The following is a 576,716-nucleotide window of genomic DNA, read 5'->3' as shown; positions in this document are numbered from 1 at the left end:
GAAATATTGAAAGGGGTCCTCTAAACAAAGAGAGAACCTAGAAATAGTAGACCAGAAAGGAACAGAGACAATATACAGTAACAGTCACCTTACAGGCAATACAATAGCACTAAATTCGTATCTTTCAATAGTAACCCTGAATGTATATGGGCTAAATGTCCTAATCAAAAGATATAGGGTATCTGAATGGACAAAAAAAAAACCCAAAACCCATCAATATGCTGTCTTCAAGAAACTCATTTTAGACCCAAAGACACCTCCAGACTTGAAGTGAGAGGGTGGAAAACAATTTACCATGTTAACGGACATCAAAAGAAAGCTGGGGTGGCAATCCTTATATCAGATAAATTAGATTTTAAGCCAAAGACTATCATAAGAGATGAGAAAGGGCACTATGTCATACTTAAAAGGTTTGCCCACAAGAAGCTCTAACAATTGTAAATATCTATACCCCCAACATTGGAGCAGCCAACTATATAAACCAATTAATAACAAAATCAAAGAAACACATCGACAATAATACAATAATAATAGGAGACTTCAACACCTCCCTTCACTGAAATGGACAGATCATCCAAGCAAAAGATCAAAAAGGAAATAAAGGCCTTAAATGACACACTGGACCAGATGGACATCACAGATATATTCAGAACATTCCATCCCAAAGCAACAGAATGGACGTTCTTCTCTAGTACACATGGAACATTCTCCAGAATAGATCATATCCTGGCTCACAAATCAGATCTCAACCAGTACCAAAGGAGTGGGATCATTCTCTGCATATTTTCAGACCACAATGACCTGAAGCTAGAACTCAATCACAAGAGAAAACTTGGAAAGAACTCAAATACATAGAGGCTAAAGAACATCCTACTAAAGAATGAATGGGTTAACCAGGAAATTAAAGAAGAATTGAAAAAATTCATGGAAACAAATGAAAATGAAAACACAACGGTTCCAAATGTGTGGAACACAGCAAAGGTGGTCCTGAGAGGAAAATATATAGAGAGATACAAGCCTTTCTCAAGAAACTAGAAAGGTCTCAAGTACAAAACCTAACCCTACACCTAAAGGAGCTGGAGAAAGAACAGCAAATAAAGCCTAAACCCAAAAAGAAAAGAGAAATAATAAAGATCAGAGCAGAAATCAATGAAATAGAAACCAAAAGAACAGTAGAACAAACCAACAAAACTAGGAGCTGGTTCTTTGAAACAATTAATAAGATTGATAAACCCCTGGCCAGACTTATCAAAAAGAAAAGAGAAAGGACCCAAATAAATAAAACCATGGATGAAAGAGGAAAGATCACAACAAAAACCAAAGAAATACAAACAATTATAAGAACATATTATGAGCAACTATATGCCAGCAAATTAGACAATCTGTTAGAAATGGATGCATTCCTAGTGATGTATCAACTATCAAAACTGAACCAGGAAGAAATAGAAAACCTGAAGAGATCTATGACCAATAAGGAAAGTGAGGAAATAATCAAAAAATCTCCCAACAAACAAGGGCCCAGGGCCAGACGGCTTCCAGGGGAATTCTACCAAACATTTAAAGAAGAATTAATACCTATTCTCCAGAAACTGTTCCAAAAATAGAAATTGAAGGAAAACTTCCAAACTCATTTTATGAGGCCAGCATTACCTTGATCCCAAAACTAGACAAAGACCCCATCAAAAAAGAGAATTACAGACTAATATCCCTGATGAACACAGATGCAAAAATTCTCATCAAAATACTAGCCAACAGGATTCAACAGTACATTAAAAGGATTACTCACCACGACCAAGTGGGATTTAGTCCTGGGATGCAAGGTTGGTTCAACAGCTGCAAATCAATCAATGTGATACAATGTGATATAATACATTAATAAAAGAAAGAACAAGATGATACTCTCAGTAGATGCAGAAAAAGCATTTGACAAAATACAGCATTCTTTCTTGATCAAAATTCTTCAAGGTGTAGGGATAGAGGGTACATAACTCAATATCATCAAAGCCATCCATGAAAAACCCACAGCAAATATCACTCTTACTGAGGAAAAACTGAGAGTTTTCCTGCTAAGATCAGGAACATGGCAGGCATGTCCACTATCACCACTATTATTCAACATAGTACTAGAAGTCCTAGCCTCAGCAATCAGACAACAAAAAGAAATAAAAAGCATCCAAATCAGCAAAGAAGAAATCAAACTATCACTCTTTGCAGATGATATGATACTTTATGTGGAAAACCCAAAAGACTCCACTCCAAAACTGCTAGAACTCATACAAGAATTCAGTAATGTCAGGATATAAAATCAATGCACAGAAATCAGTTGCATTTCTATACACCAACAGCCAGACAGAAGAACAAAAAATTAAGGAGTCAGTCCCATTTACAATACCTGGGAATAAATCTAACCTAAGAGGCAAAGAATCTGTACTCAGAAAACTATACAGTACTCATGAAAGAAATTGAGGAAGACACAAAGAAATGGAAAAACGTTCCATGCTCATGGATTAGAAGAACAAATATTGTGAAAACATCTATGCTACCTTAAGCAATCTACACGTTTAATGCAATTCCTATCAAAATACCATCAATTTTTTTAAAGAAATGGAACAAATGATCCAAAAATGTATATGGAACCAAAAAAGACCCTGAATAGCCATAGGAATGTTGAAAAAGAAAGCTAAAGTTGGTGGCATCACAATTCCAGACTTCAAGCTCTGTTACAAAGCTGTAATCAAGACAGTATGTACTGGCACAAAAACAGACTCATAGATCAATGAAACAGAATAGAGAGCTCAGAAATAGACCCTCAACTCTATGGTTAAGTAATCTTTACCAAAGCCGGAAAGAATGTCTATGGAAAAAAGACAATCTCTTCTACAAATGGTGGGAAAATTGGACAGCCACATGCAGAAGAATGAAACTGGACCATTTCCTTATACCACATACAAAAATAGACTCAAAATGGATGAAAGACCTCAATGTGAGACAGGAATCCATCAAAATCCTTGAGGAGAACACAGGCAGCAACCTCTTTGACCTCAGCTGCAACAAAGGCAAGGAAATCAAGGGCAAAAATGAACTATTGGGACATCAGGAAGATAAAAGCTTTTGCACAGCAAAGGAAACAGTCAATAAAACCAAAAGGAAACTGACAGAATGGGAGAAGATATTTGCAAATGACATATCAGATAAAAGCTAGTATCCAAAATCTATAAAGGACTTACCAAACTCAACACCCAAAGAATAAATAATCCAGTCAAGAAATGGGCAGAGGACATGAACAGACATTTCTGCAAAGAAGACATCCAGATGGCCAACAGACACATGAAAAAGTGCTCCACATCACGCAGCATCAGGGAAATACAAATCAAAACCACAATGAAATACCAGCTCACACCAGTCACTATGGCTAAAATTAACAAGTCAGGAAACAACAGATACTGGCAAGGATGCAGGGAAAGGGGAACTGTTGGTGGGAATTCCCATTGTTGGTGGGAATGCAAGCTGGTGCAACCACTCTGGAAAACAACATGGATTTTCCTCAAAAAGTTGAAAATAGAGCTACCCTACGACCCAGAAATCACACTACTGGGTATTTACCCTAAAGATACAAACGTAGTGATCCGAATGAACACGTGCACCTGAATGTTTACAGCAGCAATGTCCACAATAGCCAAACTATGGAAAGAACCTAGATGTCCATCAACAGATGAATGGATAAAGAAGAAGTGGTGTGTATATATACAGTGGAATATTATGCAGCCATCAAAAGAAATGAAATCTTGCCATTTGCAACAACATGGATAGAACTAGAGGGCATTATGCTGAGCAAAATAAGTCAATCAGAGAAAGGCAATTATATGATTTCCCTGATATGAGGAATTTGAGAGGTAGGGTGGAGGATTGGGGGCATAGGGAAGGAAAAAATGAAACAGGATGGGGTGGGGATGGAGGCAAACCATAAGAGACTCTTAATTTCATAAAACAAACTGAGCGTTGCTGGGGTAAAGAGGGGTAGGGAGAAGTTGGTTGGGTTATGGACATTGGGGAGGGTATGTGATTGGTGAGTGCTGTGAAATGTATAAGCCTGATGATTCACAGATGTGTACCCCTGGGGCAAATAATACACTATACGTTAATCTTTTTAAAAAGATACTGATAAATTTGATAAATTAAATTTTAAGTTTCTATCAAAAGACACCAAAAGTGGAGAAAATTTTACAAAATGAATAATAAAACAAGAATTTAAAAAATTTATGAAGAATTCTTACAAAACTTTAAGAAAAAATATAAACACCCCCAAAATGGGCAAAAGTTTGATAAACATGTCACAGAGAAGAAAGAAATAAAACAAACAGCATCATCAACAACAAAAAAACCCATAGAGGAAAATAGCAACTTTATTAGCAGCATTGTGAGCTCTTCCTTTTTTTATGTACTATGTCTGCAGGAGTAATGCTTAGAGCATTAGATGGAGAGGTGTGCCAAATTATGGGTAATGCAAAATAAACAAATGTTAAAATCAATATTCAGCTAAAACTAAAACCCAAACCTGAGTTCATAGTCATAAATGAACTTTTCAGATGTCAGAATCTTGGAATTTTACCTGAAAGTAATTTTTACTATAATTTAATCATTAAAACCAGTAGTAAATTCTTAAAAATTTGACACAGTAAAAGAAGAACATTTTATCTGTACTGTCAACTGATAGATTCTCCTGTGCTCACCAACTCAGGTGTGATACGAAATAGATGCATCTTTGCAACTGAGGTTGGCAGAAGAACATAATATTTTAGGAGTTTCTCATTTTTCCTTAACACTGTCTTCCTTTATTCTGTATTTTTTTTTTATTTCCAGCATAACAGTATTCATTATTTTTGCACCACACCCCGTGCTCCATGCAATCCGTGTCCTCTATAATACCCACCACCTGGTACCCCAACCTCCCACCCCCCGTCATTTTTTTTAAGATTTTATTTATTTATTTGACAGACAGAGATCACAAGTAGGCATAGAGACAGGCAGAGAGAGAGAGGGAAGCAGGCTCCCCCTGAGCAGAGAGCCCGATGCGGGGCTCGATCCCAGGACCCTGAGATCATGACCTGAGCCGAAGGCAGAGGCTTAACCCACTGAGCCACCCAGGCACCCTATTCTGTATATTTTTTGTTATGCCTAGATCAAAAGTGATTTACCACAGGTGTTGTACCTGATTTAGGTTGTTTTCCCACCTTGTGAAATTATAACAAAGTGAACAACATTTTATTTTTTATACATTCCTCAAGTTGTGAAGAATTTTCAAAGTGAACTTTTTCCTGAAAGGCTCAGGCTTAATGGACCTAAGTTACAAAAAAAAAAATAAAAAAGCAAAAACAAACAAAAGCAAATAAAACAACAAAAACCACACAAACTATAAAATAAAAATAATCTGTTGGGTACCTGTGCAGCTCACTCAGTTAAGCATTCAATTCTTGGTTTCTGCTGCTCAGGTCATGATCTCAGGGTGAGAAGAAGCTCTGTTATCAGTTCCACGACTGGTGTGGAGGGCATGCTTGGAATTCTCTCTCTCTCCCTCTGTCCCTCCTTCCCCTCTTAAAAAATAAATAGACATTTTTTTTTACGTATATATAATAATAATTTGAAAAAACTTTTAAATTAATATTTGACTACTGATACAACTCCAAAGACTAATTCTAATCTTCATAATATGTTTTCCATTTTTATTGTTTTTTGAAGATTTTATCTATTTATTTGAGAGAGAGAGAGCAGGGGGCGTTGCAGAGGGAAGAGTGGAAGAAGCAGGCTCTCTGCTCAGCAGGGAGCCTGAAGGAAGGCAGATGTTTAACTGACTGAGCCACCAGGCACCTATTATTTTTTCTTATGTTATTTAAATTTTATAAATATTTACTGACTCTAAGAGGATATAATATTCTTCTTAATGTTATCTAGTTAATATATGCTACCTAAATATTAATCTTTACTTTAAATCTACTTCCTTATAAATGTATTATTTAAAATCTTCTGATTATTTTTGTATGTAAAGTTAGCAATTGGCAAAATCATCATTAAGTATTGCCCTAATTCACTCTTGCAATAACATTTACATTTATATTTCAATGGGTTGGTGGACTGTCAACATCTTAAATCTATAGATGTATTTCTCATTCCAAACCACAGGTAGAAGGTATATCTACTTTAAAGAGAATATTCAGATAGAAGCAATAAATCTAAATTATATGCTTTGTTTCTGTTGTTGGCATTGCTATGCAGATTCAATCTGATAGGAACCTATAGGACCACATTGCTGATTCTGCAAGCATATAGGATGACAATTGAAGTAGGCATTTTTCTTCTAAACCAAAGACAAAAATTTTGGCCAAATATTTAGGCTAACACCCAACCATGGGTGCATCTCTAAAAGGAATTATGAAAAACATCTATTTCCTAGACAGTAACTTATCCCAAATCCACATACATTTATACACAAATTCTTTATCTTTAGCCTTTAAGTTTGCCCAGATACAAAAAACCAAAGATGGGACATAAAGATGCTCAGTGGATCATGCTGTCATTTGTCATGTTCTCACTGATAACAATGACTTACTCTCATCTATACCCCACTACCCCTTATACAACAGAAGCCCCTAGGCAACCACACACAGCCATATCCTGTTCCCAAAATACACCCCCCACGTGGTCATAACAATGCCTCAGAATGGACTTGAACTTTCCTTAAACAATAAAAAATTCTTAAAGAAAGAAACAAATTAAAAACCCCAAAATGTCAATTTCACTTAAAAAGGTGGGAGGAGGTGGGCCTGGTTGGCTTCATCAATGGAGCATGTGACTCTTGATCTACTGATCATGAGTTTGAGCCCCACTGTAGGTGTAAAGATTGCTTAAAAATAAAGGTTCTAAGGGCACCTGGGTGACTCAGTGAGTTAAGCCTCTGCCTTCAGCACAGGTCATGATCTCAGGGTCTTGACATCAAGCCCCGCATTGAGTTCTCTGCTCAGCAGGGAGCCTGCTTTCCCCACTCTCCCTCTGCCTGCCTCTGTCTACTTGTGTTCTGTCATACAAATAAATAAAATCTTTAAAAATAAATAAATAAATAACGGCTTTAAAAAAACAAAAACAAAAACAGGGACACCTGGGTGGCTCAGTCAGTTAAGCATAGCCCTTCAGCTCAGGTCATGATCTTGGGAGTTCTGGGCAGGAGCCTGGTGCCAGGCTCTCTGCTCAGCAGGGAGTCCGCTTCTCCCTCTCCCTCTCTCTCACTCTCAGTCTCTCTCAAATAAATAAATAAAATCTTTAAGAAAAAAAGAAACAGACTTGGAAAAAGTGGATTTCATTGTGAATTATGAATAAAAGAACAAAAATAAGGTTATTTAAGACATAAAAGACAGTGATATGAATAGGAATCATCTAGCTAGAAACAAAATGGTAAAAATAGAAAGGAGAGGACTGAACAATGTTCACAATGGTTTAGCTCAGTTGATGGACTGTTCTAAAGCAAACAAAATTGTACTTGTCATAACGGAAACCTGATTGACTCAGAATAGATCATGCATATAACAACAACAACAAAAACCTAATGCATAATTGGCCTTGACCCTCCAGACCTCACTCTTTCAAATTGCCCAATACTAACAAAGTACCAAGAATAGGGCTCTTAAACATTTTGGTTTCAGGGGGCTTCAGAATCTAAAAGTTATTGGGTGATACATAGCGATACTTAACCATATGCAAAATTGAAGCAAAATTTTTAAATATGTATTTATTCTCAAGTAATATAAAAATTCCACTACATGTTAATACAAATGGCATGTTTTTATGAAAATAACTATTTTCCAAAATAAAAAATTTAGTGAGATGTGTTTTGCATTTTTTTTTACATTTTTTAAGGATTTATTTATTTCTTTGACAGACAAATCACAAGTAGGCAGAGAGGCAGGCAGAGAGATGGGGTGGGGGAAGCAGGCTCCCTTCTGAGCAGAAAGCCTGATGCAGGGCTCGATCCCAGGACCCTGAGATCATGACCTGAGCTGAAGGCAGAGGCTTAATCCACTGAGCAACCCAGGCACCCCAAGAAGTGTATTGTATTTTGCAAGTATCTTTAATAGACCTTAATAATAGGCTTAATAGAACACAGTTGGATTCTCATAACTGCTTCTGAATTCAATCTGTTAGCAATTTGTTGTTTGGAAGTATATGAAGAAAATATAAACCCACACAGATGGGGGGAAAGATGGGATATTTAACAGTCTTCAGTTAACTGTGGCTTTTCTTCTTTGATAACATATCAAAATTTGACAAATGACAGTTTCTTTAAAGTTGGAGGACTGACACCACATGACTTTAAGACTCACTATAAAACTACCATGGTTTGGGACGCCTGGGTGGCTCAGTTGGTTAAGCAGCTGCCTTCGGCTCAGGTCATGATCCCAGCGTCCTGGGATCGAGTCCCACATCGGGCTCCTTGCTCGGCAGGGAGCCTGCTTCTCCCTCTGCCTCTGCCTGCCACTCTGTCTGCCTGTGCTTGCGCTCTGTATCTCTCTCTCTCTCTATAACAAATAAATAAAAATCTTTAAAAAAAATAAAAAAATAAAAAAAAATAAAAAAAAAAACTACCATGGTCAAGAAAGTTTGGTATCCGCAAAAAAAAAAAAAAAAAAAAAAAAAAAGCAAATAGAACAATAAAATAGAATAGAGAGCCCAGAAATAGACTCACATAACATAGTAAAATGATCTCTGACAAAGAAGCAAAGGCAATAAAAAGGAGCAAAAGTAGTCTTCCAACAAATAGTCTGGAACAACTGAACTTTCGCATGCAAAAAGAATAATCTGAACTCAGACCTCAAACCCTTCACAGAAACCAACTCAGAATGGATAGCAGACCTAAATATAAAACTATAAACTATAAAACTCCCAGAACATAACATAGGAGAAAACCTATATGACCTTGGATCTAGTGATAAGTTTTTAGATACAACACCAAGACATGATCCATGAAAGAAAGAATTGATAACAGGACTTCATTAAAGTTAAAAACTTGAGCTCTGCAAAAGAGAATTTCAAGAGAAAAAGAAGTCAGACTGGGAGAAAATGTTTACAAAAGACACGTGTTAAAGGACTGTGAGGCAAAATATACAGAGAATTCTTAAAACTCAGTAAGAAAACAAACAACCCAATTAAATAATGGGCCAAAGCCCCGAACAGACACCTCACCAGGAAAGATATACAGATGGCAAAATAGGATACAAAAAGATGCTTTACAGTGTGTGCCATGAAGGAACTGCAAATTAAAATGAGACACCACTGCACACCTATTAGAATCTGAAACACTGACAAAATCCAAACACTGACAAAACCAAATGCTGCCAAGTATGTGGAGCTACTCTCATTCACTGATGGTGGGAATGGACAGCCATTGTGGAAGACGGTTTGGCAGTTTCTAAAAAACTGAACATACCTTTACCATATAGTCTGGCAATCATGATCCTTGGTATTTACCCAAAGGTGTTAAAAACTTATGTCCTCACAAAAATCTGTTCATAGGTGTTTATAGCAGCTTTACGTATAATCGGTAAAACCTAGAAACAAGGAGGAAGTCAAATTTTTAAAAAATTCATTTGGTAGTTTGAAAATAATTTAAGCAACTTGCTCTTTTAAAATAAGTACTGAGTATTCTTCATGGATGGAATGCTTTAGTAGAACAAGTTCAGAAAATTTACCTTGGGATCCAGGAGGAATCTGTAAGGATTCCTAAGTTGCTCTAAGTGCTTACATTGAGATAGTACTTTAATTTTTCTCCATTAATTTAGTACATCCAGAAAACGGAATATTATTTGGCACTAAAATGAATGATTAAGCCATGAAAAGACATGGAGGAAACTTAAATGTGTATCACCATGTAAAAGAAGCCAAACTGAAAAGACTACATGCTCTACGATTCCAACTATATGGAGTTCTACAAGAGGCAAAACTATGGAGACAAGAAACAGATCAGGGCTTGGGGGCAGGGGAAGGATGACTGGGCAGAGCACAGAGAATTTTAGGGCAGTGAAAATAGTCTGTACAGTACTGAAAGGTGGATGCCTGTCATTAGACATTTGTCCAAACTCCGTAGAAGGATACACAAAAACCTCATGAAAGTGTGTTAGGGAACAGGGCAAATAGAGACATGAGGGAACACTAGACTTCAAAATGCATACTTTAGTAGATTTTTAAAATTTTGTGTTACAAAAATTAATTCATTTAATTTCCCTGAAACCAATTTTACTACTTCATAGCTAATTAGTGGATAAAACTCACACAATGTGTCCATCCATATATATGTTTGCATTGAGAGATAAACAAATACTTCCTTTTCATGGACTTCCCTAGAATGTTTTTATTGATAGCCTTGTCTTTATTGCTTAAACTCATTTGGATTCTCTTCCAATACATGTCCATACATAAAGATGAAAAGTGTAAAACTATTTTATTAGAAATATTGATTTTAAATTTAAAACTGTTGAGAATAAATTGCTTGTTTAAGAAAAGCCAGAGGGGAAACAGTGAACTAGGGTGTTCCGTGTAAATAAGCCCTGTTAGGGCATGCCATTCTCCTTACAATTTCTGTGAGAAGGTATTGTGCAATCAAGTATAATTCATGTCTCTGAACCTCAGCTGCTGAAAATGAAGAAATCTGTGGCACAATATTGTCATAGCTGATGTCTATCAACGACTTAAATTCATGGCACATACATGATGCCTGCATGTTCATTGTTCTTCCCTCTCATCCACTAAACCTACCGGCAAATAAGCATTTTGCCCGACTCCGATCACAAAACGCTTCCAGAAAACAACTGCGACGTATTCTAGGCAAAACAAAGGGAACTTTGAGTCAGGTGCAATCAGCAACGATCCAGCCTGTCAATATTCTTTAGCAAACACTGTTCAAGCCCCAAAAAGCTGGTCAATCCATGGGCAGCAATGATTCTCCCACCCAGGATTCTTAGCACACCCTTCAGTAGACCCTTTCTTCGAAAGACTTCCCAGGACTCCATGCAGTGTGGGGAGGAGAACGCCGAAGGACAGACTCCTTTAAAAGAAAAAAAGAAGTTGAGGTGCCTGAGCGGCTCAGTCAGATAAGCGACGAAATCTTGCATCCAATTCTTGATTTCGGTCATGGCCTAGGGGTCCTGAGATGGAACCTTGAGTCCAGCACTGGGCTCCACGCTCAGCGGGGAGTCTACTAATCTCCCTCTCTCTCTGTCTCTCTTCCTAAAACAAATAAATAAATCTTTTTTTAAAATGAAAAATAAGCCATGCTGTGCAGGATTTTAAGTATTTAAGTGTGGTAATTCTCATGCTAGTGAATGCCATTAATCTGGAAGATTTCCGCAACTATAAATAAGTCAGTTTCCTTAGTAGGTATGAAACAAATGCAAATATTATTAATAACAAGGAACCATTATCTCAAAACATTTTTTTCATTTTAAACATGCAAACAACTTCTGTGTACCACATTATCTTTTTTTTTAAATAAAGAGTAAAACAGAAATAATTTTGCTTTTTATCTATGGAAGTTCATGGAATTACCATAAAGTCCCACGGAGCAAGGATTGAGGGGCGTAAGGCTGTTTGTTTCTATATACCAGATGACCACTAATGACCGTGCTTTTATAGTTTTTCTGTCAACTTTTCATATTTTCTCCTTTCCTTGATACTTGCTATCATTTCAACTTACTAACAATATGTGCTTCTTCATTTCTTTTCTTTCCTCTTTTTTTTTTCTTTTTTGAGAGGGAGAGACAGACTGGTGGTGTGGGTGGGTGGGTGGGTGGTGGTGTAGGAAAGGATGGAAGAAGAGGGAGACAGAATCTTAAAGAGACTCCACACCCAGCATGGAGCCCCACACAAAGCTCCATCTCACAATCCTGAGTCAAGACCAGAGCCAGACAAAATCAAGAGTCAGATGCTTAACTGAATGAGCCAACCAGGCGCCCCGTGCTGCTTATTTTCAAACACTGAATAAGGACTAAATGGTAGCCCTCAACCTCTTACAGTACCAAATGCTCATGCTTTGGGTAGGTCCTTGGTGTGCAGAAGTCTTTTATCAATTAATGCCAGGTTTAAGAAAAAATATGTTGTAGTTAAAATCTGGCTTCTGGAAGAGAGGCAGATTCAGTCAATATAATTCCAATTCTTTCCAGTAACTCTTTTAAGTTCTAATCTGCCTCTTGTCACAAACACTAACTACAGTTAAATCAAAACCCTATGGTACCAACTTCTCAAGGTTGTCACTGATTTCAAAATGGTGAACTCAGTCAGTTTCCCTAAGGGCATCCCTCAGAACAAGGATCTGCACAGTTGATGTAGTAAGTGGTATTACCCTTAGAACAAGATATGGGGAACCCCTACCCTACCTGACCCCACCACCCTCAGTGCTCTGGGTTTCCTCACTGCCAGGGCGGTAGGCTTCGGATGAAAGCACTGTGGTGTTCATAATCATGCAAGCAAAACTTCTTTTGGGTTTGGAAGAGGCCCAGGAGCATAGAGCCAGGAACATGCTCTCCCTTCACCATCCCAAAACACCAAGGAATCCAAAGATTTCTAAATGAAAACTTGGTCTTCCAGGTCATTTTGCTGATGTATCAGTCAAGGTAAGAGCATGGGACACATCTGGAGAATTTGAACAATTTGTTAAAAGCTTAATGTAAAGCTTTCAAATATATAGAGAGATATATGTTCTATCGGTGCTCATTCGTATGCACATTCCAGCAGAGCAAATGACTTCTAAGTAATACAAATTCTGTGAAAACAACGAAACTGTTCATCTTGCTTACTGCTATATTTCCAAAACCAAACACATAGCCAATGAAATGTTAAATGAAAAAGATGTCTCATGGTTTAAAAAGGTGCAACCTTTTGGGAAGTCTGGGTGGCTCAGTTAGTTAAGTGGCTGCCTTCTTGCTCAGGTCATGATACCAGGGTCCTTGAATGGAGCCCCACATTTGGCCGAGAGCCTGCTTCTCCCCCCACTCTGCCTCTGCCACTCCCCCTATGCCTGTGTGCTCTTGCTCTCCTTCAAATAAATAAATAAATTTTTTTAAAAAATAAAATAAAAATAAAAATGTTGGGCCTTTTGCAGTTGCCTTTGGAGTATTAGCAAATTAGCACTTAAAAGGCTTTGAGAGGGACGCCTGGGTGGCTCAGTGGGTTAAAGCCTCTGCTTTCGGCTCAAGTCATGATCCTAGGGTCCTGGGATCGAGTCCCGCATCGGGCTCTCTGCTCAGCAGGGAGCCTGCTTCTTCCTCTCTCTCTGCCTGCCTCTCTGCCTACTTGTGATCTCTGTCTGTCAAATAAATAAATAAAATACTTAAAAAATAAATAAATTAAATAAACTTAAAAAAATAAAAGGCTTTGAGAATCCAACTATTTTAACCAAGTCCCTCCCTCTCTTATACTCTAGAGACTTTCTCATATCTACTTTATGGTGGAAAACTTTTAGGAATTGCTCAAATCAATGGCACATATCAATCAGCTCACTTTGGCAGCATCTCGATACCATGGAACGGACATAATATACCTTCAAGTATAGTCCTAGATACAACCCAAACATTAGAAAAAAACTAAGAAATACATTGGATGCTCCTGAAGGAAAAAAATATAAGATTTTCTTTTTGTGGAAAAAATCCAGAGTTCAATAATAGCAAAACATTAATCTTTTCCTGGAATTTTTCTACCTAAGAATTAAAGAGGGATGGAGAGAAAAGAAAGAGTTACAAACCTATCATATTAAATTTAGGTGAAGAATAAATGTCCCATGAACTTTTAATACTCACTCAACACCTCATTTATCAATTTAAAAAGTATTTACTCTTGTTGTCACTAATCTTGATTCAAATGCTAGCCAACTTAGGATTTTTAGTTTCAGCTTGGATGTGCATTGTAATTAATACTGATGCTAATTATGATTAACACTTGGTATCAGTGTAGGGTAGAGTAGGAAATTTATACTATAGATTTTTAATTTAAACTGAAACTATAGAGGGGCGCCTGACTGGCTCAGTCATTAGAGCGTGCAGCTCTTGATCTTGGGGTTGTGAATTCGTTACCTGCAGAGATAACTTAAAAAAGAAAAATCTTTTTAAAAATAAATAAATAAATAAACTGAAAGTATAGGAAAAAGTGGGAATGTATATTATAACTCTTTCAGAAACAAGCAACAGGGGCACCTGGGTGGCTCAGTGGGTTAAGCCTCTGCCTTCTGCTCAGGTCATGATCTCAGGGCCCTGGGATTGAGTCCTGCATCGGGCTCTCTGTTCGGCAGGGAGCCTGCTTCCTCCTCTCTCTCTCTCTCTCTCTCTGCTTGCCTCTCTGCCTACTTGTGATCTCTCTCTGTCAAATAAATAATATCTTAAAAAAAAAAGAAAGAAAAGAAAAGAAACAAGTGACAGAAACCCTCTTCAACCACAAAAAGGATTTGTTGGCTCAGGTAACTGGAAAAGACATGGATGCCTTTGATGCCAGGAATAAATGAGTTGAAGAACTCAACTGTCTCCTCTCGCCTCTGTTCTCCTACTTCTTTCCCCTTTTCCCTCTCCCCTTTCTTCATTCCTCTTCCTCTCACCCTCCCTTTATGTCCTTCCATACCCCACCCAACCCACAGGGTCTTGTCTCAGCTTCCCTCCATATTGCCCTTCTCTCCAGTCACAGAATTTCTGCCCTACATCAGGAATCCTGGTAGATGAAAGTTCCACGTTAAATCACCAGGTGACAGAACACCTCCATCTTTAGTATCTAAAAACTCAAGGGAAGAAGTCTAATTGGCCTAACTTGAGTCACGTGTTCTGATTAGATCAGGATTGTTAAGACCTGAGAAGACATGCTGCTGCTTGGGAGCACCCCCTGTTCCCACAATCACATCATCGGGTGGGGCAAATCAAAACAAAGAAGGTACTCTTACTGCAGGAGGAATCAAGGGATACTTGATGTACAGGACTTCAGACGTCCCAAGTGTAAACTGCTAAATTGGGGGGAAGTAACTTGACCACATATATCAAGACTCTGTAACTTCATGACTCCTATCCATGCTATGGAAAGAACCCAAGCCCAGAGGTCATATGTGTCAAGAAGTATACTAGAACATCATCTACATACCAAATATTACACTCAGTCTTCTATGTGCCCAATAAAAGGAAGACAAATAGGTAAATTATAACTTCCCATTAGAGTCTGATGTTGCCGTACTTAAGAGCACTGCCTGCTGGCTGGAGCCTGCCTGCTACCAGGACTCCTGACCTCCGTGAAAAAGCAAAATACAAATCTATATATACAATTCTAAAAAAAAAAAAAAACGTAGGTAGAAAAGATAGAAGAACAAAACAACTCCAGAATGTTAATAGACTTTGTATAGTGAGGCAATGAGTAGTCTTTTATCCTTTAGGTATATTATTATGTCATATTTTAAGTGTTTCATTATTACCATGGTTCCTATTACAAACACATAAAATTCTAATGATGAAAAATCGTTAACTTCAAGGTTTAATAAATGACAAAACTCAAGCATTTAAATATAAGATGGGTATTTTTGAACTTCTCATTTTCCCAAATTTACAAAATCAGTCCTTTATTTTAAAATATTACGGCATACTGTAGAGATCCGACGTCTTTTACCTGCTCCAGGTAAGTGAACAAACTGAAAAGGAGCATACCGAATGAGGTACACGCTAGGAAATCGTAAGAGGAAGGAATATTTGCTTCCCTAATTTTCTAAAATCTGTACCAATCAGAGACAAAACATCATTACACAGCATGCAGAACAGGTCAGCTATTTCTTTAAGGATGAATTTAACTTGTACAGAATGAAAGAGAAGCAAGGTCTAGCAGCTATCTCCCCAGCCCTACCCCACGGTTCAGGCCTTCCTATCCCTTGACCCTGAGCCATGTATACTGACTTCACCTACCCCACTCCCGAACCACCTCTATCTCTCTTCTTGCCCAACCTCAACATAATCCATTTGCACTGTGATTCACCTCACTCTTCAAGTTTCTACTCAGGAGGTAGAGAAAGGTCATTAAGAATTATCTCCTAGCCAAGAGGTCAATAGGCCCAGACTTCCCTGTCTGAGAAGTGCAACAGGGAAGTGACAGCTTCAGAGAGAGAGGCCCAGGTGACATCTGCCCCATCTACTTACGCTGAAAGACAACAGGCTAATTCCTTGCCATGGTCCCTGTGAGTGCAGCCTCACAGTCAGCAAAATGAAAAACTGCTTTGAAACGAAGTCTGACAGAGGTGCAAATATAGTGGCTAATATTTGTGATAAGTTCTTTGCTTTTATGATACCCTTATTTCTTGTAAGGTCTTCATCTGGTGAAAAGGCACATCATGCACACTCCTTCTACCTGACGCCGAGCACAAGTTACATTGCCAGCTTGCCATGTGACAGCAGATAAGTCACTTCGTCTCTTTGTTCCTATAATATGGGATGTTTGGACTAAACTGTTCCTCAAACTTATTCTGGCTATAACAGGTCAGTACTCTATGGAAGCCTTTTTACAAAGCCTTAGCTACTGGGCTTCAAAACATAGGGCACAATAAATCCACGATTTTCTGTTATTGCTTGCTAACCCTCTTTCCCTTGAGTACTTCTCACAGGATGAATTTAAAACTCTTCCATTTACCAATGTGCTTTTCACATGTACTAAGCCTTTAAGCCCAACTATAAGATCAAAATGTTAGTATTAAAAGAAAAAAAATCATTCATTTAACATTTTCACGGACAATTTTTAGCTATTAAAATATAGCTATGTGATTAAAATTTAAATTACCACTGTAATGTAGAATCGGAAGAGTTTTGAGAGGGAGATTGAATGAAAGGAACAGAATGCACGAGGAAGGACACTAAAGAAGGAATAAGCGAAGGAAGGAAAGAAGGAAACTGTTTACCTTTAGATATTGTGGGAACAGACATTCTAAATCCAAATTACTAAAGTGCAGTTTAAACTCTATCATTTGTATTTGAAAAATAACAGCTGGTAAGTCAACTCTTGCCATTTTTAGATCTATACATAATGTCTACTAAATCCCCCAGACCACAAATTAAGATCAGGTTCTCTTGAGTACACATGTTCAGCTCTGGCACCAAACTCTCAGCAGAAGTCCCAAGCAGCTGCCTTAGCCTCCCACCATGTCCTTGACTCCTCCACCTTGGCTACCTACACCACTGGCTGGTCTGCGTTTATCAAAGAGTCTGAGACTCCAATGACCAGTTCTGCTCTGTAGATCATGGTTGATACTGCACTCAGGGATAGGCCACTTCCTCCCGACCCTGCAGCAGATAATAGTTTGCTTTCACACGAGATTAACCAGCTTTAGAGCGCCCTCACTCAGGACTTCTTCTTATGTGTTAACACTAAACGTTCTCATCATTAAATATTTAGAAGCTGACTTCAGAGACAGTGGCCACAGAAGTGTATGATGACGCAGAACTGTAATCCATAAGAATTAGGAGATTTAAAAGGTTTATGGGGGGGGGGGGTGCCTGGATGGCTCAGTCTGTTAAGTGTCTGCTTTTGGCTGGGGTCATGATCCTAGGGCCCTGGAATGGAGCCCTGCACCAAGCCCCACCTGGAGCCCTGCATCCAACTCCCTGCTCAGTGGGGAACCTGCTTCTCCCTCTCCCTTGTCTGCTCCCCCTGCTTGTGCTTTCTCTCTCTCTCTGTCAAATAAATAAATAAATTCTTTAAAAAAATAAAATAAAATAAAATAAAAATAAAAGGTTTAGGGGCGCCTGGGTGGCTCAGTGGTTTGGGCTGCTGCCTTCGGCTCGGGTCATGATCTCAGGGTCCTGGGATCGAGCCCCGCATCTGGCTCTCTGCTCCGCAGGAAGCCTGCTTCCCTCTTTCTCTCTCTCTCTCTCTGCCTGCCTCTCTGCCTACTTGTGATCTCTGTCTGTCAAATAAATAAATAAAATCTTTAAAAATAAATAAATAAATAAATAAATAATAAAAGGTTTAGCGTGTGCCCAAAGGACCCCCCACCAAGGGCAATAGTCCACAGATATAAATAAACGGAATGCGTCCAGTTGTATCTGGGTTAACTACATACAGATGTGTATGTGGAATGTGTCGAAATGTCTTATTACTTTCATAACACAGATGCCTTCCACCCTGAGAAGGCTGGCAGCAGTGGCTGGAGTAGAACTCCTAGCTCCTTGTGGTGCCCCACGCCTCTCTACCTCCGTGCAAACTCTTGCAGACTCCTGGGTCTGCTGAGTGGGTCTCGCTATAGACCTTGCTAGACCTCTGTACTCTCATACCTGAAGCTTAGGAAATGGTTTTATGGCTTCCATCAATGAGTACCTTAGCTTGGGCATTTGAGGTATAACTGAAGATCTGAGTCTCTACACATCTCTTACGACAGGAAAGGGTGAGTTAATTAAAAGCTTAACTAATTCTTCTCACCTGACTTCCACACTGCCTTTTCTTGTGGCCTGGCTCCTAGCCAAGTCCTGCAGGGCAATGCACGGCCAAAGCCAGCTCCCCAGCTGCTGGGAACTGTGGGGCCTGGATTGTTACACAGCGGCCAGATTATTATATATTCAAAGCAAATAAGACTTTTAAATAGATAGCTGAGGCTTATTGACATGTTATCATTCTCTCAGCTTTTTACCACTACGAGCGTCTCCACCTGCAAAATGATCACTGTTCCCATCCACAATCATTAAAGCATGGGGTGGCTTTTTCACTCCCAAATACATTTTCCCAAAGCATTAAATTGATGCATTTTGCAAATAATAAATGTGAAATACCCTTAAAGCGTTAATGCAGAAAATACCATCATATAGTTCCACAAAAGGGGTAAGAGAGAAATTTTGCCCAGTTCGCAACCTACTAAACTTCTCAAAAATGTGTTGATTCTAAAAATAAAAGCATACCATCCTTGTAAAATAAGGAAAGGAAAAATTTTCCTCTTCTAGCTCTAATATCCTATTTTCTAGAAACCAAAAGAGTATCTACTCTCAATAAAAAGATAATGGATAGAGTACTGTTTTCATTGAGCTAAGAAATGTTTACAGTAAACATGCATAAACCTAAAATTCTCAAACAAATGAATCAAAATTACCTTGACTGGAAAGCAAATGCACAGAGTTCAAAGGCAAAATGGGATCTTTTCTTGAACGTCCATGACAGTTATCTTATTTCTCCACTGGACTTTAAGAAATAATCGTGGTTTTCCAAAGCCAAAAATGGCTCCAAAGAAAAGAAATTCTTCATTCTGTCTGTGTCAGTTCAGGGCATGCCTTGCAGGGGGAAGGGAGGAGTGTGTTGGTATAAACCATTGTCTCAGGAAATATAAATTGTCACTCCACCTTCTCTACCGTCACCCTCTGTCCTTAACTGGGTGTCCCAACTCTCAACGTTTACTCATCACATTTTTCCGGGGTCTTTCTCCCCCAAAGTCTGTCAGTTTTGCAGGGATAAATCAAGTCTTTTATTCTCAGCATCTTTCAAAATACCTGAAACTCAAGAATAGTTTGTTAAACTAATGATTTAAGTGTTGCATTTACATATTAGTATAGTGATTTCAGGACACCTGATGTAAAAAAAAAAAAAAGAAAAGAAAAAGAAAAGAACTCACGGTATCACGGGGAAACAAGGTCTCATACCTCATTCAAACCATGAACACAAGAGCGGAATTCCCTAATACTGCCGTTACCCCCAGAATACACCACCCCTCAGAGTCCTATACAAAGCCCACACTAAGTATAAAGGAAACTAGAGTATTTTGAACACTCTTCATTTTCTAAATGCTGAATCCCAGCCTATCTGGAACATTCGAAACTGGGTTCTCATTCCCAGTGACCGACCCCTAGTTCCTAGCCATCCAGCTTGTTTCTGATACCTGGTTCTGTGAGATGTCCGTGCGCCTATATGACCAATCCTATTTGGCTGTGCAGCCACTACTTACCACTCAGCATGTGCCCCTAGTGCCGAGGCTGTATCTATTCCTCATTTCCCTAGGCACACTCTCACCATTCAGGACAAAAGAGAATGGGAAGTATTATATCTTCAATTTCCTCAAGAAAGATAAACTTACACCTAAAATACGAGTTAAAAGAAAAATCCGCACGTCATTAATTAAAAAAACAAAACCTGATAATTGAAACTAGAAATGATATTCTCAGCACATCACATTCTCTCTTCTGAGTCTCTTCAGGATCATCCTTGACACATACATGGGAACCTTCAAATAATCCATACATTAATATTATTAACAAGTAATTCTCCAGTGTGATAATGACTATTGTCTTCTGAACTTTGTAGATAAAGTAACTAAGAAAGACAAGATTAATTTCCTCCGTTTTCAAAACAACAACAACAAAACAAAACAAGCAAACCCAGATAATATAACTTCAACATATCAAACCCTTTTGTTATCATGGGTCCTATTTATCACTTTCTAAAATGGATTGGATTTGAAGTTACACACCATAAAAGGAAAGAAAAGAACTAGTGTGTTCTGAGCACCTAAAATGTGCTAAACACTGTGTCAGTAACTCAGATAATAATGAAAACAATGACGAAAACAGTATTGATCTCATTTTAGGAATGAGAACAGTAAGACACAGTGAGGTTACTTTTCTAAGATCACATAGCTAGGCAGTATTACAATCTAAATTTGTTTAGAATTTGCACCCAGATCAGAGCCAAGGCATGCCATTTTTTTCTATAGTATGCTGATATAAGTATAATAACACCAGAAAGCACAAAATCAAATAAACAAGCAAACAGATAAATAAATAACCAAAAAATACAAGTTATAAGAGCCTAGAGAACAAGAAGATAAATACTCTGTATACAGAAAAGAACTGATTGTATTTTGGTTTTAGTCTTTATTTAAATTCCAGTTAGTTAACATACAGTGTAGTACTAGTTTCAGGTGTAAAATTCAGTGATTCAGCACTTCCATGCATTACCCGGTGCTCAGGACAAGTGCCCTCCTGAATCCCCATCACCTATTTAACCCATCCTCCCTCCCACCTCCCCTCTGGTAACCATCAGTTTGTTCTCTGTAGTTCAGAGTCTGTGTCTTGGTTTGCCACTTTTTTTTCTCCCCATAATTGTGTGTTTTGTTTCTTGAATTCCACAAATGAATGCAATCCTATGGTATTTTTTAACCCACATCTTAAACTTGCACTATCAGCCAGGGCAAAGAAGGAAGTCCCAGGGGCAGGGCCCTCATTTATCTTCTAATAAAAAGACGACTGGCTTATGAAGAAGGAGAAACAGTTTACAAGTTCTGAAAGAGGATTCTTATGGAGGTCACAAACGGAGCTGCACACAGGAGGATCCATTTTCTCCAGATCAGTTATTCAGAGATGGCAGAGAGGGCATCCACATAACTGCTTCTTACACGAACCCATTCCTATAACCAGGTGCAAGTAAACCCAGATAGCATGCTGCCAGCGTCACTGGAAAAAAATAATAACGCGGGGCGCCTGGGTGGCTCAGTCAGTTAAGCATCTGCCTTGGGCTCAGGTCCTGATCCCAGGGTCCTGAGATCAAGCCCTGCATTGGGTTCCCCAGCAGGAAATCTGCTTCTCCCTCTGCTGACTCCCCCACCCTGCCAACTGCTTGGGACATGCACATGCGAGCACACTCTCTCTTCCAAACAAATGGATAAATCTTAAAAAAAAAAAAAAGACAACCCCATGCAAAATTTTATCTTTCTCAAATCGTTAGATCTGACTCTTCCTATCTCATCTTATGTTCATTAGCAAAATGTCTTTCTTTTTTTTTTTAAGATTTTATTTATTTATTTGACAGAGAAAGATCACAAGCAGGCAGAGAGGCAGGCAGAGAGAGAAGGAAAAGCAGGCTCCCTCCTGAGCAGAAAGCCCAATGTGGGGCTCGATCCCAGGACCCTGAGACCATCACCTGAGCTGAGGACAGAGGTTTAACCCACTGAGCCACCCAGGCGCCCCAGCAAAATGTCTTTCTGATAATAAGAAAGGGCTACAGCTTCTGCCAGAACAGCCGGTCATTCTTTAAGTCGTTTAGCCTGTCAGTCCATCAGTCAGTCAGTCAACAAATATTGATTAAGTGTCCACCACTGGCCAAATACTGTGTTAGGTACATGTGAGATCAACAGATGTGGCCCATTTCAGTGAAATTTATACTCTAGTGGAGGACACAAATCACCTAGTCACACAAATATTTATATTCAAACCCCAGTAAGTCTTAGGAAGGCATCCCGTAGTGCTGGGAGCTAGTATCAGAGGGACATGATCTAGGCTCCAGTAGAGGTGGGGAACCGGTTAAGAAATGCATCCCTTAAATTCCTCTAAAAGAAACGATTCAAGGTGCCTGCGTGGCTCAGCGTCTGCCTTCAGCTCAGGTCATGATCCCACGGTCTTGGGATGGAGCCCCACACTGGGCTCCCTGCTCAGTGCGGAATCTGCTTCTCCCTCTCCCTTTGTCACTGCCCCTGCTTGTGCACTCTCTCTCTGTGCCAAATAAATAAATAAAGTCTTTAAACATTTTTTTAAAACATTAAACAAATGACTCCTAGATAGCGTTCCCTTCAAGTCAAGCATTGTGTTTAAATAAATTTCTTGATTAAAAAAAGAAGAAATGCATCCCTGAAAAGGTGGCACATGAACTGAGGTCTGGCTTGCTCCTGGTAAGCATGGAATTAGCCATCTCCATTCGTGGATTGGGCTCAGCACCACATTGGAAATCATGAAGTATACAAAGAAACCTAACATATACACCTTTGAAGTTTCAGTTCAATTAGGCAAAAATCACATGTACACATGAGAAATGAATGGTACAAAAACACATGAGAGAAGCATCAAGTAAGCGGCACAGATAAATGGTGATGGGAAAAATGTTAAGGACTGGCATACCCCAGAAAGAGTTCTCAGTTAAGGTAGGACACAGCGTGGGCCCTACAACAATAGTTTTCTAATATTTTGGATTAAAACACACAATAAGAAATACATTTTGCACCAGGGCCCAATAAAGGCATACAGACATAAAACAAAAACTAGTTTCATGAAACAAAACTTGCTCTCACAACATGTGGTCCAAATCAAATGTTTCTATTGTATTTTGTTTTTAGAATTTCTTCTTTATGTTACTCAGTCCCCTAAACTGAGCCCCTTGCCCAATTAATGCGTTACAACCTAACGTTTGAAATTTCTGTAACAGTAGGGAGTTCTGCACACAGTAAAGGTCTTTCACACAGATAACAGGAAACCAAGAAGCGATTCTCATCTCCTATAAAAGTGGCCCAAGCAGACATGACCTTTAATTCCTTCCTAGCACTTCTCCTGTTCTCCTCATTTCCAGTCACGTAGCTACCTCAGCAATGAGGAATCCATACCACATAATTACAATATAGCCTTGTCTGAGAGGTTATCCTCACCTCTATGCTCTACCACTACTGGCAGGACCAATATGACTCTTGGTCCACACGTATGACCCTCCCTTACATGAGTAAGTGAAAATGGCTATCAGAGATATGACTGCATCAAAATTCCGGGCAGGCCCACATTTCAGCAGCTGAGGCCACACACAAGCAGGGGAAATTTACCCATGAATCCAGTACCTTTCTTCAGAGGCATCAGTTTAAGGCCCAATTCAGTTTTCCGAGATCAGTTCTTTTATAACTGTTCAGACCTCCAGTTACTAGAGATAGAAACAGACGTATCATCCAGAGGAACCTGCCAATTTTCCATGAATTCTATTGCGATCCCTCATCAGTACCCACCAGCGGTGATAAACTTTCATCTAGGAAAGACACTGAATTCTTTAGCCACACCTACCTGAAATATTTAACTTTTATTAAGAACAGACTTAACAAAAAGACTCAAAAATCTGACCTATAGATCTGACCTCAGAGTGTGAGAAGAAGAGCGTTCATCATCACCAGCTTTATAAATATTCACAGCCATTCCCCAGTTGTTGTTGTTGTTGTTGTTGTTGTTGTTGTTGTTGTTGTTTTCAGGAAGAACTGTTTGTTTAAAAAATAAAATGTATTAAAAATTAAAACCAAAATTGATAAATAAGTATTTCTCATTTTGCCCCTCTCGTTTACATGCCTCTTTTAAAGAAAATCGGAAAGAATGGTCCTCTTCCTCCGCCGGGGAGCACAGCTGATGTTACCCATCCAGGAAATACTAGAGAAATTTCTCTGCTGCTGTCGCTGTCACTGCCTTTCATAAGCACCTGCTAACCCATCCCCTTAGCAGCTCACCTATCCTGGTACCTCCGGTACTGCCTCCTCACCTAATCTGGCTCACTCTGGGGTTTTTCATTTGTTTGATGCTTGTGTGTTGTAATGGGAAGAGTACTGATGCTAAAAAAAAAAAAGGCATGTGGGCCTCTAAAGCTACTCCAGAAAGGTGGTGTGTGATCACCTCTACCTACTCTTCACCACACCCATTCCAAACGCCAGCAGCCCTGCTAGAAATTGTCATACAGGGTGCCTGGGTGGCTCAGTGGGTTAAAGCCTCTGCCTTCTGCTCAGGTCTGATCCCAGGGTCCTGGGATTGAGCCCTGAATCGGGCTCTCTGCTCCGCAGGGAGCCTGCTTCCTCCTCCCTCTCTGCCTGCCTCTCTGCCTACTTGTGATCTCTGTCTGTCAAATAAATAAATAAAATATTTAAAAAAAAAAAAACAAAAAAGAAAGAAAGAAATTGTCATACAAGTGGGGGTAAGAGGGGCCCTCTGGCAACCAGATCAAGGAAGTTGTCTATGGGGTTTTCAGAACTAAAGGACCTGTTAAGAGATTCGACTCAGACCTGATTCTTCTTCCTCTCATGTCAAAGGGAGAGGTTGGGTAGCATTTACACTTGCACACTTCCGTAGGAGGAACTGAGAGCAAGCTGCTCAGTCTATTTAAATCGTCGGGAGGGAACCGAAGCTCGTTCACTTGGGGATTACTGCGTCTGCTCTCACCCGCCCAGTGGTGGTAGCTCAGGGCTGGGAAGGGCACGTTTGTCCAAGGGCACGGAGAGTTGTTTTTCTCGGGTCCTCCGTGGGGTAATGTAACATTTACTTGAGGAAAGGTTGGGTCCTGAGAGGTGGCCTGGGAGTCCAATGAAGGCCCGTGATGCACTCAGCGTGGGACTCAAGGCGCAGATGGGGCAGGCTTGGGTCGCTTCCCAGGTTTCGGGCCCAGGTTCCGGGGCCGAGGCGCCAAAGATCCGCCTGCTGGGCTTCCTGGACCCAAGTGGGCCGTGAAGGCACCTCCGGCGCCTCTTCGCCCTGGTGTGAGGGAAGAGGCGACCAAGGCCCGAAGGCAGCGGGGCCGGTGTGAGGACGGAGCGGGGCCGCGCTTAGCCCCTGCGCGGGTGATGCCCGGGAGGCCGGGACCTGGGCGCAGGCTGGAGGCGCGGGCGCGGCTGCGGGGGCGGGGGAGGGGGCAGCAAGAGGGGACCCGGGCCGCGAGGCTGGGGACCGAGGCGACCCGCAAGTCCCCGCGGCCTGGGACGGGCCCCGGGGAAGGCCTGGTCCCCGACTGACCTCCACCTCGCGGCCGATCAGGGATCGAGCCTGTAGCTTTCCAGGCTCGGGACGGTCCCCGCGCGGTTTCCGGGGACCGCAGCCGGGCTGCGCCTCCCCAATGCAATTTTGACCGGTGTGTCCCCGGTCGGCCGCCTAAGGCCACGGCAGGAGGGAGCAGAGGCCGAGAGAGAAAAAGGGAATGGGGTGGGGGAGGGGATCCGGAGCGAGGGAGCGGTGTCATTTCCACCAACTGGGCTCCTTCCTGACCCAGCCGCTCATCTGTCACCGCTGTCTCATTCCTGTTATTTACATCTGTCTTTAGCATTCTAATTACTCGCTTTATTACTTTAGCCTGGAGGAATCCTGTAAAAAACAACGGAGATGAGGATCCTACCACACAATAAAACTACCCAAAATCCCCACTGCACATTATACAGAGCACTCGAGAATATTTGTGCTGTTATATGACCTCAATATGTCCTTAGATTGATCTTATTATATCTTTCTTTCTCCCTTCTCTTTCTATATGTGAGCAATAAACTCTCTTAAGGTGTGGGCGGTGAGAAGAAGCTGTTCAACAAATGAGGAAAATGAGATAATTCTCGAAGAAGGAGGCAACGGAAGGGGGGGAGGGGCATAAAGACGATTTTGGACCAACCCCACCCCCAGCCAGTTCCTAAACTCTTGGTTTTATTTTTCTTCCCTCTGATGAAGTAGAGCCATCTTCGCACACCAGTCCAGGGCTGAACGAATCTTGGAAATTTAGAGGAGAGAATAAAATGCCTAATGTCTTTCATTATCTTGCATTAATCTGAGTCCCCAGAAGGTCTCAGGAGGGAAGTGAATTTAGAGGAGAGAGAGAGAGGTGGGGTTCAAAAATCATGATAGGTTTGACTGTTTTTCTTTTAATGTAAGATTTAGAAGGGGGGAAAGGCAGGTGTAGGAAATCGGACTAAACCCCTCAGAGCAGGATTCACAGATCCACTCAGGACTTGAATCAAAGGAAGGCTGATAGAACCTACCAGAAAATCCGGGACAAAATGCAGCTCTCTAAACTGTTATTTATTCCTGCTAGTGGAATTATTGTTGCACTCAGTTGCAATTTTCTGGCTGTGCTAATGGTTTTCTTTATTGTGTTACACTAACATAATCTCCTCCAGAAAGAAAATGACAAAATATATGGATTTTTAGATAAATAACTGAGGTAATTTATTGGCCTTTATGCTCTTCTGATGGGGTGGTTGATAGATAATGTAATAATATGTACATAATTAAGCGGGTTTACTGTACCTCAGTCAAAATAGGTTCAAGGGCAGTATCTCTGTCTTTCAGTCTATGGTTTTCTCAATGGATATTTACTTCCTCCACTCAGTGGAATAAAGGGCAGACCTCAGGAAGTAAACAATGAGGCACTAAATAAGGGATGGAGGTATGAAGAAAAAAGAAAAAAGAAAAGTAAAGTAAACTGGCAAATTCTCTCATCAAGGACCTTATATTAGGGCCCATTTTTCTATGCTCCTTCTCACAAGGCTCAGTGAGCCACAGTAAATATGAATTGATGAGAAAAAAGGAAACATTGAAGATAAACATAGGCCTTCCCAAAGGAAGGGATGACTTACACCTAGGTCAGGGAGTGGGCCTTCAAAAACACCTCTGCAGGTCCATGAGACCTGCTGTCCGAGAAACATGAAGGCTTCTGGGAGATCATTCATACGGAACTTGGTCACCACATGGCCCCTTGCCCTGGCTTCTGGAGGTTGCCCATTCAAGGCATGGTATGCTTGCTCTTCCAAACTCATCTAAATTACATCAATAACAGAGCGCACTCTTTAATGAGCTCTCAACTTTAAAGACTTGAAGGATATTAACAAGCCGCTTGACAAATGGTGCTTAGAAGCACATTAAAGATGCTGCTAATGGAGCGCATAATGACGGCTAATTTTCGATCAGATATAAATTAGAGCCCCAACAGTTATTTGCCTTAAGGACTTTATGTAAATGATTCTGTTCTGTATAAACTGAAAAGCGAAGAGAGCCTTGCCATTTTGGCAATCCTTGTGGATATGATTAATAGATCTGCAACAGAACTGGGCAGAGACAACTGATGGCATTTCCATCTAAAAGTCAGTGTGTTTAGGTAGTAAATATGATACCTTCTAGAGTCCTGTGTGCTTCTTCAACCAGAGAGTAAAAATGTCCTTGGCATTCCGTCCACATGGTTAAAGAGGTTCTTAAAAGGGTGTCCAGACTCAACTCCCTCAGATCTGTATGTACCCCACACCCACCAAGACACCCAGAACAGACACAACTCTTTGCTTCAGTAAGACCCAGGACTGTTTGTATGCACCCAAACCACACACCTCCATACCTCCACAAAGACACAGACCACTTTCCAGGACCTAAGCTCTACTGATCACAGTTTTAGAAGCTTCTCATTGTGAAACCACTTGAGATCTCCTTTTTAGCTTTGCACACAATTCAGCTTCTGTAAGAAAGTGCTGGGGAGGAGGAGGGACTGGGGGAGGGAAAGTGAGGAGGAAGAGGAGGGGAAGGAGAAAGATATTGATGGTAGTGGTGTGATGGGAAGAAAAAAGAGTGGAAAAGCATTTGAGAGCAGAAGGAGTTCAGAGAGGAAAGGTTGGAGGAACTCTAATACCTACTCAATTTGAAGTGGAGGAGATATTTGAGGCTTTGCTTTTTTCTCCGTTCCCTTCTGTTACTCCCACATTATAAGTGCTAAGTCAAGTTATCAGAGTGTATGAAAGGGTTTGGGGATTGGTTCTTAAAACTGATTCCTTCTGACCTCTTCCTGCCGTGACAGTTAAATGGGAAACCTGGAAGAGGAGTTACTCTAATATGGTGTTACCTGTATCCACTTTCTGCTTTATCACGTCTACTTGGCATCCATCGGGGCATATGCCATCCGAAACTCTGCAGTTGCGTAGAGCTGCACCTGGCTGCAGTTTCAGGGTTAGCATCCTTTCCTAAACAAGTAGAAAGAGTTTGTGTAAGAGTGAGTTTGCAAAACCTGAAAAAGAAACAACTCTAGCTTGCCAATGGCTTATTATAAGTTACAAACAAAAGCTTAGGCTTTCTGCTGCAAGAAAGTCAAGCATTACTGCAGCTCAGGACAGTTTGCTCTGCCCTCCCCATCCAAAATAAATATGAATTTGGGGGATCATTTTTATAAGCTGCTCTTGGGCAGCGTTAGAGTTGATACAGAAATCCTGCCTCAATAAGAGAGCAGTTGCTACTAGTGAGAGTAGCTTCTAAGAATTCTTCATCCAAGCCATTTGAAAGATGAGTGTCATGAGAAGAGGGCAGGGAGAGGGGAGAAATGGAAAGGTGAGGGACTGAGCATTAAAGAGATTTCTCCTAGACTGATTAAATGGTTTTATCTGGGAGTAACTGATGCCCAATGGCCAGGAGTTAAATGGTGGAGAATAAGGATGCTTCTTACTATCATTACTGAGTTATAAAGTAGTTTCAAATTGGGGTACAATAAATACGATTATTCCTATTGTCCATTAAATCTGTCCACTCCTTTCTCCAACCCTCTTTCCCAATCACACATACTTCTGGTGCTAAAGGGACATTCAGGAAACATCTAGACATTTCTTCTACCCACTAGTGTAGGATTCTGAAACAGTGCGAGTAAGTACAAAGAGCAGCCTCACCTCTCATTTTGTCTGACAGCAAAATCCTGCTTCTCTCTGTTTTCCACTGGCTGATTAATGCTCCGCGATGATGCCAAAACTGGATGATAAAAACTATTTTTAAAAAAAAAAATAAAAGAGAGTTATGTAAATAACAAAATTAGTGACAAAACCAAACAATTTTGATTTCACCCAGTTTTAGAAGGAAAAGTAGCTGAGTTTTTCAGAATGGGAAGTGGGGTTTGCCACATTTCAACTCAGAGAGCTAGATTTGCTTATTCTTCCACTTTTCCCTCCTGCCCAGCGTATATAGTTCGAGTCACCTTCAGGAAAATTTTGCAATTTTATTTACAGTGAACAAACGCGTGTTACCAAGACTAATTACCAATTACCGGAGTAATTAAGAACACCTGATGAAACGGGACTGCTCTGGTCCCCGTCACTGTGGCCTTACTATTTTATCATAACTTCCGTTTCTCTTTTGTGTGTCTACCCTGTGTCTCCTCTAGGGAGAGGCAGATGTGGTTATTCTTTGCATTTCTCCGTCTCCCTGGGGAAGGATAGAGATTACTCTCCTGTTAACCACCAGTCTCCCTTCACACTCCTTCTTTTTTCTTGCTCACCTCTCAAGCTCTGAGTGAATCCCGGTGGGTGTTGGGGCGGGGGGGGGGGGGCGGGGGATAAGTCTTGCTGAAAAGGAAGGCAGCATGAGGAAAAAAAAATCAATGAAATGATTTAGGAAATAGAAGAATGGGCCCCTCTGACAATACTGTAATTAAAAGCTCTCAGGGCTGCAAAGTGAAAAGTTGATGAAAAAAAGTGCAAGTTGCCAACCGATTCTTTCTTAACAAATTTAGGACCCTTTCATGAAGCTAGAGACACCATCTAAGGATGTGGACGCCACAGCCCTCAAAAATGACTTTTCTCTCGGAAGGAATCAGAACTTCTAGTTCCGCAGCCAGGGACTGCGTTCTCTTCCCCACTCATCCTCCACGCCAAAGACTGAAAAAGACTCCGGAGGCAGAGGAGAAAGCAGTGGGTTTCATTCTGGTTTCAGGCAAAGAGGTGGTCACACCGGGTACTGAGATGGAAAGTTAGCCAGATCCTGTGTTGTCAGCTAGATCCTCCAAATTGGTACCAAAATGGGACTTCAAAACGGTGAACCTAGATGCCCTCTCTGGAAGCCACCACAGAGTCCAGGAGAGTCCAGAGCCTGAAGCACTGAAACCTGATTCCAGATGGAGCACTCCGTCTAATTCTGGCCCCTCGCCCCTACTGAGCCCAGCTGCAGGCAGGCGGGTCCCGTGTCCTTCCTGGCAATCAGGGACAGCTTCAGGTTTGGAGCCAGAAGTGCTACAGCCAGAAGACACCGGATTTGGGCTTTGTGTGTAGGCAGGACTAGCAGGAAGGACACCTGTGGCAAACAAAACGTCAAAGCCAGTTAGGTGCACTTAAAAAAACAAAAAACAAAAAACAAAAAAACGCAGGAAGGTCAGTCTAAAGCACATTCCAGTCTAATCACTTGTCTGTGAGAGACGTAAGAGGGAGAGATTTTGAGTGAGTTTGTAAAGTTTTATCAAGGCATGCTGGCCCTCAGGGAACATCCCTGTGTCTATCCCTGTGTTGTGATGTGGTGAACACCCATCTACCTGTGTGTGTTACCTGGATGACAAGTTTCCATGAAAAACACAAAGTTGAAGTAAAGGATGTCTACCACTCTTGGGGTCTGTAGCTTTAGGCCAAGCCTGAAGAGGCTAGGAAGGATGGATGGATGGATGGATGGATGGATGCATGTGGGGGTATGAATTCTGAATGCTATAAAGTGATTTGGCTCTGGCCAGGTCTTGGCTGACCTTTAAAGTGGACCTTGCCTTTGCTGAGCCACAGGGCCCTCTGTGCCTGGGAGGATCCTCTACATCAAAGGGAGAGACACTTCACTCCCACCTACCCCACCCCCAGTGCAATGAATAGAAGTCCATGGGTTTAAAACAAGGAAATTGACAGACCAAGATTGGAGCAGGGGTAGCTAGTCTGGGCAAGGGTTGGGGGATTCCCCAGGAAATCTTACCCTTTCATATCTGGACCCTGGAATGCTGCTGAAATCGGAGCACGAGGTGACTGTTTTTTCCAAAGGAATTACCTCAAGCTCCCTACTATATACACACCTCCATCACCTCATACACCGGGCCAATGATTCCCCAAATCAAGACCTACTCTTTCTCAAAGTCAGGGAGTCTACACCCCCATTTAACCAAATTGCACATAGATAGACTGCCATTTAGCAAAACCCTGGTGTCCCTTTGGGGAAGTAGGACTATCTGGCCCTGTGTGTATTAACCATATATCTTCCGGTGAGCCCACCAACTCAGAGCCTCCCAGGCCTTTCAGCCTGAGCCACTCCTGCAGAGGGTATGGGTTTAAGCCTCTCAATCACTTTCAAGCCCATCAGGAACTTGTTTTTTGTTTTTTGTTTTTAAATCAAACTGCATTGATTTAACAGGATGACGTTGGCATCTTAAAGAATTCCAGAAGCCAGTTGGTTTCTTTCAAAAATATTTGATACATACTTCTAATTTTCTTGTGGCCTCAGATTGTTCAGGGAAACCCAGAAGCTACAAGGGAACCCCCTATCCCTCATCAAAGAAAAACAAACATTCACCAATATACACAAATAAGACTTTGAATATGCTCCCAGGATCCAGAAAATGAGAAGGTTAGGGGACAGAGGAAGGAGGAAGCATTGTATTTATGAAAAATTGAAACAAAAATTTAGGAACCACGACCCGGACACATCGGAGTGCGAGAGGGGCTCAGGTTTCCGTTAGCTACAGCAAGTCCGGGGGAAGGGGGGAGGGTGCTCGCTTTCCGCCGAGTGACAGCTGGAGTAATGGCTGCAGACCGGTGCGGAGGTGGGGGCGGGTGAGGCTGGGCGTGGGGGGGGGCAGTAATTACTAGCCAGGCTCACCCGCCTCCCTACTTTAGAGCAAACGCGTTCTTCTTGCGCGTCCAGCTGCGCGCTCGGCTTGCTGCTCCGCCTCGGGGCATCCTGAAGCCTGAATAGGGGGTGGGGTGAGTGCTAGAGGACTTTAAATCGAGGTTCCTAAAAGGCTTCTAAACTAGTATGTCCCAAAGGTCCCATCCTCGCAGGTCTGTGGAGTAATGGAAGGCTGAACCGGGGACGGCTCCACGCCCAGCAGCCCCCAGCCGGGCGGCCCGCATTAGGGACCTGGCCAAAAGTGAGGGTGGCGGGAAGTAGTGATGCAGAGCGGGAAGCAGGCCAGGAAACGGCGATCTATCAGACCTGGCTGCGGAGGACTCAAACACACCGGTCGAAGGGAAAGCTAGGCCAGGTCCCAGTCTATGCCGACCACCTCCCCTCCCGGTCCACAAAAGCGCAAACCTACAGAAGGTGCACTAGCTCCTTTGGGCCCCAGAACCCTGAAGTTAAGCGTACACCAAGGCATCCGCGCTGGGAAAGGCGGAGAGAACGGTAGAAGAGTAGGAGCTAAGTTCTCCACCTCCTCCCGCCGCCTCCCTCCCGCAGGCTGGAAGCCTCACGTAGTCTGGGATTTTTTTCAGAATAATTGATGGGTCCAGTTCTCCAGAGCTTTCCCGGTGAGAGCGCGGCGGACCGCGCTAGAATTTAAATAGACGTGATTAGTAAAATGCAAGGGGGCGAGGCAGCCGGGCCTCTCTTTCTCGAGGGTTCCTGGCTGCGCGCCTGGCCAGCCGCCGTCTCCCCCAGGCTCTGGGGGCCACTGGGGGCCAGAGCAACGTGTCCAGCGTGGGTGGACGGCTCTGCCCCCCACCCCCGACTCCTATGGACTCTAACTCTCACCCACTCGCGACCAGCTTCTCACCAAGGTGCACCCCGAACTGGAGGAGAGGGGAGTTGGGGCTGGCATGCAACCCAAGGCCAGCAGGTGCAAAGTGGTGGTAAGCCAGAGCTGTGGGTGCGAGGATCTTGATTCCTCCACACGGCCAGAGCCGGCCAGGCGCACTCAAAGCCTTAGCCTTGAAAAGCTGGTAAAGCCTCTCGGTAATCGCTCTCCCCACCCCCGCTTCTCTCACACACAGTTCCCTTTCTGTACCTCCGCTTTCACCCGTGGTCCTCTCTCCAGGTTGCGGAGCCTATGCAGCCAAGGCCTCGGAACTCAAAGCAGCCTCCACTTACCCAGTTCTCTAAGAAGGTCCCCTCCACAAATAAGTGACCTAGGCTGGGAAAAGCCTTCGCCTTCGCTGACTCTCATGTCCCTATCCCATCGATTTGTTCCTGAAAAGGGGGCTGTGCATTCTTATAACATCTACGGCCAATTAATATTGCATTAACTCTATTAAAAAAAAAAAAAACAAAAGCACCAGAATACTGCACCCTATCAAAGCCATCTATTATTCACGGAAATGTAATTGGAGACCTAAGATATGTGTGTTATGGGCCAATGGAGGAAAACAGAGTCGTGACAATATTTCAGAAAGGAAGGGGATCCGAGGGTATCTAATATTTAATTTCAAATCTGTGGTTTTCTAATTCGAGATTAAAAGCAGTCACGTCTTTGAAGCCAGACAGTTGGTATAAATGTACAGTTAAAATATTCTATTCCACGGTCCCTAGACAGAGCTCTCTGCTCGTCCCAGGCTTCATTAAATTTTTATTATCATCCCAGACTAGAGCAGGGAATGAGCAGAAAGACTGTCCATCTAATTGCAATTGATAAAAAAAAAAGCTCTTAGATTTCCCCCCTCATTTTAATATATTAACAGCAGTTTTCTTCATGTGTCCAGTCTTTCCCAACCCTGTGATACACACAATCACTTTATCACACAGATACATTTTCCACTTCCAACAGGGACCAGGCTTGGCTGTCTTCTCTGCCCTTCGAGAAGGCCTTGGGGGGTTAGTGGGAGTGGAGGGAGAGAGTAGTGGAGGCTGGCTTTGGAAAGTGATGCTATATGAAAAAAGAAAAAAAAGGTGACATCAGTTCTTGAAGCATCTGGTGGAAAGATCAACGAGAGACAACATTTGCACTAAGCTGGTTCTTCCTGTGGCAAGATGAAAGCATATTGTTACCCAAACAAAACAAACAGATTATTAAACTGGGCTGCACTTTTCGACAGCCTTTCTACTCTGTGAGATGAAAGCAAAGAGCAATATTTTCATTTTATTTCTTTATTTCTCACTGCTACCCCCCCACCTCTCTCACCCTCCTCCCCCTCTCTCTATCTCTCTCACTCTCTCACACACACAACTCAAAACATTTGTTCTTCTTGAGCCTTCTATATGTATTGCTAATCTGACTGTCATACCAGATGACTATAGATTGTGTGTGGGGTGCGTGTGTGTGTGTGTGTGTGTGTGTGTTCAGTGAGTCTATCTCAACAAGCGTGCTTTAAATTTTTTTTGAAACTGGGGTAAATAAAGCTTTTCATCTCCAGGCCTTGAAAGTACAGAATAAAACCCACAGTTTGCTTTCTGAGCAGCTTCCTATTATCACATTGCCACTTAATTTTATTTCTATTCTCTCCAAGTTAAATAGAAAGACTAGCTCACAAGGGAGCTGCCATGTGCCTACAGACTGGGGATGTCAAGCAGAGAGACTCACTGTGCAAAGTTAATTTCAATTCCCGAGGAGGATTTCACATTCCGGCTGGCTCTGACCCACAGTAATTAGCTGAGATAACTAATGATTACTTACTTATTCCTTGTAATTATCTGGATTTAATAATTTGCTGTGTAATTTATTAATTCACTCATAATAGCCTTTCAGTACTGTGAAAGGCTCCTTTAAAGGGGCAAAGCAGGAAAAATTTAGTGATTTTTTTTTTCTTACTGCCATAAATCTGTCTTCTGACAAATGTAGACTTCAGGAACATTTCTATCATCATAACTATCTGGGAACCTTTGTCTTCTTTTTTGTCCTATCAGAACACCTATCTAACTTTTTTTTCCTTAGCCTTGTGTTGCAGCCCCTCCCTCCAAGACCAAATGAACAGTGAAGTACAGTTTTGAGTTTTAACGTGCACCTTTTACCTGGAGTATAAATTGTTTTCACCAAATAATTTAAAATGTTTATTTCTAAACTTGCAGTCATGGCTTGCTTGGAAAATTTTGAGCTTCATCTTCTGAACAGTATGCCTTTTAAAATCAAGTGAATTTTTTAATGCTCTTTCTACCATGTCTTCAAGAGTGTCCCCAATAGATAGACCAAAATGAATTCATTTAAAATTTGAAATAAATCATTTTACACCCCAAATTCCAAGTCCCTTGGCAAAGAGAGGCCTTAGAATCTGTCCTTGACAGCAAAAAGACTTAGTTATGTTTGTTATTTATTTTAAAGTATGTTTTATAGAAAATTGAAGAACATTATGTTGAACATAAATCCTAATTATTTCACTTGCTTTTTCTTATTTCCATTATTTTTCCCCAAGCTATGTGTCAATAAGACGTAATCTGATGAAGAATTGACCAATTGATTTAATGTCAAATATCCAAAGAATCCTGCACTCTTTCTGGATAATATCAGAATACAATTGATGTAGAGAGTACTCAGATATCAACCAGGCCTTACATGATCTTTGTTTTTGGACATTTATTCCATTCTTGTTTAGACTTAAATGATCACAATGCACAAAAAGGTTGCATCAATTGCCTTTGGAGAAGTTTTAAGAAATAAATTGTATAGTTCTGAAATGTCAAATTGTGGATGACCATGTGTGCTGCTAAGTCAATTCATAAAATATCTCTTTCTAATTAAGTAGTAATTATTGTGTACCTTGAAGAGAAAAATTAGGAAATGAGTCGTTAATGCCAATGGATCTGATTGATATGACAAGTCTCTTCAGTCACAACTTGCTATCTATCCGTTTCAGTATTTTGAAAGTCAGTACTAAATAAATATTTCTCAATAATTTATACCAGATTCATTTTGTTCTTACCTTTAACTTCTTTAAGATCAATCCTCTTCTCTCCAAATTCCTTTGGTTTGTTTTGATATGTCTCTGTGACTCTCATTAATAAAAACTTTCAAAATATTTCTTTTTTAAAATTCTGATTTTCCCATAAAACAAACATATTTAAGTAGGCTTAAATAATGGATATAATTTCCATCTTGTAGGCAAGAGAGCTTCTTTTTTTTTTTTTTTACCTTTGTAACAACGTAGAGAAGATGTACTTAAAACTGATAGAGTTTTGGGGCGCCTGGGAGGCCCAGTGGGTTAAAGCCTCTGCCTTCTGCTCAAGTCATGATCCCAGGGTCCCGGGATCGAGCCCCTCATTGGGTTCTCTGCTGGGCAGGAAGCCTGCTTCCTCCTTTCTCTCTGCCTGCCTCTCTGCCTACTTGTGATCTCTGTCAAATAAATAAATAAAATCTTTTAAAAAAAAACACTGATACAGTTTTAAAAGTGCAGGAACATGGGAGACAAAAAATACTTGGTAAGTGAGAGGGAAAATATAGGTCTTCACTCTCAACTGTTGAAGTGAATGGATAGTTGTTGTTATTATGTCATTTTTTTCATATAAATCTTGGACAAACATACATACACAAAAGTTACCATTGCTTCAAATACACTAAAAGTACACCTATTTTATTTCTGTTCAATATATTTCTTAATTTTGACTTCCTTTACAGGATTTCTTTCTTCACTTAAATATGTCATATTTGTAGGAAAAAAAAACACTAGCACACCTGTCTTTCTTCTATGACTCCCCTTTCTATTAAGGCACATATCCTAGACTTAGATAACAGCTACATAGGAAAAGTGTTATTTATTGAGGATAAGTTGAACCCTAGACCAGAAGACCTGGCTTGCTACACACTCAAGCCACTTAATTCATTTACTCTGGAGAAAGTAAGCAAGCAGAAAGTTCTCCAGCTGGCTGGCACAGCTTGGTCAAATGTGTGCTGGAATAGGATAAAGTAATGTGGTTACTATCCGTGGTGCTGAAAGCAGGACCTAGTGTAGTGAGATAAAGGCTGGCTATTTGAAAAGACTCTTCAAGAAAACTGAACCTAAGAATAGATAATAATGTAGAAGAAGGGACTTCCAACCTCCAAAATATAAGAATAAAATTAAACTACCAATATCACTATATCTGGATTCACAATTCTTTCTTTTAAATCCCTACAACTTTCAATATTTCCTTAAGCATCTATACAATATATCTCATCATTTCTACATGGACACATAGATTCTGTCTCTTCTGGTGTCTTCTTTAATTAAGTTGTAGAAAAAGAAGTCCCTCCACTTATTATCCATTAACTCTCACAGTTATTTTTGTTACATCTGAAAATCACAATGTTCTCTAACAACATTTAATCCTAACTTGAGCCACTATAACAATTTTCATTGACTTATGGGACATTTCCTAATCTTATCTTCAAAATAAGAAAGATCACCAAACAGTTCCATATTAGGTCACAGCTCAGAGTAGCAGAATTTCCCCTGGAGGATCCCCTGGTTCCTTCCTCTTGTTGGATCTATAGATTAGTAAGATGTTCTTCTTGTTAACAATGTAAATATCTAAACCAGAGCTTTCCTGGAAAAAAAAGAAAGAAAACTTTGAAAACTTAATATGTTTCTTAAAATGGGTGAGAAGATACCTTTAAACCAGGATCAAAATTAAAATGGGTGAGAAGGTATCTTTAAACCAGGATTAAAATTTTTAAACTCTGTATATCATAGGACGAAATTTCTTTGTGCCAGACCACCATTAGATTCCACCAACTTTGGTGTCTGATTGAGTGATAGGAAGGGAGCAAAAAGTCTCCTCCTTCTAACCACCCAGAATTTCTTCCTTAACCCACACTGCCTACTGCAAATACAAGTTTGTGTAAAGGTTATGGAAATGGAGGGAGAGAATGAGAGAGAGACAGAGATGTACTTTATTTCATAACCCAGTAACAGAGGTGCTTCCTGCTCTGGTTGGGCCACTGCTCTCCAGGGCTGGTGAAAGAACTGAGAATTATGGTGGCCCAGCCCCTAGGTCTAAACTAGAGTGTCCTACTCCCAGAAATAGGCCTCTTGCCACACCCAGTCTCCCAGTGTTACTGAAGACTAAACTGAATTTCTTTCCTCCTTTTCTCAACTAATGCCTCTGCTCACAAAGAATCTCTTTGCAGAATTATTGCAGATCTGGAATAGAGATTCCAAGAAATGTATTTAGAGCCAAATATCACAATCTCATCTTGGACAGAAAAGAAAAGCACCCCATGAGATGAGCTCTAGCTATTAGAAGACTATTATAAACCCTGTTCTTTTACACCGTCCTGGAGAAACACCCCCTACAAAATTCCAAATCACACTATGATAACAACTCTATAATAAGCCATCAAAATGTTTCTGCTTTTAAAAAATCCCTCATCAAAATAATTCCATGTAAATGACTGAAAACAGCATCACATTTTAAAAGCCATTTAATTTTAATAGTATGTTTTAATGAAAAAAGCAGCATACTTTGCCAATAAAACATTAAAATCATCTTTTCAGTGAAAGACAATCAAACAACACCAAAAATAACTTAATACATTGCCATTGTAAATAAACCATCTATTAACAAAAAACAAGAAACCAGCTCATATACAGAACTCAAGACTTCAAAGAGCCTCAAATGGAACAGCAATACAGCAAAATTTGTAAGAATATATCTATATGTGCATCATTTGAATGGAATATTTACAATAGATAAGGTACCAGTCACCATGTACCTAATTTCTTTTTGTTCCAAAAGAATTCTACCAAACAATGTGAATTTACAAGCAGTGCACTGTCTTTCTTATAGTTCAGATTAGTTTCTCTACAAACAAACCTCCAAAAGGAAAAACTGAAGAATTCTTGTAAATGTTAAAATGTAGTCAATAAAGCAGTTCAAAACAAGATGATTGAAATACCTTGGTGAAATCTTAGCATCTGGAAGGGCAAACACCAAGTGGCAAATGCACCTAAAGCTAGAAAATGATGCATCATAGTCATGCTTCCAACTGCTTCACTTCTTCTCTTCCATTAGAGGTGTGTGTGTGTGTGTGTGTGTGTGTGTGTGTGTGTGTGTAAGGGTGAGTGAGAGAGCATGTGTAGTGGGGACAATGTGGGAATCCCCATTAAATATGTAACAAAGTAAACAATACTTTAGACAGTGAATCAGGTCTACACAATTAAGACATCCATTACTGAGTGTCGACTCACAAATCAGAACACTACCAGTAAAAACAAAGAAAAAACAATCATCATTCAAAGTGAGAATATACAAATGGGCCAAAGGAACACAGTATAAGAGGAAAGCCATAAAAATTCAGTGAACTCATAAAACATAAAATTGTTTAACTCCACTAGCCATACATTTCCCCCGTTTGTTAGACTAAAGAAGTTTAATTAATTAGAATGTGCACAAATTAAGTTGCTAGAGAGATAAATTAATAATTTACAGAGGGTTGTTGGCAATAATCTAATAATAGCTTTCAAGATCAGTGAACACAGCAGGCGCGACTCCTTTCTTAAGCATTAACACTTCAGAGAAGGAAGAAGGGGGGTAAGAACCACAATAAAAATATATATATAATATACAGTGTAAATGCAGAAAATCTGCCATCTTTTTTTAATTCAAAATACTTTAGAGATGTCTCTATCACATTAAGCATCAACTCTACTTTAAAGTTTCAGTCCTGAATCGATTTCTATTTCTGAAAAATAGCTGCAAAGTGTACTTTTAAACTTGAACAAGGGTGATGTCTTTAGAAATAAAAACAAATCTTACTTGATCATTTTGGGGGCCTTTTAAAAGGCTGTCTCGTCTGCCTTTCTGCAAACAGCCAGCTCCAGACTTCTTGGGAAGAAGCCGAGGTGCCTTTTCCGGACGGGGTGGGGTTAAAAGGGACAACTTTGCTACAACTTGACAAATCCCTTCTTTTGTTTTTCTCTCCTTTGAGAAATGGTTTCACATTCTCACCGGGCTTGGGCTCATTTGCTCGCTCAGTTCGCTCGCTCTCCAATCCTCGCTTTCTCCTTATTCAATTCACATTTACTGGAATTGTTTCTGGTAGCCAAAGGTGGAAAGAAAAGAGGCAGGAAAGAGAGAGGGAGGGAAAACAGGGGATGCGGAGGGGCTGTCCCTGGAGAGGCCGAGGGTCTCCTAAATGCCCGCAGAATATTTCATTCTTTTCTGTTTCTGCCTCTGGTTGCAGAACCAGACGCGCACCACATTTTTCTTAAGGTCCAGCTTCTCCGCGATGGCAGCAATCTTCTCCGAGGAGGGCCTCGGCTGGATGGCGAAGTAGGCTTCCAGCGAACGCTTCTCTGGCGCGGCGATAGAGGTGCGCTTGCGCTTCTTCTCCGCGCCGTTGAAGAGCTCGGGCTTGGTGAGCTTTTCGCGGTGGGACTTCTCGGCTTCCTCGAGCCACGCTTGCAGGATAGGTTTGAGCGCGATCATGTTGTTGTGCGACAACGTCAGGGACTCGAACCTGCAGATGGTGCTCTGGCTAAGGGAGCCCACGCCAGGGATCTTGAGGTTGGCCAGCGCGGAGCCCACATCGGCCTGGGTCACCCCCAGCTTGATGCGTCGCTGCTTGAAGCGCTCCGCGAATGCCTCCAGGTCCCGGGGGTCGGCGTCCACGTCGCTCATGCAGCCCATATGTGAGGGCAGCCCATGCGCGTGGGCCATACTGAGCGCTGCTTGGTGCATGGGGTTCATGGTAGCCATGTGCGGCGCGTGAGTTGGCGTGGACACTACGGCGCCGTCGGGGCCAGCCATGGCACCCAGGGCCAGCCCGGGACTCAGGTGCTCCAGCAGCTCGCCCTCAAGCGCCTGATGCGGCTGATGGTGGTGGTGGTGGTGGTGGTGGTGATGATGGTGCGTGCCCGCCAGCGCGGATGGGTGCGAGATGGGCACCGACGAAGAAGAGGCAGCCGACGTGCACGGGATGGTGTTCATGGTGTGGTAGGTGGCGTCCGGCTTGAAGGGGCTGTGGTGGGGCGGGTGGTGGTGGTGGCTCTTGCTCTGGGAGACGATGTCCACGGCCGCCAGAGCCTCGGCTCGGGCCAGCAGACTCTCATCCAGCCCGCCGAATATATTGCTCTGCAATTGCAAGTAAAAGGCACACATTACGCTCAGCAGGGAATTGTGCGCACTCTCTCCGGAAGCCCCGGCACAGCGCTCGACAATACCGCCGCGCCTACAACATTCCCAAAACGTTGAAATAATAATAATAACAATAACAATAACAATAATAATAATCCTGAAAGTAGCAGGTGAGGCGGAGAGGAGGGAAGTCACTGAGAAAAACCAAGCGTGCACGAGAAGGAAAGTGAGCCTGCAAACAACACAACACAACATGCGCACAGGCAACATCCCAGGTCATAAAAATTAATATGAAAGAAAAGACCCGCTGAATACATAAGAGAGAGAGGGGGGAAATTGGTTGGAGGTGTGGGGTGATTTGCTGTGCAGACATGAAAAAAACATCAAGCAGATAAAGGGGGCTGTCAAAATGTGCCTTTAAGCGGTGATTATGCAGAAATACGCACCGGTGGGGTTGGAAGACACGCTCTCCGCATCGCCTCGGAGCCCCCGCCGTTGCTGCCGCTGCTGCCACTGCTACTGGAGCTGCTGCTACGGCCTCCGCCGCCCCCGCCACTGCCACCACCGCCGCCAGCATTGCTCGAGCTGCTAGGGGAGCTAGCTGAGGGCGCCGCGGGCGCGGAGGAGCCGGGCGAGGCGCTGTGCAGTGCCGAGTACTTGGGTTCCACGTGCAGGCTGCCGCTGTGCGGCATGCTGAACGCCTGCTTGCTGTTCAGGGACATCATCATCATCTTCCCGGTCCGCCCGGGCGCTCTTCCGTAGCGCACTCACAGGTCCCGTCTGCCAGGACCCTCTTAAGAAGTGCTGGGTGAGCGCAGGAGCAGGGAAGGGCAGTGCAAAGTTGCGCTCTCCCGCCACCACTCCCAGCTCTGTGCTCCTTGCCGGGACTATGCGCTCCTCCTCTGGCTCCGCCGTCAGATTAAGGGTTTGCTGGGCTGCTGGCTAGGCGCTGGCTGCAGACCTGGGCGCCCGCAACTGCCCCTGCGCCTCGCGGCCGCTGAGTTATACTCCCCTCTCCCAGCGCCTGCCCCTACCCCCGCCCTCTCTCCCTCCCTCCCGCGCGCCTCCGCCCTCCTTGCCAGTAAGTGCCGGTTTCTCCTGCTTGGATTCTCGCGTCGCCCCTTCTCTCTCTTTGCTCGCTCCTGAGTCGGGTCCGTTCAGCTCCAGATACCCGCCTCCCTCTCCCCGCTGCGCCCTCCACCTCCCTTCCGGCCCCCTCCCGCGTGTTGAGGCCTCCGCCCCTTCCCGGCGCCCCGCAGCTCTCACTTTCTTTAGTGACCCCGATCAACCCCACCCCACTGTCTAGGTCTGCGCTCCAGTCGCCGGGCAGTCCCTAAAAGCCGGCCTCCAGCCCCTCCTGTTTCTTCCGCCTAGTCTCCGCCACGCCGGGAAAGAAACTCTTAAATAAAAAGTTGAGGGCAAACCAGCGTTGGGTGGGTTGTTTTTTCCCCAGACTAGTAGGAACGTCTTACCTGGCTGCTTCCCCCCTCCTGCTTACCGCTAAGTTCCAGGCCTCCACCCCCACTTGGCCCGCCCCTCTCCGCAGCGCAGGTGACCCTGATCTCCGACTCCCCGCGGAAGGAGAGTACGCGGAAACCGCCACGGACCCAGCTACTTCGCGCTGCTCTGCGCTTCCGCCAGGTGCAAACCTCAGTTGGCGCTCAGCGCGGCGCCCCCTCGGCCCGGCGGGTGCCTGGTGCCGAAGAGACATGGGGTCGAACGACAGGGCTGCAGGGCTTTCTCTCACTCGGTTTCTCTCAGCTCTCAGCGGATTGGACGGCCACGGAGCCAGCTCGGGTCGCCTATGCGCATGCGACTCCCCCCCTCTCCAGCCCTGTCTACTCCCCCCCACCTTACCCCCCCCGCCAGCCGACACGCACTCCTCTCCACCCTCTTTTCTCTTCCTCCGGATATTCCTCCTCCTCTTCCCAGTATCCAAGTTCAGCGTGAGTTGGGTCTTGGGCGGCTCCATTGGCAAATCCTGCCACTCATTTTATTATTCTTCATTAGCCACAATCAAAAGAGGAAGGGGCAACTGATGGAGGGAGAGGCAGGGCCAGAGATCACAGAGCGCATGTGCTGCTGAACACCCCCCCCCCAACATACACATACGCACACACACGCCCTCGGGGGTTGGCACAAACCCCACTTATCTTCATTTCCACAGCCGCTCAGTGCAGAGAGCCTATTTTTAGCCAACACTTTGCTCGCACTTTTGTCCCAGTGTGGACCACTCTTCTTAGACGTGGACACACTCTTAGTTCCGATTGTAAAAGCAGGAGACAACCTTTCCTACACACGCGCGCGCACACACACACACACACACACCCTCCTCTCCTTCCCGCTCCAACCTTCTATTTCCCTTGATGTTAGGGGCTGCTGTCACCTCCCCAGAGCGCGGAAGGAGCAGAGTATAGGCGAGGGTGAGAAGGCCCTGAGACCCGGACACTGGAGTCTGCGGGTGGCCTGACCCAGACTGGGGTGACTGGGAGCAGGTGCAGGCACACGGTGCCTGGGGAAAGCGAGCAGGTGCGAGAGCAGGCGGCAGGCCTGAGAGGCGCTGGCGCGCGCTGGGACAAAACAGAGTGGAAAGGAGCGTGGCGAAGAGGGGCCCTCGAGTGGTCTGGGCCCGGAAGCCCCGAGGTTGCAGAGAGCAGGGGGCCGCGGTTCACCCATGACCTCAACCGACTGGCATGGCTGGTTCAAGTTGGGAGCACAGTGCTCCCGAGTCGCCAAAGAACACTGGGAAGGCCGCGCACGGCGAGCTCTGTCCACGGTCCTTAACCCCTCTGCGCTTTCCTGCGCTATCCCCAGACTTGCCTTTTTCCTGCTCTATGTGGAGGAAAATAAATAGTAGCAGAAGGAGATTCCTACCAGCACTGCTCCCAAGCATGAGACCGGAGAAGTCTAGACATGAGACTGGGCAGGGGGTGTTGACATGAATGAATGTGGCTTGCGCTGGACGGTTCAAGTAAATGGTTAGGTGTTTAATTTCTACCTCGACAACAGCCACGGTAATTTTCAAAGAAATAAAAAAAATGACATTGTACAGCTCTCACTGTCTCAAGCTTCGAGAAATGAAATAAATCAAAGTTAAAAGCTTGAGTATCATTTAATTATAGTGCGAATAGCGCTTTGAAAGAAGTAGAACAACATCTCTAAACAAATTATGACTGGGCCAGGAAGGAATTATTAGATTGAAATTTCATTTAGGCTCGGGAGACACCGCGCTTCACTGTGTAATCTGCTATGCCTCATCTGATTTGTATGCTTAATTCAGCTTGACGAATTTATTAGTTTTCATAATAGTGAAAAAATTGAGCAGCGCGATGGGCTAATGCATTGTGTGTACTATAAATTGTATGTCATCGTGGAAAGGCTGAAGTCTATAGAAATCTTTTATTAATGTCGGTATAGGAGGAAGGATTTTTGTGCAAGCCTTGGAGAGGTTCACGCCAAACCCCACTGTTGCTGTGTCTCCCTGGTCCATTAACACATCGTCATACTAATTAGACTACTTCATCAATGATATAATTTCAAACTTCAAATTATGTTCTAATTAACAAGGGTTGTCCAATTTGCTTAATCTTCAAAAGGCTTTGGATGGTCTAATTAGTGTAAACTGTTGAGCATCTCTAAAGCCTAATAAAAATATTAAATAAAGTTAAATATTTGGGGTGTGTTTTCTGTCAGTACTGTGTAAGGGCCATAGGGCTAAATTGAGTGTGGAGGAAGAAAATACCAGGAAGACAAATGCTCACATCTACCTCGTCCCCCCCAGATTATAACACTAACTGAATCACAGGAGAAACTTGAGCATTGTACCTCCTAAACAGTGTGTTTATGTGTTTAAATAAAAGCATAAGAGTATCAAGGAGAAAAACCACATGGGGAAAAATTCTTCTCTTTCATTAGGTGCCTAATTAGATGTAAAGTGAAAAGCAACCCTGAGGAGTTTCCCAAGCATTATTGTGGCAACAGTCTGCTGAACTTGGATTGCAAAATCAAATATTTGGGGATGTTTTGAACCTCTCCCTGTCCCCTCCCCCTTCATTGAGCTTAATTACTTGCAATAGTTGTTTTAATGTATGTTGTCACCTGGGAGTATTGAGAAATGCATATCGTTAATATGAATTAATCTTGATTTTAATGGCAACTGACAACTGATCTCCAAAATGCTAAACACTTGTCACCACTTCATATGGTAAATAAGGTAGTATAGTAAATTCATGAAATAAAGAGGACACTGTTGAAATGACTGGACAAACTTTGTTCGATATGGAATTGATCAACTAAAACTATTTTAAGCAAGACAACTCCCAAGAGAATATAGTCCTGATGGTTCAAATCCATGTATCATTAAATTAATTTACTATAACTTTTTTTAATCTCTCAAAGATTTTTCAGTGACATTTAAACCCAGACAGGAAAAAGGGGAAGCTCTGTATTCTAATTGCCAAGTTGAGACAAATTAATATGTAGCTGGACAATTTGAGTGTATTTATCTGTATTCCATTACCCCTAGAAAACACATATTTAAAAAAAAAAAAAAGAAAGGACGTTGCAGCAGAGTTAGATCTCTCCTTTTCCCACTTATAGTGAAAAATAAACAGCAGTGATTGTGTTGTCATGGAGAGAAAATGCCATTCTTCCTTAATCACCAGGATTTGCAATTTTGCGAGGTCTCCTTCCAGGAGTGTCCAGAATACTAACTTCACTGTGATATCAATAAAACCCATTTTGGTTTTGCCCACAGGCATTGGTGCAAAGTGCTCCAGAGAGTGTGGAAGCCGCTTTCCGAGGAAGACTCCAGCTGTCCAGGTAGGAGAGGCCATCTAAAGAATGGAAAGTTGGGGACAGACTCAAGGGGTGTGAGTGAGCGGCCCAATATTCAAAATCTTCATATGACCTCAAAATTCCTCTTATACCCAAGTAGCTATCTGCACTGGCGCCCCTGCATCCCTACAGACCTACTAAATAAACTGAAAACAGAGAAGTGATTTTTTTTAAAGCCGAGAAATGGAAAATGAATCAAATGTGTGACTACATGAGGAAAGCCTTTCTTCTCACCAAGCCTCTTTGTTTGACAATAGCTTCTGTCCCATACACTGCCAGATGCAGACAGATGTGACCAGCTTCCCTCTGGGCAGGCCAGGAGTCGCGGGAGGTTCCACCCAAGCTCTCTGGCAGCGGCATTGGGGTCCCTGCAGTAGGCGCCCTCCCACGACCCCAAAATCCGCCGGCAGCCATCCCAAGGGGAGAAATCACTGTCCTACCCTGTATCTGGGTCCTAATGTACTATTAAAATTTTAAGCCGTGCATTCATATTTTACCGGACCTAATGTGTTTTTATTAAATTTTAATCTAATAAGGGCAGTGTGATTTCTTTGTATTTCACACAGAATTGAGTTGGACTACAGGGAAGATTTCTTAAAGGACAGATCTGACTCGATTCATGCACCATTTCGATCTCAGGTAGACAAGGTTTGGGGGAGGAAAGAGGAAAGGATAAGTGTACCCCCATGGTATCTCCTCAAGGAAGTCACTCTGCTCCGGATTCTGAATAAAATCAGACTCTCTGAGCTTTCTCTGGACTCTGTAGCTTGGGGCAGAAAGGTAAGGGGTGATTAAACTCCTCCGTGGACTCGCTCTTCCAGAAGATGAAAGAAAAAAAGGAAAAAAAAAAAAAAAAGGAGAGAAATACCACTGAAATTGAGACTCCTGGGAGCGCCCAGCGAACTGGCCACGGAACGGAATGCCCGGGAAGGAGGGCTCTCCTGGGTTGGATTCGGCCTGAGACAGGGGTTACGTTGGAGGAGTGATGGGGGCGCTTTGTTCAAACGTCTTTCATCCGATCGTGTCCACCATACTCTTCTGTTTTTCTCCAACTTTCTGGCTCCGCTGGCTCCCCGTGAGCCCCAAGTACCCCTCACTTAGACATTTGAAGTAGTCTCTCTTTTGTCCAAAGATGCCGGGAGCCCCTTCTGTCCGATGACACAGCCTCTTCTCGTTGCTTTCCTGGCTAAACACCTTCTCTCAACCTCCCGTTGCCAGTATTCTGCACGTGTCTCCGGAAACCTCTGTTTCCGGCACTCCCCAGGCCGTTCTAGATTGAAATTCGGACTCGCAAACCTCCCAGCTGGGCAAAGGGAAGGGGGGGTGGGCAAAAGCAAGTGGCTAACTACGCTTTGGAGAGCGCACTTTGGAGGGTAAGGAGAGATTCGCGACTGGGCCGGGGCCTGCAGTAACCCAAGGAGCCACGTGGAGCTTTCTCTAGGGGACGAGGGGATGAGAGGAGTGACAGCAGTAAGGAAAGTAACCGTTCCCTCTTCCCCGAGTGGGGAAAAGAAACGGAGCTCAATTTCTTTTTTTTAAAAAAAAAAAAAAAAAGCAGATTGGGAGGAGCGGGGCGCGGGACACAGCCAGCCCCAGGCCCGCAGGGTGCCTGCGTGGCTCTTAGATGCCTTCACGACTCCGCCTGGTAAGTATGCTGAGGTTGAGTGTGGCGAGGAACGCGCACGCGGAGACAGCTGATTGGACCCTCTAGAGTCGACCAAGCTTTGGAGCAAACACAACAGGCGCCAAGAAATTAAAATCTACCAGGGGGAAGGGTTCAGTCCTCGGTATCCAGCTCCGCGCTCCCTAGAGCGCGGGGGCGCGAATTTGCACGCTCACTCACCGACCCACGCACGCAGACACGTGTGTGCTAACATTCACGCACACTCGCTCAGACGCACAGATGCTTCTCTCCTCCCCCTCTGGCGGGCCACGTTCCGGGGGAGTGGGGCAGGGGAGAGACCTCCGCGTTGCGTCCACCAGCCACCACCGGTGTGTTTACTTGCCCCGGCGAAACTGTTGTTTTTCTTCGCGGTGAATTTGTTGGGTCCGTGTGTTTACCTCGTCCCAAAGTTAAGTCCAGTCACGAAACCAAACTTAAAGCATTGGAACAATCAATGAAGACTTTTGCAATCCATGGCGCCTTGTGCTTCCTGGAACTAAAATAAATGCAAGAAATCGAAACTTAATTACTTGAAAGAAATCCAGAAATCCCTCTGCATAATTTATCCAGTCATTTTTAGTAGCGTTCGTGTTCGGTGCAGTGTATGTTAACTCTATGCTTTTGGCTACGATCTAGCTCCCTTCATCGATTCCGTGGGGGTCGCGCGCCCCATTTCAGCAGGGAATTTTGTACTGCACTAGGTCCCCCTTTGCTCCCACTGATCAGAGCTGATCTAGTGACATTTCTTTTCAGAAGTCACCAGCTACAACGGTACAAGAATCCCTGGTGCTAAGGGTTGTGTGTCGCTTAAAAAAAAAAAAAAAAAAAAAAAAAGCCCTCACCCGTTCTCTCTTCTTTTTGTTCACTAGGGCTATTATTTGAGTCTCTGTGAGTTGCTTAATACTAGCTCTGAAATCAGGCCCTTTGATAAATACAAACCAGGACCATATCTCTGAGGGAATAGTGCACCATCAAGAAGTGCTATTCTACTGGTGATGGAAAAATTGATTAAAAAGTCAACTTGTTCCCCTTCTCTCCAGAGAAGTTCGTTCTTTCTTTCTTTCTTTCTTTCTTTCTTTCTTTCTTCTTTCCCTTCAGTGGCATTATCTTCCTAAGGCACAATACTAGAATATTCGTTCTGAGTAAGCTACTCTTAAAGGTATTTAGCTGGACCACAATCCCTGGACACTAGGTTCTTCCTTGAATACCTATTCCTTTCAGACTCATTCATTGTCTCCTGTCCTTTGGTCTCTATTTGATAGAGAATCTTCATATCTAGGAATTGCCAAAAGACCTTCATCTGGAGACACTAAATAAAATAGAGGCTTGAAGAGGTGAAGATCAAATGACTTTTGTACATATTGTGACTCTGACATTGGGTACCATTGGGAATCTGGAAATCTGGTGTTGACTAATGTTATGGCCAACGGATTTGCAGGATAAAATAGTCCCTGAACTTATTAGCATGGTGTGGGTGGCTCAAGAAAGACGAGCTTTATCATAGACACCTTATAGGAATCTGAAGTAATGTTATGAAAGAATGAAAAATACATTGGGGAACAGCTTGGAAACTGAAGTACATTTTGATTTAACTCACATTAACAGAAATGTAATGTAAAAGTGAAAGGATCTAACAAAACCATTAATAATTAAAAAATAATTACAGATAGTCTATCCTTACTATTCATAACCACTCAACACTTTAGACAAAGAAAACGGAATACTCTTAATGGGAATGAGATGTGAGCAGACTACTAATGAGAAGTTAAGCAAGGACTGCGCATTTGTCAAAGGAGACGAGTTTCCTTGTTTCCCCCCACCTGCATATTTTAATTCTCTGAGTAAGCTTGGACCTTCCTCTTCCATCAACATATACACTGCATGTCAGAGTTTATGCAACAAAAATCTCTTGAGCAATAACAATACAGACTTTATCAAATTCTGAAGATCAGGGGCACCAGATGGCTTGTCTATTAACCATCTCCATTGACAAATATTTATAGGTAATAGGAGATACATGCCTCTGTAATAGATTTTGGTTAGACACTCCCATCCCACCAGTATTTCACGAAACAATGACCCTCTAAAGACAGCAGTTTGTTCCTTGCTCCTTGTGGTCATTAAAAAAAAAAAAAAATCATCCTTTAATGATTCAGTGTTAAGCTTTTTCTCGTACTCTTTCTTCACCAAAGGAGTTGCATTCTGGATTAAAAAAAAAAAAAAAAGATTGTGAGTGTATTTTTCTGTTACCTAAATTGTATTTATTTTCTTTCCAGTATGTATTTTTCTATGTCCGAAATCTTTAGAGCGCTATTCTACACATAATCATGCAGTGAACCTTTAGTCATGCACTAGGTGCATGATTAAAAAGGGTGTTGGGAAGGAAGATACTGTGACTCCATTCTGATCTTCACTGCATATTCTTCTTTATTTTGTTTGAGAGACACATGGGACTGCCCCTAGAGTGTTCTGTTGACGTTTGGAGGCACTGGGAGGAAATCAAAGCAGACTGGCGGAAAGCAAACTTCGCTGCCTCTTTTCAGAGATAAAGGGAAATCTTACAAAAGGAGAGATTTGCAGACTTACAACTGGAATTCAATGAAGTCATGGCTGAGGCATCTGCTGGGAAGCCACCAGGAAGTGGAGACCTACAGCCCATGTCAAATCTTCTGCATCTAAAGAATTTGAAACCTCCTTCCTTCCTTCCCCATTCCCCAAAGAATTAGAAACAAAACAACATGCCTTTTGTAAGAAACAGAAAAACCTAAGGAAAAATGCTAATAGATTGAGTGCAAGGAAGATAATTACTTCTTAGCTATATAAATTTGAGTTGAGCATAGAAAACCTGTTAGATTCCTTGTAGGCATCCACTCTCAATTTTTTAATACAGCTGAAGGACATTACAAAAACAATGGCAACAAACTCACCTTTAAACATTTATCCTTTCGTGAATTTACATATGGCCTGTGATCTGTCTGTAAACCTCATATATATGAAAGTGTGCAAATCAATGGTAGAATTATACAGTATTTGTACCCACGTATGTTTCGTCACCTCCCTCTTCTTTTCTCTCCTTTTATATGTGTATACAGATAATCAAGATATAACTCAACCAACATGTGTTCTGGAATATATTATACCTTTGTGCCTTGACTAGTTTCTCCTAATGTGCATGTAAGGCATTAAAGAGCTCTATCGTCATGACAAGAATGCTGTATTTGAGAGTACTAAGCTCTCTTCAAAACACAAATGCTTTTTACTTGATGTGCTATGTGCTCATTACACCCCTTCTTTGCCTTCCAAAGGTAAAACCAAAATAGGCATTATCAACATAGTGCTTCTCTGGTATATTCTTATCCTCATATTTCATTGGTTTCTCCTGGCCTCCAGTCACTGGTCTGGACCACATGATCAGCCATTTCTATAGTAATCCTGTTAGTTACCTTGATCTCTTTGTTCCTTTATCTTTCCATTATCAAACTACCTATTTGTCCATGATTGTGTACAGACTACTGGTAAATACACACTATTACATAAATACATATTATTTATTTCTGTAATAACTTGGCACTCACTATCATCTCCAAACTTCTTCTGGTGTTCCTTCCTCTGCTACGGTCTGTAAAGCTGAAAACTATATTTCCCAGACTCCCTTACAGCTCTGGGACGGTCTGTGATTGAAAGGTAGAAGAACAGATCATTTCTTCTCTATTGGTGTGAATCTAAGAGGAGTGGTACTTTATAGCCAACAGTTGTGTGCTGCAAAAAAAAAAAAAAAAATGGTATATTCCTGAGGTCTGTGCTTCACCAATGCTCTTCTTATTCCCCTCCTTCTGATTGTGGTAGATCTCACAGCTTTCCTGGCAAGCTAGCGCTGCACTATGGTTCTGGGAGTTATTCCCAGAAGTTCAGCCCAGAGTTGCCTTTCCAAAGATTTAGAAGCATCTACCTGTATTAAATCTCTCTCTGCTTAAAATAGGTGAAGTACTTTCTGCTGCAACTCGAAACTAAACCCTGACTGATAGGCCAGCCTTAGCATTATTTTCTCTATCACTCGGTATTCTTTTTGCTCACCTTTAATTGACTCTCCATCTCATTCTCTACAGAATTTATTGTCAACATTTCTACTTCTGTCACAACTTTGAACATACAACTTTGCCCCACAGTTTACTAAGAAAATACTTTGCTACCATCCATTCCCTCAAGTTTTCAACTGCCATCCAATCATTTGTTCCTATGTTTTCACCCAACATCTCCTCCTGTGATTCTGCCATAAGTGTTAGCATCCTTCCTCAAGTGAACCCTCCATGTGTTCAGGATTTTTCATCCTCTCCCCTCCTTCAGAACCGTGCACTATCAATTTAATCTTTTTATTTAATCTTCAATTCTACTTCTCCAGTCTATCTTTTCTACACCACAATTATATTCAAGTAGCTTTGGCCATAAAATGTAAATAAGACAAAAACTGCCTTTGAATCTCTTTTCTCCTGTATCTCTCAAAAGTCTTGTCACCAAACTTTGGAAATGATAGTTGCACTCACTGTCTCCTTCTCACCATCCAATCACTTCATCACTTCTGGAAAGTATAGTGTCCTTCAATCTCTACTAATGGTTCTGTCCCTTCTGGCACTGATGGTCATGTAGTTTATGCATCCTGTGGTACTTCTCCTAAAAGCATAGGCTTCAGACTTTGAGTTTTGTGCTAGCTCTATCAGTTATTGATTTCACTTTTCATTTTGCTTCTCTGAAAAATGTGTATAATAATAGTATATTCTTCTCCCAGATTATTTAGTGAATTAAATGGCATATTGTATGTGAAAGGTTTAGCATATTTCCTTGTATGCAATAATCACCTAATAATACAATAATATCAATAATAATCTCTGCAAAATGTGAGGACTGGCAATTCTCTCTTTCTTGAAAAGGACTGGCTTGGATCTAAGGATATGATTTGAAAAGGCAGAATGTGTCAACCTTAGCAGAATCATCGTTTAAAAGACTCTGTCCTTTCTTGGTATTCTTTGCCTACCCTTTCCTGTCCATAAAACAAGCTTCCCAATGGCTCATCTTTATATATATATATATAGAGAGAGAGTGGGCTTATATATCATTTGTTCATTATCTCAAAGACAAATTCAGAGAAGTAAGGGCTTAATTATTATATAATATTATTAATTATTATATTTATATATTTATTATATATAATTATTATATAATATTATATACATATAATATTATTATTGTTATTGGCTAAATTCCTTATCTTGTACAGGGAAACCCAAATTTTTGCGACCAGGCTTTCCTTACTAGTTTAACAGCATTTCTAACTTATTTCTTCAAAAAAATTAATGAGTTCTGAAAGAAAAACATACTCAATATCGACACCTGGGTATGTCCAATATTGTTTCTTTCCTCAAGTCAAGAGAATTCTGCATATCTACCTTCTGAGACACTGTTTCTCTTTCCTTCCCCTGGTTATTCTCCCATTTCCTGAAAGGTAGTGATTATTTAAGGATCTATTAACTCTAGTTTTGCTTCTCCCGGTTAATTCCATCATTTTCACAACTTCTACTCTTACCCCAAACTATATTACTCTGATCTCTTCTGAAGTCAGCTTCATATTCCAACAATTTATTAAATTTCTCCATCTGGATACCTGCTCTATCTGCCAACCCACCTCCTGCAGACTCATACTACTTTATCAATATTTCACTTAGGTATTTATTACTTTCCATTTCTATACTTTTTTTTTCTTGTCTGATCTCTTATGTGAGACTGTGAGATTTCTGAAGGCAAGGTCTATGTTTAACCTCTCCAGTAGCCTCAAAATGCTTATCATTTCATCTTTTCTAGAGCAGGTGTTTGATACGTATTCACTGACTGACTGAATGGATGATCATTATGATAGCAAGTAACATGAATGTTGTGCATTACAATTTCTAATTACTAATTAGAAATTACTACTAATTAGAAATTACTGATTAGTAATTACATTACTAATGCTTGTTGTTTTCTAAATCTTTTCAGTATCCGACCGAAAGTTAAGGTAGATGGTAGACTGAGAGAAAACATTTGCATTGGCTAAAAGCTACAAAGGAAAAAGATAGATTATACCAGTCACCCCTGCAAACTAATATGAAAAGAAATCTAAGAGAAAAGTGGACAAAGGATATCAATAGGCAATATATAAGTTGGCAAAATCTAGTGCTAACAAGGATTGGAGAGATGCCAAATCTCACGAAGTAACAGGACAAATGTTAAATAAAACAGTGAAGTAATACTTTATGACTATCATTGTCATAAAATTGGAAAGTTAGACAATGCCAAAAGTTATTAAGGATATCATCATGTCGGTAGAAGTGTGATTATTGGATGGCTACTGAGAAAAAAAAAACTGGCACACCTTAGGAAAAAAGACCATGCAAAAACCCTCTGGTCTACCAATTACAGCACTGGGTTATACTTCAAAATAATTTTCTATAGATCCAAAAGGGAATATGTTTGAAGATGTTCTTGTTGGTGTTGTTTATAATGGCAGAGAAGTAGAGGCAGCAGATAGAAGCAGTGACTCTTATGACAATATAGAAAGGCCTTAAGAAGTTGAGTGAAAATGGAACTGATCCTTTGATATAATATACACCTAAAAAGCTGAGTATTAAACACACACACACACACACACACACACACACACACACACCCTGTGTATTTTTCAAGGAGATATCTATATCCAAGGACCTATCCAACTCACCAGACTAAATGCCATTGAATGACGGGAATGTAACTGGGATATAAATTCATTCATTAAGACATATCAAGGACATTAAAAGAATTCATTTCCTTCTATGAAACTTACTTCTAAGAATATCTCTTAAGAAAACAATAAAAAAATGCACAAAAAATTAAAGGCAGTCTTGTTTATAAGAGTAAATGTCTAACATTGGAGAAATCATTTAATACACTGAAGTACAACTATATTATTAAATAGTGTTCAACCACTACAATATTTTCAGAGAATATTTAATGGCATGTGAAAGTACATTATTTGAAAAAAAAAAAAAAACCTGATACAAAACAATGATTCTTTGTGTTCAGAAGAAGTATATAGATACACAAAAACAGTGAAAAAGTGTTTCATTTTAAGTGTTACATTGTGAGAGATTTAAATTTTCCAAATTGTCTACAATAAGCTTTTATTCCTCTTATTACCAGAATTATATGTGTGTGTATAGATTTAGATATAGTTATAGATATAACTTTCCCAGGTTGCATACTTTTTCATATAAGATTCATTGCATCTCTTATTTAAAGTGCTGTAACTAAGTGATCCATCAGCTGAACCATCAACTGAACTCATTCAATATCACCAGCTGCAGTGAATATTTATAGATCAGAAATGGTATTTAATTGACTTGAGAAGGATATATTCAGCCATCTGAGTTTTATAGTACATCTCTGAAATGTGGAAAAGCTCACAGGCTTATAAGAGAAGCCAGCCTTGCTTATCAAACATTTAGTTGGGGATCCCACACAATGATCCTCTAAATATGGCCTAAATCATTTCAACTGCAATGCATAAGGCTTTCTTTGCCTATAGCTGAACCAAGATGCTTCCTAGGCAGCTAAGAGACTGGACAAGAAGAGGTTTATTATAAGACTCCTTATTTTCATCCTTCCCAATTCTTTATTAGGGAAAAGAATGCACATTATTTTAGTTTAAAGGGAAAAGACCACTTAATTAAGAAATAAAATCGTGTATCTAATCTCAGAGGCAGGATCCATTACATTCTCTATCTTGGATTTCCTAGATCATACATACTTAGAGACCTTTCGTAAGTAAGTTGTTATTGTTGTTTTTAATTGAAAAACAATAACATACGACGGTGATTGCATTTTCGCTCAAGGTGATGTGGTAACTTCTTTCTTTAACCACTCTATTAGCTGCAAACACATGGCAAAGTTAGAAAATGTAAAAAAAAAAAAAAAAAGAAAGAAAAAGAAAAGAAAAACCCATAAGGGCATGATGAGGAAGGACCAGCCATGGGAAGGGAACAAAACAATTACTCACAGTTGTCCAGGAAGGTAGTTTCTGGCTCTTTGATAAGAACATTGGATTCAACTGCACACATATCACATCACATCACATTTCATGATAAGGTTTCAAGTACAAACTGGTGTTACTATGTATTCTTATATTCTCCCAACTTATATTTTCCCAACAACCAATGAATGTCTTGACAGTGAGCCACACACATAAGATTGTTTGGTTGCATGCTTTTAATATATGGCAGGAATAATGTGATCCGTATTTTTCTCTTTACACTCTTAATATTCTTTACTTAGTAACTCACTACAAGTTGCTAATTGACATTCAAATATTTCTTCAATTGAAACTCATAATGGAAAAACCCAAAAGACTAGAAAATTCTTTTTCTTGATGCTACTTAGAATGAATGGTTACAGGAAATCTATAGTGAGAAGAAAATGTAGAGCTAAATAGTTCTCTCATAAAATTAATCTGCGGGGCGCCTGGGTGGCTCAGTGGGTTAAGCCGCTGCCTTCGGCTCAGGTCATGATCTCAGGGTCCTGGGATCGAGGCCCGCATCGGGCTCTCTGCTCAGCAGGGAGCCTGCTTCCCTCTCTCTCTCTCTGCCTGCCTCTCCATCTACTTGTGATTTCTCTCTGTCAAATAAATAAATAAAATCTTTAAAAAAAAAAAATAATAAAATAAAATAAAATTAATCTGCAACTGAATTTGCTAAATTAACACAAATGATTTTTTCAAATTATCAACTTAATTGTCTAAATTACTTATTCCACATAGTTTCTCCATCAATATTTTATATTGATTCTAGAAAGACAACGATTTAATATGAAACCAATATGCTAAGTCCAGATAAAATCTAAAGTGATATTTCAGCCATAGTTCAAGTTTGTAATTTTATTACTGTATTGTTTACATGTGGGTAAACTGAATTTCTTCCTCCATCCCAACTGCTTATTAGACAAGTGTTTATTGAGTGCCTACTCTACAAAGCAGTATGCTAGTATAGCTTGAGAGAGAATGAGACTATGCCTATGACAGTGTGAAATAGGTAGCTGTGCTGGGGATAGGAGAGGTAGGCTACTACAGATCACTCATGGTTACTTAGGGATCCCACAAGAAGGGAAGACTATTACTTCACCCATTGGCTGGATACTTACTAAACATGGATTTTTAGACCAAGCCCCATTTGAAAGGTATGGTGAGGGAATTTTTTGAAAAACTTTCTGAGGGTAGTCCTTTTAACATAAGGACTGGGTGGCTGGATGGCTCAGTCAGTTAAGTGTCTCCCTTCAGCTCATGTCATGATCCTGGAGACCTGGAATCAAGTCCCACATTAGGCTCCTTGCTCAGTGGGGAGTATGCCTCTTGTTCTCCTTCTCCCCTCCCCCCTGCTCATTCTCTCTCACTCTCTCTCTCTCAAATAAATAAATAAAATCTTAAAAAAAAAAAAACCATAAAGACCAGTGACTGCTCCTTATCTGGTGATTTCAGAAGGTGGGAAGCTTACTGGAGGAGGCCCCAGGAGTACAATGTATAAGAATATTAATAATATTTCTGAATCTAGTATCTTCTGATTCTATGAAATACTCTGTTGAGCAGTTTTTTGCTACCACTGCAGGAACTGAAACAAAGATAATTATAAAAAATGAAAATTTTCAAGATATTGGAGGATTATGGCAATAATGAACTTTGGGAGAATTGAGAGGATAATAAGAAACTTAACAAGGATGTTATAATCCCGTCGATGGGAAGATGAATGGAATCTATAACAAGGGTAAAGATATTCTACGGATCAGAGTATAAGGCAAATGGAAAATTCATCAGATGAATAGAGGTGTTTTTCCTAGAAAATGATGACCCACACAGTTGCCTGAGTGATCCAGATCGTAGCTGATGGACTGAACACATTGCTAAGGCTTTTTGCCTTGCTCTCTGTCCCCATCTAAAGCTTCTGAAGGAAGATGGAATAACTAACTAGGACTACTACATGTGACATTTCACTCAGATCATGTTAACTATCAGGCAGGGAACAATAGCCAACCTTCCTTCACTATACATGAACAATCAGACAGTGCTTGCATGTCATGATCCATGGAGGGAATTGCCAGCTCAGTGAGGGCCCCGTCATCATGGAACTCGTCTTTATATTCTGGGAAACATCACACAGATAGAGAGGACTGCATTGTCTTTCTGTCTGGACCTGTTGCAACATCAGTTATACACAAATCATTTGCACTTTAGAACAGGAATATTAAACTTTTGTTAATACTTTAAATGGAAGGTGGAGTGGGAGTGGGAGTTTGGGGGACAGAGGTGGGAAAGGATGGTCAGGGGGACAGATACTAAGTATTCTATAGATTCATAGTCTTCTACGTTTTGTCCACCAAGAAGATCTGGGCAGCTTTTTTTTTTGCTGCGCAACACTTATGCTATTCTTGCCACTGTTAGTCCTCCTTCATTATAGTTTAGACAAAAGTTCTGTTCCTCTGTTTTAAGACTTACTTATGATCTTAGCTTGGAAATGTTCAAATGGGTACAGCCATCACCAATGATGGGGTTGAGAGGGCAGAGGGGAAGTTAAAAATGAAGCATCAGTCTTGTAAAATAAAATAAAAAGTACTGCTTGGATGAGCCATGCCTGAGAATGGAGAATTTTTAAACAATGTATGACATTTGTGAAAACATTACCAATCATATCAAAAACAGGACAAATGACTAAAAATAAGAGAAAAAAATAGATGATGGAATGGATCCCATAGATGATACAGATATTTGAATTATTAAACAGGGACTTTTATTTATTTATTTATTTATTTAAAGTAATGATAAAAAAATAAAGTAATGATGATCATTTTTAATTAATTAATTATTTGTTTGTTTGTTTTGACACAGATCACAAGTAGGCAGAGAGAGAGAGAAGAGGAGGCAGGCTCCCCACTGAGCGGAGAGTATGATGTGGGGCTCGATTCTAGGACCCTGGATTATGACCTGAGCCAAAGGCAGAGGCTTTAACCCACTGAGCCACCCAGACACCCCAGACAGAAACTTTTAAATAACTGTAAATAATATGCTTTAGGAAAGTAGACAACATTGAGAAACCACCTTACACCAGTTAGAATGGCCCAAATTAACAAAACAGTAAAAAACAATTGTTGGAGAGGATGTGGAGAAAGGGGAACCCTTTCACACTGTTGGTGGGAATGAAAGTTGATGCAGACACTTTGGAAACAGTGTGGAGATTCCTTAAGAAATTTAAAATAGAGCTACCGTATAACCCTGCAATTGCATGACTGGGTATTTACCCCAAAGATACTGATGTAGTGACAAGAAGGCCATATGTACCCCAATGTTCATAGCAGTAATGGCCACAATCGCCAAACTGTGGAAAGAGCAAGGGTGACCGTCAAACAGAAAAATGGATAAAGAAGATATGGTCCATATATACAATGGAATATTATGCCTCCATCAGAAAGGATGAATACCCAACTTTTGTATCAACATGTATGGGACTGGAGGAGATTATGCTAAGTGAAATAAGTCAAGCAGAGAGTCAATTATTATATGGTTTCACTTACTTGTGGAGGATAAGGAATAACATGGAGGACATTAGGAGAAAGAAAGGAAAAGTGAATTGGGGGAAATCAGAGTGGGAGATGAATCATGAGAGACTGTGGACTCTGAGAAACAAACTGAGGGTTTTGGAGGGAGGGGTGTGGGGGGATAAGTGACTGTGGTGGTGGGTATTAAAGAGTGTATGTATTACATGGGTGTGGTGCATAAACAATGAATCTTGGAACACTGAAAAAATTAAATTAAAAAAAAAGAAAGATAACAGTTGTAATCCATTTAAAAAATCAAATGGTGGGGCATCTATGTGGCTCAGTCACTTAAGCCCCTGCTTTCGGCTCAGGTCATGATCCCAGGGTCCTGGGAACAAGGCCCTGGATTCCCAGCTCAGCAGGGAGTCTGCTTCTCCCTGTCCCTCTACCTTGCCCCCCCAACATGCTTGCACACGTGTGTGCTCCCTCTCTCTCTCAAATAAATAAATCTTGAAAACAATAAAATGTAAATCTAGACGTGTATAAAATAATAACATATTAAAAGCTCAGCAAATGTGTTTAATATCAAGTTAGATATAGCAGAAGAGAGGATTATTGGCTTGGACTATGGATCAGGACTGAATCACGGGAAGGAAAAAGGATGAAGTATGCAGAAAAGAACTATAGCTTCAAAAAACTTTGCAAACTTCCAGCAGGATAAATACAAAGAAAATAATACTTAAGCATTTCATAATAAAACTCCTGAAAGCACGGAGAAAAAGAAAGTCTTAACATAGCCAGAGAAAAAACATACATGAACTTCAAAGGAATGACAATAAACTTACAGCAACGTTATATGTTAATAAAAATATTTTTTTAAAAAAGCACACTTTTCAAGAAAAATGTGAAAATGAGCTCTTCAAAGCATGGAAAGACAGTAGTTGCTAATCTGTAACCCAATTTAACTGAGAAAATATACTTGAAAATGAAGGTAAAATGAAGACTCCAGAAAACACTGAATGTTTTTTTACCAACAGACTTATACTCAAAGAAATTCATTAGGAAAAAGGAATATACTCCAAGAAAGCAGCATTAAACTGCATGAAGAAATGAAGAGCTTTGTAAAGGATTAATACAGGGTAAACAAGAATGTGTACAGAATTATAATATATGCCAACAACAGCACAGAAGAGTTGGAAGGGGTTAAATAGAGTTAAAATGTTCTAAAATCCTTGCATTATCATTATCAAGGAGGTGATAAAACACTAATGTATAGTAAACACTTCTAAGGATGCATGTTATAATCTTTAGGTACTATGAAAGGAATAATAAATGCTAATACAAAGGGGAAATATAATTTTTAAATATCTGATTAAACCAAAAGAAGTATGAAAGTAAGTAATAGGAGCCAAAAACCAGAGCTGGTAAGCAGGAAACAAATAGTGATATGGTTAATTTAAACTCAGTTTATTAGTAAGTACATTAAATATGAATGAACTAGATATTGCAATTAAACAAGCACCCTGTAAACAAGGGGTTAGCAAACTTTTATGTAATTGGCCAGCTAGTGTTTTAAGCTTTGAGAGCACATGTGTCTTAGCTCAATACTCTTTGTTTTTTGTTTATAAACCTTTAACATGTAAAAACTATTCCTAGCTCTACTAGTAACCCTTACTGTGTGTTAAAAAAAAAAACAAACAGACAGACAAACAACTCTACAGTTCAGTTGTTTCTTGCTCAAATTACAGGGCAAATATTTTTATTAACTAGGTTGTAATATTTAGATATTTATCAAAGATCAGTACATAATGGTCATTTGCAAAAACTTTAATGTTTTGTATTTTCAAAAGTTTTATAGAAGAAAAGTGGCTATCATTGAGTTCTATAGTTTATAAATAATTATAGATGTAAATACCAGTTTTACTCTTTCAATTTTTTTCAGAAAAAAAATGGCTGGAAGGAAACTTTTATTTTTATTTTTTTTATTGTGTTATGTTAGTAACCATACAGTATATCACTGGTGTTTAATGTAGTGTAAATAACCATTCATTATGCATGGCATAATGCAGTGAATTTTTATTTGAGGTTCAAATGCTGGATTAAGCATTTTATGTACTACAGTATCATTTGGATACTGAAATATATTGTCTGAGATTGATAATTTAGGTTAAAAAATGTGCCCTTGTAAAAGTATCACCATGCAGCATGGGATAGAGACTATTTTCAGGGCAGGTGTCCCGATATACGAAAATATATATTCAACCATATCATTATGTTCTTACTTATTTCTCCCTAAAGTTATTTTAGTTCTTAAATAGGTACTCCTGCTATATTTGAAAATATTATTTTGAATGGAAATAATTCTGAAAAGTACTATAACATTAGAACAGCAATATAAAGATAAGCATTTTCTCTAAAATCTCAGTTCATTTTGTAAAACCCTAAAAGTTGTAAGGAAATCACTTGGATATGTGAAGCCATGAATGAGTGAAGCTCTAGGGCAGTGAACACACACACACATACACACACACACGCAAGTGTCCAATTCCGGTTGGCACTTGATGTTTAAGTGCAAGTCTAAAATTTCCTTCCCTTTACAGATGAGATGTTTAAAGTCCCTGGTGGTAAACTCATTTCAATTTTGCTTGTTTACATTGTTCATTCCCCTGGCAACCTCAGTCTGTTGCCAAATAACTGTCCCTACCATTTGGCCCAGTTGTTTTCTGGCAGCAGAAAAAGAGAGGAAAATCATTGGAGATGTTCTTTCTGAGACCAAACATGTGAGGTTGCTGCAGTTGGCAGCTTTCGATTATTCTCCACTGACAAGAGTCCACAAAGAGATTTCAGGGGCAGCTCGTCTTGTTCACTGAAGATTTCCCTAGGAAGGCATTTTCAGTAGGAAGATGGCCTGAACACCTCTTACAAAGGACTGTGTGCCTCTTCTGTCTTTTCTCCTTCCTTCTCCTGATTACTCGATTCCCTCTTTTTCCCTCCAGGGCCTTTCTGCTCCCGTTCTCCTCAAAACCAGCTCTCAGGAAAGGCTCGGATACCTTCTTCACATCACCGCTCTATCAGGCAAGCATCAAGCATCACCTTTTCTGGAGAAACATGCATTCTAACAGAGTTCCTCAAAATGACTCTCTAGTTCTAGAGTGTCCAACGTTAACAAGGAAGACCATGGTGGAGAAGGGGAAGTGACAAATTGCTGCTTATTCTACTTAATTTTTAGGGTGGACATGATAAAAAAAGAGGCTGAACTATTTAGGTTCACTTGGTAAAACAGGCAGAGAATCAACCTCTTGCCAAGTGAACTCAAACATGTGAACAGACAACATGGAAAACTGAAGACTATGTTGAGGTAGTGTGTTCAATAATTCAACATGCCTATATGTATCCCTGTGGGTATAAGACTGGTGAGTGATAACATATAAACATAAATATATAAATACATATATGAATATAAACATAAACATAACACATATAACATATAAACAAACATATATAACATATAAAGGAAATATATATTTAAATTTTACCTATTTGGGCCTTATTGCTCCCTTCAATTACTTTTTACCATTTTTATGGATCAAATAACAGAGCTGAAGAAAAACATGGCTTTAAAATGGTGAAAAAATATGAGGGATATAGCTAGAATTCTTCCTCAAGGAAAGCGGTCCTGCTACTTGTGCAATTCGAGATGGCAGCAATTAGTTTCTTAGCAGGACCTAATCACTTGCACAAAGAGAAAACATATCACTTCAGATACAGAATCAGCATTTGATTTGATCAGCAGATTCCTAATTTGAAGAAAGAAAAATAGCTTCAGGGCCTGGGTGGGCCAGAGTAGTGAACCATGCATGTAAAATGCTGAGCCTTTGATTAGGAATATAAATAATTATTAGCTTATACCACATGGTGTTTCTCCTTTTTTCTCTCTCATGTTCTATATCTGCAGGGTATTTTATAAAATTTAACTGTGTGGAGGAGGGCAAACTAAAGGGCCGTTGGACCTCACTTACCTCATACTAATACAGAATTCCAAGTGCCTTGCTTAAATGCAGATTCCTGTTGTCAGAGTCATAGGAAAAATCATGGTGTTAGTTATGGATAGAATGCAGTAACATTTTGGAGATTCTGAGATACCTTGTTTCTCGTTCCTTTCTTCTTTCTTTCTTTCTTTCTTTCTTTTTTTTTTCTGTTTTAAAAGGCTTTTTTATTTTTAATTATTTTTATTAACATATAATGTATTATTTGCCCCAGGGGTACAGGTCTGTGAATCGCCAGGTTTATACACTTCACAGCACTCACCATAGCACATACCCTCCCCAGTGTCCATCACCCAGCCACCCTCTCCATTCCCTCTCCCGACAGCAGTCCTCAGTTTGTTTTGTGAGATTAAGAGTCTCTTATGATTTGTCTCCCTCCCGATCCCATCTTGTTTCATTTTTTCCTTCCCTACCCCCCAAACCTCCCACTCTGCCTCTGAAATTTGATTCCTTTTTTCCTAAAATAAAAACTAATTATATATTCAAAGAGTAAATACGGATATATTCAGTTTTAGATAATAGTGGTTTAATGCCAAAATTACCACTGGAATTATGCAGCCTTTTTTTTTTTCCCCTGAACTTCTTACATACAGAATTAATCTTGATCAAGTAATTTTTATTCTCCAGTGATATAAAGCCATACTATTACCTTAGTTTCTTAGTAAAAGAAAAATAGAGTGTATTTTTGCTAAACATTTTTCTGAGAATCGTAACACTGAAATTTGATAGAGTCACTTTTTTGGACTTTAAATTTGAGGAAACTTTGCCTGAATATACAGCTATACAGAATAACATGGCAAGTGTGGGTAGTTGTTCAAAAAATTCCACATCTGCTCTCAGTCTGTTTCCTCTCTTGGGAGAGGTAGTGGAAATATCTCAGATCCACGCTACTCTGCATGAGTCAATTGAAGGGACCAACCCCCTACACAGAAATGATACCATTTTACATAGGGCCTGGCCTCCTTTCCGTGTCTAATAATGCAAATGTTAGACCAGACCCCTCAGCTCACCTCCTTAACATCTAAAAAAATTATGTTTGCTCAGTCCTTGACTAAGACAGCAAATGAATATATTGACCACAACCTTATGATGAGCAGTTTATTTTCAGCTAATTTTTTTTAAAGGTTTTGTTTATTTATTTGACAGAGATACAAGTAGGTAGAGAGGCAGGGGGTGGGGGTGGGGGAAGCAGGCTCCCTGCTGAGCAGAGAGCCCAATGCAGGGCTCCATCCCAGGACCCTGAGATCATGACCTGGGCTGAAGGCAGAGGCTTAACCCACTGATCCACCCAGGTGCCTCTCAGCTAATTTAAATAAGGAATAATGTTCAGTGTCAGTTTGTAGTTTACCTTCAATGAAGTCGCTATCCTGAGGTTATGAACCAGTGCCTGTCAGGTTCCCCGTCATGGCTCATTGTCCTACTTCTGTGTCTCTGATCCCCCATTTTGCTCCTTATTTTATTTTGACCCACCTTCATCTGGCCTCTTTCAAACACTAATACTTATTCAGTAATGGTAGAAAACTTGAGTCACTTTGTCTACAACCATTCAAAGTTCTTTCCTTAGATTATTGGCTTTCTGTTTCTTAGCAGAGCTCATTAATTTTTGCCTTATCTGCTTCTAATCTTGTCCCTGATTTCCACTGTTCAAGTGCAGACAACGCAAGAGACGCAAGAGGAAGTCTTTCCTGGGTCATACTCATTCTACATGATCTTTTCCTCCCCTTGTGTATCTCCTAAAACATGGAGGGGGTTTAATAGTTCACCATGGCTACAGGTAAGACGAAAAAGAAATCTTTCAACCTAGAGTTGTGTGGAAGGCTTTTCCCATTATTCAAAATTTTAGTTCCCTCTTGTTCATATTAAAGGTTCTTGTTGTCTAGGAAGCATTTTCCATGGTGGAGAGAATTTGGTGGATATATGTACAGAAAGGATAATTAGTAACACAATCCAAGTCTTTTATGAAAAACATGAATTTTGTTTGAAGTCTTTTATTTCAGAAGTAGAATGCATCTTTAGAAAGTTTAACTTTAGATGTACAATAAAGAGGTTTTGGAAGTGTAGATGTGTTTTAAAATATCAAGAACAGATTTATATTTTAAAACATTCTCAGTGTGGCCTGCACTGGAGGGAAGATGCAAAATGGAGGTTTAAAGTATGATATGTTCTTCCTGCCAGTCATACAACTCTACAAACTTTTATACATAAGACAAAAAAAAAAAAAGAAAGAAATTCAGTCATTCACTTGATAGAAATTTATCAAATGCTTCCTATGTGTGAGATATCATTTTTAGATGTTATGGAATCAACAATAAGGTGGATAAACTCTGTAACTCCCAATCTAGTGGGATGGCCTTGTAATTAACAAACTGCCTAGTAGTTGTATAAAATAAGATCTTTAAACATAGTGAAGAAATATAAAAGAGGGCAAGGAAATAGAGAATATCAGGCTGTGCTATTTTAGATCAGATTGGCTTAGGAAGACTTCTTTAGAAGAAGAGGATTCTAGAAGGATGGAAGAGTTGCACAGTCTTGAGGCAAAACAGAGCCTGATCCTTGAAGGAGAGCAAGGAGGCCAGTCTGACCAGAGTATGACGAAGGGGCTGGGAGGTGGAAAACCTCACAGAATGCTTGTCTTGATGGGGCCAATATACTTTAAGTCTTGCACGTGGCTTTGTGGGTCAAGAAATATGGTTTTCATCAGCTTAACCCAAGGAAATCATCAGATTTAGGGTCCCTGAGTCTAATGAAGCAGAAAAGAGGCGATTCATTTTTTTAAAACATTTTATTTATTTATTTGACAGAGAAAGATACAGCGAGAGAGGGAACACAAGCAGGGGGAGTGGGAGAGGGAGAAGCAGGCTTCCCTCAGTAGGGATCCATCCCAATGTGGGGCTCAAGCCCAGGACTCTGGGATCATGACCTGACCCACCCAGGTGCCCTGGAGCAATTCATTTGTTTAAGAAATATGTAACTATCCATTGGGACACAAAGTTCACTCAGACAGCCTACTCTGCTTCTGTAGGATTATTCACATAGGAAACAAGATTATAATCAAAGGACTATTTAGTGAGTGTGAAATCAGAGCCAGGGATGTTCTTAATGGTTAGTGTTATTGAGTTGTGATAAGTTAATGTATCCATTTCAAATAGAATTAATTTAATTCAGCAATTGTCTGTTGAGCATTCTCCCAAGCTCTGCCAGGAGGTCCCAGCAGCTGTGATGCCCAGTTTGTGCAGTCTTGCACCTAGACAACCCTGAGACATAATGACAGGGGCTTGCTTTCTGAGCTTCCTGCTGCCACACCCTGATGGTTCTTTCGTTGGGACCAGTTGGGGTCCCATCTGTGAAGCTAAAACTTTGTAGATGCTACTGCATTCCAGCTCTGCCTTTATGGGACCTGCAGAGCATCCACATTGAACTTTTATCCCCAAATCTCTTTAGTCACACTTGACAGTCACTTAGGTAACTACTATAGTTGGTACTTCTATTCATTACGCTGACGCTTAGTAGATTCACCCCTTTAAAAAGGAATGATCACTCTTTTAAGAAGTTAACTTTTTCATGGATGTAACACATGTACATAGTATGCAAGTCAACAATACAAAAGGATGTGAGGCACAAATCTCAGCTTCCCTTCAACCTCTGTCATCTGTTAATTTTTTTTTTTTTTTTTATCTCTCTCCAACTTTTTTTTTCCCCACGGCTGAAACCCAAGGAGGGTGCTTGGAAATCACGTTCTGGGTTATGTTCTTCTCATTTACGTCCTCCCAGCACCCCTTACTTTTCCTCTCAGTAGCACATTATTTTGCTTACTTGTTTGTATATGTTATAAATGATCAGCTTCTTGAGGGATGGGATATTCTCTGTCTTGTTTTATTGCCGGCATCTAGCACAGTCTATGTACCTTAGCACATGGTATAATAGATATTTGTTGAATGAATAAGTATAATTATAAATAAATATAGTAAACTTACTATACAGTAACTGACAGTTTTGCTGTTAGTTTACTAACAGTTAATGATTTACTGATTCACTTACATTGGTCCTCAACCGATGACTGATGGGAAGTAGTGTGTAAATATCCAGTTCTTTTGCCCCTAGGGTGGGATAACTCAGAGGCATGTGTCCTACATTTGCTCCAAGGATTTTAAAGCAAGATTAAGACTCAGTCATCTATAATGGCAAATTTTGGAAAATGTACTAGTTGACACCAGTACCCTGAAATTAACCGTGTTGTCTCTAAGTGGCCCCACTTAGAATATATGTTCATCCTGAACCAATCACTGTTCCTGGTCTGACTGACTAGACTTGGGTCACATGTCCACTCTTGGCATCAGGGGTGGAATAAACTTTACCAGAATCACAAAGATTAAAAATGAAAAAGAAAAGAAAATCAGAGACCATTTCCAGCAAGTATTGTGATTAGATGTGGAACAGCCAAAGAACAACTATGTTCCATTATAGACACAGGTCTAAGAGTCACTGAAAAAGAAGAGATTTTTTTTTTCATTAAGATTTATAGCTGGTCTGAATTATTTATCAGGTCTTCTAAAGAAAATAATATTTCTCTATTTAAACTTTTCCAGAGAGCCTAAAATGAAAGATTCCTCTCTTAAGTAAAATGGATATTTTTCTTTGGTTGGAGCATGATAACAGCCAGCCCCACTGAGGCCATAGGCCAAGCATTTGGCTCTTACAAACATATTGAAATATTATTCACCTCCGCAAATATAGCTGAATTGATAAGATTTTTCAAAACTGTATTTGGAGAAGTTTTCAAAAAAATAAATATTTTGAAAAAGTTTGTGTCAGCAATTCAACATGCTTGAAGTTTCTCACATTAAAAGATCTAAAACCAAGCTTTTCCTTAAAATGCTCTTTTTTTGTCATCAATAAATTCCTCAAACCTAAAGAATTAGCCTTCTCACCGAACATTTCTATTCTTTTTAGTATGTCTGATACATGCACATAGAATGAAAGTCAAGTACTATCACAGGAACACCGTATTTCTTATTAATTCAGTATGTTCAAATATAAGAATAATAATATCTCCCATCTTCAATTTACAGTTTAATTAGTTACAGAATCACTGACTCTGTGGAATGGACGGATAGCTCAATCTTACCTCAAGACTGGTTATTTAGTTAGTTCTCTCTCTCTCTCCCTTTTTAAAGTAATCTCTACACCTAATTTCGAGCACAAACCCAAGATCAAGAGTCTCACACTCTACTGTGGTTAGTCATCTCTTAAATCAAGACACATAATGGAGGCCTATTCTCTGAGCATACACTCTTGAGTGTCTTCCTCTTAGGTACAGCAAACAGAAGTGCATCTACACTATCCCCAAGAAGTTCAGAGAGAGGAATATTGACCAATTTTTCCTAATAATAGCTTGCAATAAAACATAAAACGCTGGTGAGAAAGTATTAATTAGAAAATTGGAGAATTAGTTGAGTGGCATTTCCCTATTGTCTTTGGAGAGCACCTTCAGGTTGGAACAAAGAAAATGATTGTATCATCCTAAAGACTAAATCTCTCCCTGGGCCTATAGGGATCAAAAGAACGATTGAAAAGAGATGACCAGAAAGAAAGATTAAAGTATTCCTCCAGACCTGATGTGACATAAGAAATAGAACTGCAAAACCCCCAAAAGTCAGGGAGAGCTGGTAGGGAAACATCAGAAAAATATTTTAGAGCATAGAGGACAGCAGTGACAAAGAGGGAAAATCTCTACAAAAGCCAATACATGCAAAATAGAAACACATATTTTACATACAATTTTGCTTTCTCCTTAGACACCTATATACAAAAATCCTGTCCTTCCCTTCCTGCGCTGTCTTGGACATTTATGTTCCCAGGATGGTTGACCAGAGCACAATTAAGTCCTGCTTGACTTGAGTTCTATCAATGTAAAGGAGAGTGTACTTCTAACAGAAAGAAGAGACTTTGTGGGGATAGTAATTGCCAGAATGAAATTCTGGCTTGACATCTGTTCCAGATTCACCAGCAGCTGTTACTTACCTACTTAGAGGCAGCTGGTGACATGGCAAAACACAAGATGTGTGAGAGAAGAGCTAGGAGAACTGAATCTCTCTATGCTACCTCCACCCCTCCCCCACCCCGCTCTCCCTTCCTCCGCCTCCCTGCCCCCCTCCCCCGCCCCACCTGCTGAGTTCCACTGGGGTCACACAATCATTCCCTCTACACCAGTGTCCTCAATTTTGCCTGTACATTAGAACCACCCAGCAGCTTAAAAAATCCTGACATTCAATCTATGCCCTAGATCTCTAAGAATCCCTAAGAGTAAGATCTAGGCATTAACAGTTTGTAAAGCTCCTAAGGTGAGTACAATGTGCAGTGAAGACTGAGAACCATTGCCCAGAACCTTAGGAATTTTGCTTCATTGCTGGTGGGAATTAGAGATGATGGCAAGCAAAGATATAAAGAATAGAAGCATCTGGGGAAAGACATGTTGGGGACAAGGGAAAAAAGAAGTGTTACATTTCTCAAAGACTGATCATCTTATGGAGGACATATTTTTGGAAGAATACTGGTGTTAAGTCATAATAAAGGGAGCCTGGGTGTCTCAGTTGTTAAACGGGTGCCTTTGGCTCAGGTCGTGATCCCAGGCTACTGGGATGGAGGCACACATAGGGCTCCCTGCTTGGCGGGAAGCCAGCTTCTCCCTCTCCTGCTCCCCCTGCTTGTGTTTCCTCTCTCTCTGTGTCTCTCTCTGTCAAATAAATAAATAAAATCTTTTAAAAAAAATAATAAAAGTAAAGCTAGGACATATTAAAATCATGTTTACAGTTTTATTCTTTTAAAACAATTCAGAATAAATCCAATCATCTACTCACAGCACTTTGAGCATAAGATATATTCCACCCACATCCACATACCCACCGCATTTCAGTTAATACTAATATTAATTAATATTAACAGTTCACAGTTATAAAGAACTTTTCATATTCATTATGTTGTTTGGTCCCTACCAAGTCCCTGTAAAGTAGGCATTACTTTACAGATCATAACTATCCCAGTGATTTATGATTATGATTTAGAGAAGTTAATACTTAACCAAAATTGTACCAGTAAATGCCGGAATCATAACTTAAATCAGGCCTTCTGACTCTAAAGGGGTGTTCTTTTCACCATATTTGTATGGACTCTCTACTTTTGCTAACGCAACCAAGATGTCACTCAGTGTTTTCATTTCTTTTTTAAATATTTTATCGCTTCTCAGCCTTTTGGCTAAGATCAAAGGTAAATATTTATTTACTTATTTATTTGAGAGACAGTGAGAGAGAGAGAGAGAGCATTTTGCAGAAAGAGCAGAGGGAGAGGGAGGGAATCTCAAGCAGACCCCCCACTGAGCATGGACCCCCCCCCCAACTTAGGACTCCATCCCACGACTTTGAGATCATGACCTGATCCAAAACCAAGAGTCAGACACTCAACCAACTGAGCCACCCAGGAGCCCCTTGTTTTCTTTCAGCTTTTTATAGCAGCTTTATTGAGATATCATTCATATATATGAAAGTCTCCTTTTTAATGTGTACAGTTCAGTGGTTTTAGTATATTCTCAGAGTTGTGCAGCTATAGCATCAATCTAATTTTAGAACACTGTTATCATTCCGTAAAGAAACCCCATATCCACTAACAGTCACTCTCGGTTACTGCTTCCTTCTAGTTTTGGGGAAAATGTAGTATATTTATACAATGGAAAATCACTCAGCAATAAATGTAGATAAAGTGTCAACACATACTACAAAACAAATGAACCTTGAAAACATTGTAGGAAGTGAAAGAAGTCAGTTACAAAAGATCACATATTGTATGATTTTTTTTTGAAGATTTTATTTATTTATTTGTCAGAGAGAGAGAGAGAGAGAGAGAGAGATAACACAGGCAGAGTGGCAGGCAGAGTCAAAGAGAGAAGCAGGCTCTCCGCTGAGAAAGGAGCCCGATCTGGGGACCTGGGATCATGACCTGAGCCGAAGGCAGCCGCTTAACCAACTGAGCCATCCAGGCATCTGGAAAAGATCACATATTGTATGATTTCATTTACATGGACTGCCCAGAATAGGCAAATCTATTAGCTTTTCAAAAACATTATAATAAAATACACATAACATAAAATTTACAATCTTAACCATTTTTAATATGGTTAGTAATAATAAAGAGCACGTTATTAAGTACATTCACATTGTTGTTTAACCATTACCACTATCCATCTCCAGAACTTTTTCAACAACCCAAACTAAAACTCCATTCCCATTACACCATAACTTCCCATTTTCCCTTCCCTGCAACCCCTGGTAACCACCCTTCTACTTTCTGTCTCTATGAATTTGTCTACTCTAGGTACCTCATATAAGTGGAATCATCCAATATTTGTCCTTTTGTGTTTGGCTTACTTCACTTAGCATAATGTCTCCAAGGATCGTTCATGTTGTAGCATATGTCAGGATTTCCCTCCTTTTAAAGGCTGATTAATATTCCATTATACATATAGATCACCTTTTGTTTATCCATTCATTCGTCCATGGACACTTGGTTGCTTTCACCTTTTGGCTATTGTGAATACTGTTGCTGTGAACAAGAGTATGCAAATATCTCAAGTATCTCTGGTCCCAACTTCAATCATTTTGGGTATATATCCTGAAGTGGAATTGGAGTTGCTGGGTCATAGGATAATTCTATTTTTTAGTTTTTTTGAGGAACCACAGTACTATTATCATCAGCTTTTGTAAGCAGTCATAGGAGCTTACAGTAACTGAATGATTTCATCTTCTCTATTTTTTATATGGAGGCAGGACAAACCTGCTGGACAGTAGTTAAATTCCAGACTTTCAAACAAAGATGTTAGAAACAAGCAACTTAGCAACATATTTCCCACCAAGAGCACTGCTTTTCATAAACTATCAAATTAGTGAAATGCCTTATTTTAAAAACTTCAGTGACTAAAACTAATATCATTCTGTTTATTGTCTGTTAACTTCAGGAAATTTTTTAAAGGATTTCTTTACTTTTAATAATCTTGTGAATCAAACTTTTCTCCATGCTTGAGCAAGAGCCTGCCCAGAAATGTTCAGAGGAAAAGCTCATTTGTGAATGGGCAGCTTCTGCATGTGGTCCAAACAGTATATTATACACTGAATTTTAGTCATAGAGGATTCAATTTGCATCCCCTAATGGTTTAGTTATATAGTCGTGCCTCAAGGCATAAGAATAGACTGGATTTTGTATCACTTTATTTTTCTGACTCATGAGAATGAAGGCAAATTGAAGCAGTTTCTGACTTGGAAAGAAGGAAAGAAGTACTACCCATTTTCCCTTACCCTCCAGTGCTTTCCTTTTCTCCCTCCTAAATGTCACACTGTCTGAAAAAAAAAAAAAAAAAAAAAGGATATTCACAGTCTTAAATTCCTCAGTTTATTACTAGCATTTTCTTTGGAGAAGCAATGGGTAGGAAACCACCATATGATCCAATCAGTGTCAATGCCCTGTGGGAAGGTCGTGGGCAACGTAAATAATCTCGGGTTGGGAGATATACTTCAAGACTGGCCCTTAAAATGGGCATCATTTTAATAAGCCAATGAATGTTTCCTACCAAAAGTCATCTCCTTCTCAATGAAACTCATAATAAGCCACTTCAGAATGCATTCATCTCTCAAACTCCAAACCAACAAAAACTAAGAATCTTAAGTAATTTTTGTCTAAGTTTGCCTCAATTACCTACTCTGTGGAGCACTCATTTTTTTCACTAAAAAGAAATCAATCTTGTCCTCCCTTCCAGTTATGCACAGGGATTCATGTGTTATTGAGAACAATGTGTAGAAAACACCAGGGAAAACACGTGCTATATTGTCCTTTTAGGTGGAGAAAACCAATTTGTCCCTACTGATAGAAGGCCATCAAGAATGTCTTAGTTAGCTCATCACTAAGGACCTGTTGCCTAAACAAACTGTGTCAAAGTGCCTGACATCTCTTGGTGCTATTACAGCCTCAAAAGCCATCATCAGAATGACTCACCCATGAACTCTTAGAGCTCTGTTGGTTATGGGTAAGAGCCCTGACTTCTCTCTTGAATGTACTTACAGCCTCTTTACCTTTGCCTGCCCAAGAACCCACCAGGGATAATCCCATCATATTCCCCTTCCCTGCTTACTTCAGCAACCTCAAGAGGACCACCACTCTTTAGATCGTGTCTCTTCCCTCCAGTATTCCTCCCCTAGGGCTATCCTAGGGATCCCGTAACAATCTGATTCAATCTTTCTTTCCTCTGCAACCACAGTCTTGTCTGGTGTTCTCTCTAGAACTCACATCTATATTCAACAAAATCTCCTATATCCTCACATCCTGCTAAACTCTGACTTGCCCGTCCCCTGAGGATATACTTCCCCTATGGTCCATCAGGTAGTGACTCTTTTTGTCTCCCACAACTGTGCTCAGAATTGATAACTGTCCTCTGTGTCCTTCATTGTCACTTCCGGACCATGCGTTCTCATCTTCCCTAAACCTATCAAATCTTTTGAAGCTCATGCCTTTTGTCAATTCTACCAAATATCCCTCCAGGTTGCAGCCAGCTACAGCCCTCCAGGTCATTCTCCATTGGTCCTTAAAGATGACAGCTCTTGGCTCACTGTCAATCTCTCCAGTCATCTCATTATCACTGGGACAGTCCTTCCATTCATGCGCGTTCTCAAACCCCTGACTTCTCTCACTACCTACTCCCAAGGTCATCTAGACCTCATCATCACTTGTCCTATACCTCATTTTCAAGAACTTTTCTTTCTAAACCCACTTCACTCCCTCTAATGTCTTGACACAAATGATTCTTCAACCCCACCAGAACCCTAAAATCCATGGTTTTGGCCACATTTCACTTAACCTTACTCCCCTTGTGTTTTTACTTCTCTCCTAAAACAGCTTAGACTCAATTCTCCTTCATTAAAATTATGTGTGGTAATACTGTCCAAATTAAAAACACAGACGCCTCTTTTGATTCAGCTCCATTCAAATCTCTAATAGTTATAAGCTCATTCTATTTTTAAAAAAATATTTTACTTATTGGGCACCTTGGTAGCTCAGTGGGTTAAGCCTCTACCTTCGCTCAGGTCATGGTCTCAGGGTTCTGGGATCAAGCCCCGTGTTGGGCTCTCTGCTCAGCAGGGAGCCTGCTTCCCCCTCTCTGCCTGCTTGTGATCTCTCTCTGCCAAATAAATAAATAAAATCTTTTGGATTTTTATATTATTTATTTGGCAGAGAGAGATCACAAGCAGGCAGAGAGGCAGCGGGGGGGTGGTGTGAGGGGGAACAGGCTCTCCACTGAGCAGAGAACCCGACGCTGCACTCTTTATCTCTGAGATCATGACATGAGCCGAAGGCAGAGGCTTAACCCACTGAGCCACCCAGGCACCCCCCTCCTTTTTTTTTTTTTTTAAGATTTTATTATTTGACAGAGAGAGAGAGACAGCGACGGAGGGAACACAAGCAGGGGAAGTAGGAGAGGGAGAAGCGGGCTTCCCATGGAGTGGGAAGTCCTATGTGATCCTTGATCATAGGACCCTGGGACCATGACCTGAGCCGAAGGCAGTTGCTTAACAACTGAGCCACCCAGGTGCCCCATAAGCTTATTCTTTTCTCCTCTTTATAACAAAATTCTTAGACAAAGTTGTCTATTCTCACTGTCTACTTCCTCTTTCCCTATTCTATCCTGAGTCCACTTTATTTTTTATTTATTTTGTGGGGAGAGGGCAGAGGGAAAAGGAGACAGAGGAGCTCAAACTGACGCTCCACTGAACTTGGAGCCTAATTTCAAGACCCTGAGATCATGACCTGTGCCAAAATCAAGAGTCAGATGGACGCTTAACTGACTGAGCCGCCTAGGTGCCCTGAGCCCACTTTCATCAGACTTTTTGTCTACACCGTTTTGTTAAGCTTCTCTTGTCAAGATCACTAACGAGCTCTGTCCTCTTCTTACTTGTCTTACCTGTCAGACACAGAAAATCACTCTCTCCTTTTTGAAACAATTTCCTCACTTGGTCTATGAGACTTCACCCTTTCTAGGTTCTCTTTCTAGAGGTGTCTGCATGGCTCAGCCATTAAGTGTCTGCCTTTGGCTTGGTCCTGGGATCGAGCCCTGCATTGGGCTCCCTGCCCAGCAGGAAGCCTGCTTCCCCCTCTCTCTCCCCTAGCTTGTGTTCCCTCTCTCAGTCAAATAAATAAATAAAATCTTAAAAAAAAAATTCTCTTTCCAGCTTTCAGGCTCCTTGGCTGATTCTTACTCCTCTTAGAGATCTCTTCAAATCTCTTCTCTAGTATATTCACTTACTGGAAATTTTGTCTAACCCCATAGCCTTATCTATTTATTTAAATTTTTTTTTTTTTTACTTAGAAAACTCTGTTTATTAACCTCCAATTCTAATAAAACTAAGAGATCAGCACAAGTGTTTAAGAAGACTTTGAGCTTTTCCCCAACACTCTGCTCCCTGAAGTCAGCTCATTTTTGTTTCTGGAGCCTCTGGATGTTCTCTGAGTCACTAAGAGGACTTCCTGTGCCCATTTCCTTTGCAGCCTCTCAGCATTTGTGATCATGATGGGATGCAGAGGGGAAAAGCCAGAAATACCCGAAAGCTACTCTACAGGCTTAGAGAAGTGGGCTCCAAAGTTGATTCAATGCTGGATCTGGTCCAGGTTGCTCTGTATTTTTTTCTCCGTGACTGCAAGCCAGTGCATCACAGGAACCCAACTGCTCCACGGAACAGCCATCCCTGGAACACTTACTGCAAGCAGCCACATTGTGGTGGAGAAGCTGGTTGACACAGCCACTCGGGGCAAGGCGGACTGTTAACTGGCCTCCATGGTAAACCTTGCAGAGGACAGCAGTGAGCGGGACCCTGGTGCAGCTGGCCTGTGGTGCCAGCACTGATCCCCCAGCTCTACAGTTTCCAGCAGGATGGAGGAAAGATGTGGAGAGGCCCAGCTCCATAGCTTTAAATACTCCCTATGGAGCCTCCCAAATATGTATCTTTAGCGCCTTTCTCTCCTCTAGATTCCAGGTCCATATAACCGACTGCATACTGAAACTCCTCATCGATGTCTAGCAGAATTTCATATTGAACATGAAAAAAAGGTCTTGATTTCAGCTATCCACTCATCTCATCCCCCCAAATCTGTTCCTTCTTACAAAGTGACATCATCTGACTTCTAGCCATTCAGCCCATTATGCTGGAGTCATCCTTTTTTTTTTTTTTTTTTTTTTTAGTCATCTTAAATACTGACTTTCTATCACATTCCACATCTACTATCTCCAATTCTGTTGACTCCACCTTCTCAGTATTTCCAAAACCTTACCACTTTTTACTATCTCCACGAATACCATCAACTTCTGCTTGATGACGGCCTGTGGTTTCCTACTGACTTCCTAACTGGCCTCTCTGTTGCTACCCTTGACGTTCCACATCCTTTGTCCCTTAATTTTATGCTTGCTTGTATTCCTTACTTTAATGAGACATTTCCCAGAAATATTACCAGCTATGACAGGAATCATCAGTGCTTGCATTTCAAAGAATTATTTAACCAAAACCCAGCAAACACATATTGAGCACCTACTGTGTGCCAGACATTGTTCTGGGTGCTGGGGATATAACATTGAGCAAAACAAACAAAATATATACTCTACCCTCATGTGTCTTCTCAAAGAGTAGACTAAATAAACAAGGCAAATAAGCACATTTATAGAATGTGAGGTCATGTTAAATGCTAAAAGGAAAAAATAAATTCAGGAAGGAAGAAACAAAATATTGGGGTTGACCAAATCAAAACTTTAAGTAGGGTGGCTGTGGAATGCCTGAAAAAGAAGGGGATTTTTGCAGGATGGGAGGGAGCCAGCAAAGTGAGAAATCATATGCAAAGGCCAAGAGAGCATAGACTGTGTGTTCTGAGACTGGTGAGGAGGTGGTGTGGCTGTTGCAGAAAGAACAGGGGAGGGAGGAGGAGGTGATAGAGAGGACAAGGAGCCAGAGGAGTGGGGCCTCACAGGTAACAGTGAACAAATTGTTGTTTACTGTAAGTGGTGGGAAGCCATTGGAAGGTTTGGAGCAGATAAATGACATGATTTGACTTAAGTTTTTCAAGGTAATTCTGGCCACTCTGCTAAGAATACACAGCAGAGGTAAGAGTGGAGGAGAGCAGAGGTTTTCATAATCCCAGTAAGAGATGAGTGGTTTGAACTAGAGAGATGATAAAGCAGATGGTTGCCTTATCCTAGATATATTTCCAAAGTAGAGCTGCTGAGTGTTGCAAATGAACTTGGGTGAGGAGCTAGGAAAATAAAGCAATCAACGATGACATCAAAGTGAGACACCAGGGGAAGGAGATGGCCAGAAATAAGGTGGTGAAGATTGTAGGAGAAGGTGACTTTGAGGAGAATAGCAGGAATTCAGTTTTGAATACATTTAGATGAAGATGCCTATTACGCATGGATCCAATTAAAATATCAAGTAACAACTACATGGGTGATTCTGGATGAAAGAGTTTGGAACATTAAGTCCAGATTACTATAAAAAATTTGTAAATCATTACTTGTAATAGAAATAAAAGGGTGGAGTAGTCTCTATTTGTCTTGATTATCTACAGATTTGGAGCAGGACTAAATTATTCCAGGGAGTTAGAAGCTCACATAATCACTGGAAGAGAGAAGTGTGAAGTCAGGAAGATTTTTCAGGAGATCCAGAAATACAGTACTCATGGAGAAGCACCTCCATTTTCTTGATGAAGACTCAAGAAAAATGCTGAGAATGGGAGGGGGAATAAAGGTTGAGAAAAAGTTTGGGGGAGCACGAAAAGTTGGATTGGTCACTAAAATATTTCCTCTGAACCTGCTCAGGATTTGTCAAACAAATGCATGGGGTTTCAGTTTAGTTTTCCTTTCCTGCTGCAGCTCTATAGATATTTAAGTAGTTCTGTTTAAAAGATCTCTCAGAAGCACAGTTGCATCCTAGTTGTCAATAGGAGGTCAAGCAGAAATTCAACTCTGAGTTTGTAAAAAAAATGCAGATTTTCAGCCCATCCCAGTGATCCTGACTCATTAGGTCTAGGATGAGGTCCAGGAGTTTTTTTTGTTTTGTTTTGTTTTGTTTTAAGATTTTATTTATTTATTTGACAGAGATCACCAGTAGGCAGAGAGGCAGGCAGAGGGGGAGGGGGAAGTAGGCTCCCCGCTGAGCAGAGAGCCCCTATGTGGGGCTCGATCCCAGGACCCTGAGATCATGACCTGAGCCAAAGGCAGAAGCTTAACCCACCGAGCCACCCAGGCGACCCAGGTCCAGGAATTTTTAACAAATATCATAAGTGAATTTGCACACTGATAAACATGCCTGAGTTGCTTGCACACAGCACTGCAACTGTTGATAGAAACAGCTACTGAGAGTTAAGAGTGCCCTCGATTGGTGCTAGAAGCTACCGCACTTGCTCCGGTATCAGAGAGAAAAAGTTGTATTGTAACAAAATATCAAAGATCTCCGTTATTTTAGAATATCCTTTATTTATTCTAGAATGTAGCTCAAGGCCCACTGGCTAGATTTCTGATCTTGTGTTGTAATTCTTAGTGAAGAGCAGAAAGAGCAATTCTCTCCAGAACATTTCCTGGGGTTTAGTTCAACAACTCTGGTCTTTGAATCTTATACAATTTTTTAAGCAGTTACCTGGCCGTCGAATACCTGGGCAAGATGATGTATGCAAGAGAAACTTAGAAAATATTAGTTTTTCCTACAGCTAGTCTTAACTTTTGGCTCTATTTGGCAAAGTATGAGATGAAGGCAGAGAGAATCATACAGCATTTTAAATGTGCAAATAAATACCAGGCAGATCAGCTCCATGGGGTAGCTGTAGATTTTTCTCTTAAAAAGGCTGATTTCATTATAAAGAAGGTTGTTTGTTTTTATGTTTTTCTTTTTCTTCTCTAAGTTTAATTAGCCAACATATAGTACATCATTAGTTTCTGATATAATGTTCCAAGTTTTTCATTTTTGCCTTAGATGATTTTTTAATCCAGGTGTAACTGTGTTAACATTAAAGAAGAGTCACTATGGCAGCGCGTACTTAGTATATTTTCCTAAAAATTTAAAAACTTCTTTTTATTACTAGCAACCATTTAAAAACTCTTAACTAGTCAGCTCAATCAATTAAATTAATCCCATGAAATAAAATGTGCAATAGAGATGATATCTGAAATCATTTTTATTCATGGTTAGAGACTACGAAGGTTCTTTTGACAAGCCCTTCAAAATCTTGTGGGTGATGTTGAGAACTTCAACGTACAAGTGCTGACTCAATGGGGAGGGGGTGCTCCTCATTGGATAGGAGTTAGTTCTACACAGAGAACATGAGAATAGCAAACCCCCAAGCTGTACAAAGGCTGCTGGAGTTTTCACATGCTCATTACCGGAATTTTCTAATGCTGAGCAACTAAGGAATATGAATATGCAAAGTTCATAGACTCTGATCAGCATCTGCCTCTTTCAGCCTCTTCTTCTGAAAAGGAAGTCACTGTGCCTCCGGCTTTCCAAGCTCTCTGTGCTGAATCCCAAAGCAAGCAGGAGAAGAGAGGAGACGGGGTGGATTTGTTTGTTTGTTTGCTTTTATAGTAAAAACTGAATTTGCCTTTTACAGAGCATGTGTTTTCAGATGAATATCAGAATATAGCCAGTGAGGTCTCATGCATTTACCTACCTGCTTATGGAGATGAGTGCACATGGCTGTCCCAAAGGGAAAAAAAAAAGAAAGAAATCTCAATGGCTTCACATCTTGAATTAACCTGAATAATCTGCAGATTCTCTCAGTTCTCTGTTTCTGATTATTTTCATCCCAAAAAAGGGTTTTTTAGACAAGCAGATATACTGTGTACTTAATATATTTCTGTAATTATATTTTTGCTCATAAAAAAACTTTCTGAGAATTAGTGATTGTTTGTCCATCCTAAGAAACGTTAGGTTTGTATAAGAATGATTAACCCATAAAGAAAGATGTCTTAAATCTATCAGCATACTTTACCTTTTCCCTAGCTTTACCTAGAGCCACTGCCCTCTGCGACCTCATTCCGTTCCCCGCTCCCCGCCAACGAGCAACCAAACTATCTTGGGACAACAGTACCACCTACTGGTCATGGTAGTAAATTGTCTAGTAAGATTGCTCTAGTCTATGCACAAACCACATTCTCCCATCATTTTCTGCACTTGAGACTTGTAAATTGTGTTGGAAATTTCTCTTCAGTCTCACAGTACATACACCCATGCTATCTCAGTCACCAAAAGTAGCCCCAACACCACACTCATCATTTTAAATCACATCCCCAACCCGCTCTATCCATCCCTTCATATGATCCAATGTCCTTCTTTCTCACAACACAAGCTCTTCCACTGTACCCTCTGGGACTCAAGGGCATCAGCAAAATTCCCTATATCTTCAAGGTCTTCTCTGCATTACTCCCACCTCTTTATTCTAAGTGAAACATGTTCATTTATGACTATTCACTGCCAATTCTTCCTTCTCCCTAAACATTTTTGCTTCCTCTGAAGCTCAGCTAGAAGCCCGGAAGTCATCTACTTCTCCATGGGTCAGTCTATAGACATCACAGTCACTTCTCATCATTCCTGAAGATTCTCACGCCTAACCCACTATCACTTTCTCCCAGAGCACTTTTCTCACCATTTCTTGGTGATTTCAAAATCATTGAGAAGATGCTTGCAATAGCCTCCTCGCTCAGGCTCTTGATGTCCTCTCCTCCAATGGTCTTATTCTGTACATCAATTCAGCCACTTGCTCTTACGGTCACGCTGCAGATCTTATCAATACTGGTAACTGTGTTCCCTCCAGGGTATCAATTTCAGGTACCATACACTCCTTCCACAACATCTCATCTCTCCATCTCACTGTAACTATTTGTCGAGCCCCAGGAGGAACACCTACCTGTTGACCTTAGCATTTTCCCTTACCTCCTCATGTGTTAATTTACCTCTTTAATCAATTAAGACTTAGTGGCTCAACATGGTAATCATTACCTTACACATGTCCCAATTCCCCTGCTCTTCTCTCCCATTATCAAATGTACTTGTTCTTACTCCTGTACAAATACCCACTCCACTCCCTTCTGCCCCTGAACTGTAGAAGGCGACTGAAAGAAAACACACTTATGCAAACAGATCTTACTTCAACTACTGACTGTTAATGTCAAGTGGACTCTTAATATGTTGCCAGGATAGTCTACCACCTTTGAATCATCCTTTTCTCCTCTTGTTCTTCTAGACAACTATTTTGCACCTTTTTCCTCTCCTTAAATTTGCAACACTCCATCCTTTATTCTCACTCTTACTTTTAATGATCTTACTCTTCTTTTTACTAGAAAACAGGGGCAATTAGAAGAAGCTTCCACATGCTCCTAGTATTAAATCTACAAACTTTCCTCCCTCTATGCCCCTCTTCTTGCCTTCTCTTCTATTACATTGAATACACTGTCCCTGCTCCCACCTGAGGACAACCCCTCCATGCACAAAATGGATCTCCTCTTCCAACCAACAGCATCCTTCCTGGAGTTGCTTGTCTTCTCTGTATCAAGGATATTTTCCTCTTTAGTTGGATCATTTTCATCTTTAAAAATAAAACCCAACCTTGACCACACATGCCCCTCCAAAAACTATCCCATTTCTCTGCTTCCCTTTTCAGCAAAAACCTTCAAAGTGGTGAGCGACATTTGCTATCTGCATTTCTTCTCCTAATGTTTCCTGAACCACCTCTAATTAGGCCACTCAATGATCAGCAATAATGTCCACTTTGCCAAGCTAATGGTTATCTCTCAGTTCTCATTGTCCTCTATTATCAGCAACATTTGGATCAATTGATTTCTCCACCTTTCTTAAAATGCTTTCTTTGTCTGGCTCTTTTTTGTCTTCCTGTTTCTCAGATCATTCTCCCTATCACATCCTTCCCATATTCCAGACCTCTAAACTCAACAATGCCAAAGGATTCCATCCTCAGATCTCCTTATCACTCAATCTTCACATGATCTCACTCACTCCTCTAACATTAAATGGTGACTATCTATAGATTATTCCAAATTTCTATTGATAGTTCAGACCTCTCCTTTGAACTCTGTATTCATATGATCAACCCCTATTTGATAGTATTATATGGAATTCTAACAAGCATCTCAAACGTAGCATATCCTAAACTCAACCCACGGTCACACCTCTCAAGCATGTTCCTTTCCCTGCTTTTGTTTATTGCTGCAATGGCAACCTCATTCTCCTCGTTTCTTGAGCCCAACATCTTGAGCCATTCTTGACTCTTCTGTTACTTTTGTTACGACACTAAAAAATACAAAAAGTAGATTGAATTTTGATTTTACTTTTTTCTTTCATGCTTTATATCCGTCAACAAATCCTATTTGTTCTACCTTCAAATAATCTACAAATCACTTCTCAGCATCCCCACACTTTTCACTCTTACCCATCTACAATTAGTACCGGAGGAGCCTTCTGTTTAACTTCTGCCTTTTCTACCGTATTTTCAAAACAACAGTGGGAGTCATTTTTCTGAAATTCATGCAAGATTATATCATTATTCTGCTCCAAACTCCCTTCTCATCTCCCTTAGAAGAAATTTTAAAGGTCTTAGTATATCTGTGTCCTACATCACCTGACCCACTGCCATGTCTTATTACTTCCCTACTCATGTCTTCCTTCTCTCATCTGGTCTTCTTTCTCCTATAACTCACTGCCCATTCTCTGGCCTCAGAACCTTTGCACTTCCTCTTACTCTGCCTAGAATGTCATCCCTTTACAAAAAGTCCTTCCCTGACCACCCTACATATGATCATCTTCCTCCCTCCACGCTCATCCCTGAGGTCCCTTATCTTGCTTTATTTTTCTCCATGTTTCTCATCTCCGCTGGCAGTCCTTGTTTGTTTCATGTTTCTTCCTGCTAGAATAGAAATTCCATGAGAGTAGGGACTTTGTTTTATTTACTGGTTTTTACTGAGTGTTTTCGACCTTGCTCAGTGCATGACAGGAACTAAATAACATTGCCATACAAATCTTTTTTTATTTTCTCTAACTCTTGCTTCTTCATCTCTCATCTTCTACGTCTTCTGTCTTTCATTGCTTTTCTTAACATGTATTTTCCTAACGTCTCCCAAAGTAACGTAATCTAGGACAAAGCAACGACAAACAGCAACAATAACAATGCCTTTAGGACCCAGGTAAATTAATGTGTAAAGCAGCGGGGTGTAGAGATACAGGTCAGGTGGAGTGCATCCGCCCCACCCCAAACTATTCAAATTCAAATTTAAAGAAGTAAAACAATTCCTCTCTAAGACAACTTTGGGCAGCAGGCCTGCATTTGCCACCCTCGTCCTGGCAGGGCCCTATAGCTCTTGAAGCCAAGAAAATGCTGTAAATTTTGAGATTAAATTTGACAAAATACAAACACATAGTAGTCACTTTCAGAATTTCATGTGTCTCTCCAACACTTCATTTACCTTAAATGAAACCCACTTTTCCTCACGTTCTAGCATTTGAAGTGTTGTCTTTAAGTTTTCACTATTGGCATTTTGACCTGTTTTATAAAAATTTGATGTCTACTCCTATGAGAATGTTGGTATTTAGTATATAGTATTTTATAGACACTTTATGTGGCCTCCAACCCCCAAACACAACCAATATGGTGACTCTTCTTACAGGAAGCAGATGGGATTGATGAACTGTGATCAGTGTCTATTTTTCCTAAGCAAGGTAGACCAAAATCAGTGTGCCACTTTCTAGAAGATAGACCAAAGAAAGAAAACACATCATGTTTGAAAATCCTCAGCTTGCAGATATTTTATTTTAAAATCTTGCTTGCTTGTATAAAAGAACAGGAAAACAATGGCCCCTCAGGGTCCCCAGACAAGATAAGAGCTGTGTTGGATGTTCACGTATGGCTGTAATCTATGCCCTACTCAACTAGAATGAATCATAACCCAACCCCTGGTGCTACCTTTCCATGCTCCTCTCCGAGTCATCACCCAGAGACGCAAACAAGTAATGAGTCACCCTCTGCTGTTCCCTTCAAAGACTGAGTCTTGTCTGGACCCTGCACAGGGGAGGAATCGAACAGCAGGCCGGGGTGGATCAGTGTGTGTATCATCTGTTTATTCCTCAGCACTGCCTCTGACAAGCCAGGAGCAGGGAATAAAGGGCAGGGCTTTTGTTGTCCTGTAACTCTGTTTCACTGAAAGTTTTAAAAATCATGCATATTCTGCCCTGCCCTCTTCATTCTTGGGAGTACTTGAATGATCCCCCAAAATGCCTGTATGTGTTTCAGGCCCTGATTGTTAACAGTTTAGAAAACGAGTTCTCAGCAGCTGGCTAATGGATTAAACTTTGGAACCCCATCCAAGTATAAATTGGGAATATTGCTTCCTCTCGGACAGGACCAAATTTGAGAGAGGAATGCCTCGGTCAGACTGGGTGGCTGCAGATGAAGGTGTAGGAAGCCCAGCCCTGATCTAGATATTATGAGTGTAGGCAGACCTGTAGGAAAGCAAGACTTCTGAAACACATGGGTTATTCTCTTTAAGAGCGTGATTTGATGTCGCAGGCAAAAACATTTTGCAGAATGAATCAGGCAACACTCAAGAGTGGGTGATGAAGAGAGCTAGACAAGCATGTCCATCCAAAATGGACCCTGAAAGAAGTAGAATTCAGATGTTCCATCCCGAATAAGGAAACTGTCCAAGCTTTGAACTGCATTGGCAGTAAAAGGTCACATTGGCTCTGGCTCCTGAGCTTAGCCGTAAGATTTCCGCTGTGGAGCTGAGTCCTAATGTGCAAACAGAAAAGTCAAACTCTGAGGCTAACAGGAAACAGTATATTCTCAGAGGTCAAATTTGCTGAAACTTTTGAATAAGGAACGAAAGGGCAAGCAGACCAAAGACCCTGGCAAAATCAGGATCCTGTCCCCTGAAGCCAATGACTGAGTGGGAAAATAATTTCATATCCTCATGCCTAGATTTTAAGTGCAGAAAGCAATATAGTGTGGCAAAAATATGGAACATAAATTTAATAAAATGAGTTTTATGAGTTGGGGCATGGCAGAGCTTCCCTAATTAAACTTTATCCTCACGTTAGGGCAATTTTCTTTCTTTTTGAGGCCAGCCTACCCTTTATTTCTTAACTTCCTGTCATTCTTTTATTGGTAAAGCAATTGTTTTTACTAAAACCAGTGGACAGAGCTCATAAAGTGACATTGTTTTGCCCATACTCTGCATTGTTGAAAGATATAAGGAATAAGTATACACTTTTGGAGGGGAAATAAACCACCCAAGTATTACTCCTCTTGGGAGATTGTGCCCATGATTATAATTTTAAACTAGGTTTTCTGGATGAAGATTAGAAAAATATCCCTTTTCATATAGGAAAACAACGTTTGCTTTTGGACATATTATATGAAATAGATTTCAGATTAAAATATTAACTCATAGGATTGAAGGAAGAAGTCCCCCAGAGGTTTTTAAATATATTCTCTTTGGTCAGAAAATCATATGTAAACCTATCGTGACTGCCAGAAGCCTTGCATGAAAGCAACTCCAAGTGACTTGTTAGCCCCCACAGCCAAAATTGCTACCTGGGATTATATCCACAGGGAACATAAACTTGTGACAGAAGTATGTAGAAACTTTTACCAAGAAAAAAAATTGTTTGAAGTTTCATGATTAACTATCTTTATCAGTTCTTGAAAAGCTAACCAGTTGTATACCGAGCACCATCCATTGGGAAAGTACCAATACAAAATTGACTTTGATAATTTAAGGCAAAATCCACCTAAAAAGATCTTAGTGACAAAGTTTTACAAATCACTTGCTTTATTATATCGGATTAACTTTAGACTAGACGGAGAGACAATTAGGAGAATGTTTAGACTAATGAACTCTAGTCCATTTAAAAAGAGTCATATTGTCATTTGTAGAAGGGGATGAAACACACAAGACCATTAGATATAGTTCTGTTGTTGCTTTTAGATAAAAGACCCTAAACTGAGTGTAGTGATAAAACATACTACATTCTTTGAAGTCAGTATTTCCCAAGATATCAATGTAGTCTACCTGCTGGGATTCTATAAAGAAATGCTGAGTGGGGTTGGCAATAGCTTCAGACTGTTTTCTTTGAAAAAATAAAAATGATTCTGATTTATGGACCACCAGATGCCATGTTGGATGCAACTGTTACAAGGAGACCACAAGAACTTCAAAGTGGCTTGTCTAAGATGGTTTCATGAGGCAGTCTCTGTAAGATTAATTTGTTTTTGTTATTGTTTTTCATGAAAAAAAAAAAAAAACCTTCCAGGGATTTTGGCAACATGAAGTGAGTGGGGTGGTGTTGAAACTATAGGGCTAAATAGAGAAGAATCTGGAGAAGGGGGCTCTGTTCATCAACAATACAGTTTTTCTTTCAGAAACAAAAGTTTTTGAATATAAATATAGGTGGATACCTTGCTGTGGGCTATGTTCCACAGAACCTAAATAAAATGATGCAAGTGTTGGTTCAATCGTGTCTCTTAATGTCACAATATAGGCTTTTTCTTAATTTCCAAAAGCAGAGTAGGAAAATTTAAAAAGCAAACCGGTGTTCAGGCATATTTTACTTACTATTTTAATAAACCTTTGTTTATGCCTAGAGGTGCCATTAAATTACCAGGCAGACGTGAATATACAGCTCCCTGGAGACCAGCGTCGCTGAGTGAATATTGCTGGGTGTTTCACTCGAGGCTCATTCACGGCTCTGTTTACACACAGCTGCTGGACACAAGATTGGAAACATGGTTTGTGCTTTATCTATATCCCTATTGTTTTTCTATCAGCCTTGGAGATGAATAGTGATTTATGATGGGGATCAAATGACCACGATAGCAGGTTTGAAAAAATATTTAAGACATCTCTAGTCATTTTTCCTGTGATTACAGTGGAAGATAATTTAATTTCTTTTTCATTTGAAGAACTGACTGAAAATACAGTGGTTGGTGTGGAACAGTACGATGCCTCACTGGTTCCCAGCCTACAGGGCCAAACTTGGCCTGAGAGTCAAAGGGTAGGACACTGGGTGTACTTGGAGGAAAACTGAGAAGTCGACTTTCACTTGTACAAATATTCGCCACTTATGTAGTTCGGAAAATCAATCAGAACATTGCCATGAAATCCGAGCCTAAATGTGTTTGGTACATTACCTCTAATTATAATATTTAGATTATAAATAATTCATCATGTATCAGTGCAATGGGTTAATGGCATTACATTTCTTTTGATGGGTAATCTTGATTTTTTCCCCTAGAACCTAAAAAATAAGACTGCTGGGCACCTAACTGGCTCAGTTGGTGGAGTGAATGACTCCTGATCTTGGGATTGTGAGTTTGAGCCCCACATTGGGTGTGGAGATTACCTAAAAATAAAATCTTAAGAAAAAAACAAAAAAGAATGCTACCAAGAAACTGAGACTCATGGCTCTCTCTTTTTTTTTTTTAAGTTTACAATGCAATCTGAGTATAGAAAATCTATTCAATGTTTTAAAATGCATTTTTATATTGCTTTCAGGTGCTAGCAGCAACTATTATAGTAGCAGGATAAAAATCAGAAAGTCATGCTGGCAAAATGGAGTTGTTTTCTTCTGCTAAATGGAAGTCAGAGAGCATTCTTAACTGTAAGAACTGGTGGGACTAAGCATATGACTTCCCACTATGGCTCTCAGGACTGTCGGCTATCATTCTGTTTGACTGCCCAGCAAAGCTCTCTCGAAAGGCTGTTTTCCTTATTTCGAAAATGTCAATGATCCACAAGCCAGGCCCAAAACTTGAATAATTAGTCAATTTTTCTAGCATCACAAATAATGTAATGAGCCTATAGTAACTACCCCCAGCTATGTATAATTGTATGTATATTGTATGGGGATAAATACTAGTAATAAATATTGGACAAAACGCAAAGAGGAGGGGCGCCTGGGTGGCTCAGTGGGTTAAGCCACTGCCTTCGGGTTGGGTCATGATCGCAGGGTCCTGGGATCGACCCTGCATTGGGCTCTCTGCTCAGCCAGGAGACTGCTTCCTCCTCTCTCTGCCTGCCTCTCTGCCTGCTTCTGATCTCTCTCTGTCAAATAAATAAATGAAATCTTTAAAAAAAAAAAAACGCAAAGAAGAAATGTAAACTGTTAACATCTTTTGAGAATGCAATTCTGGACATATCTATTAAAGTTGCAAGTAAACACACTTTTTCCCTGAGCGATTCCATAAAAATAAAACTATCAGCACATGAGGGTATGTGTACAAGGATGTTTACCGGAGCTTTGTTCATAGTGGCAAAAATCAAAATACAAAGGAGTGCTCATCTCTAAGGGTCCAGATAAGCAAACTGTGGTTCATCCACATTACGAAGGAGAATGGGTTAGATCTGTATTAGTTGATTTGGAGGGATTTTTTACACTATGTGTTCAAGTGAGAAAAGTTTTTAAACTTTTTTTTTTTTTATATAGTAGTGGTGAGGGGCGATGGAGAAGAGAAAGAAGGGAAGGAGATAAATTGAACAAAACGTTTTAAAACTAACCTCAGTAAAATATGTATAGAATATGATCCCAGTCACTCAGAAATTTGCATTTAGGTCTGCGTGTATGAGTCTGATGTAAGAGTTACCAAAGTGTTAATAGTGGTTATCTTGTCTTGGGTGAATTTTAGTTTCTTAACGTTTTTGTTGCTGTCATTCTGGTAGACTAGAATTTAACATATTTTATTTGTATAGTAAGTTGAAAAGAAGCTTAAAGAATTATCAGTAAAATAGCAATTTCAATGTTATAAATAACATTTAAAGAAAAAGCTTTAAAAATACAGAGTATATAAACAGGTTTTCAAAAGGTTAAAAATAATATGTTTTCAAATATGAGGCTTCGTATATACTCCAGACAACAGGTAAATTTTTTTTTGTAATTTGGCAGGTTTTTAAAAATTTGCATAAAGGATTTATATTATGCTGATATGTTATAGCCAAAGTTCATAAAGTAGACCATTTGCAAACTCTGCTTCTGTTTACAAGCCCTTAATACCAACTAAACGATCTGTCAAATTGGATACTCAGATTGGAAATGTTGGGTTTGATACAGAGAGCCAGAATGTATAGCGGAGTCTGTTCCTTCTAGGGAGGAGTTAGGTCCCAATTTTCTCCAAGGACTTGAAGCACACAAGCCCAAGGCTTCCAACAAGCCAAAAAAAGCCATCTAGAGATATGTATGTGTCACAAGACCATGGATTTTTCTTGGCTTTGAATATAGTGAAATGAAGATCTTGGTTGCCACCTATAGAAATAACAGTCACATCTCCTTAGGGGGAAAAAGGTCTTTCTCCTCCTCCTCTACCTTCTAATTTCTTGCCTGGAATCTACAACACAATTAATTGATTATATACAACACAACAGATTAACAAGAGAAATCTTACGTGACACAGAGAAGTTCATAAGGAAGTAAGACCTGAAGAAGTGAAAAAACCTGTGTTTTCTGTGAGGCTCGATGAAGGAAGGGAGAGTTGTGGGAAAAGGTCCTCTGGGTGTCCCTTGGTCTTCACAGGTGAGGATGTTCTTTCCGAGGAAGGCACACCTCATATGGGGATTTTATGACCTACTTCAGGAGAAGGTGAGAAAGTCCTGCCAGCCCTCGGCCATTTCTTAAATCCTTCAGCTTGAAGTATTCAGCATGCCAAGCTGTCTTATGTTGGGGTATGAAGTGTGGGGTTCTGACCGCTGTCACCACCAGTGCTGATCATCAAGGATGGACCAGGCACTGAGATTAGCGGTTTCTATGCCTCATCTAAATGAATGCTTCAACAACAGATAAGCCATGTTATTTTCACATGACTTGTTCTCACTTCAGTGAGATCTCAAACAGCATCTCCTCCAAGATGCATTCTCTTGTCACTCTGCCTAAGGTAGAACATCTAAGTAGGGTTGTGGTTGTACTAGTTGAGAGCCTCTGAATCTTCTAGAACTTCTTAGGCACTCAGTCAGTATGTGTTGAATGAATGAACGATTTTTATTTTCCCAGTCCTGTGAGGTCATAAGCCTCAACCTCTCTGGTTCCTTTATTCTTTCACTTATTCATTCAACAAACATTTATTAAGCACTGACTATATTCCAGGCCTGTTCTAGGACTTTGGAATGTCCACTGAACAAAGAAACAAAGTTTCTGCTTCATTGGAGCTTACTTTTTAGTCATTAAAATATTAATTTTTTTCCACATAGTTTCACTGATTGCCATAACAGTAGTGACAAATATAGACACTGTCCCAGTTGCCTTCTGTGGCATTTTAAAAATGTAGATATGCTCTTTTCAGAATTATAGAAATTAGCAAAACCTTTACATTTCATTTTTTGTAAATATGTAATTCTATACTTGAGTACTTGGGTGGTATTAGGTGGCTGAGGACGTAAAAATGGACTTATTATAAGCTAATAATAGAAATGTCTATTTAATAAAGCCATTGTCCTAATATCCAAGGTCATGATAAAGAGGTCAAGGAAGAATTAATTTTGAATCCATTTTTTCTATTCCTTGGTTGTATCATTAGATTTTAACACCTGAAAAAATGGTTTTACCAAGCTTAAAATATTACATCCCACCTATTCTCTTCTTAGGAAAAAAAGAATGTTCTGTAATTGCCATGCAAAAGCTCTTTTCAGGAACCAAATAACCTGATTTATTTATTTGGTGTGAACCCAACATTAACCCTCAGTAAATGTGCTTGGAGTCAGAAACCACCCTAAGTTTTCTTGTCAGTAAAACAGGGGTAATAATATCTGTCCTGTATATGCTATAGGATGGGGAGAAGCAAATGAATTCATTGGATTTTCATGATTGTAATGTACTAAATACAATTTTATATAAAATATAATTTTTTGGTAAAACTTTAAGAACACAAAAATGGAGCCTTTAATAACATCTATACATATGTAAACAGGTTTGAATTGAGAAAAATTAAATTTAGTGATACTTTTCAACTATGCTCCACCTTAATGAAATGAATGCCAGACTCTAAGAATAACCAATGTCAAGTCTGCATTGGTCATTGAAGATAGTGTAAGAATAAGAATGAATAAGGACAAGGACAAGAATAAACCAAGAATTCACTTCACTGCCAGATCAAATTTATAGCTCTTGTAGAATGCCAAAAGGCAAGCTCAAACTGCTAGGAAATGGTATCTTTTGATGTTTTTCCTTGATTATTGAAATGGGTGGATTAATATAAACACAGAAAGTGAGATGTTCTTCCGTGTAGGTAAGAGAAGATTTAGATTCAAAGCACAGGATTAAAACTGATGCTTGGCATTTATGGGATAATCCCCTACAGAGGATAGTGTCGGCAGGGAGCACTGGTTCCTTAGCTGGGCTTTTCTCCATTTTATATATGGGGGCTCTCTTATAACCCCCAGCTGTCTTAGACAATGTCCAGCACACCTGACCCCCCAGGGGCATTGAGACCTTTTATCTTTTCTATCAATTGTTGCCCAATTCTCCTTAGTTCCTTTGCATAGGGTTTTCCACACATCACGCCGTTGGTGTTTGCTGGGGTTTTAGTCTTTAAAATATAATGAGAAACACAAGAGGTACACATCATCTGCTGTCCTGGGAGTGTGAGTGGTGCCTTCTAGAGAAAGAGACGCTTAAATTGGTGTCCTGAAGAGTGAGTAGAAATTGTGCCAGAGAGAAAAACCACTAAGGCAAGAGAAGACAAACTGAATCAATGAAACAGGAAAGGTTCTAGATAACAGAAGGCCTGGTACTTTATGCCAGGAGGTTGGATTGAGTCTGATAGGCCAAGAGCACCTTGATGGGTTTTAAGTAGAGTAGTCAATAACTAAGATTTGGGTTCCACATAAATAAGGTAACTCAGCTACAGATTTGACATGAGAAGGAGTAAAAGGGATGACAAACAGTTAGATGCAGAAGCCTGGCTGGGAGGCCATGTAATAGTTCCATGTTTCACTAGTGACCAGAGTAGCTGTACACAAACAGCAACATTAATTTCAGCAACATGCATCATGGAAGGCTTTAATTCTGAGAACATCCCTTTATAGCAAATATGACAGGAAGTGAGAGAATGTTACCAGTTCCCTTTTTGACTCTGCCCAGATCCCACAAAATGACATGATGGTGCCCGGGGCAGAGATGCAGGCAAGTGCTGCTTTGGCCTTAGTACGTGGACTTGGTAACAACCTGCGTCTGTGTCTAATCTCTCCCACCCCACCAAGATAAAGGGACAGACATGAAAACTATGTAGAGATGGAATCCAAGGGACTCAAGGATAGGCTGCAGGGGTGAGCAAGAGAAGACCTTGAATAGCTCCCCAGTTTGCCGTTTGGGGTGACTGGGAAAGCAGGGTTGTTGAGAATGCTTAGGCTGGCATTTCTCAAAATAGAAGTTTCATTAGAAATGAAAACAAATAAAAGCACAGCAACACATAATTTTATACAATGGGAGCTCCTAATTGAACATTAATTAAGATCCAGATATTAATTGAATAGTTGGTTGGTTATCACAGTTCGGGAAATGTCCTTGGATATTTCGTCCTCCTATCAGCTTCAGTTCTCTTATTCACTCAAAGAGAGAGTCAGGTTCATGTGTAAGTTTCCTGCAGACTGGTAGGAATATACATAATGAGTCAGCCAGTAAGATTCCCAGATTAGAGAATGATGACTTTATAGGAGATGCCAACTTCTTCTCCAGAGGTTTCAGAACCTGCAGTGGCTTAGTTCATTGAAAATGGCTGTTAAAGTAAGGATATCTATGAACTATTTTTTTCAAAGTCTAGGTATCTACATACTTCATGTGTTGTATATGTGTATGTGTGTGTGTGTGTGTGTGTGTGTGTGTGTGTGTGTGTGTGTGTATCCTAAAAATATAAATGTCTATTCAATTTTTCAATCTTTAGGTGTTAGGCCAAGGCTTTTTCTTTCACTTTTGCATCACCTTTCTTGAATAACCACAACCATATGCATCATATACAATCTTCATTTTCCATTTGAAGTTATAATAAGAATTGTGAGGTAACGGTGCCTTGGTAGCTCAGTTCAGGTCATGATTTCAGCGTTGTGAGATAGGATCCCCTTACTCCCACTGTGGAAGTGTGTGCTAAGAGAGAAGTCTGCTTGAGATTCTCTCCCTCTGCCTCTCCCCTCACACTATCTCCTTTCTCTCAAACAAATAAAAAATACTTTTTTTTGTTGTTTTTTTAAAGAGAGAGAAAGAGGATGTATGTACACTTGAGCAGGGGGAAGGGGCAGAGGGAGAGGGAGAGAGAGAATCCTAAGCAGACTCCATGCCCAGCACGGAGCCGACCTGAGATCATGACCTGAGCTAAAATCAAAAGTTGGACCCTTAACCAACTGAGTCACCCAGATGCCCCAATAAATAAATCTTAAAAAAAAAAAAATTATAAGGTAATGTCAATGTAGAATCTTAGCTTATTTGTGGATTTCCCCCAGAATTTTCTGGTGTCTCACCCACATATATATGATAGCAATGTTAAACAGTGTTCTAGAGCATTCTAGTTAGTCTTTGTAGAAACAATAAACCATTGGGGGAGGAGCAAGATGACAGAGGAGTAGGAGACTTATATGTTTTTGGATCACGGGAATTCAGCTAGATAGTTATCAAACCATTCTGAACACCTACAAACTCAACAGGAGATCTAAGAAAAGAAAAGCAGCAACTCTATGAATGGAAAAGTAACCACTTTCTGGAAGGTAGGACGTGCAGAGAAGTGAATCCAAGGTGGTATTTGGGAAGATAGACTATGGGGGAAGGGACTCTCTGTCAGCTGGCTCCTGGCAAGTGATAGAGTAGCAGAGCACAAAACCAGACCTTGTAGAAGTCTGCTCCACTGAAGGATGTTGCTCCAGTGGCTAAGTGTGGGGTGGAACCCTCCCGGGGACAGTGTGGTCTCAAGACCCTCAGGGTCACAGAAAAAATAGAGGTGCCTCAGTGTGGCAGAGCTTCCAGGTATCAGAGTGGGAAGCCGGCAAAAACAGAGCCAAGAAGTGGACTCTCAGCTCGGAGTTGCCATAAACCATGATTTGCAGCACAGGTGGACCACTACTTTTGGAGCAGGGACCCCATGAGCCGCATATCCAGGAGACTCCCCTTCCTTCCCTGGGAAGAGTGGCATGGAAGCATACTACAGGAATCTTCTAGGTTTGGAGACTCTGAATGGGGCTGTATGCCAGAGATAGAAACACTCAGTCACAGGCTGGGTGAGCTCAGAGTGCAGCCAGAGACCACAGAGATGGGAGGGATTGACTGGTTTTCTCTGAGGGTGCACTGAGGAGTGGGGCCCTGAGCTCTCAGCTCCTTCGTGGCCAGAGATTGGGAGGCGACCATTTTCATTCTCCTCCTTCAAAGCTGTGCAGAAAGCTTTCAGGGAACAAAAACTCCTGAGAGCAAAAGCGACAAGATTACTTAGCATGGCCCCTGACAAGGGTGGTGCAATTCTGCCTCGGGCAAAGATGTTTGAGAATCACTGCAACAGGCCCCTCCACCATAAGATCCGCAAGAACATCCAGCCAAGGCCAAGTTTTCTGATCCATGAGAACTGCAAAACTCCAGCACTAAGGGAATACAGGACATAGAACTCGTGGCTTTTTTCCCCATGATTCTCTAGTACCTCAAAGTTAATTATTTTTTTATTTTCTGTATTTTTTCTTTTTCTATTTAAAAATTTTTCTTCTTTCCTTTTTCAACCAACAACTTATCAATTCGTCATATTCTATCCCTTCATTGTGTGTGTGTGTGTGTATACATATATGTGCATATATATATATTTTTTTCTATCTTTCTTTAAAATTTTGGGATATAGTTTCTTCTAATAGACCAAAAACACCCTAAATCTAGTGTATGGCTTTGTTCTAGTCTCCCATCTGATCTCATTCTCTCTTTTTTTTTTTTAAGTTTTTTTTTCTCTATTTTTTCAACCAACCTCTTATCTTATCAATGCCTTTTTAAAAATTCTTTTTAATTTTCATTTTATAGTCATAGTCATTGTATTTACCCATATTTTTATGTATAAATGGGTTTCTCTTTCTTTAAAATTGCAAGAGGTAGTTTCTTCTAATAGACCAAAATACACTCAAAATCTAGCATGTGACTCTGTTCTATTCACCATCATGATCATTTTCTTTTTTTTTCCCCCTTTCTTTTCCTTCCAGTTTCAGGTCTCTTCTGATTTGTTTAGTGTATAATTTTCTGGGGTTGTGTTACCCTTTTAGCATTTTGTTCTCTCACTCATCTATTCTTTGGACAAATGACAAAATGGAAAAGCTCACCTCAAAAAGAAGACCAAGAGGCAGTACCAACTGCCAGGGTCCTACGGACATTAGTAAGATGTCAGAACTAGAGCTCAGAATGATGAGTATAAGGATACCGGTTGGGCTTGAAAAAAGTATAGAAGATACTAGAGAATCCCTTTCTGGAGAAATAAAAGGACTAACATCTAACCAAGCTGAAATAAAAAAGGTTCTTAATGAGGTGCAGTAAAAAAATGGAGGCTCTTACTGCTAAGATAAATGAGGCAGAAGAAAGAATTAGTGATACAGAAAACCAAATGATAGAGATTAAAGAAGCTGAGAAAAGAGAGAGACAACTACTGGATCATGAGGGGAGAATTTGAGAGATAAGTGACAATCATAAAATGAAACAATTTTAGAATAGTTGGGATCCCAGAAGAAGTAGAAAGAGAGGGGGGGCAGAAGGTATATTGGAGAAGATTATAGCAGAGAACTTCCCTAATCTGGGGAAGGAAACAGTCACCAAATCCAGGAGGCACAGAGAATCCTGTTCAAAAATCAATAAAAATAGGTCAATAGCCTGTCATCTAATAGTAAAACTTACAAGTCTCAGAGACAAAGAGAAAATTCTGAAAGCAGCTCAGGACAAGAAGTTTGTAACCTACAATGATAGAAACATTAGATTGGCAGCAGACCTATCCACAGAGACCTCGCAAGTCAAAAAGGACTGACTTGAGCACTAAATGAGAAAAATATGCAGCCAAGAAACTATATCCTTCTAGGCTAACATTGAAAATAGGAGAGATAAAAAGCTTCCAGGACAAACAAAAGCTAAAAAAATTTGCAAACACCAAACCCACCCTACAGGAAATATTGAAAGGGGTCCTTTAAGCAAAGAGAGAGCTTAAAGGTAACATAGATCTGAAAGGAACAGAGACAATATACAGTAATAATCACCTTGCAGGCAATACAATGGCACTAAATTCTAATCTTTCAAAGTTACCCTAGATGTAAATGGGCTAAATGCCAAAATCAAAAGTCATGAGATATCAGATTGGAGAAAAAAACAAGACCCAGATATTCTGTCTGCAAGAGATTCATTTTAGACTCAATGAAACCTCCAGATTTAAAGTGAGGGGGGTGGAAAATAATTTACCATGCTAATAGACATCAAAAGAAAGGTCGGGTGGAAATCCTTATGTCAGAAAAATCAGATTTTAAACCAAAGATTATAATAAGAGATGAGGAAGGACACTATATCATACTCAAAGGGTCTATCCAACAAGAAGATCTAACAATTTTAAATACATATGCCCCTAAAATGAGAGAAGTCAATTATATAAACCAATTAATAACAAAATCAAAGAAACAAAGAAACACATCAACAATAATACAGTAATAGTAGGGGACTTTAATATGCCCTTCACTGAAATGGACAGATGATCTGAGCAGAAGATCATCAAGGAAATAAAGGTTTTAAATGACACACTGGGTAAGATGGACTTCACAGATATATTCAGAACATTCTTTCCCAAACAACAGAATACACTCTTTTCTAGTGCACATGGAACATTCTCCAGAATAGATCATATCTTGAGCCTCAACCAGTATCTCGAGTCTCAACCAGTATCAAAAGATTGGGATCATTCCCTGCATATTTTCAGACCACAATGCTTTGAAACTAGAACTCAATCACAAGAGGAAAGTTGGAAGTTAACGATCATCCTATTAAAGAATGAATGGGTCAACCAGAAAATTAAAGAATTTTTAAAAATCATGTAAACAAATGAAAATGAGAACACAACTGTTCAAAATCTTTGGGATGCAGCAGAGACAGTCCTTAGAGGGCAGTCATTGGGCATCTGCCTTCAGCTCAGGTCATGATCTCAGGGTCCTGGGATAGAGCCCTGCATTGAGCTCCTTGCTTGGTGGGAAGCCTGCTTTCCCTCTCTTACTCCCTCTGGCCATGTTCCTTCTCTCTCTTTCCATGTCAAAAAAAAATAAAATATTTTTTAAAAAGAGAGAGAAAGGGCCCAAATTAATAAAATCATGAATGAAAGAGGAGAGTTACACAACCAATACCAAAGAAATACAAACAATTGTAAGAACATATTATGAGCAACTATACACCAGCAAATTTGACACTCTGGAAGAAATGGATGCATTCCTAGAGATGTATCAACTATCAAAACTGAACCAGAAAGAAATAGAAAACCTGAACAGATCTATGACCAATAAGGAAATTGAGGAAGTAATTAAAAACCTCCCAACAAACAAGAGCCCAGGGCCAGAGAGCTTCCCAGGGGAATTCTACTAAACATCTAAGGAAGAATTAATACCTATTCTTCTGAAACTGTTCCAAAAAATAGAAATGGAAGGAAAACTTCCAAACTCGTTTTATGAGGCCAGCATTACCTTGATCCCAAAACCAGACAAAGGTCCCATCAAAAAGGAGAATTACAGACCATATCCCTGATGAACATGGATACAAAATTCCCACCAAAATAATAGCCAATAGGATGCAACAGTACATTAAAAGGATTATTCACCACAACTGTATGTGGGATTTATTCCTGGGCTGCAAGTTTGGTTCAACATCCACAAATCAATCAATGTGATACAATACATTAATAAAAGAAAGAACAAAAACCATATGATACTCTCAATAGATGCAGAAAAAGCATTTGACCAAGTACAGCATTCTTTCTTGACAAAACTCTTCACAATGTAGGGATAGAGGGTACATACCTCAATATCATCAAAGCCATCTATGAAAATCCACACCAAAGAACATTACCAATGGTGAATATTATTTCCCCTAAGGTTAGGAGCAGAGCAGGGATGTCTACTCTCACCCTGCTATTCAACATAGTACTAGAAGTCTTAGCTTCAACAATCAGACAACAAAAAGAAATAAAATGCATCTGAATCAGCAAAGAAGAAGTCACACTCTCACTCTTTGCAAATGATATGATACTTTATGTATAAAACCCAAAAGACTCCACCCCAAAACTTCTAGATCTCATACAGGAATTCAGTAAAGTGTAAGGATATAAAATCAATGCACTGAAATCAGTTGCATTTCTATACAACAACAAGACAGAGGAAAGAGAAGTTAAGGAGTTGGTCCATTTACAAGTACATCCAAAACACTGAGATACCTAGAAATAAATCTAACCAAAGAGGCAAAGAATCTGTACTCAGAAATTATAGAATACTCATGAAAGAAATTGAGGAAGACACAAAGAAATGGAAAAACATTCCATGCTCATGGATTGAAAGAACAAATAATGTGAAAATGTCTATGCTACCTAAAGCAATCTACATATTTAATGCAGTCCCTATCAAAATACATCAAGGTTTTTCAAGGAAATGGAACAAATAATCCTAAAATTTACATGGAACCAGAAAAGACCCCTAATAGCCAGAGGAATGTTGAAAAAGAAAACCAAAGTTGATGGCATCACAATCCCAGACTTCAAGCTCTATTAAAAAACTGCCATCAATAAGACAGTATGGTACTGGTACAAAAATAGACACATGGATCAATGGAACAGAATAGAGTCCAGAAATGGAGCCTCAACTCTACAGTCAACTAATCTTTGACAAAGCAAGAAAGAATGTTCTGTGGAAAAAAGGCAGTCTTTTAAAAAATGGTGTTGGGGAAATTGGACAGCCACATGCAGAAGAATGAAATTGGACCATTTCCTTCTACCACATACAAAAATAGACTCAAAATGGATGAAAGACCTCAATGTGAGTCAGGAATCCATCAAAATCCTTGAGGAGAATGCAGGCAGCAACCTCTTCAACCTCAGTCATGGCAACTTCTTCCTAGAAATATCACCAAAGGCAAGGGAAGCAAGGGCAAAAGTGAACTATTGGGAATTTATCAAGATAAAAAGCTTTTGTACAGCAAAGGAAACAGTCAATAAAACCAAAAGACAACTGCAAGAATGGGAGAAGATATTTGCAAATGACATATCAGATAAAGGGCTAGTATCCAAAATCTATAAAGAACTCACCAAACTCAGCACCCAAAGAACAAATAATCCAATCAAGAAATGGGCAGAAGACATGAACAGACATTTCTGCAAAGAAGACATCCAGATAGCCAACAGACACATGAAAAAGTGCTTCACATCACTTGGGGATCAGGCAAATACAAATCAAAAGCAGTGAGATACCACCTCACACCAGTCACATTTGGTTAAAATTAACAAATCAGGAAACGATAGATGTTGACAAGGATGTGGAGAAAGGGGAATCCTCCTACCCTGTAGCTGGGAATGTAAACTGGTGCAGCTTCTCTGGAAAACAGCATGGAGATTCCTCAAAAAGTTGAAAATAGAGCTACCCTATGACCCAGCAATTGTACTACTGGGTATTTATCCTAAAGATACAAATGTAGTGATCCAAAGGGGCATGCACATCCCAATGTTTCTAGCAGCAATGTCTGCAACAGCCAAACGATGGAAAGAATCTAGATGTCCATCAACAGATGAATGGATAAAGAAGATGTGGTGTGTGTGTGTGTGTGTGTGTGTATGTATATATATACATATATATATATATATATATATGAATACTATGCAGCCATCAAAAACGAAACATTGCCATTTGCAATGATGTTTTATGGAACTAGAGGGTATTATGCTGAGCAAAATAAGTCAATCAGAGAAAGACAAATATCATACGATTTCACTGATATGAGGAATTTGAGAAACAAGGCAGAGGATCATAGGGGAAGGGAGGGAAAAAAATGAAACAAGACGAAACCAGAGAGGGAGACAAACCATGAGACTCTTAATCTCAGGAAACAAACTCAGGGTTGCTGAAGTGGAAGTGGGTGGTGAGAGGGATTGGGGGGCCGGGTGATGGACATTGGGGAGGGTTTGTGTTAAGGTGCGTGCTGTGAATTGTGTAAGACTGATGAATCACAGACCTGAACCCCCAAAACAAATAATACATTATATGCTAATAAAAAAAGACTAAACCTTTCTTTTGTATTCATATTTCATTAGTCAAGTAAGATTTAATTAAATAATACAACCCAAACAAAAAGTACAAAAGGTGAAAACTGGCTTGGGAACAAATGAAACCTACTCTTGGTAAGAGAGTTTCTGCTATATTCCTGAGCAACTTCACATTAGCATATGAGAATAGCTCCCAAGCAGCTCTTTAGTAGAGTGTAGGAATTAGAAATGTCTGGGTGGAATCTGTTCTCTGCAGTTTACTAGCTGTGTAAGTTCTTTATTGAGTTGGCTGTCTATTCTTTCTGAGTCCTGGTTTCTTAGAAGTTAGCATGACAATCACAATTCCCAAGATTCAGTGTTATGTGAATTGCATGGATGAACTCATCTAAGAGTTCCTGGGACAGTGTGCATACTAGATAAATACCCATTTCATGTCCTTTTTGTGAAAAGGAAAATTTTCTATCATCATCACCTCTTCTACCTCTTTTTTCGATATTATGTGTAGTTATCAAAAGTTCCACTGAAGAATTTACATGGTTGAATCAAACTGATTTAATGTAGGAAATCAAAGATTCTTAGGATACTCTTAATGAGTTATCCTAAGCCCTTGAAAGTGCTACAGAATAAAAATTAGGTAAGTATTTCAAAAACAAGTAGCAGGATGAACATTTCATGGGCTCATACACCACTTTGCTCCATGTCTCCTCTCCCAACCTTTCTATAGTAATAACAACTGGTAATGGAGAATTGAAGGAAAAAAAAAAAAAAAAACCAGAAGGTAGAGGCGGTCCTCCACACAACAGGTTCATTTCAGAACACCTCTCTTCCATCCCCCGCCCCCCTTCTTCTGTCCTCAAGAATGTGCTATTTTGTTGGGGTGATAGAATTATGTTTTCCAACCCTTTGCCAGTTTGAATATTCATGTACAGCCATAACAGGCCTATTCTTGTTCCATCGTGAGTTCTATTCTGGTCTTCTAGAAACCCTCTGTGTTGGGCCTTTTGTGTGCTTTCATTTAAACGTTGGGTCTGATGATGATGGGGGAGGGTAATATGGGCTCTTTCCCCTTACAGAGATGTTATAAGGATAAATGAAATGATACTCCTATGGCACTTTAGGATGTTCTTATAAAAGGCACCTTTGTAAATATGAAGTATTCTAAAAGGCCAGTGACTGCAACTTCTATTTAAAATAAAAATTGCTGACAACGATTTCAACCCTGGAAAGGAAACACATCAGCTTGAAATTGAAGTGCACTTTGCCAGGTAGCAGAAGGCTGTTCTCATATTGGGTCCTTATTGCAAATAAGGCTAAATGTTAGCATGGATCACTGTGTACAGTTTATCCTGCTCTGCTATTTTGAAGCTTCCAAAGGGAATGACCTTGTCCTGTTTTCTTTGTGATCCAGGAACACCTGGAAGTGTGGCTTGGTCTTTGAACCTGTCTATCTCAAGAAATCTCAGATCAGGGACATCTCGAGGATGTTGAATTGCAGCAGGATCTAAGCCTGCTCTCGTGATTCACTGCAGTCCCTTGGAGCACACTAAAGCCATCCATCGAAGTTACTCTGAAACCAGGTCAGAATGATTCTGAAAAACCTTCAACCTGGAGACGAGAGCAAAACTGTCATCTTTCAGGTGGCCATGATCTGGAACATGTTTACTGCTGTGTGTATGCAAACGCTGTAAGTTACCCACTCGCAATATACTGGATGGTGTTCCAACGTTGTCACATGGTACTGGTGAGTTTTATACTCTATCAAGCAAGAGATGGCCTAGAGATCACTCTCTAAATTAGCTTCCTGAGAGCAGAAGGCAATGATCTAGCAATGGTGAAACCTGTGTGAATTGACAACCAAACCAACAAATGCAAAGGGGAGAAATAGGAAGCAAGTGGGTCTTGGGGTGTGCAGCCCTGGTAGCTATCCCAGGCTACTATGTCATGGGACCTGCCCCTGGTATAGCATAGAATAAAGTTTCACAGATTCAGCAGTGCAAGCATAGGAATTTCAGTAAGAGTTAGAGAACAAGGACATCAACCACTGGAAAAAAAAAAAAAAAAAAAAACTTGTCAAAGAACCACAGCCATGGCAGCTGCCTATGCACCTGCAAATATTCTTTACTTTCCAATGTGAAGGTCTCCTTCAGCTATGTATGCCTTCCTGATCTCGATGTGTAACTCACAGAAGAAATATACAAGTTAAAAATAACTCGTGACTTCACCACTGGCTGCTGATACACAGAAATATACACCAATAATATCTCAAAATAACGTGCTTGTTCTTAGAATTTTGAACTTCAAATGTGGAAATTCTGATATTCTTTTTGGATCAGTTCTTTAAGTAACTTTAGGGAAGGCATTAACATTTTGGTGATTCTGTATTTTTAAAATGAGACAAACTAAATGGATGAAGGGGAGTGGGAGGTAAATGCTTCCAGTTATGGAATGGATAAGTCATGGCAATAAGAGTTATAGCATAAGGAATATAGTCAGTGATACTGTAATAGTGATGCATGAGGACAGATGATAGCTACATTTATGGTGAACATAACACATACACTTGAAGAATCATTATGTTTTACACCTGAAACCAATGTAAAATTGTACATTAACTATATAAAAATAAAAAAAAATTTTAGAAAGAGGAAAATTGTAGGGTATTTCCTCTGAGCAAAGATTCTAGAAAGGTATTACATGTCTCGTCATCATTTTAGGTTTTTCTTTAAAAGCCTGAGACTGTCATCCTATCCTGTCCCTAAATCCATTTCACAAATATTAATATTTAGGAACACTATTGACTTTCCCTCTCTTTAAGAACAGGAAGAAGAGTGAAACAGAAAGGGGAAAGAATTGAATTTATTGACCATTAACTCTACAGTGTGGTGTTTTCTCTATATTTAACACTCATGACCATCTTATGATGTAGGAATTATGAACATAGCATGTGCCACTAGAAAGTGGAGAGATCACTTGTCTCTAAATGAGGTAGTATGAGATTTTTACACAATTCTTAAAAGTAAGAAAGGGGGGTTTTTGTGATTTGTGGGAACTTAAGTCTGTCGGACCTTAACTCTGCTCCGTGACATTCATCAATGAAGACACAGACCTGTAACTGTGGTTAGGTAATTGACTCAAATGGTGGGTGTGGAGTTTGAAGCCTCCAGGTTTTCAGCTCTCTTGCATTCTTAAGTGTTTTAAAGTAAGGCATTTCAAATGGGTTTTAGAAGTGTATTCATCTGTAATCACCACTTAGCCTTCAAAATAAATCTTTAGGTAGATGACTAAAATGATCATGAGAAAGTGATAAAGCATGAAAATGGGGTCATTTAAAACATGTTTATTCTTTCCTTCTTTATTGTTTGTAGAGTGTTTGTTTTTAAGAAATTCAACAAGTAGGAACAATACTATCATGTGTGATAGTCCCCAGCTGTTTGCAATGTGGTACCACAAGAGGAAGCATATGATTTCAGGGGAAAAAAAGTGGGGAATGGGAGGTAGGGGTGGGCAGGGCAAACAGACTGTTTGCAAAGCACTTTTTAAAGAAAATTTTTGCTTTGTTCTAGAAAGCAGCATAAAAACAGATTTATCTTGTTTTGTCGATGGTCATTTCTTAAAGCCTCAAGGTTTATACTTTGCTTTCTTCGATTAGGTGGTTAGTGGGTGTATAGGCATGCTTCCTACAACATATGCCTCAAATGTAGACTCAAGTTGTGAAGAGATCAAAGTGTTTGTCAGATATTCCCAGATCTTTACAAAGTTAACCCAGTGAAGACAGACCCATAACCAGAGGAAATGATGATCTTACTCTTTGAGAAAATCCCAGTCTTTTTACAAGTCTCAGAGCAGAGAACCAGAAATAGCTTTTTGAAAAGATATTTTAGTTTAAAACACAACGGATGACAAATCCAGGCCGGGAGCCCTCTGAGGACTTGGTTACCAAACACTGATACGTCGCAGCAACATTTATTTTGTAAGTCATGTTAATGATCTCCTCAGAGCTCTGTATTTATTGTTTAACACTGCTATCATTTATTGATGACTAATGGCCAATAAACAGAGCCTCTTGCCTTTACTCTGGCTTCTAGTCCGTATTTATGGATTAGGCACATTTGTCTCCTTTTGAAAGCCTTTGAGACAATGCAGCTGGTCCCCGGCTGACAAGGACATGCAAAAAAGCATCTGCCACTCAAGTAAAGACAAAGAATTAAACTTGTTGGGAAGATATGCTATAGCAATCACAAAGAAGCACTGATATAACTACTGTTATGACGAGTAGTATCTAGTAGTATGGCTCACATTTTATTCTAGCTTCTATCTCTAATAGTCTCCACATTCTCCAAAACTGAGAGTTCCATGAGAGACTATAGAATACAGTGGTTGAGATCCCTTTAAGGAAAATAAATGCTCAGGCACTTCAGTATGTGGAAATAAAGGAATGACAGAAAAACTTAATTACTGAAGCAAGTGGTTAAAAGAAGATAACACACAATTCATAGAAAAATATATTAAAAAGACACAATAACTAAAATACTCAAAATTTTTTTTAATTCTATTCCACATAAGGAAAGAGGAAAATGTTTAGTAGAGTTTTCCTTCTCTAATGTTAATTTAAAGATACAGTAGTTCCCCTTTTCCTTTGGTTTTGCACTCTGCAGTTTGAGTTACTGAGGTCAGCTCCAGTCTGGAAACAGATCATCCTCCTGACAGCCTCAGAAGGTCAATGATAGCTTGACCCTCAGTCTCACAATGCCTGTGACACCTGCCTCACCTCCTCTTGTCACACAGACACTCTTCATCTCACATCATCACGAGAAGAAGCATTAGTACAGTACAATAAGGTATTTAAGAGAGAGACGACATTCACATAACTTTATTACAGTATAGTGTTATGATTGTTCTTTTTTATCATTAGTTATTGTTGTTAATCTCTTACTCTGCCTAATTCATAAATTAAACGTTATCATGGGAATGTATGTGTAGGAAAAGACAGTACATTTGGGTTCGGTACTATATTCCTGCAGTTTCAGACATCCATTAGGGGTTTTGGAAAGGATCCTCTGCAGATAAGGGAGGGATACCGTATACTTGGGTTATCGATGTCCTGCTACATTATTTCCACTTTGCAGCTAGCACCTGCGTACTTAGGAATTCACTTTATCTTTCAAGTGAACTCCTAAAGGCTTATCTGCCAATTGTTTAAGATGACTCTAAATCTCTAAAGGTTTTATACTTTCCCAAAATTGAGTTCTGTATCTAATAATCTTTGCCACTGAAACAGCTCTTCTGAAGAGGATGTCCCAGTGTTGTGTACATGGAAGAGAGAATGCTGTGAAGAGGAACTGTGACTGCCTGCCCAGCTCTGTCACTCTGTAGTAAGTGGTTTTTAGGAGGAGCACAATTGGTTCTTGTTGATATAATGGACGTATTGGACGAGAGTTATTTTAAAGTTCACTTTTGGTTTTAAATTTCTAAAATTCCTAATACACAAATTCAAGTAGAATCAATTCCCTAGCAATCTTTTTTGATTAAGCCATTGTGGCAGAAACATGTGAATAACTTTCGCCCAGAAATGAATGACTCAAGCAGGAAAGTCAAACTGTTTGTCATATCTGAATTACTTCTATCTCGATACACAGTCACACCGCTTTTTCCCTATGCTCAATTTTCTTAATTCTCTTTAACTTTACTTATTTCATTCAGCCATATATCTGTCTTCTGGATCTTTTTTCTGTGTTTCTGCTCTTGATCTTTGGTTGGTTTTATTTCCTCTGCATTTTTCCTACTTTCCAGAAAGGAAAAAAAATTATGTCAGAACAACCTCTGGCTATCCAAGGACATAAGTTTCTAGATGAAGGTACTAATTTCCATCCATATACTTTTTGGGTTCAGGTCTTTATATTGTATTTTCAGGAAAGTGCTCCTTCTTTGGGATTGATGCAGGCAAATTTGTCAGTGGGATTTAATAATAAATTTCTGCTTATACCCTAGCAAAGTTTGTAAGCTGCACCCAGGAGTAGACATATCTAGGGTTTTATTTTAGGGTAGGAAGACCTTAAAACTCAAAGGTGAAACTTAGGAATCTTAACTTTTTCTTATTTAAGGCTTATAGTATAGGGATGAGGTGGCAAACTTCTTGTAAGAGGCAAACCTCTGAATGGATCAGATAATAAATCATTCTGGCTTCTGTGGGTGATAAAATCACCTTGCAACTATTCAGCTTAATGGGGAGTCTGCTTCTCCCTCTGTCTCTTCCTCTCCCCCCCGCTGGTGCTCTCTTTCTCTCGCAAATGAACAAATAAAATCTTAAAAAAAGGAAGACATCAATAAAAGCAAATGATCAAGTTCAACATTTTACTTGACATTGATAATCTCACAATAAATGATGTAGAAAACCAAAACAAAACCCACAACATAATCTATCACCAAAGATTCAGTTTCTACTATGTGAAAGTACAAAACATTTTATGAGTTGAAAGCAATAATTAGGCATTATTCAGCATTAGCAATTCACTTCTTGATCACCCTTCGGATCGAGAGATTACTGCTTACTTTCCTAGTTTTCAAAAATGCATAAAACATTAATTAAGATTAGTCTTGGCTATAAATAAAAGAAAACTCAAAATAATAGTGATGAATATTTTTTTATATGAGAAGTTTTTTTCTCTCTCATATACATCCAATCTGAGAGTAGGCAGTCTAGAACAGGTAGGGCAGCTCCACACGATGCCTTTTGTGCTTTGCCAGTTTTGGTGGAAAGACAGATGCTGGGATTTAAGCCTTTCCATCCGCATTCCAGCTAGCAAGAAGAGAATGGTACAAAGAGGTGCACACCCCTTTTCTCTGAGGTTCTTCCTAGAAATCAGGTCCTTCCGATTACATTGCATTGGTAGAAACTGGTCCTATGTCAATTTACCAGCTACTAAGGAAACTGGAATCTTTCTTTGGCAGCATGTGCCCTGCTACAATCAGGAGTTCTATCACTAAGAAAAAAAGGAGAAAATGGACAAGGGGAGACTGCCAGCAATCTCTACCACCCATTCCGATTATACAGCCCTTGAATCAGCCAACCCCGTTTGTTCTTTGAAACATGCAGCCTTCAGGAGCATCAAGAACCTAGTAGATTGTACATAAGTCTGCAAATTACAGAGACATAAGTTTTCTAAGTTTCTTTCAGATCTTTATTTGTTCTTAAACTGGACTTACTACTCTAGTTGACGCCCAATCTTACAGGACATCAGAGATATAGCTATACATAACTTTCTAATAGGAGAAAAAAAATGCCCTCTGGAGAATTTCAGTGTGTTTGGCAGTTCTTTCAGGGATATGAAGTGGACAGCTACTCTATGAATGGTCTTGGACCTGCCCTAGAGGGATGCAGGCAGCTATCTTTTCCCCAGCAACCAACATTTTAAGAACAATTACTCAGGTAATTATCATATATTAATTTTTTCAGATAATTGTAAGGTAAATCATACATTTATTTTAAGCAACAAAACCTATAGTATTCATGCTATTTTCTACACACACATGCTTTTGAATTTTTCCTTCTTATCTCAGTCATTCTTCATTAATGGGGCCAAGTTATGTCTTTTGTTTTTAGCTTAGCTAGTTTTTCCAAGTGCTTCTGTGATATTGTTATGCACAGTGTTGGCTTTATTTCTTTTACTCTTTCTATCCTTCATCATTTATTAATGACATAGATTGTGTGATGAAGAGTTGTCAACATTATCATTTTTCTATATTTACAGGTATAATAACTGCATTGAAGTGGATTTGTCATCTAATAGCCTTAAATGATCCCTGTGTTTCGGGCTGCATTTCCCTCCATTATTTACTGTGCTTCCCAATAGCTTATCATCCACTGCTGTCTACTCTCCTCTTTGTCCTTAATTTCCTGAGACAGATTTCCACTTAAGAGACCGAGAAACTATTAGATGGAGACTTCCCACAAACCACGGGAGCATAAGGTCTTCTGCAAAGACACACATTCACACACTATGGGTTAAGGAAAGAAAGTAGCATTATATCTTACACGGACAAACCCAGTTGCTATCAGTGTGAAGAGGGCATAATGGCATTTGAATTGAGGGAATATACATGCATAACTCTCATTAACACAAATACAATAGAAGCTAAGTGCCTAAATTTCTGTGCAGAAAAAGGAGAAGTGGTTATTCTCTTAGTCTAATGTAAAACATGACCTCCTATATTCGAGTTGGAATTTTCATAACTGTTTAATATTAGTCTGTGCATTGTTCTTTATCAAAGAATAAAATAGTACTCTATCTCTGTAAAACATTTAAACAACACTCAGAGAAGCTGATTGCCAGATATTTATTTTGGAAAGTAGATAGCTAGCTACAATCTGTTTTCAAATTAAGCATGTGTTGATAGTATTCTGCTGTAATTGGCGAGGCCACTATGTATCTTTATCTTTGCTGTATTTAGAATACAGGAAAATAACTCAACATTTTCTTTCATGATAACATTTTGGGGCTAAAAATACTCACTAGCATCAAAGTATTCTCAATCAAAACTATTGCTCTTAAATATACATGTGTCTGAAGGTTACATGACATGTCAAGAATTATGTCCTCATGGATCTTTTCATTTAAACTGTAATTATGTCAAATAATTAAAAAAGCATACATGAGACTTATTCAATTTCTCAAAAGAAAAATATAAAATCATATCATCATGCCATGGTCATTTTCACAAATCATCCACCAGTGATAAGTGAATTACATGGGTTGACTACTGAACCATACACTTCCATCTAAGTTATGTTTCTGTATATCACTGGGGGGCTTTTTATTTAACTTGCCTGAATGGAGTTCTGCATTTCCAATTCCCTTATAAGTCCATGCTGAGTCTTGAGTTCTCTCTCTTTCTTTTTTTAAAAAGATTTTATTTTTAAGTAATCTCTACACCCAACGTGAGGCTTGAACTCACAACCCTGATATCAAGAGTTGAATGCTCCACCGACTGATCCAGCCAAGTGTCCCAAGACATGAGAAGTTCTTGATGGAGAGTGTGGGAGTTGTTTGGGTTAAGAGCATCATTAAGACAGTAAAGTGTTGGTAAGGTTTGGGTGAAGTATGACAATATAGGTAGCCAACTTGGAGCATTGGGAAGGAACTAGTTTGATCATGAACCTAAGAACTAATAGAGGCCAAATTTTAACCTTTTCATTTGTTTGTTGTTATTGTTGTTGTTGTTCTTAGGTTTAAAGACTCATTTCCCTAGTATATACTTTGTTACTCAAGCTTATATGTATCATGGGAGACATTTATGCCATGTCTACATTACATGCTCATCAGCATAGGACCTGAAACACCTGGTTTGCTCTGCCAACATAGTAAACACTCAGAATATATGCTACCAACAAGTGAATTGACAAGGTGATATGGAGCTGAAACAAATAAATTAATCTAGGAAAATTTTAACTTCTGATACATGGCATAATAATAACATAAAGGTAAATCCTGCTTTTTTTCTCTCTCTACATTCTATCCTCTGATTCTGCATCAATTATTCCAGTCAATAAACATATCAAATGTTTATTATATCTCATGGTGCCATGTTAGTTGGTGTGGATGACAGTAAAACAAACAAACAAACAAAACACAATCCTTATTCTGTTTTTTTTTTTAAGATTTTATTTATTTATCGGCGGGGGGGCAAGCACAGGCAGACAGAATGGCAGGCAGAGGCAGAGGGAGAAGCAGGCTCCCTGCTGAGCAAGGAGCCAAAATGTGGGACTTGATCCCAGGACGCTGGGATCATGACCTGAGCCGAAGGCAGCTGCTTAACCAACCGAGCCACCCAGGCGTCCCCACAATCCTTACTCTTAAGAAGCTTCCAATATAGTAGAGGGAAGTAGGTACAAAAATAACTTTAATGTAACTGCAACAAGGGAGGAAATGCACAACAGGGAAACATTATTTCTGGCTCAAGAGAGCAGGGAAGCTTTCAGAGAAGTTGCACAATTTGATGTGGGTCAAGATATAAGGGAGAAAGTATGATAATATTTTTTGACATTGGTTATGTTTCTGACATATTTACTTATCATCGTAACAACCCATAAAAGTATATATGACAATTACCCCCCATTTTCAGATGTGGAAACTAAGGTTAAGTAATGTCAAGGGACTTTCCCAGAGTCACGTGGGAATAGCAGCAAGAAATAGAGTCAGGATTTTAACCTGGACAGTTGGATGCTTGAAGATACATTCTTAGTCACGAAGGTCTACTGCCTGAGGTTCTGAGGTCAAGCTTACTCAAGTTTGAATCCTGAATATGCCACTGGTTGGTCATGGGAAAATTTAGCTTATCTTTCTTCATTTTCACATTTGTAATATGAGGAAAATAATTCTTGTAATAGTTTAAATGGCAAACTACCAGTGGGAAGTTACCAGGAAAAGACAACCTGGCTGGCCACTAAGAAGTTACTTACTGTGGTGGTTTCATTACCATTCAGGGCTGTTTCCCAGTTTTGTAGGCTCAGAAGTTTGACCCTGTCAGCATCACACAGCTTACCGATTTCTGGGAGGCTTTCATGAACACAAAACCTATTGTGTCCCAGGCACCTTGTAGGAAGATATGAAATTTACCTGAGCAGAGAAGTGGTATTATTAGAGTTAAAGAGATGGAGAGATCAGTTACGTAGAGCCAATTGCAATGGTCCAGGTAAAAGGAAATGAATAATTGAACAAGGGTAGTAATAAAACAAACGGGTTATACACAAATAAGTACAATTTTGAAGAAGGAAAAACTAAAATGGTGAACGATTGATTATAGACTAGGAAAGAAAGAAATCAAGGGGAATGCTGTGGTTGGAATGTAGATACTGGAAAATGAGGACTCAGGGCTCAATCTCAGGACCCCTGGGGTTCAGTCCCCAAATACTGGGAATATGACCTAAGCCAAAGGCAGATGCTTAACCAACTGAGCCTCCAAGACACCCTGAGAGCTGTATTCTTTTTTTTTTCTTTTCAGCATAACAGAATTCATTGTTTTTGCACCACACCCAGTGCTCTATGCAATGCGTACCCTCCGTAATATGCACCACCTGGCTCCTCCAACCGCCCACCCCCCCGCCCCTTCAAAACCCTCAGGTTGTTTTTCAGAGTCCATAGGCTCTCATGGTTCATCTCCCCCTCCAATTTCCCTCAACTCCCTTCTCCTCTCCATCTCTCCCTGTCCTCCGTGTTATTTGTTATGCTCCAAAATAAGTGAAACCATATGATAATTGACTCTCTCTGCTTGACTTATTTCACTCAGCATAATCTCTTCCAGTCCCATCCATGTTGATACAAAAGTTGGGTATTCATCCTTTCTGATGGAGGCATAATACTCCATAGTGTATATGGACCACATCTTCCTTATCCATTCGTCCATTGAAGGGCATCTTGGTTCTTTCCACAGTTTGGTGACCGTGGCCATTGCTGCTATAAACATTGGGGTATGGACGGCCCTTCTTTTCACTACATCTGTATCTTTGGGGTAAATACTCAGTAGTGCAATTGCAGGGTCATACGGAAGCTCTGTTTTTAATTTCTTAAGGAATCTCCACACTGTTCTCCAAAGTGGCTGCACCAACTTGCATTCCCACCAACAGTGGAAAAGGGTTCTCCTTTCTCCACATCCTCTCCAACACATGTTGTTTCTTGTCTTTGAGAGCTGTATTCTTAAGAGAAGTAGGTGGTTCATGTTTTAAGCCTCTGTTTTGGGGTGGTTTGTTACACAGTGATAATCGGAATATACAGCTAGGCAATTCAGTATTTCTTCTTTTGGATCTGTCTCTATGTAGTTACATATCTCTTAAAGAAATCCTAAACTATCATATAGAAAATATCTTTTGACAGGACAAATGGTCATTTGCCAGGTTAATATGGTCTGGCGATACAGAGGCTTTGCCTGTGCTCTAAATTCCTCCAAACCTCAGCTACATGAGGGCCAAAATATTTTATCCTTCTTCCCATCTTTATAGAAGGGTCAATATTTGCCTTCTCAAGTACTTAAGTTAGCCATTGTATGAATTATCTATAGTTGCTGTAACAAATTATCACAAATTTAGTAGACCAAAATCCCATAAATTTCTTATCCTACAGTTTTAGAGGTCAGAAATCGGAAACGGGTCTTATTGGGCTGAAACTAACGTGTTAGCAGGGCTGCCTACTTCTGGAGACTGATGGGGGGTGGGTGGGGTATTGCCCTGCCCTCTCCAGCTGCTGGAGACTGCCTACATTTCTTGGCTCACGGACCCCTTCTCGTCATCTCATCACTTTCAATCTTCTACTTCCATTTCACATTCTCTGACTCCTGCAGCCCTCTTACATCTTTTAAAGTCCCTTGTGATTACATTGGGCCTACTGGATAATCCAGCATATTCTTCCTTTCTTGAGGTCCTTAACCTACATACAACTACAGAGTCCCTTTCTGCCATGCAAAGTAACATAGTCACAGGTTCCAGGGATTGAGAAGTAGACATCTTTGACAGAGGTCATTATTCTGCCTACCATAATCCCTATTTCTCCTTTACTGATAAGGTTTCTCTTTCTAATGGATCATTTTATCAACATATGGAAATGCTCTAATATCACTCATCTTCAAAAGAAGAAACTTCTCTTTGATTAACATCTCTCCACAGTTCCCAGATAATTCCTGTGTTCAACAGCATAATAAAACTTTCTGACTGAGTGGTCTATGCTTACTGTAGCCTTTTTGCAACTTTTTCCCATTTGGCTTGGGTATTAGTTCCCTATTACTATGTAATAAGCTACTCCCCAAATTTCTAATCTTAAAACAACAAACATGATTTGTCTCACAGCTTTTAGGTGTCATCAATCTGGGCATCGCTTAGCTGGGTGCCACAGTCAAGGTGGAGGCCAGGCCTGCAGCCTTGACACTCTACTGAAGGATCCACTTCTAAGCCTTAGGTTCTGGCTGGATATAGAAGGGAGAAATTACCTCCTTGCCACTGGGCCTCTTGACAGTAGCTTACCTCATGGCAGTTGGGCTCTCTCAGCCAAAACACAAGCTGAAGAGAAGATCCCAGACAGAAGCCATAGTTTTTTTTTTGAAATCTACTCTTGGAAGTGCTATGTAATCACTTCAGTCACATTCTCTAAGTCCACTATTATAGGCTGAATTTTTTCCTCCCCAAATTCATATCTTGAATTCCCAACCTCCAGTTCCTGGAAATGTAACCTTTTGGAGACAAGGTCTTTAAAGGGGAACTAAGATAAAGTAAGACCATTAGGGTGGGGCTCCCATCCTACAAGACTATTGCCCTTATGAGAAGAAGGAGACACCAGGGATGTGTGGGCACACAGAGAAAAGACAGTGGGAAGAGGCAGCAAGAGGGCAGCCTTCTGCAAGCCGAAGAGAGTGAAACTAGCTAGCTGTGCCAGCACCTTGATCTTGAATTTCCAGTTCTTCCAGAACAGTGAGAAAATAAATTTTTTTTAAGTCACTCACTCTGACCTACAGAATATGTAGATCATGGTACGTTAGACTAAGGAATGTAGATTTTGTTCCACAGTATATATAGGGCCATTGAAGATGTTTGAGTAGAGCAGGGCTGTATGTCTGAAACGAGGGTGAGATCTCTGGAGGGTGGTAGTTTACCTGTCTTCTTTTATTGCGATTCTTTTCTGTACACACTGACTCTCATGGGATTGGTAAGCCAATCCCATGGCTTTAAAGACCACTCATGCCAATGACTCCTAAATTTTTAACTCTAGGCCTGTCCCGACTCTGAACTGTTTAGCCAACTGGCTAATTGTCAGGTGAATTTCTTTCTTTCTTTCTTTTTTTTTTTTTAAAGATTTTAATTTGTTTATTTGACAGACAGAAATCACAAGTGGGCAGAGAGGCAGGCAGAGAGAGAGAGAGGAGAAAGCAAGCTCCCTGCTGAGCAGAGACCCCGATGCGGGGCTCGATCCTAGGACCCTGGGATCATGGCCTGAGCCGAAGGCAGAGGTTTTAACCCACTGAGCCACCCAGGTGCCCCGTGAATTTCTTTAACAGGTATCTCAAGGCTGTCTCAAAATAAATCTTGATTTTCCTTACTAAATTTGCTCTTTTCTATCTTTTTCACTTTTGTGAATGATACCAACATTTACCAAGCCAGTGGATTTAGCTAAACCTAGGAGTCATCCTGAATCATCTAAACCTAATCCAGCAGCAAATGCTGTCTCTGCCTCTGTAACAAAACAGAAATGATCTATCTGCCTTTCTTTCCCCACTACCACTCTCTCTCCTGTGTAGGCCAACAAGAGCTCTCCCTTCAACTACTCCCAAAGCCTCCTAACTAGTTTTCCTTCTTCTTTAAAGCTCCTGCATCCCACAACAGCCAATATGTTCTTTCCTTGCTTAAAATTTTCCTGTAGCTTCCCACCACAGTTATATAAAATCTGTACTTCATAACCTGGGGTCTACAAACACATACGTGATCGGCCTCTTCCCACTCTGTCCCCTTCCCCTGCAACACACTACACTCTGGTCATATTGGCCTTCTTTCTATACCTTTAACATGCCACATCGGCAGAATAAGTGCCCCCAAAGATGGCTACATTCTGATCCCCAGAACCTGTGAATATGTTACTTTACATGGCAAGAGAGACTTTGCAGTGTGATTAAAGTAAGGATCTCAAGATGGAGACATTGTAAGCTTAGAGAACCCGTCATAATTAGAAGGGTCTTTATAAGTGAAAGAAGGAGCGGAGAGTCTGTATCAGAATGACTCGTCCTGAGAAAGACTGGGTGGGCAGTTGCTGACTTTGATGCTGAAGGAACCCAAAAGTCAAGGAATGCAAGTAGCCCCTAGAAGCAGGAAAAGGAAATAGATTCTCCTCTAGAAAGCCAGAAAAGAGAGCAGACCTGTTGATATGCTGATTTTAGCTCAGCGAGATCCATTTTTGACTTCTGAGCCTGAGAACTGTGAGATAGCCCATTTGTGTAGTTTCAAACCACGAAGTTGAGTTAGCTTGTTACAGCTGCAATAAGAAACTAATACATATGCCAAGATCATCCTATCTTAGGGCATTAATATAGGTTGTTCACCAATTGCTCCCTGTACCTTAAAGTGCTCACTTTCCAAATATTAGCATTGTGGACATTTTCCGCATCATTTGGCTCTCTGCTTAAATTGCACACCTTCAGAAAGGTTTTCTCTGATCACCCAGAGCAGCCTCTTTGTTACTCTATCATGTGATTTGTTTTCTTTTCATATTGACATTTATCACTACTTATTCATTTTCTTTTTTATGCAATTATTGGAATACCAAAGCAAATCTGAAACCTTATCTCTCACTTTTCCTTGTAACCCCAGTATCCAGAATAATGCCTCACACAAAGGAGCTCAATAAATATTTGTTGAGTGAGTAACTAAGCATCTGTTCCATCCAAGGCAATGTATATACACTATCCCACTGAATCTTTTCAACAGCCTGATGAGCTCGAATTCCTATCAACATTTTATTAAATATAAAGTCCACGAGAGTAATCAAAAGATGTACCGCTGTTTGAAGTGAGTTGGGGGAAATCGGAGGGGGAGACAAACCACAAGAGACTGTGGACTCTGAGAAACAAACTGGGAGTTTTGGAGGGGAAGAGGATGGGGGGTTGAGTGAGCCTGGTGGTGGGTATCATGGAGGGCATGTATTGCATGGAGCACTGGGTGTGGTGCATAAACAGTGAATTCTGGAATATTGAAAAGAAATTAAAAAAAGATGTACCTCTGTTCTTGGCACATAGTAAACATCCATTAATATTATAAGTAAGCAAACCATCTTCTGAGACTGAGTAATCAATGTGAGTAATAAAGGTCAAAGTTAAATATTTGCTACATTAATAAGTTTGATTTCCATAAGCTATTGTTGAAGAATCCAGGAGCTATAGCAATTCTGTTTTCATGAGCTCAAACCTTCATTTTAGCTACCTTCTAGAAATCTCTCCTTATATGCCTCAGTGGTCTTGCACACAAGATACAAACTAGATTTAAAATCTCCTCCCCAAATCTGCTTTGTAAAGATTCCCTGACTGAGTGACTGGAACTGGCATCTATTTGACAGGCAGTCTGGGAGTTGTTTTAGCTTGTTTCCCCATTCCCCTAGAGATGACTATCATTTGTTTTTGATTCTTTCTGCTTAACAGGTTTTATACTAATTGCCTTTCCCAGTTCCATTCAATTAGACACTTCTTCCTGAACTACTTGTGCAGAGTTTTCTTCTTAAGGGAACTTTCCAGCAAACTGGACAGGTCACCACTAGCTAGTCTAAAATCCTTTAGTGGCTTCCTAGAATATTTAATAAAATCTGAATCTTTGACCAGGACATAAGAGGTCACATGTGATTTGTACCCTGCCCAGTTCTCTCTGTCCTTTCCACATCACTCTCCTTCACTGATTCATCTAGCTACTCTGGTCTTTGAATTCCATGGTGTCAAGTTCTTCCTTGCTGAGCAATAGCTTTCTTCCACCTGCCTGCTCATCCTTTTGATCTCAGGAGACCTTCCCCACTCTAGATTATTCACAACATACTGTTCCTTTCCGATGGCAATTTGTAGTTACATGTTTGTTTACATCTGTCTCCTCTACTAGAGTATAAACTCCTGAGGGCAGGTTTTGTCTTTCTTTGTTCATAACTGAATGCACAACATTTACACATGCTGGCACATAGTGGAGACCATTAAATAACTGTTCAATATACAAATATAATGTTTATTGAACAAGGAGCATTTCTCATTTGTCTTTTACAGATGTGTGTTTTCACATGTACATTTTCACTGGGATGATGTCAGGTGAAGTGGCAGTGGTAATTAAGAGAAAAGACTAAGGTGAAGAGAGAGAAGAAAGGAAAAAATGGAACCTGTGATTAGTTTTCTAGAGTTGCCAGAACAAAGTACCACAAACTGGGTGGCTTGAAACAACAGAAATATATTCTCCCAGAGTTCAGGGCAGAATTCAGGAATCAAGATGTCAGCAGGGTTGGTTCTTTCTGGGGGCTCTGATGGAAAAATCTGTTCTTTCTCCCAAATTCTGGTGGTTGTTTCCAAGGCGTAATCCTTGGCATTCCTCGGCTTATGGACACATCACTCCAGTCTTCTGCTTCCGTCTTCATATAACTTTCTCCTCCTCGTGTCTGTGTATTACCACATGTCCTCCTTATAAGGACACCAGTCACTGGATTTGGGACCCATCTTAACCCAGGATTACCTCAACTAATAACATCTCCAAGACTCAATTTCCAAATAAGATTACATTTGGAGGTTCCAGGTGCACATAAATATTTGGGGGACATATTCAATGGAGTACAGTCACCTAATTTGGAAAGAGGATATTTGCAGGTGTTAACTAAGTTAAGGATCTTAAAATGAGATCATTCTGGATTATCTGGGTGGGTCCTAAATTTGATGGCAAATACCTTTATAAGAGACACAGAGAAGAGGAAACATAGAAGAGAGGAGGCAATGTGAAGACAGATGCAGACACTGGAGTGATGTGGCCACTATCCAGACACACAGTGGAGAAGATGTTGTGAAGATGAGGGGCAGAGATTGGGATAATGTGGCCATAAGGCAAGGAAGCCAAGTTATGCCAACAATCACCAGAAGCTGGAAGAGGCAAGGAAGAATTCTCTCTTAAGAGCCTGCAGAGGAAATATGGCCTTGCCAACACTTAGACTTTGGACATTCAGTTTCCAGAGCTATGAGAAAACATATTTGTTATTTTAAGGCAACCAATTTTAGATATTTGTTAGGGTAGCCATGGGAAACTCATATAGGTCTTACAGTAACAGAACAGAAATTGCAGCACACCATATTTTCCTTTAAGCACCATTAAAAACAAACAAACAAAAATCTTTCCCATGAGTTAGATTTTGCGATAAACAGATCAAAGAGCTCTTAGTAAATAGGAATTTGCAAGTAGCCATAAAATTAAACCAGTGCAATTCTCTGTAAGCATAACATTTAATGATTTTTTTAAAAACACAAGAACATACCTTCAATGACTGAAAATAACTGTGTTCTAAACTATCTTTCATCTCCACTTATCTGGTGACTGCCTGATAATTAACATCAGATTTCATCACTGCTCATGTGCTTTCTTTTCTGTTTTCAGGTTAAGTTGTTTAATGTCATCTGTGTCTTCCTCTTAAGTTCTTTTTATCTTGTTTCACTTTTTGCTATTCTGCCTGATGTATAATTTGATGACACTCCATACTGTGTAACCTACAACTGGTAGCATAACTGCACAAACTGGCTTAAGCTTTGGGAAAACAAGTCATGTCATCAAGTTAAAGCTAAATAAGTAGAGGACATTTCCAAATGAGTCTCTTTCAGTCTTCGAATAAATCAGATTTAAAGGCTGGAATCACTGAACCATCCCAGAAGGCTTACAAACCTGAGGTTCCACAGTTAGATGCCACACTACTTCAAAATGTCGGATAATATTTTATTTGTTCATTTATTTCGGTGCATATTGGGGAGAAGCTGAAGTCCATCCATGAAATGATCAATGTCACTGAGGTGCCAGAAAACACCTCAAGGGAGAAACTTGGAGGGCCAAAGGAAGGCGGGAGCTCCCCTCTATTCGGTTCCTCATCTTTTTTTTTTTTTTTTTTTTTGGCTTTGAGGTCCCTGGCCCCCTTCCCACAGTTGTCCGGCTGCTTGGATGGGGGAAGGCTTGAGGGTCAATCAAGAGAGTGCACTCGGGCACCCTCCAGACTCCTTTGCTCCCACATCACCCTGCCCATCCTTAGCTTCGCTGTGGAAGGAGTTTGAGCTTTCACGATTGCCCCCAAAGGAAGACCTGGTCCCCAGCTCCCGGGAGGGGACTGAACGCTTGCAGACCCCCCCAATCCCCAGGGCCTGCGTGGGCTCGGGGACTCGGAGCCGAGCGTCCAACACGCAACGGACCTGGCTGGTCCCGCCCGTCCTCCCGGGATGGAGAGGATGCTGGAAGGCAGGGGTCTTGTGGACTTGGGCGTTGGCTCAACGCGCAATTTTCAACCCACCCTCGGGGCTAAAACTCTCCGAGAGAAGCAACCGTTTTCCCGCGCGGACCTCGGAGCGACTCCAACTCCCCGGGCTCCCGCGGAGAACCTGGAGACCGAGAGTGGCCTCTCCTTCCCCCGGCGCACACGTCAACGCCGGCGTCGGGGAAGCGTCGTAATGCCCCGAAGAAGCACGCCACAGAAAAATCCCCCTGCACCCTGCCGCCGCTGCTGTCAGCCGAGAAATCCCGGCGCAGAGTGGATGCTAGCCTTTCCCGCAAGTTCAGGGTGAAGCAAAAGAAAGTTTCTCCATAGATGTGCTTCAGGGACGCGGCCATCTGTGCCTAAAGGTTTAGTCGGAGCGGGACCCTTGATAAGCCTGGGTGGCTGTGAAGCCTAATGTCGCTCCGAGAAGCAGTCATTCCTAAAGTTCCCAGGTCCTGGCGGTGGCGAGTCTGTCAGTCCTAGCCTGCGTTGGTCAACCTGGCCCAAGTGTCCGCTTTAGAGCTTTTGTGCTTGGGAGCCGAGGCCAGAGCTGCCGTGTGTGGTGCGCGTCTATTGTGAGGCGCGTGGTAGTGATGGCGGCGCTCTGTGAGACTTTCCTGTCACTGGATACTACTACTCCCAGCCCTCCTCAAAGCCGCCGGAGCAACCCCCTGGTCTTTAGTTTACAAGTGGCAATTTGACTTGCTCTGCTGCATGTCTGGAGGGACCGCGGAAAGTGTGGAGACGCCCCGGGGATTAAGCGATCTCAGCGTAAAAAGAAAAAAAGCCAAACAAATAAACAAAACCCACCCACCCTAACAAACATGAGGCTGCTGGAGAGAATGAGGAAAGAATGGTTCATGATGGGAATAGTGTTGGCGATCGCCGGAGCTAAACTGGAGCCATCCATAGGGGTGAATGGGGGTAAGTGCTGCACCTCCGAACGCTCCATCGGGATTCCCACTTCAAAACTAATTTTCGAGTCTCGGAAAGGAGGGGAAACCGTAGTCGGGAAGTGGCTGCTTCTCTCAAGAGCACCGACCAGCTCTGGGTGTCCTTTGACCCTTTTACTGATGTTTTAATTTACCCACCCCAGAGACTGTAATTAGGAATGGGGCAAAAGAATTTGAACGCAGGTTGCCTTTTCTACGAGCAATCAGTGAGTATCCTTAGTGTTAAGGAGTGAGCTTACTGAGAATGAAACTTACTCCTCCTGCCTTCCAAGTAGCATCCTGTCCGGAGGGACGCTAGGTTGCCAGGAGTTCTTATCTATCTTGGAGTGGCCACCATTACCTTGTCTTTTTCCGGATCCCACCCTTTCCCCGCCCCCACGTTTAAAAAAAGGGGTGGGGGAAGGAAAAGAGAAAGGGATACCCCTTCATCCTCCAACTCAGATTTTGTGGCCCACATGTTGCAGAGTGATGATTTGCTGCAATTGCCGCCGCTTCAGAAACTCCCGAGCCTACTGACACGTTGCACTTTTTCATTACAGGACAGTACTTCCGTGTGCTGCCCGGACTCCGTTGTTAGTACTCAACAGATACAGCCTGTGTTAGGCCATGTGTAGTGTGTATTTTGGCAGGGAAATGTAGGCAGGCTAAAATCATACCCAGATTTCTGAATAGTGGGAGCCTTGTAATGTGGGGGGTGGGCATTGGTGGAAACGGCTGGAAATATCATTAGTCTTTGATTCTCCTCCCTCTTTCCACCCTTAGACAATCATGCCCTACTTTTCATAAATACTAATTGAATTTCCTCAGTTCATTTTCTTTTTGACCTTGTCAGTTTCCACCTTTATTGACAGTTTTAATTGGTCAGTCGTACAACATACTTCCTAATCTTTTAGGAAGTGTTCAGGAAGCTGTTTGAAGTTACATGTACCTCTTTGTTGAAACATGTTGGAAGTGAATGAAATGATCTCTCTTTAGAACAGTGGTTTCTTCTACCCTCTACCCTCAATTCCTCCATTTAGAAATAGCTTCAGGGAATATTTTTAAAAAGAATTACTTGAACAAAGATTATGAGGATTAAAACTTTTTATTTATGTTTTTTCTTCCTGTGTTCAACTTAGTACAAGATGTGTAGAATATGTAACTGAGAATGAGGATGATATTCATCATGGTTTCTCCTTCTGAAAATATTTGACCTGACTTCTCTGTGAATGCTGGTATTTCAAGTTCTGCCAAATGAGTACCCTCTGTCCCTGGAGCTAGCTGGATAGGCAGAATTAAAGTTATAGTGTCTTTGTAGTGATCAGGAATGTATACTTACTAGCTTCAGTAGCACACTTTTTAGCTTATGGTCTTAGGTCTCTTATTTGCTCATAAGGTGTAAATACAGGTGATGTATTATTTATGTTTAAATCTGCAGGGGCTAGCTTTGGCAAAATACTTTTTATCTTAACATTCGCAAGATGCTGTGGGAAAAAGGGTTCTTGAAGGCTGAATCATTTTCCTAGGGCTTCTTCAAAATGAAATGTGTAAGATGGATTCTGTAATCTTATTTGTACCTTCTGACTCTGCTTCTTTAAGTTTTGCTACATTATCCTATCTTAGAAATATTGCTTCTGATTTTTACTCGTACTTATGCCATTAATCCAGGATAATTCACTTCTTTGTTTAATTATAAGAGTAGAATGTTAAGAGCTGAAAGGGACGTTTAAGTATTTTAAGCCAACAAGCTGCTTTTACAGTTGAAAATACTGAGACCTGAAGTCAGGTGACTCATCCTTGGTTAGTTGACTAGATCAAGGAAGAGGCACTGGACATCAGGGCTCTCCCTTTTTTTCATACTAGTTGCAAAACCCATACAAATATTCTTGGCAAAAAATAATTTGCAATGAATATTCAAAAGAAGGGCTCTATGCAATAAAGACATTGTCAGTGCCTCAATTTTAGCCCAAAAGAGCAGAACATAATCAGCTAATATTAAATAACAATGTGCTCATGTGATTTGATAACTATCCATGTGTAAAAGTTACTTTTTCCAAAAAATTAGAACAAATAATTGCTTGGAATTTCTTATATAGGCTGTCGGGCTAAATTCTTGATAATTCTGTTGAGCTTTTAATTGACCTTCCTACCTGTGAAAACTCTTAAGTAAAAATAAACCTCCAAATAGTACCAAATAACACTTTCATTTCACAAGTTAAAACAACAAAAATCTAGGAATAATGAGAGGAATGGTTGCTGAAAATGTGTTACATCTTGCTCTTTAGAATGGTCAAAAGCACCTTTTTTTTTTTTTAAGATTTTATTTATTTGAGAGAGCGAGAGAGCAAGAGAGAGCGTGAGCTAGGGGAGAGGCAGGTAGAGAGAGAAAGTCAGACTCCCTGATGAGTAGGGAGTCTGATGAGCAGGGAGCCCCATTTGATTCGGGACTTGATCCCAGGACATGACCTGAGCTGAAGGCAGACGCTTAACTGACTGAGCTACCCAGGTATCCCCAAAGCACCTCTATGTACTTGTAATTTTTATTTTTTTATTCCAATTTTTTTCCTTGTAATTTTTAGTCATGGGTTCCATTTATGAGCTCTGTACTTGGCAACTGCGATTTTTAGTGCATTTACGTTGACTCAACAATTTTCAATAGAACAGTTTCCTAGACTCTTTTAAATAGGAAAAGTTTTGGTAGTCTTAAATTTGTTAATATGTTCACTTCATCTTTACCTGGATCAATACCTCAATGACTACACTCTTCATGCTAAAGTGATTTAATTGCAAGACTGCTGCACTTAGAAGTATCATACCTATGATCTGACCTCCCTTTAAAAACAGTCTGTCAGCCAGTAGGTAAGTTATATATCACAGGAAATTTATAGGTAACGGAAACCTGAAAGTTAGAGAAGTTGAATGACTTTCCAAATGGGAAAAAGCATAACATGTACTAGCCTAGATAATTTAATTCTTAGTTCACTGTCCTTTTTACTCAGGTACCTTTCATTTTTAAATATGTAGAAAACATTGAAAATAGAGAGCCAGGGTAAATGTAAATGTGTAGATTCTAAAGTGTTGATAATCTGTACCAGTTCCAGTGCAACCCAGGGAAGCCCTGAGCTATGCACGCCTTAGAGTTTACCAAAGTCTTAACACTGTGCTAATCATTATCTGGAAGAGAAAGGTTTCCTTCTTTGGAAGTACCGAATAAGTTTCTTATTTCTACCTGCATCTTAATTTAGATTACTGACATTAATAAGACATAAATCCTAAAAGCAAACTGCTTTGTTTTTCCTTTAAAAAACATAAACAGACACATACTGAAGCTTAAGTGTGTTAGCATTAGTATCTTAGATTAGGTTTAGAAGTGAAATTTATTTGCTGATGAGTAGGATTTATGAAATGGTAATAGTTTTTTGCATTCTTAAGTATTCCAAATCATTTTCTTTTATCCATTAAAAAGCATGGATTTTGGGAACCCAAGAATTACCTTATTTTTTTTCTGGCTGATTTTTTTTCTGATTTTGCTACCCTATTCCATTTTCACAGAGAAACTTTTTTTTTCTTTTGTTTAAAGGAAAAGCTAAAACTTTTATTTCTACTATGAACTTTATAGCCATCTTAAGATTCAGATCTTATTCAGATCTATTTTGGTGACATGGAGGATATAATCATTATCTTAGACGTAGGCCAAATCTCATTTTTATATTTCATCTTAACTCTTATCTCTGGGCAAATATTTACCAAGTGTTTATTTTTGCCCTGTGTGACTTCTAGGTCCCCATTCCCAACTTGAGCAATCTATTAGCATTTTAGTTGATCACATCTCAAAGGGGCTTTAGGTTTCTCGAAATCAGAATTAATTCCTTCTTCCCCCCCATCTTTTTTTATAAGAGAGAGAGAAAGGTGGGGGAGAGGCAGGGGAAAAGGGAGAGAGAGAGATCTTAAGCTGGTTCCATGCCCAGCACAGAGCACCATGCAGGGCTGGATCTCATGACCCTGAGATCATGCCCTCAGCCGAAATCAAGAGTTGAACGCTTAATCGATAGAGCCTCCCAAGCTTTTGAAAGGTACATTGTAGGAAGCCACTGAATATCCTCACCATGTTCTTCCATGGATTAAAGTTGTTTAGATGTGCATCTGATATGAAAGACAGTATACCCCGTCTCTAGAATTTAAAACATTAAAAGCCAGGAATCATTCCACTGAATTATGCTAATCAGTTCATAGTTTTGTGCATTTATGCGTGTGTAGCAAAGAGAGTTAGCTTCTTTTTTTTTTTTTTTAAGATTTTATTTTATTTACTTGTCAGAGAGAGAGAGAGCGAGCACAAGCAGGAGGAGCAGCAAGCAGAGGGAGAAGCAGACTCCCTGCTGAGCAAGGAGCCAGATGGGAACTCAATCCCACAACCCCAGGATCATGACCTGAGCGGAAGGCAACCGCTTAACCAACTGAGCCATCCAGGTGTCCCACAAGTTAGCTTCTTTAAAAAATGTAGTTGTTGGCCAACTAAGGTAGATGCTTTAGCTGCTCCAAAGAAACATGCAGTCTAAGTAAACCATGTCCTTGCTGTGGAGGTACATCTTTGGACACGTCCCCTGCTCTCCCTTGCGACCACATTGCTAATTTTAACTCATCCTATATAGAAATTCTGGGACGTCACTGTGGGCAGAGGTATAGTAGACAAGAATTAGGTCTCATAAAAAGCAAGGGATTGGAGGAAAAGGAAAATGAGTACAAACAAAGTATTTAAAATTCGTGGAAGGCATTTACTTCCAAAACAAGTCAGATTCCTTGACTTAAAAATCTCTTCCTGAGTCAGCTTCCTCAGTTGTAGAGAAAATATTTCTTTTTTTTTTTATTAAAGATTTTTTTTTTTTAATTTATTTATTTGACAGAGAGAGATCACAAGTAGACAGAGAGGCAGGCGGGGGGAGAGAGAGAGAGAGAGGGAAGCAGGTTCCCTGCTGAGCCGAGAGCCTGATATGCGGGGCTCGATCCCAGGACCCTGAGATCATGACCTGAGCCAAAGGTAGCGGCTTAACCCACTGAGCCACCTAGGCTCACCGAGAAAATATTTCTAAATGTGAGTTGCAGAGACAGATTCACTCACAAGTATAAAAAAACGCACATCTTTTCAAGTTTTGGAACACTTTTTCTGCCTTGAAACATGATGTCTTTTGCACTTGCCTTCTTCCTTTTGCTCCCTTTTCTCAGATTTCAGCAAAAGAATTTGTTTAAATGCCAACTATATACAAGAATTTATTGCTATGTTTGAGAAGATTGTTTCTTTTTGTTCATTGGTATAGTACAAATGACTAAAATATCAGAGTTGTTTAGTAAGTATTTGCTGACTAAATGCTGATTTTTCCTGAGCTTGGTCTTATTTATTGAGCAATACCTGTGGGTATGATGGTGGGCTGCAGGGAACAGAGGAGCTATGATTGTGGTCTTTTGGCATAAGGGGGGGGTTCTTAGTTTCCTAGTGCTGCCGTGCCAGATTCACACAAACTGGGTGGCATAGAACAGCAGAGATTTATTTTCCAGAAATGATTCAGGAGACTGGAATTCTGAAGTCAAGGGCCATGCTCCTACTGAAGACTAGGGATGAATCCTTTCTGGCTTCTGGCTTGTGGTGGTTGCCTGCTGTCCTTGGTGTTTCTCGGCTTATGACAATATAGCTCCAGGCTTTGCCTCTTTCTTCCCCTGGCCATCTTCCCTCTGTGTGTGACTCTGTCCAAATTTACCTCTACTTGTAAGAATACAAGTCATTGGATAAGGGTCCACCATAATCCAACAAGACCTCATTTTGACTTGGTTACATCTGCAAAGAACCAGTTTTCAAATAAGGTCACGTTCATAGGTTCTGGGTGGACGTGAGTTTTGCAGGACACCATTCAACTCAGCATGAGAGGGTTGAATAGAATGCCAGATATGAGGTGATCACATTTTAAAATGGTGACATATACCAGTGTTTCTCAATCTCAGCACTATTGACATTTTGGACATGATAATTCTTTGTTGTTGGGAGGGCTGGCCTGTGCTTTCTAGGTTGTTTAGCAGAACTCCTGATTTCAGTCTTCTAGATGCCAGTAACACACCCCACTTGCTGAGTTACAACAACCAAAAAGAGTTTCCAAACACTGCCAAATGTCTGTGGGAGGCAAAATAGCAGCTTCTGGAGGACCACTAGTACATAAGTACAAAATGGCGTTTTCTCAGATGACTTCTTTTAAAAGAATGTTGTTCTTTGCTTAACACATTGGGTCTTTAAGACAATTGTATATAGATTATAAAAAGAAGTATCAGGGTTTCTGCTGTTGTCCTCATAGCATTAACACATTTGGGGAGATGACCAACCTGATTCCAGAGAGGATTTTCCAGAGGGCAAAGATCAGGATTGTCTGGTTCACTACAGGGTAGCCAGGGCCTGCACAGTATAATAGCAACTGGAAACCTAACCTATTGTTAGTACTCTATTACTCTGTATCCCTTATCTTCCTCGCATAGCAAGTGCTCCTTCACAAAGTAAGTGCTGAATAAATATTTGTAGAAATGGAGACACCCTTGGGTGGAACTGAATGTGTGCGTGAATACCAGTTTTTATTTCTGGTAGCCTAGAAAGAGCAAAGTAATATTTGGTAAAGAGAAGGGAACTTCTTCCACAGATTCTCTCGCTTTCTCCTTTTTTCTTTTTTTTTTTTTTGGTTTGGGGAATTTTGATTGTTACATAAACTCTGATGCTGTGGCAGATGCATTTAGGTCCTAATACTAAAGGATGTTGCCTATCTGCTGTCACCCAGGAGAGTGTTCTTCTGTGCTGAACTGGATAGCCATGGTCCTTCCTTCTGGAAAATCCCCTTCGGAGTTAGACTGCATCACAGCAAATGCTTAACCCTGTCAGAACAGTAGTGTATTAGGGCAACACTAAGACTTGAAGTACTAATTGCCTTCCCCCAATGGATTCTTCTTTCATACCAAGTTATCTGCTGGAAATTCTTATCTAACAGTAACTCATTTCTCTCTCTTTAGGACCACTGAAACCAGAAATAACTGTCTCCTACATTGCTGTTGCAACAATATTCTTTAACAGCGGACTGTCATTAAAAACAGAGGTACTGTCACCTATCGGGCATGTGATAAGCAGGGAGAAAAGTTTAATTTCTGCTTATTATTGTGAAATTTCAGAATCCTTTTGTAAAGGTGTATGTAACTATGGCTTAAAGGCTTCACTGTAACAAAAAATAACTTGAACTTCAGCAAAGGACTGTGTTTTGAACTTGTATATTATAGAAATTTTGTAGTTGAACAACATGGACCCTGAGGGTGTGGTTATAATGGGTATGTTTTTAATACAGCAACTGAACTGAATGAAGCATCTACTTTAGGTCTTCCTCAGATTATGGGTGGTGACTATGGTGGTGAATGCTATGGCACATTTCAGTTGTTTTTTAGTTGGGTTTCCATAACTTTTGTGGGTGAACTTTTGTTGTCAGGACTCATGCTGCTCAAGTGATGCATGTTATGCTGTGCCTTTTAGCTAATTTATATGTTTTAAAGTATATCCTTTGATGGCTTATCTATTAAATCTTAATAAGTGTTTTAAGAGAGAAATTGGGATTTTTCATACTATGTCACAGTTCATCATGGAGACATGTAGGTAATAATTATTTATCGATCCAGGTGTCGCTGAACATGGGATTTTCCTAGAATTAAAGAAATCAGACATTTTTAATATCCAAGAGAAGAATTCATAGAATTTATGATTCTCCAACTTATAATAGAAAGGAAAAAATGCCCATTTATTTTTGAAGAATATTCTTAGGGTTTTAAAGTTCTTATTCTAAGATGCTTATTCTTATGTAGATAAGGAAATCTTAACTATGCAAGAATTTTTTTTGTGAAATAGCTTTAAAAGTTGAAATTTTGTTTCAGCATCATGTTGTGCTTTACTTATTTTCTTTTAAGTTTGATTTGAATGAGGACCAAATTTAGTTACCTCCTTCTTTGACCATTCTGTTGTTATCTGGTTGGTATAAATCTTTCTATTGGAGCTATTTTTATATAGATGGGGTCCCTGGGTGCTAACTGATAAATTTGTCTCAAAAATTCTGAATATCCTTACTACCTGTTCTTCTGGAAATAACTGACATGGAACGTAATTTCCTAAATGTGTTAAATCTAGTTTTTGCAAAGTGTATTGACACGAAAGGACTTTGATCAGTTCTTAGAGGACACAGATTTTTTTCTGTCAACATCTTCGTTCTATTGGTTCTCAAATATGGGACCTAGTGGTACAGAAAAGTATTTGCTACTCCCATGGTGCTGGTCTGTTCTTCCTTGGAGGTCTTCCTGCTGGTCGTGGCTAATGTCCTTTGTGGAGCAGGTGCCTTATCCAAGTCCTCTTCTTGGGACATTGGTCTAACTGTGTCCCCTGGTGGTTGCTTAACGGCTACAGCTGTTACTCATGCCATGAGAAATCTGGCAAGAGACTTGATTCTCTCACTCCTAGCTTCTTCCTTAATGTGATTCTGTAAAGCAGCCAACTTTGGGATGCAGGAGTTTAAGAAGGAAGAATGTCGCAGCTTATCAGCATTTCTCTAAGGACCAAATTCTTCTCTAAACACCTAGGAAACCGTCAGAGTCATCCAGCTAATTTGGATCTAATGATGAAATGCCTTAATCGTGTGCTTTATCACGGTATCTAAGTAGCCATCAAAGCCATTTCTTCCATCAATGGCCCTTTTCAAACTATACTACATTAAGTCATTTTCAGGATCCATTTAACTTAAGATGTTCTAGATTGCATCAATGTATAATGTTAAACCATCTTTAAGCCCTGCTAATTTTCTGGGCAACTGAACAGTTTTAAGCTAGGAGGTAGCAATCCTGTTATTTGTTTTCTAGTTAATAATCTTATATTAATTTCAGCTGGACTACTATTTTGAGCCCTATTAGAATAGTGTATTTTCACACACAGGAGATAGTAAATTATTACTGACTTGAGTTTCTTTGAGAGCATTTAAATTGGTCCCATTCAAGTTTGATTTGTACTGAACATTTCATATAGTATTACCCATACATTGACATAATGGTGTATATTCTAAAATTATTTTGCTAATTTATTAAAATATAAGGAACTCTGTGTTTAATACTTAATACTAAAAAGATTTAATGCTCTCTTTAATTTTATGACTATTGATTTCTATATTTTAAAATATCTGTTGAAATGTTTTCTGAAAATTCGTTGTATTAAAGTCAGATAAGTCACATTTGAAATATATTTTATGTTTAACTAATTAGGAACTACAGTGTCAAAGGATTGGTCACTCAGCATACCATGGCAGGAACAATCTCATATAAACCTATGAAATCTCATAATACCTATGAAATGCCTGTGGCTACAAGGCACTGTGTTTGGTACTGGGTTGGAAACAAAGATGAGCAAAATGCTCAGGGCCTGGAAAGGGTCCTGAGTAGGGCAGAATATACAAGTCTTTCCTTATTTTCCTAAAAAAAATTATTTTGGAAGTCCTATTACCTCAGAAGCAAATATAGCAAATTTTAAACTTTAGGTTCTTCTGCTTATTTCCAGCCCAGAGCTATGAGACTGATTCTCAGGAAGTGAATCAAATAAAGGTCAAAGAAGGGTTAGAAGGGAAATTGGTATGTAATGGAAGTATTTCTACATCTCAGTCAGAAGCCCTGATTTTAAGCAATTCTTTATACTGTCAATGATCACTCTGGTAATCAGTGTTGGGAGTATCTCCTTAAGTTTATTTTAATGCAATTTGACCTGTATTACATGTGAATAAATAAAATGTCATGCAGAATCAACTTTTCGTTCGTGGTGGCATTTATCTGAGTGTGTGGCTCTAAATTCTGCATGGGTATGTATGGAATAATACTGTTTTGAATGTTATAGTGGCCACTTGCTTTTTCTTTTTCATTGTTATTTCCATTGTTACCTCTGTATACAAATACTTTCCACTGGTAACTTACCTTTGTGGTTGTGTGAAGAAGATATGGCTGGGCTTTGGGATAGCCTGTTATTTCCCTGTTGTCAAGAGGCCCCTTATGACCAATATGGTTGGCCTTTGTGATTCATTTTGCTGGATTCTTTATTGTTCCTTTGTTTTGATGCAGTGGCAATTGCTTAATTGTCATTTATTGGATCAGCGAGTATTTTTAAACTACGTTTTGTTTTTTATAACTTTATCTGATTATAAAAGTGGTATTTCCCCATTGTAGAAAGATTAGAAAGAATGAAAACAACTAGTAGTAACACCTCTGTGATTTTTAGTCCCTTTTTTCCTAAACATGTTTTACATATAGAATATTTAAAAAAGAAATATTTTAAAAAATTATGTATATATGCAAGTATACACATATATGCAAGTATACACTTGCATATATATCACGTATGTCCACACATACGTGATAATCTTTTTTCCCTTGTAACATTGTGTAATTATGATTTTCCATGTAATTTAATATATTTAATTTTTCTTCATGTATATAAAATTTACATTTTGTTTGCTTTTATGAACATAAATCAAAAGATACAAAGGTATATATGATGAAAAGTTTTTTTTTCTCCTCTCTGTCAGATATCTGGAGATAACCAGAAAGATAGTTTGTATCTTTCCAGAGATACTCTGTGTAAAACATATGTGCCCCCCTTTCAAGCTGTGTTGTTTGTACTGCTTGCCACCCTGTCTTGTTTTACTCAAAAAACCTGTCTTGGAGATTGTTTCATATCAACACATAAAGAACTCCTTGTTTCTTTTTGTATGCTGGAAAACATTCCATTTTATGAATGTGTCATGATATATTAGTCCTCATTGACAGACATTTAGATAATTTTCAAGGTCTCGCTATCACAAAAATGCTGCAAAGGATAACCTAAAAATTGTCCTTTTCTCCACATTTGGGAGAAAATGTGAAGGATTAATTCCTAGAAGGAGAACTGCTAAGTCAAATGTTATGTGCAGTGTAAGTTATGACAGATATTTGAAGTACCTAGAGGAGTGTTGGGTTCTTGGTACGTGTTTGTTGACTGAAGGAATGAATTGCCAGATTGCTGTCCCCAGGTTGTGCCAATTTATACTCCTACTGGTTAAGTAGGGAAGGGACCTTGTGTTACCACATGCTTGTCAACACAGTTTTAAGGTGGTTTTCACTAACTTGTAACAGTCTTGTTATACCTTAAGTTATTTAATTATTCATTCAGTTTTGGACTTTTAACTTGTTTCCTAATTTTTGCTGTTGTGATCAGTTTTGTACAAAATACTTATGACCACATTTTTTATCCTTAGAATAAGTACCCAGACATAGCACTTTGGGGTCCAAGACTGTGAGTCGTATTATAGTCCTTGATACATATTCCAAAGTTACTTTTCAGAAAAGTTATGCTGTTTTATATTCCTAGCTCAAGTATATGCAAATTCCTTAGTAACTACATTCTGGCTAATCATTTGTTATAGTTAAAAAATTAAAATATTAATATTTACTTGGTATTTATCAAATACATCTGAGTATATTTGAATGGGATTTGGTTTTGAAACTGCTGAGCATTCTTGAAACTGCTGGTGCTCATCTTTTCTCTGGGTGAAACTTTAAGAATTCTAATACAGTGTAAGGATGGCTCCTTTAGTCTTAGATCTGATCCGTGCACCTGGTGTGGCTTCTGGTCTACCCAGTGCTTTGCATTGGTCTGAAGTTAGACCCAGGTTGCTAGAAATTCCTTAGGTGTCATTAGAGATGTTTTGTGACCACACTGGCCCTGCTGTATGTCTTCATACAGGGAGATATGTAGTGGGAGCCGATGAGACCGATCCCTGAATGTGGTGATCAGAGTCAGCATTAACCTAGTATCTGTTAAACTGATGGGCTTCTGCTAACGTCTCTGAGGCTCAGGATTTCTTGAATTTCTTACTTGAACTAGGGGAGACATTCCAGTGCTTTGCTTATAACCGGTGAATCTCTGGCATCTTTGTGCTTTAATGACTTCTTGCATATTTTATAGGACTTTTTTTTAGAAAAATAGTACTTATTTTTATAGTATTTTTCTACTTCTTTCTGAATTTGTTTTATTTCAACTGAATAATGCTGTAACTCAAAGAAATTTAAATACAAGTGCTTGTTAATATGTACATATTTGAACCCCCAAATTTAACTCATTATCCTTTTCTAGTTGTGAGACATAGAGCACGTGCCTGTTTTGTTATGTTTATTGTGAATTTCTTCCATCTGGGACAGTAGAGTGGCATGATGGAAAAAGCAGACCCGAGTCTGCTAGCATACCAGAAATGAGTTTGATTCTGAGCTGCTCTGTATGGTGTCTCTCCACCTCAATTTCCTCCTCAGTCAAATCGGTTAATAGTATCTAGTGAGGCTGTCATGGTGATTACATGAGATAACATACATGAAGTGACACACTCAGAGCATGGCACATAGCCACTGTTCAGTAAGCATTAGCAAGGAAATCCAGGAAGTTGGTTTTGGGGGGAAAAGCCGTTTTGAATTATAGAATATTGTTGGGGAAAACATTATTAAAAATTACGATTTGTGTGTGGATTTGGTAATATCTTGCCAAGGTGAGGCCTTCTTAGAGATTAATCACATTTAATTAAAATGTGATAGGTCCTTAAGTAGTTATATACATGTTTGTTCATAGTGTCAACTCAGGTCTATATTAATGTAAAGGTACTTGGCTCAGTCTTGATCCAGAATTTTACAAATCTGAATTGTTGGGGTATATTATATATTCAGAAAAAATTAGAATCGTTCAGAAATTTTGTAGAAAAATACCTATTCCCCCCCCTTATAGTCTGTTATGCATATACTTAGGGGTAAAGATTTTAGCTCTGAAATAACTCCAAATTAAAAACTAATTTATTTGATGTTATTGTAGTATCCGTCTCTCCTCAGAAAAATAGTTTTCTTACCTTTGCTGTTTTGTGTCTTTTGTTTTTGCAGGAGCTGACCAGTGCTTTGGTGCATATAAAACTGCACCTTTTCATTCAGATCTTTACACTTGCATTCTTTCCAGCAACAATATGGCTTTTTCTCCAGCTTTTATCAATCACACCCATCAATGAATGGCTTTTAAAAGGGTACGTTTAAATATTTTGAAGGATCCACTTTTAATGAGGCATCTGTGGTGACTTTATTGTTTCGCGGCAACTATATACAAAAGGGCCTCTGTGTGGTCTTTTATGAGGAAATAAAACACTTGAAAAACTATTATCCTTTAAATGATAGTGTTTCTCAAGGAGATGCATCAAAGAATTTTATAGCAATATATATTTTTTTCTTATTTCAAAGGATTTTATTAGTAAATTTTTTTAAATTGTAATTTTGGTATTGTTAACATGCAGTGTGATATTAGTTTCAAGCGTACAATATAGTGATTGACAATTCTATATATTACTCAGTACTCATCAACGTAAGCGTGCTCTTAATGATAACACAATCTTAAAATACACCCTCATGTTTAATCCTAAGATTCTGGGATGGACGCTGTTCTGGGAATTTTAAAAAGCAGTGTTAGGAGAGAGATGGGAGAGAATAGAAAGATGTAGATATGCTGTCAGTTGGGTGCTTTAGTTTGTACATTCTGTATCTTACCGAATGTATACAGATAATAGGTGAATCTAATGCATGTCTTTTAAATGTATAGGAAAGAAAAATTATGTATAGGGAATAAACACTTTTTTACTTGTTCTGTGTTTGATATGATAGTTGAATTAACAATAGATTTTTATTAGACTCTTTTCTTCCATTAAAAATGCCATTTTATTAAAAAGATTTAATGAATTTAAAAAATTATTTGAAGTGATTTAAAACTAACCACATATTAGAAGCATGGTATAACAGTCTAATAGTTAAAGCGCTGAACTTAGAGCCCTGAGATCGCTTTCTGACCCTATCCCTGACTTGCTGTGTGATTTTGAAGAAGTCATGTAATAGATTTAAACCTCAATTTCCCTGCCTATAAATAATGAGGATAGTCACATTTTTACTGCCTACTTTGGTAATAGTGTGGAGGATCTCAATTGAGATCATTTATTCATCTGTTTAAGTCACTTGTTTTTTGCCACTGTGCACCAGGAATTATTATGGGTGTTGGGGAAACAATAGTGAAGAAAAATGGCAAAATGCCAGGTAGTTTTGCAGGTTGAGAAGACTTGGGTGTTATTGGCAATAACCAAGTAAGTGGATAATTAAGATAGAGATAAGTGATGGGAAGTATAACTGTGATAAGGTTGAAAGTGGTTGGGTGGGTGGGCCAGTGATTGATTTAGATGACAGAGTTCTAGGGATAGAATGTTCTAGGCAAAGGAAGAGAGAGACTGCACAAAGGCCGTAGGGCAGGAACAAGCCTGGTGTTTTCTAGGGTCAGGAAAGTGATGATGATGGCCAGAGCCTGGCGAAACAGAGGAAGAGTAATATGACTTGGAGTTGGAAAGATAGGCAGGGGTCAGGCCACACAGAATCTTGTAGGTCCATGATAAAAGCATTCAGATTTTATTTGCGTGTGACAGAAGGCTACTGGAGGGATTTAAATGAGGCACTGTCGTGGTCTGATTTATATGTTCAAATTATTGTCCTGGCTCCTGCATGGAGAATAGATAGTAGAGGGGCTGAGAGAAGGCTAGGAGAGCAGCTTGGAAGGCTCCTGTGGTAGGGTCACTGGGTAGTAGACAGAAATGGGTATTGGAGGATGTACTGTAAATGAGCGTTCTCAGGACCTGGAGAGGGATAGGATGTAGAGAGAGGAGGACAGGGAGGAATCAAGGAAGATTTCTGGGTTATAGGTCTGAGCCACTGGGTAATGGGGACATCCTTTTCTTAGCTGAAGAGAAACAGAGCAGGACAAGAAGGGAAAATTAAGATCACTGGTTTGGTCAGATTGAGTTTGAAAGAATGAGCTTAAAACTTTCACTAAAAAGCATAAAATTCCAAAGGACTATGATGACATCATTTTAGAGCAGCAATGTATGATGGATTTTGAGAACCAATCATTACTGAGTGTTTCCCATGTAAAAGGCACTCAAAGAATAGGAAGATATTAACTCATTTTTCTTGTATTCAGGGAATGTCCAGGGTAGATGGATGTGTGGGAGATATAAATATAAAATAGTAACCAACTACCGTGCTGTGCCAGTGGGATAGCATGTGATTTGTTAGAAAAGTAGTATAATGATTTAAAGGATAAGAGGTTCAGCAAAAAGTTGTGTATTCCTAAAATAGATAGTTAAAAAATAAGGCATTAGGGGGAGGCAAGGATAAGAAATTTCCTCACAGCCACATTGCAGAAGGCCTGAAATACTGGACTGAGAAGATAGGGCTTGCATCTGTAGATGATGGGGAGTTCTTAAATACATTCAACAAGAGAACAATATGCTAAAAAGTGGTCATTAAGAAAGATTTCTGATACCATTGTACTGGGTATGTTATTAGTAGAGTAGGGTTTACAATCTCAGGAAGCTAAGATACAATTCTCACCCCAGGATATGAAGCTTAAAGAAGTACACACTTGGCCTAATTAACTTAGGGAAAGCTCTTTCTAGCCCACTTTTTCTCTGTTCCCCTCCCCAGTTTGAGAGCACGCAATATGTTAACTTCAGGGAGTTACAGACTCCTACCCGTTTAACTCATTGAAATAAATAAAGATTCTGAACATATCCTTCTTACTTTGCTACGTGAAGGGAGAGAGTGAAGGTAGAGAGACCATTCATTTACACAAGTCCAGACGTGGCAAAAAGCATCTGAGGGGGAATGCTGGCAGCAGTCATGGAGAAGAATGCAAAGTTTATTGTGGTAATAAATTGATTTATGAGGAGCAAGTGGAGCCACATATAACTCCAAAGTTTCAAATTGGATATTAGGAAAAAAAAAAAAAAACAACACCAGAGGTATCCCGTTGATAGAAATAAGTAAATTCAGAGGTGAAATGGATTTTTTAGAAAATATTAGACATGTTTAGTTTGAGGGGGCAATCACGGGCAGCTACAAATTTGGGAATGTTGGTTGGGGCTAAAAATGTAATGGCAACAGTATTCATTTTGCTGTTACTTATTTACATTTGTGTATTGAATATCATTGGAGGTAGGAATATCCCTTGTGTAGTATCCTAACTATAGAACACATATGTAACATGTATTCGATAAATAGTTAAGGGTTTATTTTATTTATTTATTTATAAGACAGGAAAGGCAGAGAGGCTAGAATAGTTGGGCTAGATAAGTCTTTGTCCCGGATTCCAGAATAAAAATTTAATACTTGGTAGGTAGCTTTGTGAATTTGGACAAGTTATTTAACTTCTCTTTTAACTTCAGTTTTCAGGAAAATGAGAATAAAAATAGAATGTATCTTAAACACTTGTGAGGAAGAAGTGAGTAAAGTATCTAGAATAGTATTTACTATAAATGGTAAATGCTTAGTAAGTATCATTGATGATTATAGTGATGATCATGAGAAAGGCTCAGAGATTGGGAACTGATAATAAGACAGACAGTTTAAGCATCACTTGGGAAGACAGACTCTAAAACAAGACTTAGATTGGACTGGAAATTCTTTAAAGGTGTTTTCTCATGTTTTTAGTCAAAATGAATTAAAGCTTTTCTTTTTCTTTTTTCAAATTCATTGCATAAATTTTAAACGATACATTCTTACACAAGCAAGTAGAGGTCATCTGTAATCCTAAAGTCAGGCACTCTGTGTCCTCTGTTCCCTATATGATCTTTCTACTTTTACTCAGGCCAGCTACTCGCTATGTCTAGAATGTATATTCAGTCTATGTGGAAAGTGTGTCCATGCTTTGGGTGATAAGTAATGTTTTGTAACTTTAGTATTTAGATTTACTACTTATAGTTTCATTTGCTTGTTATGCAATGTGTTTTCTATCCTAAACTAAGAGAATTATGATCTGGGGAGTATACGCATAATTTAATAAAACCAAATTTAGAGTAGGTACTAGAATTTACCACAATTTAAATCCAAAAAGTATATGATCATGTCATGCTTGTTCTTCAATGATGTTACAGCAACATGAACTTTTTTTTATGAGCTGAAAGTTTGAGAATTGCTATTTATGATAGAAAAAAGCCTTATAACTGCATTTTCTTTTATTTTCCAGTTTGCAGACAGTAGGTTGCATGCCTCCCCCTGTGTCTTCTGCAGTGATTTTAACCAAAGCAGTTGGTGGAAATGAGGTGAGTTATAGGGCTAACTTTATTTAAACATAAGTAGGTGCCTTACTTTTATTTTATATTTTATTTTATTTTTAAATTTTATTTAATTTATGATGAAGAAGTCATGTCACAGAAAATGCATAACTGTAGCAGCTTATGAAAGAAGTGTAGGTATATTCATTAATTCAGATGATGCTTAAATTAATGCTGAAGAGTGGAAGTTAGTATTTCAAAGAGAGGGAGGAAGAGAGGTAAATCAAATAGAGATGGTGATTTTTCTACCTCAGTGGGAAATTGGGAGACAGAAGACAAGGAATCCAAGGAAAGGTTCTTTTCATCCAAGGGTGATGAGCTGAGAATACCTCCATGGCCATTCCTTAGTTATCAAAAAAATTACAGCAAACTAAATTTTGGAGAAAGTGTCAAAATACATTTAATGACAAGTAAGGATTATATAAGAAGGAAAAATGAGGCAAGGTTTCTTTCTTTCTTTCTGTCTTTCTTTCTTTCTTTCTTTTTAATTTATTTATCTATTTATGTTAGGGGGAGAGAGTACGTGGGAGGTCAGGGTGGGGGCAGGCAGACGGAGAGAGAATTCAAGCGGAGTCCTCCATGCTGAGCCGGAGCCTGATGTGGGGCTCCATCTCATGACCCTGAAATCATGACCTGAACAAAACCAAGAGTTGGTGGCTGTACCACTGAGGCGCCCTGAGACAACGTTTCTGAGATATTCAGCAGCTTGGGGGACTGTGGCAGAATGCTTGCATATTGGGACAACAGTTGTCCATTTCAGGACTGGCTGAAAGGCATGGCAACTTCATACTGAGGGACTCTGCTTCGTGATAACTTATTCCACTTACAGTTTCTCATTCAGAAAAGAATACTATTCAAGAAGAGAGGATATAAGGGGTTCCTACTTCAAAAAAAAAAAAAGGATGTTTTTACTTCTATTCATTCTAGGATTTTCCTTTCTTAGCATTTGTTTTTACTTTCATCCTCTTTATTTATTCTGAAAATATTTATCAAGTACCTCCTATATTCTTTTTAGAAATAGGTTTATTGAAGTATTGTGGACATACAATAAACCGCATAAACGATTTAATGTTTTGACATGTATACCTGTGATGCAGTGATCACAGTCAAGATAACATATTCATCACCCTCAAGACCTCTCGTGTTCCTTGGTAATCCCTCCTTCCTGCCTTTCTGAGTGTCCCTCTTCCTCAGGCAACCACTGATCTGCTTTCTGTCATTGTAGATTAGTTTGTATTTTCTAGTTTTATATACTGGAATTAACAGTGTGTGTGTGTGTGTGTGTACGCTTTTCTGGCTTTTTATATTCACCATGATTATTTTGAGATTCATCTATGTTTCAGTCCTTTTTATTACCGAGTATTTTTTTTTTTTATGGGTATACCATAATTTGTTTATCCTTTCACCTGTTGATGGACATTTGGGCATTTTGCACTTTGGGGCTGTGAACATTTGTCTGTGAAACTTTTAAGTGAATGTGTATTTTCATTTCTCCTGAGAATACTTAGGAGTGGAATGTTTACATCATCTGGAGGTGTATGGTTTAATATCTTTCAAACAAGGGAAGAATCACCAATACATAGTTCTAAGTCATATCTCAGTAGCTTCTGAAGTAGACCATTTCTATCAATAAACACTCTTCTTTGACCACAGGTGTATATTTAACTTTTTAAAAAATTGCCATGCCACTTTCCCACATGGTTGTACCATTTTATGTTTCAAACAGTGCTCCATATATTGTCAGTCTTTTTAATGTAGCCATTCTAATGTATATCTAGAGGTATCTCATTGTGGTTTTAATTTATGTTTCCCAGCTACTAATAATGGTGAGCATTATTATCTTTTCATGTCTTCTATACATGTCTTCTTTGGTAAAATATCAAATCCTTTGGCCCCCTTTTTTTAAACTAAGTGGTTTGTTTTCTTATTGATTAACTTTTTGAGTTATATTCTGATACAAGTCCTTCCTAGATATATGCTTTATAAATATTTTTTACCAGTCTGTAGCTTGTCTTCATTTTCTTACTTGTATCTTTTGAAGAGTGGGATGCTTCTAATGAAGGCAGTAAATGTGGTTGGATTCTGGATGTATTTTGAAGGCAGAGGATATGCTGATGAATTGAATGTGGGATATGAGAGAAAGAGAGAGGTCATGAATGACTCTAGGCCTTTTGACTGAGTAGGTGAAGAATGAGATTGCAGAGGGTTTTTATCATGAATGGATGTACTTTGTAAAATGCTTTTTCTGCATCTTTCTTGTAAAATGCTTTTTTGGCAAATATTGAGCCACCCTTCTGTCACAGGAATAAATCCCACTTGATCATGGTGTATGATTTAAAAAAAAAAAATATTGTTGGATTCAGTTTGCCAATATGTTGTTGAGGATTTTTGCGTCTATATTCATGAGGGATATTGGCTTGTATTTCTCCTTTTTTTATAGTGCCTTTTTGTGGTTTGGGTATAGGGTAATGCTGACTTCATAGAATGAATTTAAAAGTTTTCCTTCCTCTTGTATTTTTTGGAATAGTTTGGGAGGAATGGGTACTAACTCTTCTTTAAATATTTGGTAGAATTTGCCTGTGAAACTGCCTGGTCCTAGAATTTGTTTTTTGAGAGTTTTTTGATTACTGATTCAATTTCATTGCTGGTAATTGGTCTGTTCAAATTTACTGTTTCTCTATGCTTCAGTATTGGTAGGTTTTATGTTTGTAAGAATTTATCCATTTCTTCTAAGTTGTCCAATTTGTTGACATATAGGTTTTCTTAATATATTCTGTTACAAATATGGGTATTTCTGTGGTGTTGGTTGTTATTTCTCTTCTTCCATTAGTAATTTTGTTTATTTGAATATTTTTTTTTAATGAGTCTTGCTACAGGTTTATCAATTTAGTTACTCTTTTCAAAGAACCAGTTCTTGGTTTCATTGTTTTTTTTTTTTTTTTTAAATCAAAGGGTGTTTAAAGCAAAAATTGGATGAGATAACTTGCAGAGTGAGCATAGTTAGAAAAGAGATGAAGTTCAAGGACTGAGCTCTGGGACCCTTCAACATTAAGAGGTCAGAATGAGTAGTAGCCAGCAAAGGCACCAGAGAAGATTAGACAGAAGGAAAAACAAGAGTGTGGTATCCTGGAACCAGGTGAAGAAAAGTGTTGGAAGGAGGAGAGTCTGATCAGCCATGTCAAATCTGCTGATATAACTTGTGTAAGATGAATTCTGAGAATTGAACATTGAGTAAATGTGGAAGTTATTGGTAACTTCGACCAGAGTGGTTTTGTGGAGTGTAAGGGCAAAAGCTTGTTTGGAATGGGCTCAAGGAAGAATAAGAAGAGAGGAGTTAGAGACAGAAATTATACACAACTGTTTTGAGGTCCTTTGTTACAAAAGGCAAGAGAGAAATGAGGCTATATTTTAGGAGGGATATGAGGTCAAGAATTCTTAAATTGCAGAAGTGACAATGTATTTTGGTTTTGTTTTTTTAAGATTTATTTATTTTAGAGAGAGAGAGAGCATGAGCTGGAGGGGCAGAGGGAGAGGGAGAGAGAATCTCAAGCTGACTCCCCACTGAGTGCTTAGTGGGACTCAGTCTCCTGACCCTGAGATCACAACCCAATCTGAAACCTAGAGTAGGAAGCTTAACTGACGTGTGCCATTCAGGTGCCCCAGAAATGATAGTATGTTTCTATTATGATGGGGATTATATAGTTGAGAGGAAGTTGTTAATTAAGAGAGTGCTGAAGTAATTTATTTGGTCAAGTGGAAGAGAAGGGTTTGGGGTTCCATGAGCTTCAGTAGGAGCTTGGGTGGTTTATTGAGGATAAAGAGAGAAAATAGAATGTGTGGATAGAGATCCATGAAGATGGGCACCCCAAAGGGTGCCCTTTGGAGTTTCTAATGACTTTTTATTTCTTAGCTCTCTTCTCATTTTCTTTGTTGTCTTCTGATTTTCACTTTCTTCTCAGCAGCTTAGAGGGATGATGGAGTAGATGGTATTAATGTTTGAGATGAGAGGATAAAATGTACGATTGCCATCTAGGAGAGTGAATTAACTGGAGAGTATGGGAGCTTTGCTGGAAGCACGAAGGATCCAGCGGAGACTCGTGGTCCTGCATTGCAAATGAAGCCAGGCATCATGGTTGTGTGTTTTCTCTTCAGTTTCTTGGTGTAGAAATGGAATTGGCAGAGAGTTGAATTTAACTGGTGTTTCATTATGATGGGTAGTTCTTTTCAGTTGCCACATAATTAGTGAGCTAGAGGAGTTAACAGGAGTCTTAGACTAGTCCTTGCCATGATTATCTTTCTTCCCCCTTGAAAGAATTTGAGAGAAGGGTCTGTTTTGGTGTATCTGAGACCAGTGGTAATTGACTTAAAGGTGTCATTTATCTCTTTCTCTCTGATGTGATTCCCTTAAGAGCTTTACAACTAAACAACCTTTTTGTTCTCAGATGACTTTTTGGCAGAAGTTCAAAGTTCACTCATTTTCTTGACATTAACATATAGCATTGGAAATTATATTTACATGTTTATTCCCCAGTAGATATTTAAATAATTTACATTAATGTTACATGTTAATAATGTTGAATTTATGAATATTTCATTTGTTTTCTGATATCATTGGTCTAGTTTGTTAAATGATTATATTGTGCAACTTAATCATTATCAAGCATTTTTGTAGTCTTGGGGATTAAGTTACAGTTTTTCATAGATATTGAAAATTGAGCTTGCAAAGTCCAGTTGGGTCATATCTTCTGATATAAAATGAATAAACTTTTTAAATATTTACATCAGATTGTGGAAGAGAGTGTCTGCAAGTAAGGATATTAGATGATTTTAAGTTGAATTTTTTTTGAAGTAATGTTATAAGGTAACTGAACATAAGCTTTTGCTAAAGTAAATGTAAAGGGAGATTAATCTTTTGTACAATGTATTGGAAATAATCTAATCGAAGGCTGCTTTGTACATAGCTGCATGTAAATGAAAAAAGGTCCACAAGCAGAGTCCTCTGACAGGTACCATTAGGAAAAGGTTTTGATTCTACTTCTCTGTGATTCTCTGCTCTGCCTTGCACATAGCTGACTTACACCCTCATGGATTTCAACATGCTAGGAAAATGGCTGGGCACCCTTACGTGTCACACTGTCCTTTGAAACTGACTGTTCTCCGCAGTGGTTGTAACATGTAAAAAAACTCTTGTCCTTCTAGATTTTGTGTCATTAAACTTGTTCCGTTTAGCTTGTGCTCTCAAATATTTCTATATACATATTTAGTATAAATACACATGTTTAGGATATGTTCTCCTGAATTAAAGGAAATGTGAGATTATGTAGCATATTTATATTAATGATTTGGGGAATGTATGCAGATCTAAGAGTGTTATTTGAAATGATTTCTTTTTACTTTGCAAAGTTGTTCTATAACATAGAAGAAGGTTTTTTTGTTGTTGTTGTTACTTACACACCTTTTATTTGAAATGCTTTTTCCATAAAACTGTTGGTTACCGAAAGGTTTTGTCATGAATTCAAAGTTACTGCATTCCTAAGCTCACAGCTTGCACTTTGGCAAGAAATAGCCTTATTACTTGTTAAAGTAAAAAAAAAAAAATTTGTTTTTATAAGTTAGATTGCTTTTGTGGCATTGAGCCAACCAGAGTTTATAATTATATTTAGCATGAAAGGAAGTAAATGTATGTGCATAGCAGTGCATATATGCTAGAATGCTAGCATATCCTTTAGGTATTAAAATGAGACTGTTTAAGGGCATAGTTGACTGACAGTCTTATTTTGTGGCTTTTAAATTTTAAACTACTTTCATTTAAATATTAGAAACACAGCTTGGTTCTTTTTTTGTGATCATTATTTATTCATTCCAGCGTTTTAAATGCAACTTTTCAAAACTGGAAGATTATAGGGTGTGCTGTTGACATGGTTCGACTGGTGGTTATGTGGTAGTGTGTGTGTTTGTGTATGCATGTGTGCATGTGGGCACGCCTGTGTGTGTGTGTGCACATGTGATTTTAGTTCCTTTTTTAAATAATAGAAAAAGTAGTAAGACTTGGTAAACCCTAATACATTGCCAAATATAGGGAAGTGATAGGTCAACATGTTTTCTATTTTATTCTAACATGGGAGACATGAGATAAACACTTATGCTTTGTTTAACTCTGTATACATTTGTTTGGTTTAAATTTATGTTCCAAAAGTAAAGTTCTGTAGTAAAAGATGCGATTTACCTCCCTCCCCCATCAAAAGCTTCACAAATGTTAAAAACCTTATGGGACTTGTTAAAGGAACCATTGTATTTTTAAATTCAAGGAATTTCTGCCTTGTAGTAAATACCAGAGGGATTGTGAAAGAAGTTTTCCTTTAAGAAATCGGTACCTTATTTTTCCAAGTTTCGAGAGACTTATGTGGTTTCCATGCTTTTGTTACAGAGGTATTTCATTTCTCTCTCACTTACACTGCTGTTTCATGAAAAAAGCTAGAAATGCAGGGTTTGGGAAAAATTGACACTATATCCCTTTGCTTCAGTGTTTCTTCTTTTGCAAGCTGAGAAAGGGAAGGATGCAGCTAATAGCCAGTGCCTAAAAATAATGAAGTAAATACCGAGGTCTTGGTTCCTGAGTAAAGTTACAAAGCTGTATGACTTTGTAAAATTTTGTAAGTCTGAGAGAAATATAATTAATGATTTCTGCCTTCAAATATCTGAAAGAAAAAATAAAAAGAAAAACATTAAGAATCATAATAAATAAAAGTCAGGGCAGGGTAGGAAGGAGTTTCCAGTCAGGTCTCATAGTGTTTTATGCTAAACTCTATTTCATCTGTTTTTAAGGCCAAACCTGGTAGTTTGATCTATGAAAATAAGGCACCTCCACCACTAAAAGCATTGTCCTGATTACATGCATGTAATTTATGTTGGTTTGTTTATTTTTTGTTTCTCAAGGTGAATCCCATAGGTCACCCGTACCAGCATTATGGTTGGGTGATCAGGGTCGGGGGTCCAGGGGACCTTAGATCTATTGAATTAGAATGTGTGGTAGATCATCCTCAGGATTCTCCTTTTAAAAATTATGAATTATGTCTACAAAAGGTGTGTAAAACATGTATACAGCTTAAAGCATAATAAACTCTCTTGTGTTCGTTCACCATCTAGTTTTAGAAATAGAATGTAATACTCAACCAGAAGTTAAGCTCCCACCTTATGTAGACACTGTCTTCTACCACAGGGAATAAAAAAGAGAATGAGACCTGCGTTCAAAAGCTACATTGAGTGTGATATTACACTATTCAGAACCTCTGTTTTATTGTGGCTTCATATTGGCCCATTTTTATCAAATTATTGTTTTCCTTTTTTAGTATGGAAAAAACCCTAAAATGCACCCCAAGTGAGTTGAGCCCCACTTCCCCATGTCAGACAGCTAGAACTTCAGCTTAGGAATCTGGACTGTGGGGCGCTCAGTTGGTTAAGCGACTGACTTTGGCTCAGGTCATGATCCTGGGGTCCTGGGATCTAGCTGCATATTGGGCTTTCCCTGCTCTGCAGGGAGCCTGCTTCTCCCTCTCTGCCTGCCACTCTCCGTGCTTGTGTTCTCTCTCTCCCTCTGTCAAAAAAGAAATAAAATCTTAAAAAAAAAAAAAAAAAAAAAGGAATCTGGACCATGTTTGCTTCTCGTAGGCAAAAGGCTGTTCCCTTGCCAAGTCTCGGGTTCAGAGGGCGTGCTCCTTTCAATGTAAACATATTTAGTTGGCATTTTTGTTATATTTTAATTAGCAGAAGAACCCTTTGCTAGTCAGGTAGAATTCCAAATACATTTCAAAGAAAAGTTCTGCTTTCAGGTATAGCAGAAAGGTAATTAAGTTAAGAAGTGTGTGTGTGTGCGCGTGTGTGTGCGTGTGCGTGCGTGTGTGTGTGTGTGTGTGTGTGTGTTTAATTTCATCAATGGGACTATTGCCCAAATCTCTTCAAAGAAAATTTAAGAATGTCTCCTGAGCAAAGAAAATTCTTACATGTGGTGAACTCTTTAAGTCATAGACGAAGGTCATGACAGTCTGAGTGTATTTAAAAAAGGTTTTCTATCTGCTTGGAAAGCAAATGAAGCACTCATTACTAACTTTAAAATTATAGCTATGAGAAGATCTTTGCTAGAGGTGAAAGATCAAGATCATCACAGTCCAAATGGAGACAGAAAGTTCAGTTTCTGGCTTATCAGGCAGGCATGAAACATTTCAGGGTTATTTTGCATTATCAGTGGGGAGTTGATCTTGCTAATCCAATGCATGAAGATAAGATTCATTGAAACATTTATAAAGGCATTTTGAGTAGATCTGATCAGCAGAGAGCAGACTTGAAGTGAGAAGGAAATCTGACCTGTCAGTCACTGTCTCAGCTTCCCAAATCACTTGGCTTTTCTGTGCCTTGCCTTTCTCTTCTGTTAAATGGGGTCCATTACTACTTTTGCTTACAGTGGAAGTTTAATGGCCTCATGGAGAAATCTCGTATCTGAAAAAGGCTGTCTGTGTTGAGCCCTCTTGCTAGCTGGCATATGGGCACATATTTCCCTCTTGGGCTCTCTGGGAAATGGTGTCTTGTCTTCCTCTCTGCCAGCTGGAAGAACAGAATAGCAGTGGCTACAATAGCAGCAGAGAAATTGCATGTCCCTACCCTTCTTCTGTATCTACCTTTTAACATGATTCTCATCTTCTGGATGGGCTTAGCGTTCTTCAGAAGCCCTACAAAGAGTTGCCTGTATTTGTATTAAGCTGCAGTAAAACTTGTTTGAAACATACCTAGATTTCTCAAGAATTCTGTGTGTAACTTAGAATACTCTCATTTAACCCCCTAATTCCTCTCCAGTTATCTTCCATTCATACCCCCCTAACCAAAAGGACCCCCTTCATGATTGGCAGTGGTCTGTGTTCACCAAATTTAGTGGCTCATTCTCAGTTTTCATCCTCCTTGACTTAGCTGTAGACTTTGACACCACGCCCGATTGCCTCTTGTATCTTTTTGCTTCCCTGACACTCTTCTCTCCTAATTCTCTTCCTCCTGTCTCTCTTCATTCCTTTTTTTCCTGTCTGTCTCCTTTTCCATCCCAATGGAAATGTCTTCCAGGGACCTGGTCTTCAGACTCCTTGTTTGGCATTGCCAGATTCCCGTTTCTGGGCCCTTCTCTCTGTAGCTGAAGTCTTTTGATCCCTACCTTTCAGTCTATCTCTGCCTCAGCCATAAGGACCAGTCCTGATTGTGGGTGAGAAGTATTTAAACAACGCCAGCCTAATGAACACGCTGTGGCTAACATCACCACCTGTGCTGCTAGGCCATCTGACCTTTAGCAAAGGACATATTTGCTGAGCAATCAAAGCAGATGTTTGATTCCTGGTTTTACCATTACTTACCTAGTGGTCTGATTGGTCACCAGGTAAGCCCTGGACCTCTCTGAGCCTTTGATTTCCTCACCTGAGTAACAGTAGTATTTGCATCCCTAGTTCATTGGATTGCTTTCAAGGATCTTATGAAATTGAATGCAGAAGTACCTATAAATGCTCAGGAACATATCAAGCAAGCATCAGCATCATCTTTGTAGAGATCTGCATTGATGAAATCACCTTGTTATCATTGCTTTTTCAAGAATTTGATCTTCTGAATTTACTCATTCACTCACTTCATTCATTTGAAACTATGTGTTGAGTGCTTGCTATAGCTTGCTATATATAGTACATTCACAGAATTGTCAGTTTATCAAGTGATATAAAGCATAAATAGTAAATTGCAATATAAGATAGCTAGTGTTTAAATAAATTTAATAAGCTGGATAATCCCAGTTTACTTGTTTGTATTAGTTTATAGTATAGATCTTCAATATTTTTGTATAAATATTTCTTACCGTAACCTGAAATGTTAGTCAGATATTCAAGCTTACCTTCTGGGAATGAAAGGTCATGGGGAAACATTAGTAGTAGAAAAGTTGCTTTGGGAATTTAGAATCAGATAAAGGGCATTGAACAGATTTGTAGGATGTTTCCTCTAAACTGTAAAGCTTGGAAGACCACCTGGTTCCATTCTAGCCAAGAAACCAACCAACCACAAGAACAATCAGGTTACCATGTCCCCCTTTGAACATTCCTTCATAAACACTGAAAATTTGTTATCTAATTCTTTTTCAATATCAGAATGTCTGCATATATTAGGACCCACATAAAACATTTCCAGTAATTTGGCTTATTTCAATTAATTACATTTTATATGTCAAACTTCCTTTTTAGGGAGGTACTCTGGGTTCATTAGTGATCTTGAGGAGACACTAGTTTAAACAACACACTTACAGTGTTTTTCTTCGCTAACCTAATTTGATTAATATCATATTTCTGTATTTATTATAGAGAATTTGATTATTTTTACCTTTATTTTCAAATTCTGGGCGTGTACCTTTTTTAGGTTCTGTGGCTTAACTGTACATTGACTGTATACCATTTCCTCATGTATTTGTATATCTTTATAAAGTTGTTACTATACTCTCAGTAATTTGTTGAACCAAAGAGTTACAGAAATACGAATAAATTGGATGTGAGAAGACTTAGTTTCTTCCCTAACTAGCTCTGTGGTCTTGGGTATTTTCTTTTTTAGCTTTTTAATTGTGTGTAGATAGGGCTGCTTTATTTATTTATTTATTTATTTATCTTTCTCCAAGTTTTAATTTAAATTCCAGTTAGTTAGCATGCAGTATAATATTAGTTTCAGGAGCAGGGTTGGTTTATTTTGTTTTTAAATTTTTATTTATTTATTTTTTAAGGATTTTATTTTATTTTATTTTAAAGATTTTATTTATTTATTTGTCAGAGAGAGAGAGCGAGAGTGAGCACAGGCAGACAGAGTGGCAGGCAGAGTCAGAGGGAGAAGCAGGCTCCCTGCGGAGCAAGGAGCCCGATGTGGGACTCGATCCCAGGATGCTGGGATCATGACCTGAGCTGGAGGCAGCCGCTCAACCAAATGAGCCACCCAGGCATCCCAGAATTTTATTTTTAAGTAATCTCTATACCCAACATGCGGCTGGAACCTACAACAGTGAGGTCAAGAGTCACACACTCCACTGACCGACTGAGCCAGCCAGGTGCCCCAACAGGGTTGTTTTAGATGAAAATACTTTGGGGGAAAAAAACCGACCTGTATATTTGATTTACTTACCTATTTTTAAATTGAAGTACAGTTGGCATACAATGTTACATTAGTTTCAGGTACACAGCATAGTGATTTGACAAATCTATATGTTATGCTTATGCTCACCACAAGTGTAGTTACCATCTGTCATCACACAACACTATTACGAGACATTGCTTGTATTCCTGTTCCGTGCCTTTTCATCCCAGTTGCTTATTCATTCCTTGACTAGAATCCAAGCCTATACCTCCCACTCCCCTTCACCCATTTTGCCCATCCTGTCACCCTCCCTTCTGGCAGCCATCAGTTTGCTGTCTGTGTTTATGTTAAGAGGATATGGGAAGCTGTTTGCTTCTTGGTGAAATATGATCAACTTTATTGCATTAATTGTAGATCTTTATGTTTTCTCAACTTCCCCTATGAGATTATATGCTTCATAAAAAAGGATTATATTGTGTACATGTATCTTTCATTTGGAGGTTTTCAGCATCGATCAGACTAAAGGAATCAAGCTTAATTTTTACTGCATTGCTACAAACTTTGAAAATGATCCCTTTAAACTTACATTATGAAGACATCAGATTGTGTCTCCCAGGTACCTAATGAAACATCCTGCTTAGTGCAATAAGATTTTTCAAGCAGGTTATTCATGACCAAGAACACTTGGATCCAAACTAATGGTCTGAATATATTGAGTGGGACTGAGCTGCATTCTAATCAAATGAAGAGATACTGGATTTGCAGAGCCCTCTAAATGAGTGATTTTCATTTTTTTTTTTCACAGCCCACAGATAGAAATTGAAGAGTTCCCTAAGTATAGTAACTCTGTTGTGTAATTCACTCTCTCTCATCCTCTTCCTTTGCCCCTCCCCTCCACCTTTCTCCATTCCTTCCCTTCCTTTTCCTTTTCTCTCTTCCATTCTAGAAAGAAAATGCCAAGCAGTATTCACTAAATTGATTTTGTGAACTACAGTTTGAAAAATGTTTTCCTAAACTGTAGTGGAAACCTACCATCCATATTTCCTCTTGAGTTAGCTCTTCTGATCCTCTAGACAAACTTATTGGCCTTTGATCTGTTTGCAGGGGGGTTCCTGGCCATCTGTCATTTGTAGATGTCTCCTTTGCTGTTGGCCCTCAGACCACTTTGGGAACTTTGTGTTCCTGATCAGTTCTCCTGCTGTTTGTGGTCAGCTCATTCAAGCAGTCTGCTCCTGCTGTACAGATCTCTTCATCCTCCATGTCTGCCATATGAAGTTCTGCTTATCTGTCAAGGTCTAAGTTAAATACCACTTCTTTTCTAGAAGCCTTTACAGATGCTCAGTCAGAACTGTTATTTCCTGCCTTCCGTTATACTTCTTTTGTGCCTCCGTCATGACACGTACTGTTTATTAGATGTTTTTGCTTGTATTTGGCTAATACATTTTTGAAATTTCTTTTCAGGAACTCCTTTTCTCTGATCTTTTTAATACTGTACAAGGGTATCCATAATAAAAATGACAAAGGGGGATTTGGGGCCTTTCATCCTAGTCATATAATGGTCCCAACAGAGTTGTTCAGAACAACGATGAAGTTACTTACCTGACAGTAATTTCCATAAGTTTGTGTTCTCAATCTCTCCTTCAAGGATATTTTTATGTACTTACTGTGCTAGAATAAAGTGGGATAGACTGGAACAATATTCTGTCTAGATTAGACATATTTTCTCATTCATGCAAATACATTTTATTTATTTGTATATTTACCTATTTAACAATACATGTAATATTTATTGGCCATTATTTCTGTGTCAAAGTCTAAGTTCTTTTTGGGGGGTGGGTGGGGACTATTTATTTTTTAAATATTTATTTATTTAGTTCAGTTAGCCACTGTATAATAGTCCATGATGTAGTGTTTGGTGATTCATTAGTTAAGTATAACACCCACTGCTTATCACAGCATAGGCCCTCCTCAATACCCATCACCCTGTTACCCCCTACCCCCACCCTACTCACCAGTGAAACCCCCAGATTGTTTCTCAGTGTCCTCAGTCTCTCATGATTCATCTCCCTCTCTGATTTCTCCCCCTTTGGATTTCACCCCCTTCCCTTATGGTTGTCCACGCTATTGTTTATGTTCCGTGTAAGAGTGAAACCAAATGATAATTGTCTTTCTCTGTTTGACTTACTTCACTTAATATATCCTCTCCAGTTCCATCCATGTCAATGCGAATGGTGGGTAGTCAGCATTTCTGATGGCTGAATAATACTCCATTGTATATTTGTACCATACCTACCTTATCCATTTGTCTATTAAAGGGCGTCTCTTCTCCTTCCACAGTTTGGCTATTGTGAACATTGCCGCTAGAAACATTGGGGTGTACGTGCCCCTTTTTTTCACTATGTCTGTATCTTTGGGTAGTGCAATTGCTGGGTCATGGGGTAGCTCTATTCTTAACATCTTGAGGATCCTCCATGCTGTTTTCCAGAGTGGCTGTAGTTAAGAGACTTACTGTGGAAAGTTTTCAATTGATGCTCTGTAGTGTTGCTTATTTAATGATGCTCAGACATTGACTCTAAGACAGTGTTATTACAAAGTTCCAGTCTAATTACAATTACATTAAGTTCACACTGTTTTGAAAATGGTACATGTTCTCAAATAGTATCATGATAGTTTAATTCTGGAATACAGTCTGAGAAATTAACTATAGGAAGTAAAGCATATTTATATATTTATACATACTCATATTTTTAAAATGCATATTGAGTTAGCCTGTGAAAAACACTTTTGAATTTTTGTGGCTCTCCTTATCAGGGACAAGAGGGAATAATATGCCTTAATTCTCATTTGAGTTTACATTAAGTCCTTATCAAAATAAGCCACTGTAAATACTCATTACACTTGTGCTTTGCCTTTGTGGGCATGCATTTATTCTTTTTGTTCTTCCAAGGTGTGATACTTCCTGTTCCTGAGTAGTTTTACTTACCAGCTATTCTGCTATATGTTTGCACACTTGCCTTCAAAAAGGTGGGGTGCAGGGGTGACTGGTTGGCTCAGTCGGTTAAGCGTCTGCCTTTGGCTCAGGTCACAATCCTGGAATCCTGGAATTGAGTCTTGCATTGGGCTCTCTGCTCAGCGGGGAGCCGCCTTCTCTCTCTGCCTCTGCCTCTCTCTGTTTCTGTCTCTCATGAATAAATAAGTAAAAAAAAAAAAAAAAGTAAATAAATCTTTTAAAAAAGGTGGGGTACATAGTCACATTTTCATATGAAAAATGAGAGCTGGCATTAAAATTAAACAAGGATCTACTGTGTTCAAGTAGTCTATAAAGAGATGTGAATTCTGTTGGGATATCATCATCTTTTTGTAGATAAGCAAAGATAGAATTTTTGTGGGAGGAATTATGTACTCTTTAAAAAATTTTCATTTTCAAATTGTGTTTGAAATACTTCTGAGGGTTAAAAAGGAGCCTACTTTAAGAAACAGTTGGCCTATGGTTGATGAAGTTTTAGGACTTAAGGCCCAATTCATTATAAGTTGACTATCAGTTGAGAAAGAGGAAAGAAGTTAACTGAGTTAGAAGCTTGTTTGCTAAATAAAGGAGACCTTCACTGGTTGGAAGGAGCCTAGCTGCAGATTTTTACAATGTTCTTTAGGAATGTGAAAGAATGCTAGCATTTTTCTGCACTTCCCTAATTTCTGACCTGGAGGGATAAAAAAAGGGCACAGCAGGATGGTGGAATGATTCAGAACTATAGCAATGCACAATCTGGAATACACTGTTATTGTGGGCAATCCCTGTGCACTAAGTGGATTTAGCTAGCTGCTAACCCGCACAGTAAGAGACAACTGCAACGATAGTAAGCGCCTGTCATCAAAATAGTAAGAGCCAGGGCTCTTATAGGGCACGATATGTGTCAGTCCTTGTTCTCAGGGCTTTGTATGTATCAATTCCTTTAATCCTTTTAACAACCTTTCGAGTAAGGTACTATTATCCCTATTTTGTAGGTGAAAAAACAGACACAAAAAGAAGCAGATCTGGGAATGATTGTAAACTGGGCACTCTGCTGCCAGTGCCTTTGTTCCTATCCTTCCCTTTTTGGCCGGTCCTGCAGTTAACACTGGAGCTAGGACAGGTGCACTGAAAGCTCTCCATCTATAGACGGCTCAGTGCCTCAGCTACGTAGGTCAGAAAAATAAGGGCTGACCAATGAGTAGACCAAAAAAACAGTAGTTGGATAAAAAAATGATCCCTCTGAATTTGAGTAGGCATTGATTTTTCTACCTGACTGCAAGTCTCCCTTTGAGAAGCTTTACCGTCTCTCTGCCGGCGCCCTGTGGTATTCACCCCACATGTAGCTCAGCCAACGCCTCTGCATCTCATGGAAGCTTCTTCCATTTGACAGAAAGGAATGCGTATTTCTTATTTATAGCTGTATAGGTTCTAGTTCAGTGTGGCCTATGTCAAGGGCCCAGTAAATATGGTGTGGGTGGGTCTGTGGCACAGGTCGGGCCAAAGTTGTATGCATTGCGGTGGTCATGGAGTTAAAGAAAAGATCACCACTGCCCTAGTCACAGGAAGAGGCTTCAAATTCATCTCAGCAATTTCCATTCCCTGCCAGATGAGAAGGTGTAACCATATCTGAGATTTCCTTCCATACCTCAAACACAAGAGGGCTTTTGAATTTGTTTTGGTACCATAGGCCCAAACTCCAATCCCACCTAGCACAAAGCCACAGATATTCCCTTTCTAGCTGCCATCTGAAACTGTAAGACACAGTAGTTTTTTTTTTTTCTTTAAATGTTATTTAAAGAAAATTAATTTAATTTTTTAAAAATGTTATTTAAAGAAAGACAAAAAAAATTAACTTCAATGTTAGAAACTCTATTAATATATACCCACTTTCCTCCCTAAATCCATGCTATTGATTAGGTTATAGAAAATATTTTCTGGCAATAGGTACATGTTGTTTAGTGTTAATTGGTTAAATGGTTAAATTAACACATGTGAACATACTTTGCAAATTACAAAACATTATAGTTATTTTGCTAATATGTTACTGCCAATAGATGATTGGCTTTTAAAAATTTTGTTTAGGAAGTCTATTTGATAAATTAATTGAGTTAATTACTGGGTTGTCTTATTGAATGTTATGTTACTACTTTGGGGGTTAGGAGTTAAATGTTGTATTTTCCACCTTGCTTTAAAAACTATAGTTTTATCATAATCCCTGAAAAAACATTTAGTATTTTCTTTCCTTTCTTGCTTAAAGTGCTTCACTTATTATTTATTTATTTATTTTTGCCTCAAAAGGCAAAGAGAGGAGAGAGAATACTATGATAGTCTACGGTTTATTTGTTTTTTTTTTTTAAAACTTCATTTTGATTTTTGTATTTTTAAAATCTGTGTCTTTATCTTTTCAACATTTCCCTTTTTCATTCCTGTCCTGTTCCTCTTTATCTTTCATCATTGTCTCTCCCTCTTTTCTTCTGATGAATTTTAATTCCTCTACTAACTGGTCTTAACCAAACTGGACTGTTAGTAGGTCACTGTGTGGTCCTCTGGCACCTTTTTTATTGTCACAGTTCTCAGCATCTCGTCATTGTGTGGTCTCTTCCTTGGGGTATAACTCTATTTCAGCCTAGAATGGAACATCTCAGGTTTCCAAATCCTGAACCTGCCCTTATAATGACAAAGACATGTACTTCCATAGCACTGTCTCTTCTTGTAGAAGCTGTCGGGATTGATCCATCTGCTCTAGCCGTGGACAGGAGGTTACCTTTCACACTGGCGTGGTGTATAGCAGGTGTTTGCAGGGTCCCTGGGACTTCATGAGGCCTTCTACCCTCAGCACCAAGGTGTTAGCAAGCTTCCTTTAGAACGTGTGACTAGGGGCACCTGGGTGGCTCAGTGGGTTAAGCCTCTGCCTTCGGCTCAGATCATGATCTCAGGGACCTGGGATTGAGCCCCTCATTGAGCTCTCTGCTCAGCAGGGAGCCTGCTTCCCTTCCTCTCTCTCTGCCTGCCTCTCTGCCTACTTGTGATCTCTGTCTTTCAAATAAATAAATAAAATCTTAAAAAAAAAATAAAAAAGAATATAAGCATAGGGGCACCTGGGTGGTTCAGTGGGTTAAGCCTCTGCTTTAGGCTCAGATCATGATCTCAGGGTCCTGGGATTGAGCCCCTCATTGAGCTCTCTGCTCAGCAGGGAGCCTGTTCCCCACCCCACTGACCCCTGCCTGCTTCTCTGCCTACTTGTGATTTCTCTGTCAAATAAACAAAATAAAATAAAAAATCTTAAATAAAATTAAAAAAAAAAAAGAATGTGTGACTAATGTGTGACTGCTTTGCTGTGACCACAAGATCCATCCTAAAGCCTGCTGCTGTCTTGTACCCTCAGGCCTTCTTCTAGGCAGCTACCTACTCTTATTTTTTTTTTAATTAATTAACATATAATGTATTATTTGTTTCAGGGGTGCAGGTCCGTAATTCATCAGTCTTACACAATTCACTGCTCTCACCATAGCACAAAAGTGCTGCTTCCTAAGCCTTCTCAAAATGAATCACTGCAGCTTTATTTGGATATTGCAGAAGTCAAGGAGATAGATGGCCAACTGAGAGGAACTTGAGCTCTAACTATAACTCTACAATCTCTAGTCAGAGTCAAATCATTTGATCTCTTTAAATTCCTTTTTGTATGATTTTGTAGAAATAATTCTACATTTGGTCTGGGTGTTAAGGTCTAATAGGGAATTGGTTTGGTTATCCTGATTTTCACTCTTTTACCTCCTTTCCAGCACCCTCCCTTGCCCACTCCAGTAGTGGCAAAGGATGGGGGTGGGATGATGGAAAATCATTGACTTAAGTCTATACCTAAGTTATATTCTGTTTCTGCATTGACTCAGTCTAAGCCAACACCGAATATTAACTCATTGGGAGAATCACCTAATTCATTTATTTAGTAAGTGCTTAGTTCATACTTAAGGAAATAAAGGAAATTCACTGTGTTGCAAGGAAAGGAATTGATGCCCAATGTCTGTCTCTTCAATTGGATATTATTTTCTCAAATTGGCCCAATTTTATTTTATTTACTCATTTTAAAATGAGTAAAGACCCACACCCAACGTGGGTCTTAAACTCACAACCCCAAATCAAGAGTTGTATGCTCTACCAACTGAGCCAGCCAGGCACCCCAAATTGACCCAATTTTAAATTTTAAATTTCATCGTGGTGATTTTTAACAACTCCCATTACTTTATATAAATTACACTAATTAGATACAAATAATAGTAATGGATTTTTTTCTCTTTAAAGAAAACCCATTTATTTACATACAATAGTAGTTGCATTTAACTGAATATTCTAGTTGATATATGTATCAAACACTTCTGCTCATTTTCTAGTGCCTATTCTCCCTTCATCTTTAGAATAGAACCGCATCTTTCAGGTGGGCACATTGCCATCCAGCTGAGACTATTTACTAGAATTTCTGGTATTCTGATAGTCATGTAACTAAATTTCTGGTGTTCTGATGGTCATAAACTTCCATTGAAATGTAAATGGAAGTATTGCATATCACATTCAAGATATATCCTTAAAAGTGGGTGGTGCAGCCTTCATTTCCTTCTTCTCTCCACTTACTGGAATGTTGATTTGATGGCTACAGGCTGAAGAGAGGTCTTAGATTGAGAGACGGCCTGCTAATGACAGTGGAGCAGCCAGAATAGGATGCTGGGTCCTTTTGACTGTGGGGCTGCTGTACCTGGATTGCCTACCCCCAGACCTCTTTTACCTGAAAGAGAAGAGCATACCTCTCTTGTGTAAGCACTATTATTTGGAGTGGCTTTTTGTACGCAACTAAACTTGATTACAATTAATGTAATATATCTGAGTATAATTTTCAAATAATAGGATATGATAAAGTATGCTTAATACTGGAACTGTACTGATTATAATTCAAAATAATAAAATATTTCGAAGCCACTTGAAGAGCAGTAGTTGTTCCTAGGTCCATTATAACCTAATTGTGTGCAGTATTATAAAAAATATCTCACTGGTTGTCTTGAATTTTCTCTCTCTTGATTCTTTTGGAAATGCAGATTAATATTGAGTAATAGTTTTGTTATTTAGCAGCAGTATTTCCTAGTGCTAAGTACAAAACTCTGGATGTTTAGGAGAATTGTTGGAAATATTCTTTCTGGAATCCTTTTATAGCTAATGTGTTCCAAGACTGACTTTGTGCTTTTTTGGTGGTGGTGTTTCTTGAGTGATAATGATAGGAATATGTGTATTAAAGTGTGACTGGTAATCTCATAAAATTTATGCATCTTTGGTCAAAGACAGATATGTAAAATAAAAGAGCTCTGATTTTTCATTATCTTTGACTTTTTATATTATTTGTATCTGATGTAATTTAAAAAAATCATGGTGAATATACCTAACACAAAATTTACTATTTTAACTGTTTTTAAGGATACAGTTTATTGGCATTAAATACACTTAACTTACATTGTTGTATAATCATCTCCACCATCCATCTCCAGAACTTTGTCATCTTCCCAAAATAAAAATACATACTCATTAAATAATAACTCTCCATTCCTCTCTTCCCAGCCGTGGCTACCAACTTTCTCATTTTCTGTGTCCATGAATGTGACTACTCGAGAAACCTCACCTAAGTGGAATCATATATTATTTGTCTTTTTGTGACGTGCTTAGTCCACACTAATATAATAAGTCCTTTGTTTTACTTGGGGAATTATTTAATCACAAAATAATTATTATTGCTTAAGATTGTCTTTTTTACATTTATCTTCTGAAAGCTTTCATCTGTAGTGGTAATTCTATGGATGTTAACAGAGTGGATGGTGTTATGATAAAATAGGATATTGGAATCGTTAATTTATGAAATACAGCCCGAGGTAAAAGTCACTGTATAGTTTGGTGTTTTTAATATTATAAAGGCAGTTGAAACTTAAAACAAGGACTTTATATTAACAGATACTACATAAGAGATAAATGTATTAGGTATTTTAGCTAATCTGGTGAATTTCTGGTCATTCTGTATAAGAACATAGATGTCATATTGTAGTGTACATTTGATATCATGCATTATCTGAATATATTAGAAATAAATAAAATGTGATTTTAGGATAAAATATTAAAGTTCACAGATGAAGCACTTTCCTCACTTGGCTTATATTCTATTTGTGTAACAAATGGTAAATTAATTTTTCTTTCTCAGAATGTATAGATTTTTAGGATTGAACAAAAATCCCTGAAAAGGAATTAAGATATTGATGATTATTTGTTGCCTTGGGGAAAATATTGATGATCTTCCATTGCTTCAAAAAAAAAAAAACCACATTTGTCCTTGATTTAACTGTGGTTTTTTTTTGTTTGTTTGTTTCAATTTGTATCACTTCTTGCTCCTTCTTGGTTTCCTCAGAGACACTTTACAGAGGTACACTTCAACAAAACCCTTCTGGTAGATTGGTGGCTAAGATTCTTTAAAAAAAATACCAATTAAAAGAAGAAATGTGATAGGGAGTTGGCCTAATAGGAGGTATGCAACTGTATTTGCAAATCTTAGACATTATCCCACAATTTCGGTGTAACCCTTCAGCTGACAATTAAAATCTTTGTTTTATCAGTCATCACCCAACCCTAACAGATGGGTGAAGAATTAATCTGATTTGTATTTTTCCCTACAACTTTCTCCTACACGTTGTAAGATTCTATGATTTACTTTCAGTGAGTTCTTGAAGATAGTTGATGGGCTTATAGATATAATATTTATACCCTATTAAAATTATGCCAGAGTAAAACCACAGAACAGAAGAGCTTCTAAGACCCCTGTAGAAATTTGAAGACAATTTTGATACTCCCGTCCACTTGGAAAAAAAATCTGCTAATACCATAATGTTTTTTCCCTTGCCAGGACCCTCCTTGCCTGGTGTCATTTCTTGAGCTCTCCTGGGAGGAGATTAGTCTAAAACAACAAAGTAGCCAGATGTCTGGTTCTGAGAGAGTCCCAGAGGCCAGGCTACGGTAGGCAACAGAAACCGCGTGGGGCTGAAGATCAAAGATACCTGAGAATTACTTATGGGCACATAGTATGTGTCATTCCCATTATTAGCAGTCTGAGAAAATTTGTTTCCCTAATTAACCCTTTTGTTGGAGTAACCTTAAATTTTAGTGAGTATATTTCTTTTTTGATATGTTTTCTTTTGTGTGGTTTTGAGCAGTGTACATACCAAAAAAGAGAAATGAAAAGGAACCCATGTGCTTGATTGAAATCTCTAAGCACTGTTCTTCTTATCCACAATAAATGTGTTATCCAGTATATAACCATTTATCATGAAATAAGTGGGCATAAGGGTTCTAAGTCAAAATTACAAATTAATAGTCAGGAACTACATGGTTTAATGGATGAAGAGCTGTTCTTAAAGCCCCAATCCTTACTTTAAAAGTACAATTATTTCAACTTTTAACTGCTTTAGAGTGGAGATTTTTAGATCACAGCTTCCTGGTCTTAAAATGAATTCAGAATAAATCCCAGTGGTGGGAAATCTGTACCTTATTAATAGTTGACCTCTTTCTTTTTGCATTGGTATTATAATGAAATGCTAATTGAAAATTCTTGCTATCCTTTACCTGTTTGCTTTATAGATACAGTTTTACATTGCAGAGACATAGATGGATTTGGAAAATGTGAATACATTTGCTGTTTTGAGTTTGTTTTAATCCTAAAGCTTCTAAAGGCTTTTAGCTGAATTTATTCCAAGGCATAGGTAAAAATCTAATTATAACTTTTGATATGTTAGCCTCTAGATGAGAGTATCAAAAGAGAGAACAAAAGATTTTGGTTGGCATTGCCACTTATTTTTGTTTCTGTTCAGCATCATCGTGTAACAACAAAATTGTGTAAAAGCCTTATTCCTGCTTTCCATGAGATATAATCATAAACCATTGTTATCAAGAGCCAGCTTTAGCGCTTTTAAGTGCTACAACACATTCTTTAACATCTAGTAATATAAACTTGGCATAAAAGCTGTAAAAATGTCTTTAAACCTAATTGGAGATATGTGTTAGCAATATAGTGCAGAGATTTCATATTCTTTGTGTGGTGGTCAAGGCTTCTTTTAACTCCTTGAGGAAAATGAAGCTCCTAGGAGCAGTTTGTAAGGATTAATTGATTTATCTCTTTGCTTCTAGATTTAAGTATTGAAGCAAGAATAAAATTGTCTTTTTGTACAAAGAATAGAGAGGCAACTGTTTTTTTTTTTTTTTTTTTAAGAGCTGAATTTGTGTGATGATCGGTGTTTTTGTTCTTTACACCTGTCTTTCTCTTACAGGCTACCCCATTGTCAACCATACCAGATACCATCACACAAGAGTCTGGTTATGTGTTTTCCTATTTTGAATGCAAGTTGAGTCAGTTACGACCACTGTGCCATAAACATTTCTAAGCTCCAGTTAATGGCTTACTTTAAACAAGTAGTATTCAGAGTTACAAAACACTTCCCAGCATCACAATGTTCTTGTCAGTTCCTTGGAGTTGGTTATGTAGCAGGATTTGATCCAAAGGAATGAGAGTCCTAGTTCTAGGACTAAAGTCCAGTGGCAGAAGGAGCTTTCCATTCTGTTGTGGTTCGGGGGCTGTTTTATTTCCTCTTTTCAAGGAACTCCTCTCTTCCTCTGCTTTCCCCCTCACCCCCAAGACACACATGCTTGTGTATATACCCACATTTAAAATAGGGATTTGCTAAGGAGAAGACCAAAAGGAACATCCCCTTTCCCTATCTTTCCGAAGTTGTCATTGTTGCTGGTGGCTCACCTGTTCATGTAGTTGTCTTAAGCTGCTTCATTGACTCTTGGTGCTCTCCTCCCCCTCCACCTTCCTCCCTCCTCCCATTTACCTTACGGACCATTACTGTGAGTATCATCTCTTGCAGCATCTCCCATCACACTGTGTACAGTACTTTCAAATAATAAGCATTATCAAATATAGGAGGTGAAGAGTGTTAGTTTTCTAGTTCTGCTTTTTATTTATTCCCACTATCTTCCTTATTCATAGATTTCTTTGTATAGTATGTATTCCTCTACCCAGTCATATTTTGTTTCTCTATTCTTCATCTTTTATTTCTTAATTCTGTTTCAGCAGTCTCTTTAAGCTTTCCTGAATGGGTTCTGATTCGAAATAAGAGCTAAGTTGTAAGAACAGGCAATTAAGCTCTCTTTTCAAAATTCTTTTAATAACTTAATGTGTAATGATTTAGTACTTGAGTGGGTATTGAGGTAATAATCTATAAACTTTTTGTGATAGAATTATGTGCTAAATAAAAATGCTTGCGATATAAATCAAGTTGGCTTTGTTAGAATGTGATGATTCAATATGCATTTTAATTTCTCTTAATTTTAAAAGCTTTGAGGTTAAGTGTGCAGTTTTAAATATTTTTTCCTAATCTCTGATGGTGTGAAACATCTTAAGAGCTATTTACTTATTTACCTTTTTTACTTGTTTCCTAAATTTCTTTATTTCTAAAGGAACATTTTTCCTCATTTGAGGTTTGGAGGAACAGCCCTCAGAACATCTGTCACAATTTAAAATGGTGGTCTTTGACACATAGTTGCCCAAGAGTCTGAGGCTGCAACGTGATAGGATTAGATCTTAGCGGATGGGAGGGTCTTCACCCTGGTGGCAAATGAGGGGTAGCTCACTGCTTGGGAGGGCACTTTTGGAGGGAAAGTTATGTTTGGAGTGCAAAAATGATTAGTTCTTGAATCCTTGTGACTTTTCACTCTTGCTAAAACAAAGAACAACATTTTAAAAAGAAGAAATAGAAAATTAAGTATTGTCATTGATTGTATCCAGTATGAGCATTTGACAAGAAAGACATGTTTTAAGTGGCATGTTTTTCCTTTTTTGGGTAAAATTTACATGGTTAAATATGGACTGAAACGACAACCGATAGATAATCAGATACCTCAGAATATGTTTGGGAAGCTGGGCTTCCGGAGGATTTGAGGCTTAGTTTTTTTAGCCTGGGGATTTTGCCTGGGGAAAAATGTATGTGCCTCAACAGCTGAAGGGCTATTCAGGAGGAAACAAAGTAAAATGGCATCTATTTTAACGTGTAATTTTGCTATTTCATACTTAATCTTATCCTTGGCAGAAATGTCAAAATATACTAGCTGCAAACCAGCTCTGACGCCATATCCACACGACCAAATTGAACTGGGTAGCTAAAATCCTTAAGAATCAAATAGAAGAGGGTCCTTTCTAGGTAATTCTCTGGAGAGTAGAGAATGCTCTAGTGGTATCAAAATGAAGATGTGGTATATTTCAAACAGGGTCATACAGCCTAAGAAAAGCTGCTATGGAGAGGGCAGGGGGCAGACTTAAAAGTTGGTTTATCATACTTAAATATAGCTACAGATTCTTTCACATCATTTTCTACCTCTGTATATTCCCACTCAAATTTAAATAACCTTCCTCCATTTATGTTTAGGTTTTTTTTTAAAATTCTAATTGGATCTCAAATTGAATCGTTCACGCTGGAAATGATTCTACAGTTCCCTGTGCCTTATTTCCTTCTCTGCTGTCCCTCAGAGGCTAAATTATTCTAGCTGTACAAACCTGTACAAACTATTTAAGTGAAAATCAAGTTCTTACTAATGGACTAGCTAGATTTCTATTTTATATAAATGCTTTTCTTTTGTTTACCCTGGAGTGGAAGCCTATCCCTTGGTAAAGTCTAGACTACAATTTATCCTGTCATTACATGGCTATTGTTGATTGTTTTTTAATCAAATATCAAGTTTCTGTATTTAATGACTTGGAAGATGCATTACATTTTGTCAAAATGTAAGAATTTATGAAGAATAAAAAGCCTCTGGAATCCCCAAAAGATCAAGAAGGGGATATGTATAATTTTGCTGTTTAACACATATATAAGCATTAATATTTATTATTGAGGTTAGTATTTTGTATTTTCACTTCCATCAACAAATAATATAGTATATTATTTAGAGACCATTAAACAGCTCAGGATTTACTCACAGAAAAGAAAATTTTAGGGTTTTTTTTTTCTTCTTTTATTTGAATTTTCCCCGGGTTGTTTGGTAAAGAGCAAACAAATTTGTTTACGATGAGGGCATTTACCTTGAATAAAACCCTGTCTGGTATATGGAAGTAATCCAAAGAACTGATAAGTTGCTGAATGGTCACCATCATCTGTTAACATAATGCACAGACTGTTAATGTTAGGTAACAGAGGTAACCTTGACAGTGAAAATCAGTGCCATGTGCAGATATGGCCCTTGATACTTAATTTCTACTTAATTATTAGAGTGCACATAAAGCACATCAGGTTAGTAGGCTTTAGTAATAGTATTAGTTTCCTAACATTTAAAATTCATAGAAATGGTAGATAAATGCACTTTTGTTTGACTGGAGGATTCATTTTTTATTAAAATAGCCATTAAAAACCAAAAATACAACATGCTTAGAAACTCATTTTTTTAAAGAAACACTTGATCAGTAGAAAATATTTCCCTAGCCAAATTGGTAGCCTCATGCTCTTTTTAAATAGCATCATTTGGAATACTTTAAAAAGTACCTTTTCCCCATAAATGTCCAATTATGCCTTTTCTTTGTAACCTTTGTAAGGGGAAATTTTATTAAGGAACGAGAGCACTGTATTTAATTCAGTGAAGTGAATTATAATTTCAAACATCTGTTTATGATGTTTTAAAGATGATGTATACATATCTATTTAGTGGAATATACCCTTTGGCTTTTCCTTATTTGATAGGTGTTGTGGCTTGGAAAGAAAACCACACATACATAGAGTAAATCAAAGACTCTAGAAACAGAGCCGCATTAAAATAAAACATGCAGTTCATATATGCAAACAGTAAAAAGCATACAAATGGGCGAGCTTTTTTTTTTTGGTTTTCAATGATAAATTAAGATTAAAAAATAGTTTTGCTGTATCTTTTGTGATTCTCTACTCTTTAAGCCAATTGTAGTGATCCATGTACTTTCCTCATGAGGGGATCAGTGTACACAAAAACTTATGCTTTGTGAGAACCTTAGAATATATGCTCGGATTAGAATATTAAAAAAATCTACATTTCAAGAAGATATTGGTATAGGATTTTCCCCCACCTTTGTCCCCTTAAGGAAATAGTGATGACAGCCGTTCAGATCTTCCCCACACCTCTGGTCCTCTGTATCGATGGAAAAAACACACTGGACAACTGATGACCAAGCAGTTAGCTTTACCAACCTGCGCTTTGGTATTTGAAATTTGGTTTTCAGTCTCATTTCCTGCCTACTGCAGCGAGATGGCCTTTAGACAACTAGACTTTCAAAAGTTAAAAGGCAATAAGTCAATCCCCCGGAAATGGAGCAGAAACGTAGATTCACATCGTAAATAAGGAAATGCATTGAGTACATTAAACAGACATAGAAAAATGGATTTCTGTCTTTTGTAGTAAGGTAATTGGGCACCACTGCTTGGCAGGAGCTGGTGCTATTGAGCTGGCTGTAGCTGCCACAGGTTGATAGGCAGGTGATCAGGCAGCTTCCGCCAGGGTCTGCACAGGAGGCCTACCTAATATGCTGTCTGCCCTAAGGGCCTATGGGAACACAGTTGGATTATTATGTTAATGCATGAGCCTGCTGCCCTCTTCCTATCCCAGCTGGGTTCCCTGTTGTTAGGAACTGCTTTGCACTGACAGTGGAGTAATATGCTTCATGATTGAAAGGGCAAAGGGGCTTGGAGGAAGGAAAAAAAAAAAAAGAATAGGCCTGTACAGATATGTAAATGAGGGAAGGAAATCTGTAGGAAGATTTCACTCTATAGAGAGAAAGTTTATTAGAAAGTTCTTTTTCTCTCATAGCACTCTGTAAAACCACTCATTTCTTAATTAATTTCCGGGCTTGCTCTCCTTCCCAACACTGCTGTATAGTACATGGCAGTGTTTTCCAAAACAGGCACTTAGGCTGATTTTTCAACGGAGATGCTCTAACACATTGGTACTCAGCTGGAGTGCTGACAGTAGTACGTTTTTTTGTACCTTCATTACTCTTTCATACTCGTTCCTACACCTATCCCACTGTATTTTATGGGAAAGTTTGTTTGTTTTTTTTTTTTTAAAGGCGCTGAAGGATTTACATTTTGTGTTGATGTCACTTTTACTTTCCTTTATTTTTGGTGTGGCTTTGGAAAACTGCATAAACCTTTTGGAAGTGAGTGGAGATGAAGTGAGGAAATGGTTGGGATGGAGAGTATTTTCTTGGGTTGATGAGGTTGGTATGAATGGTGGTTCAAACTTCAGTAGCATGTTGTTTTCAGCTGAGGTGTTTAATGTTGACACCATATCCTAGTGAAAAGAGTGTGGGCTTTTTTGTCCCTAGATCTGTACAGATTCCGGCTCTTCTAACTAATAGTTAATCCAATTTTGGATAAATTGCTTTACCCCTCATCTACCTCAACTCTAAAATGGGTATAATATGATTTTTTACTTTACCCCTCATCTACCTCAACTCTAAAATGGGTATAATATGATTTTTAAATGAGAGGATAATGATAAAAATCATTAAGTCTGACAGAATGAATAGTCAGATACTTAATTGCTGTTATAAAAATTACAATTTTCAACTATTAGAGCATTATTTTAATATTATAGTTGTATACTTTCAATGGTTTGAAGATTTTCTGTCTTTTCCTGTAGACTTTTTCTTTTAACCAACCCTCAACAAATGGGAATGACTTTAGCTTCAACCAGAGTTTGAGATGAAAATATTCAGATAGACATTATTTAACTTAAAGGGTTAATGTTAGCATATGTTCCTAAACTATTAGTTTTATAATAAGCCATATTTCAAATGCTAAAAGCAAATTGAATGGAAAAGAAAATCTATTTGGCCAATAGTCTAAACAGCTTCTGGAAATACTTTTAGTGGATGCCTAAATATGGAAAGTTTACAAATATTTTCTGTATGTTTAACTGTGTCTAACACATTCGTTTATTTAAACAAATTAGAAATGGCAGTATATAGCTGGGAATTATTTTTACTATATCTCTTTTGTTTTTTTTACTTAGAAGATGTATGTAAAGATGATGTATCCACAGTACCTGGTTCATTGAGAAATTGAGAAATGATGGTCATTGTTAATTAGTGTCAGTGCATGTTTCATATCCACAGACCAGCCTGCATTAAGTTATGTTTTGCCGATTTAAAAGGAGGAACTTTAGGGAGATTCTCAAGGTCAGCAAATATAGAAAGTTGGGTGTACTATAGGATCCATAGGCTATGTTACCATACATCTGGTGAAAAGAATTCTCATGATTTAAAAATGATCCACTAATCATTTTAATACTCCATTGAAAACTTTGTGTTAAAGTTTGAGGTAGATACTTTGTGTTAAAGATTGAGGTAGATACTTTGTGCTATAATGGAAAAGAAACTCTTTTCTGAAAGACAATTGTGCATTTAACCATATATATACAGAATATAGGGAGAAGGAACCAGTTCTATCTAAGCAATTCTTTGTAGTAATAGCAAAATTCTTTTATAATACGTCTTCATATTACCCATTTAGTTGGTTACATATATGGTGTGTTTGGGGCATATGAAGATATATGTGTGTGTATGTATATATGATTATATGTGTGTGTGTGTGTGTGTGTGTGTGAATATATATGTGAACACATGAATATATACATATTTATGTATGTGGCTATATATAATATGTTCATTATATAAAATATCAGAATCTGACTTATACCTAAAATATTTCAAGAGGAGCTCTAGTTAAGTACATTCCTTAATGATAGGATTTTAAATAATGCATTAAGTTTGAGCAATAGTTGTTAATATTTTGAACAAAAGGCATTAGAGGAAGCAATAAGACCATGAAATAGGTAAAGAAGAGTCAAAGGAGTGTGCCTTTTTTTTTTTTCCTTTTTTATCAACCAACAGTGCAGGCTGCTTCACTACCTGTTGTCAGAATCCAGTTCTACATCTGCCTCCAATACAACCATTGTACATTAAAAGAAGCCAATCCAGAGTAAATAAACTCTGTTTTAAACGAGGTCTACTTTGGGGGTGCCTGGATGGCTCAGTGGGTTAAAGCCTCTGCCTTTGGCTCAGATCATTATCCCAGGGTCCTGGAATCGAGCCCCGAATTGGGCTCTCTCCTCAGCAGGGAGCCTGCTTCCTCCTCTTTCTGACTGCCTCTCTGCCTACTTGTGATCTCTGTCTGTCAAATAAATAAAATCTTTAAACGAGGTCTACTTTGAAGAAAATCCATGGAACCTATTAGGTTTATATAAATGTTTGTCCAGTAGCTTGGTTTTCTTTAATGTAGCTATAGATTTGACACATCTGGTAGCCCCTAATAGGTTGAATGGTATTAAGGACAGAAGTCTTATTTTGTAGCAACAAAACAAAAACTAAAACAAAAAAAAGAAAGAAAGAAAGAAAGAAAAAGGAAAAAATAACAATGCAGTTCCTTAAACACAGTAGGAATTCATCAAATGCTCATTTACTGAATAATTGGGTCCATATAATAATGTACCATAGTGGTATTATCGTACTTGGATTTTAGTCTGTGGATCCCAGTGTACATTGATTTCTCTTACCTTTACTTAGTACTATCTCAAGAAAACATTATCCATGTGCCCCTTGGCAGCTTTGTGAAACTGTTGAGTTTGTTTACCTTTCCAACCTCTCTGACGCCAGTGGTAACTTCTGCCTCTGCTGACCATCTTCCTTCCTCTACCAACCCATCACACCTCTTTATACCCTCCCCACATTGTTATTCAGAAAGGCCAGCACTGGAGGAATGAAGACTAGGTGAGGTGTTTTATAGGAAAGAACAAAAGAAAAAGCCCCAGAGGGGTTGTTGGTTTCTGTCCTGCTAGAAACTATTAGCCTCTCTGGTGACTGTGTTGCCCTTCTGGTTGTGTTCCCCATTCACCCTTTGCTTTTCAAAAACTGTAGAAACACCCTGAATGATTCTTTTATTCCAAACCCCAATCCTAACTAGAATTGTTAAGAGCCACTCCTCTATAAATGTTTCCCCTCCCCACAAGACTTCTTTCAGCTTTTTTCAGATGTTTCCCCCAAAGATGGTAAAATATTTTTGTTGACCTTTTTCCTGGGGCCTTACAAATCTCTACATATCAACAAAGAATTCTGCAGAACAGGTTATATTCTAAAATCACGGTGAGTTGTATTGTAAAAAATAAACACTGCAGTTTTTTTAAAGGCTTGCCTTACCTCCCCATCTCCATCCTTCCTCTTCTTTCCCCCTTAAAATGATTATTTGTCTCTATTTTTCCAAATTTACCAGAAATTTTTTCTCTATTTCTGGGTCCCTAATTTAGCAAGTCGTTGATTAATCATTCTCACCACTTAGTAATTATAATATTGATAATGATGATACAGTTAATAATAGATAATATTTATTAAGTACTTACTATGCTAATAGGTTATATAGTCTCACTTAATTTTCGCAAATGCTTACAAGTAGATACTAATTTTACACCCATTTCTGAGACCAGGAAACAGAGGCTTCCTACCTTAAAGTTGTTCAAAGTCCTGTCTATGGACCTGGATTCAGACCTGTATAAGCTAAATGTAGCGCCCTCTGGTGCCTATATATCTTAAGTCCGTTTTAGGTGGTAAGCTGCATACTGAATCTTAGCCTTTCTTTCCCAAGCACCTCCCTCCTATCTTTGGATTGTGTCCAAATCTATTCTTGTGTAGGAGGTTGTGTCTCATTAGGCATAATCATGTCACATAGATCTAGGAGGATGGATCATGGATAAATAAGAGAGAAACCTTTTTTTTTTTTTTAACCCTATTTTTCAAGGCTGAATGGGTAGGCAGCTTTGTAACTTGGTATTATTTCATGACAATCTCAAAGGAAAAAGCAAGAGTCAGCATCACTAGTCCTTTTACTGGTAAAGTTTGGTAGTGAAAGTGGTGTGGATGGTGAAAAGTTATCAGGAAGCTGATAGTTTAAGGGCATGAAAGCCAGAACAGAAATTTACATTAGTTTCTTTAAAAATAAACCTACTCTTGGAGCTAACAGTCTATTAAAGTGTAAAGACGGACCCTGAAGATCAATTGGTAAAGTCACTTGCAGTTATAAAATATAGTTGACCCTTATACAACATGGATGTTAGTGGCACTGACCCCTGGGCAGTCAAAAATCTGTGTATAACTTCTGTCTCCCTAAAAACTTTACTAATAGCCTGCTGTTGAATGGAAGTCTTACCAATAACACAAATAGTTGATTCACACATATTTTGTATATTACATATATATATTCTCACAACAAATCCAACTTCTTCTTAATTTTTTTAGTATTTCTTGGCTATGCAGTTCATCTGTGAGTTTTTCAAATTGTTGCAAATCTCCAAAAAAATTTCCCATATATTCACTGAAAAAAAATCTGCCTGTAAGTGGACCCATGCAGTTCAAACCCACGTTGTTCAAGGGCCAACTGAAAATAAGTCATGGGGGTATAACAGCCAGCATGGTGACTGTGGTCAATAATAACTATATTGCCTAGGAGAGTAGATCTTAAAAGCTCTCACGAGAAAAAACATTTTTGTAACTTTGTACGGTGACAGATAGCAATTAGACTTAATGTGGTGGTTATTTTGCCATGTATACAAATAGTGAATCAATATGTTGTACACCTGAAACCAATATGATGTTATATGTCAGTTATGTTTCAATTAAAAAAAAAAAAAAGAGGAAGGTTACCAGAAGGAAACAGGGCATAGATTAATAAACCAGATCTTTACTTCATGATAAAGCCAGTCCTGACTACCAGACACTGAAAAGATAGTGAAGTTATCCTGGCTTTTCAGCAAACCCCTAGATTTGTGGAAAGAACTCTGAGAGCCCCAAGAATGAAACTTCCTGAAGCATTCTAATCAGGGTTACACCAGAGATGAAGGTGTCTTCTCAGCCCACTAAAATCTCAGCAGCTTGTTTGAGACAATTATAGCTAAATGGACAATGGAAGATAAGTGCTTTGTCCTAGGCTTTCCTCCTGAGGTTCACATTTATATGACAGTCCTTTTACAAGAGCCTGGGTTTAGAGCCCTGATTTTACCGCTGATTCATTTCACTTACTTCTCTCAACCACTCACCTTCTCTGAGGCTTATTTTTCACATCTGTAAAATGGAGTAACACTTATCTCATGGGGTTATTTTAAGAATTAAGTGAAATAACAACTGCTGTCTGGCATAGAGGATGCTTAATAAATGTCTCTTTTTTTCTCCTCCTGCTTGTGTAGTGCTATTTTGACAGAAAAGTAAAGTAAAAGAAATTAAATAATTTTATTATTAATTTCTGGGTCAGAAAAACAGTTTTTATCTCTTGCTTTTGTAGAATTTTATGCATCACCTCATTGTGTGAGCCACTAATTTTGGGGAAAAAAAGAAATTCAGTTGGTTAATAGCACCTCTTGGAAGACAGTTTTTAAACTGTAATGAAGCTAGGTTAAATGGGAGCCAAGTGGGGCCATTTCCAAGGGTTTTGGAGGTAAAGCAATTTGTTTTTGTACTTGTATCACTGCTTTTACTCCTTTTAATCTCATTTCTAGTCCCTTAGGTTCCCTAATAAAGTCTTCAGTACTATACATTTTTATTAAACATCTTTTTGGACTCCAATTTGCATTTCAGATAGTATAACAAAATGTATGTGTTTCAAATATTCACTGCATAATTGTGATTAGAACATGTAATCCCTCAAAAGATGTTAATTGCAATTTAAATTCACGCTGAATTTAATTAAGTGAGTTGGGGATTAGAAAATAGATGTAAGGAGTAGTTAAGGGAATACATTTTTAAAAAGCATCCATATTTTTTCTAAAAAATATAAACCTCTTTCAACTTTAAGATTAGAAAAATAAGAGAAATATTGAGAAGAGGAGAAAGCAGGTTAAAGGACAGATTAGAAAAATCTTAAAGCTATGCTCACAATTGGGATCTAGAATTTAAGCTAATGTGGTTAAAGAAGGAGGGCTGTTTCGAGTATCTTTCTCATTTATATTCTTAAAGAGTTTTCCAGTAGACGTTAACTCACTTGGTGTCTGATAAAGACTTCAGTTGAACAGAAATTTTTAACAACTGCAGACAATGATTGGGAAGGAAGTAGCAACAGAGGTCTTTCAATCCAGCTGTTTTGTTGTACATCAATCTTCCTTACAGTGTGCTGGCCAGGGGGCAGTTTATGTATAATTATGTAATAGGCACTTTGTGCATAGACAATTCAGATTTAAGTAGTGCCTTTCTATGATAACTTTGCTGTATTAATGGAAATAAAGTGTAGCATTAGAAGAAAAACAAATGCCTTATTTTTTCCTAATTTATGAAGAATACCAAACTTGAGATTTATAGTCTTAAAAAAGTGTATGAGTGGTCATATCTCTCAGTGATTGGGAGCATGCAGTGTTTAGTTATTTGATGTTGAATCTGAAAACAGTTTTTCAAAAGGCTACTAGAATAACATTGTGCTTCATTTTTTACTATGTTTATTTTTAAAGATTTTATTTATTTGAGAGAGAGAGTGATCATGTGTGCACATGCCCAAGAGCAGGGGGAGGGGCAGAGGGAGAAGAATAAGCAGACTCTCTGCTGAGCAGGGAGGCTGACTCAGTGTCCGAGATCATGACCTGAGAGGAAATCAAGAGTCAGATGCTCAACCAGCTGGGCGCCCAGGTGTGCTGGTGCTTCATTTTATTTTTAAAATTTTCTAGGAATGCATTTTAAATCAAGAATCCCTTGGGGCACCTGGGTGGCTCCGTGGGTTAAAGCCTCTGCCTTCAGCTCAGGTCATGATCTCAGGGTCCTGGGATCGAGCCCTGCATCGGGCTCTCTGCTCAGCAGGGAGCCTGCTTCCCCCTCTTTCTTTCTGCCTGCCTCTCTGCATACTTGTGATCTCTGTCAAATAAATAAATAAAATCTTAAAAAAAAAAAAAGAATCCCTTTTAAGGTACTCTAAACACAGTTTTAAATGCAAGGATATTATTTCTACTTTTAAATAATGTCTTTATTTTTACATGTGTCTAGAAGAGGAAAAATTACTTCATAAACCTGTTTTGAATGAGTCATACCATGAATGTGTTACACAAAACAGTGTGCATTAGTTATACATACTGACTACCTGATATTTTATTGGACTCTATAAGCATAATTTTTTTTTTTATTAAAGATTTTATTTATTTATTTATTTGACAGAGAGAAATCACAGGTAGATGGAGAGGCAGGCAGAGAGAGAGAGGGAAGCAGGCTCCCTGCTGAGCAGAGAGCCCGACGCGGGACTCGATCCCAGGACCCTGAGATCATGACCTGAGCCGAAGGCAGCAGCTTAACCCACTGAGCCACCCAGGCGCCCTATAAGCATAATTTTTTAAGAAACAACTTTCAAAGTCTTTCTCTTAGTAAGAAATCTTTGAAATGAAAATTCAGATGGAAAGCTCTGTCTTTGTTTCCTAAGAAGCGAGCATCCTAAAGAAAAGAATGGTGAATCTGGCTTTTTATCTAGAACAGAGTTCTTCAGGCTTTCTGCTATGGTAAGGAGTCAGTTAAGGGAATACATTTTTTAAGTGAGTATAGCAAACCCTTTTTTAAAGGAAACAAAAGCTCTGTTTTTACCTAAGACACTACAGCTTTAAGTATGTGAATCCTTATCCATTTTTGCTTGCAACCTAAAATCATTCCACATAAATGTCTTCATTTATTTGTAATTTAATTTCCCTAAAATGACTACTTTGATAATGGCTGTCAGGGGTGCTTTTTCTAATTCCAATAAAATTACTGTTATTTTCAATGAAGTGACTTTTTTTCTTTTGGGTTAGGTTCACATTATTACATAAACAATTTTTGACCGATGGCTTATCAAGGAAAAGGCTTACCATCCATTCACTGTCCTAAAGCACATTGTGTGTGGCATCTACTAGTAACACAATATTACAGAATGACTAGGAAACGTTATGTTCTTGTATTGTTTAACATTTTTTTAATATCTTAATTTTTTTATTATAAAAGCAGTTATGTATTCCTAGTAATCTAGAAAATATAGGTAAATGAAACAAAAAATACCATAATCCCACTGGTCACATAATCATACTGTATTTTTATGTGTGTTTTCTAGACATTTTCATTTGCATATGTGTTGAATAAAATGAGATCATATCATGCATCCTGCTTTGTAATCCTGTTTGCCCACTTAGCAATACATCGTGATCATGTCGCCACAGTGTTCCACAACACTGTTTCTAAAGACTGTTTACTCTTCTCATGTGTGGATTTGCAGTGTTTTATTTCAGTCCTGGATAATTTTGGCTATTAAAAAATAACTTTATGATGAAGATCCTTTTAGTTAAATCTTTTCCTGGATCTGTATTATTTTCTTAGATAATTTTTTTTAATGGAATCTCTAGGCCAAGGGTTGTGAATGGGCATCTGTAAGGTTTTGCTGTGTACTGCAACATTACCATCAAGGTAATAAAGAATGCAGAGCCAGCTTTTCCCTGAACTCTTACCAATCATATGAATATTACTTTTAAAAATCTTTGCTCATTCAATAGTTTTCTCCCTACACTACGTTTATTTTCTCTTCCCAGTGCAAGTTAGTTCATGTTGTAAAGATGGGGAGTCCATATAATATTTTATAGAAATGTGTATTTAAAAAATATTTTTATTTCATCCTCCTCCTAGCCACCTGATTTCTTTGCTCATATTTTAGAGTAAAAATATTGATGGCGATATTTAAAACGTTGCTTTGTTTCTTTATTTTATTTCAGCCAAAAGAAAGACACATTGTGGTTGCTGGAAGTGTTGTTTAACTAGACCCCTAACCATGTTATAAATGGTGCCTGTGGAAAGATCTGGGGACCAGACCTTTAAACTTTTTTTTTTAATCACATCTTAAGATCTTGGAGAATCTGAACTTATATAAGAATGTTTGGGCTGCTGTTATTACAGTTAAACCTTCTGAGAGTATCTTCTCAGGTAATTTTTTTAGAGAAAGTCACTTACAGATATAAAACGTTTGACCAGAAGAAAGCCTCAGGTTGTCACAGTTACTTATACACCATTGTTCAGCTGGGCCTCTTTATTAAATCATCTCTTGGCAGTCCATTAGTTGTGGTGCTACAGCTATTGCATGGCCCACTAAGCTAATATACCTTCAATCACTAACAGAAGGATAACCTTAATAAAAATTTGAAGTCGATTTAGTGCTTCACTGCTTGCTGACTAGTGTTTTACATTTTAGTATGTCTCTACAATTTCCGTTACATGGGTTTTTTTTTTTAATATTCACAAATATCTTATCTATGTAATATATTGGAATCAAATAAAGATTAATGGCCTAGAGAAGGCAGAGTGTTTGGAAGTTCTTGTGATCCTGTCTTGCCATGGCCAGAAACTGTGTGATCTTGAGCAAGTCACTTCCTACACTGGACTTGAGTCCAACCCTTGTATGTAAAATTAGGAAATTGGGAAGATGTTCTCTTAAAATTTCTAGCTGTGTTACTTTGTTATATGTAGAAGATTTAAATTACATTCTGAAGAATCTAATACCTTGAAACTTGCTTTTCTTTTTTTAACTTCAACTACGTCTTTTTAGGAAAAAAGAATTGCTCTATTCTGTCCCTCATAAAAACTTGAGTAACTAGAATAATAAAAGAGAAGATCCATGTTATTCAATGGTAAATGATACAGGAGAAAACTCACTTAAAGTCAATTAACTTTGAAAAATGAATTACTGGTTAGCACTAATTACTGAAAAATGTTTACCTTTTTTTTTTTAAAAAATGAAACTAAATTAGGAACGTAAACCTGTTTTACTTTATTCAAACTTTATTCATTTAACAAAATTTGGGTTATTTTATAACTATGCACTGATTCTTGGAGGAAGGAAGAAAGAATCAAGTATTGTTTTGAAATGTGGGGATCAGTGTAATTTTCCCAAGAAAATTGTTAAGATGACATGATTTCACATCTTTTGCTTCTATTTATTTTGCAACACAATAAAAAAGGTACAAACTTGCAAAAAGTTGAGGTTTCTTAAGTTTTCACAGATGCTCTCATTTCAAAAACTAGTCCGGTTACTCTCCTTTTACTCCCTCCTGTCATTTATTTTTTTCTTACGTACCATTAACATTGTGCTAATTTCATTGACTTCATGAATTCCTGTATCTTCAGGATGCCTGGGTGGCTCAGTCGGTTAAGTGTCTGCCTTCAGCTTGGGTCATGATCTCAGGGTCCAGGGATTGAGCCCCACATCTGTTCTCTGCTTAGCGGGGAGCCTGCTTCTCCCTCTCCCTCTGCCTGCTGCTCCCCCTGCTTGTGCTCTCTCTTTCTCTGTCAAATAAATAAAATCTTTAAAAAAAAAAAAAAAGAAATCCCACACCTTCGTAGGACTTAGCAACGTATTTGTGTTTTATTTGTGGTGTGTTGTCAGGTGTTTAAAATACTGTGCGATCAGTGAGAGTAAACCAACTGAAGCTGAAGTACAGAGATAGATACTATTGTGAAGTAGTTAGGGTGTGAGTGTGAAGGGATAATGTCTTCTTGAGAGTCTGTTAGAAATGGTAGGTTCATTAATGAGCCTTTGCCTGCTATCATGTCCTCCTTTCCGTGTACAATCTACATTCTTCAGGGACTTGGACGATAAATACTTGTGTAACAAAGGCTTGCTGGGCTCTTGAATGGTCCCTTGAATGGTTGCTAGAGGCCTAGGGGTTTTATATCTACCATCTCCTTTAATCCTCACAAAAATTTTGTGAAGTGGATGTTGTTATTCCCATTTAGTAAAATGAAGACACTGAGATCTTTCTAAAAGAATTTTTGTAGCAGAGTATGTGACCAGGTTGTTTTGAAACCAAGTCTCCTGACTTTATTATTACAGCTTTTTCTAGTTTTTCCCAGATGTCTCTGTGATGATTTTCAATTAAAACATTTTACTTAACATGAAATCTTTGTCATCTTTAAATAAGTATAAAACAAGAGTGTCTTTTTTGAATATCAGATCAACCCACAGAGTCTTTGAGTATCACCAACGTTATTGTTGAAAATAATGACTTAAAAGAGCTCTGATGCCTTTGCTTTCATAGGTAGTAAGGAATAACGGTAGCTCAGTGGTTTGAATTAATTTATGTTTTTATTAAGTAAAAACATATTAATGGTTTTTTATTGAAATTTTCTGTAAAACCTCAAAACCAAGTAAATACGAAAAAGTTAAACAATAATGTCATCGTTGTATTTTTATACTTTTTTGTTTACTTTAAAAATTTTTATAGATTTGAAAATTCAGGTTGATGGATATATAATTAACAGTAAAATTCACCTTTTAAAAGTATATAGTATGATTCATTTTTGGTATATATAAAGTCATGTAGAACATAGGCATTATGGTGGCAAGAGGCACAATCATCTTTTGTGCCTCTTTTTTTCCTTTTCCTACTTGCAGGCCCTGATAGCCAGTGATCTGAATTCTGTCTGCATAGTTTCGTCTTTTTGAGAATGTTACATGCATGGGATCATACAGTATGTAGTTTTTTGTATCTGGCTGCATTTATTTAGCAAAATGCTTTTGTCATGCACCCACATTATTGCATACACCAATAGTTCATTTATTTTTTATTGTGAGTAGTACTGCATGGATGTATCATAATTGTTTATCCATTCACCATTTGATGCATATTTGGGTCGTTTCCACTTTTGGGCTATCACAAATAAAGCTGGTCTGAACATTTGAGTCCAAGTCATTGTATGAACATATCTGTGTCGGTCTCTTGGGTGAATACCCAGGAGTGGGATGGCTGGATCATATGTAACTGTAGGTGTAACTTTAAAAAAAAATGGCTAAACCTTTCCCCCCAGTAGCTGTATTATTTCGGATGCATCCAGCAATACATGAGAGTTCTATTCGGTCTACATCTTCTCCAAATGCATTGCACAATCCATTTTTTAAAAAGTTTTAGCAATTCTAGTAGGTATATGGTGGTATCTTATGATTTTAATATACATATCTCTAATAACTAATGATGTTGAGCATCTTTTCATGGGTTAATTTGTCATCTCCTTTCGTGAAGTGTCTGTTCAAATCTTTAGTCTCCTTTTTTGTTGGATTGTTTTAGTGTGAGAATTTTTAAAAAATCTATCCTACATACAAGTTCTTTATCAGATATATGTTTTGAAAATATATTCTCTCAATTTGTGGCTTGCTTTTTCATTTTCTTAACAATATCTTTGAAGGAAAGATGTTTTAAATTGTGATGAGGTCCAATTTATCATGTTTTAATTTTAAAGTTATGACTTTTGTATCCTATCTGAAAAATGCTGTCCTCAACCAAAGTCATGAAGATTTTCTTTATGTTCTCTTCTAATTGTTTTATAGATTTAGCTCTTAGGTGTATCTCCCTGATCCATTCCAACTTACATTTTATGAGATAAGGATTAAAGTTCTGTTTTGTTTGTTGCTTAAAGATGTCAGTTACCACTTGCTAAAAAGATTATTTTCTCCCCATTAAATTACTGTGTACCCTTGTCAAAAATCAATTTTGTTGTAACTATATAAATCTGTTTCTGGACTTTCTATTCTGTTTCGTTGATCAGTACATCTGTCCTTAAGCCAGTACCATATTGTTGATTAGTGCAGCTTTATACTACGTGCTGAAATCAAATAATATGTTCACAAATTCTTTTTTTTTTTTTAAGATTTTATTTATTTATTTGACAGAGAGAGGTCACAAGTAGGCAGAGAGGCAGGCAGAGAGAGGAGGAAGCAGGCTCCCTGCTGAGCGAGAGCCTGATGCGGGACTCGATCCCAGGACCTTGAGATCATGACCTGAGCCGAAGGCAGCGGCTTAACCCACTGAGCCACCCAGGCGCCCCTGTTCACAAATTCTTATCCTTTAAATATCTGAAGGATCTCAAGATGTTACCTCTTTCCTGATATTGGTCATTTCTATATTCTCTTTTTCTCCTAAAGCAGAAATGGCAAACTACGGCTTGCAGGCTAATCAGTCTTGCTGCATGTTTTTGTATAGTAAGTGAATTAAGAATGGTTGGTACTTTTTTTTTTTTTTTTGAGAGAGAGAATGCACAAGCAGGGAGGGGCAGAGGGAGAGAGAATCTTAAGCAGACTCCATGACCATTGCCAGGCCTGATCTCAGGACCGTGAGATCATGACCTGTGCCAAAATGAAGAGTCAGACGACTAACAGACTGAGCCACCCAGGTGCCTTTGTACACTTTTTTAACAGGTAGAAAAAAAAAAAAAGAATAAAATTTCATGACACATGAAAATTAAATGAAAATAAAATTTTAGTATCTATACATAAAATTTTATTGGGACACAACCACACTTATTCCTTTATACGTTTTCTATGGCTGCTTTTGTGCTATAACAGTAAAGTTAAGAATTTGTGACCATGTGGGCTGCAAAGCCTGAAATGTTTATTATGTTGCTGTCATATAATGAAAATACATATCTAATCTTTGTCCCAGGTTCTTGGCACAGAACTTCAAAAACTGCTAGAATTTCCTGAGTGATTAGGTTTTTGTTATGTTAGTAATGCTAATTAGCCAACTCTTGATGGGCTCTTAGGTAATCTTAGGATGTGGGCTGGTCACTGAGAAGACCAAGCCTGTGACCAGAGGATTGGAACTTTTAGCCACTCCACCTTCAGAAGGAGAAGGGGCTGGAGATTGAGTTCAATCACATGGTCAATGATTTAATCAATTACGCCTATATAATGAAACCCCAATTAAAAACTATGGTTACTGAAGTTCACTGATGCTTCCTGGTTGGTAAACATACTGATGTGCTGGGAGAATGACCAGACTTCCCTCTGTGTATCGCTTATAATCAAAGTGTAATCTTAACTAGCACTTTCAGTGGGGTCAGAGAGCTGTTTTACTGAATTATTGAAGCAGACAGGGTCATGGGAACTCCTGAATTTATAGCCAGCTGGTCAAAAGTGCTGGTGGCCTGGGGACTCCAGAAGTGCCTTCTGAAGTGAGGTCAGTCTTGTGGAGGACTGAGGTTTGAGCTTGTGGTGTCTGGGCTAACTTCAGGGGGTTAGTGTCAGAATTGTTTTGCAGTATATTCAGTTGTTGTTAGACCAGCTGGGTTGAAATGGAAGAGTAATCCTTTACAGAATAGTTTTACAATTTCTGTTTTAAGGCTTTATCAATTTTACTGATTTTTTCCCCCAAAGAACCAGCTTTTGATTTCATTGACCTCTATTGCTTTTATGGTTTTGACTTCATTCATGTCTGCTCACATCTTACTTAATTTTCTTCCTGTACTTATTTTGTGTTTAATTTGCCTTTTTTTCCCCATCTTTTTAATTTTTATTTTTTTTAAGTAGGCCCCACAGCATGGGAGCCCAAAGCGGGGCTTGAACTCATGACCCTGAGATCAAGATTTGAACTGAGATCAAGAGTCAGATGTTCAACCTATTGAGCTACCTTGGTGCCCTTCTCATTTCTTATACTTTGGGGATTATGCCATCCTTCGTCTCTTGGTGTTCAGTGACATCATGTTTGCAGCTTGAAATTGGCCATGATGGGAGTATTTACAGCTCAAAAATCAGCTAATATTACTAACTGATGTTCCTCCCCCCATCCTGAGAGCCAATTGTTAAACATTTACCAGCATACTACTTGTAACAGTATATAACACAGCTCTTTTTTAATCTTCTCAGGAGACCTAACATAAAAAGATGATCTCAAATGAATAGTTAATTCAGAAAAAGAAAGGACTTGATAGTGAGAAGTGTAGATTAATAGTGAAAAATATAGATTTGAAATCTAGAATTTTGAAAGAGATTATACAATCTCTGATCCTGAAGATATGAATAACAGGACAGGTAGGTTCCTTCTGTTAGTGATTTCAGTGTAGTCTTCTTTGAGGAAAAGTGCCTTGATTAGATGATCTGCAAAAGTCCATTTCAGTTCTGTAAATCTTTGGTAAGTTATTTCCCAGAAGATGGTAGGAAAGCTGTTTTATTTCTAATGAAAAGCTGATGAGAGAGTTATTGCTGAGGGATTGATCCATTGCCCTCTTAAGAAGCTTTGCGATTCCCAGACCTAATGGATGGAAAAGAGCAGAAATAACAGAGGTAGGTAGCTAGAGTCTAAAATTTGTAAGAAACACGAGATGGTTTGACGTAGGTTGTCACTTAGGTTTTGTGGATGCCCTTCTAAACAAAGTGTTAAGGGAATTCTTGGCCAATTTCTCTGTTGGTGGAGAGCTTAGTTCATGGGTTGGCATTAAGTAGAGCTTCCATTAATTGATCAGAAAAGTGCTTGTTGTCCATCACTCAGAGGTATTGAAAAAGCCCACTTTAAAGGAAATTTTAGAGGTTAATTTCTGTGCTGCCATAACTCCGATCCCATTGATCTTGTTGTGGTATAGCCATTATGATGTCTAGCCTAATACTGTGAGCAGACACTCTGGATTTTAGTTTTGTATTTTCAGTGCTTAGTGTAATAAATTAATAAATTTATGTTGAAGTGGATAATTAAGGGAGCATTTATTTTATTCCCTCTTGGAAGTACATAGGAAATCCAAAAGATAGGAACAATTAAATTTCAGGGATATTGAGAAATTGGCATTTTAAAAAAGGTATAATGTCAAGTAGTATGGTTTATATTCAGCTTCATAGAAATTCATAAGTACTTAATAAGCTAGTAATAAATAATATGCATTTCAATTTCATTGTTGATAATCTGAATTATAACCACAGTTTGTTCCTCAGTATTCAGTATTAATATAACAAGTAAGTCTAGGTAGATTTTCTTGGTATTATCCTCAATTTCTTTCAATTTTTAGTGAGACATTGAGCCCCTAGTATGTACACAGCATTGTTTGCCTAAAGATTAAAGCGAGAGCCTCTGAAAATGTTTGTTGTACTTAATATTAGCATTCTTGTATGCTTTTTTTCTAATATATAATCAATACAAAAACCTTGAAAATCAAGGAAAATCACAAAGAAAAAAAATATCCATAATCGTATTACCCCAGCATAACCACTATTAGTGTTTTGGTTTATGCCCCTTTAGATTGTATATTTATAAATATCTGTTAAAAATAATATGTAAAATAGATAGCGTGGGTATGATAGAGAGGGCACAGGGACTGTCTGGGGATGAGTTCTATAATAGGCTTTGCCACTAGCCAATATGACCTTGCAAAAGATCCTTTTATCTCTCTAGAGTTCTATTTCTTCACTTATAAAGGGATTGTCATAGTATCTAAGGGCCCTTAACTGGTTGAAAATTCTGATTTCATTGAAATTGAACACCTGTGAAGACTGAGATTTCAGGAGGATGAAATTGCAGGTGTTTGATTCATAGTCTATATTCATCTCAATTATGAGGCAGGTCTAAAAATCTTGAATTTGTAGAAATATTTCCTGCTAATATCATTTGGTTTTGTTAGTATGAGGCAGTTATACTTAAAGTAACACATTTCTCTTAGAGCAAGAATCACAGTCTCAATTGCTAAAGGTACTTGAGCTAATAAATACGTTTTTAGGAAAGCGATAAAGTAATCCTCATTAGCCTTTAAGTGTGCTACCAGAACTAAGAAGTGCAGAATCTCCCTATTTTAAGTACTTGCTATTTTATCAAAAAAGCACACCAAGAAGGAACTCAAAGTAGCTCTGTTACTTAATTCTTTTTGCACCTCGAGAAAATTGATTTTGTCTTCCCTCCTCTATGCCACGCATGTGGTGAAAATGGTGGGTTGCTGTGCGAGAACTATTGCATATTACATAGCAAAGCTTTAAAAGTGTTAAAAGGTGTCTGTTTTGTCTTAGAAGGGTCAGTTTTCATATTAAACAATTTTCACTGGACAGTTAAGGTGTCCTTTTCCTTTTACCGTTTTGTAGAAGGGCTTTTTTGGTATGCATTTTAACGGTTATTTAAGAGTCCCCATGTGCTTAGAAAGGAATCTGAATATATGTGCCTTTTTTTTCAAAGCCTCAGCACAATGTGGGTTCTTCCATCAATACCATCAAATGACTGGGAGCTGTAGTTGGAACAATATGTAAAAATACAGCTTGTGAAAGATTTCCTTTATTAACTGTCATCATCCGCAGAATATATGTTCAAATAAACGTTGTGTAATAACTAAATTTGAGATTAATAGGCCCCTTAAGAAACAGCGAAGTCATTCAGAATAGTCAGTGAAAAATAGGCTGTAAGACTGTAACACGCACATATTGTCCTGCTTACATGCTCTCTCTGGTGTCATTCCCATTTATCACTGTCGGCGGGCTCTGTTCTCATTAAAACACTCTTGCACAAAAGCAACTTAATTTTCTTAAGAGGAGAGGACACCTGATTCAATTTAGCACCCAGAAACGGTAACTTGAATATATTTTTTCCTGGCCTGAATTGAGATGAATAGTTACAAACAAGAATAGCCACCCCCCATTCACCTCAAGATTAGGGATATTAAATAATTTTTTCCACTGGTAGCAAGAAATGAACCTGTAGAAGCAGGCAAGAAATGAAGCGGACTCTGAGAAAAGCAGCTGAATGTATTGGCTGGCGACTGGCATCTAGATGAACTTCTGTTCATTCCTGTAATGTTTTTAAGACAAAGAATTTAAGTGGTTGTTAAGATGGTGAATTTTAATCGTTCATATTCTGAAAGTAATCTTTCTTTAAATTGGGGAATGCCTGGTAATAGTTCGATATTCTTCATTTGGACCTATTTGTTGACAAAAAATATTCAGTGCTGATTGTAAAATAACAGTCTTCTTTTTAGTCACTGCTGCTTAAAAAGTGCAGAAACACAAGTAACGGAATAAAACGAAGAGCACCTTTCACGTTGCGCATGGTGTATAAGCTCACATTTTACCTGATGTTCCATATATTTACTTTTCTGTGGTATGCTTCAATAATATTTAAATATTTAATATCAAAATGCATAATTCAAATTTTACTTGTTACTAGATTTATACCGTGAAAACAGTGGTAATTAAGTAGTTAGTATTAAAATGCCCTAGCAACTAAGGTGCTTCTCAGAAAGCCAATTATAACTGGCCTTTAAACCAAATGGGATAAATTTTCCCTAATTCTTTTTTTTTTTAACATTTCTATAGCACTTTGCAAAATACCATACATGTAAAAAGAAGGTATTTTGTGTTTCTGTATTTAATAGAAGACCAAGGATTAGAATTTGACCTTTGATGTCTTTATGTTTTCTCAAACTGAACCTGTGCTTGGAAAGGAAAGAAATAAATATTAAATAAAAAATTAAAATACTAAAAATATTATATTCTCCTTATGAATCAGAGGCTGGAGTGATAATAAATTCTTATAGTTGAGGAACTTTTCCAGGGTAAGACAATGCAACTTTGATTCATCACTAATAGTCAATTTTCTTTTCCTTTTTTTTTTTTTAAATTTATCTAATCTGCCTGATTAACCCTTTATTATTTTATGCCTTATTTAGGAAGAGATTGTTTCTGTTGGGCCTCAAGTAATAAAAAATCAGACTGAAAGTAGCTTAAACAAGCAAAGACTTTCTTTCTCAAATACCAAGATGCCTGGAGGTGGGGGTTGCTGGCATTTGTTCTGTGGTTCAGTATTAGAGTGGCCATCTCTGTCCTGCGCTTGGCTCTTGGCCTTTCTCTTCTGGATGCCAGAGAGCTTTCACTGCTCCGGGCAGGAAGGAACAGAAGAAACCAACCTCCCTAACCCCCACCACCAAGCGTGTATCAATTTATATCTCATTGGCCAGAAGTTTGTTGAATGGCAACCCTAGATTTTCCCTTTTCACGTGTACTTTTTGTGTCTTTTTGAAAAAAATTGTTTCCTTTTTGGAAGGCATAAAGCTAGTCTCATTTTTTTTTTTTTTCTAGAAGTTTTTAAGTTTTACCTTCCAACTCTAGGTGTTTAATTCAACTAGTATTTTCTTTATCCCCCCCCTTTTTAAAGACATATATTTTTATTTTAGAGAGAGAGAAGGGTTGGTTTAGAGGAAGCAGCAAAGGGAGAGAGGAGAGAATCTCAAGCAGACTCCCCACTGTGCTGTCAGCTCCTGGCAGATGGAGGCCGAGAGCATGACCTGAGCCAAAATCAAGAGTCAGATACTTAACCGATGACTGAGCCATACAGTCGCCCCCTAGAATTTTCTTACTATATTATGAAATACTCTGTTTCTCCTCCTTTCCTAACTGCTTTATGATGGTGTGCTCATATACAGCTTCCTCACATTTGACATTTTTTATTTTAAGCTTCTGTTCAGTAGGGACTGTTTTATCTGGGAATCCACTGTGTTCTGGATTGTTGAAGTGACCCCAAAGAGAAGTTTTGCATTTGCCTCTTTCCGGGGCTCATGGGTTCTGTTGGTCTTTGACTGGTTTTGTCTTTTGTTTTCTTGGTTGAGTCATTAGGTTGGGATTCTCGAATCACATCTGTAGTGCCAGTTCAGTTCTACGCCCACCCTTGATGCAGCTGGCCTTAGGTTACTGTCTTGATTCTGTCAGTCAGGTTTTCTAGGTGCCCTATGTGGGGGGGCAGTCCTTCCGGGGTGCTGTTCTGCTTGCCGCAGGTGGCTCAGCCCCAGGCGTCCCCTGGGCGGGTCGAAGCTGGGCTTGCTGCTTCCGGGGCACAGGGCCCCAGTGTTGTCTGGGAGTGTGCAGCACTGTCTCCCCTCTTTTCCCACCCTGGCTTTGCCTAGCTTCTCTGTGTCTAACCTGGCTTTTCTAGTTTTCTTTCAGCTCAACTTTACATTTAAAATGTCGCACTGATATTTTCATCTCTTTTTCGAGAGGTCTGAATTTAAAGATGATGTACATGGAATGCCATCTCTTCCTCTGTCCTTTGACAGCATCCCTGACAGATCTCATGGTTCTCTGGTCACTTTTAGTCATAAAAATAGTCATATATTTAATAATTAGGCATAACTTTTTGGTATTTAATTCGGGGCAGTCTAGCTTAAAACCTTAAATTCCCTTCTTTCCCAACTCAGGCCTAACCTGTGTTTTTAAATTTTTTTTTAAATGTTTATTTATTTTTGAGGGGGGGCGTGGGGTAGAGCAGGGGGAGAGGGAGAGAGAATCTTATGCAGGCTTCATGCCACGAACCTGATGCAGGGCTTGATCCCACAACCCTGAAGTCACGACTTGAGCTGAAACCAAGAGTCGGATGCTCAACTGACTGTGCCACCCAGGCACCCCTAACCTGTGTATTTAAAACACAGTATTTTACACTTTTTTTTTTCTTAATGAATGAACATATATGTGATGAAAATATAAACATAGGATAGGCAGGACCAGTGGGCAAGAGGGCATGGTTCACTATTTTTTTTTTTAAGCTTTTCACCCTCCCTACTTCCAGCCTCCGAGTGACTAGAACAAATGCATTACAGGGTGGGGGACAGTTTTACCCTATTGGTGCTGATGTAATCCAGCCCTCAGTGCCCTGTGTTATGGCAGACACCCACAAGCTATATCTTTTTGCCAGACAGGATAGGGGAGCAAGTTCTTCAGAGTATACTTCCAGCCCTGCCCCAAGCATATTCCCCTCAGCCTCTTATTGCTGGGGACTCTTTGCCCTGGAAGGCTATTGTTTTGGTTTCTTCAAAAACGATTAAGTATGATGGCAGTCCTCTGAAGTGTGTACCTGCCCATATGGAATTGACAAATCTCACCCCATCACAGAACTGAAGTATACTTTATCCAATTGTTTAGTCTCTCTCTGTCCTGCCCCTGTGGTCTGTTCCAGGCAGCCTCCCCACCTTTGCTGATTGTAGTCCTGAAGCAAGTGCCTATTTCTGCTTGGTTATGTAGCCTTCTTATTCCCTCACCCCAGTTCTAGGGAATTTACCGTGATGTTTCTGAGGAACCTCACACAGAACCTCTGGCAGCCTAGTGAGGGCTTTCTCCCCTCGGTAAACAACCAGCACGGGGCCTCAGTGCCATCTGGCTTCCTTGCAATTTCTCCTGTGCACACTGTTGGTTCTTTTGTATCTATCGCCCCATTCTCAACTGGAGAGGGGTAGTGGGAGGTCAGCTTTCTCATTAAAGGAGTAGGAAAAGTCCAAAGACCTTCTACTCCTGGAAATTTCCTTTTATCAATCCTTTCTGGAATTCCTAGTCTTTTCTTATATAGTCTGCACATGAAATGGTCCCTGACCTAATTTTCATTTTTTGGGTTTTTTTTTGTTTCTTTTTTTCTTTATCCTTCTTTTCCCCCTGTAAGTACTATATGGCTATGTCTGGTATCTTACTTTGGGAATAGTGGGGTATTTGCCATATACTCTTCTCAGTTTGGACTATTATTAGAAATTCTGAGATAGCTATAAATGTCCCACTTTAACATTTGGGTAAACATTTCTGATTTTGTTGACTGGGAAAGTGGGGTATGCAACAGTGGAAACTGGAAATTTCTTCAGTTATCTTGCAGTAGATCATTAACACCGAAAGTGGACAGTGGATTTCATTTCTTTCTTTAGTGGGCTGATGATGATGGAAGGAAAAAGAAGGGGATGGACCAGCATTATGAAAATTTTAGATACTCAGTACACCTGGGTGGCTCAGTCGGTTAAGCGGCTGCCTTCGGCTCGGGTCATGATCCTGGGATTGAGTCCCACAACAGGCTCCCTGCACAGCGGGGAGCCTGCTTCTCCCTCTGCCTCTGCCTGCCACTCTGCCTGCCTGTGTGTTCTCTCTCTGACAAATAAATAGAAATAAAATCTTTAAAAAATTTTTTTAGATACAGTATAAGAAGAAACTTAGGAAGGACCCAGCAGTATTCATATATTTGTAGCGCAGTCATTTTAAAAAAGGGCTACATTTTTGTGTAACTCTAGAGCATGGAACACAGTCCAGGCATGGCTGTAACAAAAGATAAAGGTTTCACGTTTACTGTCAGAACTTCGTAACATTTAAAGGCATTCGGCAATGGCAGAGCTTGCTTTTATGAGTTAGAGAACTCTCCATCCCCCTTGTTTTCAGGTTTTTTTTTTAATGTTTCAAATAACTTAAAGTAGGCTATAAAAAAACTGTTTTTGAGCTTGCTCAGTTTTCCAAAATAATTTACTGATGACATGCCGTACAACATATAACAAAATATTAACAAAATACCATATATTGGGTAAAATTGGGCAGATACTAAAAGCAATATATTATCTAAAAATGTGTAATATAAAGAAAGTCAATCTACCTAGTATTAAAAGAACACCTCAATAATTGACTTTTTTCAGTTAGCCTTGATCTAATTATACATTATACATCAAATGTGATTATACATCAAATGTGATTACACCAAGGTATATGCTTTACAGATGGGATTCTTGAGTTAATAATGAAAACATTACGGTGCAGGGCATTCGGTTAGCATAAGTATTCATTTGTTTGTTGTTTGACTCAATAATACTTATTGAGGTTCTACTACAAACCAGGTACTATTCTAGGCACTGGGGACATGATCTTGTACAAGTTAGGCAACTTTCCTGATGTATTGGAGCATTATGGACAGAGAATGAGTAATTACATTATTTCTAGCAAAAATGATAATAACAAACAAAAGGCCACATTTAAAAATCAGTGGACTCTCTCAGGTAGGACTTCTGGAAGGCAAGAGAGAGGAAACATATCCTGAGAAAGTCTGGTTGTATAATCGGAAGGGTCCCACCTTCAGAGCAAATTGTCCTGGGTGGCTCATGTTTGATCCCAGTTCATTCTTTTTTTTTTTATTTTTTTATTTTTTATTTCCAGCATAACAGTATTCATTATTTTTGCACCACACCCCGTGCTCCATGCAATCCGTGCCCTCTATAATACCCACCACCTGGTACCCCAACCTCCCACCCCCCGTCCCTTCAAAACCCTCAGATTGTTTTTCAGAGTCCATAGTCTCTCATGGTTCACCTCCCCTTCCAATTTCCCTCAACTCCCTTCTCCACTCTAAGTCCCCATGTCCTCCATGCTATTTGTTATGCTCCACAAATAAGTGAAACCATATGATAATTGACTCTCTCTGCTTGACTTATTTCACTCAGCATAATCTCTTCCAGTCCCGTCCATGTTGCTACAAAAGTTGGGTATTCATCCTTTCTGATGGAGGCATAATACTCTATCCCCAGGGGTACAGGTCTGTGAATCACCAGGTTTACACACTTCACAGCACTCACCAAAGCACATACCCTCCCCAATGTCCATAATCCCACACCCTTCTCTCAAACCCCCTCCCCCCAGCAACCCTCAGTTTGTTTTGTGAGATTAAAAGTCACTTATGGTTTGTCTCCCTCCCAATCCCATCTTGTTTCATTTATTCTTTTCCTACCCACTTAAGCCCCCATGTTGCATCACCACTTCCTCCAGTTCATTCTTTATAGCCATCTTTGCTTTACACAAAATTAATGGTGGGCTTTGGGTTTATTTTTAAAACCAAATATTCACATGCTACAGAAACTCTGGAGAAATGCCCTCTGTTCATCCAGTAGCTTCATATGCCCCTAGCACCATGATGTGTGCTCCAGTGGATGCTCATCCTCCACCTTGCCAACCACCAAGAGAGGTCATGAACCTGCAGAGTAGAGATTGAAATGTTAATTTTATTTTAAGGTAACATGTTTCTTACATTTGTAACACAAAGGGATTCAAAATGCAAACAGTAAATAGCTCAACATCTCCCTGCCCAGATGACCTTTTGTTGAAATACAAAAAAGTAACATGTTAAAAACCAAACAGGATGGAACAAAATGAAAAATAAAAATGACCCCTACACAATCCCTTTCAACAAATGTAACCATATTAGGTTTTTTTTTTTTTGTAATCCCTTTTAGAAAAGGTAGTATTTTTTTTTTATACTTACCTGTGTATATATACACACTATGTACCTGTTTACACAATAGGAATGTGATATGATTTATAAGAAGAAATCTGTGTTTGGTATTTGTCCCAGTTTCTGGCACAGAGCTCCTGACACCCTTGGGTTTTCCTAAGTGAGGAAAGCTATAAAAATTTTTTTTTTGTTAATTAGTTAATTGGGCAACTTTCGGAAAGCCCCCTTGCTCTCTTAAGGATGGGGCTGGTTATGGGGAAACCAACCTGAGATTAAAGGGCTAGAATTTTTGGTCCAACTTCCATACCTCTGGGGAGGAGAAAGGGCTGGAGATAGAGCTCAGTCACCAATAGCCAGTGACTTAATCAGTCATACCTGTTTGATGGAGCCTCTCTCGTACCCCAGAAGGACTATTTGGGAGAGCTTCTGGGTAGCCAAATGTGTGAAGCTGCTGAGCGTGTCTCATACCTGGAGAGAGCCTGGGAAGCCCGGTCTCCGATACCTTACCCTGGCCATATCTTCTATCTGTTCCTATAGAGACTTTTCATAATAAAGTGCTAATCAATAAACTGGTTTCCTCAACTCTGTGAACTGCTCTAGCAAGTTAACCAAACTTGAGGACATGGTTGTGGGAACCTCTGATTTATAGCCAGTCTGTTGGAAGCACTGTTGATGACAACCTGGTCTTTGTGATTGACTTCTGTAATGGGAACAGACTTGTGGGACTGAGCCTTAAAGCTGTGGGATCTGACACCAGTTTCAGGTAGATAGGGTCAGAACTGAGTTGAATTATAGGACACCCAGCTGCTTGAGGGTGTGGGAAGAAACATGGTAAAGGAGTTACACATACTTTCAAAATTTGCTTTTTCACTTTAAATATCTTAGCCAGCTTTCATGTTGGTAGATGAAGATCATCTTCTTTTTACTGGGCTCAGAGTATTGCTTGTTACATAATTCTAGATTATATTTAGCCGATGTTATTGCTACATAGCAGTAGTAAATTTTAAAGCATGATTTAAGCATATTTATGTAACCGTAATGTAACTGTATCATAGTACGGAGGCTACCAGAAGTAAAACAAGATGTGAAAGGGATGCTCATACTGGGTTGCGACTGAAGTCTTCATCTGCCATTGCTGTTGCTTGCCTGTGGAACCAGGGCTCAGATCCAGTCTTTGGCCAACCTTTGCATTCTGCCAAACACATAGAATAACAATAGGAGAGGAAGACTTGGGACATTTCTGGGAATCTTACTTATTTCAACAATTCAGTTAAATAAACATGTAGATGCTTAGGATGGGCTTCATTAGATTCTTTCCTCAGAAGACTTTAATTTCTAGTAGGGCAAGGAGGCATATAGATAGGTCATTTCAGAGTGCAACAAGTGCCATGGCAGAGGTATGCTCAAGATTCTGAGCAGCAGCTGTAGGGACACTCAGTCCCCTGAGAAGTGTAGATATATGTGTGTGGGAGGAGGTGATCAAAAACTTCTTGGAAGGAGTTGCTAAGATAAGTAGGAATTACTGAGATAGAGGAAGGGAGAAAGGCATTCCAGGCCAGGGAACACAAAGGTCATCAACAGCACAATGAGTCTGAAGAATCACAAGTAGTGTAGTGTTGTCAGGATATAAAATTGGAGGCAAGAAATAAGATGGACAGAGACCTGTTCATGGAGGGCCTTGTACGTGATGTTCGGAAGCCGGAAATTCCTCCTTAAGTCTGAAGACTTGCATGCATTTTATGTATCCATTAAATGCTCTCTAAATAGTTATCATCATTCTTTGGAACTCTTGAAAACATAATCCCCTTATACACTTCAAAGCAGAATTAAGTCAACTGTTAGCTTAATTTGTTACTGTTGAGCCCAAGATCCTTGGTTCTGTGTCCGATTTCACATGGTTCTTCAGGGTACCCAGAACCTTAATCAGCCATTTCACAAATGATTGCCAGAGCTCACGGCTTAGGAGCACCGAGTATAGGTGCCTGGGTTCACATTTATTAGCACTGGCAGAACAACTAAAAAGTTGGCTGCAGCATCTTTGGGTACCTTCAGATAGCCTGTTCCTGTCATCACCATTGTTTTATAAAATGCCAGTCCACATAAAATACGTTGCTTATGTTTGGGTTAAAGAGAACGGGGCGGGGTGGTGTGGGAGAATGGTGGTCTGATCTGATGAGTAGTAGTTGACTTATTTTGCTTTGATTTCTGAGTCTTTTTACTTTTAACGATCCATGTTTTTGTTTGTTTGTGTTTTTGTTTTTTAATGCTATTCCAAACTTTGAGTTACCTTGAAAAAGGTTGGTGAAAGGCACTGGGAAGAAACACTTTTGGAAGAGAGGAGCTTGAAGAGGAATACCTCATTCCTTTATTAAGAGATGATCAGTCCATTTTAAGCACAAAATAGAGTTTAGAAATAAAGTGTTTGTGGGGAAAGTGCATTTTTTTTTTTTTAAGGAAGGAAGGCAGTATTTTCAATTGATCTTTACAACTCATGTATTTATACAGTTTTACTTATATTTCTCCAAACATAAACTTTTCCCTGAATCATCCATAATGGAATTCCAGGAAGATGGGTTAAATATGTTGCTATAGTTTACAGTTGTCATCTGTAATGTTTTATTTAGCCAAATCTTTTTTTTTCTTTTTTTTTTTTTTTTTTCACTACTCCCTGTACAACACAGAACACCATATGCCATTGTCCCTGTCAGGAAGCAAAGGTTTCCCTGGTCTGTGCCTGTGCCTGTGTTTATGCCACAGAGGAGCTGTGGTCCAGTGCCATCTTTTATTGATAGGGCCAGCAAAGGAGAAATCTAATGAAATTATCAAAGCTTTGAATTAATTATGAACTTGAATAGGAGAGCTAAGCTCTCTGGAGCCAGGGATCTCATTACCCATGCACTCTCATTGCATCCTCTTCTGGAGCAGAAGGCATTTTCAGCTACGGCTCTTAGCCTGGCTTTGGACTTTATTCAAACTTGCTAAACTGACATCCTTTTCTTACTACGACGTGGCTGCTAATGTCCATGCTGATTAATTTAATTCTGCTCTGGATCTACAGGAGATGTCAATAGGTTTTCTCTACCCCTCCTTTTGCCTTTTGTTATTTTCTCTTTCTCTCTCCTTTTTTTCCTCATCAAATTGGATGTTATACAAGTTTTTATCCTTTTTGGGTAATGTGAGACGCTTTCAGGATTCAGGTATAGCTTCATGAAGTATAGTGATTGATTTAAATTTAAGAACTATATATTCCATCTACTATGTATTCCCTGGATACTTAGGTAAGCACAAAGTCAAATATTTCTTCTTTGAATTTTGAACACCAAGTGGAAGTTTTCTTTCTCGTTTCTACTTTAGAATTAATGGTATGGGAGTAACTTCCATGGTCTTAGCAGAATTGTTCATATTCTAATGTGTGTTATGTGGGAACAACAGATCTCACTTTGTGGGTGTAGCTTATAAAGCTCCCTGAAGCGGAGTACTTAATGTTTGCTTTACAATTCTGGTATTTCTTTTCCTGGTTAAAATTTTTTATTTTTTATTTTTTATGAATAAGTCAACCTCTTTTTTTAAGTCCAATAACCAAATCAATAACGACAAGGTTTCAATTTACTATTGGTGATGATTCTTTGGTACTGTCATATAGGTTCAAAACATCTCATGGCAAGTCTTTTCTGCTTGCTTTGAGACCCATTATTTATGAATTCCTAAGCTGCAGCTCATCTATCTTAGTAAAAGTACAGGCCACTGGCGATTTTTGTAAGCAGTGACTAACTTTGCTTTATAGAGTCAATGTTTTAAAGGTTTTGAATAGTGGGGGTTGGGAGAATGATAATCTCTACTTTTCCTTTTTCTATTTACTTTCAGTGAGTTTTTCCCCCCATTTATTTTCTTTATAGGCAGCTGCAATATTTAATTCAGCCTTTGGAAGTTTTTTGGTAAGTAAACATGATTTAACTCATCTATTTTAACTTTTGTTGTGATGTTGTTTGTATGAAAGATTTAGTGAAAGTTGGACTTCTTTTACCATTTAGTTAAGTACTAAAGTTCTTGAATCTTTTTATGTGCCATTAGCCATACCTGAAAAATTAGTTGATAAATAAAGGGAGTGTTCTCTTACAATATAATTTGTAGGCTTGACGTTTAATATTCCATTTAATGGATTCAAGGAATCAATTAAAACACTGTGTGTCTCCTTATAGAAGTTATGTCAATATATTGATCATTTAATGAGGTCTTTTAGATTATTATTATTTTGTATCATGGGACTGAGGATTTTGAAAAGGAAACATGACCCAGCTGGTCAGAAAGGGAATGCTAATTTACTTGTTGACATGTCATTTATTTTGTACATTTCACTGTCAAAGAAGCTACTGGCATGGATACTTCTGAGAAATCTATGTGAAAAAAATTTGAAATGAGGAAATGATTGAGTAAATTACAAGAGAATGCAATATTTTTTTGACATGTGAACTATAAATTGTATAAGGGTTAAAAAATAGCTCAGTGTTCATAAGTAGAACCACTATAATTATAATACTATTTTAACATTTTCAGTTGTTTTTTAAGTAATAATATAACAAAGACTTGGTTTGTGTTATCAAAGAATGAGAAGGGAAGTGAGTTTTCTGTTAATTGAATATTTTTATTTATAAACATTCAATTTATAAATTATATTTATTTAAATATAAAATATTTATAAATATTTTATAAATTATTATAAATTAATAAACTATTTTATTATCCTCCCTAAAACTTTGCCAAATTCATGAAAAGAAATTAGAATATTTTATTTTTAGGTACATAATTCATTGGCAGGTATGAAGTACAGTGACAATTGAGAATAAAATCAGTGGGGTATAAAATAGTTCATGAATTTAGGCAAAATATTAATTACTTCTGTTTAAAATGCTGTTTATCTCACTTATGATTGTATGTATTTGAATGTACCTGAAGCTTTTAAAGGTATTGTTACACAAGGTTAATTCTGTGTAGTGCTACACAGCTTTTCAGGTCCCAATGTTATAGACCTTTTAAATGATGTAGCTTCTGCAAAGTATATGCTTAGAGTATATCTTATTTTAAAGAAGTAGTAATGTTATTCCCAATGCTGTATTATTATTGGGTTTTTAATGAAAATGAACTCTGGAGCTACTTACTTCAGACTCAGTAACATTTTGTGAAATTGTTCTTTCATCTAAGTATTATTTTCCATATGTTGTCACGACTGACAAAATAATATCTGTAAAAGATGATCTTACTGGAAGCCAGGTTTTTTTTTTTTTTTTTTTAATGTGATTTGGAATCCTCTATGTCTACTATCAAAACATGGTTTCTAAGCTAGATCTCTTACTCTTTAAAATGTCTATGGTTATTGAGAAAATAAGTTGAAGCTATTGTCTGAATGACTGAAGCAAAGTGCATTGTCCCTTAGTTGGAGGGTAAACTCGCTAAGTATAGTTTGAGTTTTGCACTGATTGTATGAACAATGAACACATCTGAATATTGGTTCTCCCAGGCCCAATTCTTTGTAAGGTTCAGGGAAGTAAAACTCATTCTTGGGACTCTTTAGGTTTTTTTTTTTTTTTTTTTTTTTTTTTTAATGCTCTTTCACTTCTAAGAAGTTGTGCATACTCACTCCTTAGGCTCCTGCTTTTTTTCCTCTTTTCATCTTTTTCTCACCTTACTTCCAGTTGATCAAAAGTATTGATCTCCTACCACACAGAGGTGGTTTTCTGGGTCCTACTGTCTTGTGGAGATGACACACAGAATAAGAAATACAAGGTAAAAGTTAACAAGTCACACAGAAGGTGTTACCAGATGATGTATGATTGTCAGATGGCACAGGTAACAGGCACTCAATTCAAAAGTCAGACAGAAGCAATTTCGCTTAGCTGGACTTTGAAGTGTGGTAGGACTTAGCTAGTAGATAAGCGAGGAGAGGAACTGGCAGAAAGACAGAATTGTCATTTTCCATTTTTCCTTCCTCTTCTGTTCCCTCCTTTTTCTGTTCCAAAGTTGGAAATGACTGGAAAGGGTTTGAGAATGAAAATGATCATTGGAGATGTTTTTGTTCCAGGGTTATAAGAAATAGTAATTCTCTTTCTCCTCCCCCTCCCCCACCCTTCATCATAGTTACAACAAACCTTAGATTATGGACTATATTTGAGTCTGGGCTAAACCAGTTAGAATTAGGTTCAGATTATTGAAGATAAAAAATAATAATTGTGGCATATACAGGATATTCTTCTGTTATCTGAAACCTGGGAGGCTATCACATACGGTGGCTTCATGGTCTCATTGTTGACAGATAAGCTTGTATTTCTCTTCCATCCTCCACAGCCTGCACTTTCCTTCCTCAGGCTTGCCTCAGTGTCGAGATAGCTGCTGGAACTCTAGCCGGAAAGATATCTGGATAGTAAAGTCTTTACTTTGGGAAAGCACAGAGGAGCTCTCCTAAAATCCAAGTTTTCTTTCTTTAAACAGCACTCCTGAAATTCCAACAGTATACTTGCAATAATATCTTATTGCAGAGCTTACTCATCCGATCATACTTAGCCAATGGAGAGGTTGGGACACGTGGCAATTTGCTAAAAGCTGAAGATTGGGTTTCTGTTACTAAGAAAGAAGAGAGTGGATATTAAAAGACAGCTAGCATTTTCTGCCTATGGGCAGTGTACGGCAATTGCCAAGAATTCAAAAGAAGAGATTAATCTCAGTTAATGATATGAGAAGGCTTTAGGGAGAAGTTGGTGTTTGAGTTGGGCTGGGGGAAAGGACTTATTTTAGAGGAAGGAAATTCCAAAGTATGACCTTTATGTTTTATTTTGTTACTCTTTTTAAAAATTTTTTCTCACTTAATTTACTTTTAAAAAAAACTTACTGTTTTAATTTTAATTCCAATGTAGTTAGCATAGAGTTGTTATATTATTTTCAGGTGTACAATATAGTGATTTAGCACTTCCATATATCACCCAGTATTCATCACAACAAGTGCCCTCCTTAATCTCCATCACCTCTTTCACCCAGCCCCCACCACCTCCCCTGTGGGAACCATTGGTTTGTTCTCTGTAGTTCAGAGTCTGTTTCTTGGTTTGTCTCTTTCTCTCTCTCTTTTTCCCTTTGCTTGTTTGTTTTGTTTCTTCAGTTCCTCAATTCAAAATCATATGGTATTTGCCTTTCTCTGACTTATTTCACTTAGCATAATGTTCTCTAGCTCCAGCCATGTCACCACAAATGGCAAGCTTTCATTCTTTTTTATGGCTGAATAATATTCCTTTGTACATATATACCACCTCTTCTTTATCCATTCATCTGTCAGTGGGCACTTGGGCTGCTTCCATAATTTGGCTATTATAAATAATGCTTCTATAAACATAGGGGTGCATGTATCCCTCTGAACTAATGTTTTTGTATTCTTTGGGTAAATACCCAGTAGTGTGATTACTGCATTTTAGGGTAGTTCTATTTTTAACTTTTTGAGGAACTTCCACGCTGTTTTCCAGGGTGGCTTCACCAGTTTACATTTTCACCAACTTAAATTTTTGCCAATTTAAATTCTTAAAATTTAGGATTAGGGGTAGTAGTATGGTTTCGGGAATCAAACTGGCTTGATTTAAATCCTTACTTGACTGAATTACTAATCTAATCATATGACTTTCCCTGTATATAAAATGGAGTAGATAGTACCTAAACTATACATTGTTGTGGTGAAAATTAAATGGGGTAATCTGTATAAGATACTCGTGATCTAAGTTTGGTCCAAGCTCTGCCATGAACTTTTTTCTGTGCCCATGAATTATCCATAAAATGAAGAATTGGTTCCCTCTGACTAATGATTATTCTCTAGTTATAAGAGACCATTTCTTTTGTATTTATATAATGGAATTTGAAAGGGATATTTACTTCAGATTACATTAAAACTTTGAATGAAAGCCTTTATTAGAGGAATTTTTGAAGAAAGAACTCTGAAGGCATTTTTGTTGATTATTAGACATCTGGGTATACCAAATAAAATACTGTACGTATTTATAGCTAGTTTAATAATGTCCCAGGTCTAATTAAAACACAGTGTTTTTAAGAGCTAATTGTTACAGGGAACTGTGTTGTTGTTGTTGTTTTTAAATGTAGCAAGGCTGGTAATAACCAATGATAGATGAATTCAATTTACATAAATTTGAGACCAAGAGAATATTTTAAAATCATGCCACAGAGGATTGCTTTAAGTTAAGAAGTTAATGCCATTATCTCCTCCTCTCATTTAAATTGTTCTGTTTACAATAATTGTGGAGCATAATAAGTGTTTTAAGATTTCCCACTTGATGAGATTTTAATAGAATTTGATAGTCACCACTCTGAATAACTAAACTGTGATATATACATTCTGATAACAGTTTAGTTATATATTTATTATCTATATCTATCTATAGATAGATAGATATATTTTTTTTTCTGTGTAAAACCAGGCATTTCAAGTTCAACCATTTTGCTTCCTCACTAAAAGAAAGATTTTTTAGAAAACAGATATTGGCAACTTTTAAAATAATTTCAATTGAAAAATCCTCTCTCTCTTTTTTTTTTTTAAGATTTTATTTATTTATTTGATAGACAGAGATCACAAGTAGGCAGAGAGGCAGGCAGAGAGAGAGGAGGAAGCAGGCTCCCTGCCGAGCAGAGAGCCCATGGGGGGCTCAGTCCCGGGACACCGGGATCATGACCTGAGCTGAAGGCAGAGGCTTTAACCCACTGAGCCACCCAGGCGCCCTGAAAAATCCTCTCTTTAATGTGAAAAAATTTAAGTATTGAAAAAAGCTTTGGTTACATGTTTTGTTACACTTTTGGCATTTTTGTTTGGAAGCTGAATTCAGTGTTTCTATGTCTTCAAGAATTACAGGTTAAAATTCAAAAAGAAAAAGGAGAACTTTTCCTATTTAGACACTTCAGCGTATTTTATTATATTTGGTAACTCTTGAGGGAGTTTGGTAACACATCAGGGGTAATTCTGAGGAAACCCTGGTAAGTGACAAAGTTGATCGTGCCGAATTGAGTTTCTAATTACTGTGTCACACAACATTATAGCAATTCATAAGTGTAAGGATTTTTGAAATGTTACCAAAGAGTTGCAAGCAAAGTGAAATCATCTTTGTGAATGCATAATACCAAGTCTAAAAAAGATCTGTAAGAGTTACTGTTTACTTTCTAAATCTCTTCATTTAAAGTATCAAGAAATGAGTTTGTCTTACATAATTCTTTTAAAGTAGTCATTATTGGAACCAGCTAAAGCTATTCTAAGATGAATAAGGATTAAAAGGAACTCCTTGCCTTAAGCTGAAGGAACTAGCCAGAAGATATTTTTCTTCCCTCATCCTATTGTTGTCTGTCTTCCCTCTTTGCTTTAGCTGGTCTGCCATTACTACCCAGCTTTGTAGTGAGATTTGAATAGTTACTGATACTGTTATAGTCACTGAAAGAAAATAAATTCAAACACAAATGCTATGTTTTAATAACTTGGGATGTATGTTTACCACCCTGTTTTATTCTTCATTTCTTGTACAAAAATGTAATCAGCCATGCTTAGCATGGTCAGAGAGGTAGCACATTTACTTTGTTATTCATTGAATGTGTGTAACAGTTGCTTTTTAAAAATCAGAGTAAGAATCTCAAACATTAATGAAGAGGATTAAGGATTGTAACCAGAGAAGACTCAATTGTTGCATTAGTTTTTGTTTCACCTAAATCTAAGATGTTAATTTTTAATTTCGTTTATGTTTATGGAATAGTCATTTTGTGTAACACTGAAAACTGTGCTGATTTTTTTTTTCTTAGTTTGCTTAAAATCCAACCAACCCAAATTACTCAGTTGAGATTTTGGCTTTCCACCAAAAATTCATGACTCTTTCATAAAACAGTTTTTATTTTCATTGAACTTACATGGCAAAAAACCCCCAAAACAAAGACCAAAAACGTGAATTTTTAAGCAGTTTTCAGTACAACCTTATAGGATGTTATTTTAAATTCACCCATTTTTTGCTAAAGACTTGATAAAACCAGGATTTAAAATAACCTATTTTAGGCTTTAAAATACTTCATGACGTGGCGCCTGGGTGGTTCAGTGGGTTAAAGCCTCTGCCTTCAGCTCAGGTCATGATCTCAGGGTCCTGGGATCGAGCCTCGCATCCATCCGGCTCTCTGCTCAGCAGGGAGCCTGTTTCCTCCTCTCTCTCCGCCTGCCTCTCTGCCTGCCTCTCTGCCTACTTGTGATCTCTCTCTCTGTCAAATAAATAAATAATATCTTAACAAAAAAATAAAATACCTCATGAACTATGTTCAGACAATGGGAAACTGGTTTCTCCCTTTATAAAATAGAACCTGCCATCATACTGTATATTTCATTGAATCACCTTTTTGGACAAATGAATATCAGAAGAGCTGGATTGCTGAGAGCAGACTACTTATTCTTTAAAAAACAAAATGCAGTTGGTTCAGTTAGCAGTATGGCACCAAATAGAAAAATAGGATATAATTTAACACACATATATTCAGAGTCCATTAGATTCAAGACACTTTTCTATGAAGCAAATACACAAAACATAAATACATGAAAAGAGTAACAATAAAAGATTTAAGAAAGAGGGAAGAACTGCCTTTAAGACAATGTGTTCCAAATTTTAGGCACCTTATGACTTTTGCCATCTTGACATATTATTTGTATTATTAAGTTAAAACTCCCCTTTTTGTTAAAGATTTTATTTTTTTAAAGTAATCTCTACACCCAGTAAGTCTCAAACCCACAACCTTGAGATTGAGAGTCACACACCCATGCACTGAGCCCACCAGGCACCTCTAAAACTAACTTGTAAAATTTAACTTTATTTTAAAGTGTAACTTGACATCAGCACATAAACAATCTTTTTTTTTTTTATTTTTTTTTTTAAGATTTTTCTTTATTTGACAGATCAGAAGTAGTCAGAGAGGCAGGCAGAGAGAGAGAGAGAGGAGGAAGCAGGCTCCCCGCTGAGCAGAGAGCCTGATGCGGGGCTCGATCCCAGGACCCTGAGACTATGACCTGAGCTGAAGGCAGAGGCTTTAACCCACTGAGCCACCCAGGCGCCCCAGCACATAAACAATCTTGTCATGAATAGATGGCAACTGAAATGAAATCAAATAGAAAAAAGCTATTAGTAACTTGTAGCTAAACTCTGCTGCCTACACAAGGCTCTCAGTCCGAAGTCTGCCTTCTTTTTGATAAAAAGTAAAATTAGCACTGGTACCACACCAAGAACAATCTGCTGCGACCTAAAAGACTGAAAAGAGAGCAAGTTTTAGCACTAATTATCTGCTTAAGGTGTCCTTTAAACCATCTTGCTTTGACTCCACTTTGAGCAGCACTGTTCTCCCAAATCATTTCTCAATCATTTCATCACAGAGGTGAATTACAGCCGTCTGGGGCGGTCAAATGAAGAAACCCCCAGAATCAGGGACTCTAGCAACCTGAACATGTTATTGTTTCTTTCCTCAGAGTTACTTCCCCTCATAATATTTGTCCAGAAAAGCAGTATGCCTGAGTGCCAAACATGTTTTTAGAGGTAAATATATGCTGTAATGCTCGAGGCGGGAAAATCCTGTGATAGCTACATTTGGGTTTGTTTCTAAAACAGACTATTGTTTGAAATGCCGTCATTGTGAATAAAGATGGTCTTTGTACTTAATAAAAATGTATAGAATCCTTACCTACTTCATGTTAGCTATGTATGTGTCGTCTGACAGGACTTGTGTAGCAAGTAAATACATTAGTCACAGTGACCATTTTTCTTGCAAATTTGTGACATAGATTTAATTATAGGAATGACCAGCAACTTACAAATCTAATTTTGGTGGAGGCTGAGGCAACTTTTTTTTTTATTTTAATAATGATGGATTTTTTTTAAAGCAATGATTTCATTACTATTTAAAGAAATCTAGTGTTGTAGAACTAGCCAATTGACTGAAGTTATTTTATTACCCTTTAACAAATGCCATGTACTTTCATTTCTGTTTTTATTAACTTTTAAAATATAATTTGGAAAATACTTGCTCCTATACACATTTAGATAAAAATAAATATAAATGGAGGGAGGTAGGATACTTGTAAAGGGTCTCCTACAAAACATGACCCTCGTAGTTGGTTAAAATGACTAAATTTCCTTACTTCGAATCCAGCCTATTATAGAACTGCTTCGTTTATGGCCTTTAGTAGGAGATCCCCACTTACAAGCCATTGTGGTAGATAGTTCTCATTTCTCTACACTGAAAGTTTACCATGATTAATCTGTTTATTAAGCTAATAATTGGGGGACCTGGGGATAATAATGTGGTGAGCCAAACAAGGTTTCTGTCTTCATCTGCCTTACAGATTCTCAAGGTGAAAATATCAAATCCCTTGACAGGCAGGGGAGAGGAGGTAATAATTTTCCATTATTATTAATATACCTCATTGACTCAGACCCCACTGCCATTCCAAAATAAATCTGGACATATGGAGAGGAGCAGGAGGGCATCTGAGCTTGCATAAACTGTATTAATTTTTGGATTCCACCAGCCAAAAAGAATCTTTTATTTAATTACTGGCCTTTATGATAAAGCAATGCTAGACTAATCTAAATTTCATCTAGCATTCAGGTTTTTGAGTAAACATTTAGCACTTCTCAGTAACAATAGTCTGTGTTATCAGAAATGGCAGACTGTAGTTTGAAATAAACAAAAAATCAAACATCAGCTTTTTTAGCTCTAATTCACTTCACATCACTGTTTGACCTTCTATCAGTTTTGCTTAATGAAACATTTATGGACTTCCTACTATGTGCTAGGCTCTGGACAAAGTCTCTTCTTTTGAGTTCTAGAACTCAAAAGAAGAAGAAAGGAATATATGATCCTTGGCATCAAAGAGTGTGAAATTTCTAGACTTAAATGGTGCTTTGGGGATGCTTGGGTGCCTCAGCCAGTTAAGTGTCTGCCTTCAGCTCAGGTCATAATCCCAGGGTCCTGGGATAGAGTCCTACATCCAGCTTCTTGCTCAACTCAGCAGCGAGTCTGCTTCTCCCCCTGCCTGCCACCTCCCTCCTTGTGCGTGCGCTCTCTCTCTCTCTCTCTCTTTCTCTCTCTCGCAAATAAATAAATAAAACCTTAAAAAAAAAAAAAGGTGTTTTTCACTGCGTGATTCCCCAAACTGATTCCTTAGTCATGATTGATTTGGACCTACAAAGTTTGAGGACTATTATTTTAATGTAGAACTTCAAGTAAAGTAGTAGATCATCATCTCCATTTATCACGAAACAAACAAACAAAAACACCATTCCATTTTTATTACAACTTTAAGGAAAACTAGATTTTAAATTTATGTGTCTGCCAACTTATTTGTTTTTAAAAGCTATTTGTCAGAGATCAGATTAGTTTATAAATATATCAAAAGCTGACTTACAAAAGTATCTTCTAAATGTAACATTCTGTAAGAACATTGTGTTAAAAATTAACTTTAAAAAAATTAACATTTTAAAAACTATTATAGTAGTATATGTTTATTTTAGAACTTTTGAGAAATAGAGATAGAATTTTCTAGATATAACTACTATTAGCATTTTGGTGTATGTCCTATGTATGTTGTTCCAATTTTAGTATATGTGCTGTCAAAGGGAGCACAAGTCCTATGTATTCTGTACATATAGTTAACAAAAGTGGTATTGCAGTGTATAGACGATCTTATTTTTTGTTTTCCCTTTTAACAATAATATAAGCATTTCCACATATTCTGATTTCTCCCTTGACAACTTGATTTTGCTTGTTGTAATAAATAATATAATTTATAATATTCTTTTGGATAGGGTATTGATACTTATTTAGTTGTTTCTCCATTGGTAGACATATGGGTTGTTTATATTCTTTTACTATTATTTAAAGAAAAGCTTCCACAACATTTTTGTGCATAAGTATTTGTAGTTCTCCCTGTTAATTATCCTTTTTAGGAAAAATCCCTAAAGAGCAATAACTGAGTAAAATGATACAACCTTTTAAAAGATTCTTTTTTTTTTTTTTAAGATTTTATTTATTTATTTGATAGGCAGAGGTCACAAGTAGGCATAGGGAGAGCAGGGGAAACAGGCTCCCCGCTGAGCAAAAAGCCCGATGTGGGGCTCAATCCCGGGACCCTGGGATCATGACCCGAGCTGAAAGCAGAGGCTTTAACCCACTGAGCCACCCAGGTGCCCCCTTTTAAAAGATTCTTGATGCTGCTAAATTGCCGTCCAGAAATAGTGAACAAAATTATCATCCTACTATATGGATGTTCAGAAGTATTCATTTTCCTTTATCGTCACCAACTCTGTTTTTTTTTTTTTTAAGTTTTAACAAACTGGTATTTTATCTTAATTATAATTTTTTGAGAAGTTGCTCTTTTATTATCGCTTTATTGGCCATTTGAGATCATTCTATTGTCAGTTATTTGTTCATATCCTTTGCTCATTTTTCCTATTGAGTGCTTATTTTGGTTTCAAAGTGGTCTTTATATATTAAGCATATGAATATTCTATGACATATATTGTAGTTTGTGTGTGTGGCTGAGATGACTTTGAATCAACACAAGTTTAAAATTTCTTTAAGTCAGATTTATTGAGATAAATCAGTTTTTACGCAGAAAATTGACCCATTTTAGATAGACAGTTCTGAGTTTTGACAAAATGTATACAGTCTTATAATGACCATCTTATTCCAGATAAAGAATATTGCTGTCTCCTCCAAAAGCTCCTTCTTGCCCCTTTGTAGTTAGTCCCCTTCCCTATCTTCAGCCTTTGGCAATCACTGGATTTTCCTATCCTCACAGTTTGCTTTTTCTCAGGAGGTCATATGAATGGGATCACACAATACGTAGTTTTTCAAGCCTGGCTTCTTTCACTTAGTATATGCTTTTGTGATTCATCTTTGTTGCTGGGTATATTAGTAGCTCACTCCTTTTTATTGCTAAATAGTATTACATTATCAATTGACTGGTTGATGAACTTCATAGTGTTTCCTGTGTTTGGCCATTATGAATAAAGCTGCTCTAAGTATTTGTGTACAGGTTTTTGTCTAGATGTATATTTTCATTTCTCCTGGGGAAAATACCTACATGTAGGCTTGCTGAGTTATATGGTAAGTATATGTTTCCTATTGAACAAAGCCACCACAGCATTATCCAGAGTGGTTGTACCATTCTACAATCCTAGGAATATACAAGGAATGCAGTGCTTCACATCCTGGCAAGCCCAAGCATTAGCGATACTTTTTATTTTTGTCAGTCTAAAAGGGGTACAGTCATTTGTCATCGTAGCTTTCAGTTGTATTTCCCTAATGGCTAATGCTTTTGGACTTCTTTTTATGTGCTTATTTACCATCTGTATATCTTCTTGGGAGAGTTTCTCTTCAGATCTCTGGCCTCCCTTTTTTAATGGGGTTTTTTACCATTGGATTGTGAATTTTTTAAATGTATTTTGGACAGCAGTCATTTAGGGATATGTGTTTGCAAATGTTTTCTCCCAGTCTGTGGCTTTTCACTTTCTTAACAGTATCTCTCAAAGAGCAGAAGTTTTAAATTTTTATTTAATTCAATTTATCTATCTATCTATCTATCTATCTATCATCTATCTATCTATTTTTTTTAATGGCTCATGGTTTCTGTGTCCTGGCAAGAAATCCTTCTTTAACCGAAAGTCACAAAGATTTTTTCTCCTATGTTTTCTTCTAGATGTTTTAGAATTTTTGTTTTTACATTTAGGACTTTCCTCCAGCTTGAGTTAATGTTTGTGCCACGTATAAGTTGGAGTTCATTACCTTGCATATGGTTGTAGAAGTTTAAAGTTTTTATGTCTGTCAAAGGTATCCATCTTTCCCCTTATAGATTTTTTCATAGCCTTTAAACTTATTAAGCCCCTTTCTACTCACAATGTCAGCTAAAATTTCACATGTATTTTCTTTCAGTTTCACAGATACAGTGTATATCTTCTTAGTGTTAAAAAGCAAAGCCTATTATGTGAGAGTTCAGTAAATACAAGTAAGTTTGAAAGCACTTCACCTGATTATGGTGTCATTAGATAAAAAAGTCAGTTTGTGTCACTACTGTCCTTACTGGCTTTCTTTTTTTTCCCCATGTAAGTTCAGCTTTGTGTTGTTACTTTCATATCTGCATAGTGATATATATGCTTGTCCCTGAAAATAATTAGATCAGTATTCATGACTGTTAAAAATTGTTTCTCTATCTTAGGATATTACACATGACATTAATACAGTTACTTAAGAAAAAATTATCTGTTTGAAGTGTAAATAGGTATGTACATAGAAGAATGAAAATTGTAGAAACCTCATTTTGATCTTCATCAGTTCATCTGCAGATAGTTACGCAACTTAACTGCAAAATGTTCCTATTTGGTAGATTGTAGAGTAAGGTGAATAGCTCTCTTAGTAACAGAGTTTCGAGTAATAGAGGACTTTTCAAAAATAAATTTATAATTTAAAGAACCTGATCAATTTGACTTTTGCTTTTGTAATTGAACAGGCTCTACTGATTGGGGGAAAATCTCAGAATGTGCATATGATGTCTTGGGCATTAATATCAGAGTATCACAGACCTCCATGAGGTGAACACTGAGTTGTATTTTACACGTCCACTGATGATTACACTATGAGTTTACAGTATATGTGTTTTCTTTCCCTTTTGACAGTACTACATACTTATTTACTTCTTCTGGGTAGCCTTTTCTGGGATATTTTTATTTATTTATTTATTTAAGATTTTAAAAATTTATTTGACAGAGACCACAAGTAGGCAGAGAGGCAGGCAGAGAGAGAGGAAAGAAAGCAGGCTCCCTGCTGAGCAGCGAGCCCGATGCAGGTCTCATTCCCAGAACCCTGGGATCATGACCTGAGCCGAAGGCAGAGGCTTTAACCCACTGAGCCACCCAGGTGCCCCTCTGGGATGTTTTTAATGAGCAGGATAATTAAAAATTTCCACTGTGTGTATAGTCTTAATTTATAGTAAAGTTTGGTCTAGAGGTCATTATTTATGGTTTAGTTTTTTATCTTTCAGGCATTTCTTTTGTAGGCAGTTATTTTCTAACATGTCCCTCATGTTATTCTTTTTATTCCTTCATTTAGGAGAGCTAAAGGTTATAAACGTTACTGTGCTTTTGGTAATTTCCAAAAGCCAAGGTGAAATATTCTGGCTTCTTTCTCACCGCCATCCTGTACATTATTGAGAGGCTAACTATCTTCACCTCTACGAGGTTTTTATGTCACTGCTATGCTCCAGTGCTTTTAGTGGCTCTCACTTGCCCACCCACCACCTTACTGGCCATTCAGCTGTCCTCCCAGTGCAACCACGTTCGCCCTCTCTGTGGCACCCTTCTCCCATTCCGTGTTCACTACTGATTGACTCTACCCTCCCCTCTCACCTCTTCACTTACACTCTTCTCATCCTTTCTCTGTCATGTCCATCTCTTGAAAGACTGTCTGCCCCATGAAGACCGCCTCCAGCATTTTTGGTTAATGGTTATTTAGCTCTTAGGAAGATTTCCATCAAGATTGTAACTGATTAGTAAAATTAGCTTAAAATTCTGACCTTCTTTCTCATCATCCTCTTTTAAAAATTTTTTTCTATAATATGTCTTTTCTAGCATATCATATATTTATTTATTAGGTTTACTGTCTATAAAAAAGCCAGGTTTACTGGCTTTCAAATGAAAGCTTCCATAAAGGCAGGTATTGGCTTTGGTTGGTCTGGTTGGTTTGGTTCACTGCTCTATCCACAGCCCCTGTAGTATCTGGCACATGGTAAGCACTCAAAAAATATTTGTTAAACGAATAAGTAGAAGTCAATCAATGAATACTATTTTAACCTCTCTTCTTCTTATATCTAAGATTGTAAAATATCTTGTATATGATATGTAGTTAAATGTGTCTTAATTTTTACAATTAAATGTTGAATAAGTTTGACAAAAATCCTGATATCACTTTAGTTGGTGATCTACCAAATTTTCTTACTTATGTTAAAATGATTTTAAATTTAAATTTTTAGTTTCAATAAAACATATGCTATAACCAAAATGTGTATTGCTTTATAGCTACTGTGTTGATTTAGAATGGGAGTGAAAACTCACTAGTCCATCTAAATTTGATATTGTGTAATTTGTAAGATTATCTTCTTACAATAGCTCTCTGTGAGTAGATTATGGCCGATTATCCCTATATAATAGACTATCAACCTATATGGTGTTATCACTGAAATATGTCAGAAAGTCTTCTAGGAAAAATTGCTGTAAGTGTGATTACTACATATATAAAGAGCTGGAGATTTATAAATAAGGGGATATAATAAATGAATGCCATTATATGGCATTGTAGAGAATTGTTGCACTTAAGAAAAGCATTTTATCATTAAAGTTTATTTTTTAACAACTTGTGAAATTTATGATAGCATTAAATTGACAAGTGAAAGCTGAATTACTGGACAATGCTGAAAATTGTACAGTATCCTAGAGGAAAGATAAAAATATGTCTGAAAAATAGAAGAACCAAATCAATGGTGTATAAAAACTAGATCAGTTACATATCTGAAAGTCATTTAAAGTACTTAGAAAAAAGAAATGATCAAAAAAGAAAAAGAGAAGAAGAAAGCCAAGATGATAATGAGGGAGTAGGTAACTTGAACTTGGCAACATAATATGACAGCTATGAAAGCTAATGCAATTCCTTCTTTAGAAGCATCATGTTACAGCCCTCTGCATTTGAGTTTGGTAGGTTCACAATTCAGATTATTGCTTCGATTTTGGTCTGATAATCTTGTCAGGGGTTAAAATTTGTTAAATGAGATATAGAAAATAGAGACGTGACTTGGGCTGAGGAGGTTTGGAGAGTGGTGTATTTCTATATAATGGAGAAAGAAGAGAGGGAATTTTAAGATACTCCAAAAAGGGATATATAGTTAATCAGACGTGATTTCTTTTTAATGGGAGAGTTGATTCCATTTTCCTATGATAACCTAAAAAAAACTCATGCCATCTATATTTGTTATAGCAAAGTAGTAAGCCATTGAGAATTCCTTATCAGTAACTGCTGAGGCATACCGAGTTGGAGCAGAACAGCTTTTCAGTCTTTTCAGTAACTAATGTCAGCAAAAGAAAGGTTATTTCTTGTTTACCAAAAAAAAGAAAAAAAAAAGGGCAGATTGACATGTTACCTTTTTCTTTTCTTTGTTTTCTTCTACTTCTTTAAACTGAAGAAGACAATGAGTAGAGATCATGAAAAACATGAAAGAAATATAAAGGCTTCCTGCCTTTTGTCCTTTAGTTCTTGGGCATTTTCTCTCAACGTAGTTGAAAATAAAAGGTTTAAGTGTGTAGCAGTGGAAAATACCAACATCAGGAAGAATGCTTCCTCTTTTAATAGAATGCTGTTGTTCTTTTTTGTATGGATTTTCAGTATATTTGAAAAGTAACATTGAGATGTCCCTGAAGAAAATCTCAACAAACAACCCTTAATCTTGAAATTAATCTTCCATCGTGTCTGGCTTTTTTTTTTCCCCCCTCCAATTCTATCAACCTGGTACCACAATCACTATGGGTTTTCTAGTGACAAAATGGTCATCAACTAATGAAACTCTCAAATAGCATTGTGCATCTCTGTTAGTTTTTCTAGATGTTGTTGGCCTTTGTGTCTATATGGGAACTGTAAATAGTGAGTCACCTAAAATATATATTTTGATAGGTGTTTTTAAGAATACAAACAAATTAGAAGGGGAAGTTTTTCTTCTTAAAGGATGGGAAGTTGGTGCCACATAGTTCTTAAGGAAGTTTTTCTTTCTATGCTAGAAATTACTCTTGATACCTCTAAGATCTGAGATTTCTTTTCTTGGTTTCAGTCTTGTCTTGGCATGATGTCACCCCTAGGCAACATCAGTAATATTATTGGGTTTTTTTCTTTGACTATTTGAATCATCCATTTTTAAGCTATTGAGCTTCTCATTGCCTGGGGTGTAGGTGGCATAGACTTTGTAAATTTACTGTGGTCCTCTTTCAGAAACTGATTCTGTGTCTCCATCTCACAGGAATGGACTCACATTGATCATAATCATAGATAATAATATGCAGGGCAATCAATTAAGAGTGAGGAAAAAATGAGAAACTCTTATTAGACAGTTGTGTTGGTACCTTCTATCCTCATGACTAAATCCACATGAGAAAATACTTTAATAAGAGGTTAATTTGGTAGGAATGGAATTAAGAGGAGAGGTAGGGAAATAATTCCCCAGTTTGATTCTATCAGGCAATTGCAAGTAGATGTATTTGGCTCCACAACAAGGGTATGTTGCCCTTGGAAACAGGTTCACTATTCGGACAAGGGAGCTTCTTTCCTAGATGGTGTTAGATATGCGTTCTTAATGGTCGCTTTTAGCTGTTTTCTCATTGGTTCCATTGCTGACTGGTTTACCCTTTTCTTGATCCACCATACCTTAAGGTGAGGTCTTGCTGACACTGAAACCATTCTAATGTTTTAAAGTGATTTAACTTGTCTTCATGGCAAAGGCATTTCCTTTATGCCAAGTTCAGAGATAGGGAAGATACGTTAATCTCTCCATTTTGTATTATCTATATAGCTGAATTGACCAATATGGAAGCCACAAGCCACATGTGGCAATTTAAAATTTAATTAATTAAAATTAAATATAATTAATCATTCAGTTCCTCAGTCACAAAACTCACATTTCATGCAATCAGCAGCAGCACATGTGACTGGTTGCTGTATTGGACAATGCAGAATATTGAACTTTTTTTTCATTAGAGAAAGTTCTTTTAAACAGTAGTAGAGAGAGAGATGTTTAGTTGGCATACTATTTTGCAGTTATCTATTTTAATGTAATTTGGAGTCCAATATTTTCATATGTCTTCACTGTGATATATTTTTTTCAAATAATAGCCCAACTTACTATTCCAGTCTTTAACAGTGAGTTTTAAGTCAATCATATACACATGTTCAGCTTGACAGGGATTTTGTTGTTAAAATACTGGTTGTTTAAGTATCTAGCATTTATGCACTTTACTTATGACAAAGCTCTCATGAATTGCATTTGCAATTCCTTCTACTTACTGAGAGGACTGTTTACTTTGATGTATTAGAAAAAACTAGTGCACAGTGGAAACTTTTTAATGGTTATAATTTTCATAATTTTGACATCTTATAATGATAGATTTCTTGCTTTTTCCAACACTGGACTATTTTAATAAATTAATAATACTCCTTCAGAAGTGCTGACATTGCCAGGAAAATAAATGCAACCTTCTATGTATAAGAACTGTCCTTCAGAAAGTAGCATACTGTTATACTAGAAGTGCCTGAAAGTCAATTCATTTTCAGAATCTGAATATGATTTTATTATTAACTTGTGTGCCCTCCAGTGCCTTTAACACCTATTCTCATGGGACTATTATAGTTTTTTTTTTATCTGCTTTAACCCCTTTCGCATTTGAAAGATTATTTTCAATAAGACAGGTCTTTCTTGCATGGTGGTTTAACTAGGACAGTGATTTTCTAACACTTGAATTTCACTGATCAGTAAAATTTCAAAAGAAATTTTGCGATGTGCCTAATGTTTTTAGTTTTTCATTTTGCTACCACTTCTCATCGTCATCATTTTATGGAAGTGTGGACTTTTAAACATGAAACCCAAGAGGGTAGGTTTTATTGTATTCATTTATCCTTGAATAAATTTAACCTGATGATAGTTATACTATATTCTTCTTATTTTGCCCCATTTATTCCTTAAGGTTTTGACTAGTCCCAAACCTAAACTCTTCACTGTGGAAATTATCAACCTTTCTTTGTTGGTTTCCTTCTTCTCCATTGATCTTTTTACCACTTCTGTTAGGTGTTTTGAATTACAATTTTCATTTAGGTTTTATGCTCTTAGTTAGGCAAAGCTTGTCACTATTTAAAGAAATCCTATAATATGATTAGACCAATTAGAGCATTTGATACATGATAGAGATGTATCAAAAAGTTATTTAACAGTTTTAACCATCCCATCTGTTAACCAAATATTCATTTGTCTAATTCATATTCTGAGTTAAGTTTGTCCAAGTTGTACTCTGCAGGGGCTCAGAAGAAATAGATATCTCTTCCAGAGTTGGAGGAAGATGAAAACAAAGGAAAAAGGCAAATGACTTAATGAGGCCTGAGAATTCAGTTTCAAAGAAAAGCCTCTTTGGGGAATATTTGGATAATATTGCTAACTTGTTAAAAACTTAGAATTTTAGAAAAAATACGTAGTTTGGAAAAATACATTTTTAAGTTAACATTAAATATATATATATTTATTACTATTATTATATTTACATAATATCTACTTATGGATTTTTTATGTGTTTGGAGGACTCATGAAAGAACTCCTTGGAATGTTTTTATATATACTCAAATATATATTTATTCATCCATATTCTTTTTTTTTTTAAGATTTTATTTATTTATTTGACAGACAGAAATCACAAGTAGGCAGAGAGGCAGGCAGAGAGAGGAGGAAGCAGGCTCCCCGCTGAGTGAAGAGCCCAATGCGGGGCTTGATCCCAGGACCCTGGGATCATGACCTGAGCCGAAGGCAGAGGCTTAACCCACCGAGCCACCCAGGCACCCCTATTCATCCATATTCTTATACACAATTCTTCTTATATTAGGAAAGGTCACTTTTTATTGAGTACTTTAAGGATAGTGGATTCAGTGCAGGGGCTGGAAGGAGTACAAAGGTCTCCAGGCATAGCTGCTCCTCTCATAGAGTTCTCACTGCATAGCTAAGGTGTGGGCAGTAGGGAATGCTCCACAAGGGATGGGATGAGAAGAAGCTTTGCAGAATAAATAGAATTTGGGGAAATACTGATGTTTATTGCAGACTGGGGCTATGAGGATCTTATAATTACTGATTCTGTATTCAAAAATCTATCTAATAGGGTAGTCTTTCATGAGTTATAATGTTAGTATCTTGTAGACAGAATCTGGAATAGTCCAAGTTGAACATGTAATACATAGAAGAAAGCCTGGTGTACTATTTATCATAGGTGAATTTCATTGAGGAAGGTATAATTTGACATGAAAAGCCTGCCAATTAATTTATTAGATTTTCTATAATACTTTTATACATGATTGAATTATAGTAATGTTCTTTTTAGATAAATGTAAAAGATGTGTCTGTGTGTGTGGCCTCTCTATATAGAATGTTAATCTTTGCTTCTGTTGAAAATGAATTTTCTTTTAAAAAAGTTAAGTAAGTAAAGACTTCATTTACTTTTATCAATATTATTGACATCTTAGCAGAACCCTATTAAATTTGGCCTATGGTATGGTCTCCATTATGTTCTATAAAATATAAGAATTAAAGAAAAAGACTGATACTTAAACTAAATAAATTAAATTAAAGAAAAAGATGTTATAAGCCTCCTTCGGCTCAGGTTATGGTCTCGGGGTCCTGGAATTGAGCCCCATATTGGGCTCTCTGCTCAGCAGGGAGCCTGCTTCCTCCTCTCTCTCTCTCTCTGCCTGTCTCTCTGCCTGCTTGTGATTTCTGTCAAATAAATAAATAAAATCTTAAAAAAAAAAAGTTATAACTCAAATTTGCACCTGCAAGGGGTGTTGGCGCCTTTAGCCCTCACGTTGTTGGAAGGCCAACTATGTTATGCATGATTGGGAGACACTTAAACCATACAGCAGACATTTTAATTTCTGTTCCTTTTGTTTCCATTTGCATAACTATACTTTTTTGTATACCTCTTTATTCCCCGAGATATTTTTTTTTTTTAAGATAAATTTGGTCTTGGCCTATTGTTAGTTTGACTTAGTATTCCAGACCTATTTCAATACCAAAAGCTGTTTATTAAGGACATGCTCTATACATATCATCGAATTGAGTTGACCCACATTCAGTGGGTGATGAAGATTATAAGACACAACTTATTTGTAAGAGACTTAGTATAATTAAAGAAATGAGCTATGCCTGATTAAACACTTGGAGAAAAAATATAGTCAAGTGCTTAAATGTGTGCTATCATCAATTAAGAATAGGAGAGCAAGACAAGATAAAATGATCAGGAATGGATTCTTGCAGGATATTAAATGTAAGATCTTGAAAATCAGGAACAGCCCAAGTGTAGTGGATCAACCTGAGAGTGGATATAGTTCAACAAAGGCAGGAAACATACCTGTTATATTCTTCGTTACCTCTCTCTTTGTATAGCTATAATGGCAAATAAAGTGCCTGGTACATAGTAGTCATATATAATGAGTAAATGGATGAATGGGCAGTTGCAGGCAAGAGATAGTGAAAGGAGGGATGTTTACTGGAGTAAGCCAATTCTTGCTGACTGGTGGAAATTATGCGAGACTGTATTATGAAGATTCTTGGATGGAAGGCTAAACTTGAGCTTGGTACCATATGAGGCATTTATATTGAGGAGTTTTCAAGGAGTGTATCATGCCAGAAGTGGTGTCTTAGGAGAAATGTCCGGACAGCAATGAGTTCATTGGTAAGATTGTGCATGGAAAACTGGGAAGTAGGCTATTCTGAGTCTAGACAAACAATGATGAATGCCCTGGCTACTGCCTTTAAATTTTTTTTTTTTTTTAACAAAGAAAGAACCACAAGCACAAAAGAAAAAGGAAATGCTTTCTTATTCATTTATTCGGTTATTTAGAAAGCTAATATTAACCTTGAGCCTACTGTAGGGGAAGCCCTATACAGAAGGAGTCTCACCACCAAGCTTTGAACCAAGGATACCTGCCTACCAGTACTGTTAACGAGATTGAGTAGGATCGAGTCTTGGCGATGCTTAGCAGAGTGTCTGGCACATTAACATGACTTCATAAGTGTTTGCTGCTAATATGAGTCAGTTTATTTTAGAAATGATGGCAAGAGGGGCACCTGGGTGGCTCATTTGGTTGAGTTTCAGACTCTTCCTTTCGGCTCAGGTCATGATCTCAAGGTCCTGGGATCAAGCCCCAGGTTGGGCTCTGTGCTCAGGGCAGAGTCTGCTCCAGGTTCTCCCTCCCTTTCCTTCTGCCCCCTAAACCCCGCCCCCACCCCAGTTTGTATGTGTGTACCCTCTCTAAATAAATAAGATTTTTTTTTTTTTAAATGAAGTGATTCTATGACCCTCTCCATCCCTATGGCCAAAACCCTCTCTATAATCCCATATCTAGACTTTTTACCTACTCCCTAGATAGAATATTTTCCTAAATCTCTGGTTCCTTAAAAGCAACAACACGTTTTTTCTGTTAGAGACTTTGAAACTTGTAGAAAGCAGATCAAGTAATATTAGAGAACCTCGTGTACCCATCTCTCCGCTTTAACAGTTAAGTCACTCCAGTCTTGTTTCCTCTACGCTCCATCCACTTCGGTATTATTTTGAAGCAAACCCTAGCCATCTTCTCATTTTCATAGGAATCTAATAGATAAGGACTCTTGTTTTTCAAATACAACTATAATGTTGTTTTCCTACTTAGAGACTTTTCCTGGCCAAGTTTTTCTTGAAAGAGTCTGGGATATCTTTATGTAGAAAACCCAGGAAATGCAAGGAACATAAACAGACTGGAGACCCAAAGGTCTTAGGATTAATAACCATGATGTCATGAACAAACCAAGGGGTTTAAGCAAAAGAATAATTTTGAGTGGGATGATTAATTTTGACTCAATAGATATTAGTTACATAATATCTATGTAACTAATATCCTCCTATGTAATCTAATATCCTCCTCCTCCTCCTCCTCCTCCTCCTCCTCCTCTCCCCCCCACCTCTTCCAGGTTGACCATTAATTTCTTTCCCCCTCCTCCTCCTCCTCCTCCTCCTCCTCCTCCTCCTCCTCCTCCTCCTCCTTCTTCTTCTTCTTCTTTCTTCTTCTTCCTTTTTTTTTTTTAAAGCTTCTGATCTCATCCTTTCTGTGTCCCACCCTCCAACTTTCTCTTGCTACTCTGCTCCATTCCCATTCACTTTGGGGGAATACTAGGGAACCTTACTTTCTATTAATTATGTTTCTTTGAGTTCATTCTGTTAAAATGTTTATTTTTTCCTTAAAAATAGTTTTGGTCTTTCTGACCGTACTTAGAGTCAATGATGAATATTCATTAGAATGGATGATAGCTTCAATTTTGATTTTATAGGAATTCCAGCTGAAGGTATTTTTTTCAAGTAAAAGTGTAAAATAATATCATAGACAAGATGCCACCCATCAAAGGATCACAGAGGTAAATACCCCGATTCCTGAAATTAAGTTAGAACTCAACTGCTCATAAGTTAATAACTTTAATTCTTTTTTTAAAAAAATTCTTAGCTTTCAAAAGATCTCCTATTTCACTTTGACAGTAATGTAAGCAATTTAGTTTATAGGCCAAAACAGAGAGCTTATTCTTTTTGATACCTGGGTATTATCACATTAATGCTAATTTGGGTTATGTGTATTCATCAAGAGTAAAAATCACGCTCATTTTACCCAATTTAAGCCTGCAGCAGGCATTTCCATTAGAATTATAAACCCTAAATGTTAGAGGTTCGTATAGCAAGTGGAGGTATAGTAGGCCAGGACCTCCTTCAGCTTTATAGCACACATAATTATTACAGTGAGATCCATACTATTAATGTCAGACACTGTTTGAATGTTTTCTGATAATTTATAGGGTTGATTACTCCAGCCTCAAGTGGAACCTTAAGAAGAAGAGCAGCAAATGGTAAATCTTTGTGATGGTCCCTGGGGCAGTGGTCCAGTTTGAGGCTCTGAGTTATGTGGTTCTCAGCCTCTTTTGCTCCCCAGCCCTTCCTGTGACTCAGTGTCATCGTCATCATCTGTTCAGATAATGCCTGTTCAGAAATCACAGGTCCCCAGGGAGGAGAGAAACGAGAGAGTCCTGTTATAAGCACACTCGCTGCAAACCTTTCACCTTGCTGTCAAGGTGACAAATGTTTGTCCTTAAGGGAACACTAGAGGTTAAATCACCAGTGTTTTTCTCACTTATCTTCTTTCCCGTACTATCCAAGCTCTTAGCCAAATTTATAGCTAAGAGAATCTCAGAAAATTAGGCTACTCATGACCTTTATGAATCTTGTTCAGAGATATGTTTTGTACAAGCTCAAAGTACTGATTACATTATGAATTGGGGCCTTAGTAATTAGAATTTGCTAAAAGTCATTGTGTCAGTACATTTTCCTTTCAGGGATTACTCAGAACAAAAAGATTTAGGAAAGAAACATTTAAATTTTGAGAGACATTATTGGGAACTGTGCAGACTCCATTGTATTAAGGTGAGCAAGGACTTATTTTTACATCAGTATGTATTAATGGTGTATATATATCCTTGCATAGAGAAACACCAAAATGTGCATTAATCATGACAATGCAGTTGCTCTGGATTTCTTCTTCTTTTTTGACCCATTCCATTCCATTCTCCATTTAGCAGTGAGAATGATCTTAAAGGATGTAAATTGATCATGCCATTTTTCCTGCTTAAAATCCTTCAGTTTTTCTTTGTATAAATAAATACCAAAATCCCTTATGTGGCTTATAAAGTCCTGCATGATCTAACCCTTGCCTTCTCCCCAGCTCCTGCCATGCCACCTCTTCTTTACCAACAAGGCAGCTGCCTTGTGGGCAAACCTGCAGTTTCTCTAGTTCATTCATTCAGCAAATACTTCATCGAGCTTCTGCTCTGTATTGAGGCTAGAAAAATATAGAAAACAGACAAAAACTCATGGAGCTTACATTCTAGTTAAGGTGATTTAACAACTATAAAATACATAGATTTAAAACTGCAGCATATATAATATTTATCAAATATGTATGTAATGCCACATATATGTCTTGCCCCATTCTCTCCCTCTCTCCCCCCATAAATAAATAAATAAATAAATAAATATCTCTAGCTCTCTAAATATGGAGGAAAAATGAAGGAGGAAAGGGAGGAAGCTAGAGGGGTTGCAGTTTTTTGTTTTTTGTTTTTGTTTTTGTTTTTTTAAAGGTGGTGAATGACAGCCTTTCTTAGAATATTTGAGCAGAGACTCGATGGAGGTAGGGGAGCAAGCCATGAGGATATTTGGGGAAACAATGTTCCATACAGGGAGAAACCACAGTGCAAAATAGGTAGGAGAAAGGCTACAACAAGGGGCGATAGAGATAAATTCAGGAATGTAACAAGGGGCCAGGTTATATAGGTAGGGCCTTTGGGGGCCATTGAAAGTCCTTTGGTTTTAAATCTGAGTGAGGTAAGTGTGTTAGCCAGCTTGAGCTGCCCTAACAAAATGCCACGGTCCAGGTGGCTTAAACAATAGAAATTTATTTCTCACAGTTTTCTGGAGGCTTGGGAAGTCCAAGTTAAGATATCAGCTAACTATGGTCCTGGTGAGGGATCTCTTCTGGAATGTGGACCATGGCTTTCTTACCACATCCTGACATGGGGGAGGGTGGGATGTGTAGAGAGAGGTCTGGATGGTGCACTAATCCTCTTTGGATCAGGGCCCCACACCACCCTTATGACCTCATTTAGCCGCAGCCTCCTGGAGACCCTGCCTCCAAATATGGTCACATTGGGGGTTAGGGCATCAACATGGAAATTTGGCCGGGGGGTGCACAGTTCAGTTCATAGCAGGTGGGAAGACGTTTGAGAGTTCTGAGCAGAGCAGGAACATGATCTCACTTAATGACCACAGTGTGGAGAACGGACAGCAGAATTAAGGGCAGGAGCAAAGAGACCAGTTAGGAAAGGATTGCAGGAACTCAGCTGGAGCTCGTAGTGAATCCAGCCAGGGTGGTAGCTACTGAGCCCAGCTCATTACCACCTCAGGGCACTTTCATAGGTTGTTTCCTGGAATGCTTTTACATGTATTGTGTCTTCCAGGCTTCAGAGGTCTTTTACATTCTTTTCTCAGGCAAGCCCTGCCCCTCTCCTGGGAGGGAGGTGCAGTATCGTGAGACTCTTGAATGAGCCTGATTCTGGAGTCAGACCCTCTGGGTTTGTAGTCCCTCACTGTGCCTCCAATTCCTAGGCACGACAGCTGTGCCAACCTTGTGTAGTGTTGGGCAGGGTAGATGAAATAGTCTGTGTTAAATGTTTGGTAGAGTGTCTGGCACATTAATAAATAGTAAATATTAGCTGTCATTACTTCTGCCACTTAATAAGTAAAGAAATTCAGAGTAAAAAAGGTCAGTTGTTTGTCCAGGCTTATCTAGCTAGTAATAAGAAGAACCACAGCTAGAATCCAGTTCCTGTTGTTTCTCATATGCTCTCCTTTCCATTACATCATTTGGTGAAGGAGTTCCATCTTAAAACATGGGATAATTCGAGTTACAGAAAGCGGTAAAATTTCTTTCTATCAAAATAGTCTATAAATTGAACGTTTCAGTACTCCATCCTGACTTACACTCTCTTCATCCTCTTAAGAGGGTGCTTTTATTCGTAAAGCTTAGCTTTTTGTTCCCTTAAGGAACCTAGACGTTTAAATCTCCTTCAGATTGTTAAATTAATCCTTCTCTAGAAATTGTTTAATTTCTAACTATTTTTTCCTCAACAGTTCACTGTTTAGTGTATTCATTAGGAATGAAAGTACCGATTTGGGGGCTGTTAAATTAAGGCTTTATGGAGGAACCTGCTCCCACATCTGACTTTTGCTGCTGTCTTTGCTTGGCCTCCACTGGTGGGTATTTTATTCATGAGTAGTACACAGGTTCCTATAGTAAGTCATGGCTAAATGTCTCTGCAGTTTCTCGTTTCACAGGCATTTTCTCAGTGAGTCCCGAGCACTGATGAGTTTGATGTCAGCCTCTGGCAGAATTTTGAAATAGGCTAGAAGGGTTGTAAAGAGCCTTATGAGTAGTTTGGGTTGCCATGTATTTTAAATGGCATCTTGGTTTCTCCCTACTGGGGCACATGGCCGTGTCCAGATTCCTTGTGCAGGAGCTGGAGTTCATGCTCACTTACCTAGACACCTCCTTTTACCACAGCTGCTCTATTATTTCGCGGTCATGTTGGGACTTCTCAGGAGTTTGTACCTTCCACAGAGCAAATCCTGAGCAAGCCGTTGATTATCTCCTGGATTCTGGGTTCTGGATATTTCTATTTCACCATCTCTTATAAGCAAGGAGCTTGGTATCTGACCTCCCCATCCTTTTCTTCCTCTGTATCTCTCTGAATTTTCCTTCCTGCAGTTTTAGAAGTATAGCCCACTTGCTCTCTGCACCATAAAGAATTCCCTTGAATCCCATCATGAATTTTTGCTCTATGTTTGTGTAAGGATTGCTGTTTAACTCTACTGGATTTAACCCTTAATCTCTAAGAGAAATTTATAGACTTTAGAAAATCCCAAGTAATAAATTATAACTTATTAGAAACAGAAATCTGTAGTGAAGAGAGGTAGGTAGAGATACAATACTGAAAATTGAAAGCAAGAAAAGAAATAACAAAATCATTAAAAATGAGAATCTGTTGATACATTCCCATGTTTAGAGACACATAGCCTTACCTACTTCACTAATATCGAGGAACCACTATATTATATGGTGGAATATAAGGAGTTTTAATATATAATTTTGATTATAAGGCATCAGAAATGATTGAATTTTGTGAAATTTACTTTTTTAAAACAAGGTAGAAAATAAATAATAATCTATGCTTGAATGACTCATATTTAAAAGACATGGAATTAAATTATTTTAAAGTTATCTTAAAGGGATCTTCTTTGGCTGAGAAAATCAGTGTATATAGAAAATATTATCCTAAATACTTGAGGGATTTTTTCTTATATATATGTAGAACATAATATATTTTTTAAGAAAATAGAAAAGTTTGGGTGCCTGGGTGGCTCAGTTGTTGTGTCTGCTTTCAACTCAGGTCATGATCCTAGGTCCTGGGATCGAGCCCCCATTGGGCTCCCTGCTTAGCAGGAAGCCTGCTTCTCCCTCTGCCCGCTCTCCCCTACTTGTGTTCTTTCTCTCACTGTGTCTCTCTCTCTCTCTGTCAAATAAATAAATACAATCTTTAAAAAAAAAAGAAAATAGAAAAGTTTAAATGGCTTTTCAGAATCCCTTCCAGTTCAATCTGGTAGATGATCTAAAAATTCATTTGTTTAAAATACATTTGCTGAGTGTTCACTGTGTGGCTGGAACTAAGCTAGACATTAGAAATAGAGTGGTGAGCAAGCCAGGCATCATCCTTGCCCAGATGGAGTTGACATTCAAATAGAGAAATGGATAATACATAAAATAATTATTCTAATTAAGTGCTATGATGAAATAAACAGAACAATGATAAATTAGAAATTTCCCATTTTAGTACAGTTCTTTTCCCAACTCATTTTTCCTCATTTCCTGGGTTGATTTCTTAAATCAGACAATCTCAGCCTTTAAGTGTTTAGCTTAAATCCTTCTTGCAAAGTTGTTTAAATATAGGACAAATCATGTGAGTCATTGACAGTAGATTGGCTTACAGTCAAAACTTGGCTAATATTTTTATACTGATATACATAAAACTTGAACATAGGGGGGCACCTTGGTGGCTCAGTCGGTTAAGCATCTACCTTCAGCTTGGGTCATGATCCAGAGGTCCTGGGATCGAGTCCCGCATCGGGCTCCCTGCCCAGCGGGGAGTCTGCTTCTCCCTCTCCTTCTGCCCCTTCCCCTGCTTGTTCTCTCTCTCAAATAAATAAATAAAATCTTCAAAAAAAAAAAAAAAACTTGAGCATAGGTTGTGATAGGCAGATGAAGCTAGAAGAGCATGATTTTAATAACAGCACGATAATAACAAACTTAGAAGAGCTATTTGTGTACTTTACAAATGGTACCAGTCATCGCCTTTAGTTTTTTACTGTCCTTTGCTCCTAAAACATCCTCATTGCAGAGGAGTGTAGATGCTGTTATTTTCGCTGTACAAAGTTAATAATAGTGTTTGAAAGAGACATTCATGATAAAGAATGACCACATTAATTGTAACTTGTTTTAAAATTACCTTTCGATAAGATAAAGGAACATGCCTTTCAGGAGATCGTGTGAATTACTCTCTGTTTTAGGCTAAGTAATTATATTCTATAATGCAATTTTTTTGTATTGGATGGACAGAGTAAAGATAAAAGGAAGCCATAGAGAGAACAACCTACTTCACAGATGACTAAAGCAGGTGTTAGAAATGCAGATGAAGGATAGTGACTAAAGACTGTACAAATTTGAAGTGAAAATGCCACTGGTCTGCATGCAGTGTTCTGCACATACGAAGTTTCGGGTAGTTAAATTATTCATTTTATTGTGTGAGCTGGTTCAGGAGTTAGGGAAAAGGTGCCTTTTTCACATTGAAACTGTTTCTTCCCTCTCTCCCTTTCATCTGCACTTGGCAAGCAAAATGAACTTCGTTTTGTAAGTTTTATTCCAGCAAATGAATGACTTACATCTCTCTATGGGAGAAAAAATACACGGAGGAACAGATACTTACAGGTTTAAGTGACAGTATAACACAATAGAAACCAGAGATTAGTTTTTCCCTCACTTTTGTTGTAACGAAAGCGACTAAAGACAAATAAATGCAAAAGTATCTATCTAATAATCATCATCATCATGAACCTCATTGTGAAATATTTCTCTAATGCCTGCATGGGCATTGTTCTGTGTTGGATAAAAAGATTAAAAAAGTAAGCCATTCCTTCCATAATCTTAACAATCAAGAATTTTGATTTTTTAATATTTTATTTCATATATATATATTTTAAGATTTCATTTATTTATTTGAGAGAGAAAGAGACCAGGAGCACAAGCAATGGGGCAGGGCAGGAGGAGAAGGAGAAGCAAACTCCTCACTGAACAAGGAGCCTGACACAGGGTTTGATTCCAGGACCCTGAGATCATGATCTGAGCTGAAGGTAGACACTTAAATGACTGAGCCACCCAGGCATCCTAAGAATCTTGATTTTTTTTTTTTTAAAGGCAAAACTGAGGGTGCCTGGGTGACCTCAGATGTTGAAAGGCACAACTGAGATATTTTTAAGCATTTAATGTGTAATTTTATTTTATTTTTTAAAAAACTTTATTTATTCATTTGAGAGAGTGAGAGAGATTGCAAAGCAGCAGGGCAGAGGGAGAAGGAGAGAGAATCCTAAACAGATTCCTTGCTGAGCACAGAGCCCAATGCAGGGCTGTCTCACAACCCTGAGATTGTGACCTGAGCTGAAACCAAGAGTTGGATCCTCAACCGACTGCACCCCCTAGGCGCCCCTTTAATATGTAATTTTAAAGCAGAGTTACATTTTAAGGAAAATGTCAGAATTCCTGAAATTATTTCTACTCTCTTTTTGGCTTATTTTGCTTTTTGATCTCAAAGGCTGCTAACCTTGCTACAGGGCACTGCGCTGGTATCCAAAGGTTGCACTAATAGAAAAACACCTGTTTTTGGTGAACTCAGATCATTTCAGGAGAGTCAAAGAGGTTTTATATATGTGTAGGAGAAAAACACAAACATTTATTCCACATTTTAAAGGTGACGAAAATGTGAACAAGGCATGCCTGGATTGATTGATTGGTTGGTTGAGATTCAAAGTTGTGGAACTACTGACATTTTGACTCCGTCTGTACCAACCTGTAGGCTTAAAATACCTTCCTTTGTCTCCTAAGACAAAGGGCTTCAGTGTCCTACAGATTTGGGTTTGGATTCTGTTTCTATCCCTTATGAGCTGTGTGACTCTGGCAACAAAATTAATTAATTAATTAATCTTTGGACCCAGGTTTCTTTAAATGTGAAATGGTCATAATAATACTATTACTTCTAGAGATTGTTATAAGATTAAATATGAAGTGGTGGGCCTGGCACATCATAGGAACTCACAGTGTATCTAGTTTTTTTTATTTTTAATTTTATTTATTTATTTGACAGAGAGAGATCACAAGTAGGCAGAGAGGCAGGTGGGGGGTGGGGAAGCAGGCCCCCTGCTGAGCAGAGAGCCCAATGTGGGGCTCCATCCCAGGACTCTGGGATCATGACCTGAGCCAAGGCAGAGGCTTTAACCCACTGAGCCACCCAGGCGCCTTTTTCATTGGAGCAGCAGCTTGCCTTACAGATAGTCCTGCCTCTGCTCTATTCTCATTTTATTTGTTTATTTGTTTGTTTATTTGTTTGTTTATTTATTTTCAGCATAACAGAATTCATTGTTTATGCACCATACCCAGTGCTCCATGCAATAGTGCCCTCCATAATACCCACTACCTGGCTCCCCAACTTCCCACCCCGCTCCCCGTCCCTTCAAAACCTCAGGTTGTTTTTCAGAGTCCATAGTCTCTCATGGTTCATCTCCCCCTCCAATTTCCCTCAACTCCCTTCTCTCCATCTCCCCATGTCCTCCGTGTTATTTGTTATGCTCCACAAATGAGTGAAACTATATGATAATTGACTCTCTCTGCTTGACTTATTTCACTCAGCATAATCTCTTCCAGTCCCATCCATGTTGATACAAAAGTTGCGTATTCATACTTTCTGATGGAGACATAATACTCCATAGTGTATATGGACCGCATCTTCCTTATCCATTCGTCTGTTGAAGGGCATCTTGGTTCTTACCACAGTTTGGTGACCGAGGCCATTGCTGCTATAAACACTGGGGTACAGATGGCCCTTTTTTTCACTACATCTAAATCTTTGGGGTAAATACCCAGTAGTGCAATGGCAGGATCATAGGGAAGCTCTGTTTTTAATTTCTTAAGGAATCTCCACACTGTTCTCCAAAATGGCTGCACCAACTTGCCTTCCCACCAACAGTGTAAGAGGGTTCCCCTTTCTGCACATCCCCTCCAACACATGTTGTTTCCTGTCTGGCTAATTTTGGCCATTCTAACTGAGAAGGTGGTATCTCAATGTGGTTTTAATTTGAAGCTCCCTGATGGCTAGTGATGATGAGCATTTTTTCATGTGTCTGATAGCCATTTGTATGTCTTCATTGGAGAAGTGTCTGTTCATATCTTCTGCCCATTTTTTCATATGATTATCTGTTTTGTGTGTGTCATTTTAATTTATAGAACCATTTAAGAAGCTGTCGTGTGTTTGAGGGCTGATACAGCTTTTTTCAGGTTTTAGTTGACTTTGTAGTTAGAGATTTGGGGACTAGTTTTGAGATGTGTTAGCCACCTGTTTTATGGAGAAACGTATTAGATTTGGAGTCAGAATATCTTGGTTCATTTTCTGACTCTATATGTACTAATCTTAAGACTACAGACAGGTCATCTAACCCATTTGACCTCTATTTTCTCACCTGTCTAGTGGAGAAAACAATAATACCTCACCTATTAAGCTTCCCTGAATTATGGTGAGAAGCAGATGAGACATTGTGTAAAAGATATTTTGTAAAACATGAAATGTTTTTAAAAGGTAAGTAAGCGGGGCGCCTGGGTGGCTCAGTGGGTTAAAGCCTCTGCCTTTGGCTCAGGTCATGATCCCAGGCTCCTGGGATTAAGCCCCACATCGGGCTCTCTGCTCAGCAGAGAGCCTGCTTCCCCCTCTTCCTCTTTGCCTACTTGTGATCTCTGTCTATCAAATAAATGAATAAAATCTTTAAAAAAAAAAAAAAAGGTAAGTAAGCTGTTATCTGTAATTTATCATTATCAAATTGATCACTTGTGCCCTTCATCCCATTGGAAGGCACACTTATGCTATGAAATATTAAGATTAATTGCTTATTTCCACAGCAGTGGATATCACTTTTTGTGATCCCTTACTGGTAAATTAAATCTAATAATTTGATATATAATTCAGACATTTAGTTTGTACCATCATAAAAGTCTTGAACACATATAATGGTATCCTGCAGCACAAGATTATTTCTGCCACAGACTTTTATAGCTTAAAATTTTGCATAGTATGTGGGTGACTGCTTTATTGCTAGAGTTCTTGATTGGTTACCACAGTGTAGATTAACGGAGCACGAATAACCCTTTGGTTTCACATCAGTCCCCAAATGGGCCATTTTCTCCCATTAAAAAATTAAGGTATGTTTTACATATAGTAAAATTCATTCTTTTTAGGTTGCAGTTCTATGAGTTTTGACAAATGCTTATAGTCATGTACATAGCACCATAATCAAGATGTAGAACATTCCATCACCCCTAAAGTTTCCCTGTGCTCCTTTGGAGACATTGCCTCCACCCACCCTCCCAGCCCCTGGCAACTACTGATCTGTTTTCTGTCCCCGTAATTTTGACTTTTTCAGAACACTGCATAAATTGAATCATACATCATGTAGTGCTTTGAGTTTGACAAATGTGGCATTTTTGTTAATATACTCTTTTTAAACACATTTTTCCTATTTGGGAACAAGAGCGTTATTGCACTTACTTTTTTAAAAAGATTTCCAAAGTTGCATTTTTGGAGTGTGCTTTTCATTTATTGAGAAGCACTGGTTGATGTTTTTGGTTCATAGATAGATTGAGAGTACCTGAATATTCCTGAGCTTTTGCCTATACGTACCCACTTAAACTTTCGTTTCTCTGTGTCCCATATATCAGAAAAGAATTAGTTAAATTATCTTTCAGAATGTATGAAAAGATATTTGCTCCCAGGTTGTTGGTTCAGAGTTTTAGAGTTTGTTATTTTTTAACCCAAGCCCTGAATTATGGAATGTATCGTGTCCCTCCCAAAGCTCATTTTGTTGAAGTCCTAAACTCCAGTGTAACTCTTTTGGGAGCTAGGGTCTTTAAGGAAATAATTAAGGTTAAATGAGACCCCAAGGATTGGGCCCTAATCCGATAGACCTGGTTTATTTATAATTAGAGAAGGAGACACGAGAGGTGCTCACTTACTCAGAGGAAAGGCTAGTGAGGTTACAATGAGAAGGCCAATTTCTGTGAACCAAAGAAAGAGGTCCCTGCAGACACTAAGTCTGTTGGCACCTTGGTATCAGACTTCCAGCCTCCGATATGTAGAAAATAAGTTTCTGTTGTTTAAGCCACCCAGTCTGTGGTATTTTGTTATGGCATCCGAAGCAAACTAATACATCCTGAGTGTAAGAATCTGTAGTGGCACTAAGAATTTCCTCATAGCTGCAGAATTACATACAGTATTGCCATAATGTACTAAAATTTCTGGGAGACTTGAAGTTCTGAGCTATAAAGTATACAATAGAAATTAATAGCATTGAACCTGGCATCATGCAAGTCAGACTCAAAATGGTGACTCAAAATGGTGAAGGCATTAATAGATGATAAGGCAGTAGATAACTGGGAGGAGCAGAAGAGCTGATATTCCTACCAAGTGAGAAATAGAGGATGCTTCAGAGGGGAAAAAAAAAAGGACTTGAAGTGTCCCATCCACGAGTATGCCTCAGTCAACTTTAAGGAATACAGACATTTTACTTTACCCCATTGATAAGAAGATGGGAAGTAGACAGTTGCTGATCCTGTGATGTTCAACAGTATAAACAAGTTCCAAACTCTTTCCATCTCTATGCTCTGCTCTACTTAGCTGTCAGTCTTTTACCTTCATACTTTCTTGCCATCTTAGTAGCAAGGTGACTACTATGTCCTTGTGGCATTGTGTCCTTGTTCAAGGTGTGATGGAAGGAGAAGAGCATTGCTAGAAAGCTTTCCTTTCATTCTTGCCCTTTTAATAAGTAAGACATGCATTCACAAGAGGCTTTCAGCAGAATTTCTCTAATAATTCATTGACTAGAAATGAACCAGAGGGTTACTGCTAGCTGTAAGGAAAGGAGACAGGTTGAGTGTCTACCAAAGGGAACAGAATTCTCCTTTGCTTCTTGACCTTTTTCCCTTCTTGGCACACAAAGGAAAGATAACATTTGTTATACATGATGGGAGTGAAGAGAATGCTGCTGCTCCAAGCCCTGCCCATTTGCCCTGAGGGTTAGGGGGAATCAATATCTTGTGTATCTGTGGTACATTTAAGGCTCATATGAGTTGGAATTGACTAGTGGATTAGTTGTGAGTCATATCTTAGGTTGGACATACTGTTGCCCCAAAGAAAGCCGGCTTTGTTAGCTGTAAGAAGATGGGTATGGCTATTGGGTAGGCAATTCATAGAATTTGGCCCGGTAGCTGTTTGCTTACAAAAAAAAAAAAAAAAAAAATTGTTTGAGCTCAAAATATGCTGTATTTGGATTTGAATAAATATGGATCTGTTGCTCTCAGAAATCACCCCCCCCACCTTTAATAGTGAAATTATTATATAATCTGAAAGAGGCTGGGAGCTGGAAAGTTGACTTCTTTTTGCAGGCATACTTAGTTAGCCTCACTGTGGTAGTCTGACTTCTGCATATTTTAGGCTATCCGGTAGTTGATAGAGGGAAAGCAAGGGGGTGGAAAATAGTCCATCACCAAAATGAATCCAGTTTACATGTGAGAAACCAGAGTTGCGTTGTCAGCTTGTGAAGAAGAACCTTAGAGGGGCGCCTGGGTTAAAGCTCAGTGGGTTAAAGCCTCTGCCTTTGGCTCGGGTCATGATCCCAGAGTCCTGGGATGGAGCCCCACGTTGGGCTCTCTGCTCAGCAGGGGCCTGCTTCTCTTCCTCTCTCTCTCTGCCTGCCTCTCTGCCTGCTTGTGAGCTCTCTGTCAAATGAGTGAATAATATATATATATATATATATATATATAAACCTTAAAAAAAAAAAAAAGAAGAAGAAGAACCTTAGAAACCAGGCACCACGCAGATCGGTGGTTGTTGTCTTCTAATGTGTCATATTGCTAAGGGTGCTCTGGCACATCATGAGATCTTGAGTATAGTTGGTTGAGACACTCCTCTTGCTCCCCTCCATAGTAGAGAGTGGAGATCTGGTAGGAGCTGCATTGGCAATAAGTTCCAGGAGTTGTCAAGGCTTTACTCTGCAAAGCGTGGATGAAGAGCTTCTAGATGAAGGTGGGAAACTTTAACACTTCTGTGCTCCAAAATAAATAGGGTGGAGTGCCTAAGGTAGAAAAGGGATATTAGTTCATATATTAGGCATTTAGTGATAGTGGTGGGAAACTTTAACACTTCTGTGCTCCAAAATAAATAGGGTGGAGTGCCTAAGGTAGAAAAGGGATATTAGTTCATATATTAGGCATTTAGTGATAGTCTCAAAAACGATATTTCCTCTAGAATAATAGTTTTTGAGCCTGGAGGCTTGGGATCCTAGTAAGTTCTGAAAATTTATATTAAAATATATTCTATAATTGTATATGGATTTTTCTAGAGAGAAGGGCCATAACTTTCATCTAATTTTCAAAGATTAAGAACAGAATATGCCGAATGTTTAAATAATACAGACTTGAAGCAGTTTTTCAGGTCTCATTAGAGTTATTTTAAGAGAACTGTAGCTTCTAATTGTTCTATAACCTGATAATCTGTTTAAATAGTAATTTCTCTTTGATGTATGAAGTTTTACAGTATATGAAATATATACCCTAAGTGGCTTTATGGAAAAGATACACTTTCTGATGGTGGGTATTATGGAGGGCACGTATTGCATGGAGCACTGGCTGTGGTGCATAACCAATGAATTCTGGAACACTGAAAATAAATAAATAAATAAATAAATAAATAAATAAATAAATAAAATTGAAAAAATAAAAATAAAAAACAACAAAAGATACACTTTTCTCCCAAATATTCACCAGTCCTGAGGCCACAAAATTTAGTTTTTTCTTGAGGAAGATAAAACCCATTGTATGCAGTGACCCTAATTATACATTGTTTTTGTTAGTGGTATTGCTAAGAAGTCATAAAACCTTCTTCTTCCTCCAAGTTTGTTTAGCATTAAGGGCAAATACTTACATTTGTCAGATACTTAATTGTTTACTAGTTTTTGCAGAATTTGAGTACCCAAGGTTTTTAGATATTTATGAAGTTAGACTTTTAATCATAGCAAAGTAGTGATAGATGATAGATAGAGTGATAGAGAGATAGACGGGTAGATAGTTTGATGTAGGTAGATAAAGAAAACGTGAGCTTTCTCTATTATAAAACAATTGTCAGTCCTTCATTGCCTTCAAACTTATTTCTGTCCTTTAGATGTGTGTGTTTAAATAATTTTTCCCCTGTGGATGAAGCTGACAGCATTTTCCAAATTGATTTTCTATCTGTAATATTCCAACCATATTTCAAACCTCATTAAAGCCCTTTTCATCATTTCTCTGACTCCATTAGTTATGGCAGCATCTCAAAATTCAGTTTTCTCGGTAAATTTCATTATTGTGGTTACCAATTCATTACAAAATGATCAGAGGAGTAGGACGGAGAGAAAAGGAATTGACATATGAGGACAAAGTGAAAGATGAGGACTCTTTGGCCAGTAAAGTAGAAATCTATCAAATCATGAATGGTGCATATAAGGTGAACATGGACCAAGATGGTGGATCTGGAAACAGAAAGAGGAAAGGGCATTCTTAAAACTCCCAAAACATAACAAGTAAGAGGTACTTAACACAGGCAGGAAAGTAATTTTAAAGGGTTTTTTGGTGAATTTATTACAGAACCAATGAGAAACTAAGTCATAGCAAATCTGCCCATAAACTCTGAACAGATCTTAAATAATTCTAAATATTATGCTACACATAGTCTCTTATTTTTTTCATGTTCTCTAGGACATCCTTTAGAAACAGACTTTTGCAAGATTTGGGCAAGATGGGATCTGATCTAGAAAGATAACCCCTAAGCTGTTATCACTGAAGTTGGCAAACAAGACTAGTAATAACCAAAATTACTACAGCATATCAGTAAAGATTACATCTGTAATTTATTCTTTTTTGTTGTTGTTGTTGTTCAATTTTTATTTAGTCATTTGAGAGAGAGAGAGGGACAAAGAGAGCACAAGCAGGGGGAGAGGCAGAGGGAGAGAAAGAAGTTGACTCCCTGCTTAGCTGGTAGTTCAACATAGGGCTTGATCTCAGGACCTGGGGGTGAGACAAATGCAGATGCTTAACCATCTGAGCCACCCAGGCGCCCCTCTTCAGTTTATTCTGATGGTGAATTCATCCTTTATAAGGGAAGTGCTTTCATATCTGAAGTTCACTCTAACAAAGAAGCAAAATATAGATGAGGATATTTTTATCTTTAATATATAAACAGTTCTTATAGATGAAGAGGAAGCAAAGACATATACCGAAGGAAAAATGAGCAAAGATCTTAAGCTGGACATTCACAGAGGAATAAACATGGATGAGCAATAAAATTATAAAATAAACTGATGATCATATCAGTGCAAATAAGAGTGAGATATTTTCCATCTGTGAAATCAGCAAAGTTTAACAAGATCGACTGATGGACAAGAATGGAAAGACTTAGAAATACACACTCTTGGTAGGTCTATAAATAAGATATGATCTCTATAGATGGCAGTTTCACAATGTGGATCAAAACTGGAAATACTTAGAATAATAACAACAATAATAGCATCTATCAAAGCTACCATGGACTTGGTGCTGTGCCAGACACTTAGCCTGTATTGTATTTTTTATTTTCAATAACTGTTATTAGTCTTGTATTATAAATGAGGAAACCAGAACTAAAAAGAGTTTGATGATAACAGCTATTAAGTGATGAAGTCAAGATATGAACTTGTATCTTTCTAACTCCAGATTCCACAACAAAAACCACCATGTTATTTACCCTGTTCTTGGTGGATCAGTTGCACTTCTAGGAATTTGTGTTAAAAAGACAATTATCAAAAGCCTGAGTGGTACGCATGAGAATGCTGCATACCTTTGTAGGTACTAAATCGCCATACAGACTTACATGAAATGCAGTTTGGGCATATTCCAAGAGGTGAGCTAGACCTGAGACTGTCAAGTAAACGTGGGAATCTGAAAAATGCCCTCTCAGTGAAAAGAGTATGAGAAAAACTCTTCCCGTTGGCCGTGATAAGTGATAGTGTTGTCTTAGGCTGAGAGTTGAATGGAAGAAAATGAGTCTCCTGTGAAAAATGGCACTCCAAGCCTGTGCTAAGGATGGTTGGAGAGTAAGAATCTATACCATTTTCATGGGGCCAGAAACTCTGAGCATAGAAATTAATATAACAACCAGTTCCAGACAAGAATTTCAGAGAGAATAAAGAGAGTAGCCAAGAATTTTTCAGAATTAGCAAAACATGAATTCCTAAATTGGAGAAGTTCACCAACCCCCAAGCAGGATAAGAATGAATAAATCCACCCCTGTGTATCAGAATAAAACTTTGATACAACAGAAACAACTACAGTTGCAGCTACCACTAATAGTAATGGCAAACCCTTGCATACTGGTTACTTTGTGCCAGGTAATCTCCTAAGTGAGATATATGCACACAAGCATGTACACACATACACATGCACACGCTCACACACTCAATTATAGATAGTTGCTATTGTCTCCATTTTTTTTTTTTTTTAAGAGGAAAGTAAGGCACAGAGAGAAGTTACTAAATCTTCCCAAGATTACTCAGCTAGTACATGGCCAAGCTCAGATTTGAGTCCAGATAATCTACTTCCCAAGTCTGTACTCTTAACTACTACACATTGTGCTCAAAGAGAGTATTTTCAAACTAACCACAGAGAAAAGGCAACTTTGCAAAAACAATAATTAGCCTGACAGCTGACTTCTCTAAGTCAGGAATATTGAAGCTGAGTTGTTCTTCTTCCTGTCCTCTTCCTGTCCTCTTCCCCTTCAATTCCTTATCTTTTCTTTAAAAATAATTTTGGTTCCCTTACCTCCCCTTGATGCAGCTGGAGTTGGGTGGCTTATGGGTCCATGACTGAGGAGGTGACTGGGACTGGGTCCTGGGAGGTGTGTAAGACCGAGGAGGTAGTCAGAGCTGACAGTGGCAGCGGGCTGGTTATATACAGGACACATGGGGAAATAAGTAAATTAAATATAATTAGTGTTCAAAAGTGATGAGGACATGTCAGAAGATGTCAGAAGCTTGAAGGGACTTGCACTGGCCAACTAGTATTCTCAAAGTATTTCACTTTGGCAACTAGTATTCTCAAAATATTTTAATTACAAAGGGAAAATAGTAATTTCACCAAGAAGAGAGCTGGAAGACACCACCTCAACCAAGCGGTCAAAGTGAATATCCCCAGTAAAGGGGAAGATGGCCATCCTTGCCTCCTGATGTGATAACTGAAGGGTAGAGCATCATTTCTGTGGTGTTCCTATCAAAAATGTGTAACCTGAACTTAACCATGAGAACAGCACACACAAACCCAGACTCTCTGTGAAAGAAGTGGCCTTACTCTTCAGAAATACCAAGATTATGGCAGGCAAGGAAAAAATAGGGAATTGTTCCAGATAAAGAGACATGACAATTAACTGTGAAACATTATTTTAGATTAGAAAAAGATTGGGAAAATTGGTGAAATTTTGGATGGGACTGTGGATTTGATGGTAGATGGTAGTATCATTACGCAGATAGTTTCCCAATTAAGCAGGTTTTTTTTACTCTGGTGGTGTAGAGGCAGGAAATACGCACTGACATGTTACTGGTTTAGCATGGCTGTAACTTACTCTCAGTTCTGAAGATAATGATTATAAGTGTGTGTTTATCCTTCTTTTATAGTGGTTGTACAGATGTAAATTTTTATTCCATTCCTGACAGGTCTACATAGCACTTAATTATACCCTTTAATCTAGTTTCTAAAAATGTTTCAGAAAGTTTATTTTGAGATAGTTTTTAGCTTAGTTGACCTTTGCAGTCTCAACAAAAAGTGCAAATTCAGAGCACCCCAAATTGCAAATTCACTGCATTCATGTATTTTTTTGCTTACTAATTTTATGTAATTTCTTCTTGAATTAATGTATTGTAAACATAGGTAACCAACCCCTTGGTGTTTATTTATAATGAGAAGAGACTATATTTAGAGTTCACAGACCTGGTTTCAGTCTCCAGTTCTGTTTCTCTCTGGCTGTGTACATTGGGATAAAAATCCTCATCTTTTTTTTTCTTTTTTTGTCATGGTTTCCTCATCCGTAGGCAACTCAGGATTGTTGTCAGGAACAAACATGGAAACATGAGAAGCCTAAGCACAATTTCTGGCATGTAAGAGGCATGCAGTAAGTGTTACCTTCTCACTCCATTCTTTCTTCCTTCTCTCACAGAAGTATTCATGTAGGTCCCTTGGGCATAAAGAAATACAAAGCTTATTAATACAGGGCTGGAGGAAAAGGACTCCATCCCTGTCCTTTTGTTCTTATTTGGCTTCCCTCCGTGTATCTGACTTTTGCCTTTATTTCTGTAAGTCATCCATCATCATCCAGAAGATGAACCGGGCCAGATGGTGATCCCAGTGTGAGGGCGGGGGGAGATGGGAGTAGAGCACAGGGCAGAGGAGGGGATTGCCAGAACACTGAAGGTTCCTAGGGGACCAGTAGCCAGTGGAAGTGAGGAATATTGAACAGGTCTTTCTAGCCTGAAGACTTTTACTCTTTGCTACTGAGTAGCTTGTGATCTGTAGGAAAAGTACTGATTGATCATGGCTGAATGACTGTCTGATGCTTCTCTCTGATTTGTTACTCAGCAACCCAATTTTAGCTATTCTGAGTCCTGGGGCCATTCAGTGCTTGTGATTTCTTTCCTTTCATTGATGGCTTCGTATATTCTTTGTTCTTTTGGGGGTGTTTTTCTTGTTGCTCAACTTCTTTACACTTTATGCATAAATATATATTCCCTGTCAACATACATTTTATGCAATTTTTATTACATGTTAATTTATTTCTGTTTCTTTTGTCTTCTTTGTGGGTGAAGTAAGTAAAGGTGGTCAAATGGTACAAACTTCCTGTTGAAAAAAACTAAAGAAAAAATATGTATGTGCAAGGCCAGACTGGTAACATATATGTGTGTGGAAAGTAGGAGTTCTTATTGACAACCTGTCCCTCCGTCTCTCTGTTATCACATCAGTCAGATGTGAACTCCAGTAAGTCCAGTGGGACCTGACGCTTAGCCTACTATTTTGGTTTTCTTGGAACCAAATTCCACAAATTTTTTTTTTTTTTTTTACGATTAGTGTTCTGCTCTCTAGCAAGAGTTCAAGTGCTGAAAATCTGAGCCCATATCCTTAGTTCTATTCTGATTCCTACCACTGTGCTTTGCATCTAGTAGGTGTTCAGTAAATGTTTCAGTAAGTATTGATTGTATCAGTGACTCAAAATAACCCCCTCAAAATTTTGCTTTCTATCCCAGATATTAATACTAAGCCTCGAAACCAGACTAGGATTGAGTGTGTGCCTCTGCTGGACCGCATAGTTACAGTCTTCCCACTCCCCTTCTGGCCGGTGCCCCATTTCACTGCTCTCCTTCCAAACAAACAGTTTTCTTAAGTTTTTATTTAAATTCCAGTTAGTTAATGTATAGTGTAATATTAGTTTCAGGTGTACAATATAGTGGTTCCACACTTCCGTACATCACCCGGTGCTCATCACAGATGCACTCCTTAATCCTCGTTACCTCTTTCACACACCCCTCCACCCACCCACGCTCTGGTAACCATCAGTTTGTTCTCTGTAGTTAAGAGTTTCTTGGTTTACCGCTCCCTCTTGCCTTTTTCCTCTCTCCCTCCTTCTCTTTTTTTTTTCCTTTTCTCATTTGTTTGGTTTCTTAAATTCTACATGTGAGTGGACTGACTTATTTGCCTTAGCATAATATCCAACTTCATCCATGTCATGCAAATGGAAAGATTTCATTCTTTTCTATGGCTCAGTAATATTCTGTGGTAATTCTTGGTAGCATTGCCTATTGTAGATAAAATGCTGCTGTAAATTTCATGGATCCCTTTGAGTTAGTATTTTTGTATTCTTTGGGTAAATACCCAGCAGTGTGATTAGTAGATTATAGGGTAGTTCTATTTTTAATTTTTTGAGCAACCTCCATACTGTTTTCCAGAGTGGCTGCTCCAGTTTGCATTCCCATCAACAGTGCAAAAGGGTTCCCCTTTCTCTGCATCCTCATTAACACCTGTTTTTTCTTGTGTTATTGATTTTAGCCATTCTGACAGGTATGAGGTGATATCTCATTGTAGTTATCATTTGCATTTCCCTGATGATAAGTGATATTGAGCATCTTTACATGTGTCCGTTGGCCAACTGTATGTCTTCTTTGGAAAATGTCTATTCCTGTCTTCTTCCCATTTTTAAATTAGGTTATTTGTTTTTTGGGTATTGAGTTTTGTAAGCTCTTTATATATTTTGGATACCAACACTTCATCAGATATGTCCTTTATAAATATCTTCTCCCCTTGTAGATTGCCTATTGGTTTCATTGATTGTTTCCTTCCCTATGCAGAAGCTTTTTTCTTTTGATGTAGTCCCAATAGTTTATTGTTGCTTTTGTTTTCCTTGCCTCAGGAGGCATATTTAGAAAGAAGTTGCTATGGCCAATGTCAAAGAAGGAACTGCCTGTGTTCTCTTCTAGGATTTTTATGATTTCAGGTCTCACATTAAGGTCTTTACTACATTTTGAATTTATTTTTGTGTATGGTTTAAGAAAGTGATCCAGTTTCATTCTTTTGCATGTTGCTGTCCAGTTTTCCCAGCATCATTTGTTAAAGAGACTGTCTTTTTTCCATTGGATGTGCTTTACTGCTTTGTTAAAGATTATTTGACCATATAGTTCTGGGTTAATTTTAGGATTTTCTCTTCTGTTTTATTGATTTGTGTTTCTGTTTTTTTTAAAAGATTTTATTTATTCATTTGAGAGAGAGAGAGCAGGAGAAGGAGCAGAGGGAGAGGGATAAGCAGACTCCATGCTGAGCACAGAGCCCAGTGTGGGGCTTGATCCCACGACCCTGAGATGATGACCTGAGCCAAAATAAGAGTCAGACACTTAACTACTGAGCCATCCAGGTGCTTCTGGTCCATGTGTCTAAGTTTGTGCCAGTTCCATATGTTTTGGTTATTTCAGTTTGTAATATAACTTGAAGTCTGAATTATGATGCCTCCAGCTTTGCTTTTCTTTTTCAAGGTTGCTTTGGCTATTTGGGATCTTTTTGTGGTTCCATATGAATTTTAGGATTATTTCTTTTAAATCTGTGAAAAATGCTGGTGATATTTTGATAGGAATTGCATTAAATGTTTAGATTGCTTTGGAAAGTATAGACATTTAACAATATTTGCTTTTCCAATCCATGAGCATAGGAAGTTTTTCCATTTCTTTGTGTCATCTTCAGTTTCTTTCATCAGTGTTTTCTGGTTTTCGGACTACAGGTCTTTCACCTCTTTGGTTAGGTTTATTCCTAGATATCTTAATATTTTTGGTGCAACTATAAATGGAATTGATTCCTTTATTTCTTTCTGCTTCTTCATTATTGGTGTAAAGAAATGCAACACATTTCGTCCATTGATTTGGTATCCTGTGACTTTACTGAATTTTTCAGTTCTAGCAGTGTTTTGATGGAGTCTTCTAGGTTTTCTATGTAGAGTGTCATATCATCTGCAGACAGTGAGTTTGACTTCTTCCTTGCTGATCTGGATGCCTTTTATTTCTTTTTGTTGTCTGATTGCCATGACTAGGACTTCTAGTACTATGTTAAGTACATGTGGTGAGAGCAGAAATCTCTGTAGTGTTCCTGACCTTATGGGAAAAGCTCTCAATTTTTCCTCATTGAGGATGTTATTACCTGTGGTTTTTGAAACAGCTGTTTCAGTCTTCAGCCCTTATAGCACTATGCCTCCTTAGTATGCTCTAATCAAATCTCCCCCACACTACTAAGAACTTAATTCAGTTCTTGTCAAGGTTACCAGTCATCTCCATCTGTCCAAAACCAGTGATGGTTTCTTTGTTCTTGTCTTGCTCAAACACTTGGGAGTAGTAGACACAATTGATCACCCCCTCTTTAAAACATGTTTTCTTCTTCATTTCTGTGATACCTCTCTCTCCTGGGATTCCATCTACTTTGCCAACCACCCCTTTGCAGTTTCCTGTGTGGGTTCTTTGCTCTGCTTAACTTCTAAATGTTAGAGTGTCTCAGTGCTTGGTCATGGGTCCTGGTCTTTTCTCTGTTTACAGTAACTCCCTAGGAAAGTTCATCCAATTCCATGGTTGTTTTGTATTGTTTTGGTTTTTTTTGGGGGGGAGGCATAGGGCAGAGAGAGAGAGGGAGGGAGAGAGAATCTCAAGCAGACTCCACGTTCAATATGGAGCCCAACATGGGGTTTGATCTCTTGACCCTGAGATCATGACCTGGACCAAAATCAAGAGTTGGACGCTCAACCAACTGAGCCATCCAGGAGCCCCCAATTCCATGGTTTTATGTAACATCAAAATTCATCAGCTACCAAACTGATATCTTTAAATCTAACTTCTTCCCTAAATGCCAGACTCATATATACCAAAAGGCCTATTTGATGTCTCATCTTGGATATCTAATAAAAGTCTCAAATTTATTGTATGCAAAATAGAATTCTTTTTTTAAAATTTTTTATTTGTTAAATTTATTTGACAGGTTATTTATTTGACAGATCACAAATAGGCAGAGAGGCAGAGAGAGAGGAAGGGAAACAGGTTCCCCACTAAACAGAGAGCCTGACTCGGGGCTTGATCTCAGGACCCTGAGACCATGACCCGAGCCAAAGGCAGAGGCTTTAACCCACTGAGCTACCCAGGTGCCCACAAAATAGAATTCTTGATCTCCCTTCCCATCCTTAGATTGCGTCTCCCTCAGTTTTTCTCACTTCAGTAAATGGCTCTACTCATTATTTGAATATAAGACTATTTCTGGATTTCTTTCACCATCTCCCTCTCCCCATATCTAACTTATCAGTAAATCCCACAGGATCTACTTTCAAAATATATCTTGAGTTCATCAACTTCTCTTCATCTTCACTGTCACTACTCAAATACCAGATGCCATCATTTCTTGTCTCCCACCCTATAAATTATTCCCTAATCAGTCTTGCCTGCTTCTATTCTGATTTCCCTAAAATTCTGACTTCACTCATCAGCTAAAGTCATCTTTTTAGAATATAAACCTCACGTTGTATTATCATACTCTCTCCTGACTTTTCCCTAGTTTTAAAACATCTGGTGTCTCCTGTTGCTCTTAGAAGAAAATGTATGGCTTCATTATCCCAACCCACAGCGTCCTGTTAGCTAGCCCTATCATCCTTGTCTCCACCCAATACCACACCGCATACTCAGCACACTCCAGCAATACAAAGTTTCTCTCCTCAAACACATCAAGGCTGTTTTTCCTTAGTACCTTTGCACTAGTCCTCCCTTCTGTCTGGAACATTCTGGGCTTCACTGGATTGGCTCCTTCTTGTCACACAGATGTCACCTGAAATGCCCCCCTCTTCAATGGCCTTCCATAAGTACCTCCCCAATACTTTCTCTGAACAAATTTTACAAAGTCATAATTATCCCTCTTGTCTTTTGTTTGTTTGTTTGTTTGTTTTAAAGATTTTATTTGTTTATTTGACAGACAGAGATCACAAGTAGGCAGAGAGGCAGGTGGGGGTGGGGGCGGGAAGCAGGCTCCCTGCTGTGCAGAGAGCCCGATGTGGCACTCAATCCCAGGACCCTGGGATCATGACCTGGGCCAAAGGCAGAGGCTTAACCCACTGAGCCATCCAGGCGCCCCCGCATCTTGTCTTTTGACATCACCCAGACATTCTTTTCTGAAGAAGATTAATTCTAGCATGCTGTGGTCCATAAAGCTGTTTCTTATTATATCAAATCAAAGGGCTTCTTGATTACTGGTCCAAAGCTTGTCTACTTTTCTTAAAACAAATGTTCCACTGCTGTTATGAACAGTGTAATTTTGTATAGATTCTCCTTTGGAGTTTCTGATTTTTTTTTTTTAACTTTTTAAATTAACATATAATGTATTATTAGCCCCAGGGGTACAGGTCTGTGAATCACCACGTTTACACACTTCACAGCACTCACCGTATGGCACATACCCTCCCCAATGTCCATAACCCCACCACCCTCTCCCTACCTCCCTTCCGCTGGCAACCCTGTTTGTTTTGTGAGATTAAGAGTCTCTTATGGTTTATCTCCCTCCCGATCCCATCTTGTTTCATTTATTCTTTTCCTACCCCCAAACCCCCCATGTTGCATCTCCACTTCCTCATATCAAGGAGATCATATGATAGTTGTCTTTCTCCGATTGACTTATTTCACTAAGCATAATACCCTCTAGTTCCATCCACGTCGTCGCAAATGGCAAGATCTCATTTCTTTTGATGGCTGCATAGTATTCCATTGTATATATATACCACATCTTCTTTATCCATTCATCTGTTGATGGACATCTAGGTTCTTTCCATAGTTTGGCTATTGTGCACATTGCTGCTATAAACATTCAGGTGCACCAGCATCTGTCATTTCCTGACTTGTTAATTTTAGCCATTCTGACTGGTGTGAGGTGGTATCTCATTGTGGTTTGATCTTAATTTGTCTTCTTCGACTTCTTTTGTGATAAAGAATCTTTTTGATACTTCTTCTCTTACTGTACTTTAAACAGAAATAAAATATTTAAGTTTTAATGGATGCCACATATTCATTGTGTGTGTGTGTGTGTGTGTGTGTGTGTATAATTATATGTAACTATTACTTTTGTTCCATGAAAGGAAGGTGTATGCTGAATGATCTCCAAAGGCTGAAGGAGCCATAAGACCAAAGAGAAAGGCCAGCAATTCTAGCTTGATGAGAAATGGTTTATTAAGGGGATTTATGGACAGAAGCCTGTATTGGGTGGTTATAAGACGAGTAGATCTCCATCATCCCACCTCCCTTAGGACCTATTTTTATAGCTCTAGAGACTGGGAATACTGAGGGACCACTCAAGAGGACAATCTTTAAGAGTAGGTACATGTCAAGTTATATCTCCAGGGAAGATTAAGGACATTATGAGCCAAGGATGTGCTTAAGGATATGGTAAACAAAAGGAAAAAAGTAGTTAGGGATTGAGCAGGAAGAGGGTCTTTGCCATGAAGGTTTCAGGTCACAGAATAGTCATCATGGCAGATTTGTCTAAAATGACATTAGTGTGGTTCACACAACCTTTTTTCACAAGGCTCTTCCTTATATCCTAAATGCTATTTCATTGCCAAAATAAATATCATATTATGTAAAGAGATATATCTATCTTTTTTCCAGCAGAGAATAGAGTCTTTTTTTTTTTTTTTAAATTGAGGGTGTAGAAGAAGAGGTAATCATTCCCAGGTATTTGCTCATGTACACACATATTCACATGCTTCCTGAAATTTCAAGGTGCTACTAGGAGAATAGCTCCTGTGTTCTGCAGTATGATGTTGCAGACAATAACAATGCTCTGTCAATAACACTTTGAACACTTGTGACATTTATGCATCTGCACTGCCCGAAGAGCTAACTCTGCTTAAACTCTAGTCCCCAGAGTCTCTGGCCAAAATGAACAACTTCTTCTGTTATTGCTTTATCCAGTTTTTTTTTTTTTCCATCTTTAGTTTCCACTTTTATTTTGTATTGTTAAATTATACTCCAGAGAATTCTTAAAGGTGTTTCTTCAACTGCCCTGTTTTGATGGTACCCCAGATCTACTCTCTATACAAGGACTACAAACATCCATGCCTTACTGCAGTCTTTTATTTGCTTTTGAGCCAACCTACAGACTTCAGTGGTTTCAATATCACTTAGGATGAGTGGACTGGCCATCCTGAAGGACCCCTGTTGAGTGATGTCCTTTTCTGACTTGAAGTTCATGAGTGGTATTACTGAGAGGCTCTATTAAGCAGGGTGTAAAGGAATGGTCAAGCTGTCCAATTGCTGAAAATCCTGGACTCTTGTGCTGTGCAGATTCTTCAGGCACTGAAGACTGGAGCATAGTCATGCTGTTTTCCAACTAAAGCTTATAGTCCCATGGCAAAGACAGAAGAGTTACCTGTGGTCAATTGTATATGTTTTTGGGACTGTGTTTCGAAAGCAGATCTATCTTACATTGAATTTCCTGGATGACTTCTTTGTTGCTTTGTAGTTGAAGTTGGAAGAAATTCTCAGATGTCTAAAAACTTTTCTGACATTATTTTAGTTGACAAATAGTGTACCAGTGGTCCTGTTTTTAAATGAGTATTATTTAATCCACATTAAACCATCTTTGAGTTCTTACATGAGTCTAAACTTTATTAAAGTCAAAAGTAATGTTTAGGGAGGATAAAATCATAAATATGATTCATAAATACTTTAAAAATCAACAGTAGAGCTCCTAGTTGAATAGAAATCTCACTTAGAATTGTACTTTATCTTTGAAAGAAAAACTTCTGGGATTAAGAGTAAACCAGTTTTAGAAAAGAAATCAAATATTATGGAATTTGAAAATCTAATTTGACATATATTAGATTAATGTCCTGTAAAATCCTAGAGTCTGAATTCAGTTTATAGAGTGTTTGACTTAATTCTCATATTTCTTTTTCTCATTTTCCCTTTGTTATTTATGTTTAAATCTTGGTGACTTTTCCTTGTATGGGTTTAAACTTGTAGTACTGAATTCTAAAGGAGCAGGCCCCTCCCTGCCTTTTTTCAGTTAACTTTTGAGGAAGCAATGGTCAGGAATTTGTGTGTGTGTTTGAAATAACTCTTTTTATGAATATATAATCCCACAATTTCACCAATGTACATATTTTTTGCTTGCAAATAAGTAGGAATTTAAAAATTGGGCACATAAAGAGCAAGGTTGATAAAGGCCTTTTCATATATTTGTATCCCTAATATGTTTTTATTTTTTAAAAATATGCTGCAGCTGATTGAACTAAATTTGATTTTGACTTGTGCCACACAACTATAATTCCGTTAAAAACATGTCAATTTGCAATATATTTAAGGTGATGTCAGCAACAATTCCTTCTTTATTTAGAGTAATGTAATCTGAAACTATCAACCTTTTCTACTTTCATGAGCTTTGACTTTCATACCATAATGCATGAAATAATGCATTTTATTTAAAGCTTTTGGTAAAATGTCCATCACTGGAGGGAAAATTTTTATTTAAATATGTTCCTTCCATTGAAATTGGCTTTTCCACCAATATCTTTGTTTCTTTCAATATTCTAAGCCCCTTGAGTTGCTTTGGCCAAATTAGTTATCTCCTCACTTAAAATTTAACATAATGATCTCTCTTTGTGGCCAAAGAATTGAACTAATCAGGGTGTTTAGGGTGGGGAAGAAGATATCCAATGATATCACAGCTATTTAGCTCATTGATTCTCCTCAGATAGACATGATTATGTAGCAGGTGGGCTAGAAAGAAGAAGGAATAATATTGGAAGTATGTGGAGAGAAAAAACTTTGTAGGTTGACCTATAATCAGAGAAGAATGACTAGTGGCTTTAATTCAAGGGCCAATGTGGCTTACTTTTATAAGGATATCATACTGATTTTTATGAATGTTAAGTTCTGTAAAGTCCAAATTGAGCAAAGAAAAATGAATTGCATACATAATTATCTACAAATAGGGGGGCCTTAGCAGTTAAAAAATACATTGAAATATTGAATAACCAAAGTAGAAACCCTCTTGTAATAAGAAATTTGTGCTGTGCATTTTATATACTCTCGTTATTTTTGGTTTTTCACTTATTACATGTTAGCACCAGAGAGCATATCTGCCATTAGTATTGTTGGGGGCAAAAATATATTAGCACCTGACTCCACATCACTCACAGACAGCCATGTTTATTTATTTGTGGAGTGAATTGTTCTATCTCTTATGTGCATTCATTATGACAAGTGCTATTATGGGAAAGGAGGTACAAAATTTAATCAGATGAAAAACCTACCCTGATTGAGCTTCTGCTTTATTTTATTTATTTATTTTTTTAAAAGATTTTATTTATTTATTTGACAGAGAGAGAAAGATCACAAGCAGGCAGACAGGCAAGCAGAGAGAGAGGGGGAAGCAGGCTCCCCGCCAAGCAGAGAGCCCGATGTGGGGCTCTATCCCAGGACCCTGGGATCATGACCTGAGCCGAAGGCAGAGGCTTAACCTACCGAGCCACCCAGGTGCCCCGAGCTTCTACTTTAAAAAGAGATACATGTGTACATAAATATATGAAATTTAAGGAAGTAGAAATTGTGTGCTTTAATAGGGAAGTATGTAAATGAGGGACAGGTGACATGGTAACAAGGAGTGAGAACTCAGATTTGGGGGAAGATAGAAATGGTCAGGTAGGGCTTCATGGAAGAAGTAGAACTGTTGATCAGAGAACATGATGTCTTTTAAACATTTCTGATAGCTGAACAAAGTTCAAGTATATCTAATAAGGCATGGCTTTTGAAAAATAGAGATTATTCATTTTATTCTTATGAATAAGAATATGGGGGAATGTGATTCTGTGGATAAGAAAAGGGACTTAGAAGGATGATGTCTTTGAATCTTCTGCAGGTCCTCCATATTTTCATTTGTTCATATTTATTGTATTTGTACATGGTGGGCTCTATAAGCTCTCTAAATAGGTATTGTTAAAAATAAAGTTATAGACTTTTGTCTTGCTGTACTTATAAATGCTCATCTAGTATAATAGGCCTTTACAATTTATGATTTGCACTTCTTGAAAAAAAATTTTTTTTTTTTTTTTTAATGGCAAGCTGCCTTACATCTTTGGCCATGTTCAGTAACCACTTTGTTACAGAAAGGTAAAAAAGAAGAGTATGGGGCGTGTGGGTGGCTCAGGATTAGCTGTATTAATTGAGATAGATCTTCTGTGGGTATTTGAAGCAATTTTACTGTAATTATCTGCAATATTTCTTTGTGATTTTAAATGTGTTTATACTTTGAAATTGGACTTGAGAGCTATGTAGCCTACTCTGAAATCTATAGAGAACTGAGTTTTCAGAAAGTGCTCTGAGTAAATTGCTTTCTCAGGTAGGTTCCAGTATAGAGTCAGATGTGCACTAAGAATTGCCTTTCCCTAAAGACACACTACATATATTTCCTATTCAGATTTTATTTACTATGGAATTCACTGCACTGCGTATAGTACTTAAAAACTCGTGCCCATTTCAGCTTTCCAAATTTAGTGCTTGAATTGGATAGGTAATGACTTATGAGCATTTTTAATTAGCCTTTCTTTACTTTGTGCTAGAAATGACTCAGTGTATCATATACTCATTTATTCAACAAGAGATTTTTGTTGATCCCTATGTTCCCAGCCTCATTACAACAACATCTTAGTGAACAAGGTAGATGCTCTTTCTGCATTTATAGACGTTACATTCTAATGTGGAAAGCAAACGTTAAGCAACTACTTAGATGTTACCAAAGAGTACACAGGTGAAGAGAGAATGTATCACAGGGACCATCTCAGTGAATTCCTCTTCCCCCATTTATAAGCTGTGTGATCTTCCATATATTTCTTAATCTTACTGGGATCCATTCTCACATGTGTAAATAGAGATAATAATAATGCTAACTTCATGGGGTTGTTGTGAGACTAAATGAAAAAAATGCATGTGAAAAGTTGGGTACATTGCCTGTTCCATTGTCTATATAGTAATTATTTCCTATTAAGCTTTAAAGGAAAAGGGTAGGGGAAACCTTCTCTGAGCAATTGACTTTTAAGCTGAGATCTGAACAATGGTAGGAATTTGCTAAATGGAGAACATTACTAAGAGAAAACACCATGTTCAAAGGCCCTGAGGCAGGATTGCCCATAATGTTTCCAAAGAACTGAAAGAAGGCCATTGTGCATGGAGTTCAGAAAATGAAGTGGAAAATGGCTTGAAATGAGGTTGAGGTAGGCTAGAGTAGCTAGATCCCACAGGGTCTCCTGGGCCTTGTTAAAGAGGATTTAGGGCTTTATTCTAAGGGCAATAGGAAGAATGTCCACAGGGAAATGACATGATTAGATTTGAGTTTTAGAAAGATTGTTCTGGCCTTAATATTGAGAATGGTTTGAAATCTTTTATCAAGAATTAAGGGTCTGGGTAGTCTCTAAAGGGACTTTTGGGGACTAATATTGGTGGATATTTTTGTTAGTGTTTTCTTCTCAGGTGTTGGTCCCAGAACAATAGTCAGCGATGTAAATGATGTTGTCAATTTCTAGTTTTTAAGTAAATCTGGGGATCATGGCTGTGTGAGTGTGTTATATGTATGTACATATATACACAAGTATATATAAACATACTACCTATGTGTATGTGTATGTATAAAAATATGTATACACATATAAATATGCACACATGTATTTTTGTGTACACACACACACACACACGCACATTCTGTCTTCCAATAGGCAGAGAGCCCAACATGTTTTTTTCTCATATTTTTTCCATCTGACCACTCATCTCAATAGTTTTTGACTAATGGCCTATATGTTTAAGAGATGAGGGAGAGAAAATGTATTTACCAATCCTTTTAATCTATAAGGTATAATGACCTATCGTGATTATTACTCTTCACGTGAGATTGGGAATTAATTATGTTATACATAACAAACTTTATGATATATATTCCAAAATTTCCATTGTAGAGATGCTGGAGAATCCTGTGTTCTTCTCTGTGTCGTGATGAATGCAGCAGTTGTGCATATATAGAAGAATAGATCATACTGAGCATCCCCCGAGCTCTGTTTGCAGACAAGTCGTATCTCCACCATGACAAAATTCCCACAAGATTTTGAATTATTAATGTCTTGGAATCTGCGGGATTCAGCAGATATGTTCAGTGTTATTGATGGCGGCAAACTTTATCTCTTTTATTTCTGAGACACATAATGAAATGGGGAGTCCCTCAAATAACCACAGTTTGTGTTTAGGTTCATTTTGCGGGGGCCAGTGGGCTTTTGCCTTAATGTGTATAAATACGATTTTCTCTCTTGCCGCAGATTGCGTGGTAGATAGAGAGAGAGTGAATTGGCACTAATTTATGAACCCTTCCAGCCTTCTTGGTACTGTACACCCTGTGAGGGCAAAATGCTCTAATGACACTTCCTTCACATAATGAGAGCTTTTAATGACAATTACTGATTAGAGTTAGGGATGTTTGGGGACCTTGCAGAAGATGTATTGACTCTTAGAAGAGGACTTCATGTGCCTTTTGTGTGGCTCAGTCCCTGACAACTGACCAGCAATTTAATGAAATATAGCTCCGTAGTCCCAAATATTTGAGTGGGCCAGGAACTGAGGTGCTAAGGTATACTTTATTTTTCAACTCAAAATAGGTCAAATAGTTCCAAGAATTCTCTTTGCTTTTAGCAGTGTTTTTAACACTCCCCCCACCCCACCCCCTGCCGCCACCACCTTGGCGCACAGACACAGACTGTTTTTCTTTTTTGGTAACAAGAATAATCCACAATCCAGCTTGCTCTTCTTGGAGACATTGATTTGTACAATCACAAATGGGTATGTGACATTGTTTTCCTCTTCACACATTTTTCAGTGTTCATGTTTGAGGGGCCAATATCTAAAAACTCTGGTATATTTTATATTAATATGTATGTGAGAATTGTAATAAAGATTTTTAAAAAGTTGCTCTGGGACATATTAAAAAATAGAGTTAATTGCTACTTACTGTACTGAGGGCATGGGTTTATATGGTCTGTATGTCCTTTTTTGAGTGAAGCAGAAATTTTCTTCATAAGTGAAGATGACATATTATGTTACATCTTTGTAGACAATTAGAAATTTCAACCACATAGCACATCAATATTAAACTGGCAGGATGATAGCACCCCTTTTGAGCTTCAATATCTATCTCCTTGAAAAAAATGAATCAAGATTTGTTAGTCTCTTTTTGTCTTCCAAATTGCTCTGAGTCTTAGTTTGTCCCAAAATCCCTCTTGCTTTTTAATCGTCTCTATATTTACAACCATTTATTTTCATTTTTCACAATTTGAATTTTCTGTCTTTATGCCTGCTAAATCTGAAGTTACAATTAAAAGCAAAAAGTACATGCCATGCAGGCGCATTTAAACTCCGTACATTTAAATAACTTCAAGTAATCTAACTGATAAAGTAGAAGGGGAAAGGCTCAAGTTTTCTTGGCTTCTCCTGCTCAGAACCTTCCCAGATCTAGGATTCTGATTTAAATAACTATCTTTTACATATTCTGTATCCTTTCCCCATAATTTCCCAATTCCTAACAAACTTTAAGCCCTTAATAACTATTAGGGTGAGCAATGCTATCAGTAATTGGAATTGCAAAGCATTATGATTGCCTTTTGTGAATTTCAATACAGTTTCTTATGAGCAGGGTTGCTTATAACCTCAAAACCTATTTCCTGTATTCATTTACTTATTCAATGGAGAAGTAACACACATTTGTTGATTCATTTTTCTGGATAAGGTATAAAATATGAGTAAAATTTAGTCCTTCAAATATCAGAATCCAGGATGTCTTTAACAAATCTTACCATTAAATGATTAAAACTCAAACACTCGAACTTTAATGGTGTCATATATATTACACTTTATATTATTGTAATCTCTAAAAAATATGATTTGAGATTCCTCATAGGTTGCATTTATTAACATTTATTGAGCATTTTTAAAGCTAGGTAACTGCTAAATGCCTTTACATCCATTATATCACAAATCCTGCCCAGTGGAGGAATGGTCATCTACATTTTATAGCTCAGGACTCTGAGGCTCATAGGGGTTGGGCAAGTGATTTGCTGAGAGTCTTGTAGCCTGGACACTAGGCTCCTAATTCCAGGATCCCTAATTTCAAATCTGCAGTTCATGTGTATAAAACAGTCAGCTCCTTTCTCCCACTGTTGAATTAGAAGCTGATTCTTTGACTTGACCACAGAGACTGAGACTAGACCAGTGAGGCTGAAGTTCTCTCTGGGAATGTGGATCTACTACTTGTCTTGGCACTGCTTCTTTTTTTAAATGAGCTAATAGATTTCATTAGAGTATGTCTTTATGGGGTACATGGCTGGCTCAGTAGATGGAGCGTGCAACTCCTGAACTTGGAGTTGTGAGCTTGAACCCCATGTTGGGTCTAGAAATTACTTAAAAAAATAAAATCTTAAAAAAAAAAAAAGAGTGTGTATGTTTAAAACTAAACACAGTGGTGGTTTGGGAGACTGTCTATATAATTCAGGGAAACAGAATGTGATAAAAGTTGGTTATGCACTAACTTTTTTTCTTATTTTGTCTCAAGATCAAAGCCTATCAGTTACTTTGGTGTCAGACTTTAAGACAACTGAAATTATAGCTCTAAAACAACTGAAATGATAGCCAAGTTATTTCAAGTCCCACAGCCCTGTTCAGCCGGAGAAGTTGTATTTGGCCTGGTAAGCCTCAGAACTGTGAGAAGGGAACCAGATCCCTTGTTTGATAACAGAGGGGCCCTGGCATTAGACTCTTGGCCTGAGCTTTTTCCAAGGTAATGGAAAATATTTAATAGAGAAGTCACAGATTCCCATCAGCAGGATTTTGGTGGAAAAGCAGCTAACATCACCAAGCTCATCACCAGGACCCTCCAAAGGAAAAGTACCTTCATTTTTTATGTGCTTGAAGTGCGTGCCTCTCTAAGTATTGGGCTGATCATGATAAATCAAAAAGTTAAAAGTTAAATCAAGCTATTATAGAGTTACAGAGATTGTTATGTCACTTTTTGCATATAACAGAAAATATCAACTTTTCTTTAATTATCTGTTATTAAGTGTGAGTTATTTTTCTGTTTTGGTTTGGGTTTATGTTGTTGTTGTTTGTTTGGTTGGGTTTTTTTGGCTAAATAACATTAGTCATTGAACTCATCTATCTCTAAGTAGGCACAAACATCCAGTTTTAAACAAGTCATTTTACAGCTACAGGTGAAATGAGCAATATAAACAATAACAAGATAAATGTAACAGAAATCCTAGACCAATACACTACCTGCATAGACATGTTACTCGATCTCTCTACACTTCTGTTTACTTGTATTATGGTAATAATGTCTACTTCATAAGGCTGTTGTGGAGATTAAGTGAAACAGTGAATGGCATATATAAAGGGCCTGGTCTTGACAAAAATAAAAGAGCTATTATTTTATAATTGATATTATCACTGCTAAAGTTAAATGATTTGTAGAAAATCACAAAGAATCTTTGAAGGGGTTGGAAATAGAATCTTTTTTTTTTTTTTAAGATTATTTATTTATTTAGAGAGAAAAAGAGTGAACAAGAGAGACAGAGAGCTAGAGAGAGAGAGAGAGTGAGAATGCACAGGAGCCATGCAAGAGGCAGAGAAGCCAACTGCCTGCTGAGCAGGGAGCCTGATGTGGGATTAGATCCTAGGACTCTGGGATCATGACCTGAACTGAAGGCAGGCGATTAACTGATTGAGCTACCCAGGTGCCCTGGAAATAGAATCTTATTTCCCTCTGTTTTTCTCACAAACATACATTTATTCAGTGATTTTGCAGATACTTATTGAGTGTTTCCTATTTGCAAGTTGCTGTGCTAAGATCTGTGGAAAATACAAGTTGCTGTTGGACACACTTCCTGTCCTTAAGTGCTTGTGACTGTTAGGAATGTGAGACGTATATATAAATAATGGTGGTGCCAAGAAGAAAGCAATAAGTGATATGCCATTGCATAGACAACAGAAGGAAAATTGAGAAGGGAGGCTTCATGGATCAAGGGACATCTGAGTTGGACCTTGAAGGGTGGATAAGTTTTGGATATAGGGAAAATGGCAAAAATACATTCCAAGGAAAGGAGACAGTAAATGTATGATACAAGAAGTTGTGGGGGTTCGTTAGGCTGGAGAAAGGATCTATGAAGTGCTAGGAGAACAGGAATTATGATGAGGCACAGAATATGTGCTGAAGTATTTGGATGAGAAGTGTCACAATGTTGGGACGTACCCAGTGGGAGAGAGAGTTGGGAGTAGAGGATTGAAAGAGAGGTGCAAAATGTTAACAATTGGTAATTGGTGAATATAGTTGAGGAGTACATAGATGTTCATTATACCATTCTTGGCAATTTTAACATAGATTTGAAATTTAAAAAAAAAAAGTTGAGGGAAAAAGATCCTAAATATATGAGAAACTACTATAATCAATAAGCTAAGGACAAACCACCCAACCAAAAAATGGGCAAAATACAGGACAGGGGATCCCGCAGGACAATATAATGGTCAATAAATGAATAAAAATATGTTCACTCTTTTAGGAGTTAGAGAAATTTGGCTTCAAGCAATGAGACACTGCTTTTCATCTACCCAATTACATCATTTTTTGAGTGTGATCATATTGTGGGTATCCAGAAAAATGAGATGTTAATACCAACCTTCTGTGATTGCTGTAGGAATTAGAAAGCAGAATCTGTGAAGTGGCTGTCACGTAGATCTCAGTAACAACATCTCCTTGTACCATTACTGTTGTCTAGTAAATGATAATGAATACCTGAGCCAGGGTCCGACAGTGTGAATGCAGGAGCATCTGCTGGATTTGGCAGCTGAGTGCCTGTACGGGAACAAGGAGGGAGGAGTGCTCAGGACAAAATCGGTGTTGTTTGTTTGTAAAAGAGAAATTGCTAAAGATAAAGATACTGCTATGGAAAGGAAGAAATGTTAGCTTTATTGATTGTCCACCATACTGGTGGTTGAATATTCAGTCTTTTCAGGAATGGTGGTTGATTCTTAGAAATTAAAGATAGACCCATAATTTGAAGACTTTTTATATAAATGCTCTATTTTTAAGAGTTATAGTCTTAAAGTCTTAAATATATATTATTAGCACACACACCAAAATAGAACAGTAAATAAAAGTACGCCTCTCCAACATCTTCTTTCGGAAAGCCATTGTTAAATTTCTCATGTTTTCTACCAGAAAAATATTTATGACAGTATCAGTATAGTGTGTGTGTAATGCCTGTGTCTGTGTGTGCATGTATGCCCATGCGTGTGTGTATGCTTTTAATAATTCACAGCAGTGGTAATATATGAAAGTCTAGGCCTTACCCCCTCCCCTTAACTCAATGCAGTCTTCATTCTGTTTTAACATCTGCATAAGAGTCTGTTGACAAGGTGTATCATAATGGATTGAACTAATCCTCCATGAATGAACCTATGAAGTTGTTTTTTTACTATTATAAACAACTGGTCATGAATATAAATGTTCATTTGTCTTGATGATTGGTTTTGGAGTACATTGGTAGCATCAGTTCCTAGAAATAGAATTGCTGGGCCGTAAGTATTTATATTTTTAATTTTGATCAACAACATCCCTCTTAAAAGGCTCTACCAGTTTTCTCTCCTCATCAACAGTAGGTATTACCAACTTATAAATTGATTAAGAAAAATACAATCTTATTTAGATATGTATATATCTAATTTATTATAGTATTACTTATATTATTTATTGTCAATTACAAGTGAGGTTGAGTAGTTTTCAAAATGTTCACTGGCTTTTATATACCTTTTTTGTTTTTAATATAATCTAATTTTATATTTCTATAAAATTTTCTACAATAATCCTATAAAATTCATGTACCATTGTCTAAATCCCTCTATTTTTATAGGTTGTGTGCTTTAAAAAACTAAAAAAAACAAAATTATATAATTTATATATTTATTTATATATTTATATAAATTATATAATTATATAATTTATATATTTATATAATTTATATAATTAATCATTAGTTATCTCTCTCAGGGAACTGGACTAGGCATCATGGATACAAACATGTTCATATCTTTTTACCAGTTTTTCTGTTAATCTTTTACATTGATTTTATAAGTTTTTCATAGACTAATAATCTAGTTCCATAACATGTGCTGCAGATATTTTCTCAGGTATCTTTTGACTGTATAATTGTTTTTGTCTTATAATTTTTTAAAATATACAATTAAATTCAGCAGCCTTTCCTTTATAGTGGCAAGGATTTTTTTTTTTCTTTAACTACTCTTAGTTTGTTTGGGCTGCCATTAACAAAATATCATAGACTGGGTGGCTTAAACAATAGAAATTTATTTCTCCTAGTGGCTAAGAACTCCAAAATCAAGGTGCAGAGAGATTCAGTTCTTGGCAAAGGATCTTTTCTTGGCTTGTGTATGGATTCCTTCTAGTTGTGTTCTCAGAGGGTAGAGAGAGAGAGATTAAAACCTCTGGTGTCTCCTCCTCTTCTTAAAGACACTACCCTTATAATTTAGAGCCCTACTCTTATGACCTCATTTAATCTTACCTCCAAAAGGCCTTAACACCACATATAGTCACAGTATGGATTAGCACTTCAGCATATGAATTTGGGGTGAAGGGGCATAATTCAGTCCATAGCAATTACCAAGTTTTATTTTATATTCTGTATTAATCCACCAAATAGCAGTTTTGAGTATCTTGTGAAGTCTTTGTTGGTCCTTAGTCATTGATATTGCTTGAGTTAGTGTACACATTTCTTCAGAGCAAGAATATAATTTTATTCTAGTACCCCTGCACTCATCTCAAGGGCCCCTCCCGTTGGTTTATTCTGAGTGGGCAGACTATAAATACAATATTAGACTCAAGAGAACAGCTGATACAGTAACTTCAATGTGTATGTGGAAACCGAGACCCAAACTGGTTGAAGTGACTTCCTCAAATTTTATGGTTAATCAGTACCAGGATTTGAAGTGGAATCCTGGTCTTTTTGACTTCTGTCTAATGTTGTTTCTTCAATAAGTGAATGGATATCTATCAAATACTTAGGGCATGCTTGGCACCTAATAATGCTTCTAACTTTTAGTATTATTACTTTGCTGATGTCATCATCATTATTCATAAAGAGCCCAGGTTCTGAAGCTAAACGGAGACTGAATTTCAGTGACAGCAGCAGTTACTTGTCAGTGTTTCTGAGCCTCGGCTTTCTTGACCATAAAAGGGGTTGATAATGGAACCTGTGTTATAGGGAGTTGAGAGAAATAGTTGTTTAATTGTTTGTTTACTTAATATATACAAAGTGCTTGGAGCCGTACTTGGAGCAAAATAATCATTATGTAAAATATTCACTATGATTGTTGTAGAAATACACAGTCTGGAGGTGCCTGGATGGCTCAGTGGGTTGGGCCTCTGCATTCGGCTCAGGTCTTGGTCTCAGGGTCCTGGGATCTGGCCCCGAGTCGGGCTCTCTGCTCAGCGGGGAGCCTGTTTACTCCTCTCTCCCTCTCTGCCTGCCTCTCTGCCTATTTGTGGTCTCTCTCTGTCAAATAAATAAATAAATAAAATCTTTAAAAGAAAAGAAAGAAAGAAATATCCAGTCTCCTAGAATCAACTTGAACCAATTCATCTTGTCTAGTTGCTTCCCTTTATCTTCTGAATTCATGACTGTAAGCACACTCTAAGGTGGTCACTGGAACAATAAGAAATGCTCAGTTATGATATGTGATGAAGAAGCAGAGCACAGCGGAGAAAGAGACAGATCGAATGTTCAATTGTTTCAGAGGCCTGTGTGCGAAAAGAGCATGTGGGAGCTGTGCAATAAGGAGGTGAGGGGATGAGAAGAGGAGTTTAGAAGTTTAGGAGTTTAGGAGTTTAGAAGATACCAAGGAAGCTTTCACTAATATTTATGAGATACAATCCTCCTCTTTCCCTCCTCCCAATACTGATAGAAAGGCGTAACTCATTTGATTGTGTTTTACCTATTGTACTTCAGAGAAACTGTGTTTTTTCACAAATTGAAGGTTTGTGAAAACCCTGTACTGAGCAAGTCTGTTGGTGCCATTTTTCCAACAGCATTTGTTTACTTCATGTCCCTGTGTCACATTTTGGTAATTCTCACAGTATTTCAGACTTTTACATTGTTATTATATTTGTTATGGTGATCTACAATCAGTGACCTTTGATATTACTATTGTAATTGTTTTGGGGTGCCACGAACTGTACCCGTATAAGATGGTGAACTGAACTGATAAATGTTGTGTGTGTTTTGACTGCTCCACTGCTTCCCCCATCTCTCTCCTCTTCTTGGGCCTTGTTACTCTCTGAGACACAATATGAAATTAGACCAAGTAACAACCCTATAGTGCCTCAAAGTCTTCAGGTGAGAGGAAGAGTCACATATCTCTCTAAATGAAAGGCAAGTCCTGGCCAGTTAGCTCAGTTGGTTAGAGTGTGGTGCTAATAAATCAAAAGCAAGAAATGATGAAGCTTAGCAAGAAAGACATGTCAAAAGCCAAGATAGGCCATTAAGCTAGATGTCTTGTGCAAACAGCCAACTTCTGAGTGCAAAGGAAAAGTTCTTGAAGGAGATAAAAAGTGCTTCTCCAGTGAACACAAAAGTACTAACTAAGAAAGCAAAACAGTCTTATTGCTGATATGGAGAAAGTCTGAGTGGTCTAGATAGAAAATCAAATCAGCTACAACATTCCCTTAAGCCAAAGCCTAATCCAGAGCAAGGCCCTAACTCTCTTCAGTTCTGTGAAGGCTGGGAGAGGCGAGGAAGCTGAGGAGGAAAAGTCTGAAGCTAGCAGAGGTGGGTTCATGAAATTTGAGGAAAGGAGCCGTCTCTGTGACATCAAAGTGCAAGGTGAAGAAGCAGGTGCAGATGGAGAAATTCTAGCAAGTTCTCCTGAAGATCCAGCTAAGATAATTCATGAAGGTGGCTACACTAAACAACAGATTTTCAATGTAGACAAAATAGCCTTATACTGGAAGAAGATGCCATCTAGAACTTTCATAGCTAAGAAGAGAAATCAGTCCCTGGCTTCAAAGCTTCAAAGGACAGGCTGACTCTTTCATTAGAGGCTAGTGCACAAGATAACTTTAAGTTGAAACCAGTGCTTATTTATCATTCTGAGTCCTCACGCCCTTAAGATTTATGCTAAAGCTGCTTTATAAAACAACAAAGCCTGGATGACAGCATATCTCTTTATGACATGGTTTACTAAATATTTTAAGCCCACTATTGAGACCTACTGCTCAAAAAAAAAAAAAAAAAAGGATTCCTTTCAAAATATGACTTCTCATTGACAATACACCTACTGACCCAAGAGCTCTGATGGAGAGGGACAAAGAAATGAATGTTGTTTTCATGCCTGTTAACACAGCATCAGTTCTGCAGCCTACGGATCAGGACCAATTTTGACTCTCAAGTCTTATTATTTAGGAAATACCTTTCCTAAGGCTATAGCTGTTCTAGGTGGTGATTCCTCTCTTGGATTTGGGAAAGGAAGTTTAAAACTTTCTGTAAAGGATTCACCATTCTAGATTCCATGAAAAACATTTGTGATTCATGAGAAGAGTTCAAAATTACATAAAAAGGAGCTGGGAAAATGTTGAGGCCAACCCTCATGAGGGGTTCAAGACTTCAGTGGAGGGAAGTACCTGATGATATGGTAGAAATGGCAGGAGAACTAGAATTAGAAGTGGAACCTGAAGGTAGGACTAAATTGCTATAATCTTGTAATAGAACTGGAATGGATGTAAACTTGCTTCTTATGAATGAACAAAGAAAGTGGTTTCTTGAATGGCATTTATTCTGTGAAGATGCTGTGAAGATTGTTGAAATGACAACCAAGGATTGAGAATCTTACATACAGTTGGTTTATAAAGAAAGCAACGACAGGGTTTGAGAAGTCAGACTCCAATTTTGGAAGAAGTTCTCCTATGGATAATATGCTGTCAAACAGCATTGTGTGTTGCCCAGAAATCATTCATGAAAGGACGAGTTAATCAATGCAGCAGACTTCATTGTTGTCTTATTTTAAGAAATTGCTGCAGCCACCTAGATCTTCAGCAGCCACCTGATCAGTCAGCAGCCATCAACATTGAGTCAAGACCCTCCACCAGAAGAAAGATTACGGCTCTCTGAAAGCACAGATGATGATTAGCATTTTTTAGTAGTAAAGCATTTTTTTTAATTCAAGTTAGTGAACATATAATGTTTCAGGAGTAAAATTTAGTTTCTCATAACTTACATAAAACACCCAGTACTCATCCCCAAAAGTGTCCTTCTTAATGCCTGTCACCCATTTAGCACATCTCTTCCCCTCCTCCCCTAAGCAACCCTGTTCATTCTCTATACTTAAAGGTCTCTTATGGTTTACCTCCCTCTCTGTTTTCATCTTACTTTATTTTTCCTTCCCTTCCCCTGTCTTCATCTGAGTTCCACAAAGGAGTGAAATCGTAGAATATGTGTCTTTCTCTGACATATTTCACTTAGCATAATACACTCTAGTTCTAACCACATTGTTGCAAAAGGTGAGATTTCTTTCTTTTTAATGACTGAGTAATATTCCATTGTGTATATATACCACATCTTCTTTATCCATTCATCAGTCAACAGACATTTGAGCTTTTTCCACAATGTGGTTACTGTGGATATTACTGCTATAAACATTGGGGTGCTTATGCCTCTTTGAATCAATATTTTTATATCCTTTGGATAAAAATCTAGTGGTACAGTTGCTGAGTGGTAGGATAGTTTTGTTTTTAACTTTTTATTTTATTTTATTATGTTACGTTAGTCTCCATAGAGTACATCCTTAGTTTTTGATGTAGAATTCCAAGATTCATTGTTTGCGTATGACACCCAGTGCTCCATGCAATATGTGTCTTCCTTAACACCCATCGCTGGGCTAACCTACCCTCCTACCCCTTCCCCTCTAAAACCCTTAGTTTGTTTCTCGGAGTCCATAGTCTCTCACCTTTCTTCTCCCCCTTTGATTCCCACGCCCTTCATTTTTCCCTTTCTTCTATGTCCTCCATGCTATTCCTTATCTTCCACAAATAAGTGAAACCATATGATAATTGACTTTCTCTGCTTAACTTATTTCACTTAGCATAAGTCTCATCCATGCTGATGCAAAAGTTGGGTATCCATCCTTTCTGATGACTGAGTAATATTCCATTGTATATATGGACCACATCTTCTTTATCCATTCATCTGTTGAAGGGCATCTTGGCTCTTTCCACAGTTCGGCTATTGTGGATATTGCTGCTGTGAACATGGGGGTGCACGTTCCCCTTCTTTTCACTACATCTATATCTTTGGGGTAAATACCTAGTAGTGCAATTGCAGGCTCATAGGGCAGCTCTATTTTTAACTTTCTGAGGAACCTCCACACTGTTTTCTACAGTGGCTGCACCAATTTGCATTCCAACCCACAGTGCAAAGGTTTCTCTGCATCCTCACCAATATATGTTGTTTCCTGAGTTGTTAATTTTAGCCATTCTGACAGGTGTGAGGTGGTATCTCAATGTGATTTTGATTTTGATTTCCCTGATGACTGAGTGATGTTGAGCATTTCATCATGTGTCTGCTAGCCCTTTGTATGTCTTCTTTGGAGAATGTCTGTTCATGTCTTCTACCTATTTCTTAACTAGATTATTTATTTTTGGAGTGTTGATTTTGATGAGTTCTTTATATATTCTGGATACTAACCCTGTGTCTGATACATCCTTTGCAAATATCTTCTCCCATTCTGTAACAGTAAAGTATTTTTAAACTAAAGTATGTACCTTTTTTTTTAGACAGAATGCTATTGCCCACTTAATAGACTATAAGACAGTGTAAATATAATTTTTATATGCACTAGGAAATAAAAAAATTCATTTGACTCACTTTATTGTGATTTTTGCTCTATTCCAGTGGTCTGTAACCAAACCCACAATATCTCTGAGTTGTTCCTGTAATTGTATCTTCAAATATTCAGGGCTTATAATAGAGGAGAGTTTCATAAGTCAAGACTGAGTTTTATATTTCTCTTAAGTGCAAAAATATAAATGTTATGAAAAGGAAAGCCAGGAAATAAGGTGCTAATCTTATAAGAAATTTGAAATAAATGATGTGATTTTAAACACATCTGGAATATATTTTTTTTAATTTTTTATTTTTTATAAACATATATTTTTATCCCCAGGGGTACAGGTCTGTGAATCGCCAGGTTTACACTTCACAGCACTCACCAAAACACATACCCTCCCCAATGTCCATAACCCCACCCCCCTTCTCCCAACCCCCTCCCCCCAGCAACCCTCAGTTTGTTTTGTGAGATTAAGAGTCACTTATGGTTTGTCTCCCTCCCAATCCCATCTTGTTTCATTGATTCTTCTCCTACCCACTTAAGCCCCCATGTTGCATCACCACTTCCTCATATCAGGGAGATCATATGATAGTTGTCTTTCTCTGCTTGACTTATTTCACTAAGCATGATATGCTCTAGTTCCATCCATGTTATCGCAAATGACAAGATTTCATTTCTTTTGATGGCTGCATAGTATTCCATTGTGTATATATACCACATCTTCTTGATCCATTCATCTGGTGATGGACATCTAGGTTCTTTCCATAGTTTGGCTATTGTGGACATTGCTGCTATAAACATTTGGGTGCACATGCCCCTTTGGATCTGGAATATTTTTAATCTCTGAGTTTGGAATGTTGTTCTGGAAGGAGATACTACTATGTATTAAGAATCACTTCATTCTAATCTCACAAAACAAACTGAGGGTTGCTGGGGGGAGGGGGGTTGGGAGAAGGGGGTGTGATAATGGACATTGGGGAGGGTATGTGCTTTGGTGAGTGCTGTGAAGTGTGTAAACCTGGTGATTCGCAGACCTGTACCCCTGGGGATAGAAATATATGTTTATAAAAAAATAAAAAATTTAAATTAAAAAAAAAAAGAATCACTTCATTCTTAGCACTGCTTGGTTCCAATGTGAGCATCTTTTATACAGCTCTTTATACAGTAGCTTTTAAAAATTTTTAATATGCTATGTTAATTCTTAGACTGTTAGGCCCCCTGCCTTTCCTACTTATTTGAAGAGCACAATTCAAAGTCAGTTTTTAAAATACATAAATCTCACAATTTAACATTACCCATTTCACGCTCTTATTCAATAAGTCCACTCACTGAGTGCCTGCTATGTATCAGTGCTCTACTCATCACTAAGGACACAAAAATGAAAACAGCCCCAGTGCTCCCCCGACCAGCCCTCAGGAGTTTATAGTCTTTGGGTGAAACAGTCCTGAGAACTAGTTAACTGCTCTGTGTTTTAAGTACAGTGAGCAGAGAGTGCAGTTAGGACAGAGGAAGAAATGACTGTTGGGAAATAAACCACTTCAGTGGTTTATACAGTCCTTGAGCAAATTTAGTCCTTCCATGGGAGAATAAACAATTACTGAAATGCCAACGTAACTAGAAATCTTGACGAATTCATTTTTTTAATATTATGGCCATAGAAGCACATGCGTGTAATCTCCACATCATGAGAGCAGTACCTACACTTAGATTTTTTTGCAAAGATTAAAACTCAACCTTTGTAACAAAGCCTTTTGTTGGGTTAGAATTTTTTTCTTATCCCATGAGTTTAGAGATTGATGCTTTGTCTATGTTAAGAAGCATTACACTTTGTAGGTTTAGAAATCATTATTTTTCTATGTAGTCTTCCTTAAACTATTGATACCACACATGCTTCTTAAAAAGTAATTGAATGTCTCTTTTTGCAGATTTTTAGATTCTAGAGCTAAGCAGTATTGGGACAAGTAGACAACAGGAATAGAAAAAAAGCATAAACGCTGTCTCCATGATTGATAATACGGTTGTCTGTCTCAGGGGCTAGCTTCTGGAAAGGGTCTTCCAAGGGTAGTTTTAAGAATAGTTGCCTAGGGCTATCTTGGGCTGACAGAACATGCTCCTTGGGGGGCAGGGAAAAGAAGGCCTTCATCCCAGAAGACTTATGACTTCTTTTTGTCTGATGAAAGAGTGGCATTGACGGAGTACAGAGAGGATGACAGCAAATCTTCCTTTTCTCTGGTGAAGATTTTTCTTTAGCAGGGTGGAGAGATTCAGATTTCGAAGTCTATTTGGGATGAGTTATCTGCAGTCTCTCCCTATCCCTGGAGAGAATGAGAATGACTAATTGAGGCCTCCCATAACAGTAATTGAGACAGATTGAAAAGGGAAATGAGTGATTAACCTTGAGTCTCCTCCTGATGCTGTGCATGGTAATGTTAGAGTAGGTTTCTGGGAGGTGCCTTAGGAACTCATTTTCACAAAAGTCCACATAGCTCCTATAATTAAGTTTCAGAGAAATATATTTCCGCCCCAACTTAAGTTTCAGATACTTGTTGCTCTGTTTTACATCATGTCGTTAATGAAAGCTTGTTACTGATGGCTGCAAACCAGAGATGGATTTGTTCAGAAGCTAATGAAGCTGAAGCTTTAGGGCTCCATCATCACATGGGCCCCTTTGAAGAGGCCCTGGGATTAATTTGGATTCCTTTCTTACAGAAGAGCCCCTAAACTGTGTAACCTTCAGGTCCCACAAAATCTGGATCTGCTGATAAAAGTCCAGTTATGAAAGAGTAGTCCGGTATACATTGAAAAGTTCTCCAAAACGAAGGCCAACACTTCCTTCACTTTTTAGGGATTCTGGAACTGTTTAAATTAAATAGATTAAATAATTAAATAATGTTTAGTCTTTATCTGTTTACATTATCTAGTTTTTGAAATTTTGGGACTTGAGATGAACAATGTATTAGGTAATTACATGTTTTGTGAGTATATTGATTACTTTATTCCCTGAATGCGGTTGTTAGTACTGCTAAAAAAGGGAAAAGAGGGGAAAAAACCTCAAATATAATATGATATAAAATTAGCAGTTTACATATTTCTGTGTACTGTTATAATAATTATAAAGAAGAATCAAATGGATTTTAAAAAGATTTTCTATATTTTGAATTGTGATGCAATTCATCACTGTACCCTTTAGCAGTAACTAATTTAATGCTGTGCACATTGTAGGTACTCAAAAGTATTCATTGAATTGAAGCTAAGTATAGGCTGTAAATTGAATTGCTTTAAAACTAAAAAGCAATGCTGGCAGAATCTGTCTGATTTGAAAATAATAAAACACATAACGTAAATGTAGTGATTTTCATATTAATGTCAAGTAACTTTTATAGAACAAACTCTCTGCTTCCCCAGAAATTACATAATCACCCTTTGGCAAGTATAATTAACATGCCGTCACAAACCTGCTACCATTTTGTTACTTATCAGTGAGGACATGGTTAACTTAGGCATCTTATGTGCCTTGTCTGAAAATTCACATATGCCTGAAAGATCTGGGTTCTCATTTTCTTATTTTTTTTATTATTGCTGGTGATTTTGTTTTTCTGCTTCTGATAGGGTTGTAGATTGACCTGGAGAAATGATAGTTGATGGAGTATACTTTTATTTGGCCAATTATGTACTTGTATCTGAAACTTACATCCTTTGGGTGGTTTTCTTCCCATGGATATCAAAGTTTGCTCCAGATGCTTTTTAAGACATAAGAGGTTATCTCTCTTTTGCTTACTCATAGGTTTGTACACACACCACACACACACACACACATTGACAGTTATTTGGCAAGTAGGTATTTGTGTAGTGTGAATCACTGAGTGAACTCTGAACTGCTGAATTCGACAAGAACTGAGGCCAGTCTTCAAGCTATCAGGATTTTTACATTTCTCACCTAGAAGCATTATCTGAGTCAATACTCAGTGGTAGAGATGGTCTGGAGATACCAGTGAAAATGTACAGTCTCTTATGGCCGTGCTCTTTGGAGAGAGTAAAAAACGTGCACAGGAATAAACGGATTAGAACAAAGTCCTTAATTGCTTTGTCCATCAATGTTGTCCATTTAAAGTTTTTTCTTCTGACTGAGGGGTTGTCAGGATTGGGGTTTCCATCTTTGAAGAAGCAGGTGTCTCATTTTTCTGAGCTTCTCAGCTCTTCAGGCCGTTCACAGGCAATTGAATGAAATAAAATATTTGCTTCATTTTAGGCCAGCTCTCCTACTTTCGAATATACATTTATTGTGCAATCAACAGCAATTACAATATTAAGGTTACTGGAGGTCTGGTTTCTCAAAGACCTGTTTATGACTCCGATCTTGCTGAGGCTTCTGATAAATCTACATCAATAAAGATGTGGTATTCAGTAATTAGGCACAGACCTAAAGCTGCAAACACATGTGTTTCATGTTTTAAAATAAAGATTGTCACTTTTGATAGAAGAGATAAGTAATTTTTGAGAACATCATAGCCGTCTGTGTAACAAAGACTAATATGAACTATTTTGAGCTGTTGCACCAACATATATCTGAACAAATGGGACCTTAATGGTTTTGTGAGCTAGAAGGTAGATTGAAAGTAATGTGGGCAGCGTTCCTAAATCTGCAATTCTGTTAGACCAGTTCAGACACTCTCCACAGGAAGCGGACACTGAGGTCAGAAGTTGGGTCAAAGCCTTTTAATTGTGAGCCTCCATGATGCCTCTGGGCTTGGGTCAATAACCTGAAAGGCTCTGTTTGTGGGCCTGGAAAGGGTATATTATGGGGGCTCAGGTGGCCTACTAGACTGTTCTAATACTCAATTGTGAGAAGCAGATTATCTGCTTTGCAGATTATCTGATCTTCTATCATCAACCTTCCCATTGGGCTTTCAGTTGCCAAGGATAGGGCTAAAATGTGAAGTGCAGGAAGTTAGGCACTGTGGACTCTGCGTGCAATCCTATTATAAAACCAAATATAAATCAATCAACAGGCATTGCTTTGGTTAAATGACTTTAGGCTTATTTGCTTTGGCATTTTTTTCTGTCTTAATCTGTATTCTCTAGAGTTGTCTAAACCCCATTTATTTTACTCTTATCTCCAAGAATTCTTCAGACTAGAAAACAAAGGTATCACGAAACCCTTGCAGCATGGAATTACTGAAAACCTTTCCTTTTTTCATGTACTCTATAGTGTAGATATAGTGTTACGATGTAATTGCATTTCTTTTCTGGAAATTCAGGAAGTCGTTCCAGCCTAGGCTGTCCTTGGTGCCCCAGTAATCTTGCTTGATTGTGCCCTTCAAGGAAGGCATCTGCATTCACTCAAAAGAAAGATTGGTCATCTCTGTGAGACAGTTTCTGTGGATTAGGAAGTCAGGCTAGATTGTGAATTCTGTTTTTATCAAAGAGCAGAATGTTATCATCATTCCCCCATGTTTTCTGAAACAAGAGAGAGAAAGAACAAAAGGAGGAAGGGGGGAGGGAGGGAGGGAAAGAGAGAGAGAACACTAATGACATTTTGATCAGATATAAATTATTATAATCTTTTCTATGGCTAAGCAGATAGTACTCCTGATAAATTGTTGATAAGGAAGTGCATTTTTATGCCCTCCTTTGGCATAAGAAGGCATCTCTACATGTTTCAAAGCAAAACGGCAGACTTAAATCAAGATCTTTGTTCTCATCATCAAATCATGCCTCACTACCAAAGTACCAAGTAGGTACCAAGGACCTGCTTCAAAAGCCAGTCTACCTACTTTGTGCTAGACACTATTCTAGGGACTTGGCATAATAATAACAACAAATAAATAACAAATAAAACAGATCTCTGACCTGATAGAGCTTATATCCTGTTGGGAGGAAACAGATGATAAAAAATAAAATAGTGAATTGTACAGTTAGTTAAAAAGAGGTGAGTGCTAAGGAACAAAGAAAAAAAAAAACCAACAGAAGATGGGTTAAAGGGGCTGTTAGTGCTGGGCAGGAGTGGGGAGGTTGCAGTCTAAGGAGGGTGATCAAGTTGGCCTCGTTTAGGAGGAACAGAAACTTGAGGGTTGTGAGGAAGTTAGTCATGAAGATTTCTGGACAACATGCGAGGCAAGGGAAGAGCCAATGTAAGGTAAGAACAGGTTCAGAGACCCTGTTCTTATGAGTTGAAACTAGGATACTTTTCCTAAGATCAACCTTTCATTATAAAACTCCTATCTATTCTTATTATTTATTTTTGAAATAATTTAACAATATAAAAGCAGATGGCTTCTCTCAAATTCTGTGTGTTTCTAAATACAGTAACAGTAATATTCAAGTCCAGGACATCCTTTTAAATGTCTTGCATCTCTTGAGAAGTATAAATTATAGTATTTGTCAAATACTTTGTTAAAATAATTTCATGTGTTGAAACAATTTTAGTTCTTTTAGGAATTTAAATGAGTACACCTTACTTTTCATAATAGCTCACCTGGGTAGCTGTGTTACAAAGTAGAGGGGGAAAATATGTATTGAACACCTATTATGTGATATGATAGACACTGTACTATGTCCTTTAAATCTGTTATCTCATATAATCTCTTTACTAATTCTGTGAAGTACTATTGTCTCCATTTTGTGTAAGTTTCAGAGAGATTAAATAATTTGCCCAAAGCCTTAAAATACAAAATGGAGAAGCCACATCCAAACCCAGGTCCGTTAGAATTCAAGGCCAACGAATAACATTACAGTTTACCCATTTTTCTAGGGGAGAACCTTGTGGAAATTTTTGCTTCATCCGTTGCCCTCACTTCCCACAGGTAACCAGTCCATACATCCTATTGATTTTATCACCTGATTATCTATCACCATAAGTGTAGTTACCATCTGTTACCATAGAAGGCTGTTACAATACTATTGACTATATTCCCTATGCTGTGCCTTTTATTCCCCCTGACTCACTCATTCCATGACTGGAAGAATGTATCTCCCTCTCCCCTCATCCATTTTGCTTATCCTCCTATTGCCCCCTTCCCTGGCAAACGTTAGTTTGTTCCCTGTATTTGTAGGTCTGATTCTGCTTTCTGTTTGTTTGTTTCTTCATTTGTTTCATTTTTTAGATTCTAATGGCACTTCTTGACCTAGTCTTACCTTGTCAGCCCTTATGTTTTGTCCTGCCCTTGAATTTGTTTATAAGTCACGTAAAATTATTTTTATATTATAACCTCAGGGATATTTATTTGTATTTCTCATCAGCCTTTTGCTTAAAATGTTTTTCCTCTCAGACTTCCTGTCAAATAGTGATTAGCAAACTCTTAGGTATACTAAGGAGCTGTAAATGATTTTAATAAAATAAACAATTACTTTGTGAAGCAAACAGGACTCTCTGAGATGACTGATATTCTTTAAGACAGACCTTCTGAACGAACAAACAGACTCTGGCAAAATCAAAATTTAGTTCTTCCTCATAATGATACTGAAACCAAGATGAATTACTTGGATTTATCATTCATCATTTGCATTGCTAAATGTAACTGAGAATAGAGTAAATAATTGTAAAACAGCTTGTTTTGGCAGTGTTGTAATGTTTAATCCCAGCAAGTAATAATCCTTTTTTAATGTTTGATGAAAAGTTAACTTGCCTCTCTGTCTTTTCTTGCTCTGTTATGCCATCATCCTTGCAAAATGCTCTAGTAACTAATTAAGAAAGAAGTTATAATCTTACTAATGCCTTCTTTGAATGAAGTGGTTTTTTTTAAGAAATTAAAAATAAAAGGCAAGCTAGTGCTTTTATGAATCTGTTATTATTAGATAAGCTAGATGGTATTTTCTTCAGTGGGTAAGTAAGAAAAACATATTGACCTGGCTTCTGAGTAGACTATAATGGAGATTTTCAAATTTGGCTGTTTGTGAGAACCACTGGAGAAGCTTTTTTAAAAATGGAGGTTTCTCGGGGCACCTGGGTGGCTCAGTCATTAAGCATCTGCCTTGGCTCAGGTCATGATCCCCTGGTCCTGAGATGGAGCCCTGCATCCCACTCCCCCTGCTTGTGCTTCCTCTTTCACTGTGTCTCTCTCTGTCAAATAAATAAATAAAATCTTTTTTTAAAAAAATGTAGGTTTCTCAGCTCCACCTTAAAAATGTAAGGAGTAAAAACTGAATTCTTGAGTAAGAATCTCTAGGTTTAGACCCAAGAGATGCTATTTCTTATCAGATTGGGGGTCCTGATACACACCCAGGTTTAAGAACCACTGGACCAGAATGTATTTAGGAGTGGGAAGAGACATAGAGTAGTGTGATCAAAGTAACCAAGTCACCCATTTGCGGTAAAATACTGCATCCAGAGTACTCACTAACTAAATACTGAGTCAAAAGGCAGATGAGAAATACCACTCTGATGACCCACAGTTCTTCTGTTTTCCTTATTTTAGAGCCATCCTCAACGATCTAGACTAGCAAAAACATTTATTACGTATGAGTCCCTGTTTTAAGACATGTCATCTCCATTCAATCCTTAATACCCCCTATGACTTGGGTACTGTCATGTGGGCAAAATACAAGAAAGGTGACCTGCTAGATAAGCAAGTTACTGTGACCTTAGTAGGCAACATGATCCCAGCTCGGTCAGGCTGACCTCATAATTCCAACTGTTAACCACGACAGTCTGCTTCTCTGGGTACACCATGTGCTTTTTTTTTTTTAACCATGTACTTTTTATAGCTTCATTTTTTTCCTCATAATGGTCCCTTTGCTGAGAATCTCTTACTTCCTATTCTTCTCTGTTGAAACCCAACTTATTCTACAAAGCCCAGCCTCAACTCTGCCCTTTCTTTGGCCCCTTCTCCCATTATCTTCACCACCCTTAGACCAAAGAATTGTCCTTGATTTGTATGCAAGGGGGGAAACAAACTCTTAACCATCTATCAAGGGCACCCTGTAAGGTAAATAACACTATGTCTATATTTTATGTGGCTGAAATGAAGCTCAAGAAAGTGGGTGCCTTTTCCAGGAGTCCCCCAATATGCAGTGAAAGGCATCTGAGCCCCCATCTGTCTAACTTGCAAGCTCTTTATGCCATGACATGTTGTTCTGTCCTTTGACAGGTTATTCATGTCCTATCACAGCACATTTTATGCTGTAAAATAGTGAATTGTGAATTCCCTGAGGGCAAGCACATTGGATCCATCTTTGAAACCTAGTTCCAGAAAAAGCGCTGCACATATAATGTGCTCGGGAAGGTGTGTGATGAGTGAATTTTAAGGTTCTTCCTATAAACCAGATCTAAGGAATTTTTTGGTGTTAAGCACATAGCAGGCAAACGTGGCTAACTTTATTTTCTCCTTTGCCAAGTGTACAGACTACCTCACAAGTCATCAGGAAAATGCCAAATTAACCTTTGAGGGTAGTTAGTAGATCATTTCTCCCTAGCGATGATGTGACTTAGTGACTTTATTTGCATTATGATTTCTCTCATTTTGGAGTAACCTTTTGGAAAGATAAATAAGTGAGAGAAAAGAAAGTGTAAGAAGAAAGTACAGAGAGTAAGAAGAATGGTTTGAAATAATTTTTCTTTCTACAAAGCTAACTTTTTTACCATGAAAAGTGGCAAAGAGCCCTCTGCGCTCTGTGGGTGAAGATAAAAACAAAAACAGCTGAATGCTGGTATTTGTTTTGCATGCTTGGGAGTTCTACATTTTTCTTTGTGCCCTTGCAGTTTTAATATAGAAACAGACAATTCTGACTTGACCTTAAGTGCTTCACCAATCTGCTCAGGGGACTCCCTTTAGGAATAGAAGCTGACACCACCTTGCCTGAGCTTCTTTCAATCAATAACATGGTGGAGTACACATGATACGAATAGGCAGACCGATAAGAAATAAAAGCATATCTGTTGATACAAATGGAGCGATAAGTGGCCTGGTTTCTATTCAAGGACTTTGAAGGGGAAGTCAAGGAGGGAAAAGATGGCCAACTGTGAATGGAGAGCAAATTAATTTTGTTCTGAGGGATGATTTCTCTTTCATAACTTACATTCTGAACAAAATGGTTAAGTTGTTCTGTCTGAAAAGAATTTGTTACTCTGATTCTTGGAACAAGCCTCTTGGGAGTGTGCATTTTGTGACTGTAAATCTACAGTGGCAAAATTGTGTTAATTTGACTGACTAGAAGTATTAACTATATTATATCAAATAACTGCCAGAAATAATTCTCTACTGCACCGTGTGACTTTATTTTAATTGACTTTTTTTTTTTTTTTACTTTCTGCTTCTGTGATTTTGTTTATTCTGACGCATGTTTATTAGAGGCATGAGGACCACTGTTCTGCAAATTATTTTTAGTGTTTTTATCTTGTCTAAATTGGTGGGTTAACTCTTTTTCTTCAGAACTCCAACCTCTTTAATTTTCATATTCAGTACTGCTGATTTAGCTTTTTGGGCCCCACTAATGGCATTATTGTCCACATCAGCAGTCTATACAATTAAGCTGTATGCTTAGGAGTATCATTTGATGTTTTCCAAAGATTTGAAAGTCAAGATTGAATATGATTGATTGCTGTGAGATATGTTAATATTGGGATCCCTGAGCTATGTTACAGAATAAATCATTCGCTGTAATAACAAAGATAATGCCTCTAACATTACTCATTTTATGTTCTATCAGTAATCAGGCCTTAGGAATAAGCCTCATTTGTCTGCTGTAGAGCCCTCATGTTATATGAATCAAATGGTGAGGGTTCATAGAAACATCATTTAGGATGGAAGAATTTAGGTGTCAATATTACCAGCAAAGATATATTCCAAAGAGGATAACCCCATTTGCTTTATCAGCCTTTTTTCTCTCTATTTACCTTGATATCTGATGTTTAAAAATGAAGCTGTTTTATTATTTTTAAACTATCTGTTCAAAAAACTAATAATAATATGTTAACCAGTATTTTTTGCATGCTTACCAAGTACCAGGAACTACTGTGCATTTAGCATGGATAAATATATTTAATCCTTGTGATAACACTAAAGTATGTATGTACCATGGTTATCCTTTTCTGGAAACCGAGGCCCAGGGAGATTAGATAGCTTCAATACAGTCACATAGATATTAAGTGGCAGAGCAGCATTTGAACCCAGGATGTGTGATTCCAGGGTCCATGGTCTTAACTAATACAGCACACCTGCTGGAGGAATATGTGAGAGAGGTGGTTCTTCTCCCCAGTGGCTTGCTACCTCATTTTTGCAATAATAGTCATGAATAGTAAGTCTTAATAGAAGACACTGCTAAGTCTCAGAGTAAGTGCCCCTGATAGGTTCTGCAGGTATGCAAGACAAGACAAGGCCTAGTGTAGGCTATGTAGCTTTCAAAATAACTTGTCACTATTTACTTAAAACTGAGGTGCCTTTATTTCACTGGATATTTTTTCCTGCTTTGTCAAAGATTATTTGACCCGTAGAGTTGAGGGTCCATATCTGGGCTCTGTACTCTGTTCCACTGGTCAATGTGTCTGTTTTTGTGCCAGTACCATGCTGTCTTGGTGATCACAACCTTGTAGTAAAGCTTAAAATCAGACAACGTGATGTCTCCAGTTTTGTTCTTTTTCAACATTTCCTTAGCAATTCGGGGTCTCTTCTAGTTCCATACAAATTTTAGGATTGTTTGTTCCAGCTCTTTGAAAAATGCCAGTGGAATTTTGATCGGAATGGCATTGAAAGTATAGATTGCGCTAGGCAGTATAGACATTTTAACAATGTTTATTCTTCTGATCCATGAGCATGGAATGCTTTTCCGTCTTTTTGTATACAGTGGACAAAAGAAAGTCTCTTCAATAAACGGTGCTGGGAAAATTGGACAGCTATGTATAAAAAAATGAAACTCAACCATTCTCTTACACCATACACAAAGATAAACTCAAAATGGATAAAAGACCTCAATGTAAAGCAGGAATCTATCAAAATCCTAGAGGAGAACATAGGCAGTAACTTCTTTGACATCGGCCACACCAAATTCTTTCATTTGGAGACCTGTCTCCAGAGGTAAAGGAAACAAAAGCAAAAATGAACTTTTGGGACTTCATCAAGATCAAAAGCTTCTGCACAGCGAAGGAAACAGTCAACAAAACAAAGAGGCAACCCACAGAATGGGAGAAGATATTCACAAATGACACTACAGACAAAGGGCTGATATCCAAGATTTATAAAGAACTTCTCAAACTCAATACACACAAAACAGATAATCACATCAAAAAATGGACATTGGAGAGGGTATGTGCTTTGGTGAGTGCTGTGAAGTGTGTAAACCTGGTGATTCACAGACCTGTACCCCTGGGGATAAAAATATATGTTTATAAAAAATAAAAAATTTAAAAAAAAAACTGGCAAACCAGGGCTACGTTCCTAAGTAGTAATAAATAATAAATAAATAAATAAATAAATTTTTAAAAAATGGGCAGAAGACATCAACAGACTCTTCTTCAAAGAATACCTACAAATGGCTAACGGACACATGGTTAAATGTTCATCTTCATTAGCAGTCAGGGAGAGTCAAATCAAAACCACATTGAGATACCACCTTACCACCAGTTAGAATGGCCAAAATCAACAAGACAGTAAGAAAAAAGTGTTGGAGAGAATGTGGAGAAAGGCGAACTCTCTTCCACTGTTGGTGGGAATGCAAGTTGGTGCAGCCACTTTGGGAAACAGTGTGGAAATTCCTTAAGAAATTAAAAGTAGAGCTACCCTATGACCCTGCAATTGCACTCCTGGGTATTTACCCCAAAGATACAGATGTAGTGAAGAGAAGGGCCATCTGCCCCCAATGTTCATAGCAGCAATGTCCACAGTCGCCAAACTGTGGTAAGAACCAAGATGCCCTTCAACAGATGAATGGATAAAGAAGATATGGTTCATATATACAATGGAATATTATGCCTCCATCAGAAAAGATGAATACCCAACTTTTGTATCAACATGGACAAGACTGGAAGAGATTGTGCTGGATGAAATAAGTCAAGCAGAAAGAGTCAGTTATCACATGGTTTCACTTACATGTGAAGCATAAGGAATAACACAGAGGACATTAGGAGCTGGAGAGGAAAAGTGAGTTGGAGGAAATCAGAGGGGGAGACAAACCATGAGAGACTGTGGACTCTGGGAAACAAACAGGGTTTTGGAGTGGAGGGTGGTGGCGGGTTGCCTGAGCCTGATGGGTATCAGTTAAGGAGACACATATTGCTTGGAGCACTGTGTGTGGTGCATAAACAAAGAATCTTTGAACACTGAAAAAAAAATTAAATTAAATTAAAAAACAAACAAACAAACAAAAAGCAACAAACTGAGGTGCCTAAGAAAATCTTTAGAGTTCCAAAACTACTGAATGTTGGCAATGGAAGTAATTTTATAGACTGAAGTATCTTTATATTTACATGTTATTCTAGACATTGGAAGGAGCTATGTGTTACTGATTCTAATTTACTCCCAGATTATTTTGAGTGTTCATACTTTAGGGGAAACTTTCCTTTTAGAGATCTCTCACCCATGACGTAAGTTGAATTTGTACTTGATTAAAATGTTACATAATATCAGACACATGAAAAAATGTTCATTATCACTAGCCATCAGGGAGATTCAAATTAAAACCACATTGAGATACCACCTTACACCAGTTAGAATGGCCAAAATTAGCAAGACAAGAAACAACATGTGTTGGAGACGATGTGGAGAAAGGGGAACCTCTTACACTGTTGGTGGGAATGCAAAGTGTTACAGCCACTTTGGAGAACAGTGTGGAGATTCCTCAAGAAATTAAAAATAGAACTTCCCTATGACTCTGCAATTGCACTACTGGGTATTTACCCCAAAGATACAGATGTAGTGAAAAGAAGAGCCATCTGTACCCCAATGTTTATAGCACCAATGGCCACGGTCGCCAAACTGTGGAAAGAACCAAGATGCCCTTCAACGGACAAATGGATAAGGAAGATGTGGTCCATATACACTATGGAGTATTATGCCTCCATCAGGAAGGATGAATACCCAACTTTTGTAGCAACATGGACGGGACTGGAAGAGATTATGCTGAGTGAAATAAGTCAAGCAGAGGGAGTCAATTATCATATGGTTTCACTTATTTGTGGAGCATAACAAATAACATGGAGGACAAAGGGAAATGGAGAGGAGAAGGGAGTTGAGGGAAATTGGAAGGGGAGGTGAACCATGAGAGACTATGGACTCTGAAAAACAATCTGAGGGTTTTGAAGGGGCGGGGGGGTGGGAGGTTGGGGGAACCAGGTAGTGGGTATTAAGGAGGGCATGGATTACATGGAGACTGTGTGTGGTGCAAAAACAATGAATACTGTTACGCTGAAAAGAAATAAAAAATTTTTAAAAATGTTACACAATCCTAATTTAGTATCTAGTGTATTTAGTGTATTTAGTGTATTTTTTATGGTCTTTAGGTCTTACTCCTTTAAAGTTATAGGCTGGACCAAAGGATCCTTTGTTTTCTTCAGCTAATCAAGTCAGGGCTTGTAAATATATGTAAATATAATATAAATAACTTGTAAATATAATAACTTGCTAATTTAATGTCAAAGCCTAGAGTGAATTAATTTCCCATCGCTGGTTGTCAACAGCTTTGGAGATTTTGGCAGTTCTGGTGAAGTAAAACCCTGTGTCACAGTACCATTGACAGAACATTTGTACCATTAAGCCTTCAAACTCTTACTCAGCTGTCAACACATGGGCACTTTCTGGAGCCAGATTCCGTCATGCTGTGCACTGCCTGCAGCTCGCTGGAAGCTCAACTTTGACTAAAAGGGTTGATTTCTCTTCTCTTACCCTTGTTCTCATTTAGTGTTAAAACTTGCTTAAAGTCTGTCTTTTATTCTGAAAAGTACACAGACATGTGTCATCTCTTAAACCGTTGTGATGTTGAGGTAAGGGGCTCCAAAGAAATGCTAGACATCTTAGTGAATAATTGATTAGAAAGGAGTCTGGCAGTGTTAATTGTGAGCTGCAGTATAATGACTGCGGAAACAGAAGCTTTCTGGATGTTTCCAAAAATTGCGTAAAGTTTTTAATACTGAGCAATAGGGTCAGTGTAGTGAGGTAGAATTTAAAGGGGCTTTTTTCTTTGGACTATGAGAGATTTTTTTTAATTGGCATTGTTACTTGCCTTGTTCTTTGATGGAAGGTTCATTTATTAATTGACTGTGTTGTTCTGTTGTTGGTTTTGTTTTGTTTTATTTTGTTTTTAATTGTTGTCATCCTGAAGCCACTTTGGCGATATTTTTTTGTTAGACATAATTGGTAATGTGGGGTAGATAAAGAACCAGAGAATAGATACAAACAAGCACAAACATTGAATGAAGTATAAATTCTTTAGCCAACTGCCACCAACATAGCCCAGTGAAGCAGAAACTTTCATTCATGGAGGGTCTGACAATTTGATTTTCAATGATTCTTTCCAAGTAAAATTACAGGAAGAAACCTCCCAAATTTCATCATATGGATAACATTACAAATCATTTTAAAATAGAAGTGACAGTGAATGTCTCCATTAAAAAGGACTGCATAAACAACTGGAGTTTTGTGGCCTGCACTATCCAATACATTAGTAACTAACCACATGTGGCTAATTAAATTTACATTTAAATTAATTAGAAAATCAAATAAAATTTAAAATGGAGGCCCTTGGTTGCACTAGCCACATTTCAAGTGTTTAATAGCTACATGTGGCTATTGTATTGAATAGTGCAGACTGTGGAAAATTTCCATCATTTGCAGAAAGCTCTATTGGCTAACATTGTACTCTACAATAATAAGGAAGTTTTTGTTTTGTTTTGTTTTGTTTGTCTTGTGTTATTTGGTTTCAGTTTTTTGTTGTAAGTTTAAAATATTCTTTATGGAGGCAGAAGACTATAACTGTTAGAATTAATGTGAGAATTTTGGTATTCATCCTGATATCTTACTTTTATGACATCAAACAGTTCACAGATTTATAAATACATTATTCCAGTAACTCAGGAACTGAAGAAATACCTTGTACATTAGCTAAACCATGTTTTTAGTGTGAGTACCCAAAAATAGCCATGCTTATTGGTTGGTCAGAAGAGAAAAAAAATCTGATTATGGAGTCAAAGAATAAAGTTTCTTTGTCTCTAATGAATTTATAACCCAAAAACATTTTCAACACAGAAGCTCAGAAGAATTTTTATCTGTGTGATAGAAGAAAACACCAGATGAAGAAAATCTAGAAGGAAATACAGTGACTTGAGAAAGTAAATACGTTTAGATGAAGGCAGAATAAATATTCTCTTAAGTTGTATAAAGCTGTTTTATTCTAAAAATAGTAAGTGTCCATTACATAGAATTCATAAAATGTAGGAAGCTATAGATAATGAGATAAAATTCATTTGGGATTCCATCAGTCAGCAATCATCACTTTTAACACTTTAATGTATTTTGTAGTTTGTCAAAATTATAATACTCTTGATGACAGAGACAACACTGAGAGCTAAATATGACTTTAATATGGGCTGTGTGCTCTCCATGCACGTTACCATTTAATACTTACCACAACCCACGAAGGAGGGATTATTTGTCCACAGTTAGAAACAGAAAAGTTCTGAAAACCAAGAGCAAAATCAAAAGAGTTTGGGTCAGGGAAGTATTTGATCTGAAATGACATGAGACTTTTCTTTTTTTTTTTACTTTATTTATTTCACTAAATATGAATACTAATGTGTGTTGCTTCAGAAATATATAATGGGTTTGATTATAGAGTGCTTCCTCAGAACCCAGCAGAATGGATACTTTGTGTGTGTGTGTGTGTGTTTTGTGTGTGTAATATATACATTGTATGTAATATATAGAAATGACTAATACATGTTCATATGTATTATATATAATCAATAATATATTATTAGTATATATTATATATGATATATTATTTAGAAACCCATTTGGCTCCAAGATTTTTGGGGAATGGATGCAAATCTGTATTATCTGAGTTTTACTGAAGAAGATATAGGAACATTAAATAACTTGCTTAAGAACTCATGGCCAGTAGGTAATAGAGCCAAGACTCAATGAAATGGACCTCTCTGACTCTAGAATTTGAGTGCTGAAGCCATTGCTTCATTTAAATAAAAATGCTATATATTGAGAAATAGAAACTGTATATCAACCCACCCTAAGGAGCCTGAGCAGAACTTTAAAATATTGATAACTTGGTGACCATCCTGCCCATAACACTAAGTGTTATAATTATGAAGCATTATTTATCAAGAATAAGAAAATTCTGATTTATTAAACTTTTGAGCCTGAATCTAATGATTTAACAGTGCTTTAAGTTTAAGAGATAAACTTTAATGTTAAATGCAGTCATAAAGTCAGCCACCATCAACTGCAAGGTACTAAGTAATTTTTTGATGTATACTTTGTAATTTTAAAAATCGTGTATGTAAATTAACTGTATCTTGCATAGACATCCAGATCAAAATTTAAAATAATAATGCAAATAGAGATTCTTGATGCAAAAGAAGCAAACTTTGATTTAATTCTTACTATTGACTGAACTCAGTGTTTGTATAAATATAAAATAGTGTTTTACTTTGTGCTCTCTTAGAGTATAAAAGATATTATTAATGAGTCATAATTTTTGGTAAAACTATATATTTTCTATATTTACTGGATATTAAGCTCTAATAATATAATCCTAATGAATAATAATCAGAGGTAGAAATATAGATACCCCAATACCTTACTCAGTTTATGGATCTCATGTCTTTAGTTGATGCCCAGGATTGGCCAGTGCTTTTTGGGGGCATTACCTCAGTGGATACTTACTGTCTGATGAAAGTAGTATTTAAAAAGGAAATGGAAGCAGCTACCACTGTTTACTGGCTTATTTTTTTTTTTTCCTTTAACTGTGCACTTGTCAGAATTTTGGGAAAGCAAGCAAGAATCAGTGACCTAATCCTCTCTGTGCTTTTGCTTTAGCACTTCCTTTTTAATTGGCTCCATCAAAATAATTCTTCTAAAGCTTTCCAAAGTCTATTCTTCCAGCTTACTTACAGAACACAACTTTGACTTAGCTTGGAATAAACAGCGTACCTTTGACCACCTGAAAGGAAATCTTTGACTCTGCCTGGCATTGGCTCTTTTTAGAAATACAATAATCTCTCAGTGTATCAAACGAATATTTATTTCAAGCTGACGATGTGTGAGACAGTGTGGAAGGAGGTAAACAGAGAACTAATGCATTTGCTTTCAAGAAGTTTAGAGAAGAGGAGGAATCATTTCACTGGCAGTGCGGGGGTAGCGGTATTAGTAGTTGCTGTATAACTAGTAGCAGCAGCAGCAGCACGATCATAGTACTTTCTCTATGTCTAACACCGTTCTAATACTTTGTATTAATCCACTGAATCCTTGCACCAACCCTATGAAATAGGCACAGTTACGATCTCCATTTTACAGAAGAAGATACTGAGGTATATAAGGGTTTATTCATTTGCCAAGGTCATATACCTGGTGGAACTAGAATTTGAGCACAGGAAGTCTGGCTCCACACCAGTCTGTATTTTCATGTGAGGGGAGGCATGAACTATGCTTGTAGTGATAGATGGGGAAGATCATCCAAAGAGAAGCCTCTCTGTGAGCAATTCTGCTTGACAGTCATATAATAAACGTACGTTGTATAGAAAGCACCACAGAAATGGTAAGATACAGACACTGCATGCAAGGAACTTCAAGCAAGTTTATAACTTTCCTGGTGATCTGGCTGAGGGCTTTTTGATAAAAGAGTTATAATACCCATCAGATGGTTTATTTTGCAGTTTTATGGGTTCGTTGTATTTCTTACCAAACAACTGACGAATCAAAAATGTCTTGCCAATATTTTTTTTCCTTTGACTAATATTTGCTGCACGCCTCCTAACTAATATTTGATGAAGGTCAGGTATTATGTGTGTGTGATAGGAAGAGTAATAAGCAAGATAGACCACTCCTCCCCTTACAGAATTTGCATTTAGAGGAGAAGAGAGTTAAATACATATTAAAATAAAATATGATAAATGCTATGACAGGAGAAGTTAGGAAACTAGAGAGTACGTAAGTAGAGACTTTAATTCTGAGGGATCTCAGGGGTGCTAATGTCTGAAAGATAAGATATCAGTTAGGAAAAAGGGGTTTGGGGGTTAAAGAGTAGAGAAAATATGTTCCAGGCAGAGGGAGCAGCATGCAGAGAGACGTAGCACGGAGAAATAACCTGGTTCATTCAGTGAACTTAAAGACAAATGGAGGGAGTGATCTGATCAGGTTTGTAGACTCTTTCTTTACTAAATGTCCTTGGGGAACTACTCTTACTCTTTAAGATTCAGTGACTCCATTTGAACAGAAGGAGAAATAAAATACCTCCCTCTTAAGGTTGTTATAAACATGAAGTGAGATCATGGTTATAAACTACCAAGCACAGAGTTAGTGCTGCAGACGACATAGCTATCACTAACTTAGAGAGGCCACCTTGACTGCAGTTGGAAAATGGATGGGAGCAGAGCAGAACTGGAGGTGTGGAGACTAATGAGAAGGCTGTGTTGTGATTCAAAGGGAAAAAGATCATTGGCCTAGAGTATAGTGGTGGCAGTGGGAACGATGAAAAGCAAAGATGTATTGATTATTTTAGAAGTAAACTAGGGAGTCCTTGATGAGTATAGATGTAGCAGGGGAGGGGGAAGAAATTAAGGATGAGTCCTAGGTTTCATCCACTGGGTGGATGCCAGGTAAAAGGCAGATTAGAAATCCAAATCCAGGGTGCCTGAGTGGCTCAGTGTATTAAGAGTCCAACTCTTGGTTTTGGTTGAGGCCATGATCTCCTGCTTTGGGAGATCAAGCCCTGGGTCAGGTGGGAGACTGAGCCCCTTGAGCAGGCTCCCTGCTCAGGAAGGAGTCTGCTGGGGAGTGTCCCATCTCCCACTCTGTCTTACCTTCCTCCTGCTCATGTGTGCTCTCTCTCTCTAAAAATAAACAAATCTTTAAAAAAAAAAAAATCCAAATCCAACCTTGTAATATAGTTTTGGAAAATCAACTGTAATAAAATAAAATAAACAGTAATAAAATCAACAGTATGGATATGGATGAGCTCTCTACTAGGTAGTCAATGATGGGGTAGACTGGAAACATTTCTAAATTTCTGCCCAGAATCTTTTCAATATGACACACAAACTAGGAAACTCAAATTATAAAAGAAATGTACCTTGGTGTAGATTGCCCTAAGGCATCTGATATATATTCACTAATGGAAAGTCTTCTGATTCTGCCATATATATATATATATATATATATATATATATATATATATATTACTTAAATTTATTATTATATATTAGATATATGGATATGATATATATTTATCATATATAGATAGATATGATAAATATATATCATATAGATATGATATATCACATCTATGATAAATATATATAAAAATAAACTTAAGTAATCAGGAATATATAATATACACAGTAGGAGATATATATATATCATATATCATATATAATAAACAAGCAATAAATCAGGAATGTCTAATATGCACACTAGGAAAATTATTCATTTAAAAAAATTTTTTTAAAGATATATTTACTCCTCAAATGAATCTTCATAGTCAAACCAAGTATAACTGACTTATTGAATGAGCTAGACTCATTCAATACTGCAGACTCATTCAATACTGCAGAGAGCAGTATTATTGGCCCTCATTAGCACACTTCTGCTCTGTAAAATCCTTCTATTTTTTTAGACGAAAATTCAGGATGAGCCCATAGTTCTTCCAGCCACTTTTGGGTGCTAAAAAGTCCAAACCATTAGAAGAAAACATAGAATGTTTTCTTAAGTCACAAAAATGTAACTGTATATGGAAAGATCGATCAGTTGGACTTCATTAAAATTAAAAACACCGTTCAACAGAAACCACCATTAAGAGGATAAAAGGAAACCATGAGAGTTGGAGAAGATATTTAGAATAGGCACATTATCTGTCAGATATCCAACTTCTATCCTGACTATGTAAGTAGCTCATACAAATCAATAAAAAATATAGGTAACAATAAGAAAAAGGCAAATATTTGAATAGTCATTTCATAAAAGCAGATATCCAGATCTTCAAAAAGCACATGGAAAAGAACTCAGTAGTCATTAGGAAAATGCAAATTAAAGCCACAATGAGATACCAGTGTACATGTATCAGAATAGCTAAAATTGGAAAAAATTGTCTGTATCAAGTATTAATGCAGATATCTATTAACTGAAATTCACATACATTGCTGATGGGAGTAGAAAATGCTACAAGTACTTTGATAAGCTGTTTGGGAATAGCTACTAATGCTGGACATGTGTCTATCCTATGACTTAGCACTTCTACTCTCAGATATTTACTCAACAGAAATGAGTGCATATGTCCACCAGAAGACAAGTTCAGGAAGGTTTTAGCAACTTTTTTTATTCATAGATCAAAATGGAAAGGTTCAAATGTCCATCATCAAGAGAATGGATAAATTCTGATAGAGTGTTCATATAATAGAGCACAAAATTTAATTGGAAAAGATGAGCTACTACTCCACCTGAAAACAAATTTAACTCTCGCAGACATGATTGAGCAAAAATGAAGCCAGACACAGAGTTCATATCTATGACTTCATATATATGAAGTTTAAGGTAAGAAAAATTACATCATTGTGATACAAGTGAAAGTAGTGATAACTTTCAGCAGGGTGGATATTGCCTTGGAGGAAGCATAAGAAATCTTTCTAGATTATTAGAAATGCTTTCTATTTGTATCTTTGTGGGGGGTTACCCAGGCACATGTATATGTATCAGATATATGTAAAAATGTAAAACCTAGTGCAGTCTAATGTCTAAACTTTAGTCTTGTATTCAATTAGAAGCTCTCCCTGCCCCCCATCAATTCATAGTCAATAATCTGCAGTAGGGAGGGGAGAATTATAATAGGTTTCTTCTCTTTTCATTGGCCTACCTGCTGTCCCATTCTTGAGCCACCATTTTTGTTCCCTCCAGGATCAAGCACATAGGGGAAGGAGGGACTAGAGAAGAATGGACAAAGTCTGATGTGCCTTGGGTTGTAATCAGGCTTTGCCCTCTGAAAATGGTGCATCTCCAAAGTCTAGGTCTTTCTCTTGCAGGGGTGCTTTTGTGGGTTTCTGAGTGATCCTACTTCACTAAAAACATCCTAATTCAACATTGCCTGGTATGGGCAACGATTCTCTTACAACTACAGCCACAGCTCTCGGGTTTTAGTGATCTGCTTCTCTGGGTGGAATCCTGAGCAGAATGACTCAAGACCAGTTTTCCTCTTTAGGTCAAGTGACATATTTGCCTGACCAGTGGAAAACTGACAGTTTGCTCCCACTGTAGCCTCTCTCCCCTCATAGCCTCTCAGCTTCAAGCTTCTCTAGGAAGAGAACACCCTCTGGTATTCCCGTTTCCCATTCCCCAAAGTCCAGGGGAACACATTCTCCAGCTGGTTCTCTGAAGATCGCCTCACTTACCTTGGGTGGGAACCACCTTGGAGAAGCAAGGGGATGATTATGTGTTCCAGTGATAACTCTCCTCAAATAAGTTGCTTCCACCAATCTTATACCTTTTGTGTATAGCTTGAAAGTGGACAATGAACCTATGGTAGAGCACAGTTACTGCTTTAAGCTAGAAGGTAAATGAGTGGTTCCTGCCCCAGAGAGAAGTCCTCATTTTATCTGTTTTACCTTCTTTGCCAGTTGCTTGAGGCTTTTCGGAATGAAAAGAAGCATTCTGGAATATTAAATGCTGTGCAATTGTTTCTGTTTTCTCAGTATTCTGCTTCAAAAATATTTCAGGTCGGCAAAAAAGATTGAGAAATAAAGATTTTACCATAGGATACGTCCCCACACACAAAGATTATTGGGACCCTCTTGGGTGACTATGGGTGACTGTGAATAACTCTGTGAGCCTCTGTGTCTACATCTAAAAATAAAAGATAAATATTACCTGCTTTATATTATTGCCATGGGGATTAAATGTAAATGAGTTATATACATACAGAAATAAACACATTCAAATATAGATATGTGCATACGTATGCACTGTACATATATAACTCAGAACAAAGTGAGTGCATAATAAATATTAGCTCATTTTTTTCTTTCTTCTTGGATTATGTGATCCTTACTCCCTTTCTTTCAGTAAAGCAGCTTTCTTCAGTTACGGGCTTTGGGTGGTGCAGAAAGGTACAGGGCTCTAGAATTCCTTATAAAGAATGTGAATTTACTCTTAAGAAACTTTTAATAAAGGTGTGCTATATTTGAAATTAAAATATAACAGATGTGGTAAAATTAGCATCAACTTAGAGTTGAAAATACCTGGATTCAAATTGTAGCTCCACAACTTTGAGCCATTCATTTATTCAACACATTTATTGGGGCTTACTTTGTACCAGGCACTGTTGTGGTAACTGAGAAGATGGGGGAGGGTAGAGACAAACAAGATCCCAATCTTATGGCTCTCGACCTTGGGGAGCTTAGTTGGGCAGTGGGGATGGGTGAATAGCAGGGGAAATAGACAACAAGCAAATAACTAAATGTAATGTCAAGTGGTGATGGGTTTTATGAACAAAAATAAAGCAAGATAAAGGAATAGAAAGTGGTAGGGAAGGGTAGATAGGTGTAGTGTGTGTGTGTGGGGGGGGGGGTGTTGTGTGGAGGGTGGTCAGGAAAGGTCTTATAAGAGACCTGAATTGAAGGAAGAAGATCTAGGAGAAGGTAAAGAGGAGTTTGTAGTATTCCAGAAGCCAAAGGAACAAAGTGTTTCAAGAAAGAGGAAGTCAAATGCTACTGAGTGGTAGAGTAACATGAGGAGCTCTCAGTAGCCTTTGGAACCCTGGACAAGTTATATACCTTCTCAGAGCAATAGTCAATAATATATTTCTGAGGATTAAATGAGATAATTTATGTAAAGCACCTGTCACATAGCAGATAGGTAACTGAAGATTTTCTTCACATATCATGTGTGTAGTAAAATATTTAAAAATTCATAGTGAAAGGTATTTTTAAATAGTTGAATTTCTCACTGAATTTGCAAAATGTTCAATTAACTGTATATGGAAGTAAAAATATGGAAGTCAATACATTAAACCATAGTAGTTGTGCAACTGAGGCTTTTTCTTGTTTAATGGACTGCATTGGTAACAAGTAGTTAATTTGATGTGTTGTTTCATGTATCATAGGTCATGTGAATTGCAAATCTTTAAAGGTGTTGAAATTTTTCACATTCAAACTGACAGAAAGCAATTGTATAAAAAACAAGAGCTAAGAAAATCAAGTATTTCAGCATTCATTAGAGTCTGTTTTGCTAAATTAGAGTTTTTATGAATGATCAACAAATTATTCCCATTTTAAATCTAAGGAATAAGGAAATTGATTTGGTTCTCATCTGTTTCAGTCATTCCCTAACGTCTTCGTGCTGATTTTTAAATACACTTTCAATTTTACAGAATTTGGCTTAATAATATGACATGTGATCTAACCTGTATGGTAATGACAAAAATGAGACCATTGCACTCTTTAAAGTAATACAAAATTATGGTATCTTTGGTTACCTCACAGTATTTACATGTCAGCTAAATTATTTTGTAGAGATTAGGCATTAAAAATTCTACCCAGAAAATGTTGAAGAATGAGGATATACATTCAAGCATGTGTGTTAAAATTTACATAAATTTAAAGGATATGTTTTTATGCATTGTAGTCCCCTCCAGAAGAAATCTATATGCTTTTTGAAAGCATGGCTCTTACTCTTAGATGTTTAAAACATCTCAAACACCTTATAGTAAAGGAAATAAAGTCATTTGACTTAAAGTAAATCATTTTTCCAAATTTTCTCGAGCACATTTATGTAGGTACTGAGAGAGAATGAGAGTTCTCTTTTCACATTTTAAATACAAAACACACCAGCTGCTACCCCAGCTATTCACTAGAGAAAGGGAGAATAACTAAATTTCTGCAGCAGTGTGTAGAACTAAATTTATTGAAATCCCAGTGAAAGCTTTTGTTGTGTTTGGTATAATAGGGAAAATTCCATAAGATACCTTAGATTGCATTTTCTCCATGGTAATCTTCATAGTCCTAGTACTCCCTGGTCAGTCTGTAAACATGCTTCATTCATTTAGAATGAGAACTCACACCTCAGAAGCCAGCCAGGTTTGGGGATTACAAGACATTTTATTTCAAATAACCTGAGTACTCCTAGTTGTAAACACTGAATCCACTGAATTTGGTTCAGAGAGGTTGGAGCCTAGTGACCCCCATTAGTTATTTTTCTAAAATATATAAGGGATAGATTTGTGTTGTAAAGTATGTGGCTTTGATGAACGAATGTTAGCCTTTCTTATATCTATTTTTTGAGGCTTCTGCTCTAGTTATATTTCTGGTTTCATTTCAAGCACTTTTTTAACATTCATTTTTTACTTATTACAAGAAGTTAATTTATGTTTGGAGGATGATTCACATTTCCTTTCAAAGATCTTCCTCTTGTCACCTAGCTGTGTTTTCTAAAAGAAGACACAATCAAATGTTTTTGTTCCTCTTAAGAAATCCCTGACAGGCCCACGACACTGGCTACTGCTGTAGCTGTACATTTTTATACATAATTGATGACTTGGGGCCCAGCAGACGGCACCAGTGCACTAGCCACATAGGTTACCATGCAGTGAAGGGTTTTAGGTCTTTGGCTTTTTCTATTTCTGAATAGAAATAACTCCTTGCTAAATAAGAAGAATTCCAGAAGGAGTAGGTTTATCCTAGTAATAAACATTCTTTAGAGAACAAAGCATTTGCCAGCAGTAGAAGATTTGGACAATCTGAAGATCCTAACTTTATTACCCTATCCAACCATCTGTCCACTTAGTAGCACAGGTCATATTTGCTTTTGTTGAAATTTTGGTAATAATTTAAAACAAAAAAAAGTTTAGGGCTTAGGAAAGTTGAATTCCAAATGGCACCCTTTGAGGTATTCCTTAATCTTTTTTTTTTTTTTTCAAGATTTATTTATTTATTTTAGAGAGAGAGAAAGTACATGAGCAGGGGGAGGGACAGAGGGAGAGAGAGAGAGAATCTCAAGCAGACTCCCTAGTGAGAAGGGATATCCTGATGTGGGGCTTAATCCCAGGATCCCAACATCATGACCTGAGCTGAAACCAAGAATCAGGTGCCCAGCTGGCTGAGCCACCCAGGCTCTTCAAGGTATTCCTTAATCTAATTGTCCTTTATGATTCTTTGATTTACCAGAAAATGACCAGGCTGGCAGTATAACTAGTTATCTTTTCATGAGGAATTTGTGACATTCTTGTCATGGGAGTGGCATTTGTTATGTTCTGTCACTACCTGCTATCTTTCTTTTCCTCTCAACACCGTGAGAACACTTTCTTATCTTTACGTCTTTGTACATACTCTTCCCCTCTTGTAGACCATTCCTAGGTACCTTTCACCTCCACCCATCTCTTGGCCATTTCTCCTCATCATTCTGGTCTTAGTTTAGCTGTCACCTCTTTTGGAACCCCTTGTTCAGTGAGATGAGGTAAGCAGCCATTCCTTTCCCCATTATATGGCCTTTGCCTTTTTACTTTGCCACAACTAGACTATAAAATCTTTTTAAAGTGGAGGTCAGGCCACCTTCATCATGGTTTCCCCAATCCCTAGGATATGCCTGACATAGAGTAAGTATCTAATAATTATTTGTTGAATGAAACTACAAAGATTCTAATAATATAAAATTGAACTTAAACATAAAAACAGTTCTGTGTTTTAGACAATAAATTTTCAGAATTTGCAGGATTCCTAGATTTTCACTTTGTTTTTCCTATAGTAATATATATTGTTAAGAATGGTGGGATAACAAAAAAAAAAAAATAGATTTGAACTGCAATTATGGTTTGCGCTTAAAGAGTCATGAGATAGCCATTTGTAATTTCAAATGACCAGGTTAATATAAGTAAAACCTGTGTTAGTTAAGATATAAACACAGCTGAAAATTTTAAGTCAAATTAAATCGAATTGGGGAGAGGGACGTTTATCTATTTAATTCTGAAAGTTTAGGCTCATTGCTTTATTTTGATACACTTCCGTTTTGTTTTTTTGTTTGTTTGTTTTTTAAAGATTTATTTATTTATTTATTTATTTATTTATTTATTTATTTGATAGATATAGAGAGATCACAAGTAGGCAGAGAGGCAGGCAGAGAGAGAGGGGGAAGCAGGCTCCCCACTGAGCAGAGAGCCCAATGTGGGGCTCGATCCCAGGACCCTGAGATCATGACCCGAGCTGAAGGCAGAGGCTTAAACCACTGAGCCACCCAGGCGCCCCTACACTTCCATTTATAAAAATATAATTTCTGAAAGACCAAAGAATTTTTTTCCAAATTCTAACATGTGCTGGAAGAGAACATCAGTTTTGTCATTATTTTTGGACTGCCCTTACACTCTCAGAAAACAGAATGCATAATAATCTTTTCTTTCTTTAACCAGTGAAACATAGAAATATACTAAATATACTAAAGCTCTAACATGAAAATGACTATTGTTTTTTGCAATATCTTAATTTGAGAACGTATTCTACAGCTCCCCCATTAGAATCACTCTTCAGTTTGCAAAAGTTCAATTCTTAAAGTTTGTTAAGTCAGTTGTTGATTTCTCTGGTCCATGATTTTTTTTTTTAATTTCCCACCTTATTAATGGAGATTAGGCCCACAAACTACAGTACAGTGTTATAAGCTCTAGAATCAACGTGCTTGAGTTCAAATCCTGACCTCAATAATTACTGTTTGACCTTGGGCAAATTAACCAACTTCTGTGTGACTTGGTTTCTTCAAGTGGGGAAAATGATTGCACCTATCCATTGGCTTGTTTTCAAAATTACAAAGCACTTGCAAAGTACATACTGTTAACAGTGTCTGGCAGGTATATTCAATAAATGTCACCTATTATAGTTATAATTATTAATCAGTCCTTGAAACAAGAAGTCATTTATTCCTTTATTCAAAAATATTAATAGAGCTCCTACTATGTCCTAGACATTTTACTAGGTACAGGGAATACAAGGTAGGTGAAAATAAGCATGATCCCTACCCTCATAAAACTTACGGCCTAGTAGAGGAGACACAGGCATTAAATAAAAAATCATACCAATAAGTGTAAAATTGCAGCTGTGGTTATGTACTACGGAGGAGGCCTACGATACCAGGAGAGTTCATGTTCAGAAGAAATTGATAATGGCAGGAAAGCTTCCTTGATGACTGAAGGATACCAAAGTCTGCAGGTAGAAGGGAGAATAACCAGGCAAGGAAATGGACCTAGGGCTGGTGTCCAGAGCTTGGAGAGCCAGCTGGAGAGCAAGGACAGAGATGGAGAGGTAGGCAGGAAGGGATCATACAGGATGTTGCAGGTCGTAATTGGTCTTTCAAGACTAGTGGGAAAGAAGTGAAGGACTACATTTCAGTTTGGAGACTGGGTTGGAGTCTCCCAAAGTGTAAAAGGTAGGAGAAGGTAGGGAAAAATGATATCCCTGGCGTGGTCCTTCAGGCTAAATTTTGAAATCAGAGTATTTATCATTATACCCTCCTGACTCCTTTTGAATCCCCTCTCCTCCCTGGGTCATGTCATCTGGCCCATAACTCTCACGCCACTATTTACCCCTCTGCATCAAGCTAGTCAGGACCACCTTGCCCAAGGAAATACTTCCTGCTCCAAAAAACTCTACCTTGCCTGCTTCTAATAAAAATCTCATTCTGGTAGAAGTTTTAGGTTCATGAAAGTATTTAGAGGAGGGCATACTGACAGAATTGACTGAAATGAAGAAGTGAGAGCTTACCTGAAGAACAGTTGTTCTCAAACTTTTTGGGCCTCTTTACATTCTTAAAATTTGTTGAGGACCACAGAGAACTTTTATTTACATTGGTTATATCTATCTATATGTATCATATTTGAAATTAAGGCTAGGAAATTTTCATTTATTTAAAAACAATAAACCTGATGTAATATGATTTGTAAAACTTACATATTTTTATGAAAACAACCCTGTATTTTCCAAAACAAAAAGAAAAACTAGTGAGAAGAGTATCATTGTTTCCCATCTTGCAAATCTCTTAATGTCTGGCTTAATATAAGACAGCTGGAGTTGCCCGTTTCTGTACCAAATCTTCCAGTATAACATGTAGCCTCTGGAAAACCTCTCTGTACAATTGTGAGAGAATGAGGGCGAAAAAGGTAAAGGTAAATGATGTCTTAGTATGATCACGGAAGTGCTTTTTTTTTTTTTTCCTAAGATTTTTGTTTATTTATTTGACAGAGATCACAAGTAGGCAGAGAGGCAGGCAGAGAGAGAGGGGGAAGCAGGCTCCCCGCTGAGTGGAGAGGCTGATGCGGGGCTCGATCCCACGACCCCGGGATCATGACCCAAGCCGAAGGCAGAGGCTTTAACCCACTGAGCCACTCAGGCGCCCCACAGAAGTGGTTTTTTATCTCACCAACCTCCCACATTAGGGACCCCTGGGTCCCTGAACCACACTGGAACTGCTGCTCTAGAAGAAGGCCTTCAGTGGGAAAAACGAGATGCTTCATAGGTCAGAAGACTCTTTTCTGAGACGGCCTCTCAGGGAGTCGAAAAAGTGAGCTGAAAGGATTCAGGCAGTGTGGCTCCAATCTGTTTCTGCTTTTCAGCTGCTTCCTCCATGTATCTTTTTGAACCCATTACATTCTCAAAAAATTCCAAATGATTTTTAGTGTTTAGTGGAGACTCTTGTGGTTGTTTAGACAGTATTTGAAATTCCTGAAATGTGATATTTTTGCCTCAGTTACTGGTGAAAAGCTTATTCCCTATTCCAAGTAAATTGTGGTCCCCTCATGGCTTCCCGGAAACATCAGATCACTTAGCTTTCTGTGACATAGCCTCGCCTAGAGACTGCAGGTTCACCGTGTATATTATCTTTCAAGAAGAACTGATTTGTGAGGTGTGGCTAGAGTCACAAGAAGTTTCTTCATCTCTGTGGTCCTTTCCAGTTCAGAAGTGACATGATTTTATTTATTTTCTTACGTGGCCCACGAGCTCTATTCTAAAGGCAACTAAAATGTTTGCAACAATGCGTCATTTAAAAATGAGTTTGGCTTCTCTCAATGACAAGCTTGAAGAACAACATTCCTTTAGATGAGTTTTGTTGTATGTGTCAAAAATTCATTGTCATTCCTTTTAATCACATCTTGTACCTACAATGTAAGCTCCACCATCACTACTAGTGAAAATAATTCTGCCCTTTTTTAGTTTAGTCTAATCACATATTTCTACCCATGCGATATTAAATACTTCATTTTTGTCCCCCCACGATCATAAAAGTGGGGAGAGGAAAAGCCATGCTGATTAAAAAGGCTGTGAAATCTATGCTTTTCTTTGAAACAGCCCAACAGGAGAATTGATGGTCTTGACTACTATAGTTTATTTCCTGAATCATTAGGAACTTGTTTTAAAGAGGAACATACATATGTGATTAAGAAAGCATTCCAGAATAACAACTAAAACACTGTTTGCATTCCTTCATTTGAACTGAAATTCTCGACTTTTCTTTTAAGATGTGCACTCACAGGTAAGTGGCTGGGGACAGGTTGGGGCTTAGTCAGAGGTCACAGCAGAGTGGCCCATAGGCCGTGCTGCAATCACAGATGACAGATGTGCTTTCTTTGACCTGTCTAGTGGTGTGTGTGTGTCTGGGTGTGCGTGTTAGTTTTGTCTTTCATCTGAATTTGAATGCATACACTCTTTGCTTTTTCTAGGTTGTCCCCACTCCTTATTATTTTACATATCGCCTGATTCAGACACTTCCCTTGTCAGTCTGGCTGCTTTCAGCATTTGAATTAACATTGCTACAACAAGTAGCCACAGCTGGGAGAATTGAAAAAATAGAGACCAATAAGATTAATTTTCTGTGACATAAGAAATCTTCTAGTAGAAAATTATTTGATAAGAAATAATTGTTAGGTTTTTTATTCTTGGACTTATAAAAAAATAACTTTACAGTCAGGTGAAAAATAACAATTAATTGAGAAGCATGCCTCAAAAATGACATTTATTATATAAGGACGTTTTTAGTAGTTTAACATGGGAGTTGAGGTATGTAATTATGAAAAGGGTCATGTGTTCCTGAGGTCATCTGTCACAACTTGGTTTTTGCATTATGTTAATGCTCTTTACTTACGTGGCATTGGTTTATCTAGAAACAATATTTAATGTACATTTAAATATATAGAATCAGCCATACAACTAATTCATCTAGAGAAGAACTTTGCAGCATTGGTTTATCTGGAAGGTCCCACAGCACCACCTAGTGCTTTGTATTTTATTTTGCATAATATTTTTGAAAATTTAAAAATTCTGATCACATTTTAACATCAAATATGATACTGGAATAAATATCAGGATTAAGCAGTATTATAAATAGAATAAATAAGGTCATTCTTAGCTATTTAGTTAAAGATTTTAAGTGGAAATAAAAAATACTGATTTTATAACAGAAGTATTATAAAAGTTTACTATTTCTAGTTCACAACCAGAGATACTCTTTAAAAGATTGTTACATTACATGTGACCTAATGGAGGTATTGGTAAGTTTTTTTTTTAATCCAAAACAGCTGCTGATTCCTTTTATTTATTTATTTTTATTTGCTTCTCCATAATAAATCAAAGGTCATTTTTCCAGGCTTCTTTTTGAAGTCCATGAATTCCCAGTCTTCATAGATGGAACTACACTAATTAACACTACATACCATAGCTCTTAATCAATTTCAGACAAAACTGTATAATTTCTTTTAAAATTAGAAGTTTGAGGTGTTTAGAGATGGAATGTTATAAAATACTGACACATTAAAAAATGAGTCAAATAAAAGAATGAGGTACAGTTATATATCCAAGGACCATGAAGTGAGAAAAATAAATCTATGTGCAAAGTACTACATATAGTACAATTTTCTTAAGAGCACATTTGAATAATTTAGAAAGGTTTAGATGGATGTGTGAGTGGGTAGAGGGATGGATGGATACTAGTATATTATTTTATTTTCTGGAGGGAGTCACAAGAAACTTAACATTTCTGGCGGAGAGTGAAGTACTAGGATATTTCACTTTTCATTATTTGTCTATACAAATAAGATTTTTCCAATCAAATTCATGTTTTACATTACTTAAGGTCAACTAGAGTTCTTTTGAGTATCAAGATTATGAGCTATTTCATTTTTTCAAGTAATATCTATCTGTAATAAAAACAAAGCCTTTTTTTAGGGAAAAAAAGAAACTAACATTGCAGGACACAGCATCTGTCTTTTAGATTTATCTTTTCAGAAGGCCCTATGACAGATTACTTTTTATTATGGGAAGTATAAGCTTCAAGAAGGCAGAGAATTTTGTCAGTTTGTCACACTGTATCGTTGATCTCTAGGATAGTATCTGGCACATAATGCTCAGTAAATAAGTGTTGAACGAATGAATAAGAACATATCACATTATGTCCAAATTATATAGTAATGGCATATATTATAGTAGAATTTTACTCTATTTACATATATTTAAGTAAATATGTGCAGTTTCATTCTTATATCTGATGTCATTTAAAACATGAACACTAGTAAGTATTATTTCAAAGTCTGTAATAACAGTGACATTCAGTTGTATCCTGAGATGTTTGCGTTATGGCCTTTTTGTATGTATTTGTCTTATTAAAGACTTTATGTATTCACATTAGCTATATTTGGAACTCAGTCATAATGAAATTCAATCAAAATGTTTACTAAAGAGTACTACTCTCATCATTTGCCTTGTATATTTCAGATACTGATAGTTCTACCATAGTGACCTAAATGGTTGCTACTTTAAAGTTTCTGCAATAACACATATTAATCATAAAATGCTAATTACACATTAAATGTACTCAATTCCTAATTACATATTTAAAATTTCATGACATTTTATAGCTACCTGTTAGTAAAAATCCATTCATAGACATAAGTGTATTGTTTTATTTTAAACATAACAGTGGTTCTTATTGATGTGGTATGCATAGATTTTTTTTTTTTAAAACTGTCAAAGTGTGTAGAAGTTGCCCTCTACTGGGGAACTAGAAAAATTATGTTGACATAGATTTTCAATTTTCTTAAAGACTCTTAAGTTCCTTGGTGTAATTGACCAGATGATCATTTCTTGTTCTCTGGCACTTTTTAGTTCCAAAGATATAGAAGTGGTTAGCAGACAACATTTAAAAATAAATATCTGATACAAATATCCTTACAGTCATTTCTGAATGGAAACATTGGCTATTCTTCTTAAAAACTTTTTTTAAGATTTTAATTTTTTAAGTAATCTCTACAAATGTGGGGCTTGAACTTACCTCAAGATCAAGAGTTTTGTGCTCTATGGACTGAGCCAGCCAGGCGCTCCTCCTCCTTAATAACTCTTTAGTGCCAACACCCAACAGTGCTGATCCAGAAGTAATTGTATAGGAATGGGTCTTCACTGAAACATTAAGAGGAATTAGCTGTATATAATTATATAACTAAAAATGAGGACTCTTTTTAGTAATTCACCCTGGGAATTTGGAGGACCGAAGTCTAAGCACTAAAAAAAATTTTAAGCTAGCTCTTTTGCATTTTTCTGAGTCTAGAGGTGAAACTTGATTATAAAAGAAGTGGTTTACTTTTATTAAATATTAAATGTTTTTGTTATTATGTTATGTTAGTCACCATACAGTGCATCATTAGTTTTTTGATCTAGTGTTCCATTATTCACTGTTTGCACTTAACATCCAGTGCTCCACGCAATATGTGCCCTCCTTAATGCCCATCACCAGGCTCACCCGTCCCAACCCCCTCTCGTCTAAAACCCTCAGCTTGTTTCCCAGAGTACATAGTCTCTCATGGTTCTTATCCCCCTCTTATTCACCACCCCCCTCATTTTCCCCTTCCTTCTAATGTCCTCCATGCTATGCCTTATGTTACACAAATGAGTGAAACCATATGACTGACTTTCCCTGCTTGAATTATGTCACTTACCATAATGTCCTCCAGTCCCATCCATGCTGATGCAAAAGTTGAGTATTCATCCTTTCTGATGGCTGAGTAATATTCCATTGTATATATGGACCACATCTTCTTTATCCATTCATCTACTGAAGGGCATCTTGACTCTTTCCACAGTTTGCCTATTGTGGACATTGCTGCTGTGAACATTGGAGTGCATATGGCTCTTCTTTTTACTGTATCTGTATCTTTGTGGTAAATATATAGTAGTGCAGTTGCTGGCTTATAGGATAGCACTATTTTTAATTTTCTGAAGAACCTCCACAATTATTAAACTTTTTATACCAGAAAAAGCACATGATCATAAAATGACAAAGTATGTTTACCAATTGTAATAAGCTGATAAATTAATGTTCTTCCTCATCTCATCACTGTTTTTCCTTCTGCCTCTAGGAATTCTTCCAGGCCTTGGGGGGCACTGGCTTAGAGAGGTTCAGGGTCTAAGATCCATCCATTTCAGACCTCAATATCACATTGTATGTTCTTCCTTTCCTGCCCAATGATATCTAATAAAAATAAACATGTTATTAAGGAGAAACCTATTCAAAGTACATGTTGATGGTAATGGGGTGAGTCAGGAAAGGGGACTTCTTAAAGTCGGCCTGAACATCAGAATCCTACTGCCTCTGCCTTGGTAAGGTTGGGAGGGCTTGTGGACTAGGGATGCTCACGTGAGGACCATTGGTCAGTTCCCCTCTTCTCTCAGCTGAAGCCTCTCTGAATCACAAAGCTCAGGACCAGTTTTCTAAGCTGCAGGAATGGCTTTAGCTAAGGAATATGATAAAAACCAGAATAAATCAGGCCATTGATATATGAGACAAGGCAAGTAGAGTGCAGCTGTCTCCATTCATTCTGTCCATTTTTGCACTCAGTATTGATCGTCACAGCCAGATCTAACAGCAGTGTGTGCTGTCACTTAGATGCATCCAAAAGGAATGGATGGGCTCTGCCAAATCCATTCATTTCACATGTCTAGACACAGTATGGTTTTTCTTGTTTGTTTGTTTGTTGTTTGTTTATGGTCAAGGTCTGTCATAACTCTGAAGTCTAGTTTTGATTACACTGTTCTTTCAAATGTCTTATTTAAAAGAAAATCAATTAGTAATTATTCCATATATTTACTTTAACATCCAGAGGCCTTCATTAAAGGCCCTTCCCTAGATCTCCACAAATCACTTTTCATTGCCTCCCTTCTCTCTCTTCCCTGACCCTCTTATCATCCCCTCTTTTTTATCCTCCACGTCTCTACCTTGCCTTCACAGAATTTTGCACAAATGTTCTCCCATACCCTTGCTGGAAATTCATGAGCCTTTTCGGGATGGGAGGAAGGCAGCACCTGGTCTAATTTTATTCTCTATGTCCTTTTTGCTTTAGACATGTAAATAGTGCTGAGGAATAGTTTTCAGGTCTTCTGTAAGTAAGTCTTTCTCTACTCACCTAGCTGGCTTATAGAAGACAGTGAGGTATCAGAGATAAAGAAGTGGGCAGGGAATTTGAAGCACTTACTGTCCTCTGCTTCGTGTTTCCACCAACTCTGGGCTGTGGGTGAGAGACACTCTTAGGCCTCAATTTTGCAGTCTGTAAAGTGAACAGCAAATGATTCTCGAGATCCCTTTTATTTTTATCTATTTACTTTTTAAAAAGATTTTATTTATTTATTTGACAGAGAGAGAGAGATCATGAGTAGGCAGAGAGAGAGGGGGAAGCAAGCTCCCCCCTGAACAGGGAGCCCGATGTGGGGCTGGATCCCAGGACCTCAAGATCATGACTTGAGCCAAAGGCAGAGGCTTAACCCACTGAGCCACCCAGGCGCCCCTTGAGATTCCTTTTAGCTAGAATTCTCAGATATCTCTAACTTCTCCAAGAACCCCTAACCACTGTATAAACACATGGTGGTAGAGACCATGGATTTTGGAGCCAGATACATTGCTTGCCTCCCACTCTGCCATTTATTGCTTGGAAATTTTGTATAATTCTTCTGTCCGTATATCTCTGTTTTCTCCTCTATATAGTGGGAATCATAGTGGCACCATTCTCAGAGGATTGTAGTGAGGATTGAATAGTTAGTACACATGAAGAGTATAGAACAGTTCCTGACACATACAGAGTAGGAATTCAATAAATGTCAGCTAGTCTCATTATGATGACAAACATAGGGTTTTAAAGCATTTGAGAAGGTGTGTGTTTCTCATCTAAAGGATATGCTCTTCCCTGAAAGAAACGTTTGTGGAAACACATTCATTCATTTGTTCAGCAAAAAAATGTTAAGTATCTAGTCAAGTGTCTAGTATGTGGCAAGTATCCCGTTCTATAAGAGGCATCAATGAGCAAAATGACAGATACACATTGAATCTTTTAAGCCAATGGGTAGTAAATATTCAGTGTTATTTTCATGGCCTAGAGAGAATTCCTTAGTGCATTCTTTTCATATATTCCTATACCACTGGCAGATTGTATTTATAATCTTTGATCCTATGTTGGTTTCCTACAATCCATTTTCTGAATACCTTTTTACATCTCCTACTTCCTTCTTTGCTTTTTTTTTTCTTCCTTTCTAACAACTTTTCATCCCTTTGGATCATCTCTTGACCTCTCAACCTTTATTTTTATTTCTTTGGCTGGAGTTCTGCCTCCTGGTACTTCCTATAGCCTAGCCATAGTCTTTATAAGCTTCTCTTTTCTCACCTATAAAATTGGGATAATCAATTTATTATTGGAATTTAAAATTAAATAATGTTTGTGAAGCACATAGCACAGTTCCTGGTACATAGTGTCCATTAATAAATGTTGACTGTTGTTATGAAGTCCGTATTTGGTATCACTAAAACTACCAGCTCCTGTGTACAAGATTCAGAGACTTTGGCTGACCATTGCATAATGTGGGACCATCCTCTTGGCATTTTAAGAGTTGTGCTTCCTCTGTATAATATTTGCTCTGCTGCTAATGATCTTTCATAGGATGTTATGTGTATTCCCCAGGAAAAGAAAACCACCACGACACACCAGACTGTAGCCATGTGACCACAGTGGAGGCCTTGCAGGCCAAATTAACCTTGACAAATCCTTGCTCAGCCTTGAAAGCTCGTGTCATCAAAAAGCAATTTTGACTTAGTTTCCTTTTGCTGCCTCTTTGGTCCAATATATACTCTACAAAAAGCATTTTTTAAAAATATTTTTTATGTATTTGACAGAGAGAGATCACAAGTAGGTGGAGAGGGGAAGAAAGAGAGGGGGAAGCAGGCTCTCCACTCGGCAGAGAGCCCGATGTAGGACTCGATCCCAGGACCCTGAGACCATGACCTGAGCCAAAGGCAGAGGCTTAACCCACAGATCCACCCAGGTGCCCCCAGAAAAGCATTTTTAAGAGGCTCCTTTGGAAAATTACTTATTGCATGTTAAATCTGTAAACTTAGAAGACATTTATGTGAAAGATACTTGAAAAATACAGAAAATTTCCACATCCATCTCACTTTAGGCTTTAGTTGAACTTCAGATTGTCCTTAATCTAGATAGAAAAAGCAAAGTTAATAGTTTTAATACAGATCCACGATTTTACATGGTCAGAAAAGATTTACTTTTTCACTTAATGGGTAAAAAGAAAAATCGTGAGTTTGAACACTGTTTTTTCAGCCTTAACATATATCACCATATTCTAATTAGCAATGTACATGTTATTTCCCTTTTGTGTTCTTGTGTTTATCCTTTTTCTCCTACAGCTCTGGATGTCAGGACTCGAAACTCCACACATTCTGCCCACTACCAGCATCCTGCTGTTCATTCACACACACACACACACGCACACACACACACACGCACACACACACACACACTCCCTGGCCCTTCCCTTTGCTTCCATCATCTTTGGCAAAGAGAATCATCTTCAGATTAGGAACGGTAAAGTAAATATTGGCAAAAGGAAAGTAGGCCCAAGATTAGCAGACTCTGTCTTCTGACCCAGACAAATTACTTCATAGCGTCCTGAGAACACTAACATTTGCGATTGCTGAATTGCTATCTTTGACAAATCATAAAGAAAAGGAGTAGAATCAGCAGCTGGGCATGTGCAAATGTCACTGCAAATATCAAAAAGGGGAAGAAAGTAGATTTTACACACTATTAACTGGTCATTTTGTTTTCAGTCTGGAGAAAAATTGAAGAAAGGGTAATTAAGTAGTGTGGTATAAGCAGTTACAAAGGAACATGCTGTGATATTTGGAAGCCAATGTGGGTTCACCAAAAACCCAAGTTCTTAAAAGTAAAAGTTTGTTACACTTATGCATTTCTTTTTAAACTATAACTGCTAATCCAAAACAACACCTTAGAGCAGGGGTCCACACTACAGCCCTTGGGCCAAATTTGACCATGCCCATTTGTTTCCTTACTGACTTTGGGTGCTTTTCAGCTACAGTAGCACAGTTGAGTGATTGTTTGTTTTTTAAAGATGTTATTTATTTATTTATTTATTTGACAGGGATCACAAGTAGGCTGAGAGGCAGGCAGAGAGAGAGGAAAGGGAAGCAGGCTTCCTGCTGAGCAGAAAGCCCAATGTGGGGCTCCATCCCAGGACCCTGGGATCATGACCTGAGCTGAAGGCAGAGGCTTTAACCCACTGAGCCAGCCAGGCACCCACAGTTGAGTAATTGTAACAGAGCTGTCTGGCCAGCAAACCCTGAAATAATTGTTATTTGGCCCTATTCAGAAAAAGTTTGCCTCCCCCTGCTCTAGAACTAAATCAGTTCTTTTTGAATTTTAATGTGTCTACAAGTATTCTGGAGATCTTGTTAAAAATCCAGATGATGATACAATAGACCTGGGATGGGGTCTGAAATTCAGTAATTCCTGACAAGCTTCCACGCGAGACCAGTACTGGTGGCCCAAAGACCACGATTTAGTCTAGCAGGGATCTAGATTTGAAACATACATTTAGAAAATTCCCCAATTAAAAAAAAGAGAGAGAGCTAAGTATGAGTTGGAAGTCAGCTTAAGTTGGTTAGACTCTTACTAATTTTAATCATAATGTTCAAGAAATGTTAGAGGATCAGTGTCATCTTGGAGAGATTTTTCTGGTCATTTAAAAATCACTATCTAATTATCATTCTCAAAAAAATAAATTAATTAATTATCATTCTCCTGTACAAGTAAGGGTATTTGAAGGAAGCAATAATGAGTTTGATAACTCAAATGTTGAGATAACCAGTATCAGCTGGGATGGCCTGCTGGACATTTCCTTTGTTGGAAGACAGTTCTCCATATATCTCTCACATCTCTATACATCTTGTCATCAGAGGCACTGATGGCCCTTTGTTCTCAGCTATCTTCTCAGGAATGTTTCTATAGTGAATGGCCTTGAAAGATAGAAATAGTATCTCCCTCTGGAACAAATGGCAGGTACACTTATTGCCATGGAAATATAAAGATAGTATTTCCCTCTAGAGCAAATGATAAGCATGCTTTCTGTTCCTTATAAAGATTTGGATCCCTAAACTCAGTATTTCTTCTCTGGAATACAACCCACCATAGGTGCAGGCATCCATCTGAGCCCATTTACACCACCCTGCTTGACTTGGGGGCGAGGGGAGCTTATGCTCACTTAGTTGGCCTCCTCCTCCTCCTCCTCCTCCTCCTCACAAACAACAAAACAAAAACCAACATACTTCCTTTCTCTTCCTATCTCTCTCCTCCTCTTGATAGCCAGATTTATCCACCCTTCCTTCCTTCCTTCCTTCCTCTCTCTCTCTCTCTTTCTTTCTTTCTTGATAGATTTCTTCAAAGAGTGTCCAAACTCTCTCTCTCTCTCCTCTTCCGTTTTAGCTCTCAATCCAGCTTAATGTCCACACTAGTTATCCCATTGAAACCATTTTCTGCTAAATCTCCTCTGAGCTTTAATGTGTATTCTGTATTCCTGAACGTCTTTCCTTCTCTGTCATAGTAAGCCACCGAGTGTATGGTGAGGACTCACTCATCTGTAGCCACTGTCCACCCTAGATTGAGCTTCTGTCCCATCTATCCAACTACTTAAAGTGTCACTAAATGGAGGCCTTATAGACTTCTCAGATCCATCATCTTCCTAAAGAAAAATTGATCTACATACATCCCAAGTCTACTGTGGCTCAGTAATTGGCTCCACAGCCTATTTGGCCAAAACTCACTTAATTTAGAAGACTAAGAAGCCCTCTGTCCATCCTTTTAATTGCCATCCCTCCCTCAATATTTAGTAAATCTACCAGTCCACATGTCAAATTCTTCTTGAGGATGTGATATCTTTGTCTTGATCATTAAGCGTCTGTCACCTTAGCCCAAATCCACCTCCGCCTGGATTACTGAACAGCCTCCTCATTAATCTCCCTCCTTTTAATTTCCCACCATTTTAACCTCTTTACTAAATTACACCCAGACTGATTTCTGCCTAAACCTGGGTATCATCCAGCCCTGGCCCCAGGCCCTTTCCCTAGATCCACGCCTCCAGAATTCTCTCAGGGGCTTCCCCTTGCCTTGAAATGAAGCCACACTCCTCAGCATGGATGATTAGGCCTTCCTGCTTCATCGGGCTTCTAGCTTCATCTCTCCCGTGGCCCTCCCCACACTCTACCCTTCACCTCCAGTTGGCTGTATGTTCTTCTTGCCTCCACAGCCTTTGTACGGCCCCTCCTCCCTCCCTGTGTGTTCTCTCCCCACCCGCCTTCTCCGGGGCTGCCCCTTCTTTATGTACTCCACTCCTACTCTGCTTTCAGTTGTCATCAAACTGCTCTCACCTCCCTGTTAAGCACTCTCATAGCATGCTGAGACTGTAATTTAAAACACTCACCGTTTTACTGTGGTTGCTTTTCTGTCTTCTGTAAAGCACTGAGGACATCACTGTACATGTTTCATTGGCCGCTATCCCTCATCTAATGGGGCCTGATGGAGGAGTCACCAAGTAGGTATTTGCTGAATGTTTCAGTGACAGATCAAAATCTCAGAAGATAGGAGGCCAAATCTAGTAAGATAACACTTACTATGTACATAAGAACCCTTCATTTTAGTCTGAAGAAACACCACAATCTTTTGGGAATAAGACAGTAGAGGTATTGCTTAACAGAAGTGTCGAAGTTACAGAAGGATGGGTAGAACTGCTTTCTATAATGGGAACTCCTCATAGGCAAGAACCATAGCATAGTCATGCACTAAGTACATTAGTGAGGTAAACAATGCCCACCAGTGGTTGTAGGAGAAGAAAAATAGGAAAGAAAGAACAAAGGTATTCCAAGTTAGTCTTCAAAGACAAGCCAGGGGCTTCACAGAAACTATTTTTTGGAGTTTTATGTAAAAGTCCATTTCAAAATGCTCGCAGTTTTATGTGCTAAGGAAACTTTGGAATCTTTTTCTCATCAGCTCCTGTGATGTGTGATACATGGTTATCACTCAGTAATGTTTCTTTAATTAAATGTATGTCACTGAGACGAGCCAGCTGTCATTCCTGCAAGGCCTTACAAGGTACTGTTGCTCCCAAGGAGTCCCAGAATCCAGAAATAGATCCTTAGCTCTGCAGGTCCAGAAACTCACTGTGTTTAGCACACCATAATATGGTTGTGTTTTAGGAGCCTGAGGTCAGCTAGTCAGCGTGCTCTTTTTCTTTTTTTTTTTTTCTTTTAAGGTTTTATTTATTTATTTGACAGATAGAGATCGCAAGTAGGCAGAGAGGCAGGCAGAGAGAGAAGAGGAAGCAGGCTCCCTGCTGAGCAGAGAGCCTGATGTGGGGCTCGATCCCAGAACCCTGGGATCATGACCCGAGCTGAAGGCAGAGGCTTTAACCCACTGAGCCACCCAGGTGCCCCGCGTGCTCTCTTTCTACCAAAAATGCTACTTGGAAAACAAAACTATTTTTCAACGTTTTCTTGGCAAACATGGACTCAGACTAGAGAGAACTGACTGGATGTTTTTAGTGGCTGGTGTTATCTAGCTCCTATAGTCTGATGCCACTGTCTTTACTATAGTGCCCTGTACCTGGCAGACACACCAGAATGCTCAAACCAGCTGCTAGGAACCTTCTTCCCCTGACAGAGCTATGAATATCCTGAGAAATGCTTAATTTGGGGGTATTGAGGCATTCACTCTGTGAAGGTCCAGTTTTAAAGAGGAAAGTGTAGGCAGGTAAGAGGAAAGAGGCCCTTTCCCACCAATCAACCACAACTTTCTTTCCAGCTACTACTTTTAATGCATTTTTCTTTACTTTATGAAGTTTACTCTGATGTTTGCTCTGAGATCCGTGTTTATCAGGTCATATTCTCTGGAGACCATATATCCTGAACCACTTTATAATTTATTGTTTAGGATGTATTGGTCAATCTCACTCATTACATATTAGTTCAACAAGCATAAGCTTCTTTTGAACTTTTTTTCTTTTTTAAAGATTTTATTTATTTATTTGACAGATGGAGATCACAAGAAGGCAGAGAGGCAGGCAGAGAGAGAAGGGGGCAAGCAAGCTCCCTACTGAGCAGAGAGCCTGATGCGGGGCTTGATCCCAGGACCCTAGACTTGTGACCTGAGCCGAAGGTGGAGGCTTAACCCACTGAGCTACCCAGGCTCCCCTTCTTTTGAACTTTTTAAGATACCACTGTATACTGACTACTGGACAACATGTGAAGACAAACTGGGAGTTTTAGTTGGCATTAACCCTTTTAAAAAAAAAAAGTCATCTTAGCATTAACAAAAGTGCAAGGTTCAGAGTAAAGTAGCTGTCAAAGTAGAATTTTCAAAAGCTGAAAACATGACTTTCTTACAAATATAAAGTGAGCTCATGTCAAACATTTATTTGACTGAATAATAGGGGAACCAGCAGGATGGTAAGGTTGATTTCTATGAGGTTATAGGAATGGGGATTAGAGGGGTGCCTGGGTACCTCAGTTAAGCATTTGACTCTTGGTTTTGGCTCATATCATGATCTCTAGGTTGTGGAATCGAGAGCCCTGTGTTGGGGCAGTGAGGGGGGGTGCTCAGCAGGGAGTCTGCTTGGGATTCTCTTTGTCCTGTGTGCCTTTCCCCCCTCATAAATAAAACTTAAAAAAAAAAAAAAAAGAAGTAGGGATTATTATATAGTCCATCAGAAAAGAATACCAAAATAAGTTCACTAGGTTAAGGACAAAACTGGCTAATACCTATAGCGTAGTAAGACCATAACCTTTGTCATCTTTTTTTTCCTACTAGACAGAAATTATTTCTGTATCTGCTGGACAGTACTGTATAAGTTAGCATGTAATTTCTGAGCCTGAATTACTAGCAAATAAAAGTCAAACAGAAGTATATCCCTCCAGGTAATTAAATAATCCTTGGATTGGCCTGTTAGTGCTCCAGGATGAAAGCTCCAAGTTTTGCTCAATTGTCATGAAATGAGTGCTATGAAGGGAGTTGAGGGAAATTGGAAGGGGAGGTGAACCATGAGAGACTATGGACTCTGAAAAACAATCTGAGCGTTTTGAAGGGGCGGGGGGGTGGGAGGTTCCGGGAGCCAGGTGGTGGGTATTATGGAGGGCACTATTGCATGGAGCACTGGGTGTGGTGCAAAAACAATGAATTCTGTTACGCTGAAAAGAAATTAAAAAAAAAAAAAAGAAAGAAAAGAAATGAGTGCTATGTGCTCTTAGGTTCACCTGAAGGTGATTAGGTCTAAGAGGAGCCTCAGAGCCCTACCCTAGGGGAGTCATGTTGAGGGGGCTGCCTAATGACCTTTAGCCTGGAAAAGACTTAGTGTGGGCCCCCAAATGCTCATCTCGGCATTATTCTTAAATTGTAGGCTTGAGGCAATAGTTGAAGAGTGCAGAGATTTTATTTACACCACTCAAAAGCATCAATTAAAAGGCCATCCCAAGACAGGAGGGGTGAGACGTGCCCTAAGTTGCTTCAAAGGGGAAGGCAGGGCGACCGTGGAGGCAGTTTGGGATCATTGAAAAGAGAGCTTCTCTGTTGTGAAAGGTCAGCGTTGCCTTCAGAAGAACATTGCCTCTGTGGGTTCTCCCGCGAAAGCATAGCCATCATAGCCTCACTTCACCGGTGAGCAAGTGAGGGAGACAGAGGGGGTCACATTTCAGAGGAGTATCTGTTATTCTGTAAAAATTAAGTGTTTGCCTTTTAATTAAAAAATAAAAGCACCTTTTCCAAGCCTTTACATTCATTAGAGACAGACACCTAAGAAGTCAATTTTGGTTTCTGTGTGATAGTAATAGTTGTTGCAGCAAAGTCTTTTGACAACATTTCCTATTTTTAAAAAATGATAATTCACTTAAGTTTTGCCTTTTTAACTAACATTACCGCTGAGAGGTACATTTACATTTTTGATGTTGTTTTTGTTGTCATTTGGGGGTTTGGGGGGGCTTGTATTGTGACTAAATCTCAGTGTCTGAAATTTGAAACTTTTTTCTCCTTCCCACTGAAGCCATTGAAATATATTCACCCAGTGATTCACATCAGAGGTGTAAATGGATTTTCTGAAGGCTTTTTTAAGAGCCAATCAAAGCCAGTCACTTTATGACTAGACTTCTTCAGGTGTTGCAATCAGAAAGCTTAGCACTCCATCCCAATTGCAAGGATGCTAAAACTATGTCTTGACCTTGAATCTGCAAGCAGAGGGGTAACATCTTTTGCTAGAAGTGCTCATCTACCACTTCTTTGATTTTATCCATTTACATAGGATTTACTGGGGAAGAGAAAAGAGACAATCAAATTGAGCCTTCTCTATACCCAAGAGAAAAGAATATGTTTGTCTGACTTTCCATCTCCTAGTGATTGTTGCTGTTACAGTTTACATTTCAGCTCACCCTTTTTACCATCGATTTTGTAAAAACCTGACTTAAAAAAAAATGTATCAACCGTGTCACACAAAGGCTGATCTCTCAATTTGTTTCATGTCATCAAAAAGACATACTGAGTTTGAAGCTCCTCTCAGGTTTACTCTAAAAATACAACCCTGAGGAAATAGGGTAAGACTACAAAGATTTTATTTACACCATTCAGGCTGCCAGCCTGTGGAATCAGGGAGACAGAGATTGAATTCCCGGCATCGCCTCTTCCTAGGTCAAACTATATCTCTGAGACGTAGTTTCCTTCTGTAGGAGATGGGGATAATAATAGTACCTACCCGATAGGGTTTTTGTGAGAGTTCCATAAGATAACATTCATGAAGTCCTTAGCACATCATTGATGTGAGATAAGCACTCCATAAATGTTGGCTATTAGTATTTTAACAATTATTGTAATGATTGCGCTAAAACTTAACGGTGTTCTTGTCACGATAAATGGCACTGTGGCTGACTCATTTCCTAATACAATTGAAAAACAGATTTCAGCACAGTATAACAATTCAATCTTAATTAAGGAAATTGAATAAACATTTTTTAAGAAAATAATGAGGAATCTTGAATCCAGAATTAGAAAATACATCCTATTTGCCAGGAAATTTTTAATATTTTAGGAATAAATATTATTAAATCTTTAGAAGAATTGCAAAGAAGCTATTATGTTCAACTATACACTTGAAATATTCAGTCAGGAAAACCTGCAGATAATAGTGCTCTGCATTCCAAAATAGCATCATCTTTAAGAATTGGTTATCACCTTGAAAGCAAGATCATACAGCAGCTAATCACTATATACATGTCTGAAGCAGAACTCTGTCGAAAACTGTACTGATTGCTGAAACTTGACACCCAGGACCAGTGGCATAGTCACTGAAGTGAAGTTCTGGCTTTGGGGGTGGGCAAAGCAGGGTCAAATCCAGGTTTTGTCTTTGCCATTTATTTTCTGTATGGCTGTGGGCTGTTTGCTTAGCTTTTCTGAACCCCTATTACCTCATCCATAAAATGGGCCTATGATATAACCTACCTCCTTCAGTGGGGGAGGACCACATTTTAAGAATGTGGTACATGAAAGTGCTGAAGCTAAATGCCATTAATAGTCCTGGTATTATTACTAATACTTTTAGTATTCCACTGCAGCAAAGGAAAATTAGTGGTCACCAGGAAGAATGTGGGTCCCCATGTACTTATAAGATGCCAGTGTGGCTTCACCTCCTCTGATATAAGACAAATGCCCTCTGAGTGGTGACAATGCTCAACATTCATCCTAGTTGAAAATTCTAATCCCATCACAGATACCGTACCTTGTTTCTCATGAGTGTAATTGGTGCTGTTGGTATTTCACAATTAATATTAATTCAAGTTTCTACTTTCTTTTATTTGGATATGGGTGAATTGATAGATAACAAAGGTAAAACTGGTTAGCTTATACTCTTAAGTCCAATTTTTTCTCTATATGTGAAATTATTTACCGCCTTACTGTACCTTTACTTGATATTCTCGAGTAGTTTGCCACTGTTGATCAGATCAGATCCACTCCCTCTTCTGGCCATGAGGTCCTTGGTGACCTGGTTTTTGATGCCTCCACTTCATATATTCTTACCCCCTTCTCAACTTTGTATAGCTTTGTGAATTCCCATCCCTCTTCCTGGAACATCCTTGTTTTCCTTTCTGGCAGATCAGTTTCCACTAATTCTTCTAATAAATGGAACAGTACTTCACATATAAGTGCACTTTCAATAAAAGTTTAAGCAAATTGACTTGAAATCAGATAGCTCCCACATAGACTGAAATAGCCAGATATTTTCATTTCCACATAGCCTTGTAAAGTTTGGAATTCTTCCTGAGGTCTAAGTATATTCCATGTCATTGAAGAAAAGACAGTAGCTCTTAAAATTACTTTGGCATTTTGCACATTTAGCTCTCCTAAAGCTGCTGATGAGAACCTGTTTCATAGACACCAATAGAGTTTTAAAGCCATAATACATATTTTAATAAACAAATTAACACTTAAAATGTTGTATTCGTTATTGCTAACTGCAAAAGTTTGCACAATAAAGAAGCATTTATTCTATTACTTAACTATAAAACAAACTCATCTATGAATCTTCATGTGTAAATCACATGTGGTATATTGCCTAAGAAAGTCATAGCAATGTTCATAAAAGGTAGCCCACCCCTCTTGGGCCACATCCAAAAGAATTAGTTACTGTAATGATGAAAAGATTTCATATAAATATCAAAAGGACTTTTTTCCAAATGTAATGAAGTGGTCCCAGACCTTAGATCCTGGGCACAGTATAGTCTCTGTCTGTCTCTTTCTCTCACACACAATACACGTGCATGTGTATGTATACATGCACACACAAACACACACACACACACAGACTCTTTGGAATTTTGAAGTTCCAAATGGAATTCATTAATAAAACTATGGAATGCTTTTTTTTGTATAAATCATAATGAAGCGTTGAGAGATAAAGGAAGAACTAAAAGGGGCGAATAATCATCTGCAGCTCTAAAACTGAAATCTGTCATGTTAACTCCCAACTCAAACACCTAGTTTTAAAGATTTACCTTCAAGAAACCTAAAAGCTTGTATCCTGCCTCATTGACAACAGCCTCAAACTGTTTCCTGTCATTGCAGAAAACAAATCTTTTGCTCCTTTCTGCCTAGGGGAGGCAGAGGGACCGAGGTGGTCCTGTGTGGCTGAATTAGATGAAAGACTTGCCTTCCACCATGGAGACATGGAGTCTAATCAAGTGAAATGAGTTTTGAGATCCCAGCTCATTTCCTAGGGGAGATCGGTTCACATTACAAAATCACGACATCTCATTCATCACAACTGACGTGGTCTTTGCTCAGGAGAGGACCCCAACTGGGACTGAACCACCTGTCTTCTCTTGAAAGGGGGCACTTTATCCAAGTTAGAGTTGAAAGCCTTGGAGTGAGAAGGCTTGCCGGCTTCACCCGACTGATACATATGCAACATGGAAAGCAACTTCCATTTTTAAAAGGGCAGACAAGTTTAAGGAAGATTGGTGATTGTACGTTTAACGGCACCAAATACAAATAATCGTAATAGAGATGCTAAGACTTTATGGTAGGGAGAGCCAAGACTGGGGCTCCCTCATCTTTATCACCTAGATTTTATTAAACGGAGGTGAGAAGGATCAACATTTCCATGCATCAGAGTTTAAAATAGCAAAAACAAGTGTCCTGCTTTCCAGGCTGATAAATGATCATCATCTCTTTTATTTCTTTCAGGGCATCGTTATAACACCCCTGCTACTGCTGCTTTTTGTGAGTATTTTGATGTTGTCTTTAATATCTTTTATTAAAAGCCATCTACAACCCTTTAGGAAAGGACATTAGGATGAAATGGAAATTTGAATCCTTTTGCACCACTTTGCGTCACATTTTGTTCTTCCAATTGAACTGTACCGAATAATAACTTGTTGACATAAAGGATCTCTGTGGTCTCATGATCCAAGGATGGCATCAGAGCCCAGTTACTAGGCCTCTGACTCCAGGGCTAAATCATTAATTATTGCAAATTAATGACCTGCGACATAGGTCACAGATATATGCTCTCTCTTTTCTCATTAGTAGAACCGAAGTGATTGCTAGTGACCCAGTGTTTGATAGAAAGAGCCAAGGACCAGAGGACCAGAGAAAACTTGGGTCCCAAGGCTTGTAGTAACTGGCTCTCTTACTCTGGGGAATGCTGCCTCAATTCTTCCATCTGTCGAATGGAAAGCAATAACATCTACCTAGGCTGTATGCCAGGGAAAATGAAATGCACTTCAGACATAAAAAATGCCAGCCACTGGTTAACTAAACAAAAATTGTTCTGAGAATGAGAACTGCTAATTAACTGTCTTATTTCTTTTGGAGCTAAGCTTATGAGAAATTAGATGAAAGATTGTAATAGAAATTAATGTTATCTCATGCTGAGAAAAGCATATGTAATCATGAATGATACCTAAAATATTTTATGAACTGTGCATTTTTCATACGCAACATTTCCCAAGTATAAATCACTCCACTCATCACTGAAATGGAGTTGGGGATCGTTTCTGGGTGTGAAATGTAGCTGTTTGACTAGCACTATTTGTCAGAGAATTAAAACTATGGGGAAAATTTATTTAATTATAGTGTAATTACCCAAGTTGGAATTCAATTAGAGTAATAGTGTGAGGGACTTCATTTCTTACAAGCTGTGCAGGAAGTGCAGAGGGAGAGATGCCCTCCTAAGCAGTTAGATTCTGCATCTTTCATGAAAGACATTACCTTCAAGTAATAAACCTCAGCTTCCCCATCCCTTCTGAAATGCTGGCTCCATGCTGACAAGGTTAGGATGAGTCAAATCATCAGATCACTTTGCTCAGCATAACAAACCTCATTCATTTGGATTCTACCAATTCAGAATTTGCAGTGAGTCACATTAATACTGAAGTGAATATTGATTTGCATTCACTTGGAAGAGAAGTCTTGGTATGTGCCCAACTGCTCGCTCAATGTAAGGAGCTAGGATCACCCCTTGGTGTTCTTTCTGAGACCTTGGATCATGATTTCTGAGGGGGCAGCCCTCAACAGGCACAGGATCCAGGCCAGTCTGAGGGCCCTCAGAAGACTAATGGAAAGCATCACGGTTATGTGGTGCAGGTTTTCTCCACTGCAGAAGAGCTTCATCTCTTCCTGTGACTCTTTTAAGATGAGCTGGGGAGAAGCCACAGCTACAACTATGGGGCTGTGACCTAGGATAGCCCTCTGAGTATCTCAGAGTCTGGAATCTCTCGGACCCTGTTATAGCTCATAACTACAGAACCAGATGAGTTCTTTTCTCCTTCTCCTGCCCATTTCCAGCCATAACAAGAAATGTTCCCAGCTTTTTAACATGATGACATCACACTGTTGAAAACTTTCTCCCACTCTTAGACAGAGAGGCTAGCTTTAGTTGGTTCAACATTTTAAACAATAGATCTACAAAAATAGTGAAAGAGACCCCAAGACCCTCAACTTCAAAGATTAATGCTTCCCCTCTGAGCTAACTCATTAGGCTGTCCCAATAGGTTCAATGACATCATCACACAGCATCAATAGATATGTCTGTGTTACATGAGCTTACGTCACATGCATGGCATATAATACTTTTTGTCTGTTAGGGTTGTCGTGTGTTTCACAAAGCAAGGTCATTCCTTAAAAACTTGAATTACCAGGCTTCACTTTTGCACAGGACAAAAACCTGTGCAACTTAAATTAGTACACATTCCGCAAAAGCAGTAGTATTTTCCTATCATCCTGGTTTGGATTGAATTGTGTACTCCCAAAAGATATGTTGAGGTTCTAACCCCTAGAACATCGAAATGTGACCTTATTTGAAAATAGGGTCATTGCAGATATAAATATTTAAGATGAAATCCTACTGGTGCAGGGTGGGCCCTAAATCCAATACTGGTGTCCTTACAAGAAGAGGTGTCAGACCCAGAGGGAGAATGGCAGGTTGTGATAAGGCAGAGATTGGAGGAATGTGCAGACAAGCCAAGGAACAGGAAGGATTGCTGGATGGCAGATATCATGGCTGGAAGAGGCAAGAAGGGATTCTTCCCTACAGACTTCAGAGGGAGCCTGGCCTTGCTTGATTTCAGACTTATAGTTTCCAGAGCTATCCAACAAATTTCTGTTGTTTTAAGCCCCCTAGTTTGAGGTATTTTGTTAGAGAAGCTGAGGAAACCAATACAACTGCAGAAAATTGAATTGTCTCTTTAAAATCATATCTTGAAAATGGAAATTTCTAAGTGTTCAGGTGCAGTAGCTAGTAAAGGCCATTTTTACTGATGGAATCTCAGTTCTCTGTATTCTTGACCTCTCCTCAGAATGTCCCCCTTCACCATCTTGCTCCAACTGAAACCTGTCCTCTGATTCATGTTTCTGCTACAGGTGTCTTTCATATCACTGAACCTTGAAATGGGGTAAGGTGTCTCTCTCGCACCTCATTACCAACTCCAGATCATCTACCATGCCTTCCTCATAAAATATTTTCATTCCTTTGGAGGTTATGCCAATATACCTATATGACCAGCTACTGCTTCTTACTGTAATTATCAGTAGAACCCAAGGTCACTCTCTAGGTCCAAAAAATGTTAGCACCTTCCCATTGTCTTTTTTTTAATAGTAAGCTTAGATTAATTCTTAGTGTTTTTCAATTTTCACATAAATGATCCTCCTTATATCCTGGCCTCTAAATTCTTGACCTCTTCTCCAGTAAGAATACCTTCCACTTCCTCTCAGCCACTCACCCCTGTAGTCACACACATCTTTGACTTTATTACTGCCAATAACCGCATCCTTACATAATCCCCTTTTGAAATGTCTTCTCTTACCAACAGCTCCTATTTTTGTGACCTATTCCCCAAATTAAAAAGTCTTCAAACTTGCTAGACTGGCCAGTTTATTTACCTTACCACCTTAACAAAGCCTCTAACCTACTCTACCCTCTCTCCCTTACCCTCACACCCCATCTTACCTAGCCTAGATCTCATGGTCTGTCATTATAATTACTATACGACATATGCCATCAAGAACCTTACTGCTTCATATTTGCATGGTAAAGTGCCAATCCTGCTTAAACCCAATGCTGTATCTTCCTGCATGTGTACCTGAACGTGGCTGGAACACGCACTCGCATGCTGACTGGTCTCATTTGAAATTCATGACAACTAACTGTGCGCCTGGTGATCCTATTGCCTTCTCCTAATTAATCCTCACCCCTACTCTCCACAGAATCATTTCATACCTTCTCCTTGTTTCTCAAATCTCTGATGCCTCTTCTCGTTTTTCATCTCATCCGATGCAGAAAGGAACTAGCCTGTGAGGAAATTAGAAGCAATCAGAAATTTTATAAGATCCCACCTCCCTGCATCTATATTCTTTGTCTTTTCTCCTGTTTCTATAGATAAACTGTCTTTGCCCTCCTCTAAGGCCAGTCCCTCCTGTTGGGTTATCTCTTATTGCCTTCTTAACAATATGATTCACACAGATTTCCCCCTTTCTCCTATATTATCAAATTTTCTATCTCTGCTGGATCAGTTCTATTAACATATAAGTATTCTGTATTATTACACATCTTAAAAATTAAATCTCACCTTATCCCACCTGTTGTCCATTTCTGTCCACTGTTTTATAGCAAAATTACTCAAAAAAAGTTATTTAAACTTTCTCATCACTCATTCAGTAAGTATCAAGTTCTTCTTACATGCTTTCTTTCAAGGATATAGCAATGAGAAAAAAGATACATCTTTGCTCTTGTCGAGGTTATATACTTGTAGAAAGAAACAGCCAATAAATAAGTGAAAATATAATGTATAAGATGAGTGATACATACTGAAGAGAAAAATAAAGTGAGGAGGAGAATAAGAAGTGCCAGAATGGGTTGGGTGAATTACTGTTTTAAATAGAGCAGTCAAGGGTGGGACTTACTGAGAAAATGATATTTGGGAAAGGCCTAGAGGAGATGAGGGAGCCTTTGATGCCTTCTGATGGTAGAGTGCTCCAGCTGGAAGGAATAGAAAGTGGAAAAGACCTGAGAGTGTGCATGGTGTCCTAAGGAATAGTGAGCAAGCCAGTATGGCTAGAATGCAGTGAGCAAGGAGGAGAGTAGATGGAGATGAAGTCAGGGTCATAGCAGGCGCCAAATGATGTAGGACCTTTCAGTCCTTTGTTAAGGACTTTAAATTTTAATTTGAGACAGACAGGAAACCATTAAAAGAGTTTTGATAAGAGAATGGCTTTTTCTGGCATACCTTTCCAATAGATGATTCTGGATGCTGGGTTGAGAATAGATTGTCAAGAGCTAATGAGCTCCTGAGCAATTAGAAAACTAGCACAGTATCCTGGCAAGAGACAGTTTAACTTGGGCCAAGGTGGTTGAGTAAATCTGGTGGAAAGTATTTGGAAGTAGAACTTGAAAGAACTGAAAGGTTGAATAAAGGTTATGAAGGAACAGAAGAGTCAAGGATGATGAAGTCAGTACAACTGGAAGGGTGGAGTTACCACTTACTAACTAGAAAAGACTGCAAGGTTGAACAGGTTAAAGGACTTATAAGGAGCTCAGTATTGCACATATTTGGATAAAGATGTCTTTGAGACATCCAAGTAAAGAAGTCAAGTAAGCTGTTGACTGAGCCTGGAATTCAGAGGGGAGGTCTGGATAAGAGAAACACATTTGGGAGAGGTCAGCATTGAAATGGATTTGAAATTAGACAGAATGAGATTACCAAGAGAGTAGAGAAGGAAAGGTATCAGTGGACTACCTTCTGGGGACATCCTACTAGAAGTCCTAACAACAGCCATCAGACAACAAAAAGAAATAAAAGGTATTCAGATTGGCAAAGAAGAAGTCAAACTCTCTTTCTTCACAGATAACATGATACTTTATATGGAAAACCCAAAAGATTCCACCCCCAAACTACTACAACTCATACAGCAATTCAGCAACGTGGCAGGATACAAAATCAATGTACAGGAATCAGTTGCTTTCTTATACACTAACAATGAAAATATAGAAAGGGAAATTAGAGAATCGATTCCATTTACTATTGCACCAAGAACCATAAGATACCTGGGAATAAACCTAACCAAAGAGGAAAGAATTGGTACTCAAGGAACTACCGAACACTCATGAAAGAAATTGAAGAAGACACAAAAAGACAGATGAGCTTTCCATGCTCATGGATCAGAAGAATAAACATTGTTAAAATGTGTATACTGCCTAGAGCAATCTATAGTTTCAACATAATGTATACTTTCATCCTGATCAAAATTGCACCAGCATTTTTCAAAGAGCTGGAACAAACAATCCTAAAATTTGTATGGAACCAGAAAAGACTCCAGATTGCTAAGGAAATATTGGAAAAGAAAAACAAAACTGGGGGCATTGTGTTGCCTGATTTCAAGCTTTACTACAAGGCTGTGATCACCAAGACAGCATGGTACTGGCACAAAAACAGACACATAGACCAGTGGAACAGAATAGAGAGCCCAGATAGGGACCCTCAACCCTATGGTCAAATAATCTTTGACAAAGCAGGAAAAAAATACAGTGGACAAAAGACAGTCTCTTCAATAAACAGTGCTGGGAAAATTGGACAGCTATGTATAAAAAAAAGAAACTCAACCATTCTCTTACACCATACACAAAGATAAATTCGAAATGGATAAAAGACATCAACATAAGGCAGGAATCTATCAAAATCCTAGAGGAGAACATAGGCAATAACCACTTTGACATCAGCCACACAAACTTCTTTCTAGACGTGTCTCCAAAGGCAAAGGAAACAAAAGCAAAAATGAATTTTTGGGACTTCATCAAGATCAAAAGCTTCTGCACAGCAGAAGGAAACAGTCAACAAAACAAAGAGGCAAACCCACAGAATGGGAGAAGATATTCGCAAATGACACTACAGACAAAGGGCTGATATCCAAGATCTATAAAGAACTCCTCAAACTAAACACACACAAAACAGATAATCATGTGAAAAAATGGCAGAAGACATGAACAGACACTTCTCCAAAGAACACCTACAAATGGCTAACAGACACATGGTTAGATGTTCATTATCGTTAGCAATCAGGGAGCGTCAAATCAAAACCACGTTGAGATACCACCTTGCACCAGTTAGAATGGCCAAAATCAACAAGACAGTAAAAAACAAGTGTTGGAGAGAATGTGGAGAAAGGAGAACCCTCTTCCACTGTTGGTGGGAATGCAAGTTGGTGCAGCCACTTTGGAAAACAGTGTGGAGATTCCTTAAGAAATTAAAAGTAGAGCTACCCTATGACCCTGCAATGGCACTACTGGGTATTTACCCCAAAGATACAGATGTAGTGAAGAGAAAGGCCATCTGCCCCCCACTGTTCATAGCAGCAATGTCTGCAGTCGCCAAACTGTTGTAAGAACCAAGATGCCCTTCAACAGACGAATGGATAAAGAAGATATGGTCCATATATACAATGGAATATTATGCCTCTATCAGAAAGTATGAATATCCAACTTTTGTATCAACATGGACAGGACTGGAAGAGATTATGCTGAATGAAATAAATCAAGCAGAGAGAGTCAATTATCATATGGTTTCACTTACTTGTGTATTATAAGGAATAACATGGAGGATGTTGGGAGTTGGAGAGGAGAAGTGAGTTGGGGGAAATCGGAGGAGGAGACAAACCACGAGAGACTGTGGACTCTGAGAAACAAACTGAGGGTTTTGGAGGGGAGGGTTGGGGGGGGCATTGGGTGAGCCTGGTGGTGGGTATTAAGGAGGGCCTGTATTGCATGGAGCATTGGATGTGGTACATAAACAATGAGTTTTGGAACACTGAAAAAAAAATTAAATTACATTTTTTTAAAAAGTCAGCAAAGACTACTGGGGATATCCACTTTGCTTAGGAAGAGCACCAAAAGGTTTTGGTGTCCTAGAAGCTACTAGAGAATGTGTTTCAAAAAAGGGAGAGTGATCAACTACTTCAAATGGTGGTAATAGTTCAGATATAATGAGAATCAACCGGTTTTAACAAGATGGAGGTCAGTGGGGACCCCAGCAGGAGCTATTTCAGAAGAGTTGTGGAGGTAAATACCTAAAGTCAGTTCAAGAATGAATGAAAAAGTTAAAGACAGTGATAATCACTAACTCTTTTTGAGGCATTCTGTTATAAAGTATGCAGAAAATGGGACAGAACGAAGTTAATGTAGGATCCGTTTTTAAGTTGGGAAAATTACTAGGATATTTGTATTGACACATTAATTCAGTTAGAGAAGAAACAATTCATACAGGAAAAAAAAAAAAAAGAACAGAAAATTTGTGGACCCATGTCTTTGAGTAGGAGAAAGAAGGTGAGTTCTAGTGCAGAAAGGAAGAGTATGACCTCCTAAGCACAGGTAGTTCATCCATAGTAATAGGAGGGAATCCATGGGATAATGGCAAAGATACAAGTTAATTTGTTTGTGTAACTATAGGAGTCTCTTATGATTGTTCATATTTTCCTGGTGAAATGGCAAGTGAAGTTAGGCATGGAGGACAAAAAAAAAAAAAAAAAGGGCAAGAAGGTTTTGGAGATTTGATGAGAGAGGAAAAGATATGAAATAGTTCTACGGGAGAGTGAATGGAATGGGCAAAGATATTGGATGCTCTGGTAGCAGTAAGAACCATCCTGAGTCTTTACACTTGGCATTGGCTCAACCTGATTTTCCACTCAGATATCCACATGGCTCTGTCCTTCACTTTCATCTCTGGTCTCCAATCAAATGCCATTTTAGGAGAGAATCCTAACTACTTCCTGTAGAACAATATACCCTGTCTCCACCAGTCTCTCCCCACCTATCATCCTTCATCGTTCTTTTTAGCATTTATTATCACATGACATCTTCATCATTTGTTAACCTGTTTATTATCTATCTTCCTAACTAGAACATAAGCATCACAGAAAAACAGGGATTTTATCTGTTCTGGTCACTGCCGTAACCCCAGTGCCCAAAATAGCGATGATCCATGGAAGCCACTCAAACACATTTTCTGAATGGATGGCTAGTAAAGGAAAATGTTTCTGTACTCACAGCACTTCTCACACCAAATGTGTGCGGTTTCCATGCCAAGCAATTCTCCAGTTATCTGTGGATACCAAGCGAATGTCCTACAGTTTTTACACTGCACAGAGTTAGCACAGACCCCCACAGGTAAAGGGCTCACTTCCACAAGACTGCCCCCCACTTCCAGAACCAATGGCAAGTAGTGGGTCTCCAAGATACTCACACTTCTGTCTGACTTGGCTTCAGAGGATCCCATGACCCCCAACCCAGGTTTGATAATTTGCTGTTATTATGGCTCACAATGCAGGGAAACATTTACCTGCTACTGCCAGTTTATTTTACATGATATTATACATGGAGTCCCGGAGTCAAGCCCCGCATCGGGCTCCCTGCTCAGTGGGGAGTGTGCTTCTCCCTCTTCCCCTCCCCCTGGCTCATGTCCGTTATCTCTCTCTCTCAGATAAATAAATAAAAGTCTTAAAAAAAAAAAAAAAAGAATACAAATGAGAAGGCAGGTGCAGAGGTACATAGGGCAAGGTTTAGAAGGGTCCCAAGTGCAGGATCTTATGTCCCCATGGAGTTTGGGGGTGTAGTAACCACATGCATATGGATGCATTCACCAATGCAGGAACTCTCCAAACCCTCTGTGCTGGGAACTGGGACAAAATCCAAATATTATAGTAAAAGATGCTCCTATCACCCCTGTGACTCAGGAAGTTACATGGTTTTGGAAGCTCTATGCTAGGATGAAGACCGAATATATAACATTTCTTACTGTACCACATCTCAGATGGACAGATGAATGAATGCATCTGTCCCAAGAGTTGGGTTAGGTCTCTTTTAAGACTGGTATTTCCTGGTTACATACTCTACCTTTAGGCATTCATTCCTTTATTATAAGGCCATCTTGAAGGCCCTGGCTTCCCTTTCCTCACAGTCTGTGTGTAGAGATAGCATGATATGGTGAGAGGCATAGAAATGTGGCTCAGTCTGCAGCCAGATTGTTGTGTAACAGTGGGTTTTCCTTAATCCCTTTCAGCTTCAGTTTTTTCCTCTGTAAAATGAGGATTACGATAAGATGAAGTGAGTTAATTTATGTGAAAACATGCTGTAAGTTATAAAGAACCATGCAACTGCTAATTATTTACATTTGATGCTTTAGAGAGGAAAATAGACAGTAATTCCAGGAAGACAGTCAAGATTCTGTAGAAATGCTTATCAGAGATGCAGCAACAGTCCAACTAGCCCAGACCTTAATGGTGGGCTGAGCCTTAAAACTCAACCTTTAAGATTCTACAATGATTTATAGTGTAGAATCTTATAATCTACATGTAAATAAGTCCAGTGTTTACCATGGCTGATCGTGAGAGCAGTAAAACTTTTCCTGAAATATGACCATTTCCTCCTAAGATTTAAAGTGCTTTTACATATACTATCTTGGTTTTCTTGATAATACACTGCTGATATTGGCAGGACTGGAAATTATTGTCTTTATGTTATCAGTAGCTATACACCGGTCCATGGAGTTCTATTGTAAGGATAAATTAAGCTTTCACCAGCTTTTAAAACTGCCGTTGTCATCCATTCCTTGGAATTCCATGTTAATTTCCCTTACAAAGCAATGTGCCAAGTGGTAAGCATGCACTAGATTTGAAGTTCTGCCAGGCCAGGAACCAGGCATGCCTTATTCATTACCTTATCTCCAATGCCAAATATTCAATAAATGTTTCTTGGAAGGAGGGGAATAGAAGGGTGAGTGAGTAATGAGTGGTTAGAGTGGTTCAGATGATAAGTGAATGGATAGAAGGTTAGGGTCTCAGCCTGGTGCATAAAATTTTACCTCATATTTGCTATGAGAAAGAATTTACAGTTTTTTTTCAATAATATTAAGTAAAATATCCATTCTTTTATTCAGTGTTTTAATGCCTACTGTGCACAGTGAATATTATAGAGATCAATCTGACATTGATCCTTCTCTCAGAGAATTTATGGTTTAATAGAGAAGATAGAATACATTCATAGGCAATTAAAATCTAAGCCAGAAATTGTTAAGTATCACAAGTATCAAAATATTTCAAAGGAGATTGCTAAAATAGAAAACATTTTATTTAATAGAAGAAGTGTGGGGGGGGCGGTTACAGAGAATTTTGTACTGAAAGGAAACTTAATTTGAGGAAAAAGAGAAGGTTAGATGGAAACTTCTGATGTTTCTCAAAGGATCTCCTACTTACTTCAGATTTTTTCATATACATGGCTCTGATTCTGTTATGTCTGACATCACTTCAAAACTTTCCATGACTTTCCTTTCCTTTGATATGGTTGTTTACCAGCGATTATTACAGTCTTTGTGCAGCAGCCAATAGTAGAGAACACTGAAGGAGAGATTTTAGAGCTGGAATTGGAGTGGAGTGTGGTAGTTAAGGTGAAGAGGCCAGAGCCCTGAGTTCAGCATGTAGGTGGTGAGGTCAGCCTGTCAGGTTTGAAATCTGAGTCAACCGCCCTGGGAAGGTCAATGGGGGCAGAGTGAAGCTCCCACTTCTGTGGACTCCAGCTCCCCTGAAGCCTCCTTAGCTGCCACCCCACAGCATCTCTAACCAACCCCATCTTGCTTACTCTAAGGAATGAAAGGAAACAATGTGAACTTCTTTTTCACTTCCTCTGAGAGTTAAGACAAAGGGCGGACATAACCATCTTCATACCATAGAATAGGTCCGTCTAATTCAATGCAGTTGTGATATAAAGAAACCATATATTAGAGACCATGTTCATGGTCTCAATTTCCATAATTCTATAGACCACCAATGTCTTTAAATAAGTTTATGTTTGGCAGGGGAAGGTCAGGAACACTTCGAGCTTGTGCCATTAAGAGGACAGATCAAGGCCTCGTTCACTTCCACTCCAGCCGTAAAGGTCATTGAACATCAAGGCCTCTGGAAACATTCAGAGTCCAAACTGAGACCACTGCTGTAAGTCATGTCCTCAAAGTCATAGATCAGACAGACCATTTTCATACACGGGGATGGTCACATCAGTATCTTAGGATATTTGATAAACATTCACCTACACGTTTACCTGTTCAGTAGCAGGTAAGCACCCCTGAAGTAAGTGGGAGCACTGCTAGCTCTGATGTCCTGTCACGTGTTTGGATATGACTCGATTTCTTAGGAAGCCGGCCTCTCTTCAAGCAGGTATTTATGAGGCATTATGATAATTACACATATACACACACACATACAAACCCGGATGTACACTCACATACATGCACAGCAGGCTCTTTCTGAGCTAACTCAGAAACTTATGTTCCACTGATGTGACCCTCTCTTCTGATACTTTCCATTTCAGTGGTTCTTAAATTCAGTAGGCTTGAATACCCACCATACTGTCTAAGAAACCTTGTTTTTTTAGGGAGGAGAGGGGGAAATGGGAGGAAAGAGAATAATTCTTGTCAAGTGGCTATAAAATATACTTCACACGTAATCCCATGACTCCCTTTAGACATATTATCCTCATCTTGTATGAGAAAACTTAGACTCAAAGAGGTTTTGTAACTCATCAGAGGCTACGCAACTAGTAAAGAACACGAGGGACTGTCAGCCAGGCTCTGTGTCCCCTTGAATGTTCCTTTCCAAATTAAGCTTTCAAAGCAAGGCTCTAAGGAGAAGGTTTATTTTAAGACAGACTACCAGCTTTCAGTTATTATTTCTTGACCATGGATATTGTAGGTAACATAGGAAAGACAAAAAAGAAGGCATAATTATCATCTTGAAGAAACTTAAGGCTTATTTGGGTAAACAAGAACAAAGAACACGGGATAAATTTAGAGGAAAAAATTCACTGCTAACCTACACGGTTCAGACTACATGGTTCAAGAGTTCATGTTAGAGAGAGAGCCAGGGTAGGGGAGACAGGTCAGTGACAGCTTTCAAGGCTACAATCATCATTAGTTTCCCTAGTAATTGGCCATCTGTGATAGAAAATTATTGCCGTTTTAGTCCCATCAATATAAACAGAAACAAATGAATACAGCCATTAGTGTCATGTATAATACTCTGATTATTTTTTGTAATATGTTCCCAATGACGGTTGCATAATTGATGGTCACATACGTGTGTGATGTACAAAGTGATAAAACAGAAAGCACTTAAAGAGAAACTAGCCATTTGCTTCATACTGAACCAGTCTCCACCTTGTGCCCAAGAGTGTCCCTAAAGCCAGTGAAGACAGACCTCCTCTTGAACTTGAGAGTAGCTTATCTTTGTGCTCAGAAATCGTTCTCACACAGAGAGAATTTTGTAAAGCAAAATAATCTGTGGAGTCTTTTGCAAATGCTCATGCGAAGGACTCCTCCTAGATCTTACTGAACCATGATGGGTGAGGGGGAGCACCTCGTAAACCATTTTTGAGTGCTCCAGAGGTAACATTGATAAACCCCTTCTCCCTTTCCAGGATCACTGACCCAGAGAGGCCAATGCCTCTGCTGGTCTGGGACTTCTTAGACTTAACTGAAGGGACCAGTAACACTGGAGGAAAGCCAGGCTTTTCCTTTAGCTCTTGCTTCCCTCCTCAGCACCAGCTGCTGCTGCTCCTGGTGCTCCCTGAGCTGGTGGGGTATGGCCAGACTGAAAAGGACACTGCATCCATATGCCGCTCTTGTCCTTTGGTCCCCAGGCTTAGAGCACTCTTCTGGGGCAACTTGCATATTTGCTCCACTTAAGGGACTCTTTGGCAACAGTAGGCTCTTTGGTTCCTGAACCAAACAGATTGACAAGACCAAATTCTGTGGTCAGGGAATCAGGAGCAAAGTTTGTTCCCATGTGCCTCTGAATATCTCTCTCTCCAGCCCTCCATGTCCCGGAAGCCTGTCTCTCCACACGTTTTCTTTTTGGGTTAGGATAAACCATTTTCCAGTTCTTTTGAGCACATTTTACTAAATAACCTGTTTGGTTTGAGTAACCAGAATTTATAATTGCACACAGTTTCCATCAGTTAATGGAAGGTAATCCTGTGTTTTAAATTTGCATATCACAAAAGGAAAAATTTTACATAATTTTTTACCTTTAAAAATTATCAAAAGCCTATTTTTTCTTTATCTCTCAAAGAAAGAAAAATACCATGTATCTCTATATAAAAAGGCTCATTTCCTCAACTAAGTATATATACCTTCCATACACTAACCCAATTTTAGCTTCATGCATGTGGCTGAATCGATATGGGTATTTAACAATCATATTTTAATTTTGATAGAAATCATTGTCATCTTTACATTGAGCCTGCCAGCTGGTATACATTGAAGTCATTGATTTTGTGTGAGTAATCAGTGTGGTTTGCATGTTTCCCTGCAAGAGAAGGGGCAGCAGGAATGAAAGAAAAGCTGAACTGTAGTTTCTAGGGAAGGATGAAACTCTAGAAGGATTTGGGGGACCGGGGCCTGGGGACACTCTCCCTTATTCTGTCTGAATGCTTGTCTTTGCGACAGGAAGGAGACAGGTATTTATGTGTGTGTCTGTGTAGGGAGACAAAGTTTGAGCCCATAGGAGGCGAGCTCCCTCCTTTTCCCCCTCCCAAGGGTGGGCTCTGAGGGCCAGAGCGGAGGGTGGAAATTGGGCAGGAAGTGAACAAATCCTGCTCTGTATCTGAAGCAGCTTCTTCCTGATTTTCTCACAGAAGAGATTTACCATTCATCATTCTACAGTATAAACTAAATATCTGTTATTATATTTTCCCCGAATGTGGTACTAATGAAAGCAAAGACCAATCACCAAGGGTGAATTATTTAATACAATAATGTCTTAATAGCTGAGAAGAGACACGAATAGTAGAGACGCCTGTGGCTAATGGATTTCCCTGGTAGGAGATAAAAGGCTGATTACACAGCAGAGCAAGTGAAGACCTGGTGCATTAATGACAATTTACAGGTCAGCTCACTTACAGAAGTGATTTAAAATGCACCATCTGTTTTCTAACTCTAGGTTGATAACTATGATTTTACAGGCAGTCAGCGTCTCCATCAAGAATTGTTACTTATTTGTCTTTCTGAGTCTTGGTCGGCTCCATAATATTGTACCCACTGGACCCCCAGATTCTTTCCAAATCAAGCAGTTTCTAAATTGAATGGATAACAGTCAATCCTGCTTCCATTCAGCCTTTGTCTGCCAGCTTAGAAAATTATTTTTAATTTTCTAACTATGCCCTATGACATCCATTGTGTGTATTGGATGAAATCTTTCTGATGTGTTTACTCTGGTGCTAGCTAGGTATCATCCTCGACAGAGTAGAGAAGATAGTCACTCAAATAATTCAGTGTGTTTTGTGCTCAAATCTGGACACCTAATTGAGAAAGGCTGCATCATCAACTACTACTTACGAGTTTCTCCCCACCCCTCCTTTTGCTTCCTCCTCCCTCTTCTTGCTTCTGCCTGCCCTCCAGTTCCCTACCTTCATGCAGGCACCACACACACGTGCACACACATACACTCCCTCTCTTGCTCTCACATAGGCAAGAAAGGGGGAGCCCAGCTTTGGCTTCCACTCTGCCCCCTTCCCCCATTTCACTCTTCTGTACCTTTTGTAATTAATATGCAGTGGAGTGTAAGAATTAAATATGAGGGCTGTGAAGTGACACTTTCAGGTTTAGATCCTGGCTCTGTCACTCTCTAGCTAATGACCTTGTCTAGCAGTTCTCAGATATGAAAATACAGGTGCTAGTAAGACCTACCTGGAGGAGTTGCTGTGAGGGTTAAATTTTCTGACACACATCAAGCTTTTATTTTTATTTATTTATTTTTTATTTTTTAAAGACTTTATTTATTTATTTGACAGACAGAGATCACAAGTAGGCAGAGAGGCAGGTAGAGAGAGAGGGGGGCGGCGGCTCCCTGCTCAGCAGGGACTCGATCCCGGGACCTGGGAACATGACCTGAGCCAAAGGCAGAGGCCTCAACCCACTGAGCCACCCAGGTGCCCCACATCAAGCTTTTAGAGCAGTGTCTGGCTCATAGAGAGTACTCAAAAAAAGTTGTCATTATTGTAATTACAGGACATGGTTGGGAGGCCAGGCAACGGATCCTTTCCTAGGGTCTGTAAATTAAGTAGGGCTCAGTAACTTACTTGTGAGTTGGAAGCATGGAAAGAAAAGAAAACATTGTCAGGCCTCTTTTTCTACCTGTGTATGGTAGGCATTCATCAACTGAACTCACATCTGTTGTTGAATACCTACAGTGTACTAGATGAGTGATTCTCAAGGGGCGACCCCGAGCCCAGCAGCATCAGCATCAATGGAGCCATATTCGAATGCACACTCTCGACATCCTCCCCATTCCTCTCTCAAGGTGGGGCCAAGAAATCTGTTTTAAGAAGCCCTGTAGGTGTTTCTGGTGTGCTACAGTGAGAACCACTGCCCTAGATGTAAAGTGTAGGCAGTATGCTGGGCCCTGGGATATAAACATGGATAAGATACCTGTCCCTGACCTTCTGGAATATACAGTTTACTGAGAGACAGATTTGTACACAGGAGCAACCAAAGACCCTGAGGGGAACAATATAAATGCAGAGCCACAAAAGAAACCAAGTCTGCAACTCAAGAGGAGGGTTTGGAAAGAATTTCTAAAGTAGTTATTGAACTAATTCTTAGACAAAGACTAGAACTCTTCCATTTACAGGTGGGGGAAGGTGTTCTATGGAAAGGAACTCGGTGGTGGGTGGACATGCATACATGCCTCAACTTTTTTTTTTAATATTTAAAAAGAATTTCTTTATGAGAGAGAGAGCTCAAGCAGGGGGAGGAGGGGCAGAGGAGGAGAGAGAGAACCCCAAGCAGGCACCACGCTCAGCATAGAGCCTGATCTCAAGCCTGAGATCATGACCTGAGCTGAAATCATGAGTCAGATGCTTAACCTACTGAGCCACCCAGGTGCCCGTACACCTCAACTTTTAAAAAGCAACTCCTGGAGAGGAGGGGTTTTGTGTTGTGTTCACTCTTGGATTCCCAATCCCTAAAACATGCTTCTGGCTCACAGGAGGCACCAGTAACTATTTGAATAATTAAATACAAAGGTCCTAAACCACATATTTTTCACTAAAACATTTCTTCTCAGCATGATATTAAAACAAATAAACAAACCTGATTGTGAGTTCTGTGCTTTAAAGCATCATATTCCTAAAGGAAATTAGCCAGTGACCAGATTGTTCATTTAACACAGTGTATCTTATAATACGGGTTGGCAGTATGAGACTATCCCCTTTAAATCTGCCAGGGTAGCTCCATGAAGCCCAGAGTCCTGGCCTGATACATACTTACCCCAAACCTGCAACTCTATCCAAAGTTATAAATTATGGATGCTTCTTATAAACACACTGGTCTTTACAACAGAAACCCTGGCAGGGTCTTCATTAAAATGTGAGGAACCAAATATACCAGGCAACATATTTCCTTCTGCTTTAGTTACAATCAACTCTGCATACAAAATGATGGGTCTGCTACTTTCCTGGTCATGTTCTCATATGTTACCCTATGCCAGATGCTCGTTCTTCTTTCTTCCGGATGCCAAGGTATACTTCATAGCGTCAGGCACTTCCCCAAGGGTATCTCTGCATCTTCACACTGACCACAGTGACAGGTCTGGTTGTCGATTCAAAAGAAAAGACTTATGCCAAGTTAGACATCAGAACTGAGATTTCCTTCCTTTCAGACCCACTTCTAAGGGAGTCATCCTATGGGATTTTCTCCCCAGCATCACTGCGTATCTAGTCTGGCTTCATGTACTCTGTTAATTACATCCCTGGCTGGCTTGCTCTGGTCTCTGATCTGTCAAAGCAGGGGGTTCCTCTAACCTGCATTCCTAATCGAGTGGACCAGAGATCATAGGTGTTTTAGAAGACAAAGGGACTTTGGAGATCACTTCTAGGAACTTCTAGGAACACAAGCCTTCTGAACACCGAATACCCAATAAAATAAGATAGAGAGGCAAACTATAAGAGACTCTTAATTCTAGGGAACAAAGTGAGGGTTGTTAGAGGGGAGGTGATGGGGAGGTGGAGTAATTGGGTGATGGGCATCAAGGAGGGCACGTGATGTAATGAGCACTGGGTGTTATACCCAACTGATGATCACGGAATTCTACCCCTGAAACTAATAATGCACTATGTGTTAACTAAATTAAATTTAAATTAAAAAAAAATTAAAATTGAACATGCAGTTGGTCTATTGTGTGGTGGATGGAGAAGTTAAAATAGATAAAAATTTTTAAAACCAAAGTTGACATGAATTCTCCTTTACCTCTCTTATCCCCAAATGCAATCTTTTAGATAGAGTTGGGATTAAAAATAACCCCCAAATTAACTTAATAAATGATGTTTTAACTCTTCTCTCTATTTGATTTCTGGGGTAACTGCTCTTCAACAATACTTTCTAGTTAAACCACCAAAACTTCCAGTGTAGGAGAACTATGATCACAGAGTAAATTTGGCTGATGAGTTGCTTGAATATGTTTGAGAAGCAACATACTCTTCTGAACGGGACTCCAAATCTCTTGCAGAGTTAGGATTCTGTTCAGTTTTAGGTCTTCCCCTCCAGAGCAGCTTTAAGGAGCTAAGGAGGGCTATGGAGGAGAACTGAGGGCAGAGAACACATATAGCCACCCTCACTCAGCTTCTTACACATGCACACATGCGTGCACACGCACACACGCATGCATCCTTTTTCACGTGGTTCTCGTCTTATTTAAAGGCCCTTTGTTTCTACGTACATATTGGAATTAATTGTGTTGCTATGATAAACAAGTAGTGAAAAAAAATAATGCTAAGTGACTGTATAACGTCACCTGAATATAAGGTTTTTTTTTTCCCCCCCCAATATTTTATCTGTGAGAGAGAGAGAGCACAAGCAGGGGGTCAGGGCAGAGGGAGAGGGAGAAGCAGACTCCTGACTGAGCAGGGATCCCAATGTGGGGCTCAATCCCCGGACCCTGGAATCACAACTGAGCAATCCAGGCGCCCCTGAGAGGTTTTCAAAAGAAACCTCTTTTTTTAAAAAAAAGAAAACCTCTTCAAAAGAGGTTTTCAGTTTCGTATCTTTGTAACTTCAGAAGAAAATAGGGATATGATTTTGAATAAGAGTTTGGCACTTTTTAGCACCTTATATTTACAAATTACTTCATTTGTTCATTGTGCACAGCTTTATTATCTGCAAATTTACTCTTTCTCAGGTATTGGATTAAGCGTTGGGCCTACAGAGGGAATATAGCTTGATATGGTTATTCATTAAAACATTTTCAGAACACATTAAGTAACAGTAGAGTTGAGATAGAAAGGGAAACAGAAATATGTGAGATTACCGGTGAGATTCCAGGCAAGAATTGATAGATTTTACTTGAAGGTTATCACTTGGAATCCTACTGCCTCTCTCCATACCTTGTGAACCTTATGGATTGAGCCCTGAGCTGGATGTTTTTGAACTTAAAAACCCTGTTCTTTAAAATTTATTCTTCTATTCATCTAATCCCTCAATTTCGCCATAAAATATACATTTTTAAAAGTTTAATTCTTACCTCAGGAGCATCCTTAGGGTTACTATTTGTGGAAAGAAATATATATTTGTTAAATGCCTTGCACTTCAAAGACATCATTGCTCTACAATACGTTGTGCTTATTAGCTTTTAATACTTTGGCTTTGTGTAAAAGGAAACATTTAACAACTATGTGGCATTTTAACACACCTGGAATCCTGTGCATTCACGTTTCTGTCACAGTTTTACTTTTTCTGTTTGTCTTTCTTCATTTCATTCATTTATATTGGTTATGGAGGAAAAGTTTAGAGGCTACAGTGTTTATGAGTTCAATTCACAGCCAGTGGTCAGTGCTGAAGCTAGTATGAGGTGAAGGCAAGCCCCTGATGGGAAGGACATACATTCTTGGCGTCTTGAGCGTGTGCACATGCGCGGAGGGGCTGAGGATGGGGGCAGATTTTTATAGAATACACCAGGGTGAAGAAAAGATTTTGGTAAGCTAGTTCATGCAGGAATTAGAAATCAGCGAAAACGCTGATCCCACGTCATTTTATTCTGAGCCACTGACTTCATTTATCTAGAGATTTCATTTGTTTTGTTTAACATTCAGTGCCCTTGGTCACCACTACCTCCAAGTCTTTCACAACGTTTGTCTTCCAAAAGGTATTTCCAAGTTTAATTAAACTGAGGTAAATATGAAAATTGAGGTTTGGTCTACAGAGGAAGGGTGCAAGTAAGTTTCAACTTCCCAGGAGATTGTTATTGATGACTTGGAAGAACCTGACTGCAAAAGGGACTCATAAAAAACGATAAACATCTATGGGACAGGCTATTGTTTGTCCAAAGAGGTTTGAAAACCAGAAGGAGGTTTTGAAAGCCATTAACAAATTAATAAGAAGCCTGCAATTCTTCGTGGTTGAGACTAACATGAGCGTGGGGCTGTTTATAGGCAAACACTATCTGTGCTCCTGGCAGTAGAATCTTTCTGAGGCCGAGATTATAGTCATTAGTGAAAACAAACCAAAAAATGAAGAGGGAGGAAAAAATGGGAATCATGAGCAGTGTCAAAACATACACATTTAGAAGGGATATATTGAAATTTTAGGTTGAAAGATAATGTGTGTTTCAGGAATTCCCATTTCCTAGATTTTGTATACGAATACATTTTTAAAGGCATGTGAGATTCATTGCCTTTGTTTTGAAGGATAGAAAAGTTAGAAACTATTTCATTTGCACAGATGAAAATGTGATCTTGAGAAGAGAATGATGAGAGATACCCTTGTTTGTTTTAGGAATCCGCAGCTGGGACAAAGAGAAGAGTACGCAAACTATGGGGAAATATCACGCCATATGATTATAAACAGTACGAGCACAGAATAACTTGACTAGTCAGAAATGTAGTTAATAATAAGCAATGTAAGTTAATTACAAAACCATAGTTATCATTTTTCCTCAATGGTAGTTTCTCATAAAAATTAAGAGGTAAAGCACTTAGTCTATTGGGTGCTAAATTTAGAAAAAAAAAAGTGACTTCACTTGATTTATGTATATAGCTACCAAATTTTTGGTGCCTGTAAGAGAATTCATTTATTGTATCATTTAGTTAACAGCAATATTGGATAACTGATTCAAAGTAATTCTAACTCCTCTTATATTCTTGCTTTACAGCTTGGCTCTTCCTCTTCTGTGCCTTTTACATCTATTTTTTCTCAGCTTTTTATGACTGTTGTGGTTCCTCTCATTATTGGACAGGTAAGATCTCCAATTTTACTTGCCCTTTTTTTTTTTTTTTGGTCAAATTGTGAATTCTGATACAATGTCAGGACAATTGAGAGAAAAGACAGAGAAAAAGACATTTAAAGAAAACATAAAATACTGTGAAACACCAGGTTTCATCCATCACCATATTCCCACTTTTTATTTTTGTATTTAATATCAATCTGCTTTGCAGATAGCTTTACATAGGGATGCCTGCACAGAATCTTGATTTTTTTAATTTATTATCTGTACTTCATAGCCATGTATTTAGCTTAAAAATACCTAGCAAATCATTTCCTTATTCTGCTCCTTCTGATAAAGTCTCAGCATTATAACTGTTGTTGGCAACAAGCATCTAGCTGGCTGGCTTCTTCGTAGACCCCTTCAACAGCCGCGATCATATTTGTGATCATGTAATTAATAAAATAAACACTTAATTCTATTAGCTCTTAAAATTAGATCTTAGAAAATTTAGTTTCCTTTATCATACTTATTGAATTAGACTAATGGGAGAAATTCTTATATTTAACCTCTTATAGCAAGTTAATAAGCATGTAATTGAATTATAACATTCAAATTTAAAAACACAGGAATGGAGTACAGAATTGTACCACTAAAATGAGTGAGTCTTAGGAAAATAGTATGTCAGGATGGTTAAGAGCTCAAACGTTGGTTAAAGAACAACTGGACTCTAGTTCTTAGTTCTACCTTTTATTTGCTGTGTGACTTTAGGCAAGTCATTTGATCTCCTTAGCTCCAAGTTCATAATTTACCAACTTGTATAATAATACCACCTATCTCAAGCAGTTGTTGTGAGGATTAATTAAAATGTGGATGCATGTAAAGTTTTTGTCATCACAGAGCCTGACACAGGTAAGTGCCCTACAGTGTCTATGATCATCATTGTCAAATTCCCTATAAATACTAAATGAGAAGCAACTCTTTGATATATTAAATAGAAAAACAATTATGTCTGTGCACATGTTACATGTATATAATATTTACACACTGTCTTAGGCTTGGTTCTCTGGGAAAGAGAGTGTGAGACAGAGGTTTCTATATAGGAAGTTTCCTCGAGGAGAGCCCTTGGGATGAACACCTTTGGGAAAGTAAGAAACGTAGGACGGGGAGACGGTGCAAGACAATGTAGTTCCAGCAAAGGCTTCTAGCTGCACTGACCCCACTGAGGACCAGAGTCTTAATAGACTTTTGCACTGACGAGGCATTAGATACTGGCTTCCCTCCACTCGCCCTGAGAGGTATGACCTTGGCAGAGTCTGCAGTGTGAGTAGCAGTTCCCAAAGAGGAACTTATCAGGGATCTCTGGGACAACTAACATGCCCTGCAACGTGGGAACAAACACCTCATTCCAGGTGACACCCCACAGCACCTGCTACATGTCTCCATTTTGTTTTTAAATTTTAATGTTATACTTAGAAAACGGACTAAATTTAGGGGAAGAGAGAATGATTTAATGGTACTCAAAGAATACCATTTAATTAAATACAGAATAATACTTGGAAAAATGCTTCTACAGTGCTGCTCACATCACAGGTCTTCTGCTAAATTTTGTCCCTTACCTCTCTAACCTCTTTGCCACTTTCCTACACTCTTACTTCCCTAGCTTTTCTCAATTCCTACTTAATTTTTCTGTTTAGAGTATCCTTCCCCATCTACCTCCCCACCCCAACTCATTGTTCATGTGACTCTTTATTTATTTTTTAAAGATTTTATTTATTGATTTGACAGGCAGAGATCACAAGTAGGCAGAGAGGCAGGCAGAGAGAGAGAGAGAAGCAGGCTCCCTACTGAGCAGAGAACCCAATGCGGGGCTCGATCCCAGGACCCTGGGAATCATGACCTGAGCTGAAGGCAGAGGTTTTAACCCCCTGAGCCACCCAAGCGCCCCTCATGTGACTCTTTAATTTATACCTTCTTTGAACCACCTATCTGAAGTATGTTTCCCTGGTTGTTTATTGTCTTTATCATAGCACCTTGATTCCTTTCTTGGCCTTTGCCTGTTTGTCTCTCTCATTAGACTGTAAGCTTCATATTTGTCTTGTTCACCATACCCAGATGATAGGTAACCAATAAATAATGTATGGAATGGGTGAGTGAGGGAATGATGGATGAGTTTTATGAACAGTAAGGGAAATGCTGTTGTATAGAGGCATAACAGAACCTGCCTGCCCTTCTCAGCTCTGGACAGTTTAAGCTGTGGTTATTATTACTTTAAACCCATACTTATTTTTTTCTGAAAATAGTTCTGAATATATTTCTGAAAATAGTTCTATATAACCTGAGGCTCACACATTCTTTTTTTTTTTTTTGTGGATCTTGGAGATATCTCTGTTTATTATAAATGTTTGGCTTCAAACATATATATATATATATATCTTTAAATATTAGACAAAGGTATTTTTTGTCTATATGTTTGAAGCCAAACATTTATATATATATATATATATATATATATATGGTTATATGTATACTTAGTTACATACATAGTTATGTAAGCTATGTTATCAAGAATATATATCCCGGGACGCCTGGGTGGCTCAGTGGGTTAAGCTGCTGCCTTCTGCTCAGGTCATGATCCCAGGGTCCTGGGATCTAGTCCCGCATGGGCTCCTTGCTCGGCAGGGAGCCCGCTTCTCTCTCTGCCTCTGCCTGCCTCTCTGCCTGCTTGTGTGCTCTCTCTCTCCCTCCTTCTGCCTGACAAATAAATAAATGAAACATCTAAAAAAAAAGGAATATATATCCCAAGAGAGTAATATATTGTTAGAGTGTTCATCATTGCTTGCCCAGTAGTAAAGTATTACGATAAATTATAACATAGTAAAAATAGTCAAAAAGTAATATAGGTGGTTTTAAAAAATCCTTCTACTACCGAAGTCCTTTAATGGCTTTTCTCAAAGAGGAAAACATATTTGCATCTACCGGCCCACCTCTTGTATTCTAGTTTTAGGAATTAATAATCATACCCCCAGTCGCTACCTTCAGAAACCACCTGCCTCCTCTTTTTCTGTACATCCTCACTCCCTTACATTCAGGTGATCACTACATGCCTCCATTTCTGCCGCAGAAGTCGTTCACATCTGGCATCCGCAACCACACCCACACGCCAGAGAGGATGTCACAACTTCGTCACCTCTCTTCTAAATTATTGCACCTCTTGTCCCTTCTGTGAGCCTCTCCTCATTCCTAGTCAATGTCTTCACTGCCTCCAGGAAAGCCCTAAAAAAATCAAATGTTGTCCTTCTTCTTAAAAAGGCCTCCCCTCCCACCCCGCCCCCGCTGCCTTTTGCCCATTCCTTGTGTGGCCCACAAAACCCCTCACAGTCTAGCCCCACCCTGCTTCTTCCCTGTCACCTCCCACCATCCCCTTCCTTCTGCACCAGGCCTGCACCACTCTCTTGCCTGGCCACGCCCCTTCACTGCCCCTGCCTCTCAGCTTTAGTTAGGTACTGGCCTTTCCTACCAGTAAACTCCTTCCTTAAGACTCAGCACAAAGGGGCGCCTGGGTGGCTCAGTAGGTTAAAGCCTCTGCCTTTGGCTCAGGTCATGATCCCTGGGATTGAACCCAACATCAGGCTCTCTACTCAGCAGGGAGCCTGCTTCTCTGCCTGCCTCTCTGCCTAATTGTGATCTCTGTCAAATAAATAAATAAAATCTTAAAATAAAAAAAAAGTCTCAGTACAAAAATGTCCTTTGGTGTGCCGTGGACCTGCTCTGACGGCCTCGTTCTAGACTAAATGCCAGTGCTCATATGGTACTTGATTCATAATATTCATCGGGAGCGATTATAATTAATCCGGGAGCTCCTGAGAAGCAGAGATGATTAATATATTTAATAAATATACTCAAAAGTAGGATGTGGACTGTATAAAAACACTGGCTGAAAAAAACTTCAAATTTATCCTCATGGAGCCCCCAGTAGTTTATTTTATTTTATTTTATTTTTTCAGTGTTCCAAGGTTCATTGCTTATGCACCATACCCAGTGCTCCATGCAATACATGCCCTCCATAATACCCACCACCAGGCTCACCTAAGTCCTCACCCATCTCCCCTCCAAAATGCTGCTTGTTTCTCAGAGTCCCTAGTCTCATGCTTCCTCCCCTCCTCTGATTCCCCCAATTCACGTTTCCTTTCCTTCTCCTAATGTCCTCCATGTTATTCCTTATGCTCCACAAGTAAGTGAAACCATATGATAATTGACTCTCTCTGCTTGACTTATTTCACTGAGCATAATCTCCTCTAGTCCTGTCCATGTTGATACAAAAGTTGTGTATTGATCCTTTCTGATGGAGGCATAATACTCCATTGTATATATGGACCATATCTTCTTTATCCATTCGTCCCTTGAAGGGCATCTCGGCTCTTTCCACAGTTTGGGGACTGTGGCCATTGCTGCTGTGAACATTGGGGTACACATGGCCTTTCTTTTCACTACATCTGTAGCTATTTTACCTAGATTTCCAGCTTTACTAGAGAAACACATAATTGGTCTCATCTTGTTTCAAATTTATGACCCCCAACTTAATATATCACTAAACACTTCCTAGAAATCCTACTGTATTTCCTTACAAGATTATTTCATGCTCTTTTGTAATTTTAGGTCCTTCCCTAATACTCTCCCACTTTCCCATTGCACCTGGGTCTCACTGACTTTGCTTGTATTTTGCAAACCTGCCAGCTCTGATGAGCTGTACCAGCTGTTCCTTCTGCTTGGAGCATCTCACTGACCACCTTCTCAGAAAGACCTTTCCTTACCCCGCTCCAGTGGCTCCCCAATCGTCAGGGTCATATCATCCAGTTTAAACCTCTGCTTAGGACCATGATCTTCCTCTTGTTGATTTGTTCGTTGTTTTTGCTTTCTATTTATCTTCTTAAAGTAGAATATAAGCTCTATGGTACCAGGGACCTTTTCTGTCCATTTATCTCTGTATATGTTTGTAATTAGTTGACCCACCACAACTTTGTGATGTGGTATTTGGGGACCTTGTTAGAAGGACTCATATGTACTACTTCAGAGAAAGGAACCTAGGCAAGGTAATCTCATCTCTCGATTGTAACTAGAGGTGGCACATGATGTATATTTCTATTAGATTTGTATGTATATCTTTAAAAAAGAGATTTTTTAATCATTATCTTTTAAATAAACAATGGGAACTAGAGGGAGAAGAAGACCAGGAAGGAAGAGGTGAAAATGTTTTCCTTAATCTTCTAGTCATAATAAAGCTTCATTATTTAATTTTTTACTTGTGTTACTGAGAGTTAATTTTATTCTGTTTTTCTGTGTTTTCCCCATACAGTACTTCTTTTTGGTTGGACTCAGTGTTGACTGACTGCAGTGTGATGCAGAGTCTGGTTTGATTTCTGCCACTGCCTGACCGTGCATACAACTTCTGGCCCTCACTTACCTCATATGTAGAACAGGAGTTATCTTCTAGCTCAAAGATGCTGTGACTCTATGAGCTACGTCTTTCCATAGATGGTTGAGAGATTGCATCTTCTGTCAGTTCTGGAAATAAATTAAACGTGTCATTGCAATATTTCTTTTTTCCTGATAAACCCTTCGATACATCTAAATCCTTGTGACAATTACTTATTTCATGCATTATATTGAGAGATTTATGAATACATGTTAACAAACTAGAACTTCCACCACCTTTGAAAAACATTTTTCAAAACAGTGTGCTAAACCCCACCTTTATTCTAATAAAATTTTAGGTTGACTTTTCATATTAAGTAATCTTCAGCTGAAGCTGAAGATAATGTTATTAATGCTAGTAAAATTTTACATTTCTAAAATTATACTAGGTATGATCTATTTTCATTGCTTCACTTGAGTTGCTCCGAGAGGACAGGAGCTGTTGCATTATGCAGTGGGATATCCTGGTAGACGGTGTATGATAGAAATAGCACCAAATCAGGACTTGGAAATAAGAATAGCCACTATTCTCCAGGTACAGGCCCTTGTTCTAAAGCATTTTACATTTATTTAGTAACTTAATCCTCACTGCCACTACTACATGATCCATTTTACAGATGAGGCACAGGAAAGTTAAGGATTTGCCCAAGACTACAAAGAAAGAAGCTCCAAAGTACATACCTTTAACCACGAAGCCCTGTTCCCTCCCCCAGGAGGTTGAGGTCATATTCCTTGCTCATACACCCTCCTTCCAATGACTTTTTAACATTTTATGCCAGTTTTTCAGGCTCTCTTGCCTTTGTTTTCAAGTAAACTGAGCAGGATAATATCTGCCCAACTTTTCTCATGAAACAATGTAAATAATACTTAAGTAGATGATGGGTGTTTACTATATCCTGTGTACTTTGACTGTTTATACTTTTTAGATATTATTTTGAATCTACTCAATATTTAATAAAATATTTTTAAAGAAAAGTGTTAATATAATTGGATTTGATTTTGTATCCCTGGCTATACATTTCAACAGACGATTGAAGAAAAAAGCAAACCACTTTATGTAAATGTATAGATTCAGTGGAATAGAGGATAAAACTTGAAGAAACAATCTCAAGTCACCTTGAAGAAAAATAAATCTTTAAAACTCTGACTTAATATGAAGAACTATCTATCACATATCTCCACTCAAAAATCAATTTATAAATATAAAGACAGAGTAGAAGGGAGAAAAGCAAGAAAATGCCCCAGAAAAAAATTGGAGAAAACTAAAATGATGGATATTACACATCTCAGTTATCTCAGTATATGAACATTCGTCACCTAAGACATATTTTCTCAGATTTCCAGGAGGTTATATAATAATTGATGTGTGGCTCAGCTTATTAAAAGTACTGGCATTCAAATCTAAGTTTCCCTTTAAGCTCTCCTGGTGTTTAATGTAAAATAGAGAAAATCAAAATGAAGAAAGTGAGATGATAAAGTTTCCTGAGGAAGATGTTTTTCCTTCTCAGTCCTTGGGGAACAGCAAGTCAATGAGGATTTGTCATCTAATGTTGAATTCCTAAGTTTCTGTGATCTCTGAATGCAAATGAATTAGTATGGATCCTGAAGAAAGCTACAACTGGCCACCTTATCAAGATGCATTTTCCCAGGGCCCCTGGGTGGCTCAGTGGGTTAAGCGTCTGCCTTCGGCTCAGGTCATGATCTCAGGGTCCTGGGATTGAGCCCCACATTGAGCTCTCTGCTCAACTGGGAGCCTGCTTCCCCCTCTCTCTCTGCCTGCCTCTCTGCCTACTTGTGATCTCTCTCTGTCAAATAAATAAAAATCTTAAAAAAAAATGCCTTTTCCCACCTCATCCTGACTTTCTCCCCACCCCTCCCTGCAAAGAGGGAATTCTGAGGCACCTATATCAGGTTGGGTTGCTATCTCTAGCACAGGCTTGTTTCCTAGAAAGTTATTACGTGTTTCTACAAGGCAAAGAAATTTGGAGAATTTTAAAATGACACCGATTCTTGATAAATGGAGGATGATTGTATCAGAAGTGTAAGTGGCTGAACAAAGAGAAGATGGGGTTTCCTGACATTTATATCCAAAGCATATCTTTAAGGCATATCAATGTTACTTCGCCCAGTAGTTCAGGAGAGATTTTAACACTTTTCTCAGTACGTGGTTACAAAAAGAAGCCGCTTTGTGAATTTAATTTTAGGCAGGTAGAAAAGCTCTATGGAGCCTGGCAAACTTATAAAATGGTTTGCTTAGAAAACACAGACAAATATCACTACAAGACTAAAAACAGTGAAAGACGATCTGTTTTCACCTAGAGTTATTGCTTAACTTGTGGCTCTGTCTGATTTCCAACTTTGGAGTTGTTTTCTTTATTGAGATTAAGTATCCAGCATTAACACTTTGATGTGTTTAGAAGACAGGCGTTTTGGGTAAGAGGTTGCAGGACTTAGGAGTCCGTATTTCCTGCCATACTGAAAGAGTCCTACTGTACTGTGAGACTCTGAGTACTTGGTATTGAGGAAAGAGGTAATTAGGTTAACTAAGTCAAATTGCAGCTTATAAAGTCGGTTGATGATTAGAGATTTGTCTTGGTTTTTAAAATGGCTTTGACTTCCAGGTTATGCCTCATTCATATTTATCTTATTTATTTTGTCAGTGGGGTCAGTGGTGGTAGAAGACACTTCTGCTTTGGGAATTGGGATCTTACATTCTATAACCTATTGCAGAGAGAGGACATTTGTTTCTTTAATCATTGTATATTGAAACAAGATTGGAGGACAGCATCAATTTCAATAACTCTGTGTAATTTCCATTTATTTTGCTTCCTAAAGGAGTTGAGTTGTATTAAATTTGGGCAACTACTAGTTTCATGCTACCAAATATAATAGATATGAAATAACCTCTTAAATGAAGTCTCTCTGAACAAAAAGAGAAGAACTTACCCCCACAGGGGTATATCTGAACATGGAGCCATCTGGGAACCTCAAGTACTATTATCCAAAATTTGTGTTCTAATGTATCAGCCCATTAACATTGTGTGGCAGAACTGCTCTTAACTTCTCTCTACCTTACTACAGTTTTCTTAAGTAATCTCTATGCCCAACGTGGGGTTTGAACTCATAACCCTGAGGTCATGAGTCCCATGCTCTACCAACTGAGCCAGCCAGGTGTCCCTATCCTTTAGTTCATTTTAACCTTAAGGAAAGAAATGAACACTAGAACTAAATTACTATGGTTTGGGATCATATCTACAAAAAGAAAATCACATTTTTTAAAATAAATTCAGTGTAATTTTAGTTACAAGATTTAATTTTTTTTAAATCTTTAACCACTATTTGTCTACATATATAAAAAACACTGTTTCTCCCCCTCCGATTCCCCCCAACTCATTTCTCCTCTCCATCTCCCAATATCCTCCGTGTTATTCCTTATGCTCCACAAGTAAGTGAAACCATGTGTAATTGACTCTCTCTGCTTAACTTATTTCATTCAGCAAGTCGAGGGGGGAACAAACCATGAGAGACTGTGGACTCTGAGAAACAAACTGAGGGTTTTGGAGGGGTAGGGGTGGGGGTTTGGGAGAGCCTGGTGGTGGGTATTATGGAGGGCACATATTGCATGGAGCACTGGGTGTGGTGCATAAACAATGAATTTTGGAGCACCAAGAAAAAATTAAGATAAATTAAATTAAAAAGCAAAACAGTTTCTCTTTCATTCCCAGCCCACCCAACCATCAAGGTGTTGTTCTTGGGGTACTTCGTACCAACTGGTCAGCTTTCTGCTAGAATTTGCTTTATTAATACTGGTATTTCACTTACTGAGTCCTTGAGAATGGATGAAGTTGATCTAATAGCCATTTGTTCAGAGGTTCTCTTGAGAGTAGTTTACTTTGTTTTTGAGTATCTGTGAAGGTATGTTCTATTGTGAATTAAACGTTTTTAGCCACAGAGCAGAAGATGACAGAACCCCATCAGCCTTGTCAGGAGAAGTTCCCTGACCTCATTATTGCTAATGGATCATGGTAATTCAGCCTGTTGTGAAATCTCATGTTCAATTATGCAGAATAATGAGTGACTCGAAACTTAGTATGTCTCAGCTTTAGTCCTTATTACAGGGTTTGTTCAGCTTCTCTCAAAAGTGTAAGGTTTTAAGTAGAGTGGTTCACTTTTATATCCAAGCAAAAGTTATCACCAATATTCAGCCTGTCCTGATTTTAAATATCTGATTTGATTTTTAAAGAAGAGAGGATTGCTATGTAATTTTATTCACTCGTCCTTTTGTAGGAGAGTTAGGACAGGTTTATTCATTTTTAAGTATTAATTCTGGAATTCTAAAAGCATGCAAATGGCATTTGTCTTTGGATTCACAAAAACTCTAGATATTCAGAGTTTGAATTATTTAAACTCCCACAACACATGCACTTTTGCTTTTCAAGCATGAGTTATAATTTAATTAAAAACTTCTGGTGCATTGCTTGCATTTTAAATATTAATATGTTCCATGGATCACTTTCGATTACCTACTGTCTTGAAATTCTTGAAGATGTCAGATTTTTAAGATTCCCAAAGTTGCACTTGGAATTGTCTGTTGAGGCAAAGGGGACTATGATAATTACACACATCCATTAGGATCAGCAGAGGAGATAAACTTTGGGGAGGCTTAATGGGCATGTCTCAGTGACAGCTAGCAAAGAGCATTTGGCATGATTAAGGATGGATTTGAATGCAGTTGAAAATCTACTCTCATTATGGACACCAGTGGAAGTTGCACTACAAATGCGAAATCCCCCAGAAGAAGAGTGGTGTGGCACGGAAGCTTTGAAATCCACTGTGGCCATCATCCAAATTATTCTCTTTCCTTTATGTCTTTCTGCTGTCAGAATCACTTTGCGATGCCCAACTCAACTCCCTACATCTTTGAAAAAAGGCAACCTGTTGATCTCTGTATTTCAGATTGTCCGAAGATACATCAAGGATTGGCTTGAAAGAAAGAAGCCGCCTTTTGGTGCTATCAGCAGCAGTGTCCTCCTCATGATCATCTACACCACCTTCTGCGACACGTTCTCGAACCCAAATATTGACCTGGATAAATTCAGCCTTATTCTCATCCTATTCATAAGTAAGTTGGAAGATGGAACATTTTTGCTATCCCCTCCGTCTCCTCTGGAGCAAAGTGGAAGAAATTGTGAATTGTGTCCCCCAAATTCATTTTGATTGTTAATTTCATTAGAAAATAATATTGAGCTTCATCTTATATGTGCTCAGTGACTTTATCCTGTGTGTCTGTTCCTTAAGAAGACATCAGTTACATATTTATGATTTAATGTCCTTTGTTTTTTAATGTTTGATTTATAGTAGTTGATGCCAGATGAAAGAAACCATGGGGGGAAAAAAAAAAAAGAAACCATGGGATCTGTCACATTCAAATGTTAGATTGAATACTTTTTGCCAATATATTTTACTGTAACGTTGAACTAATCTTACCCTTTATTATGAGTTAAAAGTAGGATTTATTTACTTAATACTGTCATTTTCTAAGTATAAGAGCTGACTGAGTTAGTTAAAATGTGGACATTTGCATCATCTTTTCTACTAAACTATACCCAAGGCAATTTCATTTTAAGAAGCGGCAAACTATGAAATGCAAGTAATTGCAAGGATCAGAAATCAACTTTTTGTTCTGTTTATCCTGTAATAGCAAAGACAACTTTGTAATTATAAGGATACCTAAGAATCTTTTCTTATTAAAAATCAACGTGAGTTATTCCAAAATATATATTATATACCACTGCAGTTATGCAATTTACTATAAATACCCACAGCATAAACCAGCTCTTTCTAAATCGAACAAATTAAGTAACCAAGTCTCAAATCAAGGAGGGTTTTAGATTTGCAGAGTAGTAGACATCATAGATGATGCCTGGGGATATCTTCCATAAGAACGAATTTAGTCCCACTAACTTTGATGATTCTACCAGTTTAGCAATGTGTGTTTGTTTTTCTACTTGAGTTCATAAGTTGCAGATTAAACTAAGCGTATGGTAAATACGCTACAGATATTTTTATACCCCTAATTTAGATTCAATCTCTCTTTTTTTTTTTTCCAGTATTTTCTATCCAGCTGAGTTTTATGCTTTTAACCTTCCTCTTTTCAACAAGGTAAGTGATATGGTATCTCTTGTGGTTGTTAGTTTTTTAAATGACAAATCGTGCTATTTACTCCGCGTCTGTGCCACTGTGCTAATCTAGTGTTTCTCTGTCTCCTGATCATTCCGTCTTCCTCCTGCCACCCTCGGGTTGTAGATATCCCGAAGGGTTTGTCTGTGGCCCTGTGTCACCTGCTCACATCGTGTGCTTAGGTGGCCTCCTCCATTCTGCTGGCTCAAGCTGTCAGCTTCCTGCTGTTAATTTTCATGCCGGGACCTTGCATTCCAGTGTTTTTCCTGAGTTCCAGCACTATTTATCACTAACCATTTAGATATCTTCACCAGTCTTCAGAAGACATCAGTCTCCAGATGGAATTAAAATTTTTCCCCAGTACTGCCTCTTCCTCTCTCATTTCTTTATTGTTAGTGGGATCACCATCCACAGAGTTACTCAGACTAGAATCCTTTGCATCATTATTTTTAAAATTTTTAAAATATTTATATTTTTAAATATTTTAAATAAAAATAAAATATAAATTTAAATATTTTAAATATAAATAAAATATAAATATATTTTAAATATTTTTAAAATATTTATAAAAATATAAGTATAAAATATTTATATTTTAAATATTTTAAAATATTTTTTAAATACCTTTGTAATTTTTTTGAGCTCTCAAAGCCATTTCCCTAATTCGGGCTCTTGTTGCCTCTTTTCTGCCTGGACTATTGTAGTAGATAACTTGTAAGTATCTTCATTTCTAAAATGAATTTTTCTTATGTATTTCATACTGCTTCCAATAACTCAAAGTTCTCATAATAGTCTCTTATCATAATAGCATCATAATAGCTCTAATCAGAGATCTTCAGTGGTTCCAGGACCCTAGAATGAAGTTCACTTTGCGGGGGCTAAGTGAACTACTACTAGATTCAGCCTGTCTAAGCTTCAGGTTGAGGTAAAATCTTTGCTGTTCCCTGGAGGAACCTCATACATTCTCATTTCTGCTACTTGCTTAGGCTGTCCTCATTAAATTGGTCTCTATGCCCTAGTTCACCTTTCCTATTCTTAAAGGCTCACCTCTTCTACCAAATCGTACATTCAACAGATAATACTTAAGCCTTCAGTACGAGGAAGTTACCACAGTGAGTACCACAAAGAAGAGATGATTCTGACCTTGCATGAGTTTATAGACTAGATATATGTCTGATAACTAAGTGTCCTCTCAGTAGACAGGGAGCCAACCTGTAGTCAATTCAAAGAAGAAAGCACTTCCAGAAAGAGTGGTAGAGCCAGGCTTCATGGAAGAGATGGGATTTGACAGGAATTATAAAGAATGGCTAATTATTCAGCAAACCAGCAAAACAAGATGCAGAGAGGAGCTTCTTGGTGGAGGGAAAAATAATGCAAATGTGGGACACGCGCGTGCACACACACACACACACACACACACACACACAGTGGGACAATAGGAGTAGAGAAAGATTAAAAAATAATAACAGTAACTAGAAAGGCAGACTTGGGCCAGATTGCTGGGTGATGGCAGTGAGTTGCCACGAGGGAAGTGGCCTGGGGCTTTTTTTGGTTTGGTTTGTTGTTTGTTTGTTTTTGGAGAGAGAGTGTGTGTGCACATGCACATGGGAGCAGGGGGGCAGGGGCAGAGGGAGAGAGAGAATCTGAAGCAGGCTTCACGTTTAGCACAGACCCTGATGCGGGGCTGGATCTCAGGATGGTGAGATCATGACCTCAGCTAAAACCAAGAGAAGGACGGTTAACTGACTGAGCTGCCCAGACCGCCTGGGGCCTGGGTTGTTTTTGAGATCTGAAACAGTGGCAGAGCAGCGTTGGGTTCAGCCCTTGCATTGGGCACTTGGCTCTTACGGCACTTGGCATCGCATGAGACTGATTGTAAACAGTCAATAAAAATTTATTGATTGTTGTAATCGGAACAATTTTCCCTAGCTTGTGGTTATGATTTATAAAGGAAGAGTGAAGCCTAGAGCCATTAAGACATGGAGAAAATGTGACTTAATTGGGTAGTGTAGGAGTCAGAGCTATTTTAAAGTTTTCTTCGTAAATGGTTTGTTATGTCGCCCTAGAAAAGATGTTTGCCTTTCCCCAGCTGTTTGTGTGCTGTGCTAGTCCTTGTGGCGGAAGTAGAGCCACTCGTCCTGTCCTATTCTGTCAGACTGGGTAGGATGCAGATGTCCTGTCTGTGGCTGAAAACGTGCTGAAAAGCACAAAAGAGCCGCTGCTGGAACGGCTGAAGGAGGGCTGGGGCGGAGAGGGTGTCCCCACTGGTTGGATGGAAAGTGAGAGTTTTCAGTGCGGAGGAGACTGGATTTCCGTAAGGCCTTGAGATCTTAAGACCCTATTATTCTGTGAAGTTCTATTGCCTTTGGAACCTGTTCAGCTGTCAGATATGCCCCTTCTTTAATAAACAGCAGACTAAGGAATGGCTGTCACCATGCTCCTCCCACATTGGTCCATTAAAAACCAGGGATTTTTGAATTGAATAAAATTCAGAAGATGTTTGTATTTTTGTTTTTTGTTTTTCACTATGAGAGACATCATTTGTGCCCAAGGATTTTATTTCAGTAATAAAAGATACCAATGTTTACTGAGCCCTGCTCTACAGCAGGCACTGTGTGAGGGACCATACGTACGTTCTTTCATGAAAGTCGGACAGCAAAGACTAGGATATGATACATTCTTGTTGCTGTTTTGCTGATGAGGACCCATACTTAGAGTAGTTTGGTATAATAGCTCTCCTAAAATCAGAATCTAGTAGTTTAATAACAGATGGCAAAGAGTACATGTGGAATTAAAATCCATTTCCATTTGACATTTGCCCACACTTTTCCCACTGCACTAAACTATTACAATTACTTTTAAAATTCTTAAATGCTTGTTTTGGTTAAGGAATCTGTAGAGAGTGTTTAACTGGATTCTTCAAGTTTACTCACACATGCAAATTAGTCAAAGACACCAAGAGTATGAACTAGGACCCACTGGTTTATATACTCTGTTGAGTTTCATGTTCTCTTTCTACTTTTTGTTTCTTTCTATTTAAAATTAGTGAAATTGGCCTGTATTTTCTCTCTCTCTCTCTCTTTCTCTCTTTACCAACTCACTAAATCTATAACCAGTCCAGATATTGATACAAATATCTCAGCATGGAACTCAGTCTCTTTTTTTTATATAATATGCCACCGACCCCTGTTGATGGAAGTTTAGCATAAAGCAGGAGAGAGACCCAGCCAAGAAAATTCAACTTTCCTACAACACTCCTCCTACCTAGTTAACATTTCTTAGATTTACTGACCGGATGTGTTAGCTTTCTGGTGTCTGACATGTGAACTATGACTTTGAGTATTTAAAACATATTTGAGAGTTACTACTCTGCATTCTTATTTGTCAGCAGAATAATGTCAGGGTTAAAAATTCCAATTCTAGAGTCAGACAGACATGAGTTTCAATCCTACTTAATAACTTTGTGACTTTTGTCATACCTCATTACTAAAATGGACATAGTAGTAGGACCTACCTCGTAGAGTCATTTGGTGAACTGAATAATATGCACATAAAGCCCTCATCACAACACCTAGCATATACTAAGTGCTCAATAAATGTTAGCAACTGTCAAATGTTATACCAAAACAATTTAGCTCTATTATTGCACAAACTAATGATGGAAGAGAAGAAATTAGCATTTCTAGCTTTGTAGTACATTCTCTTTGATGTTACACTGTCAGAGATGCTAGGAGACGAGAGTTGATTCATCAAACCAAGAGTCAGCTGTCCATAGTACCCTGTCCATATTCTGCAACCTGGGGAAGCTGTCAGAGTTAACATAAAATGTTGACAAGGTTAGAAAAAGAAAGCAGTAATTGTGAGCTTTAAAAAATACATAAAAGACAGTTTGGAAAGCTGATAACTGGAATAATAGAAACCCAGAGTATCACTGGAGTGACAAAAGAAACTACTGAGAAAGGGAAAAAGAAGAAAACAAATTTTGAATATTTGTATAGGTGTTTTCATCCCTATCTCAGTCCTTTTTTTTTTAGATTTTATTTATTTATTTGACAGACAGAGATCACAAGTAGGCAGAGAGGCAGGCAGAGAGAAGAGGGAAGCAGGCTCCCCACTGAGCAGAGAGCCTGATGCGGGGCTCGATCCCAGGACCCTGAGATCATGACCTGAGCCGAAGGCAGAGGTTTTAACCCACTGAGCCACCCAGGCACCCCACCTATCTCAGTGCATTTTTAATCGGGTGCCTCAATCTGCGGCTCACTGTAGCCCTGAGAGGGAGGGAGTTATCGGAGGGAGCAAAGGAGGGTAGGGGGAAGGCAGGTATTAGTATTAATGGTAAGTCTTACCATTTCAGACATGAGGTAACTAAGCCACAGAACTCTGGGTAACTTGTTTAGTGGCATACAGCTAATGACAGATGAGGGCTTCTTCTAAAATTACGTAAGGACGAAACACAGGTACAAAGGTTAACAAAAGAAAGTATTTCACATGGACGTTTCCTCCTCTAAAAACCGTGGGCTTAGACAGAACTCTCTCAGAGGACCTTTTCTGCTCTACATTCTGTGATTCTACTAGTAAAACCTTCTGACATGTTTTCCTTTGTGAGTACTGCAGAGAAAGGCAAGATAAATATTATGTGGAAAACACTGATTGAAAGCTTTGTGAAAGAGCATAAAAAGACCAGTTGGGAAGAAAAGGAAATAAACATCTCAAGGGAAGCCAAAGTGATCAAAAGAATTATAAAAACAGGATAAAAAGGAAATCAATATTAAAAAGAGATAAGGTAGAGTTAGAAGATAAATAGTAATATGATTCCTTTCAAGAGCATGAGCAGACACAATAGAGACGTTAATCACTGAAAATAATTATAGTCGTTACCACTTAAATAAAATGCACAGGATGCTTCCTTTTTCTGGGGCTTGTCCTGACTTGCTGCCCTTGGGCCGCCTCGTGACAGAACGTAGCTGAAGGAAGGTTACTGATTGAGGTGGCCGCGCTCATCCACCAAAGTGTGTGGTGGTGTTACTGTTTTCTTGATTTCCTTCTCAGAAAGCAGGCTAGTCTCCAGTTCCGGGCAGCCTCCTGACTGGCGATGTGTGACTTTAGAGAAGTTGTTTGCCCTTGTTGTGCTTCAAGTTCCCTTTCCGGAAAAGGCAGGAAGTGGTAGTACCTAAGGCTATTCCAAGAAGAAGGAAATACTGGGAGTAGGGTGCCTAGAAGAAGGCTCAGTGTTTCCTGCTCCTCCTCAACATGGATGGAGGCTTTGGAGAGCAGTTGCTCTTTTGGCTTTCCCCATGGCCCGAGGTAGGGGGCAGGCTCTTTCTCTCCTGATGGAGTGTTTAGGGAGAATATTGTTTTTAACCTCAAGCAATCCATTTTTATGGGCGGATACTCCCTCCCCACCGACATCCCCTGTGTCAGTAGCCCCGTAGGGCAGGGTTCCAACTCAGATTGAGTCGGAAACTTCCCCGCACAGGCCTAGCTTCAGCCACCTTGCCTGAAATGGGACAAGGGAGCAGGTCTTGCAGATACCCTCCCCAGCCGTACTGTAAGTGCCGCTCTAATCCGTGACTGCCCATGCTGGATTAAATCAGAGCCTTCTCCCCCAGAGAGATTTTGACACACTGGAAATGCGCTACGAGCACGGTAGCAAGCTGAGCAAGTTCACTAAAGGAGAAGTGTATTGCTGTATTCTCTTGGAACGAAGCAACTGCATAATCCAGAGGCAGCAACAGTGGGTTATATAAACAAGGGCCTTTGTAGCGTCACCAACACCGCAAGCACAGGTGGGCCTTCATTCCTAGAGAAGGGGTTTAGTCACTGTGAACTGACTCTGTTTCCTACTCCCCGATCTGCCTCTTGCAAGTTTTCCCGATTTCTTGGGTCCCCGGCTTGAGCCTTGCCTCAAACTCTGGATGAGCAAAGTGCCTCATGCCATACAAAGCAAGTAAAATCTCGGGGCACCTCAGTGGCTCAGTGGGTTAAGCCTCTGCCTTCGGCTCAGGTCATAGTCTCAGGGTCCTGGGATCAAGCCCTGCATCGGGCTCTCTGCTCAGCAGGGAGCCTGCTTCCTCCTCTCTCTCTCTCTCTGCCTGTCTCTCTGTCTACTTGTGATCTCTGTCAGATAAATAAATAAAATCTTTATAAAAGGGGCTCCTGGGTGGCTCAGTGGGTTAAAGCCTCTGCCTTTGGCTCCGGTCCTGGGATCGAGCCCCACATTGGGCTCTCTGCTCAGCAGGGAGCCTGCTTCCCTTCCTCTCTCTCTGCCTGCCTCTCTGCCTACTTGTGACCTCTGTCTTTCAAATAAATAAAATCTTAAAAAAAAAAAAAAAAAACTTAAAAAAAAAAAAAAGCAATTAAAATCTTTGACATAAATTGCCTCTCCTTTCCCATTCTCTACCTGAAACTTTTCCATATTTTTCACTCACCCTGTCTTCTTCTGGAAGGAAATAAGCCCTCTCAGGCTAATCCCACAGCCTGCGCCTCTGGGACCTCTCTAAGGACCTGGTTTCATCAGTTGTTTCTACACACTGGGTCTTCACTCTCTCTGCATGGTCATGTTCAGATTCCCATGACCTTTTTCTTCTCTGTACCAGATTTCTTGAAAAAACGGTACCCTCTAATACAAATTCTGTTCGCTCCTTGGCCTCCTGCCCAGACCCCGTTGGGCCTCCTCTTTCCTTCCCTATTTCCATTAACACCCTAGTGCTCCTCTTAAGCCTATGTGCTGGAAGCTTCTCATTTCTCTTTAATTCTTTCTCCTCTCTCAAAGTAACAGTAACAATAAAAAGATCAGCTAGCTTGAGTTAAACACTTGCAGTGTGCCAACTTCTTAACAAACACTGGCGTTTATCCTCACAATGACCCCTAAGAGGCCAGCAGTATTATCCCCATTTTCTGTATAAGTGAAAGAATGGTCTGGATTGAAATTCAGGTGGGTCTTCCCCCAAAGCCTGTGCTCTTAAGCTGCTGGGAAGGAATATTTCACAGAGCGACGTCAACAGTTGACGAGTTCTTATAATTCTGTCTTCATGTCTGTTACCAGCATTGCTGCCTCTCTGTGATTCCTCAGGCCCTTACAGCTTTCCACTTCCCGCGTGGCCTCATCATCGCCAGTCTTTCTTGCACCACACTGGGTGGTTTTTCCTCCCAGCATCTGTAGCCCATCTTGTCAAGTCCACACTCCTGGTCACAAGCCAGTGTCCCTGCACTCAAGTCAGCCTGGAGTCTCTTCTTTGCCAACTGTCCCCTTGGCCCCCAGATTTCAGTCTCACTGTCCCCTTACCTGAAATACACACCCACCCATGTCTAAACCTGTCCTTTAAAGCCCAGCTTGAGGGCGCCTGGGTGGCTCAGTGGGTTAAGCCGCTGCCTTCGGCTCAGGTCATGATCTCAGGGTCCTGGGATCGAGTCCCGCATCGGGTTCTCTGCTCCGCGGGGAGCCTGCTTCCTCCTCTCTCTCTCTCTGCCTGCCTCTCTGCCTACTTGTGATCTCTCTGTGTCAAATGAATAAATAAAATCTTTAAAAAAATAAAAAAATAAAGCCCAGCTTGATGGTTATTTCTTTCAAGAAGGTTCTCTGTGTGCTCCATCATTATCCCCCATTCTCTGCCAAGCTTGAGATAATCCTTTTCTTTGGTGCCATAACCCTCACAGCCACTCTTTTTTTCTCTTTCTCAATCATATATATATATATGCCTACATGATGAACAAAAGGATCAAGGAATATGTCAGCTGTGTAGTTCAATGTTTAAGAGGAGGACTGACAGCACAATATAAATATGATAATAAAGTGTGGGAACAGTAAGCCAGTCTTATTATACTCAAGTAACACATATCCATGAGAATTCTCAATTTTGGTAAGACACCCAAAACTGGGAAGTTGTAATCCAAAAAGACCAGATCAGACTAGTTAGGAAGCAAGAGCACACATGACTTTTCAGAGGAAAGAACACCAAAGGACAATTTTCATATTCTCTTAACACAGGGGACGAGGAGGAGGAGGAAGAAGCCCTTCTCCCCTCCAGTGAGTATATATAACAAAGAAAACAGGATGCGTGGATCTGTTTAGGGAAGATTTTTCTTCTAATGAAAGTTTTATGTGAGGATGAGGTTACTAAGGAAAGTGGTGGGATCACTTTCTTTAGAGATCCTTAAAAATTGGATTGCTTGATAGAGGACATGGGGAGTTAGAGAGGAGAAGGGAGTTGGGGGAAATTGGAAGGGGAGGTGAACCATGAGAGACTATGGACTCTAAAAAACAATCTGAGGGGTTTGAATTGATGGGTGGGTGGGAAGTTGGGGTACCAGGTGGTGGGTATTATAGAGGGCACGGATTGCATGGAGCACTGGGTGTGGTGAAAAAATAATGAATACTATTATGCCGAAAATAAATTTTTTTTAAAAATTGGATTGCTTGTTATATCCACAATTGTATACATAGAGTCAAGTTCTAGAGCATTTTCCAGTTGCTAACTCAGGGCAAGGAATGAACAGACTTACTGTACCTTCAAATCCTGATTCTGCAGGAAGGAATAGTTTCTAACATATCAAGTACACTAACAACAACATTTCTAACCCTTTTGGCTTCTGGTTTTCTAAATCTTTTTGTTCTAAAATAGAAAATCTGAATATGAAATTCACCAGTACTGACCCCCATAACATTTAATGGATTTTGGCTAAGTGAGATTTTTCTTTTAATGCTTAATATATTACATAACAGTAGTAGAACATAGCAGTTAAGAGCATAGGCACAGAAGCTACACTTGATTTAAATCCTGGCTCTGTCATTCTCTAGCTCTGGGGCCCTAGATAAGTGACACAACTTCTCTGTGCCTCAGTTTTCTCATCTGTACGTAGGGGTATTGTATCACCGACCTTATGGGTTAGTGGTCTTCAAATGTTATAGACCTTAGAGGAGTATCTGATACACAGTAACTGCTCAAGGAATGAAAACTTATAATTTTTACTGAAACACATGATGCTAAATCTTTGTTCATACCAGGTATTCCTGCAAAGGGTGTGTTTGCTGCCAGAGAGGTATGCTGCTTCTCTATACTGCTTCTTGAGGGAAGCAATTATGGAGATACATTAACTCTTTCTGGCTGCTGGAATTAATATCAAGTGATAGACTAGTAACTTTGCTAACACAGGTCCTCACTGCGTGATTTTGCAAAGCCCTACATCACAGCCTGATTATGTGATCTCCAGAGACCTCCACCACACATTTGTTAGAGTAACTTTATTTTTAACAACCAATATCTAGATACAGTGCTGCTGTCCTTCCATAGGTGAATGGTTAAACAAATTACAGTACATGTGTATCATGGAATGCTATTTAGCAATAAAAGGAATAAACGATTGGTACACACAGCAACTTGGATGAATGTCCAGGGAATAATGTCGAGGGGGAAAAGCTGGCCCCAAAAGGTTACATATCCTTCCACACACAGAATGTTTTGAAATGAATTTTTTTGAATGGCTTGGTGGTTGCCAGAAGTTAAAAATGGGGGATGAAAAGGGGGGAGAAGTGGTGTCCACCACACATTTTTAAGACTTTTTCTTCGTGGATAAATGACTCAGGAATGATTCTCTAAAAAGAAATTCAGACACTTCTCTACATTTGGGCATAGAATTACTTCTGTCACCAGGATTGATCAAAAGGATGTTAACATGAAGGTAGGTATTGCATTTGATTTAGGATGTGTTAAGTAGGCTTTTTATACAAGTATTTGTAAAACACTCTTTTTGCCCCTAGGAATAATTCGGGTTTCACACCAGCAGACACTGTGGCAATCATTTTCTGTTCTACGCACAAATCCCTCACACTGGGTAAGTGATTCACAGAGTTAAAAACCAACTGCATATTATCCTCAGACAGTTACATCTTACGATTTTGAAATTTAAGCAGCTCTTCGAATTAAATGGAGTGGAGTATCAATCACTCTGTTAGATAAAGAACAAAAGGTTCTTTATCTGTGAGGTGAGGATGGGTCATTCCTTTTAAATACCATTATTTGATTGAACCAATTTTTGAAGGCCTAAATTTAATAATGTAGGATTTAGCTTAATTTGTAATTATGTTTGTGGTTCTCTTAAAAGAGTTTCATTGTAGTATGTGAACATTAAAAGCTGGGGGGAAGCAGGGTCAGGGATGTGGAAGGGTTAGGAACTTCTGAAAAGGAATGGGCAAAAACTGGGTTTTGAAAGGCTAGTTGCCCCTGGAAAAAGTTAACTTATTTTTTGGAAGCTTGGAGCAGGGTAGAGAAACTGTTAGTCTAATGTGATATTGACATTAAAGTTCATTTCAGAATGTTATTTCAATAAGAAACACAATATGGCTATCATTAATTCAATCTGATTAGCACCTAAACTGAAATATCTGTGTATTTAACAGACAAAAGTAGATCAAGAAGAAAACTGCTGTTTTCTACTAAGCTTTATCCTGTGTAGTAGCATTATCCTGACAACCTGTCCAGGCACTTCAATCCATGTTTTTAGTCATTAAAAGTCATTAAGAAATCAGGAACCTTCTGGAAATATTTATCATTCACAAACTCCTTGGGGTAGTAGACGCATTGTGATAAAAACTCGCTTTAAAAATTTCTTTACATTTTGGCATGAGACATAAGAGAATGAAAAATCACGACGTTGTTCTCTCTGTTCATGTTAAAGAAGTTCAGTCTGTAAGCTAGAAAACGTTTCATGATGTTTTTACTAACCCTAAGCATATTTGTTTATAGAATCTATTGTCAGTCCTGCCAAATTTGGACAATGATTTCAAAATTGGACAAACTCTTTAAGGAGCACTTGCTATCTAGGCCTCCATCTTATTTGAATAAATGATAAACGGCTGACCCTTGAATAATGCGGGGGGGGAGGCCTTAGGGGAACCACCATCCCCCCCCACATAGTCAAAAATCCATGTATAACTTTTGACTCCCCAAAAACTTAACTACCAATAGCCTACTGTTGATGAGAAACCTCACTGGTAACAGTCAACTAACACATATTTTGTATGTTACACGTATATACCTTGTTCTTATAATAAAGTCAGTTAGAGAAAAGAAAATGTTATAAAGAAAATCATAAGGAAGAGAAAACACATTTACAGTCCTGTACAGGGTTGATCAAAAAAAAGATCCACGTATAAGCGGACTCATGTAGTTCAAACCCATGTTGTTCAAGGGTTAACTGTACTGAATATCCATACCTTGCAGTATTTCCATTAGGCTTTCTTCGTAGTATCATCAAACTGAAGTTGAGAGAGCTTTGGAATCCACATTCCAATCCTGACTTTGTGACTCTGGACAAATCTCTTCACCTCCCCTGAACCTTAGCTTTCTCATCTGTAAAATGGGGCAGCATAATCCTCACTTTATGAAGTTTATTAAGATTTAAAACAAAATGTGTTAAGTACCTAGCACAATACTTACACATAATAGGTAGCCAGCACACGGCAGAATGTGTGCAATCGTTGCACTGGGTGTAGACTGCTACGGACTTAATTCTGTAACCCACCCAGCTGTTGTTATCAGTTATTATTAACTCTATTACTTACAACTGTGTTACATTTCCGGGGTCCAGTCCCCTGACCGCTTGTCCTCTGGATTTTCATGTAATAGGTGTGGTTTAATTTTTGACTTCAAAGAAGTCATCTTGCACTTCCCCCCGCCCCATGCTGTTACTGTGCTGCGATGGCTCATGCTCCAGGTCTCCTAAAATGTAAGGTGCTCTTACAAAGGTAGGGAGTCCAGAGGCAAGAGCTGCCTGATGCCTCAGATGTCCAGAGCCAGGGATCCAATAAGCCCATGTCCTCAGCGGAGATGCTGAGCATGGCAGCACCAAATATGCTCCCGCATTGCTGCGTGGGCTTTAAGCCCCACACACTCTGAAGGGTCTGCTTTCCGAAAACACAAATGGATGTTTTGTCTTTCTGCGATCTTCTTCTGTGCTGGAGCTGGCTGTGGGGAGCAAAGAACTCAACCCAAGAAGCGTACTGCAGCAGCATCAGTGTTCTTTCCTCTTCTTTAAGTAAAACACCTACCCATCAGATCCTTTACTTGTTTTGTCCTTTCATTTTTTGTAATCTTAAAGTGATGTTCTTCTGTTCTTGGTGCTTTCTGAAACCTGATTTTCACGTAAACGGGTGCACTGAATACCCATCAGAAGTAGCTGTTTTGCTAAAAAGGGCTGAGTTAACTTGACTTTTGTCTGCTTATGTACTTTATTTCTGTAGCATTCTCCCCTGAAGTAGGTCCTTAGATCCTCCAATAGGATACTAGCGTGGTAGCTAAGTAACCATACAGTCTAAATCCTTTGTTACTTCCATAACATGATAGCCTTGAGCACTCTTAGAATTGCAAGACCGAAATACTTGTCCTCACTCTTCCACTGAGACATCCCCAGGCTTCAGTTTCCTTAGCTCTTAGCTTTGAGAATTTTACTTCCAACCTGACTAGTCTATCATGCCTTGATCATACCTGGCTTCCTTCCTGCAGGCTTCCAGGTAGCATTTATAAGTATGACCTCTTTGCTGCTTATCTCAGTGAGGTGCCATGGATAGTCCTTGTTCCAGCAGCGCTCTTACTTCCTGTAGCAAGGGGAGTTTGGCTCAACATTGCTAAAATGGACTTGGTAAGCCCTATAATTTCACTGCATCCATTTTCACAAAATGCATTGCGTGCTCCCCTCTCCTAGTGACCTGACATCACTGGTATAGAGGATGTGCCATGATAGTCGCCTGAGCTACAGGCCAGTAATTACCCTAAGGGAGCTCTTGTCTGCATGGAAATGAAAGAACATCAGATTCCAGAAAGCAGGGAACGTATTTCAGATCATATCACTCAGAGTTATACTATCTCTCACTTCTCACACAATGATGAATTATATGGATTATAATATATCTAATTGGCATTTAGAAAAAGCATCTGTCCCTTCTTGAGATCATTATCAAAATATTTCTTTTAATGATTTTGTACGCACACAATAAACACATATAACACCTCCAATAGAATACATTAAGTAAGCCTTACGAAATACCATTCAGTCTTATATACAGTATTTGTATTTAAGAATCAAGCATTGTAGGCCAAGTGGTACCCAGGTAACTAATGAACCAAAGATGAAAACTCTCGCTTGAGAAGCTTTCTGAATATTCTCTTATACACACACTTCAGTTTATTTTATTGTTCTTGCTTTTGCCCTGTCTCCATCTCTCCAGTATACTTGCATCTACACAGATGCTAAATTTGATTCATTGCTTTTATTAGTGCATTTGCCATTGATTGATTAGTTCTTCGTATTAGTACTTTTTCTATTGATTGATTGCAGATGAAGTGACTATTTGACCTTTAATTATGAGGCTTCCTATTGAAAATGACATTGAGCTATGGCTTCACATAATCCATCTGGAAAGCCTGACATGATGCCATTCCCTGGAGTTCGTTCAGGAAGAAAGAGGAGGCCTGAAGGAAGCACAGAGCTATCACTGTGCTTCATCTAAAACAATACTACAAGGCTTGTTTGCTGCTCTCCTCGAGCTTCGGCTCAGGGTTGGAGGTAATTTTGTATTTTGTCAAGACAGCATCACTTGCTGTGGATTGCCGTAAAAGCCATGAACTCTCCCAAAGTCTTCTCTAGTTTGATGCCGATATTTGTATAGTGATAGTCTGTGTCATCATAATGACAAGATTTTGTACGTAGCAGAGATGGAAGAACAGCCTGCACCCTGGTTAACAATGGCTCAGTGCACGGTCAGTCAAGAGATCTCATCAAGAAAGAAATTCGATCCCAGGCACTCTATGGAATTAGTATTTTACTTTTATTTTATTTACCTTTTTCTCTTGAGTATTCAAATCACTTTGCTTATCTGGAGTTCCAGGATGTGTACAAAAGCATTCTCACAACACCATGAAAGAGAATGTTTCAGGGTGTGTGAGGTCCTTAAGTGTATGTTTATGTTCATTTGTCATATTTTTAAATAGCAAAATGAAAGCGCACACTCTTATGGCGTGTCAGCTGACTATAGGCAGTTGGTCGTGAGATTCTCAGTCGTGTCTTCTTTCCAAAAACATTTCTGAGTTGGAAGAATGCCATGGAAATTTTAGAGTATCATGATTAATACTTACTAAAAGTGCACTGTATGTCTTACCATTTGTAGACGCCACACACAAAGATGAATCAAGGCAGGTATTCCCTCACGTTATTTACCCTTCGTTATGAGGCCATGATTGCGGCTACATAGGTGAACTGTGACAAGAAACCGTGCACCAAGCAAAAGGAATATAACTTTTTGCTAAGGCGTGGGACTCTGCAAAGAGTGGAAAGACATATTCCTAATTCTAGTCTGGATTCAACTTTCAGTTCTCTCACCGAAAGCTGAAACAAATCACGTAATTGCTGTGGGCCTCAGTTTCCTCATCTGTGAAATGAGAAGACGGACTAGATGACACATGACATTCCTCCCAGGCTTAAGTCTGTGCTCTGTGAATGATATTTCTGTTCTTTAAGATAACAGTTTCCTGGGGCGCCTGGATGGCTCAGTGGATTAAGCCTCTGCCTTTGGCTCAGGTCATGATCTCAGGGTTCTGGGATCAACTCGCGCATAGGGCTCTCTGCTTGGCAGGGAGCCTGCTTCCTCCTCTCTCTCTGCCTGCCTCTCTGCCTACTTGTGATCTCTCTCTCTCTGTCAAATAAATAAAAAAAAATCTTAAAAAAAAAAAAAGATAACAGTTTCCCTGCAGGGTGTGAAAGAGAAAAAAGTTCATAAATAGTTATGTAAATAATGTTACAGTATTACACGAAAGGAAATACAGCTCTTGCCTCTCCCAAAAAAGTTTTAAAAATACTTCATATTCCGAAGAGTTTCACCAGAGAAACAGAATCTGCAAAGGATCTTATTTGCAGTTTTACTTGGAAGCTGTTTGAGAATGAGACAGGACTACCTGTTCCTAACTTGGGCTGGAAAGATCATTTAATAACACACACGTTATTTTCTCAAGAGGAAATGGGATTGAAATAGGAAAGTTTGCATTTCTGTAGTTCTTTTCCCTTAAAGCTTATCTGTGACTCTATTTGGCATAAAGTGACTGTTGTCTCAATAAAACTGCCCCACAAATGGGAAGCACTTTTTAAAGCATTGAGCTCATTAAATCACCTAACCTCAAAACCTTGAATATTAGCAGGTCAGTAATTGTCTTATTTTGCCTACAAAGAAATAAAAGCCTGGAAAAATTTTACAGACATCCCAGATCGTATAACTAATAGAGACTGGAGTCCCTGCCTCCTAACTTCTAGAATTGCATTGGATAATAAGATGTGAAAGCACTTTGAAGACCACGTCATGCAAATGGCAAGAGTTCATTCTTTTTGATGGCTGAGTAATATTACTGTGTGTGTGTGTGTGTGTGTGTGTGTCTGTGTGTACATGTACCACATCTTCCTTATCCATTCATCTGTCAGTGGACATCTGGACTTTTTCCACGGTTTGGCTATTGTGGACGTTGCTGCTGTAAACATCAGGGTACATGTGCTGCTTTGAATCACTATGTTTGTGGCCTTTGGATGAATACCTAGTAGTGCCGTTGCTGGGTCGTAGGACAGTTCTATTTTTAACTTTTTCAGGAAACTCCACACTCTCTTCTAGGTGGTTGCTTCAGTTTGCATTACTACCAACAGTGTAAAACAGAGAGAGAGGCAAACCATAAAAGACTCTTAACTCTAGGGAGAAAATTGAGGGTTGCCGGAGGGAAGGTAGGCGGGGAGATGAGGTAGCACGTGATGGGCATTAAGGAGGGCACTTGATGTAACGAGGATTGGGTGTTCTATGCAACTGACGAATCCGTAAATTCTACCCCTGAAACTAATAATAGACTATATGTAAACTAAATTGAATTTAAATAAAAATTTAAAAGTAAATAAGAAGTAAAGATTTCAAGACATAATAGCCAAAAAAAGTTATATTCTATTTTCTATTTAAAGTGAATCTTGATGAGTCAGCCCTTACCTTTCATGAGGCATCACTGTCTGCACTCTTTTTTAGCAAACTGAGAGCCATAGTGCTGTATGACAATGAACTGTTAAAATGGAAACTGAAATCCAGAGTAGAGACAAAAAATAGAAGTTTGTGTGTGGGCCAGAGCCCTAAATATATTTCTGTCCTGCGGTTTGCCACTGGAATTGCAGTTGTGTAAGGAAAGGCAGTTTGGGACCTCTGCCGTTTGACAGATTCTTAAAGATGCCACTGAAATTATAGACAAAATGGATTTTACTACTATGCTGAAAAAAAAGTGCAGGAGTATCCAGTATTTTATACCATTTTCGGATCCATATAAAGAAAGAAAAAAACATAAGTTCTCTAACTGGTACACTTCTGTTCTTCAGAGGTTTGGGGACTATTTTGTTTTGAGTTTTTGGTTCTGAATTTGGTCTCTGAAAATCATTACTAGCATATCTAGACTTAATGTAATAAAAAAGTTGGAAGTTCCCAGGTTCCAGGCAGCAAGTCTAAAATTAAAGATGATAAAACCTCTTTGGATTTTGGTTTTGTTACCCTGACCCTCAAGTACCATAAATCTTAGAGATACACCAGGAGATATTCATCCAGAAGATCAGTGCCCAAAACTCCCATCCTCCTCCTGCACACTTCCTATGCCATGGACTGTCAAACGTTTTTAACTGCAACCCTCAGAAACACATTGTACAGTGTGATCCTGTATGCGCTGCTTTACAAAATAACATCCACTCTTACTGTATGTGTTGTGTTCCGTATTCTATCCAAGTGGTTGATCTGCAACTCATTAATGGGTCATAATCCAAGGTCTGAGAAGTATTACCTTATACCTGCTTGGTGAGATTTTATCCTCTTCCTCAGATAGTTACCATATAGGCTTTAGCTTCTACTGTCTTTTTTTTAAATAGAACTTTAGCTCAAATTCCTGATACCAGGTAGGAACCAGAGCTAAATTAAAACTCAGAAAAATTCCTGATTCAAGGTAATATTTAGATTTTATTAATACATTTAGATTTTAGATTTTATTAATACCGCTTATATTACAGAGTTTCTATACTTTTTAAATTTATTTTTCAATTGTGTCTCTATTCATCATGTTTTCAATAGTAGTAGGAATAATGCTAATAGTTAACCATAATTGGGTAGTTAATAGGCAAACATCGTGCTTGAAGCCATTTACTTGAAAATACTTTTGTGTTCACAGTGTGGCATCATATATGTATGTAGTAGTTAAAGTTCAGCACCAGGGATGGCCAGTGGCTCTAATGGAAAATACTCACCCAAGTGTTCAGCTACTATTTTATCAGAAAGGGAATACTCCAGAGGCAGCTCCAACAAATGCTTGTGTTATCTGTATCTCTGTCAACCAGAGATTTTGCTGATCAGCCTAATGAATTCTGAAATAGGTTGTTATTGATGAAATTGCCGACTTGTTACTTGTATGTAATAAATGGACTCTCGCTGATCAGTAGACTGCCTGAAAATTATAGAGACACTTCCTATTTGCTACAGAGAATCTAGCAAACCCAGTGACTTGAATCTGAGATCCTCGGGGCTGTGCTGGAGGCTCATCCCTACCTGGTTTGGGGCCCTGCTGCCCCGAGGAGTCCCTGTGGTTGCCCGAGGCTGACTCTAAGGGTCACAGAATCCTGCTTGGAATGTTGCTGTGTGTGCTTTGAGAGACCACATGCAAGGGGTTAATGAGAGCACTTGAAAGGTCAGAGCTAGGGCTTTGAGTTGACTGGATAAGTTGTGTAAACTATTTTTGCACGTGACTAATATATGTTCAGTTACAAATACCGGTATGCGTGGCAGCTTGCTTTTTCATTCAAACTCGATGGCCGGCTTGTGTGGGTGTGGCTCACCTTCACCTACCTTAAATTCTTTCTTTGGCCACTACACCTTATCTGCTGGAAAGACTGAAACTTATGCCTGACACCCCCCACCTCGGGGTGTAGGTCACCTCCCAACAGTCCTTTACACACACCAGCTCACATCACTCCTGCAGTCAGCTCAGATAAGGAAAGTGAGGTTTCTAAGTGATAAGCAACTTGCCCAAGTCACGTGACCCAGGGGGCAGGGCCAGAACTTACACCAGGCTAGCTTTTAACCCCGTGCAGAGCTGTAATGGGGGTTCTTCAGGAAGTCTTGTGTCAGTCTTCTAGTGTCAGTCCTCTGGTTCACCAGCTATGAAAATTTAGGCTAGATGCTCTCTGGGGCCCTTCTCATTCTAACATTCAGCAATTCTCTGATTTTAAAAAGGTATTCAGCTTTAGAATCTTGCCCCTTCAGAGGGGTACCTTAAGATCAACATTTCCCCAAAGGTGACCCTCTAAATTATGGCAAATCACTTCCTCTAAGGAAAAAAAAAATTACCGGACCTCATCTGATTGAGAACTTTTTTTTTAAACTTTATTTATTTATTTGACAGAGATCACAAGTAAGCAGAGAGGCAGGCAGAGAGCGGGGGGAAGCAGGCTCTCCGCTGACCAGAGAGCCCAATGCTCCCAGGACCCTGGGATCATGACCTGAGCTGAAGGCAGAGGCTTTAACCCACTGAGCCACCCAGGCACCCCTGAATCAGAATTTTTAAGAATAAGACCCTGGAGTCTGATTTTTGAAACATACCAAAAAAAACAGGATTATGCACCTGAAATTTTAGAGCCACAATAATACGTGCATCCAGAATCACCTCTGGTTTCCAGAGTAGCTGGCTCACCCTCCCAGGTCTTTCGGGAAGCTTTTGTCCCAGCACAGCATTCAGGCAAGTCTTGTATAGGTGCTTTTTTATGATCGTGGAAACTAGTCTGCCTCAGCTTGGCTTGGTTGGTTTTGGGTGGTGGTGTTTTTGTTTCTTGTTTTTTCCTAACTTTAGTCTGGCCATGATGTGGATACTTTTTGTCTCATTATTACCCAAAAGGAGATACTGAGGACATAGATGCTCATGACATACTACAAAGTAGCATAAAAAGATAAACAATAAAATTTTGAAACAACTCAGTAGGCTTGGACTCCAATTTCGCGGAATCACTCACCTCCTCTTTCCATGGCTTCGATATGTGATTCTGTGGTTGTGTCTAGGAAGGATAAAAACTTGCTCCTGTTTTTCTAATCTATATCTATATTTGTGCCTGAACTTCAAAGGTCTTTTGAGTTCCCTTTGCATCAGTGTGGTTAAACCACAGCATTTGGATGTGGAAGTATGCCAGTATTTCACAAGGCATAACCTGATCAAAGGAAAGCCATTCACTTAGTGCCTGCCTATCATCCCTAGAAGTCACTCCAGAAGCGAAGCTTTCTTTTTTAAGCTGAGAGTAAAGTTTAAGCGTATTTTTTTTTTTTTTTTTTTTTTAGTTTAAGCGTATTTAAAATAATTTCAGCATGCCTGGTATTTGAAAGTTATCCTTATATAAGTCCCTTCATGAAAGGAAATATATATGGTTTTTCCCAAAAAATATTACAGTGTAATTGATACTGTAGAAAGATTTTTTAAAAAGAAAGGAAAGAGGGGTAACTGGGTGACTCAGTGGATGAAGCCTCCACCTCTTGATTTCAGTTCAGGTCAGGATCTCAGAGTCCTGGGATGGAGCCCAGCATCAGGCTCCCTGCTCAGCGGGGAGTCTGCTTGTCTGTCTCCCTCTGCCCCTCCCCCCAATCATGTGCTCGCTCTTTCTATCTCTCTCAGAAATAAACCTTTTTAAAAAACAAAATAAGGGGCACCTGGGTGGCTCAGTGGGTTAAAGCCTCTGACTTCGGCTCAGGTCATGATCTCGGGGTCCTGGGATCGAGCCCCACATCGGGCTCTCTCCTCGGCAGAGAGCCTGCTTCCCTTCCTCTCTCTCTCTCTGCCTGCTTGTGATCTCTGTCAAATAAATAAATTAATTTAATTTTTTAAAAAAGTTAAAAAAGAAACACAAGATAAAATCATTGCTTTCCAGAAGTCAGCACTCTGAAAGGGCCAGCAACCGAAAGAGACCCATAAGCAGAAGTTAGAGACAGGTGAAGGTGTGGGGAGTTCTGGCAGCACTCTAGCGACAAGATTTCAGTTCCCATGGCTGTCCTCAGCAGTCACCATTCTCAAAAGTTTTAGGAATGCTTCACACCTCACCCTGGATGATTTCAGTCCTGCAAAGCACTAAATCTGAGCCCCACAATACTGTCTCATAATGCTATTTTTAACCAGAATCATAACCCAAATCACCAGCATCTATGCCAGGTGCCGTACCAGGTAATCGACAAACACTGCTTCACTAACACCTCCAACTGCCCTTTGAGACAATTATTTTAACCTCATTTTGAGCAGGTGTGGAAACTGGGAGTATTAGGGCTAGATCATCTGACCACATAGCTGGTAGTTGGCATGGTCAGAATTTAAACCCAGGTCACTGACAGCAAAGACCAAGTCCTTTCCATCATACCACCCAGGCTTCTAGAAATATCTGAGAAGGGTGTGTTAGCTGTGCCACTCGTTCAGCCTCAGGGATGGGGCAGGATCAAGAGGAGGCAGTGTTTCCCCGTGCCTGCTTCCCTGCCCCTGAGCTGGGCTCGCGGTGGCATCTCAAACTATGTACGAAATCCTCATCCCGAGTGCTTCAAATGTCAATTCTTGGTGGGATTCAGCTAGTGCAAACTGGTATTTCCAGAGTTTCGTGTTTATTTCAAAATAAAAACCATCCCACTATAGTTAGAAGTGGCTCTACAGAGATCAGTTTTACACATTTGTCATCAGTAAAGCACCCAAAGTCACATACAGCCCTTGCTGCTGAAAGGGAAGCGCCACAAGAAGCGAGGGGCGCACAGTGTGATGTTTGCGGGGTGGTCCTTTCTGATGAAGCCTCTGCCGCATCGCGGAGAGCTGACAAGGGCTTGTCTCCCAGTGCTTCCCGCCAGCTCCGCACTCGCTGTCAGTTGCAGAGGGGTTTGGTCTTTATTATTATTATTAATATTTAGAAAGTTTGCCCGTAGCAGTACTAAAATGTGCATCACAGAACAACAGTTGTTTACTGTGTTTGAAGTGAAGACTCTCACCCAGGAGATCTCATTCACTTGAAGTTCGTATCTCTCCATCTCCATTCGCAAACAGAGACCCGTGAATAACAATTGTCATTTCAGAGCTGCCTCTCTCCAATTATTTATTTGGTCCCATCTCTCCCCAGAAGTTCCCTTAATTGAACCAGACACTATAAACCCGTTCGCATGTATTTGATGACAGCCGGCTCCATGACTCTTTACAGCGAAGAATAAATGAGCCCATAGCTAAGCGAGGGGGAAGTCCACTGCCTCCCTGTCCCCCTCTACAGCCCCGTCCACACAACTGCAGGCAGAAATTAAAGTTAGCTGCCCACTTTTTAAAGCCACGGGCTACTGGGTAGGTTTTTGACAAGTTACCATGGGGGCAAGAGGAGATGTAAAATTGGACACAACTCAGATCCCTGGGTCCCCAGAAGCCAGCTCATTTGGAAAGTCACCTCTTCTGAAGCCGAGTGCGGTCGTGATAGTGTAGCTGTGACACTTCCCAGAGCTGTCTTGGCTGCATGTCTGCTCTGTGTACTACTACTGCTCTCTGTATTACAACTAGTCTCCTCTAGCACTAGGACTCTCATATTGCTAGGGCAAATTTTCTAAATATTAATTTAAAAAAAAAAAAAAAACACCTTTTTGCACTGACAGTGAGTGCAAAACCGAACAGGAAGCACTGGTGCTGATGAAAAAAAATGCTTTTAAAACACAATCTCCCTGATCCATTCATTCACTCACCAAGTGTTTATTTAGTGCCGACTGTATGTATGCCAGACCCTGTTCCAGGCCCCATGGGGCTACAGCAGTGAACAAAGTACAGAAAAGTTCTTGCCCTTATCTAACTTCCTTTCCAGCAGGATCAAATAGATGAACAGTTAAACATACAACCATTTGGTGATGGTACGTGTGAGATGGAAAGAGAGACTTGTTATACAGGAAGGAGAATAGGAGTGCCAGCGTGGAGGTGGGAAAGTTTTAGGCTTAAAGGGGCTGTTGGATCAAACACCGGAAGGGCCCAGTGAGCAAGCCGTGTGGGTATTTAGGGCAAGGAGATGCCAGGTGGAGGGGGCAGTGAGGGCGAAGGAGCTGAGGCAGTTGGAGGACGAGGAAGGGGCAGGTGTTCAGGCAGGGGAATGAGGGGTGAGGGAGGGAGAGCTGGCGGAGAAGTGGTTCCAGATAATGGGAGTGGGGCGAGTGAGATCACCTAAGGCCTTGTTGGCAGGTGCCAGGACTTAACCTTTCACTTAGAATGAGAGGGGAAGCCATTGAAAGGTTGAGTAGACTCTTGATAAGATCCAAGTCCACTCTGAAAGGACCCCTGTGGCTGCTGTGTTGAAAATAAAGGCCTGGGGCTGGATGGGTGGAAAGGTACAGCAGTGAAAAACAGGAAGGCCAGTTACAAAGCTTTAATCCAGACAGTTTAAGGTCAAAGGTCATGGTGGCGGAAGTGGTGTTGGATTCTGGGCATATTCGGATCACAGAGCTTAGAGGGCTTCCTGATAAACTAGATATGCTCATAAGAGGAAGGGGAAGGCGTGCCTGGGTGGCTCAGTTGGCTGAGTGTCTGCCTTCAGCTCAGCTGCTGATCCCAGGGTCCTGAGAGTCCCACAAGCACTCTGCTCAGCAGGGAGCCTGCTTCTCCTTCTCCCTCTGTTTTTCTCTCTGTCAAATAAATAAAGCCTTAGAGAGAGAGAGAAAGGGGAATTATCCAAGGTGTTTGGACAGAGAGGCTGGAGGGATGAGACTGCCATTTCCTGGATTAGGGAAGATGGCAAAGGAACAGATTTTGGTGGTGGAAGAGAAGGGTATAGGGGCCGGTCAAGAGTCCCATTTTGAACATGTTAAGTTTGAGATGTCTTCTCAACATCCAGTGGAGAGCTAGCCCTGTGCGTCTGGAGTGTTCATTGTATAGGGGTTATTTTAAGCTCAGGGACAGGATGAGGTCACTAAGGAGTATGGAGACAGAGGAGAAGGACCCTCTGAGGACCGAGCCCTGAGGCACTATAGAGGTTAGAGAGGAGATGAAATTATTTTGATAATAAAATGATATGAAATTCTAAATCAGCCAGACACACTGACATCCAAACTTGCAGTCCTATATTTTTCTCCTGCCTCCCAAGGCTGAGGTGAACATTAAATTAGAAAAGTAGATGCGAAGACACATCAAAACCTTAAAAGGAGCAGGCTCTCATGTTGGTGGGGGTGCCTACTACCTGCCAGGCACTGTATTAGGCACATAGGCTGACTCCTTATCTCAGGTAAGCTTCACGACAGCCCTGCCCAGTAACTGTTAGGGATCCCACTGCCCCTGGCAGAAAACTCTGCTTCCGTGAGGTCAGATAACCTACCCCAGTTCACACAGTGAGTAAACAGCAGAGCGCGCTCAAGGGCCTTTGTCTGCCTCCAGAATCCTCCAGAGTCCTCTTGCTCCCCCTTCTTACCAGACCTGGCTTCTCAGCCGGGCTTACTTTAGAATCACCAGGAAGCCGTCCAATAACCGTCATGCCCTGACCCCTCCCCACAGCTATTAACTTAGATTCCCTCAGGCTAGAGACTTTCTAAAAGCCACCCAGTACCCAGGTGACCACTGTGTTAGACTGCCCTCTGTGTTGATGTGCATTTATGCACTATTGTGTTCCAGAAAGACTGCAACATAGGATTTTACCCACTCATTTGTTAATAAAAGTGGCCATTTGTTTGTACTGACTTGGGAAAAACCATGGTTCTCTTAGATACATGAAGTACTCACAGGTTAAGGAAAACAGAGGAGATGAGAAAAGCATCATTATTTCCAGAAATGGCTTCCAGGGCTTTCTTAATTTCTTCTTCTGCCTAAAAGCCTCCTAAATGAGGCCCTAACTCCTCAAATTTTGTATCACTCAGAATAAATAAAAGGCAGGAGGGGGTTAGTAGGACATCACGTAGTCAAGTTAAACCATAGATACCTGGGTCAACGTTTTTAAAACAGATGGATGTAGGGGGTTCTTGGTGGCTCGGTCAGTTGAAAGTCCGACTTGTGATTTCAGCTCAAGTTATGATCTCATGGGTCATAAGGTTGAGCCCCGTGTTAGGATCTGTGCTTAGCAGGGAGTGTGCTTGAGATTCTCTCTCCCCCCGCAACCCCTTCCCCTCTGCAAGCTCTCTCTCTCCCTCTCTCCTGCTCTCTCTCAGATAAACCTTTAAAAAATAAAACAGATGGATTTAAGGATAAATAGTGCTGATTTCTAATCCCCAAATCAAAATTGCCTCATTCTTTTATGTCAGGAGGCATCTCTTCTGAGGTTGGTTTTCATTATAAACATGGTACCATCGAGAAGAAAATGACTGCCAGAGGGTGACTGATGGCCGTGTTGACAAAACAAAAAACATGTATTAAGAAAATACTGTGCATTTGTGTCCCGGCTTAATCACATTTGCCACTTACCTAAGACTTGGAAGCCTTCCAGAAGTCCCACTATTCACCAGTAAGAGGGTCATCAGAGCAAAATTTTAGGGAGCATTGAGTTTAGAGGGTGGGAACTATACCAGAATCAGTGAAAGCATGTGTTCTGTCCATCAGCTTCTCTTTGCTTCAGACTTAAAAGATTGGAGTGTTTTACTTCATTTATATGAAGACATATCTAAAAAATTCCATAAAATTAAACAAGGCTTTCCAGAGCCAGGGTTCAGTGAGTTCTGTGCGGAGCCAGGGGCCAGGTCTGTATTGGGGATCATAACACAAGATCATTTTTTGTGTTATTTTTGCCATATGAAAGCCTCAGTCTATTTTGGATATTTTCACATCCTGTGAGCATGAATAGCAGCCAGATTTTCTCTTAAAAAGACAAAAGATTCTTCCTTCACAGCCTAGAAAAGGGGAAAAAAAAAAGCAATTTCAAACTACTTCCTACCCACCGTGTCTCCATAAATATGGTGACCCCTCCAGGAAGGCACAGCCAGCATTTGAATGAAGGCTCCATGGCTCAGGTCTTTAATTCATTCTGGAATTCCCTGCTTGCTAATTACTCCTACAACACTGTCAGACAGGTGAAGGTGTACCTAATCTTCTGAGGCAGAAACCTTCAATTGGTGGAGTTAAATGTTTCATTGTCAGCATCTGGTGAGCCAGCTCAGGCCATTCATTAAATGTCTTTTCCAATCAGAACATACCTGTTTCAAAACAGAAATAACACCAGCTGCTCATTTTGGTCTTTTCTTGCATCTTTATTTACATACAACTTTACAGAAAGCGATGGGCTTACAGCCCAGGTAACTGAAGACGAAAACACCATCTTTTCTTTTCCTGATGGGCCAAAAACCGTCGATCATAAAACTTTTATCTGAAGCAAGTAAAAGGCCGGCCAGCTAAGCACCTGTGTTGAAAGGAGTACCTCCTTTTTCCTTCCAGACTTCTCTTGCGTAAATATTATTTTTCTTAGTTTTCTCCTTCTGTTTTCAGTGTTAATACCATCAAGCATCTCTTTTTTCTGGTGTCCCACAGCACTGTGACGAATTAGCGTTTCAGGGGTTGCAGGCACAGGGTCAGGTTGAAAAACCAAGGGTGCTGGAGCCATTCTATGTGCAACCACAGCCCCCTCCAGTCACGAGCTGCACCCAGCCTTGGGGAAGTTGGTCCTGACTGCTGCCTCGGGTTCCTCATCTGAGAAATGGAGAGAAGAATGGAAGCTTCATGCACACCATAGACCTGGGGAGTGAACAAATTGATGTTTGCACTCTCTCCGAATGCTCCCTGACCCAGAGCAAGCCCCGTGTAACTACCTCCTATGGTCTGTCTTCTGCCTCACCAACACACAAGTGAAGGTCAGAAACATCCGTGAACTCCGGATGTGGCTTCTAAGTTCAGTACAAGATATGACTGCTGAAAAAATAAAACATGACCGCTGCTCTTTCATAAAGCTTTTTAACTCCTGGAAAGGTGGTTCTTTTCTCTTAATTATGGCCTTACATGTGTCATATGTGACCTTGTAGACTTCATTGCCCTGCTTTTCTGGAGCTAATTCTCCTTTTTGGATTTAAAAAAAAAAAAATGGAGGGGGGTTCTGGTTTTGAATGACAAAGGATAAACCGCTCCAAGTTGTACATCAGAAAAGAAATCTGACATTTAAAGCCTTCCCAACTGTAGCGGGGAAGGTGGTTAGCAAGCAGCACGAGCTCCTGAGAGGAAAACAGGATGTTTGAAGCCGGTTTTGTGAAGCACGTTTGCCGACATCTCCTCTGGATTTTCAAGTGCCCCTTTCTTTCCCAAAGATAAACGTAGGACTTTTTTCAGGCTTCGGAGTTTAGAAGTTAAAATTCCATGCATACCTGTCTGTTAAACTGGGGCAGGATGATCGTGATCCTGCTTTTCTGCCAAAGGTCTAGCCAAGGGGGTTGTCAGAGATCCCAGAGCTGCTGCTGTTGCCTTCGTAATCAGCCATTGGGAAGCGCTCAACCTCTGTGTGGGTTCCATGAATCCCCACACTGGGACAGCAGGGAAATGGCCGGACAGCTCATATTTGCATATGTTACTTAGTTGTACCTCATTTTGGATGACTCTTGGTACAAAAAGGACAAAAATGTTTCCTTATGTATCTCATTACAGGAGCAATAGAGTTTCATAGCAAAGATAATATGGCAGGAGATTCTGGTTAAAGATGGAATGACCCCAAAAGAACAAGGAAGCAAGTAAAATGTAAACCATTGGCAAGAGTAAAGCAGCATAATCTGCATATTAAAATACCATGGAGAATTTGAGCCAAAGACCGGTCGTTTAGATGGGAGTGAGTGACGATTTGTGACATCCTTTCGCCCTTCCTGAGGGAATCTGCAGGAAGCTGACTTGCCAGCCTTTGGAACATACCAGAGTGGGTTTGGGGGGAGTCCTGGAATAGCCAGGATTATAAGCAGAATGCAGTTGGGTGGGGGGGAGCTGTGCAGACTAAATACCTCCTGCTCCAAAAGACCATACCTTAGGGGTGCTCTTAACTGATCCAACAGGCCTCGGATGGGCAGCAAGCCAAGCCATACCCATTGACCTAGAACTAGGGGACCTTTGTTTTTACCCCTAGTAAAAGACAAAAATCAGAGTAACCCAGATGTTCACTGAATCCATTTGCCTAACCACTGTGGTCCTAGCGGCAGTGCTGCATTCCCCTCACCACCATGTGCCATGATTTTGTTATTGGGTGGAATTTGCTCTTTGCCTAGATTTGGCATGGTACTATCTTCTCTCCACGGTAAATGAGTAAGAGCATTGACCCCTGGAAGGTGGTGAGAGGGGGGTGGTTACCCATTAATTCACTGTACTTAGAAGAGTGTCTGACACATAAAGCACAAAGACCTACTACTTACCAAACTTTGAACATTATTTCACTTAGCATTTATTTTTTTTAAAACCTACAAAGTAAGTACTTTTTATTGATGTGAAAACTGAGGTTTAAGAACTTGCCCAACCAAGGTCATGCAGGTGGTAAGTGGTAGACATGGTACTCTAACCCAAGGCTCTCTGACTCCTGTGTCAGGCTTCTTACCCCCAGCCCCCTCCCAACCCTGTGTCAGGCTCCTTAACTGCTACACTGACCTGCCTCACGTAGGCTATAGGGTATAATAGATTATAAATCACTGCATGAAAGTGACAGCTATATTACTGAAAATTAGCCTGCTTTAAGGAGTATCCTAACTGAAAGCCTTTTCTAACCAAATTCTGAAACTGTTGTTGTACTTTATCATGGCATCACTTTGTGCTCTAGAAATGGCATGTAATTGCTCTTTTGTTTAGTAATTGGCATAAATTAGTGCCAGTGAGTTTGACTTTCTGCAACTATTTGTCTCTAAAGAGAAGGACTCTGTGTGTGTGTGTGTGTGTGTGTGTGTGTGCGCGCGCGCACGAGATTGGCACTTCGTGATCCTGGAGAAGAGTGTCTCTGTTCTTCAAACAGTGACTGCCTTCCTAGATCATGTTATGATTGGGGAGACCATCTATCCCAATGACTTCTAAAGGCAAGCACTGTCTTTTCCGAGAGATTGACTGAGGAAGAGATAGAATCCAAATAACAATGTGTGGGACATTTAGATAGTAAACTTATGGATGTTTCTAACTAAGAACAGACTAAACAAAAGCGGGAAATCACCATGACAACTGAGGAGAGAAGCAACTGGATTCCAGATTTGCCAGCAGCTCTCTCCAAAACTCGGTGAAAAGTCTGAGAAAGCCTTTAAATGGAAAATAAGTCATGTGAATTCAGGCGAATGAACTCCTGAAAGACAGGAAATGATCCAGGTGATTGGAATATACGCAATCTTAGCTAAGTGAGCATGGAAGTGTAATATTAGTCTTCAAGGGATACAGAGAGTGTTTTTCAACGTACTTCCTCTCCTACTCCACACTTCAGCACTACTTTCAGATTTCGTGTTGCTCGGTCAATCCAGTTTCTTTCCTTCCTGCCGCAGCAAATTTTATGCTAGGAAATATAGTCCCATCCCCAAGGGGTGTGTGGAGGCGTTCTCTCTGCAGTCCAGCAAAGCGACTAGTGTTCGTTCTAGTTAAATCAGAACTTTTAAATAGGAAACCTTACTTTAGTACCTATTCCTAAATAACCATTTATCAAGTAGCAGTCCTGGGCTTAAATACTGCAGATTAAAGGAAAAATGTAATACTTTGCCTATGTTCAGGGGAAAACAGAACCTACCCTGAAGAAAATAATGGCAGCATGAGCAAATGCCACATTATCTGATGCCAGGAAGAAGAGCGACTTCTTTCCTCAAAAGAGGAAGAAATCTGTAGAGAGGCCACCCTCGGGGTGGAGGAAATAGAAAGCGGAGCCTGAATGAACCCACAGGATTTAGGCACATAAGGAGAAAGGGCAAGATCCAGCAGAGGCTCAGCTTTTACAGAGACAAGAAAGTGCTAGACCTGAGCCAGTGACAGCAATTGGCAAGGGAAAGTTGGGCTTAATGGAGTTGGCACGTTCAGCCATTAGAAGTAAATAGACTGAGTTCCAATTCTGCCTCTATTGAAATGCGTGACGTATGATATGAGGCAAGTCACTTAACTACCCAAACCCTGGTTCCTCAGGCTTAAATGGGAAAATCGCCCCTACTTCACAGGCTGTTATGAGGATTAAATGAGATACTGTAGGCAAAGCACTTGGCATGCTGTAGGTCCTTACAAAATGGCGGCAGTAGGAACCGTTCTTCACCGAAGTTGAATAGGGAGAGAATGTGATGAATGGGCACTGGAAAGTCATCGTAATTCTTGAGCAGGCTGTTGGCTTTAATTAATGTGGGTTGGGGGAAGATTAATCTGGCTGGGGTTTTGGAGGATTGATGAAGGGAAGAGTCTGAAGACGGGGTGATGTCAGGAGGCTGTAAGAGTAATCTTGGCTCGATTTTCTGAGGCACTGAATTAAGCAGGTGGCAGTGAAAACTGAGGAGAGGGAGAGTGGCAGATGGAGGAAAGAATCCACAGAATTCAGTGGCTTGACCGAGGAGTAAGAAGACAAATGGAATTAGTCAAAGATGATCCCCAAACTCTGAGTTGTAGAAACCAGGTAAGCCAGTGACAGAAAGGGTTACACAAGCTGTGCTGACACGAATCCCTCTGACCGAGGAAGACTGAGGTGTTCAGGGCAAGAGCCACCAGAAGGTGAGCCCCAGGAGTAAGGGACCGTGGCGGTGCTACCAATCTAATAGCCCCAGTAATGAGGACAGTGCCTCACATTGAGCAGAGGCCCAAAAGGTATTTTTTAATGAATGGACGGATGACGGAGGGATGGTGAGAACATGGGGCGCCCACCAGTAAGTGAACTGAACAGGGATGCGAAGTAGCTAGTTTTTATGTTGTGAACAACAGAGCAGCTTCAGTCTTCAGCATGGGTTAAATAAAAGTCCATATTTTATCCAGAAAGAAAAATGTTTCTCAAGAAAACATGAAAAACTGCCCATCCAATAGGAAGTATAAACTCATGCAACTTGAACGTTGATACAAAGAGAATTTTCTAATTCAGAGAACATAAAATAAACATATTTAAAATAGGGAGAAAAAAAAAAAACTTGTTCTTATATGTATTGTTTTATCCTTTCCATCCTGGGTATAGGATAAAAGAAACCCCTTACTTGCTTGTTAGAAGAAGAAAGCTCTCACCTGAAGTTCCTACTTGGCAGATGTCAGTTGAAAGCTCTGCTTACGGAATATGCTGGGGTGTCAAACTCTGTTGGATAATTTTAGACGAATGTGTCATGTGTGACATGGAAATATGGTGTGCTGTACATTACTGATTTCCCAAGTGTCTGGAGCAGGCAGTAAACAGTGTACTTGTAGAGCAATGGGGAAATGCTTTTGGTGGAAATTACTTTAGTCAGAAAAAGAATCCATTTACAATATGCGCCTTCTAACATCTTTCAGACAATGCATTGTATTAAAGAGGCATTTTTTGATTAATGTTTTATAAACACTTTTCAGCATGACAGCTTAAAGCCCCTGTAAAATTGTAAATGTGTGCATCGTGTTCACTTCCATAAAGTCAAATGCCATCGCATAAAGTCTAGTTGGATCCTGTCAACCACGGTGACACAGAATCCGTACCTGGGAGCATTAAAATTAATTTGCTTCATTTATATTACTGCCGTGATAGCAAGATGAAAAGAGTCCTATATTTAAATTTTACTTTAAAAAGAAAACTCTTTCTAGTAAGTTTGTTTGGTTTTTTTAAATTATCGCCATTGTTTTTCTCCTACTTAAAGAAGGTAGTGAAAACGGAGTGATAGTCTGCACAGTAGATTTATGACGGGATCTGGGAAAGTACAGATCCATTCACTCGACACATTCCTTTTAAGCACCTACTCTATGCTCAAAGATGAAGGAAGGGCCGGTGGTAGTAAGTGCAGTGAACACTAGGCTGGAGGGTGTCGCAGGTTGGGTAAGCATAGAGTAGAAAGGACCTGATGGCCAGCGTGGGACTTTTGAGGATGGCATCCCGGAGGAGGCGACCTGAGACCTGAGGGCTAGAGGACTGGGTGAAGCGAGATGTGGGTGATGAGCATTAGAAGCCAAAGGAGCTCCTGTGCAAAGGCCGAATGGATGGGGAGGGGGGAGCAGCACAGGGCCTCCTCCAAGCTGGAGCACAGAGTCAGGCATGGGGAGGAGTATGACATATAGAGACGTAGAGGGATGACGGCCAGGTCAGGAGGGTCCCCGCGCACCGCACTTAGAAGCTCTCCTGGGTCACTGACTCCTGAGGGGTTTGACAGAATCAGATTTTGTGCTTGCTCTGGCCACAGAGCGGGAAAGAGCTTAGACAGGACACACCTATAAAGCTGGAGAGACTGGTATGGAGCCCGCGTGGGAACGCCATTGAGAGCTGACTGGCCGGAGGAAAGCTTATGGGGAGAGGGTGGGGGTGGTCACTGGGGCCTGGGTCACTTCACCCAGGAAGTCACCTCATGCAGAGTCAGGTCACATTCCGCTCCTGGCATGCCTTGCCCTTTCACAGAGCCATTCAGCAATTCCAGAGTGCTGACGGAAGGAATGAATGATCTAGCGAGTTGTTCAACAAGTGAGTGAAGAGGAGGAGAGGGGGCACATGACCTAAGCTTCTGGCATAAGAGCTGCCGCTGGAGCTGTGATTTGACTTGAAGATCCCATTTTGCCCAATTCATGACCAAGTGGCAGAAATCACCGTGTGTTGAGTGCAGGGGTCCCTGCAGGTTCCTGACGTGGCTCTGTTGAATTTTGTGCTGTCATACTGATAGTGACGGCAACGTGGCAAAGATGCCCTAGAACTGACATAATAAACTCACTCCTTCTGAGTGACGGCCATCAGGGCAGGGCACGCTCGACGAGGGAGAAGTCAGCTCTCGCTCAGCATCTCCCAACTTCTTTTCTACACTGACCTTTGAGGAAATGAAAATGCAAACTGGAAGCCCTCTCCCGGGGTTGGGGGGCTACTGAAGGGAACACAGGGAAAAAGAAAGATGAAAGATGCAGATAATAGGGGATTGAAAAAAAAACGCTAATAATTGGAGAGGAAAGTAGAAATAAATGATAGAAAAGTCAGGTGAGTTTTAAGACTGAAGGAAAATAAAGGTACCTGAAACAAATAACATGTCACTTGAATTGCTGGGGTCCCCCTCCCATCACCAAGTGATTGAGCTGTGCATCCCCCCCCCAACCCCAGGAGAGGGACAAGCAAGGAAACATGACAGCCACTTGGGTCCTAAGCCCCGGAAGCTAGGCTGTTTGTTATATCGTGCTCAATCCTATTTTTAACATTAGTCGCTTGGATGGCTAGTGATGGGAAATTTGATTAACGATTAACAAGGAGGTATTGCAGGCACGTAAGGGGGGGGAGGAGAAATCCTATTCAATTCGGCAAATGTCTGCAGCAGCTGCTAGTCATCATGGATCCCTTCTCTCTGTCAAGCGAGGTGAATAACTGTAATGCCAGGCAAAGGGAGAAATGCACACCTGTACCACCGCCAGGGTCAGTCAGGAAAAGACAAAGCACTTTCTCAACCCAGGAAAGATTAAGCAGTGTCCGAAGGGGGAAGAGGGACAGTGAGGTCGCTCTAGCAGCCCCAGACCCCTCCTCCCCCAGCCTTCCTCTAGCGCCCCTGCTGGCAGAAGCATCCAGGGAGCCGGCAGCCAGGCAGTGATGTTCGCGGAGTCCTGAGCATCCAGAAGGGTGCGTTTGAAGATGAGTTCCAGGAGCCGAAGAACCAGCGCAGGGCCAGAAGAGAACTTCATGCAAATTGCGGCGAGGATTCCAAGAAGGTAGAAGATCACTTGTACACGGGAAGCTTCTTGAGAGTAAGGACTTCGCTACATCTTCCCGTCTGTGTGCCCTAGGCACTACGGGGGAGTCCTAGCAGTCACTGAGGTTCTCAAGCTTATGAAATCACAGGAACGTCCTGGTGTGGGTAGCAGGGGATGAGGTCTTCTGCTTCTGGAAGGGTTTCTGCTTCGTTTCCAAGAGGAAGGAGTTCCAAAAGAGCTTCTGGATGAGAAAGTGTTTTTGTGTACCAAAATGCTGCATTTCTGCTTAAAGAAGCTGCAGCCCCCGTGACATGGTGAACTGAAGACCCCTGAGACCTTGAACCTTCCCTGGCACAGAGGGCTGGAAATGCAGGTTGCCCGGATTGCAGTTCAGACCCCTCCACCTGGGACAGTTCCTGACCCTGAGGTGTCTCCGTTTCCTCATCAGTAGCATGGTGCAAACACTAGTTTTTATCAGCCTCTCAGGGTTATCTCAAGGCTTCGTTCAGTCACGGGAGAGCACTTGGGCAGCATGTGACATCTAGTAAGCTCTCACTGCATGCTAACCAGGATGGGCGTCATTATTGCCAGCTCTGTGTACCTACTTCCCCACACTAAGGTGAATCTCTGTTGTGGCTTACCTTATACCTCGTCTCTCTTGCAGCCAATTTTTGGTTTACTGACCATAGTAGCAGAGCCCACTTCAGCTTAAGAATGGCACAGAGCCCGAGTCTTTGCCTAGAAAGGGTAGCTTGAGTGATTTGGCCCAGCAGCCATGGTCCTTGAACTTCGGGTCAGAAACCCCCACTGTTCTTACTTACATGGACAAGTATCTCCATATTCTTATCATTTGCTCCCTTCAGCCCTGCTTTTACTGCTCCCTCCACCCTGATGGCTCCTGAACGCCATCCCTTTGGGCCAAATAACCTTCCCCAGAAACAGGAGGAGGGTGCTCAGCTCTTCTTTTCTCATCATGATAACTTCCCAGGATCATAATATCAGATGCTGCTTTTTGACTCTCAGTTGATAAAGTCTACTGTTTCTTAAAAAAAAAAAAAAAGGCTCTTTTGTTTTTTATATTGGTAAGAAGACAGAAAGTGCAAAACTCTAAGCATGTACTTTCCAAGCTTTGAGAGAGAGATTGTTGAGGACGAGTTAAGTGTTTTCAGTTTATGGCAATGATTTGTGAGGCTATGAAAAAGAAAGCGGCTATGAAATACATTTTTGCATAAAGGTTTGAAATTTATTAGAAGGTAAAAATAATTGAAAAAGCAGAGCTTTCCTCAGTGGGTTATAATAAAAAGTTATTTATGTGCCAGCAGTGTGCATGTTTAGGAGGTTGGGTCCTTCTCAGAGGCTGTTCTCAAAGAAACAAGAAGGAAGCTAAGCTATTCTGTTGAAAAAGCTGACATACATACACGGTAATTCTGACAACTGGGCCATATTAAAACAATTGGTAATAACAGTCAAATTGCTGGTGTCTGGTTTCTCTTATAAAAGCTTAATAGGTACACACTATAGACAGCTGTTTACAAAATCTGCAGACCTTGCCCTTGGTGTAATAGAATGGTAGACTCAGAAAGTAGTATTCATTTACCTGAGTTCCATTAAGACCTTCACTGGGGTCTAAGCATTCAGCCCTAAACTTAGAATTCACCTGCCGTATAATAGCTCATAAAGTGCTTTGAGGTCGTTGGCCAAAAGAAAAGGCACAAAGCCTTTATTAATGTTCATTTAGCAAAAGTACCCTCCCAATTAAAATGGTATATATCATATATTACCTTGCCATATCCTTTCGGTTCTCAAAAGTGAACTTTGGGACGTGAAATAATGCCAGGCAGGCCTCCAGCAGCCTGTTTCCCTACTAAGCAAGGAAAGATCCGTTTTGAATCTCTGCTTTACTCATGTTCTTCGGTCTTCTGAGAAGCAATGCCTCTCCTCCTTGTAGACAGCCTGCTAATTGGCAGTGGGAATTAGTGGTGCCTTTGAATACTGACCACCTTTTCCGTTTCATCTGTTTTGGGTAGAGCTTAGAGTTTTTGCAATGAAAGGAAGAATGGAAAGATTTGATGAGTCTGTTGAGACATTCCCTATGAACACATAGGGGGAAAAGATGCTAATGACCTAGTCCAGAGCTCCAGTTTTAATGGGGTGGGTCTTTGGTTTGATGACAGACTGAATTTACCTCTAGATTTTCTGTCTTCCTTGCTCCTCAGGAATTCCAATGCTGAAGATCGTGTTTGCGGGCCACGAGCACCTCTCTCTAATATCTGTGCCCTTGCTCATATACCATCCAGTTCAGATCCTTCTGGGAAGTGTGTTGGTGCCCACAATAAAGTCTTGGATGGTGTCAAGGCAGAAGGTGAGATTCTGGAAAGATCTCATTTGAATCCAAATCAGACTGAAATGCTATTTCTGAATTTTAGCTCTTCATATGCTTTACCTTTTGCTAGCATATCCTCATCCTCAAGTACATATTTTCTTAACCAATCATCATAATAATGGTGCACTGATCCATTTCGATTTGAGAAGGAGGACTGAGGGTTCCCTATTGTATATTGCTATGAAAGTACAGCTACACCCAAAACGCAGTTTTAAAAAGCTTTTTTTAAAAAAAAATCCACTCATATTGGAGGGCATAGTGCAATGCAGTAAAGGTGAGTATACTCAAAATACCCGTACACCTCCGCTCAGGTGTACCCCTTCTTTTCCCCACCCCGTCTTTCCTGCATGTCCTGATTTCACATGCCTTTCTAAACGTGATAGCACCAGGCTTTATCTAAAATGTCTACTTTATCTTTAATTTTCCAGACACCTAGAAACTTCTTTGCACAGCAAAACTATGTATTGGCGCATTTAAAAACTTTAATTAGCAAAGGAACATACACAGTGTCAATTTCACTACTTCGCTCAGTCTTGTAACTTATTCGATATCCATAGATGTGATTTCCTAAATTAGCAGCCAACATAAAATCAGGGTGATTCATACAAAGTTTAGATGCCACGTATACCATCAGAGCATCCGTCGGGCTGGCTGCTTCCCAGTGGCTTAGAACTTACAGGACTTCTCTGAGCCTGGACACAAGGTGGCAGCTGTTATCAGGAGAAGAGTAGGAAAAAGAGAGCCAGTGGCAGGGGCCTGCTCTGTGTTGTGTCATTAGGGTTCTAAAAGTGGGATAGCCACACTACCACCTATTGAGCTCTGTGTGTGCTGAGCACATCCTGTCTTCCCCCGCAGGCATGGTCCTGCAGGCTCAGCCACCTCCTCTCTGGGAGCCCTTGGCTGCATTATTTCACTTTTCTGTACCTCAGCTGCTGCCACTCTGAGACTAACAATAATTTCTGCTCTTCAGAGTTCCAGAGGCTTCTCTGGCATATGTTTGATAAAAGCTAGCTGCTGTAATTATCATTGTTGTCCTTGTTTTCATTCCTGTCTACGGCACTGTAGCAAGTTCTGCTGTTGCCATCAGACAGCTCAGGAAGGAGGCTTGGGGAGTCGAGCAACTTGCCGGAGGTTACGTGGATGGGTTTGTCAGTTCTAGAGGCGGGACTCGAACCCTGGTCTGTTTGGTCCCCAACATCCTTCCCCGATACCACAAGGACACTCGAGACTGAAGGAGTGCCCTAGATCCCCAGGATCCTACCGGAACAAGTTAGCCCACCCAGCACCTTCATTTATTTTTCCACTTACCGGAATGGAAGTGATTACTATTCCTTATTGGGTACCACTCTGGGCGCTGGTCCGCCCACCCAAGAGTTGGTAAGGGAGCAGTTTAGTACCTTTATAGTTCTATCACTAGTTATCCCTTTGAAAACTTCCATTTATATCGGTCAGTGTGTATGTGCACTGTGGGTCACCACTGATACACAAACATTTTGGCAAAGAATGAAAGCATTTAAAAATCCTAATATTCTGTCAGTAATATGAAGTTGTAGTGAACAACAAATTAAACAGAATGAGATTGTCTTCTCAGTGTTTAAAAGCAGACTGACACAGGCATTTCCAAAAGGGAGGCTAAATTGGACAATGCTGTTCACTCTCCTTTTGCACAGAAACCACTCCAAACCCGGGAGGTGTTGGCTACCTTAGAATAATCCAGAAAGGGTGGAATATTTGCCCATCCCATTTGACCACAAACATAAATGCAAAGAATCAATCATAAGGGTATCCATGAGTATCTCTTCTGCTTTACAAATAAGGCTGATTGAGACACCCCCACCCCACCCTCCAGTGCACAGCAGGATGGTATGAGCAGCCGGTTGGGGCTGGAGAAGGGGCAAAGTCTTCTGGTCCGTGAGGGGGGCAGGTGGGCCTGTTCGTGTCCAGAGGTTCGGATCATTGGTTATGTAATGTTCTCGGGGTGGGCGGGCTTTGTCTTCCTTCTAGTAGCATAAATTATCTTGTGTTAATTGATGCTTTCATTTTGTTCATAGATACTGTCCAGCTCTGAACATCATGTTGTCCTTTCTTATAGGGAGTGAAGTTGACGAGACCAACAGTATAACGAAGGAGGCACTCTTTATGCAGCGGTGTATATTTGTACAGAATTGTACATACAAACACTTCTGAAGACTTGTACTTGTGAATGTTGCTTCGATGCATATTTTATTTTTTTACACAAGAATATGATAAAAAAAAAAAAAAAAGTTTAAGTGCCTTAAAATGTATTGGACAGGAGCGTTATTTCCAGAACCTAGTTTGTTGGTTACTGGCAAGGGTGGTACCGTATTTTGGAGTGGTTTAATTTTTTTTTTTCTTTCCAAACACGGGAAACCATGATCATGACAAAAAGCAAATACGCTTTCCTCGTACCACCTTTGGTGCAGAACAACCCTACGCTAGTTACTGTGCTGTTTGAAATGAGGTCACACCATCAGGAAAATGCCCTTCTGATGACAGTGAGAATTTCCAAAGTCTTATTCATGAATACTTTGATTTACTGTGTGATTCTTTGTTTCTACAACTGTGACATGCCTCTTCCTTATCAACTCAGCAGGGGTCATGGATTGCATAGATGCTGAAAGGCATAAGTTATCTGCATTTCTTGACATCATTCTTTAGACATTCCTTCAGATAGTTTCCACAGAGAAATTCCTCAGTCCTATTATAAGAGATTGTGGTGTTATATGTCTTAAATTTATTATAAGCTGCTTCAAAGAAAGAGCCTGATGTTTGAGTTATAAGTAAGTGAAGTTTTGAGGTAAACTCCAGGACTTGGTAGTCAGGATTTTTAAAATTGTATTTCAGATAGTTTCCCTTTTTCTGCCACAATTTCTTTCTTACCTGTTTTCTAGCACACTTGCAAACTCCTAACAGCCAAACATGAGACTTAAAAATGTTCCAGTTTGAGAACAGCAACAATTAATGATGGATTATGTTCACATTCCACAACTGAGACCAAAATTTTTTCTTGTTACACAGATGTCTGAGCACAAATTGCCCCTTTTAGCCAGAAGCAGCCTGTTTCATCCTTGGATTAAGCACACTTAAGGCATTTGAGACAAGTTATTAATGAAAATTTCCTTGGCAGATTTGACAAATGTTTGCTGCAATTTTTTAAAATTAAATCATATTGTTCTTATGAATAAACAAAAATATAAAGGTCATGGACACAAACAAATGTTACATATACACATTCTGTCTAGCCAGATGGAAAGAAAAATGGGCACAGAAAATGCAAAACCATTCATTAACCAATAGATCAAATAAAACAGTCCCCAGTTGGGCATCAGCTTTCAAAGGAATATTCAATCTTTGCTTCCACTGGGGCTAGACAAACTTTCACTAGATCCAAATAGAGAAGAAAGCAATATAGAGAATTAGGGGACGCTGTTCCTGCCCAGCATTCTGTCACATCCTCTCTGCATGTCCTTTCTTGGTTTGACAGACAGTATTGGCATCCTGGGCCACACTGACGCTGACTGTGGTCAGCAACAGAAAAGATCATTCCTTTGACACCTACCAGGTTTACCAGTGGTATAAATTCGTATTATCGTCACAACCAGGTCTCATCTTGTGTTTCTTCTAACCATTTCAATATTACTGAAATTCATAAATTTCACAAGAGTTATCCTCAATGTAAATGTTAAGGCCAGCGCCGGACTCTGCAAAAATCTGTGGTGGACAGGCTGTTTGTCAGAATTTCACTTATATCTAAAACTCCAGTAATTTTGCTCAATACTTTTGATGCTCAAAAATGGGGCATAGAAAGGTTTTCATGTTTTGTTCCTACAAGTTTCTTGGAATTTTGGAAGCAGTGGGGTTGTCTGTCTGTCTGAGCTATAAAATTCTTTCTCCCTAGCATTAGAATACTGATTTTTTTTCCTCCCCAACTTATCTACCTCTATTGTCTAACACCTACAGTAGGTGTGATTATGGGATAAGGTTCAACTGAAAATGCTATAACGTGCTTTAAAAAATGTGTTTTGTTTTCAAATAATCTCTACATAGTGCATTTTGGTGGCTTGAGTGATACATTTATGCCTATGTCTTTTTTTAAACAAATACTGTGGCATATTTTTCCATAAAGAATAAAAAATAAAATCAAAATTTATTTCTAATTCATGCTTATTGGGATTTAATTATTCACCTCAAAATATTTTATTATTATGTTATGCACTGTCAGGCTATCCGTTCATGCATTTTTTTGTCTAAATGTATTTATGAAGGAAATACATTAGATTATATTTATGTTTACTAATTTTTCCACCTGGGTTTTTTTTAAGTGGTTGTTACAAAATTGGATTTTTTTTTAAATGGGTGATGTTAATCTTTTCATGTGTTCTTTTCTAAGTTTTAAACTTTGTATTTTTTTAAAATTCCCTATTCTGTTTAAAACTAACACACCTCTGGCTAATGTTCAGTGTTTGTTTATGCTAAATACCAAATTTTTACAAAAAGATTGGTGAAATAATAAAGTGGGTTATTTATGATGAATGGAAGATGGAAATAATTCTATGATTAAACAAAGATATTTCACAAATCATGAGAAAACCTGTGGCTTATTTTTAACCTGATTTCAGATGCAGTCATAATGCCTTCTAAGTCTATCTCAACTTTTCTTTATTCATTCTGGCACTCTTGTAGCATTTGTGTTTAAAAACACATAAGTTTCATAATCGTGCAGGTATCCATGTCATCAATACCTCCACCACGGTATCATGTTAAAATCTAAAATTCACCCTTGCTTTTTTGGTGAGAGTTTTTTTCTCTGCAACAGGGTTGACAACCAAAAGAGAAACACAGCCAACAGAAGAGGCCAAATTTAAGTGCTCTGAATTTTAGGCACCCTTGTCATATTTAAAGGGATAGAAAAGACGAAGCCTTGGAACGCCTCTTCCAAACACGGTGTTTCTTTACAAGCGCCTCACCTTGTGTAGAACTCCATACTCGGGTCTTCTTCTTTGGCTGTCTTCTTGGCTTAGCAATCCTCTTCTTCCTGGCAGGCTGTTGGAGATGCCAGCCCCCTCCATGAGGTTTTCCTGCTCTGCTCCCTTGCCCCCAGCCTGTGCCAGACTTGCTCACTGTGACACACCCTTAGAATTTGTCCTTCAAGTTCTGAAACCTTTGCATCGTCTAATCATGACTCTGCATTTGTCTCCTGCAGCATGGCCCCCATTTCTGTTTCTCTGCAGTGCCTACCTAGCACAGTGCCTGGTTCAGTGCAGTACCAGAAAACACGCATTGATTTTCTCAATTGTGATCTTAATAGGTAGGACGTGAACCTTCAAAATGATGAAAGAGCGCTTCCCTACATATAGATCATTACTAATTTGCAAGGAAAACGGACTGTTTTACGCTGTTCCTATCTGAGTAAAACTGGAGCTGCCTCTTGCGACTCAGAGAAATGCCTTACTTCATAGCTCTGTATATAGAACTCTCCAAGGTGACATTGCAGGTGTGATAAGCAAACAGCTTCCATCATCTCTGCTCTGAAAGCACAGTAAACCCTCAATAATTCAGGCTAAATCAGGTTGGGTCAATCGGAATTAGTGACTACTTTATATGCATGAAAAATAAGAGTTTCCCTTATAGGAGTTTTAACACGCTACGAAGAGTAGATACAGATTATTATGTTTATCATCCTATCATTGGTTTGTAAATAGACATAAATGAAAGGTCTTAGAAGAATTTATTCTCTCTAGCAAGCCAATTAATCTTACTTACACCATAGGACGGTTTCTGAAATGTGAGTAAAATAGAACCTCGTTTAAAGGGGGAAAAAATTTCTCATAGAGCCTGGGAAACTCATCTACAGAGCCAGTTCTGAAAAACTGTATCGAACGGTAAATGACTGCCACTAACAATCTATCGGGGTGCATGTGTTTGTGGACACGGGTGAGGACAAGACCCATGAAATTCCAGCACCGTTGTGAGACATCGAGGGTCCTCCTGGATGATTTCAACAACTCAGAAATTCCAGACAGTCGGAAGGAAGAAGCGCAGGGTTTCTGTGAAACCAGGCCTTAGAGTCTGCTGACAGGAAAAGACAACACACTGAAGAGGTCGATCCTAGCCTCCACCGGACACATGGATCATTCCCTCAATCCCCACTGTTTCAGATGTGACATCCTTGCCACGTGGTTGATCTGTGCCCACTACTGGAAGTTCTAGACTCTGACTCTGGCTGTTCACAAAGAGCACCACTGTCAGCCTGGCATCCTGGGCTGGTGTGCCAACGTCCTCAAAACCCATCCTGTATCTTTTCCACCAGGATGTGTCCACCATGACTTCCTACCTGGGCCCCACTGCTATAAGCATCTCATGTGTGGTGTGATCTGACCACACCCCTGCCGCCTTAGCCGCCACCCCGCAGCTGTGCCTGAGAAGTCCCGTTGTTGGAGATGTTGGAGATGGAGTAAAATACCGTTTACAGCTCACCTCTCTTTCGCCTCACAAAGCCAAAGAGACTGGTGTGACATCCTAGGTTTGTTACGAGGATCAAATGTGATAATCTCCACAAACAGCTTGTCACAGCTCCTGCCACGTGGCAAGAACTCAGTATGTGGCAGTCGTTATCCCTGCCCAACAACGGATGGGACCTGGGTGAACCATGCTGGACAGGTAGAGTCAGGTGTCAGGCTCAGTTCTGCATGACTTCTAATTATGCAAATGACCTTTTACAAAGTCCATTAAATGTCACTAGTCAAGTCAGGAAGTGATCAGGGCATGAGTCTTACTCCATCAGTTAATGAAGATATTGGATTCTGAATTTCAAGACGGTTGCAGCAATCCCGTCTTCCAGCAGGGATAGGAAGGTCCTCCCAGCCCACCACTGCTATCTGGCTTGTGCCATTTTCTGCCTCCTCCAAAGAATTCCGAGCAGAAATTTTGTCCAACTTCCCTAAAAGCCCTGAGTCTGGCTCAGAACCATCCGATAAAGCACTTCACAGACAGAGCTGCCCCCATATTGATTCCGATTGACTACTGCCTGCCTGGGATGACTTCTGGTTTGGGGGCTGCTCCCAGACCCGGCACTGCGGTCACTGCCCTCTCAGGGGGCCATTCCTTGAGCTCCCTGCGTCCAGGCCGAAACATCCCCTCTCCGCTCGAGAGTGCCACCGTGGTCCTGGCATGGCTGCCTGTCCATCCCACTCATCCCTTTAAGGTTAACATTTCCAGGAATTCTGGCATCTGATTTCTCTTCCATCCCCCACTCCCAGCCTTTCCCACAGTGCCTTTCCCACAGTTCTAGCATCAACCACCTTCTGTAAACCAGCAAGAGCTCCGGGATAGGTAGCCTTACCTTTGGACATTCCCACATAGGTATCCTCAAGGCACCTCCAACCCCATGCCCCTGAAGCAAAGCCAGCCACCTCTTCCTTTCCCTGCACTCAGTCCTCCCCAAGCCCACCTCCTATGTTGCCACAGCAACCAGGCCTGGTGACCTCCCCCCAGACCTTCACCTCTCCCTTTTCATCTTCACTAGTCACCCAATTCTCTTGATCCTACTACAAGTCCTCTCCTTAATCTCCACTTTCCTCACTCCCTGCCACTGTCTTAAAATAACCTTAAAAATGTTACTTTTTTCCTCCAATAATACCTTTCTCCAATCCAGGGCACATTTATCAATCGCCTCCCACATGCCAAGAGCCCCGCTAAATGCTTTATGTGAATCACCCCTCTTAACCCTTATGACATTTTTGACATTCGTGTGATCATTCCCATTTTACAGATTAGAAAGTGGAGGTTCCAAGAAGATAAGTTCCAGGTGCCACTGCTTGTAAGTGGTAAAGCCTGGATTTCCTCCTGGGTTGCTGACACAGCCAGCACCTGTGCTAATGATTCCCCATTTTCAGGGTCCCACCACAGCCCCCACCACTGTGAGACACAGTCATCGGTTATTACCAATTGCCTACTGGATTTCTTTACTTGCTATGATATCACTTATCAGGTTGTGCCAGACTATCTTTGTCCAAATATCTCTCCCCCTCTAAATTAATCATTTCTTCAATGGACAATTTGTTTTTTCTTATCTCTGATGACTAGCAGAATGCTTGCCTGATATTAGGGACCTCAATAAATGTTTATTGAATAATGAGTTAACCTGTAAAGCCCTCCAGATTGCTTTCCTGATTCTGGGGGTGGGGGGGCAGGGGACAGATGTCTTCTGATTATGAAACACTATTTTTGGAGAGTAGCATGTAACTGAATTATCACTCAGTAAATGGAAAGCATAATATGAATCAATCTACAAATGCTTCTGAAAGGACTTTTTTCTCTTCATGAAAACAATCAATAAAAATAATAATGACCGTTTCAAGGCTGGAGCATCTAGAACTCAGTATCCCTCTCCGATGCCCATCCCTTGTTTCACCATCTGCTTTGGGAGCCATCTCTCTGGCTGCTGTCTGTGCAAGGGTCCTGAGGTCAGGGCCAGACAACCAGCCTGGAAGAAGCATGTAGCTTTTGGCCCCAAGCTCATCAAAGAGACCCTGACTCTCTGCCCTTCATCTCCCTTCTGCTTCTCACTCCCCCAGGACACATGCATCCCTGCTTGCCCTCCTAGGACATGAACCACTCAGCCCCAAATGCTAAGTGAGGATCCAACCAAAACACAAATGGCTGAGGAGCGTGCATGGGCAGATGCAAGAGAGAGCACTGGGCCAGGCATAACAAGGCCAGGCAGGCCAGTTATTGTAGAGGGAGCCCTACATCAGGGCCTTTTACCTCTGGGTCACTGGTTCAAATCCAGCCAGGCCTCGGCTGACAGAAAATCATTACCGGCTCTGTGTCAGGTTGCTTGACAGATGGAAAATGAGTTTCTGTCTCCATCCAGCACACGTGTCCACATCACACTTGGCACTAAGCAGCTCTCGACTCTGTGGAGACAGAGGAAAAGTCAGGCGACAGTCACCCTGGTGTCAGGCAGGTCCCTGAGGTCAGGTGAGCCTGCATTTCAGCGTTCTCTGTGTGCGGGTCTGACAGCCTCCTTGTCTCAGCCCTTTCATGAGCGCTTTATTAATCTGCTTGTATTTTTTATTTTTTTGGTCTGAAGACATTGTTTAACAAGTCGTTTGAAGTGCTGGAACAGCTAAGAAAATCTGATTCTGCAGCATCGAAAGATGAGCAGCCAAATTGGAATAGAACAATATCTAAATGGACACTTTTCTCCTTGGCTGGGCCAGGCTGGGCTGGGAGACCGGGTGGCTGAGTCCGTCCAGTGAAAGGTGTGGGGCTGCTGGGCAGGGTGGGCTGTGCCACGGCTTTACCCCCGAAGCTCCCTAGTAAAGGTCAGTAGGAGACAGTTCCCTTGGGGCATTTGATTTTCCTCTCTTCTTCCCTCTTAAGAGCATTAAAGCCACTGGTCTAAAGGCACTTCAGGCTTAGAAAAATCCTCCTTCCCTTCCTGTGCATAGACAAGCACTGCCAGCCCCTCGAAAGGGTGTCTACCAGACACCCACACACAGGGCTTTCCTCATCACAGCTACGTAGGAGGAATTCACACCCAGCGCCGGAATGGTTCTGATAAACACAGAGCACAGTCTCTCTTGGCGGCGTCTTTCTTGGCCCCCTCCCCTTCACGGGGGCTGTGAAATCTGTCAGCGCTGTGCCACTCTGGGGCCATCCCTGGAGACCTTCACTACCGAAGGTATTCTTCTTTTTAACTCTTTCCAGGATCGCCACCGAGCTGCACCCCTCCTGGCTCATCCAAGAAGTCCCCAGTCCTCCCAAGACTTTGGCTGTGAGCAGGATGAGCCCCTTCAGCTGTTTGCATCTATCCCCAGCAAGTTTGCTGTCCGGGATTCCCTGGGCCAGCAGGAGGCACATTGATGGTCTCCTCTATGAACGGTCTAGAGTGTGAGAGCAACAGGTCCCACGACTGTGCAGTTCACCTGGCTTGTGGGAACCTGGCTAAGGCATGTGGAGGGACCTTCTGAGTCATCTCTGAGAGCAAAGAACCAGGGGACCCATAGCCAGCTTTCTGTCCCTGCGAAACCCACTTTTCCCCTCCCTCCCGTGTTCCTCAAACCCCACTTGTTAGGACAGGAGCCTGGGGTCCCCGGACCCGAGCTTGACCTCACCTCATCTCTTGTTCGGTTGATGTGGGGAGAAGTGAGGGGAGCACAGAGGAAAGCACAGGGCTCGGACCGCCGTGGCACCTGCCTCTCTCACTTCCCCGTCTCCTCATCCGCTCCTCAGAGATTCCTGAAGCAGAAGGAACCTCCGAAATGCCCAATTTGCATTTTTCATTCTGTTCCCGTTCTCTGTGGGACACAGCAGCATTATCCAATAGGGATGACCCCAATTGTATCTGTTGTTGTTCACATACACCACAGTTTTAATGTAGATTCCCTGCTGCATCTGAATTTCTGCGAGGGCTGTACCCATATGTGCACTCACTGTTACAGCATATGGCGTTACTTTCCTTGACAAACTGGACAGAAGCAACGTTCTAAAGCTCTGTGCATGTGCGTGTGTGTGCGCGTGCACGTGCGCGCTCGCGCCTGTGTGCGCGCGCACCTGTGGTTTTAGTTACAAAGTCATATATACTCATGGGGAAAAAAAAAATCGGAATGGAGCAGAGCGAAAGCGGGGTCTGCAGAGCACGCTTGGGAGACCACTGCCCCCCTCACCCTGTCCTTCGCTCCTCCGACTCCCTGCACTGCTGCAGCCCCCAGCCACAGGGCAGCCCTTCAGAGTCACCGGCAGCCGCCTAGCTTCTCCCCAGAGTCCGCAAGGCTACTTTCAAATGCCCCCGCGGCCCCTCCACAAAGAGGAACAGAGCATGAAGAAGCATGAAGAAGCCTGCAGCACAAAACCCCGGGACAGAAAGAAGCCTTTTGAGGATTGCTTCTGTGCTCACGTGTGGGAGGTCACCGAGGGGCCAAGGTCAGCAGCAGGGAGTGGCTCCCAAAAGGAATGGGATAGACACCTGCCTGGCAGTCTGGGCCTGAAGCAAGCCCTGGTCCTGGGCCCTTGGACTAGCCCTGATCTTCCAGTCCGTGAGACATCTCCGGGAGGGGCCCTCCCTGCTGCCCTCCCCAGCCTCCCCCAGCCGGGCGAAGCTCTTTCCACCCTGAGACACACGTGTACACAAAAAGAAGCAGCGGCCTTTGTGCTCTCCGGCTTCCTCCTCTAGCTGTGCTTCTGGGAGAATGAGGACGACTTCCAAGTGAAGGCCAAGGGCTTGCCTTGACATTTAGAGAGCCTGTCTTTGAGGAAGGGCGAGAAGCAGCGTCCTCTTGGTCACTAGCCCCGAGCCAGGAACACGGCAGATGCTCTGCGAAATGATACGCGGAAGACCGTGAACCGCTTCTAACCCCAGTCCCACCCCTGTGCTGTGTCCGTCGCCACCCTCCCTGAGTCTGGTTTCCTGCTCTGAAATGACGAGGATGAGGACGGTGGCACCTCCCGGGGCTGTTTCCGGGATGGAATGAGGTCACTCACATAAGGGAATGACGTTAACTCCAAGGGGTCACAGGAATGTCAGAGATGGGACAGCGAAATCCTGTCTCAGATGTGCCCCAGAATTGAGGTTTTAGTGGCTAAAAGCTGTTCTAATGTACCCATTGACATTCTTCTGTTCATTGGGTAAGAAAATTGTAAGAATAATTCCTTCCACCCCTCCCCCAGCTCCAATAACTCAGTGGAGTTATGTCTTTTTGGGGTGCAAAAAATATCTATTTTTCTAACACGGACTGTGGAGGGTGGGGGGCGGGGAGGCTGCTCACCACTCTCCTGGACCACCCTGGCTACGCACAATCCACACAGCGTCCTTCTAGCACCAAGACTCCGTCTTATTTACACTTATTTACATATCGAGCGAGATCTCCATGGCTGCCTGCCCGGAAGCCCTATTTTTAATTGTTGGCCACCCAGCTGCCCCCTGACCTTTCCTGGCACTTTTCTGAGGATTTCCGGCCACTGCTAACTTATAGGGAAGGGCAGCAGATAATCTCCTTGGAGGGGAGATCCGCCAAGGCTGAACTCCAGAGGCCCCGAAAATATTCAGCATCTCACAGCCCCTTTTGCAAGGTGATTCCCAGTCTGTGGGTGCCGGTCCCTCACGGAGCAGAGGGGGTTTGGGCTCAGGCTGGTGGGCAGGCTTAGCCGCTTGGCCAGCTGCATCCCATGTGGACAAAAGGACAGGGGAAGGGGGAAGCAGCTGCCTGTTCGCTTCCCAGCTTCCCTCTCTGGCTGCGCTTCTAGGAGAATTAGGAAGAGTTCCAACTGAAGGCAAAGGCCGTCTGAAATTTAGACAGACTGGGTTTTTTTTTTTTTTCCTTCTTTTTAAAACACAGCATTTTCCTAGACAGAGCAATAAAATATATATTGATAAATATTTTCCAAGAGTGCCCTCTAGTGGAAATCTAGAGGCAGGAGCACATCTTAGGAATAAGTGACTTGGATCCCGAACTCCTGAATAAAAATAAAGCACATTCAAGCAAGACCTCCTTCACACGTGATCTGAAAACATATCACATTTCTCCCACGAGGCCATAAAACGTCACATGGCCTTGATTGGAAATGAAGGCTGCCTTAAGTCTTTAAAACGAAATCGTGCTCTACTTTTGGAAGTGGAAACCGTCATGTTCTATGGACAGAATTTTGAAACTCTAACTGAAGAAAAAGCATGGGGAACGGAGCCCCAAAACAGACCCATTGGTCGCATTCCTAGGCGGCGCATGTGTTGCTGGCTGAGTGCTTTTATTTTGACTGTGGGGGAAGCCAAGGCGGCAATAATGTCCAGCCCCAAAGGCCACACACACTGCTCGGTTTTTACCTTGGAGGATGTGGGACAATGAGTCATTTGTGCCTCTTCCTGGTTCTTCCTGGCCAAGGTCAGCTTTCCCACTGGAACCGAGCAGCTTGGCGCAGGGCCCGAGCCGTCTGGAGCCTCTGAATGGTGAGGAGTCCGTGGACGACAGGGTGTGCCCCCACCACGCTCCTGGGGGGCCCCCAGGTCAGGCTCCCAGGCAGCCCCCGTCTAGTCACAAAACCTCACTCACTCTGCACAGAACAGCAGGAAGGGCATCCTCGTGGAAGCCAGAGGAAACCCTCAGTCCCAAATACAGGTTCCCGGGCCACGTTCTGTGAGAAGGTAACTCAAATGGCTTCTGGCCCTTCTCATCCTTTCTGGGGAGCCTGGCAAAGATGATTCACTTTTATCTACTTGTGCGGATTCCAACTCATCTCACAACCACTGCTACTGCTTGTAGTAATGAAAGAGCGGCTGGTCATTTATTTCTCCATTCAACAAATCTATTTTGAGCACTTCCTCTGTATCGGCTTGTTCTAGGCTCTGGCCACTGAGGCAGATAAGGCCCTGATCTCCTGGGAATTATAGTCAGGGTAGAGATGGATGACATACAAGACATTGTGTTGAGGCTCTGAAGGGAACTAACAAGACGTAGTTGAGTGAGGAGCAAAGGGCGAGACGACACACTGATTCCACCTGCGATTGAATGTGTGGTTTCGCTATCTCTTTCCAGCCGCACAGTCTGGCCTGTGCCCCAAAGAGGTGCCGAGGAGACGCTCCTGCACCAAACAAGCTCAGCTCTCGGCCCACACCCCAGTGTTCCTCCTGAGCCTCCCTCCCGGCAGTACCTCTCCTCCTGTAGCCCAAGGGACAGGTCTCCTGCCTCAGAGAAAAGATCGCCCTCCACTGATGCAAAATGCATCACCGACCAGACCTCGAGCTGGACCAGGAGGGAAGAAAAAGCCACGAGAAGTGACCGCTGACCCCTCAGCTGCCGGCGGGGACCGTTACTAACACACTCGGGCTACATGCGGCAGGGAGTGTGCTGACGGTTTGAATGTGATGACGAGTAAGGGGATACTGGGATGAACTGTGCGCCAGGCCTCTCTGAGAAGTGGACATTGAGGCAACGATGTGTGCCAGCTGTTTATAGTGTCAGAGACAGCAGATACAAAGATAAAGTTCTTCCTGTGCCTTCAAAAAGTTTGGAGCCCCGTGGTGAAAATACAATCTCAAAGGATTCAAACAACAGGATTTCAAAATAGCCTTAAGTTCTATTGCTCACAATACACCTGTCAAGCAATTCCTGTTGTCCCCATTTTAGAGACGTGGAGACTGAGCTATGAGACATGGAAGGACCTTCCAGAGGAGAACTCGTCAGTCACACTGCCAAGTTTGGGTTAAGGCAAACCTCCTACCTCCCAAATATTTTTTTTTCTTTCGTATAGCATGTTGCTTTGTGGAAATCGGAATGAACCATGAGATCCCAACGCATCTCTCAGCTCAAAGGTTTCATGGGGGTATGGTGTACTGTCTCATGTGAGTTAAGAGAACACTGCTTCCTCATCCCTTTCTCCCAGCATCTGGCTGAAGGACTCTTGCTCCATTTAGAGAAGCAGGTTTCTTAGAGTTGTTCTCAGCCCCAAGTGTCTTGAGGAGGGACAGAGGGACAAGCGAAGGAGACGTGGCCAAGCTGGACTTTTCACACCCCAGAGTAGCTGCACTCTGATCCGTCTACACTTTCGGCTTCCATAAAGAGCAGATTCCTTTTGAAAAGGGAATTCCAAAGTTTGGGAGAGGGGGAAGAGGTGGATTGGGGTCAGGGACTGGGTGTAATGACCTTCATCTTGGTGTTGGGTCTAGGGCCCAGCCGGGAAATCAGGTAATCTCGCCCCCCTGCCACTGGCCACTCCCTAGAGGAAGGGACCGTGCCTTATTTCCCTTGGTATCCTGAACCTTTAATACAGATTCTGCCGCGTGCCCCGTGTTCAATCAGTGTCTACCTAAGTGATCTGAATTAATTACTCAGAATTGATTCGGGCTTTGAGTAAGTCTCCAGCTTAGGCGCCCTCCCTTTTCACTCCTTCATGCTCAAACCTCTCATCTTTCGTGTCCGTGGCGACCATCCCCAGAAAAGGCTGGAGATAAGACAACAGGCTTTCCTCCGGGATCCAGGGGAAGCCTTCAGGAAGCATGGCCCATGGAAGGGGGTCCATGCTGCCTCCCCAGGGCTAGTCTATAAAAATAATTGCTGGCCCCACAGGTACTACTTCTGCTGTACCCTCAGGAAGACCTGGGAACATGTTGCGCGTCTACTCACACTGGAACAATGAGGCACAAACAGGAGCCTGAGAGCATGGTTCGTGGGGCCCTGGGGGGTAACTTTCTCTACAGATATCTTGAATGGCCTCATACAGACTTGTTTCTCTTGCAGAAGGGCCTTGTTTCACCCATTACCTGTTCATGCTCTGAATCTACATTCAAGTTCTGCTATGTGCCAGGCATTGTGCGAGATGCTAGGGGATATTGTGGAAAACAAACATGCAAAAAATCCCTGCTTTTATGGAGTTTATATTCTCTAGAACATAAAACCGCAGTTCCCAGCCATGACAGCATATTCGAAACTCCTGGAAAGCTTTAATGACTATGGACATGGACCCCACTCCCAAGAAGTCAGATTTAATTGGCTTGGGATCCCGATGTCAGTGTTCATAGCTAAAAGATTTGGGTCTAGATGAGAGGAACTCCAAAGGTCTATAGAGAAGTTTCTAGTCTTTCCAATTATGCAATGAGTCAATCTCCCTCCTTATTACTTATTAAAGTTACTTATTAATATTGATGTATTCAAGTTAGACCTTTCCCCTTGCCCCAGGCTGTGGGAGGAAAAGGGGAGACACACAACTTGCTTTTTGTTTCCCCCAAATTTCAGTATGGCTGTATGTCTCATGGCTGTATGTCTCTTAGCTTCCTGCATCAGAAGAAGTCTTTTCTTCTGGAAGCCAAGACTCTACCAGCTCAGGTCCTGAAACCTGGATGCTGGAGATGGGTAGCCTGTGTCTTGCCTCTGCCTTCTGTCACCCTGGGCCACTCATCACTGCCCCCAGTTGTTTCTCTTCTCCTTAAGTTCTGGTTCTTATTGCTTTGTTGCTTGATCCAGAGCTCTTTTTATCTCCACCTCTTACGCAGTTGCCTTCAGTGTTCCTTATGGCTCTAGAAGCTAACAGTGATACCCGAGCTGGAGTCAAGGGCCTCTCCCCCTAGGTCCCTCCCTCTCTAATCTTATGTAGCATCTCTCTCACTCTCCAGTCCTCCTCACCATTCCCGCCCCCTGAGCTGTCACTTCTTCTGTCCAGGCGCCACACTCTGTTTAAGCTTCATCTCCACACCTCTGCCACTGGGGCACGCGACCACAGGAGAGAGGAGGCCGCTTGTCATCAAGCAGGTGGGACCACAAATTGGACATTGTGATCCTCCCCCATCTCCAGCCGGTCTGGAAAGCTCCCCCTCCACAAACACTACAGACAGAGAGCGAAACAGGTTTGCTTGTCTGTTTGTTTTTTAATACTCAGAGGAGCTGATCTGCAGCCCCAGAGGGTCTGGCCAAGTAGGGGCTGAGCTTAATCAGAGGGCTCGGGCTTACATAATGCCCTGCAAATAATAATAATAATAACATAATAGTACTAATGCTTGCGCTACATTTAGAGCTTGAAATGATCAGTGACATTTCCCCTGATGAGGTTAAACAGCCTGGCTCTCAGGGCCGCACATTTGCATAATAAAGATCAGAAGTCACTGCTGACTACATCTCTCCCTGCACAGGCTGCCTCGTGTCCTTGATTCACGGACACCCCATCCTAATGTACTTCCATATGTGGTCCTGTGCAGTGATTCTAATCTTTGGCTTGCATGTGAAATGTCAGCCTTTTTTTTTCCTTTTCTTTCTTCCTTTTTTTTTTTTTTGTCTGAGAGAACAACAAATTATGTTTCTAAATGAGAAGGTACAGCCTGTAATGGATAATATAATCTGAAAATGCAGAGGCAACATCTGTGACCCGTGGTGCTAACCTAGCAAGCTGTTGTAGTCTCTTTTTCCAGCCTATCAGTTGATAGGAAAACATCACTTTAGATATAATAATTAATCATTGGTCGAAATAGATATTCCCATTGGTTCCTTGCCTCTCAGACAACCTTGCCTAGCCTGACTATAAATCAGGAAAATGCATTCTTTAATATCCAGTGGAATGTATTTCCAGGCAACCTCTTTCCTCCATAAAGTAACAAAACACTTGGCAGAGACAGCCCACCGTCAGCTATGGATAAATATCCTCCTGATGTGCCATTTGAAGGAAGGACAAACAAAGACCAGTTCAAGATGGTGGCTACAAACCAGAGAAGCATTTAGTAGTGGCTCTTAGCTGGGTAGTGGGACAATGACAGCCAGCACCTTCACCATGTGGGCCCATGGGTTCCGTTTCCTTTTGTTGGTCTTCTCCCCCTAGCCCAGTGCTGGGGCCTTGTCCCTGCCCAGCAGGTCAGACCTTGGCCCACCATGAGTGGCCATTCCCCACGTCCCACTGTCCTCCTGGTTCTAATGGTAAAGGCAGACTAATCATTCCAGGCATGTTTCTGCTTGATTCCAGGCTTTCTCTGGATCCACTGAAATATTTACAGCACCCAACATGCTCCAAGAAAGCAAATGGTCTGCCAAGTGTGTTGGAGAGGAAAGTGGATTAGAAATCAGAGTAGAAGGAAGGAGTCTGAGGACGGCCCTAGACTAATTTGTTGTTTCACTGTGGGTTCCCGGCAGTCTTGGTCTTCTCCTCACCCCTAAGAAGGAGGTGTTTTCAACGAGTTTTAGCCATGCTTGGTGGTTAAATTTCCGGGGGCAGTTCGTCAAGGTGAAGGGAAAGGGAGTAAGGGGAGGGAAGGAAAGAGGAAAGATACAAGCTTAAGGAGAGTATCCAGCTCTTATTGTTCCAGCTAATTAAGCAAAGGTAAAAGTTCAAGACCACTGCGTCAGATGACCTTTAAAACCATTTCTAATTTTTGAACCCTATGTTTCTCTATCTCATCACTGCCCGCTCCGTCTCTGAATGTGGAAATGATGCAGGAAAGGCTGCTTCATCCTGGGCCCCGCAGGTGCAACTCTTAGCTACTACACCGGCGGTCCCCAGTGGGGACGATTTAGGCCTCCAGGGGACATTGGACGATGTCTGGGGTCACTTCCGGTTGTCAAAGCTGGGGAGGAGGGAGCTACTGTCAGCTAGTGGCTAGAGGCCCGAGATGCTGCTAACCATCATACCATGCACAGGGCAAAGGATTATCCGCCCCAAATGGGGAGCATGTGCAGGCTGAGAATCCTGCATGCCAGACCATCTAAACTGAGCCAAGGGCGCGCATAGGTGAGCCTCTTGGAAAATCTCCGCTCAGCTCTTCTCTGGCCCCACCTCGGATTGGGAGGTCAAGTCTGTTCTCAGCTCCTCCCTGCCGAGAACCTCCGGAGCCTGGGATCTGAGACACAGGACATTTCCCCCGCTGGAGACCGTGGGCCACAGAGCTCTAGCTCGCCTCTGGACAGCGACCTGCCTCTCCCGATGCCCGAGCACCCAAGGGCCCCACATTCAACTTCAGTCCAGACCCAGGCCTGCGGAGAGGAACACGGACCTTGAACTTTTCATTCACTCATTTAGCAAACATTTATTGATTCCTTACTGTGTCTGAAGAACAATTCTAGGTGCTGGGAGAATAGCAATGAGAAAAACAAAGTCTCTGCCCTTAGGAAGCATCCGAGTCTGCCGGAGGCCGAAAGTAAGGACCATAAATATTTTAAAGCGGGAGGGGCAAGGAGAGTGAGAAGAGATGTAATGGCCGGGAGAGCCTCTCTGGTAAGGCAACGCTGGAAGAAAGCTCTGAAGGTTGTGGGTGGCTGAGGGGACCGGGTTCCAGACGGCAGGAACAGCCAGAGCAATGGAACCCAGCAGAGCGTTCAAGGAGCGCGCAGGCCCTCGCAGCGGGGGCGGGGCGCCAGGAAGAAGGTGGGCGGGGCGGGGGCGGGGCTCCCTGTCTGTCAATCACATGTTGACACTTCGCTCTGAGAGCCATGGTAAGCCACTCGACGGCTTTTATAGACCCTTGACCTAAACAGATTTATGTTTCCAAAGCCATAGGCCACCAAGAAAACATCTGACAGGCCTCAGTGGTCCAGGCAGTTCCAGCCCAGTTGTCAACGGAGCAGGGTCTCAAAATGTTCACATTTCCTTTTTGCATGGTTTAGGAATGAAACATCAGACTTCCTTTTACCATAAAGTCCCTCCTGATATTCTAAACCAGAGGTGACTGTCCCTGGTTTTGCAACCCCCTAAGGCCTTCCACCTGCAGGGGGAGCAAAGTTCTTCTGAAGATGCTCTCAAGTTTAATAAAATAAGGAATGTAAATTCATTTCACTTTAAATAAAAGAAATTCCTTGCCACACACCGTTTTGAGAAGAAGGGGTTGGTTGGGGTGAGATGAAATCAAATCACAGAGCCTGTATTCCAGAAGAGCTGGGATCACTGATAAATCCCCAAAGTCCAAGAAAGGGAGAGGGTATGTTTGTAATTTATTCATAAATTGCCAGCCATCTCCAGACAACTTTTCAAATAAAACGTGACACTTGTTTAAATATTTACTGGTTTGTTGACCCATTTTTTTTGTCATTGTTGTTAATTAGAGGTGTTTGTTTGTTTGTTTGTTTGTTTTAAGGAAACAAACATTGTCACAGCAAATTAAAATCCAGACAGCCTCAACAGTGGGATAACTCAGTCAGGCTATAGTCGAGCATTAAGTTGCAAGTTAGCAAAAGTGTTGTATCCAAGGAGAGAAATCAATGAGAAAAATCAGAGATAGCCTCCCAACGTATAAAGGTTGAGGCTCACCCCTACTGTCAATCTGCGGTTATTAACACAATTAATTTGTTTGAAATACAAAGAGTTTTGAAAATATAGTTTTCAGCAATTGTTTTTCTGTTCTTTTCCCTTAAATGTGTATTTAGCCTAAACCCCCTTCTCGAAGAAATGGCTTACCGAGCAGTTCTGTAGCTGTTCCTACAAAACAAAAAAGCTATGTTAAGATGTTGCATTTGAGTCCTTTGCCTTTTTTTTTTTTTTTAAACTGGTAATGGCTTTGTGCTTTAGTAAATGCCTTGAGGTTAACACTTCCTACTGGCTCCCCTCTGGGGCTTCTCTGAAGCCAGGCTTAAAGGACCTTCAAGTTCACAGTAACAGAGAGGTTTTATGTCTCCTGAAGGCAGGTCTATGGACTCCACTGCCCCTGCTGAAGAAGAGTTTCCTCAGAATGTCTCCGCAAAAATGTCTGACCCCCAGCAGGAGTTGTAGCCAGTGGCGACCATGACAACTCGTGCCGGGACCACCTCCATTCACTGGACAGGAGAAGGGGGGCACAGGAGAGAAGCTGTCATGGAAAGGGAATAATATTTTGGGTGATCACAGAGTTTCTCTAAAGGGACTAGATTTAAAGATAGTTTTGCAGCTGCAAGAGCACATTAAGTAGTTAGTCATAACTGGCTAAAGGTTGAACGTGTGTTTACTCTTCCCGACAACTGAAAGCGGTAAAGAATTCTGTTTTTCTCTGATGAGGAAGCAGAGACTCAGAGGTCTGGCTGACTCTTCTGCCACACTTCACAATTTTGCCCCGGGGAGCCGACAAAGACAAAATGCCTGACCCCGAGATTTCCCTCACCCCCTTCGATGCTTTGCGGGGAAGGTGACCCAGGGCTCCTCTTGGGGCTGAACAGCCCCTCCTTTTATACTCAGAGAAGCCCCACGACAGGCCAGCAGTCTAACCAGAGAGGTGGAGAATTAAAGATAGCTTCAAATCCTTTGCCACTTCTCCCATCCAAAAGCCAAATCCACTGCCCTTCCTTTGAAGAAGGAGGGCTAGCTCTTGACTTCCTGTAACCACTGGGAATTGGCAGAAATGAAACCATGTTACTTCCAAGGTTAGGCCTGAAAAGCTCCCCCTACCCTCAACTTTTGGTTTTTTTCTGCTTGGAACACCCCTCTGGGAATGGTGCTATAAGAAGCCATGAAGAGAAGGAAGAAATTGCTGCCCACACCCATGGGGCCCTTGCTGAGCCCCAGTCAGCAGCCCGCACCAACTGCCAGTCACGTGAGCAAGCTGGCTTGAGTGTTCCAGCCCACTGAACAGAACATAGAGCAGAAGAACTGCCCAGCCAAGCCCAGGCAACTCCAAAACTGTGAAAGACGATGAATGGTGGTACTAGTGGCTGTTTTAAACCACTGAGTTGGGGGTGGTTTATTTCACAGGCAATTGTGAAGTAATTTTTTATTGTTGGCCAGAGGAGGACTCTCTACAGGTAGCTGCATCTCAGGGAAAATATCACTGAGGAAGGGAGGAATATGTAGAAGAGATAGCTCTGGCCGCCGATGGAGTATAGTACATTCACTTATTTCCACAGTAATCCTAGAACACTTACATGTGAGAACACACAATTACCTAGGTCTCCATGTTCCTAATGAGGCACTTGACAGAAGCCAGGGGACAGATCCAGGAGGAAACAGTCTTGGAATTAGTGCCCTATGAGCTAAAAGAGGCTGAAAAAACAGCAGGATTTATCTTTTTCCCCATACACCCAGTTTAAAAAAAAAAATGTTTTTGTGGTTAAATTGAGATGTCATGAATGCCCCTCTCTCTTGAACAAGTTACAGAACTTATTCTGCATTAAGTTATTGTGAGAGTTAAATGTGAAAATGTATACAAAGTTCTTAGCACAGTACCTGTGTAAGTTAGGTACTTGATAAATAAACACCCTTTCCATATTTATAGTGGCTTTTCGTTTCCACATTAAAATGTTTTGTGACTCTGTAACTGGTTTACCTCTGAAAAGACAGCCAATTTCTATGTGTCATATTAGATGAACATATTCAAAAGGTATATTCACACCTGTTGTCTTGGCCTCACATAACATCTATGAACACTTGGCTAAGTCAAAGCGATCTTCATAAATCATGAGAGTAGAAAGATCTGGTCTTTGTCCACATGTGGTCTTCCTTTTCTCCCTGAAAAGATGAGTAGAGGCTCTTCTTCAGACTGTGTGGTATCATCATTTTTCCCAGCCTGACCTTTGGCAAAAGGCAGTATGTGTGCTGACTGTTAGGATGCGCAAACCTCCCATCAAGTGTAAATGGATGGGAGGTCCCAGATCCATTTGCACCTGATGAAGAAGCTTGCTTACCCCGCTCTGGTGTTTATGCAGCACATATGCATTCCCCTACAGATGTGTTCCATCAAGCTCTTGAAGACTCTCTTGCTTCAGATTAATTTCCAAGGTGGATTTGCCAGGCTTCTGAGTTTCTAAGAAGACTGAATACCCTTGGATTCACCTAGTCAGTGTTGAAGGCGAGTTTTAAAAATGAAACTTCTTCTGGGGGTGGTTTGGAGAGGTAAACTGAGGGTTCCAGCTCTTTTTCTTGTAAGAGACACAACCTCAATGTTACTTTTGTTCAAAGAGTTAGAAGGGATGAGGCTGACATACTGAGGAGGGACAGAATTTCTATTTCTGCAGGTTCCTTAAGGCAACAGAGGAAGCTTGGCGGCCACAGGAGTCTAGTTAATGAGCGGGTTATACAATATTCATTGTGTTGAGTTTAACTCTTCAAACAGAACGTCTAATTGTGAATAGAAAAAAAGCAGCTAAATTACAGATGTTAAGACAACAAAGCTCGGGAAGAACTCCCTCTGTTGATAAAACTGTCCTTTCCCAGCTTCCTCCACTAACTGCTCACTGAGTGGGGGGCACAGTGAATCCCTGTCCTCATCAGCTATTCTCATTAGCTCTGTTCTGGCTGAGACACTGCAGGGTCTGAGGAGGGCCACTCAGAGGCCTAGGATGACGGTCTGCTCAGAGCACTGTTTTCTCGCTACCCACAGAGGACGTGGTCCAGTTGTAGTCCGCTTCAACCAAAACAAAACTGTTCTCCCTCATCTTCCTGACATGCACTGTCTCACCACTATCGCTCCTGGCAACAGCATCCCCTGCAGGCTCACTGAAGGACACTTCTGTCCGTTTGTGGCAATACTGGTCGTGTAGACAGCGGAGGCCAGCAGCCAGGGCCATGCCCAAGGTGGCGGAAAGGCAAAGCAGGATTCCCAGCTGGGGAGTCCTGAGCTGGATCGCTGAAAGGGCACTGGCTCCTTCTTGCCCAACCTCAGGCCTTGGGTTGGTTTTCCTGGGGTATCCCATTCTGTCCCCACCATGTTCCTCCCCTACTCTGGGCTCTTTGCGCTTTGGCTGAGTTAAGAAGCTGGGAGAAGGCCTCCATGTTTCTGACTGGGCTCCAGCAGCAAGTGACCTGGAAGTGGCAGAGGGGGGGAAGACAGGGGTTGGGGTGGCTGCTCCAGCCCCATTGCCAGTAAGTGCTTCAGACAACCAGAGGTGCTGAGGATAGGTAAAATGGGCAGTAGACAGAGGGGGCCTCATCATGGTCCTATTAGAGGACTCCATCTTGTCCTAGAAAAGGAAAGGGAAAAAAGAGAAGTCAAAAGACCTGGTCTTCTTCCAAGCTGCCACCCAATTTCACACTTAATCTGTGTTTCTTTCGACATCTAACCTGAACTCGTAAAAGATCCCAGGCCGCAGCTGAAAACCCAGGCTGGTGCCTGCTCCTGAAAGAACTCCTAAAATGCTCAAGTAGATAGATATGCCCTTGTGATTGATGGGGATAAGGTGGCTAATGGAAACCCCACAAAGAGAGCATAGAGGCCAGTCACAAGAATAAACCTAGGGTCCTGTAAGAGGCTTCCAGACCAAGATGCATGATTATCATCTCCAAGGGCAGAAAGCTTTGAGTGTCTTTTTATGCTGGGACCCACACAAGATGGCATTTAATCTGTTGTAGGTTCCAATAAATATGAGTAAGAATATTATACCATGTTTTATTTTGTGTTCCTTTTAAGACTTCAAAGGAATAGTAAATCAGTGGGCATGTATATTTTATGTTGTCCATTGATCTAACCTCTGGAACCATACATGGCGTTTCGAGGCCAACGTTATAAAGCAAGGGGTGGAGAGGTGGGGAGACAGGAATTATTAACTGAGGCTAAGTGGGAAAACAAATCACTAAAACTATCAATTTCTACAATTGTCGATAACTTTGGAGACACTGTGTATAACAGAAAGGCTGGTATTGATTGGTAAAAAGATGCTGCATATATATCATACCCTTGCCTCCTTCTCTCAAATTTTGGTTACTAGTCTAATAGCTCTGCTTTCCCAGCCTGGAACTTCCCACACTGGGATCAAAATATCAACCCTATTACCCACAGACAAACATGGTTGTTACCTGTTCATCTCTATCTGAGGGTAGGCAAGTTTCCAATGAATCAAAGCTTGGATCATCCTGGGTCCTAAAGCAAAGGATAGAAGGGTGAAGAGAAGACTATGTATACGGATCAAAAAGCAACATTCCCTACCATTGCTGTATATACTGACAAGATCAGATTTTATTGGAAAGACTCCTGAGTTTAGAGTTAGGAGCTGAAGGGGAAAAAGGGAGGGGTGGGAAGAGACAAGTGAGTACAGCAACAAAGCCTCACTAAAAGCTTTTATTTATTTTATATAAAATATATATTTATATATTATAAATCTATACATCTCTTCTATAAAACATACATTTATATCTGATTTTATATATAATAGCATATCAGAGATCTCACCCTACCCAAGAAAGTACAGTTCCCCCCAGGCGATTTTCATACCCAGCCCTTTTGGCCAGTAGTCCTTCTACGATCAGGGTTTCCTATGCACTTAAGAATAAATACGGTGAGATCTTTTCCTGTCAGATGCCAAGAAGTTCAGACTCCCTCAGCACCCCAGGGTTTGGTCTTATCCCACCCCCACACTGAATGGTCCACCCTTGACCCATTACCTGAGGTGGGTGCTAGAACTGGAAGCAATGCCCTCTGAGAAGAATCTCCTGAGAGCTATGAGTCTCTCCAGCCCATGGATATCCAGGGATGGCTCAAGGATTCTGTTGATGTCCCCTCTGGGTTGCTGGCCATTGCTGACAGCAGTAGCTGTGTGTGAAGATGACTGGAACAGAGTCTCCCCACCCCCAGGAAACTCTGTCGCCCAAAAACTTGCAGGAAAGGGATCTAAGCTGTTACCCTCTGCAGCTCCAGTTGGAGCAACAGCAAAGATGTTTGCATGTTGCTGAGGAAGATCCCTGGGGGGGGTCTGGGAGCTAAACAGAGATCCAAAGACACCGTGAGAGAGTAGAGCATTTTCCTTGTATTGATTAACACAAACAACTATGACACTGGGATAAATACTAGAGACTTTAATGTACCTTTAAAACAAACCATTAAGTTTGGGCTACTCAAAAGTATCAACAAAAGGATGATCTGCGGGGCACCTGGGTGGCTCAGTGGGTTAAGCCTCTGCCTTCGGCTCAGGTCATGATCTCAGGGTCCTGGGATCGAGCCCCACATCCGGCTCTCTGCTCGGCGGGGAGCCTGCTTCCTCCTCTCTCTCTGCCTGCCTCTCTGCCTACTTGTGATCTTTCTCTATCAAATAAATAAAGATCTTAAAAAAAAAAAAAAAAGGATGATCTGCCCAGTAATATAAGCCCCTCACCAAGTGGGAAAGGACTTGTTTTGTAGTATCTCTTTAAAGAGTAAGTCTTTGTCTCTCTGGATTTGTGCGTTTTTAATAGTCACCACTCAGGGAATATAGAAACAACTGTGACCACTCTGTTTTTTCTCACCTCTGCCAAAAATTGCTTCTAGCTAGGAAAAAAAAAACAAAAAAACAGAATCAGAATCCCACAAATCAAAGATTTTTGAAAGCCCTAGATCTTTCCTGCCATATTATTAATAGTAAAAGTCTCCCTGGTAATGATAATGACTTGACCCTCTGCCATGGGCAGAGTCAAGGTCACTGCTCTCCACTGCCCTCCACCATCTCATTTCCCATCCGTGACTGGCCAACATGACAGCCCAGAGCTTTAGAAATAGAAATTAGAAACAGCATAGCAAGCAAGCAAGGACCAGGGAGTCAGGTGACTGGGTTCAGTTCTCCATTCCACTAACTCCTTCTTTGGGGCAAGTCCTCCCAGAACATCAGTTTCTCCTTTTGCAAAATGGGACCAGTAATGGTTCCTATAGCCTAGAGCTTCTGAAGGGTGAAAGAAAATCATTGATGCAGAAGCATGTAGCACACAGCACAGGTGAACATGCAATAAAGGTTTACTGTAATAACGCTTAGGGTGACTATGATGGTATTCACAGAAAAACACATTAGCAGAGGTTTCTCTGGCCAGGGTTCTAACTGGGTTGAAATGCATTTTTTCCCCCTTAGTCCCACTCTTCTCCAAAGCCTTCAACACTCCAAAACACTGAGATTAAAGTGAAAAACAAAGAAGCCTAATGGGCACACAGAATGTGGCAAAAGCTCAACAGTTTTACACTTCTGCCTGAACTCAGAATTCATTCAGACATTCCCTGCAGACTCATCATGTGATGGGCATCACTGTGATCGCTGGGGCGGGGGGGGGGGGGGTGCTGAGGAGGTGGGTACAGAAGAGCTGCATAGTGGCCGTTGTTGTTCCTGAACTCGAAATCCAGGAGGAGAGACTCTCAGATGCCCAGTCTTAGAAATGATGGTGTGATGAGAGCTTTAAATCTAGAACTGAGAAAGCAATTACATTTGTCTCCCAAGAAGTACAGGAGAAAGTTTCACAAAGGAGATATTTGAAACTCCCCTTGAAAGATAAATAGATAAGCAGGAAGAAGAGCCCAGTTTGAGGAAGTGTAAGAAGGCAAAACATGGAGATCATGCCCAATGGGGTTGGGTAGACCCCAAAGTGTCCTGAGGGTTTATTGGGAAATAAGTTTGAAAAGTACAAATGTACTATCTTCCTAATGTGAAAATTCATGATTCATCATTTATTTGCCCACTGCAGTCATTTTTGAATTTTTTTTAAAGATTTGTATTTATTTGACAGAGAGAGAGAGAGAGCACAAGCAGAGGGATCAGCAGGCAGAGGGAGAGGGAGAAGCAGGGGGCCTGATGTAGGACTCGATCCCAGGATACTGGGGTCATGACTTGAGCTGAAGACAGCACCTTAATTGACTGAACCATACAGGTGTCCCAAGAAATCTATTTCACTTTGCTAGATGACCTCCCCTACCCCCGCCACGATGCACATATACACACACACTCCTTTTACCTTTGAGAACCCCTGGGCTTTGTGTAGAGGAATGGGCAGGAAAACAGCCTGGGCCAGGAGGGCAGGAATGTGTGCAACTACATACTGAGGAGTTTACCCTGCAGCTGCTCAGATGGGAGTCTCTTACCTCATGGGGAACAAGGTTCCCAACAGGGTCCCAAGACAGAGAGCAGAGATATGATATCCCTTCCTGACACCTCACCTTTAGTCACATTCTTATTAAAACAAACATGCTTGGGATTAAAATGCAACATTTGCATGACAGAAAAAGACACATGAGACTTCAAACACACGATGGGTTTGCAGGATCTTCTCCAGGCCACACTGTCAGACCCTGAGATCTTGACTCTGCTTTTTGGAGTATCTTGGTGGGAAGGCTGGGTGAGTGGTGCTGGGCAGCAGAGAGAAGATGGTTTGGGGCATGTGCCTGGGTCTGCTAGCCTGAGCCAAGTCGGGCATGAACATGTTGGCCAAGAAAAAAGGACAGAGTCAAGAAAAGTGGAATTGAAAGGATTAAAGATAAGAGCGTCTGTGCAGGTGGCCTCTATGAGTGCATCCGTTCGGAGCACTTAGCTAGAAATCAGTAATGGAAATGAGTTCCCGATCCCCAGCAATTTTCAGGTGACCACTGTATTCTGTAGCTGTATTCTCACTATGTTCTCTTGTTTTGTTGCAGAAGTTCATGGGCCAAAGGAGTCTTGGGTTGATGTGGCGAACCAGGGAAAAATTCCATTGCTGCCCAAGCAGCCTCTCATTCCTGATTCCCTTCTCCAACCCAGGCTGCAAAGAGCCATCTACCTACCATGGAAAGTAACAATGAAAGCTTGAAGAGTTTTTATGTACAAAGAAGAAAAGATTCTCTCTTTCTTGCACTCCTCGTGGAGCTCCAGGGGTCTGAAGAACCCCAAGGAGATGCCGTGACCACTGGTAAGTGTGGGAGTGGAGGGAGGTGGGTGCTGTTGTTTGGCTTTGTGGCAGGATTCAACTGTCCAGCCCAAGGCCCCCCATAATCTGTGAGGCTGCAGTGGACAAACAGCAGCAGCAAGCATGCCCTCCTGCCCTTGGCCATGAGCTGCTGTGGCCACCCAAGGCAAGTGTTCAGTGCCTGAGTTGCAGGAACTGGAACTGGCTGTAGTACCTTCTAAGTGAAAATCACATTTTTCCCAGTTTAAGTATTCGGAAAGCAGTTATAAAAATGTGATTAACCTGGGAGGCTCAGTCAGTTAAACGTCTGCCTTCGGCTCAGGTCATGATCCCAGGGTCCTGGGATGGAGTCCCACATCAGGCTCCCTGCTCAGTGGGGAGCTGCCTCCCCCTCTCTTTCCCATAAGCTGCCAGACAGGCTCTTGAGTCCTACGGCAAGCAGTACCTGGTGTGGAGCTCTCAGTTGCCTCCCGACTCCAGCCAGAGCTTGGCATGGGTGAGCCGAGCTGCTCGTGATGGTCAGTGTGGGCTCCAAGGTGTGTCTGTTGAGACACAGCAGACGATTCGATCCTCTCCCAGTAAACGAAATATGACTGGACAACTGACAGACTGTGGAAAAAGAAAGCAAAATGATGCGAGGGTTTGGTTTCCCTTAAATAACACCTGAAGAAGAACAGAAGTCTATGTGAACAGAAAAACTGAAGAGATGATTGTATTGCCCTTTGTGTGACTCCACTCTCTTCAGAAACAAAAACTCAATAGCGGCAAATAATTAAAACAGGGAAAGATATGTCTAAATTCCCCTCCTGAATAAATACAGTCATAAGAAAACCTCATTTAGACTAAAAGGTGTCTTCTTGAACTGTTTAGTCTCAAAAGGTTCCATCTTTAACTTTATTATTAGCCATTACTGGTATACTGTTAATTGAATTACTCTGTTAATTGAAAATTTCATAATTCTGTTGTACAATGGTACAGCTCTATTTTAATTGTCGATTCCATTGAAAATCAGAGATAAATTGTTGGTACTCTAACTAATATTCTGAATACTTAATGGCTTTCTTTAGTAAAAATCCCTTTCACAAACATCATCTCATTTATCCTCCCCCAAATTTCACTGAAGTAGGGATTATCGGCTGGAATCATTTTTCCCTGTTTAAATAATCAGAAGGCAGTTATAAGAATCTGATTAACTTAGGGGTTCCTGGGCGGCTCAGTCAGTTAAGTCATCGGCCATCTGGTAGACCACAAGCCAAGGCGCAGAGAACACAGCGGCTTTCCCTGGGCCTGAGTAAGTGTCCACTTATCCGTCTGCCTCAGTCCCTGTCTTTCTCAGTTTTCCCTATTCTCCCACACGTTCTTCTTTTTACTCTGGTCCAAATTTCCTGGAGAGGTTGGCCAAGATGCATCTGTGCCCAGAAAGGAGGGGGAAATCACATGCCCCCACGCTGTGGATAATGGCAGAGAGGGGAGCTGGGGGCAACTTCCTTTTTGGTTACCCTCCGCACTGACTGTCTAGTTGGGAGAGTCTTCATGACCCTATCCTTGTCATGAGGTGGCTGGAGGTAGGGGCTGAAGCATGAAGGAAGGGAGAGCAGAAGCTCCTTCTCTTCGGAGGGTAAGGCTCCATTACCAAGAAGAACTCCCCTCACTCTTACAGGAATGTGATGTCCCCCACAGGCTGGGCAGGGGCCTTCCACTCGAAGGACAGGTTTCTCTTCCGGGACTTGTCAGAGTGGGTGACGGTGTCAGCCTCTTGAGAACAAGCCATTGCTTTGGAATGAGGAGGCATGGAAACAAAAGTGCCAGCTATTTGATGGTCAGACACTCTTCGAGCCTGAAGTAGAAATCCCATGAAATCTCGACTGCTCCTCACAGTCACTGCAACAGAAAATATCTGAGGTGAGCCCTCTTGATGTGGTTCCATTTGCTGATTTTATACGGGTATTTTCAAAACTAAAAGCTTAAGACCAGCCCCCCAAAAGTAAACACTTCATTAGGGGGAAAAATAGTTGAAGTGCTACTTCATACCCAAAGTAAATTCCATTTAGATCAAAGTTATGTCAAAATGAAAAAAAAAAAAAAGGTTCCTAAAAACCTAGGAAAAATGTGGTTTTTAAAAAATATTGTAGTTTGGAATGCCTTTCTAAGAAAAACCCAATTGCCATAAAGAAAAAGATGATGTAAAAAAAATTGTGAATATCAAAGAAATCAAAAGACAAATTATAAACCAAGAAAAGTATTTGTAAAGATACAAAACAGGCAAATATACAAAGAGTAATGGTGAATCAATAAAAATATGACCAAATCCCAAGTTATCAAAGGGCACAGATAGAAAATAAAATAAAATAAAATAAAATAAAGTCAATCATGATTTATTAAGGACGGCACTTGTGATCAGCACTGAGTGTTATATGTAAGTGATGAATCACTAAATTCTATACCTGAAACCAATTTTACCATATGGTAACTAACTAGAATTTAAATAAAGATTTGAAATTAAAAAATCATGATTTAAAGAACAATCATGAGACATTATTGAGATACCTATCTTTTCAACAAATTTTAAAATGTAGAATTATAACCAGTATTGATAGCACTGTGGAAAAACCAGGACAGTCATTCACTAGCGCTAGAACAATAAACCATGCAACTTTTTGAGAAGGTAACATAATAATGTTTTCCATATTTAAAATGTAGTTACCTCTGATACATGCTACAACATGGAAGGAACTGCAAGACATTACGCGTAAGTTTCAGTAAGTGAAATCAGCTTAAGTGTAAGTGGATATAAGATGACATACTGCACAATTCCACTTACATGAGGTACCTAGGGCAGGTAAATTATCACAAAGACAGGAAGATTATAAAGATTACCAGGATCTGAGGGGAGAGATGGATGGAGATTATTGTTTAATGGGTATAGAGCTTCTGCTTAAGATAATGAAAAAATTCTGAAAATGAATAATGGTGATGGGGTACAACATTGTGAATGTCCTTAATGTCACTGAACTGTATACTTCAATTAGAATGGCAAATTTTATGTTTTATATATATATATATATATATATATATATATATATATATTTTTTTTTTTTTTTTTTTTTTAAAACATACCAAAAAAGCCCAGAAATGCAGTTTCCCTTTGATCTAGCAATTTCACTTGCAGGGATTTCTTTCTTTTTTTCTTTTCTTTCTTTTTTTAAAGATTTTATTTATTTATTTGACAGAGAGAGTCAGCGAGAGGGGGAACACAAGCAGAAGTAGTGGGAGAGGGAGAAGCAGGCCTCCCTACTGATCAGAGAGACTGAGGTGGGTCTCGATCCCAGGACCCTGAGATCATGACCTGAGCCAAAGGCAGACGCTTAATGACTGAGCCACCCAGACGCCCCTGCAGAAATTTTTCTTACAGACATAAATAATACGGCAAACTCATTTGTAATGAAATGAGTAGCAAAAACCAGGGTCATAACTTCATAGGCTTGCTCAGTGCAGCTTAGAGTCTGTGATCATTTTATTTTCCATGCATTTGAACTCTTAGTAGTAAACATTTGTCCAGGTATTTAGTTATTATTTAAAACTGGACATTGTGCTAGGCATTGAGCATACATCCATGAACGGGGTAACATGGTCCTTACCTTCAAGGAGCTCACAGATTAGTGGGATCCCAGGAAAAAAAAAAAAAAAAAAGAAAGAAAGAAAGAAAAGAAAAAGAAAGAAAGAAAAGAAAAGAAAAAACAGTGTAATCCCAGCATAATAAAGTAATAATTGACCCTCACTGGATCTAGGAAGTGCTCTCTTATATATGTGTCCTAGTTCCAACCACAGTCCAATTTGCTTCCCTCAGGTCTTTTATTAGAATTCGGGTGTCACACAGGGGCACTTGGGTGGCTCAGTTGGTTAAGCAACTGCCTTTGGCTCAGGTCATGATCCTGGAGTCCCAGGATTGAGCCCCACATCAGGCTCCCTGCTCAGTGGGGAGTCTGCTTCTCCCTCTGACCTCTCCCTTCTCATGCTCTCTCTCTCATTCTCTCTGTCTCAGATAAGTTAAAAAAAAAATTGGGTGTCATATTTTGGGTCATTTTTACAGCCTTTTCTCCCTAATACAGTGCTTTGATTTTTACCATTTTCATTCCCTTAGCCACAGAACACAGGAGTGCCAACATATTAATCCCTTCATGCTGGGGTGCCTGGCTGCATACTGTGGCGATTGGAGCCTCCAGGAAAGTTGCCTCCAGTTTTGAGCAGCCCCTCACATACACCCCAGCACGCTCTACACATATTATCCTTTCCTCGCTGAATTGTGACATGACAAAGTTTGGGAATCTCTGTTGGAATAGCCTGAATTTCAGTTCGGAGAGTATATTGCTATGGGGGTCAATATATTGCTCACAAAATTTTTCCCCATACTTACCAACAGAACAGAATGATTGGGCAAAACAGTACTTCCAGAGTAAATTTTATTTTGATTTATCACCTCTAATCACCATCAAAAGAATCAGCACAGTCCAAAGGGGGTCGAGCCAACATCGCTGATGTGTTTGAATTTACTCACAGCTGTGTAGACTCAGCTACCACCTTTGGCACCTGGAGTTCTCTCTGCTTTTGTAGGCATCCAAACTAAAATTGTAGGAAATACTTTTCACTCTGCAAATAACTTTAGTTTTAAATAATGAGAAGCAAAAGCCTGTTTCTCTCTCTCTCTCTCTCTCTCTCTCTCTCACACACACACACACACACACATACTATATATGAAGTTTGTTTAGGGTGATTACATTTTTATCTTACAAGTAGGACAGATTACCTTTCTTATAATAATGCTATTTGTGCCTTCCTGTAAAAAGGAATATCAATATAGAGATTAGTTATGTGGTTCTCATGATACAAATATTTCATAACTTATCTTTGACTAAATAACTGCTTCTTAGGATTAAGTCAAACATTGGCAGAGGAAACTCCTGCTTGGGACAAACACAGCTACGGATCGGTCACTAGGGTCCCGTGGGGTCTTGCAAAGCCTCTCCCGTACGTACCTGGAACCGTGTCACCCGGTGAGTAGGAAGATCTACCGGTGTGAATGGTGACGTGGTGGGTCTGTGGGTCCTGAGGCTGGGCTTGAATGTGTTTGGGCTGCAGGTCCTCACAGGCCCCTGAGCCGGCACCATGGGAAAAGGCAGCTGAGCAGGAAGCCAGGCAGAGGGCTGCCCAAGCCCAGCCTCCAAGGACAGCCAAGACCCTCATCTTGACCTTTTCCTGTGTCATGAGAAACAACAGCTTCAATCCAGATGCTATTTCAGAAAATGATATGACGTCCTTTTGAATGTGACCGATCTGAATATACACTGCCTTTAAACCCAAGATACCGTTAGTGCCACCTCCCCAGATTGCAAGGGCTCAAGGTCAAGATCAAAAGGATGTGCCAGGCTGTAGGAAGTGTTTCAATTTCTAAACAATTTTTCTTTTAAATACCTCTCTTCTTATAGTTTCCTCATTAGACCAGACGGCTTCTTCTTAAAGAGGATTTAATTAAGTCAAAGAAATAAGACCAGAAAAAAATTTGTATCCTAATGTGAACTCTTTACAAGCTGTCTGATATCCAAGGGCAGTGTGAGCTATAATACATTATTGGTTAAGTTGAGACACCCAATATTCCAATATGGTCAGGGAGCAAGGCATATGGTGGCTTGGATTAGTGTCTTATTGCTACAGTTGCAAAGTAGAGGGTTGAATGGTACAGAATTTCTCCCAACTATGAATTAATTACTTAGAAGCAACTGTTAAATTTGCAACACTCTGGTATCTTCTTGTCCCTCCTCCTACTGACTTGTTTAGTTATTTCACTAGTTTTTCACAGAGAAGATGGGCAGAGGGAGTTACACCTAAGCTCATCCACTGTGCACCTTATTAAATTTACTGGGGTGGGGGGGGTAGGGTGTTAGCTCAGGAATAGAATTAAATGATTGGATAAAATAATATTTAGGGAATACGTTTCACTTTTGTTTGCTAGCTCTAATGCCATGGACAGAAAGAACTGAAGTTGACTGTGTAAGGAAGTTCTCAGATGAGAATAATGGGAGAGATAGCAAACATGACAGTGAAAGGTCTCTGAATAAACATTTAGGACTGTCAAGCATGTTTCAAAAGGAGTTGTTTGTTTTTATATTTTTATATACACAGGAATTATTCAAGTTCAGCTAGTATGTTGATCTAAGGAACGATGCAAGGCAACAGCCCTCCTCTCTAATAAGCTAGTTATGAAAGATAAAAATAAAATACTTTCAATGTAGCAAAAGTAGCTATAAAAACAGTGGGCTAAGGAGATAATCCAAACAACCAAGTAACCCAATGTCATCTACCCCCTTTCTGTCTTCACCCACCACCCTGCCTCTTACATGGACCAGACACAAAGAGACAGGATGGTGACCTATAATTCCAGTCTTTTGGACTTGTCTTAAGAGTCCTTTAGACAATAACTTTCTCTGCTAGGGCTGCTTGCCATGAGGAAAAAAAAGTAAAAAACCTTTCCACCACCAGGGACCATTCCTGCAGTTTCCTAGGCCCATTAAGAGATCATGAACAATGAGCTATAAAAACACATTCTCAGTTGAGGGGACCCAGGGCTTTTCCATTTTCATCCACAGCGACCACAAGCAAATGTCCTTGGAGCCTTTGTTAATAGCAGAAGGTAGTCCCAAATCAGATCAAACATAGACACCTACAGAGGAAAGGGGTAAGGCCGTGCCCCACAAAGCCCACCCTCCCCTCCTTAAATCTTGAGGTTTCTGCTTTCCCACCAGCACTAGTCTACCAGAACCAGGAAAACAAACACTTACCTAGAAACACACTTTCCTTCAGGTTTGATGGACTGGCTTCCCCACCTCAGAGTTGCAGAGATGCATCTTTTAAACAAGTCTTTTTGTCTCTCTTCTGTTCCTCCTCTAATGGGCAGGAGAGCAGCTGTTACCACTAATCCTTGGCATCCACAGGAGCTGTCCCTCAAGGTCCGGAGCCAGCCTTAATCTCATTGGTTTTTCCTAGGACCGCATACACACACAGGGTTTCCACACCAACACTGCTCAAGCCTGTGTGAAGAACTAGAGAGAACTGGAACTGGTCTTGCCCATGACTGGCACTGGCATCCTTTGTGGGAGCCAGAGGCCTTCATCTCGGTCTCCTTGAATGACCGAGTCAAACAAATCTCAGTGCTCTCTACTTCTTGAGTCAATGGGAGCTGAAGAAGTCATCCCTGATGAAGTGGGATTGATGCCATGGACAGAGAGCCATGTTTGGTATAAAAAAGTACCCCGAGCCTGCTCCTTCCCCTTTTGGTGGCACTGAAACTGGAATTCCTCAAACTGCAGGCGTGTAAGAATCACCCAAGACCCTTGCTAATAGCTTAGAGCCTGTAGATTGATGGTTCCCAAAGTGGGGTTCCCAGAGCACACCATCAGCATCCTCTGGAAGCTGTTAGAACTGCAAATTCCTGGAGCGCACTCCAGATGAATCTGATACCATCCCAGATCCATAAATACTCACAGCAACATGGAGGAGAGTCAAAAGGCTACATGGTGTATGATTCTATTAATATAACATTCTGAAAAAGACAAAAGTATAGGAATAGAAACAGGTCAGTGGTTGCCAAGGGCTAGGGTTGAGGGGAGGAGGAACTTCAAAGGGCAGCACGAGGGAATTTGGGGGTGATGCGACTGCTCTGGATCTGTACATTCTTGTTAAAACTCAGACCGCAGGGGAGGAGGTCGGGGGACGGGTGAGCCTGGTGCTGGGTATTAAGGAGGGCACGGATTTCGTGGAGCACTGGGTGTTATACGTAAACACTGAATCTTGGAACACTGCATCTAAAACTAATGATGTATTGTATGGTGACTAACATAACATAGTAAAAATTAAAACAAAAAAACTCAGGCTGCACACCAAAATGGTACATAAATAAAAACTGTATGTAAATAAATATGTAGAATAAACAAAACTGGAGGGGACAGCTATACACAAGTAGCCATCAGACAGATGATCAGTGGGTGTCAGAAAGGAGTTCTATGAGATTAATTCCATGACAGTCCAAAAACCTTCACAGAAGTTATGTTTGAACTGTACCTTAAATACTGAGCAGAATTCTTCACGGCCACAAAGACTGGAGAACATTCTAGAATGAGAGGAAGGTATTGAATACTTTTTACTCCATGTCCTGATGACTGTCCCTATAGAGTGTCCCTGTTCAAAGTGTGGTTCATGGACCAGCAGCACCAACATCACTCAGGAGCTTGTTAGAGGTACGTGTAGACTCACAGCTCCTACCCCCCATCCCCCTGCAGATCCACGGAGCTCATTTCTGCTTCTTGGAAATACTGCTCTGGAGAAGCTATCCATATCTCAGCCCTTTGAAAAGCACCCACATGCCATATGACAATCTCCCATCTCACCTGACTCATTAGTTAGAGATGGCCACTTTTCCCGAGACGAGGCAGTCCATTGATTGCGCAGCAACCAATCAACTGCCTTGAGAATCTGGACTTTTCAAGGAGCACAGACCACTTCAATGGAACGGTTCAGAAAAGCTAGGGTTGGAATAGGCGACAGGGCAAAAGCGCAAACCGAATTTGATTCCTGAGAGTTCTTGGTGGCATTCTCCTTTCTTCATTCGAGGAGCTTTTTGTGTGTTTGCGTGTTTGTTTTCATTTTCCCACCTATGAAACTTGACCGTGGAGTCCTGCACAGGGTCTGATGTGTTTGAGATATGCTTGGGGAGAGGCGGCAATGGGGGGAGGAAAGTGACCACACTCTGAAGGGATTTGCATGTCATAGTGAGGGGGTTGAAGCATATCCAGTGAGAAAGGGGGGGGGCTCCCAGGGCTGTTTAAACCTGCAGCTGGAATTCTATGAAGGCAGTTCTGGAAACAGCTCGAGTGCCAGGGACAGAGACAAGGGGCCGTAGAGGAAGCTGCTGTATTTCAGGTCGGTGAGAAAGAATTGGGTGGGCAGTGATGGTTGGGGGACCAGAGGGATGGACTCAGGAGATCATCTGAAGGTAGTCTCAATAGGGTTTGGTGACTGACTGAATGTAGGGTACCCAAGAGAGAATTTTAGCATGGACAGTGTCGGGGGAATCGGAGGGGGGGTGGGGGTCTCCAGGGAGAGCAAAGGTCTGACTGTTAGGTCTAGTCTCCATCCCAGAAATCTTAATGAGGTGAATGACTTAACAAGGAAAGCACTCATTTAGAGACAGCAGTCTTATGGCTGCAATGTTTGTTTTAGGAATTCGCTTGGCCTATCAGGAAAGTATACAGGAGGCAGTGTACCCTAAAACCACCAGAAGAGATTGAGTTTCCTTGGCCTGGGACTCCAGTATCCCCCACGCTGAAGAAATCAAACTGACTAAATCTGGCTCCTTTAAACCCGTGTCCTATCAGGAGCAGAAAATCTTGAGCTTCTGTTAGGTAATCAGGGAATCCGGGAGGCCTAGGAAATGTGGGTGAGGGCTTTCTGTTGCTATTATCCTCATTTTCCAGCCTGATGTGTCACTTAAAGGCTGTTTGCTCAGAGGCTTCCAAGCAAAGAACGGGTCAAGTCTTCAGCCACTGCATGGCCTCTCTGAGGTTGTGCCATCCCCTCCCTGGGTACAGCCACTAGTGGGGCACAGATTCCTGTCGCTATGGGGGACGTGGTTAACCTCTTGTCCACCCTGCCCCTCATCTATTCTCAGGGCCAAAGTTTCCCTGCTCTCCCTCCCCTTTCCCGTCACCTGGCATAATCTACCCACCACAGGTGAAGGGGAAATGGACCAACACTTTTCCTTTGGCTCTGCAGCCCAAACTCCCCTGATCTGGGGGTTCTGAAAAGCCAACTAGCAGGTTAGAGAGGGTAGAGGGCTAGAACAAACACAAATGGCTCCGTAATAATCCTGCCACTCACCCATGGGATACTTCTCCTTGGAGACCAGGAGGATGGCTTATCCTAGGAGACCAGGAGGACAGCTTATCCTAGACATGACTCCCATTCCCCACGGCCCCCCAGCCCCCACTGAGCCAGCAGCAGGCCCTGTGCCAGGCCCTCCACAGAGCTGACTGCCCCAGAGCCCTCCCCTGATTGCAAGGCAGCGTCTCTGCAGGCAGGGCTGAACCACAGCCTCTCCTGGGAATCTGACAGAAAACAGAGAAGGGGCCTCTATACCAGGACTGGTCAATAGAAATAAAACTGCACAAAAAAAGTATTATGGAGGTATTTTGCATTCTCTTTGCACAGGAAGTCTTCGAAGCCCAGGGTGTATTTTATGCTTCAGACCAGCCGCATTTCAAGTGCTCAGGAGTGCTGAGTTGCTGCCCTATTGGGCAGTACAGGCTTAAACCAAGGAAAGTGGCTGAGCAAAATGTCAGGATGTAGGGACAGGCCACATTGTGCCTTGTACGAGATACATAAGAAGAGGCAGCGTGGCTGAGGGGACAAGATAGCAAATACAAATGTTAACACATCTCTATGGTGACTGTGCAGTGCAGGCATCGATCTAGGAAACCAGTAGGTTAGCTCCCTCGTTAGTACTCACAACACTATGAGGTCCCTCTTCCTATTATCCCATTTTGGAGATGAGGAGACAGAGTCATGGCGTTTATATAACTTGCCAAAGATCACACAGCTTTCAGGCTGTGACAGATAAGGTTCCTCACCACAGCTTTGCCACCTGCTACCTTTGTAGTCTCATCTATAAACTACAGATAACTGTATTTCTTGTACTTGTATCCCAACGTTCTTGAAGTTTCACTGAGATCATAAATAATAAGCTATTAGCCCTTAGCATGGGAAGGGCCCAAAACACAGTTCGTTTGGGGAAGGAGAAAGCTGACCAAGCTGTGGAGATAATAGAGCCTGTGCACAGAGAGGAGAGGCTTCTGTGCCATGCGGCCCCCGACAGGTATGAGAGTGTGACCACACGGGAGCAGGGGTGGGGAAGCAAGGACCAAAACAGGAGCAAGAGAAAGAAACTTCCAGGCTCCTCTGTCATCTGATCTCGTTCCAATGTGAAGAAGGCCAAGCTGTGTGTCACCGGAAAGGGAGAAAACACTGTGTTTTTGTTTGAATCATTTCATACTCGCAGTTTAGCTGGACTTGATACATTAACATGACAAAATCGTTACATTAGCATCCCATGGCCCTGACTAGAATAGTTACATTAGGAAATACAGGACAAGCCAGAAGCTTTGTGTCCTTCCGCAAATCACGTCAATTCCCTGGGTCACTTGAGGTATAACATAAAAGGTTTGAATTAAATAATCCCTTAGATTTCTTCCAGCTTGAGAATGATACGTCTTTTTAACGTCTTACTTTAGTCATAAAGGTAGAAGAATGAGCGACTCTGAAAACATCTTGAGATGACATGGATATGGCACATAATTATGGAATGGCATATAAATATCACCAGCACTGACACTATCCTGAATCACTACTGTCTTCGGAGCCAGCCTTAGAAACGTTTTTGCAGATATCCACTGAATCCTTAGAAAGGAAGGACCAACAGGAGAACAGACCTCACTATGCCAGTCCTGCCTCTCCGACCTTAGTCCCATAGACATGTGGGCATTTTCTTCTTGTTCGGTCTCTGAAAATGGCACATGTGCCTTTGGTGACTCATGAACAACTCCCTTTTTCATGCCTTGGTCGTGAATATCCGTTGAAATTGACTAGTGTGGTTACACAGACCTTGGCAATTCTAGCATCCTTCTTGTAGTGAGCATTTTAATATTTACCTAGACAATTTTTTTTTTTGATGCCTACAGATTTCTGGAGTACTGGGACAATGTGTGTAAGAAAAGAGAAAAATTCTCAGTTGACTTCAAACTCTAATTTACTTAAAAATGGGAAATGAATGGGCATCTCTGGACATTTAGTAAACTTGGTGACTTTTGCTCCATTCTCTAAGATACAGGGCACTTTCTTCCATTAAAAAAAAAAAAAAAGGATGATTTAGTGCTCTTTTTCTACCTAGTTATCCTCTCTTCCGTTCTTCCTGTTAAACAACAGTATAGACAAAAAAGACTTTAAAACCAGTCACTATCTGGATGCTTATTATTTGCCAAATAATATACCTAAGAGAGTCTGGTGATGCAACAAAGTATCAGCAACACCCCTCCTCTCAAGAAGCCAATGTTTTACTTGCGTGAGGTAGTAAGATGTAGAATAAAGAGCTCTGAACTCAGACAGAAAATTAGTTTTGTGACCTTAGAGAAGTTAGTTAATATCGGTGAGCTTCATTTTTCCCTCTGGAAAATGGGGAGGCTGTTTATTAGATTCTTTGCAAGAATGTCGTCATGACTAGATGTGTAGCGTAGGCATGCACACAGCAGTGAATGCAAGCTATTATCAGAAAGGAGACATGGCCAGGCTACCAGGATTTAGAGCACAGAGGGATATTTCAACTACAAGCAAGGAAAGATGGTTGATATTAGGGGTGAGGTAGGGTTTGCGGGGGAGGGTAATAGAAGCTTCAAAGTGTCAGGTAAAGCTTGAAGAAAGCCACAGAAGTGGAAGGGCCACATGATGTTTAGGGTGATTATCCAGAAATAAAATAAGGCATACCGGACATAAGGGTGATGGCGACAGGGCTGTTGATGGGAGGGAATGGAAGTAAAAGGAAGAATCAGTAGGATTTGGAGACTGTTAGGTAGCCAAAGAGGGTATAAAAAAAAATGGTATTTAGAAAGCCTGAGTGAATAATTTAACCTACATCCAAAAGAGGGATGTGGTGCTCAGTTTTAGATATGCCGACAATGCCCTCAGCACTCATTTATTCCTTCAGCCAGCCTCTAAGTAAATGCCTGCCAAGTGCAGGCCATGTGCTCGGGGCTGGGGATATAAAGATGAGTAACACAGAGTGTCTGCCTCTCCAGGGCTGACAATGGAGACGAATGCATCAGCAGAGAATCATAAAACAATGGGATAAATGATTAGGAGAGAGAGGATTAGGCGTATTATTATGGCAGTATAGAAAATGAGTATCGGGGGTTCAGAATTTCCTTCTCCCTTTCAAAAAACCCAAACATTCACATCTTGGAATTGGCTGCCAAAAATCCATCTCAAAGCTCAGTGTTGAAATAATTCTGGGGATTTCTACATCTGTAATGGTCTTGTAGTATCTTTGTAGGATCCGACACATGTGCACTCTTTTTTTATTTTATTTTATTTTATTTATTTGTCAGAGAAAGAGCACAAGCAGGCAGAGTGACAGGCAGAGGTTGAGAGAGAAGCAGGCTCCCTGCTGGACAAGGAGCCCGAAGTGGGACTCGATCCCAGGACCCTGGGGTCATGACCTGAGCCGAAGGCAGCAGCTTAACCAACTGAGCCACCCAGGCATCCCCAACCATGTGCATTCTTTATCCTCAGGGACACTAGGACTCTCTTCCATATCAGCCTAGCTCTAAACCCCTGGAGGGTCAAAATCATCGTGAAATTGCTTGCCTCCCACACGTAGCACAATACCATGCTCATCGTAAGTCATCTGCTAAATAATTTAGTGTATCTTTTATTTTAATCATCCTTCTTCCAATTTTTCTAGGAAAGTAGGAATAATTCCCAGTTACTGAGCTTTTACGGTGTGTCAGGGACACATCTAACATTTGTGTGACTGCCTCTCAATGACCCTATAGGATATGTGCTAATACCCTTCCCATTTTACAGATCAGGAAACTGAGGCATAGAAAGATTTTTTTTTTTTTTAAATAACCTGCCTGAGGTGACACTGCTGGTAAGTGGAGGAGTTGAGTTGTACACCACTGAGGGGGTGCCTGGAGCCTGTACTCCTAGCCCCTGTGCTATTACACCTGCCATCAGATGTTCAAGAAACGCAAAGCATATGGAGGGAGTGACTCGTGCTCGTTCTCGAGAGCAAATGAAGGATGGGGGCAAAGACTTCAGGTTCCTATTTCTGGCACCAGGGTTTGGGAGGCCTGCTGGAGTAAGTAAGAAACCCAGTTAGAACTCCTCCCAGAAGACCTCGCATTCTAACCCTGCAAACCTACCATAGGAGGCCAACCATCTTCAAGGCATGCAAGAAAAATCCACTGTGGCAGATCTGGACTTCATGGGTCCACCATATTGAATTCCGCCAGGTATTCCTCCCTCCTTCCAGCTACAGAAGACTTTCTGCAATTAAGGAATGTTTAAAAATCCTAAGGATGGGGTGCCTGGGTGGCTTAGTCGGCTAAGCATTCAGCTCTTGGTTTCACCTCAGGTTGTGATCTCAGGGTCCTGGGATGGAGCCCAGCACAGGACCCCCTGTTTAGCTCTCACTGTGTGTGTGCATGTGTGTGTGTGTGTGTGCATGTGCCCTCTCACTCACTCTTGCTCTAAGATAAATTAATTAATTAAAAAAATCTTTTTATGTTGTGAAGTGTGTAAACCTGGCAATTCACAGACCTGCACCCCTGGGGCTAATAATACATTATATGTTTATTAAAAAAAATTAAAAATTAAAAAAAATAAAATAAAAATTAAAAACATTTTAAAAATCTTTTTAAAAATTCTAAGGATATATTTTTCCCCTTTCCCTCTCACTTTTAAAAATAAAGAACATTAAAAAAAAAATGAAGAGAATAGCATTCTGAGTACCTAAATGCTGTGCTCCATTTTGTCACTCCCCACAATGCCTTTTCCTCTCCCGTCGCAGAAGCAGTCACAATGAACAGAGCTGACTCACCCTTATAGAAGCCACCCAAAACTCATATCATTTCTGCATCAAAAAGAAACAAACCATTTGGTCAGTCCAACTACCCCCTCCCCTTATCGATGGAGATACCAAAATCTTTGAATGTGAAAGCCTTCATCAAAATTTTTATTGTTTTCTTTGACTTTTTAGAAATTTTTAAGGCAGCTATAAAGACCAAACTCCAAAAATGAATCTCTGGTTCACTTTTATAGACCAGGTCTGCAGAGCAAATTCTTTGTTTTGCTTTATAACCCTCAAGTCCAGAGCTGGGTCTGCGCCACCCCCCCCCCCCCCATACCACCTGTAGTTCTGTCACATTCTGTTACCACAGCTCTTTGTTCTACTAAACAGACACCTAAAACTACAGGCCTCATTCACTGGCCTCCTGGTAAACAGCCACATAAGTCAGCCTCTAGGCCATTCAGTGCAACACCCCAACTTACTACCAGAGATCTGAGCCGGCACTCGTGAGAGCAATTTGCCCAGAGTCATACTGAGTTATTGAGGTCCTCTGCACATGCCTCTAACATGTGAGGGTGGCCCCCGCCTTCGTGAGTTTGAGGCACTTCAGAGATATGTACTCTTGCCTCCAACCATAGGGCAGTCTAGGAAAGCAGGAGAGAGAAATAGCAGACTTCCCAATTCCCAGACCAGAGCTTCATTCCCCTTTCACATAAAAAATGCTGGGGCGTCTGGGTGGCTCAGTGGGTTAAGCCTCTGCCTTCAGCTCAGGTCATGATCTCAAGGTCCTGGGATTGAGCCCCACATCGGGCTCTCTGCTCAGCAGGGAGCCTGCTTCCCCCTCTCTCTCTGCCTGCCTCTCTGCCTACTTGTGATCTCTCTCTCTTTGTCAAATAAATGAATAAAATCTTAAAAAAGAGAGAGAGAGAAGAAAAAATGCTACGGTGAAGTGAGCAAAATCCACATGGCAACAACAGCACCCTTAAGTTTAAGGAGGGGGGTCTGGGGGGCTCAGTGGGTGAAGCGTCCGACTCTCCATTTCAGCTTAGGTCATGACCTCAGGGTTGGGAGATTAAGCCCAGTGTTGGGCTCTGCACTGGGTGTGGAACCTGCTTGAGTGTCTCCCCTTCCCTCTGCCCCTCCCCAATAGCTTGTGCTCTATCTCTGAAAAAAAATATTTTTAACTAAAAAAAAAAATTAATGAAAGGTCTACTGTAGGCTGAGCCACTCACACCACTTAAACTCCATTGTGTCACTCAACGTCAGGCCACTGTATTTGCCTACCTCACGATTTGGAGGAACAGCTATATTTTTGTTAACATCGCTGTTATTCCTGCCACAAAAGCATCTGTATTTCCCTCCCAAAGCCAGATTCACACATGTATTACTGAGGGACCTAGAATTAAGCAGAAAATATTAATTATTTGAACACAGGTTGTTTTTTTTTTTTTTTTTAAAGATTTTATTTACTTATTTGACAGAGAGAGACACACAATAAGAGAGGGAACACAAGCAGGGGGAGCACGAGAGGGAGAAGCAGGCTTCCCGCTGAGCAGGGAGCCTGATGCGGGGCTGAATCCTAGGACCCTGGAATCATGACCCAAGCCAAAGGCAGATGCTTAACGACTGAGCCACCCAGGCGCCCTTGAACACAGTTTAAAGTTAAACAAAATTCAAATATGGCAGTCCCTTAATGTGTTTTTCTTTTCTATGTCACGCGTATAGAAATAACACAATTTGAAATATACAAGATACAGAACAGTCCCGTGTAGGATTTACTCTTTGTAGCCCAGTTCTTTAAAATTACATATACTTTATAATATAAACACATCACTTTAAAAAGCTTTTATCACAATTGTTACTATTTTACTTCTATGGATCTTTGAATGTTTTAGACCCACTCAAAATGGATGATAGGCTCAGTCCCTGAGCTTCCTAGCTACTAAGTGAAAAGGTAACTATAATCAGTTGCCAGCTTCTTCTTATCTTTATAGACCTTCGGGAGAAAAAATGGCCTAAAATCACACAAGAACAAGAAGAAGAATTGTAAACTGGCTGAACGACTTCCCCTAAAGTACACTCATTGTCCCCTCTGTTCTGTCACCTGCATTGGGGTCTCCCGTGGTTCCTTGTCTCTGGGGCTATGGAAGGAAGGTGTAGCAGGCATGCGACTGTGGCCTGCGGCTGACCAGCCACTGGGAGGAGCAGGTAGATGAGTGCATGACAAAATAATGATGAAAAACGATCTTGACAGGCTAGAGCAATGAGCTGAATCTAACAAGATGAAATTAAACAAGGACAAATGTTAAGTGCTTTTCTTAGGTCAGAAAAAAACCAATGGCATCAACCCAAGATGAACAAGATATGGCTCGCCAGCAGGCATTAAAAAACAAAACAAAACAAAAACAAACAAAAAACACTTTAGAGCTGTAAGCTGCAAACATCACTAAAAAATTTAATCTACCACAAAAATAATTTCAGTGCTATTTGGTCTCCTGAACAAGGAATGTAATCAGTGTGTTAAATGCTGAGATTTGATTCCACATTTGCAATTAGATCCTGGGCACCCTGTCTTACTTTCATGGAAGATGAGTCTAACCCCAGCATTAAAAACAAGTTTTGAAACAGCAAAGTAGTCATCAGTGAGCTCCTGCACCAAACACAGCTATTTTCATGGCTTGCCTGTCATTTTTTCTTGCTGCATGCTCAGTCTAACATGAGTATACAGAAGAAAATGAAATAAAACAGAATAAACGTACACAAAGTGGAGTGCGTTTGGAAGCAAGTGACCAGAGCGTTTGTAGACTCTGGACCCTGCAGAGTGGCTCTGCAGACACCGAGCTTAACTCAAGGGGAGACATTCCTGATAGCTGTCTTCAGATAGCTGAAAGGTTATAAGAGGAGAGGAGCCTTATCCAAGGTCAATTTAAGGGCTACAAGGAAGAATAGCATTTGTAAAATCTTCAGAGTTTTTAAAGGCCCTTCCCTTAAAAAAAAAAAAAAAATTGCCATCACATTGGGTTTAAAAAGTATTTTTGCTTTGGTATTAGTAATATTTCCATCTTTATAGATTAGGATATTTGGGATTAAAAATATAAAATGATTTGAGCAAGATCATGTGGCCAGTATGTGGCAGGGCTGAGACATAGCCAAGGCGTTCAAGCCACAGTGAGACACACTTAAATTCGATACTACATGGAAAAAAAATCTTCCTATGAGTCATATCTGTAAAAAATACAAATCTCTCTATTTCCCCATAGATAGTGTATATTAATGAGGTAATGAGAGAAAGGTATTTAAGAATTGGCCATAGCAGTGACTTTCCAATATTTGACTACACTCTATAGTAGAAAATAAATTTTATCTCGCCACCAAGGGTACCCACAACCAAGAATAAAATGGAAACAAAAACTAACACAATAATGCTAATAATTACCACAAGTGGTGCACTTTGATTTTTTTTTTTATTTTACTGTTTTAAAATGCTGACCTTTATCCACTAAATTGATTCCATCTTCCAGGCTATATTGCACAAACTAGAGACAGGGACCTGGAGATTTAGTGGGGCTGCTTTGGTGCGCTAGGAAAGCAAGAATTCTTTCCAACAAGATTCAGTAATTCTGGGGGGTGCCTGGGTGGCTCAGTCATTAAGCATCTGCCTTTGGCTTAGGTCATGATCCCAGGGTCCTGGGATCAAGCCCCACATCGGGCTCCCCACTCTGCTGGAAGCCTGCTTCTCCCTCTCCCACTTCCCCTGCTTGTGTTCCCTCTCTGGCTGTCTCTCTCTGTCAAATAAATACATAAAATCTTAACAAAAACAAACAAAAAAAAGATTCAGGGGCGCCTGGGTGGCTCAGTGGGTTAAAGTCTCTGCTTTCGGCTCAGCTCATGATCTCAGGGTCCTGGGATTGAGCCCCGCATCGGGCTCTCCGCTCGGCAGGGAGTCTGCTTCCTCCTCTGTCTCTGCCTGCCTTTCTGCCTACTTGGGATCTCAGTCTGTCAAATAAATAAATAAAATCTTTAAAAAAAAAAAAAGATTCAGTAATTCTGGATCTCCCCAAACTTAACCCCCCCCAAAACCCTAAATTGAAGTGTTTTTTGTTTCCAATTTATTGCTTTTACTTTTACTCCAGCTTCTTGGGCTTTTTCACTGTTGATTCTATTTCTAGTATTATCCATCCCTGATAATACTACATCCTCTAAAAAATCTTTTATTCCTTTACCTGAGTAATTGATGAAAATATTAAACCATATAGAAGCAAGCACAGACTGTAACATATTTTAAATATAGTTGTTCCACACATCTGTGTTTATGTACACCTAAATCCTTTTCATTTCGAGGAATCAGGTACACATCCTCTGATCCCAGGAACAACTGTTCTATTTTTGTCTACAAGGCTGAGAAGTGTTCAATGTGTTAAGATTAAGAGAGGTCATTACTAGGACATGGCATGATAGGTTCTGAGCATCGGTAAGATGATACATGCTGATTGCTTTCCATCATACCTGGCACATGGAAACTGCTGAGTCATCATGAGCCCAGATGACATTGGTAGTGACTGTGATGATGTCACAACTACATTCCTGTAGTTGAGTAGTTTAGAAACTCTGTCGATTAAATACCGTGATCTTGGGGTGTCTGGGTGGCTCAGTGGGTTAAAGCCTCTGCCTTCGGCTCAGGTCATGATCCCAGGGTCCTGGGATCCAGCCTTGAATCAGGCTCTCTGCTCAGCGAGGAGCCTGCTTCCGCCTCTCTCTGCCTGCCTTTCTGCCTACTTGTGATCTCTGTCAAATAAATAAATAAAATCTTCAAAAAAACAAACAAACAAATGAATAAATAAATACTGTGATCTTGACATGCCTCCTTGTTCAAGAGAACCCATCCTGCCTTGTAAAGAATCTTTTTTTCTAAGCCTTTAAAAATTTTTTTTTAGTTTTTCAAGGTTTTCACATCTTCTACTGTCTATTACTGCCCTAACCTTTTTTTTCTGTTTGTGAAACCCAAACTCTTGCTCATCTCTCCTGTTCTTGAATCTCACAGGCTCCAACTGGCATTTCTGCTGTGTCACCTGCAAGCTGTTTTGTGCGGTGGCGTGTTTTCATTGTCACTGGAGACTTGAGTTGACTTAAGAGAAGTTACAGTCTTCGGTGTTTGTGTGGATCCTGTTTCTCTCCCAGAAATGTTTTCAGTTTGGCGATGACTCCTTTTAAAGAATAAAGAAATGAAATAAGACCGGAAGCGCCTGACTTTCCAGCCACCTGTTAACGCCAGTCTCCTCTTGGCAAGGGGACCGTCCCTTGGTTGTTGGCTGTATTCTGAAAAGCCTCCCTTCATTTGGGGTTTCAGGCTTCTTGACCTATTCAGGTGGTGGCTTACAGTCTCCGGAGCCAGCCTGGTGGTCCTAAATCCCGCCCCTGCCACCTCCTAGACAGGTGACATTGAGCAAGTTCCTTTTTAGGCTTCGGTTTCCTCATTTGTAGAGGGAATGTGGTCTTTCTCATGGGGGTGGTTGTGAAAATTAAAGGAGTTGTAAAGAACTTAGGACAGTGGTCAACACAAACCAAGCCTTGAACACCTGTTAGCTCTTCCCTATCTTTACGTGGAACACTCTGAAAGCCAATCCTATTTTTTCTCCTCGGAATCTGTAAACAGGAAGCAGCTTTAAAGAGGTTCCTAAACGTCCAGAGTGCCTTCCCACAGGTGATGTTTTCTATGGATGACTTCTTCTTTTTTTAAGATTTTATTTGAGAGAGAGAGAGAGAGCATGAGGTGAGGAGAGGCAGAGACAGAGGGAGAAGCAACTCCCTGTTGAGCAGGGCTCCTGCTGTGGGACTCGATCCCGGGACCCCAAGATCATGACCAGAAGAGAAGGCAGTTGCTTAACCAACTGAGCCACCCAGGCGCCCCTTCTTGGAACTTCTTGGCGTCTGCTTTCATAAAGACCAGGTCTGACTCCAGTCCATGTTTATTTTATTGCCTCGTACACATACCAAGGTGACAAAGACACTTCTGCCCCAGTTTCTCATCACTGCCCTGTTGGCGAGCATTTCCTCCTTATCAGCCCTCCTTGGTATTTCTCTTGATTTCTAAGCAAGGAAACCATCAGTCAGGCAAGCCAAAAATGTGTCAGAGGGTCTCCTTGTAGCAGGAAGAACTTCCAGCAGATGTTAGAAAATTAAGGTCCCCCTTGCCCTATAACTTGCCTCCTTGCCAGTGTTTTCAAACTTTCAAGTAATAATAATGGGCCTGACACAGAGGATGAGAGTACTTCCATCTGGAAACAAAAAAGCTTGCCAAAGACAGAGGTAAATTATTTAAGGGCATCAGGATTGTGTTTCTCTGGAGTTAATTGTCAGCAGCAAGACTTTACAACAATGTACCAGGTGCCTTCAGGCATTGGAGATAAAAAGCCAAAACACAGCCCTACTACCCTCAGGGAGCTTCTAGTCCTACAGTGGTTCTCCAATTGACCTGGGCTCCAGTTTCCAATTTAAACTTGAGTAATGTTTCTCTCACTACGCAAGGGAGATGGGAACTTCTTCCTTGATGTTTTGTTAAATCACCTGGGTCCGGGATGTTCGTCCACCAGCCCTCCCAGGAGTCAGTGTCACATCCTGCTTCCTTGAATTTCAACAGGAACTTTAACACACCCCCTTCACCTGCACACAGAAGGTTTGAGGAAGGGTCAGCTTCTTAGAATAATAAAGAAATTGACACAAACCGAGAATAAGGGCACCCTTGAGAGAAATAATGCCTGTATCATTTGGGAGGGCTGGTGTCAGGAACTGGAACTGTGGAGTCTGAAAGCTCGCCTCTCCCGTACAACAGAGGAGGAAGACAATGTATTGTTTTTGGTAAATTTCATTCGTTAAAGGAAAATGAATGACCATAATAAAAGTAAGCATATTAAAGTCTGTAGTGGTTTTTAATAAAAAGAATGGTCTTTAAATTCTCTGTGTGAGAGCTTATTTAACCTGGTTTTCCTTTTAGTTAAAACAATACTTTCCTTGAACAGGAGAAACAGATTCATCCGGGGAAACAGTTCTAACCTGGGGATGGAGGGTGGGTGTCTATTCTCTTTCAACCTCTATTTTAATATATCTTAAAATAGGTATTTCTCTTTTCTTCTGAAACATGAACACAAGACGACATTTTGATCAAAGCCGACCGTATCTCTTGTCATCCTGGACTAGGTCCTCACAGTTCTCAAAGGGATCAGTTTCAATTAAAAAAATTATTTAAAAAAGTTTCTATACTAAACTGAAAAATGATAAAAACAGCAAAAGTGAAGTCATAATAAACATCAAACAAAACATATTTAACATGAAACACACAGACGCCTGCGTGGCTCAGTCGATTAAGCGTCTGCCTTCGGCTCAGGCCATGATCCCAGGGGCCTGGGATGGAGACTTGCATCCGGCTCCCTGCTCAGCGGGGTGTTGGCTTCTTCCTCTGCCTGCTGCTCCTTCCTGCTATGCCCGCTCTGTCTCTCAAATAAATAATTAAAAATTTTAAAAAGGTTTAACATGAAACACGGCCTGCTAAGTAAGCAGCACACGTGCCCGGGGTTAGGGTGCAGAGAGGTTTCAAGGTTCAGATTGTGCTTCCAGGAGCCGGGATGGTGTATGCACGCTAAGCACATGTAGGGAGTGTGGGGGGTGCAGGGGAAGGTGGTCAAGGGGCCTGGCAAGCCTCACTCTAGATGCGCCCCAAATTAAATTTGCCTTTATTAGACATCTGAGCAAATGGGTCTGAGACAGAGGACAGTGGATGCTATCGGAGCTGGGCCGGGGAGCTAAAGGTGATTGAGATTGAGAAAGAGATCCTCTCTCCATTTCTCTCCCATGTATGTACCGCATCTGATGACGCAGCTTCAACACGAAGACACGGCAAAAAGGCCAGCCTGCCGTGGAGTCATTAGGAATGGGGACACTCTGGGTGGGAAAAACAAATTCTAAGAGACAGTCATCTCAAGAGAGATGAGACTCTGCAAACAGCACCCATGGACCCCAGCCGAGGGGCGGGTTTTTACCTGGGCCCATGTGCAGAGGACTGCTGGCCGCCGGTGATTCTTTCCTGTAAGACCTCAGCAGAGTGACAGCAAATCACCCTTGGCAACACGAGCTCTGAATGTACAGAACATTGGTCTGTGTGCTCCCCTTGGGACCTTCTTATGTAGACGACCGGGAGGATGCACAGAGATCGATTTACTGAGCGCATGCACGCTGGACAGAATCAACAGGCAGGAGCTGGGCACCTGAAGAGCCTGATCAAATAGCCGTGGGAACTGCTCCCCTCGTGGCAGCGACTCCCCAGGTGACCCGGGGCAAGTCACTTGACTTCTTTGCTTCGGCTTTCCGCATCTGGAAAAGGGGATGGCCTTGTTTCGAGGCGGCTGAGTCAGAGTGTGAGGATGAGCTCAGGTGGCTATGACACGGAGGCAGAGCTTGGCTCCCCCGTGGGTCATCTGCTGCCCTCCCTGCATCTCGGGAATCTGCGTCTGTGCTCCCGGCAGAGGACCTCGGAAGAGGGTGAGCCAGGTCTGCCCCCCAGAAGATCAGGTCCCACAGACAGGTCATCTTTGACCAAGATGGGCGCTCTGTCAGGAGAAAGATACGTACGTGTAAAGGGCTCTAAATACGCGGAGAGGGGAGCACTGTACAAACTCACCTATGAGAAGCGATGAAGTCCAGCGTCAGATGCACTATAACCCGAGCCTTAGAAACAGTTTACAGAGCATGGTTCTGCCGCACCCCAAAGACTCCATGACCCTCTCTCCACAGTCTGTGGCCTGAGCGTATGCTTATCTGCTCTATGGAAAGGTGGTATTTCTTTAAAATGTAGATATATATTAACTGGGAATTTCTAAGTTATCCTGCACCAAATCCAAACCAAAGCAATCTTTTCAGACTCAGCTTCCAAAACCAGGGAAAGAACCAATCACTTTTTCCTTGGAATCTAATGAAGAGGTGATTAAGACATGAGGAGCACGAGGCTCCTCAACCCCACTCTTAGCCAAGAAAGGAGGAATAACATCCGAGGAATAACATCGGAGACTGCAGTTTTGGGTTTGGGTACACCTCTTAGTTTCTGTGAAATAAATTTATAATGCAAAGGATATGGTGAATATACTGTGATGGTTAATTTTATTATCAATTTGGCTAGGCCATGGTTCCCAGCTATTGGGTCAAACATTCTAGATGTTTCTGTGAAAGTATTTTTTAGATCAGATTAACATTTAAATCAGTGGGGACTTGGAGTAAAGCCGATTACCTTCCATAATGTGAGTGGGCCTCATGCGATCGGTTAGACCTTCCTATAAACAGAGTGACCTTCCCAGAAAGGGAAATTTTGCCAGCAGACTGCCTCTGGACTTGAACTGCAACGCTTCCCCAGGTCTCCAGCCTACCAGCCGACCCTGAAAATTTGGGACTTGCCAGCCCCCACAATCGTGTGAGCCAATTCTCTAAATAAATCTCTCCCTCTATGCATACACATCCTATTAGTCCTGTTTCTCTGGAGAATCCTAAGACACATACTGTGGTAATTATTGCCACTGTTCACCAGTATGCCTGGTTTTTTCTCTTTCTGGATCCTGGAAACTAAAAGGAAACCATGGCCATTAACTTGCTTTGGCTAATAAAATGGAGGGACAGGGACTGGTGGCACATCCCAAGTGAGAGCATCTAAGAGCCTGGGCAGGACTGTTTCTGCTCTTCCCCGGCAGCCCCAAGCCTTGAGTCACACAGAGATGGCCGCGACACAAGGTACTGCCTCCCCCAGTCAGAGTGTTTGGGTGACCACAAGCAGCAGCTCCCTGCCGCCCGGCCCTTGCAGACCGAGAGGAATGAGAATCGTTTGTTGTTTCAAACCATTGAGATCTGGGGGTGGTTTGTGATGGATACACCACCTGGGAGAAAAAGTTGTCCTGGTGATTTGTACTTACCAAATAACCCTTTTCAAGCCCCTGTCAAGAAGTGATAAATTACTGAAGCGTAGCACATAGCGTTTTCTTTTCGGTGTACCCATAAGTAAAACCTTGTGAGATGTTTCTGTTCACCTTTCCTGGGTTCTTAAAAAATAATTGTTTCCAATTATTCTGATCTTTTAAAATAAAACCAGACAAAATGCCACAGATCCTTGTCCAGAACCAGCACCAGCCCTCTCCTCCCTCCTTCCCTGTCCTGCCCCCACAACCTTCAACCAGGTGACTGTTGAAAAATCACGCCACGGGCTCCTGGACCAGGAACGCTGTCGCGCTTGGGGAGGGAGAGAGGAGAAAGGCCAGTCTGACGTTCACACAACGGTCCAGCATTCATTCAACCTCAGTGCCCAGATACGTCTGTTGTTCCTAGAGACTACAGAAAGCAGGGCTGTGGAAAGCTCATTAACCAACCGTGAAAACCCTCTCAGCAGGAGTCACAGAACGCAGAGCAACCTCCTTGTGCCAAGCAATGTGAACGCTCAGTGCTGTGCTCCTGGACAACATCAGACTCTAATGTGGCTCAGATTCGAAAAAGGCTGCCCAGGAGCACCTCCCTGAGCAGGGGGGTGAGGAGAAATTCTCTCCCAGTCACAGTGAAGCCACTGGAACCTGAGGAAGTTTACAAAGTCCGGGCTTTGCTTGAACCTGAACGAGGGCCAGACAGCTGTGTGCGCGGGACTGGCTCCTCCCATCCTGGGCTGCGTAAACATCAGAGAACGACACCCATGCCCAGGCTCCCGAGAGAAGGCAAGAAAATCCAACACGTCCGCCCACGCAGGAGGTGCAAGGCCACTGCAGACTGACCTCGCTCTGGGCGAACCCGAATATGGCTAACCTTCGGAGTTTCTCCCCAACTCCATGCACATCCCCGCTCCCTTTGTGGAAGTGCCACCGTTAGATCCCCAGCTCTATTTTCTATCCAGGTGACAACAGGATCAGAGGCTGAACTTCTGACCTCATAAACCCTTTTCCGCCTCAGACCGAAACCGGATTCCTCTGCAGAAGCCTCTCCTCGAGCACTTCATGTGGCAAGCCGAAGAAGATGTTACCAAGGAGGCCAGGTCTAAAATGGTTTAAGGATCCTCATACGCATCCTTTCATCAGACAAGCGAGTAAAGCAAATCCAAGTGACACTGCTGGACACTTGAGTTAAAAATCACGTACAGAGAAATGGATTTACTTTTTTTTTTTATTCTTTTGCATTCTGCACGCCGACACAGCGGGAAAAGAAAATGCCTGGAACTTAAATATGGAAGAAGCGCTTTACAACTACAGCCACGATTTTGTGCACTTCTCTCACTTGCGTGTCAGTGAAAATCACCAATTATTATAAAACAGGATAAGTCACACAAAAAAACAAAAAACAAAAAACACCTCATAAAAAAATATATCCAAGTATGAAAAGTATTGTCCTCCTGGTGTCTTCACATCCTTCTCTTCTGTGTACTTATATACAATACTGGCAAAGAAAAAAAAAATAAATACATTGAAAAACACTGTGCTTAAAAAATCACAATAGCAAGCTGTAAAAGCAAATAGATTTAGGCCTAACATCTCTACAAAGTGAAAAGGAATTTCCATACCAAACAATAAATTCTAGGACTACTAAAAAAACTAGATTTGATGAATCCAGGCCTGGGTTTGACGTCTTATGGGACTGTGCACTAGTGTTCGCTATACATTGGACTGTAAATTGCAAGCGGGAAGGTAAAAAAAATGGATGTGAAAATCTCTGGAATATAAGAATGTTTTATAATTATAATAATTCTGCTTGTAGTAAAGTAAATCTACCAGGTTAAACCTCAGATTAACACTAAAAATGTATTTTCATCTATCTCTCCAATATAAACTCTAAACTGTCCAATATTTTAATTACAACAGGATAAATAAGAGCTGAGGAATTTGGGGGTTTTGGGGAGTTGTTTTAAGTACTAAAATCTTTATTCTGAGTTCTCTTTTAAAGTATCAACCTTCAATGTTCTCCAAAGTTTTGCTTGGCTAGTCCGCTTGTGAGCACCCAAATTGAACTCTTTAGGATATGTGGTACTTCAGAATAAGACAAAACTTAGTAACTAGGTGAGTCTGGGTCAGGCTTTCACAGAAGTGTTCCTCTCTTCCCACTCCCAGCCCTCCTCAGACTCTGACACTTCTGTTCAAAGTGAACGTTAAAGAAGTATCTTGACCAAAGAACACAGCACAAATTAAACAAGATCTTTTTTAAGAGACAAGGATGTGAATCTGGGAGTCTACAGGTAACTACCACTGATTACATCACAGAAAAAGTTGTATGAAGGGAAGCAGCAGAATGATGGTAGAGACACGCCTGGGAAACTGGACAGGCCCAAGAAGCAGTGTGCAGGGGATAGGATCTAGCCTGTCACCACTTACAGGTGACTGGGGCTCTCAGCTGTCTGCAGATAGGGAACAACAGAACATTTCTAGTAAATGGAGGGAGTAAAATAATAATATAAAAAATTGAAGGAATTCTAAATGTTGGAAGGAATATAAAGCCAGCAAAAGATGCATGCAAAGACAGGATATGAAGAAACATGGTACTGTAAGAACAGAGATAGAATATTTAGTTCAGAGCCGAGATCCAACTGTTAAGGGGGATGAAGAAATTATGGAGAACTAAAGAATTCACATCAGTAAAAAACTGGAACGCAAGAGCCCTAAGGCTCCATTTGGGGATGGGCCCCAAGGTGGGGATGGGGGATGGGTCAAGGGATAATTCCTTCAGTTTTGAGGTTTTTTTCCCTTCTCCCTGAGAAATTCAAGTATGACTTCACTGATCACTTTTTTTTTTTTCACTGATCACTTTTTTAAGCAAGGTACTTAAGAGTAACCTTAATAATCACAGCAACATACTAGCTGTTAAAAAGTGGAGTAACTTTAGAATCGTGTTTCCTATTTTGTCATTTTTGCCAAATGAAGGGATGCAAACCTCCACAAAAAGCATCTGAATGCTGAAGAAAGAAAGGACCATCAGGACAAGCTACCCGCCAAATGACGCAAACCAAAGATAGCAGGGAAACAGTGGCCACTCTTATAGCTCCAACTTCCAATGTGGGAGGCAGCATTGGAGGAACATAACAAACTGTATTTGGAGCTCTGGGTCAGTGTCCTAACATCCCTCAGCTCCTCATCAGTAAAGAGAGGGAAGGTGAGAATGTCTGTTCCAAAATTCCATGAAGCGTCTTAAAACAAAAAACAAAAAACTGGTCACAGTGAAGACCTGAGATTGAAGAAGTTAAAAATAAATGAGGCAAGACTAAAACTAAACTTCTGAATTATGCAGAAAATCTGCTGGGGATTCCAATTATAAACAACAACAAAAATGCCTCTTTTGGATGTCGCACAACTGTATGATGGGAGAATCTTACCATTGTTTCCACGGATAAATGCATCGCCGTACTTATTCTTCAGCTGTCCATTTACATATTCTTCTGTCTGCTCCAAGGCTATATTCATGTAGCCATCCAGGCAAGCCAGGACCCCTGCAGGCAGATTTAGTCCAAGAGAAGATATCCAAGGCACATCAGAGTTGAAAATTACAGGGTACACCTTAGAGCTGACAATCTCGTGATTTGTTAGCTCTTACATACTTAATACAAAAATTCACACTGAAAGTGAAACTCCACGGCTTCATTCGATGCCAACAGGAGTGACAGCGAAGAAGCATCCAATGCGAACACAGTCACAAACCCACCGCTGACGGGAGAAACATCAGACTATCACTCGCTTCATGGGATGTGTGATAACAGCAGCAAGTTCTAAAGCCTTCCTAGAAGTCACCTAACGAGCATATTCCAAACAGCACACCATTCTTGGAAAGCTAAAATTGGGAGTGGGCAACGTGTGCGGGGACAAATGACCATTTGGCTTCTGGTGGCATTTCCTTCTTTAGCCACGTGGTAAAATATGGGTCTGGCAGATTTACTGCATTCTTTCCCAACATCTACTGCAGCAGATGAATGTACTCCAGGGCTCAGAGGAAGTTGCCACAATCTGCTAAAATAATAGGAGAGGAGACAGCAGGTGCTCCCGAAGGAACATCTGAGAGCTGTCACTCCTGCGAAGAGCGGCTTTAGAAGACAGAGCACCATACTGCATTGTAACACGTCCCTTCCTGTTTTGTTACAGTTAGAAGAGTTTTGAACCCAGACTGATAGAGAAAAATGGCCAAAAACATTCTAAAGAGCTTTTAAGGAAACTGTCTGAGTCAATCTTTTTAACTCTGTTATTGTGCAAAACTTGCCCCAATAATTTTTCTCAAGAGATGGAAATATATAAGCCTCTGGGTCTCTGACTCCATGTGGTATTTTCTAGAAAACAAAAAGCAAGCAAAACAAATACTGCAAGTTTGAGTCAATTAGCCAAGTCGATAGCTTCATTTAGTTTCTACTTCGTTAATATGCTCCTCACTCCCCTGCGTCTGCCCCCATTTCCCGCTACACAAAAACGTTCCTTTTCCAAATTGTGTGTGTAATGAGAACACACGACACTAATCTAACGGAATTCTGCTAGAAGCTGTACACTTTCAAAGAATCAGAATAGATTATGAACAATTACTAACAATTATTTCCCATCAAAAGAAAGCTTAAACTCTAAGTTTTCAGTTTATTTCCTGCTGTATTATTTTACTTCTAAACCACAATCCTAAGCACCCAAGAAACTTCTGCAAGATGATACGCAAATGTTTCAAAGTTAACCCAAAGCATTTCAAAATGAAATATTCATTAATAAAAACATATCTATTCTTCTAGCAAAGGTTGTTTTGAGAACAAGAGTCCAGGAGGTTGGAATTGTAACCCCCTCCCATCTCTAGGGGATAAATTGCTATGAATAACAGGAAAAAAAGAAGTTTTCTTTAAACAAGAGAAATTGCTAGGGTTTTTTAATTTAATCATGATGGTTACAAGCCATGTGAAAGCCTGTTCGACCTCACTAGTAAACAAAGAAACAGACATGAAATGAAACTATTACTTGTTGCCAGTTAGAATGGAAAGGTTGAAAACAAGCCTAATACAAGGGTTGGGAGAATACAAAGAATAAGCCCATCTGCCCTGAGGGGAGGGCCACTGGGCATGCTCGTTAATACAGAAATCCAAGGGGGGGGGGATCTATTCTAAAGAAATACTTGGACAAGTGCTCAAGAGACATGTCAAAGGAGCAGAGGTGCTTACTCAAAAATAGCAAAAAATTGGTAAAACACCTACAAGCCCATTAATAGGAAAACTGGTTAAAAACAAAAACAAAACTGTGGCTCATCCACATAAGGCACTTCTTTGCAGCACGAAAAACTCTATACTGTCAGAGAACTGAATGCGTTCTTTCCATGTAAAAAGAGAAAGGAAATCGGGGTATAGGTACAGCTGATCCCATTTATATAAAATTATGCTTATACAGACACAGGTCCAGACTGGTAAGCCTGATTGTCTCTGGATGGAAGAATTTGGGGAAACTTTGCTTTCTTCTGTATACTTTTCTTCATTATTTATTTTGAAATTCTTTAAAAAAAGAAAAGAAAAAGAAAAACATATATGCCACCTTTACAGATTAAAAAAAAATCTCCCTAATGAGTATAGAGAGAAAAAGTCAGGCTAGGCTGGTTGATGTCCTCAGTGAAGTAGGTTGGGAGAAGACATTGAACACAATGTTTCCACCCAAACCAACTGCTGAATGTGCTCAAATCTCTAGAAGTCTGTTACCTCCTTTGGGCTCATCAAAAGTTCATGGGTGGGAAGTAGTATATAGAGACTTCATAGCTCAGATTTCAGTATAATCTACTAGTTCCACTAGAATAATCAAATTAAACTGGAGATAGGTCACTGATGACAAGAAACTAAAGCAATAACTAAGAGCAGAGTGATTTCTTAACCAGGCTTTTAGCCAAGCTTGAATTGGGAGTCCTAGCTCCTCCTTTACTAGGTGGGGAGAAACCGACTTCTCAAAGGATTTATGTGAAGATAAATTGGAAACTGAAATGATTAGTACACACTAGACACAGAGGAAGTTCTCAGGAAAATTAAGTTTGCATGTGTGGAAAGAGGAAAAGGCTTAAGACTACCATCCTCATTCAGAAAAGACACCAAAAAGACACCAATTTGCTAATGAATTCGTAATCTGTACTCATGAATAGTCCAGGTAATTAACGTATTTGAGTTTGGGAAGATGTGAGTATTTGAGTAACTTTAAAAAATGGGATTTGATACCATTCCTCCCACAAACTTAATTTCAGTAGTGTCACAGCCTCTTAAAAAGAGCATTCTCGAAAAGAACGGGAAGGTGTATTTGGAGAGCACGCATTCCATAAGAGTGGGAAGTTCATGTTGTAAAATGATACTATCTAAATAGCTGCTTATCAACCTTAAATATTTTCGGCAAAAACAAAGGCTTCTGTGCCAAGTGTTCTTCGGCTTCCAGTTATTCGTGCCTGAGGTGACTGAGAATCCTGGCTACTACAAGGACACACACCTCCAGTCACCAACGAGACAACAGTCACACAAATCACACCGGAAGTCAGAGCACACACTCCGCTATCCACCCTACCTCCAAAGGGAACCATCTCAGAGTCAGAAAAAGAAATGGGCATAAAGACTACTGGTAACCAATGCTTCCCACCGCCCCCCCACAAACTGGGTACACTTAAGAGCTTGATAAAAACCAGTTAAGTCATATTTACTCATTTAGTTGTACGAGTGAGGATAAAGCATGAAAATATTACCTCGATAATCCACTCCAGAATTCAATTTTACCACAACTGGTCGTCCAATGATTTGCTTTAAGAAGTCACTGGGGGTCTGCTTCCGTAGACTCATTTTAACAATCCTGATCAAAAATCTGAAAAGGAGCAACAAAGACAAAAGTTAATTATTCACCAAAAGAAGTCTTGCAGCCTTTACCATATTTATAGGCAATCACGTACCACCGGGCCACGTATGACACTCAACATTATTCACTACTATTACAACATGACAGCTAGCATGTTTCCAGGACTTACTATCAGCCAGATACTAAGCTGCATGATCTCATTCAGTTATCCCACAGCAAGCTTGGACACAGCTTCATTGTGGCTCCCTGTGTTAACAGAGACCCCGTTCTTAATCACTTGTCACTACTGCCTCCCACACGGTCACTATACCCATTACAACCACTGCCACCTCCATCATTTCCTGCGCGCTCGTTCTACACTGAGCCCTCTGCTAAGATCTTTATAAACATGATCCCATTTAATCTTCCGAACCCTGAGAAGAAAGTCATAGTATCTCCATTCTGCTAATGAAAATAAAAGCACAAAAAGCTGAAAGAAATGTGCCCTTAAATGGGATGGAACCAACATTCAAGCTCGAAACAGTCATATTTTAAAGTCTATGTTATACGATATAGGCATATTTACAAAATGATGCCAAAATAGTGTTTCTGAAACTAATTATAACGATAATCGAAGCTAACATCTGAGTGTACTAGATGCCAGCACTTACCTAAGCACTTTTTATATATTAATCCATTTAAACCTGACTACCTTATGGGATAGGTACTGTTTTTTCTTTTTTTTTGATTGTACATACCTTTTATTTTTTTTTTATTTTTATTTTTTTTTTAAATTTTTTATTTCCAGCATAACAGTATTCATTATTTTTGCACCACACCCCGTGCTCCATGCAATCCGTGCCCTCTATAATACCCACCACCTGGTACCCCAACCTCCCACCCCCCGTCCCTTCAAAACCCTCAGATTGTTTTTCAGAGTCCATAGTCTCTCATGGTTCACCTCCCCTTCCACTTTCCCCCAACTCCCTTCTCCACTCTAAGTCCCCATGTCCTCCATGCTATTTGTTATGCTCCACAATAGGTACTGTTTTTTAATCTTTGTTTCACAGATGAAGACAGACACACAGAGGTCCTGCTCTGGTCACATAGCTAGTAAGTGGATGACCAGCCTGTGCTCTACATCAAACTTATACAGCCTCCTGAAGGTTACTAATGCAGCCTGAGATTTTTACTTACTCTATTAGAGCAGATATACACTCTATAAGATAAAGAAAAAGTCTTTTTTTTTTTTAAGTTTTTGTTTTAATCCCCCGGTGCTCATCACAGCAAGTGCCTACCTTAATCCCCATCACCTATTTCACCCACCCCCACCCACCTCCCCTCTGGTAATCATCAGTTCGTTCTCTATAGTTAAGAGTCTGTTTTCTATTTTTCCCCTTTGATTGTTTGTTCTGCTTCTTAAATTCTACATATGAGTAAAATCATAGGGTATTTTTCTCTGCCTGGCTTATTTCACTCAGCATATTATTCTCTAGCTCCATCCATGTCACTGCAAATGGCAAGATTTCATTCTTTTTTATGCCTTAGTAATATTCCGTTTCAGACACACATGAATACACACACACACACACACACACATACACAAACACACACACCATCTTTTCTTTATCTATTCATCAGTTGATGGACCCTTGGGCTGCTTCCATAATTTGGCTATTCTAGCTAATGCTCTATAAACATCAGGGTGCATGTATCCCTCTGAATTAGTACCTTTGTGTTCTTCGGGTAAATATCTAGTAGTACAATTGCTGGATCATAGGAGTAGTTCTATTTTTAATTTTTTGAGGAGCCTCCGTACTGTTTTCCACTGGCCGCACCAGTTTGGATGCCCACCAACAGAGTACAAAGATTCCTCTCTTCTTCCACATCCTCACCGACACCTGCTCTTTCTTGTGTTGTTGATTTTAGCCATTCTGACAGGTGTGAGGAGACATCTCATTGTAGTTTTGATCTGCATCTTCCTGATGGTGAGTGATGTTGAGCACCTTTTCATGTGTCTGTTGGCCATCTGTACATCTTCTTTGGAGAAATGTCTGCTTATGTTTTCTGCCCTTTTTTAAACTGGATTATTTGGTTTTGGGGAGTTGAGCTTTTAAGTTCTTTATATAGTTTGGGTACTAACCCTTTACCAGATATGTCATTTGGAAGGATTTTCTCCCATTCTGTAAGTTGCCTTTTAGTAAGAAAAAGTCTTAAAATTCAAGAATAGGCGTCTGAAATACAGACAGAGCATTATATACCCAAATCAAACATACATCGTTGCCAATCACTCCTTCCAAAATTCACCTTGTTACAGACCAGTTATCTGGGTCAAAATGCTTTGATAAACAAATCTAACAAAACTGTAGTTACTTAAGGGAAAACTGACAGCAAAAGAACTTTGGAAATTAATGTTTCTGTTTCAGTCAAACTCAGCTCACTGTTATTTAGTAGCCATAGAGTAGTGACACTTAAAATCAGTATGGATACAATGTATTAACGACTCTCCTCAATGACTCAATCCAAATTTTTGCAACACCTTCTTCCATAAACAGCACTTCTTACTTCACTCCCAGTCTATCCACTCCATGAACTGAGTATGGCTTCAGGAATATCGTTTAGAGATTTCCTCACAGTGAATCGGCCGGCTCAGGTAGTTTGGGTAAGCTAGAATGCTCAGTTATTGGCTTTTCATTTCTTGAGTAAATGTGCGTATGTCTGCACATATTTTCAGGGAAATTAAAAAACATGGCATTCACACAGGTTCTGATCTTAAAGAACTTGGAATCCAGAAGAATTTAAACTCTTGCTCAAAGGGTGTGAGTAAACAAAAGTGATTATAATTTAGGTAAAACAATTTTCTTTAACCCAAAAAGTCAGCAGCCTCAGTTAAATAAAAGAAAATGCAAATTTCACGAAGTATGCTTGAATTTGGGGCCGCTCTTTGGACCATTCCCCACTCCATCTCCCCGAGGTTTGAAAGATTTGTTTAAAATGCAATCCGCTAATTATTTCACTCAGCAAATTTTAATTTAACTTTCCCACTGGATTGCCAGTTTATTTTTTTTAGCTCCAGTCTCAGTAGATAACTGGAATTACAACTACTATGCAGGACGACCACTATTCATGACCACTATTCATTTGAGACTCAGACCACACAATTTTCTTTATGCTGTTTTGAATGCAAGAAAAAATATTACAAAGTAAATCCTGGAACAGATTCAGTACTCTTGATGAGTTTAGTAAAAACAAACAAATCTTCCCATTCGTCTACAAACTGCCTTATTTATGCCTTGAACACGAGCTGTTTTGTGGCTGAACGGGTCTAGAGAGACTATTAACTCTGAAGGCCTGATGGAGACTCAGCTCCTAAGTCAGGTGCATTTCCTATCAGATGCGAAATCCCAGGATGGTGCTTTCTAGGTATAAGACTGAGACAAAGCTGGCTCTTTACTTTGTGTTTTAAAAAAAACAAAAACAAAAACAAAAAACAACCACCAAGATGCATGGTCATGTGAAAATCTAGTTGATAGGACTATTACTAACTACCTCATCCAAAGTTAAAAGCTAATGACAGCAAAAAGACTCCAGGCCTAGACAAATTGCTGGTATTGGCTGTTTTTTAAAAAATGTTATTCATCTTCTTTTTTCACCTTTTTAGAAAGCAGGTAATATGCTTCTAAGCTCATCAAAGATCACACCTCTGCCGTTAAAACCACATCTTCACTCCAATTAGCATCAATCTCTTCCTGCAGGTGTTCAACACTCCCAACTTCCCGGCAGCACCTGAGTATCGGGTGCGCGGGCGGGGCTGGGGGGGTGCAACACTAGTAAGACACAGGTAGCCTCAGGCCCTCAGAGTTTACACTACCAAGCTAGCCCCAGAACATGTCAATGGAGAACTTTTTAGAAGTTGGATGTATGTGGATAGATTTTTGCGGAGAGTGGCACACAGAGAAAGCAGCTCACTTGGCACAGGCTTGGCAGAGCAGAGACCTCTAGAGCACGCATCTCCAGGAAAAAGCAGCCCACTGGCCCAAAGGAAAGAAATCCTAGCAAAGGCACTGCACAGCAGTGCATTTGGATTTGAGGAGAACACACTACACAGGCCCACAGGACAAAATGCAGCCGACGGAGGGAGCAGGCGCCACGTTCCTGGCACGCACGGCAAGTCTGGCTAAGAGAGCTTGGACTTGAACCGCCAGCTTGGTTTCCCCAACCCATAATGGACTGGCTCGCTTGGAGATTCTGATTCGGTAGTTCTGGGGCAGAACCCGGGAACCGGTTTGCACACGCCCGGCAGATTCCTCTGACCTGGCAAGTCTGGGGAACACCATGTCAGTGACAGGACAGGGAACGTGACAGGGTCCTGAGCTGAGACCTGCCTGAGCTCGGCTCTCTACCGTGGAGCAGAGCTGGACCAGCTCACCTAGTTCTGACACGGCCACGTTCCCCATCTGGTTCTACCTGCTACAATGTGCCACTACTCTCTTTCACATTCTCTACTTTTTCTGTACTAGTCTTTTCGCTCTCAAAAGACAGGAACATGTGAAAGACTACTACCAAGCTTTTCTTTTTTTTTTTTTTTTTCCTCCAGAGCATCTGCATTCTGCTAAATCTCTTGGAAAGAAAAATTTTTTTTCAGAAGTTATTTGAAAAGGGGGTGGCTGCTTCAAACGCATTTTATCCATCACTCTAGGAGACCACATCTTCTACATTCGTCTTCATTAGGCTTCCTTGGTACTCCCCGTTACTTGATGATTTGCCCATAAATCCATTCTGTATGAGTAAATTGGTCTCAACATCACAATTTTTCCCATCACTTGGCTCACGTAATTTTAATGTTCATCTTTTAAATTGGTTAAGGCAGAAGGCACAGTTCTGACCATTTCTGAAGCGAGAGAAAAGCCTCTTGAACCATAAACACATAAGAGGAAAAAGGCCTCCTTTCTACAGGGTCACCTTGATAAAACTTCTCCCTTGAAAATTAAAGCCATAATCACCTCTATGCCTCTCTCCCTCCCCTGACTCCTACTCAGGCTTGTTTTAAATGACCTATTTTCAGAAATGGCTATTAAGTCAAAGGCAGTATATTTTCTGCCAGAAGCTACTGAGAGGTCTAGTGTAAGAACATCTGCACACTGCCCTGCAGAGATTTTTTTTTAGTAAAAGAATGGGGGAGAAAGAACCAAATTTTATTCATCCAACGATGTGCCAAGCTGTGTGAGATCCACAAGCAATTCACACAGTAACCCTGTGAGGTGGCAAGCACAACTAAGGCTTGGTCCCAAAGCCCAAGCCCTTTCAAAGCTGCCCTTTGGAATATGTCTGGATCCTCCCGTGACAGGTGGGGAACGGCCACAGATATCTATGGAGATGTAGGGGAGATCCAGCTCGAGAGCAGGAGCACTGGAGGAAAAATGCCTAAAGGGACAAAGTGCTGTCAATTAGCCTGGGAAGAAATACAGTGGTCAAAGGTTAAGAAATCTATCTAATGTGATTTTGAATTACGTTGCTGAGGAGAAGGCACGCAAATTCTTGCTTCTTGGCAATGTTTACCTGTAAACTTTCACCTCCTCATAGAATATCTACAGTTTAGGGTGAAGAAAATGTGAAAAGTAAATAATTACAATGAAGCATAACATCACAACCCTTGTAAATGCAGCTCGAGACTAATAACTGGGCGTCCAAGAGGGCATCAGACACGGGGAACAGCTCTCTACAAATCTCCCGTCTCAGACCCTTGGGGTACCTAGCCCTCTCCTGAAGACTCCCTACCAATCCCTCCTCCCACACACTAGGGGGCTACCTTCCTCCCCTCTCTCACTCCAGCCCCAAACCCAGCACTCATAGCACCACCCCCTTCCACTTAGCACTACTGCCTTCCACTTATCCGGCTGTTCTGTAGTTTTCCTGCTGACCAGTCTCCCACTTAAATTCTAAGCTTCTCAGCTTCTCAGAGATGGGGAAAATGGTATCCCTGGTCCCCAAGCTCAATGGCCAACCCTGGGGGGGCATCTAAGGTCAGAGTCAAGGAAAATCCCTGTCCCTTTCTCCTCCACCCACGAACCATGGGTATAGAGTGACAAGCACAGTAATCATCTGTGCACTTAAATGGCTAGAGCACAGTAATATTTCTGTTACTGACCAGCCAGTAAAAGAAAGATGAAGAAAACAGAAATGTTTCTGTGTTGTACAAGAATCAGCTGCATCTGAGTCAAGGGAGATGCTTGTTAAAATGCAGATTCCTATAGTCTACTCCTATTCAGACTCCTATTCAGCAAGAGGTGCTGCAACTTACATTTTATAAAGTTTCCCAAATGATTCCTATAAGCAAACTTGGACATTGGGAAATATCTGGAGATGTTCTGATCTTGAACAAGGAACGTGGTGCTAGTACACAGAGGCCAGGGGCGTGACTTAACATTCTACCACGCAAAGATAGCCCTCCACAACAAAGGATTCTCTTGCTCAAAATGTCAAGGGAGGTTGAAAAACTGTTATAAACCCTAAATAAAACAAACAAACAAACAAACCACTTTTTGTCTTAAATTGACAAGTTTTTTAAAACCTTCAAGGTATAACAAATGAAAATGAACAGCTCAATTCTAATCAGATGACAGAATACAAATTTTAACTTACTAGGTATTTTATTCTGACAGAAAGGGAATGTGAAAACAACTGTCAAAAAATTTTGCAGGGGTCACCATTCTAAATGATGGATTTCTAGTCCCCGTCATGAAAATGGTCAATTTCCCATTTTTCAGTGTTCTATGTTCCTCAGGTGATTACGACCTCTGTTACTTGGTACAGTTCTAACAGGACTGAATAATCCAAGTGATATCAACATTTTTTAAGGTTCTCACATAAGTATGCCACAGTTCAGCTCAGAGACCACCCAATGCAGCATAAGGAGTACTCACTTGGGAGACAGGAAACCTGAATTCTAATCCCAGTTCTGCTACTTAATTTAGCTGTGTGCCTTGGAGAACTCATCGTTTCACCTCTCAAGGCCCCAGGCTCCTCATCTGCAAAATAAGGGAGTTATGCTAGATGATCACTTAAGAGATCATCTCGCTGTAACATTCAGTCAGCCTATGCAGTAACTCCAATAATGCATTTACACACACACACATACACACACACACACACACACACACCCGAAGACAATCGTCTACACTCCTGCACAAAATTCAAGCAACTGGAAATGGGAAACACCACTGTAAAAAAAATAAAAATAAAAATAAAAATAAATCCAAAGAGATGTTGCTTATTGGAATACATAAAATACATAATGAGCTATCACACTTTTGGCAAAAAAACAGGCACAACCTTACATGAATGAGGTAAACTGCTAAAACTTTCCTGGAAAACAATTAGGTAATGGGCGTAGAGATCTAAAAAAGACCTCACTAGAACACAGCATCTATTGTAATAACTTCCTTGCTCAGACTCTAGTCCGAGTAAATCATCTGAAATACAGTTTTAAAATAAAGTCTATCAGAATATTACCTGGGATGCTAAAGCCAAATGAAAGTTTACAAACACCCTAAATGCCTCACAGTTCGAAAATGGTTGAATAATTTATGGGACCTACGCAATGACAGAATAGGTAGCCAATCAAAAGTCGCAAAATCAGAAATGGTATTTGGGGAAGAACTTTTCAATGAAAGTGGACGACTACTTATACAGCTGATAAAATAGTCTTAACTCAAATGGAAAGTAGCACACACGAGACTAAAATACAGAAAGAAAGTATGGATGGGATTCAGTGCATATTACTTCCTTCCCTCACTCCTGTGTTTTCACTTTTTCAAGAGCCCTGTGTTTGGGGGGGGGGGGGCACATTAAACCACTACCAACCTGATCTCCCAGCGCCCTAACGCTAGACACCGTAAACAAAAACACCGGTAAGGAGCGAGCGCGCACACACCTACAGACCAAAAGCCCGGGTGGTAGGACCTAACACCTACAACCGTGGGCGTCGGCAACCTGAGAACTCGGTAAGGTGGGCTAGTCCCGCTCTTGATTCCTGGGGGTCGGGGAACCACCCCGATGCAGCCCGTGCAGCCCTGGAGCCCCAGGAACCGGGCGGGGCCGGCCCGCGCATTCGGGGCCCGCTTTCCCGCCCTTTCCGCAGGCTCCCGCCTGGGCTCCCGCGGAACCTTGGGCAACCAGGACCGGTCTCGGAAGGCAACTCGATGGGGCCAGGTCGCTGCCGTTCGTCCCCGCGCGGTCTAGACGCCCTTCCGGAGGGGTTCTCACAGCCGGGGGCCACAGATCTCCTGCCCTTCCCAGGAGCCCAGGAGGAACTGAGCGCATTTTGGGGGCGCCCGCCACCCACGGGCTCCCGGCGTCCGCGCTCCCTCCCGGCGCCTTTCACGGGCTGCCTGGCCCAGACCCGGGCTGCCGCTCCCCAAACCCGCCCCCAGCGAGCGAGCACTGGGGCCTCCCACCGCCCGCGCGGCTGCCTGGCTCACCTGGTGGCCGGGATCCAAACCCCCGCTCCAAGTGCCCCCCAAGCCGGGCCTCCGCCGAGGATCGGAAGAAATCGAAAGTGAAACTGCCGAGGCAGGTGGCACTTTTCTGCAGCAACCGGGGATTGCCTTTCCTGGCTACGGCAGCCTGCGAGGACCGAAAAGGCTAGACTTCGGTGGAGCGCGAAAAGCCAAGATGCTCGTTTTGCCTGAAGGCAAAGTTGGTGCTTTAGAGGTCAAAGGAGAAAGCGCTGGTGCTTCTCTTTTAACAGAAAACAAACACCTCTAAAATAAAATTTTAAAAACCTGGAAGTGATCGTTTGGCCGGGTTTTCCTTTAGGCAGAAATGCAAGAGAGAGCTTGAAGTTACGCTAAACTGGAATTTACTGCCAACGTAATGACTATACTCGGAAAAATCCTTGAAAAAGTTAATGCAAATAAATAAAACGGGCAGTCTCAAATCTTCACATCCACCTTTGGATTTTGGTTAAGTGTGTGTGAAGATGAAGTCGATATTAGCAAGAGATTGTTTCCATGGCAACGTTAATTGCCACAAAAAGAATTAAAGTCTCTAAAGTAACTCCGAATTATAATGGAATAAATTGCGATACATTACAATCTAATTCTAATTGGAAGTGGTGTGCGGACATTTAAGTGCTGCTATGGGAACTTGGTTGGAATTTTGAATTCTCAATATTCTTGCTATTAATGTAAAGGGTAAAGAAAAAGAAGAAAACTGTTACACCGACACTTGATTCCTTTTTTTCTTCACACACATACCCTCAACTTAAAATTTATACTTTAATTCTATTTGTGATTTGTAACACTATAAACAAAGAAAAAATATCTTTAAACAGAGTCTTAACCGTGTTAAGTGTTATGGATCCAAGATGCAGAATTTTTTTTCCTAAGACAGGGATGAGTTTCCCCACTTGTAAACCTCTTTTAGCTAAAGAAATGAACCTTTGATGGATATGGCAGAGAGAGAACAACTGGGTGTGATTTGGTGGAAAAAAGATTTCCTTCTTTCCTTCCATAAAAGCTTACTTTGGGTAAAAACCAAGCATTACGGATTTATTGAAAAGGCTGTATTTTGAAGTTCTTGCAGTATAAAATATAATGTAAAAAAATTAAGTATCATTTAAGTAAAATAATTAGCTGTGAAGAACAAATATAATAGGATATGAAGAAAGCCCTGTCTCTAAAAGCTTTCTTCACAAAAGACCTCAAACTGTACCACATTCTTCACTGGTTGTTTCAATTATTTAAAAAAAAAAAAAAAGAACTTTTTGATTCGTAGCCTTTTTTCCATTACCACAGAACACTGATGGAGTCATTAAGATTGGTGTGGTGGGCAGGGGGCAACGAGGAGTTTTAAGGGCACAGTTCACCGGCAGAGGTGGTTGCAACCTTTTTCAGGGGGCATGGATCTGTAAGGGCCCAACCAGGCAAATGGGGTGGGGACCATGAATTACTTTCTGAGCCAACAAGTTTATCAAAATGGAGTTGTGCCCAGAATCCCCTTAGCAGCTTATAATTGGCTTTTACTGATTCACAAGGCAACTTTCCAAGTTTCACAGGATTTTCTTTAGCATTTTTTTAATACAAAGAAAACACGTTCAAGACTTTTTCTGAATGTTAGTCCACCAACACTAATTTCAAGTTCTTCGAAACCCTGAATACAAACCTAAATGTAATTTGACCAGATTTAGTTTGGCTTACACAGTTTAGCTTAGATTTTACAACTGATAACCCTCTACTGACCCATCGTTATCACCCAACTCCCTGTCCCTAGTTTATATTAGGGTTCTCTCTTGGTGTTGCACTTTCTATGGGTTTCGAGATACCTATAAGGATATATATTTGCCATCATCGTATCATGCAAAGTATTTTCACTGCTGTAAAAATCCTCTCTGCTCTGCCTATTCATCCTTTTCTCGCTACTTACCCTTGGCAACCACGGGTCTTTTTAATGTCTCCATGATTTCACCTTTTCCAGAATACCAAAAAGTAGGATTCATATGGTACATTGATTGACTTTTCAGATTGGCTTCTTTCACTTAGAAATGGGCATTTAAGTTTTCTTCATGTCTTTTTATGGTTTGCTAGCTCATTTTTGCATGTTGAAGAATATTCCATTTTCTAGAGTACCACAGTTTGTTCATTCTCTTACTGATGGACATCTAGGTTGCTTGCAAGTTTTGGCAGTTGTGAATAAAACTTCTATAGACATCTATGTGCAGGTTCTCGTGTGACTTTAAGTTTTTAGTTCATTTGGGTAAATACCAAGGAACACATTCGCTGAATTGTATGATGAGAGTATGTTCAGTTTTGTAAGAAACTGTCAAACTGTATTCCAAAGTGACTGTACCATTTTGCATTCCTACCAGCAATGTCTGAGTGTTCCTGTTGGTCCACATCTGCACCAGCATTTGGTGTTGCCAGGGTTTTGGATTTTGGCCATTCTTATAGGTGTCTAGTGGAAATTCATTGCAATTTTAATTTGCAATTCCCAATTGACATATGACGTGGAACATCTTTTCATATGCTTATTTGCCATCTGTATATCTACTTTGGTGAGGTGTCTTTTCTGATCTTTTGCCCATTTTTAAATCAAATCATCCTATTTTTATTGCTGAGTTTAAAGAGTTCTTTGTATATTTTGCAAATACAAAGAACAAATATGTTCTTTTGCAAATATGTTCCTCCGATCTGTGGCCTGTTTTCTCATTCTCTTGAGGCTCTTAGTCTCAAAATAGCCAAATGTTGATATAAAATACTAAGGTGAACTCTTGCCATTTCACTCTTCATTCCAAATATCTATAGTCCTATGTCTTTTTAAAAACCATATTCTTCAGTGTTTCATGTTCATAAGAGAGGTATCCTATCTAGTTTATTTTCTAAAACACCCAACAACACTGTGTGTTATATATGTGAGTAATTGTATTATGTTGATGCTGATAATGACAGATATAAATATGGAATTGGATTGGCCAACAGTTTCCAAAACAGATTTTAGTACCTAATCAGTGTTATGCTTCTAAGAATACTGGCTGGTCTTGTTCCAGCAATGCATTACCTCCTATGAAGTGCTGGCATGAACTTAGACCTATCCTGGGCGTTCAGACTGGACAATAAAAACACCTAACCTGTCACATCTTAGTTTGGGGGTATTTGGATCACTATTATCTACCTTTTATCATGGGATGTGAAAATTATTTGTTGAAGAAGATGAGAAGAAAAACATTCTATAATTGTTGAATTTCTTCTTCTCCCTCTCCTCTTCTTCCCCCTCCTCTTTCTCCTCCTGCTTATTTTTTTTTTCTTTTTAACAATGTAGCCATTCAAACATCCCAGTTTTATGCAGGGGTCTCTATTCCAATTCTCTACCTCAGATGGAGCGAATGCCTTGTCTCTTACACTCATTCCCATAAAAACCGTCACTCACTTCCATTCTTTCTTCTTAAATAATTCAAATCTTATCCTCTTCTGGGTTTTTGTAACATCTCTAAGCCTAGCCTCATCATTTCGAGGCCAGTCCCATTTTCTTCACCAGGTCAACTCCTAAGTACACTTAAGTCTTAGCTCATGCATAAATTCCTTAAGGAAAACCTTTGATAATCCCTCAGACTAGATTGTGTCCCTCCTCTTGTTCATGATCATAGTACACTATACTTTCTCTTTGTACCACTTGTAAATGCTGTAATTAAATAACTGTGTGTGTGTGTGTGTGTGTGTGTGTGTGTGCGCGTGTTGTGTGTGTGTTTCCTCCCTCGCTGAACTGTCTGTTCTATGCGGGTGTAGCCAATGTCTCTATTATTCAGCCACACAGTTATATCTTCTGAGAAGGAATATGACCTTATTGACTGATGGACATATTTCTCAGGAAAGGCCATGTGCCTTTTATTTGTGTCTAAAGGTAAGATATATTCTACATCATGGGCACTCTGCTTCAGATGCAATGTTTGAGATGTTTAAATACACTTCATTGACCATAATTTTGAATTTCAAAAGAGATGGGCTCCTGGTCTGAATTCCTGTGAGGGGAGTCTCCCAAATGGCCCGATGGTTTATGCTCCACTGTGAACTCTAGAAAACCTCTCTCCGCTGTAAAATTCAGGGAAATCGGTGTGACGCTGCCCTTGTATTTTAATCAAGATGAACTTGAAAGGTGAACATTATAAGTGGGAGAAATTATTTATAATTTGGTAATAAAAGTTTATGTCTAACATTCCAAATTTCATACATCTGCTAGGTGCTGGCTCTGAGATATAAAACAATTGAAGTTGCCTTTACATTTGGCCTCATATGAAAGGTCATAAATTAGAATGATAGCATTCGTCCTCTTTCCTAGCTCACAAAATTTCCATATTAACATCTTCACCTCAAACATAAATGGTTACCCAGCTCCAAAGAAAAGAGTTGTGTTGGCCTTTATGAATTATAGTTGATATTGGAAATCTGTGGTACATAAGGCTGCTGTGCATCTCGCCGCGGAGTGCATCTACTTTAATGAAGCTAATTTGACCACAGTGAAACTAATTAAAACTGTATGGCTGGCTCAGATAAATAAAGTACAGCATATAAAAATTTAGGAATATTTTAGATATCAGCAAACAACTTCCAAAGCGTGTGGTTCTTTTAACTCCTGAAAATGCATTTTGACATCTTTGAGGCATTTTCTCTGCCGGAATACCTGCTAACAAGCTTCTTTAAAATAGATTCAGTTTTCAAAATGTTTCTTTCTAATGTGGTTTTCACCGATAATGTGAAAATTTTGATTTTTTTTTCAACTACAAAAAAACCCCACAATCCATTTCTACTATGACATATCATAACAAAATTCATTCCAAAATGTTAATGAATTGGACCAGTGCTTTATGTTTAGACTTTCAAAAAAATGTTTACAGCAAAAAAAAAAACCAGATGTCCTTGATTTTCCAGGGTGGGTTATCAAATCCATATGTTGTTTCGGTGTAACGGTTTCTTTCACCAGCACTGTGGTATAGTTAAAATGCAGCATATTATAAACTAGCAGGGTCAAGTTCAAGAACAACTCCAGAATCTCAGGCCTTCTTCTAGGGAGAATGCAAAAATTTAGACCAAATGCTACATCCCTGTAACTTTTAGCATTAAGAGATGGATGCTTTACCCCAAAACTCGGGATTAATAAACATAAGGTATCTGAAAATGACCAATACATTAGCCTAAGTTCCTTCATCTCAATTTTGTTTTTCTTAAGTAGTTGGCTTTCTCTTTCTCTCTCCTTCTCACTCTCCCTCTCTCTCTCTCTCTCTAGTATCAGGAGAGATGGATGTCTCTGCAGTCACTGAAGCCATTGCCATAAGAAACCTGTTGTTACCTAAAACTCTTGAGAGCAAAGACTGTAGTTGTTTCTGTTGTGACAAGAACTGAGCCAATGCCTGGACACATTACTAGAAGGTCACCACACCTAGAGGGTTCTGGACTGTCTCAAAAATACAACATTCTCCTCTTTTCACATCCATCCCAAAAAGAACTGAGGGAATTGACAATCACCTCCAAAAATTGTATCTAGGAGAAAAAATAGTATCTTCTTACCTTGGGGGTCTTCGCTACAAACTGCATTGAGAAGAATCCGGGCTGCGTTTATTAGAAGAATAAGCAAGGCCTTTAGATCGAAGCTGAAGACCCGAGACACACAGGTTACAGAGGACGTAAAACATGGGGAGGACAGACACAGCTTCCAGTGTAGCCAAAAGCCGGACGGTTGTCACAGCTTCTGTCTGACTGACTCTGATCACGCCGGGTGGGTGAGGTCCTGAATAACTGGCGGAGGCATTTGCTAGGTTAGGATCCAGCCTAAGGCCATGTCCAGGTGACAGCTTGTTCCTTTGTTTAAGTTTTGTGCATTTGTCCAGTACCTGGCAAAGAAAAGGTGCTTCTAAATCTAAATGGATGAATATATGCGTAGATTTGTCAACCCTCGGCTGGTCCCAGGAGAAGACCCTCGGAGTACCATCACTTGAATGAATATTAAATAAATCACGAAAGAAGATGAAGCTCCCTGATGTGGACCGTACAGGAATCAGAATCTCAGCACTTCTTGAGCCTTGTCCCCCCACCCTCAATCACATAACTAATTAATTAATTAACATGTATTTATCATTAATTAATTAACATTTCTTTATCAATGATTACGTGCTGGAAACTGGTGATTATTGTCCAGATCTGACTTTTGGCACCCATTCCCCTTCAGGGGCAGCAGACATCTCAGAACCCTCACCGAAACCTGCTTTTCCCTTTCCTATCCAGACAAAGAACACACTAGTGCCACCTTCAGCATATAAATTACTCCCTAATACACATTAAGGAAAACGAGAGTCTTCTAAGTCCTAGATCCTCCACCACCCCCCCATAACATAAAGAAGGTTTTCTAGTATAATTTATTGTGAGCAACATTCAATAGTCCATTCATAAAAATTCAAAAACCAAGAGAAAAAGAGATTCTGGAGGAATTTTGTTTGAGAGAAAACTGATTGCTCTTTTACAACATAAACGAAGACGGCCTTTGTGTTCTTGGGGTGTGTGTATGTGTTTTAAAGAATAACATTTTATTAGTCACCACTAGCTGGAGCAGAGGAAGCCTTGGCTCAGCTCTGTGCCCGGCTTCTTTCCATCTTTGAAGTCCCTACATTTCTAAACCACTCGCAACTTTCAGGTGGCCCAAGAGCACTCCCCTGACTTAGAGGTATTATCTGACAAAGTGTGAGGCCATGAATTTCACACAAACCTGCCCAAAGGGCTGTGTGAGAAAGAGTAAAACTTTTTGCCTGAGAGTACCTGCTGAAAAAAACTGGGGCAGGGATGATCTTCCTCCTCAGACCCTTTGCAGAAACAACACCAGTACTAAAGCAGAACAGGCACCACCTGACAGGGTTTTGCAAGGATCGTTCAGACTGGCAATCCTTAAGATGGCCACCGGAGTTCACTCAGGCCCTCAATCTGAGAAGGACATGGCAAGTGACAGCAACCCAGAATAAGAATGGCCACTGGGAGATGCTGTAGAAGCAAAGTTGTTGTGGAGAAGAGGCCTAAGGAAGGAGTAAGTCTTGCCTCCTGGTAGGGGAAAGAAGGCTCTAGAACAGGGCCATCAGCCTCCCATGTGGTGAGAGAGTGTTGGCCAGTAGGCATGAGCCATCTGAAGAAAGATGTTGTCTTTAACGCCTTCCCATAGATTCCTTGCCATGGTGTATCTCCTTCCCTGATGTCCCAAGCCATGCCTTGACATCACTGGAATTCTCAATAGGGCATTCCTCTCAAGGGTCCCCATCTATCTGGCTCTGGGCTTTGCACTTCTGCTCTCTGCATGTATCCCAAGATAATTCATGTGCTATTGGTTTCTTCCCCAGTTTTTCAGTCCAATGTCATCATGGCAAAGTCCTCATTAGCTTATTTTTTATAAGGTGATAATAGCAAATCCAATATGCGAGTCTGCCCATGTACATTTTAATAAGTGAGTTTCTTAATAGCCTAAAGTAATAAATCTCTTACCAAAAAGTGAGAACATGAGTGCTGGGTGTGGGGAGGTAGCATAGGTGTTTAGAGGTGTGATGGCCCTCCCTGCCAAGGGGGACTTAGACCCACTTGCCCACAGGTGCTGAGCAGCCCAATGCCAGCCTTGCTGTTGGGTAGGGTAAGAGCAAACTACATTAGACTGTGTCCATCTCATTGAAATCAAGGAATTAAAGAGCAACTGTTTGTCAGAAAAGGGGAGTGGTGGGAAGGGAGAAGGACATGAGGATGGTATGAGATATGTTTTATTTAAATTCAATGATCTAATATTTATAAGGCAACAGATTGAAGCTTATTATGGGCATTCCCCCAAAATGGAAGTCCTCTACCCTCCCAGATAATCAGAATAGTGGCCGCTGTCATGAAGGTGAGGGCATCAAAGACATTCCAGATGAACATGCCTGAGTATTTCCAGAAAAATACATCCGATTAAATCACAGGGATGATGTGTTATTTTCTACCAATACTGTCACCATTTTATATCACACTTAAAAATGTAGTTATGCTCCCTCCATGGACTTGGACGTGGAAGGGCAGAAGGTCTTCCAGAAAGGGCATGTGTCTTCTGAGCTCATGTCCTGTCCTGGCTAACTAACTTTCAGTTCACCTACCAGTCCAACACATCTACGTCTGAGCCAGAAGTTTTTTCCAAGTCTGGAAAAACTGATGGTTTATTAAATATGTGTTGAAGATGGACCAAAAAGTGAGGGCAAATATGAACATTTAATGAGACGGTTTTATTACTCTTGAGGAAAAAGGGGAGCCCTGAGTGAGATGTCGTCATTCTTTTTTAAAAAATGTATTTTTTTAATCACACACATATGACATGTTTTGTGCAGATCGACTACAGATTTTTAACAAAACTCACACACCTCAAAATTTGCCCGTTATTTCACAACTCAAGGCAAAACAACACATGAATTCAGAGTTTCCCAGGACTCCCGTCTCTGTTTCTCACTCTCCTTTGCTCAGTATGATACTTGTTGCTGTATGATCTTTGTTTTCTTATTTAATTATGCTTAGTGAAGGTCTTTACATGTCAGTGAATATGAAATCATTTTAATAGCAGTATAATACTCAGCCACAATTTAATCTCCTCATTATTAAACAACTATGTATTTTAACTTTTTGCCACAATAAGAACATAAATTTAAATATGTGTGTATGCATTTTTTTGGCATGCTTATCTGAGTATTTCTCCTTAGATAAGTCCTCCTACATAGAGTCCCTATCTAATGATTTGCATATTTTAAAGGACATTTTGCTATGGGTATTGCCATATTTCTTTCCAGGAACACCAATTTGTACTCCTTTCATGGTAAATGAAAGCCAAAAGACAAGTGTTTTCAAAAATAATCTGACTAGTTTGTAAATGTCTGTTTATTTTTCTGCCTTTATTTGTGGAATGTAAGCTCCTGGGAGACAAGGAGAATGCCTAGTTGCTATTACGTCCCTAGCACCTAGCACATGCTAGGAATAACCCTGAGTATTCCTAGAATTTATAATTTTATATATTTGCATTTAAGAGGCACCAAATCGGATATGCTTCAGGCCCTATATAACCTGGAATTCTCCTGCTAACACTCTCTATATGCCAGATACTGGACTATGCATTTTACGAATATGATTTTATTTAATCCTCAGACAATCTTATGAAGTCACTGTAATTGGTATCCCCAAGCTACAAATGAGTTGACCGAGGCTCATAAAAGTAATTTGCCCGGGGTCACATGGGTGTGGGTCTGGAATGTGAACCAAGGCAGCTGACCTCCAGAGCCCACGCTCTTTTCAACACTTTCATTTCTTTTAAATTGCACAGATATGAATCCATGTGTTGCAGTAGTCATGGGCCAAATAGCCAACTTCTTTCCAGTTGTCTATTGTTTCATAGCCAATCACCCTAAAACCTAGTTACTTAAATAAAGACCATTCTGTTCTCTCTCACAGTGTCTGTGAGTGAGAGTTGGAGATGGACCTGGGAGTTTCTGACTCTGGGTCTCTCCCAAGGTTGCAGTCTAGGTCAGTGGTTAGATCTACCACCACAGTGGGCTAATGCCACTGGCATACATCTCTCTCTCTCTGTGCTCACGAGGCCACTTCCCATGGGAGCCCTCTTTGCTTGGGCTAGTTGTGTTTCCTCACAGCATGAGAGCTTCAGGAATCAGACAATTTACAGTGCAGTTGAAGACATTTTGCGTGACTGTTCCAGCAAACCAGGTGGAAGACTGACCCAGCCTCAGCAGTGACAAAGGACCACTTCTGCTATATTCCACTGGTCAGAACACTCACAAAACACTATAATTTCCAGGGAGCCATCAGTCCCCCTTCTCGAGGGGTGGAGTGTCAAAGTCGCATCATAAGAACACGTGGGCTGGCACATCTTGTTAAATACAATCTGCCACGTTCCTAAAATTTTCTTCATCCTATAAACCACACTTTAACACCTATACTTCATCCATAGCTGCTAACGTGTGTGCTGACTCATTCTTTTTTTCTTATTTCTTTTCAGTGTTTCAGAATTCATTGTTTATGCACCACACCCAGCACTCCATGCAATACGTGCCCTCCTTAATACCCACCACCACTAGGCTCACCAAATCCCCTATAACCCCCTCCAAAATCCTCAGTTTGTTTCTCGAGTCCACAGTCTCTCATGGTTTGTCTCCCCCTCCGATTTTCCCCAGCTCACTTTTCCTCTCCATCTCCCAGTGTCCTCCGTGTTATTCCTTATGCTCCACAAGTAAGTGAAACCATATGATACTTGACTCTCTCTGCTTGACTTATTTCACTCAGCATAATCTCTTCCAGTCCCATCCATGTTGATACAAAAGTTGGGTATTCATCCTTTCTGATGGAGGCATAATACTCCATTGTATATATGGACCATATTTTCTGTATCCATTCGTCCACTGAAGGGCATCTTGGTTCATTCCACAGTTTGGCGACTGTGGACATTGCTGCTATGAACATTGGGGTAGAGATGGCCCTTCTTTTCACTACATCTGTATCTTTGGGGTAAATACCCAAAAGTACAATTGCTGTGTGCTGACTCATTCTTGTTTCCCAGCAATCCATCATTCTGACTGATCAAACATACTTATAAAATGGTACATCAGAAGGAGATATTTATAGGAGGAGGTACATTCTATGGCTCGGGGACATTGAGCCTGGGACCCTGGCCTCAACATCCATGATATTTATTTATTTAGTTATTTAGTTATTTTATTATTATTTTTTAATGTCCAGGATTTTAAAGCTGTCTCCAGAATTCTAACTAAATGGCAATACACCCTTCTCCTGTTTCTAAGAAAATTAGCTTTCTTGCGAAACTGCTTTTTATTATATCCATGAATTAGATTCAATGTTGCTGACTGTTCCAGTGCTGTGGTTTCTGTATGGGGCCACAGATACCCAGTCAAGTGCTTGCCTTTGGCAGCAGGCCAGCAATAAAGGGCTGGGAGCAGAAGGGCAAGGGCAACCTTGACCTCCTCCCCAAGCAGTGATGTCCTTCCCATGGCAGTGGCCTATCCCCTTTTTGGCTTTCATTTTGTTCACGACGTGGTTTTAGGAAGACGTCTGGAGGACCAAGTAGTGACAAGTGGAGGTTTCAATCCTATTTACTTCTTGGCTGCAGGTAAAGAAGATAAAGGTCCCTGGAAGAAAAACCAGTTTGGAGTGATTAAGTCACTCCTTCATGGCCTTGGGGACGTATGATTTCTTACTGTTTGTTTGTTTTATCAAGCTTGTCATTGATTTTAAACTAGTGGAGTCCAAGGACACTGCCTTTCCAGATAGGTTAGTGACTTCGATTGCTAAGTCACCCCTGCTTCTCTATGCTAAATGGTCCCACGGGACCTGAAGGAGTCTGAAACAGTTCCAGCACCTGATCTATTAGACTCAGCAGCGCAGAGTGGCCCAGGCACTGGGCCCTTTTACCTGAGTGTGATCATGACTTCGAAGGGAACTGGCAACGGACATCTCCCCCAGTGGGTACAGAGTGTCCATGGTACAGCTAGAGAGAAAAGCATTTCAGCTCCAAGCCGAACCGTGAAATCCAGAAAGATCGTTAAGTCAGGGATTCCCTTCCACACTCATTGGATCTGATGCTTAGAATGAAGATTTGGTTGTGTTTTGAACTGCAGTTCTTCTGGCCCAGACTCCCCTTGGGTAATTGTCGGGGGCAGGGGGTGGAGTCTGAATGGGCATTTTATTTTTAGGGCACCTACCCTCAGCTTTCACACACTGCCATTAGTTTTAAGTCGTTAACTTTTGTGACATCATCTGAATGTTCTAAGGCAGAGGAGAAAGGTCCTGCCTTCCCCTTGAGAATTCTCTTTTGATAACTCAAACCATGCCACTACCTCACTAGACAGCTGAGCGCTCCAAATTCCTTCTCTTACAACATTGCCAGAGGGGATTCTGCACCACAAGGACCTAGGGAACCTGTTCCTGGCTTCCTTTCATTTCTCTGTATTTGCAACCATTGTTGCCTAACCTCCCCTAGACTTCTTCCTCTCCTGAGACAGCCATTGCGCAGGCCCTGGCAGGCAAGGCCAGAGCTGTGACTTGTCGTGCAGGGCGCATCACATGAGGGCACAACTGGATGTCTGGACTCCAGCTCCTCCCTAGGGGTGTGTCTTTTTTGCACCTGGTAATTGGAGAGTTTGTTGCGTCTCCAAGCCTGGGGGAGGGGGCTTGTGGAGTGTGGCTATTCTTATTTGAATTAATCCATAGCAACCCACAAGTCATATGGTCTAGACGTCCTGAATTACTGATAAACACCGTCCATACCACGATTTCACTGCTCACCTTGGAGTGTTAGAGTGCACAGCCGGCAGCACGGTGTCAAATGCAAGAGAGGAAGCATTGTGTCATTCCTGTTCATTTGTCTGTGGGATGGATATGGAGATTTCACATGTGAGCCTTTTATGAATGACAAAGGAGTTAATTTCATGTGATGCAAAGTTCTTAATTTGTCAGTGTGAGAAGCTGAGTTCTTCAGGGTCTTTGTGAATCCACAGCCTAAGCCGACTGCGACACACAGCTGCACTATTTCCATTTAATGGGATACCCTATCAATCCTGGTGGTCACTTCTGAAGGGAAAGAGACTAGTATCTAAACCACCAAGTAAGAATAAAGTTCTGAGATGAACCTCAGAACTGAGTGGAGGATCACTAGCTTGTTTCCTGCACAGCTGATCACTCAGGCTCCCTGGATCCAGTGATGTGTGAGGTCATTTAATTCAGTCTTGCACTGTAGGACATTCCAGTAGGTCTAACTGTTCCTGTGCCTGGAAAGGGTGCATTTGGAAGCCTGAAGACTTACGGAGGCATTTGGTTATGGGGAGAGTTAGAGGCCGCTCAATGATACCTCTCTATTTTTGTGTGTGTAGGTAGAAATGAAACCCTAAATTATAGGAATAAGAAACCTTAAAGTGACCTTACTTACACACGTGTACGAGACAGGCAGCCAGGCAAGTTTTACCAGCAAGTGATGATGTGGTGATAGTCTTCAAAATTGTTAAGGAAAAGTTTCCATCCGACACAAAGGCTACTTCATTTGTGAATTAAAGGTGAATTGGGGGTTAAGTATTCTTTTGCCACTTCTTAGACTGGACAAGTAAAAATGAAGTGCTAAAATCATTGAAAATGTCTAATGATTTACTATAAGAGCCAGTGTGGATGCATGCATTAATAAATCTTACTCCAGCCATATTTCCTATCTGAGCTATGCCAGTCTGCTTTTCAAACCTGAATTTAAAAAATAAAATTTTTTTAAGAGCTATCTTTTCAAAATTTGCTTATATAACATTCAGTTAATAGAATGTATATTTATTTTTTAAAGTAATGTCATTGCCAGGAGCCTACTTCTTTCCCTTTGACAGTAAAACAGAGTGCTTATCTTCATATTTTCATAATGAAAGCTCCCCAAGCTCAGGCTACTCTGGCAGATTTACAACCTTTGAGCAGGAGAGCTGACAGGCATTTTAATATGAAACGAGATATGATGTCTTTAATGTGCAGTGATGTCACTTCTAACAAGGGAGAAGCAGCTCTCTGCAGTGCAGTCACCATAACAAGGCTGACCTGGCTACTGCATAAAAGACCTTCGAACCTAGACAAAGGTCACAAACGAGACAGAAAAGAAGAGACGCTCCTGACTCAGGTTTGGGGGGCGGTTCAGGGCAAGGTGATGGCCACAAACCTAGGGAGGGTGTGTGCATTAGCCCCGCAAGTGGAAACCAGGCCCCATCGAGACAGGGCTGATCTTGAGAACAGAAAAGGTGAGAAAAGCTTCGGAACGGGTCCTGATAAGCCTCCCGGGAGTGTTCAGAGGAACATGGGATTGCCTGTTGACCATCTTCTTTCTCTTCTTTCTCCTGCCCTGAATGGGTCTGAGAACTTGAAGGTGATACTGACAGCGACGTTGTCATTAGCAGGGGGCTGATTCCTGTGCCTGCACAAATGGCAGTAAGCAGATGTTAGAAACTTGTGCTCTTTTATTAAAGGTTTGGCATTTTGTGTAGAAAATGCTGGTTCTCAGTTTGAGGGGAGCTTTAAGTTCCCACCCACTCCCTAAAGGAACACAGAAGTTTTTTGTTATTGTTGTTGTTTTTTGTTTGTTTGTTTTTGTTTTTTGCTTTTTTTAATCAAATAACCAAGGAACTGCTGCGTTGCTAGATCTCGTGGACCAGGGAAAGGTGGGAAGGGGCCTCCTGACATTCCCACAAAGCCCAAAGCCTCATCCCCAGCATCAGGGAATGAGACTAGTTCCTGCTTCTCCATGAAAACCCTAAATACTCAAAAGCTGGTTAGGCTCTTGCTGTTCAAACAAACTTTGATTCGTGAAGCAGAATTTCTGGAAGTGTGAGGGTTAACTCAAGAACTTAGAAGATTTTGCCAGCTCAGAGGATAGCCAAGCATTTAAAATTTGCCAGCGCAATTAAATGTACTTCTCTTTAATTAAATGTAGGCACATTCAGCCATCTACACACTCAAAATTAAGTATCAGAGATTTATGGTATAAAGGAGCCAAACAGCAAAGGCAAGGGTCAGAATTGACCAATATCACAAAGGACTGTAATTTTTTAAAAATATGTTATTATCTAATTAATTTTACTGCAGTGAAACAGTAGCTAGGAGCTTGAGCGGCCAGTCCTGGTTGTGTTCTGTCCCTGTCATTTACAAGTTAAAGGATTTGGAAAAGGTTCCCGCTTTCTTTAGGCTTCAATCGCACTGTATGTGAAATGGGAATAATCATTTTACTTATGTTACATGATTGTTGTAAAAATTAATTGAACTAATCAGTGAAAACCACTTACCACCATGTTGAAAGCTTGCCTAAGCCCTCAATAAATGACAGCTCCTATCACTGTTACTATTATTATTAAAAACAGATAGAACTCCTGGGTGGCTCCTTTGGTTAAGCAACTGCTTTCAGCTCAGGTCATAATCCTGGAGTCCCAGGATCGAGTCCCGCATTGGGCTCCCTAATCCGCAGGCAGTCTGCTTCTCCTTCTCCCCTCTCAAGTTCTTTGTCACTCTCTCTCTCAAATAAACAAATAAAATCTTTTAAAAAGATAAAAATCCATATTAGTCACATGTCTTATATTAAAATCTCATTTGTAATACTTCAGAATATGTAAAATGACCTTATGTATACAGTTTCTGATGGAAAGTACTTTTTTTCATGGCTGCTGAAAGGATCATACTCTAAGCTCTAAAAGATGACATGTGACCGTAAGAGTATGGGCAGGTCATTCTTGCCTAATGAAGTTGACATAAAAATAGGCATGAAGCTGTATTCAAATTTGAATAGTCATTACTACCCCCTCATTCTCGCCCTCCCACCCCCATGCTGTCCTAACTCAGTGGCTCTCAAATTGTGATGTGCACAAGAAAATTAGGGGAGTGGATTATTAACAAAAAACTTTGGGTTTGGTAAATTTGGCTAGAAGCCTAGGCATATGTGATTTTAATGGCTAGCCTGCTGATTCTGATGCAGGTGGTACAGAAAAGACCCTCCTAGCCCACTGGAGAATGATGCCCTACTTCCCATTTGTCAAGGACTAGAGGATGGAACTTTGGAAGAATACGCAATTTCCCTCTTCTTTTTTGGTAAGACTTAGATTGCCTCTTGCTCAGGAGTTTACCTTTAGATCTAAGGGATGGAACTGCGCTGAGTGAGAGCTAAAAGAAAGCAGACAAGGCAGAGTTCCTAGGCCATCTCCTTCCTCTATTCCGAGGGAAAGAGGTGAAGTATTTCTTGATATTTATTGGAGTAGGAGAGGAAATAAAGATATGGTTGGAATCTTGGCACAATATTCTAGACTGTGCATATAGCTGGCGCAACTTCTGTTGTTGTCTCTTAGGTTCTAAGTATGACAATAGGTGGGTGAGATTTCAGAATCAGTGGAGTTGTGGGAACCAAACAATAGCCTTGGAACATAGACAGCAAGGTCATAGCCTACTGCGGGAGCTCTTCAGCTTAGACCAACGCTCACTCCAGCAGAGCATAACACCCTACTGGGTCACATACCACATTACCTTTCCTGACTTATTAGCTCCATTTTCTGTATTCCGTCATCTGTGCATGGTTGATACACACACATACAGCAAGAATGTTGCAATATTACAAGACATAGTAGGCCACCTTATTAGTAAAATATTGAGTAAAAACTTTTATTAGATAATATTACAATACTAATTTTGTCCATACGTGAAGAGCAAAAGAAAGTCTTGACCTCTGGTATCTGATCTAGTGTGTAAGGAGCTTTGAAGTCATCACACCTATCCACAACGCAAGGAAAAAGCTGAACAAGATGAAGAGGAATCAACAACCATTCTCAGATCCATCAGAGACTTGAGGTCACAGGGCATACCTCTGTCTCCAAAGTTGAAGAGACAGTCAGATGGATACAGAGAATCACAGCTTACCAGAGCAAAAACCTCTGTGGGAGCAAGTGCTGGGGTCAGGAAGCCTAAACTGTAATTAATTAACAAATTAATTACAAGTTAGTTACAAATGCTAGGGTGGGGAGCTGTCTTAGCAGGCCTCCACTCTTTTGTGCATTTTATCTCCAAGGAGATCTACTAAGTTCTTAGGGTGAAGGTCGGAGAAAAATCCCTTTGTACTTCAAACAGAGGAATGGCAAATGTAGCCATTTTGCAACAGTCCAGAGCTCTTTGTTCTCCTTAATAAGACCTATCCTCAAGGAGACTATTTGACAAGAACCTAACAACATGGGATTTACCAGAGCCTGATAGACTGGGGGAAGAGAAATACCCAACTCCAGCCCTTTCTAGCCTTCCTATATCACTTAAGAGGGAGGGAAAAAAAAAAAAACCTGAGAAGCATTTGTATAGGTCATAGCCCAGGGACGTGAACTCACTAAAATACTAGGACCTAATCATAGAACTAATGGTTGGAGATGAGAATCTCATTGAACACTGCCATCAGGTCCTCTGGCTTTCAGGGCATGACTTCAGTTGGTTTCTAGATGCCCTAAGTCTACGATTTCCTTTTAGCAAGGCCTCAACTGCCTCAAAAGCAGCCACACCTACACCACACTTGTTGCCCCTTCCTTACCTCACATCTTACCAACACAGCAATAGGTCTTCCGTGTAATAACAGGGGATTACAACTGAAATAACGGCAGATTTCAGCTTTATTTAAGAAGAAATTTCTAGAGAAACCCAACAACAATGGGGGGGGGACAAAAATAAGACCACCAGAGGAAATGTTAGCCTCTGACACCTCCAGCTACAGCAAGCAATAAACATACTCTAAGTCCTAGCCAGATAAACACAAAACTTTATACTAAAGGAACATTTACCTAATTCTCTTTATCCAATACATCATGTCCTCCTGTGAACAAAAAATCATAAGACACGAGTCACACCTTGAAGAGATAAGCATAAGGTCCACACTCAGATATGGCAGACTTTGGAATTATCAGACCAGGAATTTAGAACAAGAATGATTAATATGCTAAGATCTCTAATGGAAAAAGTGGGGAATGATGAAAAATGTAAGGAGAGGGATGGAATTTCTAAGAAAGGGTGGAAAGGAAATGTTACAAATAAAAAAACATTGTAACAGATAGGAAGAATGCTTAGTAATAGACTGGACACAGCCAAGGAAAGAATCAGTGAACTTGAAGATATTTAAGCAAAACCTTCTAAAACTGAAGCCCAGATGGGACAGGACATTGTTGCAGTTCCTAGTTCTGTGGAACCCTCACTGTTCTCTCTGAACCAGGACCCCACTTCCTTGGAACCAGGACCTCTAATCCAGTAGAAGCTAAGTTTGCAGTGTGGGGCCACTCCTGTATCAATCATCTCCTCTCACCCTGTTGAAGAAGAAGAAATTCTCATTCTAGGGCTATGGGATGGCTGAACACATGACACCCAGGGCTGGACAGGTGAGACTGACAGCAGGTAGTCCGTCAAATGGACTGGCAGCCTGCAGAGAAGGACACTGAACTCCATGTGGGACCACATGGGGGCTCTGCTTGGAAACAGAGGGAATGACTATGGGCTACAGGAAGCCAAACTGCAAATCAGGCCCAAGTCCCTTTTTCCCTCAGCTGATTGTCGCTCATATCCCTGGGAGAGTTAAGGGAGAGCCATTGGTACAACAGAGGTAGGTGACATAAGATCTCAGCTATCTATAATAATTTGGGGGGACCTTCTACATCAACCAGAGCCTGGTCCCAAATATACCATTTTCATCAGGTAGTGAATCTTACGACTCATGAATCTGATGATATTGAGCTCATGGACACATATCTCCAAGAGAAATAGCTGCTCCCCAAAACCAGAGAGGACAGAAGTGAGCAGTACCGCCTAGTGGTAGGAGTTACAGAGGACAACTTTTTTTTTCTTTTTCTTTTTCCTTTAAAAAGGATGGTTCTGGTATGCTTTAGGCAACTTGACTCCTAAAACCTTCATCAACGTGGAGACCTGGAATTTCTGTAGAATTAACCTGCCACCTTCCGGCATGCATGTGACTTATGAGGTTCCTAGGGCTTGTGCAATCTCCAACCGATTATGTTTCATTAGCATGATCGTACTGATATTATGGACCAGCATAATCGTTCGATGCAATGTAAAGGTAGTCATTGTCCCTGTGACGTATGTTTTGACAGAGAGGAAGAGAGCTGACATAGCTCTTAAACAAGACTCTAAAGATGTCCTTGCCACTGTTGGGAGAGGAAACCTGCTATGGTCTCCAAATACACCTGCACATTGTTTCTGGATGTGTCAAGAACACAAGCCCCTGATAAGTCTATACCCAGCCATTTCTCAGGGCATCTCCTTCCCTGCCAACACTGGGGGACTTAGGGGACATGGGGAGCCACTGCAAATGAATATAAAATTCTGGCTACTGCTTTCTCAGTGAGTAGTAAAGTCCTTTGTGTCTGATCCAGGCGTCGCATGTTTTCTGCTAACATCCATAAAACTATGGCCAGCCAAATTTTTAGCTTGCAAATAGTATAAAACCTCAGATCCTACATGGTTCTTAACAGCCACATAAAGGCCAGCTGCTTCCTTTATTCCCTGCTAATAGCTATGGAGAGAAAATCTTTGCTAAATCAAGAGTTATATCTCAAGTGTTAGAGGCTCGGTGACTATAGTAAAGACAACACATTTGGCACAATAGCTGTGCCCAAGTCTATCCTTTGGTTAAGCTGGTAGTGGTTCACCATCATGCTCTATGTTCCTTCTAATTTTTACAGAAGCCAGGGAGTTGAATTGAAGTGGATATTATGGGAAGCCCTCCATCTTTGATTTTTGATGATGATGTTAATCTCTAATTCTTCAAGGATCATGGTATTAATCCTGCAATTGGCAAGAGACATGGGAATTTCAGGAGCTTCTATGTGGCCAGTGGTTCTCAATCAGTAGTGACTTCTGCCCTCCTCAGGGACATTTGATAATGTCTGAAAATACATTTTTGGTCATTGGAACAAGAAGGTGTTCCTGGCATCCCGTAAGGTTGGTGGTGGCAGGAATGTTATTAAACATCCTACAAAACCCAGAAAAGCCCGCACAGTGAAGAATGGTCTAGCCCAAAATGTGTGCTGAGGTTCCACAACCCTGCACTAAGCTCATCCTACCACAGCGACCCTTACTTTACAGGATGGGTAGTCAAATTCAGGGTCCTGCCAGAATCCAAGCACATCTGTCTTGATCATGCATTTGAGAACCAGGAAAATAATCACAAAGTGATTACCCAAATCCACTGATCTCACCATTACATGGACCTGGCCTCCATAAGCCTTTGCTCTAACCAGAGGACTGTGCTGGTGTTTCAGAGCTCCTGATACCAATATCAGCTCATGCACTGTAAATAATAGTCTTTGAAAAGTCTAGGTTTGACTCTTTCCCTAGTGTACAGTTGCCCTGGTGAATTGCTTCAGTTTCCTTTGAGGAAGGATTAGAGGAATAAGCACTGCATATACTTTCAGTGGCATTGAAGGGTCCTTCCTCAAGGGGATCAGCATCTCCTTTAATCAATGGATTCTGGGTTTGTTAACGAACTTAGATCTGGAAACTAAATGATAGAGTGCAATTTTCCATCATGAAAGACAATAATAGCCTTCTGCTCAACAGTTCTTGATCTTTTAAATTATTCAAATCAATCATTACCCTAGTCAGTTTCTCACTGCCATAATCCCAGAAAGTTGGCACCCTCATTCATACTGGGGCCTCACAGCTCTTAATGTGAATGAGATCTCTCCTTCCTGTGGTGGTTCAGGGCTGCCACCCAGTCTTTGACAATCCAGACTCCACCGACCACCATATATAAGAAGGGGCCCAGTTCTATGGTGGCATCTCCCACTGTGAACCTGACATAACAAGGACAGCTTCCCCTGAGCTTCCCAAAGATACCAGGACCCAATCACAACCACCACGACCATTGGCCCATAACAATCCTTACAGCACCATGAGAGGAGTCCTTCTGGGAAACAGAGTCAAGTGGCAGGTTTTACAGAGTAAATCCATTCTCACACAAACCTCTCCTTTAGACTTCTGACCTCTTGCTCAAAACTACGGCAAGGAAGTACCAATGTCTCCATTCATTCACTATAGACCTTCATGATGACGAGACTTGAGGAAGATATTGCAGCGGCATATAAGGACCAGCTCCAGGTGTCCTTGCCAGAACCCTGAATCCTGGGGCACAGGTAAGTGCCCATGTCAATCCACACTCCCCCCCATCCAGCCTCTCTCTGCCTCCTCCAATCTCATAACCTCAAGATCCACACCCACAGTGTTTCCACATTCACTGACTGCACATTTCGCCAGGTTAAACATTTCCTTTGGCAAGTAGGCTACTTCTTCCCCAGCATGGCTTTTACTTTCCTTTATACTTGCCTGGAGATGGTGAGGGCAGGGCAGACCGGATCTTGAGTAAAACTCAAGAGCAAGCCTTATTTTGGGAGGCACCTACTTCAGGTGAGATCATCGACACTCTGGAGGAAAGGGGTGGAGAGGATGCCATCCAGGAAGATTCAAGCTTGTCTATATAAATATCCTCATCCCAGGTCTCCATTTCCCACTCTTTCCCTATCAAGGCCCTGACCTTCACCTAGGAGACTTGTTGAAGCTGTACATCAAGTTTCCCTTATAGCTCTGCTACCCTGAATGAAGTGTAAGTGCAATTCTAAGTGCTATGCTTTATAGTGGCTGGAAATGAGAACCTCATCAAAAGCTGCCACCAGGTCTTCTGGCTTTCAGAGCATGACTTAAGTTGATTTCTAGATGCCCTAAGTCTACTATTTCCTTTTAGCAAGGCCTCAAATGCTTCAAAAGCAGCCACATCTACACCACACTTGTTGCCCCTCAGATCAAATGTGGTAGCTCCATGATTTTTCCAAAGTCTTGCCCTCTACCTGTGTGTCATTGGGATATACACAGGTGAAACCACAGATAAAAAGAGTTAGCAACTGTGAAGCTACTTCTCAGGGCTACTGTGCCATCTTACTTGCCTGATGGCTTTCAGATAATCAAATCCAAAATCAAGTCCAAAACCCTATTCTGATGGTCTCCTTTCTAGAACATTTCTATACTTTCTTAGTAAACAAAACCTGAGGCAAAGCAGGTGTGCTATGCTTTATTTATTGGTAGTGTAACCCCCTGGGCAGCCAGAGTCAAGAAAAAGGAAAATAAGTTGGGGCCGGAGGGGCAGCAAATACAAGGTGGTCCGATACTGAGCTTGCCACAGTTTCACAGGAAAACACAGCCAATCGCTTGATCGTGTGAGACGAATCCACACAAACTGTTAGGAAACATCTTCTGAGACCAGCCCATTGAGGGGAGCATTCTAGATTTCTACTGCTATGTAACAAATTACCTGAGAACATAGTGGCTTAAAATTACTTTCCCCCACCCCCAGTTCTGTGAGTCAGAAATCGAGGAAGGAATCAACTGAATGGTTTGTCTGTGATCCATGTGGCATCAGCTGTGATGGCTGGGATAGAAGATCTACTATCAAGATGGCCTCTTCACTCATCTGTAGCACCCAGTCTGGGATCACTAGTAATTGATGCCGGCTCTTGGCTGGGAGCTCGGCTGGGGCTATTGCCATATGGACTCTCCACAGGGCTTGGGCTTCTCTCAGCATCATGGTTCAGAATCCAGAGAGTGCATCCCAAGAAAAATCACCCCAAGAGAACTAAAAGAAGTTGCAAGACTTCTTATCACCTGGCCTCAGAAATCCAACACTGTCACTTCCTTTACACTCTATTGCTCAAGCAAGCACCTAAGGCCAGTGTCGATTCAAGGAAAGGATAACCTAGATTCTACTTCTCAGTGGAAAAAGTAGCAAAACATTTGCAGCCGTATTTAATCTATAGCAGTCCACAGGCGGGGGAAAGGGACAGCTAGTATAAGATGGTTTGAATATTTCAGTCTCCATATAAACTAGGGAAGCCACCTCAGGGTGTCTATTGAGGAGAAGAAAGAAAAATTTATTTGCTAACTCCTCACCCCCATATGGTCTCTTTTCTTTCATTGGTCAAAGTTTGCCCCATCTGGTGGTAACCCCTTCACGTCGGGTTATGTCCCTTAGTTGGCCTTCCTCCTAGGAAGCTGCTCTGGAAGCCATATTCCATGACCCAGAGCATGGCCCTTCTGAGTTCCAAAGTAAGTGGGAAGACCCAGAGCCTCCAGGCCTGTCTGGTAAAGCTGCTGTAGCTCTTGGCAGTGGTAGGTATGTTGAGTCATTCTAGAAGCAGCCCTTAACCTGAGGGAGGTCCTGATAGCTGGCGGTGCTAGAAACTGGTGCTGGTTACCTAAGGTGATGAGGCAGTGGCAGGGCTCTCCACTGAGAGCAGGTAGGGCTGAGAGAATCTGAAGAGATGCTTAAATTAGGTCTAATGCCCACATCTAAACTTTATCATTCAATCCAGCTTTCATGAGTAATAAAGCAGATGTTTTTATATTCATCTAAGGTCTCTCGTGGTTAATTTAGAACCATCTGTGCCTCTCTGAATTGGTTTCAAGTTGGGAGAGGTAGTTGGATATTTTCTCTTGCCTCTCCAGATCTCCAGATCTCTTACCTTTGTTTATCTGCCTGTCTGAGCTCTAGAAGGCTGCCTTTATAGACTGTACCTGTAGGTTTCTCTGTTTTGTAGTTTCCAGTCAATTTACCCAATGGGATGCACCAAGAGACCAGCGGAAAGGTAAAAGTAAATTTGCCAGGAGACACCTGGGTGGCCCAGCCCATTATGTGTCCACTCTTGATTTCAGCTCAAGTCATTATCTCAGTCTTGTGAGATCAAGCCCCACATTGGGCTTTAAACTGGGTGTGGAGCCTTCTTAAGATTCTCTCTCTCCCTCTGCCCCTCCCTTCACCTCCACCCCCTCCCATCTTTCTCTCTTTCTTCCCATCCCCCTCAAAAGTAAGTTTGCCAGGGTTGGCTGTGATCCTTTAACAAATATCACAGCTTCTATCAAGCAATCTTTTCCTACAGCAATTCTTAAATGGTTCTAGAAACTGTCTTCTCCCCTTACCCTGTCAAGTCTAGGAGTAGTGGGACAGCTCACCTCTGTTGCTAACCCTGGGATACAGCACCACCCCTTGTGGATTCCCTTTAACATGGCCCATACTTTTGTCAAGTGTCCTTTTTATACCTCCTTAATTACAAGTTTGAGCCTGCCTTCCGTTTCCTGTTGGGACCCTAACTAATACAGGTGGGGACAGGAATATAATTAATTATCACCTCTAGATCCTCAAAAATGAGCCTTAATAATTATTAGTCGATTTCAAGTAAATACTCTTTAGTCATATTTAAAAATAAAAGTTTTATTATTGGTTCATTGTTCTCCTATAAGTAGAAAATAAAAGACTTCATTTTTTAATCAGTCTGAGGCTCATCAGGAGAGCCCTAGGGCTCCATGAGACAATTGAAGGGATGGAGGGAAATGCCAACGTGTTCTCAGGGGGAATAGATGGAGCTCTCACTTCCTACCATCTGCCAGGGATGAACTGGAAGTAAAGAGGTAATGAAAACAGCCAATTTACTGTTTTTGGGAAATTAGGCAAGTCTCAACACTGATTTTATTAGGGCAAAAGGAGTATTACTAAGTGGCAAATATCCTTGAATACTTTTATCTGAACATAATTCAACCGACCCTGACTCTAAAGCAGTGCAGTCCAATATGGTGGCAACTAGTCACGTGTGGCTGTTTAAATCTGAGTTCATTAAAATTTAAAGTTCAGCTCCTCAGACACACTAGCCACATGGTAAGCACTCAGTAGACACATTGGGGCTAGTGGCTGCCGTGTTGGACAGCATGCACTGAACTTTTCCATCACTGAAGAATATTCTATTGGATAGCACCGCTCCTAAGAATGAATCCTGCATTTCCTTATGCTGTATTTTTTTTTAATTACCATGTTTATTGAAATTTGGGGGCAATAAAATATCAGCTGCCAGGGAGCTATATTAAGTTTGAGTATGTTATGTGGAGAAGTAAAAGAGTTCTATATTGAGATCCTTTAGAGGAGAAAAAAATTTATGACTTATTTCAGATGTTTTAAACAATGCATTATAAAATTTATCAAATTTATTAAACAAAATAATGAAATAAGATATTAAATCAAATCAAATAATTCAATTATTGAATTAAATATGTGTGCTTTTCCCCTCAGATATGAGAATCAACATTACAGCAACTTAATTAATTTTGAAATTAATTTTGGGGTGAAGATAAAATCTTGCAAGTCAGGTATAATATATTCAGGATTAATCTTGTTTTAGCACATTGAAAGAGAAAGTACTTTTTAAATAAAAGCATGAAAATACATAAGTAAATGTATACAACAGAGCCACTCCAAGATAAAGAAAATTGACACTTTATTTAGGTACTTAAACCTGAAATCTATTTGAAAACAATTGGGAAGTTAATCATTAAGCATTCCAGCCATAATAAGACCACTTATGAAGAAAAAAGGGGGAAAAATCCATGCAGAATTAGTAAAATATCTAGGATATTAGAGTGGTTTGTACATGAATAAATCCAAACAAATAGTAAGCTTAGCTTAGAGGAGAAGTCTTTAAATTACTTTTATACATCTCAGTATGCATCCTTTATAGAGTTTGAGATTAAACCGGCTTGCAATTTTTACTTTTAAACTCAAGCAGAGGAGCTAGAGTTTTCTTAGAAGGGCTGTCATCATGGTTGGGTTGTGCTACCTTCTCCTGGAAAATATGTTACATTCCAGACCACATGGGTGGCCACTGAAAATGCACTATTGACTATTTAAAATTGACATGCTATTTTCTGGCAAGAAAACAAAACCTGGGGACACAGCAAAGAGGTAAACTGAGGTCATCTTGGGCATAAGTAGACTATGATCAGTCAGTATAGTAAGCTGCCCAGATTTCTTAAGCACTTTTTAAATACTACGCTTCTTTTCCTTACTATAAAAATAGTTCATGGGGCGCCTGGGTGGCTCAGTGGGTTAAAGCCTCTGCCTTCAGCTTGGGTCATGATCTCAGGGTCCTGGGATCGAGCCCCGCATCGGGCTCTCTGCTCAGCGGGGAGCCTGCTTCCCTTCCTCTCTCTCTCTGCCTGCCTCTCTGCCTACTTGTGATCTCTTTCAAATAAATAAAATCTTTAAAAATAAATAATTCATATTCATTGTAGACATGTTAGAAAACACAATTAAGCACATAAAAGAATTGAAAATGACCAATTTACCCTCCCTATAGATAAACTCTATTAATAGTTTGAGAGTATTCTTCCAGAATTTTTGTTTCCTTGGATAGAAAAATGTATTCATTTCAACACTTGAGGGTATCAAGGTGAAAGTTTTAAGTTGAAACCTGCTTTCTTCATGTTGCAAAATCTTGTATCATTAGAAATTTTTTAAAACATCATTTCTTCAAAGAGCAGGCAAAATTTTTCTGATCTGTGAGGCCATTCAACATAGTTATGATGTTAAGTATTTCATTTTCCCAAGTCAATTAAGACCCTGATTCAGACTATTTGATCTAGTGAGTCCCGAAACAGTCAGCTCTTAATTTTCTGTGGTCAGAAACAAATGAGGGAAAAAAAAGTCCTCTGCTGGGATCCAGACAAACAGATGACAGATGTCCAATTATGGAATGAGTAAGTCCTGGGAATAAAAGGCACAGCATAGGGAATATAGTCAGTGGTATTTTAATAGCACTGTATGCTGACAGATAGTAGCTGCACTTAGAGTGAGCATAGTATTACTTGGAAGCACCATTCTAAAACTGAAGAAAGGGGTTGGGCTTAGAGGATAGATTTAGTGCAGTGTTACCCTATTACTACAGGACTTCACAGGGCCTTTAGTTTGGTAATGTGTACTGCAAATCTCCAGGAATGAGAGGTATGTAGCATTTCTCAAACTTCTTTGAACATGGAACCTAGTGTTCCTTGGAAAATCATTCTGGAGACATTGGTGTGCTGGTGTCTTTGAAGGCTGGGCATGGATGAAATCCCTGGAGAAATAGCATTGAGTGGGAAGGGCAGAGTGCTGAAGATGACAGTTTGGAGAATCAAGATATGTCATGTCCAAAGAATTTGAGGAGAACAAACAGTCCTTATTTTGATTCTTCCTTATTTTGATCTATCCCAGTGAAAACTTTGCTGTTGGAATAGTGCCTTGGAACAAAGGAAATTATGTCCTCAATTTCAAAATTTACTCAGCAATCTTATATGCTCTACAGTTCCATCTCCATTCATACATTATAAAATTTCTCTTAACTCTTAGAAACTGTACCCCAAACTTAGACATATACTGGAGAATACCAACATTTCAGAGGTGTCCTGCAAAAGAAGAGTCAGGAAAGAGACTTATGGGAAAGAATCCCAGTGTCCAGGAAGGAGGCCCTGCTTAGAAGCTGTCATAGTTAATTTGATGTTTCAATGTGGTTGGACTCAGGTGCCCAGACATCTGGTCAAACACTAGTCTAGGTGTTGCTATGAAAGTATTCAATAGACGTAATGAACATTTACAGTCAGTTGACGCTAAGTAAAGGAGATTACCTTTGATAGCGTAGCTGGACTTCATGCAGTCAGCTGAAGGCATTAAGAGGAAAGATGGAGGTTTCCTGAAGAAGAGGTTCTACATCAGGACTCTAACATAGAAATTGTGCGTGAGTTTCCAGCCTGCTGGACCATCCTACAAAATTCAGACTGGCTCCCCACAATGAGCCAGTTCTTGAAGGTACATCTCTGTCTCTTTCCTTCCCTGGCAAATCCAAAAGCTGAGCTGAGGAGAACATTTCAAAGAGTCCATGACCAGCAGTATCCACTGTCTGATGGTCTGATGCCCTAGAAGTATCAAGAAACAATAGAAAGATCATCAAACTGAATGGATATTTCAACTCTCCCTAGTACTACTGCCTTCTTGAGGAGTATTTCAATCTTTGAGACACATTCCAAATCAGTATCACCACCTCCACACGTTGATCACTGTCACTCCTTATTCTTATTGAAATGTTGCACTCATGTATGAGTCCCTGACAGAATTTATTGTTCTTTGTGATGCTGATAGTTGCTTATATGGAACCCAGTGTGGTCAAGGAATGTTAAACTGCATGATCTTGGACTCGATATTCTCTTTCATTGCCTGTAACTGTGAGACATAAAGCCTTATCATTTCCTCCTTCTTGTTCAGATGTGCCTTTTTTTTCTTTTTAGTTCTTGTTGGCATCACTGCAGCCCACCTTCTCTTCCCCTCTAGTCTTAGGAGCTTTGAGGCTAAGCAAGATTGGTGGCAGTGTGCATGAATGCAAGGGGCTGGGAAGCCTCCTGGAGAAGTACTCATTCTAAGAGAGGTGATAGGCACTTGGTGTGGGTCAGTGACAGCCCCTCGGGCTCAGAAGGAAGGAGTTCTTAGTATGGTTTGGTGTCCTTCTCTCCCTACCTCCCACTCCAACATCATACGTGTGTCTGGGTCCTTGGGAGAGACAAAGACTGAAAAGTCTTTTCCACAACACTTTTGAGACTCTGAAAATCCAAAGCAGATCTCAACTTTGGGAAAACACAGCAGAATAATATAAAAGGAGACATGAAAGTTCTGTCTGCTTTATTATAGAACGTGAAAGATTAGCATTTGTGAATTTCAGGCATTGGAGTCCTGATAAATTTTTTTGTCTGGAAAAAAAAAATCTACAAAAGCCCAAATTTGTAGAACTTGTTGATTTTTGCGGTGCAAACATCCTTACTAATGCCAACTTCAAGCTATCTATGTGATGTCATTAAGCACAGAGCTTGGAATAAATAGATATAGCACATTTTTAAGTAATGTTTTCACCTTACAGGTACGATAGGTACACGTAAACCTTAAGAACATAGATCATAGCAAAATCAGGGTGCTTGGGTGGTGCGGTCGGTTAAGTGTCTGACTTGGTTTCAGCTCAGGTCACTATCTCAAGGTTCTGGGATCGAGCCCCCTGACAGGCTCTGCACTCAGCATGGAGTCTGCTTGAGACTCTCTCTCTCCCTCTCCCTCTGCCCCTCCTGCCCTTGCTGTCTCTCTCTCTAAAATAAGTAATGAAATCTTTAAAGGAAAGAACATAGATCATTGAGGGATAATTAAGAATTTACACATTTAGAGCATTTATTGCTTTTGTTGTCAATAATTTAATTGCAAGTTCATGTAATTTGCTTTTCCATAGTGTCTGTGTGTAACAACCGCAGGCAGAATTCCTGAACGTCGCAAACAGCTTGTGTCAGCAGTCCTCCCAGCAACAGCACACCACTGACTTAGGTCTCTGGAGGACACTGCACTCAGGGACCTCAGGTCCGGAGTATCAGTAGCACCCCCGGTTGTGCACTGACTCATATTTATTGAACTTAACTCAAAACACTGCCAAGCAAGGTCAGCTGCCAGAGGTCCACAGTTCTTCATCTGTGTGACTGGGTTTCCTTAGCTCTACTCAATGACAGAAGTAACGGCAGAGCAGACTCTCAGAAGTCTTCTTGGCAGTTCATAGGCAATTCCTCCTCCTTGCCTATCTAAATTCTATCTGAATGCCTTTACTTGCCCAGGATGCCTAGTGAACTTTGTTCTTGTCTCCCAAATTCCTCCGGCTGTTGTTTGCTGTTTTTATACCTTGCCATCTTATTTTTCTAGAATGAACTTTTTAATTGTGTATTTTTTTCCATATAAAAGAAATCAATGGTGCATTTCTTTTGGGGAAAATATAGTTTAAAAACATTTGCGTAAAACAAACCTACCTGTTCGGGGCACCTGGGTTGCTCAGAGGGTTAAGCCTCTGCCTTCAGCTTGGGTCATGGTCTCAGGGTCCTGGGATCCAGCCTGCATCAGGCTCCCTGCTCAGTGGGGAGCCTGCTTCCCCCTCTCTCTCCCTGCCTCTCTGCCTACTTGTGATCCCACTCTCTGTCAAATAAATAAATAAAATATTTAAAAAACAAAAACAAAAACAAAAAACAGAAAAACCCCTACCTGTTAAAGGCGAAACACTGTTGTGAAATCACCCTTGTTTTCCCAGGTGTCTCCAGGGCACTGGATTTACCTCACTACTGGAGGCCAACTTGAGGACAGTTTTTTGTTTTTGTTTTTGTTTATAATTTAAATTTTTTTCATCTTATTTTATCTTACTTCTTTCCAGTGTTCCAAAATTCATTGTTTATGCACCACACCCATTGAGGACAGTTCTTAAATGGGTTGGCTTTTTTATGTTGGGGAGGGGGGCGGGGGAAGGTCAGAGCAGAGAGTTTCATAGCTCCTTTTTATTTCAGTCTTATTTAACTAATGAGAAGTTATCCCCCTCATCCCACTCTGATAGGCTCCCTGTTCCTTCTACTCTTTCAATCTCTTAATTCATTTGAGGTCTTTATCTGGGAGTTGGAGGAGGGACATCTTGAGAAAGGGCAACTCTGTAGCATTTTTCTATAGTGTTTCTCTCTTCTCTACAACTATCAGAGCTGCCTTTTCTAGGTCCTAACCTCAGCCCACAAAGAGGGCTTTGTTGTCTGTCTATGATCACACTTACCTGACCAGCAGGGCAGTCCTCAGTTTTGGGGAGAGAGGATGGCCCTTATACTCCTTATTATGCTTCCTTCCATGCTCCCTAACACTCACATTTGTGTCTTCGGCTTGCACAGGAGAATTTTTCACTTTAAAAGAAGAATCCTGAATTCACCAATTCCCGTAATACTACTTTCTTTTCTAACAAGAGAGAGCACAGAGTGAACACACGCACGGTGATTAAAGATTGCCACGGCCACAGTTCCCTGGAGTGAAACACGAGGTCTTCCCTTGGCAGCACCGTCCACCAGGAAGGATCTTTGTGGACATGCTGTGTCACTTGCTTCAGTTCCTGTCTGAGCCAGGATTGGACTGGCATGTTGCCTTGTTGAAATTGGCTCCGCACCTTGTTTAAGTGGGCACCCTGCCATACTAATTGATGGGTATGAGTGCAGACATGCTAGAGGACCAGTATGCACATCAGATCTGGGGAGGAGAAGGATTTCAGCCCAGAAATATCAAAACAGTCAGTTGTGCTGAGTTCCTGAGCCAGGGACAGAGAGAAGATGGTATCAGTGTCGCTGCTGCAACTTGGAGTTGGATTTATTTTTAAATGCCCCAAATAGCTGAAACAACAAGGAAGGTATGGGTCTGAGGAGGAGCAGGAAGGGGCAAGGTTATTGACTTTCTAAAGAAATCACTACTATCGGCCAACTAGGGTACAAGAAGTTTTTTTCATCCAAGCAGTTCCTTGGGTAGAGTAACTTTTCAAGCTGAGTATTTCGGGCAGCCATCAAAATCAGAGTCAAGTTCTCCCCAGGTTAATCACTGCAGGGAATGCTGAAGGTCGATGCAGGTAACCCCTCCCTACCTGGGGAAGGAGTCTTTCTGCTTGCCCTTGATGATCCAGCTCTCCCATAGGATCAATCAGCTCTGTAGCAAGTCAGTCCATCAGGCCAGTGATCGAGAGCCGAGTCATAGCCGGGCATCCGCTTGTCAGTTGCATATGTGCTACAGAAGAATCCCTCCATTAAAAGGACAGCATGGTAACAACCCAATTTGGGGGCAGAAGGGAGAAATGTGACAGTATGAGCATGAGGAAGACTTTGGAGAGGGTTCTGAATGTATATTAGCACAGGACTCAGGGTCCCCTCTGCGGCTGGCAGTGACCTGCATCAAACAGCCTGGTGACCAAACAGCACAGGAGAAAATTAAGGTGAGGGACCCCAACATTTAATAACAGAGAGAATGGGTCATTAAGATGTAGGACCTGCTTGCTAAAGGATTACCTCACAGGAAATGAAATTTGTACCTCAAAGTAGCCCTACGTCCCAGTGTAATATACAAAAGCAAATATAAAGAAGCTTTGGTTGAACTTCAAGAAGTACCTGTTTGAAGATTTTAAAAGCTCACTCTTTGAGTTGTTGCATCATTATTTGAATGAATTAACAACCTTCTAGAATATGGATCTATCAGTTCAGCCTCCCTCAGCTTTTGAGCTGACTCTATTTTATTAACAATTGCATTCCTGTGCCAAATAGGGAACAAGAGAACCATTGCTTCAAGACCAATTTTATGTCCTCTCTCCCCTCCTGATTGTAAAAGTGCCTCATGGTTCTCTAATATTTAATTCATAAAGACAAGATAAAAAAAAATTATAGCAGTAAAGTAAATGTGATCATGTTTAGCTCACTTTTAGTTTTTCCCTACCTTTTTTTTCTTTGTGTATCCTTTTTAAAAAGTCAGCCTAAAAGGAACAAAATCACGGTAAGGTGGTAGGGAACCAAATCAAAAGCTTCTTAGTCTCAACTAAATTAAAGTTATTGGAAATAAGTTATTTTGATTTTACCAAAAGGCCACGAGTTTTCACTTCAAACCAGTGGAAGGCATTGAATTCAGAAACAAAAGCCAAAAGAAAACTCTTTGTCTTACACTCGGACATGGACTGAAAGACCAGAGGGAAGTTGATTGGGCAGCTTTTATTGAAAGGTAAGTAAAATCATTCAAGGTTAATTGTTCCATTTCTAATGGCTTCTCATGTTAGATTTGTCCTAAGCTTCGCGCATAGAAATGTGTGTTCATAATTCCCCATAGTACTCATTAGAATAACTTATTCATGTGGCTATTTCCTTATCTTTGATTCAAATCACATAAATTTTGGTAAGTCCAGTCAACTTTCTAAACTGTCAGTGAGTATCTTTCCACACAAATAACACTCTTCACAAGGAGCTTTGAAAAGTTCTAGCTTGGTGGGAGTGAATTTTTCAAGCATTTTCTCTTTGTAGCTAATTAAAGGTCAGAGGAAGAAAGCAGGTCATTTTCCTCCTCGGTTTTCCCCATGTAATTTGTTAATTTATCCTGCCTAATAACCTTTAAAATCCTAATTCCTCAATTACTTCTGACATTCCAAACGCTGCTCAGACATAGCGTGCCTGCCCAGCTTTTCCTTTTATGGTTTCTGCTTCTGAAACGGGTGGGACATGATTGATTGATTACTCATTCAGTTCTGAGTGTTTTCCTCCATGACTGTGACTTCGAAGACATTCAACAACCAATTCTGTGCAGAGTAAGAAATGACTTCTTTTGCCCCAAAGGCGTTGTTCCACAGGGTGCTCAACTTGGTTCCCAGCTGTCAGCTGTGCCGTCTGCAGGCACACCTTTTTGGAGACTCACCTAGTCCCATCACCTAGTCCCATCCACGCATTACCCAGCCTGTCCTGACCCAGTGGTAGCCCAGGCCACCAGCTGGTGGGGGCTGCTATTTGCCTTGCTGTAGCCATAGTCCTTCTAGGATACTCGGGGTGAGTCTCTGGTACCTGAGACCCATGAGCAACCCCCTCCCTGTCTTAGTTTTCTGGGGCTCCTGTAACAAAGTATCATAAACTGGGTGCCTTAAAACAACAGATATTGATTTTCTCACAGTTCTGGAGGCTAGAAGACCAAAATCAAGGTTTCAACTGGACCATCCCCCTCTGAAACCTGCAGGGAAAGGACCTTTCCTTGTCTCTTCCAGAGACATTCCTTGGCTTGTGGCAGAATCACTCCAGTCTTCATATGCGACTCTCTTTAGTTCTCTTCCCATACTCATCTGTGCATGCCTGTGTTTACATTCAAGTTTCCCCTTTTTATAAGTCACACTGTATTAGGGCTCACCCCAATGATCTCACTTTAGCTTTACTACAACTGCAAAGACCCTATGACCAAATAAGGTCATATTCTGAGGTACTGGGCATTAGGACTTCCACATATCTTTTGGAGGGGCACAGTTCAACCCACAACACTTCTTCTCGATCTTTCACCATGTTGGCCAAATTAATCTGCTCTCACTCTGCAAATATGTTTATTTGAGTATCTACTATGTGCCACATACTAATGAGGCATGACAGAGCAGTGCAGAAGACCAAGGAGGGCATGGAGGAGAGAGGGGAGAGAAGTTTTGTGTGGCAGGGTACCGCCAGGTCACCCCATCCAGCCTGCTAGCCCTCTGCCGGGACTGGCCCAGGGCAAAGCTTCCCCCTGCCCACCTGCTATTCTGATACCTGCTGCTCACTCACCTGGCTACACCCTGGATTCCCTGGCCACCACCCAGAAATCCAGAAAGGATCCTGTGGACTTCTGCTTGGATCCTGAACACATGCCCTGCCTCTGAGATCAGAATAGCTTTGATGCCTAAGTTTAATTCCCCTGCCTACATCCCTCACCACCTTTAGCCTCAGCTTCTTCTGCTTTTCCACCTCCTCCTTTTTAAAAAATCTATTTGTTTGAGAGAGGGGCATGCACACACGTGCGGGAGGGACAGAAGGGGAGAGAGGATCTCAAGCAGACTCCCTGCTGAGCATGGAGCCCTTGGCACTGGGCTTGATCTCATGACCCTGAGATCACAACTGAGCTAAAACCAAGAGTTGGACACTCAACCAGCTGAGACACCCAGGTGCCTCTGGCCCACCTTTTGGTTGGAGCCCCCAACCAACTGTGTTTCTGATCCCCAGACTGAATGAATTACTTTCATCAGAAAGTACTACGGCTCTATTCATTGTGATGGAAAATGATATAATACAGCCTGACTTCATTGTGATTCATGGGATCCTCAACAGTGTCAGATGATACTACTTTTTAGGAAGGAACATAAGACTTGTATCTTGGACCTAGTCTGGACTGAGAAAAGAGTTTCCAAAGTCCCTGTCTGGAGGTACTGAGTAGGTCTCCATTCCTTGGGCTAGCTGACTCTCAGAATCAGACCTGCCCTACGTGAATAGGGTGACAGACTGAGAGGGTTAGGGGGTTTTGGAATAGGACATCTCTGGCATAATTTCGATCTAGACATTGATCCCAGCAAGTGAGGGAGAGGTTTCATCCTCCAGGAGGCTCGGAGCTCATTTGAGAGGGTCCAGTTCTCAAAGTTTAGAGAAGCCAAAAGGTTTGTTTCTTAAAGGATCATCTCTTAACTAAATGAGAGCCATTCAGCATTAAATCCAACCCTCTAGCCAAAGTATTTTCCACTTCACGACTAGGTTTGGGAAAAGCAGTCATTTTGCTGACATAGACTCCTCATTTAAATGAAACAATAATTATGAAGAGCAGAGATTTCTTGGAAAAGCCCACCGTCGGTTAAACACCTGTTCCAAGGGAGAGGCTTGACAGATATGATCTGTGGTCTTCATTTCATCCCATGAGTGGACTGCTTGTCTCCCCCATTCTCTCCTTCTCTTGTGAAATGCTTCTCCTCCAACCATAATGATGTGGTTCCACTGAGCCACAAAGAGGTCAAAGTCCTCTGAGATTCTAGAATTTGAGACAGAGATCATGAGGCAGGTATTCTCTGGGGATAGTCACATGGAAGTAAGAGACCAGCCATGGAGGAAGCTGGACTCTAAGAAGAGTGAATGAAGCACAGGGGGAGCCAGCCCTGCCTTTCCTCCTAGTTTGGTCTTTTTATTGCCTCCTGAATGAGATACCACAGATTTTTTCCTTTGTTTGTCACCTCATTTGAATCACCTTTTAATTACAATCTAGAGTACTCATAGGAACCCATTGTCCCATTTTACGGATGAGGAAACTAAGTCTGGAGAAGTTAAAAAATTTGCATAAGGTCATGTGGCCAGTAAATGGTAGAGGCAAGATTTTAATCTAGATCTGGAAGACAGGTCTGTGGAGACTCCAGAATGTTCCACAACCTACTGGCTTCTTACAGCTGTTAGATCCAGCTATGTGTTATTTCTACGAAATATACTTAAAGGAAGCTGTCACTGGCAGAACATAAAAGTGGGCAAAGATATACCAGCTGAATTTAAATCAAATGGCATAAAAAAATTTGTCAATATATAGATTGTAACACAGAAATCATTAGGATAATGTGAGGTATTTTATATTCATTTTAAAATACAATATAGAAAAGATAAAATCACCAAGAACTATTTTATACCAAATAATAGTGAACAAAATTTATATAACCCCCCAAAGCTTAGGAATAGAAGGATTGTCAAACCCACAATCATAATGGGAGACTCATACTTCTTAAAATTTGGCAGGTCAAGCAGTCAAAACCTATAACACTATAGAGAATTTGAATCACAAACAATTAATAGGCTAGCCAAGATACAAAAACTACACATTCTTTTCAAATCCCCATGGAACATTTAAAATTTTTATTATGTAGCAGGCCATGAAGAAAACCTCAATAAAGTTTAAATATTATATACAGCCACATTCTCCGATCATTATGCAAGAAAACTAGATATTAAGAACAAAATACATCCAAAATAAATCTAAATTCTTGGGAGAAAAGACAATTTTAGTCATTCTTTAAAAAAAAAAAAAACTATTCAGAATGAGGTTCATCAACATGTGTGGCATAAATACATCTCCAATTAAATTAGATTAAAATAACAAAGGTCATAAAACAGTTTATAAAACAATTTAATTTTTATACATTTAAAAGGATATTCACATATATGATATTAAATACATAAATAACTTTACTGGAAGAATGCACAGAAAACTGTTGACATTGGCTATCATAAGAGAGAGGGCATAGGGATCAGGGGCAGAGAGGGGAACATTATAGAGAATTTAAATCACCCACAATTACCAAGCTTTCCAGAATTCAAAATTACACATTCTTTCCAAGTCTATAGTGAATATATTTTAAACTTTATTATGCAGCAAGCTATGAAGAAAACTTCAATAAATTCCAAATACTATATACAGACTACATTCTTTACATGAAGAGAACATAACTTAGGCAAAGGTTAACAAAGATTGTACCTAAAGGAAAACCTATAGACCAGGTTTTTTTACCAATATCAATTAAAATAGAGTAAATAAGATGGTAAAAACAGAATCCAGCAGCATACCGAAATAATAATACATTATGATTAAATGGAGAGGAAATATTCGTTTCAAGAACATAAGAAAATTCAAATATTTCAAAATCTTTAATTTCTCATATTACTACATATAAGGAGAAAAACCATATGATTATTTCTACAGATGCTCAAAGGCATTTGATACAAATGTATTATATTTATTATTATATTATTATTATTTAAAAAAATATTTTTACTTATTTATTTAAGAGACAGAGTGAGAGAAAGCATGAGAGGGGAAAGGGTCAGAGGGAGAAGCAGACGTCCTGCTAAGCAGGGAGCATGATATAGGACTCAATCCCAGGACTCCAGGATCATGACCTGAGCCAAAGAGAGTTGCTTAACCAACTGAGCCACCCAGGTGTCCCTATATTGTTATTATTATATATTAACACATTCAAATATATTATACACCAAATTCTTCACAAAATAAAGCTAGATGGATAATTTTTCAACACAATTGCTTATTTGTGTATCTGTAGATATTGATATAAGCATAAATGTCTTTTTTCCAAAAACAAGGACTAGACTCAATTATTGGAACTGAATTGGGAATGCTAAGGTTTACCAGTTGGCTAGGAGGCCACATTAGAAGCACAATCAACCTTTGCCCATCCCCCCCACCACTAGATGTAGGTTTCTCCTGGGGTCCCTGAAAATTGTAAACAAAAATTTCTTTCCAGGGCACCATGTGCATCTCAAGACTATACTTGACTATACCTTTTTTTTTTTTTTTAATAAGGCTTTTTATTTTTTTTTTAATTTTTTTTAACATAACAGTATTCATTATTTTTTCACCACACCCAGTGCTCCATGCAACCCATGCCCTCTTTAATACCCACCACCTGGTTCCCCCAACTTCCCACCCCCCACCCCTTCAAACCTCTCAGATTGTTTTTCAGAGTCCATAGTCTCTCATGGTTCACCTCCCCTTCCAATTTCCCCCAACTCCCTTCTCCTCTCTAACTCCCCATGTCCTTCATGCTATTTGTTATGCTCCACAAATAAGTGAAACCATATGATAATTGACTCTCTCTGCTTGACTTATTTCACTCAGCATAATCTCTTCTAGTCCCGTCCATGTTGCTACAAAAGTTGTGTATTCATCCTTTCTGATGGAGGCATAATACTCCATAGGGTATATGGACCACATCTTCCTTATCCATTCGTCCGTTGAAGGGCATCTTGCTTCTTTCCACAGTTTGGCGACCGTGGCCATTGCTGCTATAAACATTGGGGTACAGATGGCCCTTCTTTTCACGACATCTGTATCTTTGGGGTAAATACCCAGGAGTGCAATTGCAGGGTCATAGGAAAGATTATACTTTTGTGTGGAATCCAGGCATTAACTTGCCTCTCTACTCAAAATATGGTGACCTGAACTTTGTTGAAGGGAGTGTCACAGGAGACATTTAAGGGTATAATGAAACACCATGTGAAGATCGTGTAGCCTTCAGATGACTGTGGAGACCTCTTCAAAATGAGGCTTTTCTTGGTTACTTGGGGTTGTTTTCCACATAGGTATCTTGTTATTTATGCACACTTATCAAGCAATTATCACTATGATAGGAAATGGGGATCATTTAATTAGAAAAGGTAGCATAATATTAGTCTTTTACTTTAGCTAACATGATCAATGATACCACTGGAGCCCTGGAAGACATTTAGGTCAGCCTCAACTCACTGACCAATCTTGTTACAAATGATAGAATTGCTCTCAACTTCCTCCTCGTGGGCCATGGTGGAATCGGTGCAATCAATACTATATCCTGCTATACCTGGAGTGATGCCATGGCCGAAAGGAAAGATCAAAGCAGAAACTTAAGGAAAAAGCCACCTGGCTTTTTAAAGTAGACTCTGACGGTTTATGAGATTTGTTAGGCTCCTTGGTCCAGAACTCGGAGAGGGCATGGTTGTGGTCAGTACTACAGGTTTTCCCCCATCCTGCTGCTTGGAATCTTGTTAATCATAGACCTAATTGTGGTGGCCTCATGATAGCCTCCTAAGTTCTACATGAGACAGATTCAGTGGAGCTGGTCCCAGCCTTCATCATTCAGATTACTCAGAGTAGCCACAAAGTGACATGCTAACAGAAAAATTCTCCAAAAGCCAAAACAGTATAACACAAGGGGTGGATATTGTTGAGAGGCCATTGTCTATTGATCTGTCACATTCTTGTCTGCCTTGAAAACAAGTACTAACTGCCCTTAATTCCAGACTATCTTTTCAAAGATGTTTGTGTAGCACAAACATAAAGACATGTCTCCTTTCAGAGCAAAGTGTAGGTTTGCTTACAGCTTTGGACAGTAAAGATGATATCTCTCTCTGTAGCAAAGATCAGGCATGCTTATTGCTTAATATAAAAGATTTAAGTTCCATAAGTTCAGGGTTCCTATCTTGCAATGCAACCACTGCATGGGCAGGCATCTATCTGTATCACACTCAAAAGACTTGGGAGCAAGGATAATTGACAAAAATATGCTGATGTTCATACTTGTTGCTGTGCTGGGAGTAATGAAGTTCTTTGTCTCTGACCTAGGAGTCTCATGTCTTCTGCCAGCATTCATGCAACTGTGGCAGACCAACTTGTTACCTTGCAAGTAAGGTAAGACCTCATACTCATACTTCTTGACAATAATAGAAAATAAAGACTGACTTATCTAGGCCAGCTCGCAGAGAAAACTATTTCTTAAATGAAAATATTGTGGCTTCTTGTCACATAAGACTTGAAGTTGTCTTAATAAACCTTGGACCTAGAGGCATTGTGAAAACCTTCCAAAGTACCCTCCAAAAATGACCTCCAGGCCTGCATATTCCAATCTAGAGTCTTCCATTCTAATTTCTAAGACTTCCCTAAGTTCTACCTTTGAACCTACTTGACAAAAGTCTTTATCTAATACACAAAACTTCTCTCCAGGGATATCAGACCATCTTGCAAAAATGTGATATTTGTTTCTTCATTTTTCTTCTGGGGAATTCAATAGTTCCAACTCCCTAGAAATAAAATTCTCACATAATTCATTTATTTACTCATTTATGAAATATTTCTAATACCATGTACACTCGATACATAGCAAGTGCTCAATCACTACTTACTGAGTGAAAAAAAATCTTAATCTACTAAGGAAATAGCCCTCAATCAAATCAATACTCGAATGACGTACATACAATACAAGCTGTGAAAAGTGCTGTGAAGGAAAGGTACTAAGGAAAAGGACAGCATTACCAGTAATATAAGAAGTGATCCTGAAACTGGGAATTGAAGGAGGAAGAAGAGGAATTAACTGGACAAAGGATGGTGAAAAGCAGTATATTTCAGGTGGACGGAAGAATGTTGGCCCACCTTTCTTGATTCTCTTCCTTTTTCCAGATCATATTTGATTGCCAGCTAGAAAGGTTGACTTTTCCTTTCAGAAGACCCCCTCCCTTCTTCCCTACCTGCCCCCCACCCCCGCCATTCTCAAGTGGAATCAGTGTCCAAATTCACCATTATCTAAATGACCTCAATGGCAGGTACCATTTTGTCTGCTTCACCAGTCCCTTCACTGACCTTGAACAGGTTTCCCATCTCAGCAGTCTTCAACCAAGCACTTGCTGACTGAGGGGGCACATCCCACTCTCTAATTTGCATACCCTGAGCCCAAATACTCATGCAACTTTTACTGGTTACCATCTCTGTATACATCCCCAGTTCTCATTGGTCTCTCATCCCCCACGTGACTTTAAGACACAAGAGTTGCATTAAGCTTTATGATACAACATATCTTAAAGAGATGACATAAATAACAGAACTAGAAAAATAGAATGCCAACTCCTTCTGGGGTCATTTATGAGCACAGCAAATTCTTGTACTACATGACCTGGCATTTTCCTGAACAAAGTAAAAGGAAAGTTACCAGCCACAAAGAAATACCTAGTGGTCAATGGTAGACTTCATTTATTATAGTGAATACTGCTTCCTTTAATATTAAGGTAGCTGCTGTCTCCCCAGACAAGTGTTGGCATTGCAAAACAGTTCTTACTGACCACTCTATAACAAAGCATAGAAATGTCTGTGTTTTAAACATCCTTCTGAATCATTCAGATCAGAGAGGAATGTGATTTTGAGTGGAGGAAATATGTGATTGACATTGAGTGTAATATTAGCCTATCTCACATTCAAGCTTTGCTATGGGGCTGGGGAAAGCACCAGTTCTGGTCAATGCCGGCCAAATTTGCTGTCAATAATAAGATAAATCCACAACAGGGTAAGAATTGCTGTCTACTACAGAAAACTGCTTCTTGTTAGTGACATTACTTTGCTGTTCTCTGACCTGCTTCTTGGGGTGATGAATAATATGACAGGCTTTTTGTGTGCTTGTCCAATAAAATTTATAGTTCCTTGCAGTGAATGAAACTAGGTATTGAAGCTGTGTAAAATGTGAAGCTGATATTTTCTTAGATATTAACTTGAGTTAAGCCTGTTATGATGCTATTTTGATTGGGGAAAAAAAATAAAATATTTGATGGTTTTCCGGAGATAGAACTTCTGAGTCTCTGAAGTATTTTCACTTCACCCAGGCTTTCTCTCTCCAAATTATAAGTTCAACACTAAAGACAAGAAGTCATGATTATTTGAGAAACTCTTGTCTGGGGAGTTTTTATTTTAAATTCCATCCATCTTCAGTTTCTAAATTGCAAACAAAATAAGTGATAATGTGAGTGGTGATTGAAAGATTTCACTGCACATTCTCTTAAGTTTAACACGAAACAAGAGCCCAACAGATAAAGAGCGTCTGTGGGTATAATGGGAAATAGCGGCAAAACCCATTTGTTATTGAAAAGACAATCAGTAAAGTCTTTTCCGAAAAACTAAATCAGGGGAACAAAATTTCTTCTTTTCGAGCTGAATAAATAAGGAGAGAATCTTACAGAATTTAAGAGGGATGAATCCAAAGATTGATAGCGGCTGGCTATAGTAGGCACTGGGAGAGCAAATCCAAACACGAGCCCTCCTCGCTCACACCTGGCAGAGCTCTGTGGTCTGTGCGGAGACTCAGGAGCCTGCAGATTGAGTGCTGGGACTCAGAACTCACACCATCTGTGCCAAGCATGTCTGTGAGGAGCCTTCCATGTGAGAAAACACAGTCCCCAAGTTCAGGTTATTTTTTTTTTTTAATAAGGGGTGGGAGGGAGGAAGGGAGGGAGAAAAAAAAGCAATTAGTTCATCATTGTACACAGGAGCCAGCCCAGTGAGGAGCTAACCAAGTATCCCACCAAATTGAGTTCCACGGCATTCTCACAATATGGCGCTCACCGCCGGCAAATTTATTGGTGGGATTAGGAGCCACTGTGTTCTTTCGCTCCATAACCCTACTCATACCATACACCAAGAGCATCCACTGGGAGGAAAGCCTTCCATCGATAATCAGAAAAAGGGGAACAGAAAGTACACTAACCCTGCCTGCCTTCCAAGCACCTTCCTCTCCATCGAAACTTTCTAGTTTATCTGCCAACTTGAAATAACTAGAAGTCTCCCCCTTAGTTCTTCCAAGTGTTAAAATCAAAAGGGCAAAGTAAATTGTCTGGGGCCTACTGGCTACCCCACGCCCGCCACAACCACAGCTCCTTTGAGAAATCCCTGTACAGTGGTCTGCGGGGGGGTCGCATCCCTGTGACGTCACAGCAACAGCCACCGCTGATTGGACTGGGGATCGGTGTCTGTAAGCCAATGAGAACGTGGCTAGAGGCCCATGAGGGAGTCCAGTCCAAGAGCTCAGTCACAAAGGGGGGTTAGGTTAAGAGTTGAGCGCAATGGGGCGCCTGGGTGGCTCAGTGGGTTAAGCCTCTGCCTTCAGCTCAGGTCATGATCCCAGGGTCCTGGGATCGAGCCCCGCATCGGGCTTTCTGCTCTGCAGGGAGCCTGCTTCCTCCTCTCTCTGCCTGCCTCTCTGCCTACTTGTGATCTCTGTCTGTCAAATAAATAAATAAAATCTTTAAAAAAAAAAAAAAAAAGAGTTGAGCGCAACCAGGAGCTCTTTGAGACATTGATGCCAAGCATTCTGAGAGAGTCAGCAGGCTGGAGAGGCCAAGACAGACAGGCAGACACACACGCACGCACACACGGAAGTAAGCAAAAAATCTGGTCGTAGAAGCTCTGAGTAAACAACAATTAGGAGACTAAAAAATAGTTCTTCAAGGGGCGCATGGGTGGAACAGTCGGTTAAGCCTGGGACTCTTGGTTTCAGCTCATGTCTGAGCTCAGGTTGGTGAGATAGGGCCCCCCGCACTGCCTCCCAGGGCTCTGCGCTGAGCCCAAGTCCGCTGGAGTTTCTCTCCCTCTGCCCCTCCCAACCATGCACTCTCTCTGTTTCTCTCTGTCTCTGTCTCTTTCTCTCTCAGATAAATAAATACATCTTTCAAAAATAGTTATTCAATTATTCAAGAGTAGTAACAGGAGCAGAAACAGAAGGCAGGAAAAGGTAGAGAATTAGTTCTAGAATATTCAAAAAATAAGTGGAGATAAACAGAGTGGAAGCCAGCTGCCAGAGATAACTGTCAAGTCATCAGATAGACCTACTATGAGAGCTTTCACTGCAACCTGGAGTGCAGTCATGTTTTATGTTTAGTTCTCTAGGGCTTAGCTTGGGTTATTTTTACTTTTTCTGGGTTTTCTTCTTCTCTTTTGTAATCTTGCAGTAAGCTCTGTTAACTGAGATAATAGACTGTTCTGTATTCCTTATGTCTTGTAAGAACCTTGAAGCAATTCTTCAGGTCACTTTGTAAATGGCTCAGAGAAACATACTCAAATGTAATAAAATTCAAAGATCCCTAGATTGTACCTGTTTTAATAAGCAGGGTTTACAAATGCTCCAACCTGCCATTCCCTTTGAAGAAGGTGTTCCAATATGCTTAGGACTCTCAGACCCCTGGAAACTTCATTGAAGTGGTGGGCCCCTTCCTTTCTTTTTATGGGACATATGTCCTTCTTTCTTGCATACATGTATCTTACCAAGCAAGGTATCCAGGAGTCCCCTTAATTTCAGTTCTTCAACTTCGTTCAGCATGAGATCATGGCTGGAGGGGATCACTATGATATTTCATGGGATAATGAGATGTTCGAGGTCCTTGTGTACTGTATTGTGGCATGGAACCTAAAAATTGACATAACCCTGAGGCAAAATAGTGAAATTGCTCTACTACTCCCAGCAGATGAAGGCAAACTGGACTGTTTTCTCTGCTTAGTGGCATAGATCAAGGGTCAATAAAGTAGAGTCTGAAGGTAAAATCTGGTTCATTGTCTTTTTTTATGTTATTAACAGAATTTATTTTTTGGAATAATTTTAGATTTACAGAAAAATTGATCAGGTAGTACAGAGAGCTCCCATATAACTCTTCCCTAACAGTTTCTTCTATCATTAACATCCTGTATTAGTATGATACACTTGTTACAGTTAATGAACCAATATTAGCATACAATTGCTAAATAAAGCCCATGACTTCCTGAATTTTTACCTAAAGTTCTTTTTTTCTGTCCCGGACCCCAGGCTACCTCATTACGCTTAGTTGTCCAATGTTCTTGGGTTGCTCATGGCTGTTGACAGTTTCTCAAACTTTCCTTGTTTCTGATGACCTTGACAGTTTAAACAAATAATGGTCAGGAATGTTATAGAATGTCTTTCTATTGGAATTTTTTCATTTTCTTGTGATTAGACTGGGTTTTGGATTTGAAGAAAGAATATTGCAGAGTTAAAGTGCTATTTTCATCACATTATAACAAGGTACATATTATCATTCTGATTTATGAGTGTTGATGTTACTTCAATCACCCGACTGAAGCAGTGTTTGTCAGGTTTCTCTATTGTGAAATTACTTTTTCCTGTCATTCCATACTGTACTCTTTGGAAAGAAGTAACTATGCTCAGCCCACAATTAAAGAATGGGGAGTTGTGCTCCTTCTCCCTTAGGGAATTTTTCTGCCTGAGACATTTGTCTCTTTTTCCCATTTACTAATTTATTCAGTCTTTTATTTGTTATCAGTATGGGCTCATGGATATTTACCTTATACTTTGGATTATAATCCAATAGTGCTTTATTTTGTTATTCAAATTGTTTCAACTTTGGCCATTGGGAGCTCTTTTAGTTGGCTGTTTTGACATACCCCCACCAATGTGATTTTTTTTTTGAACACCTTACTTCTGGTTCATTTTGTATATTTTTTGCTCCAGTCTTAGAATCAGACATTTCTTCAGGAAGAAACGTTCTTTTTCTCGGTGAATATGTTAGAAACCGAGATCTGGGCACTAGATGTACCTGTTGCTACCAGGAAACTTACTGCCTATTTTTGTAAATAAATTTTTTTTTAAAGATTTTATTTATTTATTTGACAGACAGAGATCACAAGTAGGCAGAGAGGCAGGCAGAGAGAGAAGAGGAAGCAGGCTCCCCGGTGAGCAGAGAGCCCGATGTGGGGCTCGATCCCAGGACCCTGGGATCATGACCTGAGCCGAAAGCAGAGGCTTTAACCCACTGAGCCACCCAGGCGCCCCTGTAAATAAAATTTTATTGGAACACATCCATGTCTGTTTGTTTATACTCAGTCTGTGGATGCATTTATGCTTCCGTTACAGAACTGAATAGTTACAACAGAGGCAGTATGACCTGCAAGGCTTGTATTACATTATTATATATTATATTATGTCTGATATATATTTATAATATAGTAGTATGTTATTTATGATATAATATATTAATTATATATTAACTGGCCCTGTACAGAAAAAGCCTGTCGATCCCTAGAATAGGGAAAAAAGAAAAGAATAAACTTAACTAGTAACTGCACACATAGGCTCTAGTAATTTCCCCACGTAGGGAAGGAGACGACATCTGGAGCAGAAGCTGAGTCATCATCTCACTGAGTTTACAGTAATCCACTGGGCTCTCGGAGATCCATTCATGTTCTACTCCATTCAAACCAGAAAGTTACATGGAGACACTAAACCGCTATCTGCTTCCAACATATAATTATGTCATTAGTCTAAGCAGTCTCCTCATAACTGTTAAATTGGCTTGATTAACTCTTTTTGGGTAGCACCTAGAGGAAACCCTAGAGTACCACCCCCCACCAAGATAAGGACAAATCCTACTTTAATTTGAATGTATGTTCTCCCCCTCATTGACTTAGTACTCCAGAATCCATTCCCTAATAATATTCCCAAAATACTTTTGATAATTTAAAGTAAGGGAAGAAATTGACTCTTTTGTTCTATAAAGCCTCTTGCTTTGATATTTGACTTTGTAATTGCTCACCCCTCCCCCCCAAAGGCATGCTGGCATTTTAATTATAGGTCTGTAGATAGTGAAAGATATTTGGAGCCTGGAAATAAAGAATTGACATTTCCTTATAGAGTAAGTCCTCGGAGAGGTTATTACAGGATTTTCAACTAAGGCAAGAACAACTTCAGATAGTTGATGCTCATCAGGACATAGACTGGGGCTTTTCGCTCTTTCTGTAGCTAAAATTCAGGAGATTTTTCAAAAACTAGTTTCCTTATAATGCTTCATGGACTGCTACGTATGGGCACACGTTCTTCTGTGCTCTCCTCCCCCAGAAACTCAGGGGTAACTGGGGGATCAAAATAGTGTGAGGCTTCTGAACCCTTTCATATATCCCCATTTCTCTTCTCAGGGTTCCACATTTCCTCTGTTCAGTGCTCTACACGCATGCTGAGAACTCATCAGATCACAGCCAAACTATTGCTTTTGGCTTGCAGAGATTTTGACCTTGCTGCATTGGATTATTTTAGGATAGTTATATATGATCCCTTTTTTTCTAATCATGCCTCGAGCTGGGAATTTAGTGACTTGAGGTCATTATTTTCTTTATAAGCTATGCTTGATTCCTTACTGATAATCACCCCACCCCACAGTCCTTGTGTGTTTCTTCCCATCTCTTCTATTCAATGGCCGTAGCTGCTTGGATTCCCCAAACCTGGTTGTTTCACCCCTGCATGCTATAGGCTAACAGATTCTCATTCTTGAGTACTATTACTACAACTTTCTGCCCTTATCCCCAACTTTCCAGACAATGAATCCCAGAATCCTTCCCTCTACCCTTTCTTGAGATGTGGAATCACTCCAGTTTCTATTTCTGAACTAGTTGGGGTTATTAGACAAAACCAGACTGTTTTCATCAGGTTATACGAAATCTACAACAGGCTTGCTGGATTTCAAAAGAGACCTCAAAATACAGTGGTTCAAACAACATGACAGTCGAGGAGAATACAGGCGATCCAAGGTAGATTGGTGGCTTGGTTCTATGAAGTCACCCGGGGAGTCTCGTTCTTTCTCTGAATTGTCCTATCATCTCCTCAAATGTTGGTCCTATTCACTAAGTCAAAGCCAGTGTCCCAGTACCATATATACATTCGGCCCATAAGAGGGAAAATAAGGAAGGGAAATGAAAGCAAGTTCCTTTTGAAGAAGTGATAAGGCAGTTAGATATATGACTTCTGCTCATGCTTCCTCGATGGCAATTTAGTCACATGGCCATGCCTGGCTGTGAAGTAGGCTGGAGATTTTAGGTTCCAGCCCTGTGGCCCTTTGCATCCCTGAAGCTCAGGAGAGGAAGTCCTGTTACTAAAAGGAAAGGGGGAAAAAATAAGTATTGGGAAACAGCAACCCACCACACTGACTCTGGCTGATTTAAGTAGAAAAGAAAGATGAAGGAGCTCACAGAAACACCAAGAATTTTTGAGAAGAAGGCTCAAAACAAGTAGAAGAAAAGCGGTCCAGAACCAAAGAGAAAATCATAATTTCAGGAATCTAAGTAGAGGGCACGGCTTCTGGTAGCACTGATCACTGGACCCCAGAGCTTTCACTCTTGCCACCAGCACAGGAAACCAGGCAGACCATATGACATATGTGGAGTGATACTGCTCAGATCTTCAAGAGAGCTCTTACAGGAGCAGAGTCGACCGCAAGCCTCCAGCTGCTGACTTGCCATCACTGAAGCCATGCCTCCCAGAGGTGCTTTCCAAGAAACTGGTGCTGGCCCATTCCTGCCCAATGCAGGATTCTCCAAAGGGCAACTGTGGTCAGCGGAAAGATGGCTTCCCAAAGATTTCCTAACGCCAGAACCTATGGGTGTCACTGTATAGGCAAAGGGGGAGCCGCTGATGTAATTTTGAGATGGGAGTTTATCCTGGATGATCTGGATGGGCCTGAGGTCATCACAAGGATCCTCATAAGAAGGAAACAGGAGATCAGAGAGGGGATCGGAGGGATGTAGCCACATGCCAAAGAACGCTGGCAATCTCTAGAAGCAGGAAGAGGCAAGGAACAGCTTCTTCCCTGGAATTCTCAAGAGGAACCGGCCCTGTTGACATGTGGATTTAAGCCTGTTAGATTCATTGCAGACTTTTGACCTCCAGAACTGTAAGACAGTAAATCTGTGTTTCTTTAACCCCTGAGCTTCTCAATCCTTCGTTACAGCCATCAGAAATTACTATAACGGCTTTTCCCTGGCTGGGCCAAGATCTTCTGAGTTGTGCTGCTGTCTGAGACTTTTTTCTTCCTCACCTCCTTTCACAGCTGTCAGACCTGCCTTTCTGTGTAAGGGCTCTCCACTAAATCCCACTCCCTCTTTATTCTCCAGTGCTGTTTTCCCTGATACATCTCTTGCAGCTTTAATCTCATCTTGACGTCTACTTCTTGGAGAACGTGCACCAACGAATGCTCCCAGCTCCAGGAAACCAGAGGTTTTAGCTGTCCTCCACCCCACCTATCCCCATTCCCCAGAATTAGGTAGAAGGAGGTAACTACTTCACCACTTTTTTGACTCACTAGCTTCCAATTCACAGTATAGGGCCGATGCCTGATTGATGAACCCCAGTACCATTATCCCACTCCCAGGGTGGGGTTGCTGAGGACGAAAGTCTCTGATCTCCTTGACTCCATAACAGAGCAGGGCTGTAACTCCCAAGACTCATATAGCATCTGAGCCTTCCCTGAGAATGAAAAGTGGGTCCATGTCCCGCTCAGTGCTCCAAATGGCAAATACCTATGACACTATCTCCCCTCCAATCATCTAAACACCACTCTGTGTGACCAAGAGATATCTAAGTTTCTTTCCCAAGAATTTCTGAGGATTTACAAGAGAAGCTCATGGCTTTTGCTTAGTTACCACTACCAGTCAACTCTTGCATATCCTGACCTCATCTCCCTATCACTTGTCTGTCCTGTGTGGACGCCCGCTTCTCCCTTTATTCCAACAACACAGCTGACACCAGCCATAGAGTGTGACCAAACTTTACTGAGCATCTGGGAACAACTTGAGGGGTCATACCCCTGAAAAGGGAGATACAAAACCTGCTCTCATGTTCCTATAGCCCACTGACATAGCCTTGTCAAAGGGATCCTTACAACTATACTGTGCTCTACACAACTACACTGCCCACCATTGTAATACTAAAATCCATTTCTCCTCCCTAGGAGCTCCCTTCATCCCTTCTCTGCCCGTCTCCACCCTCCCCTGGCCTGCTCCTCTCCTGAGGAAACCTATCAGAGAGAAGAAATCTGTTCACAAATATATCTCTGGAGAGCAACTTAGTTTTTCTGTCTTAATCTTTCTCTTTCAGAATGGAAGCATGGCCCTGTCTTTGTTTAACCAAAATAAATAAATAAATAAAAATAAAAATAAACTATTACAGTGTTTTTCCAATCAAAAAGATAGTCTCACCGAAGATGAATTCCGCCTCCACTCTTTGAGTAATAGAGGCAAATTCTAGGTAGGTTTAAAAATAGCAGTGTCCCTAAACTTACCTTACCCCATTTCACCCCACCCCCAAACATACACACACATGTACAAAGGTAGGTGGGTAGATGATACATGATGATGATAGATAGATATGTAGATAGATAGATGACGGATAGAGATAGCAGATAGAAGATAGATAAAAAAAGATGATAGATAGGATAAATTATAGAAAGAGAGACAGATATAAATTGTGATCTTCACTTCCTCAGGAAAACACTCCATTACCGTATTGGCTTGCCAGAACTCTCCAGTTTTCCCACAACTGCCTCCAAATCCACATTCCCCCATGGCCTCTGCTCTCAGGTCAGGGGCCCCACTATATGGCAGCACCCCTAGCAGAAGCTCACACTTTGGGAGATGCAGTGCTTGCTGGCTGCCCAACCTGCCCCATTCCATCGTAGGAATATGGCATTTTGGGAGTCCTCACACTGGTCCTCCAGCTGACCCTCCTTGGTTCCAATCATCCCATCACACAGCCCTGGTTGGGTGTTTGACGATATCGTGTATCAAGCTCCACCAAATAAAAACCACTGAGGGGACATTCAGGTAACTTTTAGGGACAAGCCACTCCCAGTGGTTTAGGGGGAAGGCAACTGCACAGGAGCCTTTGACCCTCTCCCTTGAATCTTCCCCCCTTTATTTAGAATACTTTGCTTTCTGTCCCTATCACCCCTGATCCATCTCCCCTACCACAGACATAGACAAAGCACCCACCACAAAGCAGAAGAAAAGACCAATTAAAATTCTTCAGAGTTGAGTAGAGAACTTGATCTGAATAGGGCTGTTCTTTACTTTCACAAAACAAACTAACTAAATAAATAGAAACTTAAATCCTTTTTCCTTTCTTCCTTGGCCCAGGGAACACTGAATTCTTCCAATGGACTTTGGTAAAAACAAAAGAAAACAGGAAAGGATATACACTTTAAAAATATCTAAAGGCCAGTGCCCCTAGGAGTCTTGGTCATTTGAGTGTCTGACTCTTGGTTTGGGCTCGTGTCATGATCTCATGGGTCGCGGTATCAAGCCCCTCGTTGGGCTCCCCGTTCAGGAGGTAGTCTGCTTGAGATTCTCTCCCTCTGCCCTGATCATTTCTTCTCCTCTCTCTCCAAAATAAATTTTAAAATATTTTTAAAAATCTCTAAAGACCAAATTTATAATGTGAAGTTTTCTGACAACTGCATTCTGATAACAAATTGGTTGACTGGGCTGAGATTTTTTTTCCTTCTAGTTCTGCTTTTATATTGTTGTTTTGCTTTTATGTTTGCATATGGCCTTGGGCTTTTGCTCATTCCGTCCCACTCTATTCTACCAACAGGCCAGCACCAATACAATAATATTGCCTGTTACTACAATAGCTGCCATTCATTGATCATCTACCATACCCGGACACTTTATTTGAGAATTCTAATGAAAATAATAATATACAAAAAATAGATATTTGAGGAACAGTTCCTACACACCAGGTTTTATTTTCCTTGAACACTCACAACTATCCTAAGGGGCAGGCATTATTGTCACCATTTTAGAGATAAGAAAAGTGAAGTCAATACCATTAATTTCACTTAGCAGGTGAGTAAATGAGGCTTAGAGAGGTTAAATTACAGAATTATTAACTGGCAGAGACAGGATTTGAGCCAAAGTATTGATTTTTAAAATCCACTTAAGAAAAAAAAAGTATCATCTCCCCCAAGAAATGAATACACCTCCTCACAAACAGAGAACCCTTTACCCAAAGAGGCTGCATCTTGGATCATTCACAAGGGAGAGATGTGATAAGGTTAAGAACACTTTTGGGTTAGGACTGCACCATTCAGGACCACGTTCTCCCCCATCTTTTTATTTTATTTTTTTTCTGAGAAGCAAATATGCCTTAGGTTTGCTTCCTTTTCCCCCCTTAATTCTCATTACCTACCAAACCCATCCCCTCACCCCTTCCTCTCTGGCAACCATTGGTTTGTCTCTATAGTTAAGATTATGTTTCCTGGGTTGCCTCTCTATTTTTCTTCCCTTTTGCTCATTTGCTTTGTTTCTTAAATTCCACACACGAATGAGATCATATGATATTTGTCTTTCCCTGACTGACTTATTTTACTCTGCATAATATTCTTTAGCTCCATCAGTGTCATTGCAAATGGAAAGATTTCATTCTTTTTGATGGCTGGGTAATATTCCATATATATATTTACATACATATAATATATACACTTACACACATATATACATATGTACTTATATACGTATATGTGATATATATGTCATATCACATATATATGATATATATCTCCCTCACATCTTCTTTACCCATATATCACTCTGCGCGGACACTGGCTATTTCCACAATTTGGCTACTGTAGATAGTGCTGCTATAAACATAGGGGTGCATGTATCCCTTTGAGTTAGTATTCTTGTATTCTTTGGGTAAATAACCAGTAGTGTGATTGCTGGGTTAAATGGTAATTCTATTTTTAACCCTCTGAGGAAACTTCATACTGTTTCCACAATGGCTGCCCCAGTTTACATTCCCACCAGCAGTGCAAGAGGGTCCCCCCTTCTTCACATCCTCATCAACACCTGTTGTTTCTTCAGTTGTCAGCGTTAGCCATTCTGACAGGTACAAGTCAATATCTCATTGTAGTTTTCATTTGCATTTCCCTGATGGTAAGTGATAATGGACATCTTTTCATGTGCAGGACCAAGTTCTTAATTAACTCCACTCATCTCATGAAGAATCCTAATTAGTCTTTCCTCTCCCATTTTGGGTAATCCTTTCTCTTCTCTGGGAAAATGCCGGACTTACAAACAAAGGCCACGATATTTCGTATAACATTGTCAACAACATCAAAGAGGCCCAGCCTTCCTGGACTCCTCAGCAGGGACACGGCGAGTCCTTGAGCACACATGGTGGCTCTTCCCTATCTCAGAGCAAAAGGTGATGAAGACAGCAGCGCTGTCATCAGACAGATCTGCCTTCCGCTGGTTTCCCACACGGAGGAAATGTGACCTTTGTCAAGTAACCGATGGTGCCTTGAGTTCTTCATTTGTACACGAGAGCAGACCTTCTTAGAAGTTGCAGTGTGCATTAGAATCAGCATCTGAAGGGTACCCAAATCACAGCAGACCTGTAATAAACAGTAGCTGTTTTTGTAAACTGACTTCCAGGGGCTTGGAAGTTTGGCTACATCTTTATGTTAGGTGAAATTACAGATGGTAGTAATGAAACAGATCAATATTTTGCATTTAACTCTTGTGCCTGGTTGAGAACATGGGTTCCTATGATTGTTCTAAAGGTTTTCTTTGGGCCGGATCTTTGCAGGACAACGGAAGGATAATAGATGAGGTGGGTTGCCAAAAGCCTTCCCTCTGCCCCTGTGGGCATATCATTAGATGGAATGGGGCTGACTTCAACTAGTTCTTCTCTATCTGGTCTCTGAATTAGTGGCTCAGGCTAGAATGGACACACAAGCCGTAACACTGAGCTGATTGTGCTGCTTTTGGTTTCTTTGACATAATTTCTAACACTAAATTTAACAAGTCGCTACTTCCTCTTTTGTTACATTGTAGTGTGAGTAGTTTAATGCCACCTAATATTCAAAATGAGCCTGTCCATGCTTGTGGTGTCAGGCACAAAGCTATGAGCTCCTTATACACCATTTCCCCAGTTTCTAGAACAACCCGATGAGATAGAGATTTTGTCTCAGTAATGACTCAGTTTCAGGGGGTTTAAGTGACTTACCTAAAGTCACTAACCTAATAAGTAGCAGAACGAAGTCTGTCAGATTTCAGAACTGATGGAGGGAATTAAAACACTTCATAAGTCTAATTTTCTTGGGGTTTTATTTTGTTTTGCTTAGTTTGGTTTGATTTAGTTTCTTCATCAGCCTAATAAGTTTTCACCTCCTGGCAGTTTTCCCTGTCTGTCTGAGCTCCCATAGTGCCCTTCACAGAAGTTGATTATAGCTCTTACCACACTGAATGAAATCTATGGGTGTTTGCCTTCCGGCTTCTCCTTCTAGATGGAGCGCCATGGACAACATCATCTTGGCTTCCTTAGTGCCTCACACAGCACCATAGCAGGGGCTCAGGGCAAATTCGTGGATGTGAGCTGCCACATGGAAGGCTTAGCTCAATATTAGAACTGAACACTTGTGCTAAAGTGGAAACCTGAAGGTACAGTAGACCAGTAATTCCCAAATTGTTTGCTAAAGAGTGTGTGTGTGTGTATGAGAGAGGGTGTGCATGCAAATGTGTATGTGTGTGTGAGTGCGTGTGTGTGTGTGTGGGCGATGACACATGTGCCTCGAGTGCTCTCTCCTCCCATCATACTTTCAATCTCAGCATCACTAGGCCCATGGGATTTTCATTTCTCTCCTTGGACACCAGAACTCCTGTCTCCTTTAGACAAAACCCCTCATTGGACCTGTTGTTCTCTCTTCCTTATTTCTCTTACTTCACACAAGACATGAGTCCTAATCCCATGTTAATGAAACTCTGAGTACGCTGCCATTTGTTTCATGTTGGAAACAATAAGGAGGACCAGACAATATTGTTCATTCAAAATGAATAGTCTAGCCCCATTGTTCTTTGAAAATAATAGCAAAACTCAAATTATATAATGTCTACCATGTGCCAGGGACTGTTCTAAGCCTTCTACTTCCTTCACTCATTTATTCTCTACAACAGTCCTGTGAGGTAGGTACTATTAACCCAGTTCTACAGATGAGGAAACTGAGGTACAAGCAGGGCAAGTAAGTTGCCCTGAGGTCACAGAGCTTGTCAGTGGTGGGGTCAAATGGCAAAACCAGGCAGGCAGGCTGTCTCCAGAGCCCATGGCAGCCCACCACCCGGGCCTTTTAGATCATTATCAAATGAAGTCCGTAAAAGTGTTGACCTTACTTCAGTTGTCTAAGTTGGAAATTGCAGAATCTTCAAATTAGAAGGGACCTTGTAGTCCAACCTAACTCAATTTCCTACCCACTGCAAAATCCCTTCTGGAACTTTCCAGATGGATGGGTATTCATTCAACTCTACTTAAGTACTCCTAGTGACAGGGAAGAAATGCTGTAATATGAATGTGAAATATAAACTGTCCATGGATAAATTATTGTATAATAAAAACATGCCTAATGGCTACACTCCCCTGATATGTTCATTTGCCTTTTTTTTAATATGAAAACTTGTCTTGATAAAATTGTTTCTTAAAAAAACTTTTAGTATAATTTATCTTGAGATACCTAAGCTTCTCCTTTTCTACCTCCTTATTAATGGGCTTATTTTCAAAAAGGAAAGTACAGCAAAGATAATAGACAAAAAAGAAATAGTCATATTTGCTCAAATTGTTGTTTGGGGGTTAAAAATGAATGCTAACAGTGAATGAGGGATCTTTTTAATATTTGCAGTTGATTTCCCACATATACTTTAAAAAACTACTATGGTATTGTTTTCTCCCAGTATTTAAAAAACCTGTTTGAGGGACGCCTGGGTGGCTCAGTCAGTTAAGCTGCTGCCCTCGGCTCAGGTCATGATCCCAGGGTCCCGGGATCAAGTCCCACATCCGGCTCCCTGCTCAGCGGGGAGCCTGCTTCTCCCTCTGCCTGCTGTTCTCCCTGCTTATGCTCACTTGCTCTTTCTCTCTCTCTCTGGGAAATAAATAAATAAAATATATTTTTTTAAAATAATAAAAAATCTGTTTGAAATGAACCACTGGAAAAGTTAAAACATCGTAAATCATGTTAAATAGAATAATTTCTTTGATATTAATTCCCAATTAAGATGAAAATATCCATTGCAGCTGTTCATTAGGTATGTTCTTAGTTTGTGTTTATGCCACAGCAGGGGAAGAAAATGCAGAATCCCAGAATATTGAAGAAATTTCTAAATGCTAGTGTTACACAAAACTTGCAAGTATAGTACTGTGAAAGACAATGATTCCATCACATCTAAAAGTGTGAACTCTGGAATTAGACTGCCTGCAGTCTCCATCCCCTTATGGGAATGGTCAATGTTCTTAGAATAATGCCTAGCATTTTAGGTGCCCAATAAATGTTAATCAATGTTTTTGTACTCCAGTGGGATCTTTTTAGAAATGTAGGCATAGCTTGGGATTGAGAATGTGGGGGTCAGGCTCAAAATCCTGGAATCCAAAATTTTCTAACCATTTTCTCTGATTTATCCAAAGAACTGATGCTCACTGATGGCCCATGATGGACGTATCAATGCTCCAACGAGAGACCGGACCATAAGGACGTATGTAAGTGCTGTAGGGTAAGATGTGACCAAGACCCATGTTAGGTAAGATGCCAGCAGCTGGGGCCCCCTGGAGACCAGAGAGCCACTCCCAGAATCATCAGAGGAATAGACACACAAATATTTCCCAAGCCTGAGGTAGCTTGACACTGAGCAGTCTCTTTGCGCACCTCCTTGTCATGGAGGAACCAGGTTTCCACTCACCTGACAACCTGGAAACCAGACCAGGTTTCCACTCACCTGGATTTTCGTCCTGGGTCTGGCCCTGTCAAATTCAGGCAGGTCACTTAGATTTTCTGAGGCTCAGTTTTCTGGTAATAGTATTTGTTTTCTGTCTACCTTAAGGTTATTGAGATACTGTGTAGGGAAGTGCACTGAAACAAAGTTTCAGAGTACTATCTACACGAATGTCACATTTTATCACTATTACGCCTGTCTTCTGACACAATTACTGACTTCCCCTGGCTTAGCGCAGGGCTAGGAGGCCTACTGAGGCAAAGGAAACTGGCTACATATGATAGATATGGGCAGAAACTTTCTTTTTGTCTTCTTCCTCTCCTTCTTCTTTTCCACCTCCTTCCTGCCCCTCCCCCACCTCCCCATCCTCCTCCTCCCCCTTTCTCTCCTCCCCCTCCTCCCCCTCCTCCCATCCTTCTCCTCCTCTTCCCCCTTTCTCTCCTCCCCCTCCTCCCCATCCTTCTCCTCCTCCTCCTCTACCACCATCTTCGTCGTCTTCTTCTTCTTTTTACCTCACAAGCCTAACTTAAGGCTGGACCCATAGCAAATACTAATGAAGTCTCATGGACTGATTTAAAAGAGTTCACTTTGCCTTGCATTCTGAAAACAGAACTTAGCAGTTTCTCAGCGGGCAACAATGTTGACATCAAATGCTCAGTTTAAAACATCATTCCAAGCAAAAAGAAAGAAGTCTTAGAAACAACTTGAATGGCAGAGAAAAATAGGGCAGTTTCTACACATGCTTTAGTGCAAGGAAGCAATAATATAGTTTGCTATGTGTGTTCAGTGGTGTGATCAAAGTGAATAAGCAATAAATATTATGTAATAATAGACTATTTGCCTTTCCTTGTTAGGCAATTCTCTAAAATCCCTCTATATTAAAGATTTAAATATAAAAGTGTCCCTAAATAGAAAGATTCGCCCTATTATGTCATTTTTAGTGATTAGATGTGGCATTTCCTCCATCTTAATGAAATAAATATTGTCATTCAACTGAGTGATTTTATCCATTAAAAGAAATAACAGGGGTGGGGTGGCATGGTCACAGAGTCCCCCGAAGGTCATAAAATCTTAGAGCCAAGAAGGGCTTCGCTAAAACCCTGTCTGGTACCCTCGGTATACATGGAAGTCTCCGTCTAGAGAGTCAAAAAGCTGGTTTCTGCTGTCATCTGAACCATTAAATAGCTGTGCGACCCTGGGCAAGTCATTCATTTTTTTTTTTTTTCTCCGTTTATTGGCTGGTATAAACAAGGGACTTCCAATATTGTGATACTTTGAATTAAGTTTGCTATGCCGGTATCTGTGTATGTGTGTGTGTGTGCACATATGTACGTATGCTTTTTTAAAGCTAATAAATATATAATAAATATTTAAAATTATTTTAATTAAATATTTAAAAGTTAAATAAAAATATACATATCCTTTTTTTTAGCTAATAATAATGTGTTCCAACAGTGTAAGTTTTCTTTCTGTTTTTGACGGCAAAGAGGGGAACTGGCTGTATTTTTGTTCTGTTATTAGAAAAAATGGTTTTTCTTAATAGGCTCTAAGTGCCCTGAAGGTGGGGTGTGGGGTTGATTATTGTGTGTCTCCCATGGTGCCTCAGACCTACCAGAGACTACAAACAAGTGAAGAGCTGTAGAATTTCATTGTCGATGTTTTACTATGTTTTGGATAAAAGCATCCAGCCATGAAATACCACAGGGAAAAAAATCCTAATATAATGTGTGCTTCTAATAAAGTGACTTTTAATTGTGTTGCCCAATGCCAATTTATTAATGCTTACCAACACATGGCGCGCACACACACACACACACAGAGTTCATATATAGTTTTTGAAAAAAGTATCTGAGGTTTTCGGCCCCGCCCCCATGCTATGGGGTTGGTGCATTCCATCGTTACTTGTATTCAAAGCAATAGTTCCCAAAGCGACTTCTTCAGCAACATGAATGTGGACATGTCAGTTAGAAAGGATGATGTCAACAGCCATTCAAAATATTCTGGACATCTTATTTTATGATGTGAAGCCCACAAAAAATGCTCAAGACATGACAGACGCTATAATTTCTCAAGGGAATCATAGCTGAACACTATGGCAGGCTGAAGACGCTCCGACTCTCAGCTTCCAGACCAACTGTGCCATATTTTTGAGTTTGGAAGCCCCCTGGGGCCTCTTCTAAAGAGCTAGGGGGAGGGTCCCACTCCCAATTTTCTGATTGCTGTCATGAAGGTCCACCCACCCTGCCAGGAGCATGTGGCAACATAAGGAGACCACGATGCTCAAGGTTCACAACATGTGTGATTCATTTTCCTCCTGGAATGACTCGAGAAGAGACTTTTTAGAATTCAGTCTGAGTCTCGGTAATTCAATTTGCAGAAAGGAGGAGGCAGTGCTTTAATTTTATCATAATTAGTTTCATGTGTGAATGTATTAACTAATTGTTTCTCTGGGAGCTAGATTAGGTAAGTAGAGTAAGGGGACATGGTGGAAAAGGACAACAGAAGCGTCTCCTTGTAGCCCTGCATAGACCCGGGAGTAGCTTCATGAAGGAAGGCAGTTTGGGGCAAGCCCGAATACTGGTCTCCATACTTGAACTTGAAAGTACGTCTATAGCCAGGATTTCTGTCTGTTCTTAAGAAAGCAAGAACTGGTTTGCATGCCCTACCCACGTGCATCCTTGTGAAAATGTAACCTTTTCACTCACTTTCTGGGCTCCCCCACAGGGAAGAAGTCCACTTTTCTGTTAGTAATTCAACCAGCTGTTGTAATACTCAGATTGAGTTACAGTTGTTTTCATGTGAGCTGCATGGCCGTCCTCTCTTCACATCAAGCATTTGGCTGGTGCTTTTAGCAACCACCGTGAAGCTGGGAAAATATCAACACTACTTCTTCAAATTCTGACCCTTGAACAGAGAAGTAGAAGATTTTCTGCGACCACGACAAGGTTGTCTGGGTTATGCAATCTCGTCTTTGCCAATACAGTGTATTACCAAGTCCAGGGACAGCTAGAGCTTCTCTAGTTTATGAATAGCATTGGCCATGATTTCCTAAAGAAAAATCCCCCAACCCCTTCCTGAAACATTAGCTCGGTGCTAACTAAAGGACTGGCTAAGAAAAGAGTGTGTGCGTGTGATGGCAGGTGGGGGGCGGGGGCCAGCCGATAACATTCTGGTGAGCTTGCTTTTGACTGTTTTTCATACTGGCTTTATTCTTTCCTTTGGGCATTTTCCCAGTCACTTTTGGCCTTTGTTTATTTTAAAGGAGGCAAGGAAAGTTCTATAAGAGCAGAAGAGAAATATAGTTGCCCACAAATGGAATGAATGTGCTTTCTCTCTCTCTGTTTTATGACAAGGTTGTTTGGTTTTGTTGGCATTTGTTAGTAGGGATGAGAGCCCCTGCATTACCAAAAACAAAAGCAAAAGCAAACCAAAAACCCTGGCACCTTTTAAAAACAAAGAGCAAACCTGGTGGGAAAACCATCTACGCACGTAGGCAGCCCCCAAGCACATCTGTCCTGACCCGTTTTAATAGGTTATCAGGAAAAAAGTAATTATGAAGGCGGGGAAGGGGACAGCCACCTGCGTTCCGGATCCTGATGGCAGTGCGAAGCCCTGGCTGTCCTAAAGGCAGGCTATTTGATTGTCAGGAAATGCCTGGGTAAAGCACATTGCAGGAAGCACTCTTCTCTTTGAGCAACACATATGCCATTGACGCCTTGCAGGCCTAGGCCTGGTAAGAAGTCTTGCAGTGCAGGGCTGGGAGGACCAAGCCCAGCAGGAGGCAGCCCCTGGCTTTAGGCATGAGAGAAAGTCCTACCCCACTGCTGGCTTCCCCTGTCCTTGTAGGTGCTATAAATATGAGCCAAGCCCTGCACTGAATTGTTCATATAGATTATTTTTAATAATTGTTGGACAAGAAGTGCTATTATTATTCTCATGAGAAAATGGAGGCTCAGAGAGCTAAAATCACTTACATTACATGATGAGAAAGCAGAGTAAAATTCAATCCCATGGTTTTCTGACCAGAATACCTTGCTCTTACTCACAACATTTGACCTTCGTTTACACCATTCGCAGTTGTTCTCTGAGCATCTTATTTACCTCTCATTTCTTTATTTCTCTATCCCTCTTTTTGTCCGTTGCTTATTTCTTAAAATGTCTGCCCTGAAGGATGAGGGGTGGAGGAAGGGAAAGCGTTGGTTCCTCCTCTCCATTTGCATACCTATCTGGCTTTCCCACATAGAAGTTCATTTACGTCTTAATCACCCCCAAGCAAGAATATTTCAATGTCACGATCTGCCACCGAATAAAGACTTTGTCCACAGCACTAAATCCAGAAGCGATTACCCATATTAATCAAGATGCCTGAAGCCTTGACTGTGTAGAAAAGTTTGCGAGAAAATGCTCTATTTGCCCTCTGCCCCTACCTCTCTTGACACACGATGGGTCCTCATAATGTGTCCTACTCAATTCTTCCCTTGATATCCAAAAGGATGCATTGGTCCAGATGGAACACAGAAGGAAGAGAGCAGTTTCCAGACAGTTCTTTAGTATAGACACAGCAATATATAAAGTGGAAGGATCTCACCAGCAATTTGAAGATATGCTTCAAGAATCTGAACAATATTTATGTTTCATCACTTACATACTGGCAATGACAAACAGTTTTGCATTTAGTAATTTACCTTAAATCAATAATCATAGACATGTGTAAATATTCGAATGCACAGAAATGTTCATCAGAGAACTGGATTATAATGGTGAAAACCTGGAATTAATCTAGGGTTCAGTGATAGAGGCTTGGTTAAGCAAATGATGACACATCCATACATTATACTATTATGCAGTCATAACAAGGAATTCTATAAAGAATATTTAATGATTTGAAGTAATGATCATGAAATATTAAGCAAATAAAAGTATTTCAAGAAAGTTTTGTTCAATGTAATATCTTCTAGTCACACATGGCCATTTAAATTTTAATTAGTTATAATTAAATAAAATTCAAAATCTAGTTCCTCAGTTGCATGAGGCATATTTCAAGTATTTAATAGCTATCATTTTGGACAGTGCAGATATAGAACATTTCCATCATTTGCAGAAAGTGCTGCACAAAATGGAGGGTGCTAATACAGAGTATGATTTTATTTTCTTTCCAATGTATGTGTGTACATAATAAAAGTTAGAAGGAAATAGGCCTAATGATAATTATGATGATCTTCAGTTGGTGGAATGAGATACAAGGTAGGCAAACTTGTTCCATAAAATGTTGGACAGTAAATATTTGGACTTTATGCACCATATAGTCCGTGGTACTGGTACTCAGCTCCGCCATTATACCCAGAAAGCAACACTTAACTGCACATAAGTGAATGGACGTGATCCTGTTCCAACAAAACCTCATATACAAAAACAGGTCATAGACTGAATTTGGCCCGCAGGCCATAACTGGCTGACTGCTGGACCAGACGATTGGGAAGTTGTTTTTCTTTCTATTTTTTTTTTTTTACTAAAAAAAAAAAAATTATTTATTTATTTTAGAGAGAGATAGAGTGCATGCACACAAGAGAGGTGGAGGGGCAGAGGGAGAGGCCCAAGCAGATTTGTGCTGAGCCCAGAGCCTGCCTCTGGCTCAGTCCTACCCCACGACCTCGAGATTATGACCTGTACTAAGATCAAGAGTCCATCACCTAGCTGACTGAGCCACCCAGGAGCCCTGTGAGGTGGGCTTTTTATTTTCCTATGCACATATTCATATTTGAATTTTTAAAATAATTTGTATATCTTTTATTTTACAATAAAACTCATTGGAAAAATTATGTATATATATGTATGTATATATATGTGTGTGTGTGTGTGTGTGTGTGTGTGTATACATTTATGTTCTCTCTCTCTATATATATATGTATACATATATCTCTCCAGACCCGAAAGTCTGGATATAGTCTGGAATTCTTTGCAAAGTAATGATGATGATTAAGTTATTCCAACTCTCCTACACCCATGATTCCACATACCTCCTTCCCACTCCTGCCACCAAATCTGTCATAGCACTCCCAGTTTCCGTTTCCTACTATACAAAGAATACCTGCACTAATGCTCCCTAAGATGTTCCTCCTCTTGATTTGTTAATTTAATTTCTCCAGAGGACAGCACGTAGGTGTTTACCTCTGAACTCACCAAGACGGAAATGGTCCCTTGGAGAAGGCAACAGTGGCCCCATTCACCTCACCTGTTGCCCACAGAGTGTCCTACACAAGAGTATTTTCAGGGCACATTTCACAATGGTAAGGGTGGTGATGACCTTGCCAACTTAAATAATGTCTAACAAAGACCCCAGGGAATTTCTTAATAAATGGAGAGCTCCAACGGATGCTTTTGGTCAGCACATTTGATGAGTACTCTGCACAGGCTGCTGATTCACTCAAAGGGGAATGGACTGAGAGGCCCCTAACGGGTCCAGGCCCTGGTCTGAAGCCTCACCTGCAGAAGGAGAGCTTTCCACTCATTTCTTGGTTTTCAAACTGGGCTTCTTGGGTCCTGGGAGAAGAATGAAAAGAGTTGTGAATTTTAGGGTCCAGACCCTTACTCTGTTTCTACTTCCGCAGATACATCTGTTCTACAAATGGGGTTCACTGCTGCTGCTTTGTAGTGGAGATGTGGAAGGGGTGAAAAAAACATTGGCTAAATAGTTGTCACAAACTAGTAGGCCAAGAGCTCTCACCATGCTCTGTTGGTGCCAAATGATGGTGTAAAATTTTGAAATTTAAAATCAATGTTTCAAAATCATAAAATCTGGGGCACCTGGGTGGCTCAGTGGGTTAAGCCTCTGACTTTGGCTCAGGTCGTGATCCCAGAGTCCTGGGATGGAGCCCAAAATCGGGTTCTCTGCTCCACAGGGAGCCGCTTCCTCCTCTCTCTCTGCCTGCCTCTGCCTATTTGTGATGTCTCTGTCAAATAAATAAATAAAATCTTAAAAATAAATCATGAAATTTCACATTAAAAAATGTGTCTCAAGCTCCTCCTAAAAAAAATCAGAGAATCTGGCAACATTCATCTCCCGGTGTTTCCTGACGAAGATGAGCCAGTGCTGAGAAGCAGCTGCTCCCTTCAGACAGAACATGTCCTCTCTGTTACCCTGTCCCCATCACATTCTCTCGTATGACTCCGACCCTCTCTCTTCTTCGCTTTACCCACCTTGATCCTGTAACCATTTGAGTTTGAGACGCTGAGGCTAGAGAATTGTTGAGGTCCCTGCCTGTTCCCACAGTCTATTGGATTTCCATTACATCTATGACAATTAGCACTAAAATAAAGTTAAAATTCTTTCCTTAAAGTCACCCTGGGTTTATAAACATCCTAGACACAACTGTTCTACTCATGATAAGGGCTGAGGTCAAGAGCTGTTATTCTTATGAATGAAGAAGGTGTGTGAAACTGCCCAGCCAAGCAAACAAGTTTCTCTTGTAACAAGAGCCATGTCCAGCCTCGTGGGAATCACCAGCATGGTTCTCCAAATCTTTTTGTTCCTTCTTCACTCCTGAGAACAGGGTAAGATTGTACTATCTGATCCCCTAGAAGTAGTCCTAGCCAGGAAGTTGTGAGCACAAGTGACATGAGTCACGTCTGGACCTTAGCGTTTCATAGGATCGGAAACCCGGGGCTCTTACTTCCTCTAGAACAGAAATCAGCAAAGGTCAAGATAGTGTAGTGATAGTACCACTGGCAACCTCAAACATCATTCTCTAAGCAACTGGTGAACAGAGATCTTTACCAACTCATGGTAGACCTCTACAGCGAGCAAAAAAGAAAGCGGTGTTGTTTTAGCCCTTGAGACGAGGGGTTTTCTGTTACAACCACATAATTGGTTCTGTCCCAACCACTGAGGTGTCCTGACTACAAGTACCATTCTCAAGCCCCTGGATCTACACTCTCAACTCCATTCTGCTCTACCCAGCCATACCTCTTCTTTCTGTGAAATCCCTTCCCCCAATCTAAGCGTCAAGTTGGAATATTATTAAGCAGCACCTGCTGTCATTCCCTCATTTCTCTGTTCTGCTCTACACTTGATCTTTACTACCCTCTCCCCCCGTTATATAATAGATTGGAGGTCACATGTGTTTCCTACTTTGAATAATTCATCCCCCACAGAATCTCAGTATTGCAGTGAGAACATTTATTTCCTTCATTTTAATATTTTATCATTTTTGTCCTAAATGTATGACCTTAACTGGTTGCCATGCATTTCATTTCTTCTTGCCTTAAATATTTTAAACGATTCAAAGTACAAACATTACTCATAGAAGGCGTAACAAAAAATGCTCAGTTTTAGTTCTGTATTCTTTAATTGTAACTGGGTGTCATTAAAATGATTATTCTTCCCCTTGTGATATCTTTCCAATCTGTTCATCTGTCTTGGAATATTTCAATGTTTGGCTTATAGTCCCCATAGTGGGAAGGTGGACTGTGTAGCATTAAGACCACCGGGTGCTTTCCCATGTTGGAATACCAAGGTTCTTCCAGATTTTGTTCTTTTGCTGGGGGCCCGGAATTCGTGGTAGTAAAGCACAGGCTGAAGAAAGTTTAAACAGAGGGCATAATACTTCCTTCATCTATTGTCATTACAAGGTGTATTAGACTAGGTCTTTTTTTATATAATAGCTTTATTGAGATTAAGTCATACACAAAGAACTTCACTTAGTTAGTGCCTACAATCTGATGGAATTTGGACATATGCCAAACCCTGTGACACCATCACTATATCAAAGTGACAGACATACCTGATACCTCCCAGAGTTTCAATGTATCCCTTTTTGGGGGATAGAAAATAAGAATACTTCAGGTGAGATCTACCCTCTTAAGAAATTCTGAAGTGCACTGGGGGTGCCTGGGTGGCTCAGTCATTAAGCATTTGCCTTTGGCTCAGGTCATGATCCCAGTGTCCTGGAATTGAGCCCTGCATCAGGTTCCCTGGGAGTCTGTTTCTAACTCTGCCTCTGTCCTTCTGTCTGCCTGTGCTCTCTCTCTCAAACACATCAAATCTTTAAAACAAACAAAAAAAAAAAATGAGATTTTAAAGTCCACAATACCATATTGTTTGCTATAGACACTACGTTGCACAACAGATCTCTAGAACCTATTCCTCCAACGTAACTGAAAACTTCCACCCTTTGAATAACAATCCCAATGCCTTTTTTAATGATAATAAGAACTAATATATATATAGATATATATTTTATGTATATATATATATATATTTCATAGCCAACCATATGTCAAGCAAGAGTCTAAGGGCTTTATGTTAATTATTACCACATCTTGGGGATTGGAGGGGAAGTCCTATTTCATCCTCCATCCAGAGATAAGGAAACTGAGGGTATAATTTATCACTGACTCAGCTTACCCAGCTCTTCAAGCTGCAGGGAGTTCCTGGCTGACATACAAGATGGCCCAAGTTAAAGAGACGTGAACTGTGGGGCAGGGAATACCTCATGAACTTCCGTGTTCCTTACTTTCTCTTTATCATTTTATTTTATTTTATTGTGGAAGCAACATGTGATAGATCTCAACATGACATTTATCCCCTTAACAATTTTTTGAGTATACAATACATATTACATATACAATTATACCATAGGTATAATATTGTACAACAGATTTCCACCACTTACTCACTTTATTTAACTGAAACTGTATGCCCATTGGTTAGTAACTCCCCACATCCCTTCTCCCCAGCCCCTGACAACCACCATCCCACTCTCTGATTCTATGAACTTTATATTCTTCTACAGACCTCATGTAAGTGGAATCACGCAGTATTTGTCTTTCTGTGATTGGCTTATTTAACTTAGCGTAGTGTCCTCAAGGGTCCTCCATTTTGCTTGCCGATCGATCCTGTAGAGTTATGACCACTCTCATGTTCACTGCAGCTTGATTCACCATAGTGAAGATGTGGAAACAACCCAAATGTTCAAGACAGAAGGAAGGATAAAGAAAATGTGGTATATACATACAGTGGATTACTATTCAGTCTTAAAAAACAGGGAACTTCCAAGTTCATTAATTTCATTGTGTAACTGAGACTTTTATACCCTGTTAAGGTAAGTGTGGTGTGATGGGTCTGCCTCTCTGAACTCAGTGTCAAATCTCAATGAATGCAATAAATAAATATCACAGCTCTCAACATCATACTTTCTCATGGTTCTTGCTTCTATCTTTACCCCAAAATTCAAACATGCCAGCCAGACACAAAGCTGAATCCCTTCCGGGTTTTCCCTAAATACTCTGGACCCATTTGCACCAAGCATATGACATGTTGAATAATAATGTGGATTTGGTGGGCTATATGCAAAGCTACAGTGAGCACTGTGTCCCTTCTTGTCACTTCACCAGCATCTCCTTCTTTCCTCCGTCTTCACCTCACCTCACCTCACCTCCCACCACAGGGAGCCCCCAGAGTAAGTGCTCTAGTCCCTGTTCGGGGAAAGCCCCTTAAATATTGAATTCCCCTACCAGGTGTGACAGAAATAACATCCCTCTGTATCATTATACTCAGTAACTGACTTTTTTTCTAAACTGAGTTACAATTGACTCTTGGCTGCTGAGGCAAAACCTAAGAATTATATGTCTTGTCCTTGGTGAATTTAAAGAAGATCTCTAAAATAGGGCTTTTACTTAAACTTAACATTTAATAACCTGAAGATTAACATCTAATAATCTGAAGATAACGAAGTACCAATACTCAGTTGCAGTGAACTTTTGTAGAGACTGAAAAGATTATAATACTGAAAGCAGTGAGACTCTAAGGCCCAGACTACTGAAATGTATCAGCTAGCATCCTGAGTTAGGACTCAATTGAACGGATGGTCCTCCCAACACACCACAGGCACCTCTTATTGTTTAAGGCTCTAACTTCAGAGGAAAGAATCAGCCGTGAATTTCCTCAAGCCAGGGAAGCCTTTCCCTCTAAGTTCCTTTATATTTCTTCTTCATTTCTTGACTGTGTAAATCTCTTGTCTCTGTTTCTTCTTTATTCCAAGGCTGTTAGATGGTTTCCTTTTCCCACCATTGCTAATGTTTGAGCCTGAGCCACTGACTTCCCTGATCTCCGTCTGAGTCCCCACCAGAAGCCATTAATCTACAGGTTAAGTGCAATCTGCTCCTTTTCGGTGTTATGGCATACTTGGAATCTGGCTATAGCTCTGTGTAGTACAATAAATGGATCGCAGCACAGCCATCCAGTCATTCTTGCTCTCCACTGGCTGGTTTAAAAATTGGCAAGGCTGTACTGATTGAGGAGATTGAAGGCAATGAGCTGAATCGACTAGTTTTACTGCACTGTAGTGTGAGTCAAATGTCTAAACATGGCCTGCACCTTGTCTCCTTTCTTTATAGCCTTCCCTAACATCTGTATATAAAACCAACTTCTATCTTGCTTGACTTCATGCCTCACTACTTCACTTACTACCTCCTTAGAAATGCTCTGCTGTATCCCAAACACAATTTTTTCTATCATGGCTTACATCCCTTAAAATATGCCCTTTGCAGAGTGGAAATACGAATCCAAAGTAACACTAGAAAAAAAAAAAGACTGTAATTTTAATTTAGCATTGTTTGTGGGGGCTGGGTAGTAGAACATCAGGTAGAGTGTGGGGACCTCCTGTATAAATAATAATATCAAATCATACTCTTCCAATGCTCTATTTCTCAAGTGTCTACTTGGTTCACAGTTTCATTTTGGTGACACCCACCTAAGCTTTGACAATTTGACCTTGGACCATGGTTGCTCTGTCATCATTTAGTGATCCCAGCTAGTGACTTGATCTGACCTTGGTTTGTGCTCCGTGACCTTCCTAAGTGTCTGCTAGTCCTGCTGGTCCACTTGCTCTCCAGGTCTCTGTCTTGCCACACCAGCTACTGGAGATTTAAAAAAAAAAAAAAAAAAAAAAACCTGATGAACATATCCACCCTATTTTCCGTTCACTCAACTGCCTTTGCCTGTACGAAATGTTTGTGTAAGAATAATCTAATTTTAAAATAATGTTTAAAATCACGGTTAACAAAACGGGGCTTCATTGCTCTACAGTGCCATCTAGTGACTCTGAAAGTTGCACCACCCATGGCAGTTCATTGATCACCCATTAGACATTGTTTCCCTCAGGGATTTTAGGCCCTAAATGGCCAGACCTTAGACATTTTCACAAGTTCCCACTACGCTTAATAAATAGAGCACATCTGACTGCGGTCAAAGGAAGTAAATTTAGTCTCATACCAACAGTACTTTTTATTTCAAAAATTTATTAAAATTCTTCATTCTTGGGACGCCTGGGTGGCTCAGTTGGTTAAACTTCTGCCTTGGGCTCAGGTGATGATCCCAGGGTGCCAGGATCAGTCCCACATCCAGCTCCTTGCTCAGCAGGAAACCTCCTCCCTCTGCCTGCCACTCCCCCAGCTTGGGCTCTCTTTCTTGCAAATGAATAAATAAAATCTTTAAAAATAAATAAATAAAATTCTCCATTCTTACTGATCTTCTTCTTTCAAAACGAGCATAATTTCAGGCATTTCTTAGTTTTCACATCAAATCCATACACATCACCTACAAGTGTTTACTATGTACCAGGCATTGGCCTAAGTGTTTTAACATATGTCAACTGATTTTCACAATGACCATAGGAAATGACTGGTGTTAGTATCCACATTTTGCATTGTAAAAAACACAAGGCACAAAGAGTGCCTAAAGTTACACAGCTAGTAAATACTGATGAGTTCCTTTTATTTTATTTATTCTCTTTTGCAAAGCTTCTTTGCAAGGACTAAGAGAGGTTGGCAGGAAGGCTACTAATTTTTTTAGTACTTCTTAAACACTATTGGCCTAGAAAGATTCATGATGTTGTGTTACCCATCTTGAGTCAGTCTGGAGAGAATGAGAGTTTCTTCTATAGGCATGAGAGATATTTCATAAGTTGGAACTAAAGTCATTTCTGATCAGAGATTCTGGCCTGGACGAGTTATGGATCTGTAGCTGTCATCCAAAGATCCTAATGGAATTGCTGAAGAAATGAGGGAACACCTGAGATTAACCAAAGTCACGAGATTATACTATGAGGGAGATAATCCATGAAAGTGATAGAAGCCTGAGAAAATGCAAACCAGTTTGACTGCATTACACCCCGCCCGAACAGCAAGAAGATGACCCTCACAGAACCCGGAAAACAGGACAATGGTTAGATCCTGTTTAATCAGAACTACCTAAGAGTTTTGAATCTGGAACCCACAGACATTTTTCTCAGACAGAAAGGTATGCACTGTTTTGGGACAGGGCGAGTTTATTGGAGTTTTTGTGGCTTGAATGATATATTTTTCAAAACTGTCTACCTTTCTTTGAACTCATTTCAAGCTGGCTGACTTGGCAAGTGTGCCACTTATCAATTTATTGCCTCTCAGTTCTAAATCCACCCTAACTTACCTACTCCATGAGAATGGAGAGGAACCCTATAAATATTTTTCCTTTTCCATCTGGCATGATGTTATGTAAGTTGTAGAAAGAACAGGGTTTTCTCTTCCAGGTTCTGGTGTGCTCTCGGCCCTACGTTCCTTCCCTCTGTGTGGCCTCTCCACTGCCAAGTTTCAGCAGCCGAAAGCACCCAGCTGGCCAACAGCTTCTTCCTGCACCTCCCTGAGTGACTTCATGGTCAGTTTCAAACTGTGATGCCTCCCTGCGGATGGCTTCCCCAACACCCCAGAGAGTGTTTCCAGCAAGTTCTACCTGCAGGACATCTCAGTGACTTCTCAGCCATCCAGTAAGCCATAGCTGCTCCTTCCCAGGAAGGTCTGTTTCTTCCTGGGTGCTCTATCTCTGCCCCAGGGCTAGCGGCTGCTCCTTATACCTGCTATTCCTCGGATACGCCTTAGAGTTATCTATATTCTTCACGAGCTAATTCCTTATCACTCCAATTCTCTGTTAGAGGTAACAATTCTTTACATTAAATGTTCCCTGTTTGAATTACTGTGCTGCTCCTTATACCTGCTATTCCTCGGATACGCCTTAGAGTTATCTATATTCTTCACGAGCTAATTCCTTATCACTCCAATTCTCTGTTAGAGGTAACAATTCTTTACATTAAATGTTCCCTGTTTGAATTACTGTGGTTTGTTTCTCTCTCTCTCTTTTTCTCTCTCTCAATTGGACCCTGGCTGATAGAGCAAGCATCTTGGCGAAATTCACTTAACATTCCAGAAATGGGAATTTTTTAAAAGAGGGGTCCCTGAATCTAGAATATAAATAACTTCTTTACATTATAGTAATACTTACCGTTATAATTAAGAAATTGGAATATTGGTTTTTACATCAATCCCTTGTGAGTTTGTTCATTTGCTGTTGCCCCAGAGCCCATTCAAATCTGTAATGTGTAAATAGGCCTGATTCTAGATCTGAAAATCTGAATACAGATTTGGGACACTTCACCATGATACCACCATGATACTGCATTGGTGTCTGTCTGGTTTCTTCCTATAACACCTCTACTTCAGCTTTTGAAATTACAATGCTTAATGGTACTTTGCTATATCTGGAAAGATATAAATTTGCAAAAACGGGAAAATTTAATGATGGAGGAAAGAACCTTATTTTCTGGTTCATTTGTCCTTGGTCACCAGTAGAGGTTAGGATAACATGGTGGTTACTGACAATGAACTTGACCTACTAATGGGTCACAAGCCGGTAGCCATCAATGTGCCATGCAAACAAGCAGTGAACCTCTCTGAAAGCTCACTATTCCCTTATATAGACTAGAATAATTTTTCTTCACAAAGCAGTAGTATTAGCTTAATACTCAACCTCTAAAGACTTACCAAATTTCAATATTAAAGAGGAAAATATTAAATGTTGGTAATAAACATTTCTACTTTCAATTTGTAGTATAAACTTGTCCTTCATCTGTTGTTGCTACTTTCACATGAAGGAGTTCAAAATAGACCTTGACCATATTAGGTCAAGAACTTGATCTCCTAATCACATTTTTAAACAACTGCCCTGCATTGCTTACAGATTTGAAGCAAAGCATTTGGGATAATATTTTGTTCTACCAAGTTAAAGAATTTACTCACACACAAATATGGTGACAATGGAGAAGAACCTTAATCCATGAAAAGGAATGGTTTTTCTGTTCCTCTTTCTTATGTATCACCCATCATAGCTAAAAGAATCATAGGACCTTAAAGCCAAAAAAAAAAAAGAACTCATGAATTCACCTTTGATTTCATGCATAAAGAGGACGCTTGGGGGTTCACCCACTTTACACTTCCAACCAAAGCAAGGAGATTCAAGGCACTCTTCAAAACTGTCCAGTATTTCTTCTCTACCCACTCAGTAAGCTCATTCTCAGAGCGGCAGAAACTGTGAATTGCACTCCTCAGATGCGTCTACTAATGGAAAGATGGGGTTCTTCATGAGACACATGCTTTCATCCCAATACGAACTCCTGTGGCCTTATCTTTATAAATACAGGGAACTGATTGATCCACTTTTAAAATTAGATTTGGTGGTTTATCGCACTATTTGCTATTCAATTTCGATCTTTTGGGGGTTGGTTCTTATTAGTTTCATTCTCTGTATTCCGATGTTCTTGGGAAGTATCCTACTGAAAGAGTCCTGCATGTGATCTACATTATGGACTTTGATTCTTCAAAACCAGAGCTGGACTGTGTAGGCACTAGGGACACCCCTGTGCCATTAGGGTTCTCTTCTGTCTCTTACTTTGACATCCGCTTTCAGGGTCTGCACACACACATGGCTATTCACGTGAATGGCACTCTCCAGGGTTGTGCAGTGACATGATACATGGCAGGCCTCGGTGGTCTAGCCTCCTTCCCCTGTTTCCACCCCTTCCTCCTCTCTGCACTCAGCTTAGTTAAGAAGCTCTGAGCTTCTGTCTGGAGATACACAATGTAGAACTAAAGGCCACTATTGTGGTCACTTGATTTTCAGCAGATATTTTACAAGATCCCCCAAAGTAACAGGGACCTGCTAATTGTTCAATCACTTCTTTATAACTCGTATTGCTGCTGCTATTTTGACTCCCACATTTTTCTTTAATAAATTCTCTAGCATGAAAAAAAGAACAAAAAGGAGTATGCACTTGAATCTATTATCTTTTCTGCTAGTTCAAATGGCAATTGAAAAAAATTGAAACTATTGATTCAGATAAAGTTTCTGGATTTGCCTGAGCTCTCTGATATATCTCCATAGCAAGGATAATTGAAAGCTGACCATACAAAACTGTCCTCATTATATTGCTGTGAAAGCCCACATAAAAATGAATGCATACACCATAAGAATTCAACCAGCAAGCACTTTTCTTAACATGAAAAGTTTAACTGATTTCCAGTTTCCCTGTGATATAAGTCTTTGGAGCCCATAAGTCAAGAGATGCTTCATGATTACATGAAATTAAACAGCTTCCTCACCTTCCAAAACTTAGCCTCTACTCTAAAGCACTCATGAAACATAGCTCACGGGTGTATGTATGTACCTACACATTTTAACACCGGAGACAAGGCAGGGGGCTCAGAGAAAAGGAAGGCCAGGAAAAGGTAAAGAGAAAGAGTATGCTGTCCCTTTGCTTCCCTGTCCCCACCCAGAGCCTTTTTCTAATTTACACAAAAGCATAGAGTTTGAACTGATTTATACCAAACAGTACATTGCAAGAAAGGGACCTAGCATTTATTTGGTATACTGTGTGCCAGGTCCTTTAAATGAACTCCATTAGACTTCACAGTATTCCCAAAATGTGGGTGTATATATACGGGAGGGGAGCAGTTTAGTGAGACTGAATGATCTGCCCACAGACCGACTTAGAGTTAGTGTATAATGGGAAGTAAATTGGAAACTAGATCTCGCTAACCCTCAGGCCCATTCTCCCTTTTTAAATATTTGTTTGTGGTTCCATTATGAAAATTATAAACATAAAAATAGAGATAATATATCAAATTAGCATATACCCACTATCCATGTAATAGATGTTATTATTTTACCATATTTACCTCTGATTCGTTTAAGAATAAAATACTATAGGTAAAATGAAGTCACCTATTCAACTCCTGCTTCTTCCTTTCTAAAATCAACCACAAGCCTAAAATTGGGCTGCATCCTTCCTGTCCACATGGTTATATTTTTCATATATAGTTAATCTTCTAAATATATCTATAAGAAAATATGGTATGCTGCTTTTTCACCTTCTTACACTAATGGTATTATGATGTACGTGTATGTCTTGTCACTTGGCCTTTATACTCACAGTTATATTTATAAAATTTATTTGTGTTGATAGACCCACAACATGTAGTTGTTGTTTATTCTTTTTAACTATTTATTATTTTATTACTTGGTTATTCAACACTTCATTTCTCCATTTCTTAATGTTGGCTATTTAGATTTTTCTAAATGTTGCTATTATAAATAATATATAATTATATATATATATAAAATATTTTAAATAATAGCAGTGATTATTCTTTCTACATATTCCCCGTGCACATGTGTGAAGGTTTCTCTAGGAAATGTTTCTAGAAGTGAAATTTCTGGGTCTTAAGAAATGTGCATCATCAGATTTTTAATGTTGCCAAGTTGTTTCCCCTATTGGACTGACTTCTGTCTCACCAGCAACAAAGGGAGTTCTCATGACCTGGAAACCTCACCAGCATTTGGCCCGCCCATGCCCTTGACATTGTGCCAGGCCAAGGACTCTGATTCCTTGAATGACGTCCCCAAGTTAAGAAACACATGGATTTTCCAACATAAAATTACTCAGCTCACACACCTTTGAGAGGTATTTTGGAGGATTTGTGTGTCCAGCCTTTCAGATAAACGAGTCCTTCACATTTGAACTCCTTTAAAATAAAAAATACAAACCACATAACTTGATAGGCACTTGGCTACCAGATGTCTCTCTTTATAGAAAGGTGATCATGCATTTGTAACTGGGGATGTTTAAATCTATGCTTATCTCTGTTTGTTATCTAATTAACTTTTCCTGTCAAGCAAGGATTTTTTTTTTTTCCCCACTCCAGTCTTTCTCAGACAGGGTCTGCAAATGCAACTTGGACGTATTTTCTCTGGAGGAAAAAGGAGGTTCTCCAATACTCAGTCATGAGAACACTCAAAATGACCAACGAGAAAAACGCCCTAAACCTGAGGGAAGGTTTGTAACTGGCCCTCTGTTCCAACACATCATGACTGGGACGAGAACTTTTCCTGGGGTCCTCCTCATTCTTGATCCAATCCAGCACGCACACCAACCGGGGTCCTTTCTGCGCTCCTGTTTCAAGCGAGCGCATGCACAACCTTCATCTCTGCCTTTACAGTTGCCCCTTATTTAACTGCACATTAAAAGCCTTTAATCCCGGGGCCAAAACCCACGCAGGCTGGATTTCCGGAGAGGTCTCCCTGATACCGCGTCCTGGAATTCGTGATATCTAAACCAGCAATGCAGCAGATCGTTAGAGGAGCTCAAGTCAATTAACCTTGCCTGCCACTCCAGCCGCACGCCTTAAAATGAGTTTAGTGATACTTGGTGGCACAACCTGCTACAGTCTGAGAGGTCACGGTGGCGAAATAACCAGTTTGGTCACAGGGTGCTAAGCACCCATACTCCTGGCTTTTAAAAATCCTATTTGGCCTCGACTTAGAGCACGATAGAAAAGGATCTCGCGGGAAAGCAGGACAGGTTGCTCTCTATTTAGACACAATAACAACAAAAGAGTGTAACCTAAGAAGACAGGTCTTATTTTCACCTGTCTCTGCGATGACAGAGGCTCACAAAGCCTCTCATTTGGTTGGCCTGGGCACTCATTAACGCGCTGGCCCTGCGGTTCTCCCAGGGCGGTCAGTGGAGTCCTGCCCCCTTACCCCCCACTCCCCACCCCCCAACCTCTGCGGAGCCTATGAAGTCAGAACTCCTCTTATAGTAGCGTGACGTTATTTACCTTTGTCCCTGGGTTGGCGCCTGCACTGAGGGCGCTCAGGCGACAGAAGGTGGAGCTGCCCCAGGGCCCCCCGCACGTCAAAGCTGGGACTCTAGACCTCCCCGGCTATCATTCATTCTACACTGGCCCCCCTCACCCGGGCGGAACACACCAGTTGTCCTTAAGAATGTCCTTGAGGAAACAGTAAAAATCATCGATTTTAGTACATCTAGACCCTTCTTTACAGGTCTTGGGAAAATATTATTCATGAAGAAGTTGCAAGTTCCCTAAAGCACTTCTGCATTCCAAAGTACCATGATGGTCTCAAAAAACCCCAAAAAACAAAAAACAAAAAAACCATCAAAATGTTCGAACATAGCTGAATGGGCCAATATTTTCAAAGAACATCGTTTAGCTTGAAAAAATTATCCTCGGGATGCCTGGGTGGCTCAGTTGGTTAAGCCGCTGCCTTCGGCTCAGGTCATGATCCCAGAGTCCTGGAATCGTGTCCCGCATTGGGCTCCTTGCTCAGAGGGAGGCCTGCTTCTCTATCTGCCTCTGCCTGCCACTCTGCCTGCATTTGTGCTTTCTCTCTCTCTCTAACAAATAAATAAAATCTTAAAAAAAAAAAAAAGAAAAGAAAAGAAAAATTATCCTCAAACCATAATTTTTCCTATTGATGTCTTTGGTAGACATTCCTATTTTTCAAAGACATTCCTTTAAAAAAAAAAAAAAAGATTTTCTTTATCTGAGAGAGAGAGCAGGCTCCCCGCTGGGCAAGAAGTCTGATTCAGGGCTCCATTCCAGGACCTGGAGATCATGACTTGAGCCAGAAGCAAACCCTTAACTGACTGAGCCACCCAGGCGCCCCTAGACATTCTTTTTTTTAAAAGTGAATGAAATGATCCTGTCACTTGAAGGAAAATAACTGAGAGTTTTTGTTACCAATGATAAAATTTGAGCTTTCAAGTGAAAATTAGAATTTTTGAAATTCTATATTTGCCTCTGTCAGTCCGACACCTTCCTAACACTTTATCTAAATGAGTTTGGTGGCGACATTAATGAACGTGGTTGTGATACCATATAGTGAGTTGTGTCAACACTTGGAGGAACTTCATACTTCAGTAAACCAGTATTTTCCAAATAACCAAAGCCTGTTGCAAAATCATTTTTAAATCTATTTATTTCAACACAGTAGGTAATATTTACTGGTATGATTTAAGATTTCATAATGCAATGAATCTTTAAGAAACTAACACTTGGCAAGCTTGGGTGAGCTCTTGGAGAAGACGATCCACAACTGTTATGTGAAAAGGCCATTCAAATTCTCTTCTCTCTTCCAGTTACATATCTGGGTGAAGCTGGATTTCTTCATATTTTAACTGAAGGAACACATGACAGGGAATGCAGAAACAATCTAAGAATTCTGTTGTCCTTTATTACGCTAGAGATTTGCGATAATCTAAAAAAAAAAAGGCATTCTTCTCAATAATTCATTTTTGTTTTGGGGGAAAAAGGCGACTTTTCATTAGAAGTATTATATATGTTAACAAGCAGTTAGGCTTATCATTCTATTCTTAACTGAATTAACAATAATTGAAACTCAGTTTTAATTTCCAATAGAATAAATAGCAATAGACGTAATGCAAACAAACAGAGGCTCTTTGTTGTCCTTAATAATTTTTGAAAGTGGAAAAGGGTCCTAAGAGCACATAATTTGAGAACCATTCTGGTAAGCCCCACAGAGATCCCTACAGTTTATTTCTGATCTGAAGCATCATATACGTCTCACTTCCTGTAGCTAGGGCTCCACGCTAGGTTCTAGCTCTGGGTAGTAAGCAAAAGAAATTAACTCTGACTAACTTGGAAGAAAAAAGAAACTGTTGGAAGGATACTTGCTAGGTCATAGCATGATGAGACGGTGAGCAGAAGCCAGGAATACAAGGCACAGCCAAGACCTAGTCTCAGTTTGAGATGCTGCTGTGCCCCTGTATATTCCCTTCCACATTTCGGCTTCTTGACTCCACCTGGCTGCCTAACCTCCCATCTTCCGGCACCTCAGTCAGCACCTGGGGCAGAACCCATGATTGGCGGAGCCTCATTTCCATGTCTATTCCAGGGGCTGGGGAGCTGGCAAAGGAAACATCTGCTGGGGAGGAGACGCCCTGCCTTCTACCTTCTCTGGGTTACCCCCACAATAGTCACTATCCAAATCCTAACTTGCAAAGGCCAGCAGAAGCAATAAAATTATTAGAGTATGTGGTTTCTGGGTTGATCAGTTCTGTACAAAAGAAAGCATGAAAACAGATTCATAACATCTTCTGTACTCTCCCATGATGTCATGAGAATTACAAATGTGTTTTATATATGATGTGATGGTTAATTTTGTATGTCAACTTGGTCAGCTTATAATTCCCAGATGTTTGGTCAAACACCAGTTTGGATATTGCCGTGAAGGTTTTATGCGTTGGTTTTGTTTTTGTTTCTAGATGTGATTAACATTTAAATCAGGAGGCTTTGAGTAAAGCAGATTACCCTCCTTAATGTGAGTGTGATGGGTCCAATTAGTTGAAGACCTTAAGAGAAAAAGACTGAGGTCTCAGAGGAAGAACTATTTCTTGCCTCCAGACTGCTTTTGGACTCCAGGGACAGCATCAATCCTCCCCTGTGATCTCCAGCTGCTGGCTTACCCTGCACACATCAGACTTGCCAGCCTCTGGAATGGTATGAACCGATTCCTTACAAATATATATGCATATGCACAGCCTATTCGTTCTGCTTCTCTGGAGAACCCTAATTAATACAGCTAGGAAGTCCTAACTTGCCATGATTTTTCCAACATGGTAGGCTCATTGTAAAGGGTTGAAACTTACTAGGATTAATTGAAGAAAATGATTTGCCAAGAGAACTATCCTAGCATGGCTTTCTCCCGTATGGTCGTCACTAGCCACACATGGCTCTGCCACGTGTTGAAATGCTAATATTTTGAATATACTGTGTTAAATAAAATAGATCATTAATATTAGTTTCATGAATTTCTTTTTTTACTTTTTTGTAGAGTATTACTACTAGAAATTTTTTAATTATAGAAGGGGCCCTCCTATTTCTGTTGGACAGCACTGGTCAAACATGTCTCTCAAGCTACCCAACTCAGGCCTCCACAAAGGCCTTCTCAGTTTCCTCCCAAGGATGCTCAAATGGGCAAATGGTTGCAAACTGGTCATCTTGGGTGAAAACAATGATTTCTATGCCATCACAGAGGTCTCTCTCTGGGATTTGATTAGTCTGAAAGCAAGGCTGAGTAGAGCTGGTTGAGGAACAATCCAGTGAAACTGCCAAGGAACATGGAGGACTGGACGCAGGTGTCCGAGGGATGGCAAATGTACAGTAGTAGCTGTCCTAATGTCAGCATGTTGTCCCTTAATCTGTAATCATAAACCAAACTCCAGTCTTGACCACTTGCAAAGGAGCCACGTTTATGTGTTTATTGCCTTCATTTTTTTATCTGTACTGTGACAATTCATCCTCTTTGCCTAAAAATCTCAAATGAATTTGGACTGGTTATTATACCTTATAGATATGGTTTCACTGGCTTAAGGAGTTGAATGAAAGTTTCTGGAACCATGAAGATATAATTCCAGTGGGTGAACTTGAGAATTTTCAAAACAGGTTTTTGCATTCAGTTGTTTGAGCTACTTTCTCGTGAGACCTTCAAATGTGGCAACTTCTCTGGATAGAATTAAGAACAAGGCGCTGGTTAGTGAACTCTAAGCATAGCCATTGCCTTCTTAGGCAGGTTAGAGTGGAGAGGATGATGCTTTCTTCCCAGTTTTGAAATGCCATGGTCCTGTGGCTCAATTGGTTAAGTGTCTGACTCTTGGTTTCAGCTCAGATGCTGGTCTCAGGGTCATGAGATTGAGCCCCTCATCTGGTCCTCACTCAGCAGAGGTCTGCTTCAGATTCTCTTGCTCCGTCTGCCCCTTCCCCACCTCTCTCAAATAAATAAATAAATAAAATCTTTTAAAATAAAATAAAATGCCATAGTCCTACTTCACTAGGGTACAATTCATAAAGAATTCCAGACCTTTCTAACATATGCTAGATTATTTCCCTTATAGTGCCTATATTTTGTTACTAATGCACCATGGTCTCATTTTACTCATCTTTGGAAAAGCAGTAACATGTTCAAAGTAAGGTCAAGCAGAGTGAGAAAGAGATTAGACCAAGACTGGAGTTCTAGTTTGAGATCTAGAAAATTTTTCTAGGTTCTCTGTGACTTAGATTTCTTATTCTGTTAAATGAGAACGTCAATTACATGTTCTCTGTGGTCCCTACCTCCTGCTCCTCATAGCTGACAAGACTACAAGGGATTCAGGAGACCATTTTCAAAGTCTGCATCGTACAGACTATCCAGTAACTGATAGCCTTCGACAGACTGCCTTTCAAAGTTCCTTTTAGCTCAGTGACAGTTTAGGCATTTTCTGCCCTAGAAAATCAAACAGGGATGCCTGGGTGGCTCAGTCAGTTGGGTGCCTGTCCCGAAATCTAGAGATTGAGCCCAGCGTGGGGCTCCTTGTTCAGCAGGGACTCTGCTTCTCCCTTTGTTCCTACCCCTCCCCCTGCTCAGGCTCTCTCTCTCCCTCTCCCTCTCTCTCTCTCTCTCTCAAATAAATAAAATCTTAAATAAAAAAAGAAGAAGGAAATCAAACATATACCATAAAATGCCACTGTCTCAGATTCACAGGTGTAGAGGATGTCTGTAAGGTCTTACAATCATTAGAGGCAGCACCACATGGTTCAGCTGTACAGACAAAACTTATTGATTTGAAATAACCACATTTTTCATTTCAGGCCAATTAGGCTGTGATTGCATGGATGCCATCTGGATTTGCCAGAAGTATCCAGGGTAAACACAGCCAGGTGCCAGACCCCAGGTCCTGCTGAGATGAAACGCCTTAGGGGCTGGGCCCAGAAATGCAATTACCAGAAGTAGTTGACAAGCCCAGTTGGAGGGAGATTCTAAATCATGAATTTTAGGCCACTGGGAATTAAAAGGTCAAACTTGAGAAAGTGGGAGAGATGAGGCCCTCAGCCTGAAAAGCGGTCACCATGTCAAAGGTCAGTCGGAAGCCGATCCTGTGATCACCGGGAGACAGCAGTGCAGAAAGAAGTGTACCACAGTGCCAGAGACAGGGGTGGGCTAGATCCCTAGGTTTAAAACCCCTGGGATGCATAAACACTCCTCTCTCGTCTGCTCATTAATACGGAAATCGAGAGTAACCTGCTGCTCCAGTGTTGCCAAGTTTCATGATTCTAGAAAGAGCTGAGATTTGTGACTATGAGGTGTGCACAAGTTCACAGTGTCACTCCCGAGGTTTATCATCTTTACGCAGATATATAATATTCTGACTAAAATTGCCAGAAAGTTCTGAGGTAACTATATCCTAATCCACTAGTTTATCTTAGCCCACTTCCTTTATGTGCCTTTTATATCTGTGATAAGCAGCTCTTTGGGGGAAACTTGCAAACCCTGTATTGACTAGAAGTTAGCTTCCAGAGAATGAATTTAGGAGGTGCTGTGAGCCTTACCCATAAATGTCTAGAATTTGTAGTTTTATGTCAAAGGCTTTCTATTATTTTAACATTGCCTTGAATTCTGTTTTTTACCTTAACTAATAGAGGTGAGGAAGGTTGGGAATTTATCTAGTTGATGGACTGAGAAGCTATGTAGCTGAAGGAAATGCAGACTCAAAGTGAGCATTTCATGGTGTTATTTCACTGTGTTCGAAAGCGTTTGCCTGTACACAGCACTCCGAGGAAAACCAGAGACATGTGAATCAAGCAACCCTGCCGTAAAATGAATGCCAAATTGGCAAAAAAAATTAAACTTAAGAGTTCATGTTAATGGCTTTGCGTCAAGGTAAGACTTTTTCTTTACAATAAGGTCCTGCAGTGGCATAATATTTTTAAATAGTCTCATAAACATCACATAATAATAATAACTAGCAGCTTAGAAGATAGACTGGAGAGCGTATTAATAAAAATGTGAAGATGGTATAATGCTGGAGGGACCACAAATGCAGAAGGAATTGAATTAAAATTCATAAAATCATGACAAATTGGAGCAAAGGATGAGATCAATAAAATGAGTTTAATAATGACGAATATAGAATAGCTATCAGAAGACAGTAATGATTCAATGTACGAATTAAGTAGAGGGAAAGGATTAAGGAGTAATACAACAAAGAAAAATATGATCTTTGGCACGGTGATTATTTAAAAAGACTCTATTAAAATAAATTGGGTGCTCCGGGCCTGCCTGAGCTCTTTGTTTACTTGAGGCCTGTGACTTCTGCACACACCTTCTCAGTTCAGACTTGGGCTCGGTTCACACAGAGAAGTGGGACTAGTCTCTGGGGCCAGAGGGTGGGCAGGGAGTTAGGGATTGGGGACCTGGGGGGTTCGGGGAGAGAGGGGGACAACTAGGGAGGAAAAGCACAACCCAGGGCACCTGTAAGCTCACAGGGAGGGAGCTGAAAGATGGTTGCATCCAAAGAGAGAGGTCTAACACAGCCTTTCTCCTCTGTATTTACAAAAGCTGCCACACTGGCCTTACATGGCAGGGTCAGCAGTCTGTAAAGAAAATCTAATATGCTAAGTTATCTGTCTGACATCCTGAATGAAGAATTTCCAGTGAAATTGGTTTGTCCGGCTTGAGCCCATTAATAACCAGCCAGTTGGTGAGAAGTTCCAGGCTGACTCTCTTTTCATCCTAATGCAGTTATTGAACTCAGTGAGCCCCAAACATGCTTGTGGGGAGATGTTTTTCAGATACTGATTCCTGAGCCATTAACTCAAACCTCTTGAATCCAAAATCTTTGAGGACTGAGTACTTGCCTTTTTTTTTTAATTTAATTTTTTTTTTTTTTTTAGTTTAGTCTCCCAGATGATTCAGATGTGGCCAGGCTTGGGAGCTCCTGATTGAAGTGATACTCATAGCTTCTATTTAGAGTTCTTAGAAATATAAATTGTAAGACTGCGAACATGGTGAATTGGATTTATATTTATCTTTTTTTAAACAAATTTAGTGACATTTTTAAAAAATCTCCCTCTTGTTTTAGTAAAACTCTATGAAAGTGGTTAAATAAATGATTTGAATGAACACCAATGTCAATATAGGCACTATCTTCTAATTTGCTGATTAATGAGCATAGGCAATGAGGATAAACAGTTGAAATATGGAGCAGAATTTATCACTTTCATCACCTTTAATGACTGATGACTTCAATCACTTCACTCAGCATGAAATGGACCTCAGAATTTACTGCTCGTTTCTTGAGTACTGAGACGCTGAATACTCAAGGGTCCTAGGAAGCAATAAATATAAAGTATTTTTGCTAGGCTGATTTCTTACAGCGAGTTTCACTTAAAGGCTCTCAGGAAACTGCAACCAAATATTGGCTTTAAGGTACCAAGAACTGATGAAAAGAACACCAGTGACAACGACACATAAAAGTTAGGGCAAATCACTATGACTTTCAGGTAACTCCATTTCCCATTCCACAAAATGAGGGTAATAGCAGTTGGTAACTCTCTACTTCATGAGTTGAATTAATGGAGTCATAGCTATAAACTCACCTGAGCCAGGCTGCTCCAAAGGCTCTTAGAAGAAAGATGTTAGATTAAATAAGTAGTACATTTTGAGGAAGAGAGAATGTGAGAGTGTCTAAACGTGGTTATTAAGTACCAACCCTGTGCCATGCACTCTATGAAGCGTTGCCTCATTATATTTAATTTGCTGAAATATTTTATTAACACAAACCCTGTAGTTAGGCATTTAGGGTATTTTAAAATTGGAAGCAAATCCTGCAGGGGAACATATATTATTTTATATAAGTTTCTATGAAGAAATGTCTGTAGAAATCATGCTAGTTTGGTTAGAGCCAAATGTATTGGGCACCACCTAATCTTGAGGTCCTTGGAGATGCCGAGTATTCACCTGAGAGAAACACCTGTCAGCACCTTATTTCTTTGAATGAATTGCATTATCTTGCTGGAAAGGGAGGCCAAGCTAAATTAAATGGTCTTATTCATATTAAGAAAAGTGTGTTAAAAAGGACGTAGGTGTAGGGAACATGAGGCAGGTGCACTCAAAGAATTAAAAACAGAAGCAAAAAGATCCCTCAACTTTCCTTGACCCCTCTGGACTGCAGTAAGGAAGAAGAGACAGGAAATAAGTAATAAACACAATGTATAAGTTCAATTGCATTAAAATGATTAGGACTATGGAAAAAATAAAGCAGAGTAAAGGATGTCAGATATGTGGGTGTGTAGAGAGTGAGTGAATCACAAATTTAAATAAATTGATGAGTTTGAACATCACTGAGAAGATGGCACTTGAGCAAAGACTTGGAGGAGGTAAGGGAATTATCCTCATAAATATCTGGGCGAAGAGTCCTCCAGGCAGAGAGAACACCCAGTGCAAAAGTCCTCAGGGGGAACATGCCTCAGGCGAACAATAGTGAGAAGGTCAGTATGGCTAAAAGAGTGTGAATGAAAGAGAAGACAATAGGAGATGATGTCAGAGAAGTAAGAAAGGCGAACTTATGCAGGACCTTGCAGGCCATTGAGAAGAGTTTGGCTTCTATTCTTCACAAGAGTGAGCTATCAGAAGAGGTTGAGCAGAAGACAAACATCTGACTTACATATTAAAGAATGCTTGTAGTCTGTAATGAGAACAGACTGTAGTAGGGAAAAGGGAAGAGAATGGGTATCGGCTAGAAGGCTGATGGAAGTAAAAAACGATGGTGGCTTGAACCAGGATGGTAGTGGAGTGAAGATGGTGAGAAATGGTTGGAATCTGGATACCTTTCATAGGTAGACCCTACAGAGCTTCTTGACTGACTGGATGTGGGTTGTAAGAGAAGGAGAAAAAGAAAATGATGGTTCCAGTGGTTTTCCAGATGAACTATAAGGAAGGCATTGCCAACAAGTGGAATAAGAGAAGGCTAAGGGTAGAGCAGATCTGGAGACAGGGAATATCAAGAGTACATTCTGGGTCATGTTGAGTTGGAAATGTCTGTTGGCTATCCAAGTGGAGATCTCAAGTAGACAGTTGCCCATTTCTGGAGTTTTAGAGAAAAATCTGGGCTGGAGAGATAATTTTAGAGTTTCTTGGCCCATAAATTACTATTTCCAGATAAAATATAGACACCTAATGATATTTGAATTTCAGATAAACAACAAATAATTTTTTAGTACAATTATGTCCTAAATATTACTTGGGATATCCCCTAACATAACTATTATGAATTATTATATCTATTGTTAACAATATTAACATAAAATATAATTACTATAATTAACATAAATGATATGTAATTAACATAATTGATATATAATTAACATAATATATAATAATATTAATATATAATATAACAATATATAATATTATATATAATATTATATATAAATATATATTATATAAAATATATAATTAACATAATGAATATAATAAAAATTCCATGCCCCATGCAATATTTGGGACATATTTATGTTAAAAATCGTTTGTTGTTTATCTGAAATTCACATTTCCCCATCCATCCCCTATTTATATTTGCTAGGCTAGGCAATTCTAACAAAGATGGCATTTGAAGCAATGAGCAGATGTAATTACCAAGGAAGTGAATGAGAAGGAGACTAGAAAAGGATCAGCTACAGAGCCCTTGATCACTCCAACATTAAAGAGGAGGTAGTGGGACCCCTGGTTATCTCCACCTGAAGAGCTTATGACTCTTGATCTAAGGGTCATGAGTTCGAGCCCCTCCTTGCGTATGGAGATTACTAAATAAATAACAGGTCATAAAAGAGAAGCTAACAACAACAGTGATATGGAGGAACCAGGAAGTAGGAGAAAAGCCTAGAAAATGTGATGCTCTAAAAAAAGAAAGTATGTCAAAAAAGAAAGAATGATCAACAACATCAAATGCTACTGATGGATCAATTGAGTTGAAAACCAAAAAACGACCATTAGATTTAGCAACATGGAGATCAGAGAGATCTGACAAGCAATTTTAGTGGGTGTGGGTTTGAAGAATCAACGGGATGAGAAGATGTGGAGACCATGAACAGAGACAACTTTTTTTTTTTTTAAAGATTTTATTTATTTATTTGACAGACAGAGATCACAAGCAGGCAGAGAGGCAGGCGGGGGGGGGGGGGCGGGGAGGAAGCAGGCTCCCTGCTGAGCAGAGAGCCCAACGCAGGGCTCGATCCCAGGACCCCAAGATTATGACCCGAGCCGAAGGCAGAGGCTTAACCCACTGAGCCACCCAGGCACCCCCAGAGACAACTTTTTAAAGTAGTTTTTTTCTGAAAAGAAAAGGGAAATGGGGTGATAGCTGGTGGCAGAATTGAGATCAAAAGAAGATTTTTAGAATTAAAAAAAAAAAAAAAGATGAGATTTAAAAAATAAGACCACCTGTTTGAGCTCTGCCTGTTCTCCAGACCAGTGGTTCTCAAATTTATATGTGTCAGAGGGCTTGTGAGAACACAAATTGCTGGGTCCTGTCCCCAGAGTTTCTAATTCAGTAAGCTGGCGTGAGACCCATGAAGTCATATTTCAAGCAAATTCCCAAGAGATGATGGATGCTGCTAGTCCAGGGACCACACTCTGTGGAACACCTAGACTGTGCCCTGCACATAATGTAAATACTACTACTCAATATGATTCGGAACATTTAGCTAACTGAACAGAATAGAAGATAAAACAATTGGTATGTCTATCATGTTAAAAAGAAGTAAAAGACAAAAGCATATTTATTTGCCTGGAATACAATTGTGAGCAAAGAAAACCCAAGATGACAATAAAACTACTAAAGTTATAGTTTGATAAAGTATCTCAAATCAAAGTCCTTTCTCAATATGAGCAGTAACTAGTCACGGATAGAAACTGACTTCTAAAATCTCACTTATGGCAACACGTAAAAAGATTGTATTTATTTAGGGATCCGCAGAGGTAACAAAAGTTGATGTGCATGGCAATCATGCACACTAACTTCTGAAGTGTGAGTGCATCTCCGGAAAGAGGGTAGATGGAAGAATGTCACCACATTCTCTATTTCTTTATATGTTCAACAAGGAAGTCTTAAATAAATACATCAAAATGTTAAAATCTAAAAAGTATGAGAGGACATTTTTGCTTTGAATATCATTTTCTATACTTCCATACGTATCTGAGATTTTTTTCAATGGTACTGCAGACTGACCATCAATCTGGAAGAACACCAATATAGATCCCCTATCTCACACCATACACAAAAATACGATTCTGATGCTTAGAGATTTAAACATAAGGAATAAAGAATGTGAACATACCAGTCACAGAAGAGAAATAACTGTATGTTTTCTAATAATTATGAAAATATGCTCAATGTCATTAGAACCCAGAATTAGCAAACTAAATAAATTGTGGTTTTACCTATAATTTGGAAAATGATATCGTTTTTTAAAAAATGAGCCACAGTCTCACTTAGTGTGATAGAGAAATGAGAAAAACAAGTTGCTTAGATGTGATTGTTTTTTGTTGTTGTTGTTGTTAAACAAAACCAAACTGCACATTATTATACCTGTTTTCACATTTCTGTATAAGCATGAAAAAAGATGTGCACCGAGGAACACCAAACCATTACCACTGCTTACCCCTAGGCGGCGGGGGGGGGGAGATGGAAAAGGTTGGAAGTCTCTATTAATGTTTCCTTTATATATAGTTGGATATATTTCATTTTTCCAATTAGTATATTTGGTTTTTTTTATTTTTTTTAAAGATTTTATATATTCATTTGACAAATAGAGATCACAAGTAGGCAGACAGGCAGGCAGAGAGAGAGGAGGAAGCAGGCTTCCCGCTGAGCAGAGAGCCCGATGCGGGGCTCCATCCCAGAACCCTGAGATCATGACCTGAGCCAAAGGCAGAGGCTTAACCCACTGAGCCACCCAGGTACCCTGCATATTTGTTTTTAAAAGCAAGAAAGAAGAATTCTAAATATTGAAGCATATTGGAAAAGAAAAACACTCAAAACCATTTAGGCATAATAGAGTAAGCCCCTCTGAAGCTGTCAGTTTGTTTTTTGGTTTTTTTGGGTTGTTTTTTTTTTTTTTTTAATACCAGCAGTTTTCTTTTCAATCAAGGGAAATTTGAATTTTTCTTAACCTGTTATAGAACAGAAGAATTGACTTGTTTTAAGGTAAAGAGTGTGGAGTTAACAAAGCTTTGATGAGTTCTAAAAGAATAAAGACTGTTTGAAGAGCTTTTGGAAATTTCTAAAGCAGATTCACTAATTTTGGGGTGGTGCTTTGCTAAAATATAAATGGTTATATTTCTTTTTTTAAAAAAGCTTTATTTATTTATTTATTTGACAGAGAGAGAGAGAGGGAGGGTGGCAGAGAGAGAAGCAGGCTCCCCACTGAGCAGGGAGCCAGAAGCGGGTCTCAATCTCAGGACCCTGAGATCATGACCTGAGCCAAGGTCCAATGGTTAATCAGACTGAGCCACCAAGGTGCCTCAAATGGTTACTTTTCTGTAAATGAAGTCTTTACCTCAATTTTAATAACTAGATGTTCTGGCTGCTAAATTGTGGCAAAATACTGATTTTTTAATTCATTTTAGTAGCATAAAAAAGAGTAGTTGTCAGTTCCCCATCTGAGAAACCGATGCCAAGACAGCATTAGAAATACAAGAGATTTGGGGCGCTTGGGTGGCTGGGTTAAAGCCTCTGCCTTTGGCTCAGGTCATAATTCCAGGGTGCTGGGATCGAGCCCGGCATCAGTTTCTCTGCTCAGTGGGGAGCCTGCTTCCCTTACTCTCTCTGCCTACTTGTGACTTCTGTCTGTCAAATAAATAAATAAATAAAATCTTTAAAAGAAAAAACAAAACAGAAATACAAGAGGTTGGTTGGGGGGGAGTACCACCTTTCTTGTGCTCTGTTCCATTAAGAAGTCCAGCCTCTATGCAGGCACTTGCCCAACAAAAGAGACTTCCCTCTCCGTGAGGGTTCTGCTGATGCTACTGCAAGGACGGGGGGAGTAGGTTGTCTGTGAAGGCAGGGAGAGCCTTCAGACCGTGAAGGAGGTCTGACGATTCTGAGAGGAATGGGAGAGGGAAGGGGTGCTGGGTGAGAAGAGCCTCCCACTGTAGATCTCTCAGAAAGCCTCCACCCTCCCAGCTGGGAAGCACAGAGCAGAGACCACCCTGTGAGAGGAGTCTTGCATTGGGCAGAAATGGCCAGGCTATTAGCACCCCTGCCACGCTCAGTCATTCAAGAGAACATGATTTCAGTGTGTATAAAACTTGCACAGGATCCAGAAAGTTCTGCAGCTAGAGGCTGCCAAATAACTACCATTCTTGCGGCAAACTCTCTCAGAGGAAGAGCACGGAGCAGTGCAAATCCGTGACCACCACAGTTCACCCATGTGATCCACTTCTCCACGCAAGGTCAGGGGGAGGGGGAAAGCTCTTGTGGGCTATGCTTCCTGAGGAGAAGCTCAGAGGAGGGAGGTTAGCATGATGAGCCTCAACCTCCATCACAGCAGCTGGTTGTGGGTTTGCAACTGGTACTCCTTTTGTTCCCTCCTCCATTACCCATTGTAAATTCCCTTCAACCTCAGCTAGTGCTTCTGCAAGTCTTGTGGACTTGCCTGGGGATGGGACCTGAACCACATTACCCTGGTCTGAGCCCTGGGGAAGCCTTCATCTCTCTGGCCAGGGCAGCTGTACATCTCCTTTCCCAGTACAAACAAGCAAGGCAGTACTAGGAGATACCCAAGTAGATCTCCTGACTACCACGTGTGTTCTTCCCATGCCCATCATGTCTCCTGGTCTTACCTCCTCTCATTGATCAAGACCATTACCCTCACCAAGAAGGTGACTTCCCTTCTCACTTGCTTTTCCCTAAAGACCAAGAGACAAAGGTGCCTTGGAAACAGCCTTCTTTTGTGTTCAGTGGAGTGCTGGCTCCCTCCCAGACAAGAATGCACAGACTTTGGGGACAGGGAATTCTAACCCTGGGGAGCCCACAGTGGAGTAGCCAGGAAAGAAAATGTATAAATGAGTTATTATATTAGAAAGGATGAAACAATGTTAAAAAACTGCAGTAGAAATGTAAGTCCACTTGCTTCCATCCTTTGGTTCTTGGGCCCATCTATGTCTCCTGTTAGGGACACAGCTCCATAAAACGGTCTGTGAGTCAGTGCAGACCCTGCATCCTAGAGGCTGACACCCGCTCTTGACACTGTTGTATCTGTCCCGGCACTGAGGTTGGACGAGTAGAGGCTTGTTCCAATGCTCTTCGGGGTGGCTGCTTCTGGTTGATGTGAAAGTGGCACAACCGGTGACCCATTGTCATGGCCTTCTTTAACCATGAAGGGGGTCTCCTGTTGGATGTTATATTGTGACAGATTGTATGCCTGTGAATCAAGCATTCCATAAGCTCCCATACAGTGGTGCAGGCTGAGGCTCTGAGGACAGGAAATACAAACTCTCATCCATACATATGCCGAGGGGATCTCATGGAGTCAACTTGCTACCAAGTGGCAATTTGCTCTTCTTAAGAGATGCTTCTTATTGCAGCCTTGGTACCTGTTGCTAGGAGACTGGACATTCAGAGACAGCAACAGCTAAATCATGGGAAATTCATGGCCTTGGGCCCATATCTGACTGCCATCTCTACTTCGATGGACCCTCCATTCATGTGCCAGTCATGCCAGTTCTGGTCACATCAACTAACCAAGTCCTTGGGTCTATTTCCTGATTCAGAGCAAATTTACCTCTTCCATGGTCAACACTCTCTGGAAGGCTCATGACTTTCTCCATGTTGTTTTTTTTTTTTTTTAAAGATTTTTACTTATTTAACAGACAGAGATCACAAGTAGGCAGAGAGGCAGGCAGAGAGAGAGAGAGAGGAGGAAGCAGGCTCCCCACGGAGCAGAGAGCCTGATGTAGGGCTCGATCCCAGGACCCTGGGATCATGACTTGAGCCGAAGGCAGAGGCTTTAACCCACTGAGCCACCCAGGCGCCCCATCCATGTTTTGAAGAACCACCCAGTAACGAATTCACTGTACCTCCCATGGTCCTTGCCAGGATGTTCAAGTGTCTCCAACACCGTGAATCCTTGCTTGTCCAGTCTGACATTCTGGCCTTTTTGGTCACATGCCGTTGTCATCAAATGTTGTGAGCATCCCCCTGGCTCCCGCCAGTCCAAGCTAACTAATGCTTCCGGCCCCTTTGGATTATACTCTTTCTTCTCTCCTCAGGTTCAGCACACTCAGCAGGGGGATGCTGGGACCTGACCCTATTTCTCCTCCTGGCACCAGGAGAAAAAGTTTGCCTCCTGAGGGGCCATTTGCTGTATTAAGGGAAAGGGGCCTCTGTAGTGTCTTCCTGCCTGGGGAAAGTGCTAGTTCACAATATGGAGGGATGGGACACGTCGGCAATTCTGAGAGTTAGGGGAATTTGCCAAACCATGATCTTGGGAGACATGCACCAAATGTCCCCATTCCGTGATTTAGGGTTCTAAGTTTCTCCACCAGAGCCCTGATCTCAGCATAACAGACTTACTTTGCCTGACCATTCGATTATCTTTGTGGTTCTGTGACCCTGTTAAGTGCTGACTTTACTTTTCAGCTGGGTCCACTTTCTACTTCTGAAGACAAGGGCTGCTTTGTAAGTTACCAAAAAGGGTCTTTGACTTTCATACTTAGGTTTTGGAGTTTTTGTTTTTTGTTTTTTGTTTTTTTTTTTTTACTTTGGTTTTATTAAGGTAAAATTTACATACAGTAAAAATTAGATGAATGGTTTGATCGATCTTGACAAATGGATACATTTATGTGTCAGCCAAAACAACTGAGATACACATCATAATCATCACCCCCAAAAAAGTTTCCCCACCATGTCGTTTTATATTCAGCCTTCTCTTCAACACCAGCCCCGGGAAACCATTGTTTTTTCCATGGCCAGGACTTTTACAAAATGTCATATACATGGAATTATTCAAGAGGTCTTTTGGATATGGCTTTTTATTTTTCACTTGCCATAACTCATTTGAGATTCATTCATGTTGTTGTATGTATCAGTAGCTTGTTCTTTTTTGTTGTTGTTGAACAGTATTCCATTGTGTGAATATATCACAATGTACTGATCTGTTCCCCAGTACATGAACATTTGTGTTGTTCCAGTTTTGGGTGATTCTGAATAAAGTTACTGCATTCACATATAGGTCTAGAATCGCTGAGTCATGCGATAATTTGTATGTTTAAGTTTATAAAAGAAACTGCCAGACTTTAACAATGTGGCTGTACCACTTTGCATCCGTATCAGCGACTGATAAAAGTTACAGTTGTTGTACATCTTTGCTAGAGCTTTAATTCTATGTTCAATTTTAGCCATTCTAATAGGTATATAGTTACGTTTCATTCTGGTTTCAATTTGCATTACCCTAATTCCCATGATATTGGGCATCTTTCTATTGGCCTAGTTGCCATTCATTTCTCTTCTCTGGGAAAGTGTCTATATGTCCTTCCAATTTAAGAAAAGTTTTGTTTTGTTTTTCACATACAGTTTCTACCTGTTTATTTTTCATAATTTCTTAGCAGGGCATAGGATAACTTTGTAAAATCCCACAAGACCATTGTCCTTGTATTCACTGTTACCCTCATAACTTTCACAGGTCCGATTTCTCAGGTACCACCAATGAAAGTTTTTTCAACTTGTCTACCATCTTGTGCCCGAGATGATCCAAGCCCCATGTGCCATTCAAGATGGGGTCTCCCTTGCCAGCCAGGCAGTGAGAGATCTGGTCCCAAAACCCCTCTTACTGACCTCCTTCTTGGACAAATTCTTATTCCAACTGTGTCAGATTGCTCCTCTGGAAAGCCAGTGCCAAGAGGGAATTGGAAATGCAAAAGATGTTTTGGGGAAAAAACTGTAAACGATACAAGGGGAGGGAGCAGGAATATGCAAGAGAAAACCCTCAGATAGAGATGCACGTCTTACTCTGTGAAAGGAAGGGAGCTCGGGTAGAAAGAGGTCAGCTGAAGTCTAGCTCTGAGAAAATCTCAGCCAGCCCAAGGGAGAACCCCAGTGTAAATACTGGCCACTAGAAGGGTCTCACTTTCAGTTACTGGCTGAGAGCAGCCTGTGGAGAGCATGACACCAGCAAGTGCCAGGGGTGGACCCCAAAGGTACTGTTGGCTCACTCACCTCATGGCAGATTCTCTTTGGGAGGGAGATCTGGGTAGCACAATCCCAGGGCTAGCACAACTCTATCTGCAAGGAGAAAGAAAGGTAGGGATGGAAGGGGATGGAGTTGAGAGAGAAGGAGAATGACCCAGTGACTAGGAATCAAAGAAGGGCTTTGATGAACACATAGAAATACCTGATAGGAATTTTACTAGATTGTACTCCAATACTTTGGACATTGTAAATCTTCCCCTCCACCTCCTCATGAAATCACCTGTTATTTCAGTATTGCTGTCAGGAGGCAACAAAGAGATTGATTCTACTGTAGACTCACAGGACAAAAACCTTACTGTTTCATATGAAAATAACTTAGACTTCAGTTTACAATAACACACACACACATCGAATCTTTAAATAAAACAGTATTCTAGTCTTTCCGTGTCTGACTCATCCTTCACCCAGCTACCAAATGAAGCTTCCTAAAATATTGGTCTGCACACGTTGCTCTTGAATAACCTGTTAATGGGACTTAAGGCCCCATCTAACTCCCCAAACTCTTCTACTATTCTTCTATACAACCATCTGCTCCATGTCTTCTTTTCACAATCACGCCTCCCCCATATTGCCTTTGCTGACAGCATCAGTCTCTCATAGGAGTCCCACAGTCCATCGTCAGCCAACACACGTGTTATGTTGGGCTCACATACTGTTTTAATTTTTAAAAACTGTTGTCAACATTTAAAAGTAATACATTTCACAACAAAATTTAGATCCCTCTCTTTTCCTGAAAAACTGGAAGCTCAGGTAACACGGGGGTGTTCTCTGACAGCACTCATCTATTGGAAATGAAGCCCTTTGCAGATGAACATTGAGGTCCCCCACCATCCGCTCCAACCTGACTCATTTTATGCCTGGCCCTGGTGAACATTTGAGTTTGCAACCCCAGATTTCACTGCCCCTTGCCCAGAATTTACTTCCCACACTTTTCCTCTTCCTTCCCAAGCTACTTCCTTTCCTGATCTGGTCCTCTGCTCCTGGATTGCTATACCTTCCTCTGCATGCACCTGTTACCTACACAGATTCTCTTGCAGTTGAGGCTTTGCAGGATTCTATTTGTCTTTGTGTCCTGACTGCAATAATTCCTTGAGAGTGGACCTAGTGTCAAACACAGTGTCCCACAGTTAGCTAGAAACTATAAATGTTTGTTGGTGGTGTTACCTCTGCCTGAGTAACATGTATATTACTTGTGTGTGCTTTTGGAGGTTGCTATAAATCCAACCTGTAACAGCCCAAGAGCTGAAGGAGGGCTTTCGGGGTGTGAATGAGGAATGCTGGGAAGTAGCTGGGACAACCGGTACCAGGAACTTAAATGTTATTGGGCTTTTATTTCTCTCCCACCCTCTGGCTCTTTCTTCATCTCTTCCCCATATTTCTCTGCATGTCTCAATTGTTACCTACTACTTGTGGCAAGATGAGATTTTTTTTAATAGTTTTATGTTTACAGCAAAATCAAGAGCAAGGCACAGACATTTCCCATATCCTCTCCGTCCCTATACACCCATAGCATTCCCTACTGTCAGTGTCCCCAAGCAGAGTAGTACATTTTTTTCAAGTGCTGATGCTCATTAACACACCGTAGCCACCCCAAGTCCATAGTTTACATTTGGGTGTTGTACATTCTATGAGTTTGGACACGTATATAATTATATACATCTACCATTATAGTATAAAATAAAGTATTCTCTACCCTAAAAATTTTCTGTGCTCTGCCTAGTCATCCCCCACTCCAGTATCCAACCCCCAGCAAACATTGATCTTTCTGCTGTTCCCATAATTTTGCCTTTTTCAGATGTCAGGTAGTTGGAATCATGTAGTATGTAGCATTTTCCACTGGGCTCCTTTCACTGTACAATATGCATTTAAGGTTCCTCCACGTGTTTTTGTGGCCTGTTGGGCCTCTGCTTTCTTGCCCTGAATAGCATTCTGTTGTCTGAATGTACCACAGTTTGTTTATTTATTCACCTACTGAAGGACATCTTGGTTGCTTTCAAGTTTGGGCAATCATGAATTAACATTGGTGTGCAGGTTTTTGTGTGGGCATACATTTTCAGTTCCTTTGTATAAACATGAAGGAGCTTCGTTGCTAGATTAAATGATAAGGATATGTTTCATTTTGTAAGAAACAACCAAACTGTCTTCCAAACTGACTTTACCATTTGCATTTCCACCAACAGAGAGTGAGAGTTCCTGTTGCTCCACATCCCCATCAGCATTTAGTGTTGTCAGTTTTCTGTGGTCAGTTTTGGTCTTTCTAATAGATGTGTAGTGTTATTTCACTGTTGTTTTAATTTGCATTTCCCTGATGACATATGGTATAGAGCTTCTTTTCAAATGCTTATTTGCCTTCTGTTTATCTTTTTTGGCCAGTTGTTTGTTCAGATCTTTTCTCCGTTGTTTAGTCAGGTTATTTGTTTTCCTATTGTCAAGTTTTAAGAGTTTTTTGTATATTTTAGATAACAGTCCTTTATCAAATGTTTAACATTTCTTGCAAAGCAGGTCTACTGGCAACAAATTTCCTCAAGTTTTGTTTGTCTGAAAGAGTCATTATTACTCCTTCATTTTTAAATAATAATTTCACAGGGTAGAAAATTCTAGGTTGGTACAGTTTTCTTTCAACACTAAATATTTCATTCCACACTCTTCTTGCTTGTATGGCTTCTGAGAAGTTGAAAGTAATTCTTTGTTTCTCTGTCAGTAAGGTCCCCTCCCCCCAAACTAACTTATCTTTTTTTTAGGATTTATTTTTTATTTTACAGAAAGAGAGCAAGAGAGAAAGCAAACATGGGCAGGGGGAGGGCCACTGGGAGAGGGAAAAGCAGACTCCCCACTGAGCAAGGAGTCCACCGCAGGACTCAATCCCAGGACTCTGGGATCATGACCTGAGGGGAAGGCAGATGTTTAATGACTGAACCACCCAGGTGCCCCCCAAGACTTTTTTGTTTTGTTTTTTATTTTTCTGTAGCATAGAAATGATATTCCTAGCTGTAGTTTTTGTTTATTTATTTCTGTGTTTTCCTGTTTGGTAGTCCCTGACTTCCTGGATCTGTGGTTCGGTGTCTGACATTAATTTGGGGAAATTCTTAGTGACTTTTGTTTCAGATATTTCTTCTGTTTATTTCTCTTTTTATTCTTTTTCTGGTATTCCCATTATGTGTATGTTACACCTTTTGTGGTTGTCCCACAATCTTTGCATGTTCTGTTCTATTTTTTGTTGTTGTTCTGTTCTCTTTGCTTTTCAGTTTTGATGTCTCTATTAAGATATGCTCCAGCTCAGAAATTCTTTTCTCAGCCATGTCCAGTCTACTAATAAGCTCATGAGAGGCATTCTTTACTCTGTTGTGGTGTTTCTAATTTCTAGCACTTTTTGATTTCTTTCTTAGAATTTCATTCTCACTGCTTACACTGTCCATCTGTTCTTGCATGCTGTCTACTCTATTGAGAGAGCCTTAGCATATTAATCATAGTAGTTTTACATTCCTGATCTGATTATTCCAATATCTCTTTCACGTCCAGTTCTGATGTGTGTATTTTCTTTTCAAATTGTGTTTTTTGCTTCTTAGTATGTCTTGTTACTTTTTCTTGATAGTCTAACATGATATAGTAGGTGAAAAGAATTGCTGTAAATAGGCCTTTAACAATGTGGGGAGGGGAAGTGATTTGTATTCCTATGATTAGATTTCAGTCTTGTAGTGAGCCTATGCTCTAGACTGTGAACTTCACAATTGTTTTTGTTTGTGTTTTTGTTTTTTCAGTTTTTTCTCCCCCTTGGGTGGAACAGGATAACTACAGTGGGTAGGAGCTGTGTGTTCCCATTCTTGAAGATCAATTAAGCTCTGATAATTCCCCTGTGTGTTGGCTCTGTCTAACTAGTTTCTCCTGGGGTCAAACCTTGTTAAAAGAATAGACTTATCCAGCATATTTCAAAATGGTATCTTTTCTCCTCTCTATGCTGATACCATGAAGGGATTGTTCTCCAGTATTTATGATAGGAAGTTTGTTGAAGTCCCAGAGGGAAAACTCATGGAAGTATGGGAGGCCCACTATGACTGCGTACCCTGACATTTTTTAATTCTCAGCACTGTCCACACTGAGCCTCCAGAAATTTCATTAATCACAGTTTGGGGTTTCTTTTTTTTTTTTTTAAGATTTTATTTATTGAGAGGGAGGAGTCAAGATGGCGGAGAAGTAGCAGGCTGAGACTGCTTCAGCTAGCCGGAGATCAGCTAGATAGCTTATCTAAAGATTGCAAACACCTGAAAATCCATCGGCAGATCGAAGAGAAGAACAGCAATTCTGGAAACAGAAAAACAACCACTTTCTGAAAGGTAGGACCGGCGGAGAAGTGAATCCAAAGCGACGGGAAGATAGACCCCGGGGGGAGGGGCCGGCTCCCGGCAAGCGGCGGAGCAACGGCGCACAAAATCAGGACTTTTAAAAGTCTGTTCCGCTGAGGGACATCGCTCCAGAGGCTAAAACGGGGCGAAGCCCACGCGGGGTCAGCGTGGCCTCAGGTCCCGCAGGGTCACAGAAGGATCAGGGGTGTCTGAGTGTCGCAGACCTTGCGGGTATTGGAACGGGAAAGCCGGCTACAGAGACAGCCGACAGTAAGCTCGCAGCTCGGTGTTACCTTGAACTGGTCGCAGGCTCGGAGAGCTCGGAGCGCGGCCAGAGGTCAGGCAGACGGGAGTAACTGGGCGCTGTTCTCTGAGGGCGCACTGAGGAGTGCGGCCCTGGGCTCTCGGCTCCTCCGGGCCGGAGACCAGGAGGCCGCCATTTGTATTCCCGTCCTCTGGAACTCTACGGAAAGCGCTCAGGGAACAAAAGCTCCTGAAAGCAAACCCGAGCGGATTACTCACCCCGGCCCCGGGTAAGGGCGGTGTAATTCCGCCTGGGGCAAAGACACTTGAGAATCACTACAACAGGCCCCTCCCCCAGAAGATCAACAAGAAATCCAGCCGAGACCAAGTTCACCTACCAAGGAGTGCGGTTTTAATACCAAGGAGAACAGCAGAATTCCAGAGGAGGAGAAAGCCAAGCACGGAACTCATGGCTTTTTCCCTGTGATTTTATTTTAGTCTTGCAGTTAATTTAATTTTTTTCTTTTTCATTTTTTTTTTTTTTCTCGCCTTCGGGTAAATTTTTTTTTTTTTTAACTGTTACCTTTTTCTTTTTTAACGATTTTTTACTAGTTTATCTAATATATATATTTTTTCATTTTTACATTTTTCTTAGGTGTTTTCCTTTTTTTTTAATTCTTTTAATTCTTTTCTTTTCTTTTTTCTTTTTTTTTTCTTTCTTTTTTCTTTTTTTTTTCTTCTTTCTTCCTTTTTGAACCTCTTTTTATCCCCTTTCTCCCCCCTCACGATTTTGGATCTCTTCTAATTTGGTTAAAGCATTTTTTCCTGGGGTTGTTGCCACCCTTTTAGTATTTTACTTGCCCCTTCATATACTCTTATCTGGACAAAATGACAAGACGGAAAAATTCAACACAAAAAAAAGAACAAGAGGCAGTACCGAAGGCTAGGGACCTAATCAATACAGACATTGGTAATATGTCAGATCTAGAGTTCAGAATGACAATTCTCAAGGTTCTAGCCGGGCTCGAAAAAGGCATGGAAGATATTAGAGAAACCCTCTCGAGAGATATAAAAGCCCTTTCTGGAGAAATAAAAGAACTAAAATCTAACCAAGTTGAAATAAAAAAAGCTATTAATGAAGTGCAATCAAAAATGGAGGCTCTCACTGCTAGGATAAATGAGGCAGAAGAAAGAATTAGTGATATAGAAGACCAAATGACAGAGAATAAAGAAGCTGAGCAAAAGAGGGACAAACAGCTACTGGACCACGAGGGGAGAATTCGAGAGATAAGTGACACCATAAGACGAAACAACATTAGAATAATTGGGATTCCAGAAGAAGAAGAAAGAGAGAGGGGAGCAGAAGGTATACTGGAGAGAATTATTGGGGAGAATTTCCCCAATATGGCAAAGGGAACGAGCATCAAAATTCAGGAGGTTCAGAGAACGCCCCTCAAAATCAATAGGAATAGGCCCACACCCCGTCACCTAATAGTAAAATTTACAAGTCTCAGTGACAAAGAGAAAATCCTGAAAGCAGCCCGGGAGAAGAAGTCTGTAACATACAATGGTAAAAATATTAGATTGGCAGCTGACTTATCCACAGAGACCTGGCAGGCCAGAAAGAGCTGGCATGATATTTTCAGAGCACTAAACGAGAAAAACATGCAGCCAAGAATACTATATCCAGCTAGGCTATCATTGAAAATAGAAGGAGAGATTAAAAGCTTCCAGGACAAACAAAAACTGAAAGAATTTGCAAATACCAAACCAGCTCTACAGGAAATATTGAAAGGGGTCCTCTAAGCAAAGAGAGAGCCTACAAGTGGTAGATCAGAAAGGAACAGAGACCATATACAGTAACAGTCAACTTACAGGCAATACAATGGCACTAAATTCATATCTCTCAATAGTTACCCTGAATGTTAATGGGCTAAATGCCCCTGTCAAAAGACACAGGGTATCAGAATGGATAAAAAAACAAAACCCATCTATATGTTGCCTCCAAGAAACTCATTTTAAGCCCGAAGACACCTCCAGATTTAAAGTGAGGGGGTGGAAAAGAATTTACCATGCTAATGGACATCAGAAGAAAGCAGGAGTGGCAATCCTTATATCAGATCAATTAGATTTTAAGCCAAAGACTATAATAAGAGATGAGGAAGGACACTATATCATACTCAAAGGGTCTGTCCAACAAGAAGATTTAACAATTTTAAATATCTATGCCCCCAACGTGGGAGCAGCCAACTATATAAACCAATTAATAACAAAATCAAAGAAACACATCAACAATAATACAATAATAGTAGGGGACTTTAACACTCCCCTCACTGAAATGGACAGATCATCCAAGCAAAAGATCAGCAAGGAAATAAAGGCCTTAAACGACACACTGGACCAGATGGACATCACAGATATATTCAGAATATTTCATCCCAAAGCAACAGAATACACATTCTTCTCTAGTGCACATGGAACATTCTCCAGAATAGATCACATCCTCGGTCCTAAATCAGGACTCAACCGGTATCAAAAGATTGGGATCATTCCCTGCATATTTTCAGACCACAATGCTCTAAAGCTAGAACTCAACCACAAAAGGAAGTTTGGAAAGAACCCAAATACATGGAGACTAAACAGCATCCTTCTAAAGAATGAATGGGTCAACCGGGAAATTAAAGAAGAATTGAAAAAAATCATGGAAACAAATGATAATGAAAATACAACGGTTCAAAATCTGTGGGACACAACAAAGGCAGTCCTGAGAGGAAAATATATAGCGGTACAAGCCTTTCTCAAGAAACAAGAAAGGTCTCAGGTACACAACCTAACCCTACACCTAAAGGAGCTGGAGAAAGAACAAGAAAGAAACCCTAAGCCCAGCAGGAGAAGAGAAATCATAAAGATCAGAGCAGAAATCAATGAAATAGAAACCAAAAAAACAATAGAACAAATCAACGAAACTAGGAGCTGGTTCTTTGAAAGAATTAATAAAATTGATAAACCCCTGGCCCGACTTATCAAAAAGAAAAGAGAAAGGACCCAAATAAATAAAATCATGAATGAAAGAGGAGAGATCACAACTAACACCAAAGAAATACAAACTATTATAAGAACATACTATGAGCAACTCTACGCCAATAAATTTGACAATCTGGAAGAAGTGGATGCATTCCTAGAAACATATAAACTACCACAACTGAACCAGGAAGAAATAGAAAGCCTGAACAGACCCATAACCAGTAAGGAGATTGCAACAGTCATTAAAAATCTCCAAACAAACAAAAGCCCAGGGCCAGACGGCTTCCCGGGGGAATTCTACCAAACATTTAAAGAAGAACTAATTCCTATTCTCCTGAAACTGTTCCAAAAAATAGAAATGGAAGGAAAACTTCCAAACTCATTTTATGAGGCCAGCATCACCTTGATCCTAAAACCAGACAAGGATCCCACCAAAAAAGAGAGCTATAGACCGATATCCTTGATGAACACAGATGCGAAAATACTCAACAAAATACTAGCCAATAGGATTCAACAGTACATTAAAAAGATTATTCACCACGACCAAGTGGGATTTATTCCAGGGCTGCAAGGTTGGTTCAACATCTGCAAATCAGTCAATGTGATACAACACATCAATAAAAGAAAGAACAAGAACCATATGATACTCTCAATAGATGCTGAAAAAGCATTTGACAAAGTACAGCATCCCTTCCTGATCAAAACTCTTCAAAGTGTAGGGATAGAAGGCACATACCTCAATATCATCAAAGCCATCTATGAAAAACCCACCGCAAATATCATTCTCAATGGAGAAAAACTGAAAGCTTTTCCGCTAAGGTCAGGAACACGGCAGGGATGCCCATTATCACCACTGCTATTCAACATAGTACTAGAGGTCCTAGCCTCAGCAATCAGACAACAAAAGGAAATTAAAGGCATCCAAATCGGCAAAGAAGAAGTCAAATTATCACTCTTCGCAGATGATATGATACTATATGTGGAAAACCCAAAAGACTCCACTCCAAAACTGCTAGAACTTATACAGGAATTCAGTAAAGTGTCAGGATATAAAATCAATGCACAGAAATCAGTTGCATTTCTCTACACCAACAGCAAGACAGAAGAAAGAGAAATTAAGGAGTCAATCCCATTTACAATTGCACCCAAAACCATAAGATACCTAGGAATAAACCTAACCAAAGAGACACAGAATCTATACTCAGAAAACTATAAAGTACTCATGAAAGAAATTGAGGAAGACACAAAGAAATGGAAAAATGTTCCATGCTCCTGGATTGGAAGAATAAATATTGTGAAAATGTCTATGCTACCTAAAGCAATCTACACATTTAATGCAATTCCTATCAAAGTACCATCCATCTTTTTCAAAGAAATGGAACAAATAATGCTAAAATTTATATGGAACCAGAAAAGACCTCGAATAGCCAAAGGGATATTGAAAAAGAAAGCCAACGTTGGTGGCATCACAATTCCGGACGTCAAGCTCTATTACAAAGCTGTCGTCATCAAGACAGCATGGTACTGGCACAAAAACAGACACATAGATCAATGGAACAGAATAGAGAGCCCAGAAATAGACCCTCAACTCTATGGTCAACTAATCTTCGACAAAGCAGGAAAGAATGTCCAATGGCAAAAAGACAGCCTCTTCAATAAATGGTGCTGGGAAAATTGGACAGCCACATGCAGAAAAATGAAATTGGACCATTTCCTTACACCACACACAAAAATAGACTCAAAATGGATGAAGGACCTCAATGTGCGAAAGGAATCCATCAAAATCCTTGAGGAGAACACAGGCAGCAACCTCTTTGACCTCAACCGCAGCAACATCTTCCTAGGAACAACGCCAAAGGCAAGGGAAGCAAGGGCAAAAATGAACTATTGGGATTTCATCAAGATCAAAAGCTTTTGCACAGCAAAGGAAACAGTTAACAAAATCAAAAGACAACTGACAGAATGGGAGAAGATATTTGCAAATGACATATCAGATAAAGGACTAGTGTCCAGAATCTATAAAGAACTTAGCAAACTCAACACCCAAAGAACAAATAATCCAATCAAGAAATGGGCAGAGGACATGAACAGACATTTCTGCAAAGAAGACATCCAGATGGCCAACAGACACATGAAAAAGTGCTCCATATCACTCGGCATCAGGGAAATACAAATCCAAACCACAATGAGATATCACCTCACACCAGTCAGAATGGCTAAAATAAACAAGTCAGGAAATGACAGATGCTGGCGAGGATGCGGAGAAAGGGGAACCCTCCTACACTGTTGGTGGGAATGCAAGCTGGTGCAGCCACTCTGGAAAACAGCATGGAGGTTCCTCAAAATGTTGAAAATAGAACTGCCCTATGACCCAGCAATTGCACTACTGGGTATTTACCCTACTGGGTATTTACAAACGTGGTGATCCAAAGGGGCACGTGCACCCGAATGTTTATAGCAGCAATGTCCACAATAGCCAAACTATGGAAAGAACCTAGATGTCCATCAACAGATGAATGGATCAAGAAGATGTGGTATATATACACACTGGAATACTATGCAGCCATCAAAAGAAATGAAATCTTGCCATTTGCGACAACATGGATGGAACTAGAGCGTATCATGCTTAGCGAAATAAGTCAAGCGGAGAAAGACAACCATCATATGATCTCCCTGATATGAGGAAGTGGTGATGCAACATGGGGGCTTAAGTGGGTAGGAGAAGAATAAATGAAACAAGATGGGATTGGGAGGGAGACAAACCATAAGTGACTCTTAATCTCACAAAACAAACTGAGGGTTGCTGGGGGGAGGGGGTTTGGGAGAAGGGGGTGGGATTATGGACATTGGGGAGGGTATGTGCTTTGGTGAGTGCTGTGAAGTGTGTAAACCTGGTGATTCACAGACCTGTACCCCTGGGGATAGAGTATTATGCCTCCATCAGAAAGGATGAATACCCAACTTTTGTAGCAACATGGACGGGACTGGAAGAGATTATGCTGAGTGAAATAAGTCAAGCAGAGAGAGTCAATTATCATATGGTTTCACTTATTTGTGGAGCATAACAAATAGCATGGAGGACATGGGGACTTAGAGTGGAGAAGGGAGTTGGGGGAAATTGGAAGGGGAGGTGAACCATGAGAGACTATGGACTCTGAAAAACAATCTGAGGGTTTTGAAGGGACGGGGGGTGGGAGGTTGGGGTACCAGGTGGTGGGTATTATAGAGGGCACGGATTGCATGGAGCACGGGGTGTGATGCAAAAATAATGAATACTGTTATGCTGGAAATAAAAAATAAAAAAAAAAATAACTAAAAAAAAAAAAAAAAGATTTTATTTATTTATTTGACAGAGATCACAAGTAGGCAGAGAGTCAGGCAGAGAGAGGATGAAGCAGGCTCCCAGCTGAGCAGAGAGCTGGATGCAGGACTCGATCCCAGGACCCCGGGATCATGACCTGAGCTGAAGTCAGAGGCTTAACCCACTGAGCCACCCAGACACCCCAGAGGGCTTTCTGATCTTAGCACTGATTCCCACACTGGTTTTCACTCATGAGTGTCTGCTTTGGTAAGGTATGACTCCCTATAATCTCTTCTCTGACTCTCCAGTTTTGAGGTCAGAGGTTTGCCCTGTGTCCTGTGTCCTCCCCTCTCTTACAGATCCAGGAAGAGTTGTTGATTTTTCAGTCTATTCAGCTTTTTGCCTGTTGTTAGGATGGAGTGGTGACATCCAAACTCCTTACACACAGCACCATAAAGCAGAAAAACTAGATAGGATTGTTCACACAGAAGAGGACATACTCTCTGTCAGCTCTAGGGCTGCACTTATGGGGTCCCTTTCTCCCTTTCCCTATTCAATTCAAAAATTTCCAGGACAGGACTCAGATGGTCTTGAATCAGTCATATGCCTGACCCTGTGTACATGATGTGAGATGCAACAAAAAGTAAATCCACAAGTGGGCATTTGGGTTGGAGATGGGAGAAACTCTCTAAAATAAAGAGGATGCATTTCCCCAAAGAAAGAAGTAGTATTAGCTGACTAGATATTCCCAGGATTATAGTATATGGAGATAATTTCCTATTTTCTTCTATGAGAAATTTATACTCCTTACATATCAGGTTTATTAACTATAATTTATATAATTCATGATTTGTGTGGGGAGTGGAGAGGGTTTATTTATTTATTTTACTTAGTTTTTATTTTATTTTCATTTTCACAGAAAAGTTATTATGCTTACGTATGAATCAGATTTCTCCAGAGAAACAGAACAAACAGGAGATCTATAGAGGACATATGTGTAAATTTATCATCAGGAATTGGCTCATGGTAGCGTGGAGTCAGAGGAGTTCCACAATCTACTATCTGCAAGGGAGAAACCTAGGAAAGCTAGTGGTCCAGGTCTAATGTCCCTGAGAACCAGTTCCTGAGAATGTAAATCCCAGTCTGAGAGCAGGAGAAGATGAGATATCTCAGCTGAAGTGCTGAAGCAGGAAAGGAAGCAAGATCTACCTTCTGTTCCTATTCAGGCCCTAAATGGATTGGATAACACTCACCCAAATTGGGGAGGGCAATCTATTCGACTAAATCCACTGATTTCTCATCCAGAAACACCCATATAGACACATCCAAAAGTAATGTTTAAATCCGGGCACCCCGTAACCTGTTAAGTTTACACATAAAATTGACCATCACCACTTAGTTTTTAAAAATCTATTATTATAGGTCTTCTAATTTTAGAATGAAAAACTTTCCCTCTCTCTCCTGATTTCTGCTCCCAGAGGGAACCATTTTCAAATCTTACAGCTCTCATTTCCAGTGTATACCTCCATGTTCTTAAATAACATGACTCCATTGCTCTATCTTAATTTTTAAACTTTTAAACATAATGTATTAGCTTCTAAATCTAGAAGTTGAGGCTCAAGCTCTTTCCACCACTTCTTTCCCACATAATCTTCTTCCGTCCTCCCAATGTAGTTATTACACAATTTTTGGTTAATTCATTCTCATGACTATGAAAATATGGTTAACAGTGGAGACATGTTGAAAACTATGTGTTTTCCTACATAATTCACATGTGTGATCCCTGAACGCCTGAACTGCACCCCTCTCCTTACTATGATCAAATACATCCGGCAGTCTTGCATTTAGTTCTGTTTTGTCCCCTGCTGGTACTTTCCTGCCAGAACCCTCTCTCCTCTTCCCAGGCTGGCTGCACAGCTAGTGCACAGAACTTCCCATCACCATCACCCTGGGAATTCCCGGTGCCTGTCTCGGTGTTGGATGCCATTTCCTCTTTCTTGGGTTATTATGTCATGTTGGTGGAGCACATCCTCTAGGAACTTCCTGAAAAAGAAATGGAAGGGAAATTTGTTGAGACTTTGCATGCCTTCAAATATCATTTCTATCCTCAAACTTGATTGGTATTCTAGATATGTAGAGAATTGTAGATTGGGAATCTTTCCCAGTGAAGTTTTTAAAGGCATTGTTATTTTTTTTCTTCTTGAAGGATAATAAAAGAGCTCAAGGAAGTAGGGGAATGGGCCACTGAGGAAAGAGTATTAGACAGACACTAGACGTCCAGTGTAAAGAATCTTTGCGGTGAGTGGCAGGAACAACAAGAGCCCGGACTGGGGCAGAATTTACAAGCAAGAGAGGTAAGAAGTAGAGAGGTAGTCAGTGGTCAGATCATATCAGGCTTTGGAGGTTTTTAATAAGGATTTGGTTTTTATCCTGAATAAGCTAGGGAGACAATGAAGGGTTTTGAGCAGAGAAATGTCATGATCTGAATTATACGTTTAAAGGATCATCCTGGCTGCTGTGTTGAGAATAGACTGAATGGGCTAAGGGCAGAAGTGGAGAGACCAGAGGGGAGGTGACTGCAGTAAACCAGGCAAGTACTAACGAGCTTGTACCCAGCTGGGGTGTTCCATTAGCAGTGTGAAGGGCTGAAAAGTGTTCAGTTTCTGGTTATATGTTGAGTACATAGTCAAGAAGATATGCTAATGATTATATGTGGAATAAAGGAAGATTAGAGTCAAATATGACACCAATGTTTTTATCCTGAACAAATGGAAGGAGGGAATTGCTATTTATTAAAATGGAGAAGTCTCCAGGAAGAGCAAGAGTTCAGCTTTGGATACCTCTGCTTGAGATACCTAGTAGACAACTAAATGGAGATCTCAAGTGGAGACCAAGATGGCTGGGAATAGGAACCTGGAGTTAAGGGAAGAGGTCTAGGCTAGATATATAAGCTTTGAAGGCATTGGCATATGAATAATGACAATACCAGTGAGATCAGCAAAGGCACAACGGAATTCAGAAAAGAGAAATGTTCTGAGAAATGAGATTTAGGGCAGGTCAATATATTAAAGACCAGGTTTCAAAGGAAGAACCCAGGAAGGAGACTGAGAAGGAGTAGCCAGGGAGGTAGAAAGAAAACCAGGAAATATTTTCAAGAAGAAAGAATGGCCATTGGCTAGCTGGGAATGATAAATACTGAGAATTAATCTTTGGATTTAGCAACACAGAGGTCATCAGTAATTTTGATTAGATTTGCCTGCAAGAGTTAAAACATGATTGGGGTGGATTCAAGAGGAAGGGAAAAACAGGAAGTAGAGACAGTGAACATAGACAACTCTTTAAATTTTGTCCTGAAGGAAAACAGAGATATGATATAAAGAAGAGATTTTGATTTTTTTGAAGGAAGATATTATAGTGCATTTGTTGGCTGGTGAGAACAATATGGTGGAGGAAGGATTGATGGTACGTAAGCGAGAAGGGGCAATTTCTAGAACATGCAAGCAAGTGAATGGAATCTAGAATGCACAAGAGGATTCTCTTGGATATTATATGGATAGTCCATATACAAAGTATACCAACAGACTCAAGTCAATGTGGCAGTGGGAATGAGCAGAGATACTTGAAAAGTACTAAAAGATAGCTTTCATTTTTTCATCAATTAGGAAGTAAGCTCATTACCTTTACATAATGGTAGGATAGATGTTAACAGTCATTTAGGAGAGTGAGAGAGAAATAAATGAGGAGCATGGGCAATGAACAGAGTTGGAAACTATGGTAGGATTTCTGAGAAGCACAAAAGCTCACTAGAGATAAATGATAATGAATGGGACCACATAGTACGGGTGTGGATTTTCCTCCACTCATGTTAAGTAAGCCACACGCATATGTGAGAACATAAGAGGTAGAAGGTAGGATTAAACTTTTAAACTAGTATTGGGTCTTTATCAAGAAAACACTATGGGGCGGGCGCCTGGCTGGCTCAGTCTATAGAGCATGTAACCCTTGATCTCGGGGTTAAGTTTGAGCCCCACTTTGGATATAAAGATTACTTAAAAATAAATTCTTTTTTTTAAAAAAAAACAGAAAGGAAACACAACGAAAGGAGACAGGAGCAAGAGTGTTGAAAATAGACAAAGGAATATTTATAATGATGGAGCCCAGATTCTACACTGAGTGAGGAGATGAGGTGGATGAGAGATGGTGAAAAGATGGTAGAACTAGATTCACTGAATTTAGGTCCCAAAGGACTTAAAATATATTTGAACATGGGATGCTAGTGAGACTGAACTGGAAAAACAGACTGTGGTGGTCAGAACATCAGAAGTTTGTAGTTAGGATTAAGTTGATATCAATGCAGTAATTGGTGTCGATAAATCTAGGCTCTGATGAGAGAGAAGAAGATGGCTGAAGAATGGTGGAAATTAATTAAATAAGTGAAGGAAAGGAGGTGAAGGAGTTGAGAGGCCAGGGTTCTAGAAGAAATGTCTATGTAGACACTGAGTTGCTAAGAATTCTATGAGGATATTATACCGTAAAGAGCAACTATAAGCCAGAAGTTGATCTTTCGTTCCTTGCACTCATATCATGAGTCTGTCAATCTGGAGACTCATATCCTTCGGTTCTGAGAAAGTTTCTTGAGTCATTTCTTTGATAATATCTTCCCTATTTTCTACATTTTGTCTTTCTTAAACTCCTATTGTAAATGATGGATGTTTGACCCTCTAATTTACTTGACCCTCTACTTTTCCATCTCTTAGTCCTTTTGCTTAGTTTCCTAAAGATTTTATCTTACAGCCCTGTTACTAAATCTAGTTTTTTTTTTTTTTTTGGAAATTCTATTTTTGTTTTCTAAGAGCTATTTCTTATTCTCTAAGTGTTCCTTTTTTCATTATCATGTTCTTATGTCATCAATACAATTATTTTATCTTACATTTCTAAGGTCATGATGAACAAAATTTTAAATGTTCTTTTTACTGCATTGTCTTTGTTTATTCGGTTACCTTTGTTCATTAGTTTGTTCGCTTGTTGGTTTTATTTTTTAGAATTAGTGTTAGAGACTTTCCTCGTAGGTCAGGTGATACTTGACCGACTTCATATTTAAGAATGACACACTAAAACTAGTGGACTGAAAACTTTGTGTGTATTCGTAGTGCTTGTCAATTACTACTGTTTACGGTAGGATTACCAGTCGGGTAATTATTTGGTCATTTCACTGGGGGACTTCCGAAAGTATGTCAAGTCTTTTTACTAACCAGCTGGTTTCATCAGAGATAAACCTTCCAATCTTCTCTCTAGTGAATAGAAATCTACCTGCTGGTGTGCCTGGGTGGCTCAGAGAGTTAAGTGCCTGCCTTCACTTCAGGCTGTGATCCCAGGGTCTTGCAATCCAGCTCTAAATTGGGCTCTCTGATCAGCAGGGAGCCTGCTTCTCCCACTCCTCCCCGCTCTTGCTCTCTTTTGCTATCTCTATCACTATCTCTGTCCCTTTCTCTCAAATAAATAAAAATTTTTTTAAAAATCTGAAAGAAACAAAGAGAGAGAGAAAGAAGAAGGGAGGAAGGAAAGAAGGAAGGAAGGAAGGAAGGAAAGGAGGGAGGAAGAAAGAAAGGGAGGAGGGAGGAAAGGGAGACAGGAATCTAGATGCCAGTGCCCAGTGCTATGAAGGAAAGAGAACGGGGGGGGGGGGGGGGTCTCACTACTCAATACATGGTATGTTGACCTTACCGAATCCTCCTTTTTCAGTCCCTCCTTATTCCCACCCTCTACCAAACTTGGTATCATTCAGTCTGAAGACTCACTGCCTCAGTTTCTCTAGAAATTAAACATTTTGTTGCCAGTTTGGTTGGTTGTGGTGTTGGCCCTTACATGCACAGGAGACGAAAGGAATTCTGAGGGTCCAACTATGGTCTTTTTTTTTTTTTTTCTCCCTATACCCCTGCCTACAGAGCTAACACCTATTTCTGAGCCTTTAAAGGATTTTATAGTAGGGATGCATTTGCTTTTTGATGGTTTCTACCGCAAAGCAAATTTTTCTTGCTACTCTGTTAACTTTGTTACCATTCATCCATCTGCCTTCTGTCTTCCAACATTTTGTTGCTAGTTCTTGTCTCTGTTGCTTCTTCTGTCCTGTTTATCATCAGTCATTTTAGAGAGACTTTAGGACAGAGGTGTGATGAATGTATGCATTTAACAGAGACCTCCTTCTGATTTTCTCATCTGAATTACTGAAAAGTAGGTATAGCCGATACTCTTGACACCCTATGCCTCTGCCCTTGACTCACTTCTGCAGCTGCAGGAAACAGCATCTTCTAAGCATGCTAACAGCTTCCCACTCAAGCTCTTGCATCATTCCATTTGTCTGACTGAGGATTTTCTCCAGAACCGCAAAAGTTTGCTCAGCCCTCACCTAGGACATCCTAGGATTGCTGGGGATTTAACACCCCAAACAACAAAGAATAGAAATCAGTGGGTTTATAGCCAACTTTCCCATACCTTGGTGGGACTTTTCTGAGGCATTCTGCCTGATTCTTCAGAAGCCCCCAGAGACACTGAGCCTGAATTCCCCGTAGGAGTAACCTAATCACTAATTGGATTTTTTTCCTTTTCCTCCACACTCTCTCAGTTATGCTTCCTGGGATCCTTTCCAAAATAAATTCCTTGTATCTAAGCCTTATCTCAAGGTCTGATTTTGCAAGAACTGAAATGAAGACAACTGGTATTGGAAGTGCCCCCAGAAGGCATATTCTCAATGGTATGGAGACAACAAAGCCCCCACTGGTGGTGGTAAGTTAGATAGTGACAAAATCTTGTGCTTCATAGAACAACGATTACCAAAGTTTTCACCTGCTGTGTCCCAGGATGAGATAAAGGAGAAGCGGGGATTGCATAGTAGTCCTATGCCTGAAAGATATGGGGTTGTGGTAATAATATATTCTGGCTTTTTGTTCACGGGTCAGAAGCATTGAAGAAAGAGAATGATAGGTTTACATTATCCAACTATCAACTCAGAACATAGGAATGAAAGCCCAAAAAAGCCTCCTTGGAGATCCCCATTTCCCACAGAGGGCAGACCGTTCTGAAAACCCAGGTCTGATTGTAAGGACAACCAAACTGCAAAGGAGATTGAAGCTACAGGACAGGCAGGCTTCTCAGATAAAAGTCAGAGCCCCGGGAGGGAGGAAATGAACCCTCAGACCTGAGACGAAGGCATGTGGGTAGATGCAGTAGAGAGACTTAAACCCTGAAATGTCCCTGAACCAGACAGGCTAGTATCCTTTTCCTTGGTGGTTGAAGAAAACAATTTCCCATTGCCAAAAGACCCTAGAAAGTTCTTCTCTGAAGCAGATGAAGCAGATGCCTCGCTGATTATACTTGTCTATCTCAACGTCTGCTCTTCCCTCCCCTCACTGCCTCTATGCCAAAAACTAGGGACAGGTCTCAGCACAGCCTGAGTCACACTCTGAGAGATGTGATAGATTTTATTTTCTAAAGAGGGCTGCAACAATATCCATTGTCCCAATGGCTCTTCTAACATGCCAACTTTCTCTTCCCCTATCGAGAGATGGAGTCTAATTCCCCACCCCTTGAATCTGAACCTGACTTAACTTGCTTTAACCCACAGTGTGCAGTTGAAGTCATGCTGTGCGATTTCCAAGGTTGAGTCATAAAAGGGGATGCGGCTTCAGCCTTGTTCATGGCGACATTTGCCTTTGTGAGCTGGTACCATCAGGTAAGAAGACCAACTACCCTGAGGCCACCAGGCTGTAAGAAAGCCAAGGCACATGAAGAACAAGTACATGGGTTGCTTCGATGGGAGACTAGTGCTGACAGTGAACGAGCACCTCTGTCTTTCTTTTGTGGAGTACACACTGCTTTAGCAATAGCCTTCTGCTAAATGCCAAAGGCTGTTGTTTATGGATGCATCTTATTTGTCATTTGCTGCCTGGTCCTAGGGATAGGCTAACTTTCCTCCTTCCTCTTATGATATTGTCTACAGGGACCTCGATCATCTTCACATTCTGTACAACATCATACTGTCCCATTATATATGAATGATGGCATGAGAACTGGACTTAGTTTTTAGGAAGGAGCAAGTATGCTGGTTGCTTTAGTAAAATACTTCATGCCAGAGGTTGAGAGAGAAACCCTACAAAGCTTCCAAGTCCTGTCACAGCAGGGAAGGCTTTAAGGGTCCAAAGGTCTAGGACAACTCATCTAAAAGGATACATGGCATTTATTACCACCAAGAAAGAGGCAAGGCACTTGGAGAGCTACTTTGGATATTTGAGGCAAAAATGACTACCCTAGAAAATACTACTCTGACCCATTTATGAGAACACTGTTGGTTTTGAGGGGACCTGAGAAAGGATTTAAATAGCTTCTTATAGACTCAGCGTAACCATCAGCCTAGGGATGACTCCTCCCATGATTGGGTCATTCTCAAGGAGGTGGTGTATGTTAAACCAATGACCTAGTTGGTTTATACATAGAGATATATATAGAAATATAGAGTTAGTTTACATAGGTAGATAGATAGATGATAGATACATACACTATATGTTTTGTGTCCCCAGTACCTAGAATACACAGGAATGGTAACTAAAGGATCCAAGTCGGAGTGGCCCCATTCACCATACTCCCAATGTGGTACCATTAGTGAAAATTTATGGTTCTAATCCTTATAACTTCAGGCTCTTCCTGATCAGAGACCTTGATCTCAGGAAATGTGTGTAGAGGGGAACACTTCCCATAGGGATCTATTATTGGCTTCACTGCATCTAAACTATTATCTAAAGATTCCACTCACTCATCTGAGAAAGAGAGCAAAAGAGAGAACACAAGCGGGGGAAGAGCAGAAGGAGAGAATCAGACTCCCCACTGAGCATGGAGTCAAATGCGGGGCTCGATCCCAGAACCCTGGGGCCATGACCTGAGCTGAAGGCAGACGCTCAACCAACTGAGCCACCCAGGTGCCCACTGCATCTAAGCAACTGACTGCCACTGGTTGATTTAGGGATTCTCATGTTTATAGATCAGCAGGCAAACGTGTAATTACCCTAATGTGGGGATACCTGGCTCTGATTATCTTGGAGAGTTGGAACTGCTGCAATACAAAGGGGCAAGGAAGATGTCTGGAACTTGGGGGATTCCCTGTGGTACCACTTAGGGCTTCAATGCCCGGTGATAAGAGTACAATGGTGATGGAGGCAACAAGGGCCTGACAATAGCAAGGACACCAGGCCTCAATGGCTCAGAAATAAAGGTCTGGTCATCCTACAGAACAAGCAACTTAACCTAGTGACTGCTAGCTCAAGGTCAGGGAATTCTAGAACAGGTGGGAGAAGAGAGAGATGATGAGTATGGAACATGGCCATGGGACCAAGTACAGCAGTGAAGATGGTAGAGCATCCCACTAATTCTGCTCTTTTCAGTATTATTTGGAAATCACAGCCAGGTACAACAGCGAAATGTCAGTAACAGAGTAAACTTGAGGTGGGTGTAGGGGCTCTGATCAGAGCAAGGAGTGAACATGGTAATCACTATTGACACACACATGTCACTTGTCCACCTCTTTGTTCCCCTGCAAACTGGAGTAAACATTTCCATGCACTGGACAGCCTCCTACCTGCTTCTCTGCCAGAGACTCCTCTCAGCCCACACTTTGGGTAACCTGGAAGTGCCAGGACGTAATGCCTTCAGAGTCAACTTTTAACCATTGAGTTTCCAGAAATAGAAGGCAAAAGCTCCAACTTCCCCACCTCTTCAGTAGGATTGGTTCAGAGCCATGTTCTACATAGTTTTGCAGAGGACCCACAGTGGAGGGAAGCCTCAGGTGCCCAGAGTGGTAGCTTGCTCATTAACACATGCATTCTTGGCTTTTCACTTCGCATTCTCTTTTTTAGCCCACTCCATCCCATGAGCTCCTGAGATCACCAAGTAAATCACATGCAGACCAGTCCTTATTTTGGAGTCTGCTCATTGGGGAGCCCAAACAAAGATGGTAAGTTTTCATTATAAGTTCGTCTATCAGGGCACCTGGGTGGCTCAGTTAGTTAAGCCTCTGCCTTCGGTTCAGGTCATGATCCCCAGGCCCTGGGATTGAGCCCCACATTGGGCCCCCTACTCAGCGGGGAGCCTGCTTCTCCCTCTCTCTCTCTCTCTCTGCCCCCTGCCCATCCCCTATCCCCCACTTGTGCTCTCTCTCTCTTTCTCTCTGCAATCTCTCCCAAATAAGATAAATAAAATCTTAAAAAAAAAAGTTTGTCTACCTATACTTATTTGTCACTTGTTACAAAAATAAATTCGTGGAGAAAAATACCAAAATTTTTGTTGATAGGCCTAAGCAATACATATTGGTAATAATAGTAAAAATGGGAAAAACAGTAAAAAGAAAGTTATTTTCACTAGTTTATAAAGAACGTGAGAATTGAACTTTGAAAAAAATGCAAGAATACACATTTACACTGTAAGAAGAGGAATACTTTAATAACTATAGAAATAGTTGGCAGGGCTGTCAACTATCAAGGGATTATTTTGAAATCGCTATCATTGGCCAACGACTATGATTAATGAAATCAACATTTTCATGATGCAGGAGAAATAAATGTTATAAGTCAACTTAACAGGTATTCTTTTTTCCTTTAAATTTGTTGAGCTATTAAGTTACCAAACCCCCCTTACCTTTCACCGTACAGAAGAGTTTACACATTTATGGGTACAAATACACACACACACACACACACACACACACACACACACTTCTTGGTATTTTAAACACTTTTCAAGGTGTAGCTCTACAGATTTGTACGTTTTCCTTTGGTAATACATGCAGTAGTCCCTCTAGAATGGAATTTACAAAAAAAAATCCACACTGGGAGCAATCGTGCAGTGGCTTTTCCTCTCTCTCCTGCACATAGTACAAAACCCTCCGGAAGTGATCTTGCTAAGCCAAATTTAGAAGGGACTCCATATTCAGTGCAGAGGAAGAAAACACCAGCACCTCCCTGAGAAGACCAGTCAGTGATCAAAACTCAGGAGTAAACAATCTTTGCTCATTTTAAACTATATAAATACTTGTTGAATAAATACTATTTTGTCTTCTCTTTTGAGGGAATGTCTGTTTCTGAAACCAAATGATACATAGCTTCTTTCTTTCCGCAGGCCTGTTGAACACTCAGCTGTACTTCTAAACCCCATTGACAGGTTTAGTTGACTCTCTACCTACCCAATCCTGCTTATTGCTCTTCCTGGTAACAACTCCCTCGCTTTTCAGAGGGAACTGCTCTTTCTTCACTGCAACCGCGGGGTTCTGGGGTGAACTGCTAATTATAGAGCCGTGACTTCTCTGTTCCTGTCACCAGGGCAGGAATGTGGTTAATCATCATGTATTATGCACCGGCTTTCGTGATGGCTCCAAGAGGCTATGAAAGCTAAACCAGTTAGAAGCCCTCCCCAGGGTTTTCAAAGGGGAGCTAGGAGTGGAGGCAGAGCCCTTTCTTTGCTAGGGATGATGCCTGAAACAGATGTGTAGCTCCAGCACACAGAAGAGAGCTGGTCGGAAGGGACAAAGCCAACTTGCAGAAGCAGGTGATAAAAAGGGTGGTGTCCTGAGGTCCCCAAAGCCCTCTTTGGCCTCCCCTGCCTCTGGGGGGTTGGTCCATCCCCTGTTTTCTCTATTCTGTGGCTCCAATATCTTTCCTATGATCCCTCTTTCCTGCTCAGGGTAAGTCAAGGGTTTCCAGTATTTACAACCAAGAGTTCTGATGACCGTAATGCATTCATTTACTCTGTGTTATTTTATCAAATAGCTATAAAACCACTGCTTCATTAGGCAAAGCATTCTGCTGCTTTTCCTTTTTGGTTTCTCAGTCAGTGATTCCTAAGGAATATATGCTTCCTTCTAGGGGTTGTGCGCACCTGTTGTCCGCCCCCCCACCTGCCCCAGCTCAGATACTGACTACCTCTGAAATGCGGCTGGTCTGGCCACACAATACAGGAGCAGGTGGGCACCGCCCTTCAGGTGCAGTAGGGAACATACTTCCCTAAATTATAATATCAGGTTACCAAAGCTAAGGCACTCAGTGTTCTCGGGAGGACCTGAGCAATTCCGAGGACTACCCTGACCTTTTACCCCAATGATAAAAACAAGAGATCTCAGCAAATGGCTCTTGTCCACCACACGGCAGAAGTGACAATTCCTGACATCATCCTTTGCTACAATTCTGGAGACCTGATTCAATGTTGTTTTTAGAGGTTTTGATTTCTGTTTCACTGAGTACTCGCCCTGTTTTTCATCTTTTCACAGCCTCTGCGCGATGCATGAATGTCAACCATTTTCAGTTTAATTGCCATTCTCTGTCCTCGTCTGCTTGGGCTGCCAAACAAAATACTGTAGACCAGGTAGCGGATACAACAGAGAGTTATTTCTCATGCTTCTGGAGACTGGAAAGCCCAAGATCAAAGCACTGGCAGATTTGGCTCCTGGGGAGAACGTTCTTCCTGCTTCTTGCTGGGCCCTCACTAGCCTTTCTTTGATACGTGGTCATGGGGGAGGGGGCTCTCTCTCTCTTCTTCTTTCTATAAGGGCCACTAATACCACTGTGAAGACCCCACCCTCATTACCTCATCTAAACCTAATCACCTCCCAAAGGCCCCAAATGCCATTACATCGGGGGTTAGGGCTTCAACAAATGAATTTAGTCTGTAATGCTTTGATCAAAGTTTAGATTTTGAAGCGGATGCACTTGACTGGCTTAGTTGTGACCCTAGGGCCACCATTGGGTAAGAGATGGTCAGGGTGCCTATTTTAATCCCAATAAATTTTGTCCACTGGGAAATGGTAATTCTGCAAGGGAATTTAGATGCCTTTGGTAAGAAGAAAGTGTGTAAGCAATAAAACATCCACAGCAGACAACTTCCGGTGTTTTCAACAAAGCTAAGCTGAACGAAATTGGGTATCAACTGCCTCCTGAAATATCACACTCACCGGCAATATATAAATAGATGAGAAGGTTTCTCTTGAAATTCCTACTTTTGTTATTTTTTAAGTGCTCCCTGTCCCCAGTGTGGGGCTCAAACTCATGACCCTGAGATAAAGAGTCGCATGCTCTATGGACTAAGCCAGCCAGGTGTCCCCTCTGCCCCCGACATTCATTTTTGCCTTCACGTAGCCTTAGGAAAGATTCCTAGAATTTTCTTTTCTTTTTATTTTTTCAACAGAAAAACAAATGTTTTCTCAAACTTTCAAAAGGAAGCTTTCCTTTAATAAAAAAAAAAAAAAAAACAGCACCTTATTGGATCTATGGATTCTGATGTGGAAAGTTGCACTTGATATGTTTTTAAGAGAAAACAAGCAATTTACAGAATAGTAAGAAGTCTCGTTTTGACAAAATATGTTAAAATACAAGTGTAATTGAATACATTCCCTGAAAATATTCATAGAGATGCACCAAACCTGTAACAGTGGTGGGATAGACAGAATAATGGCCCTCAAATATGCCCACATTTTAACTCCCAGAACCCCATGACACAAGGAATTTTGCAGGCATGATTAAATTAAGGATTTGAGGTGAGGCGGTGGTCCTGCCTTATCCAGGTGGTCCCAGTGGAATCACAGGTGTTTTTATAAGGGATAGAGAAAAGCAGAAGAGTCAGTGTCTTGGTGATATCATGTGAGAAGGAATCAGCCAGCCCCTGCTGGCTCTGAGGATGGGAGGGGCCCAGGAGCCAAGGGATGCGGGCAGCTTCTAGGACCTAGAAAAGCCAAGGAAACTTATTCTTCCCTGGAACCTCCAGAAAGAAACTCAGCCGTGGCAGAACATTGATGTTAGCCCAGTGAAACCCATTTTGGATTTGCAACCTTTCAGAAATGTAAGATAATAAATTTGTGGGGTTCTTTTTTAAAGCCACTGAGTTTGTGGTAATTCATTAGAGAGCAGCAGTAAGAAAGGGATATGAGTGGTTATTCTTGGGAAGTAGATTTGGGGGAGGAAGGAAGTGGGAGAAGACATCAAGAGACATTAATACTTCTAAACTAGGAATTTTTGAAGAAATATATTATTTGTATGCTGTACACCACTATGTATATTTTTGGTGATGATTTGCAAGTAGGTTGATATCAAAATCTTCTCATTTTGAGAAGATTTTGCTAAATTTGCTGAAATTATCAGTTAGTTTCCTATGAGGGATAATCTTCTACTTAACATTCATAAAAGTAAAAAAAAAAATCTTTAAGAAACTGTAATAGTTAAGAAATGGGTAAGCTGCATGGATGCATGTATGTGTGCATATGTATGTATTCAAACATAGCTATTTATTTATTTACTTGTTTGGCCAAGATCAGGGTTTTTTTCTTTCATGTAACTTGAAGACCAAAGATCCAAAGCAAGGAAGCCTGAGGCTAGTTAGAAGCTTTCAAGGTTATACATTTCTCAGTCTCCTAACTCTGTGTTCTGCTACATGCAGAGGGTATGGCTTTCATTCCCAAGGTTGCCTCGTGGTCTTAAGATGGCTGCAGGAACTCCAGCCATGACATCTGTATTCTGGGCAAGAAAAAGAAAGAACAGTGTGGGGAAGGGGAGCCAAAAGAGCAATTCCATCTGAGTTGGCCTTTTTAAGGAGGATTCCTTAGATAGGCATTGGCAATAATCTAGCCACGTGGCCATCGCTGTCCACAAGGGAGGCTAGAAAACATAGATTTTCAGCTGGGCACATTGCCACCCTCAATATAATCAGTGTTCTCTTGGTGAGGAAGAAAGGATAGAGATGGATTTTGGGTAAACAACTTGAATCCTGTGTACAGACTTCAGTGACAAGCAAATTATAAAGCCAGGCCCTTTGTAACTATGTCTTTAAGGATAAACAGTATGCCATAATGAACAGTCCTTAACTGTTTAAGGCCGTATAAATAGGCATGCCATAAACATTTTATAACTGTTCAAAGCAAACCCATTGAAAAAATACACACTGAAAATGTAAAAACTGAAACAATCAGTAAAAATTTAGTTCTCTAAAAAGTTCTAGCTTAAGATGAATTTCAGAAGGGATATAAGCTAACCTTCCCTTTGAAATTCTATCCATCATTTATGTGTGTGAGTATTTTTTTTAAAGATTTTATTTATTTATTTGATAGAAAGAGAGAGATCACAAGTAGGCAGAGAGGCAGGCAGAGAGAGGAGGAAGCAAGCTCACCGCTGAGCAGAGAGCCTGATGCGGGGCTCAATCTCAGGACCCTGAGATCATAACCGGAGCCGAAGGCAGAGGCTTAACCCACTGAGCCACCCAGGCACCCCTGTGAGTATTTTTCTGATTAAACATTCCATAGATCCTCTAACGGGCTGATGCCCTCTTCCCCCCCAACAAAGTTAATAACCATGGTGCTAGGTATTGAGCCTATTCGGAAGATGCCAGGCAAACAATCCAACAGAACTCCAAGCTGAATTGGGGGTTTCGGCATCCTACAACTATTTCAGGCCAGGAGAAATTCTGGACATGAGACACTACCCAGTGGAGTCAAGAGAGCTGGGGGACATGGCTGGAGTCCAGACGCTGGTCCAAGGCAAGCAGGAAATAATGAAAGGCAGTAGCTCTCTGGCCTCTGGAGGAACAGAATGGACATGGTGCGTCAGCAAGCCCCCCAGGGACTGAGCCACAGGGGCTGTCCGTGGAAGAAGGGAGATCCTAGAGAGGGCACTGTTTCATTTGGAGTCTGAGAAGTAAGAAAAGAACAACACTGGACCATCTGTTTTGACACATCTACAAACACAATTATTTGGCATTTAGTATTAAAACTGTTTATCAAGCTCCCAGTGCTGATGATTTACAAACAGGATCCTCATGTTCTGGGTTGTACTATTGATATAGGGGTGGGGGAGGAGGGCTCTCATCCATCAACGTAATAAATCTACCAGCAAAGGTTGCAGAAGACTTTCGAGAGCATTGGAAAATAGGACAGAGTAAATGCTTATTTTATCAAAAGGGACCCAAAAGAAAAAAAAAGTGGTCCTTTTGCAACATAATGGTTCTCTCTCCCTCTGCAAACAGGTGGGATTCTGTTTGTCAGGACAAATGCATATTATCCTAAAAACAGGGAAATATGCAATTCTAATATTCAATATATGGATTGACAGAAACACCAGCACTACTAGGCAGCTATGTCAGATGGCCAGGCCTCACTTCCCGTCGGGGACATTTCTACAAGAAGATAGGGGCTTCTGGCTTGGGGGTGGGTGGTGGCAGGAATCAACTCTGGCATCCCACCCTGCCCGCTATTCCAGCATCTGGCAACACATGGCCATTTCTTTATGCCAGGTTTACTGGATTTATATCTCATGCTGTCTAATTTTACGTGATATCTAATTATCTAATTTAGTTTATCTAATAAACTAGCCCTCACAAAATATACGGATGACTTTAAAAGGATTCCAAAATAGAGGAGGAGTCAAGATGGCGGAGAAGTAGCAGGCTGAGACTACTTCAGCTGGCCGGAGATCAGCTAGATAGCTTATCTAAAGATTGCAAACACCTGAAAATCCATCGGCAGATCAAAGAGAAGAAGAACAGCAATTCTGGAAACAGAAAAACAACCACTTTCTGAAAGGTAGGACCGGCGGAGAAGTGAATCCAAAGCGACGGGAAGATAGACCCCGGGGGGAGGGGCCGGCTCCCGGCAAGCGGCGGAGCAACGGCGCACAAAATCAGGACTTTTAAAAGTCTGTTCCGCTGAGGGACATCGCTCCAGACGCTAAACCGGGGCGAAGCCCACGCGGGGTCAGCATGGCCTCAGGTCCCGCAGGGTCACAGAAGGATCGGGGGTGTCTGAGTGTCGCAGAGCTTGTGGGTATTGGAACGGGAAAGCCGGCTACAGAGACAGAGCCGACAGTAAGCTCGCAGCTCGGTGTTACCTTGAACCGGTCGCAGGCTCGGTGAGCTCAGAGCGTGGCCGGAGGTCAGGCAGACGGGAGTAACTGGGCGCTGTTCTCTGAGGGCGCACTGAGGAGTGGGGCCCTGGACTCTCGGCTCCTCCGGGCCGGAGACCAGGAGGCCGCCATTTGTATTCCCGTCCTCTGGAACTCTACGGAAAGCGCTCAGGGAACAAAAGCTCCTGAAAGCAAACCCGAGCAGATTACTCACCCCGGCCCCGGGTAAGGGCGGTGCAATTCCGCCTGGGGCAAAGACACTTGAGAATCACTACAACAGGCCCCTCCCCCAGAAGATCAACAAGAAATCCAGCCGAGACCAAGTTCACCTACCAAGGAGTGCGGTTTCAATACCAAGGAGAGCAGCAGAATTCCAGAGGAGGAGAAAGCAAAGCACGGAACTCATGGCTTTTTCCCTGTGGTTTTTTTTAGTCTTGCAGTTAATTTGATTTTTTTCTTTTTCATTTTTTGGTTTATTTTCTCTCCTTCTGGTAAATTTTTTTTAACTTTTACCTTTTTCTTTTTTAACATTTTTTAACTAGTTTATCCAATATATATATTTTTTCTTTTTTATATTTTTCTTATTTGTTTTCTTTTTTTTAATTCTTTTCTTTCTTTTTTTTTCTTTTTTTTTGAACCTCTTTTTATCCCCTTTCTACCCCCTCACGATTTGGGATCTCTTCTAATTTGGTTAAAGCATATTTTCCTGGGGTTGTTGCCACCCTTTTAGTATTTTACTTGCTCCTTCATATACTGTTATCTGGACAAAATGACAAGACGGAAAAATTCAACACAAAAAAAAAGAACAAGAGGCAGTACCGAAGGCTAGGGGCCTAATCAATACAGACATTGGTAATATGTCAGATCTAGAGTTCAGAATGACAATTCTCAAGGTTCTAGCCGGGCTCGAAAAAGGCATGGAAGATATTAGAGAAACCCTCTCGAGAGATATAAAAGCCCTTTCTGGAGAAATAAAAGAACTAAAATCTAACCAAGTTGAAATCAAAAAAGCTATTAATGAGGTGCAATCAAAAATGGAAGCTCTCACTGCTAGGATAAATGAGGCAGAAGAAAGAATTAGTGATATAGAAGACCAAATGACAGAGAATAAAGAAGCTGAGCAAAAGAGGGACAAACAGCTACTGGACCACGAGGGGAGAATTCGAGAGATAAGTGACACCATAAGACGAAACAACATTAGAATAATTGGGATTCCAGAAGAAGAAGAAAGAGAGAGGGGAGCAGAAGGTATACTGGAGAGAATTATTGGGGAGAATTTCCCCAATATGGCAAAGGGAACGAGCATCAAAATTCAGGAGGTTCAGAGAATGCCCCTCAAAATAAATAAGAATAGGCCCACACCCCATCACCTAATAGTAAAATTTAGAAGTCTCAGTGACAAAGAGAAAATCCTGAAAGCAGCCCGGGAAAAGAAGTCTGTAACATACAATGGTAAAAATATTAGATTGGCAGCCACAGAGACCTGGCAGGCCAGAAAGAGCTGGCATGATATTTTCAGAGCACTAAACGAGAAAAACATGCAGCCAAGAATACTATATCCAGCTAGGCTATCATTGAAAATAGAAGGAGAGATTAAAAGCTTCCAGGACAAACAAAAACTGAAAGAATTTGCAAACACCAAACCAGCTCTACAGGAAATCTTGAAAGGGGTCCTCTAAACAAAGAGAGAGCCTACAAGTGGTAGATCAGAAAGGAACAGAGACCATATACAGTAACAGTCACCTTACAGGCAATACAATGGCACTAAATTCATATCTCTCAATAGTTACCCTGAATGTTAATGGGCTAAATGCCCCTGTCAAAAGACACAGGGTATCAGAATGGATAAAAAAACAAAACCCATCTATATGTTGCCTCCAAGAAACTCATTTTAAGCCCGAAGACACCTCCAGATTTAAAGTGAGGGGGTGGAAAAGAATTTACCATGCTAATGGTCATAAGGAGTGGCAATCCTTATATCAGATCAATTAGATTTTAAGCCAAAGACTATAATAAGAGATGAGGAAGGACACTATATCATACTCAAAGGTCTGTCCAACAAGAAGATTTAACAATTTTAAATGTCTATGCCCCCAACGTGGGAGCAGCCAACTATATAAACCAATTAATAACAAAATCAAAGAAACACATCAACAATAATACAATAATAGTAGGGGACATTAACACTCCCCTCACTGAAATGGACAGATCATCCAAGCAAAAGATCAGCAAGGAAATAAAGGCCTTAAACGACACACTGGACCAGATGGACATCACAGATATATTCAGAACATTTCATCCCAAAGCAACAGAATACACATTCTTCTCTAGTGCACATGGAACATTCTCCAGAATAGATCACATCCTCGGTCCTAAATCAGGACTCAACCGGTATCAAAAGATTGGGATCATTCCCTGCATATTTTCAGACCACAATGCTCTAAAGCTAGAACTCAACCACAAAAGGAACTTTGGAAAGAACCCAAATACATGGAGACTAAACAGCATCCTTCTAAAGAATGAATGGGTCAACCGGGAAATTAAAGAAGAATTGAAAAAAATCATGGAAACAAATGATAAGGAAAATACAACGGTTCAAAATCTGTGGGACACAACAAAGGCAGTCCTGAGAGGAAAATATATAGTGGTACAAGCCTTTCTCAAGAAACAAGAAAGGTCTCAGGTACACAACCTAACCTTACACCTAAAGGAGCTGGAGAAAGAACAAGAAAGAAACCCTAAGCCCAGCAGGAGAAGAGAAATCATAAAGATCAGAGCAGAAATCAATGAAATAGAAACCAAAAAGACAATAGAACAAATCAATGAAACTAGGAGCTGGTTCCTTGAAAGAATTAATAAAATTGATAAACCCCTGGCCCGACTTATCAAAAAGAAAAGAGGAAGGACCCAAATAAATAAAATCATGAATGAAAGAGGAGAGATCACAACTAACACCAAAGAAATACAAACTATTATAAGAACATACTATGAGCAACTCTACGCCAAAAAATTTGACAATCTGGAAGAAATGGATGCATTCCTAGAAACATATAAACTACCACAACTGAACCAGGAAGAAATAGAAAGCCTGAACAGACCCATAACCAGTAAGGAGATTGAAACAGTCATTAAAAATCTCCAAACAAACAAAAGTCCAGGGCCAGACGGCTTCCCGGGGGAATTCTACCAAACATTTAAAGAAGAACTAATTCCTATTCTCCTGAAACTGTTCCAAAAAATAGAAATGGAAGGAAAACTTCCAAACTCATTTTATGAGGCCAGCATCACCTTGATCCCAAAACCAGACAAGGATCCCACCAAAAAAGAGAGCTATAGACCGATATCCTTGATGAACACAGATGCGAAAATACTCAACAAAATACTAGCCAATAGGATTCAACAGTACATTGAAAGGATTATTCACCACGACCAAGTGGGATTTATTCCAGGGCTGCAAGGTTGGTTCAACATCCGCAAATCAGTCAATGTGATACAACACATCAATAAAAGAAAGAACAAGAACCATATGATACTCTCAATAGATGCTGAAAAAGCATTTGACAAAGTACAGCATCCCTTCCTGATCAAAACTCTTCAAAGTGTAGGGATAGAGGGCACATACCTCAATATCATCAAAGCCATCTATGAAAAACCCACCACAAATATCATTCTCAATGGAGAAAAACTGAAAGCTTTTCCGCTAAGGTCAGGAACACGGCAGGGATGTCCATTATCACCACTGCTATTCGACATAGTACTAGAGGTCCTAGCCTCAGCAATCAGACAACAAAAGGAAATTAAAGGCATCCAAATTGGCAAAGAAGAAGTCAAATTATCACTCTTCGCAGATGATATGATACTATATGTGGAAAACCCAAAAGACTCCACTCCAAAACTGCTAGAACTTGTACAGGAATTCAGTAAAGTGTCAGGATATAAAATCAATGCACAGAAATCAGCTGCATTTCTCTACACCAACAGCAAGACAGAAGAAAGAGAAATTAAGGAGTCAATCCCATTTACAATTGCACCCCAAACCATAAGATACCTAGGAATAAACCTAACCAAAGAGGCACAGAATCTATACTCAGAAAACTATAAAGTACTCATGAAAGAAATTGAGGAAGACACAAAGAAATGGAAAAATGTTCCATGCTCCTGGATTGGAAGAATAAATATTGTGAAAATGTCTATGCTACCTAAAGCAATCTACACATTTAATGCAATTCCTATCAAAGTACCATCCATCTTTTTCAAAGAAATGGAACAAATAATTCTAAAATTTATATGGAACCAGAAAAGACCTCGAATAGCCAAAGGGATATTGAAAAAGAAAGCCAACGTTGGTGGCATCACAATTCCGGACTTCAAGCTCTATTACAAAGCTGTCATCATCAAGACAGCATGGTACTGGCACAAAAACAGACACATAGATCAATGGAACAGAATAGAGAGCCCAGAAATAGACCCTCAACTCTACAGTCAACTAATCTTCGACAAAGCAGGAAAGAATGTCCAATGGAAAAAAGACAGCCTCTTCAATAAATGGTGCTGGGAAAATTGGACAGCCACATGCAGAAAAATGAAATTGGACCATTTCCTTACACCACACACAAAAATAGACTCAAAATGGATGAAGGACCTCAATGTGCGAAAGGCATCCATCAAAATCCTTGAGGAGAACACAGGCAGCAACCTCTTCGACCTCAGCCGCAACAACATCTTCCTAGGAACAACGCCAAAGGCAAGGGAAGCAAGGGCAAAAATGAACTATTGGGATTTCATCAAGATCAAAAGCATTTGCACAGCAAAGGAAACAGTTAACAAAATCAAAAGACAACTGACAGAATGCGAGAAGATATTTGCTAACGACATATCAGATAAAGGACTAGTGTCCAGAATCTATAAAGAACTTAGCAAACTCAACACCCAAAGAACAAATAATCCAATCAAGAAATGGGCAGAGGACATGAACAGACATTTCTGCAAAGAAGACAGCCAGATGGCCAACAGACACATGAAAAAGTGCTCCATATCACTCGGCATCAGGGAAATACAAATCCAAACCACAATGAGATATCACCTCACACCAGTCAGAATGGCTAAAATAAACAAGTCAGGAAATGACAGATGCTGGCGAGGATGCGGAGAAAGGGGAACCCTCCTACACTGTTGGTGGGAATGCAAGCTGGTGCAGCCACTCTGGAAAACAGCATGGAGGTTCCTCAAAATGTTGAAAATAGAACTGCCCTATGACCCAGCAATTGCACTATTGGGCATTTACCCTAAAGATACAAACGTAGTGATCCAAAGGGGCACGTGCACCCGAATGTTTATAGCAGCAATGTCCACAATAGCCAAACTATGGAAAGAACCTAGATGTCCATCAACAGATGAATGGATCAAGAAGATGTGGTATATATACACATGGAATACTATGAGGCCATCAAAAGAAATAAAATCCTGCCATTTGCGACAACATGGATGGAACTAGAGCGTATCATGCTTAGCGAAATAAGTAGCAGAGAAAGACAACTATCATATGATCTCCCTGATATGAGGAAGTGGTGATGCAACATGGGGGCTTAAGTGGGTAGGAGAAGAATAAATGAAACAAGATGGGATTGGGAGGGAGACAAACCATAAGTGACTCTTAATCTCACAAAACAAACTGAGGGTTGCTGGGGGGAGGGGGGTTGGGAGAAGGGGGTGGGATTATGGACATTGGGGAGGGTATGTGCTTTGGTGAGTGCTGTGAAGTGTGTAAACCTGGTGATTCACAGACCTGTACCCCTGGGGATAAAAATATATGTTTATAAAAAATAAAAAATTAAAAAAAAAAAAGGATTCCAAAATAAATAAATAAATAAGATTTTCTAATTGCAGATCTTCCCAAGGTAAGAAAATCAAACAGATCATGGCAGAGCTGACATTGGTGTCGCTGGGACTTGGTGTCGCTGGGACAGGACTCCTGCAGCCATATCACATAGTCAAAACAAGAATGGTCTGATTGCTGAGTGAAATAAGTCAAGCAGAGAGAGTCAATCATCATATGGTTTCGCTTATTTGTGGAGCATAACAAATAGCATGGAGGACAAGGGGAGATGGAGAGGAGAAGGGAGTTGAGGGAAATTGGAAGGGGAGGTGAATCATGAGAGACTATGGACTCTGAAAAACAATCTGAGGGTTTTGAAGGGGTAGGGAGGTGGGAGGTTGGGGGAACCAGGTGGTGGGTATTAGGGAGGACACGGATTGCATGCAGCACTGGGTGTGGTGCAAAAACAATGAATACTGTTACGCTGAAAAGAAATAAAAAATTAAAAAAAAAAAAAGACTGAACTACCAAAAAAAAAAAAAAAAAAAAGGTCTGATCAGATCTCATAAGGCGTTGTTCCCACCAAACGGAAACTATCAAGACTACCAGCTATACAGCAACATATTTCCTGTCACACATGCCACTCACACCAGATGTATCTCTCCTGTTTACGCTGTGTCTGCCAAATGCCTTTTTCCACTATGATAGCCATTCAAACCAGCAACAAAGCAAACCGAACTTAGAAGCAGACCTTCCACTTGCTGTATCACAAAACGTTAAACTACCATTTTCAAAAATAAAGAAGCATGTCTAACCACATTGTACTGATTTTAAAAATAGAATTGGGGGGAATTTTATGTCATGAATAAAAATAAGTATGTTTTAAATATTGTGTGTTTCAAATTTAGCTCATCCTTTAAACGTGTATGTTTTGTGTTAATATAGTAATCTAGCAGTTCTCATACGGAACGAAATATAAATTTCTGTGCCTGGGAGTTGCTACTCAAAATGTTATTTGTTATTGGCCCAAAGAATCAAAAATGTTTAGAAATTTTTGCTGAAGATAAAGGAAAGTGGGAAGGATTGACTCAAAAATTATCCAGTCCCTGTCAACTTGGTAAGTCCTAGATGACTTAATTAATGCTTTAACCCAATTAAATTATGAGCTCTCCTTCCAAACTCCCACAGCAGTGAAACTTAAAGATAACTATTCTACAACTTCTACAGTTACACTTAGCCCTCTCTTCTTGAATTATAATTACTTGAGTAGAAGTGTGGTCCTCCTATTAACTTGAGAGAAAGCTCAGTCGGGACAGGATTAGGGTTTGAGTCATTGTCCATTTAACTATCTCCCATAGACTTAGCACCTACGAGATGTTCAACAAAAATTTATTTGGAGATTAAGAGAAAATGAGTAAATGTCTAACAGGCCTTTAGGACTGATAACCCGCAGCAGTTTCATTATTGGGCCAGTCATTGAGGTAAGCCACTCAGCACTGAGGCTTGCCCAGAGTGAATGCTCTTTCCACAAGAGGTGATTCTTCTCATCCTCTGATCTTACAGGTCATTGTTTATGCAAAAGAATGCTCATTTCTGCTCAGAAATAAATCAGTAGTATCTTCAAGCTACTGTTTGCGGCTTGGAGGTGCCTAACTCATCCCCGTGTGTTTCTGTATTAAATGAGTCAGGCACTATGTTCCATGTCATTCTCAGCTTGACTCTTGCATTTTGTTCCTAGAAACCAAATTTAATATCACATTTAGCTAATTTGTATGTAGATATAGATTTTTAAAATAAGCAATGGCAGATAACCTCACTGTTCAAAATAATCCTAATAGCTCAATCGCTTATAAAATATGCAGTAAGTTCTAATGGACTCCTTGAGAGTAGGAACTAGGAGGAGTCTTGCTTTATGTGCTGACATGGGATGTCTTATTCGATTTTAGCCACATATCTGATTTAGCCATGTAACTGATTCTCTCTCGTGCCTTTTTAAAGATCTTTATTTATTTGAGAGAGAGGGTACAACCAAGGAGGAGAGGCAGAGGGAGAAGGAGAAGCAGACTCCCCACTGAGCAGGGAGCCCGATATGGGCTCGATCCCAGGACCCCGTGATCATGACCTGAGCTAAAGGCAGACGCTTAACTTATGGAACCACACAGGTGCCCCTGATTCTCTCTTTTTTAATGTCAAAATTATTTTAATATAATCTCTCGGCTTGAAACAGGTACCTAGGTTCCCCTTGGTTCCTCAGTAATTTCTCAATTTGTAACCCCATATCTAGTAAAAATTAAAAAATTTTCCTTTTGCCTTTGCAAGAAAGTCAGTGATTATTTGATAGTAATTTGGGGGCAATTTCTGCCCTACTAAATTATGAAAGATCATGAAAAATTACTAAATTATAAAAAATAAGTGGGAGATGAGTCTCACTAAAGAATTATGTTCTTTTATAACTTTCCGTACCAATTTGCCCATGCTTGTTAATGATGCATAGCTCCTTATTTTTTGGCTTTGTAAAGAAATAATAACAGAGAAGGAAATTGGGCTGCCCCTGTATGAATATAACCCAATTGCCTTCCAGGGCTTTGAGCTTAGAATCATTTTTTGGAGACAAGAAGTGGGTTGAGCTGAACCAGCCATAACCCTACTTTACGAGCTCCCACTGTGACCCTTGACACAGGTAAGTAAAGTGACTTGGTTAATGGATGATGCCAACGAGACTGAGACCAAAAGGCCTCTTCCCAAGCAAGCCGGCTACTTTATATAGACTCCATGACATGCACACAGCCCCAACTCTGTTCACGTGGAAAAGCCACAAGCCTCAGGCATGTCTAAAATTCACGCAGCAAAACAAAAATCTTTAATGTGCATGTTAGGTAGGCATGTGTATATAGATGTGGGTCTCTATGTGTATACAAATACATACCTCATATGTACGCTTTCATGTGCATGTGAGTGCAAAAGAGGGTTTAAGATTGTCTCGGAGATCTTTCTGCAGAAAATGTGATCAGAAAAATGCAAATGGTTGCCGTTTTCTTTCATTCTTTAATTTTTGTCGTTTAAGGCTCGTAAATTTGACGGGCTCTGTATTTTTTTTTTTATTATTTTTTGGGGGGGGGTCTGTATTTTTAAGACTAGCTGAATACATGGTGTATTTATACTGATTTGCATAAACAACCTCAGTTTGTCAGCAAATTGTGCTTCTACACCCATAGGTAAGTATAGCACAGATGTGAGCACTGAGAGTCCATAATATGGAACAGACACGAGCTTATGATCTAGGGGAGACAAGACATGTAAACATGTAATTATCTAAATGTGTACATAAAAACAGTTCTGTAATTAAAGAGCGAATGGGGAAGGGGGAGCTTACTGGTGGGTTGGTGATGTGTACTTTCTTCCTGCTCCATGCTCTCCTGACATTCCCCCACCCCGCCCCATCCCCTGGGACTGGAATTGTATAATGCACAAGCAGCCCTTGAGCTCCTACATCACAGGAGCATAAATAAAGAGTCGTTAATATAAACACTATTTAAAAACTGCCCAGAGATATCTCTTCGCAAAAGGGACCAGGCTGTTCACTTTGCAAAAAGGAAATGGTAGCAAATATGAACAAATGAAAAAAAGGAAATGAGCAAACACTTCTGGACTCGGCTCAGTTTCCATGAAAAGAACAGATTCAAGGTGAAATGGATGGGTGTTCTAGGAACAGAAGCACAAATGCAGCCAAACCCTCGTCCTCAATCAGACCAGCAGGGTGTGGAATATGACCCACGTCCTAAGGCTCATTTTCACGTTCTCGTTCGTTCTTACCCACCTGTGATGTATTTGGGGTTTTCTCTTTCCCCTCAACAAACACTGTTACATGTAACAAGTAATATTTCTAAGCCTTGTACCTGCGTTAACTCTTTTGATTCCCATAGTAACAATATAAGCAAAGTATTATTCGAATCACCCCCATTTTAAAGATGCAGAAGCACAGGGGCCAAAGGGTGAAATGACTCTCCCAGGCAGCTGGGAGCCAGTCCCAGGAAGTCCGAGTTCTGGGCTAGAAAAATTTCACCCAGTCCTTCGACTCCTTCCCTGAGGCTGAACTTGGTGCATTTGAGCAGTCAAGGGGGTGGGGAGGGAGTGAGGAAAGAAAGAAACGTTTTGAAAGTTATCCTGTCATTTGAGAACCTAGAAGAGAAGACAGAAGGAAGGGGAAAGCCCAGATTGGCTGTGGGAAGGCCAGGAAGTGGAAGAAAGAGGCTTAAGAACTCCGCATTTTGGCCCACTGGGCTGGGTTCTGTTACGGGTCTGGGGGTTCCGGGCTGGAGTGGGTGGACCTGAACTGGGCCCCTATGTTCTCCAGCAGCGGCATCTAACTGGGTTTTGCAGGCTGTCTCTGTAGCAACCCCACCAGAGCATTTCACAGTGACAAAGAGACTGAGAATGGAAGTATTGCTTCCTTACTTAAACAAAGGAGCCACCCCCCAAAAAGCATTCTATCAGCAGCAAGATTAAACTCCAGGCCCCAAAGGAAGACTTTCAGAAGGTCTGCCTTACCATGTGTAAATTGGAAGGAGTTTTCTCTCTTGAGTGAGGTGACCGGATGGGAGGTGGAAACACGTATAGAATTTGAGGAAGACTTGCATTTCTCTGCTAAGTTCTCTTGGAACACTAATGCCTAACAAGGGTGTTTCAAACAGTACACCGAGGAACTTCTCTCTTTGACCTTGGTTCTCAACTTTGACTCTGCTCGCCAGTGACCGGAGAATGGAATGAAAGGACAAGCACTTGACATCTACAGGGAAGCGTTCCCCTCAAGAACTTGCTATCAGCAACAAAGGGAAAGGAGACTGTCCTCCAGGAGCGAAACAACAAAATCGATATAGATCGTATGGAGCAGAGACATGCAAAGTCATCAAGTCGAACATAGTAATCTGACTGACGATATTAACACAGCTAGAGAGCTAGTGGCCAGTCTGGAGTGGGCTTGGATTCCACGGGAGAAGGGAAAGGAGAGAGCAGAAAGAGCAAACCATGCACGCCATTTACATTTGGGGTCTGCTAAGCACTGAGCAAGAGAACAAATCTTGTTTGCACTGCCTTTGTGGCATTCCAAGGCAAATACACAGAGTCACCTATGAAGAACTCAGGGACAAAACCCAGCTTGGCCAAGGACATCCAGGATTCCACGCCAGAGGCAGTGTTCACCAGTTTGTGGCCATGAATATTATTTACCTTCCCATATTCCCCTCTCAGGCTCATAGATAAGGGGACCTTCCCCTACCCAACTAGCAGACCCTACGGTAGAGAACAGTCACCATCTTTCCCTTCCCCCTTTTATCCCTTTCTCCCCCAAAGGAGGAGGAGCTCATCAGGCTGGGGATAGCCTGTCAACTGCTGGATCTCCTGTTGCAGGAGATGGGGCCATGGTGTCAGGGCCACTGCTCGTGCACGGCATGCTTTTTGCTTTCCTTCCATCAACCCACCTAGCACGGGGGGCCCTTGAGCTCCCGTCTTTAGGAAACTGCCTTTTGCCTTCTCTCTGCTCCAGACTCTCAGAGTGCATTGGGGTGGCTCCGCCCATCTTCAGTCTGGGTGGGTTGGCAAAGATGTGCACTTTGGCTCCAAGCCCAAGCTGAGGTCTCTTGCTCAGGCCATGGGAGCTTCAGGGTCCCAGGCTACTACTCCAGTGCCTAAATAGTTTCACAGGTGTGTTCTCCTCCACACTGAGAGCTCCACCTGGGCAAAGGAGAGGAATGGCAACCCTCACCTCCGATGCTCATCTCCAAAGGCTGCAGGACTTCCTGACCTGAAAACATTAAATCCTGCTAGCCACCTCTCACCGCCTCCTCTAATGCCATGGTCGCTAAGCACATTTCTAATGGGTTTTCAGCTCCCGTGGGCCGCTCAGGCTTACCTCCAGGGGTCAGGCTGTGCCATAGTTCTCACCGTACATTAATCGATAGGCATTCCAGGTGTCCACACCTCCACTGCGAGCTTAGATGGCATGGCTCATGTCTTGGAGACCTACTCAGTTTGCTGGCGGAAGCAGGCATCTGAGCACACAGAGCTGAGGCCTGGGCTAAATAAAGCCACCAAATTAATGGCATCCTGGGAGCTCTGTGCTTGGGCAACCAGCTTCTGTTAACAACTGGGAGCCACAGATAAGTGCTGTCCTTTTATATGTAATGCTTCTATAGGAAGGCCTCGTAAGGTCTTTGTGAGGATTAAAGAGCACCTACGGGTGCCTGGCACCTAGTAGAGAGCAAACATGGGAGTTACTGCTGATGTTGTTACTATTTCTATTTTGTAGATAATTATACATGTCTTGAAGAAGTCATAAATGACCACCACCCTCTATAATAAATGGGAGAAATTCTTGCCCAATCCACCTAAAGGCAACGAGGTAGCAGTTAAGCCCCAATACTTCTTAAGGGCTTGCAATTCTCTACCGTCTTGTAACTCATGCAATTACTTGGTCCAAATGACCACGTCCAGCCCAACTCTCTAGCTGACCATTCAAGCTCCAAATTATACCTGGGTGCCATCTCGAAACTGGCACACATTTGTGATTTGCTTCAATATCTAATTCTAACCCTGTGAAGCACGGGTCATGGATTTAAATCTTGTGTGTGAGTGCACCTGTGTTCCCCGTGTGCACACAGATCAGGGTCCATTCTCAGCTGCCTTTGCATTAACACCTTGAGACGCCCATCAACACTCTGGTCATAGAGAAGTGCCATCAAGCTTTTTAACCACTACCCACAGGAAGAGGTCTGTAACTCAGTGCACATGGTTGCACAGATGCCCACATGAGCAAACATATACATACACCTGTGTAATTGAAACAAAGCCTCATAAAACAATACTCACCCTTACTATATAGATGAACTGTATTTTCTATTATTATTTTTTTAAATAGTGGCTGAGATCTATCAAATCAATTCAAGATGCAGAAATGGCTCAAGACTGGCTATTTTAAAGGACAGTATTGTGAGTCCTGTGAAGAGAGGTCACATGACCTTGGGTCGTGTCCCCAGTCCTGTTTGTCACCGTATTTTCTTCCTGCAAGTCCTGAAAGTGACTTGTGCCTACTGTGGGACTTCGCTGTTATTTTTGTTGACATTTTGGTTGACAGAGGATCATCTAGCATGGTTTTAATATTGCTTAGTATTAGAAACTTATAAAACCTGGTTTCTAGGAAAAGCATTTTTATTACTCAAAACAAGATTTCTGGGAAGTGTGCGTTGAGCCTCTCTGCGGGTTGGAGAGGGATCACCCTTGTAATTGTGATTCATCCTATTAAAGCACTTTTATAAAAGTGCAAACACTACCCATAGACCTGGCACCAGAGTGGGACCTGCGAGAGAGGAGTGATCACCCTCCAGCTGACTCAGCTCTTACTCTCCATAGGCTCACTGGTCAGCTGCGCACAGACATAGCTCAGACTTTGGGAGCGATGCCCAGGTTACAAACTTGATGATGCCATTTTCTAACTCTGTGACCTTGAGCATACCATCTAATCTCTTAGAGCTTCCATTCTCTCCTCTGTGAAATGGGCATTAATAACACATCCATGGACTCTACAAGGATTGAATGAGATCTAGAAAGTCTGCTCTCTTGGATGGAGCAGAGTTCAGGTTCATGCTAAGATGAACTTGGGATAGGCCCTGGATCACTCATTCCTAAATCAGGTAGACACATGGAGGTAGAAGCAGTGAGTATGTTGCAGAGATTGGGGTTCTGAATGACTCTGCAACCTGCGATTTTTATCATTGTTCTTCCTGTGAGGTAACGGAATGGTCTTCCTTTCTTTCTCCCTCCAGCTATGAGTTGATTCCATGCCATCCTCATATGAGAGAAAGTAAAAAGAAAGTCTCGCACACAATAACTAAGTCTCTGCTTAATTTCCAGATGCTAGATAGGAACTATTCCAAGGAACACTGACGTTGGCTGACATAGGTTATGTGTATCTAGACTGTACTACCAGCTTCTTGACCCGTAGTTTCAGCAGAATGAACTAAGAGTGTCACAAACTGGCATGGAAAGTCTATGTGACTCGTACTTGAAGGGACAGGAAGGACCCTCAGCAGAGATGACAGAAAATGTTGGTACCGTGAGCATTGAAGAGAACGAACGGTTAGCTCATCCCCGATGCTTTTTCACTCAATTTTCCTTCTCTCATCCCATTTCTGTCTTTCCTGGGGCTGCAGAACTATTACAGAGTAGCTCTTCATGGATAAGTAGCTCTTCAATGCCCACTTCATGACATTTGTTTAAATCCTAGGTTAAGTGACCTGACATCCGACACATTGCCATGGCACCATCTCCTTTTGTGGCTCAGCTAGTGTATTCTCAAAAGGCGAACCGCAAACTCATTATAGATTAGCTAAGTCAGGTGTGCAGACATGTACATTGCAATGCTGCTCATAAATTTGGGATTATCAGAGCTACCACTCTCTTCCCTCAAGATACTAATAAAATTTTTATTTGAAGACTATTAAATTGTTTCTTAGCTTACTCTTTTCTAGGATAAATCATCTCATTTTTTCCCCATCTGCAGCAAGAATAAGAACCACTCCACCTCCATTCCACCCCTAGTCCACAGATTATAAGGTGCCGTAAACCCTGCGTCAGAAATTGATGCCGCAGCCATAGAAGAAAAATGAATCGCAAACCTTCTGCCAAGTGTCATCGGAGATAGATCGTGCTTTTTTTTTTTTAATCTTTTTTTTTACTTTATTTATTTTCAGCATAACAGTATTCATTATTTTTTCACCACACCCAGTGCTCCATGCAATCCGTGCCTTCTATAATACCCACCACCTGGTACCCCGACCTCCCACCCCCCGCCACTTCAAACCCCTCAGATTGTTTTTCAGAGTCTATAGTCTCTCATGGTTCACCACTCCTTCCAGTTTACCCCAACCCCCTTCTCTCTAACTCCCCATGTCCTCCATGCTTTTTGTTATGCTCCACAAATAAGTGAAACCATATGATAATTGACTCTCTCTGCTTGCCTTGTTTCACTCAGCATAACCTCTTCCAGTCCCGTCCATGTTGCTACAAAAGTAGGGTATTCGTCCTTTCTGATGGAGGCATAATACTCCATAGTGTATATGGACCACATCTTCCTTATTCATTCATCCGTTGAAGGGCATCTTGGTTCTTTCCACAGTTTGGCGACCGTGGCCATTGCTGCTATAAACATTGGGGTACAGATGGCCCTTCTTTTCACTACATCTGTATCTTTGGGGTAAATGCCCAGGAGTGCAATGGCAGGGTCATAGGGAAGTTCTATTTTTAATTTCTTGAGGAATCTCCACACTGTTCTCCAAAGTACTGCACCAACTTGCATTCCCACCAACAGTGTAAGAGGGTTCCCCTTTCTGCACATCCCCTCCAACACATGTTGTTTCCTGTCTTGCTAATTTTGGCCATTCTAACTGGTGTAAGGTGATATCTCAATGTGGTTTTAATTTGAATCTCCCTGATGGCTAGTGATGACGAACATTTTTTCATGTGTCTGATAGCCATTTGTATGTCTTGATTAGAGAAGTGTCTGTCCATATCTTCTGCCCATTTTTTGATATGACTCTCTGTTTTGTGTGTGTTGAGTTTGAGGAGTTCATTATAGATCCTGGATATCAACCTTTTGTCTGTACTGTCATTTACAAATATCTTCTCCCATTCCATGGGTTACCTCTTTGTTTTCTTGACTGTTTCCTTTTCTGTGCAGAAGTTTTTGATTTTGATGAAGTCCCAAAAGTTCATCTTCGCTTTTGTTTCCTTTGCCTTTGGAGACATATCTTGAAAGAAGTTGCTGTGGCTGATATCGAAGAGATTACTGCCTATGTTCTCCTCTAGGATTCTGATGGATTCCTGTCTCACATTGAGGTCTTTTATCCATTTTGAGTTTATCTTTGTGTACGGTGTAAGAGAATGGTCGAGTTTCATTCTTCTATACATAGCTGCCCAGTTTTCCCAGCACCATTTATTGAAGAGACTGTCTTTTTTCCACTGTATAATTTTTTCCTGTTTTGTCGAAGATTATTTGACCATAGAGTTGAGGGTCCATATCTGGGCTCTCTACTCTGTTCCACTGGTCTATGTATCTTTTTATGCCAGTACCATGCTGTCTTGGTGATCACAGCTTTGTAGTAAAGCTTGAAATCAGGTAACGTGATGCCCCCCGTTTTATTGTCCACTCTCACCACTCTTGTTCAACATAGTTTTAGAAGTCCTAGCAACAGCAATCTGACAACAAAGGGAAATAAAAGGTATCCAAATTGGTAATGAAGAAGTCAAACTCTCTCTCTTTGCAGATGACAGATCGTGCTTTTCTTTAGCACGATATCATTGATCTTCAAAAGTAAGTGTCCGCTTAGTTTGGAAAACCCTTGAGAGTTAAATTGGTTGACGTCTTTGTGTAATGAAGTCAGGAAAT

At 40.0% G+C, this 576,716-nt stretch overlaps 4 protein-coding genes and 2 long non-coding RNA genes across 18 annotated transcripts; 1 reads left to right on the top strand and 5 right to left on the bottom strand.

The window, feature by feature from the left end:
• Positions 1 to 38,811: 38,811 nt before the first annotated feature.
• POU4F2 (POU class 4 homeobox 2) lies at positions 38,812 to 42,956 on the bottom strand. The gene is made up of 2 exons (XM_032330885.1): positions 41,675 to 42,956; positions 38,812 to 41,225 (listed from the first exon to the last, which is right to left on the bottom strand). The coding sequence occupies exons 1-2, from the start codon at positions 41,957 to 41,959 to the stop codon at positions 40,284 to 40,286; spliced, it is 1,227 nt and encodes a 408-aa protein (XP_032186776.1). The 5' UTR covers positions 41,960 to 42,956; the 3' UTR covers positions 38,812 to 40,283.
• A 77,283-nt stretch (positions 42,957 to 120,239) lies between these two features.
• On the top strand, positions 120,240 to 377,136 carry SLC10A7 (solute carrier family 10 member 7). 12 transcript variants are annotated; one of them, XM_032332446.1, is made up of 12 exons: positions 120,241 to 120,586; positions 127,630 to 127,712; positions 133,579 to 133,715; positions 137,744 to 137,819; positions 192,717 to 192,755; positions 305,439 to 305,474; positions 325,929 to 326,012; positions 336,411 to 336,576; positions 337,565 to 337,616; positions 347,392 to 347,465; positions 372,613 to 372,758; positions 374,831 to 377,136. In XM_032332446.1, the coding sequence occupies exons 1-12, from the start codon at positions 120,487 to 120,489 to the stop codon at positions 374,876 to 374,878; spliced, it is 1,041 nt and encodes a 346-aa protein (XP_032188337.1). In that variant the 5' UTR covers positions 120,241 to 120,486; the 3' UTR covers positions 374,879 to 377,136. The 12 variants fall into 12 exon arrangements, with proteins under 12 accessions (XP_032188345.1, XP_032188349.1, XP_032188337.1 ...); XM_032332447.1 differs by having other exon boundaries at positions 120,242 to 120,586; positions 374,872 to 374,953; XM_032332448.1 differs by lacking the exon at positions 192,717 to 192,755.
• On the bottom strand, positions 227,514 to 233,311 carry LOC116584318. The gene is made up of 3 exons (XR_004283156.1): positions 232,882 to 233,311; positions 231,529 to 231,649; positions 227,514 to 227,774 (listed from the first exon to the last, which is right to left on the bottom strand). It is a non-coding gene; the product is annotated as an uncharacterized LOC116584318 (long non-coding RNA).
• LOC116584317 lies at positions 291,759 to 342,769 on the bottom strand. The gene is made up of 9 exons (XR_004283155.1): positions 342,513 to 342,769; positions 331,444 to 331,544; positions 316,831 to 316,934; positions 313,786 to 313,840; positions 308,971 to 309,042; positions 298,147 to 298,238; positions 292,848 to 292,919; positions 292,013 to 292,109; positions 291,759 to 291,847 (listed from the first exon to the last, which is right to left on the bottom strand). It is a non-coding gene; the product is annotated as an uncharacterized LOC116584317 (long non-coding RNA).
• A 15,177-nt stretch (positions 377,137 to 392,313) lies between the features above and the next one.
• Positions 392,314 to 406,189, bottom strand: REELD1 (reeler domain containing 1). The gene is made up of 6 exons (XM_032332445.1): positions 405,803 to 406,189; positions 402,428 to 402,650; positions 401,210 to 401,378; positions 397,545 to 397,852; positions 396,960 to 397,023; positions 392,314 to 396,127 (listed from the first exon to the last, which is right to left on the bottom strand). The coding sequence occupies exons 1-6, from the start codon at positions 406,029 to 406,031 to the stop codon at positions 395,519 to 395,521; spliced, it is 1,602 nt and encodes a 533-aa protein (XP_032188336.1). The 5' UTR covers positions 406,032 to 406,189; the 3' UTR covers positions 392,314 to 395,518.
• A 20,409-nt stretch (positions 406,190 to 426,598) lies between these two features.
• LSM6 (LSM6 homolog, U6 small nuclear RNA and mRNA degradation associated) lies at positions 426,599 to 440,845 on the bottom strand. 2 transcript variants are annotated; one of them, XM_032332443.1, is made up of 5 exons: positions 440,717 to 440,825; positions 439,160 to 439,264; positions 432,151 to 432,266; positions 428,807 to 428,920; positions 426,599 to 426,882 (listed from the first exon to the last, which is right to left on the bottom strand). In XM_032332443.1, exons 3-5 carry the CDS (start codon positions 432,242 to 432,244, stop codon positions 426,848 to 426,850), a joined length of 243 nt encoding a protein of 80 aa, XP_032188334.1. In that variant the 5' UTR covers positions 432,245 to 432,266; positions 439,160 to 439,264; positions 440,717 to 440,825; the 3' UTR covers positions 426,599 to 426,847. The 2 variants fall into 2 exon arrangements, with proteins under 2 accessions (XP_032188334.1, XP_032188335.1); XM_032332444.1 differs by lacking the exon at positions 439,160 to 439,264 and having other exon boundaries at positions 440,717 to 440,845.
• Between the last annotated feature and the right edge of the window lie 135,871 nt (positions 440,846 to 576,716).

Source organism: Mustela erminea, chromosome 2 (assembly GCF_009829155.1).
Source record: "Mustela erminea isolate mMusErm1 chromosome 2, mMusErm1.Pri, whole genome shotgun sequence".
NCBI lineage: Eukaryota > Metazoa > Chordata > Mammalia > Carnivora > Mustelidae > Mustela > Mustela erminea.
This window is presented reverse-complemented; position numbering and strand designations above follow the sequence as displayed.

Coding starts and splice junctions, on each gene's coding strand:
- SLC10A7 (XM_032332446.1), top strand. CDS start 120,487: ATGAGGCTGCTGGAGAGAATGAGGAAAGAATGGTTCATGATGGGAATA. Junction 133,716..137,743: donor AATGAATGGCTTTTAAAAGG/GTACGTTTAAAT, acceptor TTTATTTTCCAG/TTTGCAGACAGTAGGTTGCA. Junction 337,617..347,391: donor ACCTTCCTCTTTTCAACAAG/GTAAGTGATATG, acceptor TTTTGCCCCTAG/GAATAATTCGGGTTTCACAC.
- REELD1 (XM_032332445.1), bottom strand. CDS start 406,031: ATGACACAGGAAAAGGTCAAGATGAGGGTCTTGGCTGTCCTTGGAGGC. Junction 397,853..401,209: donor AGAGCTCCACACCAGGTACT/GCTTGCCGTAGG, acceptor TTTAGCTCCCAG/ACCCCCCCCAGGGATCTTCC. Junction 397,024..397,544: donor AGTTCTAGCACCCACCTCAG/GTAATGGGTCAA, acceptor CCTTTGCTTTAG/GACCCAGGATGATCCAAGCT.
- POU4F2 (XM_032330885.1), bottom strand. CDS start 41,959: ATGATGATGATGTCCCTGAACAGCAAGCAGGCGTTCAGCATGCCGCAC. Junction 41,226..41,674: donor CGTGTCTTCCAACCCCACCG/GTGCGTATTTCT, acceptor TTGCAATTGCAG/AGCAATATATTCGGCGGGCT.
- LSM6 (XM_032332444.1), bottom strand. CDS start 432,244: ATGAGTCTACGGAAGCAGACCCCCAGTGACTTCTTAAAGCAAATCATT. Junction 428,921..432,150: donor TTCTGGAGTGGATTATCGAG/GTAATATTTTCA, acceptor ATCTGCCTGCAG/GGGTCCTGGCTTGCCTGGAT. Junction 426,883..428,806: donor ATTTATCCGTGGAAACAATG/GTAAGATTCTCC, acceptor TTTCTTTGCCAG/TATTGTATATAAGTACACAG.